Raw genomic sequence first — 576,716 nt, 5'->3', positions numbered from 1 at the left:
CCTATAAATGATAAGATTTTTATTAGGATCTGACCTTATCTTAACCCTTTCTGTAACAGTCTGATTAAACAATTTGCCTTTTTAAATATATAAATGTGGCATTTCCCCATAGTCATTATCTAAGTTATTCTGGATTCTTTGGGGTTGCAAAAATCTGAGGTATATTCAGACTATCTCAAGTGATGGATATATATTGTAAGGCCATATGCAAAAGGAAAGAAACTCAAAATCTATCTCTGCAATACACATCAAAGACTGGAAGGAGCAGATATAGCTCAAGTGTTTGAGTACCTGCTTCCCATGCATGAGGTCCCAGGTTTGATTCCCAGTACCTCCTAAAAACAAACAAATGAAAAACCAACCCTCACTGGGGAGTCAGTGTAGCTCAGTGGTTGAGGCACCTGTTTCCCATGTACAAGGTCCTGGAGAGGGAGGGAAGGAAGGAGGGAAGGAGGAAAGGGAAGGAAGGAAGGAGGGAAGGGAAGGGAAGAGAAGGGAAGGGAAGGGAAGGGAAGGGAAGGGAAGGAAGGAAGGAAGGAAAGTAAGACTGGAAACAGAATAACAGAAAATGCCATTAACCACTTTTTAAAGTAGAATAGGTGGTGCTTTAACAGACATTCTAGAATCCACCTCCTTAAAAAAAGGTATAAGTTATGATTCAGTCAGGAAAACAGAAACTGCTGTAGGTATTTCAAATAGAAGGAATTCAATACAGGCATTGCCTGCACAGGTGATGAAAGAGGTGAGTGGCTCTTAACTGATGAAGTGTGGGCCTATTAAGAAGAGCAATCATCTTTTCTCACCCTGAAGGCTGGAGAGACAAATGAGAAGGTGGTGGTTTAGAGCCCACAAGGCCTGGCCACCTGGGGGAAGACGGACGCATGGTGGGCCTGCCCAGTGGGAGATGGGACTATTCAAGGATGGGCTTTCAGGCAGGAGCTGGAGTCATGAAGATGACATAATCTCTGTCACAGTCACCAACTGAGAGAGGAAGAAGAAGAAGCATCCCCTAGTTTCTCCCTTCTTCCTGCAGTCAAATCTCTACCAGTGTCTCTCAATCCATTAACACAACCCAAAGTTACTGCTACAGACCAGTGCAGGGAAAGTATAGGGAAGGGATCTAAGTGCAAACAGGCGAATTTTGAGCCCGGCAAGCATCGGTGGCTCCCAGCTCTATCAGTCTTCCATTCCCAAGAATCAGCATCACTCTGCTGCAACCTCACTTTCTCCTTCTTACTTCAATTCTTTATCTGTTACGGGTTCTAACTCATGAAAATAAAGGGTAGATTTGGGTTGATTTGCCCTGCCCAATGCAAAACTGGGCTAAGGGAGAGCTCTCATAGCAGGCCGGCCTTTAAACGACTTCTTCTTTGGCCACTGGACCAATCAGCTATTGTTTTCTTGGCAAAGTCACTAGATACAAAGCAAGACAAGTGCTACAAAAGGAAACACCTGCACCTAATTTTCTCAGGACAGGGACACGCACATCTAGAAAGCACTTTGAGATTTTTCAGAAATGGTTAGTACATGATAAGTTGAACCACTTGTATGGACTAGCTATATTTTGAAGTCAAATAGCATTTCCGATACATTTAGTGATGATTGTTACTGTCCTAAGATCTTTTAAACATTGATCTTCAAGCTTATTTAATCTCTTCTCTTTGGAGTTGTAACAATTAAAGGCATTAACTTCTGGGTAGCAAAGATCTGATTGGGTCACCCCTGCTGAGTGCCATCAAGTTGATCACAAACACTCTGATTACCAGACTCTACTTCTCTAAATGGGGAATCCAAACCCTTATCTCATTAGGTCCATTTAGGCTGCTTGTGAGAGTACTTTATGAATGACAGTGTTATTGATAGCCTCATTTTCATCAGTGTACATCTCCCAGTTCATACCTGTGTCAGAAACACATCTCCCTGAAAAGTCATTCTCCAAACACCCCTCCTATGGGCAGGGAAAGCTCTTTTGAATTAGAGTTCTGCAATGGGAACAATCTAAAGCTAGATGTTTCCTGAAACCACATCTTTGCCTAGCTTCTCCCACTCTATCCTATTCCCTAATCCCTTTGCAGGATTCTCCTGAGAGCATCTCCATAATAAACCACTAGCACAAGAATCCCTATCGCAGGCTCTGCATCTTGGGAACCCAACCAAAAAGACTCCCTGTGATGGTTAAGTTCACATGTCAACTTGGCTAGACTATGGTGTCCATTTGGTCACACACTAATCTAGGCAATTCTGTGAGAGTACTTTGTAATTGAGGTTAACATCCACAGTCAGCTAACTTTAAGTAAAGGAGTTTACCCTCAATAATATGGGTAGAACTCATCCAATCAGTTGAAGGGCTTAAGAGCAAAAATCTGAGGTTTCTTGGATAAGAAGAAATTCTGCCTCAAGACGACGACATTGAATCTTGCCTGAGTTTTTAGTGTGCCAGCCTCCCTTACGGATTACAAATGAGCCAGTCCCGATAATTGTGTGCTATCCAATCGATATATCCTATTGGTTCCATTGCTCAGAGAACTTTGACTGATAGACTCCTTAAAGTAGACAGTGGTGTTTAGACTTTGGCTGTGCCTTATACATCTTCTGTTTTATACATTAGATAGAGCTTACTTCATACCAGTCTCCTGTTAGATTTTTAAACAAATGCTTTCTGGTTGCCCGGTTGGAATAGGTGCAATCGCAGTCTCTACAGGAGCCAAGACCAGGGACTTCAATTATAAAGACCCAGAGATCAAGAATCCAGATGCAAAATACAGAAACTGTCAATGGAAAATCTGTTCATCTATCATAACAGCCCCCATAAATCACAGTTAGTTGAGAGCAGTGATTGGTATTGAATGTGAATACTGCCAAAATGATAGGATCAAGTGTGTCACTTGGAAACTACACATAATACCCAGGGAGAATCTGAGGCATATTGTCATTGAATACTGTCATCTGCTTTGTAGATGGATTGTGTCAACTTTGTGACAGCATATCCTGCAGAAAGGGCCTCCGAGGAAGTCAGAGGACAGGTCTTTATCTTTTCAGTCCTCCTGAGATTATAGAAGCAAGTTTCAATTAAAGGCAATAAAAGAGTGAGAGCGGCATCTTTCACTACGGAGAACAACCAGAAGTTTCTCCTTATTTGACATTATGATGTTTCATTTCATAATAAAAGAAAAACTAAATAGGATCCAAAGATATGGTGTCATATGTTTCTACAATAGAATCAGTCTTGCCCTTCTTTTCACAGCAGTCTTGTTACAGTCACATAAAACAACATACAAAAATACTTTGTAAGCAGCAATCTACTGTATGTGGCATTAAATGATTATTACTAATAATATTAATAAAAATGCATTCTCCAGAGGTACACATTAGGTGTTTCACAGGATTCAATCCATGGCAAGTGCTAGAATCCTAACATAAACTATTTTTAGCAAAGAGGACTCACCCACTGGGGTAGATAGAGCACAGGTAGCGGCTGGTCCAATTGTTAGAGTGTGCAGCAGTGGTGAATTGGGATATTATAGCAGTAGAAGAGAAGGCACTAGCTGGTGTGATGTGCAAAGTATTTGAGAGGTGCCAGGGCATAGTGACTAACTATGAGGACATTATTATCCTATGGACATTGCTAAGAAATATTAATGTTCTAGAACAATGGTGCTCAAACTTCAGCTTGCATCAAGATCACCAGAAGAGTTTGGTAAAACACAGATTTCTAGACCCCAGTCCATTGTTTCTGATTCAGAAGGTCTGAGGTAGGACCAAAGATTTTAAATGTTTAACATATTGCAAAGTGATGCTAATGATACCAGTCCTGGGATCACTCTTTGAAACCATTCCTCTAGAAAAAGTTAATTAAAAAATGCAGATGATTAATGGACAATGAAAGACAAGGGTGAAAGACCCTTACAAAGTGACTACCAATTCCTACAACAGGAGGAAAGAAGAAACTGAGGGCCAGAGTGTCCTATATCTAGAGAAGGGTACATGCCCAAAGAAGGCAGGGCTGTTATTTCAATACCGGGATATTGTTTGGAAATTTGGGACCTTTCCATTTGAGATGGAATCATCTCAGTAGATGTTTCTTAATATTTTGAAGCTCGAGGGTCCTCTACAACTTCGGAACCTTCAGAAGTGGCCCACATCTCCCTTGAAGGGTTAGCATTTCTCTCTTGACTGAAGATGATGTGATACAGAGGCCTCTCTCCTCGGAAAAATCACACGTGCCCCATACTGAAAGATCCATGGGCATTCATCCTTAAAAATACCCTGCATACCAAACTCCCTCTCAGCATCTGCTTCTGTAGAATCCAGCCTGTGACAGTGGGTCACGAGTTAGTAATGTCTGGGACAAGAGGCTCCACTACACCACATTCTCTGCTCTTCTGTTTCTGTTAACTAAATTCTCAAAGTGAAGGAACTCTTTCTCAGCCCTGGGGGCAACACAACCATGGATGCCTTCTAGCAATTCTGTGACCCAAGAATCAAGGAGACATCTCTTCGGGTGCAATTTGAAAAAACAACAACAACAAAAAGACAGGGAATGGCCCTCATTGGTCTGGCTTGGGTTATGGGCTCACGCTCAGACTAAGTCATCACTACTCTCAGAGCCATATAAAGAACTATGATGATCGTATTCTGGGTCAAGTCCTCACCCATATGGCTAGGGACTATTACCAGAAGAATAGAAGCCACCTGCTTCCTATTTCCCAGCTGCACTACAACTGAAGAAAGGCCTTTCTTTGCATCTCCAGTTGGAACAATTATAGGAAAATGGGTGTTGGCCCACTTTTTGACATGCCTGAGTCTGAACCAATCATGCATTATAAGGTTGACCAGTGTGGATCATGTGGTGATGCCTAGGTCTAACTATCATGAAAGAGGAGAGGAATTATGTGAGAACCAGGAAGAATCAAGGGGATTGCAAACCTGGGGTCGGAGAAGGGGCATTTTCCAAAAGAAGGGATTACATGTCCCAGTATGAGCAGGAAGAATACTAGACAGAGAAAACATACCCCACTTCAGAAAACACAAGGGCAGGGTATGCTTTCTACCAGAAGGAAGGGAAGTCACATGCTAGAAGACTTCAAATTCAAAATGCAGCACAAAGAGAGAAGGCATGTATTTTATTTCATTCAAACTCTGCCATCTTCATATAGGTACAAAAAAAAATAGACATAGGATGCTCTAAGTACCTAAATGAACCACTAAATCCAACCACATTTTTCAGATAAGAAAGTAAAAGCCTATGGAGGAGTGATTGATTCAAAGATATTATTTTGTGGCATGTACCATGACCTCTAGTCCAGTGCTCTCTCTACAATGCCTGCTAGGAAATGCCCCATTGAAACTCATTGGTAACAAATATGTCCAAGATTCTGGACATTTATTGAACATATTTCCTGATTGTCAAGATTGTGGCAATTTTGTGTCACTTTTCTCTGCTCACGCTGGTTTTACAAAGGTAAGCCAATAAAATTTTTTTAAAAAAATACCATTGGAGAGTATGGACTGACATCAATTTCAAAATTTAGATTTGGAAGCCCAGGTTTTATATCTGAAGAATTGTGCCCAGCCTTAATTCCTAAAATTGCAACTTCTTTACTTAAATTTTAAAGTTTCAATACTAGTGATTCATATATTTTATACTCTTTGCTTTCTCCAAGAATTGTAAGGAAAGTTTGGCAAAAGAAAGAAAGAGAGGGAAACGGACTTTGGCCCAGTGGTTAGGGCGTCCCTCTACCACATGGGAGGCCCGCGGTTCAAGCCCCGGGCCTCCTTGACCCGTGTGGAGCTGGCCCATGCGCAGTGCTGATGCGCGCAAGGAGTGCCGCGCCATGCAGGGTGTCCCCCGCGTAGGGGAGCCCCACGCGCAAGGAGTGCACCCATAAGGAGAGCCGCCCAGCGCGAAGGAGGGAGCAGCCTGCCGAGGAATGGTGCCGCCCACACTTCCAGTGCCGCTGACGACAACAGAAGCGGACAAAGAAACAAGAAACAAGACGCAGCAAAAAGACACAGAAAACAGACAACCGGGGGAGGGGAGGGGAATTAAATAAATAAAAATAAATAAATCTTTAAAAAAAAAAAAAAAGAAAGAAAGAAAGAGAGAGAGAGAGAGAAGAGTGAGGACCAAAACTGTGCCCAGAGAGAGAAAAAAATGAAAGGCATTTAGCATATTAAAGTGTCACCAGAATAAGTTAACTTGGTGCTAGTCTCTAAGGAAGAAGTAAAGCAAATTCACCTGTCATGTCTTAATGCTTTTGGAGTTATTAATTATAAGTATAATTGGGCTTTCCTCATTTCACAGAGTATTCAAATGCCTTAAAAACTCAAATAGACACACTAACATGTTTTAGGGACTCACTTTACATCTTGTACAGCAAACGTTGTCTGCCTGCATTGCACTTTACAGGATATAAAGCAAAAGAAAGACCAGCAGGTCTTTGTACTCTTTATGATTTTCTCTATAATTATGTATCTACCTGGAGTCTTGACCTCAAGACATATTTGGAAGCAGTCAATGTCTAGATAGTGTTTAATGCCATAGGTTCAAAAGATACAGCTGAGGAAGTCAGTGCAGAGAAAAGAAGACAAAAGGTCTGAAAACAGCCTATGTCAACATGACAACAGGACTTAAAGATGAGATACAAAAGACAAAAGAATGAAATGACAGTGTGGAAGGAGGAACCAACGGAGCGTGATGTCTTGGAATGCAAATGAAGAAAGAATTTCAATTTGGACAAAGTGATCAACTATGTTTGAAGCTACTATAGATGAAGTAAGGTGAAAATGGAGAACTGACTTTAGGATTTGGCAATGTGGAGGTCTGAGGAGTCCTTGACAAGAGCTAATTCATTGGAGTAATACGTATCCACATTTAATAGGAGGGGCTTAGGAGGATGTGGGAGGAAAGGAAAATGCAGACCACCCATTACAGAAGTCTAGAGTTAAGGCAAAGCGGGGAAATGGGGAGGTAGCTGCAGGGATGTGTACAGTTACACTAGGTTGATTCTGTCTTCCTAAGACGGGAAATATCAGAGAATATTTTTATGCTGATGTGATGATTCAGTAAAAAGGGGAGGCGGGTTTAGAATGCAAGAGCAAAGAGAGATAATTGCAGGATGAATAACACTGACCAGACTTGCAGAATGGTATCCAGTGCGTAAATGATGGGGCCGTTCTTATATAGGAGCAAGGGTAGTTCAAGTGAAGTAGCAGGAAGGAAGCAGAATGGGTGGGAAAAGATGCAAATAGGCTTGTAGATATGGTAGTGAAAGTATGCAGAAATGCATTTTAGATTGGTTATATTTTCTCAAAAAAAAAAATGAGAAAGTCTTCAGGTGAGAATGAGAAGAGGAAAATTGAGGAGAGAAGAGAAGGCATGAGAGGCTCATCCAGGATAGTGTGGGAGTGGAAGGAATTGCGAAAACCATACAATCACTAGAGAGTACCCAAGGCCCATTGCGGTCAGTGGTCAGTCACTTAGAATCCAGTCAGAAGGGTTTCATGTTTTCCTTGAGATTATCCACTTGATCACAATATTTCAGGAGGAAAATGAGGATATTTGTGAGAGGAGAAATAGTGAAAATAATGATTTTGAGGAATTATTGGAATGAGAGACCAACATAAGTAAGCTGGAAATACAGGAACTGGTATTTGTAGAGCAGAGTGCTTAAGACTTTGATTATGCAGAGAGTACTGTTACTGGTGGTAACCAAGATACATGATTGTGGGCAATGGACTTGGCCCAGCAAGGAGTGCACCCCGTAAGGAGAGCCGCCCAGCACCAAAGAAAGTGCAGCCTGCCCAGGAATGGCACCGCACACACGGACAGCTGACACAACAAGATGACGCAACAAAAAGAAAAACAGATTCCTGTGCCACTGACAACAGAAGCGGACAAAGAAGAACAAGCAGCAAATGGGCACAGAGAAAAGACAACCAGGGTGGGGGGGGGGGGAGAGAAATAAATAAATAAGTAAATCTTTTTAAAAAGATATATGATTGTGACAGTTTGAATTTGGTGAGTCCAAAAAAAAAATATATGATTTTTATGTTTTTTAATTAGTATCCATTCCTGTGGGTATGAGACTCTTTGGTTGCATCAGATTCAGTTAAGAGACCTTGATTTGATCACTTGATAAGATTGCTTTTGTGGTTTTTTGGGTTTTTTTTTTTTTAAGATTTATTTATCTTTAAAAAAGAGTGGCACGGCACTCCTTGCGCGCATCAGCACTGCACATGGGCCAGCTCCACACAGGTCAAGGAGGCCTGGGGTTTGAACCGCAGACCTGCCATGTGGTAGATGGACGCCCTAACCACTGGGCCAAGTGCACTTCCCTAGATTGCTTTTGATTGGTCTACATCAGTGAGGCATGACTCAGATTGGGTCTCCACCCTCTTACTGAAGCCTTATATAAATGGAAATGCAGAGAAAGAAAACAAAGAGAAAAGGAGATCTGCCATTTAGACCCAGCCATGTGAAAGAGGACTCAAGGATCACAAGCAGCCAAGGCTGAGGCACAAAGCCTCCAAGAGGCTGGGCTGACAGAGCAGCTCAAAGCCAAAGAGACAAGCCATATGCCTGATTGCCCACAGCTGAGTTCTGGAAGATGGTAGATTCTGGAGGGGAAGGCAGAGACCTCGACAGAGATCAGCAGCCATCTGGCCTCACTGTGTGGCAGGATGCCAGGATCACCAGTAGTTGACTTTAGTGAGAAAGCATCTCTGATAGTGCCTTGATGTGGACATTTCATGGCCATGAAATATAAGCTTTTACCCCAAATAAATTTTCCATTATAAAAGCCAACCCTTTTCTGATACCTTGCATCAGCAGCCCTCTGACAAGCAAAGACAATGATATACAAAGGGTATGGGTGGCTGAGATAAGACAAAAAACAAGCTCTTTAAAGGAGAAGAGGTCAAGGAAATGAGAGGCCAGGTACGAAAAGGATGAACTACATTTAAATATCAATTAAGGTGGGCGATACTATATTGCAGTAAAAAATAACCCCGAAGTTTCAGTGGTAACAAACAGTCCATCCCCTTCTCCCCCATTTCTAATGCATGCAGAATTCCAGCTCAGGGACTCTCTAAGGCTGTTCTCTCCATCCAGTGACTTAGGGCTCCAGGCTGCTTTCCATTTTTGGCTCTGTTATCTAAACATGGGGCCTCTGTCAAAAGGGAAGTCATTGTCAAAAGGACGTAGGGTAATACATGGGATATTTGATGAGTACTTCTGGTTGCTACAATGTGGATATTTAATCATTAAAAATTATCAGGGAGGTAACACTTGAGGGAGATATGGTGAACCAGGTGTTAAATTCTTCAAAGAAGGAAGGGAATTGCCCCAGAGGGCTGGACATTGTGTGCCCTGCCATGGCCCACTGGGTGGACTGGGGGAGAGTGTGGACTACAATGTGGACCACTGTCCATGTGGTGCAGCAGTGCTCCAAAATGTATTCACCAGGTGCAGTGAATGTGCCACAATGATGGAAGAGGTTGTGGATGTGAGAGGAGTGGGGTGAGGGGGGTGGGGGGTATATGGAGACCTCATACTTTTTTAATGCAACATTAAAAGAAAATAAAGAAAAAAAAAAAGAAGTCAATGACTGCAACAAAAGATTTAGCACGTAGTAAAGACTAGGTCCTGCTATGCTAAACTCTGTCTGAAATCCAGGTATGGATGAAAATATCCCATCATCTAGATACTTCCTAAGGTAGTAAATTTTAAGCTGTTCAGCTAGACTGTTGATGAATCTGATTAAAACAGAGTCAACCATTTTCCTTCATGGATTATCAGCTTTAAAGAAGGAAAGTATGGGAACAATAAAATTTTAGTGAATATAATTTATTTTCTCCTTGATGATTTTGAAGGCCTCTGTAGCTCCCATGGTGACTTAGGGATATGCCCGTGAACATTAATTACAATTGACTTGTGGATGTGCACGGCTGTAACTCAGATGGGCTCTCTGCATGCTGGGACCTCAAGCAGAGCAGCAGGAAGAGTGATGACAACAGGGAATGGAAAGGGCTAGAGCTGGGGAAACGAGCCAGGTGGTAGGACTTGTCTCCAAGGGTAGAGGCAGCAGTTGAAATAACAAAGTAAAAGGAGATGAGGGACTTTGGGTCCATCAGGATGATGTTTACCTCTAGGAAGTACTGTCCAGGTGCTGAGAACACAAGAACAGAAATCTCTGCACTTACATGTAGGTGGATTGTAATGTGTCCAATCTGGTGGGTTAATTGGATAGAGGTAAATGTGACATATCCAAGTAATGGGATTTCTAAGGCATGGTCCACCAATTGGGTGCTGGGGCTTTCAAAGAACCAGATAAGCAGCTGATCAATGTGAGGTCAAGGACAGGGCTCTAGTTTGAGCAGGAAAATGAACAGCAAACTAGGAAACCAAAGATTTAAGCTCAGGCTGGAGAAGTGAGGCAAAGGGCCTCATTCGAGCATCCTAGATATTAGGTTTAAGTGAACATGCTGATTCCAGAACGTAGCCACCTGGGAATGAGATGGGGAGCCTACTATCCTTCAGAAAATACCACTTGGTTGGCTTTTGGAAGGACTTAGCCAAGAGATCGTTTTCTTGGGAAGGAGGGGTGTGGGCAGGTTGGAGAAATAAAAGGTAAAGGAGAGTTATGATTTACTCTACTACAATCCCTTCCAGGAGTGCTCTATCAAGATATGGCCAGATTTATGTGCTCTACCCCATCTGATTGCCAAGGCCTGTACTTACGCTCCCGTATTTGAGGCAAGGCCAATATTAAGGTAGAATAATGCAAGGGGACTAATTTTGTAATGCAACTAAAATCACAGAAAAGAGCCAAAGAGTATTTTAGTTTAGTAAAGGATGTACTTAAATTCTTACTGTTTTGTCGGTGTTTGGCCTTCTTTAATTCCACTCTCTACCCCATGGATCTAAGTCCTCTGCTAACTCCATAAAAAAGGCTGAATTTTGAATTGGAATTGACCCTGGACCAAATGGCTGAGGACAAAAGGAAGTAGGTCTCTGTGAGAGGAAGGAGTAAGAGCGAAGAGGTTCAAGAGACTGAGGAGTCTTTGGAGAAACTGAGACGTGGGGAAGACTTCCAGATACACGAGTAGAGGATGACTGTGTAGAAAAGCCCAGGAATCCATCAGAGGGCCCTGCTGACCGGGAGTGAGCTGGAGAGCCCGAGAAGGGGGGCAAGGTACAGCTGCCCACTCAAGAAGGAAAGTGGCTAGGAGAGCAGGCCTGGCAATGCAGAGGAGAAGACATTTGAAAGCACGGTTCTTAACCTTTTTGTTCACAGACCCCTTTGCCAGTCAGGTGAAAACCACAGACCCCTTACTATGTCCACACTATACTGTGCATTAGTTAATAAATATATCACACCCGCACCATGTGTCCCCACAGGAATGTTTTTATTTAATTTCAATTCACATTCATGAACCCCTTGTTAAGAACCCCTGTTTTAAATGCTGGGTGGCAATGCTCCAAAATGTGTTCATCGATTGCAATGAACGTATCGCACTAATGAAAGAGGTTGTTAATGTGGAAAAAGTGGGAGGCATGGGGAGCGGGGCATATGGGAATCTCTCATATTATTTTTTGTAGCATTTTATGTAATCTAAGTAGCTTTTAAAAATAAACTAAAAATATATTAAAAAATTAAATAAAACATACCTATCAGAATTGGGCAAATTGTCAGTAGTGTCAAGGTGAATTTTATCAAAGAGCCCCTTTTTCTGTAAACAGAGCTTTTTACAGTTATTTGTGTTTTTCATTTTCATTTATTAAAGTAAAAAAAAAGAAACATAATTTGCCTTAAGCCTTTAAGAAGTTGCACTTGAAAATCTTCACACCTATTTGTACAAATGTTATACAAAATAAGAATGACTTTTGAAGAGAACTTTGATTAATATTTGATCAACTCAAGTCACACAAAATAAATTTCCCTTAAAGCAATCAGTCTTATTTTAGAACTTTGTAAATTAAGTCCCCTTAAAATTTTAAATCATATATATAAATTAAAACATCCTATTTCCATGCCTGAGTGGGAAAATGTATGATCTTAAGCAAAGTCTTTCCAAGTTCTGAATAAATCTTTAAAGATTAAAAAAATTAAACTTACAAATACAATAAATTTCAAATTCTAAGCATCCCAATACTGATTACAAATTTACTGCCAAACATTTCAACAAGATTGAGAAGTTTGTGAGACTCAATTGCATAATTAAAACTGGAATCAAAAAAGTTAATTTCTTAGATCTTGTTTAGAGCTTTTCTACTCAAAGTGCAGCAGCATGGACATAACCTAGAGTTTATTAGAAATATGGGATCTCAAGCTCTACCTGGAACAAGGAATCAGAATCTAGAGCCTTAGTGTAAGAGAGACAATAGGGGACATTCCTTCAGATTCTGAGTTGTTGTATGGCAGGGGCACATGGTCCATCCATGCTTCCTTCCTTCCTTTCTAATAGCATACAGCAATCCAGAAAGCAAATTCCATCATCTAGCTCAGACTCAAGTTTTCTAATTAAATGGAGCAAGGACACTGTAGTTTGAAAGAACCAAGAGGTGCTGGTAAAAGGCAGTTTGTATGATCGAGTCTAAGGAACATAAAAGAAAGAGACATAATAAGAAAAGGAAACCCTCGTTGGATGGAATAAATTGCCTGAATCAGCTGTATAAAACACAAACTCTTGGTGGGAATTTATTATGAGTCGAGGACTAAAGTCTTCCAGAAAGTGAAACGGGCAGTGCTGCAGGTTGGCGTAGTCACCTCTCTTGAGCTGAAAATGAGGAGGATGAAAGATTAGGAAAAAATAATAAATAAATCACATTTTGAACATAGCATAAATATTAAGCTGGACTACATGAATAGGGGCTGCTCATACTGAGGCTTGCTGGGTCAGCAAGGGCTGCTCCACCCGGAAAGAAGAACAAGATCAGTTAGGTATAAAATAGTCACAAAAGGGGCCTTACATGATGGGGTTCCAGGCTACTCTGCTGACAGACTGGAAAATAATTCCAAATCAGTAATGAAAACACAGAAGCAAGGTCCTCCAGACTCATGTATGCTGGAGAGGTGAGGCTCCTGCTGTGAGTGGAGAAGGAAGGGAAAGATGACATCAGAAGGGGCCATTTTGGAGGCATGCCAATATCTGGGGTAAGTGAAGAAGTAGGGATAAACAAGATAACCTCCCCACTTTAAGATCCTCAACTTAATCACACCTGCAAACCCCTTTTGCCATGTTAGGCAACATAATCACAGATTCTAGGATGTGTACATCTTTGGAGGACCATTATTCTGCCCAACATGAATTGCAATATTCTAAATGTTTTTACCATTGATGATGGTAATATTAAGAGTAGAATTATTTTACAGATGAAGAAAACAAGACTAAAGGAGACCTATTGACTTAATAATCATATAGATCGTATAGATCGGCAAGGAGGGCAAATAAAATAATCCATCACACCGAAAACATAACAAGGAACTGCCTCTATTGGCTGTAAGGGACAAGAGGAAATGTCAGAAAAATGCTGATATACAATGTCACCTGTTATCACCAAAAGTAATAAAGCAGTCTGTCTGTGACCAGGGAAACTCCTATCTTCTGCTAGCATTCATGAAACCGTTAGCTTGTAAGTAGGGTAAGAACTCAAACCTTTCACAGTTTCCACCAGTTTTAAGGAGCAAAGATAACAGTAAAATTTTAGGATAAATCCAAATAAATATCATTTACTATAAATTTTTAAAAATAATAATAAAGGCAAATTTGTAAGAGGTATTTAAAAACAAACTTGGGGGAGGGGGGGAGTAGGCAGTAAGTTAAAATTACCAAAGAAAAGATGTGGATAGCTTGGAGTTAAAGTGCTCTAAGATCCTTGCATAAATCAGAAGGAAGACTTTAAATTTATATGAAATTTATACTTTGTTAAGACTGCTGAATAAATATTTAAGGCATTCACTAAAAGAAGTGAACTAGCATAACTTTTAAACCAATAGAAGGGGAAATAAATAAAAACCTCACTCTTCCAATAAATGGCAGAAATTGGTATCAAGAAAAAGGACCAATCAAAGGAAAAACATGGTAAATGGAAAACATAAAACATAGTGGCAGTAAAGAGATCAAATGTTGCAATAATCACAATAAATATAAATGGATAAAGCTTGCTTATTTAAAGATAGAGATTTTCACATTACATGAAAGAAAACCCACTCTTTTCTGTTTCAAGAGGTATACTGAGACACGCACAAAAATAACAATATGGAATAAAACATAATAGGAAGTTCTAACCAAATAAAACATGTATAGTAATATTAATATCAGATAAAAATTTATAATTTAATAAATACATAAAAAATATCTGACATTAAATATCTCTGAGTTAAAGTGCTTCATATGCATTGTTTTAAGAAATAATGTGGTGATTTTCACTCTTGTTAAACATGAATCTGATGATATATGCCTGTATCTCACTACACATTCCTTAATTAGAAGAGATAAAAATATACAATCAATTAGCCCAGGAAGGAAGTGAATTTTATGTTTAACTTACTAAACATAAACTCAGACTTGCACGACTTGACTATATAAATTGTTAATGCAGTTAATGAGGGACTATCCCAGGCTCTGTGAATGCAGCAATATGTAAATATCTGTTTCCTATTTGTTAAAGTGCCCTAATATGACCCCTTCAGTCAATAAAATAATCACTATGGTTATTTTCAAAATCTCTCCTGGAAAGATTATGAATAGACCTGTGCCCAAAGGATACCACCACACCCCTTATTGAAAAAAAGTAGATAAATAACTATACCTAGGCAGATAAAATTTTAAAATGTATTTTTAAAAGGCTGAATGATGTAGCATGACTCTGTTCACTCAAAGTCCTTTGTTCTACATAATGCCAAATTGAATAATCTCCAACCCTAGTACCACCCACACCAATGAATGAACTGTTGCTGGGATTTAGGGTTCTTTAAGTTTAAATTCAGTTGTTTCCTACTAAATCAGTTATTAGAGCCCCAGAGGGGAAAGTTTTCTAACACATTAATCACTGAGTTAAATGAATCCACATTGCTGAATACCTGGAAGATGCCACAAACCCTCAACTAGCTAGATCCAACAGAAAGGTTTTCTACACCAAGTGGTTCTCAATGTGCAGTCCCTGACTAGCACATCAGTATCACCTGGGAACTCTGTGTGGTCCCCTGGCTAGGAGCATCAGTTATCACCTGGGAACTATGTGTGGTCTCCTTACTAGCAGCATTAGTATCACCTGGGAACTTATTAGAAATGCAAATTCTCCGTTCCCACAACCCTAGGCCTACTGAATCAAAAACTCTGGGAGTGGGACCAAGCAATCTGTGTTTTAACAAGACCTCCAGGTGAAAATTATTGCTCAAGGACTCTTTGATTCTCTGAACAAAATCCAACAACAAAATATACAAACAGATAACATCAAATGGCAGGAAGCAGTAAAGGATTCTTAGGACTTTATTTTCCTTATGAAAATCCCTACGAAACTGAGATGACTATCACACTTGAATCTTTAAAAGTGGTAGGAAATATCGAGGATTTTATGTTTTCCTAACATGACTAGCTCACTTACAACATGGTATTCTTAATCAATAGAGCAATACTAGAATTTCTCTGGCCTACTTGTTACATAGGACAAGGCAAATAAATAGGCTTTTTAAATGGCAAATTCTTATAATTTATATATCATTAATAATAACGAGACCTCCCAAGTGATCAGAGAGGAATTTAGCATTCATTTCTAAATATAGGCATTTTAAATAAAAATATCTTTTAATAGCTCCATGAGTAAAAGCAAAGCTGAGCAGGCATTTTCAATATAATTGAAATGAATATATTTGTTGTGTATGTTATTTGGAAGAGATGCAGAGAAGTTGGTTTGTTTAGGGTTCAGATCAGCTTTGGGATTTGACAAATCAGAGTGGCAAACAAACTTGCAGATATTTGTCTTCAGCCACAAATTGGAACCTAAAGGATTAATGTGCTATGTAAGCACATACATTCACCAAAGCAAAACAGTGGAACCCATCACTCACCTTTAATTCTTTTTTAATCTTTGGGCGACAGAAGAGACTTTAGGCCAGGATTCCACAAAAGTCTTAATGATGGACACTGAGTCCAGAATTGGTTCCTCCGCAGAGTATAGCACATTCATTAAAATAACAATTCAGGCCAGAGAAAGAGATGGGAGTTAGGTTTCCTGAAATATAACACACTCTTTATGTTCACAGATATTTCAGTTGCATAGACACCCTCATGGTTTGCAAAGTTATGTATAGAAGTTTATATATTTTTATATTGTAGCCAGTTCAGGGTTCACTCGTAAAAGAGTTTATCAGCCCTAGAGAGAGGTAAGCAATATGGTCAAAATCTATGATCCACGTCATATAAGGAATTGTTGAAGGAACTATTTATTTTTAGATTGGAAAAAGATAAAACTAATATTTCAAAGAAGATTAACTGGATTATTTTCCATGCATTTAGCTCCATAAGATAAAATTAAGACCAACCAGAATAACTTTTAGGAGAAATTGATGAAAACCTCATTTTTTTTTCTAGTAAAGAAAATGGATGATGTTCATAAAATTTCAGCATTATATATAAAAGAAAATTGGAGAAAGAAAATATATTATGTTGCGTAAGAGCAGGGATCTGTGACCTTGGGTAATTTGCTTAACTATTCTATCCTTAAATATTCTTATCTATAAATTAGAAGAGAAATATTTAAGTCTTAGAGCTGTTAGGATTAAATGAGGAAGGTCAGGAAAAGGCTTACCTCTGTGCCTGGCACATAGTTAAGTGCTTAAGATATATTAAATGTACATATAACTGACACCATAGTAACAACAAATCTAATACTGAACATTATAAAAACTCAACCATTCACCAATAAAGAAAGCTTTGCAACATACCTCTTCTTATTTTAATTATAATATTTGGATTTAGTCTGTTTGGCAGGAAATATGGGCATCTTGGTGTATTAATAAATCATCCCACCAAATTGATCAAGCTTCTTAAGTATAATAGACCTTGGTGTCTTTGGTGGACTATTCTTTTGTCCTCTATTATTTGCTCCCCTCTACACTTTAAAAGGACAATACACCCCCAACTATTGCCATATTACTTATAGTGCCTCTGTGTAAGTGGAACATACTTCCCCATCTCAGTGTAAGTCTTGGCCATGTGACTTGCTTTGACCAATGGCATATGAGCTCACATGATATGAGTCACATAAAGCAGAAGCTTGAAGACACATTAGTTTTTTCTGGAATTCCTTTTGTTTTTTCCCTCTGATATGAAAAATGTAGAGAAAATATATATTATGAAGCTAAAATGTAGATATAAAATATGCTATACAGGTTGTTCCTTCAATCTGCATCAGAATATGAAGACATGTAGAACAGAATTGCAGCTGCCAATATGCTAACTGCCGAAATGTAATGAGAGCATGAAGTAAATATATTATAAATTAATGAGGTTTATGGTTGTTGCTACAGGAGGACATATTATCCAATGTTCCTGTCATTGGACAATAGATTAGAACAAGAAACTAACGGCTATCAAAAACCGTGAACTGAGAGCTACTTCAAGGCAGCAGAAATAGGCTCTAATAAAGGAATTTCTTTTTTTGTTACTGCAGCAAAGCTGACTGATTCAGTTCAACTATTGGAAATTAAAATACAGCTATGAAATGAAATAATTAAGGGCATCTATAAGCTAGTTTTAATAACACATAAAAAGCACTGAATTAAAAAGATTTTATTACAGCCATACACCCTGACTAGTGTTAAAATATATTAATATAAAACTATATTTATTCAACATAATCAGAGACTTTAATATCCTTAAAAGGCGATCATTTTCTAAAACTACTGCACATCATATAAGATGGCATCAGCATTAAAAAAAATAAATCAGAGAAAAATAAGTTTTTTCAATGGCCTTAATAAACAGAATAATATTAAATTTTTCTTGTAAACAGCATATAATTGGGTTTTATTGTTTAGTCTTAACCTGACACTCTTAGTCTTATGATTGGAGATTGTAATCCATCACATTTAATTACTAATATAGTTAGTTTATATATGACTCTTTGCTGTTTATATTGGTGTATTATTTATTCCATTATTTGTTATTTTGTGCCTTCTTTTGTATTAAACAAATTAATGTTTATTTTGTAATTCTTTGACTCTTCCTGCCTCTTTATGCTTCCTCCTGGGAGTAACATCCTTATTTGTGCAGAATTTCTTTTAGTATTTCTTATAGTGTACGTGATGTTCTGAAAATTTTCTTCATTTTGCATTCTTTTTTTCTTTTTAGGAGGTACTGGGGATTGAACCTGGAACCTGGAACCTCATATGAGGGAGGCAGGCACTAAACCACTGAGCTACTTCTACTCCCCTACATTCATTGTTTTTTTAAATTTATTTCTCTCTGCTTACCCCCCACCCCCAGTTGTCTTCTCTCTGTTTCCATTCGCTGTATGTTCTTCTGTGACCACTTCTATCCTTATCAGCAGGACCGGGAATCTGTATTTCTTCTTGTTGTGTCAACTCTCTGTGTGTGTGGTGCCATTCTTGGGCAGGCTGCACTTCTTTCACACTGGGCGGCTCTCCTTGCGCATGGGGCTCCCTTACACGGGGGACACCCCTGCGTGGCACGGCACTACTTGTGCACATCAGCACTGAGCATGGGCCAGCTCCACACGGGTCAAGGAGGCCTGGGGTTTGAACCATGGGCCTCCCATGTGGTAGGCAGATGCCCTATCCATTGGGCCAAGTCCACTTCCCCACCTGCATTCATTTTTGAAGAATATTTTCACTGGGTATCAAATTCTAGGTTGGCAGATAATTTCTTTCCATAACTTAAAGATGTTATTTCACCATCATTTCCCACATTATTTCTGTTGTAAAGTGATCCATCAATATTATTATTGCTCCTTTTAATGAAATATAACTTTTGCTCTACTGGGTTTTTTTTCGGATTCCTTCTTTGAATTTTTTGTTTTAATCAATTTGACTATGATGCTCCTGGGCATAGTTTCCTCTGTATTTATCCTGCTTGGAATGCATAGATTATTTTGAAACTGTGATTGAAGACTTTTGTTAGTTTTGAAAATTGTTGGCCTGCATTTTTCCTCAAATATTGCTGCTCTCTCATATGTCTCTTAGGTTCTTGTCAATCTTCTACTTCTCCTCTCAGTGCTTCAGTCTGCTCGTTTTAGACTGAACCTCTCTTCCTCTTCATTGTTCCTGTTATGCTTTGATTAATCTATGGAAACCACCTGCTAGATTCTTAAGTACAGCTATTACATTGTTCAGTTTAAGAAATTAAACTCAATTAAAAAAATTTTTTTTACAAAAAATAGATTCCAGGTCTCTGCTGAAATTTTCCTTTTTTTTCTTGAGTAATTATTCGTCACTATGACTCCAATGTCTAAATAACATCTAGGTCAGTTTCTATTTTCTTTTTGTCCCTTGGTTTTCAGTCTGGTCTTGTTTTTAGTGTGCGTCATTTTTTTACTTATAAAACGAATGAAAAATATGGAGGATCTGGATGATAGCCCCTTAATCTAAAGAGGGAAGGTTTTCTTCTAAAAGGTTGACAGAGTATGGGCACCTGACCTTGATTCTGCCAAATGTTTGTTTTGTTCTTTGTTTGGGTTGATCTCTTACGGGTTTTCCTTTGCCCTTGGGTATGGCCTTTTTAAGTCTCAACCAAAAGTCTTGCATGGTTATCAGAGTCCTCTACCTTAGAGGTTCTGAACTTCCCAATATTCACAGCTCCTTTGCCTCCAGCATGGATTTTTGGAGTTCTACTCTGTACATGTGCAGTTTGGATGCCAGCTAATGACTTGTGTGCATATTTTTACCTCAATCCTCTGCAGGTTCTTCTTCTCTAGAACACTGGCTTTCACATCCTAGCAATTTCGGCAGCTCCAGGTCACAATCTCTGACTTCTCAGGCCAGTGAGACCGCTGTGTTCCGCTTAGATGCTATTCCCTCAATGCTAGGATCTGGCAAATGCCCTTGAGGAAAATGCCAATGACTGTGAACTACTTGCTTTTGTTTTTAATACATTTTTCTTTTTAGTTGTGCTTGCTATAAATGATACAAGGTATTCATTTATGGTTGGAACTGGATGTCCTTTCTGCATGTTTGGGAGATGTCACTTTTGCCTCTAGTTTTTAGTATTTTACTAGGGTGTGCCTGTGTGGTTTTCTTTATATTTTTTCCTACATTGGGTTTGTAATGTTTTCTAAATCTGTGATTTCATGTATTTCATCAGTTTCGGACAATTCTCAAATATCTCTTCTAATATTGTTTTTGTACCATTCCCTTTTCCTCGCCTTCTAAGAGTTCAAGTGCACATCTATGTTATGCTAATTCACTGTTTTCTGCATTTGTCCTAAAAGTTTTTCCATATTTTTATCCTTTTTTCTTCTCTCCATGCCTACTATTAACATTTCTTCTGACTTCTCTTCAGGGAAAAAAAAAAAAAAAAAAGAATGGAAGCAGGCCCACAGTTCTAATCCTCTCTTGAGCTGTGTCTAATCTGCTGTTAGCCCATATGTCAGTAACTTCAGTTCAGGTATTTTTCTATATTTTTCAGTTCTCTGCTATTATCCTTCATCTTACCACATCATTTGTCAAACATATTAATCAGAGATATTTTAATATCCAAGACTGATAACTGCATTAATGGAATGACCCATGGGTTTACTTTTATTTTTATTTCTCCTCATTAAGGCTCAGTTTACCTAGTCTTCTGGTATCCTGATGATTTTTTATTGTAAGAGTCATCCTATGAGGTAGTTAGATGAGGTCTTAGCCCCATTTCACAGGAGAGTGGGTAACATCTTTCAAGTTCCACACCTTGAAAACAACAAGGATGACATGTAGACACTTATTTGATATCTCTATTCTTCCCTCTTATTCTATGCTATCCCTTCCTGGTCATTCGGGTCAGGTCCATGGACCTACAATACTGTGCTGGAGTTGAATCCAGTGGAGCACACAGTTACTTAGAAGTAATTGAATATGTTCCACAGCACTCCCTACTTAAACCGTCCTGGTAAAAAAAAAAAAGTCTATCTATAGCTTCCATGGGGAGAGAAAGTCCATGTTCATCATTCTATTCAATATTAACCCACTGAGAGTTGAGTTTTAAAATTTTACAAGCATTCTTATAGAAGTAAAATTGCTTCTATCAGAAAAAGCACCTTAGATCTTGGGGTGTCAATCCTGGAATGCTTGTCCCAGGAATACAGAAGATACTATGCAAAAAAAGAAACCCTCCCCTTGGTCAAAGAAATCTGAGAAACAGTGGACATTATCTCCCCTTCCTCAGAGATTCCCAATGTACTCTGACATATTAAAGGGGCTGAAGAGTCCCAGAGTGAAAAGAAACTTGTTTTGTTGCAACAAACAAAAAAGTAATGAACTTAACTGAGCTTGCAGCCTTTTTGGGTTTCAACACTACACAACTTAGCATCCTGAAGAACTAGTGTTCCGTGGCAACACTGTTGTGGGAACACTGCTGTAGGCCTGCATTCTAGCTCCATCTCCGTAGGTCCAATCTTGACTCCCTTTTACATACAGTACAGAGGCCAAGGCTTGCTTCCTCTTGCTATAAATATGTCCGCTCCTCTCAAAATTCATTCGACATCTTTACCTGTCAGTGCCTTCAAAACCTCCCTGATATTATTTATGATTTGTATTTCAAGTTCTGGGTTCAGGTACTTGCCTTCGCTAATTGTTTTCTTAACTGAAAATATGACTATAAAAATATACTTCACAAGGTTAATACAAATATTAAATAACACCAGCTCCAGAGCGGTCTTACAAAATTTAAAGCATAATGCAAAATGAAACTGTTTTCCTGGCTTAGCTTCTTCTTCGTTTATGAAATTTAAGCACAGAGCACCATGGATTAAAGTTTAGGACAGCGGAACATCACAAGAATAATTTTTTTTCAAATTAATTTTTTTTATTGAGGTGAAATTCACATTAAATAAAATCAACCGTTTTAAAGAGAACAATTCATCAGCACTTAGTATATTCACGATGTTGTGCAATCACCAACTCTAGTTCTAAAATATTTTCATTTCACCCAAAGGAAACCATGTACCTATTAAGCAATTACTCCCCATTTCCCACTCCTCCAGCCCCTAGCAACCAAGAAAACAATCTGTTTTCTGTCACTGTGGATCTATCTCATCTGAATATTTCATAAAAATGGGGTCACATAATAAGTTATCTTCTATACCTGGCTTATTTCACATAAGCTAAATATTTTTGAGGTTCACCTATGTTGTAGCATACCTGTATTCCATTCCTTTTTCAGGAGGAATAATATTCCATTGTATAGATATACCACAATTTATTTATCCAGTCATTAGTTCATGGACATTTGGGTTGCTTCTAGATTTTGGTTATTACGAATAGTGCTGCTATGAACATGTGTGTACATGAATTTGTTTGAGTAACTATTTTCAATTATTTGGGTTATATAATTAGGAGTGGAATTGGTGGGTTTTAAGATAATTCTACTTTTTGAAGACCACCAGACTGTTTTCCACAGCGACTGAGCCATTTAAATTCCCATCAGAAGTGTACAGCAGTTCCCATTTCTCTACATCCTCAGTAACACTTATTTTTCATTTTTTCTTTATTGCTGTTATACAAGAATAATTTTGATGAAGAATAAATAATATATATCCTAAAAGTATTCATGGTCAAACCAAATATTACCCTACTATTAACAATGAATTCAAGTCCCACATTTGGTCTGGCGTCTTGAGCTGTGTGGTTTGCAAACCAATTTAACTCAAATATAGAATTTCATCTTCACAATTCCCTAGTAATCTTCTTGATAGTCCCATTTTTCAAATGTAAAACTTAAGGCCTGGGAAAGCTAAGCGACTTATGTTAGGTCTTATAGCTAAAACCTAGCAGAACTGAGAAATAAACCGACCTCCTGCATTTGATTGCCGTGCTGATGCCATAACTTCAGGGTGTTTCTCATGTACTTTAGAGACTTCTTATCTATATCATCCCTGATTTAAGTATCAAATCAAAGTTGTGTTTTTTTCCTACCTTTTCAGCCCCGTACTCCTCAGGCCTCCAAGTGGGGGTGAGGGCAGGCTGAGGAAGGAAGGCACAATGTCAGCAGGGAAAAAGGCAGTTTGGGCCAGTCCTACTGTCTTTGTTGTTGTTGTTAGATAGAAACATACTTAGAACTTTCCTTGATACAAAGGTCAGAAGATAAAGATATGAAAAATTTATTATGGACCAAAAATGTGTTTGATTTCATTCATACTTATTATATCAAAGCAAATGGTTAAAATGGCTTAAATCTAAATTCAGAACTAAGTACAGAGAAGCCATTGTAGCATTTAAGACAAACTTGGCCATTGGCACTTTCCAAGGAATTTCACCACTTACATCGAGTGGGTGCTTTCTGCTCCGAGCAGCTCATCCTACTAGTGTTTCATGGAGAAGAAAAGCCCAAAGGAGGTGGGGGAGAGAAGATCCCAAGTCAAAAGAAAAACAGCCCTCTCTCTCCTTTCTGAAACAATAGCAAAATGGCATAAATATTTCAGAACATCTATCATGGAGAAATTAGCATCAGCACATGGGCCTATTTCCTTTTCTGAAAGAACATTAGAGGTCTTTTATGATCCTTCCAGAGCTCCTTCAGGCTTCTGCTCCATTGAGCTGGGGAGGGGTGCTGGCAATCCAAAAGATCCAGAAGAGAGGATTTGAATAATCCTGCCTCATTACCTTCTGAGAAGGCAGCTGAAAAACACAGGAGTTCATGCTTTAGTGGCTGAGGATTGAGGGGTGGATCAAGAAAGAAAATGAAAACCCTAAATCAGTACAATCTCACTAACAGCAGGGATTGCCTTCTGTCACTGACTGGCCACCTGCTGGTCAGGGGCAATCCCTGGGCATCATCCTCCAGGTACGGGCACCGGAATTGGCCCTGACAACTCATCCAACTGCACGTGCATGTGCAGAAAGGCCCCCGGATGCGACACTGCTTCACTTATTCACATCATTCTACCCAGGAGATACTTGTTTTTAAAAATAGTATTATTAAGATATAATTTACACACCACAAAATTCACCTGTGCAATTCAATGAATGTTAGTATATTTACAGAGCTGTACAACAGCCTCACAATCCTCATTTTAGAACAGTTTCATTACCCTAAAAAGTAACCTCGTGCCCAATTACAGCCAACTTCCCGCTCCCACCCCGCGGCCCTGCTCAGCGACTCACTTACTTTCTGTCTCTAGAGATAGTCATCTTTTTCCTCTTTTTTTATTTTTTCCCCTTTATTTGAATGTTGAGCATTTGCAGAACAGTCATGTTTAAAATACAGGATTCCCATATATCCCCGTATTACTAACACCTGGTATTGGTGTGGAGCATTTGTTATAATTGACGATAGCACATTTTTATAATTATCCTACTAACTATAGTCCATGGTTTAACCTAGGGTTCACTGTTTTTTTAGCATAGTGCCAAGAATTTAAAAAAAATTTGTTTTTAAGCTAACCTTTCCTCTTCTAATCACATTCAGCTATTTCAGTGCTGTGAGTTACATTCACAATGTTGTGTTACCATCACCACCACCCATTACCGAATTAAGCCAGGCACAAAAGAAGAAATATTGTAGGATGTCGCTGATGTGAAAAAATTAGAATAAGCCAACCCAGAGTCAGGCTTTAGAATATAGATTACCAGGGACGGGGTGGGGATAGGGCATGGGCGATATTCATTTTCATGATGGCATTGAAAGTACAGAGCTTCCTTTCACTTAAATTGTTTGTGTATTTATTTCTTTAGCCTCAAAGCACCGAGAAAAGGAAAGACAGACCTGACTCCAGCCCTGCGGCCTTGAATACTGGAGTCGGTTTTTAGTGGGAGCCTGCTGTGGGCTGAGCCCTCGTCTGGGGTCTCCACTCTGCTGAGACTCAGGTGTAAGGTGCTTCCTTCAGCTGGAGGACTGGGCTCCCCACCGGGCCCCTGGTCGCAAGCCCAGCCGAGCCATTCCGTTTATAAAAACAAATGCAATGCCACTTTGCCGGCCTTCTGTTTCAGTCTAGAAACATAAAAATCACTGCACAGGAAAAAAAAAAAAAAGAGGGAAACCTGCCTCGGAGCTCTGCCTCTGAACCATGCGTAACCTGCTTTGCTCTTCCCTTTATGGTGTGAAATGCAGCTGTGAGGTCCAGTTTCACAACCATAAGCCCCCGTATGTCAGTAAGTCCTTGGCATTTCAGCTCATTTGGGAAATTCAGACTTGATCATATTTCAGTGCCTGGCTATGTAGTTTTGAGAGCTGTTGGATTTTCTAAGCCTTTATCCAATTTCCCTCTTACTATCCAAAAACAAAGAAAAACTTATTGAAAACCGTGCGAAAGGGTTAAGTTTAATTTTCACAAAGTGGAAGCCAGAGCCGGCTCTGCCACTGAGGAGGGAGGGAAAGGGGCTGTAGCGGCTTTGGTGCACCAAGAATTTGGAAAGTGGCACCAAAACGAGGGGGGCCAATGGTGAGTGCTGGGGGCGGGGTCAAAGCAAGAAGGGCCAATGGTAAGAGGTGGGGGCGGGGCCAATAGTGAAAATGGGGCCAATAGTGAAAACGACGCCAAATTTGAAAAGCATGCAAGGAGTGAAAGCAGCACAGAGCCTCCCAGCTCACAGGGTATAGAGAGCACAGAGCAGGGAACTTAGTTAGATGGCTCGGATAGGCTGTAACCCTGAAGTACCCAGTCAATGGGGAACAGGGGAGGGACCTGCTTGTTAGGTTTAGGGTATAAATATACCCAGTCAATGGGGAACAGGGGAGGGACGTGCTTGTTAGGTTTAGGGTATAAATATACCCAGTCAATGGGGAACAGGGGAGGGAAGTGCTTGTTAGGTTTAGGGTATAAACAGTCAATGGGGAACAGGGGAGGGACCTGCGTGTTAGGTTTAGGGTATAAATGTCAGTGTTTCTTGCCATTCAGGGCACCGGCCATTTTATCCAGGTGGTGCACCCACTCTTGCAAGATCGTTAATAAAATTCTTTTCTCCTCCACAATCAGGTGAGCTGTTATTTTGTTACAGGTGCACTTTTCTTTCTAACAAAAACTAAGTATGCATTAGGTACTAGGCGGAAAGAAAGAAGTAGTGGACACAGGCTCAGCCATCAAACATTCAAGATAACACAAATCAGGCCACCCGATCAGGAGCACGTAGGAAGGGTGTGGAGTGCCAAATAGCACACCAGAATCCTGTGAGGAGTGTGTGTATTCTAAAAGGAATCCTCAATATTATCAATGTTACGATTTGGTTTTATTTATTTATTTTTAATTTTCATTTTATTTTTTTGAAGATATATACATCAACAAAAAATGTTATATTAAAAAACATGAGGTTCCCATATACCCCCCACCTCCCCACCCCACTCCTCCCACACCAACAACCTCCCCCATCACTGTGGCACACTCATTGCACTCAATGAACACATTTTGGGGCAGTGCTGCACTAAATAGACAATCGTTTACTCTGTACTTCACACCCTCTCCAAATACATTCAGTGAGTTATGGCAGGATATATAAAGTCCAGTATCTGACCCTGAAATATCATTTAGGACAACTCAAAGACCCAAAAATGCCCCCACTTCCCTCTCCCTGCCTTCAGCAAATACTGTGGCCATTTTCTCCATCTCGATGCTAAAATTTCTTCTATTACTGGTCACAATAGCTTCATAGTAGAATATCAGTAAGTCCGCTCTAGTCCATATTTTATTCCTTCATTCTGTGGACCCTGGTATGGTGATGCCCTCTCTACCTCTAGATCAAGAGGGGGCTTAAATTCCACATGGATGATGGATGCAATTCTCCTGCTTGCAGTTGTAGGCACTCTTGATTCCCTGGTATGGTGGTTGACCTTCACCTCCCTGTTAGCTGGCCGGGGTAAGACCAATGAACCAGAGAGTAGGAGTCGCCACTCTGCTTTAGTCACAAGGCTTATACATTTTGAAATTCCAAAGAATATTTAAGGGTGATGTTTTTTATTTGTCAAGCATGTTTATATGTTTAAAAATACAGCTTTTAAAATTTTAATGGAAACTCATGGCTAGAATAAAGGGCAGCATAAACTTTATGCTTTGCTATGAAAGTTCAGAGAAGAGATTACTTCTGGCCAGCCCAGGGGGGCTTCGTGGAGGAGGTGGTATCTGATCTGGGCCCTTGTGGCCTGTGTTGAATTGGATAGGCAGGTACAGGGCACAGGCTAGGAAGCCAAGGGTCTGTCTGGGGCGTGAACGGTCGGCTGAAGAGTGGGCATCCATCGGAGCAGTCACAGGGGCAAAGGGGCTTCAACATTTCCAGGGAGAACCCTCGAGGGTGAGGGAATGTGCAAGGACCTGAGCAGTTTCCAGGAAGTCTGAACAAAACTACTGAACTAGCACCATGAAGGAAAAATGGTCATGCATGGGTGATTTCGCAGCTCGGAAACAGAGGGCAAGGACTGGGTGAACAAGAGAAGGGATGCCATCAGCAGGGGCAAACACAGAGCAGGGGGAGAGCTGGCTCAGGAGGTCTATGCCCGGAAGCCCAAGGACTGACACTGTGGAACCAAGGAGAATCCACCAGACGGGTTCCAGGAGCGCCACGGCCACCAACCTCAGGCCCCCCCAATCCTTCTGCAAGACTGGTTGCTGCTGTCACCGAGGCGGGCACTGGCCAGCCTCCCCTCACCTCACACACTTTGGGGTGAATCTTAATTCCTTCAACAAGCCATGCATTGGGGGTGCCAGGCTTACCCCTTAAACCAGAATAGGAGCTGCCGATGGGAGAGTCGACGGAAACCATTTCAGATTCACAAGTCGCAGGGGTCGCCTTGAAGGTCCTCTCTATACCTCCTACGCTGCGTTCCTTAATGGACTGCACATCTCTGTCACAAAATCAGAACGAAGACAAAAGGCCACTCCCTAGGGGAAAAAACACAGGGCTAAGGGTCAGACGGAACAGGGTTGGAACCCCGTTTCCACCACTTACTAATTTTGTGGGTTATTTTATCTCTTTGGCCTTATGTTTTCTCAACTGGAAAATGGAACTGATAATAACGTCTGTGTCGTGAGGATTAAACGTCTAAATATACATCTTTAAAAGGCTCGACCTGAGCATGGTGTTTATCTCCCTTTCCCTAGTTCTGAGAACGAGGCATGAGACCAAAAGATGAAACCATCAGTTTAATATGGGGTAAAGAAACTATGCCATTAAGATGGAAAGTGGCCAACTGAGATGGAAGGTTTCTAAATGTTTATGACACCACTTGTAATTATTAATAAATTGGGTGCACATTTATATACTGATTGCTTCCCATGTGTATATTTTAGCAGATCCTAAAAGACTGGCAACTCTTCCAGAATAGAAATCACAAGGCCTTCGTATTCTCGTGCCTTCCCACTCTCTTGTGTGTGAAATCCAAGTTCTAAAAAGTGTCTTGCGATAGAATAGCTTGTTCTGGTTTGCAAAGAACGTGTGTATACGTAATCTCATTTGCCACCAAAACCACCCAGAGGGGCAGGCAGGATGGTCACCATCTCCATGTAATAGTGGAGAAAACCAAGACTCATAAAATACAAAGTGTAGCCAGGACTTGAACCCAGGATTTTGACACTTCCCCTCTAAGATGAGGGGGTAGGTTAGGTCATTGTCAATGACCTAGCCTAGTGGCCTGTTAACTATGTGCTGAATTATAAAGAATTAACAAGCCTCTCTAACCTACCTTTACTTCTGATAGGTAGATGACATAGAGGAAACAATTTCATGCAAATTCTTTGCTTTTGTCTGAAATCAGTGCATTGAGTGTGGGACCTCCTCCTTTATGCTAATCAGAAGCACTGATGGAGCAAGTTACAGTCTGTGATATAAAATGAGCGGGCATAAAGGAATTCGGTTTCCTGTATCAAGTATTTCAACTGAATGCGTGGGAGAAAGAAAACAAGGAAAGGGGTCCTTGACAGTAAAAACTCTGGGAGGGAAGAAACCAGATCTTCTAAGTCCCTTTTCATTTCCAAGTTCAATGCTCTTACATTTCCTTCAGACTACTGGGCATGCAGGGCAGTGCCAGACAGGGAGGAGCTTCTCGGAACTTCAGATTTAATTGATGCTAATTAAACTTCACCATTCAGACAACAGGCATTATTGAGCATCCCGTAAAATATCATCTAAACTACATGTCTCCAGCCTCTTAACTCTAGAGGTCTCACAGCACTTTACTTACAAATCCTTACAACAGGAACATGAGGTGGAGAGATGAGCATATTGCCCTTTTAATGGGCTCTGGGCACTCATTTCCGAAAAAGGATTCTGTTTTTCTCTCTTTCTCTCTGCAAAAGTGCAATTCAATTTTATGGAGAGAGGTCAGGTATTCTCATTCTACCCAGTCCCACATGTGAAGACAACTACTTAACATGCTTAAGTAATTTTTGTTCAATCAACCTGGGAAAATAAGACGTGTCATATAACACAACTCCTTGGGGAGGAGAAATTCTGTTACTGATTTCCTATCATTGAGATGGAATAAGAAATTATGTCTCACGTCATTCTTTCTAATGTGTACCTAAAATAGCAAAGTCACAACTTTTTCTGGGTAGAACTTGATATGAGAAATATAAACTATGTCCAACAGTTCAGGTTGATTCTCTCAGCAGTCCAGATAATATCAAAGTGGAGGGAGGATTAAGATGGTCTCAGTTAAATTGAGATGGTCTCAAGGAGTGAGTTCCCTTGAAGACTGGGACAGGTTACAGTCGTATATGTGCACTGGCTTGGAATGATAGGTACTAATTAAGTGTGTTGAATAAATGTGTAAGCATGGCCGAGAATATTCAGGTTTTTTTAAACCACCCCCCCCCTTTGTGGCTTTTTGCATGCTGTCTGCTCTCTGTGTTCATTTGCTGTATGTTCTTCTGTGTCTGTATTTATTTATTTATTTCCCCTCCCCCCTTGAAGCTTGCTTGCTCTCTGCTCTCTGTGTCCATTTGCTGCAAGCTCTTCTGTGGTTTTGCTTGCCTCCCTTTTTTTTGTTGTTGTTGCATCACCTTGCTCAGTCGGCACTCGGCCGCACCTGTGGGCCAGGTGATGCTCTACAGTGTGCGGGCGAGCCTGTCTTCACAAGGAGGCCCCAGAACGTGAACCCAGGGCTTCCCATATGGTAGACGGGAGCCCAACTGATTGAGCCACAGCTGCTTCCCTATATTCAGTTTTAATAAAAATCCTAAGCAATGAATATTTGTGAAGAGTATTCCATTTAAACTCACACCTCTTTCCCATACTGAAGCTCTAGTGACCCCAAGATATCCCCCAATAACCTGAATTCTCTAGATATTAAGAGTCCAGAGCTTTCCTTCTTCCTTTTTTGTATTTCAAACTTGTCCAATAGGGTGTTTATTTGTTTCAGATAGAACTGGAATACACATCTTCAAAATCAACCCACTTGCTTAATATGTTTTTTAAATGAGGCATAAAAATTCAATTACTGACATATATAGAACATTTCATTCACCAAGAGTAGAATGTACATTTTTTTCAAGTCCACATGGCTCATTCTCTAGGACAGACCATATGTTACATCACAAAACAAGGTCTCCATAAATTAAAAAAATATTGAAATAATACAATGTATCTACTCTGACTGCAATGGGATGAAACTAGAAATCACTAACAGAGGGAGAACTGGAAAATTCACAAATACATGGAAATTAAACAACACAGACTCAATCAACCAATGGGTTAAAGAAGGAATCACAAGGGAAATTGGAAAATATCTTGATGTGAATGAAAAAAAACAAAAACAACACAACAGACCAAAACTTATGAGATGCAGCAAAGACAGTGCTCAGAAAGAAATTTTGTAGCTCTAAATGCTGACTTTAAAAAATGATCTCAAATTAGAGACATAACCCAAAAGAGAAGAGCAAAGCAAACCCAAAGCAGCAAAAGGAAGGAATCAATGAAACTGAAAGCTGTTTCTTTGAAAAGTTCAAAGATCAATAAAATCAACAAAACTTTAGCAAGACTGACATAAGAAAAAAAAGAGAGAGGACACAAATAAAATCAGAAATGAAATGGTCAAAGGTATTAATCAGGAAAGTAAAAAGACAACCTATAAAGGAGATATTCAGAAACTACATATCTGATAAGGGTTTAATATCCTGAATATATAAAGAAATGCTACAACTCAAAAACAGAAAGACAAACAACCTAATTAAAAAGGGGCAAAGGACTGGAATAGATATTTCTCTATTCCAGTCCTTTGCCTCTATGGAGAAATACAAATGTCCAATAAGCATACAGAAAGATGTTCACCATCATTAGCCATTAGGGAAATTGGAAATCAAAGCCACAGTAATATACCACCTCACACACACTAGAAGGGTATTATTTTAAAAATGGAAAATAGTAAGTGCTGATGAGGATGCTTCAGAAATAGGAACACTTATACACTGTTTGTGAGAATGTCAAGTGGTGCGGCCTCTGTAGAAACAGTTTGGTAGTTCCTCAAAAAGCTAAGCATGGTACTAATATGGCCTAGCAATCCCACTTCCAGATATATACTGAAAAGAACTGAAAGCAGGGACTCAAGCAGATATTTGTACACCAGTGTGCATAGCAGCATCACTCACAAAAGCCAAAAGCAACTGAAGAGTTCATCAAAGGAAGAATGGATAAACAGAGCGGAGCATGTACACACAGTGGAATATAATTAAGCCATAAAAAGGAAGGGCATTCTGACACATGCTGCAACATGAAGACATTACGTTAAGTTAAATAAGCCAAATACGAAAGGACAGATATTGTATGATTCTACTTACATGAAATAACTAGAATAAGTGAATTTGTAGAGATGGAATGTAGAGTACAGTTTACCAGGGGTAGGGAGCGGGGTGGTGGTAGAATGGGGAGCTAATGCCTGAGTGCGGGGTTTCTGCTTGGAGTGATAGAAAAGTTTTGATGATTGATAGTGGTGGAAGCACAACATTGTGAATGTAATTAACCCCACTGAATTAGATACTTGGGAGTGGTTAAAATAGGAAATTTTTTGTTTTATATGTTATACAATTTGAAAGAGAGAGAGAGAAGGGTGGCTAAAGAGACAATGACAATTAAATACAATATATGATCCTGGACTGGATCTAATAATGGAGGAGAAAATTCCCCAAAGGACATTATTGGGACAATTGAAAAATTTGGAATATAGATTGTATGCTTTCTGTCAGTGTTAGGTTCTTTGACCCTGATAGCACTACTTAATGCAGATTCAAAAGTGATTATCCTTGTTCTCAGAAAATATACATGAACTTGAAAATGAGGGGGTGGGGAGGGAGAGGGAGAATGGCATAACAAATGCGGAAAAATGTGAAAAGTTGGTAAATCTGGGTATCTGGGTAGGGGGTATATTGAGGTTCTTTGAAATGTTTTTATATTATGTTTGTAACTTTTGTGAAATTATTTCAAAATACAAACTTTTAAAACAAAGGCAAGTGGCTGAATAATGAATTACAGAGTTAACTAGTGACGTAGTTGGAACTGGAACATAGGACTTCTAATTCCTATTCAATGCCCATTCTCGGGAAGTTGTGGGGTCCAGCATTGAGGTGATAGCAAAGTAATACCATAAAGTACACATAATTTTTAAAATATTAAAAATGAGTTGGTGTGTTCACTAAAGAATCCAGTCTGAGTTAAAACGGATCCTCTAATAGCCCATGAGAAAACACACAGGAATTTTAGAACCTGTCCAATCACGTCAAATCAAGATTTTCCCTAGGTGGAACTCCTCTTCTGCCATTTGCAAAGCTAGGAGGGTTGGAGGTGGTGTTTCAATCTGCTGTAATTCCACCATTGTAATATAATCCACACTTTTAATTGTGGCAGGATAATGCTCTGAAACATGAACTTATACTCCTTGATCCTTGCCCCATCTGTTCAGTAAAAGCAATTTTTTAGTCATCGCTTTAGAGATGGCACAGCCCAGCAGAAGGCTGTAAGAAAAAGAAAAGAATGGAGTCTATTCTTGTTTTAAAAGTCTCGTCCTCATGAGGAAATGAGGAAAAAGAAAACCTCAATAATAAACAGTGGCCTTGAGAGGATGCTTGAAAAGGAAAACCAAGGCAGCTTACTCCCAAACTAGACAGCTTCTCACACAAAAGAGACGGGGGGTGGTTGGAGAGGAAGCAGGGGTGTTTAAAGTCAGCGAGCTTGGGAGATATAAGTTGATCTTTCAGCCTGGGGAAGGTGGCAAGTGCCCCGGAAGCAAAGGGTTATTTGCTGTGGTTAGTCAAACGGCGTCTTCACAAGCCTCCCAGAGTCTCCCACAGATCAGCACAGTGAAGAAGAAGAGGTGTGATATGGGGCATTTTCAGGACTTGGAGTTGTCCTGAATGATATCACAGGGACAGATGCAGGACATCATATATCCTACCCTAACCCACTGAATGGACCGGGGGAGAGTGTAAGCTACAATGTAAACCACTATGCATGCAGTGCGGCAGTGCTTCAAACCGTATTCACCAAATGCAATGAATGTCCCACGATGATGAAAGAGGTTGTTGCTGTGGGAGGAGTGGGGTGGGAGTGGGTGGGGGGTATACGGGAACGTCTTATATTTTTTTAATGTAACATTTTTTGTGATGTATGTATCATCAAAAAAAAATACAATTAAAAAAATTGGGAGTGGGGCATATGGGAAACTTTTGTTTTTTAATGTAATGTTTTGTGTAATCTATTAATTTTTTAAAAGGTAGTTAAGAAATTAAATTAAATTTAAAAAAATAATAAATGAAAAGTTCTGCCTGTGGTCAAAAGAGGCCTGGAAATACGTGCCAAGGAGTCAGGACTGAAGAAGCCCCGCCGCTGGGGTGACTCAGCAACGACCTGTGTGGGCCACGCGGAGGATCAAACTTAAAAGACATCTCAGTGCCTGGGGGTAAGTGCCACGTGGAAGGAGGCCAGCAGAGCCACGTGGTGCCACGGGCGGCCACGCCTGCTCCAGCCCCACCACCTCGGTGCTCAGCTCTGTGTCAGCCCCCACACTTCAGCCTCCAACCCTTGGGAGAGGACCCCTGAGTGGGCTGAAGAGCCAGGCCTCAAAAGAGTAACAAGGTTCAGATGGAGAAAAATGGTACACTGCCTGCACACCTGAGATTCGCAGGCTGCAGACATTCCTCACTATTTCCATTTCACTTACTTCTGGTTTTCACATTTGGCTCGTTTGAAACCATTACAGTCGCGCTGTTGTCCTTGAGGTTAGCCCTCAGGCAATGTAATTATAAAAATAAATTTAATAAATATTAAATGGAGAGAGATAAAATAGATTTACGCTTCTTCTTCCCTGAGAAGCGTTTAGTCTTGCAGTAACATAAGGGAAAAAAAATTTTTTTTTGGACAGGCCACTTTTTACGTTCATTGCATTCCTGGAGTATAAATATATTCCAGACCCCATTTTTCCTGGTCTCCTGGGACCATGCCTCATCTGTCTTTATTAAGGCACGGCTTGTCATGCAACACGCTTTTTCAGGTTTTTTTTTCCTCTTGTTAAAATATTTATTTTCACTCTCAGGTTGTTGAGGATATTGGATATTTATACTTCTACTAGGGTATATTTGAAATGACCCATATTGCCTAGATTCAAGCCCCAATTTTCCAACCATTAAGTAATTTTGTTGGTACTCTGAAAAAAATGAACAACACTTTCATCCGCCTTCAGTCAGCTCTGCAGTAAAGCAGCAATGTTTTCAGGATAAAGCATAAACCTACAGTCCTCCCCAGAAGGTTGGCAATTATAATTAGATATTCATTCTTGCATTACTGTTTTTATAAATGGTGAATGCCATCAGGAAGGGCATAAGCAGCAGCAAGAAACTGCCTGACTGGACTGAGAAACAAACTGATTCTGTAGTCACGATGCCAGTGGGATCAGGGATTTTTGTCTCTATTTATACGTTTTAACTTTATTTTAAAATGTCATTACATGAGGATGTTTAAACCTACTGTTTGAGACTTTTAAACCTAAATATTAAAATGTTGCTAAAACAATTGTGAAAGGAGATGAAAATCAACCAGGAGACATTTTCCTCATGTTAAAAAGAATTAGATGACTGAATCTCAGAGGTCTTTTCTAGTTCCTACATTCTATGCTTTTCATCACTATCTCTGATAGAAGAGTGTTTCTGATCCCTGCATGGATAATAGATGCTGTGGAAGGCTCTTGCCTTGTTACCAGGAAAATGAGTAGATGTTCATGTACACAGGATGCATAAAAGAGACCCTCTTCACAGCCATAGGGAGCTAATTTTGATTCTGGCTCTTCTTAACTGGGGAAAATGACTTTAGAGCTCTCTTTGGTTGGGCAGGGTTTTAACTATCTGAGGAGGCATGAGTTTAGCAGAAGAGAAAAGAAATTTCCAGGGCAATCAATTGTGCATTCAGCAGCATTAGGAGTAGAGTCAAAGAGTCCCCATGGAGTAAACATTGGCATTCAAAAGGGTCATCTAGCCTGCAACCTTCATTTTCAAGATGAGAAAACAATAATCCAAGAAGTATATTGCTGAGACTTGAAGCACATATTCCTGTTGGCAGTGTTCAGTGAACCCTTACTCCAGAGGGCGAGAGGGTAAATATTTTAGATGCTGCCCGTTCCTGCGGCTCTCTTGCAACTATTCAGCTCTGCCCCTGTAGTGCAAAAGCAGCTGTAGACGATACACAAAAAAATGGCAGTGGCTGGGCTCCAATGACCCTTTATGGAACAAGTTGCTAGGAACTCGGACAGATATTTACACACCAATGTCCATAGCAGCCTTTATTCACAACAGCCCAAAAGTAGTGGCATCCCAAAGGTTCAGCAGCAGACGAAAGGATAAACAAAACTGTGGTGTTTACATATGATGGAATATTATTCAGCCCTGGAAAGGAATGGAGTTCTGATACTACCACATGGTTGAACCTGAAGACATCGTGTTGAGTCAAATAAGTCAAACACAAAAGGGCAGACAGTGTATGATTCTGCTTATATAAAAGAGCTGGAATATGCAAATCCATGGAGACAGAAATAGCGGACAGGTGACCAGGGCGGGGGAGCAAGGAGACGAAGGAGTTGATACACAATGAGGGGAGGGTTTCTGTCTGGAGTGATGGGCAACTTCTGGTAAGAGATGGCAGTGTGGGCAGCACAGCATTGAGTGCAGTTAGTCCCACTTAAATTGTACATTTGGGAGGGGCTGACATGGGAAAGTCTATGTTGCATATGTTTCCACAGTGTAAAAAAAGAGAGAGATTAAAAAGACATTAACAACTAAAGGCCATACATGATCTTGAACTGGATCTAATACCGGAGGAGAAAATGCCCAAAAGGATGTTACTGGGACACATGAAAGAAATGAAGAATACACTGTAAGCTTTATACCAACGATAAATTCCTTGAACTTCATAACTGCACTTAAAGTGGTTACAGAACCGAATATCCCTGTTCATAGAAAATGAACATGGGAGTATTAAGTGTTCAAGGAGCATGATGTATAAAACACAATCTCAAATATTTAGAAAATAGAAAGACAGCCATATAGGATGGTGAGGCGAATGTGGCAAAGCATTCAAACTTGGTGGATCTGGGTATCTGTGGGGGGTTAGGTTGGATTTCTATGTATGGGGTTGGTATTACTTTTGCACCTTTCCTGTATGTTTGAGAGTATTTTAAAATAAAAGGTTTTAAAACAAACAGGCTGCAGGCAGGATTTGGCCCACTGACCTTACTCTGCCAACCCTGGCACAGGCAGACAATGGACAAGGAGTCAGAGAATTTTGCATTCAGGATCGATGTTCCATTCATCACAAGCTGGGGAAGGTAAAAATAATTTTCAGGGTATTCCTGACACATCTTTTAATGCTTCTCTAGAATGGTTTAAGATGACCCTTATAAAAAAGGGAGGCATTTATCTGTAGGTAGTCATCTTTACCGCCATATGCAAAAAGACCATCTGGTAATAAAGACAATGCAGATGAAATATTTGCCAGTACTAGAATTTTCACATTTCTGAACCCTAACCCATACCACAGACTTCCCAGGAATATTTTCATCCAGTTTTAGTTGAGTTTCTGTCACTTGTTACCAAAAATCCTAAATAATCAGCCAAGGGAATTTTCACTTACTGGGGTTCACCATAAAAGCACCATCATTTCTCCATTTTATTTTAATCTATCTTTAATGCAAATCCTTCATGAATATGTTAGATGCTTTTCTGCAGAGCAAAGAATGATTTACATATTTAAATATTATTTTTAAAATAATCAGCTTTACAAATTTATAAACATACGTAGCTTTGGAGTGTATAATACACCGTTATTATAAAATTGATTCTTACCTGAATGCTATAAGGTAGCCAAGGTATAGATTATTGTCCCACTGGTATAGATGTGACTCTCTCAAGGTCTTCCCTAGCAAAAAGTAGGACTAGAACTTAAGTGCTACGTCTTAAGTGTTAAGACTCTTAGTCCAGTGAGCTCTCAACCACATTTCCCTCTTCTGAACTGTGCAACAAAATACGTCTGAGTCAGCATTTTTGTTCTTTTGTTCCCATCCCATCTGTCAGGCTGGCAGCTCTGTCTTTCTGTCTACTCTGTCCTTTTCCTCCATGTACCATCTTTCCCCCTATCATGGCTATCCCAATAACGTTTGGTTTCATATATGAGGGGTTCCAGAAAATAAGCTAATCAAGTGTATTGAAGATTAAATGAATGACAGCTCAAGACTATAAGGAAAAGGTTTAGACAATAATGGGTTTAGAGCTACTTTCTCTGCTTAACTTTTCGGTTGAGTTTGTGCTTTGTTAGGTTGGGTTTGCTGAAATGATTGCCTATGGTATGCAGAATCCACAGGAATGCCAGTGCAACACAATGAAGATATAAATACGACTTCAATGAATGTAAATGATGACATGCTTTGAGATGGAGACCTTGGAAAACATGAGCAAAATTCTACAAAAAAAGAACAATACACTGGGATTAACTTTTTCTTTGAGAGGGATCAATTCTTCCAAATTGGCATTAAGAAAGGATCTGGAATACCATTAGCTCTTCCAACTTTATAATTTAATGAATTGTTCCCAAGTTTTGGGGCAATTGAAGACATAGGGGAAATAGGTTCTTAAATATGTATCCAGAGTATTCCTGTTCCAGGACTCTAGAATACTGAGTAGATGGAAGTTAGATAACAGTTTTTGATATGGTACATCAAAGTTTTAATCATCATCCTCATTGACGTCAAAATCATCATCATCATCACCAGTGAAAATTAATGAGCACTTTCTTTGCTCCAGGCATTTCCTAAGAAATTTACGTATTGGGATTTGATACTAATTTTCAGATCCCACTCAAGTTTTCTACATGGCCAAATAATAGATCCAGTTCAAAATCATACTTTGCCTTTAGGTATGTCTTGCCAATGATTCATAACATTGAAATTACAGTCCAATTACTCGTACCTCAAAATTACACCCCAGTTTGGGTTTATGATGCTTACTCATGAGCAGATTCAGATCATGCAGTTTAGCAGGAATATCACAATGTTTCTCATTGAATTTTATCAGGTGACATACATTTTCGATTATGCCTCACTTTATTCACTTTGATCATTTCGTTAAGGGTGCCTTCCAGGTTTCTTCATTTTAAAGGAACTCTTTTCCCTTTTGGGATTAATAAGTATTTTGTGAGAAGAGACTTGACATCATGTGAACATTCTCCCTGTCATCAAATTCTCAATTTACTCACTTATTTACTTAGATCACTATCCACTCATAGTTTTTTATTTTTAATGGGTTGTAATCTGTTAGTATCATTTGTTTTGATGCTCAAATTATTCTCATTTTGCCTGGTGTCAGCCCTTCAAGCTGGCTTCTGTGTCGCTTTGACATGTTCCCATCATTCCTTGAGCATTCTCTTACTTTTCTGACACAAGATGCTCAAGGCTCATATTGTATTTTCTCTAAACAAACCCTGGAGTTAGCCATTTTTCTGAGGATCTTTCTTTTCTCTTAGTGGAGAGTGATACTGAGAAGTCAAGATAAGGGTACTAAGTGTGCTTGCTGCTATTTGAGCGTGCTAGCTCCATGCCCTTTCAGTGGAGAGAGCTACGTAGGAAACGTACACATACACACAAACCTACACATATTTACATCTCCATGTGTTAGTAAACCAATATTTATTAAAAATCAGGAGTTCACACCAATACCGTCAAGTCTAATATTTTCTCCTATTTCATATTTGTAACTTCCTTCTCTGACAGTGAGAAACGTGGCTTCCATTACCCTCAATCTACTTACCTACTTCATCAAAATGTAAGCAATCTCCCTTCCTTTTCCCTCACCTATTCAGACGCCCGTCTTGCCCTCCTTGGGCCTAACACCTGTGCCAGGACAATGGTCTTCTTACCTGCAAGGACATCCAGCCCTGCAGCGACACCCTTTTCACTGCCCTTGATCTCTGACTCCACGAGATGGCCCACCTCCTGCCACGTGAGCACCCTCCCCACGCTGCTTAGGCCCCCAGGCCCCACGCTGACCACCTGTGGGCATCCTCCTTACCCAGGTGAGGCTTCACACCCGGTGGCAGATTGGTATTCTTTATTAATTCCAAAAAATAGGTATCGGATTGTTTGTAAACCGGTGTGTTCCTCTGGGTGTATTAGATTGTATAAGATCCAGAGGTTCCATTTTGATGTTACTAAATCAAGATTAGGGCTTTTATTTAGGGTAACTCGGTTTGAGTCCCTGCCCCCACCACCCTAATGGGCTCTATAAATGGCTGCTCGAAGACAGGGAAGGAAATACATGGAAAGGGAGAGCACAGAGTTTCAAGTTGGATGCTGGAGCCCTGGGGAGAGAGCCAACCCGTTCCCTTGATAGTTTGCAGCTGAAGAGACGAGGGCCCTGAAGAGCTGAGAAAGCCCGGAAAGAAACAAGCCCCGGGGAGAGAGATGAGCCCTATGCCAGCCTACAGCTGAGACAGGAAGAAGCTGGGACCACGAAGCCTTAAGAGGAAGGAGAAAGGCTGAACCCTCGCAGACGTTGCCCGCCATCTTGCTTCAACACATGGCAACAGACTTTGGGTGAGAAAGTACCTCTTATGGTACCTCGAGCTGGACTCTTTAGGGCCTGGTAACTGTAAGCTTCTACCCCAAATAAATACCCTTTATAAAAGCCAATAGAGTTCTGCTACTTTGCATCAGCACCCCTTTGGCTGATACACACCCTTTGCCAGGCTGCCCTCCCACCACTCCCTACTCAGCCCCTTGGGCTCTTACACAAGCTTGGGTCACCGTGACTCCCTCTTCTCCCTGCTGCAGACATCTATCTTGCTCCAACCCACCCCATGACTTTAGGTCTGAAATTCAGAGTTAGATAGTGAAAGAGGAGGAGAATTCTACTATCATGTTTACTCAATGTAAATCAATTCTGAAGACCAAGAGTTAGTACTATTCATATCATATTTACTTAAAGTGATGTACAGAGTCTGAGACATTAGCTTTCTAACAAGGTGACATCTGTATTTACATTATGGTGCATACTTTAGGATACACAGTTCTTTACATTTTTAGTTATCCTATGTTTTACATTATGGTTTACATTATCAGTCTGTCATCTCCTATATGTTATGGTGTAATATTACATGTTTTATATCCATCCTTGTGTACTCTCAAGAAACTCCTCTCTTACCCCCCATTTACTTTGGTTCCACACATTTAACGTCCATTTTCCCTTCCACCTTAGTGCCCTCAGTGATAGCCAACCTCCGTTTCCTGAGGAGCCACTTCCAGAGATAGATGGAATAGTGTTCAGGGCCTAACTTGCTCAACTGCCCCAATGCCCTGGGAGCCACCCTTTCTCTCGAGGGATACAGTTCCCTCTATTGGATGGCATTAGTCCTCCCCAGGATGTGGGTCCACCCCCACTCTCACTACTTGGGTTTCTACCCCATGGTGTCACCCACTCTGGCAGAATGAGCATTTAGACATTCCCCAGGAGCCCGTCCTGCATCAGACCCTCCCCTCCGAGCATTCTAAACAGGTAACCCTCTTTATTATATTTTGATATGATTTTCTCGGCATTTTACTCTCCACCAACACCTGACCCTCTCCTGGTTCGTATGCTACCCCTCCCTCCCCCCACTTTTGGGCAACGTTACCCACCCGTCCCTCCCCAGCCACCCTCAAACCCGCAAAGCCCCAAGCAAAGGCAACCCCTTGCCCCCCTTTTATCTCTTATTTCGGGGAGTTCTGGATCACAGAGTGTTTCAATAATGGCAATGGAGGGATACTGGTATGGGATACCAATGACAGATGATATATGACTGACAGGGAGCTGTACAGAACATATGTCCAGGGTGCATGGTAATGTTTGGATATACTCATAGTGGCAACAATTAAAAACCACAGTAGGGGGGGTACTGGGTTCCCGGCCAGTGGTGCTCTGTCGTGGTCCCTAGGGGAGCAGCGACAGTCTCCCAGGTACAGTGGTGGGGACCGGGAGGGAGTGAGGGTTCAACAGTGAGCCCCTGATACTAATGACTATGCTTGTGAGCTGATAAACCCAAAATAATAACAAGGCCTAGAGCAACTTTGTGCCTGGGAATTTCCTTCTGTCAGCCTTCATGTTACTCAAATGTGGCCAGTCTCGAAGCCAAACTCAGCATGTAAATGCAATGCCTTCCCCCCAGCGTGGGACATGACACCCGGGGATGAGCCTCCCTGGCAACGAGGGACCACTATCAACTACCAACTGATGATGCAACTGGAAAATGACCTTATACGGAAGGTTCAATGCGGATCAGCAGAATATCCATGTCTACATAAAATACCATGACTTTAAAATGCTGTTTGACCTAAAGTAAGGGGGAAATGGAAAGGAGAAATGAGTTTATATGGCTACGAGTTTCTAAAAAAGAGTCTGGAGGCTGGCAGAAGGTTTGCCCTCATGCACAACTGAGCAGAGTCAGAGAGACAGATAAAGCAGATACAACCCCCAGATATTGGTTCCTTTGAGGGCTAAAGAGACCCATGGGAGTTATGGTCATGGCCGATGGGGTTAACTACCAGGGCAGATGGCCCCTCTTTGGAAATGGTGTTTATGTGTGATGAATCCGGACTCAGATGGGATCTCCCTTCATAAGACTTTCATGCTAATGTGCTGGAGGTGCAGTTAATGTTGGGGTTTAAGATATATTTAGGGGATTTGAATCTCTGGACTGACAATGTGATAGCCAGATCCTGAGCCTCAACAGACTCCAGCACCTACAATCTGATTTATTGGACTTACCACACTCAGCTAAGATGGAGGTGAAGAAGGACAACCACCACACCATGGAGCCTAGAGTGATTACAACTGAAAATGGGAGGATTGCATCCAGCATCCAGGTGGAATCTGAGTCTCCTCTTGACATAAAGGTGCAATGGACACAACCAATCCAGTGTCCACATAGAAGAGGTGGCATTGGATTGGGAAAAGTGGACATAATGGACAAAGGGTATGGGGAAAGGCAGGAAGAGATGAGAGGTGGAGGCATCTTCGGGACATGGAGCTGCCCTGGATGGTGCTTCAGAGGTAATCACCAGACATTGTAAATCCTCACAGGGCCTACATGATGGAATAGAGGAGAGTATGGGCCATGATGTGAACCAATGTATATGAGGTGCAGAGGTGCCCAAAGATGTACTTACCAAATCCAATGGATGTGTCATGATGATGGGAACGAGTGTTGTTGGGGGGGGGGAGAGGGGGGGTGGGGGGGTGGGGTTGAATGGGACCTCACATATATATTTTTAATGTAATATTATTACAAAGTCAATAAAAAATAAAAAAAAAAAGAGTTAGTACTGCTTCCCTTTAAAAAATCTCCCTTACAAAAGCACAAGTGCTTTCTAAAATAAGGTGAAAGATATCAAAACTGTCCCCATTTCCTGATTTGAGGAAAATACATTCAGCATTCTTGGCATGAACAGATAAAAATTCTTTTTAAAAAAAATAGCTATCTGTCCTATTTTTAGTAGGACCACTCTTCATTCGATCTAAGTAAGCACGACATTTTAAAACAATAAATGTTCTCATAAATCCTTGTACTGAATTGAGGAGAGTTCTTCAGAGATAAGTCACTTTGTCAAGAAAAAAAAAAAAAAAGAAAAAGTCAAAGTGGGTTAAGATGTTGACTCTCTCTTAAGCTCCTGGGATTTTTTGGCATCTTCAAAAGAAACTCCAAGTTACAATGGTGATATACCAACAGGATAAAATGCAAGGTGGTGGTAAAACCATAAACAAAGCAAAATCATCGCAGGCTGATCTCAGGTTCATGTTATCAAATCTAAACAAGAAGTCCTTATTATAACATGCCACAAGCTCAGGGTTATTAAATGGCTGTTCCAAAAAGCCCCAAAACAAGGGGAAAGAATGGAAAATATAGCTTGTTTCATTTTCACTGTTTCCAACAAAACATTTTAGAACTGTTTTGAGCTTTGGCTGAAACATGGAGAAAAGGAAACTAAACCTAGTTCCTAAACTTTATTTTTTAAAAATATTTCTATTTGTTTCCTTTGCATCTGTTGCAAAGAAGTCACTCTTCAGTGTTAGAGTAGAGCAAAGTTTATTGGTCTCTTTTATTATGTAGCACTGAACTACAGAGGACATTTTATTGCACATTTGCTGCCTTCAATTTCCCTAGATTGTTTAACAATTCTGTGCTTCTGCAACATAAAAGACAGGCCAGAAACCTGAGGCCACACTTTTCAGCGCCAGATCGAACATGACATTACAAACTGACAGCGTTTGACAATTGGGTTTGTTCTTTGAAAGCTATCAGACTGTGTCATGACCAAGATGCAGAAAAAATAAAGTCTTTGTGAGGCCAAATTAGTAAAACTGAAGTTCCCCTTATTCACTGGCATAGTTTTAATTATTAGAAGTAGCAGTGATTATTATTAAGAACTGTTTGTAAAGATGCAAGAGGGACATAATTCCTTTGGGAATACGTCAATGCCATGCACTATGTTCTATTATGCTGTTATGCTGCAAAATCACACATCGGCTTTCTATTTGTACTTCCTGATTTCCCACTTCTTGCCAGGATTGTAGTGCTAAAGAAAAGTTAAACTACAGTAGTCAATATAATCATTTCTCAAGTGGATCAATTCATCCCTCGTCAGAAAGAAAAGACAAAATGAGAGAAGAGCATTTTTCTGTGTTTGAATTATGTTTAATACCATGGGAGGTATAATGATACTGAGGCCTTAAAATCTATAAGGTTGCCTGCAGTGTTTTGACAATACTAACTTTATTTATTCCACAGGACAAATTACAGTAAAAGCCTGCATATTTGGTAGTGTATCAATCAGAAGTTTCTTTTTTACTAGCAATTTAAAGCTTTGCCAATATGATAAAATTGATATTTAAGATTATCACTGGTTGCAGATACTACCGTGCCTTCTGAAAAAAGGTTACATTTTGTCAGGCAATTTTAGTGTGTATTTCTTATACACTAATGCATAAAACTGGTAATCCATGTAAGTTATATATACTATAAATATAATATTCTATATTATATTATATATTATATCATGTTTATTGTTATATCATATGCATTATAGTAGGATAAATATAAATGCATTTATAGTGTACTTTTTTATTTTATGATATAACACATATGGATTACCAGTGTTGTACTGAATCATAAGGATTCATTTATATACTTACTATTTTACTTGTTCTTTCAGCTTTTCTGCCAGCTTCTTTCTTTTTCTTTGTTGATGAACAAACTTCTAACCCTAACCTCTCAGCTTCATTGAGGTCTCATCTTTTCAGTGGCCTGATGAACACTTCTTGGATGTTCCACTATTTCTTCAAGGGTAATTGTAGTTTATTGTGCAGGCCTAATACGAATATGAAGATACACATAATGCATGAATATATTACCTACTATTTATGTAGCACCTATTGTATTCCTGGTGTCACTGCATTTTAAGAACAACATATATATGGATATTGCCTCATTTAATTGGAGCAATTAATTTGCTATTTAAATGGCATCATTTTAAAGATGAGGCAGAGCAGTTTTATGACTTGCCAAAGGTCACATGGTTAATTAAGCCATAAAGCCAAGACTCAAACTGGATTCTATGAGCAACCAAAGCCCTGTTCTTTCCATTATACCACAGTGCCACGGATCTCAGCATACCCACTGCTCTTCCAGTTTCCCAACCAGAAAACCTCGGTATAATAATCAACATTTTCTTCTTCATTCATCTATTTATTTTGTAACCTAGTCATCTAACTTTTTTCCTTGGCTTAATTTCTATCTCTCTCCCCATCCCCACCATTTCCTCCATTATTCATTGAGTTAAATTACTATAAGTCTTCTAAACTAGTCTCTGCCTGTAAACCCAATTCCACATTTCAATACTAGATACATCTCAAGACATTCCCTTCACCATGACGTTCCTCAGAACTCCTCTGATTTTATAGATCAGTATTTCTCCTTAAAAAACCATATTTTTGTTGAGAAATATATTTTACATTGCGACCTAACATACACATCTGCGTGTCTGTATGTATATATATAACTAAAACACTCATTTCATAGTAAAAAAAGTTATTAACTGTGATACACTTTATTTCCAATTCTACTCTATTCTGCCTCTTTCATTAAAACAAATATATCGATTGTGACTCACTATATTAATTTCACCACTTTCTAAGGAGATAAGATCCAAAATTTAAAGGGCACAATCCTAGGTCCTACTACTTTAAGACAAAACACTACTGAGTTAGTGGTGAAGGCCTCCACCACCCTGCTTCCTTCTCTAGCTCTAATCTTCTAACACGCTCCCTATTCTAACACGCTTATTTCAGTGAGGCGGGGTGGCGGTGGGAGAGAAGCTACTGTGTTCATGCTTCTATCATACAAGGACTTCCTACCTGCTCTTCCTTGTTGCAATCAGACCCATACTATAAAAGGCAGCTCAAGTCCTACTTAGTTATTGTTTCAAATAAAGCTTTTTCAGATTCCTCCAGATCCCACTGACCTCTCACTTCTCTGAAATCTCTTGGAACTAATCATTTCAACTTGTAAGCCTTTCCTGCATTAGATAGGGAGATTTTTGATGGCTGTGATCATGACTGATATTTATTTTCTAAACTGGTAAGGTCCTAAAGGCCGATGGACTGGGTTCAAGTCACTCTTCCAGTATCAGTAAGAATGTGACCTGTGGGCTCATTACATAAACCCTTAAATTTATATGTCCTCATCTCTAAAAAGCAATGGAAAGTAAAAATAACTGTTTAACCCATTTACTTATTATTATTCAAGATGGTTGTTGTTATTAGCATGAGGTCAGCCACAAAATAGGCACTTAATCATTTTATCATTCTTGTCTGCTCATTTATAATTTAAGTTTGAGTCAACTAGAACTTCACTGCTATTAGTGGGGCCATCTGAGTTTTGCTTTCATCATGTTTCCTAAGGTTGTCCTCTTTCTACTCAGAAGGCAAAAGGGGAAAAACTATAGATGGAAAAGACTTTATTTTCCTAGACCTTAAAGTGTGCCCAGCATTGCAATAGATTCTACAAATACATTTTTTAAAATTTTATTTTATTTTTAATTAACTTTTTTTACAAGTTAATAGATCACACAAAACGTTACATTAAAAAACATGAGGTTCCCATATACCCCACTCCCCACCCCCCCACCCACAAATACATTTCTGATATCATAATAACTTCTGAGATGTAGATGGTTATCAATTTATTTCCTAGCTAAAGAAACTGTGGATCTATAGAAATTAAATAATTGGCTCAAGGTCATACATTTGCTGTTACAATAGGCTAGATCCCAAAGGGAATCAAGGAAGAATGGGATGGAAAAGAAACAAAGGTCTTGTTTTTTGCCTCCAGTTTTCAGCATTAATTTGGTATTTTTATCCTTTCTGAACTTCTTTTGCCTTTTAGGAAATTTTAACCACTGCTATATAGTGAGAAATATTAGAAGAACAAAATCATTTGTAATCAAGTCAGATAGATTCAAAGAGTGAAGGCTTTGTGTATGGCTTTATGTAATTAAGAGGTAATGATTTCTACATCTTTCAAGATTTATTGTGGAATGCTCTTTCTGAGCTATTTATATTAAGCTGTGCAATTAAATTGACTTATTAAATATTCTTATCCAAAAGCTGTCTTAATTTTGTAATACTGAATTTAGTCAAAACTAATTTACCTAGTAATATCCCAGTAACAAGAATTTTGGGGTATTAGGGAATTGTGGATAAATCACTTATTTACCCATATGAAATTTAGCATGTTAAATATTTTTCATTTTAACAATTTTAATGTATCCATAAACTCTTCAGTTATTGAAATTCATTCAATTATTTCCTTGATGCTTCAGGTTTGCTATTTATTCTAGAGCTGTTCTAATATGGTAGCTACAAGCCATATGTGGCTTTTAAAATTTAAATTAATGAAGTTAAAATAAGCTTCAGTTCCTCAGATCCACCAGTCACATTCCAAGTTCTCAATAGCCACCATGTGTAGTGGCTACCATACTTCACAACACAGATATATTTCCATCATTGCAGAAAACTGTATCAGACAGTCCTATTCTAGAAAATAGTTATTTTGGGGACCTCTCTAGATTGACTCTATTTTTCATTTGTTTCAGGCTTTTACTCCTCTTTGCTGAAAAAGGAAGCCATGCCCTCTTCTACTGTCTGAGTTTATGTAGGAATAGTATTATTATTATTTTAGGAGCCACCATGGATTGAACCAGGGACCTTATACATGGGACACAGGCCCTCAATCAACAGAGCTATACCTGCTCCCCAGGAATAGTATTATTGAGAAATTAATCATCTTTAATAAATTTAGTAGAATTTACCAGTGAAGCCATCAAGGGACTCTAGTTTTCTCTGTTCAGAAGGGTTTAAAAATATGTATCTATATAGATATAGATATAGATACAGATTTGAATTTAATTGATATAGGGCTATTCAAGTTTTCTATTTATTCTTAGGTCAATTCTGAAAAATTTTGTCTTGCAATGAATTTGTCCATTTCATTCTGGTTGTCAAATGTACTGGCATTCAGTTGTCCTTAATATTCACTGATTTTTTACTTCTATTGGATCTATAATGATGTGTCCTCTTTCATTTCTGATATTTGTAAATTGTTTCTTCTTTCTCATTTTATTAATCAATTTAGGTAGTTTTATTTGTAAGTCTTTGGTTTAATAGATTTACTCTACTATTTTTCCATTTCCTATTTTTTTATTAACTTTCTACTTACTAGAGGTTTTATTTGCTCTTTGTGGTCCAATTTCTTAAGGTGGGAAAAATGTAGATAATTGATTTTTAGGACTTACTTTTTAAAATAAAAGCATTTTAGAGCAATAAATTTATCTTGAAGTACTGCTTTAAATATTGACATGTTGTAGTTTCATTTATTTCAAAATATTTTCTAAGTTCCTTTGTGTTTCTTTTTTGACCCACAGATTGTTTATGAGTGTATGTTTAGTTTCCAAATAATGGAATTTCTTGCTTGTTTTCTTGTTGCTGATTCTTAATTTGTTTCCATTATGGTCAGAAAACATACTCTATATGATTTTAATCTTTTAAAATTATATCGAGATTTGTCTTAGGTCCACATATTATCTATTCTAGACAGCAAATCATGTATGCATTTGAAAAGAATGTATAATCTATAGTTGGGTGTAGTGTTCTATAAATACCATTTAAGGCAAGGTACTTGTTGCAATGTTCAGATCTTCTATATGCTTTGCTAATTTTTTTTTATATAATTCTATTAATTGCTGAAAGAGTGGTGTTAAAGCTCCAACTTGGTGGAATACGTATTTCACCCCTTAACACTGATAATTTTTTTTAATTTTGAGACAAAGGAAGGAATGTATTTTTAAACACTGTTATTAGATGCATACATATTTATGATTATTATGCAGTCATAATGAATTGATTCTTATATCATTTGAAAATGTTTCTTCAGTATTCTTCATTCCTGAAGTTATTTTATCTGATATTAATCTAGTCCCTCTACCCCCCTTCCCCCCCCCTCTTTTTTTTCATATCTGCATGAGACATTTTTCCATCTATTTACTTGAAACCCATGTCTTCATATTTGGAGTAAGTACATACCTTGCAGATATCTCTTGTATTTAATGTATACCATTATGTAGACAACAAATAGTTGCATCTTTCTTTTCTTTCATTTTGGCAATCCCCTCCTTTTAATTGGAATGTTAATTCTAATAGCATTCAGTGTAATTATTTATATGGTTGGGTTGGGGTCTACTGTTTTATTATTTGTTTTCTATTTATCTCCTTTATTTGGTGGTTTCTTTGTTTTTCCTTTCCGGCCATTTTTGGTCATAGGAATATATATATTTTTAAATCTAATTTATTTTTTCACGTGTGTGTGTGTGTGTGTTTGCGGTGCTGTAGGGCAGTGGTTTTCAACCAAGGGTGACCTTGCTCTCTGGGGGACATTTAACAACAGGTGTAGGTATCTGGTTGTTTCAGCTTGCAGGGGAGGTTTGCTATTAATGGGTAGAGGCTGCTCAACATCCTACAATGCACGGGGCAGTCCCCTCCAAAAAAGAAATATCTGGCCCAAAAATGTCAAGAAGGCCAGAGTTGTGATGTCCTGCTCTAGGGATTACAACATAAATTATTAAATTTCCACAGTCATCTCACAGTTCATATTGTACTCTCACAAATCAGAAACCTTGCATGGTAGAGGTCCATATCCCCTCCCCTCCCTCTCATTTATTCTATAGATGGTACATTACATCTATGTAGGCCATAAATACAATATTATGTTTCCTTTTAAACAGCTGTATGTATTACAAAGAAATCAAAGTAAAATAAGTTTAAAAAAAAATAGTCTTTCATATTTACCTGGGTATCTACCATTTCCGATGATCATCATTCCTTTGTGAGGATCTGCCTTCCTCTGGAATCATTTCCCTTTAGCCTGCAGAACTTCTTTCAAAATTTCTTGCAGGATATACATCTACTGATGAAGAATAATGGTACTACTTTTTGTTGTTGTTTAAATCAAAAAACATTTAATTTGCCTTAAGTCTTTATGGATATTTTTGCTGACTATTGAATGCTTGGTCAATAGTTTGTTTTTGTTTTCCTTTCAGCACAATAAAGATGTTTCCATTCATTTCTACCTCCATTGTCTCTGAAGAAAAATTATTTGCTAATCAAATCACTTCTTTTGCATGTAATGCATCGTTTTTCTCTTGCAGGTTACTAGATTTTTGCTTTTCTTTTGACTTTTAACAGTTTGGCCATGCTGGTATGACCTTTTTGTATTTATCCTGCTTTGTGTTTGATGCATCTTGAATAAATACTTACGTCTTCCATCAAATTTGGGAAATTTTTTTTCCTGCTCCATTAATTCTCTCTTCTCTTTCTGCACATGTAAGTTAAGCCTTTTAATATTATTTATAAGTCTCTGAAGCTCTGTTGTTATTTCAATCTCTTATTCTCTCTGTTCATTACATTAAATAATTACTCCTAATTTATCATTTATTCTTTCCTAACTTCCATTTGGCCATTAGTCCATCATGTAAATATTTTAATTTTAGATATTGTATTTTTCAGCTCTAGAATGTCCATTGATTCTTTATCATTTCCATTTTTCTGCAGAGATTTCCTATGCTTTATTTACTGTGAGCAAATTACATTTATTCACAATATGGATAGCTATGATACAAGTATTGTCTTTCACTTCTAATCTCTATGCCATCTTGGTGTTGCTGTCACTTAGTGTTCCTTTCTCATGGGAATACATTCCATTGTCCTGATTATTTGCATGCCATGTAATTTTGGATTGTTATCCTGGGCATTATGAATGTTAACTAGTAGATAGTGGTAAATTTTTCCCTATGAATGTTGTTCCTTTTATTTGAGCACACCAATTGTCCTGTCCCAGTTGAGAATTGGAAAGTCTGGTTTTTGGATGATAGCTCTGGTCCCAATTCAGGTATTTTAACGTAGCTGCGATGCTCTGAATCGGTCCCAGATATGGGTGAATAAGGGGTAAGCCAGATACATGGGAGACAGAAGGTGAAAATCTTGCTTCTAGCTCTTTCTCTTCTGGGACTCTCCTTCTCCCAGGTGGTCACGGTTTCCCCAGATTCAGTTTTCTGGTTGCCTGGTGAGAAGGACTGTGGATTTCTTTACCAGCAACCCCTTGGCCCTCTATGCTATATCTAAATATTAAGTCATGAAAGAGGCATCCCTCACCTCCATGCAAAGGCTCCTCCATTAGACCCTGTCTACCTCTGTTTGCTCTCCAGTGCCTTCGAGTGGCTGCTTGGCGGATTACAGCCAGTTTTTTAGCGTGGGTGTCAGCTGGGAAGACACTACTTAGTTATTACATGAAGAAAAGTCTTCTTTCCTTTTCCTCTGATGCCTATTCTCAGTTTCAGAAGGCCCTGACTTGAGAGTTGCTATTAGTTGGTCAATAAAAGAACTCCTTTCTTACAGTCAGCGCACAAGATGCTTCCTTAGTATTTGGCTCTTTACAGCTCTTTTCACACCTCTTTTTTTTAACAAATACCTTTCCTAGAAGGTTGAGGGTTCTGGATATGTTTTGCTGCATTGTATTCCGTGTTTTAAGGTACAAGTAGTCAAGAGGATTTGGGGATCTAAAAGATCCTGTGCTTCAGTAATAGAATTAAAAGAAAATAATGGTAGCTTTAAGGAGATAAATTTCCATCATGCCATGGAAACAGTAACTTGATTTGAAACCAAGAGATGTGGCTCCCAGATCCAGTACCACCAACATACTTACCATGCTAAGCCTCTGTTTTCTCATCACTCAAAAGATCCATTTCATATCCAAGACTGCAGGAAGCTTTCGGCCAAGTAGGAAAAACCTCTAAAGTCTGGTAAGTCTAACGATAAGTATTACAATGTTCAATAACAGTTACACTTTCTCAGTTTAAAGCAATACTGGAATACACTGCACAGCACTAACATAATCAGTGTGCTATTCACTCTCTTTCAAAAAAATAAACACAAACTATTTTCAAAGAGCCCTCCAGCTTGCTCATGATGGCGCAGGTTATCCCACAAGGTCACAACGATTACTGCTCAAATGTTTCATTATTACTGGCAAAGTCATAATAACCTCTTTATGATCCTTTAGCATTTCTATTCCAGAATTCTGCCATTATCATGAATCCTGTAGGTAATTATGTCTTGGCAATAACTTCAGCCTGAATCTATTTGAAGGGAGCATGCTGCAGAAAGAGGAAGAAAATCCTTTAAAAGTCAATACATTCAGTACCGAAGAGATTAGGGGCTCTTGCAAATTGATTTCAATCAATTTATTGACTGTGGCCAAAATAGCTGACCACACCCATCTCTGGTCACTTATGAACATTCAAAGTAAGGACACCGGCATTAAAATATGAATGTGGGAGTACAGCTCGCCCCTCCCGGAAAGAAGGCCCCTCCCCATGCTGTGGGAAGTTCACTCCTCTCAAGGGTTTCACAGTCATCAATCCTTCCCAGGCTCCAGGGTCCACTCTCAGTGCTGCCCATCCGCCCGCTAATTACAAGGTCTCTGCCAAGTAAGAATGGCTCTCAAAATGAAAAGCAGGTGAATCATAGCATAGAGCAGCGCTGCCCAATAGAAATTAAATGTGAGCCACTTATATCATTTCAAAATTTCTGGAAGCCATATTTTAAAAATTATTTTATTAAGAATAAAAGATGAAATCAATTTTACTAAACGTGTAATCCACATATACAAAATATTATCATTTTAACATGTAATCAATATTAAAACATATTAATGAATGAGTTAATTGCCCCACCAGCACTGATTATTTTCTATGTTTTTCTTTTTTTTTTTAAAAGCCATCCTAGTGAGGGGGAAGTGGTATCTCATTGTGGTTTTGACTTGCATGTACCTAACAGCTAATGATGTTGAACATATTTTTATATGCTCATTGGTCATTCATACATCATCTTCGGAGAAATGTCTATTTAAGTCCATTGCCCATTTTTAAATTGGGCTTTTTTTTTTTAAAAGATTTATTTATTTATTTATTTCTCTTCCTCCCCCCCCCCCCCACCCCGGTTTTCTGTTCTCTGTGTCTATTTGCTGCGTCTTCTTTGTCTGCTTCTGTTGTTGTCAGTGGCACGGGAATCTGTGTCTCTTTTTGTTGCATCATCTTGCTCTGTCAGCTCTCCATGTGTGTGGCACCATTCTTGGGCAGGCTGCACTTTCTTTCGCACTGGGCGGCTCTCCTTACGGGGCGCGCTCCTTGCATGTGGTGCTCCCCTGCATGGGGACACCCCTGTGTGGCAGGGCACTCCTTGCGCGCATCAGCACTGCACATGGGCCAGCTCCACACAGGTCAAGGAGGCCTGGGGTTTGAACTGCGGACCTCCCACGTGGTAGACGGACACCCTAACCACTGGGCCAAGTTACATTGCTGGATATTAAACCATAATCAGACACGTGATTTGCAATTATTTTCTCCCCTTCTGAGTATTATCTTTTCATATTCATAAAAATGACCTTTGATGTACAAAAGTTTTAAATTTTTATGAAGTCCAATTTATCTTGGTGAGGTCATGGTTCTACATATTGTGAATGTGCCAAATGCCAGAGAAATGTACACTTTGAAACAGTTAATTGTATGTTACATGAATTTTTGCCCCATTAAGGTATTATTATGAATTTTCCATTACTTTTACTGTACTAAGTATTCAAATTCTGAAGTATATTTATACTTAAAAGCACATCTTCATTTGTACTAGGTACATTTCAAGGGCTTGATAGCTATATGGGCATAGTGGCTGCCATTTTGAATACACAGGTATAAACCATAGTACATGACTCTGTACTCTTTTGTTATACATTTGTTTTTTGTTTTCATCTTAATTTTGCATAAATACAGTTTCAAAGTAACCATATTCACTGTTATGTTCCAGATGCTTTAAAAAAAATGGGGGCATTAATTAATTAATTAATTAATTTTTAAAAATGGGTACCAACCTGGTAGAATTCCGGGCCTAGGCAGCATCTTTCCTTTTTGATTTAATGTGGGAAATAACACCAGGGCAGCACTTCCTTATGAACCACGCTGCCTCTGGTGCCTTTAGGCTATCTGGGACAACCTTCTTTTAATTCATGAGAGATTCCATAGACCATGATTGGGTAAAGAGATGCTTTGGTCACAGCTTCAAAAATAGAGGATCACTTTTTCTGGGCCTTGAAAAACTACTACAGGAACAGAACTAGAGGAAACCTCAAGTTATTATCAGACTACTATCCTCTTACTGCACAAAAGTAATCCCTGGAGAGAGAGATGATTGACCTAAGCTCCTATGGCTAGTTGGCCCCACAGCCAGGCTGGTAATCCACATTTATAGTTGTGTAGTACAAATTTTCCAGTACCGTATGTTGAATTAGACCACACACAAGCCTCCCATATATGTATAATTCTATTGCAAAGCATTGCATCCTTATTTTCCATACTTTTCCTGGGTTCTTAGTAACTTACGTCTTAGGCTTCAGAATACAAGATTTCTAAAAGAGCAGAAATGTCAGCTAGTTCTGACCTAGGGAAATGAGGACTAAGGCCCAGTTAGTGCAGCTGAACACATACAACACTGGAATCAAGAAAAGTAAAACACAAAAACCTCTGATCCTAGCTCTGGTGAAAACTAGCTGTGCGACCTTGAGCAAAGCTCTTAACCTCTCCATGACCCAAACTCTTTATCTGCAAAATGACTGGCAGTGGGAGGATTAGATTCTTTCTAAGGTCCCTGCCAGTTCTAAGATACTTATTCTAATTCCTACTGGACAAATGATTATATGATAATAACCTGTATAAGTTAGTCTACTTAGAAAAAAAAAAATGTTGCCTTCTGTTCCTTTTAAGGATATCTCTAAGGACTGGTCAAAGAATACTGAACGTTTTATAAAGAGCAGTCACTACCATAATAGTTTTTCTCTGAATAAGCATTCTATCCCACTAAGCATTATACAAAGCAATAACATGGTTAAAATTAAACTGTTCTTCAGAAATTTTCATTTTAATAAATAAAAATGAGAAACTGATGATATAACACTATTGCATGGATAGAAATTCATGTACATTTTGAACTGAAAGCTAGTGGTTCACATTGGGAATTACAGTTTAAAATGTCTTAACACTGCTATTCCTACTGTCAATTAAATAAATAGATATGTACACAGCGTCCTTTCTGTACTAAGTACTGTACAATGGTGAGCCAAATTGATATAATAATATTTGTTCTCATGGAATCTAATGGATGGATCTTGGGAAAATTAATTTATTGCTCCTTTAAGTATTGAGTATATAATACAACCACATCATCTATCCAATAGTAAAAGTTGATCTTAAAAAGAAAAAGCTCTACAAAATTACAGAACTTAATCTATGTTCACCCTTCTACTGGTATAAATGATTAAGAAGGGAGAAGGGGATATATTGGATCAGAAGAGAATCCTGAAAATACAAACCCTGGGAAATACAGAAGGTTCTTGTATACTAAAGTGGTTCCTTGAAACTCCACCAGTGACGCCAGAATGAAACCGAGTCCTAATTCCCAGCAATTAGCAACATGAAACACTGCTGAAAAGGAAGGATGCACTGTTCAAACTCTGCTTACTGGCCCTCAATTGAATTGTCTCTAAGGAATTAAAATTTTACATTAGGACTCTTTCCTTTAATATTTATATGTCTTGCCAAAAAAAAATCCTGGCCATCCTTATTTCTTTAATTAGGAGCCCTCAGAGTCTGGTAAACATTAATAATTGCCAATGGTCCTTTCTGTGTTTCTGTTCAAAACAAATAGAAACACATAATTCCTTAGAATAATTTTCCAATATGGAAGTATACAGAGATTTCCTTAATTTGATCTCGAAACTTACAAATTCTATTATGCCTTTCATTCTGAAAATACAATAAAATTAACTGCACCATTGGCCATATTTGGAAAACCATGTTGGTATTCCTCACTCTTGCAACCAGAGATCTAAACCAAAGTGGTGTTTGTGATATGAATTTTGATTACATAGACATGGACAAAAGGTGCAGTAAAGATTTCCTTGTAACAGAACAAGGACAGACATATAATCCCTACATAGTAGCTCAAGAACAGGGGGACACGCAAACCCAAGGTAATCTACCCCATATCTACCAAGGGTCTTTCGTGAGACTGATGATGTCTACCTCTGAAAACAAGAGGCAGAGTCTAAAGTCAGAGAATCAAACACACTGGAAAAGGAAACAGGAAGAAAGCTCACTTTCATAAGGCACGAGCCAAATGCCAATTTTACGTACTGGCTTCTTTCAAAATAGTCAGTGGCACCTAATAATTGTCAGGGAACACAAAAAGACTCACTCCGATGCTGCTGTATTCACTTACCTTGGGGGCCATAGGCACCTGTAGTCCTTGCAGCAAGGGGGAAAATACTGAGGAGAACCAGATAACATGCAATCTCCCCTGCCCAGCTCAGCTGTCCTTAACAGACCTCAGTCTTCTGAGTGAGGAAGTGGTCCTTAAAAGCATCCAACTAACATTTTACGGGCTGGGTAGGGAACTACAGGACTTTTCGCAATTATTATTATTAAGGAAAAACAAAAAGACGACTCAAATATCGAATGCAGTGGATGTTTCCTGAACAATTTTCATGTAACACACCTCTCAGCAGTTTGTTGGAACCAAGAACATGTCTCGCTCCCAAAATATGATTTTTTAAATGAAATTACCATGAAAGAAAATGGATCATTCTTTTGTACCAAATGCCTCCTTTATAACAGTTCTTTTTATTTCTACTTTAAAAAAATTTTTCTTACCTGCATCCTATGCCGCACTCTGTCTAAATAAAAGTATAGAATTAGTTGGTTCTGATTTCAAAGTCGCAATAATGTATGTATTTTCTCAGTTACTAATTCCATAACTGCAAGAACAGAAGCCTTCATCTTTAGGGGAGCTTCTGATTCCTAAAATAAGTTAACTTGAGAATTTCACCATCATTTGTGCTTACAATTAAGAATGCAGAAAAATCCCAAGTGACTTCTCTCCACGGATTATTAGAATACACAGGTAGACCCACGCCATACCTCTGGCCATTTTCACAAATATTTATGGAACACTGGAATGCACCTATCGCTCTACAACTTGGGGTGATCAAAGAGGAGAAAAGCCAGAAAAATGGTCGAGTAGGCGCTTTGCTTGGAGAACTCTGGGTGCTCACACAAGAAGAAATCCTAGGCCAAATCCGCTGGCCAAACACGGCCGTGGGGCAGGGCTTCTAAACGAGGGGTCAATGAGCTTGAACTGAAATTCCGAAAAACATTCTTGTGTTGGTGCAGGTGTGATGTATTTATTAAACAATACACAGTACAGTGTGGACTTAGCAAGGGGTCCATGGAACAAAAACGGTTAAGAAGCCCTGCCTTAAGGAGAACATGATCATGGAAGGAAGGCTTCAGAAGGGGGCAGAAGCGAGCCAGGCAATCGTGGACAACGAATGCTCTTAAAAATAAAATCATCTGACACAAAATCTGCTTAAGACTGAGGAACGTTTGTGGACACGTGTTGCTCCTAACCCATTTAATGGGATACATTTTCTGAAGGAGATAAACCTTGAGCATAATTTTCAGAAAAAGAAATTGGTAGCTTTTGGGTAGAAGAACAGTTCTTTGTGTTGTACTATATTTGGCCTGATGCTAAATGGACAAAAAACAAAACAAAACATGGAAGCTTTAGGATATTCCTAGAAGAAAATATGCAGAAAAACCACCTGAGCCAATTAAAAACAGAGGTAAGACAGTGAGCACACAATTCTTTGAAATATGTTGGATTCCTCTAGGCTTGATTTTTGGTTTCAGAACATGACCTCTTGGCTTCAGGAACTCTGCTATCTAATTCCCCCAAATAAATGGTCTCGGTGACTCCTCATCACGGCTAGTTTACGCACAACACGCCCACATCGCCAAGCCTACCGCCAGATCACACACTTCCTCTGGTGCAGAATAACTCCTGATCATACAAGAAACAGCAGCAGGGGAAGCAGACTTGGCCCAGTGGTTATGGCGCCCGTCTACCACATGGGAGGTCCGCGGTTCAAACCCCGGGCCTCCTTAACCCGTGTGCAGCTGGCCCATGTGCAGTGCTGATGCGCACAGGAAGTGCCGCACCACGCAGGGGTGTCCCCCGCGTAGGGGAGCCCCACGCACAAGGAGTGCGACCTGTAAGGAGAGCTGCCCAGCACAAAAAAAAGTGCAGCCTGCCCAGGAGTGGTGCCGCACACACGGAGAGCTGACACACAAGATAACGCAACAAAAAGAGACACAGATTCCCGGTGCTGCTGATAAGGGTAGAAGCGGTCACAGAAGAACATGCAGCGAATGGACACAGAAAGCAGACAATGGGGGGAGGTAAATAAATAAATAAATCTTTAAAAATAAAAAAGAAAGAAGCAGCAGCAGTCGATTTTTATTGAACACACACAACGTGCCGGAAGTGTTTTATGTTCGTGTGCTTAGTTAGCCTTCACACAATCTCAGCGAGATGGGCACTATCACTGTTTTACTAATGAGGAAGTTCAAGCCGAGGGAAGTCAATTAAAGTGCCCCAAGTCACACCACTAGGAGACTGCAAAACAGGCTTGCCTGACACCCTGGTCCAGTTTTTGGATTATCCGTGTGCTTACTGCCTCCAATTCGCATCGACCAAGGCCAACATTTACTGCTGTGTAACAATGGGAAAAGGAAGAAGGAGGCTAGACGGGGACAGCAGAAAGGATGGGAAAGGGTACTGCGGTACATTGGCTACTATAGACTAATTACTACCTATGGGAGCAGGGACTGGGGAGATGGGCAAAAAGAAAGATCTGACTTGGATTCTTGAAACTGCAGAGCAGTTAAGTTGATTAAAAGAATAAGCAAACAGCTCAATCAGCTGGGCTCCCATCTACCGTACGGGAGGCCCTGGGTTCGCGTCCCGGGACCTCCTTGTGAAGGCAGGTTCACCCACATGCTGTGGAGAGCTGCTGGCCCGGGCGCAGTGGAGTCCTACCTGGCCCACAAGCGCTGCGGATAGCTGAGTCAGCAAGGTGACACCACAAAAAGGGAGACAAGCAAAAACACAGAAGAGCGCACAGCAAATGGACAGAGAGAGCAGACAGCAAGAAAAAAGCCACGAGGAGGGTGGGGATAAGAAAAAAAAAGAATATGCAAACAGTGACACAGTGCAGTGGTAATACTTCCAGAGTTACCATTTTGGTACAAATTTTGTTTCAAATTTTGTGCCAGTTCTTCAAACAAAGTACTTGCGCTTGCTTCTTGCCCCAAGGCAACCAGCATTAAAGGATACTTTTAAAAATAAAGATTTCCATTCCTTATTATATATTGAACAACATAACAGCATTACATTTTAAGAAAGAACAACAATCCTTGCTTTCACCTTTGAGCTTTAAACTGTCCATCCGTGTCATTACCAAAGGAATAAAATTTGGTTGGTCAGCAATGAGCTCTCATTCCAGATAAAACCAGCCGGCCCCTTTCACTTAATTTTTACTGAATTCTTTGAAATCCTCCTCCTTTTTAATACCTTGGTCGTCTTCCCTTATATACTGTATTTAAAACACAACCTTAAAGTATGTTAGTAATGATCACACCAGGCATTAGCAAACTGCAGCCCAGGGCCCAACACTGGCTGGTGCCTGTTCATGTAAATAAAGTTTTATTGATACACAGTCCCACTAATATTTTACACACGCATTTTCAATGGTTGCTTTCGAACTACAGCAGTATTTGCAACACCCTATGTCCTTCAAAGCCTAAAGCATTTACTTTCAGGCCTGCTCTAGCTATTAATTACTCATTCACACATTCATTAATCAACTACTGTTTGCTAAGCCTCTTCCAGGCCTGGCACATCCAGGAGAAAGGGTGGCACAGCCCTCGAGAAACAAACTAGCACAGCCTGGAAGCTGTCTGCCTACAGGAGTCAGAGAGGGTTCCCCTTCAGCTTGTTGCAGAGCAGTGATGGGGGGGATGAAAGCAAGATTAGCACAGTTTAGTAAGTGCTTTGCTTGGGAAACTCAGGGGTGCCCACACAAGAGGGCAATCTAAGCTAAAGTTGAAGGAGTCGATGAAAACGAAAGGAAAGGAGGAAACATTGCAAAAAACACGAAGGGTGACTCATGTGGTTCCAGGCTCTGTACAGCTTGGGCACTTGAATAAGCTATTTGAAATAGCATTAACTGTGTAAGGAATGATGTTGAAAATCTCTGGGTTACAACATGCTTTCATGACTCTACAAAAGGCACGTTCTGGTTTATTATTAAATGTTCAATCTTACAAATTTGCTGAGACGGTTTGGAAGAGATGTGGCTTGTTTATGGGATTAGGAGAGCTACACCGTAAACATCTAAGGTCCCTTCACCAGCTCTGCCCCCAAGTTATAATGATTACATAACAGAATCACATTAGGTATTGGACAGTGGACAGTGGGGTAAATAGTTAATCCAAGTTCTAACTGGGTTTGGTGCCTCACAACAACCAGCTGCTACTTTCCCTTCACTGTTTACCCAACAAAAACCCCCAAAGTTCACTGGCCCAGGTTGAGCCTTACTACTGGAGAAACCAGTCTCATGTGTGAGCGCAGAGTAAATACCTAATGAATAAAAGAGCGAAGCAATGATTGAATGTGACTGCTCCTTTGGCTTTTTGATCAATGGCAGTGGATAAAATTAGTACTACAGACATACAGTCTGTAAGTGAATATCCAGGAATTCAGTTTAACCATAGGGAAGGCAGCATAAAGGACATTTTAAAATATGCTCATTTTGTTTTGAACCCACCTAATACTGAGCTCTCTAGTAATGGATGAAAGTCACAACCATGAAAAATTCTTCACAACCCACACAACCAAATAAGATTTATACTAAACAATTTCAGTGTGGTCAATTTAGTACTAATGAAACAATAAACATTCCATTTGATTGGGTATACGGACACTGTACTTAACATATAAATTAGGCATCTGTCTGTTAAAGGATGTTAATGAAATTAGGCTCTTTCCCCCCCTTACATATGTAATTTTAAAGTGACATTTTATTTCTAGATTTTTGAATGTAGATACTTAAATGGTCTTCCATTCACCTCTGTAATGTAAGTACCATAGAAGAAAAGGGAAAATACTCATCTATTCAATAATCAATGAAACTGCTTCATTTTGGAAGGCTCAGCAGCCCAAGGTAATATTTTATCCAGCAAATATAAATTGACATTTTACTCAGTTAAGAAAAATTGGTAGTAAGATTAGAAGCATTTGATGGTAAATGCTTTTGGGGGCCTCCCTAAAGCTGGAGAGGGTATGCTCTATCAATTCCAACATTAGAATATAGGGTCTATTTCACTCGAGAAGCTATATTTATATGTTGGAATGTAAACAGCTGCTGGGTTTAACAAAGAAGAGAAAGAAAAAGGAAAGGAGCAAGAAGGAGGAGGAGGAGGAGGAACGGGGAGGAGAAGGAGGAGGACAGGAGGAACAGGAGGAGATGGAGAAGAAGGAGGAGAAGATTAATGATTTCTTTCCTCTGACACCATTAAAGAATTTTTTGTTTTGACTGTGGTTTCTGATGTAAGTGGAAATCAGTTTCTGAAAACATGGGTATCTAAATAGTTCTGAATATTTTTGAAAACCTTAAATGTAAACACAAACCCCCACCCAAATTTTCTCTTGCCTTTTTTTCCTGAGGTCAAGAAATCCAATGTTACAAGTTCACAAGAATCTACATCATTCCTCTCCCTTACGTAGCCAAGCTTGCTGTTTACTTACAGTACCACAGTGTGTTCTTACAAAAATTAATTTCAAATCAAAAAGGCAGGGGAACAACTCCTTTTGGCAATGAAAGTTAACAGAGGGAAACTGGTTTAAGCACTGATAGTGTATAATCAGGAACAACAAAAAAAAAACCCAAGGATTCTTGAAGATACATTGCTTTTTGCTTTCTTCTGATAGACCACCTTAAAAAGATCTAGTCAAAGTCCACCTCCAGAAAAGATCTATTAAAAATTTTAAAAAACACAAACAGAGAGATGGTAGAAGACAAAAACATGAGCCATCTTATAAAATTGATGATAGGAATTCTCCACATGCAGTGGATATGTCAGCAACAAGGAAAAACGTTCCCCAGATAAATTCTACAGACATACTTTCTGCTGGAGAAAAACCTATGTCTTTCTGTACCTTGTGAAGCAAAGGGGGTAGAGCAGGAGTAGCTAAATTGCATCCCTGAGCATAAACATCAGGCTGGTTTTGAAAAGAGAGCCAAACCCAAAATAGCTCAGAAAAAAAATACATTTTGCCAAGAAAAAAAAAAAGGTATATATATTTTCTCGTCTAAATCTGGAATCCTGACTATCTTATTTTAAACAAGTCAGAGATTGCAAGCTTCAATCTGTTTGGATAGAAAAAAAATTTACATAAATGTTTTGTGCAAGCCCAAAAGGGAAAGCGAGTTTAAATATACAGAGCATGGAAGATGCATGTTCAACTTCAAAACAGCTGAGTGCACAGGAGAGGAAAAAATAAGCGAACCTTCTGTTAGTCATTCCCAGCAGTCTTTAAGCTTAAATATCTTGGCGATTTGCAACATCGTTTCAATGACCCGAACAGTCAGAGATGAAACAAAATTTCCTAACTGTTCTCTCCTGCTCCCCTCCTGCCTGCTAGGGCAGGGAAGGAGGAGGCCAAAGCACAAATGCACGCACAACCTGTATGTTGCACCCTTTCTCTGCTCTTGAGACAGCAAAACGAGGCAGCTAAGTCGGTATAATACTCAACCAGATCTCTTTAATTCCAGCCAGCTTTTATCATCCAGTCGCTGAGTCTGTGGTGTGGAAAAATTCCTGCTAATTCCCCCTAGCAACAGTCTCAGCCTATCAGGAGGCACTCTGCTGCGTGCAGCTGCCAGCCCCAGAGAATAACTCTAAGTAGGTCAGGCCTGTATTTCTAAAAACGCTACGGTCTAGTAACCCCACTGTCCCGTCTGCCTGCCCTGCCCCATAATAGCCTCAATTGCCTGGTGACACGATGACATACTACCCCGTTCAAGTGCAATCACATCATGCCGCATTACCCCGGGGCCGGCCAAGCTGCTGGCGCCCCCCCGCCCCCCCCTCGAGGGGCAGCATTAATCAAGGGGCCATTCACGTCCACCAGCGCCGCACCCCAGAAATGGGTGCTGCATTAATGACCAGCTGTTGGAACGACCGCAAACAAAATCCTGTCTTCCACCCTGTCGGGTGCACAGAATCCGCTGTTCTCTTCGGGCAGGTTTACGCTTCTTGCGTAATTGAAGCTGTAAATTAGGCTCCGACCATGTCCGAGAGGGCAAGCTCCAAGTCAGTGTATTTAAATTATATTACAGGGGACTCCCAAACGCTATGGATTTCAGCGACGCGGCTTTCTCTGCCCCCAGTTGTCCCGAATCCACATTAAAAGGAAAATGCAGAAATGTGCAATGCGATACGTGCGCGCGCCTATTACCCAGGACGCCAAAGGCACGGGGCTGAACTGCAGCTGACTCTCTCCGGGCACCGACACAAAGCGGCCGGGAGTAATTGTGCGGCGTGAACACAAACACAAACACAAAACGCAGGCTGTGGCGGAGCACTGAAAACAAATAGGAGTAAACAGGCTAGACCCCGCCGACCAATCAGCTCCTCCCACCACCTCTTGGTGGAGGCGGCAGCCAGTCCCACCCAAATCTCTAAGCACGGGAGAAGGCGAAGGATGTGGACGTGGCCTTGACATCTCCCAAACCGTGGTCCCCTGACTTGCAAGCATTCCTAAGAGACCGCTGTTTGGATTCAGGGGAATAGGCGCTCCTTGGAGGTTTAAAGGAGGGCTAGTGACAAAAGTCAACACCCCACAGTAGTTTTTGAATTCTAAAATGGGGGGTAGAAGTTCACTTACCATATTTAGTTGAATACAACTAAAGACTCCATTCTAGTTAAATGTGCAAAGGCAGTTTAAAACAAAATTATGAGTGACTGCAAAGCCTAGAGACTGGCAGTGGAATCTATGCCAAAGCAGGGAGATATCTTTCCCTGGTAGGGCTGGCATGGATATTTTTCTTGCATGGCTCATCTGCATTTTTAAGGGGGTCTCGGTTTCATTTAATGAACCTTTTCCCCCTGACAAATTGACCGTTCAGCCTTCAATTATGCAGAATTCAGCACGTCTTAAATGTGTAATCCATCAGTATTTGATTTACGAACATAGAAAATGCCTTAATCCATTTGCCCTTGTTTGAACCGGGGTTGATAACTTAGTTATGACTATCTTCTTGACTTTGTGGCACGCATCACATAGTTATTCTTGGAGAGAGACAGTCCCTGACGCAATCATGAACTGCTAATTACAAGCTGCTGACATTCTGCTTGTCTCTGCAGCTTTGAAGTTCGAAGTCTGTTTTTCGCTGGTGGACTTGCTCCGTTTCATCCTCTTGGCCCTCCCTCTTCGGCCCTGACTCCCTCTTTCCTGTATTTATTTATTTATTTTTTGCGCTTGCCGGCCTTTCTGGATTCACTCTAGGACTTAGCTGGAAAAGGGGTACGAGTGCTCAGCCTGGCCGGCTTGCCTTCTTTCCACCCCCTTCCCTCTCGAGCACACAGATCTACAGTTTGCAAGTACCGTAATAAGAGCCCGCGGCCCCGCCCGCAGGAATGCATCGCCAGCTGGCCACGCATCAGCCACCGCACAGAGCTGCCTTTGTAGAGGGAGTCACCAACGGGGGAACGACCAGACAGGCGTCCCAGCAGAGGTCCCCCTGGGAAAGCTCCCCCCACCACCCCTGAAGCCTGCTCCACCGGGCTGGAGTGCCACGGCTCACTGATGGGAACCCACCACCAACCCCAGGGACACCCCCCCACCCCGACCACACCAGCAGGTCTGTGCAAGGTGGCCCCCTTCAGCAGCTCGCCCTCTGCGAGCTCGCTCCACGGCAACACAGCCGCAACACAGCCGCACGCTGCCCTTTGAAACGCGGCATTGCTGACTCCAAACACCCGGACACCACCCGCATCTGTACCTAACCATCTCTCAGAGCCGTAGGACGGCCTCTTGCTTAGAAAAGGATTTCTCTTTTTAATTAGACGCTTATTCTGGTATTCTAAAAAAAAAAACAAAACGGCACAATGTAAATAGAAGACTATTCATCTCCACTGAGCATGGAGCATCTGAAGCCTGGGGTAGCCAGCTGGTCTCAAAGTCATCTGGGATACATTTATTTTGATTAAATTGATCAGATTTCTATTTACAGGATAGAATTTTTCACCATACTGAATACAGCTGTGTTTATGGGGACGGGTAGAAGAAGAAAACAAAGCCCCACCATCAGTCCTCGCGAGGCACAGAGCACTCAGAGCTCCAAGGAGTTAAAGCGAGGGGCTGGCTTTCACAGTAAAAGGAAAATCCTGCACGCAGCTGCTCTGGCCAAGCTCTCGCTAGTCAGGAAATGGGTGTTGAGCTGGAGCTGAAAACACAAGCTGTAATCAAGCCCGATCCAGCAAAGTGACAGACTTCCTGTGTAAAATGGGCAGACATCTCCCTTTTTTTCTCCCTGTCCATACACGCATGCACATGCAGTTAAATCCATGCTGCAAGACTGCTGTTTCCTCTGGGGACACCGGTACAGTCACCTGGCCCATCAGTTTCTTCCTTGACAGCAGGGTAGACATCCAGACTACAATTTACAGTGCCTCCATCCAGACGCTGGGTTATAAATTCTGCCATCCTCCCTAGAAGGAGAGCGCAGGGTGCAGCCCCACGGCAGCCGGCGGCTCCTCTCCTTCCAAGCGCTGCCTCACTCTGCCTCTCTCCAGCTCTGCCTCCATCCGTCAGGTACCTTGTTGGTCCACCTTCAGGTACGGCGCCTCCACCTCTGGACAGGGGGCTCCCCCGGGCGCAGCCTGAGTGGGTGCACGCGGCCGGGCTGGCAGCCGCCCTCGCCCTGCGCGCACCTGCTGGCACCGCGTGGACAGGATGCCTAACTCGCCCTTGCCCGGTCCTCGGCTCTCGTGCTCTCCGTCCCACCCGGGCTCTTCTGCAGCGTCACCCTGTCCTCCACGTGTCCTCGTGCAGCGGCCCGGGCGCTTAGCCACCACTCCCCGGGCAGGTCCTTCCTCCGCACTGCGCAGACAGCAGGTTCCGGTGGCGGGGGCGCCCTGGCGAGGCAGGGGTGGGCGGGCGCTGGGCGCAGGTAACCAGCGCGAGCTTGGCGCGCCCACGGCCACGCAGCCCCGGAGCTGCGGGGAAAGACAGGCGGCCTCAGCAAACGCCCACACGCACACCCCAAAAACAGTGCAGCTTGGCGCCTGCAGGGGTAGGAAGAAGAAGAAGAAAAAAGACACAAAGCATAAAAAAAAAAGCAAGAGTTAAAATCAAATTTCAAAAAAAAGGAATACATAGATCAGTACTTCGTGCGACTTTTATTTCTGACGTTTCTCGGTGTCTCGGCCTCCCCGCCCCCTCCAAAATCTCTTCTGTCCCCTGCACGCTACTGTCCATGAGCACCGAGTCACAAAGGCTCTGGCTCCAAAGTGCTGCAAACCCAGCGTCACATGAGAAACCACATGACGAGCTGGAGTCGGCTGCTGATGTGGTCAACTATTTCACCAGGCAGGGGGGAGAAGGAGGGAGACAAATCTCAAGTGAGACCTGCCCCTCGCACGGCCAGGAAGAAATTTCCTTACAAGAGCAAGAACGCGTGGCTGAAGAAATGCTTGCAAATGCAGGTATATTTTACCTCGACACCCTTCCGCAGACTGAGACCATGGAACACTTCACGACACCCTGAGGATGCTGTACCACAGACTCTAGCTGGATGGCAGTAAGATTATTTCTAGTTTGTATCAGTCGAAGCTGATTCCACTTAAGTGGATTCCTGAAAAGCACACACCATGTCTTCATAGCATGATCAGGCTTGGAAATCCAATTCTATTATCTCTCCCTGCAATCTGTATCTGAACCTGCATTCTGAATAATTTATTTTTAGACTAATAAGATGCTTGCCAAGACCGCTCCCTTTCTTCTGGGCGAGCAGAGCAGGCAAGATTCACCCAAGTGGGAAAAGCATGTCCCTTTGTAGGGAGGAGAGCGGAGATGGTTTTCATTGTTTAAAAAAAAAAAAATGCAATTTCTTATTTAAAGGCATACAAACGCCTAACAATAAAGTTCTCCCGCCAGTCATCATTAAAAACTAGAAAATGTTTCTGCGTCATTGAATTCACGAGCCTCTTCTTTGCAGCTTGGCATCTCGTGCTGGCAAATTGTGGCGGTATTTTTCTATAACGCTACGGCTAGAGCTCTAAAGTCAGCCAGAGAGTGCTACCTTTCAGCAGGGCGAGAACAAACAATTGCTTTCACGAGCACGTCTGGTGCCAGGTACGTCCTACTAGTTACATTAAGGGATGTAGTTGAGAGATGGCCTCCGGGTCTGCAGATTCCATCACCCATCCCAGAATTAAATAACTCACCTTTTTGGGACATCCTGCCCAAGATGCGAGAGCAATACGTTTTGGAGAAATGGATCGTTCCAGCTAACTGCAACTAGAGAATTGTAAACGAGTGGGGATCATTGCCTAGTGGCCACTGATTCACTGAAGACGTCCCTAGCTTCCCCCAGTCTGTGTGTCCTAGACACTGGGGATCCAGTGGGGAGCAGGATGGGCACGGCCTCTGCTGTCACACGGTCACGGTCTAGTGCCCACGTGCATCTTTTTACCTTCAGAGACAACCCTTTTCCCAAGCTGGGTGCTCCAAAGTGACCCAAAGAAGACCCCGAGCAGTCCTGATTGCCCTCTCCTTCTCGTCAACCTCTATCAAGGCCCACGTCCCGCAGGTGGCTTCTTTACAGACTACCCCTTGAATTTAGCGTGTCCTCTCCCTTCCCCATTACTGGGGTCCGAGCTCAGGCACTCAAGCCTGTCGCAATCCACAGTCCCCTCTCTGGTCTCCCTCTTTCAATTCCAGTCCATTTGGCCGCCGTCCCCCCAACTAATCCTCCCAAACCATCACTGCCATTTTGTCCCTCCCCTTGTCTAAAACCTAGGGGGGCACCCTATTTCTTCCCGGTGGAGACACTTGTTTATCTGATTGAATGTGTCCATTTAACCACATCGGGGGCTTTGTTAGCCTCTGCCTACACCCTCCGTTGCTTTATTTTTCATAATTACCAGGCATAAAGCACTGTAAAGGAAACAAAGACACTTTTCCTGCCCTCAGAGAATTTATCGTCTATGGTTCCTGTCCTATTTTTCTTTTGGCACCAACCACTTCTTATGCTGCGTTGCTAGCTATCTTTTCAAGTTTTATTTCCTACAAAGAATAGGTCTAAATCTGCCTGCTAAACGAGTGTTGGGTAAGTTAGTCGTACAGGAAGGCAGGGAAGAAAACTAATGTCTTTCTAAATGTCTGGAAAGGTTCCAGGAGGACCCCGGGATTTGCAGTGCTCTATGAAATGTCCGGCCTGGTTTTTTGGGGGGTGGGAATAGGGGGTGGCAGTGGTGGTGGTTTATTTTAGGTAATAATAACAATAATAACGTCAAAAACTACAAAGGAGCACTTACTACGTGCCAGAGTCTGTTCTAAGCATTTGATACACATTAACTCACTTAGCATTAATAATCCTCTGAGGGAAGTTTTTTTTTTTTAAATAAGCTTTTTTCAAAGAGACAGAAATGGAGACGCCAAAGAACTTGTACCGTTTGCGCAAGGCTGAACGGCAAGTAAATGGCCACACCCCAGCCCATACTTGGCCACCATGTTATACTGCCTTGGAGTTGAGAAAACAGTGGGAAGGAAATCAGAGAAGGGAGAGTACATAAATATGCCTGAAAGTGAGTGAAGGGGTCAGGTTGGTTCAAACAGGGTACTGGTTTTGTCGAAGTGGGGCTAGATTCAGAGAACCCCATTCTATCAGGTGAAGGCATTACCTTCACAATGAGCAGTTAAGACCACAACCACCACCAGACTAATAGGATAAAATAAGCCCCGAAAAGCCCGAGGCTCCTGCAATAGCCTGGCTTCGGAGCATAGACCCTGAACTATGCTAGTGGCCAAAGGAAAATTGAGATGCATTCCCCAGGCTGTCCAAAGAAAGAAATAACATTACTGAGGTATTCTTGGGAAACAGGGAGACTGACGATGGCTAAGCTGTCTCCCCATTTTTGAGGCAGGATACACAAAGAAAGCAGGTCCTTGGGCTTAATCTCTGGGTTCCCGATAGCTGGCGCAATGCTTGATAATTGTTTTAAAATGATGAATGAATAAACGAAAGTCAAGCGGCTAGAAATGGGAAAATCAAGAGAAGATGCTACCTACACAGAAAAACATGCTATGGTGAATTTTGTATTTCATAAGACAGCCAGGTGGAAACATCAATCATGAAATCACATACGTAGAAATAGAATGCATTTTCTCTCTCCACCTTTGGCCCAGTTTTCTGATGATCCCAGCACATACTTAGATCACCATGCTTCAGCTCTGCTTGCTCCAGCTCACTCTGGGTGCTTCAGTCTTTGCTTACACCTGCAGGCTCATCTCACGCAGGTCTAGCCCTCATCAGAACACTACACTTCACTTACCGAGGCAATAAAATTGGTGTGCTAGCATACTTCACCATTCTTTTATATATATAAGAAACCACAGAAGTTTATCAGCCCTCTCACATAATCTTAGCCAACCAGAATACGAAATTAACCGACGTGCCTCATTTCTTCGGCAGTTAATGAAGGTTAATATGACAGAGTGCCTCTGGCTCTGCAAGGAAAGAAGGGGTGTTACTGCCTCATATTATAGCTGGAAAAAAGTGTTAATAATCTTTCTCATCAGCGGTAAAGAATTGAGCTTTTAATACCCAGACATATTTTAGTAAAAGGCTAGTATATCATCTCGAAGTAGAGTTCCAGAGCAGTGTTAGATAACTAGGGCATTTCAAGAGCCTGCTTACACTAGAGACAAAAACGTGTAGCCAGAGCCAGATTTATTCCTGCATTCTTAAAGGATAAGAGAGAGAGAGAAAAACCCATCAATTTGTGATGTTTCCATTTTTATTCACAACACTTTTGGTCAATTATAATTGTTAATGTTTATCATGAAGAAGAAACTTGGGCCTTACAAATATGTGAGCAAGGTCACTGTTTAATTCATCGACGCTCATACAAATGCTTTATGTGGCCCTGCTATTGTATGACAGTGTGCTAAGCATTATGGGAGGGAGATGAATAAATGGGACACTGTCTAGGCTCTTCTAGAGCTTACAACACACTTACCCTCGAAAATACTTCTTTTCCTTTGACAAAGGGAAGCTAGTGCTTTTCATACAACAACAACAAAATACTAACAGGTTAGTAAACACTGGATGTGCCCTCTTGAAAGGAAGCCAAACCACCTAAGCCACTTTGAGGTCTTACCATGAAAGAAAGAGCTTGGATGATATGAATATTCAATGCATGTCACTTTTAAGGCCCTAAGTGATTAAGAATGCCAGGCTTTTTCTTTACAGTCCTGGGAAATATGAATGTCGTGATGATATTGCAGAGAAAGGAAGGATCTTTCGGCTTATGTAGTAGGTTGCCAGTGGACTGGAAATTGCATGCCGTGTTTTCTCTCCTCCCCCAAATGGACACTGAATTAGGAGTAGCTCTTCACAAAGACGACTGACAAAGTGACTAATTGCTGGCTGCTGGGAGGGCACTGATTTCCCCTCTGTCCCGTACCCAGTATTATTACCCTGGCCCCATTTTACTGGGGCCAAATGGCATTTTTAAGGTGGAAGGACTGTGTTTGTTCACCTGTGAGTGGTTTGACCTTAGACTTTGCCGAGCACGGTCAGGAAGTCAGTTTTTCCATGCTCTTTACAGTAAACAAAGACAGTGTGGCTGGGCTCCAAATGGCACAGAAGGTCAGGGACCAAACCGCCTCAAAGACAAAGACTGCTTCCAGAAATTGAAACACAAAATAGATGTGAGCGCCATCAACAGCCCCAACTGTGCTGGGGCTCATTCCAGTGTTTGGGTCAAACAATGTGACACATACCCAGCACAGAGGCATAATAGACACAGAATCACAGAACCCCAGGTGCTGGAAAGCACCTTGAAGGTCGCCGGACCCAACTGCAGCTCTAAACTGTGAATGCTGCCCTTTGAAACAGTGCCTCCATGTAATCATCCAGGCTTGGGGGGACGCCTCCAGTGACAAAACGCTGTGCCCTGAGAGAGACAGGCCAGTCCACCTTCTGAACGAAATGGACTGACTCTTTACAAGCCCGGAGCCAAAGGTCCAAGTCCAGAGCTAGCTTCTGGTAACCGGCCCTCATTTTAGAACTTGGGGAGCGTAAATCTAATGGGTTTACCACACGATGGCCCTTAAATTATTAGAGGGCAACTATCATCACCCACTCAGAGTTTTCTTCTCTGTACTAAACATTTGCAGCTTCTTAAGCCATTACCATGCGACTTCAGGTCTACTCAACATCTCGTTTCCTAGCCCATAAATACAGTCCAGTATCTATGTAGCTCTTTGACCCACATGCCCCACAAAACGGAACACAACGCTCCAAGGTGCCAGCATAACGTATAATGGTACTTTCATTTCCCTACCTCTACTACTGCAGCCTGACCTGCATCTGCTTTGCTGGTGGGCACAGCTTCCTTGGGCTCACCCATTCCTTGGTTCAAGCATGTTCTGCCTAAACGGCCTCACTATTCTCTCATCCCTGTGCACTTACCCGACAGCTTTGATTTTGTTACCATATATAGTCAGACTCTACGATATTAAAAAGAAAGAAAAAAGGAGTAAACTCATCTTGAAAGAAACAGGAATGCATCTGATCATATACAGATGTCTCTTCCATGGGAATAAACAAAACCCACGAGGAGGTGAGTTCTTAGGAAGCAACAGGTCGACCTTCTGCTTGGTTTCCCTATATCAACAAGAGCATAACCTAACTTTGATCACCCAAAGTAGTCTGAAGTAGTAGGAAGATTACTGGGCCCGGAGTCAGAAGGTTGGGCTTCTGCTCTCCATTTTTGCCATGAACGACCCACTTACTTGCTCTACGATCCTAGGCAAGCCTTCATTTCCTCAGCGGCAAAGAGAGGACCACGATGATATGCACCTGAGCCGCACAACATTCTAACAGCTTGTGATCTGTGGATTTTTAATTAAATTTATAAAATCTGTTCTTTAATACAAGGACGTAAAAATAATATCAACCCTTGGCTAAAGTTTCCTATAGATTTTCACTGACATTAGGTACGTTTTATATTAAACTGTGTCCAAAAACAAATGAATGGTACATTCACTAACCCGAAAGTTCATGTGTCTACTGTTTTATTGTTTTTAATTTTTAAAATGTCAATTAGGTAAATGAGGTAAGTCTGACTGGGGTCCTGGAACCTTCACCCTCTGATAAAGTAACAGGTTTGAATAGGTGAACCAATTACTGAGATTCTTGGGGTAAGGAATGAAATAAATGTCATGATGTGTTATCATCGCTTTCCTATAATCCAAATGTCATCTTAAAATGTCTTTAATTAACTACATGGAGAGAACCATTAGGTTGAAAAGATCTAGTTTCTTTCACATTTTTAAGCTAGAGCCATGACAACAGAGTTGCGTGATGTCAATCAGCAGTTCTCACAATGGGAATACTATTCTTAGCTGGGGAGGTGGAGGTGGGGGGCAGGACGATGGCATATGGTCACAACGGCAGAACACCAGCTCATCTTGTGATCTTGCATTAGGGTAAAATTAGCTCCACGATGAGATTCTAAGGCACATCACATCTTCCTAACATTCACCTGACAGAGTACAATAGTTGATCTTTTCGCTAAGTATGTTATTAGACTGCAATTTTTCTCTTAGATCAAAAGAACTAAAAATAAAACTGGAAAGCTGAGTTTCATTTTCTCCAAATCTGGGCCCGCTTTGGGCCCAGCCTTTCCCTGTGTACCTCCCTTCTGTTCTGGTCTACCACACCGTCCTCTGTTAAACAAGGTCTCTGAATATCCAGGTTCTGATACTCCCTGCCTATATGTCACAAAGGTATATTTTTTGTCTTTAAAAAAATCTTCTGCTTTCAATATGTATTGCCTCCTCTATCAGTAATTTATGTGTCAACTTGGCTAGGCAATGGGGTCCAGCTGTTTGAGCAAACATCGACCGAGATGTTACTGTGATGGGAGGGGCATCTGCAATCAGATGACTTGCAGTAAAGGAGATGACCCTCCATCACTGGGGGGGGAGGGGGGGTCTCAAGCAATCAGCTGAAGGCCTTTAGAGCAAAGAGCCGATTGGTGTTTCCAGAGGAAGAAACACTGCCCCAAGACTACAAGGTCAGCTGGTCTCGGCGGTTCTAGCCTGCTGGTCTCCCCTGGGGCTCTGGACTCAAGACTCCCGCATCACTCTTCCAGGCCTTCCAGCTGGCTGGGCTGCCCTTCAGGCATGGACTTGCCAGGTCCCACCATTGCTTGAGCTGATTCCTTAAAATAAATTTATATATATAACTCTTCTTTATACATATATATGTGCACACACGCACACGGGCTGGTTCTGTTTCTCTGGAGGGCCCTGGCCGATACACTTCCCAACTTCTCCCATCCTGAGTACCCTAATTTCAGAGGCTCTAATGCAAAGATACTGTCTCAGCCCCAAGTCCCCTGTACGGGAGTCAGACCACAAGTTCTCCAGCTCGGATCCTGCTCTTCAGCAGCATGAGGCTTGCAGCACTCCAACAAACCTGAACAGGAAGCCACAGGAATGCGAGACACCCGCTGGGCCAGGGGTAGGCAGCAGTGGAGATGGACCGATGCTTCTTGGCAGGTGCAAAACATACCTGTGTAGCAGATGGCTACGTAACTGAGTGCTTCATGGCATTCGATAGGAACAAAAGTGGTGAGCATTAGCTTACTGTCACCAATAGAGACGCTAAGAAGCAATCAGCACAAATGGACCACATGTACATTGAGTGAGACTGATTTTCAGAGGAAACTTTAAAATAACTTAAATGGCCATGTTTAGGATGCAGATGCATTTAGATATACCACTGGCTGCTAAATCAGTGAAGCTATCTCATGCAGTTGAAGGCTTAAAGTGCAAAGAACCTAGGTGGCAGGTATGTTCCAGAGACTTTCAGTTGAGTCCCAGTTAGTGGCTCAGAGGAGCAAGGTCCATGTACTTGGTTACCTTTCTTGAGGCCTCCCAAGATCAGTGCTAGAGTATTACAGTGGCTAGAGGACTGTAGAGCCATGAAAGGTAAGAAAAGAGAGCCAGAACTGGAAAAACGAGAGTATTTATATTTTCCCCCTCCTCTTTTCCTCAGTGTCATGGCTTATATAGAACTCATTCCATAAGGACAAAAGATTGAACATTTTAAATAAAAAATCTGGAGCATGAGAGAGATTCTTTGTGATTTAAGTGGAGCATGGACTGTTTATTCATGAAATAATGCACCTTGAACATTGGTTCGTGACACCCCCAAACACAACAAATAGACATGTGTGCAAGCTCGCACACTTTATATGTAGATAGATATGTCTATATAAAATATTAATATTCCAGGTATGAAATTTACATAATTACAAAAGTACATGAAATTTATACAAATATACAGGCGAGATTATCAACATAGCTCATTCACCCAACGTAATAGAGTTGGTTCTTACTAACTTTTGACTATTACCAAAATGACATACTATATTCAAAAGAAAAAGACTTGTTATTACTAAGAATAGTCAAAGGAATGTTTTACAGAATCCAAGAGATATTTAGAAATAGCTATTCAAAAAGTGCTGATACATCTAAATAAGCGTAGCACCTCTTAGTGGGACTATGAAAGCACAGACTTCTGTTTAGATATATTAACAAGAATAAGATGATCTTATGACTCTAAAATTGCTAAGGTTGTAACAAGGCTTATCAGTAAACAGATTATTGTAATAAGCATTTATGAATCACTGATTTAAGCATTGTGAATCATTGGGGAAAAACTGTTCTAAAATTAAGCTCCTGGTTACTACTTACTACATGCTAGATACTGCTCAGAGCACCCCACACTTCTTACTCCCAAGGCTCCTACAAGGGAAGCACTGTGGCGGTCGATTGAATTATGTACCCCTAGTTACATGTGCTCTTAATCTTAACCCGTGTCCCTGAGTGTGAAGTCATGTAGATAGGACCTCATGAAGATGTGGAGTCAGGGTGTGGCCAGGTGGGTGAGGGTGGCTCTTAATCTGGATTATTGGAGCCCTTACAGGGAGAAGAAACTGGAAGCCACACAAAAGAAGCCAGAAGTCAGTGGAACCCAGAGGAGCAGAAAGGAGAGATCATTCCCACAGGGTAGGAGGCAGAGATGCAAGCCATGAGATGCCAAGGTTTGCTGGCAGCCATCACAGGTAAACTACAGTCTTTGGGGAGAAAGGAAGTCTTGCCGATATTTCGATATTGGACTTATTCTAGCCTCTGAACTGCAAGCCAATAAATTTCTGTTGCTAAGCCAAAAGCAGTTTATGGTATTTGTGATGGCAGCCTGGCAACCTGAGACAATTATTATCATCCCCACCTTACAGATGGGGAAACTGAGGAACAGAGAAGTAACTTTTTTTTCCTTTAGGATTTATTTTTTATTTATTTCTCTCCCCTCCACCCCCCCCCCAGTTGTTTGCTCTCTGTGTCCATTCGCTGTGTGTTCTTCTGTGACCGCTTCTATGGGGAATCTGTGTTTCTTTTTGTTGTGTCATCTTGTTGTGTCAGCTCTCCATGTGTGCAGCGCCATTCTTGGGTGGGCTGCACTTTCTTTGGTGCTGAGCGGCTCTCCTTATGGGGCACACTCCTTGCACGTGGGGCTCCCCTACACAGGGGACACCCCTGCGTGGCAGGGCACTCCTTGCGCGCATCAGCACTGTGCATGGGCCAGCTCCACACGGGTCAAGGAGGCCCTGGGTTTGAACTGCAGACTTCCCATGTGGTAGGCGGATGCCCTAACCACTGGGCCAAGTCCGCTTCCCTAGAGAAGTAACTTGACAAATGCCACACAGCTGGTAGGTGGGAGAGCCAAGAGGCGAGTGCAGCCAGCGGGGCTCCAGTGTCCATTGCTCTGCCAGGCAGGTCTTCCTTCTTCTCCCACTTGGCACTGAACAAATCAAAGACAGTTCCCTTCTTGGGACTGCCTATGCCTCTTCAGGTTATTTATGAAAATGAGAGACTGTGAAATGAAGATACAACCTTTCTAAAGCTGTGTTTCAACAAGTGAGAACTATTCAAATAACATTCTGAAGAGTCTTAAAGAACATTGAAGCAGGGCACAAAAGCCTACAAATTCGCTCACACCACTGAGCCAGGGACTAGGAAAACATGGGAAAGTATAAATCAGCATATGTGGTTGGGGCGTGGTGGCGGGAAAGAGGCAGCCATGCAGAAGGGGCCAGGTAAGGATTACAGGAAATTGGAAAGGTTGGGCAGATAAACCCGATCAAAATAATCATATTCATGACAGGGAGTACATATTAAGCATGATGAGCTTGCAGGACAAAGAACCAGGCTATTTAGAAGAGCTTTATATACATCCTACCTAATTTCTACAACAGCTCTGCAAAACCACTGTTATTATTCTCATTTTGAAAATGAGGAAATGGATACCCATAGAGATTAAGAAATTTCCTCATAATCAAAAAGCTAACAAATAATGGAGGCAAGATTCATACCTAGTTCCATTTGACTCTAAAGCTCGTATGCTTAGATTATAGTCACAATACTGTTGGTCAAGTTCAGAGCATCATCTAAAGCAAGAAAGATCAGTCCAGGGGTCTGGGCAGACAAACAGGGGCAAGTTCCAGGCATCTGAGTTAGTAGGACTGGCAGGGTCGAGCAGAACTGGGACTGTGTGATCCCAGGTCAGAGGCTGCTTGCTCTTTGCTTATGGGTACCAGCCCTTCAGAAAGTAAATGCCATCTCCGGAATCAGAGTTGCTGGAATCACTGCAGAGCCAAACAAACATGAGCTGTTGCAAAGCCTTTTGGGAGTTCATCAGCGGATCAGTAAGCACATAAGCAGCAAGGCTTGATAAAGTTAAAGTCTAAGAGGAAAGACCAGGACGTAACTGGGCAGCAAAACAGACTGGGGCGAGCTACAGGATAGAGCCACATGTCTTATGAAATAAGCGAGATGAGCCGCAGGAGACAAAAAAAGATGGCAAATTCTGGATAATAAGAAATGTTGATGAGATGGCAGAACCACCTGTTTTGTGTAAAGCTCCAAATAACCAGATCACAGTGGACAGCCCCTCAAATAATGTCATCATAATACAGAGTATTATTGAGAATAACTCAATTCACAGGGAGTTTAAGGCGGCCAGTACTAGATAGCCTGTCAGGGAAACCAGAACAGTAATTACCAAAAAGAATCATATCCTCAGAAAAACAAAAATGAATCAAGCTAAGTTTGTAAAGTCTATCTTACAGACACATTGTCTGGAGTCATGCTCTCAAAAATACTGTCTCTGATTTTATGCCAATTTATTTACTTAATTTAATGATGTTGTCCGGTTATTTGTAGTTCTGAACTAGATATATCATATGACTTATAATATCCTAAAACATTACTAATGCCTTAAAAATCTTAAGAAAATCATAAGCACAAAGGATAGAATTATTTCTCCAAAAGCAAATGATTATGTAATAGTTTCTGTGCCAGTTGTGGTAAAAAGACCTTAAATCCAAACTACATTAAATCTGAATAACTCCAATCAACTTGAGGCCATACTTGGTCAAACAAAAAGTAAAACTGATGATAAGCAAATTTCATTAAATGGCACTGAGATTCAATTAAAACATTTTATTGTGTACTACAATTTTTGAATATTTTTAAATTTTAGAACCATTTTAGATATACAGAAAAATTGTGAGATAGTACAAAGAATTCTCAGATTCCCCTATTATTAACATCTTACATTTGTCACAATGAATGAACCATTACTGATGCACTGTTATTAACTAAAGTCCATACAATATTCAGATTTCCTTGTTTCGTCTTTACCTAAGGCCCTCTTCTCTTCCAGGATCCCATCTAGAATACACTTAGTCGTTATGTGCCCTTAGGCTCCTCTGTGAGTTTCTCAGACTTTTCTAGCTTTTGAGGACTTTGACAGTGTTGAGGAGAACTGGTCAGGATTTTTTGTTGAATGTTCTGCAATTTGGGTTTGCCTGATGTTTTTCTCATGGTTAGATTGGGGTTACAGGGTTTGGGAAGAAAGAGCACAGAGGTAAAGTGCCATTTTCATCCCATCATATCAAGAGTGTCTACTATCAACATCACTTATTACTATTGAAATTAACCTTGAGGGAAACGGACTTTGGCCCAGTGGTTAGGGCGTCCGTCTACCACATGGGAGGTCCACGGTTCAAGCCCCGGGCCTCCTTGACCCGTGTGGAGCCGGCCCATGCGCAGTGCTGATGCGCACAAGGAGTGCTGTGCTACACGGGGTGTCCCCCGAGTAGGGGAGCCCCACTCGCAAGGAGTGCACCCATAAGGAGAGCCGCCCAGCGCGAAGGAGGGAGCAGCCTGCCGAGGAATGGCGCCGCCCACACTTCCCGTGCCGCTGACGACAACAGAAGCGGACAAAGAAACAAGACGCAGCAAATAGACACAGAAAACAGACAACCAGGGGAGGGGGGGAAATTAAATAAATAAATAAATCTTAAAAAAAAAAAAAAAAAAAAGACACAGAAAACAGACAACTGGGGGAGGGGAGGGGAATTAAATAAATAAAAATAAATCTTTAAAAAAAAAAAAAGAAATTAACCTTGATCACTTGGCTGTGGTAGTATGTGTCAGGTTTTTCCACTGTGAAGTTATCCTCCTCTCCCTCTCCTATACCGTTACTTACTCTTCAGGGAAAAAAACACTATGGACAGCCCATCTTTAAGGAGTAGAGAGTTGTGCTCCACCTTTTTGAGGGAGGGCCATTTAAATAAATTATTTGGAACTCTTCTGCACAGAAGATCTCTCTCTTCTCCTCGATTTCTTCATTCAATCCTTTATATCAGTATGGACTTATGCATATTTATTTTTATATTTTGGGTTATAATCCAATACTTTCACAATTGAAAGGAGACTTTTTTTCAAATTCACTGCTGAAATGGGCCTGCCAAACTTTTGACTCTTGACTGTGCAGAGGGTGTAGGTAGAGCCCAGTTCTTGGACACCAAGTGTATCTTGAAGCCTAAGGGGTCAACAATCAGCGGAGGACACATCTTCATTCCGTTCCATCTTACAGAGAGAAACAGGGACATGGCACCTGGATCCAGAGCCCTGTCCCCTGTTCTTATACAGCAGCGTGAAATTCAAAATACAGTGGTTTCAAAGTTAAGCAAGACTTCCTCACTAACATTCTTAAGGCAGATTCCGAGTCAATAGCTTACTTTCTTAGAAATAATTTTGATGCATTTTATCAAAATCAGGTACATAGTTAAATATTTGTTTATTACCTTTAGGTGCAATAGGCATGTATAAGGCATACACATATATATCTGTAAATAATCGCTATTGTAATTATACTATCTAAATCAAACTATGATTTGCCTTTTTTGTCAACACATTTTACAGAGAAACATTTAATGTTTATGTAGTAAAATTTATCACTCATTTTTTTAAAAATGAAGGTAGACTAGATGTATTTGGGGTACGACTGTGAAAAACATGTCATTTTTAAATTGTTGAGACTAGAGATAGTGCAATATTTGGAGATATAGGAAAACACTTTGGAGTTATAGGAATAGAGTACATATTTTAGGTAACTGCTAGATAGTATTTGTTAACTACAAGCAACTTTAGGGATAAAATGCATGCTCAGACTCCATAATAAAGAAAAAGTGCATTTGGGCAGTAGGACAGAATACATTAGATATTGGAACGAAATAAAGATCATAAAAACTAGATTTTAGGGAAGTGGATGTAGCTCAGGTGACTGGGCTCTGCCTGCCACATGGGAGGTTGCTGGTTCAGATCCTGGTGCCTCCTAAGGAAGATAGCAACCTGGCATGAAGAGCAGGCATAATAAGCTGACACAAGAGATGAGACACAAGAAGAAAAAACATAATGAGAGATACAAAAAAGCAGGGAGCAGAGTTTCCCGGTGCCTTCTAAAGACAGCAAGCCAACGCAACAGGCAGGCGCGGCAAGCTGGTGCAACAAGAGACATGGGAAGGAAAACCAGAATGAGAGATACAACAAATTAGGGAGTAGAGGTGGCTCAAGGATTAGACACCTCCTTCCCACATCGGAGGTCCCAGGTTCGGCTCCCACTGCCTCCTAAAGAAACAAGGAAGACAAGCAGACTCAGCGAGAATAAAGCTACAAGGGGGTGGAGAGAAATAAATAAATCTTAAAAAAACCAAAACACTAGATTTTATTCCTTCATTCAGCCATATCTGCCGTACTTGCTATCTGTTGGCAACCATGCTAAGAGGGGGATATATAATGCTGAGCTAGAACAGCTACAGATTCTGCTCTCATGTAGCTGGTTGGAGAGACAGACCTTATTTCAACCATGGCACTATTGAAAGTGGTGCAGGAATTGGTTAACCAGGAAAGCCTGGGCTGCTCAAACCTTGCACATTCTCAATAGAACGAGCCTTTGGATCAGCTTCAGGGAGATGATCTCTGAAGCCCTGGGGTATCCTGCCTGATAAGAATACCTCTGTATACCTCAGGCCTTGGGTTACCCCAGAGAGTTTGTGCTAACATGTGATTTGTGGTGAACACCTGTATCATATGCCTGAGGCTTTGGACCACAATGTACCAGTCTGACCCCTGGAGACTAAAGAGTGAAAGTCAATGACATGGGCACTGCAGGTTCACATGACTGGCCCCAATAAAACTCCAGGACACTAGGGTCCAGGTAAGCTTTCCTGATTGGCAACATCTCACACATCTGTTGTCACACACCATTATTGGGAGAATCAAGTATTGTCCGTACAACGTCACTGGAAGAGGGTCACCAGAAGTTGGTGCCTGGTTTTTCCTGGACTCGTCCCTCTGAACCTTTTCCCTTTACTGATTTTAATCTGTATCCTTTCCCTGCAATAAACAGTGATAAACTGAGTCCTCTCAGGCCTTCCGGCAAATCAACAAGCCTGAGGATGGTTGTGGGGACCCTGACTCCAAACTATAAAGAAATATTGAGGTTTCACTCTGAAGAGGAGTACAGTTTATGGGAGCTTATAACAAAAGTACCAGAAGTAAACCAGGAGGTCAGGGGAGGGCTCCCTGAAGAAGTGATATTCGAGCAGATTGGAAAGAGATGCATATAGGCATTTATTAGAAAATAAGGTGGTGGGGGTAGGGGGTAGGGAAGAGGTTTCTGTATCGGAAAGACCATGAAAAAATGCCCTCTGGTGGGGCAGAGTAGAGTTCAAGTACACAACTGAGAATGGGTGGGCATGGCTGGAGCACAGGGGGCAGGAGGAGGTGGGAAACGAAATCAGCTGGAGCACATTCAGAGGTCAGGCCATGCAGAAACTGGGAAGCCACGTGAGGGAGCCTGGCCATTAAGCTAAGGGTAACAGAAAGCCATGGGAGAGCTTGAATCTTTTGTATGGAGAGCATCAGTTGGCCTTTGGAAACGAGCACTCTGGCAACAGGATGAAGAACTTATTGGGGGTGATTAGCAGACAGAGTGAAAACAGGGAGACCTGTTTTGTCCTATCAAGATAAGAGATGATGATATGTCTTACCAGGGTGATAGCAGTGGAACTGTTGAAAATGGATGCTTTCAATAAAAACATATGTGTGTCAAGGTGATAGGGCTTTGTGATGGACTGGAAATAAGAGAAAAGAGGGGATTTGTGGATGGCAGAAGGCATCTACATTTGTGATTTGTGCAAACATGATTGACTGGGCTCCTCATTGAGGTAGGAAAGATTAGATTTGTTTTCTCAGACAATATCCCAGAACACCAGCCACTTAGTTTTGGACACGTTGAGTCTGATGTGTCTTCACATGCCTACGTATTCAGCTGAATGCATGGTGTGACAGTTTGAAGCAGTGTGGAACCCAGAAAATTAAGTTCTTAAAGTTAATCCGTTCCTGTGGGTGTGGACTCATTGTAAGTGGAGCCTTCTGATTAGGTTTCTCGGCTAAGGGCCTTTTAATTAGGTTACTTCATTAGGGCGTGGCCCAGGGTGGGTCTTAATCCCCTTACTGGAGTCCTTTATAAATGGGATGAATACAGAAAGAGAGAAGCCAGAAGCTGAAGGCAACAAAGCCTGGAAGAGAAGGGAGACCCCAGCAGATGCTGCCATGTGCCTTGCCATGTGACAGAGGCATCCAGGTTCCCTGGCAGCTGGACTTTAGGGAGAAAGCACACCTGATGATATCCTGATTTGGGCATCTTTCCCAGCCTTGACACTGTAAGCTTGCAACCTAATAAATCCCCATTGTAAAAGTCAGCCCATTTCTCGTATATTGTATTTCGGCAGCCTGGCAGACTAAAACACATAGGCATGTAGTTAATATAAATTCAGGCCTCATCCAAAGAATATAACCACAGCAAAAGATTCAAGGAGCAGCTACTATTTGCCAGCAGTTTCTTAAGCACCTTAAACAGACAACTCATTTTGTCCTCACAACAATTCAATGAGGCAGATACTATAATCATCCCTGTGCTGAAAGTTAAGTCACTTGCCCACGTCACACAGTTGGGACAAAACTGGAGGCATTCCATTTCCAGTGCTTGTGCTCTCACCTACCATGTATGCCACATCTGGTAATGAACAAAGGAAGGAGATAAGAGAGAGTTGAGAGGAAAAGAGAAGAGGGACTTTGAAGGTGATTTAATAATTGATTAATCTTAGAGGAAACTGAGAATACAGAGGAACTAGGAATAAATACAGGAGATTGTGATGCCCTGGAAGCCAAGGGAAGACAGAGTTCAAAAAGAGGGTGCATATTTTTAAAATTCACTTGGGAAGGGAAGCGGCTGTGGTTCAATCAGTTGGGCCCCCGTCTACCATATGGGAGGCCCTGGGTGCACTTCCCAGGACCTCCTTATGAAGGCAGGCTGGCCTGCGCCCACGGAGAGCTGATGGCCCATGCCTGTGGAGAGCTGGCGCAGCAAGATGATGCAACAAAGGGAGACAAGCAGACACAGAAGAATGCACGGTGAATGGACACAGAGAGCAGACAGCAGGCAAGTGGCAGGGAGGGTGGGGGGGGAGAGGATAAATAAATTTAATTTAATTTAATTTTAAAAATTCACTTGGGAAATTTACTAAGAAGAGGACTATGGGACTGATAATGGAAGGTCACTGTAAACTTAGGAAGAGCTATTTTGGTGTAATGATTGGGATGAAAGCTAAATTAGAGGGGAGAGTGGAAGGTAATAAAATGAAGACTGAGAGATGTTTTCTGTCAATTTGGCCATAAAGAGAAGGAAAGGAAAGAAAGCAGTACCTACAGGGGGATATGGAATCAAGGAAGGCTTGTTTGTCTACAAGAAAGATGGGAGAGCTTTAATCAAGTTTTAAAGTTAGTAGAGGGAAGAGGATGTGGCTCAAAGTACTTGATCTCCCATGTACCACATGGGAGGTCCTGGGTTCAGTGCCTGGTGCCTCCTAAAAAAGACAAGCAAGACAGTGAACTGGTGTGAGAGCTGATGCAACAAAATGATGCAACAAGAGACATAAGGAGGAAAACATAATGAGAGACACAACAAAGCAAATAGTGGAGGTGGCTCAAGTGATTAGGCACCTCCCTCCCACATGGGAGTCTCCATGTTTGGCTCCCGGTGCCTTATAAAAGAAGATGAGCACACAATGAACAGGCACAGCAAATGCAAACAAAGAGGGGGTGGGGAGACATAAATAAATAAAATAAATCTCTTTTAAAAATAAAAAATAAACTTAATGAAATGATGCAGCTGAGAGGGAGTAGTTGAGTTTATATGATAGCTGGGGGACACTGATAAGTGTAAAGTTCTTCAGTAGTCAGAATGGGATAGATGTGAACAAAGTACACTTGAGAGTGTGCAGGCCGAGCCAGAGAATGAAATGGTACCCTTCATGATAGATGTCCTAGGAACGAGTACCAGATCCTGGCCCCAGCTACTTCTCCAGCTGGCTCCCACACCAGCCTCCTTTGCATGTCCCTGCCTTCTGTCATCACTCTGTTCCTCTCGTTCCACATGTGTCACTTGCTGTTTTCTCAGCTGGGAATGCTCTTCCCACTGCCCGATACCCCACCCCCTTCACCCAGTTTCTATTCCAGTAAAGATGCTCAATAAATAGTTGCTGGATGACCGAATGGTGTTCAAAACACTTTCTAAAACCAAAAGTCCTCTGAAACGCAATATGATCTTAGATAATTGTTTCAATGTGATTCTGCTTTCAGTTATCAATACATATTTTTTATCAATATAAAGTTGGACCATATTTAAAGAGGATGTTGGAGTGTAACAGGTGTTTTGTTATTACAGGTTCCATTCTAGTTATATACCCACACTCATATTACTCTCTCCCACAGAATGAAACACTTGCAGATACCATCTTATTTTTTTTTTCAAAAGAAAGAATATTTTCAAGCAGACACAAGGCCTCTACTTAGCATGTCAATGAAATCTCTTCTACTAAGGAAGAAACACGGAAAACCAAATTATAACCAGAATGTCAATCTATTAATTTACAGTCAGAAGTGCGACTGTCAGTCCAAGCAAGCACCTCTGTCACTCTGACCAATGAATATTTTCACCACAGGGAAGCTAGAGCTACTGGTTGGTGAACTCTGAATGTAAGGGTGGATTGGACAGAAAAATCCAGATGGCGGCTAGGGCTTGGGGTGGGCCTAGGGATTGTTGTCAAAGAACACGAAAGAACTGGGGGGATGCTGAACTCTTCTATAATTTGATTGTCTTAATGGCTACATGACTTTGTGTGTCAAGTTGGTACTTAGAAGATCTTGAAAAGTATCTTTTATCTATAGGAAATAACCTCACATACAAAACAAAGAACATAGCACAATTAGTGAGATGGGGAGCTCTGGAGCTCCAAATTAGGTTCAGATACCAGCTTACAAGGTAATGCTTGACATGAAGCAATTTACTAGGGTTAGTGACTGAACCTGTTTAAGCTTCATTTTCCTGATCTGGAAAATAGAGAGGTTTCAGAAATATAACGGTAACTCAAAAGTCATTTGAGGATTTACGAGAACAGTAGAGATAAAGCTTTTAGCACATGCCTGGCATACAATAGGTGCTCATTTTATCAGGAGTATAACTGATAATGTTCAAGCTCTTTATTCAAGACTTCCTCTCCACCAGACCGTGCTTAAATAGCCATCAAGACCATTTGCCTTTGTGGCTTTCCTTTTCTATTCTTCCTTAATCACCAACCTGGTTATATTTATACAGCCTTTCTTAAAACAGTATACAATACTCGGATTACATTTCTGATTAGCGAACTTTAACTACTTTCCAGTCATGCCACTCAGATTATTCCCAGGGACCTCCTTGATTAGCATCTAGGGACTTTCTAATCTCTTGAGTCATGTATTTATAGAAAATCTTTGGTTAACTCTTATTCATAATGAATTATAGCCATTTGTGGGAATGCATTCAATTTAACTCTTGGCAAGCAGTCTTGTATGCAAGTTATAGGGTTCACTTCCTTATCATGCCCACATACGAACAACTTGTTGCAGTGTCTTCAAAGAACTACTAGAGGACCATCTGGTAGTACTTCTGATCTATAGGAATCAAGACCCAAAGGAATATACGTTTCCATAATGACTGCTTAAAGCAGCAGGCTGCAGCATGCTAGGATTGTCACTGTTGAAACAGGACTGAACAGGGCAAAAAAAAAAAAAAAAAAAGAGCAAGTGATGTATAAAGAGCCCTTTCTGGAATGCAGCAAGGAGGAGGCAAATTCGCTCTGTGATCCAGGTGGTAGCATCGTGAAGGCACACAAAATCAATACGGAAAGTCCAGTAGGGAACTGTGAGGAGAAGTCCAGGTGAAAACAAAAGCTAAAGACAAGAGCCAGAGCGGGACAGGGGTGGGGGCCAGCTGTCTGGATCCAAGGGACAGGGCTCGATTTTCAGTAGCAACTGTAATGAAACAATTTAAAAAGGCGTGTGCCCACGAGTTCATGCCCCACAGCTTCTTAAATGTGCCAGTCAGCCTTGCAATGGGGAGGAATAATGAGTGATCATAAAACACTCTTTAAAGGATGGCATGGAGTACTCAAAAGTCAAGGACATGCAAGGATTCCATGGACATGATCGGACACCTTGAGACGTACCTCGACTCTGACGTACTCCAGGAAACCATGTTAAGATTAAGCATGCAAAAATCCTTCCAGGAAAAAAAAATCCAGCTTCTAGTATTATAGAACTCATAAAACTAGGCTCAATTCTTTTGCAAAAGAAATACATAACTAACATAAGTTAAATCAATCTGACAGTAAAGAACAGACCTGTGAGAAGCCTGAGCTGTTGGTGACAAAGGACAGAGACAGAATTTTGACCCTGATATTTGATAACAGGACTCTTTCTAGAATGAAAGGAAGTTTTATGCAAACATTCCAGCTAAGAGAAAGTGATTAAAATTTAAATGATCTTTATTCAAGCCCAAATTTTAAAGCATCTGAAAGGGAAAAAGAAGTCTTCATATCTTCAGTAAAGAAACAAAAACCAGGATGCCCCTTCTCTGGTTAACCTCCCTAAAACAGCCAAAGAATTAGCTCTCTTCCATATTGTAAGAGCCTCAAGGAAGAACGAGGCAGGTAGCAAAAAGAAAATGAACTCTTCCTATTTCTGCCAACTCTCATTTCTTTCTTTTCTTTTGAAGAATCATAAAAACCTGAAGAAGAACCTCTGTGACCTCTTTCTTGCTGTACGTATAGTAGCAAAAGCAAACAGTGATGATGACTTCACGGATCATAGGGCGACAAGTCTTCATGGGATCTAGAGAGGATTCACCAGGTTGGCGTGAGGATACGGTATTGTCATAGATTATTGAGCACCACAATTTTTTCTAGAAGAACTTTGTGGCAACTTTTAATGATATAACACATTCTATGACAAAAACTCCTTGGGATGTAATTTAACTTCTCTATGACCCAGTCTGCTCATTAGCAAAAAAATGTTACCGAAATAGTGATAGGAGGAAAAATATATGTCCGTAGGTCACATCTCATGAATAAATTCAAATTACTCAGCAAATCTAAAGAACTCTCAGAAAAGAGGCAATGATCCAACATTTTTATTAAAGCATGGCCCTGTGAAATTTGAGGCACTGGGATATCGAGTGCCTTGGTCTGGTCATTGCCTGGACCACTGGCGAGAGGGGAATGAGACCCTGGTGGAGGGGCGTAGAGGAGCTCTCTCCTTCCACCGTATATGGAAAGTTGATGGGAAGTTTCAAAATACCAAATTGCCATTGAAAACTAAAGTCACCTGTCATCTCCCCAAAGCTGCCGTCAGTATATATACTCCAAATTTCCTTCATTTTAGCAAGCATATCAGGGAAAATATAGTATGTGCATAGAGATCCTGTTCATCTTGTTCCATAAGACAGAGGTTCAAGACCTTTCTCCTAGGAGATAATATTTATTAGAACATATATTACACAGATGAATGTCTATGTCGACTATATCATGTTGGGAAATTCAGGAATGATAACTGTGTTTTTAATCACAGGAGTTTGGGTCCCACTCAATAAAGGAATCTGAAAATGTTGATGTATTTGTTCCAAAACATGATCCAGAATGTCTTTTATATCTTCATGCCCAGTCGAAGTGGAGAGCATGTGGTCCTTCAGTAAGCATTCCTTGGGAAGCGGACTTGGCCCAGCGGTTAGGGCGTCCGCCTACCACATGGGAGGTCCACGGTTCAAACCCCGGGCCTCCTTGACCCATGTGGAGCTGGCCCATGTGCAGTGCTGATGCGCGCAAGGAGTGCCCTGCCACGCAGGGGTGTCCCCCAAGTAGGGGAGCCACACGCGCAAGGAGTGCACCCCGTAAGGAGAGTCGCCCAGCGCCAAAGAAAGGGCAGCCTGCCCAGGAATGGTGCCGCACACATGGAGAGCTGACACAGCAAGATAAGGCAGCAAAAAGAAAACACAGATTCCCGTGCCGTTGACAACAGAAGTGGATAAAGAAGACGCTGCAAATAGACACAGAGAACAGACAGCCGGGGTTGGGGGGAAGGGGAGAAAAAGAAGTAAATAAATAAATCTTTAAAAAAAAAAAAAAAAGTAAGCATTCCTTGAAGTGCTGTGCTGGGCATGAGGATACCAGAGGAAAAAATTTCCCTCAAATTCCAGAGCCTCTCACAATACTGGGAAGAGGGATAAGAAGAACAAAGTTAAGATACAAAATGGAACAGTGGAGTTAAGCACAAAGGGGATAGTGGTGATGGTGGCACAATACTATAGATGGAATTAACATCCTTGAATCGTACACTTAAAAATGATCAAGATGGCAAACCCTGTGATACATGTGTATGTAAACTATATGATAGATGTCCTAACAATAAAAGTTTTAGGAAAGGAACAAAGGAGAAGCCTTGCCTACATCTACCTGGGACCAGGGAAGACTTCACTGAGAAGATGATAGCTGAGCTGCAAGTTTGAAGATAAATGGGAGCCCCATAGGAGACTGGAGAGGGGTCCATTTCAAGGAGAGAAAATAGCAAAACAACACGTTTGGGGAACTGTAAAGGGCTCAGTATGCCTGGAAAGAAAGCAGAATTTAAGAACGACAAAAGTTGAGTTATTGAAGACTTTTATAACTCAAGTGAGAATCGGAATTGAATCTGTCCTGGGGAGGGTGGACAAGGATCTGCTGAAGAATATTAAGAAGGGGAGTGGTATGAGTAAGTTTTTCATTTTCGGATCTATCAAGATCACAAGAAATTTCTGGAAACACTGTAGATTGGACCACAGTGATGAGGAAGAGGTGCCAAGTACATTGATTAAGACAAAATTGTGATAAAGCAACTACATTGGTGACACGTAATTGAGAGAAGATGGAGAAGGTGGTATTTACCATTTGTAGAGGATAAGGCTGAGAGTGGGTTTGTTACGTGATTAGTGGTGGAAGCAGAAAAAGAAAGACATGTTCTAAATACTAGCATTTTATCTTTTCTCCTACACCCAATACCCAGCACAGTGAGTGGCACCCAGTGGGAGCTCAGTGAATACGGGTGGAATGAATCTTGCAATCTGAGGAATGTAGACTGTTAAGGGTTAAATCCCCCCAAAGGCATTATTCAATAGAAATAGGACCTTGGAGGATGTGCTTAAGACAGCAGGGTGGGCTCTTATCCAAGGTGACCCGTGTCCTCATAAGAAGGGGTTAAAGAGATACAGACCCGTGACGGGAGAACATGGCGGCAAAGCTCCAGAAGCTGGGAGGGGGCGAGGCGGATTCTCCCGGACAGGTCCAGAGAGCAGGGCCCCGCTGACCCCTTATTTCAGGCTTTTAGCCTCCAGAACTGAGAGACAATAACTTTCTGTGGGGTTTTTTGTTTCGTTTTATAAAGATTTATTTATTCATCTGCCCCCCCCCCTCCATTGTCTGCTCTCTGTGTCCATTCTCTGTGTGTTCTTCTGTGTCTGCTTGTCTTCTCTTTAGGCAGCACCGGGAACCAATCCTGAGACCTTCCAGAGTGGGAGAGAGGCAATCAATCTCTTACACCACCTCAGCTCCCTGATCTGCTGTGCCTCTTATTGTCTCTCCTCTGTGTCTCTTTTTGTTGCATCATCTTGCTGTGCCTGCACTCCCGCGTGGGTCAACACTCCTGCGCGGGCCAGCGTGCCTTCAACATGAGGCCCCGGGAATCGAACCCTGGACCTCCCATATGGTAGATGGGAGCCCAACTGCTTGAGCCACATCCGCTTTGTGGTACTTTGTTACAGCAGCTTTAGGAAAACAAGACAAGCGTGTGGAGACGTTTGGAACGGCGGACGTGTCAAAAGAGAATGAAGACTAACTAGGGAAAAGTAAAAAGTGGGCCACCCATTTTGAAAAGGTCCAAGAAGAAAGCCCAGGGGTGTTGCTATTTAGTGATATGCCCTGATGCAAGTAATGGAAGGAAAAGATACACAACAGCCCTCAGGAGCTATTCAACCCTGCAGTCCTCATACATCCTTAGAAACCAGGTATCCATGTCATGAATAAGTAACACTGACAGTTGGCAGATAAGACACGTAACTTTCTTATCCAACACCCAATACTCTTCGGCCAAGATGGACAATGTGGAAAAATTAGCTAATTACACTGTCAGTTGGTAACCTGGACTCTGTGGACCACACAAAAGAAAAAAGGCAGAACACCAGGGCTGGCAGGCTGCTTTGTAGCCCCGTCAGTTCAGATAAACGAGAGGGCTAGCTCATCTGTGCTTTGTATTCTGGAGATGATGTTCTTCTGTCTAAAGCCATTCAAATCTAAAAACAAAAATCCCTCTCAAATCCAAAATAGCGGTTACTGAACAATGGAGAACGGAAGGTATGTTATTAAATCTCCTCCGATGAAGGGCTGTTGAAATGGATTCCCAGTGACTTGGGCTGCACGATGGGTTACAGACGCTGTATTCAGGTGTCATTTGAATTCACATTATATCTAATAAATCACAGTATGTTCGCTTGTCCTATTAAAACTGTATTCTACCTTACCAGGTCTGAATAATTTGTATAAAATTGATTGCTACAGCGCGTACTAGAAGCTCTAATTGCATTCCTAGTATAACTTAAAACGATAACCTTATCTTAATTAGTAGAATGATGCAGAAATGCTTTTGAAAGCCTCTGAGAATTAACCTGCATTTTAAAACAGAAGCCCTGGGGCTTAGGGAAAAAAAAACTATTTAAAAAAAAAATCATGTTGAATACATGAGCCAATGTTAATTTATCAAAACTACAAAAGAAAATAATCACATAGGAATAGACTCAGCAACCCAGCGAACACCTACCCGGATCAAGCCATGTGCATTTCTCTCAGTAGAATCACACACGCTCTGATTCTAGGCCTGGCCCACTGCGGCCGGCACTATTAGTGGCCTCCACAGAAGAGTTTCTCGGGTTGTGCTGCAGAGGCTCACCATCTAGAAGAACGGGAGTGGTAGATTGTAGTAATGAGAGGGCAAATAGATGGGGAGATAAATGCATGGTCTCCACTGGGAATTAACTACCATGCAGACCCCCTCTAGCACTTCCAGAGGCTTCCACCAATCCATCCCTGATCAATGAACCCTCCCCAGAGATTCCAACCACTCTAACACCCACATTTAGAATTTGTCAGCCCATCTCTCCAGGTACATGATCCCCTGTGGGAGAACTTACGAGCTTTGTTCTTTCCATATCAGAGGCTGGTAAAATGATGTACCTTGGCTAACCAACTGGAATCACTATCTGGTGCAGCATACCCAGGAAAATGAAAATTAACATTTCAAAAGACTACCTTAATTTTTCTGCAGTAAAGGACATTATCAAGCAAGAGAAAAGACAACCTATAGGATGTCATAAATAGTTGCAAATCAAGTCTTTGATAAGGGTTTAATATTCAGAATATCTAAAGAACTCCCATAGTTCAACAACAAAAAGACAACCCAATTAAAAAATGGATAACGGTCTTGAATATGCCTTTCTCCAGAGAAGATATACAAATGATCAAAAGGAACGTGGAAAGAGGCTACACATTATTAGCCATGAGGGATATGCAAATGGAAGCCCACTCGGATGGCTATTATCCAATAAATGGAAAATTTGTGGAAACATTGGAATTCTCCTGCATTGCTGGTGGGAATGTAAAATGGTGCAGATACTACAGAAAACAGTTTGGTGCTTCCCCAAAAAGTTAAACATAGAATTATCATATGACCTGCCAATTCTACTCCTTGGTATATACCCAAAAGAACTGAAACAGTTACTTGTCCACCAATGTTCACAGAGGTATTATTTACAATAGCCAAAAGGTGAAAACAACTCAAGTATCCATCAACAGATGAATGAATAAACAAAATCTGGTATATAATATAATGAGATATTATTTAACAGTAAAAAAAGAAATAAAGTTCATGGCATAACATGGATGAACTCTGAAAACACTATGCTTACTGAGAGAAGCCAGAAATTAAAGGACACTGAATAAACAATTCCATGTACATGAAGTATCTAGAATAAGCAAATTCATAGAGACAGAAAATAGACTAGAGGTTACCAGGGGCAGGGTGGGGGGGTAGTTTTTGCTTAGTGAGTATAGACTTTCTGTTTGGGGTCATGGAAAACTTTTGATAATGGATGGTGGTGATGGTAGCACAACACTGTGAATGTAATTAATGCCACTGAGGTATATACTTAAAAATGGTTAAAATGGCAAATTTTACATTATATACCTATGTTAACACAATAAAATAATAAATACTTTTTAAAAGATCACCTTAAACTGCTTTCTGGAAAAACAGAAGACTTTGCAATAAGTCATCATTGTAAAAAACACACCCAATTTGCAAGACCTGCTTGCAAATTGAGGTACTTTCTAGTAAACACCATGCAGCTTGACATATCTCCTCAAATGTCCAGCCAAAGAAATTTAATGAGTAGACCTAATTACCACATAAATATAGCCAGTTCTAGAAATGTTCAGTCCATGCTACTAAGAGAGATCTACTCTTCCAAGCATGGCCTGATGGCTGTCGTTTCTTTCTCTAAACTGATAACATTTACGGAGGAAATGGCCTCCTCTAATGTAATTTGGGACTTTTGTTATTTAAAAATGAATATGGTTTAAAAAATTTTTTTTAACTATTTTCTTTATAAGGTTAAAGAATAGTTTTGTCTAGATTTAAGAGGCTAGAGCTAGTGGGGAATAATAGTAAGGTACTATCCTTAGAAATGAATGGAAAATAAGTAGAAAGCAACTGAGGTATAAATGCTTCTAACATATTTGGGGTCGCAGAAGTTCGAAGTTCCCTCTAGCATAATTTATAGGCATAGAATATAGCAATATTAAATATAGAAGAATATAAGTCCATACTGATATTCTCTCAAAAATAATCTTTTTTAAAAAGTTGTCAGTACCCTCTTTGATAGGATTAAAACAGTCTGCCTACTAGAGGGAAGTGGATTTGGCTCAACTGATAGGGCATCCGCCTACCACACGGGAGGTTCAGGGTTCAAACCCAGGGCCTTCTGACTCGTGTGGAGCTGGCCCACTGTGCACAAGGAGTGCCCTGCCATGCAGGGGTGTTCCCCTTGTAGGGGAGCCCCATGTGCAAGGAGTGCACCCTGTAAGGACAGCTGCCTCATTTGATAAAAGCGCAGCCTGCCCAGGAATGGCACCGCACACATGGAGAGCTGATGCAGCAAGATGACGCAACAAAGAGACACAGATTCCTGGTCCGCTGACAAAGAATACAAGCGGACAAAGAACACAGTGAATGGACACAGAGAGCAGACAACGGGCAGGGGGGAGAGAAAGGAATTTTAAAAAATAAATAAATCTTTAAAAAAAAAAGCCTACTAGATGTTGTGATTTAGATGACGATAAACTGCTCTTATAAGGTAGCAAAGCATTCTTTTACTTTAGATTGAGCTTCTCTTCAATAAGATACAGCTACAGCATTTCAGAGTAGCATTATTGTGTATAGTGTATATGGGCATATATTGACAAGAAAATTATTCATACCTTGAAAGTCCTGCAAGTGTGTGTACTACTGAGCACTTTTCCTCTTATTTGAAACTATCTTTGGGACTGAGTAAGGAGATTAAAGACTAAACATATATTAGCACTGTAAAAATTGAGCCTGAAAACCCCAGTGGAAGACAGATTTTAATCAACAGATATTTCAAATTGAGTGACCCCAATTCTGTTTAACAAGACTGTTTGTTTTAAAGAAGGAAAGCCCTTATATAATTTAGCCTGCTTTTAGTTTCACTGCTTTGACAGCCACATACTGATAGAACCTTCATGTGGCAAATCCTAAATCTTTTTACCGATACAGTTATAGTCTCATTTACAACATTAATGGGCTAAATAGGAGCTGCATGAAAATTTTCAATTATTTTCAGACAGTCTACATAACAATGCTGCTAATTCTAAAGCCCAGGGAGCATAATCATCATAACCTCTGCTGATCCCAACAAGGATTCTACCAACTCCTTATAAATGCATTAATCACCCCTATGAAAGTCACTGCCTGCTTTTAACGAAGATAATGTATGTTACTGGGATTATGCCACTGCATGCAGAATCATTAAAGAAAGATAGATCAGAATTTATGATTAAGGCTTTGGACAGCAGGGCCCAATTTTAACCATAAAAATCACAATCTGCAAGGATAGTGACCAAAGCAGAGTTAACCATTAAAGACTTATAATTAGCATCAATCAAGGTGACACTACTGTTGACATCTTTATTACTTTAAATGCACTAATCAAATACTTTCTGCACTGAGACTGAAAGATTGATAGGCAGCTAGACATAGAAAACATCCCTATGGAGAATAATTTAGAATGATCTGTTGGGAAGGTAACCGAAAAGCACTGGTATTTGTCAAGTGGCAGACAAACACAGGAAGAACTCAAAATGGACCTACTGGCCTGGGAGGGGTCTTGTGTGGAGGCTTCTCTGCCCAGCTTTCCTCCAAATACACACACATTCGCACGTCCCTTCTGTGCAACCCAGCGGACTCGCTCCAATTTAGACGAAAAAATAACTCAGGGGAATATAAGCTTCAGGCTACTCTGTCAGGTAAATAAATAGCTGTGCACAGCCAGCCTGGAATTTACACATTTTCTAGCGCTCTCTTTGCACATGCACATGCAAAGGAAAGATAAAGGAAGAGGAGAACTTGGTCTTATTTACATAATTACAATAGGGGCTGTCAATATTATCTAATTGCATCAGTGCTCAATTTCATACCACACAGACTCTGAAATACACTGTTATTATTTCTGCTCGTAGAAATATTTCAGTCTTAATGAACAAGGAGCCGTTCAGCATCTTTGCCACCCCTTGAGCCCATATGGCATTATACCTTAATGACTATAATTTTTAAGAAGCACTCTTCGCCAGCAGTTCCTGGCTGTCTTGATGTTCAAAAACAGAATTCTTCAGCTTGAGGATACAGACCATAAGGAAAGGATGTGAAGAACTTTTCAGATAGCAAAGTCTGAGCTGGAATCAGTTCAGAATTATGGATGAAGATTTGGCAAGGTATCTCCCATGGGTGTGCCTTCATCTTTGCCAAATGAGATTATAAGAGCAAAGACTTTCCTTATGAAGATGATGAGTCCTAACAATAATTTTGGCTCCGAAGTTCAACTTTATTTATAGGTTCCTTAACTGATATAATGACCACTAGGTTTTATATATATTCTCTGAATGAGATGCCTGCCTCTTTTTTTAAAAAGTTTTTGTGTGTGTCCCTAAAAACCTGAGCAGAATCAAAGTAAATTCCCCTTTACTTCTTTGTAAGCCATGAAGGAAGAACTGTGGAAAGAGAACAGATAACAGATCTAACACACTGGAAGGAGCAAATTATTCAAAACACAATGCCCACAATTCACCGAAAGAATGCCAGCTAATTCAAATCCAGTTTCATTGTAAATTTTCTGGTCCAGGCAAGATTCTCCATTGTAGCATGATAGCATGACAGAGGCAAAGCAGTAAGATAAATGCTTTAATTGAGCTACTGAAAACCCCATTAATTTAAGCCAACATTTATATCAAATCACCCCCAAATCACTATGCTACAATTATACAATGTTGCTCTTAAAAAAGAGTCCATTACATTTGAATGGGTTTTTATAGTTTGCAAAGTTATTTCATATGCATTCATTTATGTGTTGCCATGCGAGGTAGATAAAACTATTTCCATTTCAGAAGGTTGCTGCAGATGGGCACCTGCCTGCAGAAACTAATCTGCTGGCTCAGCACTCTTTCTGCTACAGTATTCTATCCCTGAATTGCTCTCCAATGTTCTGTGATCTTAGTAATTAAGGAGAGAAACCTCAAATTATCAGTGACAATTACCTATACTAGAGACAAATATTTAAAAATACTTAGAGATAGACAAAGGTGTTTGCAAAGAACCCATAAGATGTATAAAAAGGGTGAGAGAATCCTTCTAGTCTGAACATCAGTTTACTTTGTTTAGAGAAGATTGGTCATCTTGTTACCTCGTCCAAGATTTTGTTTGAAACTGTTAGACATTTGATTCTCGTTGACGTACAAGGGACATGGAAGGTTGTGAAACAGGGCACGAGGCTGCTGGCCTCACCACTTATGGAAAAACTGGCAGCCAGTCACAATGCATCAGCTAATAATGAGTTGGGGTGGGCTCAACAGTATCAAAGACCTTTATGCTGAATCCTTAACAAAGGAGCTTGGGGTAAACAAGGCTGGCAGGACTGGGAAATGACACAAGTAGGAGACAGTCACTTCCTGATCAGACATCACGGTTTTTGCCAAAATGTGCTGAAATGTGGACACAATGCATACAAACAGGCATGGAATAGAGAACTCATATCAATATATGCTATGTTCTAGATTCGGATGCAGAATTATTTGACACTTGCCAAATTCTCTTTTCTGCTGCACTTAAATAGCTGAAGGCATATTGGTTTATATTTTACAGCTAGTATCATTTTTATACCAAAAAGAAGAGATACAAAGATGGTAGAATTGGGTAAGCTAAGTGGAAATGGGAGAACCGAAAAGAAAATGTAATTGTACGTAAAGTATTATACATAACACATAAAAGAAAAGGGAAACTCATCTAACAATAATGGCAAGAGTAGGCTCATCACAAGCAGGACCTTACTTTAGGTCCCACTGCATTTTCTTGAACAAGGCTTTAAATTCTCTCCTCTCTGTCACTCCAGCTGTAACTCAAGTTGTATAATTTCTGCCTTGAGTTGACTATATAATACAATCATTTATCTAAAGGGAGGCTTTTCAATTCTTAAATATAGGTAGGGGTATTTTTCCATTATATTTATAAGTTGCACAATGGAACCATTATCAATAGAAAAGATGAGCTGTGGATATTAAGTATATGGAGTTAAGAAATAATATGGAGGGAAACGGCCTTTGGCCCAGTGGTTAGGGCGTCCGTCTACCATATGGGAGGTCTGCGGTTCAAACCCCGGGCCTCCTTGACCCGTGTGGAGCTGGCCATGCGCAGTGCTGATGCGCGCAAGGAGTGCCGTGCCACGCAGGGTGTCCCCCGCGTGGGGGAGCCCCACGCGCAAGGAGTGCGCCCGTGAGGAAAGCCGCCCAGCGTGAAAGAAAGTGCAGCCTGCCCAGGAATGGCGCCGCCCACACTTCCCGTGCCGCTGACGACAACAGAAGCGGACAAAGAAACAAGACGCAGCAAATAGACACTGAGAACAGACAACCAGGGGAGGGGGGGAAATAAAATAAATAAATAAATCTTTAAAAAAAATAAAATAAAATAATATGGAAAACTGATAACTCAAATGGGCTTCTTCCAAAAGCCTTCCAATCTAGTAATAAATGTACCAACAAGTCATTTTAAATTGTACACATTATGTTGTTGAAATTTAATTTCTTTAACTCGAAGCTTTTAAAAACTTGTTGTCTTCTGTATTCAGATAATGATCAATTAAAAGTGTGTAACTGTCTCTCTATTGTAGGCATACAAAATCATGGGTTTGCTTAGCTGACACCTTTTCATCAATGGTGATTAATAGAGATGGGCTCAGGGAAGTGGAATTGGTTCAACTGATAGAGTGTCCGCCTACCACATGGGAGGTCCAGGGTTCAAACCCAGGGCCTCCTAACCTGTGTCGTGAGCTGGCTCACATGCAGTGCTGATGTATGCAAGGAGTGCCGTGCCACGCAGGGGTGGCCCACATGCAAGGAGTGCGCCCTGCAAGGAGAGCCGCCCCACGTGAAAAAAGTGCAGCCTGCCCAGAGTGGCACCACACACACAGAGAGCTGATGCAGCAAGATAATGCAACAAAAAAGAGACAAAGATTCCCAGTGCCGCTGACAAGAATGCAAGCGTTCACAGAAGAACACACAGCAAATGGACACAGAGAGCGGACAACGGGGGCAGGGCAGGAGAGAGAAATAAATAAAATATAAATCTTTAAAAAAAAACAGAGATGGGCTCGAAAAATTCTGCTGCAGTATGGGGACTCTAAAAGGAGTTCTGAAAGAATTTAGGATGTAAATTTATAACACTCTAATGGCAAGTTTGGTCTGACTTAGAAAATAAAAGTTACATAAATGGGCTACCATGCTATTATAACAGCCTAAGGAAAATCACTTAAATAGTAAGAGTAAGTTGCGTGACTGGTGGAGGTACAGTATGGCCAGTGAACACTAACGGGAAAAAACAGTTCTAAGCAGGAAGGAAAAATAAGATTTGATGTGTACCTCTCATAGAAACACACAAATTGGGTTATCCATAAACCGGGCTGGTGACAAAACACATTAGTAGTGAAAAACATCTTTGAAGAGAACTCTCCAGATTTATTTCTACAATCATGATCCATACTCAGCAAATCCAACGAGGCTGAACACAATGTAAGATGACACAGAATATGCAAACATATCCAAATGGGGAAAATCCTCGAGCATCAAATTAGTATCTCTCCCAATTATAACAGCACCCAGTTACTTTCTAAGATCTAAGTTATAGATATACAATGCACACTCACTATCCCGACACGTACCCACTGAACCAGGGCAAAGATGTGCAACAATTGGTGGCTCTAGGAAAAGGACATATGCCATAAATTCACTAATGCTAAAGATGAATGAAGAGACAAAGAGATAGGATGGTCTTTCTTACTTGGTATCGACGCCTATAAGAGGTTTGCAAGTGTCTTATAAAACATGTTTGCACGCACCCTTCATATTCTCTTCTCTCTGTACATTATGTGACTAAACCTACTATACATCAAATAAGAGTGGATCATTTCTAATTTAATACTGACAAAAATCCTTTGCAACTCATATGCTATTGACTTTGACATAGCATATTGATCCTGAGTTTATAAAACACTGACTCTTGTTCATTACTCTCTGTATTTTCCTACAACGTGAAATGATCAGAACGACTTTCCTACAGGCTGTTGCTTTTGTTTTGTCTAGATGTATTCATAAACTATCATGTGGACAGACTTGATTTTGATTGTGTCAAATCAAAAGAATCAGTTGCATGCCAGATAATGAGAGACTATTTTCATTTTAAATACATGTTGAGAAGGCTTAATACCCACAATTACTTTACATTTTTTAAAAAATGAGTAAGAGGTCCAACAAATATCCATCCCATTGCAAACAGAGTACACATGTAGTTTCCAGAGGGAAACAAGACAAGGCCCAAGAGAGGAGCATTTCTTCCTGAACATAGAAAGAGGTATCTGAGCTGAAGGCTCTTTCTTTTTCTTCTTTCTCTCACAAACTACCTTCCCTTGAACAAAACTTCAATTTCCTAACTTGAAACATAGCCATAATAATATTGCCATTATCTCATGGTGGTACGGTAAGAATAGCTGAGAGGGTATATGTGAAAACACTTTGTATGCCATAAAATGTTACAACACAAAAATCATAAATGATATATGTGTACGTTATAAACAAAAAGAAAGCCACATCAAACGGTGTGGTGGATTTGAAATTTATTCATTATTTGTTTATTCATTATTTGTAATAACTGAATGTTTTAAAAGTTGGTTTTCCCGTCTCGTAACTGACTTCATCTTGTTTCGAGGGTCTTCATTCCCACGTGATGGTAAAAAAGAAAATAATACAAAAAGATCCACCGCTTGCTCACTCGGTATAACTCATGTTCTCTCATAGCACACCTGGGGTAAATTCTTAGTCTTTTGGGTTTTTTCCTCCCTCCCCCTTCTCCGGACGGTGAGGACAGTCTGCTCTGAGCAGTGCTCCTCCTGGATTGGCTAGTTGCTAAATTCTGAGTAAGACATAACTAATCTTGTATGGTCTTTGGGGCTGGCCTCTACCTTCACAGTAACCATTTCTGAAGTGCCCGAAATGGTCCATTCAGAATAGGCACTGGACAAGGATGGCTCCTGGCCATCTCCCAGTTTTGACCAGGTCCTCACGTCAGCTCCCATCGGTGACGCTCAGAGACTAGGCAGTGACCACTGGAAGGACTCCACTGTTTTTCTAAAATCACCCTGCTCTCTGTCCCCACTCCCAATCTGCCTCCAAGCATCATTTTGCACCACTGGAGGAACATTCCCGACCAATGTGCTTGGGGCTCCCTTTATAGAAGCTCTAGCCTCAGATCCTGAAGCTTCGTTCTTAATCAGTCAATGGAAACTTTAGAATTTTCATCACACCCTAGCTTTTGAGAATTTCTCTGACAACTGAACAAGGACATATTTGTTCTAGAATCTAGTCTGAGTCTCCCTTGACCTAAAGTAATGTAGAGTATTGACTTGATCAGTGTGGCAAGTACAGGGCAACACAATTTTCAGGGAATTCTTAAAAACATCATTTAAATAGTTTAAAATTTTATCCTTAGTACATTAGCTGGTGGCTTATGATTGTGGGAGATATAAGAATTTCTTGAATAAAGGAAGAAAGGTAACTTTAACTCATTTTATAGATAAGGATATGAAGGCTCAGGGAAGACAAATTACTTTCCTAGTGATGAACAGCCTATAAGAGATGAAGTCAGAATTCAAACTCAGGTTTCTGTGTTCTTCCTGCAGTGTTCCCTTCACTGCTACTAGAGAAGCTCTTTCACAAAGCTGGCAATCCAGAAAGGGAAAATATCAATATGAATATCTGCCACTTCTAGCTAAGCAAAAAAAAAAAAAAAAAAAGTCTTCTGTGATAATAAAAAATAGTTCCTGATGCATTATTAAATGTCTCCATTCATTATTTTATTCATTCAACTACACTTATTGAATACTTCTGATATAACAAACGTTATGCTAAAGATTGGAGATCTGAAAAGTTAACTGTCCTTGTTCTTCATTCTATCACAACAAGGTTGGGGAGACATACAAACATAATGATAGTATGCACAGGCAAGTTCAATGCTGTATGAGTTTAAGTATTATGGGTCTCTTAGAGTTTTCCCATCATTTTTTTTTTCATGCCTTCAATGGTATATTAGTCAGCCAGAGGGGTGCTGATACAAAATACCAGAAATTGGTTGGTTTTTATAAAGGGTATTTATTTGGGGTATGAGCCTACATATGTCAGGCCATAAAGCATAAGTTACTTCCCTCACCAAGGTCTATTTTCATGTGTTGGGGCAAGATGGCTGCTGACATCCGTGAGGGTTCAGGGTTCCTGGGTTCCTCCCTTCCAGGGTCTTGCTTCTCTCTGGGTTCAAGGTTCCTTTCTTCATGGGGCTGACTTCTCTTTCCTCTGTTAGCTTACTTCCCGGGGCTCCAGCTTAAGTTGTCACCATCAAACTCCAACATCAAAACTCCAACATCAGAAACCCTCAACTCTATTCTTCACCATGCCTTTTATCTATGAGTCCCCACCCACGAAGGAGTGGGGACTCAATGCCCTAATCATAACTCAGTCATGCCCAGGTACAGATCAGATTACAAGCATAATCCAATATCTATTTTTGGAATTCATAACCATATCAAAATGCTACAAATGGTTACTGGAATTACACAATAATTCTACAGATAAAAGTTTCACTACTGATGTTGGGAAATGAGGACTCACTTAGACATGATAAAATGGCTTATCTCACTAATCTGCCAATCACAAAGATAAAGACAGAAATATAATGTATGTAGCTACATGGAAACCGTGAGAGCCATTCACCCCTACTTCTCGCCCTATTTATCACTGACCATTTCATTTTTCAACCATCTCAATGCACTACAAACAGTTCTTTTCTGGAGCAATCATTTGTTGGTCACATTCTGCAGTCATAGCCATGTCAGAGGAATTATGTGTACTTTTGCATTAACGATCTATGAGCTGAGAGCTCACCAAATATGGAATGCGAAGGCTACTTCTGCCATAATCCTCATATAGCTGCATTTTAGGTGAAAGTATCTTCAGTTAAATGAAACTACAACCGATTTACCTCTGTATGTTTTAATGATTGAATACACATTCTCTACAGTGTCCTTCTCTCTGTCTTACTTGTCACCCACGTGCACACACATACATGGCAATAAAAAGTAAATTTGGTAAACTTCATTAAGACATGGTCCTCATATGTGATATTTTCCAGTGACTTGAGATTTACAGGGAGAATCCTTCCAAAGATATGTCAGGACTTGGAGAGTTAGTGTTTAGGTGTTGGTGATGTGAAGATTCATACGAATTTCTCTTTTTTTTTTTTTTTTTCTCATTAAAGAGGGACTATAGTCTTCAAAAGTCAAATATGGTGGTTGGAAAAAGTAACACAACAGTGTCAGAATTCAGTTCCTCCAAATTCTGAAACTGAAACTCCGACCCTAAAAACATCAAGGCCCTTGACTTAAAAAGGTCATTTAATAGGCTGCTGCAGCATTTAAAATATCAATTCCAATTTGAAAGAAAAAGTGCAGTTAACCCCAAAGTACTAAATAGTCTTCAGATATTTCAGTAAGGGAAGTAAAAACCCATAGCCATTTTTCTTCCTGTGAGGAATCATTTACACTTCCATGGTGGAATCATATATATGCTAATTACATGCTAATGTAAACAGGAAAACTATATTATGTGAAAAATTGCAAGCTGAAGAACTCCCAAAAACATACAAAGGCAAAACATAGGTCTGCTTGGAAACCATTTCTGCAGTCTTGTTTATTCATGTGTAAATGACCAATATGTCCAATGCACTGACATCTCCATTCATTTTGGGCTTTGCATTAGCTATAAAAATATGACCTTTAATTGTGTGATTGCTTTGTCAAAAATTCTGAAATCTATTACATATGGGGCCAACGTCATATGAAACGAATCTCTTCAGGGTTTTCCATTTTAAGTGGTACCTTCCCCAGGGAACTGAAACGCCCTAAATGAAGAGAATGTGTTTGCTCATTCACACATTTGTTCAAGTATTCCCTCTCTCTCTTTCTCGTTCTTTTACAATATTTTAACATGATGATCACCAATGAGTTGCTCAGAACTGTATTTGTCACAGTAATAATCACACGTTTAAACTTCGCTTTTTTGCAGCTATATTCCCGAAAATGTTTGACAAGAGCATTCTAGAAGGCTCTGTAACTGAGGATAGGCAAAGAACAGCTCCTATTCATACACTACTGCAGTTAGAACCTGACCTCTCCAGGTGAACCCTATCCAAAGAAGAAACATACCCAGTGGACTAAACGGCACAACTTCTGTGCCTCTCCTGCAACCAACAGGCTTTTGCTTCTGGCAAACATACACAGAACACTAGAACAAATATGGTGATAAACTTGCCCAAGTTCTTTCATGTGACCTTCTCTGACAGCCGACCTAAAGTTCCCAATGTCAATTCAATCTCCAAATGAAAATGTTTACATTCCAATAAATAAGCCCATCTCACAAGTTTAGTGTAAAAAGCAATGCATTTAAACATTAACAAATTCTCCACACCTGTGTTTTAGGAGAGAGTGACTTTTTAGAATAAGATGAGTATTAGGGAAGTGGACCTAGCCAAACAGTCTTACCCAGGCAAAGATTTAGAAGCACGAGGGAAGAATGTTTCCAGTGCATCTGCCAGGTATAATGTCTTCTTGATTAACCAGATTAACAGAGTAACAGCGCTGTAGTTGAAATTTCAGGAATTCTACAAGTTCTACCAGTTGCCAAATCAGGATTAGAAAATTTTAAATAGCTATATACTTTGAAATGTTGATAACAGACTTATATAAATGAATTCTCTTTCTGAATATGTTTGACATTTTGAGGCATCTACTCTCCTAGGCAATGGTGATAAAGATGAAAATTTATACACTCCTGGCCCGCAAAGAAACCCTAAAAATTCTACCTCGTAGAGTTTGAACCTGATTGTTTAGGTTTTCTTGCTATTTTTTCCAAGCCATTTTCGATTGTGTCAAGTCAGATGGAATGATTGAGCTATTGTGTTGGTTACATGTTACTATATTAGAGTGACAGTTGTTTATTGCACCATTACCAAAAAGCCATATTCTGACAAAGTACGTATCAACATACATCAACAAAGAGCAAACAACTTCTCCCTGGCTAGCTCGTTTAAAAATAATTTACACAGGAAAATGTACGTAAGATTAATATATGTCTCTGTAGGTATAAATAAACTTTTATCTGACTTAAGAAATATATTGAAACCGCACAAATTATGTATCTTTTGAAATAATATTTTAAGCAGCTAAAAAAAAAAAGTAAGAGTATTCGTACACCCAGAAAAACCCCACCCAAAATACTCTAGACACATTAACAAATCACCTTACACAGACTTAACTCCTTCACAATTTTCTGGCTTTTTTCTTGGTCTTGTAAACATTCTCAAATCACTTTTATTCTTAAAAAACAACCCTTTCCCTGCCACTCCTAGCTATGCACCAACCTTTCTCACCTTCCTATCCAATCTCTACATACATAGACCATTCTTCCGGACCCATCTTTCTCATTCAGTATTTACTTCTGAATCCAATTTATTCAGGTTTCAGTCTTTACCCTTCCCTGCTAAAGATGCCAACAATTTTCTAAATTGCTACGTTCAATGGACACCTGGTTTAACATTTCTGTTAAATATGGTATTGATTGCCTTCTGTCTCTTACAATAGTACGCTCCCTTGGGCACTGCCCACGCTGCTGAAACAGCACATTCTTCTGACCTGCCCCGTTCCTCTCACCATGCCTGCGCCTTCCCCTCTTGGGAAAAGCCTGGTGGAGGCAAGGACTTGGGAGTCAGAGGAACTGGGCTTCAATCTCAGCCCTTCCATTTACTGCCTGTGGGGCTTTGGGCAAGTCCTTTAATTTCTATGTCCTTGGGCTCCTATCTGTAAATTGGGGATCCCAGAAGTATGAGCTGCCTTTGTGATTCCTACTCACGCCACCAATGGCTGGGACCTGCCATCCTCAAAATTTGCACTATTTCAACAGTATCTTCACTTGTGTATCTGAAACCAGGACTTCCTCCACCTCTAATACTACTACTCCCCACTTCTACAGTACTACCAGGATTTTTGATTTAAAACCCAAACATACAGTAAGGATTAGAGTGGACTTACTGATATTCTATTCATGAACTATTGTGGTTAGTAATCGAGAAAATGTGGCATTGGTGTGGAAAAAGTGGCCATGGTGGCTGCTGGGTGTGGGGAATGGGAGGAGGAGATGAGATATGGAGGCATTTTCGGGACTTGGTGTTGTCCTGGGTGGTGCTGCAGGGACAATTACCGGACATTGTAGATCCTCCCATGGCCCACTGGATGGAACGTGGGAGAGTATGGGCCATGATGTGGACCACTGACCATGAGGTGCAGCGATGCCCAGAGATGTACTCACCAAATGCAATAGATGTGTCATGATGATGGGGGAGAGTATTGCTGTGGGGGGAGTGGTGGGGTGGGGGCGGTGGGGGTGAATGGGGACCTCAGTTTTTGAATGTAATATTTTAAAAAAAACGAATAAAAAAATAAAATTAAATTAAAACCCAAACACCACATCACTCTTCTCCTTTAAGCTCATCATTGACCTCCTGCTGCCAATAATGTAACATCCAAGCTCCTTTACTCTGCATACTAGGCCCACCAAAATCCATCTCCTGCTCCTCTCACCCTCCTTTTCTTCCATCAGCCTTCACGTTCCAACAACACTGAATTTGGTGAAGTTTCCTGCATGGACTTTTCCATGTCTTACTTCTGTACCTTATCACCTAGACCATGAGAACAATCTACCCCTCATATTTGCTCCACATCTACTCAAACTTTAATATTCATATAAAAGATCATCATTAGCCCCGTGGTAACCAGGAAGAAAAATTATGAAAAATATATACAGAAAGAAAAGGGAAGGGATTCAAAATGGTATGAAACAAAAATAAATAAATCTAAAATTAGACATTAAAGGAAGAATTGAGGGATAAGGAAGGTATAAGACTTAAAAAGACCATGCAGCGACATGGCAGAAGTGACTCTAGTCTTACGGGCAGTTTATTTAAAAGTAACTGGATTAATCTCTAAGCCAAACTCAGTACGTAAATGCATTACCTTTTTCCCCAATGTGGGACATGACTCCTGGGGATTAGCCTCCCTAGTGCCGAGGGATTACTACCAGTCAATAACTGGAGAAGCAACTAGAAAGAGACCTCGAATAAAAGGCTCAACTCAGACCAGCAGAATATCTCAGCTTACATGTTGGATCAAGTGTTAAAAACTGCTCTTTGACCTTGAATAAAAGGGGGAAATGGCAAAGACAAATGAGTCGATATAGCTGAGTCTTCCAAAAAGAGTGGGGAGGTCATCAGAGCAGTCATGCTTATGCACACCTCAGCAGGACCCCAGAAAAAGCCAAAGTAGATACAACCCTAGGTACTGGTTCTCCTGAAGGCTACAGAGATCCACAGGATATATAGTCATGGCAGATGGATTTGGAGCCCTGCGCCATGTCAGAGGACCCTACATTGGAATTTGTGCTCCTGAGTGTGATGGAGCTGGATTCAGATGTGACTTTTCTACACATGGCTCCTCTATCACTTTTACTGAACCTGTGGTTGGCACTAGGGATGGTCCATACTCAGGGGACTTGAATCTCTGGACTGCCCATGTGTCAGCTGGGCCCTGAGCCTCAGCAGAGTGGCGACTCAAGTCTCTGGTTCATTGGTCTTACCCAGGTCAGCTAACAGGGAGGTGAAGATGGTCAACCACCACATCAGGGAATCAAGAGCACCTACAACTGTAAGCAGAGGAACTGCATCCATCATCCATGTGAAATCTAAGCCCCCTCTTGAGCTAGAGGTGGAGTGCACTTCACCATCCCAGGGTCCACAGAATGGAGGAATAAAACATGGACTAGAGTGGACTTACTGATATTCTATTATAAAACTATTGTGACCAGTAATAGAAGAAATTTTAGCATCGAGGTGGAGAAGTGGCCACAGTAGTTGCTGAGGGCAGGGACAGGGTAGAAGAGATGTGGTGTGGGGGCATTTTTGGGATTTTGAGTTGTCCTAAATGATATTGCAAGGTCAGATGCTGGATAATATATATCCTGCCATAACCCACTGAATGTACTGGGGGAAGAGTGCAAACTACAGGGTAAACTATTACCTGTGTAGTGCAGCAGTGCCCCAAAATGTGTTCACCGAGTGCGATGAGTGTGCCACAATGATGAGGGAGGTTGTTAGTGTGAGAGGAGTGCGGTGTGGGGGTGGGGGTATACAGGAACCTCTTGTATTTTTTAATGTAACTTTTTTTGTGTGATGTATATATCTTCAAAAATATATAATTTACAAAAATGATGTAGTGGAGGTGGGGAGTGCATTATATGGGAACCTGATGTTTTTTATTTTTTTATGTTTTTTAATGTAACATTCCTTGTGATCTATTAACTTTAATAAATAAATAAATAAATAAATAAAAGTAACTGGATTAAATTCTCCAGTCAAAGAGTCAAAAGGCAGAGACTGGCAGAATGGATGAAAAAGCATGACCCCAGTAAATACTGCTTACAAGAGAGACTCACCTTAAATTCAAAGATACTAGTAGGCCAAGAGTGAAAGGATGGAAAACATATAGCAGGAAAATAGTAAACAAATGAGAGCTGGGGTAGCTGTACTAATATCAGGTAAAATAGACTTTAAGTCAAAAACAGTTATGAAGGACAAAGATGGTCACTACACACTAATAAAGGGGTCAATTCAACAAGAGGACGTAACAATTATAAATATATATACACCTAATGGCAGAGTCCCAAATTATGTAAAGCAAGATATTGACAGATTTGAAGGAAAAAATACAGTTCTATATTAAGAGTAGTAGACTTCAATACATCCCATTCAATAATGGGTAGAACATCTAAACAGCAGATCAATAAGAAAACAGAAGACTTGAATGACACTAGAAGCCAACTTGACCTAACAGATATATATAGACCATTTTACTCAACAATAGTAGAATACACAATCTTCTCTAGTGTATATGGATCATTCTCCAGAGTAATCACGTTAGGTAACAAAACAAATTTCAAAAAATTAAAAAATATTGAAATAATACAATCTATATTCTTGGATACAATAGAATGAAGAGAGAAATCAATAAAAGAAGGAAAACTGGAAAACTCACAAATACTTGGAAATTAACACATTTTAAATCAACCAATGGGTCAGAGAAGCAATCACAGGGGAAATTAGAAAATATCTAGACTAGAATGAAAATGAAAACACAACATACCAAAATTTATGGGAGGCAACAAAGGCAGAATTGAGAGGGAATTTTACAGCTTTAAATACTTATATCAAAAAAAGAAGAAAGATTTAAAATCAGAGACCTAACCTCAGAACTGGAAATCTAGAAAAAGAAGAGCAAACTAAACCCAAAGTGAGCAAAAGGAAGGAAATGAGAAAGATTAGCGAAGAGATAAAAGAGCTAGAAAATAAAATAATAACGACAACAATACTACTATAGAGACTCAACAAAAACAAAAGTTGGTTCTTTGAAAAGATCAGTAAAATCAAAAAACCCTTATAAGACTAATAAAAAAAGGGAGAGGGTGCAAATAACTGAAATCAGAAATGAAAGGGGGAATCTTACTACCAACTCCACAGAAGTAAAAGGATTTTAAGAGGACACTTAGATAACCTAGATGAAATGGATAACTTCCTAGAAACACACAAACTACCTACAATGACTCAAGAAGAAATAGAAGATCTTAAAAGATCAAGAACAAGAGATTAAATCAGTCATCAAAAACATCCCAACAAAGAAGAGCTCAAAACCAGATGGTTTCACTGGTGAATTTTACCAAAACATTCTAACAAGAATTAACACCAATACTGCCAAAACCTTGAAGAGGAGGGAAGAATCCCTAACTCATTCCAAGAGGCCAACATCACCCTCATTACTAAAGCCAGATAAAGATACCACAAGAACAAAAAATTACACACCAATATCCCTTCTGGATTTAAATGCAAAAGTCCTCAACAAAATACTAGCAAAGTGAATTTAAAAGAACTACACATCATGACCAATTCAGATTTATTTCAGACATGCAAGGATGGTTCAACATAATATAATCCACTAATGTAATACACCACATTAATAGAATGATGGAAAAAACCCCACATAATCATCTCAAAGGATGCAGAAAAGGCATCTGATAAAATCCAGCACCGCTTCTTGATACAAACACCTGGAAAACTAGGAATAGAAGGAAGCTTCCTCTGCATTATAAAGAACATTTATGAAACACCCACAGCTAACAACATACTTGTCCTCCAGACCATAGCATCTACCATGTTCTATCTATGTCTGTTAATAAGGTGAACAGGGAAGCAGATGTGGCTCAGCAAGTGGGCTCCCACCTACCACATGGGAGGTTCGTGGTTTGGTTCCCCGGTGCCTTCTAAAGAAGACAGCGAGCTGGCGTGACCGGCAGGCGTGGCGAGCTGATGCAACAAGACGTTGGAACAAGAGACACAGGGAGATGGGCCAATGAGACACACAGCAAAGCAGGGAGCGGTGGCAGCTCAAGTGATTGGGCACCTCCCTCCCACATCTGAGGTCCCAAGTTCAGCTCTCCATGCCTCCTAAAGACACTGCACACAGTAAGTTCAAACAATGAGGGGGTGGGTGAAACAAATAAGATAAATCTCAAGAAAATAAAGGGAACAGAACAATTTTCCTTACATTTTAAAAGAGGGCTTCTCCTGCTGCTTTAGTTTGCTAAAGGCTGCCCATGCAAAATACCAGATATGGGTTGGCTTTTATAATGGGGATTTATTAGGGCAGAAGCTTATAGTTCCAAGGCCATGAAAATGTCCAGATGAGGGCAACATCAAGAGATGCTGTCTCACCAAGTTACAGCTGTGGACGATCAGGCCCACCCAGAGAGGCTTCCTTCCAAGCCCAGCGGTGGGCAATCAAGCAGATGGCTCGCCTCTCCCCTCTTCTCATCGCTTCGCTTCAGCTGCTCTGCCCTTCCAGCCTCCAGCCTCTTTCAGCCTCTTTCAGCTTCTCTTTCTGCCCTTGCTGGCGATCCTGGAGTCCTCTCTCTCTCTCTCTCTGTCTCTTCGTGCTTCACCCTTTAACACAGGACTCCAGCGATGAGGGTCGAGACCCATCCTGGGTCACACCTCGTTGAAGTACTCTAACCCCCCAACTCAAATCAGTCCAAGCAAAGGGCCCCACACCCCCAGGAATGGATAAATTTCAAGAATAGAGAATGTGATATTTTCTGGGATTCACAAAATGCTTTAAACCGTCACACCCGGCAATGACAGTAACTAAATATACGTCCTGAGGGAAGCCATATACTTCCTTCATGGCGCAGGTTTTTCACCCACCGAGTGAGAATGCTGTACTGCGAATTCAGAGCCTGCTTCTGACTCTAAAGGTAGAGGTCAGCACTCTACAGCTGGGGTTTAAATCTCAAAGCACCGTTTTCTGGCTGAATGATTTTCAAGAAGTTCCTTTTTACCTTTGATCTTCAATTTCCTCTAATGTAATCAAGTTTTCTCTGCTTGCCTATCGATAGTTTCTAAAAATCTAAAGAGGAAAGGCACAAATAAAGTACTTTGTAATCTACTCAATCTAAAGAATGATTAAAAACAAGAAATTAGCTGTTTATGGAAAATGCTCAACATGATAGCTTAAAATTTCTGTAGAATAGTAGGTAGCACATTATTTCTAACTTTTCTTATGAGAGACACCTCCTAAATCAAGAATGAAACTTGAAAGCAGAGCACATGGGCAAAGTAGTGCTTCTCTCTAACTGGCTAAGTCACAGGGCTTGCCTAATTCCCTCAAGCTCATGACTTTCCCCTAACTCTGTGGCTAATGGGAATTCATTACAAGGTAACTTTCTGGAATGAGAGTGTTACTATAGTATCGGTGAGATGGAGAATTTCAAGTTAAGCCACTGTTCAAGCATGTACAGATTTTTAACTAATTAGATCCCGTCCACACCTCACCTAAAATCATGTTAGCAAGATTCATACTGAAATAAATTTATAGCTAACAGGGGTATAACAAGGTCCTTTAGGCCATCTCAGGCAGCATTTTAAAAAGAATTTTTCTATTTCAAGATTCATTTAAAAGGAAAGAATGAGTTGGTCTAAAGGAAGCCACAGATATAGTAAAAAGATTCCAAAGTGAATGCATCTTAGCTACTAGTCAAATGTGTAAACTGTCAGATAATTACAAATATAAGCTTACATACAGATACACACACACAATCTCACCTAAGAATACAAAGTTTCTTTTTTTGTTTGTTTTATTTTATTTATTCATTCCCTCCCCCTTGCAGCTTATTTTGTTTTTGTTTTTGTTTTTTTCTGTTTGTTCTCTGTGTTCATTTGCTGTGCATTTTTTCTGTGTTTGCTTGTCTCCCTCTGTTGCGTCATCCTCCTGTGTCAGCTCTCCGCAACGCACGGGCCGTCAGCTCTCGGTGTCACGCAGGCCAGCTTGCCTTCACAAGGAGGCCCTGGGACATGAACCCAGAGCCTCCCATATGGTAGACAGGAGCCCAACTGATTGAGCCACAGCCACTTCCCATAAAGTTTCTTTTTAATTAAATATATGTAGTGAAGTACATAAGAATAAAATCGAGGGAAAAGGTAAAAGACTATCTGGTAGAAGACAGAATCTAGTAAAAAATTCATTTCATAATGTAGGGATTCCACAAGGTAAATGATTGCCCAGAAATTGGTCATAATCTGGATCTGCAGATAACCTGAATTAGATTGACTCAATCTCTTGAATTAATGACAATATACTGATTTGGATACAACCACTCAAGGTTATCAATATGTTTTGGAGAAGCATAATTTATTATACATATGTAGAAGCAACCCATGATTCCCCAGAACACAAGAAAATACTCAAACACGAAGAATTCAGATGACTAATTAATGTAATAACCTCATAAATCCACCCATGGAATGAGCGGAAATACCGTTACCCAGCGGGGCACAGTAGTTCAGCTTTGTTCAAAGCCTGGGTAAGGCACAGAGTATTCTAAGACTACCCTTCAACACTGGGTGATAGGTTAGTGATGGTTTTGGCAGTTAGCAGTGCAGTTGTCTATGGTTATCAAGGACCACTCTCTAGAGATCTGGGGAAACATGTTCCTCCCATAAATGCTCTCGTGCTTCTAATCAAGTTGGGACTTGGTTCTCTTGAGGGAAGGGCACAATATGTTCTTGTAACCCCTAAGTGTAAAGAAACTAAATAAACAAGAAAAAAATCAAAGCTCAGCATCCAATTTAACTCATTATTGCCTTGTATTCATTGTCACTGCCAGGGCTTAGCCTCTACTAGGAGGACCTGGCCAGCCTCATCTGTTCACTCCAACCCGGTTTCTATCTGAAATGAATGGAGTCACTTGTAAAGTCACAGTTCATAAACACATTTTAAAAAAAGAACGTGCTGACAGTTCAGAATAATAATAATAATAATAATAATAAAAGGCTTTCTTCTTCCTTCTTAAGACCACGAGCGACCGCATGTCTTTCAATGCTATGGCAGAAGCCCTTGCAGTGACCACATGCAAAATGTTATCATCAGTCTAAGTTTTAATCATACGGTGCCCTTGGGAATCCCGGAAGATGACAAGTTGTCTAACAATCCAGACAAAGACATTTGGTTTATAGACTAAGCCTGTCTGTCTTTACTCCCCACTTTCTTCCTGAAGCGATTCTGTATAGAAAACAAAGACTTTAGGAAAATGGAATTAAACGACCTACATGACAACAGTGATGCAACTCCTGTCTTAAAAGCAAACCGACTCTACCACCCAGGGGTCAGCCCACAGGGAAAGAGAAAGAACCACTTCTTCCCTCAAGTACCTCACTGTCAGCCGTTAACCAACTGGCGATGGAGACCAAGAGCTTGCCGAGCACTGCGGCCGTTGCTGAGGTGCCACCCAAACAAGCCCTGACAGTTCCTGCCCGGGGCCACAATCTGAACCACGCGGCAGGGCAAAACTCCCAGCTGCTACCCATCTACCATGCTGCCCTTGTCAAAAAGGGTTAGACTATGAACCATGGACAGATGGGCATTGCAAAGACCTATGAGGAAAAAAAGGGTTGGAGACGATTAGATTAATGCTCGTTGATTCAACATGGAAATCCCAGCATTAATGAAAAGCAGGCATAATTCCAGGGTCTTTCAACTGTGCAAAATAGATGTGCCTTTCGCCAACAATAAGATAAATAAATGAAATGATGTTTGTATTCTAGACACTAAGTATATAGTGCACTAAATACCCAAGGAGCAAAGATGACTTAAGATAAATACACACATACACTCACACACGTCTTCACTAGAAATTGCTTTTCTCAATGACACGTCAGTGGAGTTTAAAATAACTTTATTAAACTAACAAAACAGAAATCCCTTATAGATTTCTGGTAGAGTGCACTTTCATCAAAAGCCTAGTCTATGTAAACAGGAAACTGGGATAAGTCAGCTCGTGTATTAAACAAAAGACTTAGACATAAAGGGAATAGTCAATTCCTGAGCTAAGCTAAGTGTGTGTAACGTTTCCATAGCAAAAACTTGACTGCTGCAAGGCAAATAAACACCCTAGACAAAAGGCAATCATTGTTTTCTCTCAACATGCAATGTGTACCTACTACATGCCGGCCAAAATGCTAGATGCTAGAGGTAGAAAGGCCAGTAATGCACAGATGATCTTTTTTCCCAAGGAATTTACAATCTCATGGGTAGATGGACAAGTGAATTGTTTATTATAGTATAGGAGATAGTGTGATGGAGGGAAGTTAGAGAACTATGTGGCTAGTCTTTAAGGGGTGAAATGATTGGAAAAAGTGAGAATTTTGTGTGGTACGTTTTATATGCTTTCATTAGACTTACAAAGTTTAACTTTCCTTTAGAATTTTGTACAAGAGAATCAAATAAAGATAATGTGTGTTTTGAATAAGGGAGAATAATCTTCCAAAGGAATGTCAGAATTCTTCATTGTAATTTTTATATTTGGGAGCCATTTTTTCTTTTTATAGCAAAATATCTTCTACAAGTTTCCATAGAAAACAAATTCCACAGACCAACTGCTACCTTTAAAACAATTGATAACGAAGTTATCAAATAGGAAACATGCCCTCTAGAGCCACAAATAAAGAACTATACATGAAAGTTCTAAATATCTTTATTCATAAAAGTGTAAAACTGAAGGCAAATCAAATGTGCAGCAAGAGTAAAATGGCTAATCAAATTGGGGTACGTCATATAATCAAATCCTCCTCAGCAACGAAAACGAAGGAAACACAGACATGCATAACACATGAATTAACCTCAAAAACACTATGCAAAAGAGTACACATCAATATTCCATTTACATGAGGTTTAAGAACAGGCGAATAATCTACGCTCACAAAAGACAGCAGCGATTAACTACAGGTGGGGAAAGGGGAATACTGAAAGGAAAGGAGTCTGGGAGAAGATTCAGAGGCAAGAGAAAGGCTCTGTATCTTGATGTGGATGACATATGTAAGAAGTGTACTCTACGTAAAAAGTCACTGAGCTGTACACCTAAGACTTGTGCATTTTACTGAATACAAATATCTCAATGTTTTTAATGCAAAAATTTGTCACATGATAAATTAAAAATGGATCAGATATCATTTTAATTCTTGTGACCATATAACAAGATGGCTAATTGAATAGTGAACTATTTTACAAATAATATAAATTCATAGAACTGCTTTATTTGTACCCACAATATTAAGGGGCAAACAAACATAATAAATATTTGGAAAGTGCCCATTAGGGAATTCTTTCATCTGAACTGCCATATGTTCCTTATCTGTGCCCTATTTAAATAACCTGATCCAATTCTGGGTTTCTTAAGCATATAGAAAAATCTCATGTTTTACTACATGCCCATACATCCTTTAATTTTTAAAAAACAATTTAATTGCATTGTTACATAAAATGACCTTGCTGCCCTCACTCTTCATTTCCATAAGAGTCACTAATCACTATCTAAAAAGTAGAAATACATAATACACAATTCACATCAGCACCAATTACTCCAAGAATGGATAATGTACTACTTCCAAAATGCACTTCATCAAACAGTAATTTATCCTTTGATTTTTATATTTTATTTTTATATAAACTCACCTTCATAATGAAGTTGTCGCTAAATTACTATTTGCATTTAACAACAGGAAACATTTTTAAATTACATTTCAATCACTACAAAGAATTGGTCCTAAGGGGCTTTAACAACATCTAAGGATTAGTTATACATTACAGTAATAATACCACTTTGAATTTACATACAGCTTCATGCTGAGGGTTCCAAGCACTTCACATATATTATCAATTTTATCTTTAATAACCTAGTTGGGAAGGAAAATATAACATTGTCTTCCATTCCCTTGAAATAATAAAAAGTGAACAGAATACTTAGAATGTAGAGATTAAAGTATCGCAGCAGTTTTATTTTTTTTAGGGTGTGTGTGTGTGTGTAACAAACACAATTTGACAATCACTCCTGATCTTCTCTGAACAACTCGTTCATAAAAAGAGTACTTTCTATGTCACAGTGGTTTGGCTAATTTTTAAAGGAAGGTCCTATATCTGGATATATACCCCACTTATAATTTTTCTGGAAAGAAAATTCAATGCAGGTTCTATTTCAATCATGGTAAGGTAATTATGGTAAGGTAAGTCCACTACAGCCCATTCCTCATGGTACTTACAACTAAAAACCCTGAAAGAAATATAAAAACAATCACCTGAGGACAGTTTGTGGAATGCAATCAAAACTTAGAAAAGGGACCTGCACAGTGATGAATTTCCCATTTCGTTTCTTGGCTTACTTTTTTTGTGTTATGCAATATGATCCCAAAGGTAAACCCCAGCCATGAACTGGTGAGAGCGTGGAAGCTGCGCAGACAGATAAACTCGGAGAGAAACCCTGGCTGTCCAGCAAGAGAAATTAGAAAGTGAATTCTTGCAGGTCAGAGAGTTTGAGGAGAATCCTAGAGATATCAGAGCCAGAGGAAAGGACCCCATAATTCTGTGAATGGATCTGAAAAGTCTTTGAGCTAAGATTATATGAGGCTGATACAAAGGAGCACAGAAAAGGCTTTGGGAACGCAACTGACATGTGAACCTCCTGAACGAGTCGCATTACCATCCCTAAGTTGCACAAGCACAGGACAGACACAAACCAATACTGCCATGCTTAGGGAGATGAAGGGAGATTTAAACCACTTCCCACAGAAGGTGAGACATAATTTACAGTCTGATACTAACTGGCTTTATTGCCTGCTAAAATAAACATCATGATGTTCCAGAGTATTAAATGTAACCCAGACATTTTATCCACAATAACCAGAAAATAATCCAGAAATGCTCAACATACAACAACAACAAAAACCCAGGAAAATATGACCTAGTTTCAAGGGAAAAGTCAATAAACCATAAGATGGCCTAGACAATTTAGCTAAAAAGACATTTAAGCAACTAACTATGCTCAGTGAGTACAGGAAAACACATCTGAAATGAATGAAGATATCGGAATTCTCAAAGAAGGCAGAACTACTAAAAAAATTAAATGAAAAATATAGATGCAAAAAATACAAGAGTTAAAATGAAAAAATTCATGCGATGGACTCAAAAACAGTATCAAGTTAGAGAGGAAAGAACCAGTAAACTTGGCAATAGGTGATTAATAATTATTCAATCTAAAGAACAAAGAGGAAATAGAAGGAAATAAATGAATAAAGCCTCAGAGGCCTGTTGGACAATTTCCAAAGATATCACATATGTAACTGTTGTCGAAGAAGGAGAGGAGAAAGATGATGAGACAACATAAATTGAATAAACAATGCCTGAAAACTTTCCAAATTTAGTAAACAGTTAAATATACAGATTCAAGAAGCTCAGTGAACCACAAACACAAATGAGATCCTACCCAGGCACATCAGAGTCAATCTGCTGTAAACCAAAGATAAAGAAATATTCATGAAAACAGCTAGAAAATATATATTAGACACAGTAGAATGGATTGAAATGACTATAGATTTATCCAAAGAAACCACAGAGACATGTAGGAAATCTTAAAAGCCTGCAAGAAATGAACTACCAACCCAGAATTGCATATGAATTGAAAACATTCTTCGGAAATTAAGGTGAAAAAAAGTTGTTTACAGATGGAGGAAAATGAAGATAATTCATTGCCAGGTTTGCTATACAAAATATGCTAACGGAAATTCTTCACACTGAAAGAAAATGACACTGGAGGAAACAAGGAGCTTCAGAAATGAAAGAAGAGAATAAATGGTAAATTTCTGGATAAACGTAAAAGGTGTTTTTCTTTATTAATTAAAAAACATATATAGCTATTAAAACAAAAAATATATTATTGCCTGGTAGGACTTTCAATGTATGTATACATAATACAAATAAAACCTGTAAGATAAAGATCAATGGGGATATGTTATATGATTTCAGTTTTTCCTCATTTTATTGGGAATTGGTATAGAATAATTCTAAGCAGACTGTAAAAGAGTAGCTATATATGATGTATTTCCTAGAGAAATAACTAAGAAAAAAAAATGATTCAGGGAAAATACATACATTAGGTATATTAAAATAGAATATAAAAATATTCAAATAATAAAGGAAGTCAGAAAATAGGGTAACAAAAGACTAAAAAACAGAGGGAAAAACAGAAAATAAATAATTCAATAGAGGGCTTAGGGAAGCAATTGTGGCTCAACTGATAGAGCATCCGCCTACCATGTGGAGGGTCCAGGGTTTGAGGCCTAGGGCCTCCTGACCTGTGTGGTGAGCTGGCCCATGTGCAGTACTGCTGCACACAAGGAGTGCCATGTCTCACGCATGTCCCCCATGTAGGGGTGACCCACGTGCAAGGAGTCTGCCTCGCAAGGAGAGCCGCCCCACGTGAAAAAAGCGCAGCCCACCCAGGAGTGGCACCGCACACATGGAGAGCTGACGCAGCAAGATGATGCAACAGAAAGTTTCCCGGTGCTACACGACAAGAATGCAAGCAGACACAGAAGAACACACAGCGAATGGACACAGAAAGCAGACAACGGGGGAGAAGGGGAGAGAAATAAATAAAATAAATCTTAAAAAAAAAAAATAGTGGGTTAAAATCCAACACAACCATGGTATAAAGACTCTAATTCAAAGGCACAGACTGACAGACTGGATAAAACAGCAGAATTCACTACAGGTTGCCTTTAGAGAGGCAATTTAAATATAAATAAAATTCGTTTATAGTAATAATGGATAAAATATATACTATGCAAATAGCATAGAGTGGTTCTTTAATATCAGATGAAATGAACTTCAACACAAAGCATATTTCTAGAGATAAAAAAGGAATATTTCAAATGATAACAGGGGCAATTCACCGGGTAGAAAAATATCAATGTCAGTGCATCCAATAATGGAGCCTAAAATATATAAAGCAAAACTTGACAACATTAAAGGAAGAAATAGGTCATTTTACATTCTTAAGAGATTTCAACATTCCTCTTAGGGAGGGAAACGGACTTGGCCCAGTGGTTAGGGCGTCCGTCTACCACATGGGAGGTCCGCGGTTCAAACCCCGGGCCTCCTTGACCCGTGTGGAGCTGGCCATGCACGATGCTGATGCACGCAAGGAGTGCCCTGCCATGCAGGGGTGTCCCCCGTGTAGGGGAGCCCCACGTGCAAAAGTGAGCCCCGTGGGGAGAGCTGCCCAGTGCGAAAGAGGGTGCAGCCTGCACAGGAATAGCGCCGCCCACACTTCCCGTGCTGCTGACAACAGAAGCGGACAAAGAAACAAGATGCAGCAAATAGACACAGAGAACAGACAATCGGGGAGGGGGGGGATTAAATAAATAAATAAATCTTTAAAAAAAAAACAAAAACAAAAACATTCCTCTTAGGGCAACTCACAGAAAATCTGGAATCTGCCCCCACCAAAAAAAAAAAAAAAAAGAATCTCAAAATCACCTTGTTTTAATTAACATTTATAGAATACATCTGAAAACTTCAGAATACATATTATTTTACATTGTGCATGGTATGTGCACCAGCAGACCATATTTTGGGCCATTAACAAAGTCTCAGTATTTTAAATGGTCAAAATCATACGAAATGTATCTTCTCTGACCACAGTGTAATTGAATTAGAAAACAGTATTAACACGATTTCTAGGAAAATCTCAATAGCTATAAATTTAAAAGCCTGCTTTAAAATAATTCACAGAGCAAAGGTGAATCCATGAGGTAATCAGAAAACAGTTTGAACTGGAGGAAACCAAAAGTACAACATATTAAAAGTTGTGGATGGAGCTAAAGAAGAGATTAAAGAGAAACAAATACATTTAAAGGCTTATATTAGAAGATGGAGCTAAAATTAATGACAATATTCTACCATAAAAAAACTAAACAACAGCAATATACCAGAATACCAAGAACAAATTAAGCCCCAAGTAAGGAGAAGGAAGAAAATAGTGAAGATGAGTACAGAAATCAATGTACTAGACAGATAAAAGCTAATAGCTGGTTATTTTAAAAGATCAACAAAATTGAGAAGGTCCCAAGAGTAATGATCAAGAAAAAGACAGAAAGAGAGGGAAGCAGATGTGGCTCAAGTGATTGGGCTTCCACTGACCATATGGAAGGACCCAGGTTCTATCTCTGGGACCTCCCGGTTAAAAAAAAAGCGTACCCACATGGTGGGCCAAGTGTCCACACGAGTGCCCGCATGGCGAGCCAGTGCCCGCACAAGTGAGTCACGCAGCAAGATGATGATGCAACAAAAGAGAGACGAAGGGGAGAGTCAAGGTGAAGCACAACAGAACCCAGGAACCGAGGGTAGTGCAAGTGACAGGGAACTTCTCTCCACATCAGAGGTCCCCAGGATCAAATCCTGGTGAATCCTAGAGGAGAAAAAGGAGAAGAGAAGACAAAAAGAGAAAGACGCAGAAGATCACACAGCGAATGGACACAGCGAAAAACCCACCAGGGGGGAGGGGAAGGGGGAGGGGGAAAAAGACACAGAGAACTAGTCACCAATATTTGGAATGAAAAAGAGTTAATCACATTGTTCAACAGATATTGTAAGGATAATAAATAAAGTAATATAACAACTTTACACCAACAAATGTGACAATTCAGATGAACTGACAAATTTCCTGAAAAATATAACTTATCAAAATTGACACAAGGAAAAATAAGAATTTAAAACATCTCTGTATACATTAAAGAAATTAAATTGTTATCAAATGCTTTTCCTAAAAGAATTTTAAAAAAGGTATTTAAATTCTGACAAATATTCAAGGAAGAAATAACAGCTATCTTACATAAATATTTTCAGAAAATAAAGAGATATCACTCCCTATATTGTTTTATAAGACCAACAGAACACTAAATAAAAATCTAACAATTATACTGTGTAAAAAAAAAAAGTCAATTCCATTATATCTCATACAAATGTAAAGATCCTTAACAAAAAGTTGTATATGTATGTACAAATACACTTGGATTAAATGTACTAACATTTATACATGTTAATATATTAAATATATTTTATATATTTATCACATACATATAAAAAATAATACTTCATAACAAAGGAAGGTGTTTCCTAGGAATGCAAGGATGGCTTACCATGCAAAAATTAATATAATTCACCATATTAACATTTATTCATTTTTATCTATCAATGCTTTTCCTATTCAAAATTACCTGTTAATATTTACTATAAACATTTTACCTCCAACATTTTACTGGAGTATCCAAACATTTTTATAGACAATATAAGAAATAAATATTTAACAATCAAAATGAAGGCAGTAAAACTGCTAATATTTGCCTATTATATGGTCAGTTTAGTAAATATACCAAGGGCTATATAAAAAACCTATGGAAACTAATGAAGGAATTTAGCAAGTGGATAGCGTCACTATTTGCCATTTCAACAACTTTTAAGTGGACAATTCAATGATATTAATTGCATCCACCATTAACACCCTCCATTACAAAAGCATTTTCATCACCCCAAACTGAAACTCTGTACCCACTAAGCAATAACTCCCCATTTTCCCCTCCCCTCAAACCCTGGAAACCTCTACTCCACTTTGTGCCTCTATAATTTTGATTATTCTATAAATTTCAAATAAGTGGAATCCTACAATATTTTCCCTTTCCATCTGGCTTATTGCATTCAACATGATGCCTACAAGGTTCATCCATGTCATCACATGTATCAGATCATTCCTCTCTATGGCTGAGTAAAATTTCATCATATCCATATATACCATGTTGAGTTTATCCACTCACCCGTTGATGGACACTTGCACTGTGTACCCCCTTCAGGCGATGGTGTATAATGTCACTATGAACATTTGTGGACTGGTGTATAATGTCACTATGAACATTTGTGGACTGGTACCTGTTTGGGTCCTGTTTTGATTCTCTTTTCACCCTCTTTCTGCTTTGTAATCTGCTTTCTTTTTCTCCTCACACTAACAAGGAAAGCAGGATCAAAGGATAAGGGTGAGGAAGGCTAAGGGAGTTTTCCAAAATCACAGGACTAGCAAGGGCCAGACCTGTAACAGGGTCCCAGCCACTGGCCCCCAGAGCCACACTCTTTCCACTGGCACGCTCTCAGTAACCCTGCCTTGTGGCAGCCTTGTGAACAGGACACCGGCTGATCCCCTGCAAGACTCAGCCGAGCTTCTGCCTGAACTGGGAAGGGAAAACATACACAAAGCCGTGAGCCAATGATTCCACAACATTTGACCTTTTATTTTTCTCTCTAAAAGTCCCTGCTCACGAGCTTGGCCAGAAAAATAATTCCTTGAGAAATTAGTCTTACTTTATAAGTGATTTCATCTCAGCATTTGCCTCTTATGGATATTTAGGAAATGTGTGCTCAAGAATATGACAAGTAGTATTTCTTCCCTAAATAATAATTTGCTTGAAAATTAGTTTATTAAGGAACTGGAGAGCAATCACAGACGTTCAAGACAATGCTCGGGTTTTATGCCCAGTTCTTATTGAAACAGACAGGCCCAGGGTGTTTGGATTTGGAAAGCTGTGCAATAACAGAAAGAAGATGGATTGTAGAGTTAGCGCCACCTGAATTTTAATATCAGCTCTGTCATTTAGTTAACAGCTTTGGATTCTAAGTGGGATAGTTAACCTCTCTGACTTTCTTCACTCATTGCCTTCATCTGAGAAAAAGGATAATCATATCTAGTCTTCAAGGTTAGGACATTAAAAACAACTGCCATTCTCCCCAATATTTCATTGTGAAATTTTTTTATACATGTGGAAAAGATGAGAGGTATCTGCAATGAAAACCAATTTTCCCTCCACCTAGAGCCTCCAATGAACATTTCGTTATGTTTGCTTTCTCATATACCTAGGCATCTTTCCAGCTCTCTCTCTTTCAATCTATTTTATTTTTTATTCCTTTCAAATCAAACATCAGTACACTTTACTCCTAAAAAATTCAGCAGCATATCATTAGATATTTTTGAAATTATTTAGTGTTTTACAATCAAAATTTACATATGGTGACATATACAAATTCTTGTACCATTTGAGAAGGTCCCATGAATGCTAGACATACCTCTATTAAGATACAGAACTTTGCTATCACCCCAATATTTCCCTCATGTCCTTTCCTAGTCAATCCCTGTCCCTAGTCGCTCTATTTTGATATATTTTCAGCATAAATTAGTTTTGCCTGTCTAGAACTCATTATCAATGGAACCATACAGTATGTATAGTCTTTTTTTTTTGTAGGGTTATTCATATATCATAAAAGTTTTGGAGATTCATCTATGTTGTTCCATCGATTACTAGTTTGCTCCTTCTGATAGTTGAAACATATTCCATTTATAAACACCACAGTTTATCTGTTCCCTTCTTGATGAACACTTGGGCTCTTTCCAGTTTGGGCTATTCTAAATAAAGCTGCTGTGAACATTCTTGTACAAGTATTTTTGTGGATATATGCCTTTATTTCTCTTTGAAAATACCAGGTACTGAAATTGCAGGCCACAGGTGAAGTGTATATTTGGTATTATAAGGAATTTCCTGACTTTTGATCAAAGTGATTGTACCATTTTATACACACACGATAGATTTAGGAGAGTTCCAGTTGCTCCAAATCCTCACCAATATTTGATGTTAACAGCCTTTTCAAATTTAGTCATTCTAGTGAACGTGTCTCAGTGTGCATTTCCTTGATAATCCTGATGATGAATAATGTGGAGCGTCGTTTCAGATGTTTCTTATCCATTTGTACATCTTCCTTTGTGATGTATCTGATCAAGTATTTTGTCTCTTTTTAAAAAGTTATTTGACTATTTCTTAGTGCATTGTAGAAGCGCTTTATACCTTTGGTTAACAATCTTCTGTCAGGTATGTCTTTTGCAAATTTCTTAACAGTGCCTTCTAATTAGCTCCAGTTTTCAATTTTGATTAGCCTAATTTATCAATTTTTGTGGTTATTGCTTTCTATGGATTAAGAAACTTTGCCTACCACTACTTCACAAAGATATTCTTCTATGTTTTCTTCTGGAAGCTTTGTAATTTTCACTTTCATTTTTAAGTCTATGGACCATCTCAAACTAATTTTTGGTAGTAGTATAAGGTAGGGGTTAATTCTCAGTTGTTTTAGCACCATTCATTGAAAAGAATTTCTTTTCCTCATTGGACCTCTTTGGCACCTATGTTGGAAATCAGTTGACTTTATAAGTGGAGGTCTATTTCTGTCCCAATTCTATCCCATTGATCTATTTATCTTTTTATATAGGTACTACTAAGTATTATTGTGCCTTAACAGTAAGCATGAAGTCAGGTAGCTTAATTCCTCCAGCTTTACTCTTTTTTTCCAAGTCTGATTTAGATATTCTACATACAGTGCATTTTCATATAAATTTTAGAATTGGCTTGTCTTTCTACAAAACAAACAAATCAAATGAGAATTTGGGATTACTGTAAATCTAGATAAATTTGCAAGAAGTTGACATTTCGACATTATTGAGATGTCTAATAAATAAACACGGCTTCTCTTTCTTTATATTTAGGCCTTAATTGTTTTCAGCAATAATTTATAGTTTTTAATATAGAAGTTTTACATATAATTTGTTAAAGTAATTCCTAGGTATCTTATATTTAATAATGCTATGTTACTGAAATTTTTAATTTTTCCAATTCTTTGTACTATTATATAAAAATGCATTTGAGTTTATATATTGACTTTTATATCCTAAAAACCAGCTAAATTCATTTATTAGTCCTCATTGCCGTTTTGTAGATTCCTTAGGATATTCTAGGCAATCAATCTTGTCACCTATACACAGAGAAAGTTTTACTGTATTCCTTTTCATTCCTTTTCTTGTCTTATTCTACTAGCTAGGGCCTATAGTACAATAATAACTAGAAGTGGTAAGAGTGGATATCCTTGCCTAATCGGTCATGGTGAAAGCAACAGTGTTCCACCTTTAAGTATGATTTTAGTAGCTGTAGCTTTCTCAGATTCACTTCACCAGATTGAAATTCTCTTCTGTGGCAGTTTGAGATTATTTGTCAATTCCAAAAAGAGATATGTTTGTAACCGGTCTGTTCTTCTGCATATGATATGCTTTGATTGCATTAGATCCAGCTGGGATATCTTTGATTAAATTATGTTAAGATCAGGGCTTTGATGTGACCATGTCTGTAGAGTATAACTCAGTTTGTGTCCCTGCCCTCTTTGTGGGACATATAAATGGGCACTCAATCAAGGAGACACACAGAACTAGATATACAGAGATGATACACAGAGGAAGACAGCTCCATAGACAAGGCAGAGATGAGACATTGTCTGACAGTTTACAGCTGACCTTGTGAAGAGAACAGAGCAGCTGAGCCTGGAAAGAAATGAGCCCTGGGAAGAGAGAAGAGCCCTATTCCAGCCCACAGCTGAGAATGGAAGAAGCTGGACCCGTACCTTAAGAGGGAAGAGGAAGCTGAATCCTCAGACTTGCCTGCCATCTCGTTTCAACACGTGGCAACAGAGTTTGGTAAGGAAGTAACCCTGAGCTGGACTGTTTAGGGCTTTTACCCCAATACAATACCTTTTACAAAAACCAACAGATTTCTGGTACTTTGCATCAGCACCCCGTTTGGCTGCCTAATATACCTTCTATTCCTACTTTGCTTCAAATTTTATTATAAATGAGTGCTCCATTTTGTCAAATTATTTTCCTGTGTTTATTTAAATAATCACATAGTTTTATCCTCTATTCTGTGGTTTTGGTGAATTACATAGATTGATTTTCAAATGTTTAACACTGCATTCTAGGAACAAATCCCACTTGGTTGTGATATATTACCAGTTTTATGTTTTGCTGGATTCTATTTCATAATATTTTGTCAAGGTCTCCAATTTTTAAAACTCTTAAAAAAATTTTTTTTTACATCTTTGTCAGATTTGGCATCAGGGTTATGATGGCTACTTAAAAAAATACGTCCCGGGAAGCAGATTTGGCTCACTTGATAGAGCATCCACCTACCACATGGGAGGTCTAGGGTTCAAACCCAGAGCCTTCTGACCCATGTGATGAGCTGGCCCACACGCAGTGCTGATGAGCACAAGGAGTGCTGTGCCATGCAGGGGTGTCCCCTGAGTAGGGTAGCCCCATGCGCAAGGGGTATGCCCCGTAAGGAGAGCCGCCCAGCATGAAAAAAGTGCAGCTTGCTCAGGAGTGCTGCCGCACCCAAGGAGAGTTGATGCAACAAGATGACACAACAAAAAAGAGATGCAGTTTCCCAGGGCTGCTGACAAGAATACAAGTGGACACAGAAGAACACTTAGCGAATGGACAGAGAGAGCAGACAAGTCCGTGGCGGGGGTGGGGGAAAGGGGAGAGAAATAAATAAATCTTAAAAAAAAAAAAAGTTCCTACCTCCTTTATTTCCTGAAGGATTTTGTGTATAATTGGTATTATTTCTTCCTTAAATATTTGATAGAAATTCATCAGCAAAACCATTTGAGCCACAGCTACTTTATAATAGTCACAGTGTCACAGATACTACATTAGATATTTTACTTCTACTCTCTCTCTTATTTTCAATAACATCTAAGATTACATAATGCCCCATTTTATACATGTCAAAATTGAGGACTGCTGAGATTAGCTAATTTACTTAAGGAAAGGCTCATGAGTCAGTTATAAACATGTCAGGTTTAGCTCTAGAGTGTTCACGATTCCACAGAATATCAGTTGACTGTAAGTTGTACAAGTAAATATCACTCCAGAAACCCTTGCAATACATGGCACTCATTAAGGAACAAAGGTCTGAACTGACCATAAATTGATTTATCAAGACAAGAAATAAGCTATTTCTTTAAAATGTGTTAGACATAGAGCCTAATTCAGACATGCCACTAATATAATTCTTAAGAGAAAGAAGTTACATTAGTAATGAAGACAGTTACATGTGATATCAACCATAGTTCAGAACACATTCACTTTAGCCTGTTTCAGCATTTTATTTATGCAACTGTTTTTACCTAGAGACAGCATGTATGTTAAGTAAGTCAGTACCGATACTCATTCCTTCATTAGTAATTTCCCACTATAGACAGGAAATAAGTTTATTTATAATGGATTAGATAGCGAAGTGCCAATTAAGAAATAAAAGAGGGAAGTGGATGTGGCTCAAGTGACAGGGCTTCCGCCTACCATATGGGAGGACCTGGGTTCAATCCCTGCGGCCTCCTGGTGAAAAAGAAGAGAAAGCGTGCCTGCACGGCAAGCCAGTGCCCACATGGCGAGCCAAGCGCCCATGTGGGTGCCTGTGTGGTGAGCCGAGCGGCCATGCGAGTGTCTGTGTGGCGAGCCGAGCACCCACGCGGTGAGCCGAGTACCCACGTGGGTGCCTGTGCAGCGAGCTGGGTGCCCACATGGTGAGCTAAGTGCCCACGTGAGTGCCTGCATGAGCTAGTGCCCATGTGGTGAGCCAAGTGTCCACGTGGTGAGCCAAGTGCCTGTGCGGAGATCCAGTGCCCGCACAAGTGAGTCACGCAGCAAGATGATGACACAACAGAAGAGAGACGAAGGGGAGAGTCAAGGTGAGGCACAGCAGAGACCAGGAACTGAGGTGGCACAATTGACAGGGAACTTCTCTCCACATCAGAGGTCCCCAGGATCGAATCCCGGTGAATCCTAGAGAAGAAAGATGAGAAGATAAAAAGAGAAACAGATATAGAAGATCACACAGCAAATGGACACAGACAGCAAAAACAGCTGGACGGGGGAGGGGAGGGGGAGGGGAGGGGAAAATAAACAAAAGTTCTTAAAAAAGAAATAAAAGAACTATTGAGAACTTCACAGTTGTGCAGCATGAACTGCTTAAAAAAAAAGTCTAATATTTTTATTTGAGCTGACACTGAAAACAAATAAACACTAAAGATCTTTAGTTTCTTTGTTATTCCCTGGCAACCCCAAAACATCATACTTCTTTCTCAGATAGAATAGTTTGTTGCCTGATGGATTTAGATTACAAGTCACACCAAAAAATCAATGCTATTAGGCAGGCAGGCAAGTTGATTTTGTTACGTGAGCACAGTATGAAAAAGAGGAGGCAGATACCCATGATCCAACATATATTTCCTAATAATATTTCCTTTATTTGAATTTACCAAATGGGCAAAAAGGAGCTTAGCTATCTAGTCTTTCTGTTGGCCAGTAAACTTTATCCATCCATTTTTCTCATTCATTTTATAAATGTAAATTAAGTGTGCTTTAAGCATCTCAGTGTACACGGCTAGGGAAAAAATTAGGTTGAGAGAGTTCAGTTGTTACAGTGCATCCAGCTGTTTATAGGTTTTCATTTTTTCTATAAACCTAACTGTTATCAGTATATGTAAAATTGCTAACACTTCCAGCAAGGGACTACTTCACAGAAGAAAAATGCTTTCCTTGGAGTGTATGTACACATGCCATTTGGTCTAATTTTTCAGCAAGGGGTTGTCTACTTAGATTATGAGATTTTTCCTGGAAAGCCACAGCAAGAGACGCCTCCCATGCTGTCAGAAAAGGAGAGTGATATTTTTGTCCCTTGGAAGAAACATATAATGTAATGGGCAAAATGTCAAGGGGGCGGGGAGCCATTAGCCCATATAAACCTACAGAGAAACCTCTACGAAAAAGGCATTCTCAGTAAGACACTTCCCTAGCATATCTGGTTTCAAGAAACCATGCAGGAAGGCAGACAGGAGGCTGGTTTTACGAAGCAACAATCTGGCCTAGAAAGCACATGATTCTAAGCACCGACCAAATGACAGGGATTGATTAGGGAAAACTGCCTATTAAATCCTAGGAATATTAACTGCAAAATAAAATGCAGAAGGTCAGAGGGCCGCTGGGAAGATGGAAGTGACAACTTGGAGGCAGTGTTCAGAGAGAAGAGGCCATGAAAACAGAGCGTCTTGGGAGACTCCTTCAAGTCTTGCTATCCTGAGCCTGTCATTTATCAGATGGGTGTGTGCTATGGGTAAATCAGAAGAGCTTAAACACTAAAAGTAAGACACAGGTCAAGATTCAGTTCTTGAGCAGAATCTAAGAGACAGATGAAGTAGATACAATCCCCAGATATTGGTTCCTTTGAGGGCTAAAGGGACCCACGGGTTCTATGGTCATGGCAGATGGGGTTCATTGCCATGACAGATGGCCCTTCTTTGGAGCTGGTGTTTCTGCATGGTGAAACTGGACCCAGAGGGGATCTCTTTTCATAAGACTATCATGCTACTTTACTGGAATTGTAGTTGGTATTGGGGTTTCAGATATATTTAGGGGATTGAATCTTTTTACTGACAATATGATAACCAGGCCCTGAGCCTCAACAGACTCCAGCTCCTACAATCTGATTTATTGGACTCACCTCACTCAGCTAAGATGGAGTTGAAGAAGGACAACCACCACACCATGGAGCCTAGAGTGCCTACAACTGAAAGCAGGAGGAATGCATCCAGTAACCATGTGGAATTTGAGCCTCCTCTTGACATAGAGGTACAACGGACACAACCAATCCAAGGACCTCAGAGAAAAGGTGGCATTGGAGTGGGAAAAATGGACATAGTGGCTGATGGGTATGGGGAATGGCAGGAAGAGATGAGATGTGGAGGCGCCTTTGGGACTTGGAGCTGCCCTGGATGGTGCTTCAGGGGCAATCACCGGACATTGTTAATCCTCCCAGGGCCCACTGGATGGAATGGGGGAGAGTGTGGGCCATGATGTGGACCAATGACCATGAGGTGCAGAGATACCCAGAGATGTACTTACCAAATGCAATGGATGTATCATGATGATGGGAGTGAGTGTTGCTGGCGGGGGAGGGGTGCGGTGGGGGTGGTGGGGTCGAATGGGACCTCATATTTTTTTTAATGTAATATTTTTACAAAATCAATAAAAAAAAAAAAGATTCAGTTCTTAAGGGGGAGCTCTTCATTAGACCAAGTGTCTTGCTAGACAATATCCTATTTCTTTCTTTCTTTTTAATGATTTATTTCTCCCCCTCCCCCTCCCCCCCATTGTCTGCTCTCTGTGTCCGTTCACTGTGTGTTCTTCTGTGTCCACCTGGATTCCTGTCAGTGGCACCGGGAATCTGTGTCTCTTTTTGTTGCATCATCTTGTTGCGTCAGCTCTCCGTGTGTGCAGCGCCACTCCTGGGCAGGCTGTACTTCTTTGGTGTGGGGCAGTTCTCCTTATGGGGCACACTCCTTGCACGTGGGACTCCCCTACATGGGGGACACCCCTGCGTGGCATGACACTCCTTGCGCACATCAGCTCTGCACATGGGCCAGCTCATCACATGGGCCAGGAGGCCCTGGGTTTGAACCCTGAACCTCCCATGTGGTAGGTGGATGCTCTATCAGTTGAGCCAAACTGACTTCTCTCCTATTTCTTTCTTATTTAATTCAGCCCATATTTCTTGAGCAACTCAACAGAATCCCTCCATAGATGACCTCTATTTTAGCTAAGCCTGATATTTTAAAAACCCATATTAAAAACTAATGTTTTACGCAAATAGCATCATTGTGTATGTTCTTTTCATCATTAGAGTTGCTGGAAGTCTGCACTGTATGTCAAACTCTTAAAGCATTTAATGAGTTGATTTGTAAAATACTTTTCAAGTATCTATCCATCTCATGCACAGATATTCACCTAGTGTGATGATTAAGGGAAAGAACTCTGGAGTCAGGCTGCTTGGGCTCAAATCCCAGTTTTTCCACTTATGAGCTGTGTGACCTTGGGCAAGTTACGAAACCTTTCTGGAATCAGTTTCCTGCACTGTACAATGAGGGACAACAGCAATACTCACTCACATGGTGCTGCGAGAAATAAATGAGGTTACATAAAGCATGGACTACAGTGCAGGGCCAGAGGGCATGACAGGTAAAAGGCAGTTGTTGCTACTGTTACATCATGAGCATCTAAATAATGATTATTTTCATTTTACTGGATTTTAAAGTGTTTTAGTTCAAGGCATTACGAAAAGGAGGTGGCCCTTCCCATGTGCATATCTGCTAAACTCTCTTTTAATAAAAATGAAATTAGGTGGCAAATATAATGACTGAGACCGTATCTTTAAGTTGACAAATGTTTGAAAATGGAATGGCTCCTTTATAACCTAAAGTTACTATTAATATTTCAATTGCCTGATTATGCTCAGAAATAATTGAGCAAACCCCAAAGCTATCCAGGCCTGACCCGCTTATAGAATCTGACGTGGTTACAGAAACTGTGATGACCCCAATTTTGCTGGCTCTCATCATCACCTGCTTCAACAGGTCCTATAGTCCTCTAAAAACATTCCCTACTAAAGGTTCCGCGGTATGGTTAGAGCGAATCGCACTCCAGTTAGGACTATGTCTATGCCCTCTGGAGTTGCTATCGCTCCCTCTTTAGGCAACCGATTACTTGCTAAGGGTCTTTCTCTCTGTCAGGAGCCACTGGGTCCCCAGATAGCCTGCTGGGCACTCCCAGATGCCAAGGGAAGCCTCAAGGGACAAAGCTAAAATGGCGGTCTCTGGCAGTGTGAGGAGGAGGCTGCTTTTCTGCGTATGCCCGCCCGAGAAGGAACCCCGCCGTGTGCTGCAGGCTTCTCGGTGCCTCCAAATTTTCAGTCTACCAGCTCTGTAGGTTTCTATTTATAGACCTTCTACTGTTTCACAAAACTCCCAAATTCCATCTTCTCATATGCCCGTTAAAAGGCATTGAAAAAGTTGGGTGTTTTCCTAATTTGTAGAAAACTCTGGTATGCAAACTCCAGATAATTTTGTCATGGGTGGAGATCACTTTATGTAAGTAAACATGCACATATTTACACTGTGCAGAATGCACATTACTAAGCGGTGTTTACAGACTATGCCTCCAGCAGCCTCAACCTCTGAGTTCTACTTCACAATGAAGTAGCTGCTGGAGCACAGAGAGGACTCCCCTTCGAGGGGGAGAAGGAGCACTGCATACAGTTCTGTCCCTACAGTTCTAAAGTCTCACCAAATGAGCCCAGGACTCAGTGCTGGAAGAGGCTCTTACTTAGCTGTGGGCAGAGGAGGCCAGGGGAGTTGACTTTGCTATTCATATATTTACAACCAGCTGTTTGATAAGCATATGAAACACTTAAATTGGGAAAAAAGATTCAGGAAAACATAAGTACACCAACTAGGAGAAGTCCTTCCATCCATCCATCCATCCTTATGGAACTATCTATCAATCCAATCATCTACCTACCCAGTAACAGAAATATCTCTAATACTGGGAGAAGCATGATGGCATAAGGAAAGCAGTCTGCTCTAGCCACAGTTCATGTTGAAATGCTTTTTGGAAATGTGTTGTACATATGGAAGCTAAACAATTGCGCATGCTGAATACTGGAGGAAGAATGTTCCAGCGTTGATGACTTGAACCAGTGGTTTTGAAACTTAGTTCAGCACATTTTTCTCCTAAAAGAAATCTCACAGAACCCCAATAGAAAACTTAAGGGCCTTGGTTAAACAGGACGTGTTTGTCAGAAGCCCTACTCTTCTCTACCTCTACCCCTCAACGCCTCGGGGGCAAGACCACTTAGGACACAGTTTGAAAACCACCAGCTTCTACAGATGGTACCTCGGAGTTTCCATCACTTTTATAATTTCAAAAAAGCAAGAACTGGGATTCTGGCCGGGCCTAATTAAAAAAACTTTGCTCTCGCACAAACATCTCAGGAGCTGTGATACACCTATATACTAATAATGAGATTTCATCTCAGCTGTGCTCCTAGCCGCACCTTTAAGCATTTGTCCTTTTGAAATGAAAAGGCAGCCAAGGTAAATGAAAATTAGACTTCAGCAGCAGTGACCTGATGAAGATGCAGATACCAGGACTGTTGACGGAGCAGACGCAGAGCCAGGCATGGAAATGGGCTCTTCATTCAGTCCTGACTGGGAGGAATGCTTCCAGACCCAGCCTTACACAAGCTTCCTTCCCCTTCTTCATATCCCATTTGCTAAGACTTGGACACACGCTTCTGGGAGACCAAAAAGGTCCTCTTTTCTGTTAAAGAGTTTAGTTGCTTATCATCATTTTAGCAACCACCTGAAAACCTGAGTGATGCATCACTGTCACTGACTGCCATCAATCAGGGAAAAAAGTAATCCTGCAATTTACCGACCTCATCCTGCAAACACTAAGACGTGAAGTGGCATGCAGCAGAGGAACATGTTTGTACAAAGCTTGGGGTCCTACATTTTATTGATTGCTGTAATCAAAGAAATGTAACATTTGTATATATATCTAAATCTTATCTATCTTACGTACCTAATATACCTGAACAAATCATTCTTTTTCTTTTTTTTTTTTTTAAAGTAAACTAAATTAGACTTTCCTCCATTACTCTTGCTTTCTGTGCCACCTGCCTCCTGCCAGATGGTGCTTTGGGCCAACAGTGCTAGAACTGAAACAATACCTTCACGATGGGCTTTGTCCATCACCAAAGTGCTTAAACGTTAATTTCTGGAAGGTCAAGGCAATTCTCCAGAGTTAAAGAGAGAAAGTAGTTTTATCTTTTAAATGTGAAACTTGGAAATGATAAAATGTAAATGTTATAGTATAATATGCAACTATCAATACTCAAGAGCAATGGCGCTGTTCCTTGCCCTACTACTCTATCTGCAGCCTAGTTTCTCACCCTGAAGCCTCTACTCAAGTAACTTTACTCTAAAGATCATGGACTAGGCATTTACGTTTCCAGGATTAGTTCACCCAAGAAATAAAACTTTTCATTGATGAAAACATGACCAGCATAAGGCCTAATTTTAAGTGGAAAACCATTTTTTTCTTGCATTTTCTTCAGCCAAAATATAGCATCAGCCACGTGTCAAGGTTAAAGCACAAGCTTAGGATGGAAATGTAGAGGTAGTAACAGGGCCAGTTATTGTTCTCTTTGAATGAAATTGTCAAATTTTGTGTGTTTTTGCAGAGAGTTTTCAAAACAGAAGTAACACCGTGACGAGCTTATTCAGTTAAGACCTGTTCTGATGCCAGATTGAGAGTTCAAGCCCTTGGACATGGTTCTCCCATTCCACATCAAGATAGCCTTTAAACAAGTCATGGAAATTAGTGTTCAGGGGAAAGTTCAAGAGTATAAACAAATGCCTTCTGCTCTCTGAGTCAAGTCTTAACCCAACAAATCCCGGATTACATTTCCTATCATCTAAAAGCAGGTGGCCATGCCATTAAATACTAAAAACAACACCTTGCCTTTAACCAATAGCAAATGTAATATACATCAAACCACTTTTCCCAGGGAAGCAAATGTGGCTCAAGCAATTGGGTTCCCTTCTACCATATAGGAGGTCCAGCGTTTGATACCCAGGGGCTCCTGGTGCAGGCGAGCTGGCCCATGTGGCGAGCTGGCCCACGCAGAGTGCTGCCCCATGCAGGAGTGCTGCCCCACATGGTGTGCCAGCCCACGCAGAGTGCTGCCCCATGCAGGAGTGCTGCCCCACACGGTGTGCCGGCCCACGCAGAGTGCTGCCCCACACAGGAGTGCTGGCCCACACGGTGTGCCGGCCCATGCAGAGTGCTGCCCCACGCAGGAGTGCTGGCCCACGCGGAGAGCTGGTGTAGCAAGATGACACAACAAAAAGAGACACAGAGGAGATGCAATAAGAGATGCAGTGGACCAGGGAGCTGAGGTGGCACAAGAGAATGATAGCCTCTCTCTCACTCCAGACGGCCCCAGGATTGGTTCCTGGAGCCGCCTAATGAGAATACAAACAGACACAGAAGAACACACTGAGAATGGAGACAAAAAGCAGACAATGGGGCGAGGGGGGAGAAATAAATAAATAAATAAATAAATAAATAAATAAATAAATAAGCAAGCAAGCAAGCAAGCAAAAAAAACACACCACTTTTCCTGGAAACCATCCATACGGTTCTAATACTACTAGAAAACGTACAGAAAATATTTAGACACAGGTTGCATTGGGTGTATTCATATATCTGTAGTAAAGGAAGGTGAGATTCTGAAGGAGGAGGAGGAGAAAGGTATCTTTTATATAGAGGTACACTATGGTTTACATATAAATATCAATGAATGGCAAAAGACAATATAATACTAATGAAATAATACAAGCTAAAATAATGAAATCCAGTTTTCCACATATTGCTACTCACAGTTTTCTTTAAAAAAAGTGTAACACTCATTGCTAGCCAAGTTTTGGTAACTTTGATTTTGTAATAACAGACTATGGATTGCACTATAATAGCATTATGCCTGTGTATACCAACAGGAATAGCTTTTAACCAACAACCTGACATTCTGTGTCTCAAAATTTTTAAAAATCCAAAATATGAAATATCTATGTGTACTAAAGAATAAATAATAGTGTAAAACAAAACAGTACAAAAAAATCCTTTTCTGTCTTAAGACTCAATGTTGCATAATTTGCCAGTTTTTATTCTTAAGATGCTTCTAATTTTGTCATTTCTTTCAACTCGACTATCAGTTCCTTGAGGGCAGAAACTGTGTGTTTTTTTCCATCTCACTTTGTATGGTGTGCCATTCAGTATTCATTATCAGACTGCCAATGAGTAACTGAAGTGGTTTTCCTAAGTGATCAGATCATGAACTGAAGGATAATTCTAGATGCCTCCTCAAACACCCATAGAGAATTTGATTTCATAATACAGACTTCATTATTATGAAGCGAATTACTGGTGCTTTATACCTATGTTTTCGTGTACTTCAAGATACACGCTAAAAATATATATAAAAGAACAAAAAAGGGAAGTGGATGTGGCTCAACCATTAGAGCGTTTGCTTACCATATAGGAGGTCCAGGGTTCAAACCCAGGGCCTCCTGACCTGTGTGGTGAGCTGGCCCACACGCAGTGCTGCTGCATGCAAGGAGTGCTGGCCCACGCAGGGATGCCCCCGCATAAAGGTGCCCCCCGCACAAAGGAGTGGCCCCTGCTCAAGGAGAGCCGCCCTGCGTGAAACTGCAGCCTGCCCAGGAGTGCTGCCGCACACACGCAAAGCTGATCCAGCAAGATGACGCAACAAAAACAGACACAGATTCCCGGTGTCACCAAGAATGCAAGTGGACACAGAAGAACACAGAGCAAATGGACACAGAGAGCAGACGGGGGGAGGGTGAGAAAAAAATAAATTTAAAAAAGAACGAGAAAGAGTTCCTAGAAAATCAAAATGTGATTGCTGAAAAATATTAAGGAAAGTTTTGGGAAATAGGGTCAAAATCTCCTAGGGCATAAGGGCAAAGACAGAAAGATGAAAACTATGAAGGAAAGGTAAGAAATTTAATGGGTCAAGTCAGGGAATACGTCATGCGACTAATAGGAGCACACTAAGAGAGAAAAGAGAAATGATGGAAAAACCTATGCTATGTAAAATCACCCAAGGAAACCAGCAAGAGACCTTAAACAAAAAAAGGTGTTACAATCATTAAAAATTTGTACTGAGGAAAAGTATAGGGTGTGAAGACATATCGACTGGAATTGTGTTGGGATTATGATTTTCTTTCTGTTTTTAAATTTCACATTAGTAATTGACAATTAAAAATCAAGCATGGAAGTGGATGTGGCTCAAGCAGTCGGGCACCCACCTATCACATGGGAGTCCCAGGTTTGGCTCCTGGTGCCTCCTAAAGAAGATGAGCAAGACAGCATGTTGATTGATGAGACTGGCTGGCATGGTGAGCTGACACAATGAGATGACACAACGAGGAAACACAACGAGAGACACAACAAGCAGAGAGCAGAGGTGGCTGAAGCAATTGGGTACCTCCCTCACACATAGGGGGTTCTGGGTTTGGTGCCTGGTGCCTCGTGAAAAAGAAGACAAGCACACAATGCACAGACGAAGACAGCAGACAGCAAGCACAAACAGCAAGGGGGGAGAGGAAGAAATAAATACATAAATAAAATATTTTTTTAAAAAATCAAGTGAAAAGAAAGAGAAAAAAAAGGCATGCTTTCCATTAGTCTAGTTTATAGAACAAATTTCTAGAAACGCCTGTGAAACACTCTTTGGGAGATACTGAACCACTTAATTTCCAAGCCAGAGAAGATCGTTTTCATCCTAATAGTATATCCCACAAGTGATTTCTGAGGTTCAGGAAGGCCCATGCTGACTTGCGCTCATCTTTAGAGCACCTCTGTGCTTAACAGAAACTTTTCCTTTTCAAATTAAGAGGAAACTGGCTGATGCAAATGGCTGCCAGGGGTTCCTTCTCAAAATGCTGGCTTCTGTGGACAGGGAACAGTTCTCCAATTCTTGGTCCTGGCCTGGTCAACTGATAAAGCTGGCAATCTACACTCTTTTTTTTTTAAGATTTATTTTTATTTATTTTGCTCCCCATCCCCCGCCCCCCAATTGTCTGCTCTCTGTGTCCATTTGCTGTGTGTTCTTCTGTGTCCACTCATATTCTTGTCACTGGCACCAGGAATCTGTGTCTCCTTTTGTTGTGTCATCTTGTTGTGTCAGCTCTCCGTTTGCACAGTGCCACTCCCGGACAGGCTAAACTTTTTCCACGTGGGGTGGCTCTCCTTACAGGGTGCACTCCTTGCGCATGGGGCTCCCCTATGCGGGCGACACCCCTGTGTGGCACAGCACTCCTTGTGCACAGCAGCACTACACATGGACCAGCTCATCACACAGGTCAGGAGGCCCTGGGTTTGAACCCTGGACTTCCCATATGGTAGGCAGACACAATATCTGTTGAGCCAAATCCACTTCCCAACAACCTACATTCTTTTCAAACTCTTTTTCCTTCAAAGTATGATGCTCTTCTACTTCCATCTATCTATATTTTTATAGGCTATTCCTTCCCAATATTTAAAGCCACTTCGCACATATTATTTTTTTCCAATTTCCTCATTTGCTTTTTTTTTTAAAGATTTTATTTATTTCTCTCCCCTTCCCCCCCTCCGCCCCAGTTGACTGTTCTCTGTGTCCATTTGCTATGTGTTCTTCTTTTTGTCTGCTTCTGTTGTCAGCGGCACATGAATCTGTGTTTCTTTTTGTTGCGTCATCTTTGCTGTGTCAGCTCTCCGTGTGTGCGGTGCCATTCTTGGGCAGGCTGCACTTTTTTCGCGCTGTGCGGCTCTCCTTACAGGGTGCACTCCTTGCGCATGGAGCTCCCCTACGTGGGGGACACCCCTGTGTGGCACGGCACTCCTTGCGCACATGAGCCTGCGCATGGGCCAGCTCCACACGGGTCAAGGAGGCCTGGGGTTTGAACCACGGACCTCCCATGTGGTAGACGGACGCCCTAACCACTGGGCCAAGTCTACTTCCTGCACGTATTATTCTGATAGTCCCTACATGAAGGAAGTCTTTCGCAACACCATGAAATGTGGAAAGGAGGGCATCGTCCATCTCATTTTTATAAATGAGCAAACAAGCACAGGAGTAGTGACACTGTCAGAATGAATTAAGACCAAAATTCCAGGAGAGTTTTTCTTTGAGCTACAATAGAGTTATTTCACAGCATTAAAATTTTTTATTTTTGTAACATATACCTATAACACAAAATGTGCCATTTTAACCATGTTTGAGTATAAAATTTGGGAGCATTAATTACATAGCCATAGTGTGCTTCCATCACCACCATCTGTTACCAAATGTTTTAATCACCCCTAACAGAAATTCTTTACCCATCAAGCAATAACTGCCTCTCATAGCATCTTAACAATGAAGATTAATGTAAAAGTTCCCAAAGTCATAATAGTTACATATAGTCCAGAGACCATAGTCAGAACAGATTTCCAGTCCTTAGGGGGTTTCATTCAACCTATTTGAAGAATAGGGAAGCGGATTTGGCCCAACGGATAGGGTGTCCACCTACCACATGGGAGGTCCAGGGTTCAAACCCAGGGCCTCCTGACCCGTGTGGAGCTGGCCCACACTTAGTGCTGATGTGTGCAAGGAGTGCCGTGCCACACAGGAGTGTGCCCTGCATAGGGGAACCCCACGTGCAAGGAGTGCGCCCCATAAGGAGAGCCACCCTGCACAAAAAAAGGGCAGCCTGCCCAGGAGTGGCACCACACATGGAGAGCTGATGCAGCAAGATGACGCAACAAAACGAGACACAGATTCCAGGTGCCACTGACAAGAATACAAGTGGACAAGGAAGAACACACAGTGAATGGACACAAAGAGCAGATAACGGGGGGGGGGGGGGGGAGGGCAGGGAAAGGGAGACAAAAAAAATAAATCTAAAAAAAAAAAAAAAAAAAGAATAAGATGAGGAAGTTTCAGCACCAAATTCAAAAGCTATACAGCCATAGGCATATACATTTGCTTTCTCTCAGTTTCTCCCTAGAGAAAAGTAGCCATTTTTTTTTCCACTGAAGTTTGAATTGCAGAAGCTTTTGCATTGCTACTAAAAAGATAACTTACGGGGAAAGAGAGGAAGGGGAGGAAGTAGAAGGGATGTGGGGCGGATAGAAGATGGCCTTCCACACAGCTCAGCAGGTTAGAGCAAGTGTCACCCAGCCCCACTTCACCTCGACATGTGGCCTCGTAAACTTCCTGAGCTCCTAATTAACGGAGGCGAAGGGAAACTTAGGTGGGTTCAGGAAAGAGGAACATTTCCCAGGTGGAACTTTAGTAATGAAGGAAGACGTTATCGGCAATCACTACACATCCAAGTCTCGGGACTTATGGAATGTTCGCCCTTCTCAAGATTCTGAGGGTTACAAGAACTTTCAAAGGAAAAAAAACAAAAACCAAATGAACGCTTGAGCTTTTCCTTTGGGGAAAAGGTCCATTGGAAACAGAATTGGAAGGGAGGGAGGCGCAAAAGGGAGCTGAGAACACTGCCCGCAGCCGTGCCCTCTCCTTCCAGTGTGAAGTCCACTGTGGAGTGGCCTCACGCCCTGTCCAGCCGTGCCCTGGAAGAGCGGGTCCTGCCCGCCTGATAAAGCCAAGTTGCCCAAACAGAAAGCAAAGCCTGGGAACTATTTCTCAGAGAAGTCAGCTTCGCTTACATTTCCTACTAGCAAGCAGACGGGAAGTATTCTCCGCCTGACAAAGAGGCAAGCAGAAGCCAAGGCTAAAAGTAGATTGCATTTCTGAGATTCTAAAATTGAAAGAACGGAAACCATATGGGGATTACTTTATTATTCAACCGAGGCCTTCAGGTGCCTTGAAATTAAAAGGAATATTGTCAACTGCATCCCTAGATCCTTTTTTTTTTTTCCTTCCCCCACCCTCCCTTTTCAAACTTTACAAGCTCTGTGATTTAGCAGTGGAAATTCCCTAAATATAAATTAAGCATAATGTCCACCCAAGATTCCTCTTGGCACTCAACCAGTCGTTTGGCATTAAAAAAGCTCATATGACTCTCAGGAGGGTAGGTTAGCATGTGGGGGGGCTTTATCTTTCCTTCTTTAGAATTCTTCTTCTTAAAATAAAGATTCTCACTGAAAACGACACAGCTAGTACCCTGCAGAAATGAAACAACAATCCTGCGTGGAGGTCACACCTCCCGGCGGACACCTAGTTTTCAGGCAACGGTGACCACCACGTACACAGATTTCCTGCTCCCCGATCTCGCAAGTCCAGACCCTAATTCCCTCCACAGTAAAGAAAAGCCACGCTGCCCTGTCGATCGGGACAGGCTGGATCCCGCTGCAGCGACAAGTCCCGGTGACTGATACTAACTAAAGCTGACATCCTGCTCCGCCAACAGGCCTGACCAGGTCGGGATCTTTCCATCCCAGTCCCTCAGACACCGGTCGGAAGGAGGCTCCATCTCAACACGCGGGAAGTCGGGCATGAAGCAAGCTGTCCACTGCCTCCCAAAGGCTCTTCCGGGATGGGACACGTGAGGTCCCTGCTCACACATTCACCGGCCAGTCAGGGTCACCCGGTCACGCCTGACCCCGGCGGGGCAGGGAAGCGCACCTGTGCGCAGCGCCACGTGGGGGGATCGATGTATTTGGGGGCGTCTTTAACGACCCCAGGAGGCTGACAGAGGCTTCACTGCATCCAGGTTCCTCCTGGTTGTCCATGACGACGATCACTTGCCTTCTGAGGTACATAGATCCCAGCACAGCCACCACAAAGTCTGCCTGACAAAAGAATGAACAGGTAGACCGGCCACATGCCCTGAGAGTTCTCACTACTTTGTACCCCAGCTTAAGCAAGACGCATCTTTTTTTGTTGTTAAAACAACATAACAGAATAAATTGATGACAGATACCATCTATGTTCTTTAAATGGCCTCTTTGGCTCCTGTAGGACAGGGAAAGGGTGTTCAGTTTCTAGTAAGCTTTTTCTGACAGAAACTCATAACGATATGTGGAAAAAGTTTTCTGCCAGTCACAGAAAGGGGACGAAGGAAATATTTCATCACTCACCTGCACTTAACACAAATGCAAATTTTCACCCCACGAAACACTCAGGACAGTATTCCACTCTAATAAGTCTCTCTTAACTTAGCAACATAAGGAAGAGCAAAAGAATGTCTGCATAAATCTTGCTTTCCCAAGGAACAGTCCAAAAAAAAAAAAAAAGTATTATCTAAGAGAAGCTGAAGGTCAAATGGGAAAGGGTACATAGAAGAGGAACCTTATTTTCTCCAATTCAGAAATACTTTTCTAGCATTCCTTCTCTGGTATATTAACCCTGCCCTACACCCTGAACTTTCAAATGGGGAGGAGTGAAAGAAATTTATTGGAAGGAGATGGGGAGGCTTTCAATGATGTTGGAATACTGCTTACTATTTACTAGATACATGGAGAGACTTAAATAAAATATTCATGCCAGCAGTTTCTGTACAAGAGACCAGCTGTTCTTATTTATTCCAACAGACTTGGAGACATGGGTCTCCTGGCTCTACTATCCAAATTCAGTGAACTGCTCTGGCAACAACTGCACGGGCTTTGGAGCATTTCCGGTTGTGGAACAACATTCTCATTTTATAGAGAAGTGCTGAGGATAGTTCATCCTAAAAAGACCTCCAAGCTCTACCTGAAAGCTAGCAAATCTGACCAAGAGAAAAAAAAACAGCAACGCACCACAATGCAGGCTTGGCTCCTAATTCCATGCCTTCTCCTGCTCGTGCCCAGCACCCGCCTCCCCCGGCCGGTCTCCATCATCCGTGATGCCCGACTGCATGACCTGCAACAGGACCAGACGCCAACGGCAAAGCCTGGGTGGGCTCACATCCCTCCACTGGACAGTGCCTTTGGGTACACTCATCTCACTTGAGAGGTTTCTGAGCACTCTTATTTTTTGGATCAGTATTCATAAAGGACTGAGAACCTTATAACGATGAGCCAGCAGCTCTAAAGAGCCCTGGCTGGTAAGGCCTGAAAGAGACTGTGCAAATGCAACAACTAGAGGAACAACTGCCATTTAATGGGCACTTTCCATGCGCCAAGTTCTGGGCATAGAGTTTTATCGGCTGCTTGAAAGCTTCAAACAACCCTATGAGCTGCACCTCGTGCCCTGCTTCCAAAGAGCCGAGGCTTTAAAGGAAAGCAAAGGGCACTGTACGGTGGGGCAACCTGGCAAACACCAGCTCAGCCAGTGACCGAGGTCCGCGTGAGCAGTAATAAATCATATTGCTAGCATGTTCCTCTGATGTGATGTGTTGGGAAAGGCACTCCAACTCTGTGGTCTTCCTCACCCAAACCCAGAACCCCAGTCGAATCACGAGAAAAGCATCAGACAAAACCCAAGGGAGAGACATTCTAGAACATACTTGCCTGGTATGCCGAGGTCATCAAAAACGAGGAAAGTCTGAGAAGTGGTTAGAGCCAAAAGGAGCCCGAAGCGCCATGACAAGTAAACGTAATGTGGCACCCTGGAACAGAAAGAAGGCCTTGGTAAAGGCTATGGAGATCCAAATAAACTGGAGTTGGTAGAACGTCAAGTACCAGTGTTGCTGGTTCCTTATGGACATAACACTGTGGCATGTTAGCAGTAAGGGCAACCTCTCTATCCTGTCTAGGTAACTTTTCAGTACATCTAAAACTCTTCTAAAATAAAAGGTTTATTTTTAAAACCCTCTGAGGGTGGTGCTCTTATCTCCAGTCCAGAGCTGAAAAGTCATAGGTTAACTATTTCCCAGTTATAAGCTAGTTAAAGAGCCAAAGAACTTGGTCAGGTGTCAAGTTCACATTTAAGCAGCCAGTGGAATAAGGTCTGTTGGGAGAAGAGCTTGCAGGAAATACATTAGGACTATTTCATGCCTGGTATATGTGGAGAAACAAACTGAAGGTATTTATTTCACTTATATTACTCATAACAAACCTCTACTTCTGCACACAATTTTAAATAAAGGGGCCATACCATTCCTTTCTAAATATTCATTTTTATTTTCATCACAAGTTTCAATTACCCAGCAAATGCCATCAGTGAATATCATGTTCAAACAAAATTAGCTTAGGGTTTTGCCAACATGTTGGTTCTTCAACATACCGTAAGAGAAGAAAGCATGAGCAATTGGACATTCTACACTGAAATGCCCTATCTTTCGGCCATTCTCACTTGTCACCTCCCACATTTTACCTTCGAATGCACTAACTGCATATTTCGGTTCCAGGGAGCTTAGCCTGTTTCTATAACTTGGGGAGCCCTTCAGAAGGAAATGGCTGCATCAATATAAGGAAAAGCTAACCTACGCTGTGGCTTTCTTCAGATTCTAAGAGATATCAGCTCAGCTACGGCGGTTCCAAAACCTGAAGAAAACTAAATGCCCTCTGAAATAGAAATTCTAACCGTGTTATCTGCAAGCCCAGTGTTTCCCACAGAGAAAAAGCCAGCCTCCCTGGGAAAGCTCAAATATCCTCCCAGGAAGGCTCAAGCAGTCCAAGACATATTCTCTTTTTCCTTGGGACTTGCCAAAAGCAGACAGTAGGATTCAACAAATATTTCTAAATACTGTAGTTAATATATTGTTCCCTGTGAGAATATAAAGCGGAAGTGATCCAGCAAGTAAGAAAACAGGCTGCCTTCTGTGTGTGATTAGATTAGCCTGCCTAGAGACTAATTTTTCCCATCTTGTTCTATTTACAAGTCTCTTCTTTTTTTCCAAAGCAAGTGATTTCTTGAATTATTGATTTTACCACTGTGGACTTGTCTCGAGAATAACTAAAACTATTTTTTTTTCCTTTTCACTTCAGACTATCCTAGGATAATTAGTTAATGGCACCGTATCTGTTTTAACAGGAGGAAAGCATGGAAAGAGAAAGCAGGGATTGAGTATGACAAATTTTCCCACAGCATCACAGCAAAACAGCAGTAGAGCAACAGATGGGGCTAACACTCCCACTTCATGGACAGTGGAACTATAATCAGATCCAAAATTTAACTTCTTCCCTTCACCAAAAGAAAGGAATGAATCAAGCTCAAGAAGTTCTAAACATTTGCCCAGACACACACACCAAAAGCAACTTGGCAAATTGGCATGGATTCCAAATAAATTCCTTCCTCCCGATATGTCTTGCTATTTTTATAATGGAACTCATAAAAACAACTGTTCATTTTTGAGCCTTGTGGGGTTCAGGTCAGAATTTTTATTTTATTTTTTTTAATTTCTAATCTCAATACAAGTGTTGAAGAGTTTATGAGAGGTTACACTTCTAGGACCATGGTGGTGAGATAGAAGATTGTCCACTGGGGACAGAGCATTTGAGCCCTGGCTGAGCACCTGAGGCAGCCGAATCCTGATCGCTGGGCAGCCCTTGTGCAGATACCCCACAGCTCAACCTCCTCTTCACAGCTTCCAGAGTCTCAGCCTTCCAGATGGGTGGGACCCTGGACTCACCACACCCACTCCCAGCCCTTCAAACCCCTAATTCCCCAAGAAGACACCTGCTGCATATTAAACCGAGTTTCAAAGACAAAACCCCACAAGATAAGGGGAGGCCAGACTCTTCAAAGCACAGGCCAATAGACTTTTCAGTGCCTTTTTTAAGTTTTCATTAATGGTGCCGAGTCTTTCAAATGATTTTCACTCGGCTTCTGGCTTTCTAAAAGACTGAAGTTGTACCAACTAAGTACATGGTAGGAAAAATTTAACTATGTGAGACATACAGACCAACCTGCCAATATAAAATCTTAATTTTACATATCCATTTTAGAGTATTTTCATAGTAGCATTAACTATCTATTAGTGAAGCCACATCTATGCCAAGTGTCAAGTAGAATCCATTCAGCTAATTGCCATGAACAAAGCACATGGCCACATGACAGAGCCTTGTCCAGTGCCTGGCACATACTAGGCACACAAATATTTGAAGAATTACTTACTCAATCAGTAGTCTTTGACATCTTCTGTGGAAGAACAATGAATAAGCACATTCTGTGACTTTGATCCTATATTAGCAAAACAATCAGCAGATATACAAAATTTTGTTCCTCCAAACAGTTTATGACTTTCCCATACCCACAATGATAATGGGTTTTATAATTACCCCTCAACTTAGCCAATTTGATAGTTAAAATGCATCTTGTTTTAATTTATATTGCTTAGAGAAAAGGTCATATTTTCATATATGCACATAAAAATAATATTTTGAAACATCAGCTCAAAGTGGACAATGATCACCAGTAACATATATTAATGGTTACTGAGAGATAACAAATTTCAAAAAGGCACAACATCCATGGAAGACCTAGTGTTAACTATTTCCATCTGATTTTTAAAGAGCAATCAAAACTTTGCAGAAATTTCCTGAAGCCCAGGATGGTTCAACCTAGAATGAGGTATGTGGCTTTTCTACAAGCACCTTCGCCTTATTGTTGGATATTTTTTAAAGTCTCAGACATTCCTATTCTCCCTTTACTTATGGCCTAGTTGGGTTTTATTTTAATAAGAAGTGTGATTATACACCTGCTTATGTATACACATACATATACAAATAGTCTCCCCTTAGCTTCAGGAAATTACTTGCCGCTAGTGTCTTCCTGTTTACTATTTTACAGGAGTAATCCAAGGGTTGTTCTCACTGCAGAGAACCACAGAGAGAAAATAAAATACAAGTGCTTTCGGATTCTTCTCCTAGCCACTGGGAACGGGCCGAGGGAAAACAAGGCGAGCTCAGGATAGAGCTGACAGTGGCGGCCCCACGGAGATGCCACACCTGCCCGGCTGCCCCCGCAGCAGGCGCAGCCCTCGCAGCCAGCCTAACTGCCATCTGCGGGCAGGACACCCGCCGCGGGCTCTGCCGTCACGTGGCCCACCGGGGCCGGCGCTGGCGCACCTGCTGCAACGGCGTGGGCTCCGCCTGCGGGTTTCCCTTGACTGATGGTGGTGTAACTGCTTCACGCTCCCGGGGGGGCGAAGGGAAGTGGGCTCAGCTCAAAGCAGTTTGTGGTGCTTTGCACTTCCACTCCATACGCTGCAAGGACCAGCAAGTTCCAGGGGTGGGCGCACGGCTCTGCAGGACCTTAAAATGAAACGGCAAGAGGGAGGCTTTGGAAACCAGGAAACAAGCAGGCGAGGGAAGCATCTGCCCTTTCACCCTGGCCCACCCCTGATGAGTCACACACACGCAGAGCCAACACTGGGGGCCACTGATTTCACTACCTCTAAGCCTTCTTAGACACTGCTAATTAAAAGCAAATTTGTTTTTCTGCTTGACCCATGACAGTACTCATGGACTCATTCTGACCTAGAAAAAGAGGAAATGAATGGCTAGTTGAGCCAATTTCACAACTTTCAACAAGGTACACTCTACCCTAACAAAGAACGGGCTGCTATAAATCATATCCGAGGAGAGAACGTTTCATCTTCCTACATACATCTCTTATTGCTGAAACAAAGTTTTAAGCCCGCCAAGGAAAAGACCCTATTTTGGATCTCTGGAAACCCAGAACCAGAGCCAGTCTGCCAGGCAGGTCCCCAGGTGAAAGAGCTGCCTGATGGGGCCTCACCCCACGCTCGCCTTCCAGTCCTTATCTGCTATGAAGACTGGAGGGAATACCACAATTTTACGGGCAAAAAAAAACACAGGAAAATCTCACAACAAGGAAAATCGAAACAGAAGCTTTCTGTATATTCTAGCAAAACATATGCAAGAAATTCACAAATTATATTGCAAAGCATTTGTAGCTTTAAACACAAAAAACACCCCATATACCTGTTCAGGGGATCCGTGAGAAATTCTAGCAAAAATGTAAAAATTGTATTAGGTTGAACTGTATGAAAGCACCATTTTTGTACAACTGAAATAGTAACAATTCCATATGACTCAACCTATATATTTCCTTAAATAAACATGCCATAATACTTTTGGTAATTTGGAAAATTCTTTAAAGTACAGAGAATTTTCATTTTCTTCATCCTCCCCCTTTCAGCTACATTCGTCCCTGTTTTTTTTAAACTCACTTCTTTCATATTTTTATGTTGTGATGTTAATTCCTGGGTCCTCTTGACTAGGATATAGTGTCTTCTAGTTACTGTGAGGGTACTGCAGATGGAATTTGCATCTATAATTGGTTTATTGCATCTACAATCAACAGAGGAGACTGCCTGCAGCAATGTGGAGAATCTCCTCATCTGATCAGTTGAAGACCTTAAAAGCCAGAACAGAGGATTTCAGAGGTCAGAGGAATCTGTGCCTCAACTTCAGCATTACCTCTTGTTGAAATTTCAGCCAGCCAGCTTCCTCTTGGGAATTCAGACTGAGGAGACTGAGGATATTCCTCTATAGGAATTTACAGCTCGCAGCCTGCCCTACGGAGCTTGGATTTGCCAGCCCCCAGGGATACATGAGCCAATTCCATAATCACACACACACTTATCCTGTCGATTCTGTTTCTCTGGAGAACACTAATTCTTATTTAAACAGGTTTGGAGTATTGGCATCTAATTATTTCAACGCAAATGCACACACATACACAAACACACACAAATCCTTAAAAATGGGCAAATGTATTTTTGAAGGCTGGAGCAGGCTTGGTGATCCACCAGGTAGTGTTACCTGCCCCATCCCACACTACTTCCCATTGGTTAGATCCACAAGGAAGCCACATTATGGCCAAAATGCCAGCTTTTATTACATTTATACCAGGGTTACCTATACTTCCCAGATGAAATCTCTTCTGAAAACTACTGTTTCAATGCACTGAAGAGAGCCACAAGTTTTAACGACAACAATAGAAAAGTATGCTCAGTATCTGCAAAGGAACAGTGGAAAACATCCCAGGCAGTAAACACCCAAGAAGGTCTATCACAGTGGCAGTAGCTCCTCAGTTCCAGGCCCTGCCAGGTCTACAAACTAGTGTTTCAAAAGGTAGATGACAAAAGCAAAAAGCACCTGCAGGAGCCACTATCCCTGTAACCTTTCTTGTCCCTCTTTCCCCTTCAAGGCTGATGATCTGGCAGTTCTGGAACTCTTCCGAGAGAAGTCAAGACTCACTCTGCCAACCCCAGCTGTTCAAAGCTGAGCCCAATCTGTTCCATCCAGTTGGGCTATATTATAACAATGATGCGGCCACAGTTCACCTTCACTTGCTATAAAGATCATTAACTATCCCTCAGAGAGATAGAGCATTAAGGAAAGAGTGTGCCTAAGGCATAATAAATAGAAGTCCCTGGGTAACACAGTTCAAAAAAGGTAGGATGAGGCAGGCAGGGCCACCTGACAGTTTCTATAGCCAAAGGGAAAGGGAGAAAACAAGGGCAGGAGGGATGGAAAATCTGAACGCAAAAAAAATGAAAACCAAGAATGTGTCTGGCAAGCATGTATGTGCATGTGAGCAGAAGGGAGGAGAGAAGAGGGAGCAAAAAGATTTGAAATAACGATAACAGGAAATTTAATGTTAAAAAACAGTGGTGACATGATGCTACTTGCTTCCCAGCTCAAAATTCTACTATAGCATAAAGTAAACTTGGAAGGAGAGTAAGAACAGAGAGAGTTAATGTGCAAGAAGAGCAAAGTATTCTAGACCATGGTCAGTACGCTAAGAGATGGTGCACTCAGTGGACCCTGTCTTTAAATCACACATCTGACCTTCCACTCACAAAGCTGCTGAATGACAGTATAGAGTGGGGTGCGTTTCTTCATTCAACAGGTGCATTCAGTTATTCAAGTCATAAGTGAGCCCCATTTGAATCTTAGTCTATAACCATGCCTTCTCCCCCCTCCAACAAAGGTAAAGCAGCACTATGACAAGCACCCAGCGGTCATCGTGTCCCTTGCATTGAAAGCTCCACATGTTATATTAATACAAATACTTGGGAGTCCTTCTGTTAATAGTCATAGCATCGCAAGCAATATCTTGTTCTAAGTGGCAATTTTGTGTTAAACAAAACCAAATTCTAGCCAATGGGTAGATAATTGGAGGTTAAGTGGAAATTCCACTGGCAGACTGTATAATGTATTAAAAAGCAAAAAATAAGAGAACCATAGTACGTACTGTACCTCCTTTTCTTTCGTTAAACCTGTCCTTAGAGTAGTAGCGGTTCCAACTGGGCACGACTGTGCACGGTGCATTTTCGGTTGTCACAACTAGGTGGGGGAAGGCACACACTCCTGGCACTGAGAGGGTAGAGGCCATAGATGCTGCTAAATATCCCACAATGCAGAGGACAGACGCCAAAAACAAAGAGTGATCCAGAGCACGATGTCAGTGGGGCCGTGGTTGCGAGACCCTGTGCTAGAGTTCCTTCTGGGATTAAACTCTTTTGAGGGTGGCTTTGGTTTTGCGGAGTCGTAGGACTGAAGGGGCTTCTAAGGGACCTGCTGCCATCACTGAATACCTTTTCTCTGTGTCGTAACAACATTTAACAGGCTGGAAGGCAAGAAGCAGAAATCTAAAACTACTCAAATCACAATGGAACCTTGGTAAGTCCTCCCCAAACCTAGCCGAAGGCTCCAGCGAGTGATTTAATTACTGAAATGCCCCCCAAAATACCAATTCAGTGCACCCAGAAGGACTCCCCAAAGACTGTGAGGATGAGATTTATCTTTTTATAGAAGAAAAACAGCCCCAGATGCCCCTCACAGACACACACACACACACATCAAAACCAGAACGCTCTATGTCAAAACTCTTCCCGTGGACACTCAATATTTTTAAAGAGCTGTGATTTAACCCTTCCTGAAAGAAAAGAGAGCCCACACTGCAGACTAATTACCAGCCCCTGACGTATTCATCTGTCCTCAGCCACAGAGAAGAGTAGACTCATCATCTTCACATTTAGAGTCCTCGGTAAAAAAATAATTTGCCGTGAGGTAATTTAGTGTAAGCTCAGGTCACGTCCTGACCTTGCCAAGTCCACGGCGTGCCAAGGCCCCTTTCCTGTTGCTCTCGCCGCCTCAGACCGATGCGGTTGCCGGCCCGGTTGGCTCGCTTCCTCCCACTGATCCCCACTCACTTCCTCCGGGTTTTACGTGTGTGCGGCGGGCGGCAGGAAGCGCCGACAAGTTCGGGCTCTTTGGCTCTTCTGGATCCTTCTTGGCAGTCACACCTGGACTCAACAGCTCCTGGGAAGGAAGAAGAGAAGAAAGGAGGCGCGGTGTTTAACAGGGATAGCGCTCCGACGTCCCCTGTCCAAGGAGAGCGTGTCCTGCCCTGTCAGGATGGGGAAAGGCTTTTGAAGTCGGGCCCGGCCTCCCCAGGGCGGAACATCCACCCGCCACTGTTCCCAGACAGACTTCCCCGCTACCTCAGGGGGACCCTGAGGTGACACAGGGATCTGTTAGGGACTGCTTGTCGCACGCCCACCACACACGAGGGCTGGGAGAGGGAAAATGGAAAGGCAGGCCATGGGTCCTCAGAAGAGAAGGAAATCGCCAAGGGAATTTTTTTTTTTTCCTGAATGTTCTCTCTTATGTGAATAGGATATAGCATAGGAATTTGCAACTTTATTTATTAAATTGTCCATACGTAATTCAGGGTGGAAAACCCACACACCTGCTTTTGTAATCGAGTATTGGCAGGGCTTCCTCACCAGGGCGAGGGAGATAATACCAGGTTATGAACCTGTGGAAAAAACGGGGGCAGGGCGACTGGGTCATCTTTATCGCAACCAGGTCCATGAAAGGAAACGTTGTAGCCAATATGCTTACAGTCTTTAGAATATATATATATTTTAAAAATACTATCCAGCTCAATCCCAGAGGGGAAAACATGCAAAGGCAGCACTATGCAGCAGTAGGCACTGAAAGTATTTTTCCATCTGGGCAGAATTCTAGAAATTACGAAGCCAACTGATAATATGATGATGAACTGAAATCTCCTCCCAAATGAAATTTATTCAAACTCCTTGAAGATTTCGTACCTCAAAGTGCTTTCCTTGGATCCAAAGAGGTTAGGGTGAGAAGGAGGGATGTATGGAGAGGGTTAGAAGACTGGAAGAAGGGGGGAAAAAAAAGACTCATGAACAACCATATGCACAAGTCAACAGATCATCTTTTTTTTTTTTTAAAGATTTATTTATTTATTTATTTCTCTCCCCCCCACCACCCCACCCCCACCCCCAACCCCACCCTGGTTGTCTGTTCTCTGTGTCTATTTGCTGTGTCTTCTTTGTCCGCTTCTGTTGTTGTCAATGGCATGGGAATCTATGTTTTTGTTGCGTCATCTTGCTGTGTCAGCTCTCTGTGTGTGCAGCGCCATTCCTGGGCAGGCTGCACTTTCTTTCGCGCTGGGCGGCTCTACTTACGGGGCGCACTCCTTGCGCGTGGGGCTCCCCTACATGGGGGACACCCCTGCGTGGCAGGGCACTCCTTGTGCACATCAGCACTGCGCATGGGCCAGCTGCACACGGGTCAAGGAGGCCCGGGGTTTGAACCGCAGACCTCCCATGTGGTAGACGGGCACCCTAATCACTGGGCCAAGTCTGCCACCCTCAACAGATCATCTTGTTAAGAGACAAATTGCTCGTAAATTTTTTTTTAACCATGGAAACAAGTTGATCCAATATCCAAGACTATTAGGCTTTATTCCCTAAATTACAAAAATCTAAATCACAAAATGAATCATATAACAAAATGTGTGTTTTCATTGCATGCCAAGAATAATATGTTTTCTCCTTGAGTAAATTTTTTTCTAGAAGAAACACAAAGTTGATCATACCATTATATATATTTATATATATAAATTTATAACTGAAAGTATTACAGCGGAGTAACCACCTCCAAATCATCTGCTAATTTCCCTGAAACAGAACCTTGAGAAGAAGTTATTCAATTGTGCATACGTGTGTGTTTGTATTTGGCACGATTCTCATATAATGTTTCCGTATCATTCTCTTCTATCTTAAACAGCCATGCTTGGGACACCCATCTAGTTCACTAAGTAAAGTTAGCAAACAAGATGAAGTTGCTTAACTATAGTAAATAGCAGCAGGGAAATTTTATTTATGTAAGAATATATATTTTTCTGAATAAATATGGTGGGCACTACGTCCCTGCGCGTCCTCTTGTAGAAAATAAACTCTTACCAATTCCTACCTGTGAATTACAGTTCTCGTGTTGTTTGTGGTATTTGAGATTTACTACAGGAAAATCATTCATTTCCCTAATGATCATAGAAAAGCCTGAATTTTATATAATGAAACTGAAAAGACAGTAAGTCAAAACATTTAAGACACTATTCATACTCAGTCATCTGCAAAGTTCATATACGCAGAAACTATTTAACATCACGTCAGACAGTTTTATACATTCCCTGGGTATTTTAAGTTATTTAAACATGGGCATTTTGCTATCCCAATACAAAGTCCCAAATTAGCGAATTTAGGCCCCTCAGGGAGGGAGTCCCCACACTGAAATGCTCTGCTTATCAAGGACAGCTCATGAAAAAAGCTAACAGGAGCAGTGATGTGGGCACTTGGTGATCAAAGGGACATAATCTAATGGAAAGCAGAAAAACGGACTATCCTGAGAAAAATAACTAGAATGACATCAAAATAACTGGCAGAAACACTTACATTCCATTGTGTCACAGTGGGCAGCTGCGTTTTTTTCCTACTCCCTCAAGTATGACTAAAGCCTGCTATGGAAAACACCCACATTGAATTAAAATCTTTCAAGCTAGCTGTGAGAGGATAACCAAGCAAGGAGAGAAAAGAAATAAAAGTGGGCTCTGAGAATAAAGGAGACCCGGTTTGCCCAGCAGTGAATGGAGACAGGACCCTGAACCCTGGATATTGGTGGCACTTCCTTCACAGGTAAGCTGTTCGGTTCTCCCAGCTGTGAGGTGATAAATATTTTGGTCCTTTTACTATTCCAGACTTTTGAGCAATGCTGTTTCTGAGGCTCTCCCTGCCCACCTTCGCCCACCCATTTAGCTCAAATATTTCCTCATCTGAGAAGCCTTTCCTTGTACTTCCTCCTCCTTAGGGCCCATTCAGAACTTTTCATTCTGCCCCAGCACAGCCCTTCTTAAAACTGCACTCCAACAAGCTGGATAAACCACAAGTTATCCTTCTAGACTCCAAACACTTGGAGGGCAGATTTAGTATCTTAGACGTCTTTTATCCCCAGAGGGCTTGCAGAGGGTCTGGCACACAGTAGGTGCTCAATAAACATCTGCCGAATAAGTGTGCCACTGAACAAATGATATTTAAATAATCCAAGGACTAAAAAGGCTAGCAAAAAAAGAACCTAGCTTCACTGGTTTTGCCCTCTAACAATGAAGTTAAAATGACTAAAGATTCTAAACATTTTGAAATATAAAGAAAAATACATTTCCAAACAGAAAAATCCATGTAGAGTATCACAAGGATAGTACCATTATAAACTGCAACCATGAAACTCTAGTCCTTTGTAAGTTGTGTAGTATTTCCTTTAGTTCTATTCTTTCACCTTTCCCAAGATTTGTTTTCCCATCATCTGAGTGGTTCAGGTTGAACCAAGACGACACAGGGACACCTAAGTACATAGACAAAAAAAAAAAAAAAGCCTTTCCCTTTCTCCAAACATTCAGCTATGCCCAGCTAAAACTTGGTATTCCTGGAAGGGTGCCCAGAGAGCTTTCCTAACTATTACAAATGACTTAATCCTCTCCTCCACTCCAGCTATTCCTTGAGTTACAGTTTAAAATTACTGCCCTCAAAAATGTACACCACTTATAATTAATGAAAAAAGGTGATGGGCTTGGAAACGCTTACACATGAAAATGTTTCCTAAGTCAACCGAGGCAAATGTCCAAGTTCTCAGGGAGCTACAAGTCAGTGCCTCACTAGGCTCAGAGGCAGGGCTGCCGGGTGGTCAGGGAGATACGGATTTGAACCTCTGCCTCTGCCTTTAACAAGCCGTGGGACCTTTGCAAGTTGTGTACTATCCTGGGCTTTAGGTTAAAATGGAAAAACAATGGTGTCTCCCCGACTGGGTATTGTGTGGAGTGAAAAGTTAGCAAGGGAGAACAAATAGATGCAGATGGAGGCGCGCACTGAGGAGGAGAAAACACTCCTTCTGAGAGAGTCTCTGCCATAAAGGCATTGCCATTTTGAGCACAGAGCCTAGAAGGTAGCATAAAATCCTAATCCTAAAATATGATGTTCCTGAAGGGCATGAAATCATTGGAAGTATGGGAAATCATAATTACCTTCACTAAACTTACATTGGTTTTACTACAACCCATACAATTGCAGCAAAAATATCTTTTTGAGATGCAACATTATAATCAAGGAACGCACTATGATTCTTACCAGCACTATGTTTTAGACCAAGTTACTTGCCTCTCTGAGGCTGCTTCCCTCTCTGTTTGATGAGAGTCACTGTCACAACCTTTTTTTTCGGGAATCAGACATAAGCTTTATTTACTGAAAATTACGGACAGCAGAAGGTCTCCAAAGGTGAAGGTTTGGAAAATGAATACAGTGCTCTGCAAAGAGGTGGGAAAATTAGGGGTAATACAACGGGTCTCATCTTGATCATATCTAATGCTTTTGGTAAAACTTAAATTGAAAATAATGAATATGAGAGCACCTAATATGAAGATAATCCCTGTTTTCTTTATATTTCTGTTCCTCCCAATTTCTGTCTAAATCTGTGGCCTTGTTATGATTCACTTCTGTTCCCAGGATTCTCTTGTTGCTTTCTCTCCCTCCCACACTGGATCAGGTCTGAAAGGGAAAAAAAATTACTAAAGAGCAAAACAACTTTTTGTTCTGAAAAACCCAATCAAACATTCCTAATGAACAAGATCCCGATTTCCTTGCGCCAAGAAAAGTTGTTGCAATAAATATGTGAGGGGATCAAGTAGGAGTGAATGGTGGGAAGCGGATGTGACTCAGGTGACAGGGCCTCCACCTTCCAGGACCCAGGTTCGATCCCTGGGTGAAAAAGAACAAGAGAAAGCGTGCCTGCGTGGTGAGCCAAGTGCCCACGAGTGCCCGCGTGGCGAGCTGAGTGCCTGTGCGAGCGCCTGCGTGGCAAGCCAGTGCCCGTGCGGCAGGTCGAGCACCCGCGCAAGGGAGTCACGCAAGATAATGATGCAACAAAAGAGAGACGAAGGAGAGAGTCAAGGTGAAGCGAAGCAGAAACCAGGAACTGAGGTGATGCAATTGACAGGGAACCCCTCTCCCCATCAGAGGTCTCCAGGATTGAATGGTAAATCCTAGAAGAGAAAGATGAGAAGACAAAAAAGAGAAATAAATACAGAAGACCACACAGTGAATGGACACAGACAGCAGAAACAGCAGGGTGGGGAAGGGGGAAAGGAATAAAAAAGAAAAGAGTGAATGGTTACCACAAAATTAATCAAAGAAAGCAGATTGTAGAATTCATAATGTTAGCATCAAGTTAGCTGTAAAGAGGATAGTCATTCCTTCTGAGTTTGGACTCAGCAGGCAGAGGGAAATAAGGTGTAATATAAAGCTCATTTTTCACTATGGAAACAGATGGTGAACAGCTTCTGAGGATACTGAATCCTACTAGATATTTTTAAAAGATTAGATAAGTCCAAAAAATATGGCACTGAGAAGAAAAGGTATCCTATAAAATTCAGATTTTATGTTCTCTCCCCCTCTTTATGACTGAAACACATATATGATTAAAGATGGGACAAAAACTTTAAAAAGATTTGTATATAGCCTTTTTATTTATTAACTATCACTCTACTTATTTGTGCCCCAAATACATTATTAAAATTATCTTTGTTTGTGGCCAAGTGTTCTGATATTAGATAATAAGAAAAGAAGAATTTACCTCTTAAATAGATGAAAAGGGAAGGGAGTACTGCTTAAATGCCAATTATCTTAGGTTCACATACTACAAACACAACTTAGCCACAATATATAGTTCAAAGATTAGACCTAAATTTCTGGTCCTACACAGTATTTACTCATCTGGTATCACTGATGAAAAAAAGAAATCAATGTTTCTTGTAGGTTTTACCCTTTAGGAGACTAAGGTTCAGAGGAGGAAATGCGATTTGATGAATTTCATGCAACACTGTGATTTGAGCCCAGAGTCTTCTAAATCCACCATCACCACCATATGATGCCTTCTCTGAGGATATACATTCACAAGGAGAGTGGAGAAGGTCCTTACTGGACAGGCAGATTGGAATCAATTAGTGGAGGTCCTTGAATGCTTGCTGGTTATTCTCTAGCTAATGAAGTCATTGAGCTGTTGATGCAGAAACGACATAGCAAAGGACAACAGAGGGAGAGAGCAACATGGCGGCAGAGTAAGGCGCTCCAGGAGTCAGCTCGTCCCACAGGGAAGTGACTCATCAGCCAGCTCTATCTAAAGCACCTATTGGGGGGCCCAGGAGAGCAGAAGAGCATCCTGCAGCATTCTTGAAAGAATGGAAGGAGATTGTCTAACTGCAGAGAAGATTCATGAGTCCAGCACTCCATTCCACAGAGGCTAGTGCCCATCCTCGACTGGTGGTGCAAGCCACCTCGGGAGATATTCCCTGGCTGGAGGTGGAAGCTCCATCTCCCAAAAATGTGGGAGGAAGAAACGGTCAGGCACCAATTTCAGCTATTGATCAATAAATTCGGTTTGCTAAAGTCAACTCCTAAGAACAGCTAGATTAAACGTATGTCATGATTACAAGGTGGTAAGAATATAGTGAAACATGGGAAAATACAATTAATGTATCTTATGGATTATATTTAACAGCAATATTGTAATATTCTTGTATCAATGTCAAAGAAGTTACTGTATCAACATTAAGCGTCATTAATAGGGGAATACGGGACTTTTTTCTTTTGGACTAAGGTTTACTAGGGCGATGACTGCACGACTCTGTGATGAAAGTGAGAGTCACTGAGTATACACTTTCGATAGAATGTACAAGGCATGGGACTGTGTAACACAGTGCACTATGTGGTAGAAGATGGATTGTGGTTACCAGTACAAATATGGAAGTATTCTCAAATGAACTATAACAAATGTACAATACTAATACATGATGTTAATAATAGGGGGTGTACAGAAAGAATATACCAAATGCTCACTATGGACCATAGTTAGTGGTAATAGTCTGATCAAGTTCTTTCATAATCTATGACAAATGTTCCAAAATAATGTAAGGTGTTGGTGGAGGGGTGAGGTATGGGAATTCTGCACATCATGCATGATTGTTTTGTAAGCTCGCAACTTCTCTAATAAAAAAAGAGAGAGAACAGAGATTATCTGCTGCTGAAAAAAAGACTCTGGAGAAGAACTGAAACCTCTTTCTCCCTCCAACAGGGCTTTCTGGTCACATGCTGATCTCTTTAATTAATAGGATCAGAAACACTGTTCTGTGCAAAGTTTGTCACAAGTCCTTCTTTTCAATCTTCCAGTATTTCTAGTATATATCATATTTTATGATGATGATCTCCTATATCCAGAGCATTCAACCAAAAAAAAAAGCACTCACTTTACTATCTAGTAAAATTCGATATTACTTTTATGAAATTCACTAAATACATAAAAAAGGAACTGAAATAAAACCATATTGATATTTGCAAGTCCAATTTTCTGCGGAGGAAAAAATGTATGCTATTTCCTATCCTCGTAGATACAGTCAACACAAAATACATTCCTAGATAACGTGAGGTACACTATGGATAACCAAGCCTCATGAATCCCCTAGAGAAATGATCTATTTCAGATGAAATCAGTAATAAGAGTTAAGGGCAGGATATAAATGAGTAAAAATCAATTCCTAGTTCCTTGATTCACACATTCATTTACAGGGCATACTTGTATATGTCAATGGAAACCTGAAACAGCTTTTTAAAAATCCTCACTGACTGTGAGCCCTGGTTATGACCCAGGAATAAGTGTTATCTTTTGGCAAATATAAAATATTATAATAACTCTGTCGTCTGCCAATTTGGAAATGTAAAAGGATGGCCTAGGAGATATGTATGCCTAGCTATCAATCCAGACCAGACAAAATGTAGAAGAGAAAGCTTCCATGTGATGTTATATATAAACTAATATAAAAATGGTTTACTCAAGAGATAGAGTTTATGTTGGAAAAGTTTACAAGGCTATAAACAGGTTTTATTCAGTTGGTTCAATACCAATGCAAAGCCAATGTCCTAACTGGCTCCATGAATGGTTCATCAGGAGCCAACTACATGTCTACAAGTGTGTTCATCTAAAACAAGAACGAGGACAAGATGGCTCTTTGTTCGTTCATATTTTCGAGGGACAGGCTTTCCCATAAAGCTTTCTGGGGCATCCCTTGGACCTTCTACATAGTTTCATTGAACTTTCATAACTACTCGTATATGTTTCTAACATTTCTTGTGCAAAAGAATCCATAAACTATCAACAGAGCTATGGTGAAAAGAAACACCTGAACTCTAAGTTTGGCACTCAGACTTGCCCAGGCTGTCAATTAAAATTCTTGCCTTCAGAGAATACCAAAGTAAATTCTGATCTGTCACTTCAAGTTTATATCTTCCAAAAGAAGCGATTCCTAAAATAATAGCTAGCCTTAAATTCAACTTAACATGTTTTTACTTATATGGAGTCTCTTTTCCAAAGACCCAATGAGAAACATGACACCAAACCTCCTTCTCCTTTACCTCAAAGTCTTCAGGTTTTTTATGTGAAGAAATTATCCTGGAGCGCTTCTCTCCACTGGGCAGGGCAGAGAAGGCAGAGCTGTGGGAAACTATAGCATGTCTCCAATGTGCTTTGAGTTCTGTGCATGATAATGGAAATGATCAATCTTTTTATTTCCCCTCCTCCTCTCCCAATTCCCCTTTACCCCATTTTTGCTGTCTGTGTCCATTCACTGTGTGATCGTCTGTGTCTATTTCTTTTTGTCTTCTCTTCTCATTTTCTCCTCTAGGATTCACTGGGATTCAATCCTGGGGACCTCTGATGTGAAGAGAGGTTCCCCGTCACTTGCACCACCTCAGGTCCTGGCTTCTGTTGTGTCTCGCCTTGACTCTCTCCTTCATCTCTCTTTTTGTTGCATCACCATCTTGGTGCATGGCTCTCCACGTAGACGCTGGCTTGCCACATGGGCACACCTTTACCAGGAGGCCTCAAGGATCAAACCCAGGTCCTCCCATATGGTAGACATGGCTCAGTCACTTGAGCCACATCCACTTCCCGGAAATGACCAATCTTGATGTATGGTAATCTTTAGGTAACATAAAATACAAAATTTTTTTTTAATATTAGGAAAGCAGCAAAACTATTGTCAGATGTTATTGAACTCAAAAACACAGAATTCATACTGAGGGAGGTCTTAACGATAGTTCAGTCCAAAGTCTTATTACATAAATAAGGATAGAAAGTCCACCTGGGAATCAAGTTACTCTGCAAGCTCTACCATTCTGATTAGTGGTGAAACTGAATGCAGATATCTGATCTTGACTCCTGACTCTTATTATGCCACTGTTATGAGTTTTATACAAGTTCTACCATTTTTGCTCAGATCACCAATTCACTTCTTATTCATGATTTTTTACAAAAGATTTGTTATTTATTTATTTCTCCCCCTCCTCGTTGTTTGTGGTCACGGTCTGCTCTCTGTGTCTGTTCCTTGTGTGCCTGTCTTCTTTTTAGGAGGCACTGGGAACTGAACCTGGGAACTTCCATATGGAAGGGAGGTGCCCAATCACTTGGACCACCTCTACTCCCTGCTTGTTGTATCTCTCATTGTGTTTCCTTCTTGTGTCTCTTCATTGCATCATCTCATTGCATCCTCTTGTTGTGTCAGCTTGCCGTACCAGCCCATCATGTCAGCTCGCTGTCTTGCATGTCTTCTTTAGGAGGCACCGGGAACTGAACCTCGGACCCAAGTGCTTGAGCCACATCGGTTTTCTCATGATTTGATTTTAATAACTTGCTTTCAGAATTCATCAAGGATCCTGGGGTTACAGAATACGTGCTCAGGCCAGGCCAGGGACAAGCACCAAGTGAGCTGAGGGCACTGGCTACTAGGTTGGAGCATGGAGTCTGTAGGGAGAACTGCCAGGTGTCCCATCAGCACACGCTAATTAGGAAAAGGTCACTCTCCAATACAGACCTGAACTGAAACAAGTTGAGAGCACAATGGCATGCTCATTCCCCTTTTCAAATGAAGACAATGTGACAAAAGCATTAGGCAACACTTCAGGAAAGAGTTACTCCTGATAGAGTAAAAGAAGGCAAGGATGATGGAAGGTAGAGGGAGATTTTCTTAACCTAAATTTTAGAGCTAGGTAGAATGGAAACTTGGAGCAAAGATATTACAAAAGCCCTCAGCTCCCCAGGTTAAAGTAAAATGCCACTGTTCCATTTCTCCCTCCATATGAGCAAATAAATCTTCTTCCCAGGGTGTCCATGTAAAAGAGGCCAGTATTGGGAGGAATGAAATTCCCAGTTTCCATAGCTTATCAAGATTGAAACTGGAGATGTAATATTCCCAGAAAAGATAAAGAACACCTCGCTCGCTTAGCCCCCCAGGTCAGGATACAATGGACCCTCATGGATAGAGAGGGCAGGGGGCAAGGAAGAAGGGAGTGGATCTTCCTTTTATTGGCTTGTACCCCATCCTGACATGGCAACAACTGGGCCTTGGACAGTTACAGCTGATGGCAGGTGAGGCAATAAGGATTGGTAGACAAGAAGGTCTGCTCTTGGAAATTTAGGCGTGAACGATATAAAATCTTTACCTAGACTCCCAGTTGAATGTGATTCCTTCTGTCTTGGAAGAGTCAGGCAAGACAGGTAAGAAGGACCGATGATACGGAGAATTCCTAACAGATGACAGACTGTCCCATGCAGTTCTTCAAATACAATAGCCACAAGGAGCAAGTATTGCAAATACCTCTATCTGACAATGATGAAAGAAGAACTCAGAGTCAGTTACGTAAGTATCCCAGTGCTCAGCAAGTAATCGGTAGAGGCTGGATTCTAACCCAGAGTTCTTAACTCCAATTGTCCTGAGCCATGGACACCGATGCAGGGAGTATTTTCTCTCTCATTCTTTTGTCTTTTGCTTACATTCTGTAAAGAGTGGAGCAGTAGTGGAGGTTTTGGAGAGTTGGGATTTGAGGAGAATTTATAGGTTTCCATTATCCATGTTTTTTCTATCCCTGAATTATTATTGATAATGTTGAGTTGGTTTTATATTCTTTTTCAGTCACTAGAGGAGGAAATGATGTGATTTTTAGAAAAAAATAAAATATGGGCTTAACCTAACATATATGGGGTAACTAATATTTTTATTCATTGCTCTGGAATCAAGAGGGTCAAATTTCCAGTAGAAAAGTCAAATCTACCTTCCAATCAAAAAATGGATCTTTCCAGTTTAATCCTGATATAAGGGATACAAAGCAAATGTATACAGATTTCATTTTAAGGACATTTAGAAAAGGCATACATTGGGAGCTAAGGTGTTTTTGGTTGAAATCATTTTGAAAGAGAAATTTCTTAATCCAAAACAGGAATATTATGTCACCTTCCATGAAAAAAATCTGTTGATAATTGGAGCTTGAGAAGAGTGGTGTAGTTTCCCAAACCTCCTATCATCATTAACATGCAGTAATTAGTACCTCACGATGTTAAAGTTGTGAAGCGATTCCTTTGCTGTACTATTCAGAAAACATGGCTCCCTATTTTCCAGTTAAAATGAAGGCTGAGACACTAAACGTCAACCATGTCTGAATGCCATTGGGTTGTTTTTCCCCACAACCAACAACCTTACTTAAGCTCCCCACTTGTAAACTGCTAAAACCATGGAAACATTAATAATGCCCATCCCTCATTAAGCCTCAACTTCCCTCCTACTTCTACTTTTGGCCAACATATTGACTTCAAAGCAAGCATCAGCATCCTGTCCAGTTACTCAGTGGGACGCCTGTATCTTCACCCAACACCTTCAACCAAAAGAAAACCAAAACCCACAAAAAACTTCATGATCTTCACACTCTTCCTGGTCCTATAATGGTAATTATATAACCGCAACATTTTTTGTTTTTATTTTTTATTTCTGTTGCCATGGGAAAGACTGTGTTTGCACAGTTCCATCTGCAAAGGGTAATTACTGGCCTTCCATAAAAAAGCAAAAATATTGCACTACTACAAAGAAAAAGTATACATAGCTAAGGAAATTTTCAGAGGTCAAAGGAGGTGTTAACCAAACAACTGATTGCTTTGCTAATGGCAGGAATAAACAAGGGTGACTCTTTATTACCAGCCAAACTCAGTACTTTCAATGGAGGTAATAATAATACCAATAATATTTCCTCAGAATTTACTATTTGTCTGGCACCATAGACCAAGTACTTTACATGGATCTTATGTTGTCTCCACAGATATAAATCTATTATTCCAATTTTACAGAAAAAAAAAAAAAAAGGTTTAGAGAGTTGAGTAACTTGTACAGGGTTAATTAGTAGTGGAGCCAAGATTAAACCAGAGTCTATAATCTTGTTTTGCTGGCCGTCGCTCATGGTACCTGACTACAGCCCATGTGATTAGACTTCTAGCCAGCTTCTGGCCTGTTCTACTGCTCAGCTGAAGGGACTAAATCATCATCCAACCGAGTCAAAGTAAGGAAAATGCAAACTATGCTCAGTGCCAAAATACATAGAGCCATTGGCCCAACAGTGACAATAACCCTCCTTGATCTCCAGTACAAAAAGAGTATGCATGGGTAGCATTCAGAGAGCATGGCCTTTCCCACTTCCTTAATCAGTTACAGTTTCCTAGAGTTAATTCCTTCATTTACCATTCTGTGTCAATGAAATACTATCTGCTAACGTACATTATAAGACCAATTTTGAATTTTAGGAGACATGTGAGTATGTAGTGATGAGAACTGTTCTGCTGTCAACTATTTTATCTTCCTGGGAGAAGGAATAATTTTATTCCAGCCTCTTCTTTTAACATTGAGGTAATTATTTAGACTCTTAATATCTGTACCCCCTTGATATGATTCCAAAGGTGGAGGTGTAAAGAATTCCCGAAGACATCTATAGTAACACAGTAATGTTTTAAATATGATTAAGAGTTTGGCTGCCCTCCGAAGCCAAGCTTTGGAACAGGCCTGCAGCATGAATCAGGGGTCATTCAGCATGCCAGCATGTACTAGTCTGACCTTCAGAAGGGCTGGGGTTATCCCTGCCTCCCCCGAAGTGCCCCCTACCCGCCCTGAGCACACCTATGAATGGGGGAATCCAGATGGTGGGGCGCCCTGGGGTCTCCCCTTCCCCACCAGCACAGCGGGCCCAGCAGCCACGATGCTGTCTGCAAGAAGGTGGAAAGCTTCTGGCTGCAGTCCCTTGGCCTCTTTGGGTGTCCTTCTGCTGTATCACTCATCTCCTGGAAAGGAAAATGATTCCAAGCCTTTCCCATATGAGCATCAGGAAAGGAATTTAAAATCCCTAAGGGTTAAATGACCTGGGTGGTGGCGATGTGAGGGGGTAGGTAGGTGTAGATAGATAAAATACATACATACCTAGATAGATAGAGATAGAGATCAAGATACATGATGGCTAGATGATAAGTAGGTAGATTAGACAGATGATAGAAACATATATACATATAGAGATACATACATAGAGATAGGTAGCTACATACATACAGATATAGAGATAGATGATGGATAGGTAGATGATAGATTATAGATTCATACATACATAGTTATGTACATATATTAGACAGATGATAGATACATATAGATAGATACAGATGATAGACTGATAGACATGATAGATACATACATACACACAAATAGAGATAGGTAATGGATAGATGACAGATTCATACATACATATGTACACTGAGATAGATATGTATAGAGATAGATACATACATACAAAGAGATAGGCAGATACCTACCTAGACAGATGATACATATATAGAGATAGACATAGATGATAGATTGATACAGGTGATATATATAAAGAGAAAGAAAGAGATGACAGAGCTGGAGATGACAGAGCTAGAGCTAGAGGTACTGGCTTCCTTAGGAGAGAGGAGTGAACCAGACTGAGGGGCAGGGAAGTACAATGAGATACTTTCACTTAGCATTTTTTAGGCCTCAGGCAATGTGAAGGCAAAAAGCCACGAGGATGTGGAAGGATGGGGGAAGTTTGTCTCTTCCTGCCCCCTCCCCGGAGGACTTGTCTCCCGCCCACCGCAGCGTAGGGAGTCGGGAGGATGCAGAGACTTGCCTAACTGCGGGAGCCCTGGGTCCACTGAGGTATCTCTGTGGCCCCCGGAGAAGCCGGGGGGACGGGGTGGAGCGGGGCAGCATTACAGAGGCCCATCTGGCGACACCGGACGTCCCATCACTACTCGGTGCTCTTGGGGCTGCTTCCTAGAGGTGGGTGGGCCTAAGACAACAAAGCCCACTTCTTCCTTGCCTTCCCCGGGCCCCCCCCCCAACCCTCCCCTAGGGGCTGCAGTGAAAGGCGAGCGGGAGGGCAGGGGACCCCAGCTCCCAGGCCCATGAACTTCAGTGGGAACTTGCCAGGGTCTCTCCTAACTGAGGCAGAAGGAAGAGCTGATGGCCTGGGGCCGGGCCCACCTCCAGCCCAGCGCCCTCCTGGCCGGGTCCAACGCAAACAGGAGCCCAGCGGTGGCAGAACAAATCCCAGCCTGCAGTAGGGGGGCCTCTGCTCCCCGGGCTGGCTCAGGGGTCTCCCCCGGGCTCCCGAAACACCCCTACGCATCTCCCACCCAGACTCTTTGCGCCGTCTTTCGCCCTTCATCAGCCAGTCCCGACCACTAGGCTGGGACGAGGGCTGCTCTTCGCTCCGTCCTTAGCGCCAGGGCAGCGCCAGGGCAGTTCTGTACCACATGGTGACCGCTGGCCACAGGGGGCTGTGAAGCTCTTGAAATGTGGCCAGACCGAATTGGGATGCGCTGTTCGTTTCAAAAGCGCACCAGATTTCAGTCTCAATGTGAGAAAGACAAAGAGAGTCAAGTAGTCTATCATTAAATTCAAATCCTCAGGACTTGCTAAAATGATCATTTTTTCACAGAGTGGGTTAGAATATGGCCACTGGAGGTTCTAAGGGCAGGGAGAGTGAAAAGCAGTGAAATATGGGGGCATTGTCGGGATTTGGGAATTGTGCTGAATGGCATTACAATGACAGATACAGGCATTTACATATCCTGCCATAGCCCACAAAATTGTGTGGGAGAGAGTGTAAACGACAAGGTAAACCATAATCCATACTTTGTGGCAATGCTCCAAAATGTGCTCATCAGTTGCAATGAGTGTACCACACTAATGAGGGATGTTGTTCATGTGGGAAAATGTGGGGGGTATAGGGAGTGCGGCATATGGGAATCCCCTATATTTTTATGTAACATTTATGTAATCTAAGTATCTTTAAAATTTTTTTGAAATATAAATATGTATATTAAAATTAATTTCACCTATATCACATCATCTTTTAACATGGATACTAGAAAATTTAAAATCATGTATGTGGCTTATATTATATATCCATTGCACTGAATATTCCATAAGTGTTCTTGAGTAATGAATGAATACATGAATGAAAGAATGGTGACTTGAGATCAGGATTAACATTTTTAAGTCAACAAAGAAGCAAAGGTTTAAAAAGAACGAGGCATAAACGTCTTTGAAATAATTTCAGAATCTGGCGCTACATTTCATTCTGAGTCACTTGCTGTGAGAAAATGCTGACTCACCACCCAGGGCTCCTCACCGATGAGAGGGCGACAGACTGTCGGCCAACCTACATCGCAGGAGCCAAACTTGACCTTCAGCCCGGCAGCTGAGGTCTAGGAACACAAACGACCAAGTACACACACCACACGTAATTGTCAGATGGAGATGAAACGACTACTCTGGGAACCCCACAGCTTCCTCTCCTTCCACGTTTCCCCTCATCCTAAATGCGCCTATTCCTTCACTCCAACTCTCTGCTTTGAACTCTTCGAAACCCCTTCAGAATCTTGCCACTGACGTAAAGGCAGTGGCCACCGGAGGTTCTGAGGGGAGGGAGAGGGAAGCACAGGTGTAACATGGGGGCATTTTCAGCACATTGGAGTTGTCCTGCGCGACGCGGCAGTGATGGATACAGGACATTATATACTTAGTCATAACCTACAAAATTGTGCGGGACAGAGTGTAAACTATAATGTAAACTACAGTCCGTGGCAGTGGCAATGCTTTAGTGTGGGTTCATCAATCTTAGCAAACGGACCACACTAATGAGGGATGTTGTTAATGTGGGAAAGTGTGAGAGGGGGTGGGGCATATGAGAATCCCTTATATTTTTTATGTAATCTAGAGCTTCTTTCAAAATAAAAAAATACTAATATAATGATGTATAAATTTTTAAAGAAACGCTTCAGGAAAAAAGTTCATTCGCATGCTCAGTTTTACTGCTACTGAAAGTTGCCCCATGGAAATTTTTACTGCTCCAGTTTAGGGTGTCACCAGCTTTTATCAAAATACAAGAAACCACAAGGAAAGGAAGAGGGAAGGGAAGGAGGTGAGAAGCTGAAGGGGCGGGAGGATTAGAACGGGCTTTGGATCATCCAGAGGAATTCACACACATACCTTCACGCCCGCCTTGACCTGCCAACGGAGCACCTTCACTCTCCAGGACCACATTTTGTCTTCCAGGAAGGGTACAACCTCCCCATTCTGCTGCTTGAACCGCCAGTGAGACTCAAAATATAGACTGAGTATGTGCCCACCGATGAGAGGAAAGGAGGAAGCACGTGTGTGCACCGGCTCTGGCGCTGTGGGAATTCTGTTTTACTTTGAGTCCACCATTCACGTTCGTTGTCCCTGCCTGTCCTCACCTGTCATAACAGCAGCAACCAAAATTTGCAATAATGGTGACAAGCACATTCTCTCAGATGCCATGAATGTCATTGCTAAACTGATCTACAGGATAATAATTACAGGAACAGCAATAACTGCTGTGTGGCAGGCACTGTGCAAAGCACTTTAAAAATGACCTTTTTTTTTTTTTAACCTCAACCTGATATTACTGACGCCATTTCACAGATGGGGAAACTGGGGTTAATAAAACAATTTGTGCAAAGGCACAAGGGAAAAGGAGACTTTTATCATTGGTCTGGTTGACTCCAAACTGCTGGCTGTGAAGGCCCAATCTGCAAAGTGAGGCCATCAGAATAAGAGGGATATTAAGAAATTAGAGAAAACAGAAGGATCAACAGGGGTAAGAAAACAGAGGAATCAACAGGAGGTCTCTAGCTAACTCCATTGTCAAGACACAAGTGGCCTGATTGCAATAAACCTGATGCTTGAAATCTAATGCTGGAGGAGGGCAGAACCTTATGTCCCTTTGTAAGTTTCCCCCTGCCTGGAAACCTTGGCCTCATGAGCAAGAATCAAAAGAAAATGACTCAACCAATGGAAAGCAAATTCCAGATGGGGGTAGAAGGTTAATAATCTGCATTCCTTTTTCTCTAAGTTATATATTAAAGGAGTTACATGGGAGGAAAAAACCAGAGGGAAAACGGAAATATCCTGCAGCAAATGTTTTGAGCCTTATTAAAAGGTAATCCCCTCAAAATTATGTGTGCTTTTAAAATATTATAATTTTATAGAAAAGCAAAGCCACAGTTGCAGAAACATTACCAGGAAACTTGATCCTTAATATGCAACTGTAGTTGAGGGTTTGCCATGCAAGCACAATGTGAATACCTCAGAGCTCAGATTATTGGGCAATTTTGGGAAACAGGATTGAAAATCCACTAAGGAGGCACAGGGTCCCAGATCTGTTATACTCATTTCCTGTTTCACCCGGAAATCACTTTCAGACGCATCCTAGGCTCAAAAGCTTTCCTTACATGAGAAGCTTAAAAGCGCACAGTTTCCCATTCACTCTGCCCTCCCCTTTACAGTTATCTTTTGAAACTCACAAACTTCTGTCCCTGAGAACAAAGCATGCTTACAGCACTGCCCTCCTTCTCGTCTCTCTGTATCATTTTAAGTGCCTGGACCATGCAAGAAGGGGAAGCGAGTGGCAAATGCCAGCCTGTGACCTGTGTCTGGACTTAGCCAAGCCTGATGTGTGAATCAGGTGAGTGGAATGAGAGTCTCCATGGCAACGAGACTACAAGGCATGCAGGGCAGTCACAGGCTCTTTCTACCAAAGTAATAGAAACAATGAGGCCACCTGGAGTTGTTTGGGAGGGGCGAGGGTCAAGTTCAGAGTACGAGTTCTCCGGAGACTGGGAGGACCTGTCTCTGTCTCCTACATTCTGCTTGGGGTTCTTTCCCACTAGCTTCTTTGGATAATCTGTCACCTCTCTTTTGAGGAGTAAGGGGAAAATATAAATTATTAAAGTAGTCTTTAAATGGAATGTCTTATGGGGAAAATGTAGAAAGAACCACAAGAGCAAAGCGTTTCCTCTAAGAAGAAATGTTTGTCAAAGGGTTGGGCTAGGGGAGCAGATGTAGCTCGAGTGGTTGAGCACCTGCTTCCCATGTATGAGGTCCTGGGTTCGATCCCTAGTACCTCCTAAAAACAAGTGAAAAAACCAACTCACACTGGGGAGCGGATGTAGCTCAAGTGGTTGAGTGCCTGTCTCCCACGTCCGAGGTACTGGGTTCAATCCCCAGTTCCTCCTTAAAAAAATTTTTTTTTTAAAAGAAGGTTGGGCTAAGTTGAACAATCTCATCCCATTTTCACCTAGCTTCTTTGCTGTACCTTGCAATGTGTTTTGTTTTTACTGTTTTTTTAATCCCCCCATGGCTTTTTTGCATGCTCTCTGCTCTCTGTGTCCATTAGCTGTGTGCTCTTCTGTGTCTGTCTGTATTTATTTTTATTTCCCGCCCCTTTGGCGTCTTGCTTGCTGTCTGCTCTCTGTGTCCATTCCCTGAGCACTCTTCTGTGTTTTTACTTGTCTCCCTTTTTTTGTTGCATCACCTCACTGAGCCAGCTCTCCAAGACGCTTGTGGGCTGGTGGCTCTCCACCGCGTGCGGGCGAGCCTGCCTTCACAAGGAGGCCCCAGGACACAAACCCAGGGCCTCTCACATGGTAGGCGGGAGCCCAACTGATTGAGCCACAGCCACTTCCCTACCTCGTAATGTGTTTTTATGTCCTTCCCTATGAGAAAAGACCCTGAGCTACAATTTTAAAGGTTGTTTTATTATATTTGCTGTGAATAGGTACTTTGAAATTACTCTAAACTTTTAGGGAGAAAAAAAATTGACATGGCTTGTTTTAGGATTCATGTCACGGAGACTAGGGGAAAAATCATACAATGTTAATGAAAACCAAAGCTTGTATCGGTTACCTTGCTGGACAAAGATAGCCTGCATGTCAGGTGTGTGTTAAAAAGAACCAGCACAAGGCTTGTGCATTTGGATCCAAAACATGGAAGACAGCAAACGTCCCTTCCCCACTCTCTACCTTTTTTAGCTTTGCTGTAAAGGAGGTCATTGGGTTCCTTGCAACCATGACTCCAGAGCCCCAAGGAGAGAGAAGAGGCTGCTCCAGGCAACTGCCACCACCGCTGTACTAAGCGCCCATCCGTCCCACTGCAGCCAGAGGAACCTTGCCACACTGCAAATTTGATCAGGCCTTTCTCGGACGCCAAACCTTTCAAATGGCTTCCCCTTTGCTCTGGCAAGTTGAAATCCCTAACCATGTTTCCCAGCCCATGGATGATCCCGCCTCTGAGCACTTTAGTTGCGTAGTCTGCCATCCCCCAAATTCGTACTGCACACCACAGACAAAGTAAGCTACTTTAAAAAAGAAATTAGATGTGATAGCCAGATCCTGAGCCTCAACAGACTCCAGCACCTACAATCTGATTTATTGGACTTACCACACTCAGCTAAGATGGAGGTGAAGAAGGACAACCACCACACCATGGAGCCTAGAGTGATTACAACTGAAAATGGGAGGATTGCATCCAGCATCCAGGTGGAATCTGAGCCTCCTCTTGACATAAAGGTGCAATGGACACAACCAATCCAGTGTCCACATAGAAGAGGTGGCATTGGATTGGGAAAAGTGGACATAATGGACAAAGGGTATGGGGAAAGGCAGGAAGAGATGAGAGGTGGAGGCGTCTTCGGGACATGGAGCTGCCCTGGATGGTGCTTCAGAGGTAATCACCGGACATTGTAAATCCTCACAGGGCCTACATGATGGAATAGAGGAGAGTATGGGCCATGATGTGAACCAATGTATATGAGGTGCAGAGGTGCCCAAAGATGTACTTACCAAATCCAATGGATGTGTCATGATGATGGGAACGAGTGTTGTTGGGGGGGGGAGAGGGGGGGTGGGGGGGTGGGGTTGAATGGGACCTCACATATATATTTTTAATGTAATATTATTACAAAGTCAAAAAAAATAAAAAAATTAAAATAAAATAAAAAAAAAAATATTCTATTAAAAAAAAAAAAAAAAAAAAGAAATTAGATATTTAATATAAATTAAAAATACGTAACACACATTTTGCCATTTTAACCATGTTAAGGGTACAATCCAGTGGCTTTTATTACAATCACGATGTTGTGCTCTCATCACCACCATCCATTATCAGAACCTTTTCATCACCCCGCACAGAAACTATACACATTGACCAGTAACTCCCACCCAGCCCCAGTCTGTAATCCACTTTCTGCCTCTATAAATTTGCTTATTCTATATATTTCATATAAGTGGAATAATACAGTAGCTGTCCTTTCGTATCTGGTTTATTTCTTTCAACACAATGCTTTCAAGGTTCACCCACACTGTAGCATGTTTCAGAACTTCACTCCTTTTCATGACCAAATAATATTCCATTGTATTCACATACCACATTCTGTGTACCCATCACTGGGTGGTGTACTTCAGGCTATTGTGAGATCAATATTTACCATAACTCTCTCCGATCTGTAGGCCCTTTGTGTTACGGATTTCTTCACAAAGGACCCTTAACCCATGTCCCCTATCTTAGCTCTGACATCACATCCTCCAGGGAGCCTACCCTGTTATGAAGGTGAGCTCAAAGTTCCCCTAGGTGTGTCCCCAGCTGCCCCCATAGCAGGGCCACAGGAGGCTCTGCCTGCCTGCTTAGCAGCCAAGCTCCCCCTGCAGTTCCAAGGGGTGACAGCGAGACGTGTGGCTTGTTCACCGTTGTCCTACCATGGGGCCTAGCTGTTGGTGGGAGCCAATCATTCTTTCTTCGAGAAGGAACGACTGAGTGAATGAATACCTGACTCGACAGAGGAGCGGCTCAATGGCCATGCGACTGGACGGGTCCCAGAGCGCCCCGCCCACACCTGGCTCTGAGCCTCAGTCCCCTTTGCCACTTTCTTTCCAGCCGTGTGGCTCCAGCAAAGTCAGGGAAACTCAGAGTCCTACTTTTAAATGGGTGTTAAAAAAAAAAAAATTTTTTTTAATAATTAAAAAAAATTTTTAATAAAAGAAATCAGTGTAACACCACCTGACCGAGATTATTAGAAGGCTAAAATTAGAAAGCATTTGGGAAAGTCCTTGGGAAAATTTTAATATATACAATAGCTTTTCCCAGCAAGGGCTGAATAAGAGAGAGAAGAAAGGAGCTGGCAAAATTCCCCCAAGGAGGGAAGCAGGCAGGAATCTGAAGAAAACCATGTAACGGAGTCAGGCAGGGGGAGCTATAAAAATTCAGGGCAGGCCTCATGTAGAGTGGATTGTATGGATGGCCTTTTCCATGTACGGCCCTCTCTGAGAGATCATTATGGTCTCCTCGTGCCATTTTTGACCTAAACATCCTTATAATTCTCAATTTCTCACTTATATGCCATGTTTATTTCCACCCAAAACTACTGCTGCAACTAGCTCCTGGGCCTGTGTTTATTCTCATTCCAATTGCTTAAATGCCCTCCTTCCCCCCACGCCCCTTCAATCCCTACCCATCCTTCAACATCCTGGATAAATCTTGAGGAAACCTGCCCACACTCACCTCTTTCCTCCTGAACGCTTAGCTCAGCCGGGCTCGGACTTCACCGCTCAGTGCTTTATTCCCTACATGCTCACATATGGGTGCCAGGGCCTCTTTTCAAAACGTGGGGAGGTACAATTGGAGGGGCCAAGGCTGCAGGGCTCAACCAAGGGCAGGTCTAGCATACAAAACACGAGGAGATGGTAAAGAAGTTGAGGGGGAGAAGTATAATAAGAGTCAGAAAATGACATCTATGGAGCTGCCAGGAGAACAAAAACATACAGAGACTATATGAGAAAACGTACTAGCTTCCCAATTTACATTAACTTCAAGAGTCCGTGACAGTCAAACAGGACAAATTACGAAGCCAGTGTGGGATGACGTGGCAGAGCGCGGGGAGCAAGTGGGAGACATGGTTTCCAGAACAAGTGTACCAAATGGTTCTTTATCCCGACTTGGAAAATCAGCAATATGATTGCTGGAATGGCAAAAAAGAGACAGGATGAGAAAAGTGCCACCAGAGCGATCAACTGTCAACTTTTCCCTGCGGACCAGCTACCGAGCGTGGGGCATTATGCGAGGTGTGTACTGGGTGTGCAAAGACGGAAGGCAGAGGAGCGGTGAAGAAGAGTACCTGTGTCAGCCGGATCTGTCAGTCGCTCTAGGAGTCAGAGCGCACATGGGAAGACATTCGTGATTATATGGAAAGGGCAAAGGAGCGTTCACTCCACGCTGAAGGAGGCGGGGAAGGTTTTACGAGAACGGTGATATAATGACTCTGTCCTGAAAGAAAAGAGGGAAAAGGGGCTGGGATAGCATGTCCAGTGAAGGAAATATAAGCACAGAGAGGGCAGTGGGATTGGTGAGGTAGATGGAAACAGGAGAGAAAGTTTGACTAACACAAAAGCTTTGGCCAGGACATGGATTTGGAAAAGTAGGTTGGGGATACCATGGAAAACTGGAAAGATACACTAAACACAGAGGGAAAGAAAACTTTGAAGGTCAGCTCCATAAGGAAAGAGGAAAGAGATGACAAAAACTAAAGGAGAAGAAAGAAAAATGATGTTACAAAGGATTTACCTCCAGACGAAAATAAAATATTAAATGTCTGTAGGTTTAAAAAAAGTCAACCAACAGGGTTAATATCACTAGTAGGCACATAGTTATCAAAACACCAGTACAAAAATAAACAAATAGCCAGTAAAACAGCAGATACAAATAATGAAAACAAAAGTAACAAACTGGGCATTATTTTGCCTGTCCGATTAGGGAAATGTATTTAAAAAACAAACAAACCAACAGGGTCGGTACTGGTTAAAGGGCAGTAAGACCGGCACTTTGGAACGCCAGTGCTGGGAGTTTACAACTCTCCGGGGAAGGAATGTGGCAGGTTGCACTTTAAAAGGACATAGCAATTCTCATAGAACACTAACTTGATAAAAGAATCAGGAATTCAAAACTATTCATGCCCAAAGATGCTCTTGACAGCATTACTTGCCTAACACAACAAACTAGCAACAACAATAACAACATAATTACTACAAATAACAGAAAACCCATCAGGGAATGGTAAAAATAAAGTGTGGTGCAGACCACGTCAAGAATTACAACACAACCATTAAGTATCATGTTTGGAGAATTTTATTGTCACAGGAAGAAAGGGAGTCCAAACATGTGTATGCCATGTGATCCCACTTACATAAAAATACACATAACCATAAGCACACAAGGAAACACACCCAAATAATAACTGTGATTCTTTTTAGGTTGCATTATTATAGGCTCTTTTCCTTTTTCTTTTGGAGGCCTTTCTGCATTTTCCAAATTTTTTCCAATGAACATGATTATATAATTAAAAATTATATTAGAACATGGAAAAAGAAAATAACCTTTTAACAGCAAGTAACATTTAGATACAGCAGTTCATCGAAAATGAAAATTATCCATATTTCCACCTGCTTAGTGATAGACTCTTAATTCAATGTTCCCGATAAGAATGCATTTCCCCTCTAAATCCTGTGGCTGTGTGACACTAATGAAATTATAGATTGTATAGGACGGTTCTCTGTACATTTTACTGTCCATGAGAAATGACTTTTAGAAGTTCTCTCATTGTTTCTCCATATGAAGGTTTTTATAACAAAAATGCACTTCAATTCTATTTTGGGTCTTGATTTTTTTCAGAAGGCTTAAACTCTTCTGGGAATCTCTCTCTCTCTCTCTCTGTCTCTTCCTCCCAGGCTCTCCCCTCACCCATAACATATAGGTCTCTTAAATACTACCTTCAGACCAAGATAGTAGCATTTTCTGTGACTTCTTTTTATAATATTCAAAATGGCATCCTCTATCCAAAGAATGATTTAAAAGTTTCAAAATTACAATTTAATTTCAGCTGTATTTTTTGGATGTTTACAAGTACCCCAGGAAACAACAACTGCATGTGTGGTATCACACACAAAAAAGAAAAAAACAAAAACGCAGTATGTTAGAAGCCAATGTGCTATTCATTTTTTAAAAAATGACATGGGATGAACTGCTTTCCAGAGCAAATCCTCAGTTCAGGCTGTGTTTGGGGCAGGAAATAGAAGCTGGCAACAGCTCCCTACTGTAATGGGAGTGGGGGTGGGGGGTGGTGGTAACTCTAAATGACAGAGAGAAGCCTGAAAATTTTCTATTACCAAACCACGCAATTAAAGCATTAAATGTGAAATCTGAAGCACTGTAAATTTCCTAATATGGTATAAGTGCTGAGTTTCCCAAATGATGTTTTCTCATCTTTCAACATTTCAAAGAGCATGCCAAAACCCCAAAGAAAACATTTCCATTTTCAAAACAAAAATCAATCACACACATCCACATTCTATTAATAGTGTTGTCTTGCCTTAAAGATCCTGTGCCCTTATTCAAAAGCCCATTCGAGTTTACATAAATTTTAACATGACTGAGAAACTCCCCTCCAAAATAAACTGGACCCATGAGGGTGAGTTAGGCGGGACTAAGGCAAAAGTAAACCAAATCCTTTCTGGATTTTCCTTCCCGGAGACGACACGGTATGCTTCTCATCGCCACACCTAAGGACTTTGTAAATATGTTCTACATCTTCAGCAACATTTTGAGTGTAAAGGATAAAAGTTGGCACGAGGCACACACATTCCGCCAATCCCTAAACATTTGAAAACCTAAAATAAAGAGGGACACAAGCTTAGAACTGAAAATCCCAGCCGAAATTGCCAGATGAAGGAAAGAATATTTCAAAGAGCCCAAAAGCCAGACTCTAAACTCTTGACCCTGCCACCATAAACAGGAAAAAAGCTGACCCACGGCATTTTATGTTTAGAGACAGGAAAAGGCCATTAAAATGTGGTGCCCTTCGTTCTCAATTCAAAGCCTCATGACCGGCTACATGTGGGCCCAGCAGTGAGTCAACTGCTTGGGCAAAGCACAATGAGAAATGTAAGACAGAGGCTCTGCGCACAACGGGATTCTATTTTGGGGAAAGGAAAAGGCCCGACACATAAAAGAATTGTTAAGAAACAACAAAGGGTCATTTATTCCATCCTCAACAACTGGCAATGCAACTGAAATGGTCAATTGAATGCCACGGTGCTTTGGGAAAAGGAGTCACCATCACTCACCTGTGCAGATTTTTTAAGCTCTGGGTCAAGGGTCCCTAAGATGTCTCTACAATGGCAGGGCCGAGGGAAAACCAGAGTGATACAGGAACCACCAAGCCCACCCTTATCGGTAAAGTGGGGAGGAACAGAGAGATGTGGCATAGGATTCAGACAAAGAGAGGAAGCACAGCGGAGGCGAAAGAATCACATCGGTCAAGCCAACCGACCCAAGTTCAAATCCTGACTCAGCCACTGGCCATGTCAACAGGGTAAGTTAATGAATCTGTCTCTTCTACCTTTCATTAAACAAACTCTTAAGGCTGAACAGGGGAAGCAGATGTGGCTCAACTGATAGAACATCTGCCTACCATATGGGAGGCCCAGGGTTCAAACCCAGGGTCTCCTGGCCCATGTGGTGAGCTGGCCCGTGCGCAGTGCTGCCGCGCGCAAGGAGTGCCGTGCCATGCAACGGTGTCCCACGCGCAAGGAGTGTGCCCCGCCCCGCAAAGAGAGCCATCCCACACGAAGACAGCACAGCCCGCCCAGGAGTGGCGCCGCACACATGGAAAGCTGACGCAACAAAAAGAGACACAGATTCCCGGTGCTGCCTGACAAGAACGCAAGTGGACACAGAAGAACATACAGTGATTGGACACAGAGAGCAGACAACGGGGGGGGGCAGGGGAGAGAAATAAATAAATCTTTAAAAAAAAAAAAACACTGAACGGTAGACACTTTCCTACGCAATTTACAAGTCTTACTTTATTTAATCCCAAAACAGACATGAGAGATTCTGTTCCTATGCCCATTTCACAAAAGGGAAAACTAAGACACCGAGAGGTCACACCACTTCAAAGCAGCAGAGCAACGGTTCCAGCCCCCCTGGCAATCTGGCTCTGGTCTATGCCTGAAACTCTGAATTGCTTCCTTTATAAACTAGGGCCCCGAACACTTACTTTTCATGATGGTTGCGTGGATTAAGTGAAACGGATGCAAAGCACCCAGCACAGTGCTTGGCATTTGGGAGAGCCTGAATAATGCAGCTCCCTTCTACTTCTTCCTACTCTCCAGCCCCAACCGTGGGAGGCTGGAGGCAAGATTCTGCACACAGAGAAAGGCAGCTGCGTCAATCTGCAAGGCTGGGGGCTCCGGGGCAGGCTGGAAAACAACCCTCTGTCTTTAGCCTCCGCGGCCTGGAACAAGAGCTCCAACTCCAGCACGGAAGGCCGGCATTGGCAGACAGAGACGGCCTCTATTTATTATCATCTGCATTCAAGGCACAAAAGCTGGACAGACAAGCCTTAGAGAAACGGAACGTTTTCTGATGACTGCCCTAGGCGTTATACACATAGATGCCAAACACACAGAGAGCAGGATGAAGAGGGTATCGTTCCAGCCACAGGTGGAAGGAATCCACTTTCCAGACCCTTCCCCTGCCTGGAGACTGGCAGTTTGTGTATCAGGTTGCAGCTTGCTCTAGGACAGTCCAGGCATTGCTGGGAACCAAAAGATAGCCGCCTTTTGTGAAAAGTATTAAGAACAAATTAGGCCCGGAGACCCAGGGGAGCTGGGTTGTAAAGCATGAGAAAATTTTGTTTTCAGGCCCTTTGGCAGTATTTTCACGAACGGATGAAAATAAAATGAAGGACAGAGACTATTTTTGTATCTGGATGTTAGCCTGAAATATCACTGAGGAAGGTGGAAATGTTATCAGTTAAGTGACTTACCTAGTAAGGCAAGCAGGGACCCGCACAACCCCAGGGGTCTAATATTGCCGGAACATTCCAAGCCCACGAGCTACATGTTGCTAAATAAAGACATTTACAGATGCTCCAGGTAGAAGCTGTCTATATACTCTTTCACCTTTTCCTTAATTTTAAAAAAAGTCATATTTTGTACTAAAACAACATGAGAACGTGGTTTCATGGCGAGAACAAACCATCACTACAGTCCAATATTCAAATTCTTGCTCCAAAACCCTGAGAATTTTTAACATGGCTTAAAATTAATTAAGAATGAAAGCTGACCTTCTACATTTTCAGGCTTGGTCACCGTGGCTACAGGGTTCATTGACCGCCTGCCAAATCTTGCCCAAGTACAGAACTCTCATCCATGTTTTCCTAAAACGATAAGCTTCCCTTGTGAATAAGCTTGATTTTTTGCTTTCAGAATTCATCGGCTGCCAGTCTGCTCTCACAGCCTGTTACTAAGAAGGACTCGACAAAGAGCCCAGGCGCACAGGCTAGGAATCAGGCTCGTTCTACATTTTAATTACAGCTTAGCACAAGTGAGAGGTAGGCCACGCAGTCTTCTCCAGAAGAGGTTCATTAGAAACGGCAGCTTTCTATTGGGGAAACAAAACTGGCATCCTCCAAAGTGTTAATGGGAAAAAGCCCCTGAATGTGCAGTATGCTTCTGTAATCAGACGCAAGCCACGTTTATCCGTGTGGCTTGGCCCAGGAAGTTCAAAGAGAGCAGCAGAGTTGGAAAGGGGCAAGGAAAGAAGAAACAACGAGCAAGTTTCTCAGACTTGATAGAATTGTGCCCAACATTTCTTTCTACTTACCAGTTAAGCTCTCTGCCCCCGAGCAGGGGGAAGGTTTGTTATCTTCCTAGCCATTCCAAAAGCCCTTAGGAGGGGTGGGGGCGGCAGGGAGCGAGCCATGGGCTGGAGGGCTGGTTTTGCTGGGTGCATCTCTTGTGAGTCAGCAGAAGCCAGGGCCTTCCAGAACTACTTGAGACAACAAGCTGGAAAGCAGGACAATAGCTCCCACCTCCAGACAGTGAGAAATTACATCGTCCTAAGGGATTGTGGCCACCCATGCTCAGTGCAGCTAGCTAAGCGAGAACATTCCCTGCCCTGGCCAATGGGAGGCCCGCAGCCACAGCTGCTCTCAGAAGCTCTGGGTGGCCTGGGCTCCGGCAGCTCCAGGCCTGTGGCGGTGCTCTCAGGGGATGGGGGGAGCGGCTGACAGATGGGGGTGGCAAGCTGCATCCTCCCACCACGTGTTCCAAATCCCCTCTCCAGTCTTAGGGAAGTCCCACGGAGGCCTCAAGGCTGCTTTCAGTACGGCAGCCTGGCTCGCCACCACTCCACAGCAATAAATTGAAACTGTGCCTCGGAGATTCCAGAAACCCGGAAGAAACTTCCCTGCTAGGAGGTTGCTTGGTGCTCTAGGAGCAACGGGGTAATTAATTCCACTTGGTGAAAGAGAGGGCACAAAGAAGAGAAGCCTTCTCAAAGTCCTCTGCACGGTGACACAAAGCCCTTGAAAGACTGATGAAGAACCTACGTTTTCAGGACGTTGTGAACTTAAAACAGGTATGAACTGTCCTCCGACTGAAGAAAAAATCTTAAAATCTGAGGCAAACGATAAGAAAGTTCCATGAAAAATACGAGCTCCTGTTGTAGTTTCCTAGGCCGCTCCATGAAACGGGTTAGCTTCACAGATGGGAATTTATCAGCTGACACTTTTGAGGACGGGAAAGCATCCAAATCAGGGCATCATCAAGGAGACGCTTTCTTCCTGAAGATCGGCGACCTGTGATCCTTGCCGCCTCTGCCGCATGGCAAGGCACATGGCCTGCTGCTCTCTCGCTCCTCCTCTGGGTTTCCTTGCGTTCAGCTTCTTGCTTCCAGGGCTTTCTCTCTCTCTTTCTGTTCATCCCATTTATAAAGGACTCCAGTAATAGGATCACGAGATGGGTCACAGCATAACTGAAGGAGCGTCATCAAAATGTCCTACTTACACGGGGTTTATACTCACAGACACAACTGCTTTAAAGGACATGGTGGAAGTGGATGAGGCTCAAGTGGCTGGACTCCCGTCTACCATAGAGGAGGCCCAGGGTTCGATGCCCAGAGCTTCCTGGTGAAGGCAAGCTGGCCCATGCGGTGAGTTGGCCCACACAGAGTGCTGCCCCACATAGGGGTGCTGGCACAGCAAGACAGTGCAACAAAAAGAGACACAGAGGAGAGATAATAAGAGACGCAGTAGACCAGGGAGCTGAGGTGGTGCAAGAAAATGATCGCCTCTCTCCCACTCTGGAAGGTCCCAGCATCGGTTCCCAGAGCTGCCTAATGAGACTACAAGCAGACACAGAAGAACACACAGTGAATGGACACAGGGAGCAGACAATGGGGGGTGGGGGGGAGCGTGAATAAAAATTTTTTTAATCTTAAAAAAAAAAAAGATGTTGTTCTGGGAGTATACACAGCTTCAAACCACCACAGCTCCCTTGGGGGATACTATCATTTGCATGTAAGAATTATCAAAATTGCAACTGGAAAATGACCTTATACGGAAGGTTCAATGCGGATCAGCAGAATATCCATGTCTACATAAAATACCATGACTTTAAAATGCTGTTTGGCCTAAAGTAAGGGGGAAATGGAAAGGAGAAATGAGTTTATATGGCTACGAGTTTCTAAAAAAGAGTCTGGAGGCTGGCAGAAGGTTTGCCCTCATGCACAACTGAGCAGAGTCAGAGAGACAGATAAAGCAGATACAACCCCCAGATATTGGTTCCTTTGAGGGCTAAAGAGACCCATGGGAGTTATGGTCATGGCCGATGGGGTTAACTACCAGGGCAGATGGCCCCTCTTTGGAAATGGTGTTTATGTGTGATGAATCTGGACTCAGATGGGATCTCCCTTCATAAGACTTTCATGCTAATGTGCTAGAGGTGCAGTTAATGTTGGGGTTTAAGATATATTTAGGGGATTTGAATCTCTGGACTGACAATGTGATAGCCAGATCCTGAGCCTCAACAGACTCCAGCACCTACAATCTGATTTATTGGACTTACCACACTCAGCTAAGATGGAGGTGAAGAAGGACAACCACCACACCATGGAGCCTAGAGTGATTACAACTGAAAATGGGAGGATTGCATCCAGCATCCAGGTGGAATCTGAGCCTCCTCTTGACATAAAGGTGCAATGGACACAACCAATCCAGTGTCCACATAGAAGAGGTGGCATTGGATTGGGAAAAGTGGACATAATGGACAAAGGGTATGGGGAAAGGCAGGAAGAGATGAGAGGTGGAGGCGTCTTCGGGACATGGAGCTGCCCTGGATGGTGCTTCAGAGGTAATCACCGGACATTGTAAATCCTCACAGGGCCTACATGATGGAATAGAGGAGAGTATGGGCCATGATGTGAACCAATGTATATGAGGTGCAGAGGTGCCCAAAGATGTACTTACCAAATCCAATGGATGTGTCATGATGATGGGAACGAGTGTTGTTGGGGGGGGGGGGGGAGAGGGGGGGTGGGGGGGTGGGGTTGAATGGGACCTCACATATATATTTTTAATGTAATATTATTACAAAGTCAATAAAAAATAAAAAAATTAAAAAAAAAAAAAAAAAGAATTATCAAAATAAAAACATTCATTTACTTAATCTGTATCTGAGGTCCAGTTTCATGGTATAGCTTACTTTCTTACCTTTTCCATTATCTTGGGTTATATTTATAAATGCTCTGATGTCTATAGCTAATTTCTACATATTATATTCAACTGACCAGGAAAAAGTTTAGTCAAAAATTACCAAGCATGCCAATAATACTGAAAATTCACATAGTTCCAGAGAGTCACCAGACCAAATAATCCCTTTGTAGGATCCAACTGTGTAGATAAATTCTTTTGAAAGAACGTGTGTGACTGAATTTGTATGTACATGTTTAGGTATGTGCGTGTGCATGTAGACGTGTCCATACGAGGCGGGGCGTGGGTGGATGGAACAGGAGAGAATGGATTATAGGAGGATGCAGAAGACAGAATGATTAAAGCTAAAATTGGAGCACTGGCCACCTCATGCATGCTGACAATAATATTACATGCAAACCAAAATGAATGTAAGTGCTAAAATGAAAATTAAGTAGTCTGGCATCGAGCTCACTGGAATAGAGGTTGAAAAACTGAGGAGACGTTTTCCTTTCAGCCCTTGATTTGCTGTGGGTCCCACGTCAAGTTGCGCTCTGCCGCTGTTAGACCATTTGCAAGCTGGAGATAACACTTCCTGCTACCTACCTCAGAGAGCTGTTAGAAGATTAGGTACCAAAAAAGAAAATCCACAAAGTCCTCTGGGTTTCTCCTAAGTATGAGAGAGTCAATGTAATAAAATTTCAGCACCCTCTACAAAGCCCTAAGAGGCTCAAGGCAATGGAATCAGAAAACAGAAGCAAACAGCACGGCACAGCCGTGCTTTCTCGGGGCATCACGGCCAAGATCGGGGGGCTGTTGGTGATTTGATCTCAGCATCCAGTGAAAAAGTGGGCAAAAACACTCAAAAATTCAGATCTACTCAGACAAAACAAAATGCAAGGGAAAAGGAAAAATCAATCTGTTTCCACAGGTAAGTCAATAGAAGCAGTGCTTACAGATAAAATTCCAAATTCTTACATAAAAGTCTGGACCTACAAGAAGACAACCAAGTGACAACCTTACACTGACAGTTTTTCAGATTTAGTCAGTCTCGTCTTAAAATAAATTGGTTCCCTAGAGGAATAAATGTAAGGACTGAAAAATGAAAAAAAAATTAAGCACAGACTATATAAATTAGAGGGTAGGTTTTTTTTTCACCCCACTTTGTACTAAAACTGACTCTACATAGCCATCTAAAGTAAACAATCACTTTTTAATAAGAAAATTGAAAATTTAATAAGAAAATAAGGTTAATAAGAAAATTGAGAGGTGAGTATTAAATATAGTGTAACTTCCTAAGATATTCTGAATTACGGAAAGTTTAACATTTGGATTTGCCAATCAATGAATCAACCATTTACTGAGCACATATTGTGCGTCATGCATGGTGTTCGAATATTTTAAAATTAGCAGAATCCTATTGTTGGTTCTCCTGAGCCTAATGCCCAGCAAGGGAGAGACTGAAACACAATAAAGTGCTCGCAATATGGTAAGGGTTAGAATCTGATACAGAGAGCTAAGAACATAGCAAAGAAGTTATTAATTCTGCCTGGAAAAGGAGAGAGAAGAGGGGTTCAGGAAAATTTCATAGGATGTGACACTTGAACTGGACCTTGCCCAAGGAGAAGAGCTCACCATATTAAGAAGAAGGGAAATGGCATTCTTGAAAAGTCAACAGCAGCCGGCTCCTCGGGTATGTCCAGGCTTGCCCCAGCTAGGTGAGACCCAGTGGAGACAATCTGGGAGGACCTGAACTGCGAGATGCTTGTCAGGGACGGCACAGGATCAGAGTTGTGCAGAGACAGTTTTTATATTTATAACCCGATATTTGAGGCTCGGGCAAAATGGACAGGAGCAGGGGTACGGCCCCCTGGCATGAGTCGGACTCTGGGGAAACGTATATGGTTGCTGAGGCCAACTTTCACGGTGGACGTGAAGCAGATGAGCAGGCAGAGGAGTCAATGGGCATGGCAAGCTTTGCCAGCATTTGGGAATGGCCAGGACCAGGGCTGCTACAAGAAGCAGCAGGACCAAACTAGCCGGCTACAACACGAGGGAGTGGGACGAACAGTGGCCCCCAAATATCAAGTCCTAATCTATGGAACCTGTGAGCATCAGCCAACATGGCAAAGGCTTTGCAGATACGATTATGTTAAGGCTCTTGATGGGGAGAGCATCCTGGATAATCTGACATACCCTCTCAAGGGTCTGCAGAGGGAGGGCAGGCAGTGAGGCCACAGCAGCAGAGATTGCAGCGAGGCAGCCACAGGGTAAGGAAGGAGTGGCCACCAGAAGCTGGAGGAGATGAGAAAGGTTCTCTCCTAGCGTCTCCAAAAGGAGTGCAGATGGCTCTCACCTGGAGTTTAGACTTCTGGCCCCCAGAACAGTGAGATAATAAATTTCTATTGTTTTAAACCACCACGTTTTTGGTTATTTGTCATAGTAGCTGCAGAAAATGAAGAAACACAGTGAGCCAAGAGCCATCCTTCAGGAGCCCTTGGATGGTGCAAGCACCAGGCTCGATAAGAATAATTCAGATGGAAGGGCTCCAACTCTCAAGACATAGTTGAGATCAAAGCTGAAGCTTGAGAGGAAGACCAGATTTTGAAACTGAGTTACTGGTCAAAATTTTACCCAAGTAAAAGCTAAGACTAGGTCAATGCAAGATGGGTGGAAGAGCAGCAGATCCCGGCCACCAAGTGTTGACACATGGGAAGGGTATTGTGAATTGGAGTGGGGGACAAGAGGAGAGACACAGAAACCCAGAGTCATCACTGGGCCACCAAATTTCTGGTCTTGGATAGTCACTTAACTTTAACTTCCCACTGGGCAAGGGAAGAGGGGAGAGGGGGAACATTTACACACACCCTGTCTCAATCAGGACTGGACCAAGACTGGATGGTCAAATCAAAGACATCAGGGGATCCAGCTGTGGGAAGATGCTAGAAATGAGAGAGATGGGACAGGAAATGCTGAAAAGATTAAACTGTGTTCGTTAGTCAATAAGGTAAACAACACAACGAGATCCATTTCAGAAGAGGAGGAGCAGTGCGGTAATAGACTGGATAACCCATGAGAGATGGCTGAACAACCCAAGGATGGAGATGACAGGGGCCTGATATCAGAATGGGACAAGTGAGCTGGATTTGAGAAATACTGGGATGGGGGCGGGGGGACACTGCAAATTACGTGGTATAGAAAATGAGTGATTGGTGGGGTTGGGGACAGGTAAGCAATAGCATCAGTCTTCGAAGTAGAAAACCCAATGCAGAAACTTACAGCAGAACAGTCCGAATGAGTTTGTGTCAGTATATCTCGAGTTTAAGGTGTGGGTGGGTAGGTCTGAAGGAATAGCTGGCAATCAATAGAAAGTTGGGACCTGAAGTACAAAAGAGGGTCAAAAATGTTTGAATGTTTGAAAAATTCTCTGCGATGTGCTCTTTCACCTTCTTCTCTTGAGCCATCACTATGCAAGGGATCCTGAAAGGGTTTACAAAAAATTAATATGCTGAAAAACAAAATTTAGCACCACAGAAATTTTTAATTATACGCATGCTACCATCCTGATAATGACCAGCTCGCACTTAAAATAAAATGCATTACCGAAATTACCGAAGAAAAAGAAACAGAGTGTCAAGTGCTCTTGCTGCTAGCCATTTCCCATTCTGTCTGTCAGTTTTGAGGACATAGAGAACAGCCATCTATACACTGGGGCAGTGTAGAAGGATGTTCAGAGGAAGCCAGGCATGACCGAATGAAGGAAACGAAGGCCTACATTTTATACCTGTAGATGTGATCAAGAGAGACACTCTTTGAGCAGGAAAAGCAGATTTGGTAAAGCAAGGAGAAAACATGTACACTATTATGGACTGAAAAGAGATGAGGGGAAAACTGTAAAAAGACATGTTTATATGGGGTCAATTAGGTACACTACCTATCAGGTGAGATAAAGACTCATTTGTGCCACCAAGCTATAGATCCTATATTCTTCTTCACCAAAATGCTTAGGTGTTTAGCGTTGTATTCAGATGCAAGGAGCTTCCCATCCCAACGTGCATGTTATCATGGCTGCGACCAGCTGAAACAAGGAAATGACTTAGAGGGGACAGCATCTGAAATTCCAGATTAGATAGTCTGGGAGTGACGACAGTGAGCAGGAAGGAAGGAAAGATGCAAAGGACTATGATATAATTCCTGTGCTCAAGCAATTGTGTGTATTAAGATAAATTTTGTTTTGGGTCCAATAACAGAGAACTGGGGGAGTCCGGGGGTAACAATGAAATGGCATTTCTGTCTCAGTAAGCTTTTACATAAGGCTAACATAGCTATGAGGAACAAACACCAGACCTAGAAAAATATGTATATATAAATATGAGCAAATAGGATCCTATTTACGAGACCTGTAACACTTCTCAATGACTCCAATTAAACTTTGGAGGTCGTGAGGAGCTCAGCAGAGTAATATTATTCCAGAACAGAGGACAGTATCAGCAAAAGCCCAAAATATGCCAACCCTTCATCACAACCCATGCATTCACATATTGCTTATATGAAAGCTGCCTCACAAATTGACCCCAGGAGGGGCAGTGCAGATGTGGATGTCCCCAAGTTTTGATCATGGCTTTCCTCCATATTCTTTTATTTAATGCCTACAACATAAATCATGGTGAAAGGAGACAAAATGTCAGTAATAGTACCTGTCCTTAGGGAGTTTACAATCTGATTGACCAGAAATATTTTTTTTTAAAAGGAAAAATTACAGTTAAGTAGCCACCCAAAGAAAGAAATGAGAGACAAAGAAAGTACACGTTCTAGAGACTTTTAGTAGAAGGCAGTGCATGAAGGAGTCCTCAAGGAGAAGGAGATTGGAGTCAAAGCTTGAGGAACAGATGAAAGATACTATGGTGAAAACATGGTTGAAGGAGATCCCAAAGGATTTGCGCAGAAGACGTTTAGGTGAGTTATGGTGTAAGGGAGTTATGACACTAACAATAAGGAAGAAATTCTTACTGCAGAACAGATGCTAAGTCAAATTATGGAAGGCCCAAATGAAAGTGAGCCAGATGGAGTCGTCTGGGCTTTCCTGAGGACCACTTTAAGTTTTAGACCAGGAGTGAAACTTTAGGAAGGCCGACCTGGTAGCTACCCAGGGGACAGGACAGAGAAGCTGTGTCCTAGAGAAGAGTTAGGAGGCTGTTGTATAGATGAGGAACTCATGAAGCCACGCGCTCCTGGATCAGGAAGGGGACATAAAAAATCTGAGAGACAGAGAGGTGGGAGGAGGAGCACCAATGAAGAATTAGAAGAGTTCAGTGACAGTGTGGTTGAGGATAAAGGAAATGGAAAACATTTTTAAGAGGTCAAGAGTTATACTTGGGTAACCAGAAGACTAAGGATATCACCAACAAGCCATTGGGAAGAAGGAAGGAGGAGCTAGTTTGACAAGTGATTCTGTTTTGAAGACACTGAATTTGCAGTGTGGATGCCATAACCTAGACAAAGTATCCTCTGGTGGTGGTAGAACAAATGTGAGCAGTCTGCAGACGCAGGGGTAGAAGTCATCACTCCAGAGGAAGTGGAAATAATAATTAGAGAAATCAGTCAGAGAAAGAATTTGGGCACTAAGGGCTGAAAAGGTTTTAGAATTTCTCAAACACACATCACAGCCTCTGATTTTAGTGGCAAGCTATCAGGAAAAACTCTAAACCCAGGAACTTGGAAATATTTCAGAGATGAGATCGGACTTATACAGGAAACATATTTCTCAAAATATTCCAAAGACAAACATCTAACAAGCAAAAGTCATCCTAAAATATCAAACTGTCAATTTTATGGTAGTAACAACATTAAAAAGAGTTCTGAGGAATTTAACTATGTCAATAAGTTACGGTTAACTAATAATCTGATTTTACTTACTTTAACATCATGGCAGGAAAAGCAACCTATTGCCAACAGGTACAGAAGGCCTTGGCTTTTCAGTGATCCACTTACAACCCCAATAACAATCATCGATATGCATTTTTATAATTTCCTGGGACCCTAAACACTGTTTCAGTGTCAAATAGCTGCATAAGTTTTCTGAAAGTAGGAAGGTAAACCAAGTGTTTTCTTTGGTTGTTTTTAAGCTTCTGGTAAAAACATGACGATGTAGATAGAGAAGTCATCTCCAAGACTCTATAGTCCAGGATTTAGTATGCTCCTAACTTACCCTGGTTTTCCATCATTTCAATCTGAATCAAGAGGTAAGAAGAATTTTATAAGCATCTGGCACATGATCCTTAGTGAACATGACACCTTTCATTAAAAGTTGATGATTCAAACCATAGTTTTAAAACATAGGGTTTTTTTTTTGAGGTACTGGGGCAGGGCATTGAACCCGGGACCTCATATCAGGAAGCTGGCAGTCAAACATGCAGCCATGTCGTCCACCCTGAGTTGGCTTTTCTGTTAGTTGTTTATTTGTTTGTTTTTTTGGGAGGCACCAGGAACTGAACCCAGGACTTCCCATGTGGGAAGCAGGCGTTCAACTGCTTGAGCACATCCACTTCCCTAAAGAATAGATATTTTTGAGTCTCCTAAGATTTCTCTGGAGCAAATGTTTTTATTTGGTTAATTTTATATGAAAACTTTTTATTTGCTACCTTATTTCAAAACTTAGAGGAGGAAAAGAAAATGCTCCTAAACATAACTATTGAAAGGCAAGGAAGAAAGCAACTAAGGATATTGAAGAAATGCACTTTTCCATTGATTTTCTTTAGAACATAGGTTGAAGAGGAAATAATTTTTTAATTCAGTCTCCCATGATTCTGTGAGAGCACAGAGGCTGACAACATATAACACAAGTACAGCCAATTAGCATGGCACATGGCTCTTCTAGCTAAATCCTCAAAATGGAATTTTAAGAGCAGCAGAATACTAAAACAGCATTAAAATTTTTTTAATCACTCTGATGGGCAATTCTCTCTGTCAGCTTGACTAAGTTATGATGCCCCATGTTTGGTCACACACTGGCCTAGAGAGAGCTATGAAGGTATTTTGTGGATGTGATGATGATCTACAATCAGTTGGCTTTACATAAAGACAACTAACCTTGATCATGTGGGTGGGCCTCATTCAATCAGATGAAAGCCTTAAGAGCAAGAACTGACACTTCCAGATGAAAAAATTCTCTCAAAATTACAGCCTCAACTCCTCTCTGAGTTTCCAGCCTCCATTATAATTTCAAGACCTCAACATCAGCTCTTATGGCATTTCCAGCCTACTAGCCTGCCCTACCATTTCACATTTCCACAATCACCTGAGCCAGTCCCATAAAATGCACACACAAATATATCCAGCTGGTTCTGTTTCTTTGGAGAACCCTAAAACATTAACAGCTGTCAGAGAGACTTACCTCCATTTACCCATTGCACAAGGTCCTGGTGATTCCTTCCTTCAGCACCATGTGGAGAATGTTACAGAAAACATGGTGGCCATGTCTTTCTCTCCCTGACCACACATCTCACAGTACCTAAAGAGCAAAAGGACTTGTCATCGATATGGGTAGCATGCTAATGTAGCTCTCCCATAGAGCTGGATAAATAATGCCAACGAGGAGAAAGACTTCAAATCAGTACCAGTAAGAATGACAGAAACTCAGCATGAAAAACTATCTGGGGCTACCAGGAAGATGGCGTCAGAGTAGGTAGGCAGGGTTCAACTCTCACAAAAACGATAGAAGGGCAAAAAGCTATCTGCAGGAGCTGCTTTGGGGGTGTGCAGACCAGGAGAGTGCTGTATATGCTTCAGGAGAATGAGAGAGAGAGATGAGGAAACTGAAATGAAAACCATGAGTTACGAACACGCATGGCCGGGAATGGCACCCACCCCCTACACTCAAAGTGACAGCCTGGAAAAGCCCATGGCTCACTGCAGCCAACTACAAGGTGAATAGGCATCTTTGTCCCAGGGCAGAAATTGTTTCTCTTCTGGCCAAGCTCAGAAATGGTGAGCTTGGCCAGTAGAGCCTGCTCTGAATCTTAGCTCTGGCGGGACCAGTGTCATGGGCAAAGGGAGTTTGAAAGAAACAACTCTGTGGAAAGGTTCACCAACAAGAGCCATCTGCTGGCCAGTCAGGAAATTGCAAGGACAAAAACTGCTTTCAGGACTCTCTTTAGCTCCACTCCTGTGAGAAAATATGTGGCCATTAGTGAATCCCTGGCCCAATTTTGATAACTAAAGCTGGTCAATTTTAAAGATTCAGAATAAGTTGAAGCAAAAATCAAAGAACAGCTGTGAAAAAAAGAAAAAAAAAAACCTAGGCAAGAAAGAAACTGACCATCAGAGTAAATTCAACAACATATTCAGATATCTAGACATCAGCAAAAAAATTGCAAGCCACCCTAGAAAACAGGAAGAAATGGCCCAAAGGAACAAACCAAATATCCTGAAGAGATATAGGATTTAAGAGAACTAATTAATGATAATCACACAAATCTCCTAAATCAATTCAAAGAATTGAAGGAAAATATGACCAAAGAGATAAAGAATATTGAGAAGATACTGGGTGAGCAGAAAGAACAATTTGAAAGAATGCATAGAAAAGTAACAGAGCTTATGAGAATGTAAAGCATGATGTATGAGATAAAAAATGCATCACAGGGAGAGTAGATGTGGCTCAAGCAGTTGAGTACCTGATTCCCACACAGAAGGTCCCCAGTTTGGTTTCCAGTGCCTCCTAAAGAAGACAAGCAGATGTCACAACAAGCAGACACTGCAACTTCCTCAACGAACAGCTGCCGCAACCACTACAATGAGCAGACACCATAATTGCTGCAATAAGCAGACACCTCAACAAGCAGATGGTGCAGCCAGTGTATGACATAGCCAGCAGACAACACAGCCTGTGGAGAGTGGATGTGGCTCAGGTGGTTGAGCACTCACCTCCCACGTGGGAGGCACGAGGTTTGGTTCCCAGTACCTCCTAGAGAAGATGAGTAGACAGTGAGCAGACAAACTGAGGGAGCCATCTTGGGGGGGGGGGGCCTAGGGGATAAAAAAAAATGAATGAATCTTTAAAAAAAATTTTTTTAATGCATTACAGACACATAACACCACATTTGGATTGCTCGAAGGCAGAATTAGTGATTCCAAGAACAGAACATCTTAACTGGAAAAGGCAGGAGAACAGAGAGAAAAGAAGGGAAAAAATGAAATAGGATCTCAGGGAATTGAATGACAAAGTGAAATGCACAAACATACACATTATCGTTGTCCCAGTAGGAGAAGAGAAAAGGGACAGAAAGAATATTTGAGGAAATAATAACCAAAAACTTCCCAGACCTTATGAAAGACATAAATATGAATATCCAAAAGGTAAACACACCCTAAACAGAATAAATCCAAATAGACCTACTCCAAAACACCTACTATTCATAATGGCAAATACCAGAGATAAAGAGTGGATTGAACATTAATGGATTAAACTCCCCAATCAAAAGATATATTTTGAGACCATGGATTAAAAATATATAGCCATCTATATGCTGTCTACAAGAGATTCACTTCAGACAAAAAGGACACAATTAGGTTGAAAGTGAAAGGTTGGAAAAAGATATTCCAAGCAAATAGTAATGAAAAAAATCTGAGGTAGTGATTCTATTATCAGACAAAATACACGTTAAATGCAAAACTGTTATAAGGGATGAAGAAGGTCATTATATATTAATAAACGGGGTAATTCACTAAGAAGAAATAACTATAGTATTTATGCACCTAACCTGAGTGTCCCAAGTTACATGAGGCACACACTGGCAAAAGTGAAGGGAGAAATAAATGTCTCTACAATAATTTGGAGACTTCAGTACACCACTCTCAGTATTGGATAGAACATCTGGACAGAGGATAAATAAACAGAGACCTTGAATAATATGATAAATGAACTAGACCTAACAGATATTTATAGAGCTTTATACCCCCAACTGCAGGATATACATTCTTTTCAAGTGCTCATGGATCATCTCCAGATGACCATACATTAGGTCACAAGACAGGTCTCAATAAATTTTAAAAAACTAAAATTATACAAAGCACTCTCTCTGATCTTAACGGAATGAAGGTAGAAATCAATAACAGACATAAAACGGAAAATTCACAAATATATGGAGATTAAACAACACACTCTTAAATAATCAGTGGGTCAAAAAAGAAATCACAAGACAAATCATTAAATATCTCAAGATGAATGAAAAGGAGAATACAACATATCAAAACCTATGCGATACAGCAAAGGTAGTACTCAGAGGAAAATTCATAGCCCCCAATGCTTACATTTTAAAAAGAAGTGCTAAAATCAAAGACCTAACTGCATACCCAGAGGAACTAGAAAAGGAACAGCAAACTAATCCAAAAGCAAGCAAAAGGAAAGAAATAAAGATAAGAGGGGAATAAATGAAATTGAAGGGGAAAAAAAGGAGAATTAACAAAAGCAAAAGTTGGTTGTTTGAGAAGATCAAGAAAATAAACTGTTAACTAAACTGACAAAGAAAAATGAGAATAGTTTTTTATTAAATAAAATCAGAAATGAGAGGGGGGACATTACCACTGACCATGCAGAAATAAAAGATGATAAGAGGATGCTATGAACAACTGTATGCCATAAACTAGACAACATAGATGAGATGGTCAAATTCCTAGAAGCACACGAACCACCTACAGTGACCCAAGAAGAAATAGAAGGAACATTGGGATTTCCATGCTTTCTGTAATCACAGGGCTCATTCCCTGATGTCTAGTCTGTATGTCAAAATTCATAGCTTCAGATATATTTATGTATTACATATGCAAGTCTTATTTTATTCCCTCTTTTGTATATCCATATGAATCTCTCCTATTTGGAGAGCCTCATATAGGCTGTCACTTGCCCATCAAAACACCAAGCAATGGCATGGCACAGACATTTCTATGGAGAAACAGGTTCGTAGCTAGCAATATGCAGTTTTGGCAAAGTCAAACCAAGAAAGCTCACACATGTCTGAAGATGCAGAGTATTAACAAAGAATTCCAGACTTCCAAGTAAGTGGATAATACACCTGCATAGACTATAATATGGACCTACCAGTATGATATCTGAAAATCTTCTCAGACACAAAAAGAACTGGCATGAGAGTAAGGCAGTAGTTTTTTGTTTTTTGTTCTTTCAGCAAGTGAAAAGAACAACCAAATACATTACATTTAAATTTATAATGGGGTTGTGTGGGGGCCTCATATTTTTTTAATGTAACATTAAAAAAGTGAATAATAGTAATAAAAAATAAATAAAATGAAGTGAATAAAGACAAAAAAAAATTCGGGAAAAAAAATCAAAACACCTATATATACATATACACACAAACTCACCATGTTAGAAAGCCAAAAGACAAATGGGAAAGTATGTTTGCCACACACAAGATCCTCAAAATATAACGTATATAATTTTCTTAATATACAAAGGTCAACAATCCAATAGAAAGGTGGGTAAAAGAAAAAATGTACAGAAAAGGAAATGTAAATGGCCAATTATGAAAATTGTTCAGATTTACTAATAAAGTAATCCAAATTCAGATAATAAGCAATCTTTCTAAAGAAGTTTTTAGATTTATAGAAAAGTCACAAAAATATAGAGTTCCATATACCCCTTACTCAGCTTCTTCTAATGTTAACATACATAAATACAGTATAGTTATCAAAACCAGGAAACTAATATTAATATGGTACCATTAACTAAATTATTTGAATTTTGCCAGTTGTCCCACTAATGTACTTTTTTTGTCTTTATTTTTTTTTTAGTGTTGCATTCAGAAAATGTGGGGTCCCCGTGTGCCCCCCGCCCCCCTCACCCCACTCCTCCCATGGCGGCAACCTGCTCCATCATCATGGGACGTTCATTGCACTTGTTGAATACTTTTATGATCCAGGTTCAAAACCAGGATTCCACATTGCATTTTGTTCATGTCTTCATAGTATCCTCCAATCCATTGTTAAGTCCTCAGTCTTTGTCTTTCATGTTCTTGATAATTTTGAAAACTACTATTCAGTTATTTTGTAGAATATCCCTAATTGGGATTATCTGATGGCTTCTCATGATTAGATAGAGGTTATGTATTTTTTCTTAAGAATATCACAGAAGTCATATAGTACCCTTCTTAGTTCATCATTCCCTGGGATTCTTGATGTGACATTTCTTAATACTGGTGTTCTTACCCTGGATCACTTGGTTAAACTGGTGTGTTAGGTTTCTTCACTCTAAAAGTATTATTTTCCCCCTTTATTATTAATGAATGGCTTGTGAGAAAATACATTGAGACAATTCAAATATCCTGTTTCTCATATTTTTTGCACACTAATTTTATCATTCAACAATGATTTTTTTCTGGGAAAAAAAAAGAATCCCAGATGGAGGAATGGATGTAACTCAAGTGGTTAAGCACCTGCTTCCCATGTACGAGGTCCCAGGTTCAATCTCTGGTACCTCCTAAAAACAAAACAAACAAACAAAAAAAAAAGCCAACTCTCATTGGGGAGCAGATGGACCTCAGTGGTTGAATACCTGCTTCCCATGTATGAGGTCCTGGGTTCAATCACTGGTACTTCCTTTTAAAAAAAAAGAATCCCAGATGTATATATTTCTTAGAAATAAATTATAGTGATTATACATTGTGAAAAAATAAATAAATAAATAAATTTATAATGGCAGAAACAGTACAATGCCATTTGCCAGGTAATTCCACAGCTAGCATTGTTACGTGGTTTACATTCAGGAGTATCCAAACTTGCCACTGTGAAGTAGTATAAAGAATTGATTAAAAGCCCTGGAGACAAATTGTCTGGGTTCAAATCCTGGTTCCAGTTTTTTTTACTAGGTACGTGCCTTGGGGCAAATTTCTTCCCTGAGCTTCACTCAGTTGGCTCATCTAAAAAAAAATGAGGAAAGGGTAGCTCTCCTTGACTGTGCTGTTATGAAGTTTCAGGGAGATAACCCCCAAGAAGCTCTCACCCCACTGCCTAGTGCATGGAAAGCACTGGACACGTGTTAACGTGATAGTATTCTTGGGCTCTAAGTAAAAGGCTTACCGTGAATGCTATGGCTACAGTTGCTAACTTGGCACACATACAAGTTTCCATCATGCTCTTTTTTAATGCTATTCTAGGCTGCTGGGTGGATTTCTTATTGTAAGAGGAACAGAAAATGCTTGCGATGGGAGTTCATTAGTAATAAAAATGACTGCAATTCCTAAGTCCTACTTACCTCCTGCAGGGGAAGTAAAATTACATACAACTGTAGAAAAACGATAATCATTACTGGGAAATCCATTAAGCAATTTAAATTACAATCCTGATATCAGCATATTTGGGGAAGTTAAATGCACATGCTACACTGCCATTTGTTCGCACGTATTCACATTTTTGCCTGTATAAGGCTCTAGCACAGTGTACAATATAAACATGTCATTCTATGTAGAATCATTCGGGACATGGAAAACATCAAAGATTTCCTTGCTTTTCTTGATCAAAGGAAAAAGTTACAAAAGAAAAATCTGGTTTTGCATCATGCTTTCATTTTATTTAACACATTAATGAATTCTTTACGGGGGAGACGAGGGCACATATTTTTAGCTTATAGTGGAAAATCTCAATAACAACGCATTCAGAACTTCCTTTCATTACCCAACAAAGGTAAGTTAGTTTAACCAAGTCTTAATAGGTGTCATTTAGGAAAGCACTGAAACTCAAACCTGCTTGGTAACATTTCCACTTATTTCGACTTTCTTTCCAGCTTCTCATTTTTAATCTCCTGCTATCCCTTACTCTTACATTCCTTCCTTTTTTGCCCCGGCATCTCATACCCCTTTCTTGTCTTCTAAGATAACTTTTTTTACCTTTTCTTTAGTCTGCCCTAATTTTGTTGTAGTTAATTTAACACATCCCTTTTCAGTATTGTGATGCACTTTGTAGAAGTCAGGTTTCATTTTATCCTACCCTGCCCCCAACCTCACCCCCCGTCCTTTGAGAAGGATGGGTAGTTGGTGCTTGATGATGACATAAAGTAGAAATGACAGCATGTAAGCTGAAAACAAACTCCAATTTCATATCAGTTTTCTGAAGTCAATGCTTTCCAGGAGAACGTGGTTTCCTTCCTCTCTGAAGATGGAAAGACTTGGTTTTAACTCACTGCAGTTCTACCTACCAAATGGCCCAGGAAAAAAATGGATAAATGGTACAACAGATGAAAATACTTCTGTGTTACAGCATATATTGAAAAGTATCTCACTTTATCTGTACACCATGACGTGTGTAATGAAATGTATGTAAATGTTTATACACACATATAAAACCTTAAGCAATTTTACATCTTCTAACAAAATCAAATGGTAGTTCTATTATATACTTAAGAAAATGGGATTCTGAAATTTTACTTTGATCTGACTATTCATATTATAATTTTTAAAATGCCTGAATTTCACAGGTTAAATGTTTGCCTTGTAATGTAATGTGCCAAAGATCCAGAAATGATAAAATCCCACGCTTTATTTCCTGCTGCCATCATTATTTCTATGAAATGACATTTCCTGGAGATAATCACCAATACAGTAACTCTCCTACCTATGTTTATTTTAAAAAGACCTTTGCAATTTTAATTTACATGTCGGGTTATGTGTCTATTAAAGTAAAAGAGATTTTAAAGTCCCTGAGCTCAAGTGCCTTTCCTGCAAATACGAGTCAACCACAGGAGAGCCTGGTGCAACACCCTTTCTCTGAATTTTATATAAAGTTGGTTTCTCTTTGAATCCACTTAAAGTGTGATTGGTTAATGAAGAACGAGAGAGGATACAAGAATAAAATAAAAAGTAAAAAGTAGTTTACCAGGAAGCGGTTGTGGCTCAACTGATAGCGCATCCACCTACCATATGGAGGGTCCAGGGTTCAATCGCCAGGGCCTCCTGACTCGTGTGGTGAGCTGGCCCACACGCAGTGCTGCTGCGTGCAAGGAGTGCTGTGCCACACACGGGTGTCCCCTGTGTAAGTGTGCCCCACGTGCAAGGAGTGCACCCTGCAAGGAGAGCTGCCCCATGTGAAAAAAGCGCAGCCTGCCCAAGGGTGGCGCTGCACACATGGAGAAGATGCAGCAGCAAGATGACGCAACAAAAAAAGCGACATGGTTTCCCGGTGCCGCATGTCAAGAACGCAAGCGGACACAGAAGAACACACAGCGAATGGACACAGAGAACAGACAACAGGGGGGAAGGGGAGAGAAATAAATCTTAAAAAAAACAAAAACAAAAAGGTAGTTTACCGCAACACCAATTTGACTGCACCATTCAGCATTAGCTCAGGGTGAGGTGGTCGGTCCTCTGGCTACTTGCCAGGCCTCCCTGCCTGGCTCCACCCACTCACTGGCTGTCAGGGCATCAGACCCCACAGGTGGCCTGTGGCCCCTCCAGGAGCCAAACGGAAACAGTCTGACACCACCTCACCTTTCTTTGTAGAAGGTATCGACCCCTGTTTTCACAGTGAATTGCTTTAGAAAGGCATTTGTTTGGGGAAGTAATCCAAAAGAAAGGTATCAGCCTTCCCTGAGAAAGTTCTTCCTCATTTATTTTTTTTTTTTAAAGATTTATTTTTATTTATTTAATTCCCCTCCCCTCCCCCGGTTGTCTGTTTCCTGAGTCTTTTTTGCTGCGTCTTGTTTCTTTGTCCGCTTCTGTTGTCGTCAGCGGCACAGGAAGTGTGGGCGGCGCCATTCCTGGGCAGGCTGCTCCCTCCTTCGCGCTGGGCGGCTCTCCCTATGGGTGCACTCCTTGCGCATGGGGCTCCCCTACGCGGGGGACACCCCTGTGTGGCATGGCACTCCTTGTGCGCATCAGCACTGTGCATGGGCCAGCTCCACACGGGTCAAGGAGGCCTGGGGCTTGAACCATGGACCTCCCATGTGGTAGACGGACGCCCTAACCACTGGGCCAAAGCCCGTTTCCCTCTTCCTCATTTAATAACCCGGCAGAGAACCCACACTAGGCCATGCTGTGCAGTCGATCAAGCTTTGTTTGGAGTTTTCTGACATTTTTTTTCCACGTCCCCTTTCTTCAACCCAGGCACTTACCAAAAAAACATCCTTTCCATTCTCACACATTCACTGCTGTCATCCTGACCGCCCCCCCCACCTCCCGTCCCCCAAGAAATCTTCACCCCAGCATCCGCCCAGGCCCCGCTTTCTCTGCAGCACACCAACCAGCAGCTCCAAAACCTCAGTCATCTACAAGACTCCCATTCCACGGAAAAAGTTACCCACTCTCAGTATTTTATTAGGTTCTCAAAATATGTACCAAAAAAAAAACAACAACTAGGAATAAACTACTTATTAGTCTAACTCCTCTACGACCATAAAACCAAAACAAATTTATAGGGAAAAGTCAGAGCTACAGAACAAACCAAGTTTAAATGAACAACATTGATTCAATGTGGCAGATGGCTTTTTTTTTTTAAGATTTATTTTATTATTTATTTCTCTCCCCCACCCCATTGTCTGCTGTGTCCATTCGCTGTGTGTTCTTCTGTGTCCGCTTGCATTCTTGTCAGCGGCACCCAGAACCTGTGTCTCTTTTCGTTGCATCATCTTGCTGCGTCAGCTCTGCGTGTGTGCGGCGCCACTCCCTAGTGGACTGTGATTTTTTCACATGGGGTGGCTCAATGAGGGGTGCACTCCCTGCACAAGGGGCTCCCCTATGCGGGGGACACCCCTGCGCAGCATGGCACTCCTTGCACGCATCAGCACTGCACTTGGGCCAACTCACCACACACGTCGGGAGGCTCTGGGTTTGAACCCTGGACCTCCTATATGGTAGGCGGACGCTCTATTCGTTGAGCCACATCTGCTTCCCAGCAAATGGGATTTTGCTGCAACTAAGTTTTCACCTGCAACATGACTATGGCTCCTGTGCTACAGTCAAGGATTGTTTTGAGGTAGGCGTGCCAGCATGGCTGAGCATTACAGGACAGCTCAAGTCTCCCACCACTACTCTCTATTAGACCGCTACCAGAAATGGATGTCATTTAGCAGAACCCGGGTACAGACCCATCATTCACATATAACCAGCCCTCTTTTCTCATTAGCCAGAAACACTTAAATGTTACCACTTAACACTCAGACACAAATATAAACACAGGTTCCTGGGGGTGACATAAAATTATCATTTACATGATCCAGAATTTGTTCAGTTCGGGTTCACACTGTTCCCAAAATGGAAAACAAGGAGCTCAGCTTTTCCCGTGGAGAAGGGACGCGTCTCCTGAGAGTGGACGCTCGGGGCAGAGGACAGCTGAGTCCAGGGACCACCTCCTCTCCAGCTACATCCCTCCGTCCTCAGTACAGCAACCACATGGGAAAGCAACGGGGGAGTCAATGCCTCACATGGAGCGAAGGCTCACTCTCCAAGAACACTCATCATTTACAACTTTCAGAAGGGCCAGGGTGCCTTTACTCCAAAGGGTAGATTTCTAACGCTAGAGTCTCAGGCGCCATGGTAGGTGCCCGAAAAATCGTTTTGTTCCCACCGCTCCCCAAGGACGACACATCCCACCCGGGCGCTTCACCTCTCACTCAGTGGCACTGACTAGCCCCTTAGGTGACAGATGCCGATGTGCTGACCCCACACGCGTGCACACACACCTGCCCTCCGTGTCACTCAGGTCCACAATCGCAGGTCTAAGGAGCTCAGAGGGACCTTCCCCGCCCCTGCCTTCTCTTCCTTTTCCTACCGCCCTCTGGAAAGATCACGGACAGGGGTCTCAAGGCAGAGGCCGCCCTGGAATGGGGACTCCGTCTCTGAGAAAATTATCTGTAGCTGCTGCAGCCCAGGCCCCAAAGGCAGGGAACAGAGTTAAGAGCCAGCGGGAAGCATGGTGCTGAATCTGTCCCTGAGAGCCTGGCTCGCACTCTCGCCCGAAAATGTCTTAACCTCAGGCCAGCGGGAAACAGCTATATTCTCTTCAGATTGAACTCACCATCTTTTTTCCAACATCTTTTTTATATGAGATTCATTTTGGAGCCTATGTCTGTCTACAAAACGGAGCCGCAATAAAATAGTACCGGTCAATAATGGCTGTTTTAATAACAGCAGCTCCCTTGCGTTGTGCCAGGTCCGTGTGCTACGTGTTGTAGCCCATATTTTCTCCGTTCACCTCACAACCATGAGGTATGCAAAATGCCTAATAGTGATAATGCTGTCATATTTTAAGTATTTATACCCAACTACTCCCATAAGTTTAAACATTAAAACTAGAGCCCTGAAAAAGCATTTTGGCTCAGAATAATATTAGCCATCTCTTCATTTATAATTGATCTGGTAAACATTGAACAGATAGAAGAGTGTTTATTTAAAACATGTGCAAACAAAGAAATTTTTAAATTGTGGATATACAACTACCCACGTAAGTTAAAATAGTTGAACTTCTGTAGCCCCTCATGTGTTCCTCCAAGGTTAACACATCAACCCCTTCCCTCTCTGTTCAAGAGCAACCACTCTTGTGATTTTTGTCTTATGTTTCTTGATAGTTTTACCAACTCTGTATCCCTAAACATGCAATTGAATTTTACATGTTTTTAAAACCTTTCAAATGTGAACAGAGCAGTAACATTATGAATGTCCCTCTAAGCAGTGCTTTAGGTGCTTCTCCCACAGATCTTGAAACCTTGGGCATGCATTATCACTCATTTCAAAATATATTCTAAATTACCCTTTTGATGTCTTCTTTGACCCATGGATTACTTGGAAGTGTTTTGTTTCATTTCCAAATTTGGGGGAATATACTACATAGCTTTGTGGTCAGAGAATATATGTTGTATAACTTCAATTCTTTTTCCATTATAGACTTGTTTGATGGTTCAGCATATGGCTTCTCATTGGAGTTAAAATAATAAAGTCAAAGATAGCATGATTTTGCATTAGTACATTCACTCAGGCTAAGTTCATTCAAAATATCAGTCACTTATAGGATTGCTTAAGTAACTAAAAGCAAGTACAATCTAATTTTTTTAATTAGGTGAAAGTTTGATATTTGTGGAAGATGAACAAAGTATTTATTTTTAAGGCAGTAAGTATTCTTTTTTTACTCAAAACATTGACTAAAAGAGGCTGAAAATAGTATAATTATATCTTAGATTTACACCACTTTTTAAAGCATCACATAAAATATATAACCCAAACATTAATCACTTAATCTCAAAAAGCCAAAGTATTAAGATATTAAGAGATCAAGAAATGAATTTAAGACTTATCCTGTAGCAAATCAAACTGGAATTGGGGATTTTTTAAAGAAATGTCCAGGAAAAATGGGATTCTCCATAGCATCAAGGTTTATATTATAAAGGTTATAATATACAACAAAAATGAAATGGCTTTTTCCCAAAGCTTTTCAATTTTATTATAGGTGAAAAGAGCTGGAACTATTTTTATATTTCAAAGAAGGATGGTAACCTAAAACAACTGAAAAAATTCTTTTATAAAAAACAAACAACCAAAAAAACCTCAGTGCTTACAGTCTTACCTCAGGGAAAATCACTTCGTTAAGCACATCTCCCCCTCAAGCTATTTAAACGCCAGGATTCATAAGTAAACTTTATTTACATGAGTTTCTAGTCAAGGCATTGACCTACATAAGTTACATAAATCCAAAAGCTAGGCAATATCTTCAAAGGAAGCAGCTAAGAATGGTTTAAAAAATCTCAGCCTGGGGATAAACATGAACTAAGAAGAAACAAACTTCTCCTGAGTATTTCATATTACGCAGCTAAGTAGAGAGGATCTTTAATGCCTACTCTAAAAACTTCTTTTAAAATGAATTTCCATCAGTATTATGGAAATCGCATGCTCTAACTTGGCCTTCATCATGGTTAACGACTCACATGTTTGCAATCACCTTTTAAAACAGATGAAGCTTCAGAGGTCCTTGCACACCAACGATTTGCCCAACATGATACTGTGTGCACGGAGCTGTTTTGGTTGTGCTCCTATTAGCTCAAACATCCCTTTGGTGAGCCTGTGTTAATGAAAATTCTCCTTTCCAAAGATTTTTTTGGACCACTCTTACAGAAATCCTGTCTCAGGGCCAGCAAGCAGCCTCATGCACAAGATCTGCAACTGTACATTTTTCAGGCATTACACTAGCTTTTCTTACACAGTTGCCTATTAAAATGGTTTAAATTCCAACCCAAGGCTTGGGAAACTGGGTCTACATTCTCTTGAGCTTTTTTACAGCATCTGGCAATAGGACTCGAGTGCTGACGTGAAAAAAACAAAAGTTTTAAACTTACACCGGAAAGGCAAAGAGGAATGCCTTTTGTTATCACCGAATGCGAAATATTCTTATGACAATTTTGATTTTACAAAACGAGGCTTTGACCTTAGCCTGCGGGTATTTCCCCTCCGCATTGTGCATTAATCCATCTTTATAGCTAATTCTGTCAACATGAAAAAGGAGAATTGATTTCTTTGGGTGCAGTATCCTTATCAATGGAAAACTTCTATGCTTTGATTGATGGGGCATTAGAGGAAAGGACCATTAATTGATTTGTAATAAATAAAGCCAAGTCTCCACTTATGACCAGCTCTTTTGCATGGGTAAATTCCTTTGATCGAAAATTTATAAAGCAGTCCGATTCAATAGCCTCTCAACTTAGTAATATAACACGGTGTTATTAACGCAATTCCCATTAACACGACCCAGTTAAAGGTCACTCAGCATGGGCATCATAATACTAAATAAGGTTTTAAAAGTTAACCGTCAAATGGAAGACATCATCTAAAGTTACATTGTGTGGTAATGGGAAAACCTTAGTCTCTGCCATCAGGTGATACATAACCAAATTCCAGCTTGGCACTTCTAGGCCTTTTACTGAAGCTCTACGAGTCTCAGTTTCCTCAGCTCCAAAATTTGCAAACCTCTTCCTTGCAAAACAATGGATTAAATGAGATAATAAACACAGAATGCCTGATGTGAATGTAGCATAGAACAGAATGGTTCTTTGGTTTTTATTAGCATTATTTTTTTAGAACAGAACCCTATTTGAGAGCAAATCATTTTAAATTACATGATTTGACCAGGTCCACATTAAACCAGCAGGGCAAAGTTAAAATGTCTTTTAATGGATTTCTCTCAGACTCTTTTTCATTAAGAAAAATACACTTTTTTTCAATAATAAAATTGTGTTATTACAATTGCAACCTTAATAATACATTAGTTTGTTGTTGTTGGTTTTGCTTTCAGAAAGCAACCAAAAGCAATAGTGGATTTTTAGATGCATTTATAACATAGAGGCATACGTTGCTAAAATCTTCCAATTACATGGATCTTAACTATCAAGAATTTACAACAGTAAGCAAACACCACTGCTGCTAAGTATTCGCCACAATCTCGTCAAAATTGAGAGAGGCCTCAGAATGAAAACATTAATGGCGACCTAGACGAAAACAAAAGTTAATTGCTTTTGAATTTCACTTCTTGTAAATACTAATGGAGAAGCAGCTTTGGTGCCAGAAGGCTGAAGATGAGGGACATGGAGTTACCACTTTCAAAAAGCCAGGAAAAAAAAACAAAAGGGAAGAGAAAATCCCAATACTATACCCCGCCAGTGCATTTAATGTTGATCCTGGACAAGATTCTTGGCAGACTGTTAAAAGAATGGTTTGTTTCAATCCTGGCAGACAGTGTGGGTTCAGTAAGGATGAGACAAACCTCACTTCCTTCTCTGACAGGCTGGTAGGTTGGCAGAGCAGAGAACTACAGTGGACATAATATATTGGCCTTGAGTAAGGAATCTGACAAGGACTCTCAGAACTCAGAGGATAAGATGTGAAAAAATATATAGGCTGAATGCTAAGGCAGTTTGTTATACTAATGAACAATTGAACCAAAATGGTGTCAACATCCAATCAACGCCATTCCATGAGAAAGTCCCTAAGGCAGGGACACCTTTTGTTCTTGGTCCTTTGCTTCACCATTTTTTCTTAACCAATGACCTGGATGAAGTCAAAGAAGCATTTTTAAACAAATTTTCCAAATGCATAGGGAAAAAAATAGTATTTCTGTGGTGTGTTCTTTTTCCCCAAACACCTCTGCATACACAATTACGCTTTACCTTTACAGCTATTCTATTAACGAGTTAGAACATTTCATTTTTTATTTTACAAATGAGGAAACTGAGACTTAAATTACTCTTTCAAGGTAACAAAGCTAGAAAATAGCAGAGCTGCGATTTAAACCACAAGTCTTTTGACTTCACATTTTGATCGAAACCTGGGAGTGATAATAATTAGAGACATTGAACCCCAAAAGATCTTGACAATCAGAAGTGAAAGGTGGGAGAAGAGGATTTGGCTCAACTGATACAGTATCCACCTACCACATGGAAGGTCCAGGGTTCAAACCCAGGGTCTCCTGACCCATGTGGTGAGCTGGCCCACGTGCAGTGCTGATGCACGCAAGGAGTGCCGTGCCATGCAGGGGTGTCTGTGTAGGGGAGCCTCACGCGCAAGGAGTGCACCCCACAAGGAGAGCCGCCCTGCATGAAGAAAGCGCAGCCTGCCCAGGAGAGGTGCCACACACAAGGAGAGGTGACACAGCAAGATGACTCAACAAAAAGACACAGATTCTCAGTGCTGCTGACAAGAATGCAAGCAGACACGGAAGAACACACAGTGAATGGACACAGAGATCAGATGGGGGGGATGAGGAGAGGGGGATGGGGAGAGAAATAAATAAAAAATAAATCTTTAAAAAAAAATAAAATAAGAAGTGAAGGGTAGTTGGTACTTGAGACATCAGATAGGCCCAGGTTGTCCATTTTGGCCACATGGGGTGTTCTGAAGCGTACAGCCCAGTGTGATCTGGGAGGTGGTAGGTTCCCAAATGCAACCAAGCTCTTTATATTTCTAGATTAAAAGGGATTGTAACTCCCCATCTCTCGTTTGGGCCACCGCCCACGTGAGTGATGGCATTCAACACGTGGGGTAGATTTTATAATCCCTCTTGTGAGGGATAGATGATAACTAGAAATTAGTAATCAGGGTGATGAGGGGCTGGGAAGCCATGTCCTATGACGAGTAGTTGAAAGTGTTAAAGTAGAGAAAAGGCAACAATGGACAGGAAGAAGGAGGCTAATCCCGTCCTCACACATATGTCAGGTGCTAAACTCGATGTGCAGCTCAAGGGAAGAACTAGAACAATTCAGTAGTGTGTTAGGGTTCAAACAGGAAGTGACATAAGTCAATTGCGGGTGACATAAAGTCAAGGGTTAATTATAGGGATTAGATCTCATGCAACCGTAGCAAGAACTGCATCCGCTGGCTGTAGTGGAGTTACTATAGTTCCGCTGGGCCAGCAGTTGAGCTAGATGTGAAGTTGGGGCACAAGACAAACTTGGAACCCCACATCTCTCACCAATTCCAACGTCAATGAGGGTGACATTTTTTGGAGGGAGAAGGTGGTGCCTTCACCCCAGAGCTGCACATTCCTTTCTCAGGACGGGGAGAAGCCAGTGGAGGAGATCACACAGGAGCTGGAGGAGGGACGGGCCCAGGGCTGAAGGACACCTTGTGTGAGGAGCACAGGGCCTGGCTGCCCACGCTGGCCTTCACAGCGTGACTCTCCCCCTCCGAAGCTGCGCACACGTTCCTCCCGCGGCCAGGCCCCCTGCACGCGGGGAACGGTAGTTCAGGTTGAGGTATAAAGATACATGACGGAGTCAGCAGGGATGGGCCAGCAAATGAGGCACCCCAGACGGCAGAGAGCGCTCTGTCCTCACGTGTGCTCGGGCAACACTGGGAGGAAACGCTTTCCATGGGAAAGCAGACTCGGGCATCCGATATGATGTTCCCACCCTGGGATACTATAAATTCTAGTACAGGGACTACAATGGTTAAATCAGCCTATGTTAGAGTAAGTGCTCCCATGGTGGGGATGGAATCACCATGGCATCCAGCAAGAAAACAAATCACAGGACCTGAAATGCAGAATTTCAAGCCGCAGAGTCCATTCGGCAGCCACTTGTAAATTTCAAAAATGTCCACAACAGCCATGAAGGAATAGAATTCTTGTCTTTCTGGTGTTACGTGAGTTCAGATGCCCCAGCCACATGGAAAGCACCCATGAGCAGGGGATTGTTGCCTCCTACCATATGGAAAAGCCAGGCGCACGTCTGACAAGGAGGTAAAAATGGTGACAACACCTCCCCAGACTTTGGATGCAGCCACTTTGCTGGGGCTGAGCTGGGGCTGGAGCCCTCTCCTCTCCCTTACTTCCATTACGGAAGCTCCGTCAGATGGCCTCTTGTCTCTTTCTCCTCCCAGGGCCCCTGGACCAGAGGGAGGCAGGTGGCAGCGCCATGGAAGGGAGACTCATGGAGGCAGCTCGTATCTAGAACTTGGAAAGAAACCCGGCTAAGGTGCCCGCTCCACTTTCTCATCCTGGCCCCGAGCCGACCGAGCCTGACTTTCCAAGCTCCAAGTCAGGAGGTACTCTATCCACCCGACCAAATGGAGGGGTAAGGCAGCCTACCAAGTACGCGGAAAAAAAACCACGAAGCATTCTCCAAATAGCGAAGGAAAGACTCCACACTGAAGCATATGCTCAACTGCCTATGCCAATAACTTCTAAACTTGTAAAACTTTACGTGCCCTTTGGCATCTCACTCGCATTCTCGTGCTTTGATTTTCATATCTGGGTTTCTCCTTTCCAACTAATTCACAGCTACTCAAGTTTTCGCCTCAACAGTATCTCGTCTTGAGAACTTTTAAAAGCACTTACACGGCAGATGCCAGCTTCTGCTTCTGTCTCCTTTGAAAGCTGGATCGCCCATATTCTATTCCCGAAATGTTTCCGGACCCTGCCCGGGAGTTTTCTACATCCCCGGCTTCCTCTGATCAAGAACTAAAGGCAAAATGCAGCCACAGAGCGGGTGGACATGGACTTAAACCCACACCGCTGAAGTGCAATGCTCGCGGGGATTCCCCTGAGATGCGGCGTAAGGGCTGGTGCCCGCACAGCTCTGATGACCCCTGCCAGGGGCCGAGCACCGGCTGGGGCACTGCCAGCCCGGGTCCCCAAGGCCTCGAGCACCTGCAGATGAAGGAAAGTCCCAAGCCTGGCTGCGGCCATGCCCACAGCTTTCTCTCCTTTACAATCACATTCCCGCAGTGCAGGCCCTGGACTTAGGGTCTGCCTGGCGGGAGTGTTTTGGTTCTTTTTTGGACGGCTGAGTTACACCCACCAAGACAACATGACAAGCAGCCAGCAAGCCCCAGGGCCGTGCGGGGAGGATTTTCTGATTATGTCATCGAACAGGAAACCTCATGGCGACTCTGGGATTAATGTATTTTCCACTGGAACTGAAAGCAGGCAGGATGTCCTCACTGGAAGGGAACGAGGGAGGGAAAGCGTTGGTGGGGAGGGGGGCGGTGCCTTGGAAAAGCTGTGGAGAGAAATCCCCCGTGTTTTTCCACGTCCCTAAGCCTCCAAGCAGATAAAGATTTGAAAACTGCAGCGGAGTGTGGGAAACCGCAGACTTGATAAGAAGCGGCTGGGATCCACCCCACAAAGAGTTTCTCTAAACCGTGGCACCGTTCTCGCTCCAGATGGCATGGAAAATAATTTATAAATGACAAAAGTTCAATGGGTGTACGGCAGCTGCCGGGCTCCCACTCCGTGGCCACCCACTTCGGTGGAGCTGGGAGCTTTCAACCCAGGCTCCTCTCACAGGCCTGCCCAGCCTCAGGATGTGTGTTCAGTACAGCCTCAGAACGGAGCTGCCCAGATAGGAAAGACTAGACAATCAGGTTCAAGAGAAAGAGAAAATCAAAATACATGCTGTGTCCTCTGAAATACATAACACCAAGCAGGGGCCAAGAAACCAAAGACTGAGATTTTCAAACCACGGTTTGCAAAAACTCCTCTTTTTTCCTTCGTATATGTTTACAGTTAGTGTCACCCATTTCACATTTCTGTCCTGAGCCTCCCCAAACAAATTTTAAAATACACTGGAAAATAAACACTGTCCCTCTTCTTATTCAGTAAGGGTAGCTCAGTTGAGAGTCGTGTCTGGGCTAAAGCAAGTACTAAAAGAGAAATGTGAAAGCGATGTGTAAACTTGCTAAGTTCTTTGGTTTACTCAAAAAAAAAAAAAAAAAACTGATCCGTGAAACAAATGAGTGTGTGTCTATGTGCGTATATACACACATACACATAAACCTAAAGAGAAGGCTCATTTCAAGCATGACAACCACAGTGGTAAGGTTGTAGTTTAAATAGAGAAAATTCTTGGGGTAATAAAGTGCTGTGCAGCCCGTCTGCTGGCTTGATTCTCTGGCAGGCATTCATTCTTGACCACAGAAGATTTCTAAGATTTGGCCTGATCAGGTTTGGGATAGGTTAGAATTTGAAAAGGTCATCAGAGCGATTGTCCTTTGTAAGTGCCCGAATGCAGGGAGCTAAGACTCGTGAGCAGAGGCCCACCATCCTCACCCTGCTGTAGACAGAGCTCTTAAAGAAGAGGTCTCGGAAGCCGCTGTGCTCAAGCAACTGAGCTCCCGTTCACCATACGGAGGACCCGGGTTCGATCCCCAGGACCTCCTGGTTATAAAAAGGAAAAAAGGCGTCCCAGACCTGAGTGCACAGAGAGGCGCAGGTCCCCGTGCAGTGAAGCAAGGCACCAAAAAGATGATGGCACAACCAGACAGGAGAAAAACAGAATGGGTCTCACCATATAGGGTCTCTAAAGTGAATGACAGTCCACTCGTCTTTTTCATATGCATTGGGTCTAGTAAGATGAAAAAAAAAACAACATTGTACCAGAGGAAAAAAAATTCACATTAAAACCTAATGTAGAGGGAAGGGGACTTGGCCCAATGGAGCTTTCACATGGGACGTCTGCCTACCACATGGGAGGTCTGTGGTTCAAACCCCGGGCCTCCTTGACCCATGTGGAGCTGGCCCATGCGCAGTGCTGATGCGTGGAAGGAGTGCCATGCCATGCAGGGGTGTCCCCGCGTAGGGGAGCCCCACGTGCAAGGAGTGCACCCCACAAGGAGAGCCACACTGTGTGAAAAAGGTGCAGCCTGCCCTGGAGTGGGGCCACATACACGGAGAGCTGATGCTGCAAGGCGACGCAACAAAAAAGAGACACAGATTCCCAGTGCTGCTGACAATGTAAGCGGACACAGAAGAACACATAGCGAATGGACACAGAAAAACAACAGGGGGGAAGGTGAAAGAAAGAAATAATATCTTTAAAAACAAAGCAAAAAAACTAACGTAGAGCAAAAAAACTTAGGTGAACAGGGGAGCAGATATGGCCTAAGCAGTTAAGTACCCACCTTCCACATGGAAGGTCCTGGGTTCAGTTTCTGATGCCTCCTGGGAAAAAAAAATAGCAAACACAAAAAACCAACTCAGGGGAGCTGACCTAGCTCAGTGCTTGAGCGCTGGTTCCCCATGTAAAAGGTCCTGGGTTCAGTATCCATCCCCCAGTACCTTAAAAAAATTTTTTTCTTTAAGTAACGATGTTTACACCCACAAAAGATATGAAGAACAACTGGTACTGATAGAAAACAAAAAATTTTTCAAGTTCATATTCAATTTCATATAAGCCCTTGGTTTTTATTATCTGTGAGCTCATTGTGCAGTTTGTGATTGTCTTTTAAACACTACTCATTTATCAATGAATAGGAAACAAAGGAATTAGCAGGAAAAAACAAAATTGTTCCATTATGGTGTGCTGGAGGGAGCAAGATCAAGAAAAACAGTAAGTCAAACCATCTCTATATTTTTAAACACAATTTTTCTATACGTCCTAGCTGTTACTGTGGATAACAAATCAGCAATGCAGAGTAGAGTTTTCTCTCAACTGGCAAAGCTATTTGGACACTTACCCAGAGCTGGGGTAGTGGATACAGAAATCTGCAAGTGTTAAAATTATTCCTAAGATACTATGAGGATTAAATTTCACACCAAGGAGATTTTACTTGCTGTGCAAAATATCTCTAGTTAAATTATTCAAAACTCGGGACCAGATATATTCGAGAAAGCTCTCGAAGAACAAGGACCCATTGTCTCTTTTCTTTGCCTGGAGGAACTTGGACAGACAGCCACCAGACAGGCTGCTCAACTCCCTGCTGCCTCATGGGTGGATTCTGTAGGACAGCCTCTTGTCTACAAAATCAACTTAAATATGTAAGGCTGTAACTTAAGACTCTCGGTGTTAGGATTTCAGACCTAATTCGTCTGAGCCCACGGCCACTCCTTCTCCCCATCCGCTCAACAAAGAAACAACCGATCAAAATCAGGGGCACATTCAGTATATTTAATCAAATTATGTTTATGTGGAATACAGATTCTAAAACAAAGTAACATTCCAGTGGCCAATGCTAGAGCAAACAAAACAATGTATCGCTGCTTATGAGGTTAAGAATTTAGAAGTGTCTCCAAGAATTTTCAAAGTATGCTATCCATAGCAGACTCTGTCTATAAGATCTGGCTACCTTTTATGGCAATAATTCAATCCATAATACTGAATTATATAAATAAACAAATTATTAAAAACAGATTACTAAAATGACTTGAGATTCAGCACTATCCAACAGAACTTTTCTGTGCTTTCCAATCTGGTAGCCCTAGAGACATTTAACTATTGAACACATGAAATGTGGCTAGTGCAACTGAGAAACTGAAATTTCAGTTTTATTCAATGGTAACTGATTTAAATTTAAACAGTCACATGCAGCTGGTGACTATCATATCATACAGCACAGCTCTGGAAGGCTAAATTAGTAAGGGAAAAAAAAAAAAAAACAATGCTTGAGCCCTGATTCAAAACCATTTTAATATCTAGAATGGAAGTATAATTTTGAAACTGGAATTACAATCCAATTTCAACAGACCAACTCTTCAGTGGGTTCTCAAGAGCTCTAAGCCAGCTATTAATACCATAGGAACCAAGGAACGAAGGTATTACGGGGCATCAATTTAAAGATGTCTATATTTTAAAATATTTAGTCGTTTCATTTTTATGAATTGTAGTATTTTTCACACAATTTCAGGATTTGCAATGAAGGCAATGAATTATTTTTAAAATGGAAATGAGATTGCTCCAGGAAGGAAAAGTACAATTGAAAAATATTCATTTTCACTCTATGGGTTTTGCTCACCCTTAATTTTGAGAATGAGAAGACAGAACAGGCCTTGTCTAGCACTTTGCAATTTGCATTCCTGTACCTTGACAGACTTAACAGTGAGTTGATTTTGTCAGGTGTAAACAGTGTTTTCACACTTCCTATAGAAGTGTGTCTCCGTTATTATTCAACATTTAATTAAGTCATAACACCAGAAAAGACCTGGTAGTGTGTTTAAGCACAGACTCTCTACACAGTCACTACAGAAAGAAGGTGTGAGATCTTGGGCTGCAGATCATACTTCAGGCAGGAAATCTGGTATTGACAGAAACGAGCACAGCAGAAAGAGTCCAGAAGTAGCGGCCATCCGGACCCAATGGGGCCACGGCTCCACATCTCACAACCTTTTTGTCCAAGAGGACTCTCTCCTCATATCTTCAAATTGAGGAAAGCAGGACTGACTTAATGGAAGACAATCCTGGATAGAACACTCTGAACAGAGAAAGCAAACCGTAAGTATGTCCTTTCTTAGTCCATGCTTCCAAATTAAGAGGGACTTTGGTGATTTCAAGTTGCAGAACCCTGGGAAAACCACCACTGCAATTCCGAATCATCCTTGGCTGTGTCTCAACAGGTAAAAGCCTAATATCCAGTTCTTTCCTTCCTTATCACGCAGGGCTAAGGAGACCCTGATGCATCCTGTTCATTCCTGTGGTTCGAGATACTGCTGTCTTGAACACACAGTGAAGGAAATAACCACTTCATTCCAACAGTCTTTCCAATTCCCATAAACATGCTATTCCTATTTCCTCAGATGTTGCCAGATATTCGGTTTACTTTTGGAGGAGAGATTAATGAGGCAAGAAGTGGACATAAAGTTACATACGCTGAAAAACATTTAGGTTGAGTGGACCTTAGAGACCATCTAGTCTAACCCTCAAATTTTATTGTTTGGATCCTAGGCCCTGAGAAGGTAAAGCGCTTGCCCCAAATTTCTGAGAAGTTCCATTCGGGTGCTCTTCTTTCCATACGATAGTGCCTCAAAAGTTGACATCAGATTTTACTTAGATTTTAGCATTTCAGTGAACACGTATCTACTTATTTGGTGGGTGCTGCTAAATACTTGAGACTTATTAAATGATGGCAATAATTAAATGATAACATACTATGTACAAACACACACAAAACTGAGTATGCATCATTGACTGCTGTTAAGTTCTATGTTCGTTTTGTTTTTTCAGACACGAGTTGATGGCCCGTGTCAGTAACCTAGATGAACCCATGGGAGACTGTAAACACACAAAAAAAATCCATACAGAAAAGCATATGGCGTGATCTGTACCCTGCTGGATGCTAACACAAATTCCAAGGTTGTGTTCAAAGGCTTTGGTTGCTTCAGTTTTTTCCAACAAATTATTTAGAAATTATTACACTCATGTTCCTCTCCTACTGTATACGATTTAAACTTCCAACCACATTCCACTTACTCTAAAGCCGATGTTCGTTTGACCAAGCAAGCTGGCTTCCAAGAAAGCCTAGGAGAAAGAAAAGGAGGCAAAACACAATAGTGGGGAAGCGGCTGCGGCCCAAGCAGCTAGGCTCCCACTTAGCGCACGAGAGGTCCCAAGTTGGGTTCCCGGTGCCTCCAAGACAGCGAGAGCTAACGCAATCGGCTAGCACAGCGAGCTGATGTGACACAATGATGCAGTGAGGTGACACAATGAAGAGACAGAGTGAGGAAACACAGTGAGAGACACAACAAACAGGGAGCGGGGGTGGCTCAAGCAATTGGGCATCCCGCTCCCACATGGTGGGTCTTGAGTTCAGTTCCCTGTGCCTCCTAAAAAGAAAAGAGAGCACACCACCAACACAGAGCAGACAGCAAGCACAAAACAAGGAGGTGGCGGGGAGATAAAAAATAAGTAAATAAATATTAAACACTGGCTAAAATACTTTTTGGGTATTATCAATGGAATTGTCTTATCTATTTGTCATTGTTCCCCATTACCTGATTCAATTGAACTGGCTGTCCATATATCTTCTAATGGGAAAACAAGAATGTGAAAGAGTTTTTCATAAAGAAAAATGGTGTATATGTGTGTTGGTTTTATCAACAGGCTTAGAGCCTTCCTGTTTACTTCCCCTGCTCTTTAGTAACAAGTACCACTATTCAGATCACATTAGACGTTTCATTCTCTTTTCTAGTATCTAGTTCCAGTTTTCAAATATATAGCACTTTTGGCTACCAACACTGAAAATGGAAAGAGCATAAGCTTTAAAATCAGGACTGTGATGGTGGCACAACACTGTGGAGGTAATTAATACCACTGCAACGTACACTTGCAAAATGGTTAAGATGGGGAATGTTATATATACATTACCAGAATTTTAAAAATCAGAAGACTCTCTCAACACTGACTCCACCAACTACTAGTAGGATGAATATTTCCATTTTCTCTTGTAAATGTGCATTTAATTTCACGTGGTGATTGGAAAATTAAATGAGAGCGTGCATGAAGTACGTCCAGTACAAAATAGGGAAGCCAGCAACCAGCACAATGGCCAGATAACCCAGACAATAAATATCATTCTCATCTTCAGCAATAACTGACAACTACTACAATATGTGCAACCCTAAAAAATAAAAGGAAGAATGTAAAATCTCTTCCCTTAAGGGGCTTTCAAGCCAAGTGGAGATGTAGAGCTTTGTAAGAAGCAGCAGCGACCAGCCAAGTGGAGGGTGTGGTGGAAAAGCAAGAAGTTCAAGGCGAGGGAGTAATAAATAGTCAATGGAATAGTTGGAGAAAGCCTCCTGAGGCAAACGGGACTTGTGTATGAAAAGGCAGCTCAGATTTGAACATGGACAAAGAAACAGGAAGGCCGTTCCAAGTAGAGACAGAGCTGTGGCAGGAGCTAAAATACTGCCGTAGAAATGGGAAAAGTAGGGCAAAGAGTTCACGTAGGAATCATCATTAGAAAGGTAAGTAGAGGGAAGTGGATGTGGCTCAACTGAGAGAGCATCTGTCTACCATATGGAGGGTCCAGGGCTCAAACCCCGGGCCTCCTGACCCATGTGGTGAGCTGACCCATGCGCAGTGCTGCCGTGTGCAAGGAGTGCCGTGCCACGCAGGGGTACCCCTGCATACGGGTGCCCCATGCGCAAGGAGAGCTGCCCCGCGTGAAAGAAGCACAGCCCGCCCAGGAGTGGCGCCACACACATGGAGAGCTGATGCAGCGAGATGATGCAACAAAAAGAAACACAGATTCCGGGTGCCGCTGACAAGAATACAAGGGGACACAGAAGAATGCACAGCGAATGGACACAGAGAACAACTTGGGGGGGGGGAGGGGAAGGGGAAGGGGAAAGAAATAAATTTTAAAAAAATAAATCTTTAAAAAAAAAAGAAGGCAGTGAGAGCATCTGCACAAGGGACGGTGGCAGACACAGAAGAAAGACGTCAATGAGAGGGACACTCTACAGAATGCGGTCCAGCCCCAGGTGTGCTGACCGGCCGTGGGGAGGGCAGGCCCCTACCTGGGAGAGCGCTGCTGTCACAGGAGACGACGACTCCCGAGGAGGGCTTGCTCCGAACAGAGACAAAGAATTTGGTTTGAGACGATCTGAGCTGACGGGGTGGAGAGTGGGTGCAGGCAGGCAGGCAACAGGTGTCTAGAGCAGCCCTGACCACTGGGTACAAGTAGGAAAGTGAAATTCAAATGCAAGGCTGAGCCCAAAGACGGGGCTGAGAGGTCACCAGGCCATGGGATATTCTGGCAGTGTCTCCAGGTTTCTGCAGACAAGAGAGTCGTGTCCACGTTTGCTTCAAAAGCAGACTGACATCCCAGAAACCTGCAGGAAACGCACAAGGGTTCCCTCTGCCACCCACCAACGCGACTAGTCCCAAAAGCTCATTCACAGACACACACTCACATACAATCATCCGCACTCACACACTCACTCACAAACATACACTCACATACACTCACACTCACACACCCACTCAGACACACACACTCATATACTCACATACATACACACTTACACTCACACACCCACTCACATACCCACACTCACACACACACATACATACCCACACTCACACACACACATACATACCCACACTCACACTCACATACACACATATACACTCACACACACTCACATACATGCTGAGACACACATACACATTCAGACATGCACAAATACACACATACACACACAGACACGCACATCTACACATACACACACATACACTCACATACACACATCACAGACACACACAGACACACACATATGCAGAAATTAATTTTCAAGTTAATGGCTCTAATACACAGACATACTCACAGCAAACTGGCATGTTATTTAGATTCAAATGCTCAGAGTTAAAATGCAATGAAATCACGCGGGCTTTGACTTTTTCATGTTATTCAATTGATGTCATTAAAACACAGGGATTAGACTTGTAATTACTCCCTTATGAGTTCTGCTGTCTGTCTGAAAAAAGGAAGAGCTCTCATTTCTGTCCCCAAACCGACTTATTTGGGGGAAATTAGATGGGTTAAAGACAGCAAAAACCAAGTTTCAACATGCATGTGGGAAGAAGGAAGAAAACGCGTGTCAATGGTGAATAATGCCCTGCCACTCACGCAGCCGTGCCTGCCATTTGGCTGCCTGGATGAGGCGGCAGTGGGATAAAACCCTTCTCTCTTTTCTTAGCTTGAGAGCCATACTTAACACGCTAACACTTCATTAACATGCTAATGTGTGACAATCTTCCTGTGAAGGGAGGACTGTACATACGTATATATATTTTTGAAGCCACTATCAACCACAGCTACAGTGAAAGGAAATAACCACTGAAAAGGCCCCCAAATGCTAACTCAAAATGTATAAATAAAAAAACAAACTGCTCAGGAGGCTTTTTTTCTTCCTTTCTCTTTTATGGATTTGGCAGATCCATCATTCTTTGTATGATCATTAGTGAAAAGAGAAACTGATTTTCTGGACGTATAAGCAAATCTTAACATTAGCTCCACCAGAAAAGAAAAAAACAGCACACTGAATGCCAGATGTCAAAAGTATATAGTTATTGTGGGCATGGTTTGCTGGCAAACACAATGGACTGGGGGTTAGAAAACCTGATTTCAATTTGATTCTCTCATCCTCTGGCTCTGTAATCTTGACTGAGTCAATTAGCCTAATCTCACTGGAGATGAGCTTTCTTATTTTTATTATGCTGAGGTAGCTCAGATCATTCTTTAAGATTTCTGCTAGCACATATGATCCGTGATCAAAGGGTATTAATACCTTAATACCTTGGATATTAATACCAAACTGCTCAAAGCCCAGAACAATTTTGGAATTATTTTATGGATTATTTGTATCATTTGTCTTCACCCTCTATTGGCTCCAATTACTGACAATAATACACCTACATGGAGAAAATTTTCAACTGTAATGCAATATATTCCAGAGGAAGATCAGAATAGAGAGGTCATGAAAGCTCCTGGAAGGAACAACTTATTAAAAAGATACTAAGCTCTCCCCTAATTTATGAATTCAATACAATCCCAACCTGAATTTTAGTTATCTTTTGAGAAACTTAATGGATTTATATTTATATTAAAATTCATATGGAAAAATAAAATTTCAAAGATATGTAAGTCCACTTGGAAAAACAAGAGCAAGATGGGGGACTTACTCTGCCAGACATTGAAACATACAACAAAGATAAAGTAATAAAACAGCATGAACTCTGGCTAAAGAACAAAGAGCTCAACAGAACTTGTTAAATAGCTCAAAGGTGGCATAACTGGTTGAGAAAACAAAAAACACCATATGAAAAAAATAAAACTGGATATTCCGACCTACCACCATACACATATGGACTCCAGATGGCCGCAGACCTAAATGTGAGAGATAAAACTGTAAAGTTAATATAGTAGATGACATAAACAAATTTTATGACCTAGGCAGAGGGAATAATTTATGTCACAGAGCCCGGAAAGTAAAATATTGATGAATTTGCTTATATCTAAATTAAAGACTTCTGTTCAATAAAAGAACATAATGGACAAAGTTTACAGAAAAATGACAGAGTAGGAGAAGACTTGTAATGTTTAAAACTAGTCACAAACTGTCTAGAATATGTAAAGAATTCTTATAACTCAACAAGAAAAATACAAGAGCCTTCACAGAAAAAAAACAATGTGCAATGAATTTAAAGGGGAATTTAAAGGAGAAATCCAAAAGACAACGGGCATTTGAAGAGATGACTGAAATCGTCAATAATCAGAGAAAAGCAAAATAAAAACAAAAGATAAAACTTTTTGCCCATTAGAGAGGAACAGAAAAAATGAGAATGTTGAGTAATGCCAAGTGTTGGAGGGAATGTGGGGTGTAAACCCTCATACTGATGTGGGAGTGCCGCCTGGTGAATCCTCGGCAGAGCCATCTAGAGCACTTTGTGACTCTAAACTATAGACGCGCCCTCTGCTCCAGCAATTCTGCTGTCCATCTAAATTCCAAATGAACTTCCCTCAGGGCGTGTCTGAGGCTGTTCACAGCAGCATTATGCGGGGACAACACGGGTGTCCACCCCTGAAGAAGAATATAATTAAAGAGAGCTCTTGGGTGCACGGCAACGAACTATGAGCAGCCGGGCACAGCGGACTGGATGTGCACATAGCAATCTTCATAGACTTTAAATCAAAATGCTGCTGGAGAAAAGAAACAGAATGGGAGAGATGGCACGATATCATTTACATAAAGTAAAATGCAGGTACGATAAATTCAAACCCTGAAACAGTGCATAAGGAAAGAGTCACTGACAAATGCCTACATGTTGAATGGTTGGCTTCTTGCACGGCTGGGAGTGGGAGAAAGGGGGTGGCTGCATGCCAGCGTGGGCACAGGCACAAGCAGGGCCTGTGTTCTAACAGCGACAGACAGTCGAACACGGGAAACTATGGGGAATGGAGTCTTCTTCTAGGTCCAAGGTCTCCAGCCCACCCCTAAAAAAGGAAGCAGTAACTTCATCTGCATCCTCACCTTTACATTACACATGGGTTGGTGTCTTCACCATTTACACTTTTATTTTCCAGGCTTCAACATTTTACTTCTATATAAAGAAGAGTTCAGTATTTAAAGTCACTTTTAAAGACCTGGAATTACCACTTCATAATAAAATGATGATTTAACTTTGAAAAATAAGTACACCAGAATTGTAGTTGGTGCTGGGGTTTAAGATATATCTAGGGGATCTGAATCTCTGGACTGACCATATGATAGCCAGGCCCTGAGCCTCAATAGACTTCAGCTCCTACACTCTGGTTTATTGGACTTACCCCACTCAGCTAACATGGAGTTGAAGAATGTCAACCACCACACCAGGGAGCCAAGAGTGCCTATAACTGAAAGCAGAAGGATTGCATCCAGCATCCATGTGGAATCTAAGCCCCCTCTTGACACAGATGTGGAATGGACACAACCAATCCAAGGTCCACAGGATGGAGGAATAGAGTAAGGATTAGAGGGGACTTACTGATATTCTATTCATGAACAATTGTGGTTAGTAATCAAAGAAAATGTGGCATTGGTGTGGAAAAAGTGGCCATGGTGGCTGCTGGGTGCGGAGAATGGGAGGAAGAGATGAGATGTGGAGGCGTTGTCGGGATTTGGGGTTGTCCTGGGTGGTGCTGCAGGGACAATTACCAGACATTGTAGATCCTCCCATGGCCCACTGGATGGAACGTGGGAAAGTGTGGGCTAATATGTGGACCATTGACCATGAAGTGCAGCGATGCTCAGAGATGTATTCACCAAATGCAATGGATGTATCATGATGATGGGGGAGAGTGTTGCTGTGGGGGGAGTAGTGGGGTGGGGGGGTGCGTGGGGCCCTCATATTTTTTGAATGTAATATTTTTCAAAAATGAATTGGAAAAAAATAAAAATAAAAATAAATGCAAACATTTTCCAAGTCTTTCTAGACTTTTTAGAATCCAGGCCCCTGCTCCCACCAGCCTCACATAATGCAAGCAGATACCAGTAGGGCAAAGAGTGGAGTTAGGGGCAATTGGGAGACAAGAACTCAATGAATCCTTCACAATTATTTTCTTTGACACAATTTAATTTCGTGTCATAACTTAAGTGCTCTTTAATACTATTAACTACTTTGAAGACATTTACTAAAATGTTCAATTTGCTTTATCAAATATTTATTAAGTCCCTATTGTAAGCACATTTCTTGCCAGACAGGAATTTCACACCAAGAAACTGGAAATAAACCTGACCATCTGAAAGCAAGAAAGAAGCATAACTTTGCAGACACAGAGTGAAGGCAATTAAGCAGCTGGAGGTGGGCAGGTTCTAAGCCTAGGGGAGTTCTCAGCTACAGTAAGTTTTAAAGGATGAACGAGATGTTGCCAGGTTACAGAGAGAGATCCTGAGAATTCTCTCAAGAAAATAAGCCCCAAGAAAGGAGCCGACATCGCGGTGGGACCCGAAGCAGGACTATCAGCCAAGGAAGCCAAGGATGCCAGCAGCCAGCCCAGAAAGCCACGGTCTTCAGGGAGAAAACATGACCTTGCTGCCACCTCAAATGTGAGCTTCTAACCCCAAAACCATGCGTTGAAGCTTCCACCAAAGGATGCCGTGAAAAATGGTTTAGTGCAGTGAGGATTGTGGGAACATGGCATCAGATTGGCAGATAACGCTCAGATCTCTCACAAAACAACAGAGAAAGAGCCAAAAGCTGCCTGAGGGACCTGCTTTGGGGTCAGCAGACCAGGACAGTGCTACACAACTCCCAGGAGGGTGAGGGGCAGAGAGACAAGGAACCTGAAGCAACAAGCTGTGAATTACTAAACCTCCCGGGTACCGAGAAGGGCTCCCCTCCCCTGCCCTTGAGATACTCAGTGGGGGTAAAACCCCTGCTCCTTTTAGCTGACTGAGAGGGGAGCAGACATCTTCCTCCCTATCAGCTGTTACAAGGGAAAAGGAAGGGGAGCTGGGGGGTGGGGGGCCTTTTTTTAGTGAATTCAGCCAGCAGAGCCTGCTGTGAATCTTGGCTCTGGCCAGACAAAAAAGAAAGGAAAACTGAGAGATACACCTCTGTGGAAAGGTGCACTGAGTGCCATCTGCTGGCGGGTCTGGAAATTACATGGACAAAAACTGCTTTTGGAGCTCTCTTTACCCCACTCCTGGGAGAAAGTCTGCATGCCATTAGTGAATCCCTGGCACAACTTTGATAACATAAGCTGGGCAATTTTAATGACTGAGGATAAGTTGAACCAAATAGCAAAGAAGAGCTGTGAAAAAAATAGTAACAATAGGCAAGAGAGAGAAATTGGCCATCAGAGTAAATTTACCAACATAAGACCAAACATTGTTAAGATGTCAATTCTACCCAAACTGATTCACAGATTCAATGCAATCCCAATAAAAATCCCAATAGCCTTTTTTGCAGAAATTGAAAAGCCAATAATCAAATTTATTTGGAAGGATAAAGGACCCCAAATAGCCAAAAAAAGAACTTAAAAAAGAACGAGGGATATGGATGTGGCACTAGCAATTGAGCTCCCACCTATCACTAAGGAGGTCCTGGGTTTGGTTCCCAGGGCCTCCTAACAAGACAGTGACGAACAAAGACAAGAGAGTGAGCTGACACAATGGGTAGGCACAGTGAAATGACACAATATGATGCAACAAGAGACATGAGGAAAACCTAATGAGAGACACAACAAAGCAGGGAGTGGGGGTGGCTCAAGAGATTAGGCACCTCCCTCCCACATCGGAGGACCTGGGTTTGGTTCCTGGTGCCTTCTTATACTTAGCCGCAGTGGTAGAAAGAGCAGAATACTGGCATAAGGACAGACAGATTGACCAAGGGACCCAAATTATGAAGTTAGAAATTGACCCTCACATCTACAGTGAAGTGATTTTTGACAAAGCTGTTAAGCTGACCCAGTTGGGCCAGAACAGTCTATTCAATAAACGGTGCTAGGAGAACCAGAGAGTCATATCCAAAAGAAAGAGGACACCTATCTTATACTTTATACAAAAAGTTAACTCAAAATGGATCAAGAACTTAAATATAAAAACAACCAACTTACTCCTAGAAGAAAATATAGGAAAACAACTTCAAGATCTTGTGGTAGGTGGCAGTTTCTTAAACCTTATACCCAAAGCAACAAAAGAAAAAAATAGATTTATGGGACCTCCTCAAAATTCAACATTTTTGCGCCACAAAGGACTTTGTCAAAGGGGAGAAAAAGCAGCTAACTCAATGGGAGAAAATATTTTGCAATCAGATATCTGATATGGGTTTAATATCCATGATATACAAGGAGATCATACAACAATAATAAAAAGACGTTATTGTTAAAAAATGGGCAAAAGACTTGAAAACTGTACAAAGAAGAAATACAAATGGTGAAGAAACACATGAAAAAATGTTCAACATCACTAGCAATTAGGGAAATGCAAATCAAAACTACAATGAGCTACCATTTCACACCTATTATACTGGCTGCTATTAAAAAGTTGGAAACTGTAAATGTTGGAGGGGATGTGAAGAGACAGGAACGCTCATTCACCGTTGTGGGAATGTAGAATGGTACAACCACTGTGGAGGACTGTTTGGCAGTTCCTAAGGAAACTGAATAAAGACTTGCCATGGGACCTGGCAACACCATTGCGAGGTATATACCCAAAAGAATGGAGAGCAGTGACAAGATTAGATATCTGCACACTGATGTTCATAGCAGCATTATTCATGATGACCAAAAGTTGGAAACAACCCAGGTGCCCAACAACTGATAAACTGATAAACAAATTGTGGCGTATACACCTCATGGAATATTATGCTGCAGTAAGAAGAAATGAAGTCGTGAAACATATGACAACATGGATGAACCTGGAGGACATTATGTTGAGTGAAGCAAGCCAGACACAGAAGGACAAATACTGTATGACTGCTCTATTATGACCTACATATATTATACGGAATATAAATAGGTTATGTGACATGCAAATAAGGGTAGAGTTCCATACATTAACATAAGACTGTTTTTCTATGAAACTGAAAAAATGTAAATTAATACTAAAAAATATTGATATCAGACCAAAAAATTCATTATACTGAGGAGACACAGAGTACTACATATTACATGATTCCATTTATATGAAATGTAAATATAAATTTATATAGATGAAATGAGATTAGTGGTTATAAAGAGCCAAGGAAGGAATGCTAAGGGGTGTGCAGTCTTTCTGGAGTAATGAAATTGTTCTAAAATTTTTGAGATGATGACTATACAACATTGTGATTATACTAAAAGCCATTGATTATACACTGTGGATCAAAAAGCCAGATACACCAGCTATGTATAGTGGTGGAAGCATAGAGAGATTGAGAGGCAAGGAATGTTCCTGTTTGTCTGTTTTTTTGTTTATTATTATTATTGAAATAATGGTGCTCTAATAATGATTGAAGAGATGAACGCACAACTATGTGATTATACCAAATACCACCAATTGTACACTTTGGATGAAATGCGTGCTTCACTAATATGTATCAACAAAATGGATTCGTTTTTTTAAAAAAATGGTTTAGTGCAGACAAAAGCTTTGAACAACCAGCGAGGACCGGCAGAAATATCTTTCTCAAAGCTCCAGAAAACAAGACGGCAGTAACAGGGTGGAAGGAAATGATGACTTGAGGGCAGGAGCACCTAAGGGGGTCTGGCTGGCTCTCTTCCCACCCCTCACCAACTCAGTGCAGAGCTGGCCGGAGCAGCAGTGAGGATCCCTGGTCCTGGTTCTGGAGGGAGTAGTGCAACCCTTGTGCACATACTGGGAGCATGAATGTCTAGCCCAATCTGTCAGGTGATAGCTTGAGAGGGACTCGTAGTCCCAGAACTCACCCTGCAAAAGAAAACAGCTCCACAGAACTAGCCTACAGAATGGAGGGGAGAGCAATCAACGCTACCTGGTGCAAAGGATTCCTGGCTATAAGGCATTCAGTGCACTGCCCAGACTGTGAGGAAATCATCCCTTAGGGTAGAAGGGAGAGAATCCCTAGGCCCACATGCATCTGCCCTGGACAAGAGGCATGGGCAGAAAGTATCAGGGGGCCCCTGTACTTTGCCCGGAGCTTTTAGATAAACTCATTGTATGGATAAACCTGAAGGGCAGTGAACAGGTCAATCTGCACAGACTGGGAAAGGTATTTTCTTTATCTTGTTAACTCCTAGCATCCAAGGAAAGCTTTGTCATAACACCAGTTGGATAGAAACTTGGAAACAGATGTTTTGGACTCTAAATTCTGGTAAACATATTAAAATGTCAAAATGTCCAGCCTTCCACAAAAGATTACAAAAAATAAAAAGAAGCAGGAAGCAATGTTTCAGGCAAAAGAGAAGATTAAAGCATCAGAAATCATCAATGAGGAGGCCCAGACCGGGGACAGACCGGACAGAACTTTTTAAAAATGGTCCTAAATATGCTCAAAGAGCTAAAGGAAAACATGGACAAAGAACTAAAGGAAATCAGGAAAACGACAGGGGAACATACAGAGAATATCGACAATGAGATGGAAATTATAAAAGGGAATCAAACAAAGCTAATCACCACAAAAATAGAAATTAAAAAGTCCCTAGAGGGTCCAACAACAGACTGAAGCTGGGAGAAGAAAGCATCTGAGAACTTGAAGATAAGACAATTGAAAGGAACAGAAAGAAGAAAGAATAAGGAGAGGTGAACAGAGCCTGAGGAAACTGTGGGGCACCATCGAGCAGACCAATAGGTGCATTGTGGGGGTCTCAGAAGAAGAAGAAAGAGAAAAAGGGGCAGAGAGACTATTCAAAGGAATCATGGCTGAAAATTTCTCAAATTTAACAAAAGTCACGAGTATATACACCCAAGACACTTAAAGAAATCCGAACAGGATAAACCCAAATGACCCACACTGTAGCATATAATAGTCAAACTGCCAAATATGAAAGATAAAGAGACAATTCTGAAACTCCAAAGACAGAAGCAATGTGTCACATACAAGGGAGCCTCAATAAGATTAAGTACCAATTTTCTCATCAGAAACCACAGAAACAAGGCAATGCTGAAAGAAAAAACAAATGTCAAATAAGAATTCTACATCCAGCAAAACTATATTTCATAAATAAGATAGAGATTAAAACATGCACAAATAAGCAAAAGCTGAGGAAATTCGTCACCACTAGACCGGCCCTACAAGAGACGCTAAAGAGTTTTGCTGGGTGAAAGGAAAGGACACTAGATAATACATCAAAGCCACATAAAGAAATAAATATAATGGGCAAATAATGTATAAACATGTGATGTGTGACAAGAACTACATAAAGGTGGGTGGACAGAGGCGTATAGGAACATAGTTCGTGTGTACTATTGAAGTTAAGTTGGTGCCAAAGCATTTGATTTGGGATGTTATATTTAAGACCCATGGTAACTATAAAGAAAATATTTGGAGAATATGCAAACTCATGAAGACAGAAATTAGAATATAGAATGCTAGGGATGCGGAGGCAAAGGGAATAGGGAGATAATGCAAAATGGGTATAGGGTTTCTGTTTGGGAAAATGGGAAAGCTTTAGTAATGGAAAGTGATGAGGCTACCAAAATATTGTGAATACAATTAAACCCATTGAATGATTTGCTTGAGAGTGGTTGAGATGGGAAAGTTGGTTACATATATGCTTTCACAATTGAAAAAGAAATAGGAAGGAAAGGAAAGAGGGAGGGAAGAGAAGGAAGGCAAGGAGAGAGAGGAGGGAGGGAAGACTATTAAAGAGACAGGGAAACGGATGTGGCTTAACCAATTGGGCTCCTGTCTACCATATAGGAGGTCCAGGGTTCAATGCCCAGGGCCTCCTGGTGAGGGCAAGCTGGCCCACGTGGAGTGCTGCCCCGAGCAGGAGTGCCCCCCTGCATGGGAATGCCACTCAGCATGGAAAACCGCCCCGCGCAGGAGTGCTGGCCGATGCAGAGAGGTGGCACAGCAAGATGACGCAGCAGGAGACGCAGAGAAGAGAAAATAAGAACACATAGCAGAACAGGGAATTGAGGCAACACAAGAGAGTAATCACCTCTCTCCCACTCCAGAAGGTCCCGGGGCACCTAATGAGAATACAAGCAGACACAAAAGAACACACAGCGGATGGACACAGCAGAAAATGGGAACAAGGGGGAGGGAGGAATAAATAAAACAAATCTAAAAGAAAAGAAAAAGAGAGAGACTGACAATTAAATGTATTCCATGGTCCTGGACGGGATCTATCAAGGGAGGAGAAAGGCTAAAGGGATATTAGTTGGACATATGAAAAAACTGGATTAAAGACTGCACGCTTTATATCAATGTTAAGTTTTCTGAACTTGCTAACTGCACTTAGTTACATATGTGAATATTCTTGTTTTTAGGAAATGTACAAGGCAGTAGTAAGTGTTCAAGGATCATCACAGATACAACCTATACTCAAACGGTCAGAAAATGGATAAATAAATTGATGGATGGATGGATGGATGGACGGATGGGTAGACAGGTAGATAGATGGATAGACAGAGAACAATATGGCAAAATGTTTAAATTGTCAGGTCTGGGTATCTGGGACGTGGGTAGGGGCATGTTGGATTTTTCTGTATGGAGTTTGTATTGTTTTTGGAACTATCCTGTAAGTTTGAAAGTACTGCAAAATAATAATAATTTTTAAATAGAAAAACAAAATAAACATGGGCAGGTCCCAGCAGCTGAGGCAGCGGTCAGCAGCGCAGCTTCACAAAGGCTCTCAGCACCCACAAGATCCTCCCTGCGGCCAACGTGCCCACGAAGGTCAGCTCAGACGAGTGGCAGGGAGGGAGGAGGCCAAGAAGAGACCAGCTGGTCAGCCAATGCTGCTCCTGCCAAAGGCGACACGAAGCCAGAGAGGCAGTGGGAAAGATAGAGCTTCAGACCAAAGACTGGAACCACAAGGGAAAAGGGGAGCAAAGGGAAAAAAGATAACCAAGGAGCTAAAGATTTACCTGCAGAAGACAGAGACCCTAAAAGAGAAGCTTCCAGGCTTTGATGAAGGAGAGGGAGAAACCAAGTCTGATCAATGTTGTAAACCATACCTCAGTGGCAGCAGTGTCTCCCTTCCTGTACAACCCAGGGGAATAGGTTTATCAACAACTTTGTAAATGTACGTTTTTCAGTAGCTCTAGAAGCAATTTTTCAGGAGATTGGAATCTCACCGCATCCCTTTTATTTCCTGCCCCCCACACCACCCTGTTGGTCAATTCCAAGTGTCTCCTAAAGAAGACGAACAAGACAGTGAGCTGACGTGACTGGCTGTTGCTCAAACTGATGCAATGAGATGACACAACAAGAGACACAACGAGGAAACACAAGAAACACAACAAGCAGGGAACATAGGTGGCTCAAGCGACTGGGTGCCTCCCTCCCACAGGGGAGGTCCCAGGTTCAGTTCTGGGTGCCTCTTTAAAGATGACAAGCAAGACTACAAGCTGACATGATGGGCTGGCACAGTGAGCTGATGCAACAAGGAGGCACAAGAAAACACAACAAGAGACACAACAGCAGGGAACAGATGTGGCTCAAGCGACTGGGTGCCTACCTCTCATACGGAAGGTCCCGGGTTTGATTCCTGGTGCCTCCTAAAAGAAGATGAGCAGACACAGAGAGCACACAATGAATAGACACAGAAAGCAGAGAGTGAACACAAACAATGAGGGGGGGAAGGGAATAAATAAGTAAAATAAATCTTAAAAAAAATAAAAAAGAAGATAAACATTAAAACCACAACATTTCCCGTGGGTGATTATGCCTTAGGTCATACTTAACATGCTTGGCATTAGCCACCCCCATTCTCCACAATTCAATGTAGGTAAATAACGGCAGGTGCCCCCTTAGTCCAATCACTCTCTTTTCCATGTAGCACTGAAATGTTTAGGACTGAAAGTGAAAATTAAATTAGTGGCTAAATTAGCATTCAAGTTGGTGTCTTCATTTTTAAGGCATATGTAACCTAAATGTCGCTACTAATTTAGTAAACCTAGGAGAAGTCTTACAATTCGGTAAATTCCATTAGCCATGAACAGTGATAAGCCACCTAGCCATATCAGATGTCCTCTCTCTTCCTGCAACACTATTTAAAGGTCAAAACACATCTTACCCGAGTGTTAAAGCCCAGAGACCACGTTTCCAGTACCATCTCGCCCTGGCATCAGAGCCACGGCTCTCTCGCAGTCCCGGGAAGACAGAAGTCCTGTCAGCTGGGCCCTGAGGGAAGGGTGGGGTTTCTAAAAGCAGAGCTGGAAGAGACGGAGAGCAGGGCAGTGCAAGAGGGCAGGTCACGCCTGGGAGGGGAGGACGTAGAGGACGCAGCGAGGGCCTGAGGTCAGTTCAAGCTCGTAAAACAACGCAGTAACCAGATCTCAGGCTTCCGAGGTCTCGGTTAAGTGTTCTTTTCAAAAACCCGAAATACAGCAATGCTTCATTCAGCACTCGTATCTACACTGAGACCGATCTGATGTGGACCTTCATAGTGACACATGAAATACAATGAAGACATGCATGTTACACCCAACCTCAGCATGCGTTCATGCATGCACGTATTTGTATATATGCGCCATTGAACAAGCTTTACAAAACCACACCTGTTCTTTCTTAGTCACAGTGTACTCTACTTCCACGTTCTATTTCCTCTCTTTTATTTAATGCTGAACCCTGTCCACTAAATTGACTTTATAACCTATTGATGGGTTGCAACCCCAAATTTTAAAACTCTGATCTGGACAACACTAAGGGCATGAGAGTGAGATCCGGGGATGATAATCGTGCCAGGCAGGCACTGACAAACGAGAATCGTGAACCAGGCTGCAAGCGCTGCAAGTAGAACTGATCCAGGGCCCTCTTGTCTGACCACCTCCTGAAGTCACACATTCACAGGGAATGAATACCACAGCCGGCTCTGCTCCTCGTCATGTGATTCTGACCTAAACAGCAGAGAGTGAACTTTTCACCCCTACTTCAGCCCAGGCTGGGCAGGCTAAGGCTAAAATTATAAACAGGAAATGTGATGCCACTTGCAAAAGCCTAAGGGAATCTTTTAAAATGTAAAGGGATATTTTAATCATGCTTTAAACATATAGGAGTAAGAGGTGGCTCTATGAGAATACGGACCCTCTCTTGGAAATGGGGAGCTGGGAAGTATGAAAAGGGGACAAATGCTAAAGACCTAAAATGATGAAACAGAAACTTAGAAATAGGAGTTGACTCCAGACTTCAAGACAGCAAAAATCTAAGTTAGAGTAGAAGAGGCTGCAGAAGAAACTAGAAAAGCAGCAGTTCCAATGTTCATCTCAATAAACAAACATTCTATTACCATTCAGCTGAATATTCTCTTGCAGGCAGTGGTACATCCTACTTATACCTAGGAAGGTCTGACCAGAAACCATGTAGCGGGCCATCCCCAAACAGGAACTTTTCCCCTTCCCCCGCCCCCTCCCCACCGCCCTGCTGTTTTTGCTGTCTGTGTCAATTCACTATGTGATCTTCTGTGTCTTTCTCTTTTTGTCTTCTCTTCTTGTCTTTCTCCTCTAGGATTCACCAGGATTCGATCCTGGGCCCTCTGATGGGGAGAGAGGTTCCCTGTCACCTGCACTACCTCAGTTCCTGGTTTCTGCTGCGTTTCACCTTGACTTTGTCTCTCTTTTGTTTTGTCATCATCTTGCTGTGTGGCTCATTTGCACAGGCACTAGGCTCACCATGCGGACACTGGCTCACCATGCGGGCACTGGCTCACCACCCAGGCACAGGCTCACCACGCAGGCACTATTCACCACGCGGACACTGGCTCACCACGCAGGCACTATTCACCACGCGGACACTGGCTCACCACGCGGGCACTGGCTCACCACGCGGGCACTGGCTCACCACCCAGGCACAGGCTCACCACGCAGGCACTATTCACCACGCAGGCACTATTCACCACGTGGACACTGGCTCACCACGCGGGCACAGGCTCACCACGCGGGCACTGGCTCACCACCCGGGCACAGGCTCACCACCCGGGCACAGGCTCACCACGCGGGCACTGGCTCACCACGCGGGCACTGGCTCACCACCCGGGCACAGGCTCACCACCCGGGCACAGGCTCACCACGCGGGCACTGGCTCACCACACGGACACTGGCTCACCACGCGGACACTGGCTCACCACGCGGGCACTGGCTCACCACCCGGGCACAGGCTCACCACCTGGGCACAGGCTCACCACGCGGGCACTGGCTCACCACCCGGGCACAGGCTCACCACGCAGGCACTATTCACCACACGGACACTGGCTCACCACGCGGGCACTGGCTCACCACCACGCGGACACTGGCTCACCACGCGGGCACTGGCTCACCAAGCGGGCACTGGCTCACCACGCGGGCACTGGCTCACCACCCGGGCACAGGCTCACCACGCAGGCACTGGCTCACCACCCGGGCACAGGCTCACCACGCAGGCACTGGCTCAGCACCCGGGCACAGGCTCACCACCCGGGCACAGGCTCACCACGCGGGCACAGGCTCAACACGCGGGCACTGGCTCACCACGCGGGCACTGGCTCACCACGCGGGCACTGGCTCACCACGCGGGCACAGGCTCAACACGCGGGCACTGGCTCACCACGCGGGCACTGGCTCACCACCCGGGCACTGGCTCACCACGCGGGCACTGGCTCACCACGCGGGCACTGGCTCACCACCCGGGCACAGGCTCACCACGCGGGCACAGGCTCACCACGCGGGCACTGGCTCACCACCCGGGCACAGGCTCACCACGCGGGCACAGGCTCACCACGCGGGCACAGGCTCACCACGCGGGCACTGGCTCACCACGCGGACACTGGCTCACCACGCGGGCACTGGCTCACCACGCGGGCACTGGCTCACCACCCGGGCACAGGCTCACCACGCGGGCACAGGCTCACCACCCGGGCACAGGCTCACACGCAGGCACTGGCTCACCACGCGGACACTGGCTCACCACGCGGACACTGGCTCACCACGTGGGCACTGGCTCACCACCCGGGCACAGGCTCACCACCCGGGCACAGGCTCACCACGCAGGCACTGGCTCACCACGCAGACACTGGCTCACCACGTGGGCACTGGCTCACCACCCGGGCACAGGCTCACCACGCGGGCACTGGCTCACCACCCGGGCACTGGCTCACCACCCGGGCACAGGCTCACCACGCGGGCACTGGCTCACCACCCGGGCACAGGCTCACCACGCGGGCACAGGCTCACCACCCGGGCACAGGCTCACCACGCAGGCACTGGCTCACCACCCGGGCACAGGCTCACTACCCGGGCACAGGCTCACCACGCGGACACAGGCTCAACACCCGCGGGCACAGGCTCACCACGTGGGCACTGGCTCACCACGCGGGCACTGGCTCACCACCCGGGCACAGGCTCACCACCCGGGCACAGGCTCACCACGCGGGCACTGGCTCACCACCCGGGCACAGGCTCACCACGCGGGCACTGGCTCACCACACGGGCACTGGCTCACCACCTGGGCACAGGCTCACCATGCGGGCACTGGCTCACCATGCAGGCACTCACGTGGGCACGTGGCTCAATGCATGGGCACTGGCTCACCACCCGGGCACAGGCTCACTACGCGGACACTGGCTCACCACGCGGGCACAGGCTCACCACCTGGGCACAGGCTCACCACGCAGGCACTGGCTCACCACGCGGGCACTCACATGGGCACTTGGCTCACTGCATGGGCACTGGCTCACTGCACGGGCACTGGCTCACCATGCGGGCACTCAAGTGGGCACTCAGCTCACTGTATGGGCACTGGCTCACTGCACAGGCACTGGCTCACCATGCAGGCACTCACATGGGTACTCGGCTCACCACACGGGCACTGGCTCACCACGCGGGCACTCACGTGGGCACTTGGCTCACTGCACAGGCACTGGCTTACCGCGCAGGCACTCATGTGGGCACTCGGCTCACTGCACAGGCACTGGCTTACCGTGCAGGCACTCATGTGGGCACTCGGCTCGCCACGCGGGCACTCACGTGGGCACTTGGCTCACTGCATGGGCACTGGCTCACTGCACGGGCACTGGCTCACCATGCGGGCACTCAAGTGGGCACTCAGCTCACTGTATGGGCACTGGCTCACTGCACAGGCACTGGCTCACCATGCAGGCACTCACATGGGTACTCGGCTCACCACACGGGCACTGGCTTACTGCGCAGGCACTCATGTGGGCACTCGGCTCACTGCACAGGCACTGGCTTACCGCGCAGGCACTCATGTGGGCACTCGGCTCACTGCACAGGCACTGGCTTACCGTGCAGGCACTCATGTGGGCACTCGGCTCGCCACGCGGGCACTCACGTGGGCACTTGGCTCACTGCATGGGCACTGGCTCACTGCACGGGCACTGGCCTCACCATGCGGGCACTCAAGTGGGCACTCAGCTCACTGTATGGGCACTGGCTCACTGCACAGGCACTGGCTCACCATGCAGGCACTCACATGGGTACTCGGCTCACCACACGGGCACTGGCTCGACACGCGGGCACTCACGTGGGCACTTGGCTCACTGCACAGGCACTGGCTCACCGCGCAGGCACTCACATGGGCACTGGCTCACCGCGCAGGCACTCACGTGGGCACTCGGCTCACTGCGTGAGCACTCAGCTCATCACATGGGCACTCACTCGTCGCGCGGTCACACTTTCTCCTCTTCTTTTTTACCAGGAGGCCCCAGGGAACAAACCTCATCACTTGAGCCACATCCGCTTTCCCAAAATAGTAATTTTTAAGTATTTAAACAGAATTAGGGAAGCAGAGGTGGCTCAGGTGACTGGGCTCCCGCCTACCACATGGGAGGTTGCTGGTTCAGATCCCGGTGTCTGAACCCACCTGGCCCTGAGCCACCGAGTCAGCAAAACATGGAGAGGTCCATGCCCCAGAAAGCTGTGGACCAGAGGGCAGTGCTTGTGCTGGGATGCCCGGGAGCTTGGGTGTGAAGTAGACACCAACCTAGGGCTATAACCAAGTACTTATAAAACAGACTGCATTAGTAGATGTGTTCTCTAAACAAGCAAAAATCTGGTAAAGAATTATAACTCCTACCTGAGGAGGAACAGTTTCTGGCCTTATGGGTAGGATAAAAAGCGGAGAAGATCTGGCTGTTGAGGTGAGGTGGGACTGGGAGGAGAGACATAAAGGGGCTCTAACAGGTATATTAAAAAGCAATGGCACAGAGGAGCCATGCCTGTTTTAATGTATTTATCAATCTTTGGTCCTTAACGGATAGGTATTCACAAACTACACGTATCACATTAAAGATAATGCCTGCTATTTTCCATTCTGATGAAATCATAGCAAGAGAAGAGTCATCCTAAAAGATGCCATTTATTAAAAAGGCTCTTTACCATAAGCAGTTGTTAATCTTCACAAAAACTCTGCAACGTAAAAAAATAGCACTTTTACAGGTAAAGAAACAGACATAGACGCTCAGAAAAGTCTTCAAGATTGCACAAATAGGTGGCAGAGCCAAGATTTCAACCCTGGCTTTCGGACTCCAAAATGTCTTCTCATGAGAGAACTGCCCCTCAAAAAGTACACCTCTGTGAAAATCAGGTAAGCGGCACGCCATTTAAAAGCACTAAGTTTTGGAAGTGTAAGCTTCCAAACGTTAACGTCCTGGTTTGGGTTACTATGGTCATTGCATACATTATCACTGCGGAAGCTGGGTGAAGGATACGTGGGAACTCAGTATAATTTTTGCATCTTCTTATGAATCTAAAATTATTTTAAAATAAAAAGTTGAAAAAAAGAACTTGGGAATGGACTTTGGAGAAGACCATATAGGTTTTTTTTTTCCCTTTGAAGACAGATATTTTTGAAAAGCTTATTTCGGTTGTCTGCAGTGATTTAAGTAAGGTACTACCTAAATACCAAAGAAATAAAGTTTAAAATTTAAATTTAAAATTTTAAAATATTTAATCCCTTCCGCTCATTCAATTTTAATAATAAACGTTTCTCAATGTTAATGCAAGTTCATCTGCCCTACACTCAAGGATTCTTTATTCTTTTTTTCCTTTTGTCTACCACATCTAAATACAGAAACCAGGGAATAGAGGTACCAGTAATTTCTCAATTGAACAACATGGGACATTAAAAAGACATGTCTGATAGGAAAATTGATTTTTAGTAAGAATTCATAAACTACGTTTTTTTCAACAAAAAGACAATTTTTGGAGCAGTTAACATTTATTGAGAGCCTTGTCATTAAATTCATTTATTGTCAACAACCAACCCATAAAGTAGAAATGAATATGCCCATTTTACACATAAAAACTAAGCTCACAGAGATTAATTTGCCAAGGTCAGGCATGAAGCGGGAAAATGAATATTCCGGCTGAGATTTGTATGACTCTGTGGTGGTTTGAAGCTGTAGGTACAGAAAAACATGTTCTTAAATTTTATCCATTCCTGTGGATTCCAAAGACCATCTTCCTTCCATTATCATTTCCCCACTACACTTCCATTCTTATGCTTCAAAGGCAAGTACTACACGATTTACTAACTAAACATTAATGGCTAAATATCTGTTCAAAGCATATTCACAGGTAAAAAAAAAAAAACCCTCAATATTCATTCCTGGTTCCGGTTTGAAGTTAAAGCTTGTTATTGAAGCTGAAGAAAAATCCTTAGAAGTATGAAAGAAATTTAAGTGCTATTCCAAGCAACAATATGTGTGTTCTCAAGTAGGAAACAGGAGAAGAGCATCTGCCAAATTCACTTGGGCCTCGTTTGATACTATCTCACTGATCTGGGTCCAATTTATATTTGTTTCTATCATTCCCTCCCCCATTTCCTCTTCATTCCAGAAGCATACAAAAATCATAGCAAAGAAGCCAGAGAGGGTTTCCAAGAATGCACTGAAAACACTGTCAAAACAGGGAGTGGTTATCTAGTCTACGCATCTTCTTGTGTGTCTGTGTGTGTGTGTCTGTGTGTGTGTCTCTGTGTGTATGTGTCTGTGTCTCATCTTTCCTCTGTGTCTCTTCTTTGTTGTGTCACCTTGTTGCATCAGCTCATTGTGTGGGCCACTCGCCTTCCCCAGGAGGCCCCAGGAACCAAACCCAGGACCTCCCATACAGTAAAAGGGAGCCCAATTGCTTGAGCCACATCCACTTCCCAACATCTTCTTATTTCGATTAAGAAAAAGCTAAAAAGCTAAAACAAATCTTCCTGGGATCATAAATAATAACAGGAAACAAACTGTCACCTAAATATTGATTATAAGACAAATAGATTTTCAAGAGAAAGGCTAAAAAGAACTAATTATGCCTTATAATCTGTACTTGCGCAGAGGGTATCCTAATTTAGTACAGGTCAGTTTTCAAGTTGGATATACTTTTTAATTCAAACTTATGTTTTAAGGTCTCCAGCTAAGTTTAATTCTACTTCTAGCATCTTGGATTCCAGCACTAATTCCTATCTGTTGAACTCAGATGCTAATGAATCTCAGACTTCAGATTCCTGTAACTCAACATCACCAAAATCAAGCATTATTTTTGTAGGTGCACAGATTTCATGGAACTGTCCTTGATTTCTATATTTGGAATGTTTTTAATCTACTATATATATTTGAAATGATTTTTAAGGAGAAGTCAGTTCTCAATCAGCTATGCTTTTTAAAGTCAAAGTAAAAATGGCCAATTAACTTGTATTTTAAAATTCACCTAGGTGTTTTCCCCTTACGGAGACTGGTAAGGTATTTCTATTTCTTTCCTTGTAATGTCTTGTTGTATTAAGGGACAGTACTGTATGAATATAATAGCCAAAGAAAAAATAACTTTTTAGAAAGTCAAGCAGACAGGTGAAAAAATTCCTGCTTTTCCCCCTGACATTTAGGTATCAGCTAACAAATAATACTAGTGACTCTTTCCCTTCTTACATTTAAGGAGTCAGGTAATAATGCTGTGACGTCAGTCTACAGGCCCCCCCCGCCTCCCACCACACTCAAAATAAATAAATAAAGGCCAAAGATGAGACCAGGAAACCTGTGTCCGGCATTGCATTAACTCGTGGAGATACCACAGGAAATGTTGCATTAATACCTTCTCTACCGGCCTCACACCCCAATGGAGGAGAAAAGGTTAACAGACAATTAAAATTCAGTGAGACGATGGATGCTACCAGGATAATCACAAGGTGCTATGGACATACACTGGAGGAACTTTTTAACACAGTCCTGGAATAGGAAATGTTAAAGGTGCTCAGAAATGTTTTCCAGAGGAAGTGCCTTTGCAAAAGAAACAAAGAGATAAGTAACAGCTCCATACCTATTCGGGTGGCTATAATAAAAAAGACTGAAAATAACAAGCGTTGACAAGGATGGGGACCAACTGAAGCCCCAACATTGCTAATGGGAATGCGCAATGGTGCAGCTATTTTGAAAAAGAGTTGAGCAGTTCTTCAAAATGTTAAACAAGAAGTTATCATGTGGCCCAGCTACTCCACTCCTAAATGTATCGAAGAAACTGAAAACATGTGTCCTCAAAAAACTTGTACTTAAAAGCTTGTGCTGGGAAGTGGACTTGGCCCAGTGGATAGGGCATCTGCCTACCACACGGGAGGTCCGCAGTTCAAACCCTGGGCCTACCTGACCCATGTGGAGCTGGCCCATGCACAGTGCTAATGCACGCAAGGAGTGCTGTGCCACGCAGGGGTGTCCCCCGCGTAGGGGAGCCCCACGTGCAAGGAGTGTGCCTCGTAAGGAGAGCCGCCCAGCACGAAAGAAAGTGCGGCCTGCCCAGGAATGGCGTCGCACACACGGAGAGCTGACACAACAAGAAGATGCAACAAAAAAAAGAAGAAAACGTAGATTCCCATGCCGCTGACAACAACAGAAGCAGACAAAGAAGAACATGCAGCAAATGGACACAGAGAACAGACAATGGGGAGTTGGGTGGGAGGGAAGAGAAATAATTTTTTTAAAGTAATGTTAATGTTAATTAATTAGTTAATTAATTAAAATAAAAGCTAGTGCTGATTCATAGCAGCATGACTCATAATAGCCAAAAAATGGAAACCCAAATGTCCATTGGTCAATGAATGGATGCACAAAATGCAGTATATTCAAAAACAGACTATTATTCAGTCGTAAAAAGGAATGACATGCTGAGGCATGTTACAACGTGAATGACCCCTGAAAACCTTGTTCAAAGTGAAAGAAGCCAGACAGAAAAGTCCCATTTAGTATGATACCATTTAAAGGAAATGTCCAGAATAGGCAAATCCCGATAGAAAATAGATTACTGATAGCCAAGGGCTGGAAGGAGTAACTACTAAAAGGTCCAGGTTTCTTTTTGCAGTGATGAAAATTACTGAAATTCAATAGAGATGATGGTTGCACAACTTTGTGAACATACCCCAAAAATCACTAAATTTCATACTGTAAAAGAGTGAACTTTATGGCTTCTGAATTATAACTCAATTTCTAATAAGGGGGGAAATGGAAATAAGAGTGAGCAGGTGAAAACAGAGAATTAAGATATCGGGAAGCAGAAAAAGAAAAACAAAGGAAAAGTATCACAAAAGGAAATTGAAGTGGGTTCCTGAGGAGGAAGGAGCAGGTGGGTTTCAGAGTGCGGGAAGAGGGGAACCGCGTGAAAATGAGATTGCGCCCACCTTCCCTTCGGGGCAGAGGCACAGAAGCCGGGCAGGGTAATTGTGTGGGCCTGGAGACGGAATTTGAGCATTCGCACAGAAAGCGTTTGTTCTAACCAGAAGTTAAGTGCCCACATGGTGGGTGGGGTGGGTTGAGTTGGGTACCCCAGTCTGGACATGTTTTGGTCTTGGTCTCCATTCTGGTGGGTATGGAGCCACCGTCAAGAAGATCTCTTCAAGAAGGCACTTCAGGGAAGGGGTGGCCCCACTAAACTGGGCTGAGCTTTCATCCCGATTACTGGAATCGCTAATAAGCAGAGTGAAAAGGGGACAGAAGGAAGCCACGGGGACCTCCAGCGGCTTGAGAAGCCAGGAGAGGCCGCCGTGAGCACTGCCACGGGACAGAGAAGCCAAGGCCTGAGCTCAGCGGGCAGCCGGCCCAGAACGCACGGGCTGTGGGGTGAAAGCGTCGCCTCACTGGTGCCTAGGTTTTGGACTTTTCCTGGCCTCAAAACCGTGAGTCAGTCGATCCCCATCATTTACCCAAACCCGCTGTATGGTATTTATTTTAGCAGATGGGACATGAAACCATTGGGCTACGAAGTTCGAGGTAAATGGAGTGAGTGAAGAATTGCCTCTATGGGAACAATTCTTGTGGAAAAGAGGAGAAAGAGATGACTGGAAAAGAAGCCAGCGATTGGAAGTCCCCACTCCCTTCTTTAAAAAAAAACCAACAATACAATTGCCTTATTTAACTCCATAAAACAATTTACCTCAGCACAAAGGAATGGGCTGGGGGAAGGGTATCTCAGAAGAGATTTTTCTCCTCTGTCAAACCTCTTGAATCCCTGGCCAAAAACAGGAGGGACCCCAGGCTGACGCACTGCTGCTCTTTACAGCCACCTTTGCATCTTTTCCCAGGCCTCCTATTCGGTTATCAGTCGCTTCAAGCCTGAAGTAAGGAGCTTCTTGGTTTGTTTTTTCCTCATATTTTATGATATAATTTCAACAACTGAGTATGATTGACTTCAGAACCTGTTATTAAGAGGGCTATCATAGGGAAGTGGACTTGGCCCAGTGGTTGGGGCATCCGCCTACCACATGGGAGGTCCGTGGTTCAAACCCCGGGCCTCCTTGACCCGTGTGGACATGGCCCATGCGCAGTGCTGATGCGCGCAAGGAATGCCCTGCCACGCAGGGGTGTCTCCTGCGTAGGGGAGCCCCACATGCAAGGAGTGTGCCCCGTAAGGAGAGCCGCCCAGCGCGAAAGAAAGTTCAGCCTGCCAAGAATGGCGCCACACACATGGAGAGCTGACACAGCAAGATGACGCAACAAAGAGAAACACAGATCCCCGTGCCGCTGACAAGAACAGAAGCGGACAAAAAACATGCAGCAAATGGACAGAGAGAGCAGACAATGGGGGGGGGGGGGGGTTGGGGGGTAAGGGGAGAGAAATAAATAAATCTTTTAAAAAAAAAAAAGAGGGTTATTATAAAGCTTTCCATACCCTCAAGGGAAAACAAGTTTTTTTTTCTCCTTGTGCATTTTATCTTATTTTATTCTTCTGTTACTGGTATTTCATCATAATTTTTCTCAGTATTAAAAAATGAGAATCTTATTTGATATACTCTAGATTTAAAGACATGTACATCTTTTTTTTTTTTTTTTTAGTTTTTTCATGCTACAATAACTAGTAATAGGTATTTAAGTGAATAAAAGTTGCTCTTACTTTTACCTTCCATTGGCAAAGTTGATACTTAGTCAAGAAGATTTCCTCAAAAACTTCCAAATCAATTCTGGATCCCCACAGGATGAGAATAGCAGAATAACTCCACCAGATACTGTTGCCTGTGGACAAAAGTCAACGATTTATTAGAACCTTGAACAAAAGAAAGTTGTTACACAGCTACTACCACAGCAGAAAAATACACCCAGACGTCAAAAAGTACTAAAGTATCTGATTTCTACTCATTAGACACATACCTGCTCATTAATATTTTTTTAAAGCTTACTATGTAGCAAGTACATTTTCACATATAACCTCATTTAATTCTTATCCCACAGCCATTTTACAGATGAAGGAAGCAGAGGAGCTGGTAAATGGCAGAGCCGGGATTCGAACCCAGAGACGGGGTTTTGAGGACTCCCAGGTTCTGAGGACTCGATTGCTAGTGTTCCTCAAAATATAAATAAATGTGATACAAACTTAAGATACTATATGATATAGTAAAAAGGGGACAGTTGCGGGGCTGCATGAGGGATGTGTTGAGCTGTCTCAAACGATCTTCTGCCCGAGTTTAGGCAATGTTACTGGATGGGGCTGCTCTGGAAGATGATGATGTGCTTGTAGTTCTAGAACTCTCTACCGCTGAGGAAAGAAAACACGCACCCTGCGACACCCTTCCCTTAACCACTGTCAAAGTATTTCCTCCTCTGGTCACAGGTCTCCATTCCATGGTCTCTTCTTTCAGGCGACACTTGAATGCTGAACAATTTAGCGTTTATCAGGATAATATACCATTCAGTTTGCCCCTTCAAGTCCTTTCAGGAAGGGAGCACAATGCACGTAAAAAGGTGCACTGCTGACATGCCATACGCTGGACTGAAGGACTTTGGAAAGAGGAGGAAGCCGAGAGCCCGGAGCAAGCAGGGTGCTTGGTACACAGCGGACAACACTGATTAATAGCCGGGCTCCCTCCTTGGAGATGGTCTGTGTTTGCTAAGTCTCTTTGATGCATAAATTCACTTACACTTGCACTATGTCAACATGGTGAGACTCAACAACGTGAACTTGAAGCAAGACCTTGACTCACTATATTTCCTAGGCATTTCTGCCAAAGTAAATATTTTTCCTTGGATCCTGATTCTCCTTCCAATCTTGTTTTCTTTGTATTTTGCTTTGATCCTGTCTTCATTTCTGCTGTGCTTCCTGAATATTTAAAACGTGAACCTTCTGCCTTCCCAAGCAGGAAAAGAAGCCTAAGGTGGGGGGGCAGGGGGTGGAACTGGCCTTGGGGATAAGGGAAGAGCCCTTAAAGAAACAGGACCGCCTGTTAGAAATGGGGGGCCGCCTTTTTATCATTAGTGTGAGAAGGCATCACACCTCCCATAAACTATCAAACGGAATTTCCTTAGCCAGCCGCTCTAGCCTGTACTTGACGTGACTACATTACAGACTTAGCAGTAGTAGCAGTAGCCGTAATAACAAGAAGATACTGCTACAGCACTTACTCTGTGTCAGCACTTTTCTGGTATTAATCACATAATCTGCACAATAACCCAGAGAGATGGGTACTGTTATAACCTACATTCTTCTGACAAGACAAACAGCAGAGAGTTTCATTCACTTGTTCAAGATCACACATCTGGTGAGCAACAGAGGCAAGGTCAGTGCCCAAGTAGTCTGACTCTAGAACGCCCACTGCTCTAGTATGATCTTCATAATGGTGACCCTGAGATACTACACGTTCCAGATTCTTTTCTCAAATTTCAATGAATCTGTATAGGTACATATACATACCACATGGGTTGTCTGAAAAGTTCCTGGTTTTGTGAAATTATACTCTGGTCTATACAATACGTTCACAAAATCCAAAGCTAAAAGTCTTGTTTAATGATGATGCCTTTTAAGATGTGGCTCAAGCAGTTGGGCACCCACCTACCACATGGGAGAGCCCATGTTCAGTTCCCAGTGCCTCCTATAGAAAGCGAGCTGAATTGATGGGCTGGTGTGGTGTGCTGATGCAACAAGGACACAGAAAGAGGGAACACAATGAAAGACATGGCAAAGCACGGAGCAGTGGTGGCTCAAGCGACAGAGCACCTCTCTCCCACATGGGAAGTCCCAGGCTCAATTGCCAGTGCCTCCTAAGGAGAAGATGAGCAGGCATAGAGAGCACACAGCAAATGGACACAAAGAGCAAACAGAGAGTCCAAACAAGTGGGCGGGGGGAGAGAAATGAATACATAAATCTTTAAAAAAAGATTTTTATGCAAACAAAATTAAAAAAAAAACAATTTGGAAACTATTCCTTTTAACTTTGAACAATAAAAAACTAAAAGCTAAGCATAAAAGCTAAGCATTTCATGAATGTCACATGATGATGGAGGAGGTTGTTGTTATGGGGGGAGGAGTGGGGTGAGGGCGGTGGGGGGTATAGGGGACCTCATATTTTTTTAATGTAACATTAAAAAAATAAAGACCAGAACAACAACAAAAAAAAGCTAAGCATTTCTATACTCATTTCTTCACTTTTTATTTCAAAATAATTTCAGATGCATAAAAGTTTTATGAACAATTCAGTTAATAGTATAATTATAATAATATTGCTTAGTCAATTGTAACAAAGGTATCATGCTAATAATAATAAGGAAAACTGTGTGTGTGAGGGGGTAGGTATATGGGAATTCTCTACTTTCTGCATGATTTTTCTGTAAACCTGCAACTGCTCTAACAAATAAAAAAATTAACTCCCACATACCCTTCTTCTAGAGATCCCATTCACATTATGCTAAATGCCCCAATAATGCTTTCTAATAAAAAGATTCATTGCATGATCACATCTTGCACAGTTCTCAGCTCTCTTCAGTCTCCTTCAATTTCAGATCTTCCTTGACCTTCATTTTGTGAAGATCGAAGGCCAATTATTTTATGGAATATCTCTAAACTGGGATAACTGATGTTTACTCATGAGAAAATTCAGGAGTGTATTTGGGAAAGATCACTGAAGCAACATTTTGTCCTTTTCATTGCATCCCATCAAGTGATTTGTCCCATCACTGGTGATGGTAAAATGTCACCATTGGAGTGAGGTGTCTTCCAAGTTTCTCCAATAAAGTTACTCTGTTTCCCTTTACAATTAATAAGGATTTGTGGACAGATACTTTAAGATTATACAAATATCCTGAACCTCTTTCCACTTTTACTCATTCGTTTTAGCATCCGTGAATGTTTCTTACCTGAATTGTTACTAAAATCACCAAATGGTGATCTAATTCCAGCATTTCTTCTATTAGATGACATGCTATTTTAAAGAAGCTTGTTCTTTTCTGCCCGCTTATTCAATCATTTAGGTATACCAGAGTGGACCTATGGATTTCAAATTTGCCCAGTGAGCTATAATCTGATACTATCATTATTGTTTTGGTGCTAGAGTTATCCTAGGTTTGCAAGGTAGCTACTGTGTCCTTTTAGCACGAACCCATGGTTCTCTGAGCGCATCCAGTTTCCTGGTACAACAAGATATTCAGGGTTTATCTTGTACCTTCCCTGCCCCATCTCTAGAACTAGACTTTTTTTTTTCTGAAAGGCCTGTAGTTCCTTTTAGCAGAGAATGGTACTTAGAAACTAAGATCTGGTGGATGATGTGCCCATATTTACTGGGTTGTCACTGCTTCTGAGCCTTTCAGAGGGCAGAGTTAGGAAATGTGTGTGTGCGCGTGGACATGTAATATTATATACTATACATTTACATAATATTTATGTACAGCCTATTATATATTTAACATTTCTTCACTTTTATATCTATACGTATATATTGAAATCCATGAATTCACACTGGGAACTCAAATTCTAATCCAGTACTGCAGGGTACATTCGTGCTTTCCCTTTTCATATATTTGTAACTCTCACTTTCCAGTGAGAAGTCTTGCTTCCATTACCTTCAATGTATTTGCTTATTGGCCCCTCTGGACCTCTTTGCTCAGACCTGACTGAGGGCTTTTTCACTGAATTAAAGAAAGAAAGAAGGAAGAAAGGAAGGCAGGCAGGGTATACCTATTTTTTTCAAAATTTGGTAATCTGCTTATGATAAAAACCATAATCCAGGCCACAACGCCTCATACCCTGGCCAAAGCAGAGAAGAGTTTCAAGCTTTCTTCCAGGGCTAGACGTCTGTCTGTCAGTGTGCGTAGGACAAACGATTGTCCATATACTCACTATGAACGGAGTTTGATGTGTTCAAGTACTATATTACTTGAATAAAAACGTCAAGAACCAGGAGGGCCTGACTTTTGTAAAACAGGGGAAAGTAATCCTAGTGTGTCCTTGCCGAACACCCCACCTCCTCAGTTTAAAGAGGAGGAAATGGGAGCTGGGAGGAGTCACAGCGTGGCTCCAAGTTCAGGGCTAACTGGTGGCAAAGCCCCAGTCAGGCCTTTGGGTTTCTGCTTGTCCAGATCAGTGGGCCGTGCCCCCTTGGAGGACGTTTGCCAAGCTACGAGCGTACCACTGAGAGGCATGTCCACGGAGGAACACGTACTGCCACAAGACCTCACGGGAAACGCTTACACCCACCAGTGGAGCCAGCCTATTTAAATATCTTGAAAAGAACAACCTCTTTTATGCGGATAAATAAAAACACTTACTCAAATGCTGAGCCTAACGGGAAACAGTTCCTTACTTGAGCTTTCTGTCGTTTCTCTGAACCGTAATCAATAGCAGCAATCGCTGCGGGACCACAGATAGGAAGGAATGTGAACCGTGGCCACCGAGGCCACCTACCGCAGAGGCACACCAGGAGGACGGGAGAAGGCGGCGCTTGTAAAAGCACCCTGTAAACTGCGGGGGGCTAGGCAGCTAGAAGAGGCCTCGTACCTCTGGATGTTACCAGGAAGTCTCTGTCAAAAAGCTGACTAAACCAACATCTCTGGGGGGCAACATGTATATAGAGCCCAAAAGCTGCCACCTCAAGTGACAATTCAGCTTCGCCAATCCCTTTTGCAATGTTGTGCTACCGTCACCATCCTCCATTACCAAAATGTTTTTCATCATTCCAGACTCCACCCATGAAGCAGCCATTCCTCATCCACCCCCACCCCCAAATCCCTGGTAACCTCAAATCTATTTTCCATCTCTGTGACTCTACTTTCTGCTTTTTTTTTTTTTTTAAGATTTTAAAAAATTTATTCCCCGCCCCCATTGTTTGCACTCGCTGTCTGCTCTCTGTGTCCATTCGTTGTCTGCTTGTCTTCTCTTTAGGAGGCATCAGGAAAGGAATCTAGGACCTCCTATATAGGAGAGAGGCACTCAAATGCCACCTGCACGCCCTGTTTTGTTGTGTCTCTTATGGTCTTTCCTCTTTGTGCCTCCTTGTTGCGTCAGCCCATTGGGTCAGCTTGCTATCTTGCTTGTCTTCTCTAGAAGGCACTGGAAACCGAGCCCAGGACCTCCGGTGTGGTAGGCAGGTGCCAAAATGCTTGAGCCACATCCACTTCCCTGTGACCCTGCTTTTTATAGATATTTCATATAAGAGGAAGCATGCAATATTTGCCTTTATGTGCCTTGCTTATTTCACTCAGGAGAATGTTTGCAAGGGTCATCCACCTTATAGCATATATCCGAACTCAGTTCCTTTTTAAGGCTGAGTAATATCTCTTTGTGTGAATACACCACATTTTGCTCATTCACCCTTCATCAGTCGATGGCCATCTGGGTGGTTTCCACTTTGGGCTACTGCGCTAAGAACACTGGGCGACAAGGACCTGTTTGAGTCCCCATTTCAGTTCCTTGAGGAGTGAAATTCGTGGGTTCTATGGCAAATCCAGGTAAAATTTTTTAAGGAGTAAATCGACTTTTTGCCATATGGCATCAGCTCCGGCACCAAGCTCACATGAAGCCTCGCACTCTGGGTATCCGGTTTGCCCTAAAAGAGAAATTAAACCCCTGCCTGGCCTGTCCCCGAAGAGGACAAGCACCATATGAGGGTCACTGATCTGGGGGAGACTAGGCTACGTCAGACAACCTGAATTCCAACCTAGCTCCCCATTTCTGCGCTCTGTGGCCTTTAGCAAGCAAGTTACGTGACTCCTCTGAGCTTGCACTTCTCCTTCAGACACTGGAGAGAATGATGCCTACTTTCTCAGAGCCGGCCTACCAATAAAAGAGGGAAGAAGGGTGTAAAGTACCTATCGCAGAGCTTGGCACCCAGCGCCCAATTAATAACTGGCAGTCCCCCCACCATCGCCATCCTCAGCACCGTCCTCCTGCATCTTCCCTTATTCAGCGACATTGCCAGGATTTTCCAACCTTGAAGTTGTCTGCAATACGAACTGCAGGCGGGCAATGAAAGCTGTTTGCAATCTGCTCTGGTGATAAATAAAACAGAGAGCTCATTTTATGTGTGCAAGAGGACACTGAGGCAGCTCCTAAATCACTTCATTGTTTTTCTGTATTGAACCTCCTAGACCATCGGGCTGACCCCACTCTCTAGCTTTTCTCCCCAGGATGTGGCCGGTTTACCCAAGTATCTTGGGCCTGAAAGACAGCATTTATCATAGGAGATGTGATACTTCGATCCTTAGCCACACAGGGGCTAACTATGGATGAAATTTCAGATGAGGATAAAAAAAAAAAATGAGAGAAATGAGTTAATTTTATAGAAAGGGGGGTAATCCTAAAACCCTTAAAAGATTTAAAACAGATTAGGGAAAACAGTCTTCAGGCAGGACAAAAATTCTCGATGCGCTACTCCTGGCAAACTAAGCTGCATTTTATTACTTAGAGCTTAGCGTTTTTTAACTTTTTTTTTTTTTTTCTGAAAAAAAAAAGTATATGTTTAGTGTTCAGTGAAATACCAGGTGCACAGTTGCTTTCATACTAAAAAAAAAAGAAGAAAAAAATCTAAATCTAAAACTGTTGTCACTCATGGGCTTCAGCCTACCCTGTCAAGCAGGAATTAAAATCTCTTTAAAAGGGGGCTTTTGCATGGTTCACGTATCAGGCCGACCTGAGCTGGATCAGCTTACAGAAGGAGCCGGAGATAAGGCATCCAAACAAGGCAGAAGGAAGCAGCCCCCAGAAAAATCTACGATTTCTCGACTCTTTTACTCTACCCTCCTCCCCTCCCTCTGCCTCTCCACTATAAGAACTGGTGCAATGAGGGGCTCGGATAAAGAGCATTTCTTTCCCTTCATTTACGACCACACCAGATTCTGAAATCAACCCATCAGAAACAAATATCTGCCTCCTATTTCTAAAGACCTCTTTATTTTTCCTTTTAAAAATAACAAAACAAAACCCACATCATTTTTAAATCCCACCATCGGGCTTTTGATTTTATCAAGTCTAATGATATTAATATAAAGCCGGGTGAGTACTGTTTGATATTTTAAAAGAACGCCTCCAACATTCGCTGAAAATTGGTTGTAAATGGGGCCATTTAAACCCATAGAAAAAGGAAGTACAGGGGCTGGGGATTAAAATTGCAGGAAGCCCAAAGGAAATTTGAGGACAAGGAGATGATGACTGATGGGCTTGGTGCTATTATCCCTGAGAATTCTGAGGACACTGAGGCTTTGAAATAAATGACACGGGTGACCTTGAGCAAGTCAACTTGGTGTTTCCTGCAGGGATGGAAGGAGAAGAGGGCGAATCCTTCATTTCTAAATGGCGGGTGAATGTCTCAGATAAGCAGTGTTGATGTCCTTTTCTAGAAGAATAAACATCGTGAGCACGTGTAAAATGTTCGATCATCCATAGCTATAGTTGGAAAGCCTGGAATTAGTCTAGAGAATTCCATGGCTTTGGGTCCTAAAGGACTGGAGATTAAAAATGGACTCTATTGCTTAATTTATTGTACAGGCTTTTTGCCTCCATCCTGAACTTCTTGCAATTCTGCTTTAAAATGAGAACTAGGAGTGGATCCCTGCAGCCAAAGATTTGAGGGATAATCGAACTTCCTCCCAACCAGTCCTGTAAAAACCCAGTGCAGAGTCTCACTCTACACTTTTCTACTTCCAAGACGCTGGATTTTCTAATGCAGGCACTGCTTTAGACTAGTGGTTCTCAAATTTGTTGGTCTCAGGACCCTTTCATAATCTTAAAAATAATAGTGTTTTTAAATGTGGATTGAAATCTATCAATATTTTGTATGCTACAAATTGAAACTGAAGAATGTTTAATATTTATTAATTTATTAAAAATTCATGTTAAAACTCATTACTTGTTAATATAAATAACACATTTTTGTTATTTAAAAAACTAATGAAAAGAATGCTATTGTAATACATTATTGTAAATTTCTTTAATGTCTAACTTAAGACAGCTGGAGTCTGCTGTTTCTGATTTCGATCTGTTATATCTTGTTTTAGTTGACATGTATAAAGAAAACCCATTCTCACACAGACATGTAGTTGGAAGGAGGGAACATAATGTAATAGCCATCTGGTAATAGCGGATATTCTTTGATACTACACCAAAACTCAAGAAAGGATAGGTTCTATGGGAATCTAAACCCATATAATGAAATTTCACACTTACATATTATTATCTGTTGGTCTGTCTTGTACTTTGAATGGTTATTTTGCCCATGCATGTAACCTCAATCATTAATTATCTGGAAAATACTGATTCACTGAGTTATGCAGAGTTTCAAAATGTACTTAGAGGGAAGCTGACTTGGCCCATGGATAGGGCATCCACCTACCACACGGGAGGTCCGCGGCTCCGTGTGGAGCTGGCCCATGTGCAGTGCTGATGCGTGCAAGGAGTGCTATGCCACACAGAGGTGTCCCCCGCATAGGGGAGCCCTATGCACAAGGAGTGCACCCCATAAGGAGAGCCCCCCAGCATGAAAGACAGTGCAGCCTGCCCAAGAATGGCGCAGCACACACGGAGAGCTAACACAACAAGATGATGCAACAAAAAGAAACACAGACTCCCGGTGCCGCTGATAAGGATAGAAGTGGTCACAGAAGAACAAACAATCAAGAAAATGTGGCATTGGTGTGGAAAAAGTGGCCATGGTGGCTGCTGGGTGTGGGGAATGGGAGGAAGAGATGAGATGTGGAGGCATTTTCAGGACTTGGAGATGTCCTGAGTGGTGCTGCAGGGACAATTGCCGGACATTGTATCTCCTCCCATGGCCCACTGGATGGAACGTGGGAGAGAGTGGGCTATGGTGTGGGCCACAGGCCATGGGGTGCAACGATGCCCAGAAATGTACTCACCAGATGCAATGGATGTGTCATGATGATGGGGGAGAGTGTTACTGTGGGGGGAGGGGTGGGGTGGGGGCGGTGAGGGTAAATGGGACCTCATATTTTTTGAATGTAATATTTTTTTAAAAATGAATAAATTGAGTAGAATTTGAAAAAAAAAGAAAAGAAAAGTAGAGGGGGGAAAAAGGAAAAAAAAAAGAAGAACACACAGGGAACAGACACAGAGCAGACAACTCGGGGGGAGGGGGGGCGCAGGAAGGGGAGAGGAATAAATTTAAAAAATAAGTCTTTTAAAAAAATGTATTTAGAAAACTCCACTGTACATGTGAGAAAGTGAGAATGAAAAAAGGCAAATAATGTCTTACTATTATAATGAAAATAAATTTGGCCTTGTAGAACCACTGAAAAGATCTCAAGAATCCCCAGATCAACCAAACCGTGAGACTTGCTGCTTTAGCTATTATGTGACCTGAAGACAGTGGCTTGAGAATGTGGCAGTAGTTTTTCATTAATATATCTTTTTAGGGATCAGATGACATGAAAATAAAATGTGTCCCCAAGTTGACTTTCAACCTGGAATTAGTCAAAGAATTCTACCTATGAGAGTTCCATATAATCTCAAAGCTTTCTGCTAGAGAGACTGAAAAGGATACAATCCATTGGATTCTACATTGTTCTCCAAAAAAACTCTGTGTTTAAGCAATAATAACCATGTCTCAAACTGAAATTCAGATCTATAACTAATGTTTTCTGACTAGAAAGCCAGAATCATTTACTATTGATGGTTTTTCTATCTTCTCTGAAATTCTGAAGGTTAGTGTTTCCTTCATAATCATGAGTAGGCCCAACTGCTACTAAGAGAATTTTAGACTTCTAGAGATTGGACTCTAGCTCATAACCCACATCTTCAAATTTCAGCTCCTGAGGGCAGGGACTGTGCCCTCGTTTGCATGCTGCTATGCCAAATACCTCACAATGGGTTGGTTTAAACAGCTGGAATTTACTGGCTCATGGTTTGAAGAAGTCCAAAATTGAGACATTGGCAAGGTGCTGTTTTCTCCCCCAAAGTCTGTAATACTCTTGAACTAAAATATTCACTATAAATGTGTGTGCATGTGTGCATTTCCATGTGTGCAGGTGAATACATCAGTGAAGTATGCACTGATTTTTCTTACAGCCACATGAGCAGGTCATCTCTGTAGCAGTTTTACTGACCATGGGAAGGGAAAAGAGGGAAACAATAGAGAGGAGTTTCACAATGCTAGCTTCCCGAGAGCCCGGAATTTCAGAAGTTTTGATCATTTGGATTATGTAGGCTAATGTTTTTATAGTCCTGCTTGGGGAGAGAAAGTAGGCCTCCTTGGTGAACAGAAGTGACTGTGCAACAGAATTGATTATCTGTTCAAGCTGCCTTATGCTGCAGGACTATAAAAAATTGCAGGTGGCTTTGGTTATAAGGGGGGCGATCAGTCATCCTGAACTCTTGGCACAATTTTATGTACTGAAGTCTCAAATCACTCGCTCAGGTTACTTATTCATCCATGAAATCTCAAATTTGGGGTCCTACCTAGAGGAACAGGAGGGATTTCTACTGAAGAGTTACTTTCCCCGGTCTCATAACAACATCATATTTTAAAGCCGGGTGGAAGGGAAAATGTTCCCTTAAGCTCACCGCCCCTGGGACCCACTGGTATCCCTTTGTTCAAATGATACAGCCGAGAGAGCTACGGATCCCAGGAGCTGGGGAAATCCGCTTAAACTTTTTCGCCTGGATCTGATCTATGATTGGCGATGAACTCCTAAAAATTATAGTGAATGCTTGTTTTTTCTTCAACAAGGTGCTTGTCACGGGGTAAAAAATGCAAATAAAAGCAGTTCTAGCCCAGGCCCAGGAGCTTACAAATTCCTAAGTGCATAGAAATGCCCCTGTTCGCCAAGAGATGGTCAAATTAAACACAGAGCTGACACTCTCCTTCCTGACTCCCATCCGGGGCCGTGTGAGGTCTCTCAGGGCAAGCTTGCCCAGCCGCGAATGCCCATCGGCCCGTGAGTTTTAAACGCTAGATTCGAGATGAGGCGGCAAGTTGTCTTTACTGATAGTTCCTTTCTAATCTAAAATCTCTCAGTCTAGTTGGCAAATTAATCAATTTTGTGACACCTGGGTTCCACAGTTCTGCTCTTAACTTCCAAGTGCTGAGCAATCCCGTTTTTGCCTATTTAACACAGTGCCAGACATTCCCCGGGAATCACGTCTATTCAAATTCATGGAGCGGATTGGCAAAATTTGGGAAGTGTTTCCCCTCCTCCCCTCCCACGTTTGGACATTTTACAGTCCATCAGAACTTTCACCAAGCGGCAAAAGGTAGAGGGAAATGAGGGCAAGTGGTGGCAAAATTCAACTGTTCAAAGAAACAACTTATCATTGGGAAAATGCGAACCCCTCACTAACAGTTACGGTTTAGGAAGCTCTGCCAGGTTCCCTTCTCTTGGTCATCATTGCCTCAAAATTCACAGTTTATGGAGCTATTATTACTCTACGAGTAGCCAGAGGTGAAACTCATGTAAAATCAATGATGGCTGACTTCCCTTCTATGGGGCTGTGGACTTGGCTCCTGCGCACCTAACTCGGGCTTCTATTCATCCATTCGCTTATTCAGCATATAATACATGGAGGCACTGGGTTCCATAACAGCAACAAATACTAAAAATATCAGAGCCCCTGCTCTAAAAAGCTCAGAGCAGTGCCACGTGTACATGTTCCAAAAGGTGAGGGGGGGGGGTGGCGGAATAGAAAGGGAAGGAATAAAAAAGAATTCTATCTGAACTACTAATGCAATTCAAAGACGAAACCTCAGAGGGAAGGACTATGCCCCAGGACAGAAGGCGGCCAGTGGGGTGGCCAGGAGGGCTGGGGTGCAGCAGGTACTTGAATGGAGGCTTTTTTTTTTTTTATTTTATTTCTCTCCCCCACCCCCTTCGTTGTCTGCTCTCTGTGTCCATTCGCTGTGTGTTCTTCTGTGTCTGCTTGTATTCTAACTAGACGGCTCCAGGAACCGATCCTAGGACCTTCTGGAGTGGGAGGGAGGCGATTGCTCTCTTGCACCACCTCAGCTCCCCGTTCTGCTACGTCTTCTCTTTTCTCCTCTGTGCCTCTTGTTGCGTCACCCTGCTGCACCAGCTCTCCGCTCGGCCGGCACTCCTGAGGGGGGCGGCAATCCCGCGTGGGCCAGCTCCCCGCGTGGGCCAGCGTGTCCTCACCAGAGGTCCTGGGCATTGAACCCTGGACCTCCTTTGTGATAGACGGGAGCCCGAATGGTTGAGCCACAGCCGTTTCCCTTGAATGGAGCCTCGAGGGACGAGAGTTCCCTTGGCGGGTGAGGAGCGCAGCAGTGCAGGAGGACGGAGGCCGAAGGAGAAGCTAGGTTCAAACCCTCCTCTCCGTGACAGTCCTCCCCTCCGCCCTTCACATCGTCAGCCACCAAGTCTGGACCTTTCTAGCTTTGAAACCTCACATTAGCCCCATCCTGTCTCTTTCTGCTCTTGTTGGGACTTCGTTATGCCACGTGCACTACTGAGGTGGCCCTGACCGCTGCCTTCCCCCACTCTCCCCCACCTCCCAGTGAGCCTTCCGGCCATCGGGTCCTCTGCCGCTGGCGTCACCTTCGGAACATCGCACTTTGCCCTGCCAGCTGTCTTCAGGTTAAAATTCTAAAGCACTCGTCCCGGCTCAGGGCTAGGAACTTCATAGTCTGCATTGATCCCATAATCAACTTTAGCTTATACCACTTTGTCCCACTTGAGGCAGTGGTTTCATTGCCCAACAAAAGGACAAGGCTATAAAATGGGGACCATAATAGTAACTATCTAATAGGGTAAAAGATTAAATAAGAACGCATGCGGAGCAGGTGTGGCTCAAGCAGTTGGGTGCCCGCCTCCCTCACGGGAGGTCCCAGGTTCAGGTCCCGGTCCTCCTAAAGATGACGAGCAGACAAGGAGCAGACACAGTGAGTAGACAGATGAGGGAGCCATCTCAGGTAGAGAAAATGGATGGATAAAATAGCATGGAGCCTGGCATCTAGAAAGCTCTCAATAAATAATTACAGGAAGAGGATAAGGCAGAGGAAGATAAGGGAAGGAGGAAAAGGAGAGGAAAGTCTACTTCTACTTCCGGCTCTTCCCCGAGATTCTCATGCCTCCTCTTTTCCTCCCTACATCCTTAAAACGCCCAATAACAATCTCGGATCGGCCACAACGCCCTCTTTAGTTCACAGTCACTCTCTGTTCCGGGGCCACAATACAGTACTGATTTTCTCTATTTATTATTGGCCCTGGCAAAACTTACTTTCCTAATGAAATCCCTTTCTTTAAAGGACCAGCACTGCGGTCACCCCTCGGGCTGAAGTGTGGTTTGCTGGCCTGGCAGGGGAGCGGCCGCAGTAGGCCTAATTCCGCTGCCCCCATAATAGGGTGGTTGGTCGGACTCACCGCCACCCCTGAAGGAAGCTCGGCATGGGCGCAGAGTGCCCTCGGGTCTCCCCTTCTCGGCAGCCATGCTTCCGCGGCCGCCCCTCCTCCCAGATGGCGCCACCCGATGCCTTGTGGGGCAGCACCCTTCTTCTTCCTTCTCCCTAGGGCAGAAAATTCCAGTCTGCCCTTTTCCCCTCCCCCGACAGCAGCAACAGCCAGGTGTGGGCGGAAAAATCCAGCCCGCCCTTTTCCCCTCCCCCGACAGCAGCAACAGCCAGGTGTGGGCGGAAAAATCCAGCCCGCCCTTTTCCCTTCCCCCGACAGCAGCAACAGCCAGGCGTGGGCGGGAAACTCAAGTCTGCCCTCCACCCCAGCAACAGCAGCCACCAATCCCTAAACCCTGCCCCTTCCCCCAGCAACAGCGACAGCCAATCCCTAACCACCACCCCTCCCCCGTCCAGTACCGCCCACTGACCTTTTGCCAGCAACCAATCAGAACAGGGCGTGGCTTCGACCAATCAGCCTTCCCCAGCCCCTATAAAACTGTTGCCTCTCCCTCAGTAAAGTGGACTTGCGTGTTTACCTTGTCTCCGCGGTAGTTCTTCTGCCGTGCGCCCTCCAGTCCTGAGAGCCCCCGACAAGGGCCTGGCCTCCCTTGTCCCCAGTTCGTCGCCTGCTTCTCCGGGCGACCCCTTCGTCGCCTGCTTCTCCGGGCGACCCCTTCGTCGCCTGCTTCTCCGGGCGACCCCTTCGTCGCTGGCTTCGCCGGGCGACCCCGTCAGCCGAACTGCGCAACCCCTTGTGAGACCGATCCCTCGTCTGCTGCCGGACCGACCCCTCGTCCCAAGTGGGACCGACCCCTCGTCCCAAGCGGGACCGACCCCTCGTCCAGAGCTGGACCAACCCCTCGTCCGCAGCCAGACCCCACCTCTACCGACCGAGCAAGCCGCCGCACAGCACCATCATCCTCAGTTTGCCCAAGCAAAATGGTCACTCCAATCAGTTGGTCACCAAGTCCTTTAAAACTGTAATCTTCTAGGTCTCTCTTAAATGCCCTCTCGTCGCCATTCCCATTTTACGGAACATTCATTTCAGTAACTAGAAATAAAATAATACTGACTCAATTTATTTGCCAATTAAAATTGTGGATAAGTCTCCAAGGAGAACTCAACTGCACTGTGCTATGTCCTATGGCTGTCGTGAAGATTAAATAAGATGGCATAAGTGAAATTTATAAGTTCTACCTTTAAATGCAAACATGACATTGTGGTATCTTTATTATGGTTACGGAGAAAATTTCCAATAACGTAATCAAAAACTTCTGACAAACAGTGGTTCAAGATGGCAACCAGGTTAATGAGAAGTCGGCATTTGAAATTATTGGACACAGTATCAGGGCAATAAAACATCAAGGATAGACAGCCTCAGAGAAGCACCTCAACATTCACTTCAATAGAGTAGACTAGGGGTGGGGTGGGAGTGGGGTATACAGGAACCTCTTATATTTTTTAATGTAACATTTTGTAAGATCTATGTATCTTTAAAAAAGAAAAGAAAAAAAATATTGATATATATATATAGAGAGAGAGAGAGAGAGAGAAGACTAAATTAGATCAGAACAACTTTCCCATGGAGAACAAAAACAACCAAGGAAGGAAATTAGTTAAAACCACCTGTTTGAAGACATTAGAGCACTATCAAGGCACAAAGATTTTAGGGGTCATGAGCAGGAGAGGGGAGCCTGACAGTCAACTCCTCTTTAACCATCAGCCGATTCTACTGCAGACGAGAAGTCCGCCTTGAAGGCTAGACGGGAAGAATTGGAATGCACTGGGGGAAGCTGGGCCTGCTGACAGCCCAGGCTTCCCGTTGGGATTTCCAAAGGGCTAATCCATAGGAATCAACGACAACTAGAAAGTGACCAGCCCTAAAAAAAAACTAAAGTTCACCTTTGGAACAACTTAATCGCTGCCTGGGTCAAGGTGATCTGTCCCTGTCTAGCCTGCCATTCAAAAAAAAAAAAGGAAATTCTTTCTAGAGGAAAAGAAGCATCACCCATAGCTAAATATTATCTCTGTTATTTTTAAGACACACTGTCCAGCATTCATCAAAAATACCTATGCTTAAAATGTCAATTAAATACAAACCATGATCCTGAGTGGGAAATTTAAATGGAGGGGGATAGATAAATAAATGGGTAGATAAAATGAAACGGCAACTGTGGCAAAATGTTCAAGTTAGTGGATCTGGGTACCTGGGTGAGGGTATGTTGGAGTTTGCTGTCTGGGTTTTTTATTATTTTTGAAACTGTCTTGTAAGTTTGAAATTATTTCAAAATAAAACGCTAAAAAAAAAAAAGAAAGTTTACAAAAATAAGAATTACCAAAAAATTCAAGAGAGAAATACCAATAGAACCAGGTCCGTAAGGAATCAAGGAAATGCATTTATCAAGACGACTTTAGAATAACTGTGATTAATATGATCAATAAATCAGATTAGAAAACTAAAGAATTACAGTATCAAATGAATCAAAATGACTTTCTGGATTAAAAACACAATCACCTATACTTAAAAAAAATAATAATACATGGGTTTAACAGCAGATCATATACAACTGAAGAGAGAGCAGTAAACTAGATGATACATCGGAAGAAAATATCCAGACCAAAGCAGGGAGAGAAAAAACAAAAAAAGGCACCTATGAAACATAGTTTAAAATCCCAGAGGGAGAGAGCGGGCAGAAGCAGTATCTGAAGATGAAACGGCTGAGAATTTTCTAAAACTGATGAAAGAAACCAAGCCACCTACTTGGGAAGTACTATCACTCTTGAGTTAGGTAAAACCACACCTACAACATTATAGTGAAACTACTGAAAATCAAAGATAAGAAAGAATATCTTAAATCTGCTGAAAACCCAAGGAAAAGAGAAGAAAAACTGCTTGGGGGTGAATTGGGAGAGAGGAGACAAGTGTTTTCAAATGGCAAAAATGAGCCTAACCAAAAATAAATAAATAAATAAATAGAAAGATAGATAAATACATAAATAAATTCTTAGAAATAAGCCTAACAGTAAACTCAAAACAGAAATATGATAGTCAGAAATCATGAGATCAGAAACGTCTTTTATGTGCAGAAAGAAAACAGTTTCCAAGACTTTAGGGGCCATGATTACGAAAATATCCTGCAAAAATAAGATCATTCAAATAAAATTTGAACAAATTTTGTCATCAGAATACCTGAACTTAAATTCTAAAGAGTGCTCTTTAGGCAGAATAAAAATAATCCCAGATGAAAGCATTTTATACACCTCTTCCCAAAGACAGAGTACCTTGAGGTCTCTCTTTGATGTATCCTGTGCAACACTTGTTCCAATGACTTGAATCGCACTCAGCAGAAAACAAATATAGAAAGTAGGGAACTGTAAGTATGTTAAGTAATAATCAGGATTCAGCATGTACCATAGTTTTCCCATATACCAGGCAAACTAAACTTTACTTTCACTGAAAAATATGATTTGGCCTTTATGATGTTTTTCTTAAAATATCTTGCATTCTTAGCCAATGATTTCCAAACCATCATAATCTCTGTCGTTCCTTCAAAACCCATTTTAAGTTCCCATAACTAGCATTTATTGAGCCCCTCTGATGTGCCTATTTTTTGCCTAGTATGGACCAGGCACTGTGTTAGTTTCTAACTAATGTAGAGGCTGTCTGGGTATCCTTCCTGATTGCACACAATTGATTGTTTTCTACTCCTCTCTTTTAATGGTGAAAACTTCTATAATGCCCATTATGGTCATTTGTTCTCTGTTGGATTTTTTTGTGTAATTTATCTCTCCCTGTCCCCATTCTCTTGTCTGTCTGATCATTGTTTTTGTTTTATTTTTGGAAAATGAATTTTTTATTGCCTTTTTTTTAAAGATACATAGATCACACAAAATGCTACATTAAAAAGTATAAGAGGTTTCCATCTACCCCACTCCCCACCCCACCCCCCACTCCTCCCACATCAACAACCTCTTTCATCAGTGTGTCATATTTGTCGCATTTGATGAGTACATTTTGGAGCACTGCTACACTACATGGATTATAGTTTATACTGTAATTTACACTCTCCCCCAGTCCATTCACTGGGTTATGGCAGGATATATAATGTTCTGTATCTGTACCTGCAATATCATTCAGGACAACTCCAAGTCCCAAAAATGCCACAATATCACACATCTCTTCTTCCCTCTTCCTGCCCTCAGCAACTCCCATAGCCACTGTTTCCACATCAATGATACAATTTCTTCCGTTGCTAGAGTCACAATAGTTCTATAGTAGAATACCAGTCAGTCCACTCTAATCCATATTTTATGCCTCCATCCTGCAGACCCTGGGATGGCAAAGTCCACTCTATTTCTCAATTGACAGGGGGCTTAGATTCCACATGGATGATGGATACGATTCTCCTGCTTGCAGATGTAGACTCTCTCGGGTCCCTGGTGTGGTGGTCGACCATCCTCACCTCCCTGTTAACTGACCTGGGTAAGTACAACAAACTAGAGAGCAGGTGTGGCAACTCTGCTGAGGCTCAGGGCCCAGCTGGCACATGGACAGTCCAGAAATTTAAGTCTCCTGAGCATACACCAACCTCAGTACCAACCACATGTTCAGAAAAATTGACAGAAAAGGCATGTGTAGAGAGGTCACATCTGAGTCCAACTCCATCACACTCAGGAGCACAAATTCCAAAGTAGGGCCCACTGGCAAAGCACTGAATTCTAGAGCCATCTGCCATGACCATAGGACCTTGGTATCTCCGTAGCCCTCAGGAGCACCACTACCTGAGCTTGTATCTACTTTGGCTGTCTCTGAGATCCTGCTGAGATGTGCATAAGTGCAACCCTTTTGACTACCTCCTGACTCATTTTGAAGTCTCTTAGCCATGTAAACTCATTTGTCTTTTCGACTTCCCCCTTTTATTCAAAGTCTTTTTCTTCTTTCTTTTTTTTTTTTAAAGATTTATTTATTTATTTATTCCCGCCCCGGTTGTCTGCTCTCTGTGTCCATTCGCTGCATCTTCCTTTGTCTGCTTCTGTTGTTGTGAGCGGCATGGGAATCCGTATTTCCTCTGATTGTGTCATCTTTTGTCAGTTCTCCGTGTGTGCAGCACCATTCCTGGGCAGGCTGCACCCTCCTTCGCACTGGGCGGCTCTCCCCACAGGGTGCACTCCCTGCGCATGGGGCTCCCCCACGCGGGGGACACCCCTGCATGGCAGGGCACTCCCCGCGCACATCAGCACTGAGCATAGGCCAGCTCCACACGGGTCAAGGAGGCCTGGGGTTTGAACCACAGACCTCCCATGTGGTAGACGGACGCCCCAACCACCGGGCCAAGTTCGCCCAAGGTCTTTTCCTAGTTGTATCACCAGCTGGTGCTTGGTAGTAATCCCTCGGCGCCAGGGAGGCTCATCCCCTGGGAGTCATGTCCCACACTAGGGGAAAGGTAATTCATTTACCTGCTGAGTTTGGCTTAGAGAGTAGCTACTTTGAGCAACATGGAGACTCTCAGGAGGTAACTCTTAGGCACCCTGCAGCTCTAGGCCTAGTTGGAATTTCAAGCACACAGGCTCATAAGCACAGTGATCATTATCAAGGGCCATTGTTGGACCATCTTTCTTCACTGGTCTTTGCCCTTGAACTTGGGGGTTTGTTGCTGTTCCATTCGGGAATGCGACAGAGCTCCCCGGGAATGGGAACGCAGCACTCCCTCAGGTGTTGTGTCTTCTCATTGTTTGCTTGCCTTCCCCAGGAGGCCCCGGAGTAACTGAATCCAGCATCTCCCACATGAGAGGCAAGTGCCCAGCGGCCTGAGCCACATCCACTCCCTGAGGGCTGCAGCATCTGCTGGCTTGTGGCATTGGGTCATTGTGGCAGGGCAGCATCTGCTCATCTTTTTTAGGAGGCACCTGGACCCAAAACCAGGACCTCCTGTGTGGTAGGCATGTGCCCTACTGGTTGAACCACATCCTCTTCCCTCTTTGTTGATTTCTAATCTCACCACTCCACCACAGTCTCTAAGACTCATGCATCAGCGATCCCTCTACGTCATTTAGTCATTTAGCACAGTGTTCTGCACACAGAGCCTTTACATAAATGTCCGCAGAATTACATCTGCACAAGAGGGAACAAAGAAACCCAATTCATAAAATGGCATTTAACAGGGACAAACAGAAAATCATTTACATTTTTTAAAATGAACAGGCTTGTGATATGAAAACTGTCAGTGTGTTAGTTAACACAGAGCTCTATATAGGGAGCAGATGTGGCTCAAGCAGTCGAGTACCTGCTTCCCATATGGGAGGAAACAAACAAAAAAACAAACTCAGGGGAGCCGATGTGGCTCGGCGGTTGAGCACTGGCTTCCCCCATATGAGGTCCCTGGTTCAATCCCTGGCCTGGTATTTCAAAAGGAAAACAATTTTTCTTTTTTCAAAAATATATTTGTAAAACATATTTGTTTTTCAAATATATATTTGAAATATTTCAAATATATTCTTTATGATGAATCTTGCTCTTCACAGCCAGGACAGAACTACCATACATGAAGCCACCTTCCATCCAATACTACAAAAAGTAACCTTCCCTTAAAAGACTTCACAACAGAGCACAGCAAGGAATACCTACAACTTCTCAGAACTGTCATTCAACAGAAAATCTCTTTGCCACTTGGCATCTGACATATAGATAAAACCATATCTACTATTCCCTCCTTTGTTCTGAGATGTGAAATCATGCTTTTACTCCAGTTTCTGTCACCATCAAATCAGCTTTGCATTTTATTAAAATCAGGCTTTATATTATATAGTTCCTTATTCACTTAATCGTGCAAGTCTAGGTCTTATCACAAGCTGTTTTGTTGGAGTTTTTTGTTTTTTTTTGCAAAAAAAAAAGAGATTCACTACAGTGGCCTGGACATTTGAAGAATCATCCCTAATCTCACTTAACTATGCTAACTTGGTAGCCCACATTTCTAAAATATTATCATGCAAAACCTCCTCCACGGGATTTGGCACTTTTTGGTATGCTACAGTAATATCACTTCTTTATCTTGTTTCTTTATTCTTCAGTAGCTGTTATTCTCAATGCTTCTAACCTTTGGTTTATAGATTTTTTAATACAGGTGTATATCTCCTTAATAAAAGGGAGTTAATGTAGCAGAATAGAAAAAGTCTTGATCTACCATCAGGCTTCGTCGGGTCTTACGCCCAGCTCTATTGCTGAATGTCTGTGTGGTGTGACATGTTGCCAAGATTCCTAGGGGTCTCCATTTCCTTATCTGTGAAATGAGGCTTATAATATTGAGTTCCCAGGATGGTTGTCTGAATAGAACAAATGAAAAATGGAAATCTCTGAACATGGGCCTGGAATCGTGGTAGAAATACACAGCCACATCTATGCACGCACATATGCACCTATGTACACGCATCTTTGTGCATCCTTTGCTTTCTATTGTCAGTCTCTCTATTACTGTATCCAAGAACGGACCCCACTCTACCATGTTTCAATGATCCCAAACAATCAAATTCCCTTGCTCTATAGCCATGATCTGCCTTGGATTTAGACATCTGATTTAAAAGGACTCATCCTTTTCCCTGATACTTCTTCTAGAAGTTTTTAGGCACAGGCTCTAGTCTAGTTGTTCCTCAAAATCATTCTGATCACCTTCCCCATTCTTAAGGCACCCCCTACCCCAAATGCACACAAATTTTGGCTTATACCTTGAAAACCAAATTGATACCCCTTTCACCTTACATTCTTCCTGCTTTTTTCCTGAGACGCATCCCTTTGCCACGTATCTACAGCTCCACCGTTTTTATACAGGAATTCCAGGACTAGAAAACCATATCTCAGTACCATTTCCAAAGGCAGCTGGTCCTTTTGCACACCTCCTTTCCTCCACCCAAGTTATAATAGTCACTCTCTTCCCAGCCTGCAATAAAGGTGGCCTTGCTGGAGGGTCAAAGACAGATCACACAGATATAAGCTCTTTCAGGCAGCACCTATCCCAGAGTGGGTGCTCGGGAGCTTTCACTCATCACCCCCAATACACACACACACACACGCACACACACACACACCAGAATGTGTCCAGCACCATAAGAGGAGGCTTGAAAGTGCCTAGAGTCAGGAAACCACAGAGGCCTGAACTTAGAGGGCAAATGTGGCCAAACCAAGGTCACGTAAATAAAAGATATTTGCTGGGTCCTACAGCTAAAAAAAAAAAAACAATAGCCAAAAGCAATCAATATGATGAGTAGCAAATCAAGACACATTTCTAAAGCCTTTCTCAAATTTCAGTTCTTTAGTAAAAATCACAGACTATTTAAAAATAGCACATCCAGGGACACCACGTGTCTTTCGAACCATTGTGCTCACATTCGACAGCAGGGGTTCTTAAACCAGGGTCCGTGGAAAGATTTTAGGGAATCTGTGAGCTCGAATTTTTAAAAAATCAGCTTATCTTTATTTTCTCTGACCTCTGATGTTGAGTGTCAAAACTACCTGCTGCTACATTCTGAGAAGGGGGCCATGGTTTTCACCTGACTGGCAAAGGGGTCAGTGGAACAAAAAAGGTTAAGAACACCTGTTCTACAGAGAAAACGGAGGTGAATTTGAAAGAAGGAAAAGTTTTGTTTAGAATATCTGCTAGGAACAGTCTTTCACCAGCAGATGACATCCCAAATTGACTTCTGCAGGAAATGATTTTTTTTAAGATAGTCTCTCAAGCATCTTCAAATTACTTTGGTAGCCCATTTGAGAAACCCACATGACTATAAGGCACAGACAAGTTGGTCTTTCCAACTAGAAAGTCTTTCGGGTTTTACGGCGTGCTAGGTAGTGTCACCAGTGTTTTCCATATACGATGCATTAAATCTCACAACAGCTCTGGGATGGTTAACTTCAGGTGTCGTCTTGGCTAGGTGATGATGTCCAGTTGTTTGGTCAACTTCTACTGGGGAAGTCAATGAAACTTTCGTCAGGGTTCCCAACTTGATAACCCCCACAGTCACATGAGCCAATTCCTGTCATAAATCTTAGGGGGATAGGGGAGGCCCTCAAGGCCAGGTAGTCCAGTGCTTAGGTGACTCCAAAGTCCTGCAGGCTTGAAAAGCTGCCTGAGTCGACAATGGCGCCTACAGAACCTGGAGCAATGGGATCCAAGCTCAGCAGCCAGGCTCTGCACAGAGGGCCCAAAGACTACACAAGCAGTTCTCCTGGTGTGTTTAGAGCCAGGATTCACTGTTTCTCTGATCAAACTCCCTCTCAGCCCCTCTGCATGCGAGCCCACCCTCCATCCGGCACTCTCCGGCCCTCCTTGAGGATAGATGAGGGGCAGGTGGGACTTGCACTGCTCTCACCACCTTCTCAAGTTCATGAGCAAGCCTGGAAGCATTTGGGGTCAACCTTATACAAGAACGCCTCTCTTCCTTTCTCCATCAAGACTGTACCTCCTCAGAGTCCAGCAGAGAATCATCTATTTTGTTTTCCTCTATTTCTGATGCACTGTACAGCTGGAGCTGCACAACTCAGACTCCAGGGGAGGGCTCTTATTTCCTGACTTGGGTTGCTGTTACACATGTATGTTCACCATATGATGATTTGTCCAGCTTTACAATTATGTGATGTGCATTTTCCTGTTATCACAATTTTAAAAATATATACATCTAAGAAAAATAATAAATAAAGATCTGTCTCTTTAAGGTCCTATATCCATCTCCCCACCCAAAAACTTTATTTTTAAAATATTTTAACACTTTGACTTAAGACATCTGATACTGTCAATATAATAATTTAATTAAGAGGAAGAGTTTGAAAATTTTTTTTAAAGTTTATTTCTCTCCCCTTCCCACCCACCCCATAGTTGTCTGTTCTCTTATGTCCATTCGCTGTGTGTTCTTCAGTGTCCGCTCGCATTCTGGTCAGGCAGCACAGGGAATCTGTGTCCCTTTTTGTTGTGTCACCTTACTGCATCAGCTTTCCATGTGTGCAGTGCCACTCCTGGGCAGGCTACACTTTTTTTCACATAGGGCGGCTCTCCTTACAGGACACACTACTTGCATGTGGGGTACCCCTATGCAGAGGGCACCCCTGCATGGCACGGCACTCCTTGCGCACGGCAGCACTGAGCATGGGCCAGCTCACCACATGGGCCAGGAGGCCTTGGGTTTAAACCCTTGACCTCCCATATGGTACACGGACGCTCTATCAGTTGAGCCATATCCGCTTCCCTGAAATGTCTTTTTTTTATTTTTATTTAATTTTTTATTTCTCTCCCCTTCCCTGCGCCACCTCCCCCGCCCTCCCCCCCCAGTTGTCTGCTCTGTGTCCATTCACTGTGTGTTCTGCGTCTGCTTGTATTCTTGTCAGTGGCACCGGGAATCTGTGTCTCTTCTTTTGCATCATCTTGCTGCGTCAGCTCTCGGTGTGTGCGGCGCCACTCCTGGGCAAGCTGCACATTTTTTGTGCTGGGTGGCTCTCTTTATAAGGTGCACTCCTTGCACGTGGGGCTTCCCTACACAGGGGACACCCCTGCATGGCAGGGCACTCCTTGCGTGCATCAGCACTGCACATGGGCCAGCTCATCACACGGGTCAGGAGGCCCGGAGTTTGAACCCTGGACCTCCCATGTGGTAGGCAGATACTCTATCCATTGAGCCAAATCTGCTTCCCAAGAAATATCTTTTTATACTTGAAAATATTACATATTAATATTAGTATATATGCAGAAGTTTAGAACTTCCCATGTCCTTAAATGGCCTAATCTGCTTTCCCCATGCCCATACGTCAAGAGCCAACACACCTACCTACTTGCCATTCTCTGAACATAGATTGTTTTGACACCTAGAACATCCTTCATTTCACTCATTTGAAGTCAAGAAACAAAGTTTCCTACTGGGAAAAACAGCTGTCATTCCAAGAATCACGCAAATAATGTAAAAGCACAGCTGTGATAACTGCTGTAAAGGAGAGAAACTTGATGAGTAGAGCTTTCATAAGAGAAGAGGTTTGACTTAGAGAAGCCGTGCTTCCCTGAGGAAGAACATGGGATGTGGGATTTAAAGGACTTAGCCAGGGAAGAGGGATGGGAGCAGGCAAGGCAGGTGCAAAGGCCCTGGGGGCAGGACAAGGTCCTGGGGGTAGGAGGAGTCTGGCTAATAAGAGGAGCCAAAGGAAGGCAACATCCTTCTCTGCTTTCAAAATCCCTCCTTTTCCTCCAGCGGCTACTCACACCACCGTAACATTTCTTCTCTCCTATTAGCACTCAGCTCACTGTATTGCAGTGATCTGCTTATACTGCTGTGTCCCTAGGGCAAGGACAATCAAGCATTATCTTTGTATCCTTGCACAAAGGGCTAAGCCTATTTTAACTGTTCACGCAGTGTTCTAGGAGTGAAATCGGACAACTTACCCCTGCCGTGCACACCCAGGCATAAACACTTTACCTCCTCACTGCACCACCTACTTTGAGAGTTCTCTCAAGTTGTTGCAGCTAGAGTCTCAACTTGTAAAGCAGCAACTTTCAAAAAAAGCCCCTTTCCCCCCTAACGTTAATGAGTCACACGGTGTTATTTGCTTCAGCCTCAGAACCATCTGCCCAGATTTTGCTAGCACGACATAACTCATTTTATAAATATCCCACGATTATCTAATTTCCAAAAGCCTCGGCGTGCTTTGCAAGGTGTTATTTTGGAAACAAGCCCTGGCCCATCCGAGGGAAATTCCCAAACCGGCCCTGTAATTGCTAAGTATATCCGCAGTGGCACTGAAAGGCTGGGAGAGGAAGCATAAATCCCAGCACTGGCGCGGCCGCTGGGGCGCTGACAGCCTGGCACGCCAGGGGCCCCCGCGCCCGCCCGGGCCCGCCGCTGTGCCCGGGGCTGCTTGCACACGCAGGTAGCGACTCCAGCGCCCCCGCGCACCTGCCGCCTCTGGAGGATCGCAGGGCCGGGCGGTGTCCCCAGGCCTGCCTGCCCAGCCCTCCCCATGGAGGTTCTCCTTACAGGGTGTCGGGAACCCCATTGCATGCTCTCCTCCCAACCCAATCCCCCCCTTCAGGGAGGGGAAGACAAATGAGATCAAGATCGGGGTATTCCTGGAGCAAGCCAATCCTCCCGTGCTCGGGCTTTTCGATGTCAGAGTCTATCTGAACCTGACATCTTTATGGGGAGACTGGGGAGGGGTGGAGTGGGTGGTAATCTCAGGGGGTGCCTCCCGGAGCCCCCGATTGGGAACGCGAGCAGATGCGCGGAGCACCAGCGCTTGCAGAGCGTGCCCCGAGCATGCGCACCCCGGCCCTCGCCTTCCTCCCACGACTCGGGCAGCTCCGAGGGGCAGGATGTGGCCCCTGGGGACGAGGCCGGGCCCCTGACCCCTTCCCACCAGCCCGGGTCATCTGTGACCTGTTGTCCTGGATGTCTTTTTTTTTTTTTTTTTTAAGATTTTTTATTTACTTCTCTCCCCTCTGCCCGCCCCCCAAGTCGTCTGCTCTCAGTATCCATTCGCTGTGTGTTCTTCTGTGTCGGCTTCTATCCTTATCAGAAGCCCGGGGAACCTGTGTCTCTTTTTATTGCGTCATCTTGTTGTGTCAGCTCTCTGTGTGGGCCGCACCATTCCTGGGCAGGCTGCACTTTCTTTCGCACTGGGCAGCTCTCCTTTCAGGGCACACTCCTTGCGCGTGGGGCTCCCCTACACAGGGGACACCCCTGCGTGGCAGGGCACTCCTTGTGCACATCAGCACTGTGCATGGGCCAGCTCCCCACATGGGTCAGAAGGCCCTGGGTTTGAACCCTGGACCTCCCATGTGGTAGGCGGATGCCTTATCCATTGGGCCAAGTCCGCTTCCCCGGACGTCTTTTTTTTAATCGGGCATAAATGGAGGTTAGTACTTTATTACTGGTTTCCTGCCCTTATTCATCTCTATTCATTATACGATCTCCTGAGAAGAGGGAAAGGATAAGGGGCAGGGCCAGGGGGGCGAGCAGCGCTCCCCACGGTCCCAGGCACAGGGCTGTGGGTTCAGCCCCCAAGCCCGCCTGGCCCCACCTGCCTCGCTCTGGGGATGGGGGCTGTTTGTCCTACACAATCTCTCTCTCCGACAAGACGGACAAGACGGGGTCTTGGAGACAGGGGAGTCCGTGAAGGTAGGTGCAGGAGGGCTGGGGGGCCCCCGCAGGCCTTGTCTGAGCCGCTGCCCTGGGCCAGTCCTCAGAGGCTCCAGGTTTACAACCAGCAGCCCTGGCGAAGGAAAAAGACATCCCTGGAAAGGGTCCCGGTAAGGCATTCTAACCTCTCGGAACCCCAGCTGACTGCCAGTGTCCCCCCCTCCCCTCCACCCAACAGGTGTCCCTCCTGAGTGCTCTCCATGCCCCATGCATGCCTCATTCCACACAATGATCTGGTTTTTTTTGCAGAAAGTACTTGCTAACCCCTCAGTCTCTCCCAATAGAAGGAAAGCACCTGGAGGGCAGGAACCTCGGCAGTCTCTATTTCTAGCATATGCTCCATAATGTGGGTGAAATAAAATGAGAGGTATTTCCTGAGATTTGGCTGGAAACATGAAGCCCCAAATCAGAAACATAAACTTCTAATTGGTTCATTTCAGATACCCATGAGCTTGTATATTCAATCAACCGCTATTTCCTGAGAAATTATTACACCCTGGGCAAATTCGAACCCATAAAAGGCTGTTTGCTCCTACAACTTCATTTTCTCCTTAATTTATTCCATTTTAGCAAACATTTACTAAATAGGTATATTCACCACCTTTGAACACTTTAAAATGAAATTGACCTGGCTACGCAAACCCATTCTGACTCCCCACGAAATTACTTGAGGACGAGAACTCTGGAGTCCCCTTCTGCTCTCTCCATCTGCCACTCCCATACTCCCTGTCCTCAGCTTTCCTAGCACCTAAAGCTGTCCTTAGGTCACTGCCTTGAGCCTAGCTCCTTGGTGGATGGCCAGGCTCAGACCGATGCCAGCTTTCCCTGACTTTGACGTCAGCCCTAAAGCTTCCAGCTTGGAGTGCGTACACATCTCTGATATTGTGTCTAATCTCTTCCTACCACTGAAATGTGAAGAAATCTAGGCTCTCCAGCTCCCTGGGAACAATCATTTAATAGAATGAAAATGCTGTGACAATAATTTAGGGCCCCTGGTTTTTAAAAATGAGCACAGGGAAGCGGACTTGGCTCAATGGATAGAGCATCTGCCTACCACATGGGAGGTCCACGGTTCAAACCCAGGACCTCCTTGACCCGTGTGGAACTGGCCCACGTACAGTGCTGATGCGTGCAAGGAGTCCCACGTCATGCAGGGTTGTCCCCCCCACGTTAAAGGAGCCCCACGTGCAAGGAGTGTGCCCCATAAGGAGAGCCGCCCAGCATGAAAGAAAGTGCAGCCTGCCCAGGAGTGGTGCTGCACACAAGGAGAGCTGATGCAGCAAGATGACGCAACAAAAAGAGACACACATATTCCCGGTGCCACTGACAAGAATACAAGTGGACACAGAAGAACAAGCAGTGAATGGACACAGAGAACAGACAACGGGGGTGGGGGGGAAGGGGAGACAAATAAATGTTTTAAAAAATTATGCTATCCTGACAGCATGGAATCAAAAAACTTACCAGACATTTTCATGAGCTTATTGCATAAAAAGGAAATAAACTATATTTTCTGAAATTACATTATGGTCCACAAAACCTTAATATCTAGAATTTGGGGCTTGAAATTCTACAGTGTTACCTTATTATCCTGGTGTCAGCAATCGTTTTCTGTTAAAAGCTAGACAGTAAATATTTTTGGTTCTGCAGGCCATTTGCTCTCAGTTCCAATTACTCAATTGGGTCCGTCCCTCTAGCTCAAGAGCCATGACAGATAATATGTACACAAACGGGCATGGCCGTGTTCCAGTAAAAGTTTACTTGCAAAAACTTGTTTATAATCGGTGGATGCGTTCGTAATCATCACCAATCACATTATTAAATCTTGAAGCTCTAATTTCCAATAATCGTGTTGCAAGCACAGCTCTGCCTGCTTGTCTTGAAGCTGAGCTGAAAGCAACTCAAACGCCCTGAGCCCATGTCTAGTGGAGGAGGACACAGGACAATGATCTTTTGTGTTGGAAGACCATGCTTCAGAACAGCTGAATTGTTTCCAGCATCAGTGGAAAGGCATGCTTCCTTAAGTCTTAGGAACCTGCATGCATATGTGAGGCAGTCAAACAGGTTTGAGGTTAAAAAGGGGACGTAAATACAGCAAAAGTCACTGATCTATGTGGAAATCAGATGGATGATTCTGATGCGAATATGACCACCTAGGTTGATCTCCTCAGTCACTCACTGACCCAGAGCACTGAGCTAGGTCACGGGGATAAAAGTAGTCAACAATAGAAGTGAATACCCATAAAATATCAGCACTGAACACAATCTTATGGGTCATCTGGGGGGAGGGGAGGAACACATTAATTTATACAAAGAAACGGAAGTGAAGAGAAATTGTCACTTGCCTAAGATGACAAAGGTAGTTTGAGAGGGGGGGAGGGGCATGGCCACATAACAGAAAGCCATGAGCTCTGGGAAGGGTTGTTAGGGTTTTGTCTTCTCAATATCAACAACAGGCCATGCCATGTCATAGGCAATTATTATTTGTTGAAAAACAAATAAAGAATTAATGAATAGCACGCCAGTGTTCATAGCAGCACTACTCACTATTGCCAAAAGTTGGAATCAACCCAAATGCCCATAAACAGATGAATAGATAAATAAAATGTAATATATACATACTATGGAATACTACTCAGCTATAAGAAGGAATACAGTACAAACACATGTGATAACATGGATGAATCTTGAGGACCTTATGTTGAATGAAGAAAAAAGGCACTGAAAGACAAATACTACATGACCTCTCTGATATGAAATAAGAAAAACAAAGCTGTCTCAGAAAGTCAGAGACTGGAAGCTAGGCTTAAAGGAATTTGGGGGGGAGAGGAAGGTTGTGAGCTGACGCCTACATGGGTGAAGTCTAAGATAAGCTGGAGTAGTTACAGTTATAAATGTCAACTGAGGGAATGCTGAATTCCTACCCAGGGGAGCTCTGTTACATTCCCCAATGGAACAGCAATAATCCCCCAAGTGCAACAGTGAAGACCAACAAGGAAGGATGGTTCAATAATGAGCCCTTGATACTGATGACTGTGCTTAAGAGCCTGTGTGTCAGAAATATGCACTAGGCCTAGAGCTGCAGGGTGCCTAAGAGTTACCTCCTGAGAGCCTCCATGTTGCTCAAATATGGCCACTCTCTAAGCCAAACTCAGCATGTAAATGCATTACCTTCCCCCCCAGTGTGGGACATGACTCCTAGGGATGAGCTTCCCTGGCACTGAGGGATTACTACCAATCACTAACTGATGATGCAACTAGAAAGAGACCTTGAATAAAAGGGTCAACACAGACCAACAGAATATCTCAGCCTACATGTAGGATCATGTGTTAAAATTGCTTTATGATCTTGAATAAAAGGGAGAAATGGCAAAACAAAACAAAAAAAAAACCCCACAATTAATGAATAAACAATAACCAAGCCAGATCTCCAAACTCTCCCATCAAAAGTTGTTTGAACTAATAAAGTCCTTGTTCAGAAAGAATAAAATTCTCAGTGTAAATTTCTACCTGACATTGAACTGGGTGTTTAGTGCCTCAAGCACCACAAAAAAACTGCTGAACGAATATGAGTGGCCTAAAAGAGTGGAAGTAGCACTCAAGTTAGCTCATTCCATCCTCAGGAATTACTTATGCATGAAGAGAATCTGTCTGAGACATCAATAATTTCCTTATTTTCAACTACTACTCACAGAGGACACCACCTAAGTGAACAGATACCGTCTCTGCAGGAATTCCCAAGACTTCCAAAATGGGAGCCTGATGGCTTATTTCACAGTGTCTCTACCCACTCAGCTATCACCACGTGACTTAGTGGTACACAAAGCAAGCTCTGAAGGAAAGGGGGAGGACACATTCTCTGCCCACTCATGACCATTGCTGGACTTTCCCTTCCTGGCCATGGACAGAACAGGTGCTGGCCTGGGAGACTGTGCAATACAGAGCAGTGATCCTATTTGGCCACCAAGACAGCTGAAGTACCCAGCCCCACTTCCCAAGTGAAGGTCAAGTGGAAATCCCCACTCATTCCTTCCACAGATGGTGGCCTTTTAAAAGGAATGCAGGCTTTGAGCTCCATTTTTGATTTCAAAATACTGCATTTTCTTTGAACTAACATGGAATGTGTAACTTTGGCCACAGCCTATGCAATTTTATATTCACCCAGGCTACATTTCTAGGGCATGACTCTTAAGATCTTAACTCCTCAAAAAATATCCTTACAGAATCTATGGAGGCCTAAAAAATAAATCCTTTCCATGGAAAAACATACACAAATGTACGTCCATATATATATATACACACACGCACATACACACATACATACATATATGATAATTGGGGGGTGGCACTCTTAATTAAAAGGACCAGATTATTCAACAGCTACTTTTGGCTCTCCTTTCCAAGTAAGAAGCAAGTATATACAGCAGCAGGCCATTAAAGAACTAGAAGTTCAATTAAGGGTAGAGAAAGTTCCTGTCCCTTAACCATTTTGGTTTTTAGAGAAAAACACTACAAAATATGTTTGACTATTTTACAAAAATTCACAAACTTTGCCACATGTTGCAAAGAAATAACAAATGATTTAACATTAATCAGTTATAGAGCAATTACAAATATGATCATGGAAACATATTTTGAATAACACTTCCTCAGCTCTTTTGCTTCAGTGATATACCTCTGTTCTAGAGATGATAATTAAAATTTAGCTGGCAAAAATATTACAAAGTATTGAAAAGAAACACAAACATAGGTACTTGGTTTTATTTTACACATATTTAATTTTACACACACACCTTTACAGAACTGAAAAGCCAGATTCAAAATAAATTCAAAATATTTACAAGATAAATTCAGACATCTAGGGGGTTTCCCACAATTAAATTTGCAGTGCTATCAACAAAACCGGTTTATTTTAAGATTGTCTGCCCAATATATAAATTTCCTTTTGTGTTTGAAATGCCTTTATCAGATAAGACAGCTTTTGTTTAAACTGCTATTTTCAGAATTTGCTTTAGGGGTTCTAAATACACACAGTGAGGTAACTTGAGATTTCCTACCCTTCTTTAAAACGTGTTTCTTCTGTCTGTTTGTATTTAGTAATTTCCTGTCAAATAGCCTCGCATAATTAACTTTCTTTGCTCCAACCTACTTTTTCTTCCTCTTCCTACTTCCTGAGGATGGTAATAAAATGCTGATTACATTTGTCGGTTATCTGCCTTTTCCTCTGTCCATCCCCCTCTCTCACTCCCTCTGCCAGAGCCCATTCTCAGATTTCAGTGATTTGTGGACCAGGAGACCTGGAAAAGAAAGGAAGCAAACCCGACTGCAGAAATTCTGATTCACCAGCATTTAATGGGTAGCTCGATTGCTGAGCCAGGGCCAAAGAAGTAGCGGGAAGCGTGTCGGGTTGAAAACCAGTGAACTCTGCGGTCCAGTGCTCACCTGCACTGTTCCTGGCGTGTGGAAAAGACTTCCTCCCACCCGAGGTCAAGGCTGGGCCTGAAGCAGGCTAGTAAGTTAAGGAGTCAAAGACGGATCTGGAACCCCCAAGGTGAGTGCTGGAGGACCCCACCCCCAGGATTCTGCTCTCCAAAACAAAGACTTCTGGATGCAAAGAAAAGCCCTGGATGTTCCCCAGAGACTTTACTATTGGGTCCTCACTAAGGGATTGATGGGTGGGGTAATCAATCAAAACAGCAAACAGCTGGAACCCCTCCCCTGCCATTAGCAAAGGGGTGGAATAATTAATAGTTCATAAAGCAAACCCTGAGGCCTGAGCTCTCGGCCGGCTCTCTTGCCTCTGGACCCATCCTGCCCTCTGTGTGCGCCGCTCTTGCCATTTTTCCTCTGCCATGTGGCCATGCAAATAAACCTGGGGATTTATCATCTATAATGGGGAATTGTAGCTTGTAAATCAGCCCTCTTTATCCCTTTTCACCCCCTTCCTCTCGACCTGGGACTCCTGCTCTGTTATTTTCTCCCATTGCTCTTCCCTCCCTACCTAAATAAATTACTGGCCTAACTCACCTGACGTGCTCTTGAAATTCATTTCTGCAGCAGAGCCAAGAACCTAGACAAAATCCGGTAACAAGACAGCGGGGAAGACAACCAGTGCAAGGCGGGCAGGCCAGGGCGCAGAATCCCAAGATGTGCAGGCTCTCTTTACAGTATGAAAAGAAATTAAACCTGACTTTTCTTCATGTAACTGGTCACATCAGCACATGCTACGCTTTGATCATTGAACACTTCACAGCAATTCTGCAATGAATTTACAAGCTCTGTTACCTGGGCATTTCAAAGGCACACTTCCAAAGACATGGCATGAGGAAAAAATACGAAACTCATGACTCCATCAAATGATAGTGTTGCTACTTTCAGAACACAACGGCGGATCGCCTTCCTGCACATCGTGAAGTGCTTACCCTAGCAAAGAGTTCTTTGCTGTGACGGTTGCTCTGTGTATTGTAAGATGGCTAGCAGCATCCGGGCCCTCTACCTCCTTGATGCCAGTAGCACCTCTCTCCCCTCCTGTTCATGACAATCAAAAAGGTCTCCAAGGAAGTGCATGTGGCTCAAGCAGTTGGGTGCTTGCCTACCATGTAGGAGGTCCAAGGTTTGGTTCCCGGTGCCTCTTAAAGAAGATGAGCAAGACAGTGAGTTGACACGACGGGCTCGCATGGCAAGTTGACGCAACGAGATGACACAATGAAGAAACACAATTAAACACACAACAAGCAGGGAACAGGGGTGGCTCAAGCGAATGGGCGCCTCCCTCCCACATGGGTGGTCCCAGGTTCAGTTCCCCATGCCTTCTTTAAAAAAGAGAAGACAAGCGGATAGAGAGAGCAAACAGTGAGTACAAGCACGGGGGGGAGGGATAAACAAATAAAATAAATCTTAAAAAAAAAGTCTCCAGATATTAGCAAATGTCCCCTGGGGGCAAAATTGCCCCTGCTTGTAAACCACTCTTATATATTAAGCTCAGAATAGTAAAGCTGCTTCTCGTCATTATATAAGACACTAAAGAAATACAGCTGTGAAAAATCAAGTTGCTTCACCATACACAAGAGTTCAGCCTCATTATTCCATTCTGTAAATGATGGAGGCTTCATATCAAGATGGCGCCCTGAGCTCACAAGCGCCAGGCTCCGCTCTTCCAAATACACTGCCAAGATCAAAAGAGAAATCCCAAAGGACATAATTATACACATCTCCAGGGGCCAGAAATAGAAATGCCACCTGCCAAGAGGGGCTAAGTCACCGGCCTGCTGGAATCCAGAGCTGTGAGCAAGGGTGGCTGGAGTTTGAGACCTGATGGGGCCACAGACATCACTGTCTATAACCAAGAAATTTCACTCCAAAGGACGTGCCCTAGAGAAACCCTTCACATGTACGCCAGCTGACCAACGAACTGCGGCTATAGGGAATGAGACCGATAAATCTTAGAAATGTAATTTTTAATAAAAGAGCAATCACAGAAGACTACAATGTCATATTTTTTTCCAAATATAAAAATTTTTTTCAAAAAACCAATCTGTGGGGAAGCGGATTTGGCCCAACAGATAGGGAGTCCACCTACCACATGGCAGGTCCAAGGCTCAAACCCCGGGCCTCCTGACCGGAGTGATGAGCTGGCCCACACGCAGTGCTGATGCGCGCAATGAGTGCCGTGCCACGCAGGGGTGTCCCCCATGTGCAAGGAGTGCGCCCCATGAGGAAAGTCACCTAGTGTGAAAAAAGTGCAGCCTGCCCAGGAATGGTGCCGCACACACGGAGAGCTGACGCTGCAAGATGATGCAACACAAAGAAACACAAATTCCGGGTGCCGCTGACAAGAATAGAAGTGGCTGCAGAAGAACACACAGTGAATGGACACAGAGAGCAGACAAATGGGGGAGAGGGGGGAGGGCGGGGCAGGGGAGAGAAATAAATAAAAAATAAAAAAAAATAAAAAAACAATCTGTGAATTTTAAAGGCAAAAAAAGAGAGAAATAATTAATCCAGGCGAGTGACCACCCCTGGGAAGAAGTGAGGGGGTTTAAAGTTAGATCAACTGTATTAGAAATAACAGTTGGTATTTATTTAATATTATACATAACATACATATATAGGATATGCACATACATATTCTTTGTGTATAAAATAACATTTTAAATGCGCTCTTTCAGAATAAGGGGAAAAAATAAGAAAAGTAGTTGTAGATAGAAAACATAAACCAAGGATTAAAGGATGTACATTTAAAAGTGATCATTAAAAGCATTAGAAATTTTAATCCAGCAGAGGTGAAAAAAAAATAGAGAAAATTTTAAGAAAAGAGGAAGGGAAGGGAAAAAAAAGAACCTAAGAAAAAGAATGGTAAGCAGAAAAGACTAAAGTGGTAACTGGATAGAAATAAGGCTAAATAGATATGTAATCACTCTAAGTGTACCTACTAAAAAAGATTTATATTTTCATGATACATTCTGAAATATTTAAGGATGAAATGATATGGCATCTGGGATTTGCTTCTAAAAAAAGAGCAGAGTGAGAGCAAGTATATATGAAACAAAAATGACCATTCCTGGATCATAGCTGGGTAATGAGTACATGAGGATTTACCATAGTCTCTCCCAACTTTAGTATGTGCTTCAAGTTTCCCATAATAGAAACCTTAAAAATATAAGCCTCTCCTTTTACCCAGAGACTTCACTTTGAAGGCCTATGCCCTTAAGGCATAATACAAACCTGTTAAAATATGTACACAGTCATGCATCTTTCAGCATTGTTTGCAGTCACAAAAACAAACTCAATGTGCACTAAAAGGGTAATTCTTGGACATTATGGTATAACCATTCATTCGATGGTGCATTATTTAGCCTTCAAAATGAAGCAATTCTACAAATGTGTTGAGTTTCAAAGTTATCCTTGATTTATTGTTTAGTGAAAAAAATCAAGTGAAGGTGAGTATGTATAGCATTCCTATTTCTTTTATAATATGTGAGTGAACGTGTATAAAAGGGAGAGAGCTGCATAAACCTTGAGAAACAGAAGAAACAACATATTCTTAATTCTTGTGGAAATTTAACAGGAGACATAGGTGGATTTATAGTTGATGTGAGCTCCTTTGTATCTTCCAGTATATTTCAAATTCACAATTTTATTAAACTATGGAAATTGTAATTAATGATGAAACATTCCAACCAGGAAAAAGACAAGAATGTTTCCTATCACTGCTTTTATTCAACACTGTACTGAAGGTCCTAGGCCATGACATAAAATATAATAACAAAAGCCAAAGAGTCTGAAATGAAAATTTTAAAACTGTCCTTATTGGTAAATTGTATGTGACCTATCTAGAAAATCCAGTAGAATCTAAAAATTAATAAAACTAAGAAAAATTTACCAAGGCACGTGGGTGAAAATCAGAAGTTTTGCTCTAAACCATTAAAATCACTCAGAAAGATAACAGAAAATGAACACTTTCATAATAACAATAAATAGTATGGGGTTCCTGGAAAGAAATTCAACAAAAGATGTGTTAAGACCATTGCACTGAACGTAAGGAAGATTTCAATAAATGGAGATACGTATTTCAATAAATGGAGATCTTTATCATTGCATTGAACATAAGGAAGATTTCAGTAAACAGAGATCTGTATATGTGTCCAATAAATGGATAGATCCAATATTGAAAAATGTTTCAATTCTTCTCTCTTTTTTTAAAGATTTGTTTGTTTATTTATTTATTTATTTATTTATTTATTTATTTATTTATTTCTCTCCCCTCCCCCCCCCACCCCAGTTGTCTGTTCTCTGTGTCTGTTTGCTGCGTCTTCTTTGTCGGCTTCTGTTGTTGTCAGCGGCACGGGAATCTGTGTATCTTTTTGTTGTGTCATCTTTCTGTGTCAGCTCTCTGCGTGTGTGGCGCCATTCCTGGGCAGGCTGCACTTTCTTTTGCGCTGGGCGGTTCTCCTTACGGACCGCACTTCTTGCGCGTGGGGCTCACCTATGCGGGGGACACCCCTGCGTGGCATGGCACTCCTTGCGTGCATCAGCGCTGTGCATGGGCCAGCTCCACATGGGTCAAGAGGCCCGGGGTTTGAACCGCGGACCTCCCATGTGGTAGACGGACGCCCTAACCACTGGGCCAAGTCCGCCACCTCAATTCTTCTCTAAGTAATTGACAAACTAAAAGCAATGTCAACAACAACAATAACATGTTGTTTTCTGGAATGTGAGGAGCCAATCCTAAAATTTGTATGAAAAAAACCAAAGGCCAAAGGTAAATAATAAAATTCTGTATCCTACAAGGAAAAGTCACAGTCACTGAGACAAGCTAATACAATGTAGAGACTGATGGACCACGGAACAGAATCAAGATTCCCCAGAACAGACTCATGAATCTATGAAAATAAAGGACATGAAATAGGTGCTGCACAGCCTGAAATTTAGAGTTTGGCAACTCGATACACGCGTGCACACAGCATTACTGAATACAGAAGCCAGCAGAGAATTCTGTGTCAAAATGCTGGACACATGCAGTGAATTCAGTGGGCAATAAGAAGGGAGCAGGAGCGCATCCAGGTCACTGACACAGCACAGGGTGCGTCTTTCCAGATAGGTGGATTGCAAAAGTAAGAGCAGAGGTGAATGTTAAAAGAAGCAACCACCCAGAAAGGAAAATCACATCTAAAGCCAGCAGGGAAGGAAGCGGCTATGGCTCAAGTGATTGAGCTCCCGCCTACCACATGGGAGGTCTCGGTTCGGTTCCCAGTGCCTCCTAAAGAAGGTGACCAAGATAGCAAGCTGACATGACAGGCTGGCACACCGAGCTCACACAACAAGAGACACAAAGAGGAAACCATAATGAAAGTACAACAAAGCAGGGAGCAGAGGTAGCTCAGGCAATTGGGCGCCTCCCTCCCTCCTATGTGGGAGGTTCCAGGTCCTGAGTTCAGTTTCTGGTGCCTCCTAAAAAAAGGTGACAAGCACACAATGAACAGACACGGCTTAGGCAAGCAATGAGGGATGCAGAGAAAGAAAAGGAATCTCTAAAAAAATAAAGACCAGCAAGGAGATTGCATTGGTAAACAGAGAAAGCAAATATGAGATGGGGGAAATTCAAATAAATTCAGCCAATCCTAACTGCTGTCCTAGATCCTGGGCAGACACATACAACTATGCAGAGATTCCAATTCAGGCCTCCTGACTGAGCAGAAGGATAGCTCGAGCCATACGCATCCTAACAAGCTGTATCGTTAGGCAGCACTGTTATGAAACAGCAAGAGCCCTGAAATCCTGGCCCGAAGTCATGGGTTCAAGTCCTGGTCAGAAGATCATGGCGGTACAGGTCACGTTTGCTTGCATCAGGGCTCTGCACCTCCTAGGATCTTAACTATGCTGCTGAGCTCCTTTGTTCCTCAATGTTCCCATGGGTAAATGGGAATAATAACAGTACCTCCTTCCCAGGACCGATGTGAGGATTTAAAAAGTTAATAACTGCAAAGTACTTAGACAAGCTCTCAGAAAACTGTAAGCACTCAATAACCATTAGCTGTTATTACCAGCTTTCTAGTCCAATGCCTTGGAGCCCAGAGCCTTGAAATCCCTGAGCTTCTGTTTCCTTCTTTTTAATCAGATAATACTCCTATCTTCACGGCAGGGCTGTATGGGAGTGGAAGAAAATAAAAGCAAGATGACTTTGTAAGTTGCCCATTCAGGCCAGTTACAGAACTACATAAATCCGCCAGTTAGAGAACCAAGTTCCACTGTATTTCAAATAATTCAGAGGGCTTTTTTCTCATACAGACTCGTAATTGTTAAAACTCCCTGGGTTGCCAAGAACTTCTTATAGCAATTTTCTTTCAAAATATTAGCTCCCTCTCACTTCCTAATAGTAATTAACTGATTTCCCCCCCAGAAATCTAGTACATTAATCAGCTGGGTACAGAAGAAGGATGCCCAGCCATTACAGATGTCTAAACAATTCAGTTAACCTTTAGCAAAAATATGCAAGTGCACATGCTGTCTAGGGCAGCGTTAAAAGACGTTAATGCATTTTTAAGAGCATGTTTATCCTTCTTTTCTTTTTATTATTCCTGATTATTTTTTAAATGTAGCAGGATCATTTTTTGATGCTTTCTTTTCTGTAAAGCTCATCTCAGGATGTGAGGAAAAAACAAAAAGCTAAGTGTCTGCTTGTGCGAGAGGCCATCTTAAGGCTTCTGGGAGCAGAATTAGAGAATACAAACATGTCAATGGAAATTTTTACAGTTTCCTAAATTCAGCCCTGCCCCCGGTACTCCTAATCCACTCTCGAGCTAGCTCCAAATACTTAAAACCAGGATAGCTATTTTGTGAATTAGTCAAATTCTCTCCTCGGCTCTTTTTCCTCTCTCGCTCTTTGCAACTTTCCCACCTCTTTCCTTTCGGTAATTTAATTAATTGTAACCCCATTTCACCAAACAGTCTGTGAAAAGAGGTAACGAGAAGGCAAAGTTGTATTGAGTTAGTCCATCTTTCTCTTTCAAAGAAGCTCTGAAAAAAATGTTAGGAACAGAAAGAAATAACCAATTGCTAGAAATGAGAGCCTGAAATTATTTCATCATCAATCTATGCATAATGAATAATGAAAGGCAAACCACAACATAAAAAGATTTCTAGAAATGCTTAAGTCAAGTAGGTTAGCTATTTTCAGGTACATGCAGATATCTGAATGCCAAAATTCATAAAGGAACCAGGGAGAAGTGTTAAGAGGATAAGTGTCTGGTGAGAGGTTCTTACAGGTGTCCCAAGGCTACCTGGCCAGAGGGAATGGGAGGCAACGGCCATCTCCACTAAGGAGAAGGCACTCATCCAGGGGCTTGAAGGAAAGCTCCGTGCTCCACTGCACAATGGCTGAGAAGGGTATACTGATATGAGAACTTGATTCAGGATGAAGGTGGCCCGGCAAGGCATTTGGGAAAGGATGGTCTTTCACACAAATGGCTGGTGCGATGATTGTATTTGTCTGGAAGCAAAAATAAAAGTAATTTATCTCACAGCATACACAAAAGTCAATTTCTGGTAGACTGCTGATCTACAAAAGAAATCCAAAACAATAAAGACTAAATTATCTATATTCAGGTAGTAATGGAATTTTATATGGTGATTAAAATAAATGTGATAACACCTTTGAACCTCTCAAAAGTGGTGTCGATGGGAAAAAATCCAGCATTAAAAGTAAACAGACGGGAAGTGGATTTGGCCCAATGGATTGGGCACCTGCCTATCACATGGGAGGTCCACGGTTCAAACCCAGGGCATCCTGACCCATTTGATGAACTGGCCCACGCGCAGTGCTGACGCACGCAAGGAATGCTGTGCCACGCAGGGGTGTCCCCCGCGTAGGGGAGCCCCACGCGCAAGGAGTACGCCCCGTAAGGAGAGCCGCCAGTGTGAAAAAAAGTGCAGCCTGCCCAGGAGTGGCGCCGCACACAGGGAGAGCTGATACAGTAAGATGAGACAAAAAGAGACACAGATTCCTGGTGCCGCTGACAAGAATACAAGCAGACACAGAAGAACACAGAGCGAATGGACAGAGAGAGGAGACAACTCGGGGGCAGGGGGGGCATAAATAAATCAATCTTTGGGGAAAAAAAAGAGGAAATTTTAAAAAGAGAAAAGAAAACATGCAATGTTATTACACTGACACACAGTTCAAAATCTAACAAAACTAATCCAAAGGAAGGCCTGAGGATGGTTTCTAGGCCACTGGAAATGATTCAGGCACTGTCTATATAATAGTATTTGCAAAACTTCATTGAGCTGTATACTTAAAGTTTGTGTACTTTTCTGTAGGCATGTCACACTTCAATTTAATAAAACTTATTATAAAATATAAAGAAAAACAAATGATTCATTTATTCAACCCAGGAGAATTTTATCTTAAGAAAGTGACTACAAATGTGGAAAAATTTTAAGCACAAGATGTCACACAGCATTATTTATCACCACAGGAAAGGAATGTTCAACAATTAGGATGTATAAGTTATATCATATCTAATCAGTGAAATAATACACAGCAATAAAAATGCATTCATCATGATCTAATAATCTGTACAAAACGCAATGAGAGCAAAAGAAGGACTAGGAAAAAGAGGCCAAATGAAAATATGTCAAAATCTCTACAGTATTTAGATAGTCAGGCTTTATATGTGACTTTCACTATATGTGACTTTTTCTTTCAATTTTTCTGCTTTTTACATTTTTTTTTCACTATTTGTCATACTTAGACAAGAAATAGAGGAAAGCAGACTCGGCCCAATGGTTAGGGCATCCGTCTACCACATGGAAGGTCCGCGGTTCAAACCCCAGGCCTCCTTGACCCATGTGGAGCTGGCCCATGCACAGTGCTGATGCGCACAAGGAGTGCCCTGCCACGCAGGGGTGTCCCCCACGTAGGGGAGCCCCACGTGCAAGGAGTGCGCCCCGTAAGGAGAGCCACCCAGCGCAAAAAAAGTGCAGCCTGCCAGGAATGGCGCCTCCCACACGGAGAACTGACACAAGATGACGCAACAAAAAGAAACACAGATTCCTGTGCGGCTGACAACAACAGAAGCGGACAAAAAAGAAGACGCAGCAAATAGACACAGAGAACAGACAACTGGGGTGGGTGGGGGTGGAGGGGAGAGAGATAAATAAATAAGTCTTTTCTTAAAAATTCAAAGGCTTTATAAAATAATAAAAAGAAATAGAGTTTTTTAAATTACTGAATGCTTTGATCTTTTCTCTACATATGGGAGGGCAAGTCAAGACAGAAATTTTCCCCATTTCACACAATAGGAAATGTCCATCACTGCCACAAACAAATTGAAACAGGATTCAAACATATACTTGTATACCAAAGCTGATGGCAACATTAGTCACAAGAGCCAAAATATGGAAATAATCCAGGTCCATGACTGATGAGTGGATAAACAAAATGTGGCAGATACATACAATGGAATATTCAGCCAAAAACAATGAAATTTTGGTACCTGCTATAAAGTTGGATGAAACTTGAAAATATCATGCTAATTGGAATAAGCCAGGCACAAAAGGGCAATGAAACATCTATACTAAGTAAATGAGTAGAGACAAAAAGTAGATTAGAGGTAACCAGGAGATGAAGAGAAGGGGCACAGGGAGTCATTGCTTAATGGGTAGAGTTTCTGCTCTGGGTGATGAAAAATTGTGGTAACGGATGGTAGTGATGGGAGCACAGCATTGTGAAAGTAATTAATGGCACTGAACTGTGCACTTCAAAATGCTTAAAGTGGCTCCCAAAGAGGAAGATAAAGTAGATAGTGTGACATACCAATGACCTCGGCCAGGCATCTTACGGAGTATAGTTTCCAGTTTCCCCAACTGTGTCTGAACACAGGCTCAGACACGTTAAGTCCACAGGAGAGTGGGGTAATTAGAACCCCAAAGTTCTGATGGGCGGACTTGTAAAGGGGAGCCCTGGGGAACCAGTACCAAAAAGAGTGCAGAAAAGGGGGAACTCAGGAAAGCAACCCATGAAGCTATTGATGAAATCCAGGTGTCATCTCCAAGCCCCGAAGATGTGGAGCTGACTGTAGTTAGCACACCAACGACTTTGAAAACAGAAGCGAGTCGCCCATGTGCAGGCCAGGGACTGACCACTGAAAGGCACACACCCACACTTCTCTACTGAAGAGTCCAAGGAAGGATTTGAAAAGTAAACCACAGCTTCTCAGGGAGAGTGGGACCTTGCAGCCTAAACCCAACAGGCTCGATTGCCTGCTTCTAAAAGAAAATTTTTAAATCAACATTCTCCAGTGGAATAAAACACAGTGCAGAGTCATATAACACTATCTTCAAAATATCCAGGATAGAATCCAAATATACTCAACAGATAAAGAACCAAGAGCTTTTCAACTTGCACAGGAAACAGTAATCAATAGATGCCAAGATCAAGATGACATAGATGTTGGAATTATGTGGCAAAGACTTCAAGGCAGCTATTAAACAGAGATTTGAATGAGCAATCATGAACACACTTTTTTTTTGTCTTTATTTTTTTAATATTACATTCCATGAACACTCTTGAAACAAATGTTAAAATAGAAAGTCTCAGCAGAGAAACAGAAGATAAAAAGGAGAAATCAGTGAAACCTGAAAACTGAAGACAAAATCAAATTTCAGTTCAGTACTTGAAACATTTAGAAGACTTTTTAATCTGGAGATACAAGGTTTGACTTAATAAATGCATAGGTGAAATTTGGCATATTCTGTCAAATGTGTCAAATGAAAGAGGAGTTGATAGAGTATATTTTTGTTAAATATATATTGTAAGCTTTGCATATAGTATATCTATAGTAATATAGTATATTTTAAGTCTGTATGATGCCAGTGTTTCTGAATTTTCTCATTTCAAATTCTGAATTTTCTCATTTTTAACAGGAAGCACTGGAGTAATTTTAAGGGCAAAAGGAAAATATGCCAAAAAGAAAGGAGTGTGAGAATTATTAAGACACATGTTATACAGTTCACCGTGATCCACATAAAATGAAATACATATATTTAAAATCCCGAGCCCTTGCTCCCACCTTACATTCATTCAACAAATATTTACTGACTGTCTATTAGGTGCCAGACATTACCCAGTCATTGCTCTTGAGACATACCCAGGTCACTGGGGGAGACAGACATATAAACAAACAAAATTAATATGTTATGTGCTATTACAAAGAGGTCACAGACAAAGGCAGGTTGACAGAGGCTCCACAGAGAAGACCTTTGGGCCAGCTTTTGAGGCTCCAGGACAAAGTAGGAGGGGAGGAGCTGAGAAAAAGGTGGGCCCATCAATAGTGAGGAAAGAGCCTGACTTCGTAAGACTTCATTCAGCATAGGATGAGGAGGGTAGGCAGGGAGAAAGGCCAGTGTGGGAAGGGTCTTGTACACTCTGAAAGCTCTGAGCCAGGGGAGAGAACTGATCAGAACTTTCCTCAAAAATCTTAAGTGTGGAGACAGGTGCAGTCTATTGCAGTTGCTACCAAGAAATGAGTGACTGACCAAAACCCCCAGACATAGAAATAGAAGGGGGAGTGCAGACTCCAAGGCCATTTAGGAGATAACACTGAAAAGACTTGGTGACCCAACGGGCTGTGAAGAAGAAGGGGTCCAGGGTGAATCTAACTTGGAGAACCGTCTGAAGGCACAAAATACAAGAGGAAAAGGTTAGGTGGAGAAGAACATAGGTTGGGTTGGCTTTCAGTGTGTTCAACGTGATGTAACTCCTAGATAGCTAGATGGAGGCTTAAGCGCAGATTACGGAAACAAGAACGTGGATTTTAGGAGAATGAAGGAACTGGAGGTAAAGGCTTAAGAGTCAGAGAAATGTATGAATTACTAGAGCCCCTGGGGATAGATGAAATGAAATATGGACAGTAGAGTCTTACCCTTATTCTGTTCTAATGAATGCCCGCTTAGCAAGAAGCACTGGATGGAAACTGATTTAAAGTTTACTCTCTCTAAAGTTTCCTTTGTTTTGAAAAGTTTGCAAGCCACTGCTCTAAAAGGATCATCACAGAAGCCAATAATTATGCAATGTTCTATTTGCATGAGCATTGAACTGCGCTCCTGGAAGGGGAACTGGAAACGCACCTGACTCCAGTCCACTCCAGCCCGAGCAGGAGTCCAGCTGATGAAAGAGAATCCAAAGGTGCCAGGCACTCTCCTACTGACCTTGTAATCAAAACCCCAAAGCTATTTCAACCCTCTTCCATCTATTCTCCTCTATTCCTCATCCCACATCTTTTTCCCTCCCCAATTTTTTTTTTGATGAATATATCTTTTTTCAATAACTAGGTAATTAAAGCCTCTTGGAGCAGGAGTTTACTTTGTCTCCTTTATACAAAGCCCCATGCTAGGTGGTATAAAAATAAAACATATTAAATTATTGAAGAAATAAATCCTGTAAGGACCAATCATTCAGCTTTTAGGTATCTGTGAGAAGGCAACTCAGGAGCCAGAACTAGAGAAGAAGGCAAACTTTTTTTTTTTTTAGGCCAGTAAAAAGAATTTATTAGGATATAGAGGGAAAGAATAGAGCTTGCTGAGAAATGAGAGAGAAGGATGGAAATATCAGAAGGCAGAAATTTACAAAAGCAAAATGAAGGTTTCCTCGCTTATGATTATGTTTGGGCATCTAAGGCCAACCAGCTTATCTCTAAGTGCGTGAAACTTTTGGCAGGAGGACTGCGGAGGAGTAGGAGGAAGAGAAGAGAGGAGACTTAGTCAAATGTCTGCTACTCAATAGAAAGTGTGGGATATGAGGAGCTCATTGCTAAGGCTGCAGAAGAGTATTCACCCACCGCCAGTATCCAGAAAAATCCAATCTACTAAGCCTCTGGAATTGAAATTTATTACTAGCCATCTTAGCAGGAATCTTTGGTGGCAAAAGTCTTCAAGATCCTGAGGAGCCAGGAAATGAGAAAGAGCAAAAGTTCTGGGAGCTCCAAAAACATGACACGAGTTTGCCATTTTATTTGTGTGTTGAATAATCTACGGTCCTGAGAAGACTAATACACTCAGATGGGGAAGGTAACACCTGGAAACCCTTTCTCACTTCCCCTAACATACAGTTCTAAATAACATATTTTAATATTCTGTGGGGTCTTTTGTTATCACTAGAGAAATCTCTAAAAAGTACAGAAATATGAACTGCTGGTGTCTGGTTAGTCTGTCTTCCAGGGGCTGAGAAGGTGGTTTGGGTGATTTCCGGATTTGCCCTAAGGGTTTTTCAGACTGCTCTATAATTTGGATGGTTGAAATGCATATTGTGTCAACAGATACTTCCCTGGAAGGAGGTAAACAGGAGGACAATACCCCACTCATCAGAAACAGCCAGCCAAATCTCCCTTTGTTTTGTGTGCTGGAAAGGAAAAATAATTTAGTGCAAATCTACAAAGAAAAGAAAAATGTGCCAGCAACACCCAAGATGATGTCATATCAGGGACTAGCCTCAGGTCAACTGCAGTGCAACAGGAAGCTTGGGACTGGAGACAAGCATGCCCCAGCCCTTTAACCCTCCCCCAGCCCAATATACAGGTTTGCTAAACATACTTCCCACTCAGGAAGAATAATAGAAAAGCAATGTGTGTAGCCAATTCTGCCATTTCAAAGCTCAACCCTATATTTACATGGACGCATCCGACCTACAAAGTATGCTCTATAGCTCAGAAGGTACCATAAAACATCATTTAAACAACTTTAAAAATAAAATCCTTCTTAACTTACCCGGTTCTAAAAACTGAGACCAGCCCTGCAATGGCTGAACTCTAGCCAAATCACAGAGCAGCAATTAAGGCAAGTATAATCAGAAGGAAAAAAGTAGAAACCTGATTAGACAACACTGAAATTTTTTTTTTTTTTTTTTTTTTTGCCTTTATGATGCTCATTTTCTACAGCATCCTCTTGGCCAATCCAATTAACATCTGCTTCATGCACAAAGGGGAAAAGTCACCATCCCCACCACTGCCACCATCAAAAGCAAACACAGGGAAGCAGATTTGGCTCAACTGATAGAGCGTCCGCCTACCATATAGGAGGTCCAGAGTTCGAACCCAGGGCCTCCTGACTCGTGTGGTGAGCTGGCCCATGCGCAGTGCTGCCTCCCATGTAGGGGTGTCCCACATGCAAGGAGCGCGCCCTGTAAGGAGAGCCGCCCCACGTGAAAAAGGCGCAGCCTGCCCGGGAGCGGCGCCGCACACACGGAGAGCTGACGCAGCAAGATGACGCAACAAAGAGACACAGATTCCCGGTGCCACTAACAAGAATGCAAGCGGACACAGAAGATGACACAGTGAATGGACATAGAGAGCAGACAACTGGGGGGGGGGAGGGGAGGGCAGGAGAGAGAAATCAATATAAATCTTGGGGAGGGGGCAAACAAACAAGGGAGGGAAGGTGGCTCAAGGGATCAGGTGCCTCCCTCCCACATCAGAGGTCCCAGTTTGCTCCCAGGGCCTCCTAAGGAAACAAGGAAGACACAGCAAGGGGAAAACAACAAGGAGGTAGGGAGAGATAAATAAATAAAATAAATCTTTAAAAAAAATTAAAAAAAAAAAAAAAAAACAAGCAGTGTAAGTTTCTGCACTCCAAAAGGCCACAGAGCCTTTCTTGGGCAATCTTGCTAATGCATTTGTGTCTTTCCTATGCCTTCCTAAAGTGATCACATCTAAGCACCCTTTCAGTAGAAGAGCAGGAGGAGGTCAAGGCCTAGTAAGAGAAGACAGAATGGATTTATGGTGGTGGTCAAGGGCTTTTATCTTTCTGTGGGAGAAAGATACTTGGGGTTACAAGAGGGAGATACAAGAAAGAATGCGGCCTCGCTCACTCGTTATCATTTGTGAATTCCCTGCCTGATTTGATAACAAATATCACTTTTCCTTCAGTGCCACTGGCAAGAAAATCACTGTGATGACAATTATTTCTTTCAGCATTTTGCTGGGGCCTGTTAATAATCACACGGGTAGTCGACTAGTGCCCTAGGTTCTCACATCACTAAATAAATATTCCCCGGTGGCAAATATTAGTATCCCCAACTTTGCATTCCAGAGATGTCATGAAACCTGTCCCAAAGGTCAAATCTCAGTAAACAAGGCCAAAGCCACGCTCCCACACCAAAAATCCCCCGTTTTTACTATTTCCTAGTTTCAACATAGGCCCTCCCTAGAATTTCCTACCAATCCATCCTATGTGGGGTAATAGAGTTGATTCAAAGTTCATAAACGCTGAACCCTAGGAGAGACCATCATTCACTCTAGACCCGTTAAATGCAGGGTTCAGGAACCCCCTTAAACTAGAGTTTTAATATTGTGTATATATGCAATTATCTCAGGGGGAAAAAAACCATTACCTTCCCAGATTCTCAGGCGCTCTCCATTTTAAAATCACCGATAGGCAAACTGGTTTTTTTCCAGTCTTGCCCTGCATTAGAATAAACAGGGTGGAACTCTGATTGAAAATACCGAACCCGGACTGGCTAAATTGCTAGACAGGGCCAGGGCATGTGATTTTCTAAACAACGTTTCTGAAGTGATTATAAACGCAGCCAGGATGAAAACACTATGTGGCTTCAAATGCTGTCCTTTTTATTATATTTAATCACGTAACTTTAAACCTGGGAGAAATCTTAGATGTCAAAAGACCAGCATATTCCTCTCACAGAGAGGAGCTGGAGATATGGAGCAACTTACTGAGGATCACACAGAGGTAGAAACAATCGCAACCAGAACTAGTTTTCAAACAAAGAAGATTATATGCAAATGGGGCCTGGAATGAAAGATAACTTATACTGCTTTAAATTGAAAGAAAATCACATTCGTATTTCTACAGGAAAAAAATCATAAAAATCAGTGTGGTAGATTGAATCACAAATAACTCCAATTTAGACATGCTCTTAATCTTAATCCGCATCCCCCTGGGCATGAACCCGTTGTAAACAGGGCCCCTGAAAGATGTTATTTTCAGCCAAAGTGTGGTCCAAGTGGAAGGAGGTGGGTCTTAATCCATATTACTAGGGGTCTTATAAAATGAAGATTTTGTGTGACCTATGTATCTTTTAAAAAGATAGCTTAAAAAAAATTTTTTTTTAATAAAATAAAGTGAAGAAACCAGAAGCCAGGATTTAGGAAAAAAAAAAACCGAAGGAGCCAGAAGATGAAAGTAAGTGGGAACCTGGGTGAGAAAAGAAGGGATATCGCCACACGACGGAACAGAGAAACAAATCAAGGAACCCCAAGGGGAGCTGGCAGCCAGAACCAGGCACCGGGAGAAAGCAAGCCTGCTGATCTCTTCATTTGGGACCTCTTCTAGCCTCAAAACCATAAGCTAATAAATTCTCATTGTTTTAGGCCAACCCACTGTGTGATATTTGTGATAGCAGCTCAGGTGAACTAAGACAACTGGTATACCAATCTCCATTCTACTCAGACCCCAACAGCTAGCTCCTGAATTTCTTCTTTAACAGAGAAAGCTCACCACCTTTTAGAGTTCATACACAAAATTAACTATCGCATGAAAATTATAGTGAATACAAAAATCTAATCATATTTACAGGGATAAACTACAGCAGGATCAACTCATAATGAAGTTGGGTGACTATTCTCAACTGGGTGAGACAGGTCCTGGTAGTCAAAATTCTGGCTCACCACAATTTGTCATACTTTCCTTTCTACTATTTTATTTTTAATTATCACTACAAAGAACTAGAGTATGAATGCCACCACCACAATGGGTACACATGGCCCAGGCATCTCATTTGCTTCTGGAAGATTTTTTACAGGTCCCCAGCCAGGAGGGATGGACCCTTTCATACTAGGTCAAATAACATGAATTTATTCAAACAGAAGAACTTTTAAAATGCAGTTTGAGTTAAAGGAAAGAAAGGGCAAGGAGGAGGTGACTTACCCTTTGTTAAATTCCACAATCAACTTACAACCAGAGTCAGCAAGTGCTTTTCACTGGCTGGGATAATTACACCACTGCCCTCTAAAGTGGGAGCCCCCGTGGAGAAGTCAGCTGAACCCCAAGGACAGCATTCCAGGGCACTGGAAAGAAGGCTTTCATCACACACCCACCAGGTGACTCGATTCAGACAAGTGTGCTCCCTGGTCTGCCGAAGGGGACAGAGGAGAAAGGAAAGGAGAGGCCCCAAGTTCATTTTGTTGGCAGGGTCCCAGGCACCCAGGCAGAGAAGGAGTATCAACAGTTAACATTCAAGCGCTAACCCTAGGCCGAAAATGGTTCCAAAATGTTACATACATCATCTCGTGTAAATTATCAATTCTGGAGGACAAACATCATGCCCAATATATTTACCCTCTCAGAGAGTTTAGGACAATGTCTTGAATACAGCCGATACTTAACAAACACCCAATACAAAATGAAAAAGAGAAAATTTAAGAACATCTGAGAGCATGAGCACTTCATGAAATGCAGCATGCTTTACACAAACCCCAAGCAACACAATACTCATGCTATTTTTTTTAAGTCAGGCAAGGAAAAATAATTTATTTGAGAAAAGGGGAAAAAAGACAGAGCTTGCTGAGAAACAGGAGAGAAAGATGGAAATACACGCCAAGATTTGGAGCAGGTTCCTCCAGGCAGGGCGCTACTCCTGCTTTCTGGTCATTCTTCATTTACATTCTATCTCCACAAGATCAGAGAGGGCAGGGACCACCTTGCCTTTTCGTAGCCCATCTCCCTTCTCTGGCGGAGGTGGCATCTCATCCACGGCGCCGGCACACAATATATATTTGTGCAACCACTGAATGACCTGAGAGCATTAATAAACAATGGGTGGAAACCCTCTTCAAGCAAACTACACCGTTTACATATTGATCCTTTTTATTATTAATAACTGTTTTCACCTGCTAGAAGGTGAGTTCCATGAAGCCAGAAGTTGTGTCTGCGCCCTGCTACTACCAACACGCCCAGAGCAAAGCTTAGGGAAAAAGGGCAGCCAATAAATATTTCTTGAATGTTTGTTGTTGAATGAATGAATTCAATGCTAAGGAAATACAGAATTTTGTTGCTCAATGAGTGAATGAAGGCTATGTCCCAGAGATCCATTATCCTTCCTGGTGAAAAACAGTTCATCTCATTGTTGCTAAACATCAATATAATTAAGGTGAATTTGAAGGCTGAAATTCTCTTAGAAAAAAAGTTCCTTTCCTATAATAAAGACATATAGTATCAATTGCATGTATTTTACAGCGAACGCCTGCTCTATCACCATATGCTGCAAAATCCTTAGTCCTGGACAGGGAGGGCCCCTGACCCACACTCTGTGCTTTGAAGAGCCCCACCTGGCACGCCCTCCCCACGGGGTAAGAAGTACACGGCCAAGGGCACATGCCCGCCAGGGGCCCCCAATCCCCTTCTAGACGGCCTTCCAGGTGCCAGGCCCACGAGTTTCCTGTCCCAGAGGCCAGAGCCCACTTTCAGGGCCTGCGCAGCTTTCTCTTTGCAGATGCCCCTTCTCTCCCAAGGAGAACCCCTCCTTAGCATGCAAGTCCCAACGCCCACAGGGGCAGGACACGTAGGCTGAGTCACACGAACTTCAGGTCCCTTGAATGCAGAAGGGCACAGGGGTGGGAAGGGAAGGGGGCAGGCTGCAAATCAGGACGGGGGCCATGGGCCCTGGTTCAGGCCGCGCTTCCAACTGGGGTGTGGGACCCCGAAGCCTGTGAAACCTCAACACCCCAACCTGGCCTCCAAGGGGACTGGAAGCTGTATCTGGCAGGGTTTAAGCAGTTCAGAGCATATGTCATCTGGCAGGCCTCCGTGGGCATTCTAGCTCTGCACCTCACAGGTTAGGGGCGGGATTGCCCATAGGGGAAACTGAGGCTCAGAGCAGCTAACTGACTTGCCTGAGGCCACAGAGCCAGGGACTGGAAGAGCAAGAACTCAAGCCTAGCTCCTCCCACTGGAGCAGAGCCCCGCCCTCTGCTTTACAGTTTCAAACCACTTATGCATATGCCCGCTCCTGTAATGAATAAACAGTCTCAGGAGGTAAGGCGAGCAGGCCAGAAACACACAGCCACCCTCTCTCCTGACACCCTGTGCTTTCTCTTCAGTGCCACAGCAGCGAAGGGCAGGCCACGGTAAGTCCCAACGGTCTCTCCTGCATGTGCGCACCTGTAGATACCTGCACGGTGGAGAGAATCTATGCTAGAGGTGAGCCGGCAGTGACACACGGCTCAGGAACCCCACAAGGAGCAGCCGGCGGCTTCTGAACGAACATCGTTTCACAGCTCTAAACCCAGAAGCGCATCAGGGCTCTTGCCAAACAGGCTGTGTGGCCGTGCAGACAGTCCACACGGAATATCGTCATCGCTCCACTGCTTACAGAAGGCCTTTCATCCAAGGAATTCAAAGTACTTTTCAGGCTCCCTGCCATTCACCCACATTCTCCAGGGGGGGAAGCAGGTGGCAGGGGTGATACTCATCAATGAAGAAACTGAGGCAGGCGGAGAGCCTTCAGTACCGTTCTTGAATACATCCCTGGGTCTCTGAAAAGGAATGGCCTTAAAACCACACCCACACCCAAAAACCATGCCACCAACATAAGGGAAAAAGGGATCTGCGTTTCCTCACCGATATCTTTATAGAAATCAAATCCAGTGTGACGGAATTACGCTATCACAGAAATCGACGCCTTGGCGGAGTTCTTTCAACCAAAAGGACTGTGCACAGCCAGGGCCTGCCGTTCGGTGTGAGACGCTACTCACTGCCTTTCAAAAGGCAAATTCCGTAATAACAGATTTTAGAAATTTCAATCCCTCCCCGCCCCAGTTTAGCAAATGTGATTAGCCTATTCGCTCTTGCCTAGACGGAATCAATTTCAAGCCAGGGAGATTATGCTCTCTGAAACTTCCTCTGCTTTTTGCTGGGAGGTCGAGGCCCCAGGGTGGGATGTCTGAGAGCAGTGGAAGAAGAGACTTTTCATAAATATGGGAGGAGTTTAGGGAGAACAAAACATAAAGAAGCTACTGTTGTTACCTTAATAACACCAAAACAGTATCTTTCATTGAATGCGCATAACTGAAAATCATGTTCATAACCAGAACCACCACTTCCCGAGTCTTGCTGTATGCTAACCACTGATCTTGGTCCTTCCAAGTAACCTTTTTTACCCATAAGGAAAGCAAAGCGCAGAAAAATTCGTCGAGATTTGCAGGGTCTCAAACAGCTTACAGCAGTATTAGAAAAGTATCGTTTGCTCATTCCATAAATTGAACTACAGAGAACCTGAAACATGCAGATGAATTAATAATTACTCCAAAGGAGTTCGCAATCTAAGGGAGGAAGGCACAGATAAGACAACTTTCAGGAAGTGCTAACAGAAGCAGGTACACCGCACCAATGGCAGGGCGAGGCGAGCTGAACCAGCTGCAGAGCTGGGACTGGGAGTGTGAAAGGCTCTGACAAAGATTGTCCACTGCGACAGGCAGATAAAAGGAGAAGAGACTCCTACACTCACTGGAATAGCTTCTACAAATGCACGAACAACCCACTCTCGGCCTCGGGTTGTTTGGCTTGACTAGAAAGAATGAAGATGCATGAGAGAAGCTATTGGAAAAAAAAAGTAACCCTGGGATGGGTAGGTGTGGCTATTAAGGATGGATGGAAATTGGATATTGAGTTAATTACTTTGCAACTGTGTATATATTTCCTCCCCAACAAGATATAAATCTCCTTGAGGGCAAAAAAAAACCTATCTTGGATTATGCCTGCTATTGTTTCAGCTAAATGACTGATGGCTCTTACTTCTTCATCACCATCATCAGAGCTAGCAATTAGATAATGGCTGTGGACCCCGCTTTAGCACTTTACATCTATTAACTTATTTAAACCTTCAAGCAACCCAATGAGATAAATTCCATTGCTCTCACCATTTTATAAACAGGAGCACTGCCCAGGCAGTGTGAGCCGTCCAGGACACACCCCTGCTAAATGGCACATTATGGAATTTATCTCCCCAAACCACACCCCAAGCGAAAGTACAAATATGTTACAATGGATTTACTTCCTCCATCCTTGCCAATATTCTTCCCTCCCATCTCCTGCACATCTGTCATCGTGAACAAATTGTTTCTGGAATCCCCAGGAGATGACTGGTAAATTCATGAACACCATCTCCTCAGCTCTCACGTAATATCTGCCGTTTTCCTCCACCCCTGCTCGCGCCATACAGTGAGCCAGGAGGTGACCGGTAAGCTCATCAGCACCGACTTCCCAGCCAACACGGAATACAGCAGCTGCCACTTTCCTCTTCTGCTCACTTTCACACAGTGACATCTGGCAAGGAGAAGGAGCGTCAAGGGCGCTAACGCCCGAGGCACGGATTTAGCTGCCCAGTTCCCAATGCTGTCATTTGCCAGAGATGCCAAACCACCTTTTCTTGCTGCTAATATCGCCATTCTTTTCTTTCTCTTTTAACTTATTGAAATATATCAGTCATACATAAACATACATAAACAATAAGTGTATAATAGTTGTGACTTACAAACCAAACATATATGACATCAAACATATATATCATCTCACCCTACCACCAGTAACTTGCATTATTTTTATAAGCATTTTTAACTAATGATTAAAGAGCATTATCAAAATACAAAATACAAAAAATAGTTTTCCCCCAACCAATATGATTGTTATTATCTTTATATCATTTATATATGAACATACATAAACAATTAAGTGTATAGTAAAAGTTGTGAACTTACAAAGCAAACATGCGTAACATCACACAGGGGTCCCACACATCTACCCTCCACCAACACCTTGCATTGTCATGAGACATCTGCTACAAACTATGAAAGAACACTGTCAAAATCTTACTACTAATCATAGTCCTTATCTTACACTTGGTGTGTTTTTCCCCCAACCCACCCTATTATTATTTTTTAGATGTATTTTTTATGACAGAAGTTGTAAACGTATAAAACAATCATGCACGTGCCGAATTCCCAAACAACACCCCTCCATCAACATACCCCAATGTGGTGGGTCATTTGCTAGATATAAAATAATATCATCTGATTGTTACCATGTCCATAATGTACATTTGGCTCACATTTTCCATTCTGCCTCAGCATCAACTCAGTACATCTTTTGCATAGATGCAAGAATATTATATTATTACTAACCACAGTCCATAGGTCACTCCAGCTGTATTTTTCCCATGCTTCTCCACATTCCCATCACCCTGCAGTAGTGATATATATTTTTTCTAGCTAACAAAGGACATTCTTGCATCTATACCATCAACCACAATTCTTATTCACCTCTTGGTTTGAATATCTAGAATAATCCAGGTTTGAATATCCTAGATTATTCTCAAGCATTGTATCAATTGGCATTTACATAATTGGAATACTATTTCCAGACACATCCCCATTTATAAACTAGCTGTTACTCACTGTGTGTTACCATCCACTCTATACATTTCCATAATTCTACAGTAAAGCTAATTAAAACTTCCACATACATTAAACATCAGTAGTCCACTCAGTCCTTCTCTTACCTCCTTTAAGAATCCACCACCTACCACCAGGTCTTGAAGCTATTTTCCAATAATTTCTTCTAGAAGTTTTATGGCTTTTGCTTTTATCTTAGTCTTTTGATTCATTCTGAGTTAATTTTTGGATGTAGTGTGAGACAGAGGTCCTCTTTACTTGTTTCAGCTATGGATTTCCAATTCTTTCAGCATGATTTGTTGAATGAATTGTTCTGCCTGAGCTGTGTGAGTTTGATAGACTAGTCAAAAATCACTTGACCATACCTGTGAGGGTCTGTTTCTGAACCATAAATTGGTTCCATTGGTCTATTATGTCTCTCTTTAGGCCAGTGCCATGTTGTTTTTACCATTATAGGCAGGTATCATGATTTAAAGTCTAGAGATGAGGGTTCACTTCACCTTTTTATGATGTTTCTGGCTAATCAGGATGCTTTACTCTTCCAAATAAGTTTAATGACCATGTTTTCAATTTTTTCTTTAATGCTGGTGTTATTTTTATCGGAGTTGCATTAAATCTGTATATCAATTTGAGTAGAACTGACATCTTAATGATATTTAGTCTTGCAATCCATGAGGATGGAATGTTCTTCCAGGTTTTTAGGCTTTTTTAACACTGAGTTGCAGTTTTCTGAATACAAGTGCTTTACATCATTGGTTAAGTTTATTCCTGACTATCTGAGTTTTATCTGTCATATTTTATTTTCACCTCCCTTGACACTTTCATTTACTTTTATTGATATAATCTTCATTTCTAAATTCTCTTCCAGGCCTCTCTCTCCTGTCTTTTCTTTTCAGGCTCTAGCACACCCTTTAGTATTTCCTGAAATTCTGGTCTCTTGCTTCAAAATTCTCTCAGTTAGCATCTGTGAATATTCTAATTTCACCCTCATTTTTGAAAGACAGTCTTGTTAGACATAAGATTCTTGGCTGGAAGTTTTTCTTTTGTAGTGTCTTAAATATATCAGCCCACTGTCTTCTTGCCTGTATGGTTTCTGGTGAGAAATCAGCACTTTATCTTATTGGGTATCCCTTATATGTTATGCATTGCTTTTCTCTTGCTGCTCTCAGAATTCTCTCTTTATCTTTGGCATTTGACATTCTGATGAGTATGTGCCTTGGAGTTGCTCTATTTGGATTTTTTCAGATGGGAGTAGGTTGTGCTTCTTGGACAGGGATATCTCTGTCTTCAATAGGGTTGGGAAATTTTCTACCACAATTTCTTTAAAGATTCCTTCTGCCCCTTTTCCCTTCTCATCTCCTTCTGGACACCCATGGCAAGTATGTTTGCACATCTTTTGCTGTCATTTAGTTCCCTGAGATCTTGTTCAATTTTTTCCATTCTTTTCTTCATCTCTTCTTTTGTATGTTCACTTTCAGAGGCCATTTCTTCAAGCTCACCAATCCTTTCTTCTGCCTCCTCAAATCTGCTATTATATGATTCCAATGTTTTTTTTTTAATTTCATTGATTGCAACTTTCATTCCTATAAGATCTGCCATTTTTCTATGTATGCTTTCAAATTCTTCTTTGTGCTCATCCAATGTCTTCTTAATATCCTTAATCTCTTTAGCCATTTCATTGAATTTATTAAAGAGATTTGTTTGAACATCTATAATTAGTTGTCTCAGCTCCTTCATGTCATCTGAAGGCTTATCTTGTTCCTTTAACTGAGCCATAGCTTCCTGTTTCTTGGTGTGGATTGTAATTTTTTGTTGGTGTCTTCGCATCTGGCTTACTAGAGTATTTATTCTGGGTGCAGTTTTTCTCTTTAGTTTAGGGCTTCCTATCATTTCTCCCTTGCTGGTTGTGCAGTAGGAGCCAAGCACGTAGTTGGTGCTGTAAGCTGTGGAGGCTCAAGCTGCCCTCATCGCCTCAGGGACCCATGAAGCTTCTTCCAACTTTCTCCTTTGTCAGGGGTAGGGACAGAGTCACAGCTATGTGGAATAACCCATGTGCAGACCTAGACTGTAATTGCCCAGAGAAATAGATGAAGCTTCACATTCCTGTCTCCCCTGCCTGGGGCGGGGAGGGAGCTGCAGGTGTGGGCAGCATCTATGCAGTGCGGGTCCAAGATGACCACAGTTGCCCTGGTAGACTCCTGACTTTCAGTCAATGCCAGCCAAAGTTCTCTGCAGTTACCTGTATAGGCTGGTGCAGGGCTCCTCAGCCTCCTCCCGGCCACAGGCGTGCCTGAAGCCTAGGCTAGGGCTGCAGACTGATCTGCCTGAAAGAAACTGGTTCCTGCTGACACTGAGAGTTTCAATCAGCCCTCCTTCCCCTCAGGCTGGGGGTGGAGTCAGAATGGTGGCTACTGGCCTCTTTCTGACTTGGGCTCGTTCTCACCGGAGCAGTTCCCAGGGTTATCTCTTAGCCAGCCAAGTCTCCCAATCGGTAGCTGAAATCGGCAGCCAACCTGTCTCCTCCTCCCCTGTTTCTGGGAAATGGAGCTTCCAATTCCCGTCACAGAGCAGCTCCTGGGGCGGCTCATGCCACCAGAGTAGGATAATCACCGGCCTCCGGTAATTTCCCGGAGAGGCTGAGGCAGGTCCCCGCAGCTTCCTCCCTGCTGGAGGTGGCCCTGGGGCCTAGACTAGAGCTGCAATCTGATCTGGATGGAAGAAGCCGGTCCTCACCAGCACTGAGATCCTCAGTCCGCCCCGCTCCCTTCGTGCCAGGCGCGGAGTTAAGATGGCGGCTCCCGGCCTCTTTCTGACTTGGACAGGCTCAAACCTTAGCTGTTCTCAGGGTCCTACTGTAGCCCACTGAATTGTAGCCCACAGTAGCTGAAATTGGTGCCCAACCATCTCTTCCTCCCCCATTTTGGGGAAGTGGAACTTTCAATTCCAGCCACGGAACACCTCCCAAGGCGGCTTGTGCCTCCAGTGGAGGATGGGCACCAGCCTCTGGGGTGTGGAGTCTGTCTCTACTTATGAGTCTTCTCTGCAGATGGGCAGTCTCCTTCTTCCACTCCTTCAAAGTCACTGCATCATGCTCTTCTGGTCTCCTGGAGCCCCCAAACAGGTGCTTTAGCTAGCTCCAGAGAGCTCTGGGTGTTTGCTAACTGCCCTGTAGCAGGAGCTGACTCTAGAAGCGCCTTACTCCACTGCCATCTTGCTGGTTGTCCCCCCACCCCTATTCTTTTTAATTTTCTTTTTAGAGATCTATTTTTATTTATTTCTCTCCCCTTCCCCGGCACCTGTTGACTGCTCTCTTCTGTCCATTCGCTGTGTGGTCTGTGTCCACTTGCATTCTCAACACCACCGAGAATCTGTCTCTTTTTGTTGCATCATCAACAAGATCTATGCCAGCTCTCCGTGTGTACAGCACTATTCCTGGGCAGGCTGCACGTTTTTCGCGCAGGGCAGCTCTCTTTGTGGGGTGCACTCCTTGTGCACGGGGCTCCCCTATGCAGGGGGCACCCCTGCATGGCATGGCACTCTTTACACATGGCAGCACTGCACGTGGGCCAGCTATCACATGGGTCAGGAGGCCCTGGGTTTGAACCCTGGACCTCTTATATGGTAGGCGGACGCTCTATCAGTTGAGCCACATCTGCTTCCCATCTCCATTCTTGATGGAGTTGCTGATGCTGCTTCAAATACTCAATGTGCCCCATAAGAGTTGGTGAATCAGTTCTCTTTGAATTTACACTTTCACTTGTATTATAGTACCATGATTCCAGGAGGAGTTAAACTGAAAGATAATCCAAGGGATTGCCGGCATGCTCTCCTTAGAATCTTCCTCCCCTCTATTAATATCTTTTGAAGTTTGGTTTACAGGAATATTCCTCCACTCAACTGCAAGCTCCTCTGGCCACCACAGAAGATATATATGAACCATCATAATTCAGCTTGCATGAAGTAGGCTAGTTGGCCTGTGGCTTTTTGAATGAATTAATGAAATATTAATTTTCTAACTAACTGCACTGTAAGTTTTTTGAGATCATACGTGTCTACTCACTTCTCTGTGCCTGATTCATGATTTGTAAAATGGGTGGATGATAACCCAAATTTTGTAGGAATGTTGCAAAGATTTGTAAAGCACTTAGAATGGTGCACGGCACACAATAAGCACTCGGTAGGTGTTGGTTATCATGAACATTATTTTCAGATACATGTACTTAACATTATGATTATACAACGGTACTTGTCTTCGGGATTGTCCAGTTTAACTATGTCTTCTCATAGAATAAGGTCTTGTCACCTCAGAAGGTTATGAAAAGGGGCTCCTGGAAACCAAAACACCAGATCTCCAGAAACATTCAGGCAGGTCTCAAATCAAGAACATGGAGAGATTAAGCTACAAGTCATAATACCAGCTACAGCTAAAAGTTGTGTTTTCTACATGAATTTAAAACTATCAACTGAAAAAGGAAAGATACACAGATGTCCCCCGACGGGCCATGGTTCAAACACTAGTATAAAGTATGCACTTGACCAAAGAGCTGCTCCTGCCAGCTGACAAGCGGCCGTCAGGGGATCCTAGCAGCACACCTCGCAGCTTGGTGGACACATCAGTGTAAACTCAACTAATGTCAAATTGTGTGGCCTGAGCCTGGGATGGGAGCCAGAGGTTGCTCCTGAGATCTCTGCAGTTACCAGATCTGCAAAATATTTCACTTTCTCTTTTAACCCAATTTTAGAAAAACAAAAGGTGTTTTGAACCAAAGGAGTCAAGAAGGTAGAAGTAGACATTGCCACTACTCCATTACTCTAAATTACTTGATAATGAATACGTTTTTCTTGTTCCATGGTTTCCATAGAAGGAAAACAATTACTAAAAATATCTGACCTCCATCATATTTCTCTCTTGTAACAGAGGGAAAAAATGCAAGCTTCCTGTCCATAGGGGGTCCCTCTAATACAACCTCGACGAGTCCCGTCCAAGACCCTGCCTCCTTGGTCTAGCCCTTCTTCTCTTTTGCTTTCACTCCTCCGACAGACCACCTCAGCCTATAAGCATGACCATCACCGAGCCCAGCAATCTACCATACACCTCCCAGGAAGCCTTCCGGGAAGAGCCAAGGCGGGACTGACTTCAGGGGCTGTCCTGCCGTTCGTTGGTGGGCGATCTTGGGCAAATTTGTTCCCCTCTCTGAATCTCAGTTCCTGCGGCTGGAAAATGGAGCTGCTCTGTGCAGTCCCTTTGCCACCAAAACCCCTGCAATGCCATTGGCCGGTAGGTTAAGTTTGCAGAGAAACGAGGAATGCTAAGGGCAGAACTCACTATGAGGATAAAAGTGGAAAAGCTCTGGGGAGGCACAAGGGCTTGGGGCTGGGGGCACCCTGGGGTAAAGGTTATGGCAGCTAAATATAGGGAACCCCCCACCTTAGTTACCTGGGCTCTGCAGAGTACCACCGAGTAGGAGGCGTAAAGCACCAGAAACGTACTGCGTTATGGTCCTGGGGGCCGCAGGGTTTCTCTGAAGCCTGGGGGAGGTACCTCCTCCGTGTCCCTCTCCTGGCTTCTGGCGGTGCCAGCAAACCTCGGCGCTCCCTGGCTGCGGGCAGCAGCGCTCATTCTCTGCCTCGGTCACACGCCCACCCTCCCTGGTTCCTTCTGTGCCTCCCCTCCCCTTCCAAGAACACCAGTCAGAATGGATTAGGGGCCCACCGTACCCCAATATCGCCTCATTCTGACTTGCCGTATGTCCTCTATAATGAGCCTATTTCCAAGGAGCTCTCATTTACAGTTATCAGGTCTTAGGACTTCCATAGATCCTTTTTATGGAGGGTGGGGGCACAGTTCAACTCGTAAGCTCCCACAGGCTGAACTGAAAAGCGTGAAAGTCCCTAAGCACAAAGGAAAGTAGCTGCGACAGACCAAGTGTACGAGGAAAGCAGGTGTCTCCCCTTGCTACCAGTGCACAGTATTTTTGCATCCCACGTGATTGGGAACAGGAGACTTGGGCAAAGAGAGTGTCTTTAAGGGGCAGGACAATTTATTAGGTCATGTAAAGCATGGGCAATCAAGAAATAATATTCAATAGAATTCAGTGTCTTCCTACTGCTTCCAGGGTGATCCACTCTGAGCTCTTCTGATTTAATAAATGCCTCATGGACAAAGACACAAATTTAGATACCCAGGACAGAGGCCATAATTGTGACCGCACACCACTGACGAATTTAATCAGCTAATGCTTTAAGAGCTACCCATCAAATGTTGGCAGCTCACAATCAATGTAAGAAGTCACTCTCTAAAATGGATTCTCCCTCCCTGCCTTGAATTCGCGCTTTAGAAGGCTGTATCGCTTGACTTCCCCTGGCAATTTTCCAGAGTTGCACTTCAGTTTCAACTTCGTGGGATGACTTTGTTCGTTAAAGACAATAGTGAATAGTTTTGATATTGGCTTATAAGGCTGCGCTCGAGAAAAGGTAGGTATTCTTTGAAAAAAGGTTTCCGTTATTTCCATCACGTTCTTTTATTTTCCATTTTTCCCCATTCTTCTCCACTTTAAATCTCCTCTCTCCATGGTGCTCCTAAGTGCTCAGATAATATACATACAAATGCCTCAACAGACAGATGGATAAGTACCATCTCATGGAGCCCATACCTCTCAGTGAAAAAAGTACCCAAAACAAAGTGCAGTAATTCCAACCCCTCAAGTGCCATAATAATCCTTGCAGGGGGTAGTTCTGCCACAAAACTGCAGCACAATGGATGTATAAATTAGGACTACCAATAATGCTTGACAATTCAATAAAGTAAGTATTCTAATATTCCCATTTCTAATACACCCATAACATAAAACCAGAATAATTACTTTAAAACCAGGAGCCAAATAAACTTGTTAAACCATTTTTGCAAAATCAGTGCTACATTCTCATTTTTGTTTGCAATATATGATTTTCATGTAACTGACTATGAACTTCCAAACGGATAGAAGAGTTTTTTAAAGCTGCAGGTCTTACAGCTCTGTAGGTTCATCCTCTGTGGGAACAGGTTACCTGACAGCTTGTTAATCACTAACATTTAAGAAATCTTTACAAAAGTGTTAATCACAGTTAGATAGCTCTGATCTCTTTCTACATTCAAAATAAGTTAAAAGATAAATATTATATTCCCTATTTTTACAGCTGAGAAAACCGAGCCAAGAGAGGTTAAACAATTTACCCAAGGTCCCATTGCTTTCAAGTGGTGAAATCAGGATTTGAATCTGAGAACTCTGGCTGCAGAACACAAGCATTTAACTGCTCTACAATATTACCCTGCTGGCAGACCTCGACTCTTTAACTCCAAGAGGTGGGACAGGGGCAGGACAGTGAACCTCATTTAAATATTCTTTGCTCTAGAAAACATTTTATTTTGAGGTCAGATCGACATAGGTCTAATCTAGGGTGATTCGGCTATAGAAATGCCAAGAGGACCTGACCTTGAATATTGCGCTGCCTGTGACACATTCTCCCTGCATCAAGTTCAAAAACAGGGTTTGGAAAGAGCCCCTCTGGGGACCAGTCAGAGCCCATAGCCATCTCCCCACTCTTCCACCTGCTTTCAGGTATCAGGAGACACTGTGCCTCCTGCACACACACCAAAAACTGTCAAGGCCATTAATATTTACATCACATGAAGCTGAAGGTCAGTTCAAAAGGGTACCAGTTATTTATGGGAATGTTTTTGTTCCCTGGGGCATATGGGAGAGAAGGAAGAGCTTGGTACGGTTCCAATTTTATCTTGATGATCTCTAATATACAAAGTCTACTTTGTGTATATAATCACCAAGACATTCCAAAGTGAAATTAACATGGTTTAACATTAAAATATCACTTGGGGTACCCAATATTTTTTAGTCTAATGCTACCACCTGTGAAAAGTCAGAACACCCTTTGGCATTACGTTCTATGAAGTCTCTGGACAACAAGCAATCCAAATAATATCATGCCATAATTTTAGGATGACTTTTGTTCTAAATGCTACATCTTGCATTTTTAAAACACATGAAATTAAACAAAGCAGAGATCTGTATCTAGAACTAAAGGTAATAAAACAAACTAAACATTACCAAATGCTCAGCTCAATTTTTCCTATATTTGCCTGCATTATAAATCTTCCCAGATAAAGCATTCTCCAAGATGAGTTAAATCCCCTTACCTTAAATACCCACACACACCTGGGAAAGAAAGTCTTCATCTACCCCTCACTCCCATTTCATAAAATCCAAACTGGAGTGAAGTACATATAAATTACAATGAAAGATTTTAAGAAACATAGAACAGTAGCTTTTGGTAAGCCCTGCCCATCCCCCCCCCCCAAAATATATAGCTAAATTTGTCATTATACTCCTAATACTCAATAAATCCTTGACCTTACACTAAGAACATGAGGTCTTTTAATTAAGCCACTAAGTTTCTTTGATGTCTCAAGAACATAAAGTTATCAAGAAACAAAAGACCTGGAAAACAGATGCATAAACATGATTTCAACAGAGTATCTTCAGGAGTTAACTGGTATTCACCAACTAACCTTTTAAAGGGAAGCCTCCTTGAAAATATAAAACAGGAAAATTCTCACGACTCCACTACTTGCCACTGAGAGGTCTGTCCAGAGAGTATGGAAAGTTGTATTCTCCTGGTTGAAACCTTCTGAGCTTTATCTTCCTCTTTCAACTCGTGGTCTCTTGACGAAGAGCCTGCGGCTTTATAAATTATCCCATTACTCACTCCCCTCAGGTATCCCTGCTGGCACAGGAAGGAAGTAAATCTTGGAGTCCTGCACTTACATCCTTTAATCATACACATGCATACTCTCCAAAGCAGTAAATCACTGTCTTCCACTGTGTTACCATGATTCACACCTGAAATAGAGAAGATAAGACAGACACTCAGAAATACTTAAGACTTAGCACACCTGAGCTGTATCTTCTCAACTAGACATCACAGGCAAGTATATCATTCTAATTAAGGGTCATGAGCCGTGTTAAAGGCAAATTTTATAGAGCAAACCTTTCCAAACAGAACATTTCAGACTCGGTACTCTTTCTAAGCTCTATTAAAACCAAACACCTATATTAGTGAACCCAATTGGACATGACTTTAATCAGTGCAATTGGTCCTCTTATTAGGCTAACTTCCCTATCATAAACTCTGCACAGCAGAAATGTGATCAATCATGTGTTTCAGGATGTTATGTAATTATTTAAAAGAGTTCCTCTAATTTCACATAGAAGTGGTAAAGAGGGAAACAGACTTGGCCCAGTGGTTAGGGCATCCGTCTACCACATGGGAGGTCCGCGGTTCAAACCCCGGGCCTCCTTGACCCGTGTGGGGCTGGCCCATGCGCAGTGCTGATGCACAAGGAGTGCCCTGCCACGCAGGGGTGTCCCCCACGTAGGGGAGCCCCACGCGCAAGGAGTGCACCCCGCAAGGAGAGCCGCCCAGCGCGAAAGAAAGTGCAGCCTGCCCAGGAATGGCGCCGCCCACACTTCCCGTGCCGCTGACGGCAACAGAAGTGGACAAAGAAACAAGACGCAGCAAATAGACACAGAGAACAGTAAACCGGGGGAGGGGGGGAATTAAATAAATGAAAAAATAAATCTTTAAAAAAAAAAAAAAAGAAGTGGTAAAGAATCAAAATATACCTTTAATCCTGGTACCTTTAAGGCTACCCCTACCCCACCTTCAAGTATGTGCCCATTTACTAATCAGTCACAGAGAGTGGAAAAGAGGTTTGGATGGTCAAAGAGCCTTCTTTTATTTTGATTACCCCAAAAATGCAAATTATTTTCAAGTTTATGTCGACTTTACAAGTTTGGGAGGGTTTTCCTACTCAGTACCCAACTGCATTGCTTCCATTTGTCTTGCTGGGGACCGGAAAGTGCAGTAAAAAAAGTGCATGCTCAGTACTTTCGAGCACCTTCAAATCTCTCCAGCTGGGGAGATAAAAGCAATGTCTACCCCTTGCCCAGCAAATGCCAACAGCCAACAGAACATGGCCAAAGCCTAAGAAACACCTCCTGCAGTCTGCACTAAACTTTTCTGTCGAGTTTGCACCTTTCGTATCAGCTGCCCTTCACAACTGCCAGCACGTTGCATCAAATTTGAGAGCAGCTCAGTATCAGTATGATAACAGCACAATGCGCTCCGGGCTTCTAGATTTGGGAGATTGATGCATTGATGCTAATGAATGCTCTGCCTGCAAGATTTTTTAATATAATTTTTTTTAATTAGTGACGGGGTAGGTTTATAGAAAAATCATGCAGAAAATAGAGTTCCCATATACCCCCATATTATTAACACTTTGCATTAGCATGGTACCTTTATTACAATGAAGAAGGAATAATATAATTGTACCATTAACTATAGTCCACAGTTTACATTAGGGTCCATTGTTTGTACAGTCCTATGTTGTTGTTTTATTTGGGGGTTTTTGGTTGTTCCATTTTTGAAATATCTAGGGTCAGGATTGAACCCAGGACCTCATATGTGGGAAGCCGGTGCTCAACCACTGAGCAATACCAGGTCCCCACCCCACCCCCCATTTTGTTTTTTTTTAATTCAGGTAACACATATACCACCTAACCGTAGGCAAATATAAAATTCAATGCTGTTAACTACATTCGCAATGTTGTTACCATCACCACCATCCGTCACTACAACTTTTCCATCACCCCTAACAAATTCTGCACCAGTTAAGCATTAACTCCACATTCTCTACTCCAAGAACTGACCCTGGTCAGCTGTAATCTAGTTTCTGACTCCAAGAATTTGATTATTGTAATTATTTCATCTCAGCGAGATCATACAATATTTGTAATTTTGAGTCTGGCTTATTTCACTCAAAACGATGTCTTTGAGGTTTATCCACATTGTTCCATGAATCAGAACTTAAAACTGAATAATATTCCATTGTGTGTACAGACACACTTTGTTTATCCATTCATCAGTTGGACAATTAGGTTGGTTTTTTGGCAACTGTGAATAATGTCACTGTTCAAATCCCTGCTTTCAATTCTTTTGTGTATATACCTACAAACTGGATTGCTTAGTCATATGGTAATTCTATACTTAACTTTCTGAGGAACCATCAAATTGTCTTCCACAGCAGCTGTACCATTTTCCATTCCCAGAAACAATTACCAATTGTTTGCAATTTTCTGTTGTTGTTGTTTTTTAACTAGCCATTCTACTAGGGGGTGTGAAATGGTATCTCATTGTGGTTTTGATTTGCATTTCCGAAATGCATATTCTGTTGAGCATCTTTTCATGTGCTTATATTTGTATATCTTCTCTCTGGAGAGATGTCTATTCAAGTCTTTTGACCATTTTTAATTGAGTTGCTTGTCTTTTTCTTGTTGGGTTGTAGGATTTCATTATATATTCCGGATAGTAAACCCTTATCAGATTTGGGGTTTCCAAATTTTTTCTGCCGTTCTGTAGGTTTTACTTTCGTGATAGACTCCTTTGATGCACAAACGTTTTTAATTCTGGTGATGTCTCACTTATCTAACTTTTCTTCTGTTGTTCGTGCTAAGAAACCATTTCAACACAAGATCCTGATAATGCTTCCCCATGTTTTTTTCTAGGAGTTTTACAGTTTTTGTTCTTATATTTAGGTCTTTGGCCCATTTTCAGTTAGTTTTTGTATATAGTATGAGGTAATGGTCTACCTTCATTCTTTTGAATATGAACATCCACTTTTCCCAACATCATTTATTGAAGACAGTATTCTTTCCAAATTGAGTGGTCCTGGCAACCTTGTCAAAAACCAATTGGCCACAGATGTGAGGATCGAGATTTATTTTTTATATTGACTCTTTGACCGTAATTTTATTTCATTCTCAAACTGAAACTAAAGCTCATTTGGGATAAAGAAATGTATTATAACTCTTCCAGCAAAAAACAGTCAAGACCAACAGACTGCTTCTGTAGTTGCTTTTCAGCAGAATGGCTGCCTCAAGGATTATGCTCTGAAATGGCTCCAAAGAGGCACTTTTAGGACCAAAAACGACCCATATTTTTGACATGTTGTGAATGTATACATAGCAAAGAAGTGTTTTTAAAATAAAAACCATTGTGGTACATTTAAATACAGTAATGTAATTGCAAATAGATTTCTTTCAAAGAATGAACTCCATGCTACTACACTTTTAAGGTTGCTTTATTTTTATTGATTTTAAGGAGCTCTCTAATAAGATTATATGCCCTACGTTGTAGGGCCAAAAGCTCTTTGACTCCATATAAATGAATTGTGGTCTGCTCCAATTTCTACAAAGGAATCTATTATCCAGACTTCTTTAACATTATATCAGAGCAAAATGTGTCCTTTGACTTTCTCGCTGTGTTGTAGAAACTCCTTACCCTGAAATGTACTTGCACACAAAACACACTTTTCCCCAACAAGCCTATGTTAATTAATAACTGGCATCCAGTTTAAAGCACAAGAACATAATATCCTGCAACCAAGAGAACTAGCTCTTGATAACATATTCCACCCTAAAATAGAAGTTTCTAGGGTTACTTCAATCTTACCGTTGTCACGAATCACTTTTCAAATGACAGCTTTTTCTTGAAAAAAATCACACTTGTGTTATGTTTTAACTCAAGCTTTAAAACTGTGAAAATGGAAGACAACCAATCTTAGTAAACATTCCTCTGACTATCACCAGGTTCAGCAGCATGTTATTTCTAGACCTAAAGAACAATGCAGGATAAACCACAGATGCTGGTGCCTGTCAGATATGAAGCATCCAAAGATTAACCCCAGCAACCTAACCCTGCCGTGCATTCCAAAGTCACTTAAACACAAATTCAGGGAAGGCGCTTTTTAGCTAAAAAATGTAGGTGCCAGGCAGCTGCACCTCACCCTTTAAAAATGATTGTTGGGAAACCTGAAGGGCTTATGCTACCCTAAAACAGCAAATACTGACATCTTTTTCTATTTTTTTAATGTAATACCAGTAAACCACATTCAAGGTCAGACAAAGTCTACTTGGCCACCTGAATGACTCTGCCATATTTGGTATCCAAAATTAAAAGGCAGAGAGTTAAAAGTAGTAGTTAAATGCTAGACTTCAGTTTAAAAACTTTAAATTGGGGCAGGGCATAAACCAAAATAAGGACGACTCATTTAATGGCCTTTAGTCAGCTTACTTGTTAAATATACTCTGATTCATACACACAGTCAAAAAATCGGACTGAAGTTAACAAGGAATGGCTAATGTCATAATCAAAGGTATTTACTGAGGCATTACAGAGGTGTGAAACAGTCACAAAATTGTGACAACTGCCTTCAAGTAGACCAAGACGTGAAGAGGTCAATTAAATATTGTTAAGATCATAAAATATATAGAGACACGCGGAGCAAAAAGTGCAGTCAGCAGAATGTCACTAAATTATATCCTTAAATCCGTCTTGCTTTTAAAAGGCATCCCCATCAGACAAGCATTCAACCACCACAGAGCACACAAACAGAAGGCAAGCTCAAGTCTGTGACCAAAATGACAGCCCAGGAGTCTGTGGGTTTTAAAAATGGTGGTTTGAGATTTAGATTTAATTTTTCTATATAAATAAAATATTCAAGAAAATGCTATCCTGGTACCATGGAATCATAGAAAAGACAATTTACAGGGCAACTTGTGTACCAATTTCTTTGGATCAAAAGCAGTTCGAGGACCAAGGATTCAGAAGGGCCTCCAATGTGCCACGTGATTATCTGCAGCCGCCATTATTGATGGACCGAGAAATGTCTCCAATAGCCATTTCAGCACTGAATAACGAACCACACACATCCAGTTTCAATGAGACAGTAACACTCTTTCAAAACATAAAGGAATATTTCTAACATCAAAATTTTAAAGGAGAAGTTGGGGGGTTGGGCAGAGAGGGAGAAATATAGAGACTAAAAAGTTGTTACTAAAGAGCTAGGGAGGTAAAAAAAAATTTTTTTTTAGTTTCCTGAAGGCATTGCTTGGGTTCAATTAAGCTCTGACTACAAAATAATTGACAGACTAGGAGTTTTGTATTCCACTTATCAATATGAATGGATTTTACCAATTAAAGGGAACCTCTTCTGAATTCATGCCTACTGATTCGTACTTTGTATCAATGGGGGAAAAACTGTCTTAAGCCCACCACTAATCTGGAAAAATGACTCAATAATTATACTGGGAAGCAATAAATATGTCTATAGATCCTTGCCTGGTTGGCTAACAAGAAGTTCTAAGATGGGAAGCAGATTTGGCTCAACAGATAGAGCATCCACCTACCACATGGGATGTCCACGGTTCAAATCCCGGGCTCCTGACCTGTGTGGTGAGCTGGCCCATGCGCAGTGCTGATGCGCACAAGGAGTGTGGTGCCACGCAGGGGTGTCCCCCATGTAGAGGAGCCCCATGCACAAGGAGTGCGCCCCATAAGGAGAGCCGCTCAGCACAAAAAAAGCACAGCCTGCCCAGGAGTGGCACCGCACACACGGAGAGCTGACACAACAAGATGACACAACAAAAAGAGACACAGATTCCCAGTGCCGCTGACAACAACAGAAGGGGACAAAGAAGAACATGCAGCAAATAGACAGAGAACAGACAACTGTGGCGGGGTTGGGGGGGAATAAATAAAAAATAAATCTTTTTTTAAAAAAAGGTAGTTCTAAGAGATGAAAACTTCAAAGAGGCAACTGGTATCCCTGAGTGAGCCCTTGGTCAATAAATCTTACTGCTGAAATATCCCAACCTGGGGCAATAAGAGATTAGAAGATCAGTAGGGGCATTTCTATTCTTAAGAATATAACCAGCAGCTGCTGTCCTGATTTGGAATACTTGGCTCAGGCAAACTTGTTTATGCATTTGGGGCAGTCAAATAATTTGCCAATTTGCTAGGCTAGACACCAACAAGAGGGCTGAATATTTGTTGTTGTCCATTTGCTGACTCACACAAACTCAAGGTCTAAATGCTGTGTAAGAATCTGACCGACTGGGAGGAGGCATAAAGTGCTTTTGAAGGGGAACAAAGCCTTTTCGTGATTTTTATCTGGAAAAGATAAAAAAGGAAATATCATTTTCTAATGATTCCAGTAATTCTTATTTATCCTTTCTTCTTATAAAACCTAGATTTATTCCTTGCTTGTTTCAGTAAATGGTCACAACTGCTACTCAAATATTAGACTGCAGGTAAAACAGCCGTGGGGAAAGAGCCAATATTGAGCTTTAATTTCAATTAAGCTGTTTCTCACACACATTTTTGTGACGAGTTTAAAGTGTTTCAAGATTGTAAATCCAGTCTCCTGAAGAAAAAAAAAAAAACCACTAAGTTGCTGAAGAAAGAAACAGTATTAAGAACAGTCTAGTATCTTTTTCTCTTGGCAATGGATGAAATATTTCATGTTTTTACTTGAAAAATGCCACAACCTAGTATTCTTCATATAACTACTAGAATGTCTAAATAATTCTGTATTAGTCAGCCAAAGGGGCACTGATGCAAAATACCAGAAGTCTGCTGGCTTTTATAAAGGGTATTTATAAGCCTGTTGGCTTTTATAAAGGGTATTTATTTGGGGTAGGAGCTTACAGATACCAGGCCATAAAGCATAAGTTACTTCCCTTGCCAAAGTCTATTTCCATGTGTTGGAGCAAGATGGCTGCCGACGTCTGTGAGGGCTCAGGCTTCCTGGGTTCCTCTCTTCCTGGGTCTTGCTTCTCTCTGGGTTCAGGGTTCCTCTCTTCCCAGGGCTTACTTGTCTGGGTTCAGTGTTCCTCTCTTCCCGGGACTTGCTTCTCTTTCCTCCGTGTGCTTACTTCCTGAGGCTCCAGCTTAAGTCTTCAGCATCGAACTCCAACATGAAAACTCCAACATTAAAAAATTTTCAACTCTGTCCTTTGCCATGTCTTTTATCTGTGAGTCCTCACCCACCAAGGGGCCAGACTCAATGCTCTACAGGCACAAGAGTTTTACTTGATTACATAATCAAGTAAACCTCTGAATCCAATGCCCAGAGGAAAAGACCAGTTTACAAACATAACCCAATATTTCTTTTTGGAATTCACCAATAATATCAAACTGCTAGATTCCAATCTAAATATTCTCAAATCTCTCCATTTATTACCCATTACTAAATATAAACTATGTATCTTTCTACTTATTTCCATGGTTGTGACACAAATAATGGCAGATGATATCTTTTCCTCCTTTATATCCTCAGAGATACCTAAGTATTCTACCAAAACAGAGCAATAAACATAAAAAATTGATAAATTGAGTTTAAAAATCATTGTAAAGAACATTTTGCCCTTACCTTTATTGTATAAAACACAGGCTATAATATCTTAAAACGCTACTTTTTTGCAAAGCATCTTGTTCTTATATGGCCCATTGGGCTGATGGATTTCTCCAAATACATTTGTTTCTTTTTTTTTTTTTTAAGATTTTTTGTTTTTTATTTATTTCTCTCCCCTTCCCCAACCCCTGCCAGTTGTCTGTTCTCTGTGTCCATTCACTGTGTATTCTTCTGTGTCCGCTTGTATTCTTGTCAGAGGCACTGGGAAATTGCATCTCTTTTTTGATGTGTCATCTTGTTGTGTCAGCTCTCCATATATGTGGCACCACTCCTGAGCAGGCTGCACTTTTTTTGTGCACTGTGTGGCTCTCCTTATGGGGTATACTCCTTGCACGTGGGACTCCCCTAGCAGGGGACACCCCTGAGTGGCACAGCACTCCTTGTACTCATCAGCACTACGCGTAAGCCAGCTCCACACGGATTTGAACCCTGGGTTTGAACCCTGGACCTCCCATGTGGTAGGCAGACGCCCTATCCATTGGGCCAAATCCGCTTCCCACATTGGTTTCTATTCAACAACTGTCTAAAAAGGATCTATACTTTCATACTTAACACATGAACTAGAAACTGCTAGTAAATACCAGCTAGATTAACAATTACCCTGAGAACACAAACATATCACCAAACTACTAAATTGGGGATGGTTCTCAGATAATAGCCAATCACTAGAATTTTATATATCCTAGCAAGTCATTGGGCCAAGACTTTCTTGCTAATGAAAACTAGAATATTGGAAACGGATGTGGCTCAAGTGACTGAGCTCCCACCTACCACATGGGAGGTCCTGGGTTCGGTTCCCTAGTGTCTCCTGAAGAAGACAAGCAAGACAGTGAGCTGATGCAACAGGCAGGCACGGCAAGCTAATGCAACAAGAGACACAAAGAGGAAAACATAATGAGAGACTCCACAAAGGAGCAGAGGTGGCTCAAGCAATTAGGCACCTCCCTTCTACATTGTTCAGTTCCCAGTGCCTCCTAAAAAGAAGACCAGCACAAAACAAATAGACACAGCAAATGCAAATAACAAGGGAATGGGGAAGAATAAATAAATACTTAAAAACAAAACTGGACTATCATGCCACAGCATCAAGTCCTTTTTTTTAACCTCCCCTCATCCCAGTATATAGCAAATCATACATACATCAATTCATAATTACTGTATTGGTCCTTGCCAGCCCTGGTGCTTTATGCAAACCTCTAAAGCTGAGTGATTGAAAACTATGCATTTTAAAAATATTGTTAATACCTGGAATGTATTTATGTATAACCAGAGTCACAAAATTGATTCGCTAAGCAAATACAAGATTTCCAGAGCACCAAGGGGCCTTGTACCCCCAAAATAATCTCTTCCAAGAATGCCTGTTTGAGTATACAAATCCCTACCTTTGACCGAGGCCTTCTACATAGCAAGTCCTCTTGATTAGATACCTGCCTGTTAGCTTCTTAGCGTAAATTTGCTTCCCATAGGCATCTAGTTGCCAAGGCCCAAAGGGAAAACTCAGCTGAACAGCGAGGTCAGGATGGCAGAGAGAAGCAGATGGAAAAGTTCTAGATGGGGGAGAGAAACCCCAAATAGCGTGGATGGAGGTTGCAGAGAGCAGCTGGAGGCTTGAGGACACAGGAGAAATAAGCCCTGGAAAAGGCTACCAGAACGGCCAAGAGCCCAGCCCATTTGCAAATGGAAAATGTTGATACTTAGCTTCCACTAAGTGGCTGGTTTCTTGACATTTATTTTCCCCTAATCTGCACTGTCAGCCAGGTGAAATCGGTGGCCACGTGCTGGAGCTGGAGGGAGGAAAGCCTGGCCTCCCGCCTTGCCTGAGTTCTGGCCCCGTCTCTCTCCCCGGGCCACGAGCATCTGCCAACCCCACTCCCCGGCCCCTGTCCTGCCTGGGACCGTGGTATGCTCTTCTCCCCTCTTGCTTTGTTTTTCTCATTCTTTCATAAAGTTTCAGGAGTAAAGATTCAGCTCCTCTGCAGAAGTAGAGGCTGGCATAATCTTTTGAAAACCCCATCTACCAAAAACATTTAATATTTAGGGAAAGCGTTGTTCCATGTACCTCAAAGAGCATGCGGCCTGTAGAGCAAAGAAAAAAAAAATCCTAGTCTCTTGATTCTGGGTTGTTTCTCACAAGTTATTTGTTATGAAAAAGTGGCTTCTATTTAGCTTTCAGGCCAACAGTAAACACCTACCAAAACCTGACAGTATTGGTCTTTTGACTTTTGAGTGGGAAGATACCCAATCATCGGATCTGGGAGACTAGTTTGAGGAAGAGTTCAGACCAGACCTAGAGCTTGTTAAATGCCCGAAGAGCACTGAACCTTTTAACATTAAAATTGTAAAAGCCTGAGCAGACTCCTGCCCGATTCCACACGAGAAATCTAAACAATGTCCTGAAGTTTCTGTCTCTGTGTTCAGTGGTCAAGCAAACCATCCTAGAGGCCAGTCCTCAATTCTCCACACAGCCAGGCCCCGTTCCCCTGGGAGAAGGGGACAAAGAGCGATGAGGTCAAAGTCTAGGGCAGCCGGGAGCAGTCACGCCAGAGCCCTGCTCGAGATTCAGGAGATGGCCCTTTCCATGCAGCCAATGCTCCATCGGAAGAAAGTGGGGAAAAGAGAAGCTCAGGGGAGTTGGGATGTGGCCAAGGGGCAGAGACAACCAGGGAAGGTTGTCTGAAGATGTGGCGGAGGCCCTCAGGAACAGAGTGGAAAATGGAGAACACGGGGGCACCTTCTCCGAGTTGGCAATAGCCGGGTGTGGGGTGAGGAGGGGAGATGAAGACCTCAAGACTGGTGTGTTAGCCGGGGTTCTCCAGGGAAACAGAACCAACCAGGGATATCTGTCGATAGTAAGAGATTTATCAGAGTCTCTCACGCTGCCATGGGGAGGCACAAGTCCAGGTTCCATGGGCAGGCTGCAACCTGAAGCTCCAATGAAAGTCCCGTGAAGGTTCTTGATGAGTTCTGGGAGATGCTGGCTGTCCAAAGACCGGCTGGGAAATTCTCTCTCAACGCTGGAATCACTTCCCCTTTTAAGGCATTCAGTTGATTGGGTTAAGCATCATTCATTGCTGATGGCAATCTCCCTGATGGATGTAATTATAACCAGCTAGCTATGATTTACCACTGCAGTAAAGTCAATGGTGACTGAAGTCCATAAATGCCCTCGTATTACAGGTAGCCCAGTGTTTACCTGGCCGAGTAGGCACAATAGCCTGACCATCACAACTAGCATCTGGCTGAGGAAAGAACAGAGGAGAGAACACTGCGTCCACTAAACAGACCTGCGTTTTAAAATGACTTCTTCTACTCACTCCCCTGCCCCATTATTCCTCCTTTTTACTCTGAAACGACCGGCCCAATCTCCCCTGCTCATAGTCCTGTGTTCGCTTATTCAAAACCTAACCCCTTAGGAGAAATCTAAGATAGTTTGCTCACTGAACCTTGAGAAAGTTGAAGAGGAAATTGTGAAATAACAACACTCTGGCATTCCCATGCTCTCCTAGGTGAGCTACACTCCTGTCTCAAGAAACTCCTGGTTCATCAATAGTCCTGGGCAAACTGGGTTCTACCTTCCATCAAGCAGACACCCCACTCTTTTGGAGACAGGCAGGATAAATATTCTTGTAGTTTTTGCCCCTTATGGGTTTTTAAAACCAGCCACACCTTTTGAAGTTTAGTAAAGACAACCAACCACAAGACACAGCATCAACTTTTTGTTCTTATTATGTCATTCCTTAAGAAGAAAAGCAGTGGGGGGAAAAAAATAGAACAAAAACTGGAGAACCCCAGGAAGCGAAGGCACGGGGTGGGTGGGGGGTCTTGGCGGGGCTGTTAGGCCACCCTACGCCCAGCTGGTTCATGAACACACGTTCTGCAGTTAACTCGCAGCAGGACTTCTGCAACATCCGCTTCACCCATCTAGAAGCTTCCCTGTTTCCAATTATCATTGCTCTTCATAATACAAGGGAAAAAGTGAACTGTACAGTAAAGAACATTTCTGCAGCCGAACTTAATGGGAGACAGAGCAGAGATTTTTTAGCAACTTAAGTTTAAAAAGGAGCTGGAAAATAATACAACAAACCCACCACTCTTCTGACTCATACTTTTAAGTGCTGAAAGAAAAATGCTTTCCAGTTCTCTGAGCACTGCTATCAGTGATCTCCTGAATCTTGTGACAGCTCCCCCAGCATCCCTGCATGGAATGGCAATGACTCACACACCGAGTAGTAATGTAGAGAAAGCATCATCTAAAAAAAGAAAAGAAAGAAAAAAGGGAATATATTTAGCCCATAAACTGGAAGTAACTGCTCTCCCAAATTATCATTTCACTTTTTACTGTATCTCTCGTAAGGTATTGATCTAATAAGATATCCACTTAATATAATGATGTTAACTCATTTGAGTCTCTTAAGTACAGTTACTAGAATCCCTATTGTACAGACGAGGAAATTGCGGCCCAGAGTGATTAAATAACTTGTCCAAGATGACACAAATAGAAATTAATGGATCTGACCCCAATATCACCCCCCCCTTCCTCTCTCAAGCACACACTCCTTCTTCTCCAAAAGAGTCTTCTTTAAGGAGCTGTCTCTGCACCCAGCTTCCCTCTTCAGTCCCTCTGCAGTCCCCGGTTTTGTGAGTTTATCTTACTTGGCTACTCTGGAGCATGTGATATTGCTGACCCACCCTTTCCTTCTGAAAATTATCTCTTCCCTCAGTTTTCTAGACACCACTTTCTCGTCTGACAACTCCTTCCTTATCATATTCATAAGAAGTAAACTTTCTCCCCCAATTTCCAGCAAAACAATGGCTAATCTATAACTGAATAATTAAGGAAGATTTACTTTAAATCTCTTTCACCCGTTCACCTGTGTGGAGAGGGGGTGTTAAGGCTTCTAATAAATTCTAGAGACTTCAGGATCCAGCTCCTCCAAGGTTTTTCTATTTTACTGCCTCATACCTCTCAATGCCTAGCACAATATTTGGCACCTAGTAAACCTTAGCAAAAATGTATTAAATTCTTTTTTTTTAAAGATTTATTTTTTTATTTCTCTCCCACCCCACCCCAGTTGTCTGTTCTCTGTGTCTATTTGCTGCGTGTTCTTCTTTGTCCACTTCCATTGTTGTTAGTGGCACGGGAATCTGTGTTTCTTTTTTTGTTGCGTCATCTTGTTGTGTCAGTTCTCCGTGTGTGCAGCGCCATCCCTGGGCAGGCTGAACTTTCTTTCGCGCTGGGTGGCTCTCCTTACGGGGCTCACTCCTTGCGCGTGGGGCTCCCCTACATGGGGGACACCCCCGCGTGGCACGGCACTCCTTGCGCGCATCAGCACCACGCATAGGCCAGCTGCACATGGGTCAAGGAGGCCTGGGGTTTGAACCACAGACTTCCCATGTGGTAGACGGACGCCCTAACCACTGGGCCAAGTCCGCTTCCCTAAATTCTATCTTAATAGAACTAAATCCTCACATTGGAAACCACTTTTCCTAGCATACCCTCCTGGTTTTTTTTTTGAGAAAAGCTCCCAAACTATTCTGCTTTCACCTTCCTTTCAAGGGCTCTGACACGGGCTCTACACAAGAGCTAAAGCAGTAGAAAAAGCTCTCCGTTTTACCTGTTGTGTGTGATTCCCTGAGCCCTGCCACCTCTCAGTGTCCACGGCAACGCCAAGCTGCTGTTTGGTGGCAGTCACCACAGGACGCGGCCACTGCACAGCTGCTGTGTCTCCACCGGCATTTGTGCCCTCAGAGGGTCTCACCCCAAATAAGAAAACAGTAAATGAGACTAGAACATTCCATTTTCCTGCGTTTTCTAATTAAATTAACTGAGTTAAATTCTTGAAAACCTAATAAGAGAAAATTAGAGGAAGCGCAAAAGGTGTGTGCATGTTCAAGTCAGCTGACGTTGGTGAAGGGTAAATTAAATTAGCTACCCGTGAAATTCACCGTAATACCCCACCGACTAGAAAGTTATACAGGCAGTGTTTTGTCCTTTGTTACCTTCCTATGAAGTCTTTGCTTTACATCCTGGCCTCTCTAAACCTTTTCCATCGCATCCCTTTCTAAATTCCACGTTCTCAAACCGCCTTCAGATCTCTGGCCTGCACAGATGTTCTCCTATTAGTTCTACACTCCGCCTAATGGGGTGTTAATAGGCTGTTCTGGTTTATTCTACAAAAATCAATGGTGTAGATCCTCCCAGGTAAATAAGCTACCCTGGTAGGGATGGCTATCCACAGAGCATTAGGAACCATTTGATAAGGGATTGCCTCAAGGAACAAAAGTTCATCCTTGGGAAATTAGAACTTTCTTAAGCTGATTTTTGGCCTGTATGTTTTAGATAGTGAGGCTAATTTCCGACCTCATTCCATACTTCTTAAAAACCCTGCGAGGTAGCAGGTCCTCACTCTTTATCCAAAAGACGGCAAAACACTGAGGCAGGATTTAGCAGAGAATGATGATTACTGAGTTACAAATTTAGGGGGACAGCTAGCTGTACAAGAGAGGATTTTTTTTTTAATCTGGGAAAAAGAAAATAAAACATACCATATTCCCCTGGCAAATCAAAATAGGACACACAGAGGGAAACAGTAGAATAAAATGACAGACATGACGTTGCCCGAAGGAAGTATCAATTGTTAAGATCTTGAAAAGGATTACTTTGCTTTGAAAGAATGAGAAAAGCCTTTCGTAACCTCCGAGAGTTATCGAAAGCATATTTCCTTTTTTGCTGGACTTGTCTGGGGTTATTTGAGCATTGAGAGTGAAGGCTTTTTTGTTTTTCTAAAGAACACAGGAGTAAAATGATCATGACCGAGCCAGGAGGCTCGACTTTCAGGGAGACAACTGTCTCTAAAGCTCAGCTATCTCAAAGGTTCAAACTCCACCCAGACAAAGCAGAGACAAACCAAGGCTGGGGGTGTGGGGATTTGGAAGCAGCCCCCGAGAGGTGGATTCTATCACCGTCTTACTGAAGAATTACCCACTGCATACTGATCAGTGAACAACTGGTTGGCTTTTAGTTGGTTTTCTTACTGTTTCTAAATTCTCTGCGGGCAGTAGACCCTCTTCCTGGCTGTTCAGGGGGCTGTCTCTGCCTACAGGCCCCCACTCTTGAGGAAGAGCACACAGTAGGAACGTGATTATCACTGTCCCCCACGAGGTCTCCCTAATCGCCACTGCCCCCACCCCACCCCAGGGGCTCCCCTATTGTGTCTCTCCTTACACAAGTTGTCATTTTCTCTTTATAGGTCTTTATCTTGCTAGATAAATCTTAACACGGACTCTGAATTTACTTTTCCCATAATTTCCAAATGACTTGCGAAGTGCCTGAAACACAAGAGGCACTCCGTAGATTCACTGATCTAATAAAAATTCGTTGAGCATCTATTTTCCCTCAGGCCTTTGTCGAGGTGCTGGCCTTACAACAGAGAACAAAACAAAATGGCCAGCCTTCATGGAGCTTATATTCAAGCGCTGTTTGAATGGATATAGAGAGGCGCATTAGCGGGTCAACACTGCCTCTTGAGAGCTCGGAAAGTGCACTCAGCGAAACAAAAAGAAAACACACGTATGTGCCTGTTTTTACATAATTCTTTTAAATTGTGAAAGTGAAATCAAGGCTTGATTTCTAAATGACATTTAGAAGCCTGGAATTAACAGTCAACCTATTAACTTGTCTTTAGTAATGATCAATCTCAAAGGACAGAGTCAGGGCCTTTCCATTCCATCACACATTACCATCAGGCCCACGAATACATGCTCCTTGTATGCAATGGAAATTGTCTTCAAAACCTGAAAACCACAGGGCACGGGGCGGTTAATAACGACCAATCTTGGGAAGCGGACTTGGCCCAGTGGTTAGGGCGTCCGTCTACCACACGGGAGGTCCACGGTTCAAACCCCGGGCCTCCTTGACCTGTGTGGAACTGGCCCATGCGCAGTGCTGATGTGAGCAAGGAGTGCCCTGCCACGCTGGGGTGTCCCCCGCGTAAGGGAGCCCCACGCGCAAGGAGTGAGCCCTGTAAGGAGAGCCACCCAGCGCGAAAGAAAGTGCAACCTGCCCAGGAATGGTGCAGCACACACACAGAGCTGACATAACAAGACGATGCAACAAAAAGAAACACAGATTCCCGTGCCACTGACAACAACAGAAGCTGACAAAGAAGACACAGCAAATAGACACAGAGAACAGAGAACTGGGGCGGGGCAGAAGAGATAAATAAAATAAATAAATCTTTAAAAAATAATAATAATAAGGACCAATCTTCCCCCACAATCCAATAATAAAAACCAGTATCTGCAGATTACTTAGAATTCTCAAAATGCTTTCATTTCACATGCCTTCTTCCACTTGAACCCTCTAGTAATAACGTGACACAGAGAGCTTAGGGTTTCTTACCACTAGTATCTTTTTCTATGGATGTGTAAGTGGAGGCTCAAGGAGTTTACCTAACTTGCCTCATTTCACACAATGCTAAGCTGCGCAGTCAACCTTAAAGGCCAAGCCAGGACTCCAGCACCAACGGCCGTGGTCTTTCCAACTGCGGCATACTATCGACGAGAAGAGTGACTGGCCGAAAATGGAACTGAAAATATACAGAATTCCCAAATCAAACATGAGTCTCCCTTCCCTACACACCAACACCCCCCCCCCCCAAACTCAAGAGCCGCAGGCAAATCCACCACTTCCCAGTGATGAGGGGCCTGATGGTAGAGTCACCAGATAGTAGAAGGTATTTATTCATAAATAGTCTCCATAATTACATCACTCACTTCTGGATGGCCGAAGACAGTCATCTCATCTTACTAACCACATGGTCAGAGAGGCCAAACCCTGTCCTGTAAGCTCCCACAGGACCAGGCTCCGTCCTCAGGTGTCCCAGCCCTGGCATGCAGCTGTGCGCTCTGCAAAGATTCAATGAACGAATGAAAGAATGAGCCAATGATGAAAGGACTGCGCGCCCAACTGTAAAAAGTGGCTTAAGAATTTGGGTTAAAATTTTCTTTTTCTTCATAGAATCCTGTTAAGTTTTGAGCCCTCTCATGGCAGAGATGCTGTGTTCCCATATAAATCACATGCCCAACACCAGATGGTGGCATGCTGGTGTGGCATGTGTGTTGCATCAATATTTGCTCATTGATTTATTACGCAAATACCACTACTGAGTCACGGATGTCTGGAAGATCAAGCGATTTTAATAATTAGTGCATGAGGTGGGAAAGGGCCTTGAGAAAAACTAGGGGTGAGTGCGACGTATTGAGAGTGATCCTGGGCTACCTGAAAATATGCTGGATGGAAATATATTTCCATGGCAAAATAAATAAAATTATATTAAAAGATACATATAGAGACAACCTTCAAGAGTAATACCACCTCTATGGTTTTACACACACGTGTGCACGCACACACAATAAAGGAAGCATGCCAAGTAACAAAAGAACCCTCAACCCGGCTGGGAGCCTAAGGAAATACTCTGTTTGCTTGCAGTGCAAAGATATCAACTGCTGCTCTAGGAAATTAAAAAGGCTCATTAGAATGTCTACAATCATTAAATTTTTAAAGATCCTTCTGACTAAAAGTATATGCCAACATACTAAACATGGTATTAGTTAGAGCCTAGATTGAATGAGGTGTTTTGATCAACTGAGTTTCTGATTCATTAAAGGTTAACCAGAAAATCATTTATGATTGAAAAAAGAAAATCAGAGTCTTTTAGTTGGAAGGGACAGTAGAGATCATCCAATTAAATCTCCCACCCAGTACAAGGTTGCCTCTCTATCGTTATCACCGGGATCTTTAGCAAAGGCATTAATTAGTCCATTTTCCCATGTAATGAACATAATTTAATCTTTCTTTGATGATTAAGAATTTTCAAGTAGTGCAAGGTCAGGTTTTTGAATAGGGAATTTTTAAGGTACCGAATTGCAGATGGTGCTGTTCTTAGAACAGCAGGTCAAATGTACGCCGTTCCCAGGAAAACACGGGAAACGGTACTTTAAAAATCAAAATCCTGGATGTGTTTTACATTCATCTAACTCTTCCTCCTAAGAGAAATGCTCAAAGAGAACATATGTTGATTAAAGAGTTGGGATTGTTGAGTTATGGTTATCTGGAGTTTAATTTTGTCCTCATTCAGAAAAGCAATTCCAAGAGCTCTTCCTAGCAGCGCAGGCAGTCAGATCACAGCCAAAGGCAACAATGCTGATAAGGCTTAATTGAAAACTCTTTTGAATTATTAATGATAATAACATAATTGCTGCCTTCAGATAAATACATTTATTTCAACTGAGCTTGTCCGATTTAAGAGCATACTATGATACACTAGGACGCCCTTAAAAGGTACAACAGGTTTAGGTCATTTTATACAATAGATGTAGTCCTCAAAACTGGAGAAAGGGAGAAGTGTTTTGGTAAATGTAACCATATTTAAAATGCTTTAGGTGAACTCAGCTGTCTAAAGTTGTCCCACAATAATCATTCCTTCCACAATATCAGTTGCCACCTAATTGATATTTCACTTACAATTTTAAATCTTTGAATGTTTGTTTTTCCTAAAGTAAAGCACAACTTTATAGGATGTCTTCTTCCAGAACTTCTAAGATACTTTAAGATGCACAACCAAAAAGCACACTAATGGTCTTTACCCTCATGAAGCTAAGATTCTAGTAAGACAGACAAAAAATAGATATATACATAATGACAGGAGATATGTTCTACAAAGGAAAACAGGATAAAGGGATACAGTGTGTTTGGGGCTGGGTGTATTAATTTTTTTTTTTAACCAGGGGGGAGCACGAACGCAATCCCCCACTACCACGTTATGCAGCCAAGTTTCCCACATTTGGAGAAATCGCAGGGGTCAGCACATCCGGAGAGCAATGGATAAGTCTCACCCTGGGAAAACCACCTTCACGATCACGGTATCTCCCCTGTCAGGCAAGTATGGGTGTGTTAATTTACAACAATTAGTTGGGGACCCCTCATCTGACATCTGAGCAGACCCGAAGGAAGTAAAGGCCAGTTATTTGAACAGGAAATGCAGAAGTCCTAAAACAAAGCCATGCTTGCTTGGCCACATTCAAGCAATAGTTGCAGGAAGAACAGCAAAGCGAGCGAAGAGGAGGAAAACGGTAGAAAGTGAGGTCCCAGCGGTAGTGGGGGTGCTCAGGCCGGGTGTAGTGGGTGCTGTTGTCTACCATGCAGGAATCCCTTGAGGTCCGAGCTCCGTATCCCTCCAGCTGCTGGACGGGGCCTGCCGGCGGCTCACAGCCAAGTTCCTCTCCAGGGCTCTGCATGTCAGAGGAAACCACCTTGTCCAAGTTTACTCGCCCCCCTCGGGTACAGCCTCACTGGGCCATGTCTGGAGGGTCATTCCAGCCCCAGAGGTCCCCCTAAGATCAGCTGAGGTCTCCTTCTACCCAAGCCTTCTTCCCTCACCCCTCAAATGGGGTATTTCCTAGGGTGCCTCCAACCAGCAAATCTGAGTCTCAGAGTCCGTTTCCTGGGGAATCCAACCTACTCCTTGGGGTTTTCACTTGGGAAGCCTTTGGAGGTGGAAGGAGAGAGTGGCACCATCTGATTTCTGTTACGTCAGCGTTGCCCTGGCTGCACTGTACGGACAGAGTTCACCGGCAAGGACGTGAGTGAGCTCTGCAGGGTGTCGTGGCCATAGACCCAGTGAGGCATCAGACACTGAAAGCATCTCACAGGGAGAGCGGACAGGCTCTGCGGTGGGTGAGCTGTGGAAAGTTCTCAAAATCCTGAGAGCAGGGCCGCTCCAGTCCTTGTAAATTCACGTCTCTAGATACACAGGCCCTATACATATGATAATTTTCTATAGTCCCAAGTTGTTGGATTGTTTTTTAAGAATTATTATTGAATGATATTTATATTCCAGGGGGGCCAGAGTTTAACCATTATTCTTGATCTTGAATTTAAAAGATCAAATGTTTCCTATCTTATTAGCTGAAGTAATACTAACAGTCAAAATGGCTAAATAAAGGATTAGATCGTTTCTACTTACCAGACCCTGAACAGTCCCACCACCACATATGGCCCTAGACAGAGTTAAAAATTTGAAGGAATATTCAAGAAGTATGTTAAGGATTCCAGGGGGCTCCCCACCTGAATGTTCTTCCTTCAATGTTCCCATTCCCACTTGGTGAGCTCTACTCAACCATTTAAGCCAGAAATAGAAGGGCCCCAACTCTTACCTGCTCACCTGCTCTCAAACACCCTCCACACACACACACACTACACAATACCGCATCACAGTCGTCACAAAGGCCCAACAATTTCATCTCTAAATATTACTCACATCCATGTCCTCCTGACTCCCTCCAATGTCCTTGGCCTTAATTCACGTCTTCATCCTATTTTGCAATAACAACCCAACTGGTTTTCCTATATTAAGTCTCTTTCTAGTTCCCATTTTAATCCATCATCCGTACTGTAGGAAGAGTAATCAGTAGAGTACATACCTCACAACTAGAGGAATGACCTCTAGCTCAAGACCGGACCTCTACTTGGCTCTCTAGCCTTGTCTCCCTCCACTCTACCTTTCCCTTTTATAACCTACCGAAACCAAACATTTGTGGTTATCTGACCATACCATGATACTTAAAACTCAGATCGGGAAGTGGATTTGGCTCAACCGATAGAGCATCCACCTACTACATGGGAGGCCCAGACTTCAAACCCAGGGCCTCCTGACCCGTGTGGTGAGCTGGCTCATGTGCAGTGCTGATGCGCGCAAGGAGTGCTGTGCCACACAGGGGTGTCCCCCGCATAGGGGAGCCCCACACACAAGAAACGCACCCTGCAAGGAGAGCTGCCCCATGCAAAAAAAGCACAGCCGCCCAGGAGTGGTGCCGCATACACGGAGGAGCTGATGCAGCAAGATGACACACACACACACAAAAAGAGACACAGATTCCTGGTGCCACTGACAAGAAGGCAAGCAGACAGAGAAGAACACACAGCGAATGGACAGAGAGAGCAGACAATGGGGGATGGGGGGGATAAAAATAAATGAATAAATCTTAAAAAAAAAAAAAATCCTCTGTCTAGAAAACACACCAGTCTTCCTACATTTGATGAACCCCAGGTCATCCTTTAAGGCCCACCGAGGGTATTTTCCCAAAAATGCCCCTGATTCCAGCCCCTGCCCGAATGGATCAGTTATCTTCCCAGCACCCTTCCCACACAGTGCTGAAGGCATCTATCTATGGAGGCACCAAACACCCCCAGTCTCTAAGCTCCTTAGAACAGAGCTTATTCTTACCCGTCTTTATATTTCAGAGGTAGTATGGTACCCAGAAGCTGATGGACACCAAAAAAAAAGACAAAAAAAGGACACCAAAAGAGAAGGGAAAAAAAAAAAATGACTGAGCTTAACTATTATTCTATTATTCTTGCCTAATAGTCATACAAAGGGGACCCTGGAATAATAGTCTTAAAAAGAAAAAATACCGACTTTTGGCAAAAAGAGAAAATAAACTTATGAACAATACAATGGAGTTTTCTTTTTTTTCTTTTTTTTTTTTTTTTAGTTCTTTTTTTTTTTTTAATTTTTTTATTTTTTATTGAATTTGTAATAATATTACATTAAAAATATATATGTGAGGTCCCATTCAACCCCACCCCCCCACCCCCCCTCTCCCCCCCCCCAACAACACTCGTTCCCATCATCATGACACATCCATACAATGGAGTTTTCAAACAACATCGTCAACGACAACAAATACCAAAAGTGTTTTTGACTGCAAATATTCATGGGGGTTCTTAAAAAGGGGTCCATGCGTGGAGTTGTCCTGGATAGTGCTTCACGGACAATTACGGGACACTGTAGATCCCCCCAGGGCCCACTGGATGAAACGTGAGAGAGTCTGGGCTATGATGTGGACCATTGACTATGGGGTGCAGTGATGCTCAGAGATGAACTTACCAGGTGCAATGGATGTATCACGATGATGGGAGAGAGTGTTGCTGTGGGGGGAGTGGGGGGCGGGGGCGGTGGGGTTGAATGGGACCTCATATATTTTTTTTAATGTAATTAAAAATAATAATAATAAATTAAAAAAAAAAAGGGGTCCATGAGCTTGAATTGAAATTCAGAAAAACATTATTCTTATGGGGATGTGTTGGTGTGAGTGTGATATATTTATTAAGTAATACACAGTACAGTGTGGACTTAGTAAGCGGTCCGTGGTTTTCACCTCACTGGCAAAGGGGTCGGTAGAACAAAAAAGGTTAGGAATCCCTGCTTTAAAATATCCCAGTCTCAGCTGTTCCTCCTGCCCCTTCTAAAGCACAATATATATAACAGGGGGCCAAAATGCATTATTAACTAGCGCATATGGCTATCTGGTCTCAGAAAGCCACACAAGCAAAACGCCAGCTGCTGAAGAAACTGAAAACATCTCTTGGCTATTTACTATAGATCTGTGAATGGTGGAGTAATACAAGGGAAAAAGTGAATTCTTTTCAGGATTTATTTCCCTCCAGTTTTAGGGTATATTTCCTTCCCCTGTCATCTCCAGACTTGGAACACTTAAAATAGAATTGCTGGCAAATTTGGGTGTGAAAAGGAATTCTACTTTTTGAAAACGTTACTAATCCAAAAGAAGTTCAAGTGTTAAATGGGCCCTCACCCATCGGTTATAAGCCTTGCCAAGAAATTTCTATCAATGTGAATCAGTTAAATATTATTTTTTGCCAAAAGCACTAACAGAGAACAGGGGGTGGGGAAGGCGGAGTGAGAGGAAGAGAAAACCAGACAAGGAAAAGTCCCGGACAAGATCAAGGTCAAGCCCCGGTCAAGGTCAAGTCCCGGTGCACCCGTCTAGCCATGCGGTCACGGGGCTCCTGCTCGGTTTCTTCCAGAGGGATGTGTCCTCACAAACCTTCTGAGAGCACGGTCAGGGGGAGGCGACAGGCAGGCACTGTGTGAACCACCAGGGCCAAGAGTCTGATCGGTGCAGGGAGCACAGACACAGCGAAGCTTCCACAGAGAAAAACCACCGAGGGCAGAAGAGGCCCAAGGGCTGGGAGACCCGGTAGTTAGAGGACAGCCTTTTTTTAAACTCAGTGGAAAAGGCACCAGTGTAATTACCGAAGCCACCAGGCCTGTCTGCCAAACTGCGCTGATGTGGCCTCTTGACCAGGTTTTATTCTTGGCTTCTGCTGCCCTCCCTCCCTGCCTGCTCTCAATACTACATAAACAAGCAGTGCCTTGCTTCGTGTACCACTAACGCTCCCTCACCTACCACCTCCTCGTTTGTTCTGGCATCCCCTTCAGAGGGCAGGGCATCTGTGAATCGGGTAAAGCCATCCAACAACGTCAGGGTTACTTCCAAGAATCTCCTTCCATGGTCCCAAAGCTCATTGTGAATCTTCCTATCAGATACGTAACAGCGGGGATCCCGACACAGTAATAAATAATACGGTTTATTGCAAATTTATTATCAACATATGTAATGGTTAAATATACAATAAAATATAAATTACTCTATTAATCTGAAATGATAAATGCTCAGACAGTTTTGTCATTTATCTCCACTTGGATGCTCTAATAATAGATGGTGGGGATGGGATGGCAGGGAGTTCTTGGTTGCACTTTCAGTTCTCTCCTGAATTTCAATCACTCCCATGTCTTTTGGTGGTCTATAAAACTGTGCCAAGAATTCCCCAATTACTCTCTCTAGCTCATTCCTGCTTGCTTAAATCCAGACTCAGCTATCCAAGGACCTGGTGGCCATTTCAGACACACACCGCTTAAAAATGAAGCCGTCCCCTTCCTCTTGAGGCATTTCTTTCACCATCCAGCAGTGTCTCTTGCCACATCCTTTGGCACCAGCCTCTTCGCTGTACCTCAACCTCCCCTCCGGTCACTACAGCGAGCATGCCAGGGCGGCACGCTCTTAACCAAGAAAGGCTATACTTCCCTCAGACTGAAGTCTACTTGTCGAGGATCTCTGCCGAAGAGGATCTTTCACCTGACGAAACCTTTGTCAACCTTTCCAAAGTGAGAACCTGAGAAGGCGACTCCCATTTCACAACAGCACCTCGTCCAAGGAAAAGACCTCAGGAATGAAACACCCCACTGCACACCACCAGCCAAAAGGACTCGATGGAGCTGGGTAAAAAGTAAGGAGGGGCAAAGCCCGGATGAACTGGGATGGGGACAGAGAGGAGAAAGCGGTGGCAGGAAGGATACCAAAAGAGCTGGGCCTGCGGGAAATTCACGGCTGCTCTAGAGTTCTCTGCAAATTCCAGACCCTGCACAGCTTCCGCTCAATGTTACAGCATGTCCCCGACCTGCTGGAAAATAGCTCAGGTGGAGGTCCTCCAGGAGGACGCATTTCTTTCACACCGGACTCTCACGGCAACTTCAAGGAGACTTTCAAATAACACAGCTGAGGCCGCTGACAGCCTCCGCTCGGTTCTCCTTTGTGGAGAGAATATTTCAATCAGTGGTTGGATGTTCACGAGGGCCTTGCTTTCCCATCTCCTGGAAGCAGAGTCACCATTTCCAGGCCTGCCCCACACAAGGAGCGTTGACTGTAGACTCCCAGACACCCCCGCAACTGGGGGCAGCCGGCAGCACAGAGGCCGTGTGTGCCGCTTTCTATAGCAGAATTCTTCTTACCCCAGGGTTAAGCTGATTACTCAAAAGTCTGAAGACTTCTCCGGCCCCCATTCCAGCCTGCTCACATTTTCCTGAGGTTGATTGACTGTAGGAAAACAAGTGCTGCATTATGCTGGACAACTTGGAATGAGCTCAGTTTGGGTTTCAAGTTCCCTGTCAGAGCAACCCCAAGGCCACAGGGCCTGTGGAAACCCCAGACGCCCAGTGGCTCAGGAGGGCCTGGGCTAAGGCAAGAAGTCCTGACTTCATACCGAACGGACGCCTTCCAAACCCAGACAGGCCACTTCCCAGGTGTCTTCCAACGCATTCGGGGGAGCAAGGTGGTAAGCAACTGGCTCTGGACTCTTCCTGCAAGGCAGAGGGCTCTGGGGCTCGGCAGGGATTTCCTCAGACTGGCACCATCCGCGCACTGGCTGCCTGACATGCGACAGCGCCAACCGCGGCGACCATTACTAATCTGCCCGGGCTGGGAGGGCCAGGCCCGGAACACGATGCCTATAGATTTCAAAGGCCGGCTCTCCCTCCGTGCCAGCGAATCCATCTGGGTTGAAAAGCAAGCACAAGGTTAGTCCACTTCGCTTAATTTCAAAGAAAAATCTCCTTTCTAAAGCACTTGGTGTGGGAACCACGTGCCCCGATGTCCATGAACTTGTATGAGATCTCTGGGGGGACGAGGCTTGTAGCTGCATCCTTGGCCAAACGGCGCTAACAAGGCCAGGAGGACAACGTTCCTCAGACAACGAAAGCCTCCAGAGGAGGAGCATGGGGGAATGGCACCGCGGAGCCAGTTGCTGACCGGACCGCAAAGTTTGCTTAACCGACTGGCCAAAGAACCGTAAATGCCAACGGCTCCCCTACCAGGATCAAACGGTGGGAGCCCCCTGGGCAGTGGACCTCGGGCTGGTAAATAAAAACTTAGCTTCACCCACCATCTGATTCGAAAGTCATCCATGAGTGGACTTACTGATATTCTACTATGGAGCTCTGGTGATTAGGAATGGAAGTAAATGTAGCATTGAGATGGACAAAGTGGCCACAGGAGCTGCTGAGGGCAGGGAGTAGGAAGAAGAGATGTGATGTGGGGGCATTTTCAGGACTTGGAGTTGTCCTGGGTGGTTCTGCTGGGACAGTTACTGGACATTGTGTGTCCTCCCATGGCCCACTGGGTGGACTGGGGGAGAGTGCGGACTCTAATGTGGACCATTGACCATGAGGTGCAGCGGTGCTCAGAGACGTATTCACCAAGTGCAATGAAGGTCCCATGATGATGCAGGAGGTTGTGGTTATGGGAGGAGTGGGGTGAGGGAGGCAGGGGATATATGGGGACCTCACATTTTTTTAATGTAACATTAAAAATAAATAAAACACACAAAACAAAAGGCATCCATGAACGCTGTTACCTGCCACTGCCTGGCAAGACTGCACTAAATACCTCCTGGGTGCCAAGAACTTGGTATTTCCTCATGCTTGTACAGTTTCCTTGACCGAGGGACAGGGATGGCTCGAATCTTGTACTCAGCAGAGTAACCCAGACCAGTACAAGAGTCCCCTAAGGCAGGGGCTCCTAACCTTTTTTGCTCCACGGGCCCCTCTGCCAGTCAGGTGAAAACCACGGACCCCCTTCTAAGTCCGCACTATACTGTGCGTTATTGAATAAACACATCACACCTGCACCAGCACGTCCCCACAAGAATGCTAGCTTTTTGAATTTCAGTTCAAGCTCAAAGACCCCTGGTTTGGCAGGGCCCAGTCTACTGGCTTTACAAAGCTACCTCTTAGCCAGGCTTACGAAGTCTTATTGCCGCAACTGGGTAAAAACCTTTTAGATTATTTTGTAAGTACTTTTTTTTTTTTTTGGCATGTCGAGACCAACCGCTGTAATCGTTTCTTTGTAGATGATATATGTTATCCTAGGTCTCCAAGTCAAACAATGACTCAGTCTTTTGGAGTCAAAAAAAACCCTAAGAGCTACAAAACTAAGACATGACTACAAGCTCTAAAGAAACTGGATCTTTTGTTAACAATAATTAAAGGTTTAAAGAAATTTACAGATAAGTGATTTCATCCTCTTAACTCTTGTTTAGCTATCGGTTTCAACATACAACAAATACTTTACAGGGTTTAAAACGGGGCTAGTGATAAAGAGAATTTGTGAGCTAAAACATCATTAATAATTCCTCTAACTCAGATGATTTTCCTTTTTAAACTACAGGCTTGTTAAGCAGCAAGCTGGAGGCTCACAGATTTGACATAGCCGCTTTGGTGTAATTTGAGGAGTGGGTTTGCAAGGGTTCGTACAGGGTAATTTCTTCTTCCAGTTTTTCCAAGCTTCAGGCAACTCCACTCCCATCTCTACAACACTTTCTCAGCCGTTAGACTTCATATCTGGATTTTTCAAAACAAACAACACATAAGACAAAGGGGAATATTTAATATGAGCTCATGGGGAAGAGATGTAGCTCAAATGGTTTAGAGCCTGCTTCCCATATATGAGGTCCCAGGCTCGATCCCTGTACCTCCTAAAAACAAACAAAATTACTCTGGGGAGTGGCTGTACCTCGGTGGTTGAGCGCCTGCCTCCCAAAATTGAGGTCCTGGGTTCAATTTGGTATCTCCTAAAAAACAAACAAAAGAACAACTAGGGAGCACCTGCTTCCCATGTGGGTTTAGTCCCTGGCACCTCCTTTAAAAAAAAAAAAGAGCTCATGTTTCACATCTACTATGCCTTTGCTAACCAATAGGGTACCCGTAGTCAGGTGTACTGAAGATTCCATTCTACTCAACTTATATATATAAATGCATGCATAGGACTAATAGAAAAAGATCTAAACAACCAAGCTCTGAGTGGAGATGGAACAAACCCATGTCTCTTCAAGAGTCCAGTCTATCCCCAAAGAGAAAGCCAGAATCGATACCAACAAAGAGAAGCCCCTACCACTCAAAGAAACTCATTATCCAGGCCAGATGCCTGTAACATCTTGAATTTTGCCAATTTCTTTGTTTGATTTATGACAATTTAATCAAACTTCACTAACCTATTGCTGAAACCTATCGTATGGTGATTTTTTTAAAAATTTCTCTCATCGAATCCATACTTCTGTGAACATTAAAATGTAGATTTTACTGTTTACTCTGCATTTACACAGCTTTAAAAAATACATCGTTACATTTCTGAAGCTTCAAAATATAGATAAAAGAAAGAAGGGACAAGATTTATTTTATTCCCTGCCTCCCCTGGGCAATAGGATTTTACCTGATTTCTAAATAATCCAAAGGAAGATTTCTATAGCGTCCTTTTTTTTTTTTTACACTTCTTTTATTAAAGTTAATAGATCCTACAGTGTCCTTTTAAACCCAGTCCACCAGGAGACCTCACCCTACACCAAGCCCTGGGTGGATCCTGAGATTAGCAAGGACAGATGGACCCTGGGATAAATGGGAAAAAAGCCCTTAAAAACTCACTGCTATGGTTTTTTCTTAAAGAAGAGTTTCTTGCATGAAATATTGACAAAACAGTCAATCTTCCACTCAAGGGTCAGAGAGGAGGGGGAAACAATTCCCAGAGCTAGAGTACTGAGAAATATTTTGGTTCCTGATAAACATGTTGGTGTGATATTAAAAACCAGTCAAGAGTGATCAAAGGAACCTAAATGAAACTCCGTGGGCATTCCTCCTTCATGTGCCATCAGCACCTGCCCCAGGGCTACCCCAGACGAATCAGTATCGCTTGCCCTGGGCTCTGCTGGCAGGAACCACATTTAAATAACACACCACAACTGGTTTTGAAAGCTTGTCTGTTCAAGTGCCCCCTTTCTTTAACATTTCATATATTTGTTCTCTAGATATCCGCCTTTTCTGCAATGATTTTTAAGAGATCAGCCTCTAATCCCTGATTCTTACTCAGGGAAACCAGTTAAGAACCCTTAATGGAAGTAACTGAGGCCAATTAATTACCCCAAAGAGATTCTTAGGGTAACGGGGAGAAATGAATCACTAGAGAACAGAGATCACGAAAAGAAGAAGAGGAGACAAAAAACAAAAAAGGAAAAGGGCCTCTACCTGTACTGTGGCGTTATGTGCAAAATACCAACCTGCAGGCGGAAAGGATTCACTCTAGAAGCTCTCTTCTTTCTAACATAATCCAGTAAACCACCAAAGCACCACTGGGCCAAATCCAAAGTAATTCTAACAGTGCTGATTCATGCAGCTGGCAATGCATCTAATGGTGGAGTCACTGCACTGCGTGACAACGTATTCAAGGCACTGAGGCACAGTCTCTGCCCATAAATATTTTTAAAGAAAAATATTTCCTCCAGATGCCCCATCTATTTTTCCAACCACATACACAGGACAATAAGCAGGGTGGTAAATAAAGACTATCTTTTTAAAGAAGACTCAGTCTCGTTTGCTATTTTTAGACCTTTATTGCTCATTGCAGAACTTGCCATGTCCCCCCAATTCTTCGTCCAATAAATAGCACACTTTTTGTGTCAGATGCTTATTTTCAATATTGATTTTTAAATTCACACACAATTGCAGAGTCCTAGCATTTCCAAGGTGAGAGAGAGCCAGGCAAGCCAACTAGGAAAACTTCTCTGGGGCAAATGAGGAGCCCAAAGCTCAGACAGTGAAGTGACTCGCTCAAAGTCACAAAGGGAGAAACTGGTTAATCAGGTTTTACTGGCCAAACTGAAATGCAAAGACTAATTATGTATATGTGCAAAAAATGTACTTTACCTTTCCAGCTATTTTGCATGGCAATAAATTATAAATAAACCCAAGATTTCTTTTTTTAAAAAAAATATTTGAATTCATGTATTTTTTTAAAAATGTATTGCAACCATTTAATGGAGTGGTTAAATGTACTATTTTTATAACCACCGTTCAAAGCTAAGCACATGTTGAAACTAACTGGACCACCCAAGTAAAAAAATCTAGTTATGCCATTTAACGTTTATTTGGTTTGTTTCTAAATGTGTATTTAAGTGGTAACGTCATAAAGGGAAGAATTAATGGTAATCAATACCAGCTCTGCAACCATGGGGCTCTTCAGTGGTTTAGAGTACTTAGCGAAGACAGCCAAGGAAAAAAGAGGATGCTAACATGAGAAAACTCTACACTGGACTTCGAAAGCAAGTCCCCAGCTATAGGCTATATACTGAAGGTGGAGTTGTCTAAAGACCAAAACATGATTCTCCAAAAGACACTCCTGGGAAGGAAACTGCAGGTATCTTGGAAGCATGGGAAGGTGATAAATGAGCTTCAGTACCAGACAAGAGCGTGCTTCTGTCCTTCTGCTACCTTCAAAACAACATATCACAACTGTAGACTCTAAAATGAAGTGCAAACTTAAAAAGACCCAGAGCCAAGAATACTTTTACCTAAACTTACGGATGGTTCCTATTTCTAAGGAATGCTTGTGCCTTATTTGTAACTCGGAATATGACTGCTCATAGAAACACTAGAGTGATTAGGTCTCCAGACCGGCCTACAGAAACCTTCTCTTTTATTCCACATACGCCTGAAGTCATAAAGGCTAGGAATACCAAGGACCTAACCAAAAATGAGGAGTGAGGCAGTAAAGGGGAGCAAAGGGCTGCCTTCTTTGACCTTTCTCCTTGTGCTTTTTAACATCCAGCTAAAGAGGTATGAGTTAAATAATGGGCAGCGTAAGGCTTTGTCTTTCCTGCTTTCTTCTTCTTCACTATTAGTCCTCCTGGGAAAGAAGGAAGAAACAGGCAAAGGTATCCTCCTTCCCACCTGCCCACACCTCCAATAGGAATAAAGCCACCAGAGCAGCCAGTGGCTGGGACCAAGGAAGCAGAGAAGGAAATGAGGCACCACAGGGGCTAGCAGGGTTCTGAACAAGGGGTCTGGGAGCTCGAAATGAAATTCAAAAAGAATTATTCTTGTGGGGAAGTGTCGGTGCAGGTATGAGGTATTTATTAAATACACCCTATAGCATGGACTTAGTAAGGCGTCCTGGACTCAGTAAGGGGTCCGTGGGACAAAAAAGGTTAAGAAGCCTAGGGCTAGAGCAAGAGAGGGGGTTGGGGGTGTCAGAAAAAAAGCAGCCCCTGCTGCTAAAGTGCCTCCAGCAGCCCAGCTGGTGGCTGATCCTGTGAAAGGGACTTGGGGAAATCAAGGACATGGAGAAAAGCAGCTGGAGGAAGCTTTGGTTGGCCCCTTGGAACGTTAGGAAATGGACATTTCTTCCCTAAGAGTGGGTCAGGTCACAAAATGAGTCCTGGGCTGTTTATGAGACCAGCTAAGGCACGTGATGGGGGCTGGAACACGCACTTCACACAAAAAGAAGGGATTTTCCATAACTGCACTTTGGACCCCAAACCCAGTAAATCCTCTTCATACATGTAGGTCTCTCTTTACCCGTACACTAGGACCCCTCATGACAAATGAAAAATGTCCCACAGATACTGAGCAGGGTCTGGGGGTATCTGGACAGCTGCCCTGGCCTCAGATGGAAGAGGCCACTTACGGTGTGGGGTAAGCCAGTTCCTTACTGGTGGACAGCTTTGCACAAACGCTCCTGGCCTCAAGCTAAGGGAGAGTGGGAGAAGCAAAGCCAGCTCAGAAGAAAACGCCAGGGGCTCCTCCAGCCAGGAGCCACAGCAATCCCTGTCCCTCCCTGCTCAGTGGGAGAGCCCCTCAAACTGAGGGGTTAAAAACTAACCCCACCCTAAAACCACACCCTGGATTTTCAAAGTATCTGCATCCAAGTTAACACCCTTCAAAGGGCTCCCCGGAGGCTCACCTGGGGCTGCCTTAACTGGGGCTGTCTGGCTGGGCTCCACCCCAAGGGTGCTGCCTCCAAGAGGAAGAGAGTTCAGGCAAGTAGAGGCAGAGTGGGGTGCCCAGAGAGAGCGAGCCGTCCTCCAGGCCCCCAATTCTGAGATCACAAGGGCCGAAGAGGCACGGCTTGATGCAGGAGGCGGCTTGATGCAGGAGGCGCAGGGGCTCAGGTGTGGACTCGGCTGGAGCTCTAGAATCCACACACGCACGGCCAGGCGTGGGCCTGTGGTTCCAGCAAATCTCAAGGTCACGGGAAACCTTGCCACACGCAGGAGAGGCCGCAGGCTGGATCCGAAGGCCTAGATAGGAGTCCTGGCTAGGGGAAGAGGCAAATGGCGCTCTCTGGGACCGAATTCCCTCATCTGGAAAAGAAAGAGGAGGGAAGTGGATTTGGCCCAACAGATAGGGCATCCACCTACCACATGGGAGGTCCAGGGTTCAAACCCCGGGCCTCCTGACCCGTGTGGTGAGCTGGCCCACACGCAGTGCTGCTGCACGCAAGGAGTGCCCTGCCACGCAGGGGTGTCCCCCATGTAGGGGAGCCCCACGTGCAAGGAGTGCACCCCATAAGGAGAACTGCCCAAAGCAAAAGAAAGTTCAGCCTGCCCAAGAGTGGTGCTGCACACATAGAGAGCTGATGCAGCAAGATGAGGCAACAAAAAGAGACACAGATTCCCAGTGCCGCTGACGAGAATCCAAGCGGACACAGAAGAACACACAGCAAATGGTCAGAGAGAGCAGACAATGGGGGGGGGTGGGAGACACAGGACGGGGAAACAAATAAATAAATGATTGAATGAATGAATGAGCAGGTGCTTTCTTCTAGCTCAGAATTCTAATGGACATGAGCCTGAAGCTCCACTTAGATGTCCCCATATTTCTGGCACAGGGAGCCCACAGGACTTTTTAGCCTCTAAGATATGGCCAGAGCTAGTTAATGCAGCAGTCTTAGCCAAGCCCCTTCGTAGAAAATACTCTTCTTATCACCCTACCAGAGACATCTCGGAAAAAAGAGAGTAAACCTTCCCAGTACAGCGCAGGCAGGGTGAGCGCAATTGGCTTCCTCCTCTGTGACCAAGTCTCTCCCCACGGTGCCATCACAGGTGCGGCCCCCAAAAGTCACTTTTATGCCCTGGGACCGCACCAGATTTCACATTTCTTCCCGTCGGATTTAACCCCCTGGCAGAGGAGTCCCAGAGAGAGAACCTCATTCCACCTGACGAGCCACCAAAGAGAACGACAGCCCCCGCACAACTGTGGTGTCGGCACACGTGTGTGTGACCGTGTCTTGCCAACGAGGCTCTCGATGGCTTCGGGGCAAGGAAAAGCCCACTGCTTATTAGGGATGGCATCTAACTGGGTGACTCAGTCCCTGTTAAGTGATGAAAATATCAGTGTGCACAGAGCCAGGGGGGTTCCAGTTCTCCCTCGGAGTTATTTCAGCAACTCCCCTGATGGGTGAAACGGTCCTGGAAGGCCCTAATAATGCGCACAGGCCACTTCGCCTCGTTCTGCCTCGATTCTAGCATCCCGCTCGGGAGAGCCCGGGTGGGACCCCCGCGCCGTCCTCCCTTCCACCCTCACGCCTGTTGGCTCTGCTGGGTAACGTGTATTCCACGTCATCCCCTGGGACCTGGACTTCCAAGACTGTGAGAAAGAGAAGGAAAAAGGGCCGCTGCGGATTCTTTATCTCCAAGCCCCAAATTCTGTGAAAGCTGATTTAAACTGAATTCTTCCTTGCAGACCCAAAGGAAACAGGCAGTTGGCCAGGACGATGGCACAGCCTTAGCAATCAGGGCACAGAAAGAGAGAGACACCGGCGACAGGGCGCCCAGGCCTTGTCGAAAGGCAGGAGCCGCGCTCGGTGGGAAATTGGTCTTGATCTGGAGAGCCACTTGGTCCTGCTAAAGCACCATTACCCTCAGGCTGCAGAGAGCTGTCACCTCCGCATCCCTTTATTTTCTAATTCTGAAGCAACTTCCCCTTCTTGTTCATCAACTTATTAGACCCTCTCAGTTTCAAAAGCTAACTGCCCGAAAGCTCCATTTTTTCCACGAAGCCAATTCCGAATCGCATTCCCTAGGAGTGCTTTGCTTCCAAAACTTTCAAGGAGCCAAGAAATCTCAAGCCTCCGAGATTTAACAGCTTCATGTGGTATGCCTGAACTGCATACTCTCTTTCACTCAAACCATAATCCCCTTTAAGATCTTGCCAGTAACAGGAGAAAGGATTCTACAAATGATCAGACCTACCGTGCTGATGATACATGAAAACCTAGATCCACTTCGCAATTCATCCACCGACTCTCTGGAAAACATTAGGAGAGATGTTTTGAATCCACTTCTCCCTTTATGAGGTGGCTCCTTCTTAAACTGTGTTCACGGGGAACCATGCAAAGCTTACAGACTTCCTTGAGCAAATAAGCAGCGAGGAGGCGCCTTCCATTCAAAAGTTACATACACCTCTCTCTGCATTTTGTCTGTTATCTCATTTATGTGTCTCAGGATCCAGCCTCCATACAATGGAAAATGGAGACCTAACTCTTAAAACAAAGACATTTCTCTTCATGTGCGGAGTCATCAAATTATCACCAATAATTCACTTCAGCCAACAACAGTGCCCTGAGGCATCTCCCCAGCTCATTCTAGAAGAAGGGCCACCAGCTTAATCACCCTGAAACACCTGGAGGCTAATCACGTCAGAGCCACACTTCTGGGACTAGATAGCGGATGACTAGCATAATGACCTAAAGAGGGAGAACCTGTGTAACAGGTTTACTGAGCCTTATCAACTCTCTGAGCAACTACCATGAGATGGCTTGCTTTCCTTCACATCGGAGCTACCAAATTGCTATTTTATTCTTTTTTTTAAAGATTTTATTTTCTTTATTTCTCTCCCCTTACCTCCCCCGCCCCCCTGCCATTGTCTGCTCTCTATGTCCATTCACTGTGTGTTCTTCTGTGTCCGCTTTCATTTTTGTCACGTGGCACCGGGAAACTGTCATTTTTCTTGTCATCTTGCTGCATCAGCTCTCCGTGTATGTGGAGCCACTCCTGGGCGAGCTGCACTTTTTTTTGTGCAGGGTGGCTCTCCTTGCAAGGCGCACTCCTTGCATGTGGGGCTCCCCTACGCGGGGGTACCCCTGCATGGCAGGGCACTCCTTGCGCACATCAGCACTGTACTGGGTCAGCTCATTACACAAGTCGGGAGGCCCTGGGGATAGAGCCCTGGACCCTCCATATGGTAGGCAGATGCTCTATCATTTGAGCCACAACCCCTTCCCCCAAATTGCTATTTTAAATCCCCTTCCCCACCTTGAATGACATCTTGGGTTGACTCCACAACTTTGTATTACTATTGGTTATTAAGAGTCTGGGCCAATTTAATAGTTCATGCTCAAACTCAATTTCGGTTTTACGCAAGCTCTCGCCCCAGATACCAGGCTTAAGCTGTTACCTGGACTCGAACAGGCCCTAGTGGGGTCGGTTCTCACTCCTTTCTCTCCTGCTTCCTCTGGGCTCCAGTTCATCCTCCTCCCACGGGGAACTGGCAGGCAGGGGCAAGGCGAATGGCACCCAACGTGACAGCCACCATCCCACCACCCCTCCTCTGGCCGACGCTGCCTAGTGGGTAGGTGGGTTCTTCGGGGAGCTGGGTGAGGCCCCCACACCGCACAGCTTCCCTGATGGAGGAGATCTGGCCCAGCTCTTGCTCTCGTCCGCTGCCCCCAGGTTGGCTCCCATCACCAGAAGCCGGACCCGTAGGGGAGCTTCTCATAGGACGGCTCAAGACCAACCACCATCCCCAGAGTTCACCGCGCCCTTGGAAAACGCGCCTTTCCTTGCCAGTCCAAACAGGGGCAGTGTGGGCGACTCCAGCCAGGCCTCCTCCCATGTGTCTCTTCGGTCCTCTCCTCCACAGGAGCAAGGTGGGGTCGGTGCCTAAGCAGATGGTCCACCAGTCCCTCCTTCTCGCAGGCATGCCCAGCCTCTCTCTCTCGAGAGAGAGTCTCTTCAAGTTTTCCCTCTGGCTTCTCATATAAGTCTAACGGGCCTTTCTCCCCCCCACCATCTTTCCCTGGTATTGTATGCAGACTGGGAAAGGACAGAGGTCAGAACTTTCTCTTGGTAAGCTCTTCGAAATGGCCCCAAATGGGCAGGACTCTTTTCAGACTGAGGTTTTCAAAGCTTCCTGTTTCAGGTGGAACGCTAAGCACCAATTCTAAGATGGCAGACAAGTCTAACTCAACATCTCAAAGTCCATATCCTAAAGGTACAGAATCACCCACGTATCCAGACACTGGAAAATGGTAGAAACACCAATGTGATCAACTCTTTCATGTTTGTTTTTGTTTTCTATATTCTCCATTTATTGTCTTTTGTATTGAATAGGATATCCTATTTTAAGCCTTTAGTTGATTTTGGGGGGTACATTTCAGTGGCTTTTAGTATATCTATACAGTTATGCAAGCAATACCACTATCTAATCCGAAACATTTTCATCGCCAAAAAAAGAAACTCCATACACTTTGGCAGCCCCTTCCCACGCCTGCCCCCTCCAGCCACTGGTCTACATTCTGTTTCTAGAGATTTGCCTATTCTGTAAATTTCATAAAAATGGAATCATGCCAACAGGCCCTTTTGTGTCTGGTTATTTAAATTAGTATATGTTTTCAAGATCCATCAATATTGTATCAGACCTCAGTGTGGCTGAATAAATATTCTATTGTACAGATACTTCATATTTTGGTTATCCTTTACCAATTGATAGATGTTGGTTTATTTCCATTTTCGGAGATTATAAATAATATTTCTAAGAGCATTCATGGACAAGTTTTGTGTAGTCATGTTTTCAAATTAGTATGAGAATATGCTTTGGGGTGGAATTGCTGGGTAATAACGACACCTCTGTTTAACTTACTGAATAACTGCCAGAATGTCTTCCAAATCGCACCGTTTTACATTCTCGCCAGAGATGAATAAGAGATTCAAATTCTCAACATTCTCAGCAATAATCCTTGCTCTTTGTGATGATCAACTCTTAAAAATATGCCATGTGCATGTGGAAAGAGTTATCCATTCTCAGCAGAATATAAAATGCAATACATCTCTTCATCCTACTTGTTAATTTTATACCTAAAGTGTCTCTAATAAGAAAACAATATTTGGTATAAAAAACTTCTTTTCTTCTTAGAGAGATTATTTCAACCCTATTTCATTGTATTAAAAACACTGAAATTCAAGGAGACCTTGGTGAAAGAAACCTTAAATTTGAAATAATTTTAGCATACGGAGTGATCTCAATACAATTTAGTGTTTGTAGTATTTTATACTTGCCCAAAACAAACACTTTGTGACAAACCTCTCTTTGGACAGGTTCAAAATACATGGAATGCACTTATGTAAAATATCTAGAAATAAGCAAATTCCTAGTGACAGAAAGTAGTGTGTACAGGTTGTGGGAATGCGGAGTTGCAGTTTAAGGGGTACAGTTTCCGTTAAGGGTGATAAAGTTTTGGTAATGTATGATGGTGTTAATAGCATAACATTGTGAATGCAGTTATGCCACCGAATTGCACACTTAAAAATGGTTAAGAGGGCAAATGTTGCATCTCATTTTACATATATGTGATTTTACATATATGGATGGTGGTGATGGTGGCACAATATTGTGAATATAATCAATGTCACTGAATTGTACACATGAACATGGTCAAAATGGGAAATTTTTTGTTGTATATGTTACCACGATAAAACATTTTAAAATGAAAGAATTTTAAAAATACATAGAAAAGCTGGCAATAATATATTTGTTAGCTTTTAAATTTCCAAAATTCATTCTAAAATTATGTCACTTTCCATTTTCCACAAGTGTATATAATAAGTATTTTCATGCCTTTTAAAGATGAGAACACTGAGATACTAAAGGGTCTTTAAGTTGGTTATAATAGGTACCCAGTTACATTTACTGAATATAAAGAGGGATAAAATAAGAAATTTTTCCTTTATCTCAGGATTCTAAAACTTAAAAGAATGCACTTAATTAATTGAAAGAGCTATTATTTATAGGGAAACTAAAGAAACTTGGCTGGTGTCCTTCGGTTTAATTTCTAGATTCCAAATAGACCCCTCATCTCACGTTAGTTGTGATCTGGGTCACAAGGACTCCCTCGCGACCCAGGATTCCAACAGAACAATATTTTCAGGTAATATCAATAAAATATTTCTTTGAATCACTACAGTAAATATTTCTGGCAGATAACTGGAATCAGACATTATTTCCGATAAAGGCCAAAACACGATCCCATTAGGCCTCATATTACTATCCTGTTTTAGAAAGGATAAAAGTTAATCCATGTAAGATGTTATTAATAGGTGGAAAGGGCGAGGGGGGGCGGAGATGGGGCCTCCGGGAATCCCCTATATTTTCGATGGAACTTTCCTGTAATTTAAAACTTTAAAAATAAAGTTTCTTAAAAAGAAGAAAAACAAAATCTCCAAGAGGTTAAGTATCGCACGTAGGATTCGAACCCAGGCCCTCTCCCGGAACCCCGGTGCCTTCCCTACCGCTCCAGGTGGGTTAATTCTCACACGGCATTCAGCCTATTGCCTGGAACAGATTACTCCTTTCACCCCTCGTAAAGTCTCCGCAGAAGCTTTAGCTCAGTGCATTCTCCCAGCAGCCCCTAGGGAAGATAACCTAGACAAAGCTTGTTTTAAAGAGGGCACTGAGGCTGAAAAAAGGTTAACTCCCTTATCAAACATCTCCCAGCCAGCCAGAAGCAGTCTCCAGACCCCCCACCAGGAGCACCCACCTCCACTGCCCAACAGAGCACCAAGAAACAAAGGGGCAGGAAGAACAGGGTGTGGAACGGGGCCTGGAACCTGGCGAGCCACCCAAAGGCACCGACCATTCCTGCTCATGGGCAGCAGAGCACAGGAAGGAGGGAGAAGAAAGGGCAGAACGACCCGAGCTGTGTAAACACAAATCCAGGCACCACGAGAAAAGGCCCAGGGAAGCGGATTTGCCCCAATGGATAGTGCATCAGCCTACCACATGGGAGGTCCACGGTTCAAACCCAGGGCCTCCTGACCCGTGTGGAGCTGGCCCATGCGCAGTGCTGATGTGCGCAAGGAGTGCCCTGCCACGCAGGGGTGTCCCCGCGTTGGGGAGCCCCACGCACAAGGAGTGCGCCCCGTAAGGAGAGCTGCCCAGTGCAAAAAAAGCTCAGCCTGCCCAGGAGTGGTGCCGCACACACGGAGAGCTGACACAGCAAGATGACGCAACAAAGAGACACAGAATCTGGGTGAATATAAGCAGACACAGAAGAACACACAGCAAATGGACAGAGAGCAGACAACGGGGGGGGGGGGGGGGTTGATAAATAAATAATAAATCTTTAAAAAAAAAAAAAGGGGGCTCTAGATCGCTGGACCCAGAAAGATGAGGAAGATATCTCATTAAAAAAGCAGCAGGAAAATGAAATTCCTAGGTCAGAAGCAAAGCGAGACCTGAAACAAAATGACAGCGCGTGGGAGGCTGCAGGAGGGATTCTCTGCTCCTCCCACGTGTGCGATGGGTGCCCACCTGCGGGCCCAGGATGGGGTCTGTCCAGAGATCTCGGGCACCCCCCACGCAGCAGGCGAGGAGGCCGAGGAAGGCAGGGCCGAGGCCAGGGCCTGCTGGAGGCAGAGACCCAGATCTTCAATCCATACGGTGACCTCCGAGTCCCTCCCAAGGCCACTGCTGGCAGCTGCCACCCGCATCCTAAATGGATCTTTCCTTTTCCAAAAGAAAAGACGACAGCGGAGGAGGAGAGCAGCATGCCGCCCCGCTCGTTGGCTGCGCTGTGCGTGGCTTCCACCCTAAGTAGCAGCCGAGGAGGTTAAAACCCTGGCTTGTGGGGTCTGAGGACACCACTCGCCCTCCTCCTGGAGAGGAAACACCTGGAGCGTGGCTCTCCGCTCCAAGCTCTGGCGGGCTTCCCGCCCCTTGGCTGAGCCCTTGCTCGGGTTTGCCTTTCACAACTTGCCCCAAATAATTCTTAGCAATAATGAGAGGACGATAAGGCAGGAGCGACTGCTCCGTAAATGTGTATGATCCTAGAGAGCCAGGGATGTCAGTTACATACTTAAAAGCATTCTACAGAATGTAATTTGGTATTTTTTTTTTTAAGATTTGTTTTATTTCTCCTCCCCCTCTAAATTGTTTGCATCTGCTGTGTCTGTCTGTTGTGTGCTGGTCTTTTTAGGAGGCACAGGGAACTAAACCCGGGAACTCCCATGTGGGAAGGTGGCGCCTGATTGTTTGAACCACCTCCACTCCCTGCTTTGTTGAGTCTCTCATTACGTTTACTCCTTGTGTTTCGTGGTGCTTCATCTTGTTCCATTAGCTCGCTGTCCTGTTTGTCATCTTTAGAACCAAACCCAGAGCCTCCCACGTGGTAGGTAGAAGTTCAATCACTTGAGCTACGTCCACTTCCCTGGCATGTTTATATTGTTCTCAAAAGAGATTACCTTAACAGGTTGATAAAATCCTGTTTTAGATTTAAAAAGCAAAACTAGAAAGAGGCATAAACACTCATTGTGTTGTCTGCCATGTTTCTGGCATTTGGACATTAACTTCCCAAAATTAATACGCATAAAACAGTGTTGCAGCTATGACTGTACCCATTTCCCACATTAAGAAACTAAAGCCCCTGAAGGGCAAGTAATTAGCCTAGAGTTGGAGAAACGAGCATTCTACCTAAGACCTCCGGTGGAATCCTAGGTCCCCTAAACAAACAATAAATGCCTCGCTGAGCAAACAATCCGGGAGGCAGTGGTGTTCTCCCATCAGCTCAACACTTCAGACCCTCTGAAGACACCGCATGAGACCGTGTTCACCCATTTCAACACGAATATGAATAAAGAGGAGATCCACAACGTAAAACTAAAGAACCGGAATACAGTATGTGTATGAGAAAATACAAAAGGAACGGAATACAGGCAGTTTGGTGACAAGCTGAAGGAGCTCATTAACAGGTCTTCAACCATGTGAAGAATTTAAATTATGGTAACTAGTTGCTTCGCAGAGTCGCTTGGAAGCAAAGAGGAGGCGGCAGGATTACGCTGCAGCTTGAGAGTCCACAGCTCTGGTTAGAAATGGTGCTGTTTGGTCATGTGGGAAGTGAGGCATCCAGTAGAATCCAACTGATAGCATCTAGTTGCAGGGAGTCTGAATTCACGTCCACAAGACGATGAGCGCAAGTACCTTCTCTAGGTGCAGTTGCATCACCTGCTACTGAGGACGCTGAAGGAGGTGGCCCCTTTTCACCTCCGTTCATGGCCATGGGAGAAACTAGGGGAGCTCTTAGGATAACTTCTAACCCTATTGTTCCACAATGGTGGGTGAGCAAATTAAAAAAGGATAAGTGTGTATGTACATAAACGCATGACATTTTTCTGTGGAGACTGTCTTTGTGTCACTTTATTGTCACGATTCTGATCGCTGAACCCCTCAACTACATAAAACCTAAAGATATAGAAAAAGAAAGGTAAGGGTAAGCTGGAAATGCTCAATAAATTGCGAGTTGAAAGAATGACTGAACTTGACATGTACAGGGCTCTTTGTAAGGTGCTTACTTACCAAACTAATCAATCCAAGGGATTTTGTTGTGATCCTACAAGCACAGAGCATTGGGTGTTTTCATCGTGGGGACGTAGTTCTCATGACATTCGTGAATGCAATCGTATACATTCGCAAAATGTGGCCAGCCACGAGAAACTTGGCGTTTAGGGTCCCTGAAAACATCGCCAGGAAATACGTCACTCGTACTTTGGGTAAAGAATGGACAAGGAAGAGAAACAAGACTACTATTCTAAGAATATCCCCGCTTTTGCTCACTTTCCAGCAGGCATCTGCTTGTGTGGGAGCTGTGATTCCTTCCCCCCTCCCCACCGTCCCTTGGCATTGTTTTAAAAATGACAGAAGCAGCAAGAGCTCCACAGAAGTTATTTTCACAAGCCCAAGGCCAAGTGAGGACTGGCAAGGCTGGGACCAAGTTCACCGCGATGGAGGGTGCTGTGCACTCGGAGGGGCCGCCCGTTGGTGGACAGAGGGCCTTCATTAGTGTCTGTGATGGAGCCATAAGCCCCAAGACTGGGGGCATCCCACCCCTACATTTTTATGATGTTTTTAAAAATCTAGGAGAGCAACTCCGAAGTTGCTGTTTTAAAATACGGCTGTGCAGTTAAGGTCGTTTTCCACACAGGAAGCCCAGGTCGGTTGACGTTCCTCGAGGCTCCAGGCACGCTGCGAGGTGGTTGAGATATTTCTTTTCTCCCTTTCTAATAACTGACAGATTCTTTCCATCATATTCCTGGTGCCTGGCTGCTGCTTCCCTATCCCGCCCCTCTTCCAGTCCAATTTATGAAAATCAGCAGCTAGTTGACAGCAGGGAAAAAAGCTCCAGGTGTTGGGGGAAAGACAGCTCTCCATAATTAGCATTTTCTCTTTGAAATATCATCGTATCCCTGAAATATTATAACTCAAGTGTCCTTAATTTTCTGCAGATTTTTATTTCGCAATGTGAACAAGATCCTTAAGCTCAGGGAAGAATGATCTCATAGAGGAAAGACTAGCAACTCCAAGGGCTCTTTGCAACCACTTCCTTTAAAACCCCAGCACTTAGACCCATGGCCGTGGGTAGAAATAGGATTCTAAGATCGACAGGCTAAGTTCTGGCCCAGCGAAGTACGAGGAAGGGCTATGGAGTAACCCCAAATAACTGCAGAGCACACAGAGAGAGAATTCTGAGAAGCAGGTGTTCTGGGCAGGGAAGTATTTTTAGTGACAAACACCCTGGGTTCAAAAATAAAAATCAATTAGTAGGGAAGCAGATTTGGCTCAATGGATAGAGCGTCCGCCTACCACATGGGAGGTCCACAGTTCAAACCCCGGGCCTCCTGACCCATGTGATGAGCTGGCCCACATGAAGTGCTGATGCACGCAAGGAGTGCCATGCCACGCAGGGGTGTCCCCCACACAGGGGTGCCCACGCGCGAGCGGCCCCATGTGAAAGAAGAGCAGCCTGCCCAGGAGTGGCGCTGCACACATGGAGAGCTGACGCAGCAAGATGATGCAACAAAAGAGACACAGATTTCCGGTGCCGCTGACAAGAATATAAGTGGACACAGAAGACCACACAGCGAATGGACACAGAGAGCGGGGGGGGGGGGGGAGGCGCAGGGAAGGGGAGAGAGAAACAAAAAATAAAGCTTAAAAAAAATAAATAAATAAATTACAAGGTGCGTGATTTAAACATACAAAAATCTCTGGGTTTTAAGAATAGGAACTCTGGGTTATTGTTGTGGCGATGTATGGGAATCCTGGGTTTTATGCAAGATTGTTCCGTAAACCCACAAGGTCTCTAATAAAGGGGGGGGGGGGGGGGAGCGAGCCTCTGCCCATAGACATTAATCTTTTTAGAACTAGAAAGGAACTTAGACATTACTTTCTCCAAGTACCATGATATCCTGATGTAGGTTTTTGAAGCAAACATCTGATTATTGCTATACTGATGCAGGAATACTTTGATGTGAGCCTAGAAACAAAAGCAGACATGCAAATTCATAGAGCCAGAAATGAGAATACCAGTTACCAGGGGCAGAGTGGGGGATGGGGAGCAAGGCATTTCTATTTGCGGTGATGGAAAGGTTCTGGGAATGCAATGTAACACCACTTAAATTCTAACTTGAAAGTGGTTACACTGGGAAATTTACATTACCAGAATAAAAACAGAACTGTACAACATAAAGAGTAACCCTCATGTAAACTACGGACTGGTTAAGAAGATAATTATCATAATATTGGGTCATCAGTTGTGATACAGGCACCATACTAATGCGAAACTATTGAGGGAAGCGGATGTGGCTCAAGCAATTGGGCTCCTATCTACCGTATAGGAGGTCCAGGGTTTGATACCCAGGGCCTCCTGGTGAAGGCAAGCTGGCTCACGTGGAGTCCTGCCCCACCGGCCAACAAGGCAAGCTGACGCAGCAAGATGACTCAACAACAAGAGACACAGAGGAGAGACAACAAGAGACTTAGCAGACCAGGAAGCTGAGGTGGCACAGGAGAATGATCACCTCTCTCTCACTCCAGAAGGTCCCAGGATCAGTTCCTGGAGCCACCTAATGAGAAGACAAGCAGACACAGAAGAACACACAGTGAATGGACACAGAGCACAGACAATGGAGGGAGGGGGGAGAAATAAATAAATAAATAAAAAGGAAACTGCAGGGGTAGTGGGTTTACTACAGGAACTCTGTACTTTATACAATATTTTTCTGCAAACTTACAACAGCAAGGATAATATACACATACATACACACATATAGAGGCAAAAATGAAACAAGTACAACACAGGAAATTTTCAGCTACTTTTTTTTCCCAAAGATTTATTTATTTATTTCTCCCCCCTCCCTCCATTGTCTGCTCTGTGTCCATTCACTGTGTGTTCTTCGGTGTCTGCTTGTATTCTCGTTCGGTGGCTCCGGGAACCGATCCTGGAACCTTCCGAAGTGGGTGAGAGTCGATCATTCTCTTGCACCACCTCAGCTCCCTGTTCTGCTACGTCTCTTATTTTCTCTCCTGTGTCTCTCGTTGCGTCATCTTGCCGCGCCAGCTCCCTACGTTGGCCAGCACTCCTGTACAGGATTCACTCCCACACGGGCGGCACTCCCGCAAGGGCCAGCACTCCATGTGGGCCAGCTCGCCTTCACCGGGAGGCCCTGGGCATCGAACCCTGGACCTCCTACATGGTAGATGGGAGCCCAACTGCTTGAGCCACATCTGCTTCCCTTCAGCTACTTAAAAGAAAAAAACTACCCCAAACAGCATGCGATAGCCCTCATCCCAGTCCTAGGTTTCACCCATGCCACCGCCTTCCCCCACAGTCAAGGCTAAGTCCGATTAAGGGAAGGTATAGAAATGAGTTGCATACACGGATGGCACATTAAACCAATGGTTTACATTGTAAAGATAACCATGTGATCAACCACTTCATTTCATATATGAGGCCTAAGAAAGTGTCTTGCCCCAGCTTGACCTGCCCAGTTTTCCTCTCTCTAGTCTCTGTTCTTTCCACTGTTTGATACTTCCTGTGACTCAATGACATTTTTATTTCCATTACTTGTAGACTATCTGGCCTTCTTTGCCCAGCTGACTAAGCAGCATTAGCTTGTTCTATCACTGCTGAGCCTTGTACATCCTTCTTTGAATGCATTTGCACATCAACATGCCATGTACTTCTCTTTTCTGTTGCTGCGTAACAAATCATCACAAATTCAGCCGCAGGAACAACGGGCATTTATTAGCTCACAGTTCTGTAGTGCGGAAGTCCAGCACAACATGTTCTCTGCTCAGCACAGTACCAGGCTGAAGTGCAGGTGACTGGGAGGGCCGAGAGGCTCGGGGGGAAATACACTTCCAAACTTGTCTTGTCAATGGCAAAAGCCTGTCTCCTGCGGTTGTAGGACTGATGTCCCGTTTCCTGGCTGGCTATGAGCTTCTAAAGGCCGCCCACACCCCCTGTCACAGAGCCCCCTCCGGTGCAAGCCGTCAACCGTGCGTCAGATCGCTCCCCTGCTTCAAAACTCCGACTTCCCTTTCTTCAACACGCAAAAGAAAACTCAGTGCTTTCTAAGGGTTGATGTGATGAGGCCAGGCATGCCCAGATAATCTCCCTACTATAAACCTGGCTTCATCATGGGGGTAAAATCTGCCGTCTTCGCAGACCCAGGGATTATGCAGGGCACGTGGATGGGGAAGGAGGACAGCTCTTGGGGGTCATCAGGGCATTCTGTCTCCCACAGAATGCCAAAGACCTGTTTATTTTTTACCCAACACCACTTCTTTACAATTAATCGTCTGAAATGGATATGCTAAAGTGGTCTGTACACAATTTAGAAAGGCCTTTCGATCAATGTTCTATGCCTCAAAACTGGGAAAGATGGAGAGTTTTGATCCACGTCATTGACGTCACAATAGGGCTGGAAACGTGCGAGCAAATACAGGAGGGTCATCGGGGCGGGTAATCCCGCTGCTGCCGCTGAAGGGACACAGTGACACAGTGGGAGGTGGCTCTAAGGAAGATGCTATCAGTGGGAGGCAGACGTGGCTCAACTGATAGAGCCTCCACCTACCACATGGGAGGTCCAGGGTTCAAACCCAGGGCCTCCTGACCCGTGTGGTGAGCTGGCCCACGTGCAGGGCTAATGCGCGCAAGGAGTGTCCTGCCGTGCAGGGGTGTCCCCCACGTAGGGAAGCCCCACCCACAAGGAGTGCGCCCCACAAGGAGAGCCACCCCGCACGATAAAAAAAAAAAAAAAGGAAGATGCTATCGGTCATCTCTGCCATAAGCAGGACTCCAGAGTATGCCTGACTGAGAATGTTGTCTGCACGCCCACCCTCCATATTTTTTTTTACTGGTTAATTTACCTTTTTTTTTTTTAATTTTTAAATTTAATTGCCTTTTTTTTTTTTAAAGATGCCTACATCTTTGGGGTAAGGAACAATGAACCGGGCTGAAGGCAGGAACCGCATCCATCAACCCCAGGCCAAGCACAAGGCCTAACACGTACTCACTGCCCAATAAGCATTTCTTCCATCGAGTGTACGCTAATAATGTACGCCTGATTCCACTAAACCAGTCTGCTCTCCCCAGCAAGGGCATGGCAGGACAAAGCGAGCAGGGGGCCGGACGTTCCTGTTAAAGACAGGTACGGCTGCACATCGTCCAGTGACTTCGGTACGAAACCCTGCCAGAGCCAAACCATGGTTTTTTTTCCCGAAGGAAATCCATAAAGACAAAAAGGAAAAGATGGCAGCTGAAACACGAGACAGTGGACTGACGCGAGGCGAGCTGGCCATCCTCGGGAGGGGTCTCCTAGGTTAGCAGTGGGGAAAGTGGAACCACCTGACGCCTAAGTCCCCGGGAAGTGGGCAGCAAGGTAGAATCTGTGGGAAATGCAGAGTCTCGGGCCCACGCGCACGCAGTGTGCAGGCTCGCAAGGAAGCCGGGTGCTTCGCGGGGACGTTCATTTTAAGCAGCCCTGATTTAGTTCAACCCTTCCTGGTTTTGAACACGTGCCAAGTTTCAGGTATTCTGATTCCAAATTCAAAGTGGGAAAGAACAATAGCGACTTTACCTACCCTATGCTAGAAGTCTGAATGAGAAAACCTCTGCGGAGGAGACGGATGCCACTGGGAAAATCCAACTGGACTTATTGTTTAACTCTTTTTTTTCCCCTCTATTTTTTAAAAAGCTGTTTTATGGAGATGATAGAGGCTTTTATTTTGATTTTAGGAAAAAAACACACCTATGCTTTCTGGAGACACGGGAACAGGGGTCGGGATTTAGCAGGTCTTTTAGTAGTGAGGCCATAGGACGACGACATCCACCAGCCCAGGGGAGGCCAGGCTTCTCCCTTCAGGACACCTTAAAACATCCCTCTCATTAACAAGTAGGGGAGAAAGCTCCTAGGAATGACGAAAACTACTGAATTCTAGATTTTCTTTCTAAAGCAAGGCAACTTTATTACTTTCAACCCCCAGGAAGCTGACAAATTGTCAGTGAAGCCCGTAGGGCTCATATTTTAATGAAAGCAGGTGAATCACATATAATTACCATATCAAGTGCTACTAAGGAAATGGATACTTCTGAAGTACTACTTGAGGACACTGGAAAACAGTTGCTCTAGGAATCTCAATACCTTATCCCCACACAGGTAAACTTCAGCCCAACACTTGGGAGAACCCAACTGTAATTTACATTTAAAATTCTTTACTAGAGACAAATTTTAAAATAAAACTGAACACATGAAGGAAAAACAAAGGCAGATCTATCACTGGTAAATTCTTCGCTTATTTATCTGCAAGCAACACCATCAGTAAGAGAAGAAAAAAAGAGAGAGAGAGAGGAAATAATGCCCATGATCCAATATAAGCTTAAGGGAAAGAGGAAAGCAATAACATGACCAAATTTTTGTCCTAGGAATAAGTGATCAAAGACAAAGGTAAACTACAAAACAATGAGATATCAAAAAAACCAATAAAATCCCTCAAGCTTGATAATGTTTCATGTTGGGAGGCCGTCTATTATTCAGTTCCAATCCTTAACTTCAGAAGTGTAGTGGGAAAGAAATAGGCTGCAGCTCTGAATCGCTGAGTGACGGCACATAAACAAATCCCTCCTTTCTCTTTCATTTGTTTTCCCTGAACATTTTCAAATTGACAAGTGCTAGAATGCATCAACATCATGACTTCCCACCTGGATTTGGCATCCTTAAAGGAAGGGGGAAAAAATTCCTTTTCCACCTCATAAATATTCTACAGACATGCAACAAACCCGCAATGAAAATGAGCAGGAAGGAAGCTGCACAGAAGAGCATCTCTAGGCTATGGCAATGGCCCAGGTTATGTCTTGAGGAGACTGCGACAGCCCTATGTGTCAGACATAGAGTGAGAATGCTTACAAATGTCCATTACTCTGTACCTGTGGCCCCATCTGGGGGGGGGGGTGGCATCTGAAGAAAGACTGGCTAGTTGTAAAACCTACTGAGTTCTGTGGACTGAGCTAACTTCGATTTTACTGGAGAGGCTAGGGTCAAGGGAAAATGTCATCAAACAGTGAGAGATGCAAAAAAATAAAAGAATTACGAGGGGGGGGTGCATGAAGAGTTAACAGATTGCCCTTAATTATTTTTTATTCCTAGTTTTTGTTTTTATTAAAAGGAGAAAAATAAGACGCATCCACATCCTCAGAGAAACTGATTATTCTGCTCAATGAGGTATATATTACACATCCTTTAATTAACCAGAGTAGTTACCAGTGCCTACTGCACGCCGTCTGTAGAGAATGAGAATGACCTTCAGAAGAACCAGGCTACCTGCCCCTAGGCAGGTTTGCATTCTGTTCCCCAACAAAACCCATGCCCCCTCCCTCTCCACAACACCTTGTGTCTGAGAGCACCTCCCCCCAACTTCTTTACACTCCAGTGTACCCTAACACCCCTAAACGCATCTCTTATTGCTCTGGCTATGGGGGTGTGGGATTTGCTCATAGTGTTTTTTTATAGTGTAAAACCCCAACATCTTAGTTTAGCAAACAAAGGCATTTAAATATATATATATATATAAAAGATACATGGACCACACCAAATGTTAATTAAAAAATATAAGAGGTTCCTATATACCCCACTCCCTACACCCCCCCCCCACTCCTCCCACATCACCGCTTCATTCTTTAGTATGGCACGTTCACTGCACTTGGTGAATCCATTGTGGAGCGCTGCTGCGCCGCATGGATCACAGGTGAACGATGTAGTTTACACTCTCCCCCGGTCCCTTCAGGGGGCTATGGCCATGGCAGGATATATGTGCCCTGCCTCTGCCCCTGCCCTCCCTCGCTCACCCTGCACTCTCTGCACCACTCCCCATGCACGCCCGGCTCCTTCCTTCCTCCTCCGTGCTCTTTCATCTCCCCTACCACATGCCAGCCTGGAAAGACCCTCCTCAACGTTCAAAATGCCAGTTTAAATATCATCTCTTTGAACCCCAGGCAGCTGTTTACACCCCTCTAAGTACCTACAGTGACTGTGCTCAGAGCGCCACAATACCGAGCAAGGGGCAATGCGCTTCTGCTCAGGACAGGCCGCGAGCACGTTAGCAGACGTGAGCACTGCTCTGTAGATCTCCACCGCAATATGTGATGGTGCTGAAGAAATGTTTGCTGTATCCATCTTAAAACAAGGTCGAATCCCTTGGCTCGGCGCTGGCAGAGCCTTGCCCTCATCCTGGTGCGCCCTCTCCCAACATTTCCGGTGTATGGACAAAGGCAGTGGTCCGCCAGCTGTGCTTCCGAAGTTTCTGAAGGTTAGGCCCAGAATCAGCGTCTTTCGTTTTTGCTTTACTAAGAACAAGGTGAGTCTCTCCATGGTTTCCCTTTTCATGAGTTGGAGTAACCTCTCTAGCCCATGGGTTACTATTCCTAGATACCTATATCCATTTCACAACAGGTATTTACCTCGAGGATGAGTCTAGAGCTTCCAGGCTCACCGTGCTTCTTTCTGATTAAGTATTAAGGGGTGTGAATTCTTCCTGGGATGTAGTCACTCTCCAGTGTGTTTGTTCAGCAAGTATTTATCTAGCATCTTCCCTGGACTAAGTGACATTTGGCCTCATACATACGGGGACTGCCCACTAACAACTCGTTCTCGAATTCTTTCCTCAAAGAAAGGTTTTTAAAGCGTAAAGCAATTATGTATGATTCCAATTCAGGACAAAGTGGGCGGTAACATACATTTTTAGCTCTTAAGTGGGTGCTCATGGCCACTAAACATAGAACACGGCTCATCTATACAGTATAATTGTGGAACACTAAGCTTCAGTCTCCAAACCACAAGAAACGAGGGAGCTATTCAGAGAAATGGGTTAGTTTAGCAAATATTCTGTGCTCTCCCCCAAAATCACAGCCTGTTCAATAAATTAGTCTGCAACTGAGAAAATGCTAGGCTCTTGCTTTCTTCTTTCAAGTTTATATAGTTGATCCTTTCTGCAGTCCATACTTAACCACGGTTTGTTTTTCCAGAAAGGGCGACTGCCTATCGCCCCTTCCTGAACGGCTCTTATGGTCCTCCAAGTGCTGGGTTGTGACGTGCTTGTGGGCCTGGAATCTCAATTGGTTCCACGCGGTTTAAATAGAGAAAGCAGCTATTAGTTATGGATATAAAATAAATCGGCAGAGAGACTGTTTTCAAGACAGGGCAAATTCAGCCTTGACAATGAAAATAAGGCGCCGTGACTCCCCCGGGACCTCGTTGGCTCCGCGCAGAGGAAAGCGTGGTCTGTAAACTCCAGACGTATCTAAAGCACAGCCCTGGCTCAGAAGCTCTAGTAGCAACATCCGGCTTTTGTTCAAGTCCACAAGTGTCTTAAAGGAAAAAAAAATAAAATAAAGAACTCAGAGCGCACACAGAGGAAGCTGCTGAAACGCCGGCTTCTAATTAGATCACTAACATCAGTGGAGGAAAAGGAAAATGGATCTGTCCACTGTTTCCTTAAAATCTGCTACTGCTGTATCTGAACCAATAAACAACCAATATCCTGAATACTCCACTGTCCTGGGGTTCAAGAGTTCAGCGGTATCGGGAGAAGTGGGAGCACTCCTATGGGGAGAGGAACGCTCTGGGGCTGCAGGTGGGAAAAGGGTTATTTAATCTTGTTGCTCCCTCTCAAAACATCTGCAAAAGTTTAGGTCTTTGCAACCATTCTGACCTTCAGGCCCAGAGTCGTTACTCAAAGTGCACCTGCCCGGGATTAAGTTTCCTGCTGGTGAATGATGGTTTCTTTCCTTGGGTCGGCAAACAGCTGCCACGTGATCCAGGGGCAGCCGGGTGGACGGAGCCGGCCCCTCGCAAAAGGGCTGAGCGGGACACCGACTTGGGTGATTCATGTCTTGCAAATGCCTGGTTCTGAAATGCTTTTGCCCGTTTATATCACTTCTTGTTTCAGCTCACAAATAATTAAGAGACAGAGCTCTAACCTGGAAAATAGACTATCTCCTGTGACTCATTAGAGTTCATGAGGATGAATGGAACGCATTGTCTTTCCCTTTTCTCTCTGACCCAAAGGGCTGCTAAATCTGTGATCTCTAACCTTGCTAAAAGGAGGGAAAACTTTGAAAGGGAACAAGGCCTCTCTCCCTGTAACAAGAGATGCATCTGCCAGCCAAGAATCGGCTACACCTGCTTGCTAGGCAGTTTGCTAATCCAAACGCTCTGTCCCCGGCTTGCATACAATAACCTTGGGTAGTCATTTGATCAGTGATGGAGTAAACTCTTAGTGCACTGTCGCCACAAGAAACAGCTTTTGGGAGCAGGGGTGGATTTATATAACATTTGTACATGCGATTAGGCAACTCAACCCAAGAGTACACGGACACACAAAACAGTTCGTTGCTAAATGGCAATTCACAAGCCAAGTTAAATACCTTTAATATTTATGGTATGGTGTTTGTAGCCCCACTTTCTAATGACAAAGAATTGTGGCTTTCCCTTAAAAGGACAGCTTGCTATTTAATTTCAAGAAACCACACAGAGCTATTTCTATACAAAATGCTTCCCAACAGTTAATCCAATACCATTTCTCCTTGGGTCAGAGTGAAGCAGCAGAGGAAGACTGTCAAACCTTCCCAGGCCTCTGGGGTCAAAAATCAATGCGGGGGTCCCGGGGGGGCTGAGCAGTGCAGCATCCCATTCCTGCGGAGCAAGAATGCTCTTGGATTTTCTCTCACATAAGCACACGCGGCTTGGACATGCCACGAGAGTGTCCAGCTGGTACAGGAACCCAGCCACGAGGCGGAGAGAGTAGATGAGCATGCACCACGTGGGGGAAAGGCAGGCCGGGCTGGGCGAGCGGGGAGTTATCGGAGGGAGAGAAACAAAATAAGGAGTTTTTAAAAATAGTCCAGAAAGCACTTTGTGTCACCCAGCCGCATCTCTCTAAACACCCCAACGTGCCAGCCTTGGTCCCCAGCCTCCTAGGGGCATTTAAATAAAGGCTGGCAGGAAGAAATTCCCATGGAAGCACTCGCACTGTGCGTGGGTGAATGTCAACTGTTGTCGCCCATGTGTTGAGAGGCGTCGGCCTTACTTTGAAGCCATGAGACAAGAAAGGCTGAATCCAAGCGGCTGATTATTCCAGTGCTCACGAGAAGGCCAAAATGACCCCGGGCACAGGAGAAACCAAAAAACTCTTTCAAAATGTCCCGACTGGAGGGCCTCCTTGGACACGACAAAATGGATTTTATACATGGCAGTGGAAAAAGAAAAGAAAGAAAACAGGCAGATCAGTTTATTTTCTGAGCACCTGGTGTTAATGACAAGATGACATCACCAGCAGCCAATGAGAAAACTCTCCAGTGTCTGGTGTTCTAACACCATTTCATATTTATGGATAAGCACCAGAAGGGTGTCAACCCCAAGCCGCATTTCCCTCCCTACTCGCTGCTAAATAAAGTGACTGCTTTCATTCACCAGCCAAACTGCCAAAAAAGAAAAAAAAAAACCTCACAGCCGCTCTTCCTCCTCCCCCAGCAGCGTGTTTTCTGACAATCCTCAAACAATAAGGGGAAGGTGGGGGAGAAAGGCTGGAACCGTGGGTCGCTGCTTCCTGCACAGCACAGGAGCTGTCTGTGCTCTGGTGCTTCTGAACTGGGCTGCCCTGAGAGCCCCAAAGCCAAGGCTTCCCCCCACAAAACCCTGGGAGCTGCGGAAAGACAGGCCATATGCAGATGCGGGGTCCCAGCTTTCCGTATTCAAGAAATGGAGGTGACTGTTCCTATCCCCCGATCGTCTTCCTTTTAATTATGTCTCCCTCGGCCAGCTTCCTCAACTTCGAAAGCATTTTTGAAGAAGGCAATGAGAAAAGTTAACCCTGCAGTGCTTAATCCCAGTGCAGACACATCTGAGTTCCACTCAGCCTCCCAGCCACCCCCAAACCCCCCGAAACTGGGAGGGCACCGGCCCCGCTACGGGTGTGACCCTCCCGTTCTGGAGACTGGTGCTAATGGCTGAGCGGCTGGGAGGTGGGGTGGCCAGAGCAGAAGCATGGCCCCAAATTTGTTTTCGGTTCTAAAAGTAATGATTGGTTTGAAGAGAAATTGAGAATGCCTTTCAAATTCTAGGGGGCACAAAGGTGGCTTGTGTCAACCATGAAAAATCCGTGTCCTAGACAAGTGCTCCATGCACCTGCTCTCAAATTTCTCCTTCTCCCCAAACCTCATACAGAGATGAATATAAGCCTTTTCCTTTACACCTAACTAACCATCTGACGCTGTATCAAGATCGCTGGATCAAACTCAAAAAAAAAAAAAAAAAGACCAGAATTCACATATAATAAAGATGCTGGGCCATGCAGCAAAGAGGACAGAATTTGGTGCAGTAGCCTGGAGCCAGCCTGACGGATCTTCAGCGGGTGGTCCTTTCCTACAAATTTAACTATGTTAATGGAGGAAAAATTAATAATCTACTCAGAGCAAATTCAGGGCCTGCAAGGTTCCTTTGTTTTGGTTCTGCAAGATCCCCCTGGTACTTTACTGCATGCCAAAAGCACACGAATGAAATGACCGTAGGTTGTCCTTTTCTGTAATTAACTCGGTTCAAATGTAAACTAGGAAGTCGATTCAAAGGAGGAAGCAGACGAGATTTGGGGTTCCCACTACGTCCAGGTTATGCAGTCAGAGTCCTCTAATTCTTTCCCAGTGTGCCCTTCCAAGCCAAAGCATAAGATGCCATGCAGCATTTCAAAGTTTATGTATTTTATATACAACCCGCAGTTTTATCTGCAGCATCCCCATACAAATCAGAGAGAGCACAGCAGAAGGAAAGGACAGTTGTGTGGGAAGCAAAGATGAAAGGAATCTGACCTAGGGACCTCGCTGCCTTTAAGTCATCTGGCATTTGGGCGGTGGGAGGGGGGAGGAAGGCAATGTGACACTTTCTCTCTTAGATGCCCTATTTTTAAAAAGCCTGGGGTGGGGGAAGAGTTTTCTTTGTCCCATATGCTCACCAATAGGTGTTGTCATCTTGAAAGTTATAAAAAATCACGTCAAAGACAAAATTAAAAGCAAGACATGAAAACCTGAGTACTCAGCAGAAAGCGACAAATTAAAATGCAGTATGCTGGTATCAGAAGCCCAAAACTAAATATTTAAGCAAATGTGTCTAAAGGGCATCCTTCCCAATGCTCTTTCCTAATGCAAACAGAACACTTTCCAAAACCTACCTGTTAGAAGGCCTTGCTACTACTCTCCCATCTTGATGCTCCGTGTTAGGCCCTGGCGGAAGGGAAAACTAACCTGGCTCTTCCCAAAATCATTTACATTTGGTTTTAGATGCCTTATATGGGGGTGGCAAGTTGGCAACAGATTCCCCTTCCTAATTAAGTTTAGTTCAGAAAAATTTTATATTCCCTCAGCACAAGCCAACTAACAACTGCCGGCCGTGGTACATTGGCAACAGGAAAAAGCCAAGAGTGGATTTTTTTCTAAAATTGTCACAGATAACTCAAGTTGTCCACACGCAGCTAATCACAGTGACAGAATCGGCCGTGGCTCAGCGCGCAGTGCCGGTGAGGATCAGAGGCTGAGATCTGCCAGTGGCATCATGTGTACAAGCAGAGGTGTGACCTGACGTGGCCAGGTGTGAGAGCCATGGGAACGCCGTAATTCAGAAAGAGGCACCTCACTCGTCATAAACACGCCTTTCACTCAATGTCCCATGCTCAGAACTCTGACCTCCCCTGGCTTCTCCCAGGATGAGATGGTTGCTAATATTTCCTGGCATCTCCACCTCCCCTTCAACAGACATCTTCACAACACTCCCACTTATGAGAGGCAGCTATGGCAAGTCAACAGACCTAAGTTCTGATTCCCGAGGCTATACAACGAGACTCTATCACCGGTCATAAGAGCATGTGGAGAAAAATCACCCAATGATCTGCACATGTAGACACAAGGAAGCCAACCTACGGTTCCTTAGTCTTCAGGAAAATACAGAGTCCTCGTTGTCTCTGGGCCTCATTGTCTCTCGTGAATTCTCTTTCTTCAACATTGACAAGCAGGTGATATGTCATATTCCTCAAGAGGTTCCTTTTTATTCTTTTCATCTCACACAAGCTTTTGTCTTTTCATTCCATTCTGCCTGTTTATGTTTCCTTTTTTTTTTTCAGAAGGTCCTGAGGATTGAACCTTGGACCTTGTACATGGAAAGCAGACGCTCAACCACTGAGCTACATCTGCTCACTATGTTTCCTTTTTATTAATATATAATACCTTTAAGCAAGGCAGAAGCAACATGTCTACTTCTGAAATTCATGAAGGAAAGACTAGAGGAGGAAGGTGTGTGAAAGATAGGTACTACAATGCCATAAAAAACATCTTACTTTTCCCATCTCTCTCCCTCCCCCAATTTTTCTATAGTCCCCACCATTAGAAAGAGAGTACTGTTGGGGATCAATCAACAGTCAAGTCGAATATTGATAGTTCCATTATGTATTCAAAGTGCACAACAAAAATGAAAGGTTTTCAATTTTCAGAAAGGCAATTTTAAGAGACTCATTTTTTTAGATGCCTTGGTCATTTCTTTGGGGGAGGGCATGGGGGGGCACAATTACATTGTTACTAATCACCCTTCATATAGACAACACATAGTTGTCAGTACTCTTTACATTTAGAGGATATAAACTCAAGGCAAAATTATAAACAGAGTAAAGCCAAGATCAGGGAATAGAAAGATTCTGTGGATGAAAGCACCACTAAGGCATCATCTTCTACCTCTAAGATGATTCCCCTATTTAGCAAGTGCCAACTATATCCCTGTTACTTAGCAAAACAAAGGAAACATGATCCATTTGCAAAACTGGTGGAGTAGACATCTCTGCGCCTGACCATTTATCCAACATCCTGTCCCCCAAAACAGGAAACTGAATCACAGAGCTGAGAAACTACCCTATCATTTCTAAAGGAAAAAGACACAAAACTCCAGTTAGCTTTTTATTCTGAAGCAATACACTCCAAGACAGGGTGTTCTTCCGGCTTATAATGGCCTAAGTCAGTTCTTATAAACATTGAATCTGGATGGTTTGCATCTCTCTTAATATGATTTGGTTTCCATATAAAAATAAGATTTCCTATTGGGTGCAGGAGATTCCTATTCGTAGTCTCTCGCGTACATTCCCACTTAGGCTGTGTCAGCAGAGATTTTATAACATCAATATATCTGAGATTAAAGGAGAGCATGGTTATATCAGCATGATGGGTCACATTTTCCACACAGAGGAAAAAGATAGAATATAAATGAGTATGGAAACGCAGCAGGGATGGTGAGGGCACGGTGAAGAGCCTGTGTTTCCAGATTCATACAGAGAAGTTCAACGTCCCAAAGCAAACCTGTTTCCCTGTTTACTGGGCTCTTTAGTTCTTACCTTTTATCTAATTCCAGTTAAGTCACCCGGCTTTGAAGAGAAAGCTAGGATATGAGTTTCATAACAACATCAAATAATTACTAAGACACATACCCATCCAGAATCTAATTCCAATTGACAAGCATCACACACTAGGAATCTAAGAGGCCCAACCACAGCATTCAAAGCACTTACCTGTTCAGTATAAAACAAGAGATCTAGCTTGAAACTTACCCTCACAATTACCAAGGGGTAAAAAATAACCACAGGCCTGGCTAATCCTCGCCTGCAAATCATCACGCTGTAATCTGAACAGCCAGGTATCTGCAACCATTCCTCAGGCCATTTGCCTGTTCCGATCATCTAAACATTCAGATACATGCACATCGACACGACAAAACAAGTTGGCGTTACATTAATAGTACTTTCTCCCTTGGGTATGTGGCAGTCCTTTTAAAATCTGGGTAACATTTTGAGTAAACAGAAAAACTCACACATTGGAAAAAAAGGGGTTCACAGCAATCAGTGGCATGTGTGGCATCAGCTCGTGCCCAGGGCCACCCCAGATGGCTTTGCAAGCTGGGCCCTGTACGATCATGCTCTCCCAGAGTGGCAAGTGGGGACACAGAGCCAGGCCTCACCTGGCCACCTAACCATTGGCCCAGAAGCCAGGAGGGCCACCTGTTTTCTAATTCATTACAGATTTTTGCAACCCTATAACCTAAACAGCATAACCAGAGAGGCTGTTTAGTTGCAGGCATATCCCAAGTCAGATTACAAATACATGCTGTGTAAATGACACATATACATACATATGTGCAGATGAATATGTAAATTATATGTAAGCATGTAACTTCAATATTAGTAGTTTGAATCCATCCATTTTAATTCTGTAATGAATGTTTCTGAAAGCCCTGTGCTTGACACGAGTACTTAGTAGGATCTCTGTCGAGAGTCACTGAGTCTGAATAATTAGGAGTAAGGAAGGGGAAAGAGAAGAAGATATACCCAGAAGAGGAGATGGCAATGGGAGAGCAGAAAGAGGTAGGAGCCAATAAGGAAAAACAGAAGGCCTGAAAATGGAGAAGGTGGGGGAGAGAGGACAAGACTGGAGGACTCAGCCCCCAATAGGCTGTCTTTAGCTTTGATGCCTTTGGCTTAGGGGCTGAGTGGTAGCGCTGATTTAAGCAGGGAGTGGTAAAGAGGCCAAAAATCAGGGGCTCAGCCATATGTGAATCGCTCTGCTTCTGTTCCAAGTCCAGAGACTTTGTGCTGACCCGAAATTAGCATCGTGCATCTGCTTTCCTACTGGCCCCAAGGGAGTCTGAAGCCGATATTGGGGTGTACCTGCAGAAATCCATCATCATGACTGCAAAAAAGAAATTCCCAAGTAACTGCTCTCCTTCCAGTGGGCCCTTCCGGATCAACTTTGCACAGGAATGCAAGCCCATTATGAAATCAAGCCAGTACCACCGTGCACCACACACTCATCAAGATGCACATCATCTCTCTGGCTCCTTGGTTGGGGGAAAATGCACTCTCGTGAGGTGTTGAGCATTTGCATATTTCTATTGAGTTTATTATCCTGAGCCCCAAGCATTTTAGTTTCCCCACAGGATATTTAGATAAACAAGACTTGAAAATTATCCTAAAATTGAGAGGAAAGTATTCTCAAATCCTCAAACAGACACCCCTCAAAATTAAATATCACTCACATGCATACCTTTTTTCCCAAACTCCCGGCGTGATTGGTTTGTATTACAGTCTAGTGTCCCCACAGTATTAAGTAAAGCAAGCAGCTTGGATACTGTAACAGCAATAATCACTAGCTTTGCTCCTTTATTAGTGGCTTTATAGAGAAACTGCATTTTCTTTTAAAAAAAAAGAAAGAAAAGAAAAAAGTTTGCTTCAGGATCAGCTCTTGCATACCAAGCGTCGGTCTGTGGTGAAAGTTGACAGTCGAGTTATACACCCTCGAATGCTGGGAATTATGGTGATGGAAATGCTGACACAACATTAGCCACAGCTGGCACTGCAAAAATACTTTTAAATACATTGACTTTCCCCTATGAAGTCAGTCCCCAGAGCCTGGGGCTTTGTGATTTTAAACTGTAGAGTAAAACAAACCAGCAGTAAAAATTAAAAACAAAAAACGTGGTGAGGGGAGATCTTTGACTTCAGGCCTAACTAACTACAGGCATTTACTGTTGACTAAGAGGCATATACTTTAAAAAGCCACTTGCCCAATTTGGTGCTAAGATCATCAGAGAAATGAGAGAAGTATGAAAGTTCATGTAAAGAAATATTTAGTCGTGTTACTTATGAGAGAGAAAGAAGAGAGGACAAGGCAGGAAAAATCTGTAAGGTTCGAGGGCAAATAAAGATAGCAGCCTATTAGTGTTCTATTTTTACTTCTGATTTGTAACTTTAAACGATAAGGAGTGAAGAGGAAGAAATTGCGTGGGAAATGACTGTTAGACAACAAAGCTAGGATCTCCTCAGAGAACATACTTCAACCTAAAGTATCATCATTTCAAAGGCTTAGAGCATATATGTTTTTTAAGGAGAAGAAAATGCAAAGGCAAGTAAAATCAATTGGTTTGAGACCTTAAACACCAACAGAGTTTGTAAGTGCAATTTCTGTGAAGGACTCTGATTTTGTAGACTAGCTTTCCTCAGTACGACTCTCTTTACTGTACGAGAGGCCACGTCACTAGCCACTTTCAGGGACACTCCTGGTTCCAAGGCTGCAGGGAGCAGCAAAGCAGAGGCCTGTTATGTTCAAGGTTTATGAGTTCCCAGGCTAGCCCCAGGTACGCTTCTTCTACAAGATAAATATTAATAACTACATTCCCTTCATATCTGAATTTAAGTCATGCTGTCTTCAATAAACAAAAATAATCGTTGCCTACAAGAAATCCTAAAAAGCCAAGAGTAAAGCTTGCTTAGAAACAGGGAGAAAAGCAAACCCACATAAATATCCTTTAATGAAAGTTCTGTACACTCACTGGGGGACAATCTCTACCATTCTCATTCTATGAACAATTCCCTAATTCTCAACTCTAGCTAATTCTCAGCTCTCCTAAGCTAAATCCTGTATGTATAGGGGAGCAGATCTGGTTCAACAGATAGAGCATCCGCCTACCATATAGGAGGTCCAGGATTCAAACCCAGGGCCTCCTGACCGTGTGGTGAGCTGGCCCACGTGCAGTGCTGATGTGCGCAAGGAGTGCCGTGCCACGCAGGAGTGTCCCCCACATAGGGGTGCCCCACGTGCAAGGAGAGCACCCCATAAGGAGAGCCGCACAGTACAAAAAAAGCACAACCTGCCCAGGAGTGGCGCCACAAGCACAGAGAGCTGACGCAGCAAGATGACGCAACAAAAAGAGACGCAGATTCCCGGTGCCACTGACAAGAATACAAGTGGACACAGAAGAACACACAGTGAGTGGACAGACAGTAGACAACTGGGGGGGAGGAGGGAAGGGGAGAGAAATAAATTAAAAATAAATATTAAAAAAAAAAATCCTGTATATATAGACCCAAATGAGACCCAAATGAAACCACTCATCTCAGCTTCAAGTAAATGTCAGCATGCCCAAAGCAGAAGTCACAAGCAAGCTACCCACTCTCCTGAATTCTCCTCCTCAATGATACCCTACCAGAAACCGTCTTTCATCATTCCTTTCCCTCCTGTCCTTTACCATATATAGTTGCTATATTGCATCATTTTACTAATAACTCCTCTCTGCCCATCTACCGCTGCCACGTTCCATCAAAATTTTTCATCTACATCATTACATTAAACTTTATTGGTTCACAGTCTTGAGTTCAAGTTCCTTGAATCTATAGAATTCTAAAGCCCCACCATATAGAAGTATTTTGAACCAGAAAACCTGATGATACTCTTCCATTTATCTAAATTCTTAAATGATTGCACCTAACAACAGTGGTGAATTCTCAAATGTTACCGGGATAAGAATCATGCATATGGGCTGTTGTTGGTGGGTTGTTTTGTTTTGGGGGGAGGGCAGTTTTAATATAGATTTCTGGATCGCTCATAAGGGATTCAGAAGTTCCAGAATGGGGTCCAGTAACCAATATTTTAAATACTCTCCAGGTTGATTCTGATAGCACTGGTCCAAGGATGGCGCTTTAGGTACTGACAAGCTGACTAGGCTCTACATACCTCCTTTAATGGTATACAAGGTCATTCAAAACCATGTGGGAGGGGGGGGGATTGTGGGCAGATGGCAGAGTAAAAGCTCCTGGAAGTAGTCTGTCTACCAGAACAGCTCTTAAACAAGCCAGAACTATCTGAATCAACAATTTCAAAATTCCGTCATCCAGCAGAACATAGCTGGAGAGCAAGAGGAGGAGGCTGGTGAATTACAGTAAATACCAGTAAATTGCTCCCTCCAGACCATCACCCATCCCCATATCACACGGCAGGTCGCGGTGGGGTTCAGATCCTGGTATAGCTTGCTAGAGGCAGGAAGGGAGTTAAAAGTCCACTTCCCCAAGAATGGGAGCAGATGATGGTCCAGTTGTGTATCACTGCTTTTTTTTTTTTTATTTAATTTTTTTTTAAGGTTTATTTTATTTACTTATTTCTCCCCCTCCCCCCCTGGTTTGCACTCGCTTTCTGCTCTCTGTTCGTCATCTTTCTTTTTTTAGGAGGCACGGGGAAATGAACTCGGGACCTCCCATATGGGAGGGAGGTACCCCACACTTGAGCCACCTCCACTCCCAATCATTGCTTTTAATTAGCTATTTCAGAATGCTCCACCACAGGGCCTGGCTCAGTGACCACTGTTCGAACCTATCCCTAACAAAGGAAGTGGAGGAGAGTGAGAGGCAGTATGCTTCTTTAGAGCTGCTGAGGACACTTGAAGGGCTGCACTGGCTGCGCAGGGGCCAAAGCGAAAAAGCACAGCTCTGGGGAGATGGGAAAGGAACCCCTGGAGCCCTGCCTGCCGCCTCATCTTCTCCCCAGGGCATCTTGGAGCCAGGAGATGCTACCCTGGCCTTGTTCCGCCTGGTGAAGACTGGCTTGGAAAAACTCTTCTCTGAAGGGCAAACACTTCCCAAATTTGAAACGATCGAGTTGGGCAGCCTGGGGCAAAGGCTTCCCTGCTCTAAGTCCTGCAGTGGAAAACCTAGAAGAAGGCCTGTTTCCTGGGGAAAAGAGGAGGCATTCAGACTCCTGTAAACAGGGAAAGTCCTAAGGCCATAAGCAAAAACCAGCCCAGGAAAAGACACAGACCCAGAAAAGACAGAGAGAACCATGCTTTTTGCATTTGCTTTGGGCTAGCTTTCCAGACAAGAGAGGTGAACTCTGACAGAAAGCATCAGCCAACACAAAGTCAATTGGCAAAGACGGTGAAAGGTGCTTTTTGCTTAGGTTTCTTGGTTATCGGTAGCTACTGACACTAAAGAAAACCTCTGTCATATCCCTAGCTGTATATAAACTCAAGAAAAGACATCTCAGGGAATAAATCCCAGAGTGCACATTTTAAAATATTAAAATGTATGGTGTGCCACAAAAGATTATAAGACAAAGAAATAGGAAATGATGGCCTATCCAAAGGAAGAGGATAAAAATCCAGAAAACACTGATTAAGAAGACCTTAAGGAAAAAAAAACTTCAGTAAGCTCAAGGAGATGAAGGAAAGCACAGAAAAAGAATTAAAGGGTATCAGGAAAACAATGAATGAACAATATAAGAATTTCAATACAAAGAGAGAAAATGTATAAAGGAACCAAACAGAATTACTAGAGCCGAAGACCACAGTTACTGAAGTAGAAAATTCCCAGGAGCGTTTCAAAAGCAAATTGGAGATGGCATAAGAATCAGTAAACTCGGGAAAAAAAGAAAACTGTAATGAGTAAGGCTGAGTAGTAGAAAGAAAAAAAAATTATAAAAAGCTAAAATAGCCTAAGAGATCACTGGAATACCATCAAATGTATCAATATACACATTATAGGAGTCCCAGAAGGAGAAGAAAGAAAGGGGCTGAAGGAATATTCAAAGCAGACTTCCCAAACATAACAAAAGATGTGAATAAGCACATGAAAGAGGCCTAAAGAAGACAAACAGGACAAACTTTGTAGAAAAATATGCCCCATCGCATACTAATCAAACCGTCAAATGCAAAAGACAAGAAGAGAGTACTGAAATCTGCAAGAGAAAAGCAACATGTTATGTACAAGGGAGTCCCAATTAGATTACATGCTGATTTCTCATTACTAACTGTAGCAGTTTGATATTATTGATGGATTCCAAAAAGAAATATTGGATTATGTTTGTAAACTGATCTTTTCCCCTGGGCATATTAGATTATATTGGATTCATAGGGTTACTTATTAAGTAATCATGTAAACCTCTTGTGCCAGTAGGGCGTTAAGTCCCCTCTCTTTGATGGGGGGGACTCACAGATAAAAGACATGGCAAAAGACAGAGTTGGGGGCTTTTAATGTCGGAACTTTGATGTTGGAGTTTGATGCTAAAGTCTTAAACTGCAGCCCCAGGAAGTAAGCTCACAGAGGAAAGAGAAGCCAGCCCTGGGAAGAAAGGAACCTTGAACCCAGAGAGAGGCAAGACCCGGGAAGGGAGGAACCCAGGAAGCCTGAACCCTTGCAAATGTCAGCAGCCATCTTGCTCCAACACGTGAAGATAGACTTTGGTGAAGGAAGTAACTTATGCTTTATGGCCTGGAATCTGTAAGCTCCTACCCCAAATAAATACCCTTTATAAAAACCAACCAATTTCTGGTATTTTGCATCAAAACCCCTTTGGCTGATTAATACACTAACCATGAAGGCAAGAAGGCAGTGACCTGAAATACTTCAAGTGCTGAAAGAACACAATTTTCAACCAAGAATTTTATACCCAGAGAGACTTTGTTTCAAAAAGGAGAGTGAGATTGAGACAACTCCAGATAATCAAAAGCTTTGGGAATCCATGACCACTAGGCATGCCCTACAAGCAACGCTAAAGGGAGTTCTTCACTAGACAGTGATTTAAAGTGGCAGAAAGAAACAAAGACTTTCAGTAACAGTAACCATTTGGGTAACTATAAATGCCAATGCAATTATATTGTATTTTTTGGTACAAAATTCCACTTCCTACTTCTTACAGGTGCTAAAATCCAAATGCACAAAAAGTAATCATAGGGAAGTAGATGTGGCTCAAGCAATTGGGCTTCCGTCTACCATCGGAGAGGACCCAGGTTTGATCCCCAGGGTTTCCTGGTAAAGGCATGCCTGCATGGTAAAGCAAGCCCGCACAGTGCGCGATGCAGCAAGATGATGACACAACAGAAGAGAGACACAGAAGAGTCAAGGCAAGACAAAAGAGAAATCAGGAACTGAGGTGGTGCAAGTGACAGGGAACCTCTTTCCCACATTGGAGGTCCCCAAGATTGAATCCCAGTGAAGCCTAGAGGAGAAAATGAGGAGAGAAGACAGAAAGAAACAGTCACAGAAGATCACACAGTGAGTGGACACAGACAGCACAGAACAGCAGGGGAGGGGGAGGGGAAAAAACTTTAAAAAGTAATGATAAATCTATGGTTTTGGAGTATACTATACAAAGATAGAATTTGTAACAAGTAGAGAAAAAGGTGGGAGGATGGATGATGAGGTATAGATACAGTGTATGTGTATATTATTGAAGTCAAGTTGATATCAAATCAAATATGACTGTTACATGTTTAGGATGTTAAGTTTTAACTGGACAGTAAAAACAAGGAACATATATGAAATATATATCCAGATAGAAATGAGAAGGGACTCAATATGACACAATACAAAAAATCCAATAAATATGAAATTAGTAACTGACAGACAAATTGAGGAACAAAAAAGATACAATACATACAAAGACTAAATAGCAAAATGGCAGAAGAAAGTCCTGTATTATCAGTAGTGACTAAATGTAAATCGATTAAACTCTCCAGTCAAAATGCAAGAAATTGTCAGAATGGATTTTAAAAAAAGCATGACCCAACTATATGATGTTTACAAGAGACTCACCTTAAATTCAAAGACATAAGTAGGTTGAAAGTGAAAGAATGGGGGGGAAAAAAAACAGTACCATACCAGTAGTAAACAAAAAGAGCTGGGGTAATACACTATTATCAGACAAAATAGATTTTAGGTCAAAAACTGTTACAAAGGACAGAGGCAGTCATTATATACCGATGAAGAGTTAATTCAACAAGAAGATGTTACAATTATAAATATCAGGAAGAGGATGTGGCTCAAGCGATTAGGCTGTATCTGCCATATGCGAGATCCAGGGTTTGATTCCCAGGACCTCCTGGTGAAAGCAAGCTGGCCGAGCAGAGAGCTAGCGCATGCAGAGTACTGGGCCATGCAGCAAGCTGGCCCAAGTGGAGTACTGGCATGCGCAGGAGTGCTGGCCCAAGCAAAGAGCTGATGCCGTAAAATGACACAACAAAAAGAGACACAGAGGAGGGTCAATAACAGACACAGTAGACGGGGGAGCTGAGGTGGCGCAATAGATTGAGCACCTTTCTCCCACTCTGGAAGGTCCAAGGATTTGTTCCCAGTGCTGCCTAAAGAGAAGACAAGCAGGCACAGAAGAATGCACAGTGAACGGACACAGAGAGCAGACAATGAGGGGAGGGGGGAACAAATAAATAAATTTATCTTTAAAATATAAATATATATGCACCTAAGAGCAGAGCCCCAAAATATATGAAGCAAATACAACAGATTTGCAAGAGGGAAATGGACGATTCTGCATGAATAGTAGGAGACTTTAATACACCACTTACAATAATGGATAAACACCTAGACAGAATGCAGAACACCTAGACAAAAGAGCAATAAGGAAGCAGAGGAATTGGATGATACGCTACCCCAACTAGACCTAACAGACATATGCAGAACACTTCGCCCAATGACAGAATATACATTTTTCTTGAGTGCACACAGATCATCTCCAGGATAGGCCTAACCCTAACATAAAGTTGTCTCAAAAATATTGAAATCATATCATCCATGTATCTGTTTCTATTACAGTGGAATAAAGCAAGGAATCAATAACAGTGGGAGAAATGGAAAACTCACAAATATGTAGAAATTAAGCCAGGTACTCTTAAACAACCTATGGGATAAAGAGGAAATGATAAAGGAAAATAGTGTCTTGAGGCCAATGAAAATGAAAACACAGCATACCAAAATTTATGGAATCTGGCATAGGCAGTGCTGAGAAGGAAATTTATAGCTTAAAGGGCTTACATTAAAAATGATGAAATATTTCAAATCAGAGAAATAACATCAAAACTGGAAGAATTAGAAAAAGAAGCACAAACTAAACTCAAAAGCAAGCAGAAGGAAGGAAGTCAGGAAAGAATAGAGCAAAGATAAATGAAATAGTGATTTTTTAAAAACCAACAAACAATCTAGAGAATCAACAAAACCAGAAGTTGGTTCTTTGAAAAGATCAATAAAATTGACAAATCTTTATCTGGACTGACAAAGAAAAAAAGAGAGAGGATAGAAAGAACTAAAATCAGAAATACAAAGGGGGACAATACTACCTACTGCACTGAAATAAAAATGAATAGGGGGAAGCAGATTGGCCCATCAGATAGAGCATCCACCTACCACATGGGAGGTCCAAGGTTCAAATCCAGAGCCTCCTGGCCCATGTGATGAGCTGGCCCACGTGCAGTGCTGATGAGCGCAAGGAGTGCCATGCCACACAGGGGTGTCCCCCCATGTAGAGGAGCCCCACACTCAATGAGTGCACCCCGTAAGGAGAGCCACCCAGCACGAAAAAAAGTGCAACCTGCCTAGGAATGGCACCGCACACACAGAGAGCTGATGCAGCAAAATGATGCAACAAAAAGAGACACAGATCCCAGGTGCTGCTGACAAGAATACAAGCAGACACAGAAGAACACACAGTGAATGGACACAGGAAGCAGACAACTGGGGGAGGAAGGGGGCAGGGAAGGGGAGAGAAATAAATAAATCTTTTTTTAAAAAAAATAGGGAGCAGATGTGGCTCAAGCAGATTGAGTGCCTGCCTCCCATGTGGGAGGTCCCAGGTATAGTTCCCAGTGCCTCCTGAGAAAACAAAAAACAAACATGCAAAACAAACAAAAAAAAACAAACTCAGGGAAGCTGATGTGGCTTAATTGGTTAAGTGGAAGCTTCCCACATATGAGGTCCTGATTTCAATCCCCAGACCCCAGAACCTTAAAAAAAAAAATGAACGTAAGAGGTTGTACCATGAACAACTGTACACCAACAAATTATAAAACCTAGATGAAATGGACAAATTCCTAGAAACACACAAACTACCTACACTGACTCAAGAAGAAATACTAGATCTCAACAAACCAATAACTAGTAAAGAGAATGAATCAGTAATAAAAAATTTCCCAAAATTAAAGTCTCAGGACAAGATGGCTTCAGAGGAAAATTTTAATATTCCAGGAAGAATTAACACCATTCCAGCTCAAAGTCTTCCAAAAACTTGAAGAAGGAAAAAACTTGAAGAAGGATACTCCCTAATTTATTCTATGGGCCAACCTCACCTTATACCAAAGCCAGATAAAGATATGACAAGAAAATTAAATTACAGAACAATTTCTCTTTTGAATATAGACGCAAAAATCCTCAACTAAATACTACCAAACCAAATCCAACAGGTCGTTAAAAGAATTATACACCAGGATCAAGTGAGGTTTATCCCATATATGCAAAGGTGGTTCAACAAAAGAAAATAAATTAATGTAATATACCGCACATTAAGAAAAAGACACACGATCACTTCATTTGGCATGGAAAAGGCAACTGACAATAATACCAGTGCCCTTCTTGATAAAAAAACTTAGAAAAGTAGGAATAGAAGGAAATTCCAACCACCGTTTTTGCAGAAATGGAAAAGCCAGTCATATTTGTACAGAAAGATAAGAGGCCCCAAAGAGCCAAAGCCATCTAGAAGAACACACTTGGAGAACTCACAGTTCCAGGTCTTAAAATTTATTATAATGCCACAGTATCAAAACGGTATGGTGGCGGCGGACTTGGCCCCAGTGGTTAGGGCGTCCGTCTACCACATGGGAGGTTCGCGGTTCAAACCCCGGGCCTCCTTGACCCGTGTGGAGCTGGCCCATGTGCAGTGCTGATGCACGCAAGGAGTGCCCTGCCACGCAGGGGTGTCCCCTGTGTAGGGGAGCCCCACGCGCAAGGAGTGCACCCCGTAAGGAGAGCCGCCCAGCGCAAAAGATGACGCAATGAAAAGAAACACAGACTCCCATGCCGCTGACGACAAACAACAACAGAAGCAGACAAAGAAGACGCAGCAAAATAGACACAGAAAACATACAACCGGGGTGGAGATGGGGGTGGGTGGGTGGGTAGGTAGGTAGGTAGGTAGGTAGATAGATAAATCAATCTTTAAAAAAAAAAATCAGTATGGTGTTGGCACAACACCACAGACCAGCAGAATTGGCTTGAGCGTTCAGAAATCAACCCTCACATTTACGACCAACTGATTTTTTTTTCAAGTTTGCAGTTAGCTCTTTTTTTTTTTTTTAAGATGGTACCAGGATTGAACCCAGGACCTCGTACACGGGAAGCAGGCATTCAGCCACTGAGCTACAGCTGCTCGAAAAAAGAGTCTCTTCAATAAATGATTCTGAGAAAACTGGATCTCCATATGCAAAAGAATGAAAGGGGAACTCTACCTCACACCTTCTATAAAAATCAGCTCAAAATGGATCAAACACCTAAATAAAAGAGCCAGAACTACATACTTCCTAGAAGAAAACAAAGGGAAGCACTTTCAGGACCATTAGGCAATTGTTTCTCAGACTTTACACCCCAAGTACAAGCAACTAATGAAAAAATAGAAAAATGGGACCTCATCAAAATTAAAAACTTCTGTGTCTCAAAGAATTTCCTCATGAAAGTAAAACAACAACCTATACAATGGGAGAACACATTTGGAAACCACATATCCAATAAAGCACATGAAAAGATGCTCAACATCACTAGATATTAGTGAAATGCAAGTCGAAACCACAAAGAAATATCTCATACCTCGTAGAACGGCTACTTTAAAAAAATGAAATAACAGAAAAAAAAGTGTTGGAGAGATTGTGTAGAAATGGGAACACCACTCATTGCTGGTGGACATGTAAAATGGCACAACGGCTCTGGAACGCAGTCTGGCAGTTCCTCAGAAAGTTAAGCATGGAATTACCATAAGACCTGGCCATCCCACTTCTAGGTATATACCCAGAAGAATTGAAAGCCAGGGCTGATACAGATCTTTGCACACCAGTCTTCATAGTGGCATTGCATTAGGCACAGTTGGCAAAAAATGGAAGTAACACAAGTGTCCATCAATGGATGAATGGATAAACAAAATGCTGTAAATCTATATACACACATTCACACACACACACATGCAATAGAATAGAATTCAGCCACAAAAAGGAATGAAATTGTGATATATGTAACAACATGGATGACTCTGAAAGACATGTTAAATGAAATAAGCCAGGTACAAAGGACAACGATTATATGATTAAGTGACATGAGATAACTAAAATACGCAAACTCATAGAATCAGAAACTAGAATATAAGTTACCTGAGGCTGGGGTGGGGGTAGAGAATGGGGAGTTAATGCTTAAATTGTGCAGAGTTTCCATTTGGGGTGACGGTAAAATTTTTGGCGATGGACAGTAGTTATAACGGCACAACATGGTAAATGTAATTAACATCACTTAATTATATACTTGAATGGGGTTAAAAGGGAGAAATTTTAGCTTGTATATATTTTGCTAAAATAAAAATATTTTTAAAAATCCATGGAACCACTCTACACAAACAGTGACCCGTAAGTAAAACCATGGACCACAGTTAATAGCACATTATGAAAATGTGCTTTCATCAATTGTAATAAATGTACCACACCAATGGAAAGTGTTAATAAGAGGGTGGTATATGGGAACCCTATATTTTATGCATGCTTTTTTTAAAAAAAACAAAACAAAAAACCACAACTTCCCTAATATAAAAAAAAAATCTAGCCAGGCATTTTCAATCCTATCAAACCCACAATACTCTTTTCATAACACATTCTTCTGTCCCAAAATGAAAATTATATGTAATGTAGCCTACAAGCATAATAATTTCCAAAAGGAAATCAATGCAATGCTCCAAGTAGAGTATACAGGGGTATAAAAAAAGAGGACCATAATTTACAGCAAAATAATTTCCTTATCAATTTTAAACATTTGGGCTAATTTATAATAAGTGAAGTAGTCATGTCTTGGATCCATACATAGAACCACTCTGAATATAACAGCTACAAATACAGTTTGACATGATGTATTGTACCAACACCTCGACCTCCATGAGCAGCTATGCCACAGACGACACGATTTCCCAACATTGTGAACAGTATTTAGTAAAGTTCCAACTTCCGTACAATCTTCCCTTGATTTACAAAACAGTTTTATCCCTGGAAAACTGAGTGTGTGTTAAAACCTTGCAGCAACTATTCTGTGCGTAGAAATAGAACATGTTTAGGTTCTAGCTCAGATGCCTGAAACAGGTTGTGTATTTTTTACCTTACAGAAATGTCTGGTGAGGCCTCAGAAAATCACGCGAGGCACGGGACAATTCTTCCTTTGCAGGAGGATCCTGGCGCATTCCTGGCCTCTGCTCTCTACACGTCAGCAGCGCCCACAGATCGCTGAGACCAGAAAGGGGGCAGCGATGCACTGCCTGGCCGCGGGGACCCAGGCACCCCGTGCTTTCCCATTCTTCCATTAGTACCAGGAGCACGGCTCCTTCCGTTCTCCAGTGGCGGCCGCTGTGTGGGAAGAGAAGGGAGGGTCATGTGCACAAGTCTCCCCTGCTGGGAGATGGTGACCCTAGACTTTCAGGTCAGGTAAGGACCAACAATGCAGACACACGTTTTCCTGACTGTGGGAAAAGTTGTGAGCGAAAGACTGTACACACCGAGCTCTTCAACCACAAGGCTGGAAGGGAATCAAAACAAGCCAAGGCTTAATTAGAGTCGAAGATTTCTCGGCTGGGATCCATGCTAGGGACTGAGCTCCAAAAGCCATCACCGAGGAGCTAATTCCAGCTCCAGCAGGACAGACCTCTCTCTGAGAGCAGCAGAGATTTTTTTTTTAAGTTTCATATAATCCAGCCTTCTTGGCCTTTTTTTGTTTTGTTGTTGTTTTCTCATTCAACCTCAGTTGCAGGAACTATTGTTGAAACCCCAGGCTCCCAGCTCTTTGCTCCCTGGCTCCCCTCCCCTTCCATAAATTAAATTAATGAGGAGTTTTCTAAAGGAGTACATTCTCTTAAAGGCTCTGTTATTCCGAAGTTAATGGCTCTGACATGTAGCCAGGCCAAACAGTCACAGGCAGCAGTAAGTCTTGCAACAGCTCCAAAACGTAGCCTCAAATGTCACCGCGTCCTACCCTGAACTTTCTTCCCCTTTGATTATCGCTGGTTGCCTGCTTCCTCCCTTAACATTTTATAGCAAACTCAAGTGCATCAAAGAAACCAGTTAAGGATGTGGAGATTGAGAAACACATTCAATCTCAATGTTATGATCTTGTCTTTTCCTTCCCACTACTTGTGTTTAAGAGAAAAAGACAAGTGTAAATTTGATGCCTCGCAAAATAGAACAACAAAATACATCTAAAGACTACAAGAAGAACGAAGACTTTTAAACGCCAGCATGCTGATCTGCTACTTAAGGCACGCAACTTACTGCAAGGATGGTGTCAGGATGGTGATCGGTTAACGATTTTTATATGACAAATGAGCAGACATGTATATACTGAAGTAATCAAGCAAAGAGAAGCAATTGCTTCAAATCACCCTCCTGAACTAACACCCCTTGAGGAGATGATCAAAAAGATGTAAAAATGCAAACAAAACTGCAGGAGAACTCAATTTCAACATACATAAAGGAGGGTAGATCAGAATAAACATAGCAATATTGATTCAGGTTCTTATGCCTCAAATGCAAAGAATGATTAGGCACATGCTTATAAACCAGCTCGTTTATCTTGAAAATAAAATGTAAAAGTGTTTTTGGGATGAAAGGAGTCCAAATTCCTGTATCTGCATTTTGGTCCAAATATCCAAGCCGATGTGCAAAATTTTAGTACATATGCTGAAAAAAAGGAGGGAGGGAAGGAGAAAAGAAAAGAAAAGACAGGGGAGGGGATTTTTATTTGCTTCTTCTAACTGACTTTGGCTTAACTGACCCAGTGATGATTTTCAAACGGTTTGTTAGTGCACGCAAAAAACAGTGAGTCTCTCTTAAAATCTGCAGGTTCAAAATAAGATGGGCAAGGGAAACAGCTGTGGCTCAACCATTCGGGCTCCCGTCTACCACAAAGGAGGTCCAGGTTTCGATTTCCAGGGCATCCTGATGAGGGCAAGCCGGCCTATGCGGCGAGGTGGCCCATGCAGAGAGCCAGCCCATGTGGGAATGCGGCCCCACGCAGTAGAGCCGGCTGACGCAGAGAGCTGGCTCAGCAGATGATGCAACAAGAGACACAGAAGAGAAAAAATAAAATGAAGCAGAGCAGGGAGCTGAGGTGGCACGAGAGAGTAATCGCCTCTCTCCCACTCCAGAAGGTCCCATATGGGTTCCCAGAGCCACCTAATGAGAACACAAGCAGACACAGAAAAACACACAGCGAATGGGCACAGAGAGCAGACAATGGGGTAGCGAGGGGGTGAAATAAATAAAATAAATCTTTAAAAAAATATTAAGATGGGCATAGGGAAACTAACCTAAGAGGTGGGTGTCTTGGGGAGGAAACTTTTGCTTAGCAAGTTTGTATTTGGGGAATAAATGATTCGACTTTGAAAAAAGCAGTATGTATACTATCCAGGCTAGCTTTTCTCTGTTGGAATAATTATAGAATTTTATTTGCAAAGAATAGAGGTATTTCCACAATATATTTATCTCATTTGATCCCACAGTAATCCATAAAATAAGCATTCCCATTTTACAGATAAGGAAATCGAGGTTTCTGAAAGTTAAGTGACTTGCCCAAAGTGATACAAATTACAAGTGACCACAGAGCCATCACACATATTTTGATTCCTTAGTAATAAATAACATTTTTATATCATTATCTTCAAATTTGCAGAAATAAAGGGAATAACAGGACACTGCCAAAAAAAGGAAAGCCCAGTGAATTTCCAACTCTTCCCCAAATAAGGAATAACACATGAAAAATTATCCAGTTCAGTAAACGATGAGCGTGCTTTGAGATTGAATTAAGCTTATTTTCACTCAATAATTATCTCTTATTTTCTCCTTCTTCATACTTTACTTTCCTAATATCATAAATATTTGTCTGGTCCACTGTAGAGACTTTATTGTGACCCTAAATTTTGACATTACTGGCTGTTACTTCAACTGAAAACATACTCACCAAAGTTCAGTGTGTGCCTGGCTGCCCATATCTCACTGTGAGGTGGAAACGCCCAGCACGCGATAAAAAGAATGGTCCGGTAAAATGCAATGCGAACACAGGCACCTCCCTTCCAGGGTAATTCACTGTGCTCCCATCATTAAGTATCAGAGCACAGACCAACCAACCAAAGGATGGAAAAGGAATTCTGAACCAGCCAAGTTCATTTTACTTGGTTGTCCCAATAGCTGTTACGCGTTCAATTAAGATGCTGCTTTGGCTAATCTCAGTCAAGCTGTGCCTCTCAAAAAACCTGAAACCAAGCAATAGCAGCACAAGTCAAGGCATCTAAGGCTGAAGCATCTTCTTGGCTTTTTTCCCTGAGGTTTCTGCCTTGACCGGTGCCTCCACAGCTCCTATCACAATGCAGCTAAATATTCTTCCATCTCCACCAATCCCCAGGTAGATGTGCAATCAAATAGGTGTTCTGTAAATGCCCCTTAATGGAGTCCTTCCTTCCCACCCGTGCCAGAAACTCAGAGCAAGGCGATGAAAACCAGCGAAGCCAAACCAGACCATGGCCCTGCTCAGTTCAAATGGCTGAGGCCATGGGTGTTCAGTTCAGGGAACAAAACGACTCTCAGTCATCACACCCTGAACCTGCTTATTCATCCGCTGTCCCAGGCACAAGTGGTACAGGTTCTGTCACCTAGCGACAGGCCTCAGGCAAAGCTGTGAATCCCTTCTATCACTGTGAGTGCTCTGGGAACACGTGTTTTGGGGAAGTTCTGGGATGAGGCATGAGTTTGGCCAACAGTTTCCATCTGTCCAACAGACCAAGCAATTCGCCTCCCCATTACCATCCCTTGGAGAGCCTAGCTACGCTCTTGGCCGTGCCTTGTAGTTTTAACTTCAATCTGTGTTCTGTCTTGTCACATCTGAGTGCAAGCACACCTTGCAAGTCACTGGGTCTCTTGAAGCCTTTTAGTTAAAAAAAAAAATTTTTTTTTAATCTAATATAGCTGTTTAGTAAAGCATTTCAACAAACTTTCATGACCCAGTCAGCTGTCTGTATCAAATTGCATGAAGTCTCTAAATGTGTCAGACGCTAAAGGTAGGCAGACAGAGTTTAATCAGATGAAGACAGACATCTAATTTGATAAATAAGGTTGAGAATGCTAAAAAATAAAATAAAAATAAAAAATTAAATCCCCATACTGTCCTCAGACCTCGTCTAAATCCCTCCCAAACTGGAGGTGGGGAGGGGCAAGAGCAGAGCGAGAATTCAGCATCTGAGCCACAATGTCCCTTGCTTCATGCACTGCACCTGACTTGCAAAGCGCCCACACAAACTCTTTACGAAGTTTGCGCCAACCTTCTCTTTTTTGTCTTAAACTGCTGAAATTGGGTTTTTCCTTTCTTCACAGGTACCCCAGATAAGATGACAAAACTCAGTTTTTCCACGATTAGTCTAAACCTCTAGAAGTCCTTAGTGATGGGTTTCAAAGCGTATTCCCCAGACTGAACGTCTTACGTAGACTTCCCCCCAAAGATGGGCTGCATTTTACATGTTAGGAAACCAAGGCCCTTATAGAGATCCTTCTTTGAACAAATATCAAAGCATGCAACCACATATATTCCACTTCAGAACCTCTAGCAGCATGTCTCTACTCTGAACCCTCTCTCCTAAGACCCACCGTGCACTGCTTTCTGGGAGGTTCCACATCAGTCAACCACATTAAAAAGCTTTCCGTGGGAAGTGGATGTGGCTCAAGCAACTGGGCTCCCGTCTACCATATGGGAGGTCCAGGGTTGGATTCCCAGGGCCACCTGGTGAAAACGACCTGGCCCCCACGGAGAGCTGGCCCACGCAGAGTGCCAGCCCGCACAGCAAGCTGGCCCAAGAGGAGTGCTGGTCTGAGTAGAGAGCTGGCATAGCAAGATGGCACAACAAAAAGAGGCACAGGGGAGAGACAATAAGAGATGCAGCAGACCGGGAGCTGAGGGGGCGCAAGAGATTGAGCGCCTCTCTCCCACTCTGGAAGGTCCCAGGATCGGTTCCTAAAGAGAATACAAGCAGACAAAGACGTGCACACAGCAAATGGACACAGGGAGCATGCGAGGAGGGGGGAGGCTTTAATAAGTTAATAAATCTTTTTTACAAAAAGCTTTTCATGTCGCCCAGCAATGAAATTGCAGCTCTAGGGAAACAGATGTGGCTCAACCACTTGGGCTCCCGTCTACCATATAGGAGGCCCAGGGTTCGATGCCCAGGGCCTCCTGGTGAGGGCAAGCTGGCCCATGCAGAGTGCCAGCCCATGCAGGAATGAGGCCCCATGCAGGAGAGCCACCCTGCATGGGAACGCCACCCATGAGGGGAAAGCCACCCCACACAGGAGTGCCAGCCAACACAGAGAGCTGGCACAGCAAGATGATGCAACAAGAGACTCAGAGGAGAGAAAATAAGAAGATGCAGCAGAACAGGGGAGCTGATACGGTGCAAGAGAGTAATCGCCTCTCTCCCACCCCGGAAGGTCCCAGGATTGGTTCCCAGAGTCACCTAATGAGAATACAAGCAGACACAGGAGAACACACAGTGAATGGACACAGAGAGCAGACAATGGGGGAAGAGGAGGGAGAAATAAATTTTTTAAATTAAAAAAATTAAAAATTGCAGCTCTAACCACCCCAGACTTTGACTGGTGCTGGCCTGGTTATCTGGAGGATGCCCCGCACCTAAGTGAAAAGTGCACCAGTGATGGTGAGCTCTACAGAGGATGTGCTTGTTTATGCATCTCAATGTGTTAAAAGCTAGTTAAGAGGGGAAGGCCCACGAAGAGCAGACCTGTCAAAGAAAGCAGGGGGCAGCTTCCCTGCTCCTCCTACAAACTTGGTGGAAGAAACTGGATCCAGGAGAGAAAGCAGGTCTTTCCTGATACCTGGCTTCTCTCTCCTCCATTCACAGCCTGACATTGTGGCTCGATCCGGAGGAAGATATAAAATCAACTGCTCTATTAAGAGAAGGAACAACACGGAAATAGGGATCTATCCGCGGTGCTCAAATGTTAAGGTGCCAAAGAATCTGGCTGAGAATGAAGATTTCAAAGTGCTTTCCCAGGAGTTTCTGAAGCAGCAGCTGGGCAGCTGAAACCTGGAATCAGCACTTTTATCAAGGGCCACGGGTAATCGGACGCCGGTGGTCTCCGGACCACACCTTGAGAAACCCCAGTGGAACCTGAGTGGAGGCCAGGAGGAGGGGTAGGGCAGAGAATGAGGGCCCGGAGAGAGGCGAGGTTGAGTCAGGTCTCTGGAATTCTGAAGTGGTTTGAGCTGTTGTTACAGTCTGCTCCACTGCTCCAATTGTAAAGTCTGCTCAGTTAAAAATTCACCAACCACATCACAGACAGAAAGGAGTCAGACATAAACAGCCCTGATAACACTCCTGGTGGTAAATGAGGTTTCTCGAAGCAGGGCACCTGGTCTGGGCGCGCTGCCTTCCCAGCCAGGCCAGTCTTACCGCCTTGGAGGGCAAAGGAGGCGGCTCCCCTCTTGGATGACTTTTCTTTTAAACAACACTCCCCATGCCCCATCAAAATCTGTTCAGTTCAGCTTTATGTGGGTTCTTCCTTGGTAAACTGCATTTACTACATTAGCTACAGTGATACTATTTTATACGGTAAGCGCCTCATTACTTTGTTTTTTCAGGTGGACCTTATACAAATGTAAGGGAGGAAAATGCACTAATGAGGCACTAATGAGAAAATGGAATCAAACTCCCCGCAAGTACCCGCACATACTCCAGTGCAGACCTTAGCAGGTTTTTAGAAAGAAAGGGAAACTGATGGATGAAGAGCAGGCTAACAGAACATCAATAAAGCTGCAGCAGCTGGAGCCCAAGAAAAAAGTCTAAGTGATATAAAGGTTTTCTTTTTGAAACGCTTAATACTGTTCTATTAAACATTTATTAATCATAGGCATTTTGTGAAGTGCTGTCAGGAGCAGAAGTGGATATAGAACCCAGGGCTCCAAATTTCCAGCTCTAGTCAATAAATCAGGCAATTTCCCTCCACAATCCAAAATAGCTGCAATCCTCTGTTTATTTTCTAACATATGGCTTAAATATTTATACTTTAAGTGCTTTCAGCTTATAGTCCACATTATAAACATTCATTAACATTTATGTAACTTCATGAGTAACTCGAACTGCAAGGTCAGACTGAATGCACATTTAAACAAAATAAACATTTTCAATCATAGGCTATAAATTGTTCCAATATTTACTTGATAACCGGACACCCATACTCATTTGTCTTTCTCCTCCCAAAATAATGTTCTTTAGGAGATTTTCCTCCAAGTGCAACTAAAGAAACGGTTAGAGGCCTGAAAGAGATAAGAATAGGTTCAAAGACACCAAACCTACAACCTGAAATCACTTCAAAATCAGGAGACTCTGTCCCAGGGTCAAATTGTGTTTCCTAGGATTTCATTCACTCATTCAACAAATGCTTGTAAATAAACCAGGCGCAGTTCTAGTCTGAGGGATTAGAGTCAAAATCCTTGCCATACAGTGCTTTCCTTCTAGTAAAGAGACCTACAATACACCAGTAAACAAATAAATATTTAACATAACACTGGGTAGTGTTAAGCGCTATGAAGCAAAACAAGGAGGAGTTGGGGGGAGGGGGCGGGGCGAGTAATGAAGTATTGGACCTATCACCATTTTAAAGAGGGTGGAGAGACAGAGCTTCTCTGAGGCTTTTAAGTAAACTACCCACTGAATCCAACAATGAGAAGATTAACTCCATTCCCCAGAGGTATCAATGCTCACTAGTCAGTGCAAAAAGCTGCAGGCTGCTTGCACCCCCTGAATTAAGCAACATCTGGGAGAAGGAACCGCAGCTGAGCTGTTCCAAAAGCCACCAAGCAAGCAGAGGAAAGAAGGAGGGAGTGCCCTTGATCCTGCCCCAGCTCACAAGAGCTGACACAGAGCATTCACAAGCCTGGCTGCCGTGGAGAAGACTGCGTGAGATCAGTCACAAAAGGGGGAGAAAAGGAACCCAAGGACAGCCATTGTTTAAAAGATTCCTGTAGTCTCTTTTTTCAGGACAATAACTGAGTATAGTAACTGGTAATACCATCAGATAAGAGGAACTTAGGTAAGAAGAATTTACAAGAGTTGTGTCCTTGGAATTAGGATTAGATATAATTTTTTTCTTCTTAACAAAGAGGGGGAGGAAGCTTCAAATATCAAATTCCTAATGTTATTCTTATTTAAAATATGCACATTTTAAAAATACCAAAATCCTATAGTAAAGGGCAGGAAGCAATGTCCTTAGAAGTTTGCAGAGACAGTCAACTAAACCCTTGGTATTTAAAAGGAAATAAATATTTGAAGAGTCCGACTCTACAGGAAAACCATAATCTATTTCAGATTAAAGGCCGTGGAAAAAAAAGAGTCTTTGTTTTTTAGTAGTTGGGATTAGAGTTTGGTTAGAGCCTCAGTCATTCATGCTTTTAATCTGAAACTGGTCCTTAAAAGCTGTAATGAATTAAACAATATACCACCCACAGAATCAATTTTTAAAATATATTGTAACTAAAAACATAATGACTCAATTACATCCTCATTTTTCCGTAATCCATTTGACCCCCTTCCTGCCACCTTATATAATCACTGGCTGAGTTTCCATTATTTTAAGATTTTCTCCATTGTGCCCTTTGAAATTATTTGTACTGGTCTCCCAGATTTAAGGGACCATTTTTAAAATGTCACCATATACAATTGAGTTGTTACAACATAAAGACAGTGATTCAATTCACTGCTATGTGTCCAAAGAGTAGAGTGGTAATACACGTGGACTCTAAAATGAAAGCTTAAAAATAATTTTTCCAGCACTATCCAATAACTAGAAATATTCTTAAAGACAAGTTTTAAAGCTTGATGAACACGTACTCTCCTATTATTAATCCTACAATTACCACCACCTTCTCTGCCATCACCTCTACAAACGACAATGATGTCAACACAGTACATTACATTTTCCAAAAGCATTTTCACATCCATTAATCTCATGTGCTACTCACAGCAGCCTTGGGACCTTATTATTATCCTAGCTCAGAAATGTAAATGGCCCAAACTAAGATCTGTGATGAATGGCACACATGCAAATTGGCTTTTGGTTTCTCGAATCCTAAACTGGTTGTTACCAATGGCATATTTTAGAATAAAATAATACGACTGCTGAACAGACCCCTTCCAGAACTTTCCTGGGATCTTCTCAATTGACAAATGGATTACAATTACTCTGTGCCTATAGAAAATTATTGAAAGTTACTATTCAAAAGCAGATATCCAGATAATTTGATGTTGTAGATGGTAAACAGCCAGCTTCATCTGAATCTCTATTGTGGATAAAGAGAGAAAGTTAATCAGTTGTTCAAAGTTACATATGATGAATAAATGGCACCAAAAAACCTAGGTCTGTCTAGCTGTGATACTCTACCACAAGGCTCATCTACTAGATGATTAAAGACAGGATTAGAGGCCGGGGGTGGGCAGGGTTTTGACTCCTGTTAAAGCTTCGACTGGCAAGCTGGCTTATCACCCATGTTTAACGTCACAATTTCAATGAGTAAGTTCGGAATCCTCCTAAAGCAGCTCAACTCGATCATTCTTGAAAGCTTTGCTCAGTGGCCCTACTATGGACCAATTGAAGTGCAACTATTGCTGATGATTCATCTTTCAGCAGCTCCTCATCTAGCACAAAATTAAATCAAAGTCAACAATAGTGCTTGGATTTCTTTTTCCTCAGTAAACTTAGCGTGACCGTTGGACCTTATTCTATGAAACTGACTGTTTTTCGTTCAGGTTGTGTTTGTTTGCTTTAGCCATGGGGAGGAGGGATATAATTATTGTAAACATAATGACAGCTTATATCTGTGTAGAGCTTTACCACCTACAAACTTGCATTATCCCATTTGATCCTTACAACAACCTACTGTGGTAGGTAGGATGGGAAATAAGCGGAGGCTCACAGAGATTAAGTAATCTGCCCAATGTCTCTAAATTAGTGAGGGCAGAACAAGGCTGAAAATCAGTTCTTTTTGTCTCTAAGCCTTGGGCTCTTTTCCACCTAGTACTTGGTCAGATGCATCACCTCTGGAAACAATCTGATGACCCCTCTGTGTTACTCTGAGGTACCTTCAATACCAAGTATACTGGAAACACTCTCTGCTTCTTTCTCTAACTGCTTCTGCCTTCTTATCCTTCAGTCCAGGTAACTGTGACATGTTGTCTTCATCTCAGTGACAGAACAAACCACTACAGAACTTTGCAAAAACAGATGATTACAAACCCCCAAGTTCTATAAGAATCTAGGATAATTTGGTCCAGGAGACCTGCTTAAGGAATCCCCCGATACTCTTCAGAATTAAACTGGCTAAGGAGGTGGACCTGCCACTTGGGCTTGTCAGAGGGAAAGGAAGAGAAAGAATGAGAAGGTCTGGGCTAGAGAAGTGGAAGAGTTCTGAACCTGGGAAAGAGAAAGAGATTGGAAGCCCAAGCTATTAACAAAGAGCATTTGTTACAAAACATCCCTTTACAACCACAACAGGTGACTATTCATCTAGCTATCTAACTACTAGGAGCATCATGCAAGCCAAGTAAGATAGTTCTTGGGCTATTTTCCTTAAATGGTCTTGAGAGCTAGTTGGGTTGTATTTTATACCATCCATCTTTGAAACATTGATTGGAAGCAAAAACAATTTACTTAGGAAAAAAAAGCAAAAATGTGAAGAAACGTGTCACAAAGAGGACCTACACAGGGCTACCAAGGAAATGCCAATTAAATTGGCAATGAGCTAGCACGACACTCCTTTCAGAAGGGCTGAAATAAAAATCACGGCAACATTAAATGCTGGCCTAGATGCATGGACTCAGGAGCTGTCATACACTGCTGGTGGGAGTGTAAAATGGAACACAGTTTGGCAGTATCCTATCCAACTAAACATGCAGCCTAAAACCCAGTGATTGCCCTCTTGAACATCTACCCCAGAGAAACAACAATGCACATTCACATAAAAACCTATACATGAAGCTTTAGTCATAACAGCCCAAAACTGGAAACACCTCAGATATCGTTCAACAAACGCATGCTTAAGCAAACTGTGGTCCACCCACACCAAGGACTAATAATCTGCAATAAAAAGGAATGAGCTATCGATATACACGACAACCTGAATGAATCCCAAGAGAATTCTGCTGCCTGAAAAAAAAAAGCCAGTCTCAAAAGGTACATTTATATGATCCCATTTACATGAAATATTTTGAAATGACAAAATATTAAAAACAGAGAACCAATGAGTAGTTTCCAGGGGTGAGGAATAGAGCAGGGTGGGGGCTGTGGGCAGGAAGTGGGTGTAGCTATAAAAGGGCAAAAGGGAAGCTCCTTGTGGTAATGGAACCATCTATCACCTTAACTGTGGTGCCAGATACATGAACCTACATATGTGCTAAAACTGTATAGAACAAACACAGAACACACATGTGAATACAAAAAAACTGTAGAAAGCTGAACAGAACTGAGGATTTTATCAAGGTCAATACCCTGGTTAAGATATTGTACTATAGGTTTACAAAATGTTACCAATGGAGAAATCTGAGTAAAGGATATATTATTTCTTTCAACTGCATGTGACTCTACAATCGTCTCAGATAAAATTTCAACTGAAAAAATAGACCGCCACCACGTGTATTTGCTAGCTTAGCCATTTCAAAATTATAATTTGAATCTTGCCTTCTTTCTCCTTGAAACAGCTCCACTCTCTGTTTTATTCCTACACAACTGTGCATCATAACTCTTTCATTATATATTCTGTAGAAACCATTCATTAAAATTAAACCTATAAATGAAAGGAAGCCATAAACAAGAAAGCACATAGTGTAAGACTCCGTTTGCATGAAGTTCTAGGACAGGCAAGTCTATTCTATGATGGGGGTAAAAATCAGAACAGGTGTTGCCTGGTGATGTGGTGAGATCAGGACTATCTGGGCAGGGAAAAGAGGGATCCGCTGGGGCAAGGATCAAGTTCTGTGTCGTGATAGGAGCTGGGGTCGTACAAGTGTGTGCATCTGTCAAACATAAACACACCAGTAAGACACGTGCACTTCATCGCATGTCAATTTAACATCAAAACAATGCAAACACAAGTCGAAATTAAGCTTGAATTACTGACTGCTAGCTTGAGGTTGTTTCAACTGAAAATTCTATGCAGTAAAGTACCAGCCTTTCAATATATCCAAGGGTCACTAAACTAACTGGTTAAAGCAAGTTTCCAATTATCCCATCTCTCCATGCCTTCTTCCCAGTGAAAGGAAACTGCAATCAACAGAGTAACCAAGAAGCAAATTCATATGAAAAGTATCATTAAATCACACTAAATTAAATTAAAACAGAGGTAATTAGGGCCCTCTGAAAGTAATTTTGACTAATACTTTGTCTACATGCAAGGTAGAAGTAGCAACTTCTGACCTCAGGCACTTTCAGCTGCTATTATATTAATTATTACATGTGCTTTTTTTATTTCAGCTCAAAATATCCTTTATAGGTCTGAGTAGCTGTTATTCTTCTGCCAAGGTTACTCTAAATGAGTCTCAGATCCAAGGAAGAAAACAAAATTCTATGAAATCCAGATTGATAGACATGCAACATCATTGGCCTGCAGTATGTGTTACATATTTTTCTTTCCTTAACGATGACTTTGCTTTACTTGAGATATTCATTTTGGTAAAATTAAAAGAGGGCTAGTGGGCTGTTCTTAATTACAATTATACTCAGTGTGACCCAACGCTTTTTACTTAATATGCTTCTGCTGCAGAAGCATGTCTGCATAATTGGACAGGCAAGTCAGGACACTAATGTAAATTATTCCTTGACCGCACCAGTGATTCAGAGACCAGACAGCAACAATGCTAGACATTTCTAGTACCTACTATCCCACTGGTCTTAAACTCTACTCGTTATCTAGGCTCCATCTCTAGTTCCATTTGGGGTTAAATTCTCCTCAGACTGGTGGCATATAATAAACTTCTTAGCCAACTTATAGACATGACCTCTATCATCAAAAATCTGAAAAAAATGCATATCCTTAATTATCCAATGAAATGAAGCAAAGAATTACTGAAATACATGAATCGTAAAACAGTCCAGTTTTGGCTTCTTGCCTCACGATAGTTGTTAAAAATATAAATACAGAGAGCTTTTAATTTTGTCTCCAGTGAAAGTACCCAGAAAAAGCAACCAGATGAAGAAAAAGAAACGCTGGAGGAAATGGAAACAAGAAGTTGTATCTAGAATAGCAGTATTCCATGGAGGCTCAAGGAAGACGTAAGGTGGAGATAAAGATTTATTGTGAGCACATGTGTTTGTCAGAAAGACAAGAAGAATGAGAAGAAAGCCTTTGATTTATCATTAATAAATTATCAGTAAATAAATGAAAACAAGTACTAAGCAAAGCATCAATGTATATGAAAACTAAGCATGCACAACATCTATTCAAAGATTGGTGTGTCTTCCTTATTTTTTTGTTTAACCTGTGAGGAGCAGCATTTTCATCTTTTATTATTCTTGAACACCATTTTTTTTTTAAGATTTATATATTTATTCACCCCCAGCCCCCGCTGGCTGCTCTCTGTGTCCATTCGCTGTGTGCTCTTCTTTGTCTGCTTGTCTTCTCTTTAGGCGGCACTGGGAACCAATCCTGGGACCTTCCAGAGTAGGAGAGAGGTGCTCAATCTCTTGCACCACCTCAGCTCCCTGGTCTGCTGCATCTCTTATTGTCTATTCTCTGTGTCTCTTTTTGTTGTGTCATCTTGCTGCACCAGCTCTCCGCTCAGGCCAACTCGCTGTGCGAACCAGCACTCCGAATGGGCCAGCTTGCCTTCACCAGGAGGCCCCGGGAATCGAATCCTGGACTTCCCGTATGGTCGATGGGAGCCCAATCACTTGTGCCACATTCACTTCCCTTGAACACCAATTTTAACAGGTTTCCACAGCTAGCCAGAAGCCAAGGAACCCAGGAGGTTGCAATGGAGTCAAACAGTAAGTTCCACTCTCTCTCTTCAATTATCAGGAGGCAAATCATTTGATTTAATGCTGTACTACCCAGGTACAATAAGTAGAATCCAATCAACTAATCAGAAAAATGGGTTTAGAGATGACAATCAAATATGCAACTCTGCTCACTTTCTGTCCGTTAAAGAGTTCCCCAAATTAATATAAGGGGGGGTGGTGCATACAAGTGCTATAATTGCAGAATTGAATTCTCTCAGTCAAATGAAACTGGATGAGACATTTTCAGGTTCTGGCAACCCTAGAGTATGTCTAGGACAGCATAAATGGTCATAACTTTCCCTTGTCAAAGTACAGCTATTTTTCACACAATTTGATTCAAGATGGTCCTATAAGTTTGAATCTTCCTCCTCAATTCACTCCTTCTCCCGATATTAGTGGGCACGGTCAGTACAACCTCCAGTCTTCTTTCTTGATCCCCAGCACACCTTATTGCTAAATAATAGGCTAGAGAATAACTTTATTCATGAAGTGAATCCTGCACCTCTTCTTCTCTAACTGGTGATCAAAAACTGTGTAAGTGTTAAAGCCATTTGAGCAATCCCTTCTAGATAAAAGAAGTATATATGGTAAGAATTGTAATATAAAAATACAACTGCATCGTGGTTACCAGCTAGGATGAGAAACAAAATTAAGTCTTCTCTCCTTCACTCCATCTCTCCCTCCCTCTTTACAAATACCTCTAAATGACCTTGACTGCAATAAAATTTTTGAAAAGCATATGCCATTTGCAGTAGGTAAAGGAGTGTATCATGCCATGAATGTTTATTTTAAAACTCAGCATTTCTTTACTGTTGCAAATCTATTCAGATATCCCTTCCTCTTTGGGCTACAAAACTCTATGCAGCCAGGGGACCAGCAAATGCTGATGTTTCAAGAAATCTAATCTCTTAATGACTAGTATCAGGGAAGAAGGATTGTGAAAGAGTCATCTTGATATAAGTTTAATCTCAGGTACATATGAGCCCCAAAATAGCAGGGAGTCAAGACTGACACCAACACATTATCAATGGACTGTCTAAAGAGGATAAATTGTCCCTTTTAGTACACACTCAAATTCCACACTTCCCAATTCCTGCATCAAATAAAAGTACACTCATTATCCAAAGATAAACCCAAGTTTCTGAGTTTTCCAAAAAGAGCCAGTAAGTCTAGTGTCAGTCAATGACGGCAGTAGGAACTAAGGGATGCCAAGTGGAGAAGGAGAGGTAGGTGGATAGGGCCACTCATTAAAACATATTGGAAGGCCTGAGTTTGAGCTGGGCTTTGTCAGTAATAGCAAACGTAAATTACTGGATAGGGGAGGTCGGCAACCCAGGCAGTGGGAAACATTTGTGACAAAATGAAAGCCAATGTGTTGTCTGACAAAAAAAAAAAAAATGCAAATAGATTCACTTGGCTTTAGCAGAGATTTTCAAAGAACAAGTAATGGGAAAGAGCTAAGATAGCTTGAGAGGGAGACAAGGTTAAGAAAAGGTGTTCATTTCTTCATTAATTCAACACTTGTTTGTTGAGCATCTAGTTGAGCATCTATCATGAGTTGCAGATCTAGGTACTGGAAAATTTTTTGAGGAAAAAAAGTAGGATCATCCTTTTCAAAGTAATCCAGCTCTGGTGATTTGGAGCTCTATGTGCCCCAGAAAATCATGTCCTTAAACTTAATCCATTCCTATGGGTGTGAACCCATTGTCAGTAGAATTTTTGATGAAGTTACTTCACTTACGGGGCAGCCCACCTCAATCAGGATGGGTCTTAATTCTATTGCCAGAGTCCTTTATAAGCAGAATGAAATTCAGACAGAGAGAAAGGCACAGGAAGTACCTGAAATTCAATGGAATCCGGAAGAGAATGGAAGGCCAGGAGAGGCCGCCATATGCACTGCCATGTGACAGAGGTGCCAAGGACCAAGGCTCACAGGCAGGCAGCCCCAGAACGACAGCCTTCAGGAAGAAAGCATCACCTTGATGACAACTGGATTTGTACTTTCTCTTCGCCTCAAAACTGTGACCTTATAAATTCCCACTGATTAGCCCAGCCCATGTCATGGTATTTGCTTGAGCAGCCAAGGAAATTAAAACACTAGCCCTCAGATACACAGTTGATGCTAATAAGATTATAGACAAAAACTATGTCATTATAATTCCAGAAAACCACAATAGAGGTTTGTTGTTCTTCAAGTTAACAGGAAAGTCTGGTCTGAAAAAGGCGGGTAGAATTCAGGTAGATTGAGTTCTTTTACTACCCTGTCACTGCCTCATATTACATGAGCACAGGGTGAACCGACACATCAAGACTTGGCATGCACAGAATAAACTTTTCTCTTTTTCCCCCTTTTCTATGAGTTTATAAACAATGTCTTTCCCTAGACACTGAGTATTAGCCCTTACAAACAGCCTAAATTTAAGGTGCATTGCTGCAGGGTTGCCCCTCAGGCTCAAACGTGGAGGCAGGCTGAGCTTTGTTCTCGCTTTGCCTAAGTACAGAGACCCATTCCAAAACCACTAACGCTGGTGCTGGAAATTAAGCCCAGCCTCATGGAGTCCGAAGGAAAGAAAAGGTTCAAGGGTCCTACCGGGTACAGGAAAGAACAATCAGGGCAGGGGCGAGGTTTTCCCCACTGAAACAAGCAAAAATAAGACATCTGGAGTGCTTTTTAAAAAACGTTACGCTGGATTACGTTTCCTCCAGAACTCTCTCTGCTTTTCACAGGTAATAAAATCACATAGGTAGGGTGTAAGAAGGCAGAGGACAATTTGGAACCAAGGAAGTTAGGTACTGCCCTGTGTGTCTCGGTCTTCAATGCTGGCAGTGGGAACGCCGAGCAGTCCGCAGCCCAGGCGGGGAAGGTGCCAGGTTGTCCTCCACGTTCAACAGGGCTGCGCAGAAAGCAGGCGCTGGGTCTGGAGAGCGGGCAGTGCCGGGTCTCCAGAAACTGGCCTTGATCCCAAAGCAATCCCTTGCCTGCCACAAACACACACTCTCACAGCTAAGGGTAGGTCCGTAGAGTTTTTTGTGAGTTTTTTGCTTTTTTAAAGATATTTAGATTACATAAATGTTACATAAAAAATATAGAGGATTCCTATATGCCCCACTCCCCACTCTGCCCACATTTGCCCACATGAACAACATCCCTCATTAGTGTGATACATTCATTGCCACTGATGAACACATTCTGGAGCAGTGCCACTGAGTGTGGATTATAGTTTATACTCTCCCCCACCCAATTCTGTAGGTTAGGGCAAGATATATAATGGCCATAGAGTTTTAAGGAAAAGACTCAGAAAGCACCATCACGTCATGCCACAAAGGGAACCGCTGCGGAGAGCTGAAAATGACTTGCCAAACTCAGTCCGTGGCAAGGCCCAAGGAACACTGGCTCCACAAAGAGTCTCAGCACATCCTCCAGCTCGGGAGCCCGGCTCTAAGATCCCAAAGCTCAGGTGGGCGCAGGTCACGTGGGTTGCAAAACAGAGAATTTACAACAGCCCTATCAGGTATCACCATTTTACAGACCAGGCACCTAGGACCCCGAGATCAAGGACTCGCCGTGGCAAGGTTTCACCCAAGGAAATTTGGCTTCGGAGGATAGCTCCACCGCCTTCATGAAACCACCTCCTGTGGAGGGGCTGGGGCAACAATGCCCTGCTCCTGCTCATTCTGCCTTCTGATTTCAGGCAAAAAGCATCACTCCTCCGAAAATGTATACTGTATCATGGTTATTTGCCACAAACGCTCCAGAGAATGAGGCAGGGTGGCTCTCCAAAACTAATTCCCCCAACTCGACTATCAGGTTTCAGAGGATGGTTCCATGGGCCATTCATCTGGTTAGCAGTTCTTGTTTCTTACAGCCCCTTCTAGATATAAAGACAAAGTAGTGATACCAAGAAAGGTGAGAGAGAAGCACAGCTATAGACAAAAAGTAGAAAAAGAAAAAAAAAAAAAAACTAAAACATTATAATAATACCATGTATTACCATTAGTGAGAGCATGAAACCCTGGAGATATTTTCTCCACTTAACCTTTAAAAATTGGAAAAACAGAAAAGGGGGAGAGATTTCCATCATAAGATTCTAATTTCTACCATGTATGCTTTTACAATAATAAAAAGGGGAGGAGAGAATTAATTCAAATAATTTCATCTCATTTTCCTTAAGTGGTAGGGTAAGGTCACCAAAGGTCAAGTCCAGGCCTCAAGTTCATCAACAACCAAAGGATTTATTCACCTCATCAGGCTGGGTGGCACTGGAGTGCTTCAAGGGTTCTCTCACTCAAGCTATGGAAAGCTGACAGTTTTGAGAAAGCCGTCCTTCTGCACCAATGTCTAATACAGCTTGATCATTTCAGACTGCCATGCTTGTGCCAACAATCGAGTGTCACTGCTGAAGAGAAAACCGCTTTCTAGGGAGTGCCTTCTTTGGTAAGGTAAACCTCAGCAGTTCATAGGTGATTTTAATTTGACATTCTATTTTATAAACATTTCTGAACAATTAGAATAGTGCCTTGCAAACTGAAATCGCTCACGCATAGCTGCAACTGTTATTGCCACAAATGGGGTCCCTAAGAAGTCTATTAGTAATGGAAGAAAATGTAGCACTGATGTGGAGAAAGTGGCCACGGTACCCGCTGAGGGAAGAAGGGATATGATGTGGGGGCATTTTCAGGACTTGGAGTTGTCCTGGGTGGTGCTGCAGGGACAGTTGCTGGACATTGTATGTCCTGCCATGGCCGCCTGGGTGGACTGGGGGGAGAGTGTAAACTACAATGTAAACCATGATCCACGTGGTGCAGCAGTGCTCCAAAATGTACTCACCTAATGCAATGAATGTGCCATGATGATGAAAGAGGGTGTTGATGTGGGAGGAGTGGGGTGAGGGGGGTGGGGGGTATATGGGGACTGCATGTTTTTTTAATGTAACTTTTTTTAAAAAAAATAAAGAGAAAAAAAAAAGTCTGTTACCTGCAAGGGCAACTTGTTGCTCCCAGATGATGAGTCATCCTCAAAAAAGGAACTTAGGGAGCCTCTAGCTGGAGGTGAAAATGGAATGCACGACAAGAAAAAGGGGCAGGGAGGGGCAAGAGCCCAGAAGGAGGAGACAGGGGCATAAGGTGAAGGAGGGAAAAAAGTATGTCCCTGAGGTCACAAAGAAGAATCACTGAGCGCTGAGGAGGACGATGCAAATCATTATTTTAAAACAAAGGGAAAAAGAAGCCTACCATGGCAGACAAGGAATGCGCTGTTTTACTGGAGATCCGGGAGTGAATGACCCCCTACACACATACCCCAAAAAGACGTCAGCTACCCCTAAGATTGGGAGCCTTGCCAATATAAATACAATTGGGAAAGTAAGGGAGCGGAGGTGGCTCGAGCGATTGGGCGCCTCCCTCCTACATGGGAGGTCCCGGTGCCTCCTTAAAAGAAAGGGAACAGAACAGAGAGTAGACAGCAAGCACAAATAACAAAGGGGTTTGGGGGGGGGGGTATATCTAAAAAAACAACAGCTTCTTTTGCCGTTTCACCATTCTAGTACTCATCTGAACCATATCAGAAAAAAAAATGGATTAGAACAGAAAGAACACCTTCACTTACGCATTGAAGTATTTTAATAAAAGTTAGATTTTCTAAAAACATTTTCTTGCTCATTGTGGAAAACTGAGAGCAAGGGAATGTGAAAACAGACAACTTCAAGTGTTCATAATCCATAATCTACTCCTGTTAATGCTCTGGTATATTTCCTTCTAAAAATTCGACAGTGACCTTTTTTTTAGGAGGTACTGGGGATTGAACCCGGAACCTTGTACATAGGAAGCAGGCGCTCGCTCAGTCACCGAGCTATGTCCACTCCCCAATGAGAGCTCGTTTTTTCATTTGCTTGTTTGATTTTAGGAGGTATCAGAGATCGAACCTGGGACCTCGTACCTGGGAAGCGGGCGCTCAACCACTTGAGCCTCATCCGTTCCCCTTGACACTGAACTTTTGACATAGATAATACTGAATATGACATCCGATTTAGTTTGTCAGGCTGCTATGGGTTGGCTTCGACAACAGGAATTTATTGGCTAACAGACGCAGAGGCCAGAAGTCCAAATCAAGGTGTTGGCTACAAGGCTCGCTGCCCCCCTGGGGTTGGCAGCCTTCTGGCTGGAGGCAGTCGCTGGGATCCCTGCCTTTCCCATCCCGTAGTGATGGTCCTCTCCGCTCTCTCTGGGGTTCCCGACTTCCAGCTTCTAGCTCCCCCCATGGCTTTCTCCATATTGTCTGAATCCCTGTGCTTATAAAGAGCTCCAGTTAATCCAGATTAAGCGCCACCCTCGTTCCGCTGGGCCACACCTTACCTAATATAAGGTCTCCAAGAGACCCTGTTTACCATGCGTTCACACCCATGGGGTGCCTAATTCAATATACACACGCTCTTCTATTTCACGTATACATTTTCTAATGTTAAATTTAAGTTCAAAACACTTGCTAAATAGTTTTTAATGCTGAACATTTTCCCATATACTGTCAGGTGTTTCTCTGTCTTTGGATGATAGGGAGGTTGTCATTTTTTGCCATTTAAACAGCTTTTTCTATGGCAGGGGTTCTTAACTAGGGGTCCATGAGCTTGAATTTAAATTCAAAAAAAACATTATTCTTGGGAAGCGGATGTGGCTCAACTGATAGAGTGTCTGCCTACCATACAGGAGGTCCAGGGTTCAAACCCAGGGTCTCCTGGCCCCTGTGGTGAGCCGGCCCGTGCGCAGTGCTGATGCGCAGAAGGAGTACCATGCCATGTAGGGGTGTCCCCCGCGTAGGGGTGCCCCATGCTCAAGGAGCGCACCCTGCAAGGAGAGCCGACCCAGGCGAAAGAAGCACAGCCTGGCCAGGAGTGGTGCCTTACACACGGAGAACTGATGCAGCATGATGATGCGACAAAAAAGAGACAGAGATTCCCAGTGCTGCCAAGAATGCAAGCAGACACAGAAGAACACACAGCAAATGGACACAAAAGCAGATGGGGGGCGGCGGGAAGGAGGGGAGAGAAATAAATAAAATAAATCTTTAAAAAAAATTCTTATGGGGACGTGTTGGTGCAGGTGCGATGTATTTATTAAATAATACACATATAGTGTGGACTTAGTAAGGGGTCTGTGGTTTCACCTGACTGGCAGAGGGGTCCATGGAACAAAAAAGGTTAAGAGCCCCTGTTCTATAGAGAGCCCACGTGTATATTAATAATAGAGTATAGAAATAAGCATGTGCATCTTTTGAGATGCATAAAATGTGCATTCCTAGGAAAGAAATGTATAATTTGGAAATGAAGTTTATTCTATAATCCTATTTAAAATGTTTACTCATAATCATCAACTAATAACTCACGTTCACTTTGGCTTTTTCAAGTCCGCCGCTTCCCACAGGCCCCTGGCCATGCATCCTGCCCTCGGTGGTGCCTTTAGAGGGTGATTTCAGTGTCTAAAGCACGCCTAAACGCAACGTGAGAACAAATACAAGCAAGGGGATAAACAGGAAGAACAACTGTGAAGAAAGGAAAGGAGGAAAGAAGGAAAGGAAGATGCAAAGGGGGAGGAAGAAAATAACCTAACCCTAACCCTATGGCCTATACCGCTCCGTGAACTTTAGGTACATTCCAGTTCATTTCTCATCGTTTTCCCTAAAAAATATGTTCCCACGTGTAAAGTGGAACAAGAAGGCAAGTTCAGATTTAACCAAGGGCAAGGGGGAAGGGGAAGCATGGAGAGAAGAGCAGGAGTGGAAAGGGAGGTGGCCAGCGACGCTGACAGAAAGGGAGGGGGCCGTAGACACATCTTTCCTCTCCTTCCTGCTCCTGAGCTCCAGGGCTGCAGGGTGGGATGGCGAGAACTCCCCGCCTTCTCCATGCCCACCCTTCCCAGGCCCTCCTGGGCCAGGCCGTGCCCTTGGTTCTCGACCCCGCAAGTTCATTCCCAGGCTTGGCACAGGACGCTCAGGCTTGAAAGAGGCCTCCCAAGAAGAAGGAAGAGAACCATGGCCAGGAGAGAACCCCTTTGCAAACAGACTTCCAAGGAGAACTGGCCTCCAGGCAGAAGCTCGCACCACTGAACAGCTGCTGCTCAAGGCCTCGGGGTTCTAATGGGCCCTGAGCTCCTGACCCGCCCAGAACTTCTGGCCAATCGTGTCCAGGCGCCTCTGCTCTTCCCTGCGCCGTTTAATCCCGTAAATGCTCTCGGTCAAAAACTGGGTCATAAACGTATCCACGGAGGAACATTGTCGTTTCACACAGCGGATTCTGTTCAAGAGGTTCTGCTAATAAAGGAAGCCTTGCAAACACACTTTCAAGCTCCGGCCGGCGCTTGCCAGTTTGGAATACCTTGTCTTCTTTTGGCACTTTCACACTCAAACCGCTGAACTCTGACCCTTTTCTGGACCAATCCAAATCATTTCTAGGATGACAATATCAAAGTTTATTTATACCTCTTTTTCCAGCTCTAAACTAACAGTTGCTTGCCAAAGAAAAGTTGCTGTTTCAAAAAGTATTAAAATGCTTCGCCCCTGCCAAAGTTTACAGCACAGTTATATCCTGCCCCGGAAAGGATGGGAAGCAGGGCGGGAACTGGGGGAGGGCAGCTGTTTTTTCAATAAACTCTAGCAGAAAACCATCCATTTCCCTCGCTGCGGCTTCTTCAAGCCCATCAGAGAGAAGCAGAGGAGAGGCTGCGTGAGAAGGCTGTCCCCGGGGAGGCCAGCTCCTGGCTAGCCTCCCACACAACTCAACAAGGTCCTCTCTAGTTCACCCGGGAGCACAAGGTCAGAGGCTTCTTGCCTGGTGCCTCCTGTTCTGCTGGAACCCAAGAGTCTAAAAGCCCCCTCCCGTGCATCCCCACCCTAAGAAGCACAAAATCCTCCCACCACAGCTCTGCAGCAGCAAAGCAATGTTTCCAAAGCAGCCGACGAAAAGGTGTGTATTTTTCCGCTCACGCCTTCCAAGAATATGATATGCCACGACACCTCCCCGCTGGAAGAGGCAGCTGCTGGGATCTCCACCACGCTGTCCTCCACGCTCAGCAGCTGGACCTCGGCGTTCCCTTTCTGGAGTGGGAAAGGGGATGGTACCTGAGAAGGCAGGAACCCAGCAGTCCTGCTGGGCTGGCTGAGAAACCCTCATCGGTTAACCTAGAAAACCCTTGGGCATTGCAGCCCAAGAGCTGCCCCACCCAAGCAGGACCTCTGGGTTTTTTCCCTCTTCTTGTGGGCCAGCAGAGGAGAGGGAAAATAAGGACAAGTGTGTTCAAAACAGGAATATGGCATCACACGAACTTGGCTCTGGGCAAGGCCAGATTAGAGGCCCAACACCTCCAGTTTCTGTCCAAGTGGTTGAGAGAAACTGCAGGGTGCACTCTTTTTTTTTTCTTTTTAAAGATTTATTTTTTATTTATTTCTCTCCTCTTCCCCCTCATTGTCTGCTGTCTACTCGCTGTGTGTTCTTCTGTGTCCGCTTGGATTCTTGTCAGCGGCACCGGGAATCTGTGTCTCTTTTTGTTATGGCATCTTGCTGCGTCAGCTCTCCGTGTGTGTGGCGCGACTCCCAGGCAGGCTGCACTTTCCTTCGTGCTGGGCGGCCCTCCTTATGGGGCGCTCTCCTTGCACATGGGGCTCCCCTATGCGGGGGATACCCCTGAGTGGCAGGGCACTCCTTGCACGCATCAGCACTGCCCGTGGGCCGGCTCCACACGGGTCAGGAGGCCCTGGGTTTGAACCCTGGACCTTCCATGTGGTAGGCGGATGCTCTATCCCTTGAGCCAAATCCGCTTCCCAGGGTGCCCTCTTCATTGGGCTGCGTGGACTCTGCTGCCCAAAGGCTCTGCCAGCCCAAGGGGATCCATAGAACCCTGACTTGCTCCTCAGTCCCCAGCTGCTCCCCAACCCCCCTTTTTCTAAATTCTTCAGGGCTTGTTGCTGTTCTTTTTGGTAAACTGATTCTCGTTAACATGCTGGTCTTAAGTATAGCTATGCTGGAATGGTCTCTATACTTCAAAACATACTCTCTTGGTGTGAAAGCATTCAGTATCAGAGAAGATGGTCCATGAGTTTTTCTTTAAAAACGCCTCTCAACCCAAATGAATGAACTGTGTCCGAAGAATCTGAATTGCGACGGATATCTCAGTTCGGCTAGCTATTTAAATACCTCCCAGATTCAGGGAGCATTCATCTACGACCCCTGCCTTAGCGTGTCGCCCACACCGACTTTAAAATGGTACTCATCGATGGCGCTTGATGGGGACCGAGATCATCACGCATCCCCAAATGACTGTTCAGTCCAATTTAACTCACATTAATTGCCTTAAAGGACAGCCTGAATTCTGTGATTTAAACAATGCTGGGATTCTTCGAAATGCAGAAAATGCCAAAACCCAGTTTTAGCCTAGTAAAAATATATAACTAGCAGAACTACTGTTGGCATAAAAAATATCTCTAAAATACACCTACTCTCAAACAGACATCACATGCCCTCCCTACAATTTAGATAGGACAATTTTTTTTACTTAGAACTCACACACACACCCTCCGTTTTTCTTCAAATCAAGAGAAAAGAAGGTTAAATCCAATTAGGCACACTTCTAATTTCTAAGCGATAAAATCTAAATTGGAATGTTTACTTTTACGTCTTCTGACTCTTCTTTTTCCATCTCCACAAATATTGACGCATGAAGAGAGGACAGGGAGGGAGGGAGTGGAGGTGGCTCGAGTGATTGGGTGCCTCCCTCCCAAACGGGAGGTCCTGGACTTGGTTCCCGGTGCCTCCTAAAATAGAAGACGAACAGAAAGCAGACAGCGCGCACAGGCAACAAGGAGGGAAGAAATAAATAAATAAAAATAAGTCTTTAAAAGAAGAGAGATGGGACAGGAAAGGAACAAATATGAGTTGGAAACACCCATCTGCTGTAGAAAAGTATATCCGTGGACTTTAGCTTTCCAACCTAAGGCATAGACAGTGGAATCTAATAGCCGAAGTGAGGACTTGTCAAATAGACCACCCAGGAAGAAAGCTCATTCACTTCTGCAGCTGTGATGCTAGCATCTAAGCATGTTGTGGGAACCTGGAACTGCACCGCCACACACGTACAGACGTCCCGCTCCCTTTCCCACTCGTGGCTTGTGAAAGCTCTCCCAACCTATAAGGAAGTATTTGCAACCAAGCAAAAATCGCTGATGAACTTAACTTGAATTCTGCTTGCTGCCTTTCTGCAAAGAAACCAGAATCTAAAACTCCTGTATCTCAGTAAGTCCCAGTCCCACCAGGAGAAGGGAACCCAAATAATGGGGGGGAAAAAACCACAGCTTCAACTGTGTTTCCAAGTCTTACTATGGAGTAAAAAGTTACACGGTCTTTCCATTCCAAACTCTATGGGATTACTGTTGGGATGCCTAACACTGATTATCTATGGGATTAAGTTCATAAAGGAAGACAAGGAATATTTCCAATTCATCTTTTCTGAAATTATTGACATAGTCCTAACAAAATTAACAGTCAATCAGAAACTCCCATTTAATGTTAATATTCTTTTCAGTTTAAAACTGGTTTGCTCTGCCCATCTGACTACACAGCCATATCTTGGCTTTCACAATACGGATACTGCAGACAATACACATATGCAACAGCCACACAATTCATCACATCAACGTTGAGCAATACATTCGACCAACATGCAGAGAACCTCTTAAATATTATCTGGTATCAGATGGGAAACGACTTACTAAAAGAATCTGTAGGCCCAGAAAAGATATGAGCTCTTCAGTTAACAGTGTATACCACTCAAATACCTTGGGTGGGAAGTATCTAGATATGTAAAGTTAAAATTGACTCTCAAGGTACCTCAACAAGGAGGCACCTTGTATATGCTGGGCCTCTGCTTAGCCAAGGCTCACAGCGACCTAAGAACTTACTGTATTGAAATGTCATCTTACGTTTGAAAAAAATAGTGTGGTTACAAGTACAGCTACATATTTGCACTTTCAGACCATACACCCCTTCCCTCCTTTAGACTTCATGCATGAAAGAACTTGAAAAGAGGAATCTCCAAAAGACCTGCTTATCTGCATCCCTGGACCTGCCCGGTCAGGGTGAGACATGCTGTTATTTCAGGAATGTCTGCCTTTAGAATCCATTTCAGAAGACAAGAAAACAAAACGTGATGGAAGGAGTACAGAAGGAAGGGCGGAAATTAATATTGGCTCTCTAGATCCCATACTAACCAGAGGGGCCAGCATCTCAGGCACTATTTTCCTGTTGCCTTTTTTTTTCATGATGCTTTTTAAAAACTGTGTCAAGGTCCCCAAGTCTGCTTTGCTACCATTTCAGATAGCGTCAAGGCCTCTTCTCACTAACTCTTCGACTTCTCTACTTAACCAGAACATGCCCTAAGTTCTTTAAATTAGGAAATCTTACAATGGGTTTATGATATATCTCAAAATGTTAAAAAATAAAATAAAAGGAGAGCAATTTACATGTAAAAAAAAATGCTCGGCCTGTGAGAAATATTGCTGGGGAATGACAAATTTTAAATCCCCTATAATGTGATTCTGGCTACTAGCATGAAAAGGGATTATTCGTAATGGAAACAGAATATTAAGGAGCAAAAGTCTAGGTAAGGCAAAATACAACCCGAGCTGGCAGCATTTCCCTACCCTAGGAGCACTCATCAATCACCCTGGCTGTCTCCTGATAATGCATCAGCAAACCCACCAGGGAAATGAGATTGTTGCCAATTCCTATGCATTTAAAAGAGGAGAGAGACGTCACGGGATGCAAAACGTGGCATCACGTGACCAGAAAGCCAGTCAATAATTTGCAGTAGAATGAGAAAGGTCAGCAAACACTTTGGAATTTGGTGTCTCTGAACAGACACTTGAAGATGTTCCTGAAATGTACTTTCTGCCCTCAACCAGTTTCTCTTTCTCCTGTAATTTCCATTCGAAAAAAAAAAAACACTGGGGATGTGCCGAAGACACGAAGGTGACATCATGCTTGGATGTGAGACTCAGGGGAGAAAAGATGCCTGCAACTGAGAAAAAAATGCAGCAATGCACTTTCCAGGGCTTCCCTAGAAAGATGGCCACGACACCGTATCAAAACAAAAGCCTTTGCCTATGGGGACTTTTATTACAGCTCCTATCAAAAGAGCAGGAAAAATTAATAGCTTTCCGGTTTTCACAGGCGAAGAATGATTTCCAAATTATGACTTTTGAGAGTGTGAGAGGGGGAATGACTTAGTAGGAGAAAATGTGAAACACATGCTTTCCTCAGAGGGTTTTTGTCCTCCCTGCACAGTGATTTCTCTTATATGAAAAAGACAAATTATTAAGATTTAAACACAATACCCCCTTAAAATGTGCCATACATTTCATACAAGCCTGGGGCCCAAGGCTTTACAAAATAATGACTCCAAGAGTAAGTAGGGGGAAATCATGTCCCTGGCTTGGGAGAGGAGGAAAGCAGCTGTGGATGTCACACGTGGGGGAAGGCAGAGGGACGGACGCTGTGGTCAGGGGATGTTTGCCCAATGGGCCCATTTCAGACTGGGGGTGCTCGTCAGCCAACTAACCCATCCGCCCAGTGTTTTGTGGGTGTTTGCTTCTTTTTCAGGGTGCTTTCTCCTCATCCCGATAGCTTAACCCCCGCTGGACAGTAGAATCATCTAATCATCTTGGGGTTGAAAAAAATCCCCAAGGCAGTGTCCCCAGAAGATTCTAATACGCAGCTCAAGTTGAGAAGCACCGTTCTAGCCCCCTCTTTGCTAATTCGGTTTTAAACCATTTCATTCGGGGTTTTTGATGAGACTAACTGAGCAAGCCCTCCCTTTTTTGTTTCATTTCAAGTGCAAGAGCCCTCAAGGGCATATTAGTATACCAGGTACAAGTGCCACTGCTTCTCAGGGTGCCCTGGAACACCCCGCCTCTGGCTCGCCACCCCCACCCCCTCTGACTTAGGTCACAGGCTTTTCTTGAGGGAAGGGATGGGAGGGAATTTCTCAGGAGGTCCTAGCCAGTTTCCTCGCAATCTGTAACACAGGACAGCGCGCTCTGCGGCCTGTCACTGTGGTACAAAGACAGATTCCTCAACTGTCCGTCTCACCCTCAACAAACAAGCATCCTGCTAAGCAGAGCTGAGTGCCATTTCCTGAACAGCCCAGGGACTATAACAGCAATGGCAAAGCCTGATGATTACTTTGTTTCTTAGATGTATTTTATTTACTAATCTACCATCCCATCATTGTGCAGGTCACTGTCTGCTGTGTCCATCTGCTGTGCCACCTGAGCTCCCTGCTCTGTGTCTCTCACTGCCTTTCCCCTTTGCGTCTCTTTTGTTGTGTCATCTTGGTGCATCAGCTCACCGAGTCTGCCCATCATTCCAGCTCGCCTTCTCCAGGAGGCACCGGGAACCGAACCCAGGATCTCCCACGTGGCAGGTGGAAGCCCAATCACCCGAGCCACATCTGCTTCCCTGATGACTTTTATCATTAGCAAACAGCAGAAGCTGTTTGAAATGAGCATCCATGCATACAGGAACTTCACCCCCCACTCCCCATGTACTAATCCTTATCAACCGCCTGATTCTCCACTAGGCCGCCCTTCTCAATGAATATGTTCATGAATATTTTTAAGTAAGGACAACAGAAACTTACTGCGATTTAAACCACAAAAGGTTGTTCTACAGTTAGCTGGCATGATCAAAACAAATTCCTGATTTCTGTAAAGTCGATTCTTTCACTGACTCCAATCGGAAATTCTGAAAACAAGTGGTGTGAACACACATCTTAAGATGGGAAAACACAATTACTTTATTTTTATTATTTTTTTAAGGATTTATTTTATTTATTTCTCTCCCCCCTCCCACCCCCCCACCCCCAGTTGTCTGCTCTCTCTGTCCACTCCGAATGCTCTTCTTGTCCGCTTGCACCCTCAGCAGCACCGGGAAACTGAGTCTCTTTTTTGTTGCATCATCTTGCTGTATCAACTCTCCACGCGTGCAGCACCACTCCTGGGTAGCCTGCGCTTTTTTCACGCAGGGCAGCTCTCCTTGTGAGGCGCGCTCCCTTGGGGGTGAGACTCCCCCACGCAGGGGCACCCTGCATTGGCATAGCACTCCTTGTGCACATCAGCACTGCACATGGGCCAGCTCACGACATGGATCAGGAGGCCCTGGGTATCGAACCCTGGACCCTCCCATATGGTAGGTGGATGCTCTATCAGTTGAGCCATGTCCGCTTCCCAACAACCACTTTAATGATCAACAAAAAATCTGATAGGCAAGATGACATTCTAAATTTCTACAGGATTTTTAATTTTATTTTATTATTTCTCTCCCCTCCCCCCCACCTCCATTGTCTGCTCTCCTGTATCCATTCACTGTGTGTTCTTCTGTGTCCACTTGCATTCTCAGTGGCACCAGGAATCTGTGTCTCTTTTTGATGCATTATCTTGCTGTATCAGCTCTCCATGTGTGCGGTGCCATTCCTGGGCAGGCTGCGCTTTTTCTGCGAGGGGCCATTCTCCTTGCGGGGCTCATTCCTTGCACGTGGGGCTCCCCTACACAGGGGACACCCCTACGTGGCACAGCACTCCTTGTACGTGGCAGCACTGCACGTGGCCAGCTCACCACAAGGGCCAGGAGGCCCTGGGTTCAAACCCTGGACCTCCTATATGGTAGGCAGATCTTCTATCAGTTGAGCCACATCAGTTTCTCAATTTTCACAGGTTTTTAAGTTTAATCAGGGTGTAGTTATATTGCAATTGTAGTTATATTATATTTTTGCAAATAACATGACCATATTACCTACTTGCAGGTAATTTGATATTAGAAATGAAAAGTTCATAAAATGAATGGCTAATAAGAATATTAATAATAACCACTGTTTATTGGATAATTGCTATTTTCCAGGCACTGTGCTTTAGACGTGTCATTCCATTTAAGTTTCTCTGTGCAATGAAGGAACTGCCAGCACCTCCCTCTTATGGATGAACACATGAAGCTTCAATAGCTGAGACAATGTCCACGGTCAGCAAAATCATTTCTACAAATTATCACAGTGTGTATTTTCTGTAAGTGTACTATGTACACAATTACAAAATAATAAAAAAATAATAAAATAAAATAAAATAACAGAGAGGAAGGAGAGAGGAAGCCTGATTTCTTACGGGACTTTTAATCTAAAGGAAGGCACTCAGTGTGGTTAATGCAAGCACATGGGGCCGGCAGTCTCGTCTCTGATGTTTGACCACATGCAAGTTACTGGAGCTCAGAGCATGTACCTTCTCTTCTGTGAATTGAGACTTCCAGTCAACATTCACCTCGCAGAGCTGCTGGGCAGACTAAGCGAAATGGCACGTCAGACACTCGCTCATTCTTAGCTTTCTTCCTCCTCTCAGCCTCAGCTTCCTATTCTGTTAACTAGAAGCAACAAACTTTATAATATCAATAGCATAAACATGAAAATTTTTATGTGTAAAAATTTCCATGTTTACTATAAACATGAAAATTTTTTTGAAAAGGTGGGAAGTTATGTTTTCGAGATGCTGTATTTCTGATCCTTAGCACTGTCGAGTTCGTTGGGCCCCTGAAGGAAATTGCAAACTATCACTTATTCACATTGAGGAGTGTCAATTTAGGAAAATTTCAAATTTTTTTTTACTTTATAAAGTATCCTGATTCATCTAGTTCTCAACTCTGAATTTTCTCCTTGCCTTGGTTTTGTTTTCTTTTCTTCCTCTCCTGTTTCAACAAGTCATTATTAAGTACCCATTAAGTACTCAGGCCTGTGGGGAAGGAAGATGTTCAAAATAGGATTCCTGCCCTGGAGGGGACGGTCACTGGCTGGTTTTCTTAAAGGAGGCATACATGAAGTGTGTGGTTGAATCATTTAATGATGGAGCCTTACTGCCCCCATCCCCCTTTTTTGTGTGTGGGGAAGGGTTTTCTTTAATATCTTATCTATATAAAAAATGTCAGCTTTCTTTAAATTCCAAGGCTTTCTATGGAAATAAATGGGGAAGGAGGTCATGGAAAACACCAGTGCTACAAGTTAGGAAAACCTCCTAGTCGACAAATCCAAACACCCGCCTTGACCCTTGTCATTATTATAACATTCCCCTAGGTTGACTTGTTGCCTAAATCTAGAGACGCTTCCTCCCCTGCCTGGCAGGCTTCCCTCACGCTCTCCTGCCGTCCCTGCTCTGTCTGCAAATCCGTCTTCAACTCCTCTTCTTCCTTCACTTATCCCTTAAAAGTTGTAACTCAAGACTTTAGCCAGTGTCCTCAGTATACAGATACTTGCTGGAGGATTCAAACTCCGTCCAAGGCTCCCCATCACCAGCGGTTCCCAACGCTGACGTGAACACTGGATCATCCCGCAGCCTGAATCCCGCGGATTCCAATTCAGTATGCTCAGGGCAGGGCACCTGTCTTTTAATAAATCTCAGATTATTCTGATGCATGGTTAGAACCGAGACTATTAATATTAATAATCATCTCTCTACACTATTCCTCCTGTATTTCCTTGTGGAGTCTCACAATTTATCCAGGGCCCAAGCAGAGTTATTCTCCCCCTACGAATGGTATTTGATGGCTTCAAGTCCCAAAGCTATGTGGAAAGGGGAGACCATTATAATTTTCCCGCAAATTAACTAAATGATGATGATCTAAGGGGGTTGAAATTGCCCAGTCCTTGCTCCTCAGAGGAACCAGTGTGAAGTTACTTTATTGTAAATTCTATCAGCCCACCTTCATTCCTTCTTCAATGACTGCCCATGTCTTACATAATAAATAAGGCTCAAGATTCTTAAGGTCTCTCATGAATAGACTCTTCCCTCTGTGGCTGAATCCATACATATATATATATATTTTTGAGGTACCAGGGTCAGAAATTGAACCCAGTACCTCGTATGAGGGAAGCCAGCACTCAACCGCTTCAGCTACATCCGCTCCCCTGAATTCATATTTTTAATGCCTTATAAAGAGAGGAAATTCAGACACAGTCAGTAGAAGAAAGGAGCAGCCAGAGAAGAGAGAGAGACCAACGTGAGATGGAGGGCTGCCGTTACCAGAATGCTATTAGCCTTGAAAGCATGGCCTTGCCGACGTCTTGACATAGGACTTCTTGCCTTCAAAACAATGAGATGAGAAATCCTTTTTGTTTAAACCAACCCATTGTCTCACCAATCCGCCACCCCAGGAGTGTCCAGAGGACACTGTGTGTCACCAGAACTGTGTGAAACAGATTCATGAGGAGGCAGCCCAAGCACTCTGAAGAACTCTGTGGTTGATCACCTCTGCAAGTCCGGTATTACAGTGGAAAGTGCGGCCACCGAACCGGATCCTTAAACACAATGGGGCTAATCAGATCCCAGGTTGGCAGGAGCCAACTGGCAGCATTTAATCACCAAAGACAAGGTGACCATGCTTAACGGGCAGCAGAATCAAAAGAGTCATCAGAATAGTCTGACTCACACAGACCTATGGAATTGGCCAGTTGACCACGGGGTATCTGGAAGTGAAACAGATGAGGAGTCTACAGAATTCTTACTTGATCTCTATAAGGAGAAGAGTTATAGGTCAAGTGAACAGAAGTCTAACTTGAATCACAAAAACAGAGAATCACAGCCCCTCATTCAATTCCAAGACACGACCAAAACACCTTGAATGAAGGAAGGTCAAGTCCCCTTGAGCAAGGACCCTGCTACACCACCCAAAATTTACACTGTTAGTCTCTCTCCCAACTTTCCCAGAAGAGCCCTATGACCTTTTACCAGGTGTGCCTAGGCACTGGGGAAAAGAAAATAATCAGAATTGGAGGGAATTACTGGACCCTGGCTTGAGTTGATTCCAAGAGACCCAAACCTAACTGCAGTGCACCAGAGGAGGGGCTTGCGGAAGTCAGGTAGCAGTGGAGTGCTGGCTCAGGTCTGTCTCGCCGAGGGCTAGTGCGCCCCCAGATTCATCCCTTGGTTATGTCCCAAAACAGAAAGTGTAAAGCAGGGGTTTTATTGTTTGCAGATTACAAATAGATATTTGGGGGAGGGCGGGGGGAGAACCCAGAAAGTAGTATGATATAGAATTAAATGCCCTATTTTGGGGGTGCTAAAACCCAGGATGATTAAAACCAAGCTCATGGAAGTCTCTACCTGATCTTTAACTCTATTCATGTGTCCACATAATACAATCTCTACTCGACCAATTCAACCCCCCTGGCATTTGTGTACTCAACTGAGTATCATCTGGAAGGATACACACAAAAAGTTGCAAAAAATTGGAATTATTTTCCTTATTCTTCAAAAGTAAGAAGGTATTTTTTATTTCATTCTGATTACAAGTTTCTCTGGAATTAAAAAAAAAAAAAACCAAACAGGTGGTATATGAATATTTGGTATTGCTAGCATCTAGCGTGCCTATCAACAGAAAACAGAAATTTTCTAATCACATAAATCACACATTGTAATCACATGAAAAACTGCTCTTTCCATTTCTCTTAGTGAGAAACATTTTTAAAAAGACCTAAGAATCAAAGAGCCTCGAGGCCAACACCACCTCCCCAAGTCACCTGCTGTGTGGCAATGATTCACAAAATGGTTTGGGGAAAAACATAAATGTAGGTTTATTTTCCTAAAAGGCACATTCAATAGTTGGCTGTGACCGATCAGGGTTTAAACGCCTGCTATCAATTAAGAATAAATAAATTCCGGAATAGATTAATTTTTTTTTCCATTCTGGAAAATGAAATTGAGTCTTTATTTCTGCCACATCTGCTATCAGCAAGAAGGAAAGGGCATGAAATAAAATAAGCATTGGAGTCAAGAAAAGCTTACCTCCTCCCCATACTTTTTATTGGAAAAATAAAATTTGTTTTCCAGTAAGATATTTCTTTTTTTTTTTTTTAAATCTGTTTCTACTCAAGGCTACAGTTCTATTTATTTTTAAATGAGGCACACGGAAACTCCCAAGTGCAACTCAGATTTACATCTGGCTAATCCTCCAAATGTGACGGACCAAGTTCATGCTGTTTATTTCTAATGAGTTCTGTGATTTTTGGATAGCACTTGCAAAAGATAGCAAATTAACTACTGCTAGTCAGCAGCAAGGAAGCAAAAGATGTCTTGGGAAGCTAGCTGAGCAAATCCTGCAAGTCAATTTCTAATCGCACTTGCCAGAAACTTGGGGGGAAAGGTGAAAAACCCTGCCAAGAAAATCAGTAGTGGAACTTGTTTCCCTTTCCTGTTTCCATGGAATATTTCAACACTCAAGCAACAAATACAACTCAACCTTTCCTTTCCATAACTTTGGGGACTCGTGGTCTTAGAAAAATTAAAACATCTCACACTGCAAAAGGTAACACCAGTCTCTCTGTGTTCCTATGGAGATTAGAGTAGGTGTCATCTGCATGCTCAAGAAAGGAATATTCTGCTCAATCGCACACAGGTGAGTAAACAAACCACAGTCACATCTCCTTACCTAGACACAATCTGGCCTGAAGTATTATGCATACGGTTAGTGACAGCTCCCCACCCCGCCATGTCCCCAAAAAAGGGGTTAGAGAGAAAGAAAACTTCCCCAAATCAGGTCACTAATGGCTTGAGCTTGAAAAGCACTTACTCATTTAAAGAGTTTTAAGACCCCTGAGAGTGTACTCTTTCAGGATATTTTTCTGATTTCCCACCTGCATCTCAAGCCAAACACAAGTCTTCACTGGTGGTTCTGAACTAGGACTGCAATTTGAATCACCTAGGGAGCCCAGAAAATCTGCTGATACCGTGACCTACTCCAAGGCAACTGAAATCAGAATCTTTTGGGGGTGAGGCCAGGGCACCGATGTTTTCTAAAAGCCTCCCAGGTGATTCTACTGTGCCGGCAGCAGTTCAGAAGCACAGCTTTAGAAGAAGGCTCCTTAAAAAAATAGACTGATTTCCCTATCAAATACACCCAGCTCTCTCGTTTCCCTCGGTCTGTTCTGTCCTAGAAAATCACGGTGGCCACGCCCGGTCTCCTGCCACCCCTCAGGTTTCAAAACGTGGGAGCGGGTTGGGTGGGGCTCCAGCTCGCCCCACTGCAGGTGGAAGCTGGTCTGGTCCTGGCCCCAGGAGGCAATGGGAGTCTTGACGCCATCTCGGAGATGTGTAAGTCATCATCTTGAGGAATTTCAGGCTCCGGAGGCGCTGCTGTGTTAAACACAAAGACACTGGGAAAACTGGGTAGGGAGGGAGCACTTAAACGCTGGGTTTTCTTTAGACCACTGTGTTTTGCTGTTTCTGCTTTGAAGTCAGCATGCTTTTCACAGGAGTTCCTGTTAAAACATTCCAGCCCCAAAGCTCCAGCTCCAGTTAGGCAGGGGTGGGGCCCAATTATCTGCATCTCTAGCAATTCCAGGTAATGCTGTTACTGGCCATCCAAGGACCACACTTCAAGAACCACTTCTGGCTCCACCAAGCGTTCAGAATGTTTTGGGGGTTTTTTTGGTTTTGTTTATTATTTTTATTTCTCTCCCCTTCCCCCCATTGCCTGCTCTCTGTGTTCATTTGCTGCGTGTTCTTCTGCATCTGCTTGCATTATCCAGCAAGGGGAAACTGCATCCCTTTTTTGTTGTGTCATCTTGCTGCGTCAGCTCTCCATGTGTGTGGTGCCACTCCTGGGCAGGCTGCGCTTTTTTTGCACAGGGTGGCTCTCCTTGCGGGGCACGCTCCTTGCACGTGGGGGTCCCCTACACAGGGTGCACCGCTGCGTGGCAGGCCACTCCTTGCGTGCATTAGCACTGCGCATGAGACAGCTCCACACAGGTCAGGAGACCCTGGGTTTGAACCCTGGACCTCCCATATGGTAGGCGGATGCTCTATCAGTTGAGCCAAATCTGCTTCCCCAGATTTGTTTTCGAAGCATCTATCTTTGCGATTGGAAAACTGAACCCAGACTGGATGTTCGATATGAAATACCACTAACTTTGGCTTTGGATGTAAACACAGTGTTGTACTTAGGTTTAAAAGAACAAAGAATTCTTATCTTTGAGAGCTCGATACTGAAACAAATAAAAACAGGACATCTGCCATGCACCCCAGCCTTCCACCTAGAGATAAGCCTAATCCTGAATTTAGGGTTTACCATTCTCATGCGTATTTTCTGTCATCACAATGTTCATGTCTGAATACATAAAAATAAAAGCAAATTTTCCTTCGAAAAGGATGATAGAATAATAGCACAGGGAAAAACCAAAATGAATAAAGGCAGAACAGAGAAGAAGAATGAAAAGAACGGTTCCATCGGGAACGTGGGGGCACTCTTGGGAAGAGTGAACAGCAGGCTGTAACCACAGAGGGCATCAGGATGGTCCACTATCTGGAATCTTCCCCATCAGCAAAGTCTCTTACCTGAAACATGCTGGGTGTGAAAGCTTCTGCAGTCACCAGAGCGTACTAGGAGAGAAAGGGAAACTGAATCAAAGGCTGTATGAGTAAACAGTAGGAGAACCCAGTGAGGCCAGGTTTCAGGGCTCATTTCTGCCTGCTCTGAAGTGTTTAGAGGACGGTCTGTGGATTAAGGCTGGTACTGCACACGGCGTCCAGGGCGGTGCCCAGGACGCTCTGCTGTGCGCTAGGTGCACCTGATACCTGGAGAAAGCACCTCCAGCTGGGGACACAGGCATTGTTCCAGAGCCAGCTCTGCCACTCTTATTCAAAGGGGCTGTGAGCCAGTCACAGTCCCTTTTGGGGCTTTGATTTCATTATCTGGCAAATGAAGGCTTTTCTATGTTCTCCATGTGATTCCCAATGTCCTAACAATACATTATTCTACTTGTAAAAATACCAGCCCCAGGCAGGACATAATTAGAAAAGGGGAGGGGAACTAATATCAAATATATATATATGCTAGACCCTAAGAGAAATGTTTTATACACATATTTTATTGGACCTCTAAAACAATTCTGTAAGGCTAGCAACAGTGTACAGACAAAGAGACTGAACTGAGAGAGTGCAGTAAGGGGCCCAGGGTCAAGAACAAGCAATGCTAAAACCATAGTTCAAGACCAGGAGAGAGCTGACCGCAAAAGAGAAGTTCTTTCCATTACATCATGCTGCCGTACACTGAGTGCCAACTTATTGCAGGTAGAGTCTCATCAAAGCCAGGGGGAACTTAAAAAGAAGTGAAGGTTATATTGAGAGTTAAGTTTGCTTTCTATTCACAGACTTATCTTTTTTAAAAAAATTTAAAGAAATCTTTACCTTTGAAATGTCTTAAAAATCTTGAAAATGTTTTAGAAATATTTTGTAAAAAAATCCATTTGATTATAAAGTCCAATAGAACACCTAGCAAAATCAACTTATAACATTGCCTATTTTTTATATTTAAAAATATTTATATAGTTCTATCTCTGCTTTTTCCCTGCATTAAAACAAACAGGAGCAGATGTGGTTCAAGCAGTTGGGTGCCCACCTCGCACATAGGAGGTCCTGGGTTGGGTTTCAGTGCCTCCTAAAGAAGGTAAGTTGACACAATGAGTGATGTGGCTCAAGTGGCAGGGCATCCACCTCCACATGGGAGGTCCCAGGTTCAGTTCCTAGTACTTCCTCAAGAAGATGAGCAGACACAACGAGCAGACACAGCAAGCAGACAACGAGCAGCCAGACAAGACATGGGGGGAGAGGGAGTAAAACAAACAAACACTGAAACAATAAGTGGGGAAGTAGATGTGGCACAAATGAAACAACAAGTGATGTTATGATATAAGCAAGAAGTTTGTTTGGAAGTTTTGCTCCCACCTAAAAGTTTTAAAGGCTACACTTCAAGCTAAGTATTTTCTGGGCACCTGGGTCCAAAAGCAAACCCCTTTGCAAGCTATGGAAGATTCGACAACTTCACACCAAGTGGCTACTTTTTCCAAAGAGAAATAATTCTCTAGGAATTACAAGTACATCCTTCATGAGGCTGCGGTGGGAAGAGTGTCAGAAGGGGAACGCAATGCACAAAGCAACTGTCTGGTTCTCTGGGGCTCAAGGTCATTTTGCTCTCCATACAGGGCTTCCGTAATTGGCCCAGCTCCTTGGTCCAGGGAATCAGGTGGCAAGACAACCTACCAGATGGACTAGTGGTCTGACAGAGGACACAGCTGCTCTGCTCCCACCAGGCTTAAAATAATTCAGCACTCCCAACCTCCCCCATTAAGGACAATTAATTTTTGGAAATGGAGAAAATGATCATGGGTAAATCAAATGGCTGGCGCAGGGATGGGGGGGGCAGGAGGTCATGAAGTTACTGCGTCAAGGGCACAGTTTCTGCCTGGGGTGGTGGAAAAGTTTTGGGAATGGATGATGAGGATGGTGGCGCGGCACTGGGTGTGTATTTAGGGCCGCTGAACTGCACACGTGAAAATGATTAAAATGGGAAATCGTACGTTATATATGTTACCACAGTGAAGTTTTGTGTGTGTGTGTGTTTTTAATTAAAGTGCACATTTGGGTAATGGTTAAAAATAAAAAACAGGTGGAGAGGATTTTTAGAAGCGTCACTGTCCCCAGAGCCGGGCGGGAAGGAGCAGAGCTGGAAACAACAAAGGTGCCTGGTGACATGGGACCCTCTAATCACGCCAGCCTGCAGTTCTAAGGAAGACGGTGGCTCTGCATCTCCCTTTCTACATAGGAACTTCAAAAAACTCCCCCTTTTCTTGGTACAGCTTTATGTAAGGAAGCCTGCATGCCTTTGAAGCCGCAACACCAAACAAACAAGAGTCTTTACAAGTCCCGTCTGGCCACCCAGGGAGAATCAAATAGTTATTTTTTTTTCCAGGAGGCCACCCCAGGATACCACGCATGAAAAAAGAAAAGGAGGAATTCATAATAGAGCGGGATGTATTTTTCTAGTGTAGTTATTACACTGTTTTAATCTAAATACGATGGTCTGTAGTTCACCAGCAGCCCCAAAGAAGATGTAATTATTCATTTGCGAAACGGAAGAGGTTTTGAAAGAGCAGCCAACGGGCTGAAAGCTAAGGAAGAGCAGAGGAAGGGATTAAAGAACTTTCTTCTGGGAAGCCCAATAATCCAGCGGGGCTTTTTTTAAAGCGCTGGTGTTCTCAACGGCAGGAGAGTGTAGCCAGGGCCTGGGTGTTCCTTTGGACAAAAACCCTGGGATGAAAACGCTCAAGGGCTTAGACTGGCGGAGGCCTCCGGGGAGAAGGCTGCCTCCGCCATCACAATGTAGAGCTTAGGAGCAGGTAAGCGAGTTGGAATCCTAAGAAGGTCTTAGGGTCCCAAGCATCCTGAAAGGCACTCCCCTCCGTGCCACTGCGCCTCGGCATAAAATCTCCACGTGGGCCAGATAAAGCTCAGACTCTGGAGACAGGCCGTAAGGAGCCCCCTCCATCAGGCCCCAAGCTGGCCTCCCCGGGCGTGGTTTCCACAAGCACCATCCGGGCTCCTGCCCCCCCAAAGGCCCTGCTGTGCCTGCCGTGCACAGGGCCCTTCTGTTCTACTGCCCGTGCCCTTCACTCCCCTGCGGTGCCCTGCCCTCCGCAGCTCTACGCTGATTCTGTGTTTAAGGCAGAAGGAGGGCGTGGGGGTGACAGACCCGCTCCTGAATCACCTCCTAGCTGCGTGGTTTGGGGCAAATGACTTGCTCTCACTCCGTGACTCGGTTTCTCCATCTGTTAAATGGGAACAGCAAAGCCGGTCTCACGGTGGTGAACATTAGGATGCTCATCAACGAGGGTGTTAAGTGTTAGACGGCTCCCCTTTGGCTCCACTCAGGCATATGTGCCACCTGCCAGCGCCTTCCTTCATCCCTCCAGGAAAGTAATCTCCTCTTTCCCTAAACTCCATCTCACTGGGAAGCGCCGCTGTGTGTGGTCCCTGGCCGGTCTCTAACTGCGTTATTGTTGACTCGACCGCATCAGCACGTCCACCAGACTCCAGGAAGGTGTGCTTCCTGGAGGCAGGACCAGGTTTAACTCTGCTTGTATGTCCCCAGTGTCTTGCATGAGATCCATCGGTGAGCAGCTTAGGATTCTAGAATGAGCAGGACTGTTTACAGAATCTAGACAACCCCATCATTCTATAGATAAGAAAAGTGAGCCCAAATGAGATGAAGGGGGGCAAAAAACACTAGTAAGTAATAAAACCTTCCCAAATACGATGAGCTGGGAATAAGGGAGGCAAAGAGGCAGCTACAGTTTCCAAGGCACTCTCAGAAAGTCCAACCCAGGGACAATGCACCGACCCACCACACAATGGCCGTCTTATCCCTCGTGCTTTCTTTACCTACTAAACTCTTTAACAAGGCATTTCCTTTAAAATTCTTTATAAAAGCCAGATCAAGAAAATGGATTGGGAAGTGGATGTGGTTCAATGGATAGGGCATCCACCTACCATATAGGAGGTCCAGGGTTCAAACCCAGGGCCTCCTGGCCCATGTGGTGAGCTGGCCCACGCGCAGTGCTGATGCACGCAACAAGTGCCATGCCACGCAGGGGTGTCCCCCACGTAGGGGAGCCCCATGTACACCCCACAAGGAAAGCCGCCCTGCAAGAAAAAAGCACAGCCTGCCCAGAAGTGGTGCCACTCACAAGGAGAGCTGATGCAGCAAGACAATGCAACAAAAGGAGACTCAGATTCCTGGTGCTGCTGAGAATACAAGCGAACACAGAAGAACATGCAGCAAATGGACACAGAAAGCAGACAACTGGGGGGGGGGGTGGATAAATAAATCTTAAAAAAGAAAATGGATAAATCCACCTTGCAAAGAGATTCAAACTAATATGTCTCTTCATCAACTTAATAATCTCATAAATAATTTAAAATATCTCTGATAAACAGCAGCTTCTCTTTACTTGCGCGGCTTATTCAGGCCACAGCATTTACTGCGTGGCAGAACCACGTGCCAGTCACGTGCTGTCCCCACAGAAAAACCACGGACGGCGCGTCCCTGGGAAGGGCTCCAAGCGCGACAGGGTCTTGTGCTTCTCCGTTTGGCCACCTCCACCTGTGCCCTCGCTCATTCAGCAGAGTTTCGACATGATAAAGCTCCCTCACAGAGACAGGGAGAGGAACCATGGCAGGCAGATGGCAAAGTACTTGGCGAACATTCAAGACTCAAGGTTTTGGACACTCTGGTTATGGGGGCCGTTCCCCTTCACTCTCTGAGGTCCCCAGGAAGCATCAAAGTTGGACTATTCAGAATAGGGAGCAGAGGTGGCTCAGGTGACTGAGCACCTCTCTCCCACATAGGAGGTCCCAGGTTCAGTTCCGGGTGCCTCCTAAAGAGAAGATGAGCAGACACAGAGAGCACACAATGAATGGACACAGGGAAAAGGCAGTGAATGCAGACAATGGGGCCAGGAATAAATAAATAAAACAAATCTTTAAAAAAAAAAAAAAAGGTAGGACTAAGAAGAACTTCCTAGAATCCCTCATTCATAACCACAGGGCTGAGAGGAATAGACAAAGAAAACGTAGCGCTGCTATACCATGCTCTAAACCACCCACCTCTCCCCATACCTCCCAGAACTTCTTAAGTGGACATGGGATAGGGGTAATATACCACGTAGAAAACCTGTGGTATGGGATTGGCAGTTGGGACTGGGGATAAGATATGAAAAAGTAGGGAAGCGAACTTGGCCCAGTGGTTAGGGCGTCCGTCTACCACATGGGAGGCCCGCGGTTCAAACCCCGGGCCTCCTTGACCCGTGTGCAGCTGGCCCATGCGCAGTGCTGATGCGCGCAAGGAGTGCCCTGCCACGCAGGGGTGTCCCCCACGTGGGGGAGCCCCATGCCAAGGAGTGCGCCCCGTAAGGAGAGCCACCCAGAGCGAAAGAAAGTGCAGCCTGCCCAGGAATGGCGCCACCCACACGGAGAGATGACGCAACAAAAAGAGACACAGATTCCCAGTGCAGCTGATAACAAGAGAAGCGGACAAAGAAGACGCAGCAAATAGACACAGAGAAGAGACACCGGGGGGGGGGGGGGGGGGGGGGGGGATAAATAAATAAATCTTTAAAAAAAAAGAAAAAAGATATGAAAAAGTAAATTCATTGTCACTGGAGACAGGACACATAAAAATTGCTGTAGTATTGTGTTAGCCCCGTCCCTTTGTCTCTGGTAAGTTTCTACAATTTTCAGGCATATCAGGAGACTCCCACAAGCATTTGGGCTCATTCGAAGATGCGTTCCCTGTTGGGCAAGCAGATTCAGATGACTACAATCATGGTGAAATGCCCCTTTTTTAGAGAAGTCTTTCCTGGCCTCCTGTCCACAACAGCACTCCGGCAACATCTCTACCCCCACTCCCTGCTCGATTTCTTTCTCGCATTTCTTGTTACCCAATGCTCTTTTTTTTTTCCCCATTATTGCCAGTCTCACTTGCAAAAGTATGCTTCCTTAGGGCAGTGAGTGTTTTCCTTTCTTCTGTATTCCTGGTACCTGGAAATGTATCCAACCCTAATTCTGTGCTGGATGAAGATCTATTAAATAAATAATTGACATCTACTCCCCAGATCAGAAAACAGCTGGTTACAGTTCTCTGTTAAGTGACTGAAGGCAACAGCTTCCCCTCCCCAAACCCCAGTATTGAGTTTCAAGTCACACCCACCCTCCCCACTCGCGGGAACTCGGGAATAAACCCCCGGGGCAAGGGGGGTGCTTTCCATCCTTCTGCCAGCACAGCAGGGAGGCAGGGGCGGCTCCCACCTGAACCCTGGAGGAAACCAGATCTGAGGAGGGGCTCCACCGCCAGGTGCCCAGACACCCTCAGGGGCAGGGGGCGCCCCGTGGGGCTGGGAAGGAGGGGACCGCGGCTGCCCGAGGCTGTGCTGGAAGAGCCAGGGGCTCCACCTCCATCCAGGGTGGAACCCAAGGTGAAGGTCACCCCAGGAAAGGCTGGGGTGGGGGGGGCCGGCGGGGCGGAAGGGAGGGGGCGCGGGGAACGCGGGGACCTTGGTTTTGGAAGAGGATGCGGGCGCAATACCCAGCCGACCCCCGTGCGGGGTGAAGAGCGCTCCCTGAGCAGAGGTCTAGGAAGCAGAAGCAGGGAAAGAGAAAGAAAAGAACACGTTTTTCAAAGGTTACCTAAAATCACAGCAGCTTTTGCGGGCAAAAATCTTTTTCAAAGCATCCTTTCTTCCGTCTGTTAAAAATCACCTCTGTCTCAAAAACTAGGTATTAATGCAGCAAGGTGCAGGTTTTTCAATCCTAAATTACCTTAGTTTTTTTTTACAAGTGTATTTGTACACAGGAATACTTTCAGGTCGGGTGCAACATCCTAGCTAAGAGAGATGCTTCATTTCTTGTCCTACTTCTTTTTTTTTAATTTCTCTCCCCTTTCCCCACCCCCACCCCGGTTGTCTGTTCTCTCTGTCTCTGTTTGCTGTGTCTTCTTTGTCCGCTTCTGTTGTTGTCAGCAGCACAGGAATCTGGGTTTCTTTTTGTTGTGTCATCTTGTGTCAGCTCTCCATGTGTGTGGCACCATTCCTGGGCAGGCTGCACTTTCTTTTGCGCTGGGCGGCTCTCCTTACGGGGCGCACTCCTTGCGCGCGGGGCCCCCTTCGCGGAACACCCCTGCGTGGCAGGGCACTCCTTGTGCGCATCAGCACTGTGCGTGGGCCAGCTGCATGCGGGTCAAGGAGGCCTGGGGTTTGAACCGCGGACCTCCCATGTGGTAGACGGACGCCCTAACCACTGGGCCAAGTCCACTGCCCATCTTGTCCTACTTCTAATTCGTGCTTGCTCTTTCAATGATAGCTCAACACATATAACAATTGTATACTGGATTTCACTCTCCTCCTCCTCCTCCAAACTGAGACATTTTCTCAACAAGAATGCTTTCAATAAATAACATACATTTTAGACGATAATGAGACAGTTAAGTGCAACGCATGATTCAGGATGGGATCCAAGAATGGAGGAGAAAAGGATCAAAAGGACATTAGTGGAATATAAGAAAAATTGGAATACAGACTACGAGATTTAGAGCAATGCTACATTTCTTGAAGCTGATACCTGTTCTTAAGGTGATTACCAAAGTGAATATCCTTGTTCATTGGAAATGTACATGGAAGTATTGTATGTTCAAGGAGCATGACGTATGCAACCTGCTCTCAAATGTTCAGAAAACAGAGATAGAGAGAGGGAGCTAGAGAGAGGGGGGAGGGAGGCAGGAAGGACGTGAGATGCAGATTTGAAATCCTTCCTCCTTCCCTGAAATGGAAACCAGACAGGGGAAGGAAAGAGTGAGAGCCGTAGGGCTTAGAAGAGAAGCAGGCACTGCATAAGGAACTGAGGAAGAAAGAAAGGAAGGGAGAGGGGGAGGGAAGGAGAAAAGGAGAGAAGCACTGAAATACAGGACGAGGCAAAGTCATCGGACCATACAAACCTAAACTCTATCCACTAACGACCCCTGGTTCCTCTCGTCATGGTCAAAGTCTCAGGCACCTTCAAATCGTGAATGAGTTTCCCAGCAGAGGGGCCAGGAGGCCACCGGAAGAGAACGAGCCATTTTTCCTTTGTCTTAAAGACTAGCAGTGGCATCTGCCAAGCTCTGCCCTTGACTCTCCCAGCTCTAATTTTCCTCTTGCCTCTCATCTACCAAGGCAAACAAACCCCTTTGCTTCTCCTTCTATTCCCAGTTTCAGTCCTCCAGTTATCAATAAAGAGCAAAGGCTTGTCCACATGGGGCCTGTCAGTAGGCATTGTACAAAGCAGAGCTAACAGACCCAGGCTGTGTTTAAGGAGTTTTCCAAAGAGATTATGGCTTGGTTCTATAAATTTCACCACCAGAAAAACTCAGGGTATATACCCTATTAACAGCAGGTCTGTGGCTTTGGATACATTTTATAAGCCCCAGTAAATCAAAGGGAGTCCCCTCACACTCCAGCAGGGTCTGTCAAGGCAAGCAAGAAATGGATTTCTAAACCCATGAAACCAGCTCCTTTTGAGGAATCCCACCATGCCTTTTTCCCCCCAATGTCTTGGAGTTCTTTTTGCAACTCTGAAACAGCCGTCTTAGCCAGGACACAGCCAACCAGAGCTCAATAAATATCCAAACCATTTCTTACTGACACACATTAAGGAATTACATTCCAGAAAAATGAGGCTGTACACATCACTTTATCCAGGGAAATATACAGGTGCAAAAAGATGACCATAAAAATTGAATGGAAAATAGAGAGGAATAAGGCAAGCATAATTTCCTCTTTTCAAGAGGGATTTTCATTTCGGTAAACGAATAACTACAAAGTTAATTTTTCTTCAAGACACATCTAGCCTCAGGTTTTAAAATACCATAAGCTTTGAAATATTGTAGCGCAGAAAATAAAAATGTCTGAGATTTCTTCTTACAGGGAAGTTCAAATGGTAGAAGAACATTTGATATTTTCAGTTTTCCTGAAGATCAGAAGAAATTTCAGAATAATGCCTTTTCCCTCCACAAAAGGCATCTGCAAGGCTTAGCCTGCTGAAAAGAATCATTCTGACAGTCTTAATGTATTCTTTTCAGGAAAGCCCTATTCGGAGAATTCCAAAGACAGAACATCAGTATCCCAGGAAAGCACCATTATATCTCCTTGTAAATAGATGAGGTTGGAGTATTTTCAATATGTTCTAGATATTAGATTGAGAGGGGAATTCTGAAGTTTACATATTTTTCACATTCCCTGGATGGACCGATATTAAAACAAATATCTGAAATTTTCTGTTCTTTCAAAGCACATCACAGAGGAAAGCCACTTTCAGAATTCAGCTATCTGACAAGAACTACCCCTGAGGTAGAGAATATAAAATTGCATCATCGTTGTAACTGAGAATAATCATCCCAATAACAATCATAAATATCATATGGTATCATTATACCAAGGCACATTTCACCCAGGACTCAGCATGTCTTGTAAACACTCTCTCATGATAGGATGATACAGTTAGGAAATTAGAATAAAAGGAATTTTAAAGACTTGTCTCAGGTCACTGGCCGCTTGAGCAGCAGACCACGATGTGAAGACTTGATTTTGATCTGCTGATCTAACAAATCTACCACGTAACTTTCAATTAATAATTTGGAGAATCCCATTTCAGAGGCATTTTCAAGGGCACCCATATTAGTTCTTACATTGAATTCTGATTTTACTCCTTTTCCTCAGTTTCCATTACCCCACCCCACCACTGTACAGGGAGGGTGTATGATAGCCAGAGAAAGTTCCTAAGTGGTCTCATGGCCTGGAATATGTGGCCGTCTGTCTGTCTCTCTGCCCCCCCCCCACCCCATCCTGCAATGGACAGAAAACAAAGCTTCTAAGATACTGGTTCCACCATATCCTGCCCCAGGAGAGGAAACACGGCCTCTCAGAGCATTCAAAGTTTCCTGTCATCTACCTCAAGCTTTTGTCATTCTTCCACATGCTGCTGACACACACACCCCTTCTGTTTTCCTCAGCGTTCCCCTGGCATGTTTGCTCATGCAGTAGCTGCATCTGTCGGGAAAGCCTCCGTAATTCCTACTCGCCTGGGTCCCAGCGTCATGGATTCAGCTGTGTCCCCAAAAGACACATTCAAGTCTTAACCCCCAGTCCTGTGGATGAGACTTTATTTGAAAATAGGGTCTCTGAGGATGTGATTGGCTACCATAAGGTGAAACTACATTAGGGTGGGCCCTTAATCCAGCATGACTGGTGGCCTTGTAAGAGGGGAGAGGAATTGCAGGGAAGAATCCAGGTGAAGATGGAGGCAAGGAAAAAGGCCCTGTGGAGAGGGAGGCAGGGAAGAAGGCCATGTGGAGACGAGGCAGGGAAGAAGGCCGTGTGGAGACGAGGCAGGGAAGAAGGCCGTGTGGAGACGAGGCAGGGAAGAAGGTCGTGCGGAGACAAGGCAGGGAAGAAGGCCGTGTGGAGACGAGGCAGAGAAGGCCCTGTGGAGACGATGCAGGGAAGAAGGCCATGAGGAGAGGGAGGCAGGGAAGAAGGCCCTGTGGAGACGAGGCAGGGAAGAAGGCCCTGTGGAGAAGGAGGCAGGGAAGAAGGCCGTGTGGAGATGAGGCAGGGAAGAAGGCCGTGTGGAGATGAGGCAGGGAAGAAGGCCGTGTGGAGAGGGAGGCAGGGAAGAAGGCCGTGTGGAGAGGGAGGCAGGGAAGAAGGCCGTGTGGAGAGGGAGGCAGGGAAGAAGGCCGTGTGGAGAGGGAGGCAGGGAAAAAGGCCGTGTGGAGAGGGAGGCAGGGAAGAAGGCCGTGTGGAGACGAGGCAGGGAAGAAGGCCGTGTGGAGACGAGGCAGGGAAGAAGGCCGTGTGGAGAGGAGAGGGAGGCAGGGGAAAAGGCCCTGTGGAGAGGGAGGCAGGGAAGAAGGCCCTGTGGAGAGGGAGGCAGGGAAGAAGGCCGTGTGGAGAGGAGAGGGAGGCAGGGAAGAAGGCCGTGTGGAGAGGAGAGGGAGGCAGGGAAGAAGGCCCTGTGGAGAGGGAGGCAGGGAAGAAGGCCCTGTGGACAGGGAGGCAGGGAGGCAGGGAAGAAGGCCGTGTGGAGAGGGAGGCAGGGAAGAAGGCCCTGTGGAGACGAGGCAGGGAAGAAGGCCGTGAGGAGAGGGAGGCAGGGAAGAAGGCCCTGTGGAGACGAGGCAGGGAAGAAGGCCCTGTGGAGAAGGAGGCAGGGAAGAAGGCCGTGTGGAGACGAGGCAGGGAAGAAGGCCGTGTGGAGAGGGAGGCAGGGAAGAAGGTCGTGTGGAGACAAGGCAGGGAAGAAGGCCCTGTGGAGACGAGGCAGGGAAGAAGGCCGTGAGGAGAGGGAGGCAGGGAAGAAGGCCCTGTGGACAGGGAGGCAGGGAAGAAGGCCCTGTGGAGACGAGGCAGGGAAGAAGGCCCTGTGGAGACGATGCAGGGAAGAAGGCCGTGTGGAGACAAGGCAGGGAAGAAGGCCCTGTGGAGAGGGAGGCAGGGAAGAAGGTCGTGTGGAGACGAGGCAGGGAAGAAGGCCGTGTGGAGAGGGAGGCAGGGAAGAAGGTCGTGTGGAGACGAGGCAGGGAAGAAGGCCGTGTGGAGATGGAAGCAGAGCTGCTTCAACAAGCCAAGGAACTCCAAGGTTTTCAGCACATCCTAGAAGTTGAAAGAGGCAAGGAGGAATTCTCCCCCACGGGCTTCGGATGGAGCCTGGCCTTGTTGAAAACTTTATTTCAGACTCCCCCCCTCCAGAACTCGAAGACAATGCACTTCTGTTGTTTCAAGCCACCCAGTTTGTGGTGGTACGTGACAGCAGCTCTAGCAAACTAAGCACAGACTATCGGAGTGGAACCCGTTTAGTCCCAGCTGGCCACCCCGCCCCTCTAGCTGGCCACGGGGACATCCGACGCCCTCCTTCACACGTTCCGGAACAGGGCTTCACTACTCGAAAACACAGCACTTGGTCAGACGTTTATCATCGTGAGAAACCCCTTTCTTATCTGAGCTGAATTCTTGTGCCCTCACCAGAACGTCCACCCAACAGGCCCAATTCTGCACCCTGCATTGACCAACAACAAATAATCTTTTTCTGTAACAAATGGTCCCCGCAATGTTTGAAAATTATTATGTTTATTCTTAAAATTCTCTGCTCCACACTCACCTGCTGAAGCCCTTCAACTATTCCCCATGGGGCATAGTTTCTATTCCTTTACCATCCCAGAAACCTTCTAATTTGGTGCTGCCCACTATTCATGCCACGCACACATAGAAAATGACAACATTTGTGTGGCATATTGGGAAAATGGACAAGGGTTTGGGGAGGGAAGGACAGCTGGGGTGCCCCAGGCCCAGGCCCCTGCCCAGTTTGGAAGCTATGTGTGATACCTGAATGGGAACCCCTAAGCTCGTTCTACTGATTACTATCTAAAATCTGACACCCACCACTGGACGTATTTGCATGGACCATCTCGATACCAATTTACTTCATAAAACGTCCCCTCAATTGCTAAAGCCAACAGTCACCCCCCCCCCCTTTTCCTAACTATGGACAGAGCATCTCTGCTCGAGCTGAATTTGACATTTGACATTATTTTACTGTATTTATTTTAGGATTTTTTTTTCCCCCTAAATGATCATCTCTTTAGATGTTTCAGCTTCACTTTCCTAAAGTGAGTACAACTTCCTCAGGGGCTATGTATCTTCATAATTATCATTATGCCACAGAGGACACAGTACAGGTTTGGGCAAAGAGTAGGTTCTCCAAAAAATATCTGCAGAATATTTCTACAGGAAATCTCCAGCTTAAAGGCTCTGGCCTGGTTTGGTTTGGTTTAAGATATAAACCTCACCTGAAGAGGAAGTTTATCATTCTGCCTGTTTATTCACGCAGAGTCTAAACAATGACACAGACTCTCAGACTGAGAAACCTAGTACAAATAAACGCTTCCAGACAGGTCTGTTTTGGGGAGGGCCGTGGAATTCCTTCTCCCAGCCCTGGGTTATGAGGCTCAGACACTCATTACTCAAGCTATAAACATTATTAGGGGAAGCGGGTGTTGCTCAAGCGATTGGGCTCCTGTCTACCATACGGGAGGTCCAGGGTTCAATTCCCAGGGCCTCCTAGTGAAGGCAAGCGGGCCCGTGTAGCCAGCTGGCCTGAGCGGAGAGCTGGCGCAGCAAGATGACACAACAAAGAGACACAGAGGAGAGACAATAAGAGACGCAGCAAACCAGGGAGCTGAAGTGGCACAAGAGATTGAGCACCTCTCTCCCACTCCAGAAGCTCCCAGGATTGGCTCCTGGAGCCGCCTAAAGAGCAAACAAGCAGACACAGAGGAACACACAGCGAATGGACAGAGAGAGCAGACAATGGGGAGGGGGGGTAATAAATAAATCTTTAAAAAGAAAAAAAAACATTACTAAATTACAACGTGCAGTTTTACTTAAAGCTATGTTCGCTTTTAGATTAGATTTTAACATTTAATAAATTTGTCTTCAGAATACAGTACAAGTAGAGAGTATTTTAATTCAAGCATTATTTCAGGTATGAAACTCGGGCTGCGTTAGTTAAAACAGGCTGTAGTTATAATGCAGTCCCATAGCAAGGTCAAGACTCTTGGATTTCCCGGGTCCTCTTCCGCCAGTACTGAAATGCCTGGGAATTCAGGGAATTCACATATTCTTCCTTGACCACAAAGCTAAGTCACAGCGCTGCAGCCAAGCCGTGGTCACACACCTCCAGATCCAAGGCGCCTGAGCTCTGCACCCCTCAGCTCAGAATTCACCGTGGAGAATGGAGCTCTGCTCTACCACCCTACCCAGAGCCAGCAGCAGCAGCTTCCTCTTCTCTTTGCCTCCTTTCCTCTGACAGATTCATGAGAAGTCGGCCCTTGGTCCCTCCCGGCTTGATCCATTTTTAAGTGAGCTATGAGAACTTGGACGCTCTGTGGATCCTGGAAGAATGAAATATGAGGAGAGGAAAGGAAGCCTGACACAGGCAGAGAAACTGATCTCTAGGGTGGAAGAGAAGCTAAGAGAGGGGAAATACAAAGGCAGGATGCAAAATACAACTTGATTGCTCGATAATACTCCTGGAGGATAAAGACTCGCCTTTCCAGGGAAGTGTGCAAGTTGAGCAGTTAATGTGAACTTGCAATTATATACAAAAAAAAAAAATCTTGTGGCTAAGCACAAACAAGGACTTGAGTTGTGCCCTTGAATTCAGACTAGCACCCGCAACGAGGCGACACTCCACTCCACTCTCACTCGGCCTGCCCTGTCCATAAGGTAGTCGGAATAATTGGGGAAAATGATTTTTTGTGTGGAAGGTAAAGGTTAACATAAAAATAGTTCCACTGCAAAAGAGACCAGATTTGTCCTTCTTGCCTTTGTAAGTCCCAAGCAAGAAAAAAAGGGGTGATTTGGGAGTGGCCCTGGGACAGGGAAAGAGCAAACCTTGGGCAAATTTTCAAAGCAGAACTTCAAGGGAAAAAGAAATCTCAACTCCGGTTCTATCTCTGAAACTTACACATTTCCACTTAGGAGTTTGACCAGTATCAAAGGAATCTATGAATTTTCATTCTATGACAGAGCCTTGAAAAGTCTGAAGGGTGGATGGAGAGGGGACAGCAAAAACCAGCTGTCTAATCCATATTAATACAGCAGCAAATAACTGATAAAGGAAGAAAACTCTCCATTTTGGACTACATGAAGATCCACTTTAAAAAATCAGTAAATAAGACAATTTGAAAGAACTGAAAATAATGTCATTTTAACACCTAAGTCAGTGCTAGACACCTAAAAGGCATGCAACAAATTATCAATGAATGAACAAGTGATTCCTCAACCTCAGAATTTACTAAACAAAAACAATTAAAGATTGCCTTCTCATGGGTAAGGAATGCAGAAAGGATAAATCACAATTTTATTACAGCTTAAGTCTCTCACAGGACCATGACCAAAGGAAATGAGAATCTAAAAAGAAGTAATAAACACATTCCATGATTCACAGTAGTTATGCTGTATCGCTTTCAAATTAACTGAGTCTGCAATCGGTTACATCACCACTGTGAAACTGAGTAGGGCTCAGAACTTAAAAGCACATTGTGCGAGCTGCACCAAAAGTGTTGGCAAGCCAATGTTCCTGTTGCATCCGTGTGTAAGTTAGATGTAAGTGCTATAAGATAATATTAAAAGAAATGCTTCCAGTCTGGTTGCTTTAGTATAAACACTTGTCCAAACCCAGGTTTCTCTGAGTGTGCATAATTCTCAGATTTTCCCCACTCCCTATCATGGCTAGGATTAGCCAGTCTCATAGTCTTTCCACAAACGGTTTTTGCTGACTATTGCCTGTGGGCATGGTTTATAATTTTTCATTATTTTCCTGGGACTTCCTATTTCACAAGTCTATTTGGTGCCGCTATCGTTTTATATTTAGGAATAAGCCAGTCTATTATAAATTACTTAGCTACAAATTCTTGGGAAGAGCTGTGTGAGTAAGCAATTTATAGTCTTCTCAAGTTCCTGTACTTAAGAGAAATTAAATTTTATCTTCTCGCTGACCCATTTTGATTTTTTGAAAGGAATGCGAGTCCAGGTAGATAAGGAGCACCCGCTGTCCAATGCCGTCCATCAAAATGGAGCCAAGTGGATTAAGTCAAAAGTATCAGACTTCACCTAAAAGTTTTAAACAAAGAAGAATCCTCTCCCACGAAAATAGTTTGAAAGGTAAGAGTAATTACGTCTCCCTCTGGAAGGCTTTATTTCTCAGATTACAAAAGTGACTATCTTTAGTAAAAGCCTAAAAAGAAAATATACACCACATTTCCATCTCAGTAATGCGCATGCTTGATTTCTCCATCGATCCGTTTTGTTACAACACCTCTCATTCATTTTAACTCTAGGGCCCCAAATGGAGATTTGCATATTGTTCTTCTTCATGAAAAGCGATCTTCAAATTACCTTTACATAATTACATTTACATGGACTTTGAAGAGATACACTTGAAATCTCTGATCACTTAAGCAAAAGCGAATAAATTAGTATCATTACATTCAGGCCAAGCAAACTATCAAGGTTTCTAGAGTGGCGGAAGAAAGCAAGGATGGAATGGTCTCTCTGGCCAAAGGACCACATCTTCGGAACAAACCTTATAAAAGGATGCTTCCTGCTCTAATCACAATAAAATAGCAAGACATAGAGAAGATGCCTGACAGCTTGGCTGGAGAGAGACATGGTCCCTCTATGAATATGGGAGCAGGGAGGGGGCAAACCCCACCAGCAATGAGCAACTATGCACAGAGATGAAGGATCCTCCCGAAAGAGAAGAGAGGCCAGCACCGGGTCCAGTAGGCTTGTGGTGCAGCACACATAATGCCTTGCCTTGTCCTTGTTTGTGCATCTGTAAATATAGAACGCATTTTCTCCTTTAAGGATGACTCTTCGCTTTGGGTTTTCTCCTTGAAAAATGTTAAATGCCATATCTAATCACACACACACACACCCCCAAGACCCCTGGGGCTCGTGGGATTTTTTAAATAAATAAATAAAACATTAAATGCCTTCTCTAACTCTAATTTAATTATGAGAACTGATACATTCTGCTGCATTTTTTAAAGGAAACTCCTTGAATTAAATATGATACATCCATTCTAGCAAATACCGCACCACCACTAAAAAGAATTAAGAAGATCTATATGTACTGGCTTGGAGAGAGGATCTATCGTACATGGCCCTGTGGGAGAAGGAGTCAAGTTGTAGAATATTTGAAAATTCAGTATGCTGTGACCCCATTTTTGTTAAAATAAATAATTGTGAGTTGTTTATAAGAAAAATGAAAGGATTTATAACAATTTTTTCCCAGTGATGACATCACGGGGAAGTGACAACTTTAACCGTACCAATTCCTGCTTTAAAACTGTCTACTATCTACCAAGTAAAATCCCACCTAGTGAATAAAGATAACTAATAAATAATGGTTGTGTTTGTTTACACCGATGCTCTACCTGCACAACTGAACCCCATGCTCTTTTAAGGAAAGATCCCTTAAAAGATCCCTTAGAATTTCTTACCTGGTGGGAAGGCATAAAACATTTAAAGGAAGGCAGAATGAATGAATGAATGAATGAATGAATGAATGAATGAATGAATGAATGAATGAATGGTAAATGTTTTAAATAACTGTTTTATGTATTAAATAATTGGTTCTTGGGTGAACAATTTAAAGTTTTAGATCTGTAAGAATGTGGTGGGAAAAAATTATTACTATAAACTATTTTGCAAACCTTCACAAACAAGTTTAACCTGCTTAGAGGGTACAGGATTCCATTTCTTTACAACTAGCAAAAAGTATCTTGCTCACTTTTAACTTACTCTACTTATTAAAATGACAAAAATAGAACAGCTTTTTTTTTTTTTTTCATTTTGTTTCCTTTTCTGGCCCCTCCACGCTATAATTCTTGGGTTATTTTCCCATACGAACTAATTTTCAAAACTCATGAGAAGAATTTATTCTCACCAGCACACTCAAGAAAGATCCAAAAAGAATTTAGTCATGTTTCCTTCTAAGATCTTAAAATAGTCCTGGCACCCTTAGCCCAAAGGAGCTCAAGAATTACAGAATTATGTTATTTCTATTGCAGGCCCTACAGTAATCCTGAGGAGAAAAGGAAAATAAACAGCCTCTAAGCTGGTTCTTAAGTTGGGGTTAGAATGGAAATGGACAACTCCAGTTTGTGTCGTCATCAGTCAGAACGTGTAGCCTGTCTAACAAGATAAACTGTCACAAGAGTAACACCTTCAATAAAGGTGTTTGCTATGAACAAATAAAGTATTTACAGATTCTTAAATATGCACATTATTCCTATGTTCTCTCTTTGCAGCCAACAATTTTGTGACACTTAGTCTTCATTATCAGAACAATAACCATACATCGGAACAGTGAGCAAACAGTAACTTTGCCAATATTTGGTGAAGAAATTATCCTGGATCGTTTCACGCCAGAAATGTGTCAGTATCAAAGATCATTTCTTCCGATTTCTCTTTCATTACAAAATTAAATTTAATTATTTAAAATAAAATTTTATTATACTTTAGAAGTATCTTAGTTCTAAGGTTTATCTTCTGGGAGGCATTTTCTTTAAAAACAAGCCCTTTCTTATGCTAAGTTGCACTCTCCCGGAATCCACAGTTTTAGAGATACTTCACTTCTAGCTATTCCGAATCCTACTCATCTTTCAAGGACCAGTTCAATTAGATCTTACTCCCTAACAATTCTCCCCCACTCCAAACACCCTTTCTACCAGATTTCGGTTTCATTAATTTTTATCTCTTACATCAGCACTCACCCATAAACTCTTTTATTCCAACTTTACTGCTTCAAATATCCAAAAACTGTCCCCACTTAGACTCTGGGTTCCATAGTTCCTGGAAGGATCAACTGTGATTGACTTTTTTCCCTTTTATCTCCTTACCACATACCAGGCACTCAGCCAAAACTTCCTGAATAAGTGAATGAGAAAAAAAAAAAAGAATGGTGGCACTATGCAATTAGTATTAACCACCCATGTGTAAAAGTGATATTCCCACAGATGTTCCAAAGCCCCCCTTGAATTATCCACCTAATTAAAAGGAGCAATGATTTTAAAAAAATTTTTTTAAACCTCAAACAATAGTTAGATATTGTATACTAATATAGGGCAGCACTTAGAAATATGACTTAAATACAATCCAATAATGCTAGTGTTGTGATGTAGATTCTTGGTTTTGTCATTTTAGAATTCCTTAGGTAGAGGCTATCTATACCTAAAAAACAATATATCTGTCACTCTCCTCAGAGTATCAAAGCACATACCAAACAGTGGAGAAGTTATCTTGATTTTCTTTGCCTTGAGTGAGGCTACGGTATTCCAGAGCATCCCAACAGGTGGCAGTGAGTGGTTTACTGGTGTGCTTTGATGTTTTGGGGTTTTTTTCAGATTTATTCATTAATGTAGCCACCCCACCCCCTTTTGTTTTGTGCTGTCTGCTCTCTGTGTCCATTCGCTGTATGTTCTTCTGTGGTCTGCTTGTCTTCTCTTTAGGCAGCACCGGGAGCTGATCCTGGGACCTTCCAGAGTGGGAGAGAGGCACTCAAACTCTTGTGCCACCTCAGTTCCCTGGTCTGCTGCGTCTCTTATTGTCTCTCCTCTGTGTCTCTTTTTGTTGCGTCATCTTGCTCTCCTCACAGGCCAGCTTGCCTTCACCAGGAGGCCCGGGGAATTGAACCCTGGACCTTCAATATAGTAGACGGGAGCCCAAACGCTTCAGCCACATCTGCTTCCCTGCTTTGATACTGACCCCTCAGTCTGGATTGGCTGGATGGGGCTGGGTGCCCAGAGCCCTACGAGCAGCTGGAAACCCTCAACCAGTCACCATTGGACACACACAACCCTCTCCACTTACCCCTGGGTATTTGCCTTGCAACTATTACACATGTGCCATGATGTGGGAAGGGGGAGAATGAATCCCCCTCCTACCTTGCAACTGGGTGGGTGATTATCACCGTCTTCCACCCTTAGCACAGGTGAGCCAAATGATCAAACATGAAACAACAAAAATAAAATGTGTAGGTATGCCACAAGAGAGAATCATAGAGAATGAGCTCAGAAATCAGGACTATTCTGCATGGCAAGTGTGTTTACTTGTTGTGGGGAAAACAGTAGTATTACAACAGCTGGTCCCAGAGTTTCTCTTGAGGAAAGAATTGCCTTTTTTAGGAAAATATCTTTACGAGCCACTCGATGGTGAAGGGAGGCAAGAGAGAAGAGACCACATAACTAAAACTCTCTGTGTAAAATATTATGAGACTCTGTAAATCAGGGAGAAGGAAATGAGAAGGAAGAGGAAAGCTCTTACAGCTTCCAGAGATGCTGGAGCCTGAGGAGGAAAGCTGGCCAGTAAACCAAGGAAGAGCAGGAACGTTATCTGTGAGGCTTTGCTTTCTCGGTGTTACTGTGATTCTAAACTCCTTCAGTCTCGCCAAACTTTCATGAAAATCTGCTACATTCGTAACTGCACTGCATAACTTTTTTTCTGTAAAAATCATGGCGAGGGGCCTGAAGATCACGTGGGAGTCTGTACAGAGCAGAGAAGAGTTATGTAGGGTGAGATAGGAACAAGATAAAGAGTTCAGTACCAAAAAGAACTCACGGCAAGAGACAACTCTAAGATTCCTGGAAATTCAAAGAACTCTTGATCCGGGTGGTCAGTGAAGGGAGTTTAAACTTTTCAACATTCACGGAATGAGTCTACCAGGAAATGTGAACCTGAAGCCTAAGTCAGGTCAACAGCTAAATTTTGGGAGATATACAGTAATAGATGTACATGAACGGGCATAAGAGAGGTGGGTAAAGATGTCTAGATACATATCCCTCTCATGAATTAGAAGGTACTTATTATTACAATGATGATTAATTTAGCTTCATGAAACCTTCTTAGAGCCTCAAATTGAAATATCCTAAAGAAGAAGAAGAGAAAAAAATCCTAAAGGCCAGACTTGGCTTTCTTTGTGTTTCCTACAAGGCCACAAATCACCCAGGCCCTAACCTAATTGTCAGAGTTCTTTGAAAAAAAATCACACTGCTGAGTTTGCAGGTCAACCACCGTAGTGACAAACGTATACACAATTGTTTATCAAAGATGCCATGTAGTCCTAAGACTGATTGTCATGGAAGCTCTAGATGGCTCTACCTTCACATACATAGGACGAATATATCAATTTGATCTCATGTAATTATGAAACTACTAACTCTTAGTGACTTGTATATACCAAGTTGTATCTCCAATGATTGGAGCTATAGCTGGAAATGAATCATTCATGCCTTCTCAACAAATACTGTTGTGTTCAGTGGATAGTATGAGGCAAGGAATAGGGACAAAATTTCTCTCTAACCCAAAATCCCAAACTATGCCCATCACAGAACGTAGACTGCTGTCGTAAATCTTGAAAGTGAACGGTCACTGACAAAGACTCATCAACTTGACAAAGGCTCATCAACCTGTTCATCTTTTTTTTACTAGGGACAGGACTTTTCCTTCAGGGGTTTAAGCCCGAGGTGCAGATGAACCAAGGTGTTTAGGAGAACCAAATTAGAGTGTCTACACTTGACCTGAGCCAGAAGGCCAAGAAGCGATAAATTATAGTGTCTGTATAAAATCAGAAAAATCAACCAGGGTAAAATGTATTTTAGTACCTGTATTTATTAAGTCCTCCAAAAAAACATTTTTTGCTAAATTAGTCTCCTCTCTGATCCTGCTAAGCTCAATCAGAGCTGACAGTGTCAAAAGCTAGCAGTGAAGTGGTTAAAAGCTCTACTTCTGTCTTTAATTATGTTTAAAATGAATTTGAGCATGCAGATTTAGAGTGCTCACAGAACTATGAAAGAATCCACTGGTTTAAGAACCTCTAATTCCTAATTGACACAGTAGCTTATAATTGTGTTTTCACAGTGTCTAGTAAAAACATTCCGCTTGTTTTAAAAATAGCCACAATATGAATTTATGGCTAAAGAAATCTACTGAGATGTATTTGGAAGTTTTGAAAAATCATTCATCCTCACATTTGGTTAAAAACAATAGTGATTTTAAAAGCCCTAATCTGATGCATTTGAAAATTTCTGCAAAGGACAGAAACCCTTGTCTTTATAGTAACACATTCTTTCTTAGATAAATATGCCACAGCTCTACTGCTGAATATACTAGATTCTATAGCTTTTCAGTTTAAAAAAAAAAGTGTCTTATACACCCGACATTGTACTGGACTTGCATTCAGACAAATGGCAGGCATCTTCAAAAGTAAAAGAAAGAAATTACTTCTGTAGAAAAAAAAAAAGAATTATAGAACACACTCTGAAAACAATAGCAATGGGCAGAAAAAGTGACAAGACATACAGCAGCTCATTAAAAATTCAGAGGATCTTGGAAAAGGCTAATTTAATTTGCCCACCTTCACCAAATAGGCTGAAGGACATTTGACAAATAATACCTACAAAGCATGTTCTATGAAATTTGAAAATTCCCAATTTCTATCATCCTTAGTCTCTCCTTCTTAACAGCAGTGAGAGGTTGAATGAAATCCATTTTCTAAAAGCTTTCCTAGACAGAGATTAAAGGGAATATAGATGAGCAGGGGAAACAAACTATTGTTTAAAGTAGCCTCAAATGGTCCAAGCAGCAGTTCTGAGTTACCGACATGCCAAAAGGGAGTAAAGTAGTCTATCTTTATGTTTACCTTACCACATTCCAGAAGGATCTGGGCTGACTAAAAGGTTCTAAGACCCTCATAAAACCACAGATATTAAGTATTATCAAAGACCTTAAAAATTCTTCTGGTACAGCCCTCTGTTTCCTGGCCATTATTGCTATTCCTCGTTCAGAAAAAAATTCAGACCTGGAGCCCTGAAGTAACTTTCACTCCTGTAGGCACTGCTGCCCTCTTGCCTTCTTTACACCTCAGCCACCACACCCCCCACGCCAATACCACGGAAAGGAGACCACTGGCTCGTGCCATGGCACCGTTCAATTTCCTTCACCTTCATTCATGAGGGCCGAAGGATGAAGAAAAGGTCACAGCACTAGAATATAAAATCCCAATGCCATTCAGCATCTACAGGGGGGCAACGGTGTCTACGGCCCTGAGAGAAGAAAGAAGGAGAAACGACCCGCAACACTGAGGAAGTGTGGCTGAGAAAATGGAGGATAAAATGGCACAACACTTAAAGAGAAATCTGCCAAGATTCAGGAAAGGGGTACCCGTGGAATAAGCCAGGGTGCTCAGGAAATGCCGAACAAAGCAGTGGTCAGAGTTGACTGGTTCTGCTGAGGGAAGGCCCCCTGGCCAGGGATTTGGTGGGAGAGTAAGGAGGGCCATGCCAAGGGTATGAGGCAGAACTGGGGGACACGGAACCTTCTGGGGCGTCCTTGAGCAGCTGAAGTGATCAGAACACTGCTGTGGTGCCTCCAAATCTGAAGCCAGGGTAGGACTTTCCAGTCACCCCAGGGAGGCCCCTGGCCCAGCCTACTGGCCGCCTCCTCAGCCCAGCGCTTCCCTTCACCCAGCCCCCCACAACCACACCAGCCTTCTCGGGGTTCCCCACACCAACCTCCTTCCTGTCTGGGGACCTTAGCCCTGTTACTCCCACTCCAGTGCTCCCCTCTGATCCTCGTAGGACGAGCTCCCCATCAGCTAAGAGCCCTGTTCAGGCCAGGCCGCTTCCCAAACACCTTGCCTGACCCCCGCCATGGAGAGTTCCCACCCCCGCACCAAGGCGCCGCCTTACTTTAGTACCTGCACAGCAACCTCACAGGTTTTTCCTCAATGACATAGCATATTTTATTATTCAAATTAGCATTTATTTTGTATCTCTATGTTTTTAGAGTTCTCCAAAGAAAGGACATTTTGCTGAATTAAGTCTATTTTGACCACAGCTGGAAGTCACAAAAATGGGCAGAGAAATGGTTAAAAGCCCTACTTTTGGCCTTACCTGGGTGTCCAGGTAATTTCTGCCTGTAGATGAGGTGGGTTTACCCAGTCAGGACCTAATTTATTACTCCCTGACAGCAGGGACCAGTGCTGCCTGATTCAGGACTGGGTATCGCCGATGCCTGCAATAAAAACTGGCCCAAAGTAGGTTCCCAGTAAAAACTGAACATGAAAGACCCTTTCCAAGCCAGACATCACTGTTTTTCTTATACTTACTTCCCTTGTAAAAATATATACCAAGTTCAAGGTACTAGATGTCCCCTCCACTCTTTAGCTTGAGTGGGATAAAGAATGGGAAGCAACTATGAAAACATTGACGAGAGCTCAGAGGTGTACATTCTAACTCTAACTTGCTACCTGTGTGACTCTGGGTAATTTCCTCTCAGAACCTCACATTTCTTGTGTCTAAACCACCACCTCCAGTGCATGACTGCAAAATATAAACATGACATGCAGGTACTGTATCTAGTACACACGTGACAGGTAGTGAATGAATCCCATCTCTTCAGGCACACGTGGAATCATGAGTCATAGAGAGCAGCATAAGCACGTGAATGGACTGAAGTCCTCAGGGGACAAGGCAGATACCAGAAGTGGGTGGGGCAGCCTCTGGCACTCAGGAACCTCCGTTGATGATCCCCCCTTGGCCCTGTCTTCAAAAAGAGACCTGTTCACAGGAGTTGGCAGCTCCCCTCAGGAAAGTCACAGGAGATACATCCCTTAGAACATACCTTCCCCTTAGCCAAAGAATTTAAAAAAAAAAAAAGGTATGAATTCACAACACCCTCTTTTTAAAATAAGGGCTACATAAAGACATGAATTTTGGCCTTCAGATTATTCTGAGGTTGGATATATCGTCTCCTAATTTTAGGTTTGTGATGCCCAACTTTGTCCTGAGTTTGAAGAAAGAGACATTCTCTGGAAACAGCCCATCAGTATCATTTTTAACATTTTAGTTGCTCTTTGTATTAAGGGAGCTGAGAGTTAGAAGAAAAAATTGTGTGAATTGTGTTGTCAAATGAATAATCAACTATTCATTGTGGTGAATTTATCTTCTATATGATCTACTTAAAATTCCTAGGTGGCATAGGTGAAGTGGGTTCTTTATTTTCTCTGTACCTATTCCTTTCTCTATAAAGTGAGGGAGTTGGATGATGTCTAAGATCCATTTCAGGTCACACATATTATAATCCTGTTATTAAAATCACAGAAACTATTTTATGCCACACTATATGCATGCAGAGTAAAATGCTGCTTCGAGAAATACAGACAAAATGATTGCACTTATGGTATCACACACTCTCACACAAGGCAGATTAAGCAGTATATAACTGCCACTGAAACAGTCACAAGGAAAACAAACACCATTTCAGTGACCTCACACAACCTCATTTTATAAACATTATGAAAATGCTTTCACACTAAGCCATTTAAAGCAGCAAGACTTGGGTTGACTGATAAAGCTTTCTCATGTCATTTCAATTACTAAAAAAACAAAACAAAACAAAACAGGAGTTTTTCTAAACTTATTGGGAGATAATTGTAGGAAAGCTGCACAATAAGCTTCCCCTCATTTGATGAAGTAAGTGAGCCATGACGTTAGGTCTCTCAGATGAGACTTTTGATGAGAGAATAGTTTGATCATGGACTCAATGAACTACCCAGATTCCCTCTAAATACCACCCTTGACATATTGCCCATCATTTGTCTCACTTGGTCTTCAAAGATATCATGGACTTCATAGCATTTCAAGAACCACCTTATTAGCAAACTACACCATCCACTGAATACGGCTCAATATTGCAAACCCATATTCACATACTTTTCAAAATGAGTCATGTCCAAACTGATTTCATCAGAAACACTTTCTTCCAAACATCACTACACAGCCGATAATTCCAAAATAGAATTTTCCATTTGCCCATATAATTAAAACACAGTTAAAATTTAAGGTATGAGGGAAGCAGACTTGGCCCAGTGGTTAGGGCGTCCGCCTACCACATGGGAGGTCCGCGGTTCAAACCCCGGGCCTCCTTGACCCGTGTGGAGCTGGCCCACACGCAGTGCTGATGCACGCAATGAGTGCTGTGCCACGCAGGGGTGTCCCCACATAGGGGAGCCCCACGCACAATGACTGTGCCCCGTAAGGAGAGCCACCCAGCACGGAAGAAAGTGCGGCCTGCCCAGGAGTGGTGCCGGACAAACAGAGAGCTGATGAAGGAAGATGACACAACAAAAAGAGACATAGATTTCCAGTGCTGCTAACAAGAATGGAAGCGGACACAAGAACACACAGCGAATGGACACAGAGAACAGACAACTGGGGTGGGATGGGGAGAAGGGGAGAGAAATAAATTTGACAATAGGGCAAAAAAAGGCACTGTGGATTCCTCCTTCTTCTCTCTTGAATTACTTTACTCAGTCAGCTGTCACGTGACAAGAACACTCAAGTAGCCCAAGTTGACATGGTAAGGAAACAAGTCCTCCTGCCAACAGCAATGTAAGTGAGCCATCTTGGAAGATCATCTTCCCATTGCAATCAAATCGTCAGATGATGCAACTCCAACCAGTCATGACTACAGCTTCAAGACAGACACTGTGCCAGAACCACCCCACTCAGCTGCTCCCTATTACCTGACCCACAGAAACTGTGAGGTAACAGATATTTGTTGTCTTATGCTTCTAAATTTGAGGGTGATTTGTTATGTCGAAATAGATGATTAATCAATCACCAAACACAGCCCATGGTCTAGATAAGCTGACACAAAGATTGGAATTTGAGAAGCCAGAGCAGCAAAAATTTGCAAGACAGAATAAACCAGAGAAGGAACTGCTGAGAGAGAGCTTTGGCCATATGCAGATGGTTCCGTGAGTCTTTGTCTAAGTAATAATCTGCATATACATTACCTGGAACTGTATGAAATTGGAAAAGAACCATCAGAAAATAATAGACTGAACGAATGTTGTACATCACACAGTTTGCATTCCAATCAGCCAGAATGGAGAGTTATTGTAATAAAGAAGCACTTAAGTAGAGTCCTCAAAAGTATCATGCCTTATTAATAGAAGAAATTAATCCTACAGTGGATGCCGCCATAGACCTGCTCTTAAAAAGCTTAAAAGCAACCATCAAAAGAATCAGATTTTAACTATAAGTAACTAGCAGCATGCAAGAACAATACTGTTTAAGAAATACAACTAAATACGGCACTCATGATGTAAAATTCAGCAACGTCCAGTATCCAATCAAAAATTAACCAAAGGGAAGTGGATTTGGCTCAACTGATAGAGCATCTGCCTATTATATGGGAGGTCCAGGATTCAAATCCAGGGCCTCCTGACCCATGTGGTGAGCTGGTTCGCGTGTAGTGCTATGCGCGCAAGAAATGCCATGCCACACAGGGATGTCATCCCCCCCCCCGATAGGGGAGCCACACACACAAGGAGTGCTCCCCCACAAGGAGAACCACCCCGCATGAAAAAAGCGCAGCCTACCCAGGAGTGGCACTGCACACACGGAGAGCTGATGCAGCAAGATGATGCAACAAAAAGAGACACAAATTCCTGGTGCTGCTGACAAGAATGCAAGCAGACACAGAAGAACACACAGCAAATGGACACAGAAAGCAGACAACGCGGGGGGGAGGGGGGGGCAGTGAAAGGGAGAAAAATAAATAAAAAATAAGTCTTAAAAAAAAAAATTAACCAAAAGTTCAAAGAGGAAATTATGACATATCCAGGAGAAAAATCAATCAATGGAAACAGACCCAGAAATGGCAGTGAGAATGGAATGCACAGACAAGAATCTTAAAACAATTATAAATATTATGACTATGCCAAAGATACGAGAAAAAACATGAATATAATGAAGGGGAAAATGGAAAGTATTAAAAGGTTCAAATGGAACTTGAGATGAAAATATACTAACGAAAGTGAAAAATTAAGATGCCACAGAAGAAAAGATCATGAACTTGGAAACAAAGCAATACAAATTATTCAAAATGAAGCACAGATGGAAAAAAAATTAAAATCAATAGTATATCCGTGACATGTGGGACAATATCAAATGATCTTATCTTATGTATAATTGGATTCCATGGAAAGGAGAAAAATTGGCTGCAGAAAAAATATTTGAGGAAATTATGGCTGACCTTTTTCCAAATTTGGTGAAAATAATAAACCCAAAGTACAACGAACAAAAACAATAAACATAAAGGAAACATACCAACACATACCATAATCAAATAGCTAAAAATCAGAGATAAAAGGCATCTAGGCCTAAAAAGATATATTATTGGTACAGAAAAACAAGTATTAGAATGACAACTCCTGTGCAAGCTGGAAGACAATGGAGCAAAATTTTTTAAATTCTGGTTTGTTGGGGAATGGAGGTCAAATAAGAATTTTATACATAGTGAAAATACCCTTCAGAAATGGAGATAAAATATAAAAATTGTTGGAATAAGAGCTGAGAGAACCCATTGCCAGCTAACCAAACTATAAGAAATGTTAAAAGAAGTTCTTCAGACAGATGGAAAATGATAACAGAAATATGCATTTAAACAAAGCAATAAACAGGATCAAAAAATGGTAAATATGTGGGTAAATAAAAGCCACTTTCCTCAGTATTAATCTATTTAAAAGATTACTAACTAAAGCAAAAATCATAGAATGTATAATGGGTTAATGACACAGGTAAAAAGTACAATGTACTACAACAGTGGCACATTAAAACAGGAGAGTAGAAATGGAAGCATATTGTTATAAGCTTCTTACACTACACTTGAAATGGTATACTATTTGAAGATACATTGTAATAAAATTTTTTAATGTACACTGAACCCTAGAACAAGCATACATACACACACAACTTCATCTCACTCTCTCACAAAGTAGGGTTAACTAATAATCCCATGGTAATGGTAGAGATAGAATAGAATCATAACAAAAATTCAATTAATCCAAAGGAAGCAAAAAAGAAGAAAAAACAAGACAAATACAAAAAAAGTAATAAAATAGTAAATTTAAAGCCAACCATAATGATAACTGCATTTAATGTAAATGATCTAAATATTCCAATCTAAAAGAAAAACCTACAAGTAACACCATACTTAATTGTGGAAGATTGAATGTTTTCATCTGAATTCATCTACTTTAATGTTTGTTCATCAAAAGTGTCCATATTGATTTATCCCTGGTATGCAAAGTTGGTTCAAAATAAGAAAATCAATTGATGTAATATACCACATCAACACAATGAAAGAAAAAACATATATGAACAGCTCATTTAAGGGAGAAAAGGCATCTGACAAAATTTGGCACCCCTTCTTGATAAAACAGAACATTAGGAATAGAAGGGAACTTCCTCAACATGGTAACAGGCATATATGAAAAGCTGACAGCTAACATCCTAACTAATGATTAAAGACTGAAAGCTTTCCCTATAAGATCAGGAGGAAGACAAGGACATCCACTGTTAACCACTGTTATTTAATATTGTACTAGAAGTTCTTGCCAGAGCAATTAAAAGAAAATGTAGGAAAGCATTTTTAGGACCTTGTGTTATGCAATAGATTTCCTGGACTCACACCTAAAGCACAAGCAACAAAAGAAAAAATAGATAAATAGACCTCATCAAAATTATAGACTTTTGTGCCTCAAAGGACTTTCTCATGAAAGTAAAATGACAAATTACACAACAGGAGAAAATATTTGGAAACCACATATCCAATAAAGGTTTGCTGTTGCTTGTTTTTAAAGATTTATTTCTTTATTTCCACCCCCCTTGCCACTTTCACTTGTTACCTGCTCTCTGTGTCCATTCACTGCGTGTTCTTCTGTGTCTGCTTGTCTCCCTTTGCTGTGTCATCTTGCTGCGCCAGCTCTCCATGGGTGCAGGCCAGCTTGCCTTCACCAGGAGGCCCTGGGAATCAAACCCAGGACCTATTCATATGGTAGACGGGAGCCCAATCACTTGAGCCGCTTCTGCTTCACCAATAAAGGTTTAATATCCAGAATATATAAAGAATCCTTCAACTTAACAACAAAAAGTCAAACAAACCAATTTAAAAATGGAAAAAAGACTTGAATAGATGTGTCTCCAACGTAGATACACAAATGGCCAGAAGGTACATGAAAAGATGCTCAACATCATGAGCCATCAGGGAAATGCAAAAAATCAAAACCACAATGGGATCCGATTCACACTCATTAGAATGCCTGCTATTTAAAAAATGAAACATAGTTAGTGTTGGAGAGGATGCAGAGAAATAGGAACACCATTCATTGCTGGCAGGAATGTAAAATGGTACAGCTGCTATGGAAGACAGCTTGGCAGCTCCTCAGAAAGCTAAGTAGAGAACTACCATAGGACCCAGCAATGCCTCTACCAGTTATATACCCAAAAGATATGAAAGCAGGGACTCAAACAGATATTTGCACACCAATATTCATTGAGGCATTATTCACAATTGCCAAAAGATGGAAGCAATCCAAGCGTCCATTAACTGATGACACTTGGATTGCTTGGATAAATAAAACGTGGCATGCATATAGCACAAGCAGAATATTATTCAGCCATAAAAAGGAATGGAATTCTGACACATACAACAACATGCATGAACCTTTAAGACACATACAACAACATGCAAGAACCTTTAAGAATGTTGAGTGAAATAATCTAGACACAAAAGCACAAATATTGCATGATCTCGTTTATTTGTAACAATCAGAATAAGTGAACTCATTGAGTCAGAATCTAGTATATAGGTTACCAGGAAACAGGGTAAGGATGGGCAATGGAAAATCAGGCTTAACATGTAGAGGGCTCCTGTTTGGAATGATGGAAATGCTTTATTAATGGATGGTAGTAATGGTAGCACAACATTGTGAACATAACTAACAACAGTGTAATATATATACATAAATACAATTAAGAGGGAAATGTTAGTAAGAGAAAATTTTTTTAATTCATGGAAGTATACTACACAAACAGTGACCCCTTAAATTAAACCATGGACTATAGTTAATAGTACAATTATAAAAATGTGCTATCATCAATTGTCAAACTGGTCCATACCAATGCAAGGAATTAATAATAGGGTGGTATATAAGGAATCCTGTATTTTACGCACGATTGTTCTGTAAACCCACAACTTCTCTAATAAAGAAAAAAGTATTCATAAAAAAAGTGAGACACTCAGCTAAGATGGAGGTGAAGAAGGACAACCACCACACCATGGAGCCTAGAGTGATTACAACTGAAAATGGGAGGATTGCATCCAGCATCCAGGTGGAATCTGAGCCTCCTCTTGACATAAAGGTGCAATGGACACAACCAATCCAGTGTCCACATAGAAGAGGTGGCATTGGATTGGGAAAAGTGGACATAATGGACAAAGGGTATGGGGAAAGGCAGGAAGAGATGAGAGGTGGAGGCGTCTTTGGGACATGGAGCTGCCCTGGATGGTGCTTCAGAGGTAATCACCGGACATTGTAAATCCTCACAGGGCCTACATGATGGAATAGAGGAGAGTATGGGCCATGATGTGAACCAATGTATATGAGGTGCAGAGGTGCCCAAAGATGTACTTACCAAATCCAATGGATGTGTCATGATGATGGGAACGAGTGTTGTTGGGGGGGGGAGAGGGGGGGTGGGGGGGTGGGGTTGAATGGGACCTCACATATATATTTTTAATGTAATATTATTACAAAGTCAATAAAAAAAAAAAAAAAAAAAAGTGAGATGGCAATTCAAAAACCAGGAGATACTATCTGGTAAAGCACATAAAACATTAGTATCTATAATACAGAGAGAACTTCTACAAAGAAACAATTACAGGCCAGTAGAAAAAGTCACAAAGGACAAACACATGCATTTTACAGAGGAAATACAAATGGCCAATAACATATGAAAAGATCCCCAATCTCATTAATTGTCCAGGAATGCACATTGAAACTACAAGAGACTACTTTGTACTCACCACAGTACCAAAGGTGAGTGTGGTAGACTGAAGCATGTACCCCCAAAACAGGCCTGTCCTTAATCATAGTCTGTGTTGCTGCGGGGGTGGACCTACTGTAAATGGGACCTTTGGAAGATGTATTACCAGTTAAGGGGTAGACTCCTTCATGCATAGTATCTTCTAAGATCCTACTCAGGTGTGCCTACCTGAATCAGATGGGCTTTAATCCTATTATTATAAGCAGCCAGGCAGGGAGGGCCACAAGAAAAAGCCAGAATTAGCAGAAATCAGAAGAAGAGACTCAAAATGAGGGACTCAGGAGGCCGGGATGCAATCCAAGAACTTCAAGGAGCATGGCAAGCCTACCAGAACACTACGAACTTTGGGGAGAGACACCTTGATTTAGGACTTCCGGCCTCTGAAACCATGAAACAAGAAATAATTGTTGGGAAGCAGATGTGGCTCAAGCGACTGAGCTCCCGCCTATTACATGGGAGGTCTGTGGTTCGGTTCCTGGTGCATCCTAAAGAAGAAAGCAAGCTGGCACAACAGGCAAGCTGATGCAACAAGAGACACGAGAAAAAACATAGCGACACAACAAAGCAGGGAGCAGGGGTTCCCAGTACCTCCTAAAGAGGATGAGCAGGGTGGCAGACTGGTGCGATGGGCAGGCACAGCAAGCTGACACAACAAGATGACATGACGAGAGACACAAGAAAGAAAAAAAACCATAATGAGAGACAGAACAAAAGCAGGGAACGGAGGTGACTTAACAATTAGGAGCCTCCCTCCCACATTGGAGGTCCTGGCTTCAGTTCTCGGTGCCTCCTAAAGAAACAAAGAAGACAAACAGACACACCAAATGCAAACGAGGGGGTGGGGAGAAAGAAAGAAATAAAAATAAATCTAAAAAAAAAAAGGAAAGAAAGAATTGTTTAAGCCAACCCATTGTGTAGTATTTATCAGAGCAGCACTGGAAAATTAAGACAGTGAGTTAGCAAGAATGTAGTGAAAATAAATGTATTGCAGCCACACACATAATGCTAATTGGGAAAAGTTGCAATAACCTAAATACAGTACAAGCCCATTTATTTAAAGTTTAAAATGTGCAAACTAAACCATTTTTATTTAGGGGCACAGATGTGTGGCAGTAATGTGAAGGAACAGCACACTTGGAAAGTCCTACAGCTCTGTCTCTCGTTTCAACAGAGACAACCCATCCCCTCCTCCCCCATCTCCAACTCCCAGGACCATCTTCTTGGCCATTCCCTCCTTCCAGAAAGAACGAACACTGTTTTTTGTGGTTAGCTCCTCACTGTCGACCAACCATGAGCTTCCATTTGAATTCTTTCACCAAAGTGGAGGCCTCCAATGATCACCTGGTCAACCTGCCTCTGTGGGTTTCCTACACACCTACCCCCCTCTCATCTGTTTCCACCAAAATGACTTGCTCTGAAGGGCAATGACCACCTCTTCCATGATTTGGTGAAGGAGAAGCACAAGGCACCAAGCATCTCTTGAAGATGCAAAACCAGCACGGCAGCTGTACCCTCTTCCAGAGGTGAGAACCCATCCCAGGATGAGTAGGGCAAAACCCTAGACGCCATGGGAGCCGCCACGGCCTGGAGAAGAATCTTAACCAGCTTTTTCAGTTCTGCAGGCCCTGGGTTCTGCCGACACAGACCATCATCTCTGTGACTTCCTAGAGAGTTATTTCCTAGATGAGGAGGAGAAATTCATCAAGAAGACAGGAGATCCCCTGACCAAATTTTGCAGGCTGAGCGGGGCCAGCATCTCCTGGAAAGGGTCACTCTTAGCACTACTGGAAATGTCCAGAGCCCAGAGGGCCCTCTGCATTCCCCTGGCATCCGAGCTTCTGCCTGACCCCTCTCTCCAGACAGAAGGCATCTTTTTAACCAGCCACCTCTCAAAGCCCTCTAACGCCCCACAAACCAAATATAAACAATAAAGCCTTTTGCAGCCAAAAAATTAAAGATTGGGGGAGAAAACAGGATTGCCCTATTAAGCTCCATGCTGGGTGCATAATATGCATTTTTAAATTCTGTATTATAAGAAATGCATGTTCATGTTTACATATTAAAATTTCCATAAAGTAAAGGGCTGAAAGAAAAAAATGTCAAAATGGTTACATAACTATCTCTGGGTGGAAGATTAATGGTTTTAATTTTCTTCTTTCTAATTTTTTATATTTTCCACAATAAGCATTGCATACATTCCTTTTACATTAATAAAATAATTTGAAGTCAAGCATGCCCCAATAAACCGTTAAACCTCCAAACCTAGCTCCACCACCTTGCCTACACAGCCAGTCTAAAAAAGGAGGGTAATCAGTTACTCGATTCCCTGGTTGTGGTTATTAACTTATGAAGAGACCCCAGGTTTGCTAATTCAGCTACAAATTTACATTTGCCCACAGGCACCACAGCCAAAAAAAAGTAGGCCAATTCTAAAATAAATCATCCTGTGGGCAATTAAAAACTTGATAAAAATGGAAGGGAAGAGGCAATCAGAACCCAATAGGTTAAATCCCATTATAATGTATTCCCTATGATTGTTTCTATTCTCTTATGCAGAAATTTTGAGTTGAATTCAGGTTCTGTCAACATTGCTTAAAACGGCTGAATTTAGAGGCTTAATGTGTTTTCAATAATCACAAAACAAATTTTATTTTTAGAGACAAATTTTAACTGAAAAGGAGGAAAAACTGCATAATCTATGTAACGGCTAAACATAGAAAGATTGAAGATTCAAGAAGCTTGACATTATTCTATTTCTAATCTTTAAACCTATAATTACTATTTCATTTTCCTATTAATTGAATTTGGCAATACACTGGACTTCATTTTTTTAAGAGATTTTGGATCACAGAGGGGTTTAACTATGGCAGAGGAAGAGCACTGATGTGGGATGTCATTGATGCGGGATGCATGGGTAAGAGGGAGTTCTCCAGGACATGCATATAGAGTATATAGATATGTTCAGATATTCGTTGGGTATTGACATAGGGGGTAGAGTTTCACACAACAAATGAGAGAGTGTGAGTTTCCATTTCGGGAAATCTGCTACACTCCCCAATGGAGCAGCAACAATCCCCCAAGTACAAGGGCAAAGACCAGTGACGAAGGATAGTACAATGATGGACCCTTGATACTGATGACTATGCTTATGACCCTGTATGCTTGAAATTTCAACTAGGCCTAGAGCTGCAGGGTGGCTAAGAGTTACCTCCTGAGAACCTCCATGCTGCTCAAATGTGGCCACTCTCTAAGGCAAACTCAGCATGTAAATGCATTACCTTCCCCTCAGTGTGGGACATGACTCCCAGGGATGAGCCTCCCTGGCGCCGAGGGATTACTACCAAGCACCCCCTGGTGATGCATCTAAAAAAAGACCTTGAATAAAAGGGGGAAATGGTAAAGACAAATGAGTTTTATATGACTAAGAGACTTCAAAATGAGTCAGGAGGTCATCAGAGGGATTGTGCTTACACACATCTCAGTAGGATCTCAGAGACAGCCAAAGCAGATACAACCCCAAGTAGTGGTGCTCCTGAGGGCTAGAGACACCCAGGTCCTACAGTCATGGCAGATGGCTCCGGAGTTCAGTGCCTTGCCAGTGAACCCTACTTTGGAATTTGTGCTCCTGAGTGTGATGGAGTTGGACTCAGATCTATGACCTCTCTACACATGCCTCTTCTGTCACTATTACTGAATCTGTGGTTGGTGCTGGGGTTTGTGTATGCTCAGGAGACTTGAATTTCTGGACTGTTTATTTGTCAGCTGGGCCTCAGCAGAGTTGCAACACCTATTCTCCAGTTCGTTGGACTTACCCAGGTCAGCTAACAGGGAGGTGGGGATGGTCAACTCCCACACCAGGGAACCCAAGAGAGTCTACAGCTGCAAGCAGGAGAAATCTATCCATCAGCCATGTAGGATCTAAGCCCCCTCTCAATTTCAAGGTGGAGTGGACATCACCATCCCAGGGTCCTCAGGATGGATGAATAAATGTGATTAGAGAGGACTTACTCTACAAAGAGATAATTCTACTATAGAAATATTGTGACTCTAGCAATGGGAGAAATTACATCATTGATGTGGAGACAGTGGCCACAGGAGTTGCTGAAGGCAGAGAGAGGGAAAAAGAGGTGTGATATTGGGGCATTTTCAGGACTTGGAGTATCCTCAATGATATTGCAGGGACAGATGCAGGACACTATATATTCTGCCATATCCCACTGCATGGACTGCGAGAATGTAAACTACTATGTAAACTATAATCCATGGTGTGTAGAAATGCTCCAAAGTGTACTCATCAAATGCAATGAATGTACCACAGTAATGAAAGAAGTTGTTGATGTGGGAGTAGTGAGGGGGGGGTGTGGAGTAAGGTATATGGGAACCTCTTACATTTTTTAATGTAACATTTTATGTGATTTATGTATCTTTTTAAAAAAAGATAATAAAAAAAGAAAAAAGAGGCGTGATATAACCAACTTGGGCATTCATCAAACACCTTGGGTAGTTTGTCAAACATAAAAACAAAAATAACTTCTGATGTTCTCCAAAGTTATATCATCTCACAATGCTGGTTCCACTATTTTAATGCAAATTTGTAATCAATATCACCCAACCTATCAATGCTAGAACAGAAAAAAATGCTCTTCAACTTGAGCAAAAAGCTGTGAATTTGCAATACTGCCCGGAGATGTATTTGTCCATTATATTAGCAGAATCATGTTTTGATGATGCTCTAGTTAGTGTATCCTCCTTTGGGACTCCAAAATCATTAAGGTTTATGTATTCATAATCTGGGAGGCCTATGTGAATGAGCTTGAGGGCCCCAGAAGCACTTAAAAGCCCTTTGAAGTAAAGTGCCAGTCCAAATAGCTTTTGCAGAGCAGCGAACTGTGAATGGTCTTTGTGAGTTCAGATAAGCTTGGACCGAGGAGAACAACCCATAAGCTCCTGCTAACCCAAACTGCAATATCTGCCTCTAGATGTTTCTAGCCTTGATCTCTGGGTGCCTGTATATAGCAAAGCTTGTGCTGGAATTTTCCATGACCTACAATCAGGCTTGTGGGTGAGGGGGCAAAAGGAGGCAGGGAAAGGGAAGAGCCTTTCATGTTGGATATGGCAGGTGTGTACCTGGTAAATACACGGGCACCACAAAGAGCAGCCCACACATGATACAAGACTTCATTCAGAAAAATCCTGTAGCCCACACAAAGATGAAAAACGGAAGTTAATCACAAAAATCAACTGTGTTTCATTCAAGGGTATTTTACAGAATCTCTGGTTCATGTATGACTTTCTGTGCTTTTTTTTAAAAAAGACGAGAAAAATAGTTTTCCAGTAGGAAAAGCTAACATCAAAGGAGTTCTGTAAGAATCAGAAGGTAGGACTGTCACCCAGGCAATTTCAAAAGGCCTTTCAAGCCACCCTCAGATAACTATCTGTTATCTGACAACACTTAGGAGAGAAAACATTTAAAGAGTCCATAAACAATCATTATTTTTAAACAGCATCCTGAAAACTAAAGTTCCTGGATAACAAGAATTTATTTTTCATTTTTGCCTCCCTCACCAACTATCTCAGAACTCCTTTTCAACATTTGTAATTTTTAAAAAACCTGTAAATCAGAAGCTAACAACAAAACAGGCAATATAGCAGGACCTGTAAATAAAAATCACCTTGCAAAATGGATTTAAAATAAAGTCTAGGGAAGCGGATTTGACTCAATGGATAGAGCATCTGCCTACCACATGGGAGGTCCAGGGTTCAAACCCAAGGACTCCTGACCCATGTGTTAAGCTGGCCCATGCTCAGTAATGATACGCGCAAGGCATGCCATGCCATGCTGGGGAGTATCCCACATAGGGGAGACCCATGCACAAGGGGTGCACCCCATAAGGAGAGCCGCCCGGTGCGATAAAAGCACAACCTGCCCAGGAGTGGCGCCGCACACATGGAGAGCTGATGCAGCAAAATGACGCAAGAAAAAGAGACACGGATTCCGGGTGCCACTGACAAGCATACAAGGAGACACAGAAGAACACACAGCAAATGGACACAGAGGGCAGACAACGGGGAGTGTATTATGAATGAAATATAACTTCAGGATGGCAGAAGCTGAACAACCTGAAAATTATAGATAGCATCTGAAAATCTGAAAGATTTCAGCATTGCAGTACTGCCTCAGGTCATGTTTGAGTTTTCCCAGCAATATAATACTTTAATTCAGTAATTATAAAAAAGACAAGCAAATCAAGTATCATATCCAAAGTTAGATATGTTATACTGGGAAGCGTTTGTCATACAGGAAAATGGACCAGCAGGTAGGTCTCTTTCTCCCCTCCAATTAGCTCAATATTTACCTCTCCTTTTGGGTGGAGGCACTGAAGGCCAGAAATGCATTCACCGAATATTTTAATAATTCCCACTTCATTAGTTTTAATGTAAACCTGGCACCTGACACTATCATTTACACTAACATCCTCTTTCATACAACTGCTATTACTCGAGACAAAGCTCAGCTGTACAATTTTCTCAAAACAACAATGCTCTAGTACAGTCACCAAAGGGCAATGGGGGGAAAACCAAACGTAGAGGGCACTGAGGGTTGACTAAGCCATGTAAAAACTAGATTAGAACAAAGCCTTGAAATTCAGAAATGAGTCAAAAGTAGCTGAAAATCCACCCCAATTTTTTTAAACTATACTGTCTATGTTTGGCATAGTTTTCTATGATTTCATTACAAAATTAAAATGTGGCAATGTGATAAATTTTGATTACTTAAATCAAAAATCCTTTTTTTTCCCTCTCATTTTCTTCTAAACATTTAAAATGTCTTTTGTGGGAATAAACTCATAGTTAAAAATATCTAAAGTGAATAATGAGATTAGTCAACTTATTAAGTGCTCAATTTTATGAGACAAAGTTAACTCCCATCAAATGCTTTGACCAAAGATATATATCACGGTCTGAAAATAATAGTGTTTTATGCCCATTTCTCTCTATATAGTGTATTAAACAGTTTCAAATAAGTTACCTTACTTAATCTTTACAACAACCCTGTGAAGTAGGTAGAATTGGTCCACAATACAGACAAGAACAATGGGCATCACTGTAGAAGATACTTGCCAAGTTTCCTGGCTGGCCAGCACCTTTTGGACACCCTGGATGCGTCTGGATAATTTTCAGCCTTGTGAGTCCCACTTTCCCAGCACAGAACCAAGAAAACCCAGTTCTTCAGCCTCCTTTGCAGCCAGGGCACAGGTTTGGGAGTTAGCCACCAGAAGTAAGATTCACCCATGCAAAGGTGTGATTCATATGTGAGCAACTGGAGGGAGATGGATCCATTCAGCATTGATTTTATTAGTAAGGGTGATACAGAGGAATTGTCCTCTGACAAGAGCTTAACGGACCAACAATGGTTGCCAGACTGACTTCTCAGAGCAGAAGAAGCATTTCTGATGGCAGAAGTTTCAAGAAAGCAGATTTTTCAGCACCAAAGCAAACCACAGTGTCAACTGCTCAGTGGACAGCAGGGTGGTGGTGATTTCCTCCGTAGGGTAGTTCCCTGGTGTATTAGTCAGCCAAAGGGGTGCTGTTGCAAAGTACCAGAAATCTGTTGGCTTTTATAAATGGTATTTATTTGGGGTAACAGCTTACAATTAAAAGGCCCCAAAGAGTTCAAACCAAGGCTACTTTCTTACCAAACTCAGTTACCACCGTTGAAGCAAGATGGCGGGCGATGTCTGCGAGGGTTCAGCCTCCTCTTCCCTCTTAAGGCTCTGTGGGTCCAGCTTCTTCCAATCTCAGCTGTAAACTGGGGGGCTCGTTTCTTTCTAGGCTCAGCTGCTCTGTTCTTCGCAAGGTCAACTGGCTCATCTCTCTTCCCGGGGCCACAGGATCAAAGTTGATTCCTCTTCTGTGTCTGTGGGGCTCTCTCTGTTCCTCTGTATCTTACTCTGTGCTCTCCTTGACCATGCATTTATATAGCCCACAAAGGGGGCAGGGACTCAAAATGAGTTGCCCTAATATCATAGAGGAATCGAAGCCCTAATCTTGATCTAATCAAGTGAAAGTGAAACCTCTGAATTTAATACAATTAAAGGGGTGTCACACCCAGAGAACAGATCAGTTTACAAACATAATCAGTATCTCTTTTTGGAGGTCATAAATAATAACGATGTGGCATGGTTTTGGACATTTTTCCGGGAAATTTAGCTACTTGCCTAGTTCATCGACCCTTCCAAGACGATGGCGAACTCTTCAATACCCATTCAACAAACTCCATTTATTGTTTAGTCAAAGTGAGTTCATTTCTGTTGCCTGCCATTAGGAACCCTAACACAAATGTTTTGGGAAGTTTTTGAGTAAAGAGCATTTAGGTTGAGTTGTAAAGGGTGCACAAGATTCAACTAAGTAAAACTGTGGGAACAAGGAATGGCATTCTGGGCAGAAGGCCTAGCAGTGCAAAGGCCCAGTGGTGAGTAAAAAAGAAGACCAACATCTGATGAGCACAGTGAACGATGCAGGAAAGAATATGATAAAATGAGACAAAAGTGGTAGGCAGGGGCCAGCACATTAGAACATGGTAAGGTAAGCTTCAGCTTTGGCACTACATGTCAAAAAAATGTCTTTACTAAGCTAAAACATATGTTGACATAAACAATATGCGTTTGAAGTTCTACCCTGAGACTTTTCAGAGTAATACCAATACCTGTGCTAGATGGTAGGTTCTCAAACATGTAAAGACAATGATCAGGTTTCCCACATTTCTAGGCTCTTCAACTGTTGCCAGTATTATTCCAACTATACCAGTCTGAGGAAACCTGGATTTGAGCCTTGATTTTAGACTTATTAGATACACAACCTTAGAGAAGTCAATTATGTTATCTGAGCAGTTTACCAAACCCATAAAATGCATAAGAATTCACTAGTCTAAATATAATATATCATAGATTCAGTTCCCAGTGCCTCCTAAGAAGATGAACAAGACCGCAAGCTGACACAATGGGCTAGCACAGTGAACTGACACAACAAGATAATGCAACAAGGAGACAGTGAAGAAACACAATGAGAGACACAACAAGCAGGGAGCAGATGTGGCTCAAGCAAATGGGCACCTCCCTCTCACAGGGGAGTTTCCCAGTGACTCTTAAAAAGATGGCAAGCAGACACAGAGAGCAAGCACAAACACGGGGCGGGGAGAAGGGGGGACTGGGAATAAGTAAATAAAATAAATCTTTAAAATAAATATATATATAGTAGAATTCTTATAAGGCTCAAATGAGCCAAGAGACAAATAAGCTCCACATGGCTTTAGGAATTATTAGTAGGGAATAATTATGATAATAATAGTTATTATTGCTATAGTATGGACTCCTAAAGAGTAAACAGAGGAAAGCAGACGTGGCTCAACTGAGAGAGCATCCACCTACCATATGGAGGGTCCAGGGTTTGATCCCCAGGGCCTCCTGACCCATGTGGTGAACTGGCCCACACGCAGTGCTGTTGCACACAAAGAGTGCCATGCCACACAGGGGTGTCCCCGCGCAGGGGAGCCCCACGCGCAAGGTGTACACCCTGCAAGGAGAGCCACTCTGTGTGAAAGAAGCACAGCCCGCCCAGGAGTGGTGCCACACACTCGGAGAGCTGATGCAACAAGATGACTCAACAACAACAAAAAAAAGAGATGCAGTTTCCCAGTGCCACCTGATAATGCAAGCAGATGCAGAAGCACACACAGTGAATGGACACAGAGAGCTGACAATGGGGGGAAAGGGGAGAGAAATAAATAAAATAAATCTTAAAAAAAAAAAAAAAAAAAAAAGGAAATAGAAATATCAACAATACGTTGTAGTCATCAACATTCTTAAAGGTGCCCAGACCTGAATACAATATTTTAAAAGTAGTTTGACCAATCAAAGTACTTTGGGATGATTTCTCTTTTTAGTTCTAAACTATTTCAGGGTAAGTTGGCATAAATTTTTTGGCTCCCATAGTTTTGAACCCAAATGAACACACAATCTAGAAGACATAAATAAATATATTACAGCATAATAAATGATATGAGGTAAACCACCATTTTCTCAAGGTCAGGGATGACGTCATATTCCTTTTTGAATCTAGATTCTAGGTACCAGTCCCTGAAACACTGTAGGTAGAAAATAAATATTCAATGGCTGATTAAATGAATGTGTGATGCACAAGTGATCCAAAATAGAGAGTCCTGAAATAAAGCTACACATACATGGACAAGTGATTTTTGACAAAATTGTAAAGGCAATTCAATAGAGCAAGTATAGTCTTTCCGACAAATGGGTGCTGAAGCAATTGGATATTGTAGTAGTTTGATATTGCTTATGAATTCCAAAAATAAATATTGGATTATGTTTCTGAACTGGTTAGTTCCTCTGGGCATACTACTTGATTGAGTTGTGATTAGGCCTTTGACTGGGCCATATCAGGGGGACATTGATTCCCCCACCCTTGGTGGGCAGGGATTCACCGGGAAAACCACAAGGCAGAGCAGACAGTGTAGTTTTAATGCTGGAGCCCTACAAAGTAAACACAAAGGAGAAGAATACAGAGGAATAAAGATGACTCTGTGTTCTCTTCCTGTGCGTTCACTTCCAGAGCTCCAGCTCAAAACTCTCAACTCCCACAAAGAATGTAAAAATAACAATAGTGATACTAACAGTTACTCAGCACTTACTTATCCCTAGACACTATGCTAAATGCTTTACATGGATTAACTTAGTAACTAATAGCTGGGCAGCGGGGAGGGAAGAAAGGAGAGAGGCTGCAGAAGATATCTCAAGAAAAGGATGAGTTGGCCATAACAAGACAAAGGAGAATGTTTATTTTCTCCACCTCCGTCTAGCTAAATCATCCTCCAATTTGAACGGTAAGGATGACAAATTACAAAGTGAATTCTTAGAATCCAATCCAGTTTGGCCATCTATGCAACCAAATCCAAAATAACACAGTTTAAAGTCTTTCATTTAAGTTTGGGCATATTTGACCACAGAACGCCATGGAGCTGGTGCCTTCAAAATATTATTTTTAAAAATTGCTTCTTTGTCCTCTATGTCTGAAATGCCCAACAGCAACAATTGTGGGCTCACCGGGTCTAGAAGGAAGCTTCAGAGGTTTTCCTATGCTATCCCTACTACATATGAGAATCTACCCCCTTCAGGAAAAAATTACAATGAGGACCTCAGAAGGACATTCCAATGTTTAACCGCTCTCACAGCCAGGCTGTGACGAGAGCAATTTTGACCTGAAGTTCAAGAGTTTCCAGAGAACGAAACAGTCAAAGGAGAACCTTCAGTCAGGGCTTGAAAGTGGAAGTAAAAGCAAGATTAAGAAATGACATCAATGATAAAACTCACTGTCAACTTCAAGAACTTTAATCCACTCAACTACGGCCAACTATTAAGGCACAGTATATTCAATTTGATCATGCCCAATGATCTCCTTTACATTTGAATCAAGATTAGTTGAGCATGTAAATGAGTTTTGAGCCTAACATCCCAGGGTGAACAAATGGGAAAGAATGAGAATAGGTCCACCAAAGATAAAATAGGGGAAAGGCAATCCTTGAGAATTCTTTGATCTCCAAGATGAAGGCATGAGAAAGGTAACTAAAGTTAGTGGAGTTAAGAATTCGGCTGAAGTATTTTCCATTTGCGTTCTTCATGGGAGATGTGCCCATTCTTGACGAAGGCAAGGAAATGCAGTGTGACCAGAATTGAACACAAACAGTAAACTCTTTCTCAATTCTAATCTGCAGTCCTCCTATTTCCGCATCACATCCAGATATCATGGCTTTCAATAATGAAAAACCTACTGATAAATTTTTGACTCACACTCAACTTGTTGACCAGGAAATCCCTACATTATATTTTGCCTTACTTGCATAACCTCTGTCATTCACCACTTTGTAATGTTTTGATTTATTTTCTTCCCCATTTACTTTTTCCTTGTACACTCTATTTTTTTCCTCGTATGCTGTATTGCTATGAACATATGTATGCATAAATTCATTATATGTATATACATGCAATCTAAAATTGAATCCTACTATAGTGGTTTAAAAAATAGGTAAATGACATCAAATAACAGATCTGCAAACTACTGAACCGAAATACTTGTACGACTTCTGAGTCTAAATTTTCACAATTTAAACTGTATTCAAACTTTAAACATCCTTGATTTTCCAGGATTTCTCACAAAGGCATTATTTCCTGCCATCAGTATAGTTTTAAGTTTCATGAAACATCCCATCTGTAATCACAGACTGCCTTTGATCCGCATCTGCAAGTCAACATCATCCATAGACCATTTCTTTCTAAAAGAAACGTCACTAGACATGTATTTTATTCATCAGTTTAGGTGGTAGAAAGAAGGTCTGCTGCTCAGACCCCCAACTCTGCATCCTGCAGAGATGATTTATACATAACCATGTATCTCCTGCCTGCCAGTAGGCTTCTTGAATGCAGTCTTGGGAATGACAACGACCGATTTACCCAAGGAAAGAAAGCTTATTTTCAGTAAGTGGAAGATTGTTGAGTTCATTCTCTTCCTGCAGGTGAATCTACTTTGGAAAGAGGCAGAGTTTGATTAATTAGATCAGTAAATTCAGTAAGCTGTTTATTCAGTTGGGTCAATCAATGTTTCCCAGAATTTAGTTTAGCTTTATTTTATACTTTCTACCCTGTCTAGTAAGATGTTGAAAGTCAACAGCTCATTTCAAATATCTTTTCACATGTTAATTTGATCTTTTTGTGATTGGAGGCTGACATATTTCACAGTCCCTTCCCTTCTCCCCTCCCCACCCGCCTAGCATATCGATAACACACAAAGAGATGACAGAAAATTAGAGATGATAAAAACTGACTGCACAGCTCTTCCTTCCATTTTTTATGCTTCTCAGCTTTTAACGCTTTTCCTTTCCTGCTGACTTAGGCTTTAAGTTTTATTTCTAATTTAGATTTTTTTTTAAATTTCTATCAGGCATTGAAATCTAGAAGAAAATAAGCTTTCTCTGCTATTAGTAATATAGCATATTTTAAGATCATTAGATTTTTAAGATTATAAGGAAAGAATTATTAGAGAATAGCCCTTTACTAAATAAAAATGGTTGCTAAAATTTACAAAGTTTTGCCACTTTTTCATTCTTCCTTCTTTTAATGAAGTTCCTTTCTTTCATTTGACTTGCTACACCCAAATCATCTCAGAGTCATTTGTTACTGAGATTTACTGGAGTACAGCTGTTCAAACAGAGAACTTGCCGATGAAAGCCTGGAAAAATTGGGAATGATAATCAAATTAAAATTCCAGCTATACATTGTTTTCACTGAGGGCAGGTAATTTTGATATTTTTAAATTAAACATTTTAAAATTAAAAAGACGAGTTCTGCAACATCACAGACTACATTTTCCCATTACCAACCCGTGTGGCATGTTCGGAAGGAGAAAAGCATTAATTCAGCAGTAAATCAAATGTACTTTTCTAGAAGAGAATTTTTAATTAAAAATGTCTGAAGATCCAAGAGAATGCGGCCTTGAGATCCTAGCGGTTGGGGACCACTGGAGATCAGGTGGCTCAAAGTGACAGACATAAAATATGAATGCTGGTGACCTATAAGGAAGTCTTCAGTGGCATCTCATCAACCTCAGACACCACTGATTTCAGCTAAAGGTGGGATGCGAGTGCTTTCATTCAAAGGCTACAAAAACCACCTTCTCCAAGGAAGTTTCTCTTTTTCTAGATCTCTGCAAATGAAAAAGAATCTAGGATCACAGTGTCCCTCAAGCTAATGAGGTCGACGCGCTTGGCCTTGAAACTCAAATACAAAGAGAGGAAAATCAAAATTGGAGTGCCTTCACCCTTCTGTAAGTGTTACTTTCCTCTCTCCAACACATCTATATTCCGACCGAGGGGGCAGAAAATATAAAGGTTTCTTAGAACAAACGTCTGTTCCATATATTGTTTTAACTACCCTGGAAATAATGCCCACCTCCATGGATACATACGCCGTTTCCAGGCTCAAGGAAGAGCATCTCCTTCTTCCCATTTGCACAAGACCTTCCACTGTCTCGCCCCCACCTCCGGTCAGTGACAAAGTCCTATTTAGATTTCACCTCCTAATATCTTTTGACCCCAGCCACTTTTCTGCATTCTTGCTGCCACTCCTCTGATTAGGGCTGCGGTTATCTATTAACCAGATTACTGTACTTCTCCAGTCTCCAAGCCCACCCCACCCCATCCATTCTTCACACCACAGCTAGAAGGAGCTTTCTAGGAAGCAAATCCCCTCTTGCCTTTAGGGTAAATTCCAAACACCGTAATGCTGCTAAAAGCATGGACGGGCTCTGAGCAATGCCCCACTCCAATTCCTCTGCTTCTGCTTCACACTGTGCACCAGGACCAGGCTCAACTGCTTTTAACTGCCCCCAACACACACACACACCATGGGTGCTGGCACCTACCCCTGTGGATTTCTGCAACAGGCTCCCTGGGCCATCCTTCCTTCTGCCCCTTCTCTTGAATTAGTCTTGTACAAGGTCAGGTCTCAACCTAGACATCACGTTCTCCAAGAAGACTTTCATCTAAGTCTTGGTTGCACAGCCCACCTACACTCTCCCATGGCCCCCTGCATTTCCCCTTTCAGAGCACTTCCCACACTACACCGTCATAGCTATTATTTGTCTATGTATCTACCAGAAAGGAAACTCTAGAAGACAAGGACCAAGCCTGTACTGTTCAGCCTCAAATCGCCAATGCCAAGCACTACGCCTCGTCCTGGCAAGTGTGCAAAGTAAATACATTCAGAGTAAAATTTTTTTTAATGAATAAATGAAAAGGTTTTCCATCAAGCAGGCTCTGATGTTCCCTTGTCAAGTGTTTTTCAGGAAATGGTCTAGAGACTCTCTTTTCTTTTAATTTTTAAAATTTAACCTACGAGAGGAGTACAGAGAAGGTGTTTAATGAACGTCTGGGAATGAATGAACAAACAAGGTGAATTCTACTAGGGATCCGGCAAAGTGGAGTTATTTACTAAAATTACTTCTCAGATACTATACAGGGGCCCAGAACTTGCGTTTCCAGTTCTGCCTGTTACACAAGAACGTGGCCTTGCAGCTTTTACCCCACCAGGTGCTAGCCGCCCGCCCTCGATTCAGAACTTCCACTGTTCGCTGTAGCTGCTGTTTTACCTCCACCTCTGGCCGGTGCTCTTGTGCCATCAGCCCCACGCAAAAGCATTTAGGCAGGACAGCACCGTGGACACCAGACTTTCCCTCGGATGCCCAAGTCAAACCGCTCGGCCAAAAAATAACGTCAAGTTCACGCCCCTTCCAAGTAATTTCAAGCGAACAAGAAGATTTCTCTTCCAAAGGGCGCTCCCTCCTGCCCTACGGGGACTTTCATCAGTTGGCTGGAGAGTGATGAAATAGCTCCTCTGGCCAATTACACTCCTTATCCACGATTCGCCCGGGGCTCCTGCCTCAGCTAGAACTGCCATCTGGGCATAGATATTTACTACAAAACACACTGGTGGCCAGGATAGCACCTTAACCCAAGCAAGAGCGCCTACAGGGCATGAAGGAAGCCCCTAGCAGCTCGCCCTCCAGAGTCCCTGCCCACCGGCCGTCCATCCTCGCCACCCACCTCTAAACCTTCCCAGGGCTCTGCACCCACTTCCCCGTGCGTGGAATGTCACTATTTCGGTCCCATTCCTTCCCCCGGCCTAGGGCCTGGGGCCCTGGTACTCCTCCCCTAAGGCCCCTCTAAAGCACTGCCCAGCAGCACCGACCAGTCCTTCTGTTCCAACCCTAGACAATGCTCGGGCCACTTGGCAGAATGATTCCTCAGGTATGCATCCTCCCGGAGCTGCCAGCACAGTTTAAGCAGCTTCCACATCTTAGCGGTCACTGCAGACAATAATACCCAGCACATAATGAATGGCTATAGAATAAAGAATCTGCTTCCTCCCTGCCCAAGGCTGAGGCTAGAAATTAAAATGACCAGAATCGGACTGTAATTCAGCCCATCGTGGTTCTAGATACATCCGAAAATTTAACAGGAAACCCAAACTGCAAGAACTACAATGTACCTGTTATATAGATCTAGGGTAAGTTCCAAAACTAACTGTTACATTGGCAAGTGAATGGCTCAGCCTCTGACAACATAACCTTGCATTTTTGCTCCAACTGGATTAGTAGTTGGAAGCAATCCAAGAGAGAATGTTTAGATTTAAAGTGCCACTAGCTACCTGGCCTTGTTAATGTTTGTTCAGCCACGTGCTTGGCTTGCCTTGGTAAGAAAAGGAAGACCAAGCTGCGTTAGGAAAAGATCACTGACCACAATTTAAGGGCCTTTCAGGCCAGTAAGAGAATTAAGCCAACTATAAGGCATTTCTTACAGATGCCATGTGAGAATTACTGCAATTTAGAGGACAAGGAAGACCGCGTGTTTTTGTTTTGTGGCTTTTTTTCTATATATTGCCAGCAGGATGGTAAATCTGGTCTAAAATGGCCAGGGTTTGCATGGAGTTTTATTTAGCTGCAGTGCTCTTCATAGCAGTTTACCAGCTAGACAGTTAAGGAGCCTCTACCAGAAGAAGTAGCTGAGCAGACATGGGCTACACACCCAGGCACTCCAGGAGCAGGCCTGGCAACTCTGCTGCTTCCTCCCACGCTAGATGATTTACCGTTGAGATGCCTTGAAGGAAAATAGTTCAAATCCAAGAAACCTCAAGATAAAGCACTATCTAAAACTCATCTCCTCCCTGGAGATTCCTGATGAGGACTGCCCACTTCCACTCCCAGAGCCAATATTTACTCACGGATATGAGTTCTCTAAGCCTACTGAGAGGTCTCGCTACCTTCCAGAATCTACGGCATTCTCAAGGTCTAACGAAGCTGTAAAGATCCACCTTTATTTGTCTTCTTTGCATTTGTTATTGTAAATCTTCAGGTTTAGTGAATGTTCTAAGTTACAAAAGCAAAAAAAAACAAAAACACCTAAAGTCAGTAACTACAGTCTTCACAATCCAACTCTCAAACTCAAGGTCTCTCTCTACCTTTATAGGGTTTGGAACACAGGAAATTTGCTTCAATCTAAAAATCTCCTACCGAGTTTCACACAACCTCAACTGTCAATCTTTCTTTGCAAGCTACACAAGTCATGAGTGCCCAGTGTCAAAAGCATCCAAATAGACTCTTGGTATTTCAGAGAGAAGGATTTATAGCCAAGGGTTCAAGGATGACTTCAGCATTTGTAACCGTTTTTAAAAAGTCACGTGCATGTAAATATTTGGACTTTTCCTTGGGGCAAGTATCCATTGCTTTCAAGAAGTTCTCATAGGGGCCTAGAACACATTCTCCCTCTCACTTTCTCTCTCTCTCTCTCTCACACACACCTAAAAGAAAACATTTTTGTATATAATGTGGTGACAATTTCCATTTATCTAGTGAAATGTGTCAAAATCTTTGCCATAAAAATGGCAAATTTTATATTGTATATATATAGGTTACCACAATTTTAAAAAATCTTTATCATGTCTTTTATCTTAAAATATGACTAAAACATCTACATTACCAGGCAGTTACCAGAATACAAAAACCCTATGAGAAGAGCTAGGGGAAAAAAATGCAATAAAGACCTCAAATAATTTATGCCTAAAAAACTTGAATCATGAAAAAGATAAGCCCAAAAAAGTAGGTTACTATGACTTGACATTCAGAAATAAGCAGTAACATTTTATTCCTACTGACCTATAAATCACCCTCCAGTCCTGAAATTCATCACTACCCTACAAAAGGTTACTGAACCACCTCAGCATTTTTCAAACACTACAGCACAGCTAGAAAACAACATTATACCATTTGCCATATAATCTTCTAAAACCAACACTGGAAAAACAATGCTAAGAACAAAATAGCTATGTTTCTTTACAAAAACTTAACTAAGAAAATCCACACCTAACAACAGAGCAGTATGAGATCCAGTGGAAAGAAGTGTTGTTTTTTTCTTAAATTAAATATAGGGAGGCAGACATGGCTCAACTGATAAGAGTGTCTGTCTACCATATGGAGGGTCCAGGGTTCAATCCCCAGGGCCTCCTGACCCGTGAGGTGAGCTGGCCCACGCACAGTGCTGCCACGCGCAAGGAGTGCCGTGCCATGCAGGGGCACCCCTGTGTAGGAGTGCCCCATGTGCAAGGAGTGCACCCCGCAAGGAGAGCTGCCCCACGTGAAAAAAAGCACAGCCCGCCCAGGAGTGGCGCTGCTCACATGGAGAGCTGACACAGCAAGATGATGCAACAAAAAAAAAGAGATGCAGTTTCCCAGTGCCACCAGTAATGCAAGCGGACGCAGAAGAAAACACAGTGTATGGACACAGAGAGCAGACAACAGGAGGGAAGGGGAGAGAAATAAATACATCTTTAAAAAAAAGAAAATTAAATATAAGGCTAAAATAGGCCTTTACCCACTACCAAATTATATGGTATAGGGTATCTCAAAAAAGGAATATGTCTTTGAAGAGCCCATTTGAAATCTGTCCTGCATTTTGATCTCATATAACCAGCAGTGATGTATTTGCTTTATTGTCTTAGCTAGCAGACATCCTCTTCTACGGGAATCCAGATGGAAACACACCTCTCCCGGTTCTTGGTGATCTGCTGCTCTAGTTTCCACCTGGGGTGCTAAGATCCAGCCTTCTTTTTATCTTGGACACCAACCACCCTTCAATCTTGGCACTCCCTGGTCTCTTCTCTACAGCTTCATGTAAGAATCTCTGGGTTGCTCCACACAGATCTAACTCTTCTTTCCAATTATTTATGCTGGTGACAAACTCTTTCTCACCAACCGTCTAGGGTGCCACGGAGGCACTTGTTTGAAAAGCATATGGTTTCCCAGCCAGCATCTTGTGGCTCTCCAGCTCCCCACTTCAGCTCTGCCGGTGTCAGCACATTGCCGAGTGACCTAAATTCTTACATATTTGTATCGGAGGTTTTCTTTTATGATCCATATGCTTGAATTACTTCCACTTGGGTTCTCCAGTCTAAAGAGTATTATCATCAGCCACAACCCTGCATAAAGATGTTGCTTTCTGTAAACCCTAAGTACTTATACCACAATGCCAAAGCAGCCGTTTATGGCCAGTGTGACCTTTGAGCAAGTCTCTTAACCTCCCGGAACCTCACTTTGCTCATCTGTAAAATGGGGAAAATACCACCTTCCTCACTTGGCTGTGAGGATTAAATATAATGAAATAATAATAAATGTGAAAGGCTTTAGCATGGGTGAAGGCCGCCCCCAGGGCCCTGCTCCTACGAGTTAGGTGTTATTTATCCACAACGCAGGTCTTCATTATCTGTGGATAAGGGTGAACCTTAGCGTGAAATTGTTGTGCTATTTTTTTATTTATTTTAGGGAAATGAAAACAGTTACATTTTAAGAGCAAGAGTTCTACTTCAAAAACATCAAGAGCATATTGTGACCCATATCTGGTCTGCAAGGATGCTTCATTCTTCTGGCCCATTCCTCCTCCTATTTTTTTTTTCTTTCCCACTTCTCCAGTTGCCTTTTTTTCTTTCTTTCTTTTTTTTGCAGTAAATGGAATAGCATGTGGGAGAATGCTCTGTAAATGCTGTAGGAAGGCAGTGACAGCGGCAGCTGATAAGGCCCCCAGGTGAAGAAAGGGCTCTTGTGCCACACTGGGCTGTTCCACTGAACTTCTGGAAAGACTGATTCAAGATTTTAATTGTGTCAGCCATGTGAGAAACACCCATATGGTTTTAAAATATATGCGTTCCATTGTGCTGCTCTTGGTCCAGACCGAGAAAGCTGATACATTTTACGGAACACATGGGCCTCCAACTGATCTGTATACCTCCGTGCATTTTAAGGGCCAGAGTCAAAATATGAAAGAAAGCCCTCTAGCTATATGTGTTTGGTCTTACCAAAAAAAAAAAAAAGAGAGAGACTTTTAAAATAAATTTGTTGTAGGATGATTGTGGATTTATTTAGCCCATTCAGCAGGATTTTCCACTTAACTACAATGCAAAAGATTTATTTTGTTACCGTCCAACACAAACAATTGAAGAAACTAGTACAAAATCCCCACGGGAAACAATCTGCAATGCAATTAGTGAATAATTGAAGCAAACTTAAATACAATTCCAGGCATTTTTAAAGTAATATCTGAATACACATCTGCTGCATCCACTAAGTGTTTAGGCAAAGCACAATCATCTCTGATCTGATGAGAAGAGCCCAAGGTTCTGAACAAGCCTGTCTATTGTTAGCGGAAGACCCACAATTGAAAACAAAATTCCAGAAATCCTCCCTCTCCCCTCCCCACAAAATAATGATAGATATATATTAGTCACAGTCTCTTGAAGTGTGGTGTAATGGAAACAGAAGAGTAAAGCGCTGGTCTGGAGTCCCGAATCTTCTCGATTACTACTTCAATTACTTCATTGATAAAATGACAATATTAGTGCCTGCCTCACATAAATTGTGACGACTACTACTAATAAAGCACAGACAAACGTTAGAATTCATGTTGAAGAAATGGGGAATATAAATCTGATTAATGATGTCACTATCATACCTCCTACCATTAGACTTTTACTATTTCAGCTGTATAGATTAATTGGTATGTGCAAAATATTTTACCATGATATAATCCCCTGGAAGCTGAAAAGAAATCCTCTTCCTTTAATCGTTACACTCGACCACCTGAAGGAGCCAAGAAGAGGAGACTGAGTCCCTTAGATACACTACATAGCATAAGCATATTGCAAAAGCATGTATAAAATCTAGGATCTTGGTCAAACTTTAAGAAAGGGCTATTTTTTCCCTTTTGTTAACTGCAAACAAGACAGACTCAAAATAAAGGTACACATGTATTGGTTGTCAAAACCTCAAAATCCCGTTCTTTTCACATTTTAAGGGAGAGGGAATAACGGTTATATGTTTAAATACAAATACTTGAAGTTATTCAATGACTTACACTTGAAAAGCATCAGTAGATGCCCAGCACAAGTATACTAAAATAAGAACCCCCAAGAGATGAAGAACAAAATCTGACATTACAATGTGGACACTTACAGAGAGGGCGGATGTTCCTGTGCTCGGCGCACTTGGAGATATGCCTTATGAATCCATGTATAATTCAAGTCCAGACACAGAAATAATTGCGGGCAGGAAAGAAAGACCTGGCTAGGCATCATTCTTAGTCACAGGGACCCTGAGTTGCCCCAGTTCTGCTACCACCAGCTGGGTTACCTTGTGCACATTACCAAAGCTTTCTGGGTATCAGTCTTCCTATTTGTGAAATGACGGGGTAGGACTGGTTGACCCCCAAGTTCCCTTTTGGTCCTAGCAATCCGTGATTCTTGTCTGTATTCTAGGCATTGTCAGGGAGATCTAGTATCACATCTTCGCCTGTTCCCCATGAATCATGAAAGGCAGATGGAAGGAAACAGAAATAATATGAGAGAAACAACTAAACAGAGCACGATGCTTGGGAGATAACCAAGAAGAAGCCAAACACTCAAAGCTGAGCACCAATGGCTCAAAGACCAGAGAAGAGCACAAGCCAACACAGATGGACAGCACAGGCCCCATTTGGGGAAATGCTAGGGCAACTCTTCCTCTGCTGCTGGCTGCAGGGTGACGCCTCACCCCTGGCCCTGTGGCAGCTCCAACACTGCCTCCGCAGAGGTCTCACCAGCCAGAAGAGCCGGCGGCAAGTCTGCCACTTGGCCCTTAAAACCCTGTGAACTACCTCATTGCTGGAACACAGATTAAAATGTACTGACACAGGTGAAGGGCCACTGTGATTTACTGAAGGTCCAAATACAAAATGGTTGAGCATAAAACATTTCTTTACACACTCTGTGTTTTAAGCTAAAGTTTGAACGATGGTGTAAAATCATTATTTCAATCCAATGGAAAGTGGGACATTTCATAACACTGAAGAGCGCTATCAAAACCCTTTGCAGGGAAGCAGAAGTGGCTCAAGCCCTTGGGCTCCCGCCTACCACATGGGAGGTCCCAGGTTCAGTTCCCGGTGCCTCCTAAAGAAGAAGAGCGAGACAGCCAGCTGGCACAGCAAGCTTATGCAACAAGATGATAATGCAACAAGATAACACAATGAGAGACACAACAAGCAGGGAGTGAAGGTGGCTCAAGTGATTGTGTGCCTTCCTGGGAAGTCCCAGGTTCAGTTCCTGGTGCCTACTAAAAAAAAAAAAAAACAACAAACAAAATGAAGACAAGCAGACAGCAAGTGCAAAACAATGAGGGAGGGAGAAACAAATAAAAAATAATGAATCTTTTAAAAAAAACAAACCAAATCTTTGCAATAGACCCCACTATGATCATGATGGTGGGGTGAAATGATTCAGGGCTCTGTTTCCAAACCCCCCTGATTTTTCAGGGGGGTGGTTTGTCTTTACTGCTGAGTTGTAGGGGCCCTGGCAGGAGCTTGGCTCAACCAGCATGAACCAGCATTGAATTTGGTGTTACAGGGAAAACACCAAATCAAGAAAGATGCCACTAAAATGTAGGAGGATCTCCTGGAGCTCTGACTGGCTCCTCTCCCACCCTCACCAGCTAGGGGAGAGCTGGCCCCACACTGCCAGTAGGAATCCCCGCTCCAGTTTCCAGAAGGAGGAGAGTAACCCTTATACACATCAGAAGCACATACTCTACCCCAATATGTGGATCTTATCATCCCAAAGCTTGCCTTGTGTGTAGAAGGCAGCCCATGGAACTTTCCAACTCAACGTCATGGGAGAGCAGTCAAATTGTGCTGCTGGAAGCTGGAGGACATACAGTGTGTCTTCCCCAACTCTGTGGAAGATGTTTCCTAGGGAAGTGGGGACATTTCTAATCTGTGTAAATGGGGGGTTCCTAGGGCCACATATGCATGCCTGAGGCAAGATGCATGTGCAGAAAGGATCAGGGAAGCCCTCATACTTTGGCTTGGAGCTATTCTCCATGCATGGATAAGCCCTGAAGCAGAGACCCGCACAGGTCAATCTGCAAAGACTGGAAACATGTTTTCTTTTTTAGCTTAAGGAACAGGCACCCCCCAGTCTAAATTCTAGCAATAACATATCAAAATATCAAAGTACTCAGGTTTCAACAAAAGAGTACAAAGCATACAAAGAAACAGGAAGTGATGGCCTATGCAAAGGAGATGATTAAAGCATTAGAAACCATCAATGAGGAGGACAAGGAAGGTATGGGACACACCAGGTAAAGACTTTTAAAAAATGGTCCCAAATATGCTCAAAGAGCTAAAGGAAACCATGGAAAAAGAACTAAAGGAAATCAGGGAAACACTAGGAAAACGCAAAGAAAATATCAATCGTCAGAAATTATGAAAAGGAACCAAACAGACCAAACAGAGCTGAGGGACCACAGTAACAGAATTTTTTTTGTAAAGATTTATTCATTTATTTATTTTCCCCCCTTCCACTCCTCCCGCCCTGCTGTTTTTGCTGTCTGTGTTGTCTTCTCCTTTTCTCTCTAGGTTCACCAGGATTTGATCCTGGAGACCTCTGATGGGGAGAGAGGTTCCCTGTCAACTGCACCACCTCAGTTCTTGGTCTCTGCTGCGCTTCACCTTGACTCTCCCCTTGTCTCTCTTTTGATGTGTCATCATCTTGCTGCGTGACTCACTTGCGCAGAGTACCAGGTCACCATGCAGGCACTCGTGTGGGCACTGGCTCACCATGCACGCGAGTACTTGCTCAGGCACTGGCCTGCCACGCAGGCACGCTTTCTCTTCTTCTTTTTCACCAGGAGGCCCCAGGGATTGAACCCAGATGGAAGCCCTATCACTTGAGCCATATCCACTTCCCAGTAACAGAAATTTAAAACTCCCTAGAGGGCAGCCCCATATCAGAGCTGATAAAAGAGAGAATCAGTGAATGAGAAGATAAGAAAACAAAGTCATCCAGTCAGTACAGCAGAAGGAAGAAAAAATAAAGTCTGAGGAATCTGTGGGACACCATCAAGTATACCAGTAACAGACTGTGGAAATACCAGAAGACGACAAAGAGGCAGAGAGACTACTGAAAGAAAGAATGGCTGAAAACTTCCCAAATTTAACAAAACATGAATAGAGACAGCCGAGGCACTCAATGAACTCCAAACCAATAATACAAACAGATACACATTGCAGCTTATTAATCAAACTGTCAGGTCAAAGATAAGAAGAGAATTCTGAACATCAATTGAGAGAGGCAATGTGTCATACAAGGGAGTCTCATACAAGGGCCAATTTCTCATCAGAAACCATGGCATATTTAAAGTGCTGAAAGAAAAAAATCTGCTAACCAAGAATTCTAAAATTGGCAAAACTGTCTTTCAAAAAAGGGGTAGAGGGAAGCGGATTTGGCTCAACTGATAGAGTGTCTGCCTACCACATGGGAGGTCCAGGGTTCAAACCCAGGGCCTCCTGACCCATGTGGTGAGCTGGCCCACATGCAGTGCTGATGCGTGCAAGGAGTGCTGTGCCACGCAGTGGTGTCCCCTACGTAGGGGAGCCCCATGTGCAAGGAGTGTGCCCCGCGGGGAGAGCTGCCTTGCACAAAAAAAGTGCAGCCCACCCAGGAGTGGCGCTGCACACACAGAGAGCTGACACAGCAAGATGACACAACAAAAAGAGATACAGATTCCCAGTGCCACTGACAAGAATGCAAGCAGACACAGAAGAACACACAGCGAATGGACACAGAGAGCAGATAACAACAGGGGAAGGGGGGAGAAATAAATAAAAATTAAATCTTTAAAAAAAACAGGGGGAGAAAAAATAAGCAACAAAAAGAAAATAAAGAAACAAAAAATAAAGGAAGAAATAACAACAAAAAGTAAATAACAGACAAAAATGGGGGAGAGATTAAGACATTCTCAGAAAAACAAAAACTGAGGGAGTTCATTACCACCAGATAGGCAAGAGATGATGCTAAGGAGACTTCAGCAAGTTGAAAGGAAAGGACGATAGATATAGATCCAATAAAGACCTCTGGTGAGGGTAATGACATTTATAAATGCCAGGGCTGTTGTATTTTTGGTTTGTAACTCTACCTTTTACTTCCTACAGGACCTAAACGGCAACTGCATAAACATGTAATTTGTGACAAGAATGATGCAAAGGTGGAGTGATGAAGGGGTAAAGGAACATAGTTTCTATATACTATTAAAGTTAAGTTGGGAGAAGCGGGTGTGGCTCAAGCAGTTGGGTGTCCACCTATCACATGGGTGGTCCTGGGTTCATTTCCCAGTGCCTCCTAGAAAAGACAAGCAAGACAGAGAGCTGGCACAACAGGTTGGTGCAGCGAGTTGACCCAAGTTGAAGCAACAAGACATAACAAAGAGACACAATGAGATTCACAACAAGTGGAGAGTGGAGTTGGCTCAAGCCAATGGGCACTTCCCTCCCAAACAGGAGGTTCTAGGTTCGGATCCCAGTGCCTCCTAAAAAGACGACAAAAACAGAATGAATGAATGAACACAGAGAGCAGATAGTGAGTGCAAACAACAAGAGGGTGAAGGGAGAAATAAATAAAATTAAATCTTTTTTAAAAAAAGTTAATTTGGCATCAAAGCAAATGAAAATTTCTCTAGAACTGGCCAACACAAAGAGTGAACCCTAAAGTAAATGATCGACCATGTTACTAACACCATTATAACAGCATTGTTTCACCATTTGTAACAAAGATACCACACTAATGCAAAGCACTAAGGGTTGGCAGAACTGGGGTCGGGGGTGGCAGAATAGAAGAAGCAGCAGTGGTGACAGCGGCAGCAGCCGCAGCAGTCTCTGGATAAATGCTTCTTTTCCAAGATGGAATTCAGACCATATTGTTTCCACAAACTATTCCTTGGAGGTGTCCGCATTTGAGCTGTTGTTTGTGGGTCAGAAGCAGCGCTAAAGACATCTGGAGAGAAGATGGAAGCCCATCTTTATTTCCTGACAAAACAAGAGCTGTAAACAAAGTCCGACTTAGACTAAACTGTTGATATCCTCCATGATTAACCCGGACTTGAAACAATGGCCTCATGCTGGACAACTGCAAGTGTTCTTAATCTTTTGGGAAGATTCCAGAACAGACCTCTTCCACTAATTATCTGATGAAGCCTACTGATCTGCTCCCTAGAAAAAGGCATATCCCATCAATACTTCGTAGACAATTTCAAGAGAATCGTAGAGCACTCAGAGCCTATGTAGAGCCTGTGTAGTCCAAGCTAATACATATGACCAACAAGTATTATCTGCTTGTTTGGCTGGAGCCATAGTTTACACTAACAATGCTCTGGGTAAAGCTGTGAAGTTTCCTTTAAGGAAATGGGTATTCCTTCCCTGAGTCATCCTGAGAAGATGTAAATACTGAAAGAGGAAATAAAGACTTCGGAAAAAAGGCCTTCGCTTCAGGAAGAAATTGCCTCTCCTCTGAGTCTCGCTCTCTTCGGCTTGGAATTTCAAGAGTCTAGACTCACTTAGGGGACTGGCAAAGGATGGAGGAGGACTGGCTTCTGCCCTGGTGAAGGCAGCCAGAGAAAGGACACACCGCACCTCTGCCCCAAAGCAAAACCCTGAGGACAGCCTGGGCCTTTCGAGTCCACAAATAACTGTAATTCGCCGCTAGTTTTCAGTTATTTTCTGTCCTATCATTCTCCCTCGATATCCTAAACCTTTATACTGTCAGATTAAATGTTATAGCTTCAATTTAGCAACCTGTGAGGAACGAAGAGGAGACTCTAAGTCCACTGGGCTAGAGGGATAAAAGGGAAACAGCCCCTTTTTGAAGCCAACACGGTGACGGCAGCGGGAGACCAGCCACAGACGACACTAGAAGCTGAAGGCAGACGTCAGAAGCTGTTCAAGAAAGAGTTGGACAGACATAAATGTCCTCGAGAAGAAAGGAAAAAAAGATCCACAGGGCAGGCTATGGGCCCTTGACAGGGCTACAGTAGGGGGATTTCAGGTTTACCTGTGGATGTGATCCCACCTTACGTGAGAATGCGCCACTGGAATATAAAAAAAAAAGGAAAGCTGGAGGGGGTGGGGAGTATATGGGGAACTCATATTTTTTTAATGTAATATTAAAAAAATAAAGACAAAAATAAATAAATAACCCCCCCCAAAAAAAAAGGAAAGCTGGAGAAGGAATGATTAAAGAGCAAATCATCAAAAAGTAAGTAGAAAACCAAAAAAACATTAAAACATTAGAATCAATAAACGAATCCAAGAGCTGGACTTTGTAGGAGAAGAATACAGTAGCCAAATCAAGGAAAAATGGAAAACACAAAATTGGAAAGAACTATGTTTTAAAATCTTATTAAGGGAAAACGGACTTTGGCCCAGTGGTTAGGGCGTCCGTCTACCACATGGGAGGTCCGCGGTTCAAACCCCGGGCCTCCTTGACCCGTGTGGAGCTGGCCATGTGCAGTGCTGATGCGCACAAGGAGTGCCCTGCCACACAGGGGTGTCCCCCGCGTGGGGGAGCCCCACGCACAAGGAGTGCGCCCGTGAGGAGAGCCGCCCAGTGCGAAGGAGGGAGCAGCCCGCCGAGGAATGGCACCACCCACACTTCCCGTGCCACTGACGACAACAGAAGCGGACAAAGAAACAAGATGCAGCAAAAAGACACAGAAAACAGACAACCGGGGGAGGGGGGGAAATTAAATAAATAAATAAATCTTTAAAAAAATAATAATAAATAAAATCTTATTAAGTAAAGCAAGACCACCTAATACATAGTTTCATGATAAAATTTTTAAATCTTAATGAAATGGATGATTTTCTATATCAATTTAAATTCTCGAAAGGAAACCAATAACAGAAGAAATTAAGAAATGCATAAAATGATATACACCAATGAGAAGCTCAGTGACCAGGAAAGGGGATGTGCCTCAAGCGACTGGGCTCAGAAATGAGGGGAAAAAACAAAGCCCAAAAGGCTGAGACTTGATCAAAGTTACACATCCATTAAGTAGCTGAGTCAGAGGTCTCTTTTACTTGTTTACTTACAACAACTTAAAAATATGAAAGCTAAGACTGTGCTTTGGTTCTTCTAAGTTGCCTGGAAACCATCATTACTACAATTTAGGGTAGATTATCAGGTGGAACTTGAAAAAAAACAATCTCTAAAATGCCAACCTTAATATCTACATTTGCTAACCTCTCGTGAATCTGCCTCATTCTATTAGTGTAGCGGAGATACAGGTAGTAACTGAAACATAACTAGGTACTATACAAAGTAGCCATTCCCATATTTCTATTACATTCTATCTTTTTGCTTTTTGTAAGTCTTGGATGTGCATTTGCTCCCAAAGTCTTTGATAGAATGCTTTGCCATTCAATATTTTAAATAGAAATAAACTACTGCATCATGTATTGATTTTATTTCAGATGCAGCATCTCCAGCACCTTAAGAATAGTAAAGTCTATATTATATGCCATTCTCTTAAAGATCGTTTTCTTGGAGAGGAAAAAGCAGTCAGAAGCTTGAGGTATTTTCTTCTTCTGATGGATATGGGGAAACTCACCAGTGTAAAAACTATGATAAATATATATAGCTGAAGCATTCTCAAATGAAAGAAATAATAACGGGGCATAGCTTGTGGTTATAACAAGGTTTGGATTGGCAGAGGCTAAAGTTAAAAAAAACAAAAAACCAGCCCTGTGACTGAGAACCTGATTACCCCCTTTTTTAGTATCTTAAACTTTAATTTTCATAAGTGTGGCAAATTTCACACAAGGGATCAGCGAGAGAACCACAGAACGTAAAGCTAGAAAAAATTTTCACTGCGTCTTCTGAATTTACAAACTAGAAAACTAAGTCCCAAAAGACTAACTACTTATTTTGTCTACTGAACTTAAGAAGATCAATAGAGACATCTAATAGTGGTTACAAAAATGCACAGAACATTCCATTTCCTCCAAGGCTGTCTATAGCAGAAGAAAAAAGAAGAGCAACTGGTAAAGGGATTCAGAACTCATTGTGCTTCAAAACAGAGCAACACAACCCAAGTAAAAAAGAAACCCTAGTTTCACATTCATGGTAATTCAGGGCTTAATTCAGAAAGAGTTTGAATCTAAACCCTTAAAAAAGTATTTATGTGTTTCTGGCGAAGCTGACAGCATATTAATTTTTTTATCCATTCCCGCCCTCTCAACCTCAAATGGACGTTGGAAGGCAGAAAGGAAGGTGGCAGTTAGAAAAGGGGGAAGACACATCTTTACCCTGAACTTCCCACAATGCCCTGGGGGCAGGCAACATGCTGATGTGAAGCATCTGTCCCTAATTCAAGCAGAATGCTTCCCAGCCCCACTTCTGCACGAGGTCTCCATTTGCTTCAAGAAGGAAGGATTATACCCTACCTGGTATGGTAACAGGGGGTAAACTGCAGCTTTATTTTTTTATATTTTCAACTCTGAACATTATGAAATTGTAAACCTTGGCATCGCACCAATTTTTAGATGAGGGTTTTGTTTTGTGTGTTTTGTGTGTGTGTGTGTGTGTTTTATTTTTAAGCATGCAGAACCCTATCATACAAAACTAGTTGAGGACAAAAGCTGTGAAGATGTTGAACAAACACACCAAGATGCCAGGATCTAAAATTAATTTTCCCTCATTGTTCGTAAAATTTACAGAGAACATGGAGAAAAAAAGAATAAAAAGTCACAAGCAGGAAAAAGCTCCTACGAAAATGATATATTGTATTTTACAAGAACGTTTAAATATGTGGTATTAAAATATCTCCCTGACATTAACAATATACATTATTTAAATCTAGCAGTTCATAGTAAATTACTTTATTTTAAAATACAAATGCCACACTCACAGACCTACACACACCACAAGCCAGGTGGAATTTTCTGTAATTTAAAAGTTTTTCTAGAAAATGAAGGGGAAATTATTTTGACATAATTAGGCAAAATCGACACGTTGCAAATTTTCGCTCTAAATACCTCTCTTTATTCTCTCGAGGTAACCATTACCTTCTCCTCTACTGAATTGTGCTAAGCAACTGCCATTTCATGGACTTTTATCACCTACTTTGTAAACTCTCCGGATGAGCACACCATCAGCCCACTATTCTTGCAGACTGCCAGGCTTTCTAGTCGCATAATTTTGCTTTGTGCTAGGCAAAATGGAACACAATGGACTGCAACCTTCCTCCCATTAAGATGTTTTGGTTTGAGTTTTCTGTGGACCCCAGAAAATTATGTTTTTAAGCTGTTTCCTGTGCATGGAAGTCTATTGTATGTGGGTTCTACTGGTTAGATTTAGTTCAGGGACCCTCTGATTAGAGCACTTTTGATTAGATTGTTTTAGGGCCTTTGATTGGACTTCTTCAGGGAGGCATGACCCAGGTTGGGTGTCCGTCCTCTTAATGGAGGCTTCTAGAAACTGAAAGCAGAGATACACAAAGACAGTCACCACGTTGATCCTGCTGCCATGTGACAGAGAGGGCTGCAGGAAGACAGAGAAACCCTAAGAGGCAACGAGACTGTGGGAGAGTCAGAGGCTGGAATGAGCAGAGCGGGCCCGAAGCCATGAGAAGCCGCCATGTTGCCTTGCCAATGGAGCCCATGATCCAACCAGGAGCCAACCTATGGTGAGAAAGCATCTTTGATGATGCCTTAATTTGAACATTTTGGCAGCCTCAGAACCACAAATGTTTACCCTAACAAGTCGCCATGGTAAAAGCCAACCTATTTCTGGTATTTTGCCTTGGCAGCCTTTGGCAAACTAAATCAGGGTGGAAGGGAGAAGAGGCTGCAGAAGGAGACTGTTTTAAAGGCTTTATATGCATTAAATCAATTAAAACCCAAAAAAGTCCAAGACTGGGATTATGCCCATTTTACAGATGAGACACTAGAGGCACCCAGAGATGAGCTAACTACCTAAGGCCACACAAGAAGTGAGTTTTAAGGTTTTTCAACAAGACCAGGCAGGATGAACTGAAAGGACAAAAGCCCTGGGGGTGAAAATTTACATGACACTATTAGGAAGGGCAAATTAATAGATTAATAGATTAGACTTGAAGAGGGGATTGGGAGGGAGGGCAAGGGAGAGCAAGAGAGAGACAGAGAGAGTGGAATCATACACACCTACAAGATCAGCCTTATTCTTACTAAAGTCCTGCAGTCAGTGAAATTGCTTCCTTTGGGGCAAAAACTACACCCTAGGATTTGTCTTTGTGGTGAGAAAGAATAAAATATTCCATTTTGCAAAAGGAAGTAGGTGATTTGCATTTTAACTCAAACTGTACAAAGACATCCCCCCTAGACGGAATGCGTCCTGTCCCAAGGGCTGAATTTTTCCAGTTCCTCCCACTACTTCTGCTAGCCTTGAGCCATCACTGCCCCCACGACTGAAGCAGTGGGAAATGGGAGGAGGGGGAAACCCAGCACTATACATGCCTGGCCTCCCCCCAACACGCCTGAGCCCAAACCACGATGCAAATATTGAGAACCAAGAAAATGGCGGCCATGGTGTCCTTTCCCTGCCAAGACGGGACCAAGCCTCACGCCTGCCCCAGCACTGCACCTGCTACCAGGCTAAGCCGACCTAAACTACACTCTACCTCCAATTTAGAATACAGTCTCTAGGTACAGGAATATCGCAATATTTGATTCGGTATCCACACACCCTTCCTATTACTACTTCTCACATCCCCTGACAGTCTTTCAAATGGAAAGTTCAAAAGAAGTAGAGTGCAGTGGAGTCAGGACCCAAGTCATTTCGTCCTCAAGCTTCAGGGACTTTTCGAGAAAATGACGTTGTGAGCTGGGCGAGCACAGCCCGTGCGGTACAACAGGGCAGGCAGAGTTGCTCTTCTCTCTATATTCTAATTTACCTGCAAGACCTGAACTCCTACTACTTTTTCCAGACAGAATTTTCCAGCCATCACATTTCCAAAATGAAAATGTAACAGCTTGCAACCACTGCAATATACTTAAGATGTAATAATGGAAAATGATACGTTATTGATTGGAGAGGGAAGAGAAGTAACCACAATGGTGTCATCAAGCCAAAGAAAGAATGAAAATTAACAGATGAATTCTTCAAGATGGAGATTTGGCTGCCACCCACTCCAGATGGCAGAGTTCTGAGTAGTAGTCCCCAGACAAAACAAAATATACATTAAATACGTGAGGCAGTCCTCAAAAGAATACCCCAGATCCTTTCAATCATAAGGGAATTCCACATTTGAGAATACCTTGTAGCTAAAACTCACACACTGAATCCATTCTGTTCACTCATAATATACACAGACACTCAACTGTTTGCCAGGAAATTATGCATGAGCCAGCTTCCTTCTTATTTGCAATGAAAAAGGGTATACAGTGCACACACAGTTAATAAAAATTGTTACATACAGCAATGTATTTTTCTTTGACTTTTATTGTTAACAAATATAAAATTTGCCATTTTAACCCTTTTTAAGTGTGCAATTCAGCAGTATTAATTACGTTTACAATGTTGTGCAACCATCACCACCATCCATTACCAAAATTTTCCATTATCCCAAACAGAAACTCTGTATGGATTAAGCAGTAATCCTCCTAAACTCTCTTCTCGCAGCCTACAACAGTATATTTTTAAAGGAATAATTATTATTAAATGGGGGGCATGCCATCCCCTCAAGAGAAAGTTATTAAAAAAACTTTTCTATTCTTTGACTTTGCACTTGAATAATAGGGGAGAAAACTTAAGAGATATATGTAGAGTATTGGAAAAAGGAAATATTCTAATAAAGAAAATTATTAAAAATAATTTTAAACTTACAGGACAGTTGGAAAAATAATACAAAACCAATACAGAAAACTCCAATACCAATTCTCACCCAGATACTCAGCTCCACCAAATTTAATATTTCCTACATTTGCTTGCTCATTCACTCACTCACACTTATCTATTCACCCATCCATCTGTCCTGATTTGAGTCTTTTGTGGATCCCAGAATGTTATGTTCTTAAGCTAACCCATCCTTGTACATATAAGCCTATTTTTTTTTTTAAAGATTTATTTATTTATTTAATTTCCCCCCCTACCCTGGTTGTCTGTTCTTGGTGTGTCTATTTGCTGCATCTTGTTTCTTTGTCCGCTTCTGTTGTCGTCAGCGGCACGGGAAGTGTGGGTGGCGCCATTCCTGGGCAGGCTGCTCTTTCTTTTCACGCTGGGTGGCTTTCCTCACGGGCGCACTCCTTGTGCGTGGGACTATTTTATGTGAGACCTTTTGATTAGATCACTTTTTATTGGACTGCTTTCGTTACGGGCCTTTGATTAGATTGCGGGGTCCCAGGATGGGTCCAGTCCTTTTACTGGAGATGTCTATAAATGGAACACACAGAGGAGGCTTGCCATTTTTCACCCTGCTATGTGAGAGAGGACCCCTGGCTGGAATCACAGAGCAGCTCAAATCTGAAGACATGCAGCTAAGAGGCGAGAGGAGAGGCATGGCTGAGCTCAGGGAGAAAGTGAGCCTAGAGGAGAAAAGCATAGAGACACCTACAGACCCACAATTTTGCCTTGCCACACGGCAGGAGTCCAGGATACAGCAGCCTTCCTTTGGTGAGACACCATCTCTTATGGTGTCTTGATTTGGACATTTTCACAGCCCCAGAACTGTAAGCTTTTCCCCTAATAAATTCCTATTATAAACTTAACCCATTTCTTGTATTTTGCTCTTGGCAGCTTTAGTAAACTAAAAGACCACCTATTGATCTATCCATCAGTCATTTCTTTTAAACACTTGAGTGTAGGATGTGCTACTTGTACACTTAATACTTCCATGTACCTTTCCTAAGAACAAACCACCAGCACTCATCAGTTATGGGTTCATGGGCAGCATATCAGTTTTCCGGGACTGCTATCATAGATCCCACAAACTGGTGTCAACAACAGGAATTCATTGTCTCAAGTTTTGGAGGCCAGAAGTCCAAAATCCAGGAGTCAGCAGGATGGGGCTCTCTACGAAGTCCACGGCTTTCTGGTGGTGGCCACTGGCAATCTATCACCCAATCTCTGCCACCCTCACAGGGTCATCTGTCTTCCGTCTCCTGCTCTGGCTTCTACTAACTGACTGGGTCCAAAGTTCTTTGTTTCCAAGGACTTCAGTCATACAGGATTAAGGCCCACCCTGATTCAATTTGGCCCCATCCTAATAGTATCTTAGAAGATCCTATTTACAGCAAAGTGGATGTGGCTCAACAGATAGAGCATTTGCCTACCATATAGGAGGTCCAGGGTTCAAACCCAGGGCCTCCTGACCTGTGTAGTGAGCTGGCCCACGTGCAGTGCTGATGCACGCAAGGAGTGCCCTGCCACGTAGGGGTGTGCCCATGTAGGGAAGCCCCACACGCAAGGACTGCACCCCACAAGGAGAGTAGCCCCACCCGAAAAAAGCACAGCCCGCCCAGGAGTGGCCCCGCACACACATGGAGAGCTGACACGTCAAGATGATGCAACAAAAAGAGACACAGATTCCTGGTGCCACTGAGAATGCAAGCGGACACAGAAGAATGCACAGCGAATGGACACAGGAGAGCAGACAACGGGGGGCAGGGAAAAGAGGAGAGAAAGAAATAAAAATAAATCTTAAAAAAAAAAAAAGATCTTATTTGCAAATGAGTTCACACCTATAGGACCAGGGATTAGGATCTGAACATGTCTTTGTGGAGGACATGAATCTATCTACCACAGGCAGGCACTCCAAACCCTGAAAGGTGGAGTTTACGCATCTATAAACTCTTTCTAATAGGGCTGTTCCATTACATGAAATAAGGTATGCAAAGTGTGTCTGCACAGAGCTTGGCAAAAATAAATAAACAAGTGAATAGGTAAGTAAACAAACAAATACATTTAGTTTCTTACCATACGCTTATTTCCCTTGAAAAAGGCTAATTTTGTGAGCACCCTAGAGGGAGCTGCCTGATTCATGTCTCCCAAACCCAGAACGTGCCCAGCAGACAGGCGAATCGATGTCTGCTGAATTGTGAACTACTGTCTCCCAAATACCCCGGCCCCAATGTTCCCATAGTGTTCCCGGTTTTTCTCTTGTTGAACAAAATTTCTTCAAGGTTGAGCAAGGAAAAGGCGTGAGCCAGGAGACTGCTAAGGAAACGCTGTAGCAGGTGTTTCTAACCGACTTCCTGAAGGAGCACGCCCTCTCTTTGTTTCGTGTTCAGTATAGAAATATTTCCTCTGCTGCCATCCTGGGTTACAAATGCGCGGGTGTACCAAGGAGCGGCTAATGCCAATATCAACACAGTCAAATTTAGTATGCAAAATTATAGACTACCAAATTTTCAAAATACAGAAAAGGGTGTCTGATGTCAATGAGTAGTTTGGGGCTAGGCGGGGCTGTCTGGAACCAGAAGCACTTTTCTGACTTTGTTTAACCTCGAGACACGGGAAGGCGGGTTTCCGGGCTTCTGGTCACCCTGCCAGCATTCCACTTTATCGGTAGCTTCAAGGTTCATTCTGAAATCTCACTTAAATACAAAAAGGAAATGCAAAAGAAGGAAACTGATCCTAGGACATTTTCAACAAGACAGTCTTCTGGTGGTAAGTTTCATTCTGCAAACCATGGTCACTCTTTAGTGAAGCACTCCAATAAAGAAGTATTTCAAGACTCCTTTAGGAAGACACACATAGCAAATAAGGCCCCAGAGGAGATTGTCATCAGGCATTCACTCAACAACTAGCTATTAAGCACTTACTCTACGCCAAACCTGTTTTGGAGAGTGGGGCACTGCTATAAACAACAGACATCTGTCTCCTCTCACCTTTTCACCCTTGCCCCATTCCACTCTCAACAAAGATGCCTTTTCCTTAAATGGACCCATAATTCACAAATCTGCTCTCCTTAAATGAGACTCTGGAATGTGAAGTTTGGCAAAGAACAAAAGTCTCCTTTCTGTTTACTGAAACACTGCCTGGAATTCTGTGAGGGAAGCTTGCTTCTGATGCTTTGCATGCAACTTGACATGGCCACCCGGTGCTGATGCGTCAGATCAAATATTGGTGGGCAACCACCAGGCTGATGGTGGCACGTCCCCCTCAGAGAGTTCCCCATCCACCCGACTGGCGTGGGGATGCTTCCTTAGCCCCAAAGCGCAACTCTCCCTCTTCTCTCTGTATGTCCTGCTCTTATTGCTCCTTGTGCCAACTAATAAGAATGTCTTCTTTGTACCATCTGTACATTCCATGGTCCTTTTCAGTGGTGGGAAACAACAGGGCTCAGATGAGCAAAGAGTACAGGAACTTGGATGGAGAGAGAATGATTTTTCCCCGCCCTCCCCCCCCCCCCTCCATTCTACAAGCATTTGCACGCCTGCTCAATTGATGCAGTCATCTGCACTTCAGATAATGCAGAGGCAGATGGGACATGGTCCATTTCTGTTAAACAGTTATATTATGGGTAGACTAGTAGCACTCTGAAAGCATGTAATTCTGGTCCATATTACTTAAAAGTGACCATATGCCCCTCAGCGTAAGAGCCTGGCAAGTGTGCTTTCAGCTTTGCTACCTTTTAGCTCCAGATCACGGAGCCCCTGCTCTGTATTAAGTCTGCAAATGATGTCCATGTTTAATGCAAAAGGGCACCTAGGACTGCATTTCATGGCAAAGCACCCTCCTCAGGATACCTCTGTGCATACAAGTCTATCCCCCTGCCCATGGCCGTGCTCTAGCATCAAGGCTTAGTCTAATTTTTTTTCTTTTTTCTTTTTTAAGATTTATTATTTATTTATTTATTTATTTCTCTCCTCTTCCCCCACTCCCCATTGTCTGCTCTCTCTGTCCATTCACTGTGTACTTCTGTGTCCACTTACATTCTTTGTTAACGGCACCGGGAATCTGTGTCTCTTCTTGTTGTGTCATCTTGCTGCATCAGCTCTCCATGTGTGCTGCACCACTCCTGGGCAGCTGTGCTTTTTTTTTCGTGCGGGGCTGCTCTCCTTGTGGGGGACACCCCTGCGTGGCATGGCACTCCTTGTGCGTGCATCAGCACCTGCACATGGGCCAGCTCACCACACGGATCAGGAGGCCCTGGGTTTGAACCCTGGACCTCCCATATGGTAGGTGGATGCTCTATCACTTGAGCCAAATCCACTTCCCTCATTTTTCTATTAACAGTTATTAATGTTTTTTTAGACTTCCACCCCAAGAATCTGCAAATCAGCAGTCTGAAATAAATGCATCCTTTCCTTGTGCAAGGCTGCCAGTAGCCAAAAGGAGGCAACTAAGGGAAAGAGAAACACTATGCATTTATGAAGTATGCCATTTGCAAAAGAAACCTGAAACAATAGTGCAGGCTTCTAAGCACAGGAGGGGAGATGGAAAGGGACCTAAAGAGTGACCTTTCTCAGAAAATAAAATGTCTTTAGTGACAATCAGATACTAACATCCTTCTTATGGTTTCTTCTATTCCACCTTGGCTTCCTAAATGGTCTTGGATGGAACAGAGCTGAAGCTCATTTTAGGCAGTAAATGTGACGCAAATACCATGGAGATCATCACAGATGAAAATGTCAAAAGTAGTATCTCCAGATTGACATCACATGCCTAATGTTTTGCTTCTAAGTATACCTGTGTAGGGCTTCCAATACACTGAGATAAACCTCCTAATAAGTAGAAAAATATAAATACAAAAAAATGTACTGTGATATTTTCAAAAAGTACATGTTTTCTTATAAAAAATACAAACAATATACTGTCTATAAAATCAATTTCAGAAGTACAGCAATTTCAATACCAAAGAAAATTACCTTTATAGAACTTCTACCTTTTGCATGCAAAGTTTGGTCCCCAGTGCTAAAAACGTAACACTATCCTGAACATATTAGAAATTTATCTCTGTCTCCAAACTTGGTCTTTTCCCTTCAATATTTCAGCACACTTAAGTAGAATTTAAACATGGAAAGAAACAGGTTATTCCAGAATTGCCTGCCTGGCATTTTAGTAGACATGATCTCGCAATGGCAGAACAAGCTGTTAGGTGTGTCGTGTGCCTCAAGAGGTGAGTGCTATGCCTCACTTATCCCAGCGTCTAGCTGGGATGACCTTAAGTAAAGGATATTCCAGGGCATCTGTACCCCTTGGAAATTTTCCATCTGTACCACTGCAGATGACTCTTCTGTAGTATTTGCAGTTTGCTGATGGGAGTGATTTTATCCACCCTAAGTCAATTTTCATTCCCAGTTACACTCTTACTTTAGCTAGAACTACCCATATATTAGCCTTTCATTATAAAATAATGCTCTGCTTTCAGGCTTTCTCTCTATTTTGGTACATCCTTTTAAAGTAAAAAGCATGCCATTAAAATGCATTTGTTCCATTGAGTCAGATCTTTAGACTCATTATGATGCTCATTGTTGATACAATAGCTCCTTCAGATACACAACAATCTGTCATAAAAGACCCATACTTGGATGGGTGACAAAAGTGTTTTGCAAAGCCTGTCTTCTCCATGCAGTTGCTGTCAAAGACATACATTAATATCGTCCTAGTTAACGAGTATTTATTCTAAAAAGTACAGACCATTTAAATAGAAAATGACTTCATGAGCTATTTCTGCAAGTTCAGTTCCTTCTGAGAACTCAGTGTTGGTAGATATTTATTGGGTGGTAGGAATGAGAAGCACTTTATAGAATTTCTTAATCCTAAGTGCCCCACCAGAAGTATATGACATGGATTCCCAAAGTCATTAATTTTCCATAATCAATAAGCATTTCAGATTTCAATTTTTTTTATTATTGAACCCAGGACCAGTGCTCAACCGCTGAGACACATGAGCTCCAGATTTCAATTTAAATGAACGTTCTTGTATCAGTGGAAAAGAAACAGCCTGTGCAAAAATGCTTCCAGATTCAAAATACTAAAGTTGGATCATTAGTTACAAAAATAAACCTTATAATAAAAAGGTGTTTACCCCCTCACAAGTGTTAAAACTAACATCTAAATAGATGGGTGACATCATATTTTTATAGAATGAGGCCATGCTTTATTCTTGATCACACTTGATAGAGCTTAAGATACACGGTCAACATTCTGAACAACTAAAACACCAACCTGACTGAGCCTAGGCAAGGTGAACAGAAAGAGGAGGAAAGGCAGTATATTCTAAAAATTCATTTCTGTTAACCTTTTACTTGCTCTCCTACCACCTAAATTCTGATTTAGTTCTAAAACACAAATTATGAACCCTCAAAAATACATTTTTTAAGGAGGTACCAGGGATTGAACCCAGGACTTTGTGCACGGGAACCAGATGCTCAACCACTGAGCTACATCTACTTCCCAATACAGCTAGGTTTTTTTCATTTGTTTGTTTGTTTTTAGGAGGTACAAGGGATCAAACCCAGGACCTCATACATGGAAAGCAGGTGCTCAACCACTTGAGGTGCATCTGCTCCCTGAGCCCTCAAAATACATATTTAGAAATGTAGAGATAGAAAGGACCTTAGAGAAAACCAAATTTCAGAGGGGCTAAATGATTTGTCTAAGATTACACAACTAGTTAATGACAAAGTAGAGACCAGTGTTTATGTTTCCATATGCATAATTGAAAGATTTTCATATTACATAATCCTGCTCCCATCTTGGGAAAAAAAACGGGCAAAAATAATAGGGGGTTAGAAAAGAAAACTAAAGGTAGTATTGAGGCAGTGTATATGCTTTTGCCTAGTAGTTAGATTAGATTTGAAAGTAAACCAAAAAATGGTACATAAATTTTACTTTAATAAAACTGTCATAAATAAATAGGCAAGTAAGCAAGCAATGCACCAGAGAAGGAAAAGAAAAGAAAACAGGCAAGAAACCACATGCTTTTAGCACTCAAAAAGCAACTAAGTGCAAAAGTTAATAACTTCCTTGGGGGGAGAGGATGTGGCTCAAGCAGTTGAGTGCCCACCTCCCACTTGGGAAGTCCCAGTGCCTCCAAAAGAAGACAAACAATGAACAGACAACAAGCAGACATTGAGCAAAAACCAGTGAGCAGACAATGAGCAAAAATGAGCAAACAGATGAGGGAACCATCTTGGGGGAGAATTAAATATTTTTTAAATTAAAAATTAATTTTAAAAAATAATAACTTTCTTAATAATTGAGATGATCCCATTCACAGTAACATCATCAAGTATTAAATAGCTAGGAAGTAACAAGAAAGATATAAGGCCTATACAAAACTTTATCTGAATAATATAAGATTAGAAAAAATATGAATATAAACATTCCAAAAGATCTTTTAATACATAGATTCATATCAAAAGATACATAATTTTTTTTTAAATCCAAGGACCTATACTGCACAAACAGTGAACCCTAAGTTAAACCATGGACTTGATTTAATAATATCTTGATTTAATACTATCACTGTGGTGGCTGAGAATTATGGTTAAAAATACAAACCTAAGAAAATTCTTTCAGGATCTACAACGAAGGTTTGTCATTAGTTCAGGTTGTTGACTATGGGGTGGTATATGGGTGTGGGGGGGAACATACCTAAAGCATACCTCTATGGACTACTAATGTATTCAAGTTGTCACAGGTATGTTTTCTATGTAGATAGAGGCCCATATAGCAGCTAACAAAATATTAAACTTCCCCTCCTGAGGAAGTCCTGCTACTTTCCCAAATAAAATGGCAAAAACCTGTGGAATATATAAACCTTGTCTAATAAAAGAAAACTGGCCAATAAGCCAAGCCCTCAATCTTAATGCTTGCACTTATGGACCTTATTCCTGTAATAATGAAACAAAGCCTAACTAAAATTAATGCCTAAGAGTTACCTCCTGAAAACCTCCTTGTTACTCAAACATAGTAAGTTTGAGTAACAACTTACTTAAACTCTAAGTAACTTTTTACTTACTAAGCCAAACTCTACAAATAAACTCACTACCTTCCCCCCAAATGTGGGACATGACTCCCAGGGATGAGCCTCCCTGGCACAAGGGATTATTATCAAGTGCTAATCAGCAAAGTGTTTGGAAAAAGACCTTGACCAAAAGGGGAAAATATTAAATAAAACAGAGTTTTTATGGCTAAGAGATTTCAAAGTGAGTTGGGAGGTCTCAGGCAGATTTTACAAACTGCCACAATAAACAAAGCCTCAAACAAAATTGCTCCCAAGGGCTCTAGGGATGTCTAGACACCACAGGCAAGCCACACAGCCTCATGAAATTAACACCCCCTTGCTGGGTCCTATCTGGGAATATATGACACTTTATCTCCCCAATATAACATAGTTATACTAATTTATAATTTCTGTAATTATGATTCTTCTACTTTATACTTGAATGTCTAATTTTAAATGTACTTGTTAAGCATATTTCTCAAAGATTTCAATCTTCAGATTGTTCATATAGCCTGTTGAGCTCTGAAATCCAGGAGAGTTACAGCCAACTCCTACTCTCCAGTTCTTTGGGCTTGCCTTGCACAACCACACTGATTGATCTTTGAAATCCAGCAAAATTGCAGCCAACTCCTACTCTCCGGTTCTCTGGGCTTGCCTTAGACAACTAAAAATGATGATGATGGACCAGTCCCATCCCCAAAACAAGGAATATCTTCAACTGCAAGCAAAATGATTTCTTTCATCTGCCCCATAATATCTATGTCCCTTCTCATCTTGACGCAATCAGAGTGGCCATCATCCCAAATCCCTCAGGACTGAGGTATGAACAAAAATGAGGGGGGAACATAACCATCTACCAGAGCAGATTTATTGTTATTGTAGTTTTATCTTGTATTAAATTGAGAAACCTATAACACTGATATAAAAAATTAAATTTTAAAAAAACTTGTGACCCCCCTCCAAAAAAGTGCTATCTCAATCTTAACAAATATTTCACACCAATGCAAGGTGGTGGTGGGGGGGTGTGAATGGGAATCCTGTATTTTATGCATGATTGTTCTGTAAACCCATAACTTCTCTAATAAAGGAGAAAAGAAAAAGAAAAAAAAAGACATGTAAAGACCTCTCCCAAATAGGTCTAATGTCCTATTCAAAATCACAAGAAAACTCCTGTTAGACCTTAACCAGAGTGAGATTAACAAGAGTGAAAAGCCATTTGGAAGATTAAGTGTGGGAGAGTGGGGTGACACTCTCCAAGACATTTCTTTTTAACAGATTTAGACTTAAAAAAAAAAAACTGTTGGCACTAGATAGTGAAACAATCTTTAAAGTTACAAGGTCTAAAACACTGTTGTAGCACAAAACTAGGTAGCAGAACACTGAAGGAGCATGGAAATCCCAAATATATAGCATCTTAAATTATGAAAGGGTAGGAATTCAAATTAGAGGAGGAAGAAGTATTCAATTTCTGAAATAACTGGTCAACTATTAGAAAAAATAATGCGGGATCCCTACTCTAAAGAACATAGCAAAAAAAAAGTCTATGTGAATTAAAGAATTAAATGTAAAAGAAATGAAGCAACAGAAAACAAAGAAACAGGCAAATATAACCATCTTGAAACTAAAAAAGAGTTTATAATGCCAAAGAGAGAATCCATGAATGAAAAGACTAATTTGGCTATGCATAACAATATCAAAAAATCTGTGTATCAGAAAATTCCTTACACTAAACTAAAAAATATGTAGGGGGAAATTTTGCAACATGACTAACAAAGGATTAGTGTCTTCAATATATAAGGAACATGTATAATCAACAATAACAAGAATGCACAAATAGAAAAATGTATAACAGTTATGTCTGATAATTGGAAGAGTAATAATAAATAGTTTTCAAGCTTAATGATAATCAGAAAAGCACAAATTAAGACAATGATATACCATTTTTCAACAACAAACCAGCCAAAAAACTTACCAATAATATCTAGAGTTGCTGAAGGCAAAGGGAAAAAAAAACCATTTCAGACAGTTTATGGGAGTGCAAATCACTGTTAACATTTTAAAGGGATATTTGGCAACATCTATCAATTACTATAAAAATACATGCTCTTTGACCTGGCAATTTAATTATAGGAATTTACACTAAGGAAATGATTATGAATGCATATGAAGATATATCTATAGGGCTATCACTAGAGCATCATTTACAGAGTAAAGGGTTTATATTATTTTTTTAATCCTAAATGTTCAAGAGGAAGGGATTAATTAAATTGTGGCATAGATCTCTATTATATATGATGTAATACTAAACAGCCACTAAAATTTATTTACAAAAGAAACCTTAATGCCTTAGAAAATGTTCAAAACAGACTTTAAAAAAGCAGGATACACAGCAGTTTATGATTATAATTCTACTTTAATAAGTACATATCTCTAATAAGATTGTAGACCCAAAATATTAAAAAATAGCTCCCTCGAGGGTAATCGAATTATCAGTACTATTTACTATGCTTTTCCTAAATATTTCAAATTTTTGTGGAAAATATTAAAATATTCTAAAACATGTATTAATTTTCCAGGAAAATTCCTTGATCTAATTAATATCTAATAACTAAGCTATATTAATATATTAAAACTAAAATACTTTAATATAATACATTAAAATACAAACTGATAAAATTTCAACTCCAACACACTGAGGATTTGGGAAGTGAAGGGAAAAGTCAAATCCATGGTGATCTCTTCTTTTCTCCCCTATAACTTCAAAACATTTTATAATGGAAAAGTGTTGAGCATAAATAATAGTAGAAAAAAAAGTAAAATGATCTCCCATTGATCCTTTACTCATCGTATCCATTTTCAACATTTGCTCTCCCTTAGAAGCAAACCCTAGGCATCATGTATCTAGCCAACCAAAAATGTTTGTTTGTATCTCTAAAAGATAGAGGACCGTTCTGTTGTTGTTTAAAAATATCATTATCACACTTAAAAATAATTCATACTAATTCCTTAATATCTTCAAATATCCAGTGCTCAAATTATTCCTCATAAATGCTTTTGTTTTACAGTTCATGGGTTCAAATCAATCTGGATTTTACAGATCATATCTCCATGACGTAATGTAGGTAGCACATTGCTCTTTCCCCATATTTCTTGGAAAAATGCTAGCCAGATGTAGAAGCTGGGTCAGATTCAGCTTTGATTTTTCAGCAAGCCTAGCAAAAGGCGATATATGTACTTCCAGGAATCACAAAACGTCTGACCGTCTCTCTTTTTGTAACGTTAGCAGCTATGGATGATTATTGCCTAGACACACAGTTCATTAAGGATTGCAAAATGGGGTATTCTATCACTCCTTTTCATGTATCAGCAGGAACCGTTCTATTGAAAAACTTCTGTTCATGTCCTACTTGGTTGCTGTGAGATATAATTTATATAGCAACATAAGGGCAAATGTTTGATTCTTGCTCTTCACTTACCATGTCCAAGTGATGAGTTAGGTCCTAGCACAGGCTGATCGTTTCAAAGTGCAAATCTAAGAATGGCACTCAAACCACCTTTGAAAGGCATACGGATGGCGTCCTCAGCGAAGCATACCAGGCCCTGCACAGTCTTATCCCAGCCTGCCTCCAGGGTTTAAATATCTGGAAGTCTCCGTGGTGTAGCCATTTCCCTCAGTTATGCCTCTGCACAGGCCCTTCCACGGTGGGCCATGCTCTCCCCTTCTCCCCAGCATCCGCCCTCTCCTTCTTCCCCGTTCACCCTTCTGATCTCATCATAAGTACAACTTTCTTTGGGAAGCCTTCCCAGCCCCCAATTCTGGGACAGGTTTATTTGTCATATGCTCTCAAAGAATGGTGTTACTTTGCTCAAAAGCACTGATCTCAGTTTCTTGCCAACTAGGACTTTACGTGCTTTCTCAGTTATTATTGTCTCCTTGCTCCCCAACTCTAGGCCTACTGGAGTTGCTGTGTGTCTTTTAGGTCACAGTGGCCCATCCCCTGCACCTACTGCTGCGCTAGGCTCTTATGGTTTCTTAGAAATTACATCTAGAAAGAAGAATGAATGGGTGAGTGTGTGTTTGGGTTCTAATGTTGCTTGCTTATTCTCATTCATTCAAAAAGCTTTTACAAACCGGAACAGCTAACTTGTATTGGACACCATGCCAGGTGCCAGGAATTCTGACTTGATCACAATCTAATCTAGGAGGCGGACAAGTAAGTAGACAATTCAAAGACAGTGTTTATGGTTAAACCGTACAGGGGAGCAGAGAATGAGAGCAGAGCACCTGGACAGATGTGGCAACAGGCCACATTTAAATGGAAGCAGTAGGGAAACGGACTTTGGCCCAGTGGTTAGGGCGTCCGTCTACCATATGGGAGGTCTGCGGTTCAAACCCCGGGCCTCCTTGACCCGTGTGGAGCTGGCCATGTGCAGTGCTGATGCGCGCAAGGAGTGCCGCGCCACGCAAGGGTGTCCCCCGCGTGGGGGAGCCCCACGCGCAAGGAGTGCGCCCGTGAGGAAAGCCGCCCAGCGTGAAAAGAAAGAGCAGCCTGCCCAGGAATGACGCCGCCCACACTTCCCGTGCCGCTGACGACAACAGAAGCGGACAAAGAAACAAGACGCAGCAAAAAGACACCAAGAACAGACAACCAGGGGAGGGGGGGGAAATTAAATAAATAAATAAATCTTTAAAAATAAATAAATAAATAAATAAATAAATGGAAGCAGTACTGGCTGCTGGGTAACAGCAGTATTAGACTGTCTTTTTAACACAGCTGGATCCAATTGAATGAGGACATACAGGCCTCATTCTGTATCAACCTGCTGATTGATACAGATAATTTTTAAAAAGAGAAAGACAGACACTTAATTCAACTCAAGTTTCCTTTACCATAATTTAAGGATTTAAGATTTGTGTCCACAACATGAATTTTATTAAGCTGTGGATGACAGAATTCTCTTGCCATAAATTCACAACACAAATTAAGGTCATAAGACAAGTGGAGGGTCATTTTTAAACTAACGCTTTCACAAAGCTAGAGGGAAACATAAAAACAAACTCTCTCAGTAATTCAGATCAAATGTAATGGCTGTATTGCTATCAGTAACAAAAATTCTATCACAAACTGTCAATATAAACTAATTGGGTATAACAAATGGTTTCATCAGTATAGACATTTTTTTTTTCGCAGAAATCCCACTCCACTGGATTTGAGATTTTGATTACGGAGCTATGATTAAATCAGGCAAAAGTGTTCTTGCATAATCTGTTGCTTCCACAACACTCAGGACTTTATGGGTAGAGCTAGCTTACAAATCTGTATATCTCCAGTACTTATCCCACTGCCTGGTACAGAGCAGAGTTCAACAATGACAGAATAAATGAACACATGATTTCAAGTAGAAAAGCTTTAAATAACACAGAAGAGATGATGGATTTAAGTAAAGTGACCATATAATTTATTGCCCAAACTGATATGCTTCTGAGAGTGAACAAGGATTCTATTTATAACATAAACCTAGACCATCCCAAGCAAACCAGCCTTCTCACCCAAGCAATAAGAAACCAAGAGCTGCAGAAAGAGCAGTCCATTATTTATCTGCTTAAGACTTTGAAGAGGCATGTGGCAATGGCAGGGGTGAGTGGGTGGCCATGATTAAACAGCTCCACAAATGAGGATATACAAATGGTCAAAACAGATGAAAAGATGTTCCACATCATTTGTCATCAGGGCAATGCAAAAATAAAATCATAATGAGATTCCACTACACACCCAAGAGAACGACTAAAATTTAAAACTTGATACTATCAAGTACATGTAGGAACCCTCCTTCTTACTAGTGGAAGTATAAATTGGTGCATGAGCTTTGGAGAACTGGGAGCATCGACTAAGGCTTAACATATGTAGGTCCTTTGACCTACCAATTCCATCCACACTAGAAACACCTACTAGAATGAACAGGAAAATCAGATAATCGTGTTCAGAGATGCACCATTCAAAACAGTGAAAAGCTGAAAGCAGCCTGAGTGCCCACCAGTATGCAGCATATTCAAACAATAAAGCTCTGTACAGCAATGAGAATAAAGAAACTATTGCCACACCTTAGCAAAGTGGTTGAATCTCACAAAGCGCTGAGCAAAAGAAACCAAACACATCCGAGTACACACTGTAGAACTCTGAGGGGAAGAAGAGCCATCCATGTTCTGAATCTAAAGAGTTCACTTTGTGATAATTCCTCAGACTGCATAACTGAGACCGGTACATTTTTCTTTATGTATAATATGCCTAATACAAAGTTTATCCAAAAAATCTACATAGAAAATTATATTCTCACGCCTTTTTCTCTCAAGAATTCTTAATTCAGGGAAACGGACTTTGGCCCAGTGGTTAGGGCATCCGTCTACCACATGGGAGGTCCTCGGTTCAAGCCCCGGGCCTCCTTGACCCGTGTGGAGCTGGCCATGCGCAGTGCTGATGCGCGCAAGGAGTGCCGTGCCACGCAGGGGTGTCCCCCGCGTAGGGGAGCCCCACACGCAAGGAGTGCACCCGTAAGGAGAGCCGCCCAGCGCGAAGGAGGGAGCAGCCTGCCGAGGAATGGTGCCGCCCATACTTCCCATGCCGCTGATGACAACAGAAGCGGACAAAGAAACAAGACGCAGCAAAAAGACACAGAGAACAGACAACCGGGGGAGGGGGGAATTAAATAAATTAAAAAAATAAATCTTTTAAAAAAAAAAGAATTCTTAATTCAGCAGATATGCTGAGGACAAATCTCTCTGTTGACCTCAGGACTAGCTGAAAGAGCTTATATGGCAGGCATTCAACCAGTGTTTGATGATAAAGATGAGGATGACCCAATATTTCCCCCATCAATGTCTTTTTCCTATTTTTATTCAACGTTCTGTTCAATTTCAGACTAATAAAGAGGACTAGAAAACAAGAAGTGATAAGTCACAGAATTAGACCCATTGATGAGGGCTATGACAGAATTTCAAAACTCACTGAGAAACCCTAAAAGCAATTTCCAGGTCGTTAGCCCAGAACGGTCCAAAGGGAGTTCACGACCACGCTGAAAATTCCAGCTTCTTAGATACTTGAAAAAAAGAAAAAAAAAAGAGTTGAGGAAAGAGGTATGGGTGGCTTAGGTAACAAAGGATAAGTGAAAACCTTCACTGTGGAAAGTGAGGACGGGTCAACGCCCTCCTTCCTGACTTGTGTGGGTCTTGAAGTGTAAGCTCCTCTAAGGCAGGGGCTGCTTCCACCAATTTATACGCTCCATTTAGCAACACACCTGCTGCAGGTATGCACTCGATAGGTGTGGGGGGTTTTCGGTTTGTTTGAAACTCTGATTTATATTCCTCTCTCAAGGCCCTCTTTTGTTTCATCCTTCCTTTGTATCTGTGTGACCCGGGAAAGGAAGAAATGAGAAAATCCTACTTCTAGAAACAATGGGTATGAGAAGTACCTGTCATGAAAACGCAAAGAATACTTCTTTCAGGAAGATAAATGAATAGGGTTTTTTAGCTTCCCACCAAAAGGAGAAAAATATAATGGGGGAGAAAAGACACCAAGACAGAGGGAAAATGGATTACACAGAAAGGAGCGTGCTACAAGGAGGAATACTGCAACTGTAATTTAACCTTTCGTGAACATCATTCGCCTGCACAGAGCATGGTCCCATCATGGTTTCAGTGGACATCTCTTGTCTTCCAGTCCTACATTTCCCACAGAACATGCAGTAAATCTTTCCTAAAATATACATCTGGCTATGAATAGTATAGAAATAATTCAACTGCACCTGGTACCAGACCTTCCAGAAATAATTTACAATAATTTGTCAGGATTAACCTTTTGATAAAACATAAAGTTGTCGAAATTTAAAGCACTTTAAAGAGGTGCAGAGGTTCATTTTTATTATACAAATGCTGTATCAGCAGGTTGATAGAGGCAAAAAATACTGATGCTGAGAATAACTACCGCTCCATTGGATTTAATCTCCGGTGCTATAAAATAGAAGTGTGGCATTTCAGCACGGGAAGAAGTGATTCACAGCCAACTGCATCTTTCTTAGTTAGTCAGTCATGGGAATGTCAAGCCCTGAAATTAATGAGGGTCACTTTTTCAGGTCCACATACTCGGATTGTAAAGACAAATGAGAAGTCTACAGTGCGGCATTTTAAAATGTTTGCAGGCATATGTTTTTAATGTTCTACAGCCACCTGCATTTGCAGAATGAAAGGACATTAGACATTCCTAAATACCATCCAGTATAACATAGACGATTCCAAATCACCCAGGGGATAAAAGCTTTTAGCAGTGGAAGCAGTTAATGGACACTCAATTACTTTCAAACACTGGCCAATATCCTATGCCCATATTTTTCCTTTCTTGAAATGGTGGGGTTGGGGTAAAAATCACCATAATATTCTGGATGCTTACATAGACATATCTTTGCTAATGTGTTTTTTAATTAAATTATGTACAACCAAATAGTGATCAAAATTAATCTAGTACTCCCACTATGGAATTTCTATTTCAGGAATATTCCCACAAACACCACTGTGGACCTTCTAAGCCAGAAAACCACAACATTACAGTGCTAAGAGTTGTCAAAGAAGTCGGGATGTGCCTGAAGGTAATATTGGACTTTTTGGAGACTCTTCTAAGTTACAGGAAACCGTAACATTTAATAGTTTGATTGCTTTGCTTTTACTGTATACAGTGGTAACTACAAAAACTTTAGCCTATTGGAGTACACATATTTATAGAGAATATGGCGGCTGTGAGATATTCTACTGCAAGTCTCTGGTGCTGAAAAATACAAATACCTACCAAATTCTTGCATGATAAAATGTAGAGAAACCAAGCCCTGCATTGGTTTCAATTCTGAGAATCTGAAATAGTCCTCAAAACTGTTCCACTTTCCTTTTGATGACCACCCAAATCATAAACGCACGCAAAGGACAAGGCTTTCTCCCAAGTTCTGTATCTTACTTACCCAGAGCAAGTCAATTAGCTCTGGTGGAAAGAATGGCCCTCACCTCTCTCACAATCTAGAAAAGACTGCTCCCAAATTAACCATCTCTAGAGTGTTAAGCAATGTTAACACCAGCGGAAATGCTTTACCGCTCAAATCCCATAAGTAAATCGGTCCTGGCCTCATTTCAAAGAAAGGTATTTCAAATTCTGTATTAAATATATTTGTCCACCTTACTGTCAGGGCTTTCCAACCAAGTTTTCAAGAGAACATACATACTCCAGATGTGATCTTTGTCCACAAGTCTCTCCTGTTACTTTTACTGGAACTGTAGTTGGTGCTGGGGTTTAATGTATACCCAGGGGACCTGAATCTCTGGACTGACCATGTGATAGCCAGGCCCTGAGCCTCAACAGACTTGCAACTCCTACCCTCTGGTTTATTGGACTTACCCCACTTAGCTAACATGGAGGTGAAGAAGGTCAACCATCACACCAGGGAGCCAAGAGTGCCTACAACTGAAAGCAGGAGAATTGTATCCAGCATCCATGTGGAATCTAAGCCCCCTCTTGATATAGATGTGGAGTAGACACGTCCATTCTAGGGTCCACAGGATGGAGGAATAGAGTATGGATTAGAGTGGACTTACTGATATTCTACTCATGAACTATTGTGATTAGTAATCGAAGAAAATGTGGCATTGGTGTAGAGAAAGTGGCCATGGTGGCCGCTGGGGGTAGGGAGTGGGAGGAAGAGATGTGATGTGGGGGCATTTTCAGGACTTGGAGTTGTCCTGGGTGGTGCTGCTGGGACAGTTACCAGACATTGTATATCCTCCCATGGCCCACTGGGTGGACTGTGGGAGAGTGTGGGCTATGGGGTGGACCATTGACCATGAGGTACAGCGGTGCTCAGAGATGTATTCACCAAATGCAATGAATGTCTCATGATGATGGAGGAGGTTGTTGTTATGGGGGGAGGAGTGGGGTGAGGGGGGGTGGGTATATGGGGACCTCATGTTTTTTGAATGTAACATTAAAAAAATTAATAAAGACCAAAAAATATTTAAAAAAAAAAAGAACGTGTAAAGGTTTACTGGCTCCATAAAGTGAAATCCAGGGCTCTGTATTCATAGTCATCGTTGAGACTAGAATCCGAAGTCAAGTTATCTCTAAGCTAAAAAAACAGCAATGGTATTCACCATCATTTAATATTAAAAGCGAATCTTGGGGGAGCCGATGTGGCTCAGTGGTTGAGTGCCGGCTTCCCACATACGAGGTCCCAGGTTCAATCCCCAATCCCGGTTCCACACACACGCACAAGAAAGTGAACCTTAAATCCATGATCGGAAATCAGAAAAGGAAAACAAAAAGCCCTCTGAAAAAGTAATGAAGACACAGTTCCTTATCAATACTGAAGCAACTGATCCCAAGACTTCCTGGTAAGCCATCAGTTAAACAGTATTTCAAATAACAAATATTTCTTGGGTTTGAAACATTAACTAGATGTGCCTCTTGGCTCCTTCGACAATGAGAAGTTTCTTACCATTGTCAGATTATCCCAGCTCAGGTCCAAGAAGGAAACTGATAACAAAGGTGCACCTAAGGTGTAAAAAGCACAATCACACAATTGAGGAAGCAATTAGGTTTCTTTACAAATGAAATAAACGAATAAGCAATGGGGTTTTCTTTACAAAGGAAATACAGGAAAAACCAGAATTGTGAATAGATAAGGAAAAGCAAATATTTCTACATTCAAGTCACCAGCTCCTTACTTCTCCTTCTTCCTTCTGCCCCAAATTAACTATATCCTTTTTCTTAAACTGGATATGAGAGCTGCAGCTTTGGGATCGCTTTCAAGTGCACAGGACCCCCGCGGAACAGTTGTCTCAGTCCCACTGGAGGGAAAATAGGCACCCATCTACCAAGCGCTCTGTCAGCATGCAGGAAAGGCACAGCTTGTCCTAGAACGTCTGCAGACATGGTTTGCTTTCCATCCACATCCTACACGGGATAAAGGGCAGTGCAAAATCAGATTCAGATTGTACGGACTAGGTTGAAGAGATCTGAAATGCCCTCTGAGTTCACAGTAGCAAAAGAATACAAATAGTGTGACGCACCCTAAGTCTGAGCCCCTCAAAGAAAATGAGTAAGGCTTGCCAACTTTTGCCTATTTGAAAATAAGTCTATAATTTTTTGAAAAATGAGCTGTACAACTGATGATTGAGAGAAAGGAGGAAAACACTGTCACTCACAGTGGGCCAGACTCACCCAATCTTTTAACAGCAACATTGAAAAGGAAAGGCTAAGGGTTTCTCCAATTAAGTGAGTATCTATTTCAGCTAAATGGCTATCCATAAAAATACAGGGACCTGTTTTAAGGATGATTATATTTTTCCAATTTACATAAATATGAAAAGAAAAAAAATGGTATTTACTTGTTCTATTAGAAAATAAAACATGTAGCTGCTTTTACTAAGACAGGTTAAAGCTCTGTTGTCAACTACTGAATTAACAATTCTTTTTTTACAAAGTCCAACTGTGAGCCAGCCAAGATTCGATATCAATCAGCCAAAGGTAAAAATTTTTTTTAAAGTTTATAGAAGAAGGTTGCTCATCAGCCCCAATATTCATAAAATTCTTCCTAAGTATGTATAAAAAATTTTTGTTCTGCCAAAAACTCCCAAGCCAAGAGTATCCTAAATTCCTAAATTATTTTTTTACAAAAAAGAGAAATTTTAATATATAAAAATAGAGTAATATCCTATTTTTATGTGAAAGCTTTAAAATAAAGTATATCAGAATATTTTAATAAACTGGTAATTAAGAAAAAAAATCAGAAATCTTTGTTTGCGGAGTATTGCTGAAATTATTCATTCTTCCACTGATTATGTGTTTTTCCACAAAGTAGGATCAGAACACTGCTTAATTTATTAGTGACAGCAATTAACAAACTGACAGAGATCCACGAGAATAGACCTGGGGTCACCAGCCCTTTATTATGAAAATCATCTTACTTAGAATTAGAATCAACCACTACAGGTAAATAGTCATTTGGGTTATGCAAAAATTCTTAGGAAATGCCAAAGGAAATCCTACACACCAAAACATATTTACACATCATTAGAAAACAAGAAAACAAGACCAAGCCTAGGCGAGCTTTAGTGGGACATGAAGGAAATTTTGGCTAAATATCTCCAGTGATTTCTTATTATTTGTTTTCACTTCTACCCAAAGCAATGTAAACAAATAGTCACTGGAAGCATTTTTCTAACATATTGTTCATATTCCCAAAATTTATGAAAGGACTCAGAAAAGAGAAAGGGGCATCAACTTTATGTAGAATAAATGGTCTACTGTTCAGTTCCGTAATTGTTCTACCAGGATCACTGTTCCCTACTTGATTATAGAATTTGGCTTAGCATTGGCATATGTTGAATGGAAATGTCTTAGTGGCATCTCTAAATCCAGTTCAATAGCTCAAAAAATTTAACTGAGGGTCTCCTCAGTTTCCCCACCTGTAAATCCCAGCCTGGTATTTCCTTAGTGTCTTCCACAGCCCCTAGTCGGGCAGAAAGAAGCAGCCCTGCTGAACTAATTTAAACAAAATGTCAATTATCACACTCCCATCAAATAATCAAAAATGTTCTTGCCACAATGGAGAGTTGCCTTTGCGGAATACTACTGTAAAAAGAAGACTAGCAAATATAAGGGAGAAATCACCCATTCTTTCTAGAATTTTGTTTGCAAAAGTCAAGAGTAAGTAAGAACTATATACAGCCTACAATGTTTCAGAAGGTCAAGTGCTTTGCAAATGTTCTCTCGTTGCCCTAAGACAAATATTATCCTCATTTTACCTCAGAGGAAGGTAATACTTATAAGAGGGTAAGAAACATGCCCATACAAAAATGTTAGAGCAATGGTAGTTTTGTCACTGCCCCTGAAATGGAGAAGACATTACATTTTTCCACAGTCTCTAAACAATGATTTTTTTTAATTGTGTAATTTTTGTTTCAGTGGCAGGCCAAAGGTTTACACATGTATCCCATTCAGTAGTTTATAAAATCTGGGTTTAGCATGTAGTTAGCAAGAATAGTTACTTAATATAAGGGGCCCCAGATGGGAAACATGAGGTGTTCAGGACAGTAGCCGCTAGCCATATGTGGCTTCTGAGCACTTGAAGTGAGGCTAAGCCAAATTGAGATGTACTGTAAGTGTAAAACAGGCACTGGATTTTAAAGACTTGGTACAACAAGGGAAATGGATGTGGCTCAAGCGATAGAGCTTCCGCCTACCATATGGAAGGACCTGGGTTCAATGCCGGGGGCCTCCTGGTGAAGAAGAAGAGAAAGCGTGCCCGCTCAGTGAGCCAATCCTGCACAAATTCCCGTGCACGTGGTGAACCAGTGCCCCGTGCGAATGAGTCACGTAGCAAGATGATGACACATCAAGAGAGAGACAAGGGGAGAGTCAAGGTGAAGAGTAATAGAAACCAGGAACTGAGATGGCACAATTGACAGGGAACCTCTCTCCCCATCAGAGGTCTCCAGGATCGAATCCTAGAGGAGAGAAAACGAGAAGACAACGCAGACAGCAAAAACAGCAGGGTGGGAGGAGGGGAAGGGAAAAATAAAGAAAGAAAGAAATCTTAAAAAAAAAAAAAAAACTTAGTATAACAAAAAGAATATAAAATATCTCCTTAATAATTTTTTTATCTTGATTATACGTTGAAGTGATATTTTTAATATATTGGATTGGATAAGACATATTGCTAAAAGTAAGTTAATGTGTGTTTTTTTTTTCCTTTTTAAATATAGCGACTAGAAAATTTAAATTATATATGTGGCTCACATTTGCAACTTGCATTATATTTCTAATGCACAGCACTGGAGAAACTTTTTTTAATTAATTTATTTTTTTAAAGATACATCGATCACACAAAATGTTACAATAAAAAATATAAGAGGTTCCCATTGACCCCACTCCCTACACCCCCCACTCCTCCCACATCGACAACTTCTTTCATTAGTGTGGTATTTGATGAGTACATTTCAGAGCACTGCTACACAGCATGGATTATAGTGGAGAAACGTTTAAGGACACTACCATGTGCCGCAAAATGAGTTAGGAAGTTGATTTGTGAGCCCAGGGCACCCAAACAGCTTGTTAAGGCTTTGCTGACACCAAAACTTATTGATTTTAACTCTTCAATCATTAATTCATTCAGTCGACAAATAAGTATGTATTAAACAAGTGTTAGGTCTCAGACAAAATAATCCAGTATCTGGTAATAGGCCTGTCTCTAGTAAACTCCATGGGAAATCTTCTACGCAATGCCTAAATCATACCAAAAGGTACTTAGGAGATATGGCTGTAGCTATTAGTAATAAAAACCAAGTGACAATGGAACATACTTAAAACATAGTAGAGAGAGAAAAGAGGTCATTATAATCCAAGGACTTCATTAATTGGACAACATGAAATGGGATGACTAAAGCTTTTTAAACTGTCCAATGTCAATTTCAATCTTAATCAGAATATAAAATCATCATCCAAATACATGATTAATTCAATGGGGGAAAAGTTCTCTTTAAAATCTAATTCTCATCCCCACCCACCTGCATAGCCAAGGTGGAGATGAATTGTGAAATTTTATCATAGCCATACTACTGGAAGTATCTGCTAGACATCCTGAAAACACAGAAAGTGATGGAATGTTGTGAAGTCTACTAGTGTATTAATATTTCTTCGTGGCATCAGACAATGATATAAGAACTTAAAAAATTAAATTTCCACGGTAAGTCTGGAAAGAAACCCCTATCTACACCAGGTATAGCAACAAAAACAAAATCATCAGCAAGGTAACCACATCGCTGCATAGTGTAAGGTAAATTCCCTTTCCTTTGCCATGAGTTTGACAAGATAGGTAAAATGCTCCAGCAATTGATTTTGACTCCTCCTTGGCTTTACAATACAACTGAGATTCCTATGTGAATAGTTTAAGGGGCACTTGTCTCCCGAAAGAAGAGAAGTGAAATGCCTATAAGAAATGCCAAAATACTGGCAAGAATAATGTTTACCGCCAGACCAGTCCACAGAGCCAAGACTGTAGATATTTTTCTGAGGTTTCCCCATATGGAAAAACGAACTGTTCACATTTCCCAAAGAATGTGATTCCACAGTTTCCATTCAGGTAAAGTCCCAGGAAATACATTGAGGATTCTGCTTGAGTAAGAATCAAGCTCATAGTTTCAAAATTACATTTCATGGAAGATTTGAGCAGAGGACATTTTGTGTTTGATCCAGAAATGCCCTAACACTCTTTGCTTCGATATTGTCAGTGCAAAAGGAGAGAGAGTCGGCACGAAGGTAGTATCTAATTAAGATTTTAACTATTGCCTCAAATGACTTGCTTTTCTTTTCTGCTGGATAAAGTTTTCTTAGTGCTATTATTAATATTCCAGCACAGCAAAGGAATTGTTACATGAAAAAGCAGGGTAAATGCAACCTTTGAAATACAACAAACTCCTAAGAGACTAAGCCTCGGGGGAATTAATAGATACTGCTGGTCTCACCTATCTTCCAATGACATTTTAAATAGAAATGTGTTAGACTCTGAATTGTAGAACCGGTGAAGATGTCCACTCAGCACTCAGGTGGCTGAGTGCCTGTTCTGTGCAGAAACATGCATGCTTCGCAGAGTCCAAGAGCAGAGCAGAAGATTTAAACTATCCAATCATTAATTCATTCAGTCAACCAATAAGGATGTATTGTCCCTCAGAGAGCTTACAGTCTGTGTAAGTTTCCTAGGGTTGCTATGACAAAACATCACAAACTACTTACAACAACAGAAATTTACTCTCTCACAGCTCCGGAGGCTACAAGTTCAAAATCAAGGTGTCAGCAGGGCTGCTCTCCCTTTGGAGGCTCTGGGGGAGAATCCTACCTGCCTCTTCTAACTTCTGGTGGTGGCAGCATTCGTTGGAGGTCCTTGGCTTTGGGCCGCATACCTCCAGGCTCTGCCTGCTTCCCTTTGCCCTCTCTTGTAGTGTGTGCTCTCCCTCTGCCTCTTTCTTACAAGGACACTTGGGATTGCATTTAGAGCCCACTGGTATAGTCCTGGATAATGTCCCAATGCCAAGATCCTTAATTTAATCACATCTGCAAAGACCCTTTTGCCTTATAACATTTACAGGTTCCAGCTATCTTTGGGGAGTAGAGGATGGCATGACTGAGCCTCCCACACCAATATCGATAGGGAGGCTGGGCTACCATCAATGACGTAACTGAAACCCCAGCAAAGCGGCACATAAATAAGTTTAAACTCTATGGTATCCAAAAACAATGTGCAGTGGGGAGGGACGGGTGTAAGTTCAATGGTTGAGCATCTGCTTCCCAAGTATGAGGTCCCAGGTTCAATCCTCAGTACCACCTATCTATCTATCTATCTATCTATCTATCTATCTATCTATCTATCTATCTATCTATATATAACACATAATAAATTTTTAAAAAAATTTTTAAATTATAAAACCTGCAGGGGAACCAGTGTGGCTCAGTGGTTGAGCACCAGCTTCCCACATACAATGTCCTGGGTCCAATCCCCAGCCCTAGTACCTCAAAAAGAACAAAACGATACATAAAAAAACCCTGCAGCCTGAGTTTAGGGAACATGGTCCAGGCTGACTCAACCAGGACCGTACTCCTGGGACCAGACAAGGCTCCGCTTACCTTCCCTCAGTTCTCAAAGGACTTGATGAGCTGGTAAAGGGCCATTCCCAGCCCCACAGGGGTGGCCATTCTGGCTACTCTCCAAGAGCCACATCTTTACCTCAACTCCTTCGCGTTTCTGTTGCACTCCATTATGCCCGTGTACAGTTTCAGGGTTTGTTTTTGTTTTTGTCTTGAGGCCATTCTTTTCACAGCTGTACCAAGCAATTACCTTGGCTTGCCCTGAGAGAGACAGAGGGATTTCTGCTGCCCCAAATTCTCACCACTCCAGGACAAGGTCTACGGTGCCTGAAACGCCTCACATTCCTTCTTTGGGTTAAAGCCCACCGTTTAATATTAGTATAAAGACTATTTTGTAGCAATTGCCCATTACATCATGAAGTTACTGGATCTTTGGGAAAGAAACCTTCAGGGTCCTTATTTCCCAAATGTGAGTTTCTCGAAAGAGGAGACCTGTGGAGCTTTGTTAACGGGTATTCCATGCGTTTTAAAAAACAGACAAACAAGCTCCCTGTTTGGGAAGTTAAACGAGTTAAACCTTAACATCAGACACCTCAGGGCTTTGGTGGGGTCCGGTCAGCCTCTACAGGGGATACGTGCACAGTACACGGAGTTCCCCAAATTTATTCGCACGCAGACACCTCTTTTCCTCTTACGCATGATGATGGCAGGAACCAAGCCCATTTTTGCTCAACTTTGTATCCTGAGCATCCAGTCAAATCTGCACCTAACAAGGACTCTCAAGGGATATTAAATGAGTGAATGGGGGCAGGGGATGGACTAGCATTTTGAGAGACCCCAGTGCTCTGAACGTCCAAAAACGGGAAAGGCAAGGCCAAAACACAGGAAAGGGCCAAAGGGGGAGTGAAAGGAAGGGGAGCTACAGGCAACAGCTGGCCAGTTTCCCCTACGTGGCAATTTTGCTTGGTGCCCTGTTCTAAAGAGTTAGTTGATGCTGAGAATATGTGCGGGTGCCTTACGCTGCATTTTTGCTGGCGAGGCAGCGTGGCACAGTGATTGAGTCAGACACACCTGGGGTTAGCCAGCAGCTCCGCCACTTACTAGCACCTTCCGTTTCCTCATTTGCAAAATGTGGATAACAAAGCCTACTTCATGCGGTCGTTGACAGGTTTAGAGACCATTTCCTGAAGACTAGCATATAGGGATCTCAGAGAAGTTCCCATTGCTACTTACTTTCATCTCCCAAGCACTTTGCAAAGTGCTTCACATAAGCATGTGATGTAGGAATATTACTTAACTGATGCCCTGTTCCCAACAATCAATCATTTCTTTCCTCCCCCTTGCTCCTGGACTTTCTTTTTTCTCTTCCTTCTGCACAGATCGGGTAAAATATAATCACACACTTCAAAATACACAAGGTACACAAGATTATACCATGAAAACTCCCCCACCTTTCACTGGATCCAGGTATCCAGTTCCCTACCCATGGCATCCAATTTTACTAGCAACCTACGAATACGGTTGCTTGTAAATTTGTAAATTAAGTGCAGAATAAAATATTGCTCCCTCTGGGTTTAAGCATCTCGAAACAAAATGCTACAATATTACTCATTCGCTCCAGAAAATCTCCCAGCAGGCCAAACTATTTTAGCTAGTTTGTTTTGATTCCTTATGGGGATTTATCAGAATAGACTGGCTAATAAAGCACTACCATATATACTATATTTATGCATCGTCAGTTTTCAAAGAATCAGAACACTAAGATGCATTTAACATAAAATGGAACTCAGCATAGCTTGTAATTTTTAGATCATTGAGAGGTTCTGTATTTATCATACTCCAGGGATGTGAATCAGGGCAATGCCCTGGAGAAGGACAGAAATGACGGAAAACAGAGAGTTCTGATTTTGGAAGTAAGCGGCATGACTTCTTTCTTTTTAAGCGGCAGCATATTAGGATCCAAGATCATTCCAAAAAGAGCAAAGAAGTCGAATTTGAGACCACTGGGGTTGAGACCCCTGAGGCAGGCCAGGATCCACGGAAGCTGGCCAACCAGGAGGACTGAGTTGTCCAAAGGAGGAGAAAAGCGAAGAAGCAACATCAGGCTAGAAGTAGTAGGCTGGGGACGAAACCATCCAGGAACACGAAAGGTCAGGATATGCAAAGCTAAACCATTTGAATCTGCAGAACAAGTCATTGCATTGGTATAATTAAATTAGGATCAGTAGGTAAATAATAACTTAAACTGATGCAGAGTCACCGGTCAGAAAATAGGGCAGAAAAGTCATCCGGGCAGACCTGGTGCTCAGATCTGAACCCCTTTTCTGTGCCCCTGGACCTACCCTGTGTTCCAGAAGTCATCTGACTAATGACCATGAGTTAGCCAAACCCATCCCTGGTTTCAGAAGCCTCAGCCTGCACGAACCCAAGGAAGTCAGCAGATGCCGTCACAGACGTGGCTTTAGGATAACGATGTTAGGAAACCGGCAACATGACACTTCTTGTTCTTGTCTGTTTGCTTGCTTCTCAAATATACTTTATGGGCCTTTTGCTAGAAGCCTACACTAAATATTGAGGTATAGTCATTTTAATTATTAGCCAAAGTGAAAAATGATCATTTTTAATTTGGCGGCAAAGTCAGGCAGAAATCAACAGAAATTTTCAAAGGAAAACATTCCGCGAGCTTTCACCCCCGCTGACACAAATGCTGAAAATGTATTATGCTAAAACCAAGTTTACATATTATAAAGACAGAATGACAAATGAATTTTATTTATTCTTCAAACTGTGTAGTACTCTGCAAAAAATAAACTGAAAACACATGCTGGTGATTTTTTGTTACATGACCATCTAATTTACTCTAATCACTAAAGCCAAATGCGTAGGAAGTATTTCAAGAAGGTTGTCCTATGCCTAACTGTGCCAACCCCTGGTGGGCTCTCCAGAAGGCACTGATCCCTCATTAGGAATCAGCACCCTGGCTGTGGGAGCACAATGTGATCCTTTTCCAGAACAAGGAAGAGAAGGGACAGCTCTCCAGAATGTCAACTTGCTACAGCAGCTAAACAGACCGAGAAGTGGGGCCATGGGGACAAAGCACCACCAGAGAGAAAAGAACTGTCCACCTTTAGATGCTCTGCGTTTTTAGACAAATTCTTTCCTCCTCATCTTATGTGCATCTCAATGTTTCCAATGTTGTTGGAAGAAATAAAATAAGGGTCTCAATTATGCACTCCAATAGCTTAGCTCACTAACTGTAATATCTAGGGTTCACCATTCAATCCAAACAAGAGCTGGGCAGGTGTGGGTCCAGGCCAAAATAAACTTCAGGTGCACAAACACTGACATAAGCTACGAAACTTCCAGGGTGGGGTATGGAGGGAGGTTCAAGTTCTATTCTCTCTTCCCAAGCCAGTGCCGTAGAACAGGGGCTCAGGTAGTCTCTTGGTTGTAAGAAAACCCAGCCATCGGAAGACCAAGTCAACCAGGGAATACCCAGGCCGGGGGAAGGAGGCAGAGCACGTGCAGCTTGGCCCAGTTCTGCTCCAGGCCTTCGGAGAAGAGGTCCGGGTCTCCCTATTGGGTGGGGAGATCCAGAAGCCAGTAAGACCCAACCCTGGGAAGACGGAAGGAAGGTCCCAACCAGGCCACTCAGACCTGCCTCAAGCCTATGGAAAGAAGCAGGAGAAGTCCTAGAGGGCAGAGGTGGCTCAAGCGATTAGGCACTTCCCTTTCGCATCAGAGGTCCCAGGCTCCGCTGCCGGTGCCTCCTAAAGACACCAGGAAGACGACCAGACACAGCAAGTGACAAACAACAAGGGGGTGGGGAGAAATAAATAAATAAGATAAATCTTTTTAAAAATTTTTAAAAAGTCCCCAGAGGCTCATCATGGTCCAGACCAGCTGCTCCTCAAAATGGACAGATAGATCAGAAAAGGAGCTAGAGTTGTAAGAAAAGAGTACGGTATTGCTAGAGTCCCTTTTGGCACCCGTGCCTCAGGAACAGAGCAAGGAAGAGTCTCAGGGAGGTCTTCAATGCAAGTTCTCATTTCAGAAAGTGTGGATCTGCTGCTGCAAGCTCTTCCTTGGAGACCTGACTTGAAGAAGAAACCATAAGAAAGGACGATCCAAAAATCATTTTTCTTTTGCTCTAGAATAAGGATTCTACAAATAGTGTTACGCATCACCTATTGAGAGTTCATTACGAATAATGAAGCCATCCAATTAAAATCTAACATGTAAAACACTCGAAGACGGACTAGTTCCACCATCCCACCTGCTTGTCAACCGCTGCGTGCAACACGATCTCTCGCTCAGGGATCTAAAAACACCAGCAAAGCAGGCCACCCTCTTTTTTAGCCTCATTAAATGTTTAGGTCTCAAAATATATTCTCAGGATTTTCAAAATACGAATAAATCATATATTTGGGAAACTCAATAGGTTACCTGGTTGAAGAGAGGTTCTCAAAGGGAAGTTCTCTCTCTTTCAGGCTTACATTGCTGGTCCCTAATTTCTAGTGCAAAGTCAAGAGATTTCTGTTGTACTATTTTCTAGCTTGATTTACAGGCTAGACACTTCCCTGAACCCCAATTTCTTCACTCATAACATGAGACTGTTACTGATCCCCACTACATGGGATTCATGTAAGGATCAGATAAGACAATGTAAGATATTACTACACAAATGTCTGAGGTCCCCGTAATGGTTATTGTAATACTTTTTGGAGCCACTAAACACTAAACTATCAATTTTAAGATGTATATTTCATACTAAGACCAGTATTTAAAAAACTTAAATTTCTCTTCTTGGCTTTCTCCATCTCTAAAATGAAATTACCCACAATGAGACAACTACTGGCGTTGTTTGGTTTTTTTTAAAAAATGCTGTATTATTCAAAATATTGCTACTACAACTACAATTACAAAATTCTAGGTATCATGCTCTACAATAGTATCTACACTAAGATTTAAAGGAAGAAAACAAAGTAATCCCTATAATTTTAGGAGCAAGAAATTCACAGAAATTGACTTCAAAGATAATTTTCCCTCACAATTACTTGAAACTATGTCCAAATTATCAGAACTATTTATTGACGTTACATTCTGTTAGTCTGCCAGGGCTTCTGTGACAACAAGAATTTAGTGTCTCAGCTCCGGAGGCTAGAAGTTCAACATCAAAGTATCAGTGGACGTGCTTTCTCCCAGAGTCCACAGCATCTGACCCACCCTCTGTCCACGGCCAGCTCTCTCTCCTTGTATGTTCTCCTCTAGTTTCTGCTGACTTCTCACTTCTACGTCACTGTCCAATGTCCTTTGCTTATAAGGACGTCAGTCACACTGGATTAAGTCCCACCATCATGCAGTTTAGCAGCACCTTAATTAAGAATGTCATCTCCAGGGAAGCGGATGTGGCTCAAGTGATAGGACTTCCGCCTACCATACGGGAGGATCTGGGTTCAATCCCTGGGGCCTGCTGGTGAAAAAGAAGAGAAAATGTGCCCGCACGGTAAGCCAGTGCCCACGAGTGCCCACGTGGTGAGCCAGTGCCCCACGCAATTGAGTCATGCAGCAAGATGATGACTCATCAGAAGAGAGACAAGGGGAGAGTCAAGGTGAAGCGCAGCAGAAACCAGGAACTGAGGTGGCGCAATTGACAGGGAACCTCTCTCCACATCAGAGGCCTCCAGGATCCAATCCCGGTGAATCCTAGAGGAGAAAAAATAGAAGAGAAGAAAACACAGACAGCAAAAACAGCAGGGCGGGAAGAGGGAAAGGGCGGGGGGATAAATAAATAAATCTTTAAAAAAATAATATCATCTCCGAAGTTCTCTTTACAAATAGGTTCACACCCACAGGAGGTGGGGTGGGAGAGGGCTGGAGGGGTGGGAATATGATTCAATCCCCAACACATTCTACTTACAAAAATGTTTGCTTCAAATTTTCAGGGATTTCTAAGCATGAGTCATTCCACTGATAATAAACATACTGACCCACATGTTCTAGATTTTAAGGAAATGAGGACAGCATCAAATGTGGTGGACTAAATGTGTTAGATTTACCAATCTATATGTATGCTCTACCTCACAAGTTTTTAAAAAATGAGTTAATAAAATAAGGAACAACTATGAAAATACAGTCTTGTGTGTGTGTGTTGTTTTTTTTTGAATCGAAGCACAAATGATTTTTTTCAGGTTTTTGCCAAGTTGCCCAACACTTACCAGAGTCTAAATATATTTCTATATCTTAAGCCAAGGACTTGGTGGCTGTTAAGTTACGCTTAACCAAGATTATAAAAAATTGATTCTAGAATGCCAAAAAGCTACATGTTGACTCATATGAAAGGAATGCTGAGGCTTAACTGTCCACAGTCACTTACCAAAGCTGTGCTTATTTTGCTATTAGTTTGAACAGGTTAATTTTCTGAATATCTGAATGTAGATACACAGAATATACATTACTAACCTGAATTTGAATAAAATGATTCTTTCTGTTAGAGTTTGTGGCTATCCTTTCAATCATTATTATATAAATAGAGTGGTTGGTTCTACTTTATAAGTTTAAAATTTAAACTTTAAATTCATTAGCGTATCCTTATTCTGACACATGTAGAGACATGTGGCTGACTCTATTGGTAGCCTAATTGAGCCATCCTCCCTTTAATTTTGTCTTTTTTTAAAATATATTTTTATTTTTTTAAAAGATACTTAGATTACACAAAATGCTACACAAATAAATATAAGGGATTCCCATATGCCCCCCTCCCCACACTTCCCACCCTATCCCACATTAGCAACTTCTTTCATTAGTGTGGTAAATTCACTGCAATTGATGAACACATTCGGAGCATTGCCACACAGCCTGGGTTATAGTTTACAGTGTAGTTTACACTCTCTCCCATTCCATTCTGTATATTATGGCAGGATATAGAACGGCCTGTACCTATCGTTGCAATGTCATTCAGGACAATTCCAAGCCCTGAAAATGCCCCCATATTACACCTTTTTCCCTCTCCCTGCCTTTAGCACCTCCAGGGGCCACTGCCTCTACATCAATGATATAATTTCTTCCATTGCTAGAATCACAATAAGTCTATAGTAGGTAGAATCCCAGTAAGGCCACTCTGTGGAATGCCTCAACCTCTTCTTTTCCTGCCTGATTCTCCTGTCCTCTTTCAAGATACCTCCCAGCACTTCCACGCCTCAGTATCTATCCAAGGGAAACAAAAACATGTATCTACACAAACCCTTCTATATAAATATTCACAGCAGCATTATCTATGATGGCTGAAAAATGCCGAGAACCCACATGTTCACCAACTGGTGAAGAGATCAACAAAATGGGGTAAGTCATACATTGGAATAATATTCAATTATTAAAAGGAACACACTAAAAAAATGAACATGCTGACACGTTTCAACACGGATGAAGCTCAAACACTTTATGCTACATGATCCAAGCCTGATCCAAGAGGACACTTAAGATATGATTCCATTTATATGAAATATCCAGAAAAGGCAAATCTAATATTTTAGTGGTTGCCTGGGGCCTGTGGATGGGAACAGAAATTGACTGAAAATGGGCACAAGGAATCTTTATGGGGGGACAGAAAAGTTCTAAAAATGGTATCTGTTGCATACTCTAAATTTACATACAAAAAATGCTGAACTATCCACTTTCAAAAGAAAGGTATTTAAGTCAAGGATTCACTCGCAGCTTTCTTAGGTTGTCAAGTGAAAACACGAAGCCGGAAGCTTATGCACTATCTCAGAATCGGCTGAGGCCAAGAAAACCAGCCCAACAGGAGCCATGACATTGTTGAGCTGCTAAATTAGCAGCAACAGCTCTACTCTGAATTCCTGTAACGTGAAACAAGCAAACAAACAAAAATCCTCACTGTGGAAGCCACTTTTTAGTTGGGAATTTTTCTTACTTGAAGCCAAACATCCTGACGGTGCAGAGTGTAAAATATAATAATAGCCAGAGCCTATTCAGTGGTGTTTTAGGATTCTGAAATAAATTTGATATTGGAGAAAGAATAGAGTTTTGAAAAAAATGCATGTGTGTAATGTACATATGTTCAGGCATTTCCAACCAGGCCGTGTGCAAGTATCACGCAAGTTATATGTTATATGGAACAGTTAAAATAGCATCTGTCAGAGAGCAGATGTAGCTTGAGCAGTTGAACGCCTGCTTCCCACATGGGAGGTCCTGGGTTTGGCTCCCAGTGCCTCCTAAAAACAAAAATAAAAAAAAAAACAACACGCAAACAAAAAAAGAAAAACAACTCAAGGGAGCCATTATAGCTCAGTGGCTGAGCGCTGGCTTCCCACATATGAGGTCCCGGGTTCAATTCCCAGCCCCGGTATCTCACATATACACACACACACAAAAATAGTCTCTATTATTTCTTCTGTATTAAAACTGTATTTCAGGCCTTGCCCAATCAAAATGGTAGAGTGAGATGTTTTGGTCCTCCATCCCCCCATAAAAGCATTGAAGAAACAGTGAGAATGGACAGAAAAATCTTTCTCAAAGCTCCAAAAAATGTTAAAGGACTGCAGTAATAGGACAAGTGTCAAATTAAGAAAAAGGCAACATGAAAGTGGTAAAATCTGGGAAGCAGATGTGGTTCAAACTATTGTGTGCCCACCTACTCCATGCGAGATCCCAGGTTCAATTCCTAGTGCCTCTAAAGAAGATGAGCAAGACAACAGGCTGGCGTGGTGAGCTGACCCAACAAGGAGACACAAGGAGGAAACACAATGAGAGACATAACAAGCAGGAAGCGAAAGTGACTCAAGCAATTGGGTGACTCCCTCTCACATGGGAGGTGCCAGGTTCAGTTTCCTAAAAAGAAAAGGATCAGACACAGAGCAGATAGCGAGCGCAATGAGGGCAGGAGAAATGAATAAATAGAAAAATCTTCAAAAAAAAAAAAAAGTGGTAAACATCTCCTGACGCCCTGACTGACCCCTCCTCCACTCTTCCACAGCTTGGCAAGGAGCCGGCACAAACTCCAGCAAAGATTCCCTGGTCCCAATTCCGGAGGGAGCTAAGTAACCCATGAGCACATACTGGGAACATTTACATCTGGCCCAAGGTGTCTGGTGGTGGCCTAAGAAATGCACCATCCCAGAATTTGCCCCGCATGTGGAAGGCCACCCCCAAGCTCTCCCCCAGAACACTAGGGCAGCAGGCCGGGGACAAGGGACTGCTGGCAGACAGCGCAGTGCCCAGGACAGAGAGGAATCTGGTTCCTAGGGCAGAGGGGAGATTTGGAACCATGTCAGTGGGGAATTCCTAGGGCCACAAGTACATCCCCAAGCAGACCCATGTGCAGCAAGGACGAGGGAGAAAAGGACCAGGAGGCCCCGACACCTCGGCCTGGAGCTGTTCCCTGAACTCACTGCATGGCTGAGCCCTGAAGGAGAACGCTTGCGTGGGTCAATCTGCAAAGACTGGGAAGTCTTTTCCCTATTTTTCTCCTCCTCCTTTTTTGTTCCTACCTGTAGCAGTTTGATATAATGGATGAATTCCAAAAAGAAATATTGGATTATGCTTGTAATCTGATCTATACCTGTGTATGATTTGAGTTACGATCCCCTTGGTGGGTGGGGACTCACAGATAAAAGGCATGGCGAAGGACAGAGTTGAGGGCTTCTGATGTTGGAGTTTTGATGTTGGGGCTTGATGCCGAAGCCTTAAGCTGGAGCTCCGGGAAGTCAGCACACAGAGGAAATAGAAGCCAGCTCCAGGAAGACAGGAACCTTGAGCCCAGAGAGAAGAAAGACCCTGGAAGGGAGGAACCCAGGAAGCCGGAACCCTTGCAGACGTAGGCAGCCATCTTGCTCCAACACGTGACAATAGACTTCGGTGAGGGAAGTAACTTATGCTTTATGGCCTGGTATCTGTGAGCTCCTACCCCAAATAAATACCCTTTATAAAAACCAATCAATTTCTGGTATTTTGCATCAGCATCCCTTTGGCTGACTGATACACTGCCATACAAGGAAAGCTCTGTCAAAACACTACTGGACACAAGCTTAAGGTGCAGATGCCTCTGAGTCTAAATTCCTGTGACAACACAATAAAATAGCAGATATCCAGGCTTCAACAAAAGGTTATAAAACATACAAAGAAACAGGAAGCCATAGGCCCAGGCAAAGAAGGTGAAAGCATTCAAAAGCATCAATGAGGAGGCCAGACCTGGGACATATCAATATTTTTTTTAAATGGCCCTAAATACACTTAAAGAGCTAAAGGAAAACATGGACAAAGAATTAAAGGAAATCAGGAAAATGACAGGGGAATACAAAGAGAGTATCGACAGAGAGATAGAAATTATGAAAAGGAATCAAACAGAGCTGAAGACCACAGAAATAGAAATTAAAAACTCCCAGGAGGGATCCAACAGCAAATTGGAGCTTACAGGGAAAAAAATGAGAGAACTTGAAGATAAGGCAGTTAAAATCATTGGTCTGAGGAAAATAAGAAGAATGAGGGAAGCAGATGTGGCTCAAGCAAGTAGGCTCTGATCTACTAAATGGGAGGTCCAGGGTTCAATTCCCAAAGCCTCTTGGTGAAGGCAAGCTTGACCGCTCAGCGAGGTGGCCCAAGCAGCGTGCTGGCCCGTGTAGCAAGCTGGCCTGAGTGGAGAGCTGGTGCAGCAAGATGACACAACAAAGAGACACAGGGGAGAGACAATAAGAGATGCAGCAGACCAGGGAGCTGAGGTAGTGCAAGAGATTGAGCTCCTCCCTCCCACTCCAGAAGGTCCCAGGATTGGTTCCCAGTGGCACCTAAAGAGAAGACAAGCAGACACAGAAGAACACACAGTGAGTGGACACAGAGAGCAGACAATGGTGGGCGGAGGGGACAAATAAATAAATAAATCTTTTTAAAAAAAAAGAAGAATGAAGAAAAGTGAAGAGAGTCTGAGGAACTTGTGGGACACCATCAAGCATATCAATATATGCAATGGGTGACTCCCAGAAAAAGAAGAGAGGGAGAACATGGCAGAGAGAATCTTCAGAGAAATAATGGCTGAGAACTTCCCCAATTCAACAAAAGACATGAATAGGTACATCCAAGACATTCAACAAACTCCAAACAGGATAAACCTAAAAAGACCATGCGGTGACGTATTTTAATCAAACTGCCAAATGCCAGCGATTAGGAAAGAATTTGGAAAGCCACAGAGAAAAGCAGAATGTCACATACAAGGGAGCCTCAATAATCGTAAATGGAAAGTGCTGAAAGCAAAACTCTGCCAACCAAGAATTCTATAATTGGCAAACATCTCCTTCAAAAATGAGGGCGAGATTAAAACATTCCCAGATAAGTAAAAGCCAAGGGAGTTTATCACCACTAGACTAACCCTACGAGAGACGCTAAAGAGAGTTCTGCAGGTTGAAAGGGCAATAGACAAAAGATCAAAGTCAGGTAGAGAAATAAAGAGCTCAGGTGAGGGTAATGACACAGGTAACTATAAATGCCAGTACTATTGTGTTTTTGGTTTGTAACTGTATTTTTTATTTTTACCTCCTATGGAATCTAAAAGGCAAATGCAAAAAATGTAAGGAGAAACCAGTGGTTTTAGGCTTCTATGTATAAACATGCAGTTTGTGACAAAAACTACGTACAGGTGGGGTAAGAGTGGTATAGAAATATATTTTGTGTGTACTACTGAGGTTGGTATCAAAGCAAAGGAGACTGTTAGAGATTAAAATGTTAAATTCAAGCCCCATGGTAACTACAGAGGAAATACCGGAGAATATGCAAGCTCACAGAAACAGAAATTAGAGTACAGGTTGCCATGGGGGGGGGGTGGGCAGGGAATTAATGCATAATGGGTATAGGGCGTCAGTTTGGAGAGATGGGAAAGTTTCAGGAACAGAGGGTGGTGAGAGTTCCACATATTGTGAATGTGATTATTCCCACTGAATGGTATGTTCGGGAGTGGCTAAGATGGGAAAGACTATATTGTACATATGTTCCTACAACTAGGAAAAAAAGAAAAGAGCAGCTAACGAGACAATGATAACTAAGTGCAATATCTGATTCTGATTGGGATCTAGCAAGGGAGGAGAAAAGGTTCAAAGAGACAACTTTGGGACAGATGAAAAAATGAAATAGATAAGGTTTATATGAATGTTAAATTTTGACTGGGTAACTATAATTAAGGTGGTTACATAAGCAAATATCCTTGTTCATAGGAAATTTATGTGTCAGTATTAAACATTCAAGGAGCATGATATCTACAGCCTATTTCAGGTGTTCAGAGAATGAATAGGCAGAGACAGACAGGCAAGTGGATAGAATGATACGGCAAATGTGGCAAAGTTAAAATTGGTACATCTGGGCACCTGGTGGTTTATGTTGCCGTTCTCTGTATGGGGCTTGTAATATTTTTGATACTGCCCTATAAATTTGGAAGTATTTCAAACAAAAAAAAAAGCAACTGTATTTCAATTGAAGACTGAACTAGCACTTGCTGCCACTGCAGCCTTATCTCCCACCCACTGCCCTTCACGCTCAGCCTGGATGAAACGGCCCAAGCACCCTCAATACCTTCCAGTTACCACCCCACGTTGTTTCATACAACCACGTTGTCACAGGTCATATTTTTCACGTATATTCAATGTTCTTCCTTTCTTTGACGTCATGTCAAAATGGTGTGCACCTTCTAAATCGCAACTCAGGAAAGTCTTCCTCAACCCCAACAATCACTCCCTCCCTGTTTAATTCTAAACTTTGTACATATCGCTATTATATTAAGAACTTACATCCCATGATATTGGGGTGTGTTTTATTATTCCTCTCTCCCCTTTGGGAAGGCAAAAGGGCTTGAAGTTAAAAGACAGCTCTAGCTTCTGAGTCTCAATTTCTTCTGTAAGGATAAACATATATATTGCCATCCCATTGCTCTTTCTTAGGCTACTATGAGGCTTAACTAAGTAATACGTGAGAAAGCATTTTATAAATTATATAAGGACCGACAACTCTTAGAATAGAGGAGATTTTTTCATTGTATGTACGAGACCATGCAACTGAGGAAAAAGTGAACCCACCGTTCCACCAAAACTGCTCTTGCCAAGACCATCAATGAGCATTGGTTTCCAGTATACCCAAACCCTAAGATCTATTCTCAATTCTCATCTTCATTAATCGATCATCAATATTTGCTACAGATGATCTTTTCTTCCCCCTGGAAACACTTTCTTCCCTGGACTTCCACCTTGGTGTCACAGCCCCTTCTCTTTATTCTCTTCTTGTTCCTCTTCCTCTTCCCCCAGTCTAAATCATGGGGGCCTTGAGGTTCAATTCTAGACCTCTTTTCTTTCTATACCCATTGCCTTCCAGATCTCATCCAGTCTTAGGGCTTTGAATAACGTTTCATTGCTTCTAGCTCAAAATTTATCTTTTTTTTTTTTTGAGGTACTGGGGCCAGAAATTGAACCCGGGACCTGGTATGGGGAAGCCAGTGCTCAACCACTGAGCCAACTGAGCCACATCGGCTCCCCTGAGTTGGTTTTTTCATTTGTTTTTGCTTTTCAGGAGGCACCAAGAACCGAACCCAGGACGCATGCAGGAGGTGGGCGCTCAACTGCTTGAGCCACATCCACCCCCAAATTGTTATCTCTTTGACTTCCCATCAAAACCTGTGTATCACCCTGCCCAGGTGCCTAATCTTAATCTTAAGACATCCAAAACTGAGCTCCTGCTCAACCCTACCCCAAGTCTGTTCCTCATCTTGCTTAATGGTCATTCAGTCCTTCTAGGCAGTGGGACCAAAAATCTCAGAATCACACTTAACTCCTCTCTCTCAGCTACAAGCTCTCCAACTTTTACTTCAAATACATTACTTCTCACAATAACTCAAAATATACTACTTCTCACAATTTCCATGCTACTTTTACCCTCATCCAAGTCACCATCACCTTCTTCATTTGGAAACCTGAAACAGCTTCCTAAATGGTCTCCTTTTTTCTGTCCTTGTCCTTTGGTTTGGTCCTGTGATGGTTAGGCTAATGTGCGAACCGGCCAGGTAATGGTACTCAGTTGTTTGGTCAAGCAAGTACTAGACTAACCATAATACAAGGGCATTTCATGGACTTTAAACATCAGTGAGTTGAGTGCATAGATGGCTGTTTACATCTACCACCAACCAAGGAGATTGCCATCATCAGTGAGTGAGGTCTCATCCAATCAGCTGAAGGTCTTAAAAGGGGAAGTGATTGGGCATGCAGAGAGAGAATCCCCATCTCTACTTCAGACAGCCAGGGTCTCCTGGGGAACAGATCAAGGACCTTCATCAGAGCCCCTGCTTACAGCCTGTTCTGCAGAATTGGGACTTGTGCATCCCCATGGTCACATGAGATAATTTTATAAAATCGCATACTATTTAGAGATACCTCCTGCCAGTGCTTTTTCCCAAGAAAACCCTAATCCAGTTCTCAACCCACCACCCAAAGTTATCCCTGTTAAAACATTAATTATAGCAGGTCATTCTCTGTTTAAAACCCCACAACGACATCCAACTTCTTCAGTATAAAATCCAAAGTCCTTACAATGCCCTACAAGGTCCCATATGATCTGCCCACTATATTCCCATTTCCTCTTGACCTCATCTACTTCTGTCCCCTTTGCTCCCTCACTCCAGTCACTATGTCCTCCTTGCTTTCCCTTGATATGTCTGGCACTTGCCACTCCCTCTGCCTGCATGCTTGTCTCCTCACTATCACATCACTCATCTTCTCATTTCCTTCATATCATTTCTCCAATGTCACCTTCTCCATGAGGTCATCCTGGCCATCTCACTGAAAATTGCATATCCCTCCCCCATAGTCCCCATCTCCCTTTTTGCTCCATTTTTTTAGTAGTAGTTTCCATCTTCTAACGCAAATTTTACCGTCACTAGTAAAAGTTCCAAGAATGCAGAGATTTTATTTATTTTGTTTTCTGTGTATTCTCAGAACTTAGAACAATGACTGGCACTGAAAACACTAAATAAATATTATTTAATTAAAAGGACGAATGAGTAAAGAATAAATGAACAAAGTAGGCTATCTAAATTCCTGAGAAATACAATTTTAAACTACTATATCTTCAATAATAATGGGTAGAAATATCATCAAAGTTTTAAGACATAGCTGGCATAAAAGAATCAGCAAATTTGAGGCTATAAAGAAAAGATTAAAGTAAATTTGGAAAACAGAGACAAGTATCTGAAGTAACTCAGCAAAAAAACAGATGATACTCCAAAGTTAAATAAATGCTTTTCATTTACTTATAAGATACTTAGAATGCATATATTCATCAATTTTAGAAGACTCAGCTGAATATTTAGGTTTTTTCCTTTGTAAGTTTATTGCAAATGCCTTGGTAGATTGTTCTGATTCCAATAATTCGAACTGATCTATGTCGGCAAGCAGTAACAAGATTTTCAAATTTAATATTTATATTACAGTTATTAATTATATTTATAATTTTAAGAATTAACAGAATATTAAAAATGTAAAGGGAATTTGTCATTTTATTAAACTGTATAATTACAAACTTTATTAGTCATTGCTCTATCAGCGTATGCAATCTCATAATTTAAAACTGATGTCTTCCAAAAGCAAAAAGTCTTTGATACTTCTAAAAAGATATTTCCTATTTTAATGCTGATTAAATATTTTTCCTCTTAATATTATAATTTTTAGTTTTCTGCTGGTAAATTACAAATGAGAAGAAACAAAACTTCAGCAGTCCTATCAGAAACTTCCTAAAGGTGAAATGAATATAATCTTCCTCAAGCTAAGTAGTGTGACTCAGAGGAGGCAATTCATCTTGCCAAATTACAGATCTAGAAAATAAAAATCCAAGACTACAAACCTCATTTCAGAGTGAAATGCTACCTTCTAAGTGCCGCTTACAGTAACTTTGAGTTTTTCTTACTTAAATAAAGACCATTCCATAAAAATTAATATCAGAAAATGTGCTATTATTCTTCATCATCAAGAAACCACTGAGCTATTGCTTTATATTTTAGCTGAAAAGGAAATGAGCAAAATTTTTAAAACTATAAGTCTACCCATCATTGATAGCACTGAAAAGAAAGAGTTTGAATAAACCAATTCTAGAAAGTTGCTTTTATCTCAATTTACAGATATTTCTTTAAGGAAATGGAAGGACCACATACTCCAAGATGAAGCCACAACCTTCAGCAACATACACAGAGTAAGACTTAACACATGTTTGTTAAGTGAATTAATCCATACTTACGTGGACAAAGTAATTGAATAGACTATATTCTTAGGGAGAAATATATCATATTTAAATACATACAAACTTCTGTCAAAATTGACTAAATATTTCAGTGGGTATTTAGGTTTATGTACCTTGAAACTTGTAAGGCAGCAACTCAAAAAGCGAGAAGTATTAAAAAGTCACTAATTTGGGAGTCAGTGTAGCTCAGTGGTTGAGCTCCTGCTTCCCATATGCAAGGTCCAGGGTTCAATCCCCAGTACCTCCTAAAAAAAGTCAGTAATTCACTGTAAAAGCTAGCAATAGTTTCTTTTATTAGAGGAGCTAAGCTCTATGTTAAGTTTTTTTTTTTATATGCATACTTTCTAAAAATATGTTTAGAAACAACAATCCTATATGATAGGTATTATGATCCCCAGGTTACAAAAGAGGAAACTGAGACCCAAGGAAGTCAAATAACTTGGCCAAGCTCTCACAGTATTTACCTGAGCTGAGATTCAAACTCAGCTATGTTTCATTCCAAAGCCTGTTGCTAAACAGACATTTTGTAGATGAAACACTTGTTGGGAAATACTGCATTCTCTATCACTGAAAAAATATTCCAGCAGATAAACTTTTGTGAAAACATTCAAAGAAATTTGAAATTTTCATCTAGCACACATTGACAAAAGTATTTTTTCAGAAAATTGAAAGGATATTTCCCAAACTACTATCGCCTGAACTAAGCATTCAAACAAAATAACTTTAATTAATTCACATGAAACTTTCCGTGTCTGAAACACTGATTGTTCAATAATGTAAAAATAAACTTCATAAGAGAGGGTGTACCCAATGAGAAGAGCAAGCAGCAAATCATAGAATCTTAAAACTAAAAGATTCCTTAAAATTTATTTAACCTAACCTTCCTTTTATAGATGATAAACTGAAGTCCCAGGGACATTAAATAGCTTGTCCAAGCTTATACAACTAGAAAAAGAAGTCGCGATACTTTTTTACTTATAGAAGGATAAAAATATTTCTAATTCCCAATTAACGTCCTAGACCAGACCTTATTAACATTTTCTCAATTACAATAATATATTAAGGATATTCTCCATCTAGAAGATTGAAAACCACCTTGAACCTGAATCATTTCGAGGATCAAGTCATACACCTTAAATCATTTCAAAGCAAAATATCTTAGCAAAGAAAACTCTCACTTTTCAAGGCAAACAATTGCTGAACAAGGAAAGTTAACAGTATATCAAAAGAAATTTTTTATATTACCAACAGTATTATTCCTGCTTTCTCACAGCAGTCAAGTTGTAGACTTACAAGAAGACTCCCCATGGCCACCATAAAACTTGATATGTACCATTAAAATTAAACCAATTTACAGGCTCCTTTGTTATTACACAGTAAAGTTTTCTTTCTGATAGAACTTGTTGAACTTAAGTCCCTATCTTTAGAAATACATTCATTTCTGGCCACTTTTGCAATTGGTTTAACAAAATGAAGAAAAATAATGCAAACCACGCAAATCCTGCTAATATAGAAACTTTCATTGCACTATTTAAAGATAAAATCAACCATAAATTAGATCCTTCATTGTTGCGTAACTTTCCTTAGTGACCATGTAATCAGCATTCACTGTGTATGCTAATTCTGAAGTACACACTGTAATATTAAAATTTCATCAGAAGTATCGAAATAACCATTCCAAATGAAAAAGGACTTACATGAACCAGTTCAAAACAAGGAAATACAAAGTCATAAATCATTTTGATTGGGCAACAGTTCAAAATATCTAGACAGTTTTCTAATGGCAAAGCCTCAGGCCCAAAATAAAGTGTTTGCCCAAAATGAAGTGTTTGTGGAGTATTTAAAAGAAGCATACCTTCTTCGCAGCGGAGAATTCCCAGTGGTCCAAACGTAGTAATCCACATAGTGAAGGCATCATGAAAAATCCCAACAGTTCACTTTTTAGTAACTCCAAATGAAGAAGTGATAACCTTTCACCCAAGAATGGTTTGATGCTGTGTTAGTAATCCCAGAGATCCAATAAGAACAGCGCAGTACGGAGAAGGTCAGACTGCAAAGTACTCCAGCCATTGCATGATAGTTTCTAGGTGCTGATAATAATTACACCTGCACAAATGAAATTAATTAAGGTTAACTTCCAAGTTATTCTACACAGTTCCTTAAAAATTAAAAAAAAAAGTAGCGTTAAAATATTTCAGTCTTAGACATGAAAATTCAAAACTACCTAGATCTCGTGCTTGAGCCATTTTAAATAATGCATACCTGTACCAAAGCCATAACTTTAAGACGTTTATATAAAAGACGGTTCGGATGTGCCCTAAAGTTATCAGGCAGCACATTCAGGTAGATGCTTCATATGCCTGGTCAAAATGTCCAAAGGCAGGTGAATAAAGTTGCAGGATGGGAGGAAAGCCTGAGAGGGAAGCCTCTGGGGATACAGGAAGGAGGAAGGTGAAGATGGTGATAAATTACCTTGGGATCTGGACCCATAAAACATACCTGAAGGTGAAGATACTGATTGCAATCTGCCTCGCAGTCCCACAAGCCCGTCCCACACGTTCCTAATATTTAAATACCACCTCACAGCTGAAACCTACCACACCGGCCCACTTTGGCGACACCCCCAACTTCTCACTCTCGGACCTCTTTTCCATTTACCAGAGTCACGGGACAGAATAAACAACTTCTGCGGGAAAGTGCAAACGCGCTGGAAGAAATGTCCTAAAAATGGAGAAGTCCCCTCGTCTCACGGAAAGTGGGGATGTTTACTGGTCGTTGAGTGCTGGCCGCCTCTGAGCCTGAACCACCCCAGCAGGCCTCCGAAGTGGAGCCGCTCGGGGAGCGCAGGGAGGCAGGCTCCCCGCCGTCGACGGCCGAGGGGAGTGCGGGGCCGCGCGCCCACCCCGCGGGCCCAGCCCCGGCCCGCTCCGGGGCGGGCGTGGCGCAGAGAAACAAAAGGTTAAAGCACAAAAGGCGGGCGGCCCGCGCGGTCGGAGGAGCTTCGGGGGCTCGCCCTCGCCCCGCTCTCCCGACACTGTGCAACCGGGGGAAGGGGTGCAAAGGGAGGCGCGCGGAGGCTGGACCCCTAGGACCGCCGAGGCGCCCCGGGGTGGGGCCTGCGCTGAGAGGGGGCGATGGGGCGGCGGGCTCCAGCGAGTGGTCCAGTCTCCGCGGCCCATCCCTTCATCCCTGCATCTCTGACAGGCTGGAACCTGTGGCTTCCTGCACCCCGCCCCGGCCCCCAAGGAAACTTTCTCAACTCGTGTGGGTCTGCTCTCGTGCCCTTTCGCCCACGGACAACCAGGTCCAATCCCCCCCCCGAGCCCAGGCGCCGCCGGGGGTCCATGGTCGCAGCGTTGGGTACAGGGCGCGGGGGCCGCGGGGAGCTCGCGAGCCGGGCAAGTTATAACGCGGGGCGCAAGCGGCGCACCGTCACCGCCACCTCCAGATCTCTCCTCTTCTTTTGGGGGGCCGAAGCCAAGGCCGGGCGGGGGTGGCACTGGGCTTGGCCCCATCAATTCCCAGCCGTTGTCCTCCGACAGGCACGCAGCTGGGAGGCGGCGAAGCTGTCCCCCTCCAGGCCCCTTCCCCTCTCCCCCAGTTCCTCCTGGAAAGAGAGAAATGCCTGCCCGTCTTTGGCCGATGACAAATAAAGAAGTAAATAAGCAGTCTGGTGCAAGTAGGTGGAAGAACAAAAGAGGGGAGAGAAAGGAGGTACAGCTTGGCCCAACTTCTCCGCCGGCGACTCGCCTGTCCCCACCGAGGGCGGGGAGCGAGGCGACTTCGGGGAAAGAGAGGTAAACAAGAGAGCCAGCCCCTGCTCACCTTCTTCCCCGGCTCGGACTTGGTCGCATTCCTCGGGGACCCTTCCCGGGCCGCAGCCCGCGAGGCGCCCCGACACTTTTGGGGGGGGGCCTGACAGCGGCGAAAGGCGCGGCGGCCAAGTTGCGGGCGGAGATCGAGGCGGGCGCGCGGGGGAGCGCGGCGAGGAGAGTTCATCAGAGTTCCCCCTTTTGTTCCAAGTCCCGGAGCAGACAAAGAGGCAGCGAGCAGCGGCAGGTTTCTGCGCTCACCCCTTCTTCCTCTCGCCCTCCCGCCCCTCCCCGCCCCTCCCTCCTCTCCCGCATCTCCAGGCCGCCGCGGGAAGCTCCCCGGAGCCGGGGCCGCGCGGGCCCCCCGACCCTTCTCCGCGCAGCCCCTCGCCCGAAACTTTCCCCGAGGGATGCCAGCCCAGGTCCCGTCCCCCAGCACCCACCCTCTCCCCGCCCACCCACCCCCTGCGCACCAGTCTCCCGGGAGAAATCTCCAAAATCATTGTTTCCGGGAGATGCACCTCTTTGTTTGCACTTTCCCTGCCCCGCCGCGCGAATAACCCACTTGGGCATCGAGTTTCTCTCAGTTTCTCTAGACAAAATGGGAAGGGAAGGGGGTCAGCCCAGAAAGCCAGAGGTGGGGCGCGCCCAAGGCTCCGGCATCCTCGTTCCTCCTGCCAGGTTCACTCCCACCCCGCTGCACCCCAAAACCAAAGCAATTCAAAGGGGCGCCAAGTGCCAGAAAACTGCCCCCCGCGCCCGCCGGCTCCCACGCAGGCCCTTGGGAGGGCCCCGAAGCTGCAGGGCCCAGCCCGGCGTGGCCTTCGTCCCTCAGGGCTACCTGTTGCTGCCGGCGCTGAGCCGGCCCGTCCAGGCTCGGCGAGGGCCGCTGCCCACCCCCAGGAGGCGCGCCCACCTCCCGGGTGCCCCCAGGCGCTCCTGAATCCCGACCCTCGGGGGCCAGGCTTTCTGGGATCGCCGCGCTTCCTCGGTCCCTGAAGCCAAGCACCCACTCGCCCCCATCCCCACTCTTCAAAGAGCCGACTAAGGTCCCGGCCACCGCCCCTCCTCGCCCCGCGGCCGGGGCACGTCCCAGACCAGCATCCCCTCTCCCCCCTCCTCGGTCCCCTCCCCCGTACCTCGCCCGGGGGAAATCAGGTGTCTCTGACCGGGACCAGCTCTGGCCCCTTCCCCGGGACCTTTCCCAAAGAAGTTCCCGGACGGCCAGAATTGGGGACCCCGTCCTCACCCTCGCCCCCCTCCCCATCCTCAACTGAGCCCCGGCGTTGGCTTCAGGGGTTGACTCAGAGCGCTCACTTTCCTCCTGGATCCCGCTAGAATTGAAGAGTCGGGCCGGGGTGGTGCGGGAAGGGAGAAAGGAGGAGGGCCCGCACTGGGGAGCGGTTTCCAGGGCCCTGGGGAAACGCAAACATTCCAAAGCACACCCGCACCCTCCGCGAGGTGCGGTGCCCGTCGCGCACCTTCCCCTCCTCCTCCTCCCCTCACCCCTTGGCCGAGTTCGGGGTCCTTGTGCGTTGGGGAAGTTTGCGGGGTAGAGGATGCGATGGAAGGAGGCGCGGGGCACCTGGGAAGTTGCCCGGGCTGGGCTGGGGGCGGCGGGGATGCCAGGGGGAGGAGGATGGCAAAGGGCTCCCCGCTGGGACTGGAATGTCACGGCTGGCGGTCCCTGGATTCGCCGGGGGGACTCGGCTCTCCCCCGCAGCAGAACAAAGACGCTGCTCGCACCGCCTGTGTCCTCGCCTCCCTGCTTCCCTCGCACCCGCGCCGCTCTCGCAAAAACTTTGCAGCCCAACTTTCCCCAGAGTTAGCCCGCGCGCCACCGGGGCCCGGCAGGAGGCCGGCGGGACCCCGCGTGCCCCGCTTCCCAGCCCCCTCCGCCACCACCGGCGCCACCCCTCGCGCCGCGGCGCCCAGGCGTGCGGGGCTACCCACCGCGGCGGGGCTCGGTCCACGGCGCAGGAGCGCGGCGGGCACGCACTCTCCCCTGGCCCCCTTAGGAGAACGACGCTTTGGCTTGGACGCGTGCCCTGCTTGGGCAGTGAGGTCGGAAGAAGGAAAGGACAAATAGATCGAGCGGCGGCGGCGGGGAGCGCGGAGGGCGCGCGGGCTCGCACGAGGGGGAGCCGCGCCCGTCGGGCCAGCCCGGCGCGCAGCGGCGGGGCCACCGGGCCAGGCCTGCGGAGGGTCGGGGCGCCACCCCGGGCCGGCCTCCTGGCGCCGGCTTCCTCACCTGCGGGGAGCCGGGACACCTGCGCGGCCTCCCCGCGGAGCCCCCAGCTTCTCCCGCGGCCCCCCGCCTGCGGGAAGCTCGAAAGCCCCATCTCGGGCTGGGAATCTGAAGGCACCGCGGGCAACCGCCAGGAGAAAACAGCCCCCACCCGCTCCTGTCTGGCACATTTTCCTCGGTTTAATTATGATGACTTCCAGAATTTCTCTTTTTAGGAGAAGTCTACCCTTCCCCCCCGACAAACCCTTCCCTTCCACTATCCGCAGGGATCTGTTTGAAAAAAAATAATGAAAAGCCGGCACTTCCAGACGATTCTCTTCCGCTGCCTCTCAAAAATACTTGCAGGCCAAATCGACTTAAGGCAGGGTTTGTGACTAGCGATCGGGATGCCACTTGCTGTGTGGCCTTCAGTGGACTAACTGAATCTGTGAAAATAGTGCCCCGCCTTTGAAAATCTCCACTGTTGTGTTTACTTTCCAAAGACTGAAAAGTAAGGGCCACTTGCTAGGGGAAAAGTCAATACGGCTTCCGCTTGCTGCCTGTGAAATACTCCTCAAAGAGCCATTTGAAGTGCGGACTTTTCCCAACCCGCCTGCGAACAGTGATTTCTGGGGAAAATCTTGGTCATTATCCCATCCACGGTCCCCATTTCCATGATGAGGCTCGTGGGCCAAGCTTAGCCTATCCACTTTTAAAAGACTCCTGGTCTTTCTCAGATGCCACCACAGCGTTTGAGATATCTTTTTAAAAGTCAATTAACAGTGTCTAGGCTCACAAATGGCTATTTCAGAGCAGATGGGCTTAGAAATCCAAGTATCCCCTTGTGGCAGATTATGTGCCCCCAGGGAGAGGCGGGGAGAATCTGGTCCTAATCTTCACCTGGTTCCTGTGGGTGTGAACCGTTGTATGCAGGATCTTGGGAGGAGGTTATTTTTAGTGAAGGTGTGGGCAACAGGATGGGGCTTAAGACTTTCCTGGATGACTTAGATAGAGAAAGCCAGGGAAGGAGCAGGAGGCCTGGAGGAGTCAGAAGCCAGAGGTCAACAAGAACTAGAAGAGAAAGGAGAGGACATCACCACGTGACAGGAAAGCCGAGGAACCCCTAGGATGGCCAGCAAGCCAGCAGCAGAAAGCCGCAGCATGTGGGAAGCAAGCCTTCTAGCCTCCGAGACTGGGAGCCAACTCGTCCCCATGGTTTAAACCAACCCACTGCGGTATTTGTCATAGCAGCCTGGAAAATGAAACATGCCTCTTGTTCCAGCTGCGTTGGCTTGTCACTCCTCCCACGCCAGCAGCTCCTTACTGGTGGCCAGTGGCACCTGCCCTCTCTGGGCAGGGGCTTTCTCTGGCTGCCAGACCCCAGTGCAGGGGTGCAGGTTGGAAGTGCCAAGCAATTAATGCCCCTGGGAGAAGTCCTCAATGAATCGATGAAAGATGAATGAGATATGGTATAAGCAGACTCAGAAGAACACAGCGAATGGACACAGAGAGCAGACAATGGAGGGAGGGGGGAGAAATAAATAAATCTAAAAAAAAAGAATAAAAGTTGGTGCAGAAATACTTCAGGTTATCCGCCCTGAGGAGGATTACTCCAAATTGTATTCTACACTGTCTCTGAGAGGTCCCCTTTGGGTTTGATCCTCAATGCCCACAGCAATAACTTGCTCCTTACAGAACCCTGTGTTGGCTACTTTCCTTCCTTGCCTCACTCCTACCAGTGCTTCCCCAAATCACGTGGACAGTACTTACACTCAAATCGTGGTCTCAGAGTCAGCGTCTTGGGGAGTTCACCCAAAGAGACTCATATATGCTCTTTCTAAAGGGAGGGGTTCATTCTATTTGTGTAATGAAAGTATAAGATCAAATTTTCCTAGAAAAAGGGAAATGGGAAATGTTTATGTAAATGGAAACATTTGAGTTACCTAGATCGCTTTCTATGTGATTGTTTAAAATTATGTATAGTACAGGCTAAAGTTTAAAAGTAGCAATAAGTAGACTCGTCTCTCAAGCATGAAAGTTTTGTACAAAGATTCATAACAAAAGAAGTTCTTTGAAGGAAAGCCAAGGATGACCAGCAGAAAACAGAAGCCAGGAGAGAGACATGGAACAGGTTGTTCCCTACAGATTTAGAGGAGGGTTTGTTTGGAAAAATAGTAATAAATAATTTTTTAAAAAAGGAGAAAAGAATCCCCTAACATCCAGTTCACATTCAAATTTCCCCAATTTCCTCAGTGTTAAAAATAAACAAGGATTCAATCACTATTAATTCATTTGAGGCAAGGGGTATATTGGGTAGGAAAAAGAAAAAAAAAAGGAAAAAACACTACCCACACCCTAGTTTTACAGGCCCTGGACAATCCTCTCCTCTTGAGTATGGATAAGAACTGAAAAGAGATTGAGGAGTAACAAGAAGGGCTTTTGATTGAGACTGCTAAGAGTGAAGAAGAATGGATGATAAATGTGCCCAGTCAGTAACACATGCGCTGAGACGCCCTACCTTATCTTTCCACAAACTGCTCACCACATAAATTGGGCAACCCTTGCAGCACTTTTTAGGAAATGATATCTGAAATCTTATTCTCAGGAAGTGGACTTGGCTCAACTGATAGAGCATCCACCTACCACATGGGAGGCCCAGGGTTCAAACCCAGGGCCTCCTGGCCCATGCGAAGAGCTGGCCCACGCGCAGTGCTGATGCTCACAAGGAGTGCCGTGCTGCGCAGGGGTGCCCCCTGCGTAGGAGAGCCCCAAGCGCAAGGAGTGCACCCTGTATGGAGAGCCGCCCCGTGTGAAAAAAGCACAGCCTGCCCAGGAGTGGCACCACACACACAGAGAGCTGATGCAACAAAAAAGACACAGATTTCTGGTGCCACCGAGAATGCAAGGGGACACAGAAGAACACACAGTGAATGGACACAGAAAGCGGACAATGGGGGTGAGGGTGGGAGAGAAATAAATATAAACAAATAAATCTTTTTTTTTTAAATCTTATTCTCCTTTGAGCCACCATTAGGAAGCAGCCACCAAATGCCCGCGTGATTACAGGCCCCTGATGCCATCCCTGGCACGGGGACTTCCTCTTTTTGGGGGATGATTTACATCTGTTTCTCTTAAGGTGCCCACTGTGGAAGCCGTTAGTGCTGCTCCCGAGATGCTTCCTGCTCCTCCTCTGGGCACCTGGGAGGAACCCAGCGCCCTGCCCCCTTAGAAGACCTCGTGATTTCTTTTGGTCAATGAAACGTTGAGCAGGAATCATGGGCCGCGTTTCCAGGTGGAAGCTTTCGCAGCTCACGAGCGTTTTCTCGTGCTCCTTTCCCGTCTGCTGCAGTGCAGGGCACGGCTGCCAGGACTGCCGACTCACCTGGGTGCCTCAGCAATCCCCACCCACCAGGCCGAGGCTCAGGAGTCATTTTAGTGTGAAAGGAAGAAAAAAAAAGAAAGAAAGAAAGGAAAAAAAACATTTCATGTCATAAGCCACCAAGATTTTAGGTTGTTTGTAATACGCTTCGCCTGACTGATTCTTACTTGTTCAGAGTCTCAGTCCCTCATCGCTGCACCCTTACACCTGTGATTCCTGAATGGCTTCTCGATACTAGAAAGTTCATAGTTCAAGGGAACTTTCCGTAGTATTTTATAGCTGGACTTCCAATTTAATGATACTCATGCTGGGTAAGATTATTTTCTTTATTAAAGATCACATTATGTTTTTTTTTTTTAAGATTTATTTTTTATTAATTTCTCTCCCCTTCCCCGCCCCCCCCCCCCCACCCATAGTTTGCTCTCTGTGTCCATTCGCTATGTGTTCTTCTGTGTCCGCGTGTATTCTTGTCAGCGGCACCGGGAACCTGTCTCTTTTTGTTGCATCATCTTGCTGCGTCAGCTCTCCTTGTGTGCGGCACACACACAGTGCTGATGGCACTGTCTTTAAAAAATGAGGGAGAGATTAAAACATTCCCAGATAAGCAACGCTGAGGGAGCTCATCACCACTAGACTGGCCCTATAAGAGATGCTAAAGAGAGTTCTGCTGATTGAAAGGAAAGGACAACAAACAAAAGAGCAAAGCCACATAAAGAAATAAAGATCTCTAGTGAGAGTAATGACACAAGTAGATATAAATGCCAGTACTATGTTATTTCTGATTTATAACTCCACTTTTTACTTCCTCCAGGATCCAAATGGCAAATGCATAAAATGCAATGATAAACTGGTGATTTTGGACTTGTAATGTATAAACATGAAATCTGTGGCAGAACCACATAAAGGTAGGGGAACAGAGTGGGGATAGGAACATGGTTTGTGTATACTATAGAAATTAACTTGGTATCAAAGCAAAGGAGATTGTTATAGATTTAGAATATTAAATTCAAATTCCACAGTAATTACAAAGAAAATACTGGAGAATATGCAAGCTCATAGAGACAGAAATTAGAGTACAGGTTGCCATGGACAGGAGGCAGGTGCAATGGGCATAGGGTTTCCATTTGGGGAGATGGGAAAAGTAATGGAAAGTGGTGAGTGTACTGCAATATTGCAAATGAAATATACCACTGAATGGTATATTTGGGAGGGATTGGGATGGGAAAGTCTGTGTTAAATGTATGTTTCCATAATTAAAAAAGAAAGGAAGAAAGAGAGATTAATAGTAACTAAAGAGACAAAAACAACTAAATGCAGTGCATGATCCTAGATGAGATTTAGCAAGGGGAGCAGTGGAGGAGAATAAGGCTCAAGAGGACATTTTTGGGACATGTGAAAAAATTGGAATATAAACTGTAAGCTTGATATCAATATTAAATTTCTTGAACTTGGTAAGTACGTCTAAAGTGGTTATATAAGTGAATAGCCTTGTTTTTCGGAAATGTACATGGCAGGATTCAGTGTTCAGGGAGTATGATGTCTACAAACTACCCTCTGAAAATGGATTAATGCATCAACAGAAAAACATCTTCTCTATATAGGGTTTGTATTATTTTACCTCTCCTGTATGTTTGAAAGTATTTCAAAATAAAGTTGTTGTTTTTTTTAAAAAAGATTACTAATAAATTACTAAGAAGATAATAAGATTGTGTGGGGTCTGATTAGACTTCATCTTTGTATCTGCCCACAAATACTCAACTTTCTACAGTCTTATTTTTGTAATTGGCTTGCTGACTTTTAAGGTCTTTTTGACTAATAGCAAGAGCTCATTGAGTCTTTATCCCTCTAAGTTTTTAGCTAGATTTTTTTAGACAAGTCCCTTAGCTTTTGGTGAAACTTTGTTTTGTTTACCTAATAAAACTGAGAAGTCACTACCTGTCTCCTAGGGTTGTTAAGAGGATTAAAAGAAATTCTAAATTAAAGTGCTTAATCTAGGGGTTTCATGTAATAATAGCTGCCACTCAATCTCAAATATGCCATGGCTTTCCTGACAATTTCTCTACAATAAGAATCTTATGAAGGAGACTTACCTGTTCTGAAATGTTTTTCATTTTATCTCCAAGCAACAATCAATATATTGCAAAAAATACCTTAAGAATAATTAACAAACCAACCTTTTCCTTTCCCAAAAATTACCGGGGTATTGAAATCCTGTTTTATTTCTAGGCCGTTTGGATAACGGGTTTTGTGCTCTTATAGTTACCGTGCTAGTATTTCTAATTTCCATCTCCTAGGTAAAATCCGCGTTCCGAAGCCTACACATCAGGCCTCCCACATCAGCTACCCCCTCCCTGCTGTTCCGTCTTTATTTCCCATCTCCTTCTGCCGCACACTGGGCCCTGGTCACACTGAACTGCTGGCAGCAATGCTGGCTCAGGACTTTGTGCTTCTACCCGTGCTGCTCTCAACAAAAACATTCATCCCACCTAGGAGAGCCTCCTAAGCCAGCATCTCCTAGCGGAAGCCTTTCCAGAAACTACAGGTGGGACCAACTGTCCCTCCTCAGCGGTCCCCTGCCGTATCTTTATCCTTGCAGGAGGTGGTAGAACTTTTAATTAAGAAAGTGGCTTTTGCATGGCATGATTGTGGCAAGGCCGTGGGGCAGGGATGGGGCCTCCCTGTGCACCAGAGAATCCTCCCGCGGGGGAGAAGCCCGTGAAGATGCGAGGTGTGGTCTGGCCTTCATTTCAAACTCGAATCTCATGCACCGTCATCAGAACTCAGCTTGTGGGGTGCCAAGTAAAGGAAGAGCAGGACCTCCCAGCCTTGGTCGTGGCCTACCCCTTCAAATGAGGCACCGCTCGGCTGTGTTCTTCCCCTGTGAAAAAGCAAGGCTCATTACGGTGTGCAAAATTACAGCGTTCAGGAAAACAACGCAAGACACACGTCCTTCAGAGGCTAATTTAAAGAAAAGGCAAGACTTTTTTTTTTCAACTGTAACTGGAATTGTCCCTTTCTCTGAAATGAAATGTGGCATTCTGAGGAATGAGTCACAGAAAGCTAGGTGACAAAGAGTCCCTCTGGGGGGAAGGCCTTTTTCTGCTTAATTTTGTTTTTAAAAACTGGTGATTTCTTAAGCAAACTGGCAGGTTACTGGCATAGGTCTGTCTGGTCAGATCCTGGAGCTTTGAATCTTGTGCCTTAGTATTTTGGGTTAAGTAGCGCCTAGTTAAGGAAACCACTTGGGGTAGCGATTCAACAACTACCTTGTTGTTTCCATTCCCTAGGTACAAACTAACCAAACTAACCAAAACACAAACTAACCAAAACAAACAAAAATCCCACTCATTAACTCTGGACTGCTCCTAAAATGGATCAAAGTAGCAAACAGCCTTTTCCTTCATTGTCTATGCTCCTGAGCCTTGGCATGGTAAAGCTCTGGGGACTTCAAACGAGACCGCATCCCCCAGTTGGCATGACCAAGCACCGGGCGATTGATGGAGAGGCCACATACCATGGCATACTGCTGGGCCGTGTTCATTTGGTAAGATCAACAACTCTCTCTCTAATCAAGCTAACGCCCCAAGTACCACTGCATTCCATTTAGGAATAGGCCACCTCTCTGATACATAACTCTTTGCTGAGTTGGGAAGAGAGTCTGGCTCCTGCGATTGAGCTCCCACCTATCACATGGTTCAGTTCCCGGTGCCTCCTAAAGAAGACAGCAAGCTGGCATGATGGCAGGTGTAGCAACTGACACAGGTGATGTAACAGAAGACAAAAGAAAAACATAATGAAAGACACAACAAAAACAGGGAGCAGAGGTTCCCAGTGCCTCCTAAAGAAGATGAGCAAGACAGCTGACACAACAGGCAGGCATGGCAAGCTGACACAAGATGACACAACAAGCTGACTCAAGAAGCTGACACAGCAAGATGACACAACAAGAAACACAAGAAGGAAAAACATGATGAGAGACACAACAAAGCAGGGCATGGAAGTGGTTCAAGCAATTAGGCGCCTCCCTACCACATTGGCAATCCCAGGTTCAGTTCCTGATGCCTACTAAAGAAATAAGGAAAACAGATGCAGTAAGGGCAAACAACGAGAGGGTGGGGAGACATAAATAAATAAAATAAATCTTAAAAAAAAAAAAAAGAATAAGGTTTCCCTAGAGGCAAAAAAAATGGTGAATTTTGGAATTGTCATAGCATTACCTGCCTCATGGGATTGGAAAGATCAAGTGTCATAAAAAATGTTAGGTGCTTAATATAGATGCCTGGCATATAATAAAAACGGCTATCATTTATTGATTCCTAGTATTTCTACTACCTGAAAAGCAAGTAATTTCATTTTGATTCCCAGCTATAAAGATCTGGAACTTCAATGAGTGATATTCCTTAGGGGTGATGGGCATTGAAAACTTAAGCTACCCAACTTCACGAAAGACTGCTATCCTATGGAAATTATACCAGAAACTAGATTAACTCTTTCCTAACCAAGAGCACTTCATTCGTAATATCAAGAGATACAGGCAACAACAGACCACTAGAAGATTCAGAAAAAACAAGGGATCTAAGCAAAGCCAAACGTATTATAGTGAAGGATATTTCATCCAGGCTACAGTGGAGTTTCAGGAACTCTCTGCTCTCTGTATTATATGTGACAATGTTTATAAGGTAATTTCCCATTTTCTCAATAAGAAGATCTTTTTAAAAGTTGTCTTTAGCCAATTTAAATACACACTTTTGGATCATAGGTCTACTTATATATTTAATATGATTACACATTTTAGCCACATTAATACATTTAGAGAAAATAATTTAGAAATATTTTTTTTGCCAGTCACACTTTCATGAAGCAATATTTGATCTCTTTACACACAACTTTGACATCTATATCTTTGTCATCCCATAGTCACTTTGAGTTGTTCATTTCTCTTTAATAGAGCCCATCATCTTTTTCACCAGTAAAATTGTTAAAATTGCAGCTCTTTTTGAGTATATGATACTGAAATTGGAGGTTTTATCCCAACTAACAAATCCTCATTCACATACCATTAACAAAATCAGTTTCTTCATTCTTCTTCCAGATGCATTGTGAAGATAATCACAATATAACCACTTGCTTTATTTTTTTTATTTTAAGATTTTATTTATTTATTTCTCTCCCGCCTTGGCTGTTTACACTCGCTGTCTGTTCTCTGTGTCTGTTCATCGTGTGCTCATCTTTTTTTTTTTTTAATTTCTCTCCCCTTCCCCTCCCTCCCCCAAGTTGTCTGTTCTCTGTGTCCATTCGCTGTGTGTTCTTCTGTGTCCGCTTGTATCCTTGTCAGCAGCACCGGGAATCTGTCTCTTTTTGTTGCATCATTTGGCTGCATCAGGTATCCGTGTGTGCAGCGCCACTCCTGGGCAGGCTGCCCTTTTTTCACTCGGGACGGCTCTCCTTGCAGGGTGCACTCCTTGCCCATGGGGCTCCCCTACGCGGGGGACACCCCTGCATGTCAGGGCACTCCTTGTCTGCATCAGCACTGCGCATAGGCCAGCTCATCACACGGGTCAGGAGGCCTGGGGTTTGAACTTTGGACCTCCCATGTGATAGGCAGATGACCTATCCGTTGGGCCAAATCCACTTCACTGTGCTCATCTCTTCTATTTTTTATTTTTAGGAGGCACCAGAAACAGAACCCTGGGCCTCCCATGTGGGAGGGAAGCACCTAATTGCTTGAGCCACCTTGGCTCCCTGCTTGTTGTGTCTCTGTGTTTTTCCTTGTTGTTTCTTTTGTTGTGTCATCTTGTTGTGTTGCTCGCCTTGCTAGCCCATCGTGTCAGCTTGTTGTCTTGCTCATCTTCTTTAGGAGGCACCGGGAACTGAACCTGGGACCTCCCATGTGGGAGGTGGGTGCCCACCTGCTTGAGCCACATCTGCCTCCCTGCTGTCTTTTTGAAAACAGGTTTAAATATTTCCCTCTGTTTATATTAATTACCTTTTCTCCCAGCACCTTTGCACATTTTGCTTTCTGGCACCCAGTTCCTACCATCTAACCATGCTTCCCCAGGTATACTTCTTTGTGGAATCAGGTTTCAACCATTACAGAGCTTTCTCTGAAACCCTCTGCATTGATTAGATTGGGTGACACCTTTCTTAGTAAAACGTGCATCACAAATCGTGTTCTTGTTGGTTGCCCGGCGTCTAAAGCAGGCTTTCAGCCTACAGGATCCCACAGCCACAACATCTTAAATTTCCTCAGAGGGGTAAGAAAACCTGCCCCTGTTCTATGATAAACAGCATTTTTGGTTTTAATTCCTGGCTTTCTGTTTCATAACATTTATCCCTTATATCTAAATTAGATAAAATCTCTAACCCAAAGGCAGAACAATTTAATGGAAATGGTCTTACCTGTTTTCTCTCAATTTTGAAATGCTTTTGTGCTCTAAAATTCATGTAACTTCGCCATTGCTTTTTATTTCCTGTGGAAATACTTATTTGAGATGGTAACAGCCTTAAACAAAAATAGAACTGATGAATATTTTGCTTTGTGGAGAAAAGTATTATTAGACTTTCTCCTTTAAGCCAAAAAAAAAAAAATCAAGGTCATACTCGTCACAGAAGTTTCTCACCAAGGCATTTTTATTATAGCTTTGACTTACTCAGTCCAGGAAGCCAATAGCTAGTAAATACAATTACAAAGCATAAAGGAGAAACGGAGGTGGCTTTTCCCCTTGTCACCTGCTCCACCCTATGCTTTCTATTATATTGCCCTATACATGAAAAGTAACACTATTTACACTTTCTCTACCATGATTTGGAGTAGGCAATCTTTTAACTTTTTATGGATTATCCCCTTCTTGAGGAAAGTCGAGTCTATGCCCTCAATTTCAATATTCACTCTTCATTTCAGTTTGTTAGCTCATAGGAGATTTCCCTTCTGTTGGTGTAGCATTTTCTTCTCCCATTATTTGCTTAGTTTCCTTTTTATTGGCAGGCAAGCTTAGTCCTCACAAAAGGGGCTGGAAGTGGAGCCCTTGATCCAGAGCAGGGACAGGAAAGCTGATTAACAGTCCTGCCAGCCCAATAAGAGGTGCCACTTGCTGCAGAGAACAGCCAGATCAGAGTTGGCCTCTTAAGTGGAGGCCATCTGCCTCCAGAGTGTACGGACAGTCTTTAGGGACCAGTGCTGGGCCATTATCCTATTTAAACTAGGGCAATGAGGCAACCATTGGTCTTTCTTCCCAGCCAGCAATATTTCCCTGTAATCAATGACTGCATTCTGCAGCTGAACTTAGTTAAACTTATAGCTAAGCACAACCCTTTACTTGTTACAGCACCTTCTAGAGGATTCTTTCTTTTATTAGCAAAAATATCTCTGAGTCAGCCGCGAAGGTGGGGATACGCTCATAGGAAATTACTAAGAATGAGGGTAAGCGGCTAATAAGGAAGGATAAACATTATTAAACCAAAGGCATTCATAGTTCCACTTTTTACCACAGTTTTTCCTCCTAAATTTAAAAAAGGAAGTGACAAGAGGTTTAACGGGGATGTCAGGGGGTGTCTCCATGCCCAGTCGCTGCCCAGGACCCCTGCCTCGTCCAGCTCAGTGTGTCCCCTACTGCCTCTTGCTGGTGGCAAGGCCCCTGTCCCTCTGGTCCACCCGGTTCTTCCTGGAACCAAAGACCAGGAAACAATTACCCTCTGGATATCTTCCCCGCAAGTCCCATAGTAACCCCTCACTTAACATAACAAACTGATTGTATCAACTTCTTCTCACAGTCATCAACTCCCCACAGTCCTCGTTCGCATTTGGAGCACTACCCTTTGACTTGTAAAGGAAACAAATGAACAAAGTGGGAGCTGCCTGGCCTGCTCCCCCAGCCCTTTTTCCCCTTTCCCCAGCTCCCTACCGAGACAGACACTAAGAACTGTGGATTTTATTTCTTTAGCATCTCCTATTTCCTTCCCCTCCAGCCTCACTGGCTACTATTCAATCCTAATCATCTTCACTCCAACAACTGTAATACTCTCCAACCTGGTCACTTTCTCTGCTTATCCCCGGCATCCTGTCCAAACCATGCAAAGCACGGTTCCCAGAGTGACCTTTATAAAAATGCCACTTGGATCACATTATTCCTTTCTCTAAAAGAAAAACACACACACACACACTATCGATGGCTACTTCCGTGGCCAAAGTCCAAATTCAGTCTCCTCCACAATGGACTCTTATCTACCCATCCCACAACATTTCCTACCTTCTCCCTTCCCCACCCATCACATCCCCACCCTTGCTAAAAAATCACTTAAAAGCCCCTGAATACGCCCCTCGGAAATGCCTCACAGTCCGCCTATCCCTACCCGCTACCCCACACCCAGTCCCCGGCCGGTGAAGGGGTGTTCTTCAATACACAGTCTCCTTGGTGCAACCTTCCCAGATCTTCACCCTGCTAGAAACTCAACACTCCCTCTCCTTCCCGCCATTGACCCTAACCTACACCTCTAGTTCGACACGTAAACAACCTCTGGCAATTTTTATACAAGCCTTCCACATTAAGGTATGTGCCTTGTTTATCGCTGTATTCCTAGTACTCAGCAAAGAGCCTGGCACTCAATGTTTAATTCAAAGAATGAAGCAGTCAGGCTGGGGGGGAAAAAATCAAGACTATATTTCCCCCCCCGCTTAAAATATATGACCTTTATTTCATCCCTGTGATTTGGACCTTGCTAGAATTATCTTTCCAATCTGTCTAGATCTTTTTGGCACTTAGAGTTATTATAATGGATCCACCAATGACAAATTCTGTACTCAACCACGATGCTGATTTCATAAAGAGATAAATAAGTCAAAAATTTGGAATAGAGCTCCAGAAAGGACATTAAAAATCTCCTTCTAATTTGACATCAATTCACTATCTAATTACCTTCACATTTTACCTGCTTGTTTATCCACCAATTCTTATGCTAGCCAACTCATTATAACCTTTTCTCTAAACCATACCAGTCTAAGGGTAAACCTGGTCAGAAAAACACTCCACCCATTTTTTCTCTTTTTTTCCCTTCTTTTTTTTTTTTTTTTGGTACAGGTAACTGCTTCTTTTTCCTGATATAAACCATTATTTAGTCTGCATACACTTGAGATTTGATAACATTTACTATAAAAGTCCTAAGCATTTTAGATCTATTTTTTAAATTGAGTTTGAACCCAAACTGTGTTATATTTATGTTATTTTTACCTCACATGAAATTGGGACTTTAGAATACAGATTATCAATGACCTCTTGTAGAATGTGCCTTGGTTTTAGGTCATTGGCCTCTACTGAAAGACATCAAAGAATTAGATACATGAAAGCTGTTTTGGGTCTATTGAAGTAATGTTGGCAAGGACATTTTTCACTATATCATATCATGTCTTCTTTATGAGAATCTGCAGGAGAAATATTTCACAGTTTTCTGTGAAATAAGATCAGAAAAAGTGTTTCATTTCTAGATTGGCTTTAATCTTATGAATATACCTTGTAATTAAGCAGGTTTTCTTTGCTTTGGTCCTCAGAAATATAGTCTAATTAACTGCTCTTCTCTATCACATATTCAAGGTATCCATGTTTGTGTGTATTGCTCTTCTCCATTGCATTATTAAGTTAATTTTTCTACCCTTATTTTGTATTCAACAAAGTTCTCTCAAAAATTCCATTTTATCTTTTACATTTTGTAAAGTGTAGACACATGAAGCATGGCAGAAATACTTTTCTAGTGTCTTTGTAAAAACATGGAAATCAAGAGCCCTGATATACTCTAATGAGACTGAGATCTGATAAATTTAGGTAAAAGTGTTGAAGACCAATTAATGCAATAATCCTAGCTTTTCAGACAATCCTTTTGCATCTGTCAGTTATCATATGGACTGGTTTAAAATTATTTTGATTCATTGTTCATATTAAATTCATTTTTAGATTCTAATTCTGGCTGTATAAGACTTGGCTAGAAAGTAAAAATTTCAATTATCTTGCTGTTAGCCATATTTATTGTCAATACTTACTTCCAGAAAAAATAAACATTCATGTGATCAATGGCTCTTTTCACCTTTTATCCAAAAGTTTCAGTGTCATGCCATAAAAGGAAGGTCTAAATGTCAGGAAGGCTAAAGATTTTAACCCAGTACCCAGGAATCACAGGTTCTAGTCCTGTTTCTGCAACTGTGGTGAGCCACTTAACCTCCCTGCATCTTCTTAAATCTGTAAAACAAACGTCTGCAGATCAATTGAGATAATATATGTAAAAGGACTCAGAAATAAGAAGTGCTACGTGATCATATAGTATTATTAGAGAGCGGCGTTGAGTCAGAAAATAGATCGTTATTTTCTCTACACAATGATACTTCACATGTGAAGTTTTGACTTAAGTAGAGCAGCTCACAGGAAGTGCAAATATATATCCACACGCAGGCGTAGAAGTTACTAAAAAGAAAAAAAAAAGGTCATGCATTGCCTTACAATTCTAGCCATAGGAATAAGGAAGTAGAATGGTTTCCTAGAGAATGCTCAGATTCAACCAGCCAACTTCCACTTTTGAAGTGTCCATCTATTGGTCTTTGGCTGCATGCGTGCATGTTTTTTTTTACCCATCATGTACAGGGTTAAACTTCCTTCTATATATACTTCTCATTTTCCCTTCCTTGAAAAGTTTCTTTTTATCTAGGTTATGGGTTATATTTGTCTTATGCTACTAATTTTTTTTTAATATGGCCATTTATTTTTGCTTTGATACTTTGGAAATAAATGAGTATCTACTGTAAGAATTCCACCTTTAGCCTGGCCTATGAGCATGCCCTGCTAGTATACTACTCTCAGGGATTTGACTACCAGCATCTCAGGCAAACATTGGGCTTGCTCTCTCCATAATAACAGCCTACTTTTGACTTTGGTCCAGTCCACTCTGAAGGGACCTGGGTCACACGGAGGACAAAGAGAAACAGTATGGGTAAATCAATACAAACCCACTTGAAACACAAGTTCATAAGTGAAAGCTAATACAGTAAATGGAGAAACAAATCAATTTCAGGCACAGTCGATGAACTCCTTGAGAACCTGTATTATTTACTCCTATGTAGCATGTGCTGACAGATAATAGGTACCTATAAATATTTGTTGAAACAAATCCAGAAAAAAATCTTTCTTTTAGAAGAGATTTTATAATAAAAATCAAAATGTATAAGGAAACTTGGAAGTATGTTGAAAAAATGAGAAAATTATTCATTATGAGTTTATAATATGCCAGATAATTGTGTTGTTTTAATCTTTATAATTTCATTTAATCCTTACATTAGGGAAGCGAACTTCGCCCAGTGGTTAGGGCGTCCGTCTACCACATGAGAGGTCCAAGGTTCAAACCCCGGGCCTCCTTGACCCGTGTGGAGCTGGCCCATGCGCAGTGCTGATGCACGCAAGGAGTGCCCTGCCACGCTGGGGTTTCCCTGGCATAGGGGAGCCCCACGCACAAGGAGTGCGCCCCGTAAGGAGAGATGCCCAGTGCGAAAGAAAGTGCAGCCTGCCCAGGAATGGCACCACACACATGGAGAGCTGACACAGCAAGATGATGCAACTAAAAGAGACACAGATTCCCATGCCACTGACAACAACAGAAGCGGACAAAGAAGACGACGCAGCAGATAGACACAGAGAACAGACAACGGGGGGGGGGGGGGGCGGCGTGAAGGGGAGATAAATAAATAAATAAATAAATCCTAAAAAAAAAAATCCTTACATTAACCCAGAAAGGCAGCTATTCCCTATCATGCCCACTTTTATATGTGAGTAGAAGGAGACTCTGAGAGGCTAAACAACTTGCTCAAGCTCATAGTGTAGTAAGGGGACAAAACCAAAATTCAAACTCAGTTATATCTTCCTTGAACCACTATCTATTTTTCATTTCTAAATTGAGTCACTAAAATCATTCTAAACCAACATTATGCAAGCCCGTTTTTTCCTTTTCAGTGACATGGCTAGCTGAACTTTGTGATCTAGACTGTAATGTATGTCATGAAAGAGTAGAAACATTAGGGAAATGGTTGGTGGATTAGTTACAACTCAGAAAATTCATAAGTAATTTGAAGCAGTCCAATCAGATACCATTCATCAGTGAGCCTCTGTGGCTCAGGCCTGACATATTTCAATTACTCCATTCTAGAGGATGATAACATTTGTTAACTTTTGATGCCTGCTATAAACCCTATGTTGGGGTTCTTCAAGATTTATTCCAATATGACCAAATACCAACCTACCGATTTCAGGGCAAAACAACCTATCAAGTCTCTGGAATATATAATGGAAGATTGTTAACAGGACTCCCTGGAACCTGACTTGTTCTAGACTAATAATATTATCATGGCTTAGATACATGGACTTTAAAAGGAGTTTGGTGATAAAAAATAATATTAGCACATAAAGTATAGTATATAATCTGAGGCATAAAATATGTTAAGAAATAGGTGAAATATAAAAGTAAATATGCTTTAGAAAACCATTATTTAAGAAATATATAGGGAAGCTGATTTGGCTCAACTGATAAGAGCATCCGCCTACCATATCAGAGGTCTGGGGTTCAAACCCAGGGCCTCTTGACCCATGTGATGAGCTGGCCCACGTGCAGTGCTGATGTGCACAAGGAATGCTGTGCAACATGGGTGTCCCCTGCATAGGGGAGCCCCATGTGCAAGGAGTGCTCCCCACAAGGAGAGCTGCCCTGTGTGAAAAAAGCACAGCCTGCCCAGGAGTAGCACCGCACACATGGAGAGCTGATGCAGTAAGATGATGCAACAAAAAGAGATACAGATTCCCAGTGCCTCTGACAAGAATGCAAGCAGACACAGAAGAACACACAGCGAATGGACACAGACAGCAGACAATGGGAGGGTCCTGGCTTCAATCCCCAGTACCTCCTAAAAAATTCTAAGATTAAGCATAGTCTGTTTTCCTATTCATTATAACCTGTATCTACTTGTCTGTATCACATGGATTGGACCATTTTGATTCCACAGTCATTGTAGTATTTTACAGTTCAGTGAAATCGTCCTGCTCTAGGCACCACAAAAAGTCAGTCTTCAGGGACTGAAATGGCAACCTATTTTTTATATAGATGATCTAGAGCTTCCAACAATACAGCAGGCTGAGATATGGACCCTCTGCCTCCACACACATAGACATGCAGATAGATAAAAAGAAGATAGAAAGAGAAAGAAGGGAGGGAGAAAGTGAGGGGGAGAGGAAGTTTGAAAGAATAAAAGTGAGAGAGACAGAGAGAAAGTAAAACTTCAGACAGAGTGGTAAAGACATAACCTAAGGGCAAAGAAACTAAGAGGGAAGCAAATTTGGCTCAACTGATAGAGCATCCACCTACCATATAGGAAGCCCAGGGTTCAAACCCAGGGCCTCCTGACCCCTGTGGTGAGCTGGCCCATGTGCAGTGCTGATGCGTGCAAGGAGTGCTGTGCCATGCAGGGGTGTCCCCCACATAGGGGAGGCCCATGTGCAAGAGGGTGCCCAGCAAGGAGAGCTGCCCCATGCAAAAAAAGCGCAGCCTGCCCTGGAGTGGCGCTGCACACATGGAGAGCTGATGCAGCAAGATGATGCCACAAAAACACAGTGAATGGACACAGAGAGCAGACAATGGGGGGGGGGAGGTGTGTGTGTGGAAGAAATAAATAAAAATTAATATTTAAAAAAGAAACTCAGAGGAATAGCAGATCTAGTCTACATCTCAGTTCATGGGTTTTTCTGCTTGGGCTAGGACAGAGCTGAGGTCTTTACCATACAATCTGTAGTGACAACTGACATCCCAGCATACGGCTGCCCATGCAGTGAAAGACAGGCCAGGAAATCTCTCTCCTCCTACTAAGGGATGTAGTTAAGAAGCTTTTCACCTTCAGCCAAGGGACCTGGGACAAAAAAAAAAATTGTGACAAACCAAAATATCAATACATTTATTGATACAGAGCCAACATTTCTACTAACCCATATGAGGCAGAAATTCCAAGCAGAGAAATTAACATAAAATGGTACCAAGTCAGTGAAAATCCTGGGATTCTGGCATAAGCAATCACAAATCTCTCATAAGGGTTGGGAAATTTTCAGTCATTACTTGCTCAAATATTCTTTCTGCCTGTTTTCCATTCTCTTCTCCTTCTGGACACCTATAACACATATATTTGTGTATTTCATGTTGTCATTCAATTCCCTGAGACCTTATTCATTTTTTTTCCCATTCTTTTTTTCTGTCTGTTCTCCTGTCTTTTCAAGTTCAGATGCCCTATCCTCAATTACACCTATTTGTTCTTCTGCCATTTCAAATCTGCTGTTATGTGCCTCTAATGTATTTTTAATCTCATCCATTTTTTCTTTCATTCCCATAAGCTCTGTTACTTTTCCTTACAGGTCTTCAAACTGTTCTTTATGCTAACCCAGTATCTTTCTAATATCCTTTATCTTTTTAGTCATATTTTCCTTCAACTCCTTGAATTGATTTAGGAGATTTACGTGATTATCATTGCTTAGTTGTCCTAAATCCTATGTCTTGTCAGGATTTTTGGCTTGTTTCTTTGGCTAGGCCATGTCTTCCTGTTTCTTAGTAATTTTTTGCTGATATCTAGGCATCTGATTATGTTGGCAAATTTACTCTGATGGTCAATTTCTCTCTTGCCTAGTGGTTTTGTTTCATGGGTCTTTGATCTTTGGTTCTACTTATTCTAAGTCTTTAAAATTGCCCAGCTTAAATGATCAAAATAGGGCCAGGGGCCCACTAATGGGGTACAGATCAGATCCAAGGGATCAGAGACATGAGACCCCAAAAACTACTTTTTCTTCTTGCAGTTTCCTGGAGTCTAGGAAATGGTATTTTTTGATGAATTTTTTCACAGAGGTGTCTCTTTCAACCTTCACTTCCCCTTAATTCTGGTCTGATCAGAGCTGAGATGCAAAAGAGCCTCTGCTGGCCAAACTCACTGAAGAGAAACCACTCGCCACCCTCTGCCATGCCCTCCCTCTTCCCAGGAAGGATGTGGTCTGTTTCCCTCTCATATGGCTGCAGTGAGTGATGCATTTTATCCAGGCTGTTCACCTGCAGGGTGGGGGATGGGTGCCATCCCCGGCCACGGGGGCTAGTAACTCATGGTTTTCCTTTTGGCTTCTTCAGCTCTCTGTCCCTTGCCCTTCTGGAGGATATACAGTACTCCCCTATTCCACAGGCCTGCAAAGTAGCTTCTGAGGACAACTTTTTGCCCTTCCTCTGTTGTTTTTGTAAGAGAGTTGAGCCCTGCCTACCTACTCCAACCCCATTTTCTCAGAAGTCTCACAAAAACTCTCTTTAGGGACACTTACAAACCAGGCACACTGGACTCCCACAGACAAAACAATCCTTGCCAAACATAAGCTCACAAACAAAAAGAGACTGTAACTTAAGTATATGTAAAATAAAGAGATAGATGAAGGAATTAAAATATTGAATTTGAAAGGAAAAAAATAGAACAGTGTGGAAAAAGAACAGGCAGATTTTAAAAACAACTCAATAGAACTGTACAACATGAAAAATATAGGATGTATATCTTAGTTTGAGCTCTCCCAGAAACAGACCCTAAGGCAAGAATTCAAAAGCTAGTAGTTTAGTGGAAAAGTACATGGAACATCAGGGAAGAAGAGTGATTCAGGAAAGGCAAGGCAGTCAATAAAGAGCATTCACTTTTAAGTCAGCTACTGCCGTGGCCTACTTGAGCTCAATTGCATGAAAAAACACTAAGATGTGGCATGAACCACAGGCCTCAAAATTTTCTCACATGAAGGACAACTGTGTTGGGTATTTATACAACAGCTCCTGAGAATCACTGTAAGTCACTGGCAGGAAGGATTGTTTATTTTCCAACACTTCCATCCTGCTATTCCAAAAGAAATGCACTGGTGCCAAGATACAATACTGGCAAATATAAGTCACCCAGGAAACACTGTAAGGTCCCAGGCAGATGGTTGGGCCACTGACAGCCACACTGGGTCGAGAAACAGACTGTAAATAGCTAGAGAGAGACATTATAAACTGGAAGAAAGTCCAGAACAAAGCAATGAGATGGAGAAAAATATATATGATGGAGAAATTAAAAGATATAGATGCTAGAATGAGAAGGACAAGGATATATTAAATAATTTTCAAGACGAAAATATATATTCCACATAATTATTTAATTTTTTTTAAGATTTATCTTTCATTTATTTCTCTCCCCTTCATCACCCCCCCATTGTCCACTCTCTGTGTCCATTCACTGTGTGTTCTTCTGTGTCTGCTCGCATTCTTGTCAGCGGCACCAGGAATGTGTCTCTTTTTTGTTGTGTCATCTTGCTGTGTCAGCTCTCCATGTGTGCAGTGCCACTCCTGGGCAGGCTGCACTTTTTTCACACGGGGTGGCTCTCCTTGAGGGGCACAATCCTTGTGCGTGGGGCTCTCCTATGCAGGGGACACCCCTGTGTGGCATGGTACTCCTTGTGTGCGTCAGCACTGTGTGTGGGCCAGCTCACCACCCAGGTCAGTAGGCCCTGGGTTTGAACCCTGGGCCTCCTATGTGGTAGGAAGACACTCTATCAGTTGAGCCAAATCCGCTTCCCTAACTACTTAATTTTGATGAAAGATATGTGAGTCATCAGATTGAAGAATCACTCCAGATTCTCAAGATATATTAAATTAAATCCAGATAACACATAGTGAACCTGGAAAAAGCAAAAGGAAAGTATTAGAGAAATCATAGGTAATGACAGAGATATACATACATAAAAAGAAATAAGAGGAATGGCAGTTCTCATTAGCAACAATATCAGCAAAAAGATGGTACAATATTATCATCAAAGTTCTCAGGGAAAATAACATAGAATTCTATACCTAGTTTTACTATCATTCAAGAATGGGAGCAACAGGAGAACATTTCACCTACAAAGACCTAGGGAGACAATTTGCCATTCACCAACTTCCAGTAAGAAAGAAATGTTGCTTGATGATTCAAGCATCATTTAAACAGCATGCCATTGCTGAGTAAGCAAAGAAATTGTTATGTCTTGAGAAATATGAATAAGCATTGGGAGGAAAAACAAAACAATGACAATAATTGATTATTTGGAGGATTTAAAGCAAGGGAAACTATATATCATCAATGACAGAAGAGAGAAATTAAAATTGAAGCATTCTTACAGCCTTTGTGTCATTCAGGAGGAGGACAGAGATAATTGGTTAATTTCAGACATTAAGTAAAGTATGAAAGTTAAATGTCGGGTAAGACTTACACTACCTGATTTCAAGCTCACTCTAAAGTTATGTTAATGAAGACAGTATGGTATTAATATAAAGACAGGAAAACCAGATCAATGGACAGTACTGAAAATCCAGGAAAAGACCCACCCTTAAATAGTTAACTGGTTTTCAACCAAGGCAATTAAATAGTGAAAGAAATATCCAGGTGCTCCATCCAAAAATAAACGAATAAATAAATAGTGAAAGAAAAGTCTTCACAACAAATGATGCTGAGACAACTAGCTATCCCCACTGGAAAAAAACCCACAGAAAACAAAAAGCAGATATTAATGCAATGGAAAACAAAAACAATACAGAGATGATCTACATAAAGATCTTGACTACAATGAGGCTCAAATAAGAGAAGACAGGGTGTTTATATATATATATGTATCTTTTGTTTAGTTATGAGAAAATATTGTGAGCAACTTCATGCCAACTAATTTGAAAATAGAGAATTGAAATAATTTCAAAACACAAAATGTCAAAATTGTTTAAGAAGAAAAAGAAATCTGAATTTACCTATAATCATTAAAGAAACTGGGTAAGCAAACATAAATCTATCCACAGAAAAGACATTAAGGCCAAACAATTTTGTATTGGGTTTTCAATTTAAATTTTTTTTAATTTGCAAATTAAATTTTTTCAAATTAAAAAACAAAAACAAACAACAACATCTATCTTTCATAAACAATTCTGAAGACTGGAAAAGGTGAACAAGTTCCCCACTTCATTTTATGAAACTAATATTGCCTTAAAACCAAAATTGACTAAGGGCAGTGTAAGAAAGGAAAATTACAGGATAACCTTATTTATTAAAATATTTGCAAAAATCCTAATGAGATATTAGAAAGCTTAATCCACCACTTTATTTTTAAAGTACTACATCATAAACAAGAATGGTGTACCCTAAGAATACATGAATCATTTAGCATTAGAAAATCTATTGAAGTTATTTTTTAAAATTGCAAATTAAAGAGAATAGGCATGGAATTACTAAAATTCTAGCTCACCATAAAAAAACAAAACAAACAACTTAGCAAATTAGGACTGGCCTTTCTTTAATATGGTAAAAGATATTGTAATATATATATATATATATATAACTAACATTGTACGTAAATGGTGAAATGTCAGAAGATTTCTCTTGATTGTCAGACAAAAAGATGAGGAGGCCTCTTTCCTATCTTCTTTTCAACATTGTACTGGAAGTCCTACGCAGTAAAGAAAAATCAGAAGGCATGAGATTTGATCATACTGTCTACTACTGTTAATAATGAAGGGTTTTACAGGAGGAAATATCTTTGTTTAGGAAATTCTCTGGCTAAAATCCTATGGGGGCAGTGGAAAAAGATAGCTCAACAGCTCTTTGAAATAAAAGAGTATCAGCGAATGGACAGAGAGAGCAGACAACAGGGTGGAGGGGAGGGGGCAATAAATAAATCTTTAAAAAAAAAGAGTATCTGGGACTGTGAAAATAAGACGGAAGGGAGGGGAAAGGAAGGGTTAGCAATATTGCTAGAGGCTAAAGCCCGTATTGCAGAAAAGGTCAAAGGCCCGGGGCCCAGGGGATTTTAACATTCCATTTTAAAGGATTGAATTTACCAAGACCAAGTCTTCCCGACTTCTCCAAATCTTCTGTAAAGTCTCCCACACACGGTAATGCCTCGTGGGAGTGAATTTTTTTTTTGGTGGAACTAAGGGTTAAAACAAAGAACGAATTCCCTACTGGGCTCAACATGATGTAGAGCAGGGAAAATATAAGAATAGTCTCAAACCTAAAATAACTCAGCAGAAAAAGGAATTCAGAGCCAGAGAAGACCATGATGATATAAATCCCCCGAGAAGTCCCAGAAATTTGGGGCATTATACTAGCAAGGGACATGGGAGAGAGGTTAACACAATTTATGGAGATAATAAGGGTATAGAAAACCATGGTGCTATAAGCAGCAAATTGTCTGGAAAAAAAAAATTGCAGAGTGATGTATGGAATGTTTTTACAATCTGATTCCTTTTGGTTGTGAGGATGATTACTTACGTACATACTCTTCTCTGTTATTAGGCTACACCGATTCCAGGAAAGAGGAAAAGTTTTGAAGTGCTCTTTAAAGGGTTTCACTGGAAACACCCGAATTCATCTATAGAAAAAACTTTTATTTTCTCTTAGTTTTTGAAATATTTCATCTGAGTGGGAAACTGTCTGGAGTATGTGGAATATGAAAAAGAAAACAATTTCTTCTGTGACTTGTAATTTCCCAATACCTAAATATTTTACACAGTCGAAGGAAGTCAAGGCATAAATTAGATTAAAAAGTGAATCCCACAGTAATTGTTTAGCTTGAAAGAAATATGTCAATATCTTGGAACACAGAATAACCTAAGGCTATTAATGTGAATTAAGAACAGTTTGCCTTGCAATCAGAAAGGACTCTTGCTATTTTGTTGCTATGTTTCACATTCAAATCATATAATTCTGTAAAATTAGATGAAAACAGTAGAAGCAGGGATTTAGTCAATTTATGCAATATAAATATTCTGGAATCACAGTGTTTAAGTGCACTGTTTTATAAATTATTGCCAACATGTGGGAAATATTCTAGTTCCATAAGAAGTTCGTCTATTTGTGAAACCAGTTCACTTGTTAATAGTACTAGTGTGTACCTTTCTGTTTATACTTAACTTCTATGCCAGGGTTGCTTTTTTTTTTTTTGCACCAAGCAGTATTGCTACATTGAGCGAGAAACCCAGTGCCTTGAATTTTTTTTTTTTTAATCACATTTTTTAAAATTATAAAACAGATTGTTTAGTCTATTGGCCAAGACTTCTTGGTATGCGGTGGCTCCAGTCCAGAACATTCCTCATGCAGGTGGAGAAGGTTTTCTTCCATTTAAGGCAGCTGATAGAAGTTATCTCATTCTTCACATCACAGGTAAACTATTAATTTAGTCACAGTTTTTGTACCCGAGCTCTTTCCACAAAGAACGGATGTTCCATGCAGCAAGGACGCTGTGATGATCGGCGAGGTAACTGTATACACCACTGTCTCAGATGCATTACTGTGGCTTTTTAGATGAGCAAGCAGCCAGCGCTTTCTTCCAACATAAATTATTTCAGGAAATTTTCTCCATCTTTTCATCTGTATTAAGCTGAGTGGTACAGTAAAGACTTCCCATATCCCAATTCCTAATAAAGGATGAATATCTTACTTTTACAATATGCTCTCAAATTTGAATCAGTGTCCAAATCTCAACTCAAATTGCAATAAGTTCATCATTGCCACCAAAACCACGATATTTCCCTAGCTTTTCTCATCTTTATCAGCTTATAGGTATAATGCTTCTGCCACCCTAAGTCACCTATAGTTCACTATCCCCTCCCAGGTCTTTTTTTTTTTTAAGAGTTATTTATTTATTTGTTTGTTTGTTTGTTTATTTATTTATTTATTATTTAGTTCTCTCCCCTACCCCCTCACCCCAGTTGTCTGCTCTGTGTGTCCATTCGCTGTGTGTTCTTCTATGTCCGCTTGTATTCTTGTCAGCAGCACCAGGAATCTGTGTCTCTTTTGGTTGCATCATCTTGCTGACTGTGTGTGTGCAGTGCCACTCCTGGGCAGGCTGCACTTTCTTTGCACGGGATGGCTCTCCTTACAGGGCATACTCCTTGCACGTGGGGATCCCCTATGTGCGGGACACCCCTGCGTGGCACAGTACTCCTTGCATGCATCATCACTGCGCATGGGCCAGCTCATCACACAGGTGAGGAGGCCCTGGGTTTGAACCATGGACCTTCCATGTGGTATGCGGACGCTCTATATCAGTTGAGCCAAATCCACTTCCCTTCTAGGTCTTTTAAAGACAGGTCTGGAATGATATCTGTCTCCAACAAGCAGAAAGATAGAAACTGCAGAAAAATTAAAGACTTATTGTTCTTCCCACAGGAATGTATGGCAAATTAAACTCGTTTGGAAAAAGAAAAAAATTTTAAAGGCATGCACTTAGAGGAACACAAGTTTGAAGTAACTTGGGGCCAAGGACTGTGCTTCCTGATATTTCCAAATCCTATTCCACACCATTTTTGCTTCTATGCCCTTGAGTTCACACGATAGTTTCAATCCCTTATCTAAGACAAGTAATCACAGTGTCATACAATCTACTTCATGTCTGCCTTCCTCTTTAGTCAAGCAAGCAAACAAAAGCATCTCTCCCGGAACTGGGATAGACAATCCTTTCAAAATAACTAGATGAATCATGCCTACTTCATATCCTGAACAAATCTAGGTTCACTTCTAACAGTCAACAATAACCAGAAAATACATGCAGAGCTAGCTGTATCATGAGCCCTCTTGTTAACTGTTTCGATTTCAGAGACAAGTTAAATTCCATGCCAGTGAAATAGACACAATAAAAATTAAAAAACAACACAAGCCTCTAGCTCTGTAGCCTTTATCTACTTAAGACTCTTAGAAGATACCAGAAACATGCAAAATAGGAAGAATAGTGATAATTTATTATAGGCTCACTATCAATTTTTTCTATTTCTTAAAAAAGATCTAAATGTTTTCACCTCTGCTACTTGGATAGAAGGACTGAAAAAACAAGTCCTTTTTCCAGTCCTTGATTTTCCAATAGCTATTCCTTTTCTCAGTTTGACAGTTTACACAATAGAAACTTAAAATCTATGTAAAAAGAGGGGGAAAATAAAAATATCAGACACCAATACAGTTGTGGTCATTTTCTTGGCAACAAATCAAGAGGTATATACTGAAAGAGTTACATAATCCTCGATGTCTGATTAAAAGCAAATAAGGAAGTATACCTATTTTTTCCCCCAATCTTCCCAATCACTATATTATATATATTATACCTTACATATTTATATTCTTAAGGAGAAGAAAATATTTCCCTGGTACTAACTTCCAAAGGAAAACTGTTAAAGATTCATCTTGAAAGAGATTTTGAACTATATGCAGGAAAATGTCTTCAATAGTCATTGGATAATTTTTTTTTCCAGTTTGATGAGACAGAGTGCCTTTATAAATAATACATTTATACTCCATTGAGCAGGGAGGGCCTGAACTAAGGCAGTGAGAACACAGAGGAGAGAATGAATAGGAATTAGTAGTGACTTATTCAAAGTAAGGATTTGAAAAATAAGATCCGGCTTTGGGATTACCACTCTTCTGTCCCACCCCTTAAACAGCCGCCTTTCTGCCCCCTATACCTTCTCTAGCCAGCGTTTCTCAAATGGTGGGTCAGGAACCCACTCCCGGCCTGGAACACTGTTGCTGGTCATCAAGGAGGTAAGTTCCAGCATTGAGGGTGTTTAAAACGTTTGTAGCAATTTGACGGTGGTTCTTTTACGGATGTTGAATCTGATCATTTCAAATTTGACCTTTTCCTTTTAATGTCTTTGAATTTTAACCTTTTTTTCTAGTAATTATTTTTTATTGTACTTTATAAATGTAGCAGCCTGCAAGAGACTGAAGCTTTTAAAAACAAAAATGAAAACTGGTCTTTCACCATGGATAGAGACACTATCTCGACCTCTGCTTTCCAGACTTTCCCAGTCATGTACCCTCTTCATGATTCTGCCATATCTAACCACCAGCTTTATCACGCACCAATACCTTTCTTTCCACAAATCACTTTTTTATTTAAATAAGTTTATTTTATATGATACTATATCATTGCCGGAAGTACTGCATCTGCATCACTACTGTAAAAAGAGAAAACTATAAAATCAAGCACTATGAAAACAAAGGAATAGCACTTAATTAAAAAATAAAATAGTAAAACATTGATCTTCAATTAATTACGCATCAAAAAGGCACATTTGAAAATGAGAGAAAAAAAGGAATTTTTTTCTTTTGTATCAGTCAACTGAAAGCAGATATGTTTCTTAGTGTAAGACAAAGATGAGCTTTAGCAGTATGAAAATTCTGTTTTCAGTTTTGATATTAACCAGGACTGTGAAGTCCAACACGCATGAATACACAGAAAGGGCAAAAGCTATTTAATGGCTATAGCAGTTTGATATGGTTATGGATTCCAAAAACAGATATTGGATTATGTTTGCAATCTGGTCTGTAACCTGGGCATGATGAGTTATGAGTAGAACGTTAAAAGATAAAAGGCATGGCAAAGAACAGAGTTGAGAATTCTTAATGTTGGAGTTTTGACATTGGAGTTTGATGCTGAAGTCTTAAGTTGGAGCCCCGGGGAAAGAAACAGAGCTGTTCATCTGATAGTCTACAGCTGACCTTGTGGAGAAACAAGAGGAGATGAGCCCAGAGGAACCCAGGAAGCCTGAACCCTCGTAGACATTGGCAGCCATCTTGCTCCAACACGTGAAAATAGACTTTGGTGAGGGAAGAAACTTATGCCTTATGGCCTGGTATGTGTAAGCTCCTATCCCAAATAAATACCCTCTATAAAAACCAACCAATTTCTGGTAGTTTGCATCAACACCCCTTTGGCTGACTAATGCAATGGCCTTCTCTGGTAAGGCTGTATCCTAAGAATTAATTCCTAAGCAAAGTGATGTAGGCTGTCATTCAGCAAAATTTAGTTTTTTCAATAGCCTTCTGAAGTAACTCCTGAATCTTCCAAATGGAGCAGGTTATTTGGCAAAACCCAGAGAAGTGATGTACAAAGCATTTCCTTTCCCTTCATCACTGCCATCTGCTTGAAGACTTATAAAGACCTGCTATTGAGTGGCCTCCTCATAATTTTTAAAACATTTTCAGCAAATTCTTCAAATAAAATTCTTTAAAAACTAAACATTTTTCTATAAATGCTGTTAACCAGAACAAACACAAGTCCCAGAACTTGTTCCCAGGAACCCGAGTTTACGATCAATGTCTTATGCATGGAAAATGTATCGGCTACCATTTACTGCACTCTTAGTACAGACCAGGTCCTTTGCTAATATTTTATACATATTAATTATTAATTATAATTATTAAATGGGATATCTTATATGTGTTGATGTGTGTACACAAATACACATATACCTATGTATATGAAATCTCATTTAATTCTCACAACAATCTCAATGGAAACTGGAGCTCAAAGAGATCAAGGGCCCTCATTCATTCAACTCAACAAGCACTGGTTGACTTTGTACTGTGTGCCAGGACTGCAGGTGTTGGGATAAGACAAACCAAGAGAATAGACACAGGTCAGTCATGTTCTAGAGGTGGGTGGGGGTGGGGGGTAGAAACAAGATAATGTCGGATAGCAATAAGCTACGAAGAAATAAGTTATGTTCCAGACACTGGGGGAGCTGGGGTGGGGAATTGGCCAAGGAAGTCCTGACTGAGAAGGGACATTGGGGCTGAGATCTGAATGATGAGAAGCAATCAGCATTATGAAGACTGGGAAGAAACATTCCAGGTCAAAGAAACTCTAGTTTCTTAAAGACACGTCCTTAAAGACAAGAACAAGTTGGGCATTTTGGGGGAGAACAAAAAATGTACGGCTGGAATCTACTAAGCAGTAGGGAATGTTATAGAGTCACATAGGGCCTTGGAGCTTTGTCGAAGGGTTTGGGATTTAGTTTATGCAATGGAAAACAAATGGAGGGTTTTAACTGGGGAGTGACATAATCTGACTTCATTTTTAAAATATTCTGGATGCCATATAAAGAATAATTACGGGAAGCGGATGTGGCTCAAGCAGTTGGGTGCTTGGGTTCAGTTTCCGGTTCCTCCTAAAGAAGACAAGCAAAACAGAAAGCTAATGCGACAGGCTGGCGCGGCTAGCTGACACAACGAAATGCTACAATGAGGACTCACGAAGAGCAAATCCAACGAGAGACACAACAAGCAGGGAGCGGAGGTGGCTCAAATGATTGACGCCTCTCTCCCACGTGAGAAGTCCTGCGTTCAATTCCCAGTGCCTCCTAAAAAAAAAAAAGCAGACACAGACACAGAGAGCACACAACAAATAGACACAGAGAGCTGACGGCAAGCGCAAAGAAGGGTGAAATAAGTAAATCTTTTTTGAAAATATATTTTTTATTTTTAAAAGATATATAGATTACATAATATGTTACATTAAAAAATATAGGGGATTCCCATATGCCCCATTCCTCACCTCCCACTTTTTCCCACATTAACAATATCTTTCATTAGTGGTGGTACATTCGTTGCAATTGATGAGCACATTTTGGAGCATTGCCACACAACATGGATTATAGTTTACATTTTACTTTACACTCTCTCCCAGTCCTGTAGGTTATGGCAGGATATATAATGGCCTTTATCTGTCTTTGCAATGTCATTCAGGTCAATTCCAAGTCCCGAAAATGCCCCCATAAAATAAATCTTTAAAAATAAATAAAAAACAAACAAATAAAAAGGTGCAAAAGGGGAAGACGACACAAAACTAAAGAGCTTTGTAGGTTGGCCCAGCAAGAAGTGATGGTGGCCTGGTCAGAGAGGTAGTGGGAGAGATGGAGAGAAATGGCTGGGTTTGGCAATAGAGCTAATTGGGCTTGCTGCCATATGTGGGAAGATTCAGAGCAAAGAGAAAGAAGCAATTTTGCTCTAGTCACATAGCTAGGAAGTGGCAGAGCCAAACTTGAAACCAAGACTGTCTGACTCCAGTGCCACTTTTCACACCAATCTTTTGCCTTGTGACTGCTTGAGTTGAACCCAAAAGTGCAGCTCCCTCATCTTCCCAAAGCACTTAATCCCAGCACTGGGTTTTGACATAGCCTGGACCTCAAGCCCTGGACCATTACCCACCCAGTATGTACAGGCTCAGAGCAAACTGACAGGAGGACGTCTAGGGCCGGTGTTTGAGGATATGCCGAAGGTACGCACCACCGGAGGTCTGATATCAGAGGGAGAAGCCTCCACCTTCGCCCTTCTCCAGATTGATTTTCTAGAATTCTCACTCCCCAACTCCCTCCTTGCTTCCTGCTGTCCTCTGCGGTCTCCCCTGGCAGTTACTCCCACCCCTTGCTGGGTCCATGTACCACATCAAGCTATCCCATCATCACAGGTGCTACCAGGGCAGACCATCCCTGGGATGTCACTCTAGGTAATCCCTTCCCTTTCTTTGCAATGTCATTCAGGACAATTCCAAGTCCCGAAAGAGATGGAACAGCAGAAAATGGTACTAGGGAAGATGGAGGAGGAAAGAGTTTCAAAAATGAGGGAATGGTTTCTGTTTGATGTCAACCATGACAGAGAGACTTAGGAGTACGAGAATTGAAAGAGGCCATTACATTTGGCTGATGGGAGAAAAGCTTTAGAAGAGTACAATGGCAGAAGTAAGTGATAGTGGATTAAGGCACTGGAGAAAGGAGCAGCAGTGGGAACATGAGGATAAATGAGGGTTTCAAGCAATCTCAGCAACAGTTACTGAAAAGAGGGATGTAGACTTGAAGCTTGAGGTGAAAGCAGAACCAAGAAAAATAGTTTTAATATAAGGTAGTTCGAAAGTGTTATTCAAATATAAAGGATTATTGATATTTGACCTTATCATATGCTGCCTTTTACTTCTTTTCACCTCAAAGCTCTAGTTCCCCAAGCAAACAGTAAGTGAAATAAAAAATTTTTAATACTTCTTAGTAGCACCAGCACAATGTTCTACACATAACAGAGCAGTTAAAAATTGATTATTTAAATATAAACTCAAAATACAGGAAAGTTTCCAGGACATTAACATTAATTTTTATGATGCATAATTAAATTTGGACACTGTATTGTATGCTACTTGAGAAAAGATACTATGTCCTAAATTTCTTGGTATTTGTACCCCAGAGCTTTGAACATAGTAGATACTCAATATTTGTTGATAGATTTCTACCATATATATTAGTTATCCTCCCATTTTCACTTCAAGTGGCAAGCCATCTTCCGGTAATAACTGAAATTACAATATAATGACATTAAATTGCATTCAAATAAACAGATTATTTCATCCCTTCCCTAATGAAATCTAGATATGCTTTTTCACCAATTAAACTACCCCTTTATCAAAGTTCCATTAATCTCCTAGAGATACCACTGTGCTCATTAAATAAATGTCAGGTAGGCACAGAAGCTACTTTGGATTTCACTTAATAAACCAGAGCAATTTAAAGTAATTATTCAGATCTTTGTGAAAAGATGCCAATGTGTAGCCAGTTTAACCTGCTAGAGACCCGTGGGTGAACGAACTCATAAAGTGAGGGGGATTGGGAACTGGAGCTGTGTTTCCTTTGCCAAGGCTTTCAAGTCAAGCAATTATTTACCCTAAAGAAGGACAGAGTTGACTTTATGAAAACTTTCAAAAGCCATTTTACATGTTTGTAGAATACTTTTAAAAAGGTTAAATTGTCCAATTTACTGCCTAGGTTTAGCTTATTTATCTGAAAACTTATCTGAATTATGGTCTCCCTGTTAATCCAGTTTCCCACATTAAAGTGATTTACTTTCCAGAATTATGAGCCGTGCTTTATGCCATATGCAACAGCAAAGAAATAAATTATAGAATGTATGTATGCCTTTCCACATAGTAATTTTCAATATATGGATTATCACTTGGGCTCATTCTAACTCTGCATACTTATACGTTATTTGGTATACTTAAAAATGCTTTCAAGAAGGAAATACAATTAGGCTACTTTCATTAATGCGCTAGTCAATGTAACAGACTAGCTATGATATTAAATAATCGGGAAAAATGGGGATGCTTCTTGTACATTATTATGCCAAAAATAATTTATTTAATGTTAATTACTATTAAGTGAGGTTTTTTTTGTGTGTGAAGTACACACAGTGAGCTCTGGACCTCTTATGTGGAAAATTGGCACTCAACCACTGAGCCATATCAGCAACCCTGAGTTGTTGGTTTTGTTTGTCTGCTTCTTGTTGTTTTCTTTTGTTTTGTTCCTAGGAGGCTCTGGGAACTGAACCCAGGACCTCCCACGTGGAAAGCAGGCACTCAACTGCTTGAGCCACATCCACTCCCTGTAAAATGAGTTTATTCCATGGCTTACCAAGTTACCAAAAATAAAGAATTAAATGGAACGGCCCACTTTTTAGATATTTAGATTCTATAGGTCATATTATCCAAAGGCCAAATGGTGTGTTCCTTCATCTGAAAGTGGCATAATCTTTTAGACATAATGACACAATCTATTAGTTTAATAAGCTACTCCAAGAAGGCAAGGATAGTACTTATATATATATTATGGTAAGTATCTTATCCAGGTACTTTTTACAAGTCTCACACTTAACCTTTACAACTCGCATCTAAGGTGGCTATTATCCTCGTTTTACAGAAGAGGAAAAAGAGTTTGAGGAATATAAGTAACTTGCCTATGAGCAAATACCTAGGGGGCTTTGGGCTAGTGTTTGGAGACAGGTTTGCTTCCCAGTGAGATCCAGGCTTATTTCACTTCAACAAAGGGTCTTCTTCATTTACACAAGAAAGCAAAATAACATTTTTCTACTATAAGCAAAATATCCATATGCCTTACCAAAAATGTGATTTCAAATATTGATTTGTAAATATGTTTAAAACGTCCTTTTTCTCTAAAAATATTGCAATTTTTTTCTCTACAAAAATTTAGTGATAGGGAAGTGGGTGTGGCTCAAGGGAATGGGCTCCCGTCTACCACAGGGGAGGTCCCTGGTTCAGTTCCTGGCGCCTCCTAAAGAAGACAGTGAGCTGGTGTAACAGGCAGTTGTGGCAAGCAGATACAACAAGATGACGCAACAAGAGACACAAGAGGAAAAACATAATGAAAGACACAACAAAGGAGGGAACAAGGTTCCCAGTGCCTCCTGGGGAGGACAAGCAAGACAGTGAACTGACACAATGGGCAGCTGTGGCAAGCTGATGCAACAAGTTGACATGATAAGTGATGCAGGAAGAAAAAAAACATAATGAGAGACACACACAAAAAGCAGGGAGCTGCTGAGGTGGCTCAAGTGACTAGGTACCTCCCTCCCACATCAGAGGTCCCAGGTTCAGTTCCCGGTGCCTCCTAAAGAAACAGGGAAGATGAACAGACACGCAAGTGAGAACAACAAGGGGGTGGGGAGAAATAAATAAATTAAAAATAAAGCTTTAAAAAACAATAGACTCAGTTACCTCCTTGAGGATATTAGGGTGAGAAAGACAGACAGATGACTACAAAATAAGGGCTTTGGTATTCACAGAGTAACAGGGATTCTTTGAAGATGGCTGAAACCAGCAGAGAGGGCCTCCCAGAAGAGGGTAGGCCCTGCTGAATCCTAAAGGAAGAGGATTAACCAGGCGAAGAAGTGGGAAAAGCAGCATCTGCACACTAGAAAAGGAGGTTCAAGAAGAAGTGAGAAAGCACGGTCTATGCTGACAACTGGAAGCCCTTTAGTACTGCTGGGGTACAGAAAACAGAGGCTGGAAGTGAAGGAGGAGGGATGGAGGATGATAAATGACACTGGGAAGCTAAATCGGGGCCAGTTGCCAAGGATACGGTCAACCCCATTAAGACATTTGAGCTCTCATGAAGGTGATGTGGAGGCATCAAAGGATTTTGACCTGGGGAGTGAAATGATTGGATCTGTGTTTTAAATAGATCATGCTGGGGACAGTGTGATGAACGGGCTGAAGTAGGACAAGACTAGAGAGAACATTTAGAAAGCTGCCATAGTATCTAAAGCTAGACAAAGATAAAGTCCCCAACTACAGTCCTGGCAGCAGGGATGGAGGGAAGGAGGCAAATTCCAGAGCTAGTAGGAACTTAGAATGGAGATCTGGTGAATCACTGGACTGGGTGTGGGGTGGTGGTGGAGGAAAGACGAAGAAGGAATCTAGGATTATTCCCATTTTTAACTTCGACAAGTGAGTTGACAGGAGTGTCATCCACAAAAAAGAGTGACTACTTGAGAAGGAGCAGGCTTGAGGGGCAGCCAAGCAGTTCAGGCTAGACCTGTGCGTTTGAGACCACTGTGGGAATCCAGGGGGAAGCGCAGAGTAGGCCTGGAGTTCAGGAGAGGAGCTAGGGCACTGAGACACAGATTCGGGAGTCTCCTGTTTGTCTGTAGTTTGAAAGCCACAGAAGTGAATGGGGGGAAGCGGATGTGGCTCAACTGATAGGGCCTCTGCCTACCATATGGGAGGACCCAGGTTTGATTCCTGGGCCTCCTGGTGCAAAAGAAGAGAAAGCGTGCCTGCACGGTAAGCCAGTGCCCGCGTGGTGAGCCAGTGCCCGCATGGCGAGCCGAGTGCCCGTGCGGTGAGCCAAGTGCCCACGTGGTGACCCAGTGCCCAGGCAAGAGTCACGCAGCAAGATGATGCAACAAAAGAGAGAAGGGGAGAGTCAAGGTGAAGCGTAGCAGAGACCAGGAACTGAGGTGGCGCAATTGACAGGGAAGTTTTTTCCACATCAGAGGTCCCCAGGATCGAATCCCCGTGAATCCTAGAGGAGAAAAAATGAGAAGAGAAGACAAAAAAGAGAAATAGATACAGAAGATCGCATAGCGAATGGACACAGACAACAAAAACAGCAGGGCAGGGGAGGGGGAACAAATAAATAAATCTTAAAAAAAAAAGTGAATAGGAGCATATTAGGCAGATGCTCTTGTTCACTGGAAAGGGAAAGGGATGAAGAGAGAACCACAGAGTGGGCAGCAGCGGAAGAGCCCAAGAGAAGCAGACACAGAGAAATAGAAAACCAGAATACGGCATAACCAAAGCCGAGAGAGGAGCGGGTCATGAAGGAGGGCGTGATCAGCAGTGTCCAGGGCTCTGGCGAGGGCCAAAGACTGACCAGCACGCAACGGACACAGCAGAAGAGATGACGCTGACGAACACCGTGAGCTGGGGCCGTGGAGCTGCGGGAATGGAAGCCAGATTAAAGTTCTCACCTGATAGAACTTCCTGAGTGAAACGACCAAGTCATCCATTAACTCTTCCTTCCAAAGGCTTTGTGCCAGTTGTGCAGTTTAAACTTTTTTTAAGCACTTTCATTCCATTGGCAATAAAGCAAGCAAAGTGCTTGCATGTGTCCTTTTCATTACGGCTTTCATAATTTATTAACTTTCAGGTACAACCAGCCTCATCTGTAAAATGGGTTGGCTGCAGCCTTAAATTTACGACACAAAATAATACTTTACGGAAAATGTTGAAACTCAAGAGCATCGGGTTAAAGCCGAGCTTACATGCAAAAGTTACCACTAAATCAAGCCAGTTAATGTGGTTGCTTATGTATGATAGGATTAGAAGAAACCTAGAACATGATTCCAATTCTGATACTTTGCAGATACAGCACAAAGATTAATTAATTTAGGTTCTGAAATGTTCTAATGTCTTTCTCATGTACATGTACCTTGAAGATTATTCTAATACAATTAAATGTTTTTTAAATGTTGGGGCTAGAGGTTAGAAGTAACTCCTAATGTAGTTAATCCTATTATATTAAGTTTGTCCTGATAGTTTTCTGACAAAGAATGTAATTTAAAAACAGGTAGGTCTAAATCAGGATAATAATGATCCTCACCTCTTGTACTGTTTCAAAATTTCTTCTTCTTTCTTAGTCTACTTACCTTATTTTTTAAATTATATGAGCTTTTTTCTTGCTATATTGATGTTTTATGACACTACTTACATTATAGCTATGCTTGTGAATTTCAATAATATTGTAAATACATGTATATAAGACATAAAAAGTTTGCATGTGGAGGGGGAAGCGGCTGTGGCTCAATCAGTTGGGCTCCCGTCTACCCTATGGGAGGCCCTGGGTTCACGTCCCGGGCTTGCCTGCACACCGTGGAGCACCGCCTGGCACCGACTCAGCAAGGTGACACAACAACAACAAAAAAGGGAGACAAGCAAAAACACAGAAGAGCGTGCAGCAAATGGACACAGAAAGCAGACCGCAAGCAAGCAGCAAGGGGGGAGGGGAAATTTAAAAAAAATTTCTAAAAAAAGAAAGTTTGCATGTGTACTTATGTGTATTGGATGGGCGGCTCTGAGGAAAGATTTCCTTCTCGAATGATAGGGAGAGAGAGAGATGGAGAGCCAAGAAGAGAAGCTCCGCTCATCCCGTACCATGTCTCCGCGTTGTCCAGTGTGAATGAGGTGCCTGGAGCTGCTAAAGCCATCACCACCCTCTGGGGATGGCAGAGCAGGAAGACAGAAACAGCCTGGGTTCCTGACGGCATTGGAGCTGCTCACTCAACCAGGAACTGCTCAATTAGGATGTCTTCTAATTTTACACACACACACACACAAGGTAAGAGTATACATTTGATACATTCAAAAAAGTTAGCAGGAAACAGTCATGCCAGGATTCTTTGACATTTGGCCATACTGCAATTACAATGATGGCATTTTTTAAAAAGAGCAGTCATAGTTAATAATAAAAGATGATGAATGTTTTAAAGTTTTGAGTCAATTTAGTATTAAAAAGGGAAGTGGATTTGGTTCAACTGATAGAGCATCCGTCTACCATATGGGAGGTCCGTGGTTCAAACCCAGGGCCCCCTGACCCATGGTGAGCTGGCCCACGCGCAGTGCTGATGTGCGCAAGGAGTGTTGTGCCAGTGTAGGGGAGCCCCACACACAAGGAGTGCGCCCTGCAAGGAGAGCTGCCCCACACCAAAAAAGCACAGCCTGCCCAAGAGAGGCGTTACACACATGGAGAGCTGACGCAGCAAGATTACGCAACAAAAAGAGACAGATTCCTGGTGCCACTGACAGGAATGGAAGCGAACACAGAACACAGTGAATGGACACAGAGAGCAGACACTGGCTGGCGGGGGGAGGGGCGGGGGGAGATAAATAAAATAAAATCTTTTTAAAAAATTAATATTAAAAGGAAAAAATAGGAAGAAATTCATCTTTAAAGTATTTAAATTAAATCAACAAATGAGGCATGATTTATAAAGTATTATATTTTATATTATAAATTGCAACACCCTAAGAGGAACACAATTCTGTTAATTCCAATAAGGAGGAGAATATATACTTGATTTAAGAATAAAGAATAAATTTTTCCTTTGTTCATTTTTTTGAAATAAGTGAATCTCCCTTCTAAAGTGGAATTTGGGTTCTCTTTCTGGACTTAATTCTTTTCTTTTTTTCTTAAAGATTTATTTATTTATTTATCCCCACCCCCATTGCCACTTGCGCTCGTTGTCTGCTCTCTGTGTCCATTCACTGCGCATTCTTCTGTGTCTGCTTGTCTTCTCTTATTCTCTTTAGGAGGCACTGGGAACCAATTCTGGGACCTTCCAACCATGGGAGAGAGGCACTCAATTGCTTGCGCTGCCTCAGCTCCCTGGTTTGTTGTGTCTTTCACTGTCTCTCCTCTGTGTCTCTTTTTGTTGCATCATCTTGTTGCACCAGCTCTCCGCACTGTGTGGTCCAGTTTGCTTTTCACCAGGAAGCCCCGGGAATCGAACCCAGGACGCTCCATATAGTAGATGGGAGGCCAATCACTTGAGCCACATCTGCTTCCCTGGACTTAATTCTTGTAAAAAGAACATTCTTTAGTAGTATGGAAATAAGATGCGTATGGGGGAAGGGGACAGAGACCCATGGAATCCTAACTATCCCACAGAGAAAGGAAAAGCTAGAGTCTTCTCTACTAGATGTTAGGGAAGCAGATTTCAAACTGTTAAAAAAACAGGAACAATTCAATGGCCAAAGACTTAAAAATGAGAAATAGGGCAAGAGAACAGAGGACTCTCAAAACAGGAATCCTCTGTGATTTGTATTATTAGACCCTGCATGAGGAAGAAGAGGTGATGACAGCTAAAAGAAAGCTGCATGAGACACCTCCTGGTGGGCCCAGATTTTCCAAGGGCACGAGCTACAGATGAAAGCCAGAACACATGACCGAAGATGATGAGAGAAGAAGGTCACCGACCTGAAAGAGCCTCAGAGAGTTTTACACACACAGGCCTGGGAAGCATGACCCCAAGAGCAAAAAGGTCCAGCTCAGCAAAGTAAACAGGTGCGGGGATAGGTCTATCGCTTGGTCCAGAAAGAAATCATCACCATTTCTCTTCCATCTCGTTTCCATCTTCCCCCTCAAGGAGAACTCTGTCCTCCAGAAAGGGTGCAAGATGCTGGCTGAGAGTAAAGAAGTCCTCCCTGCTTGTTTCCCCACCTTTGAGCCTCCAGACCTGACTGGAACGCATCCCAGCGACCAGAAGGGCTTTTCCTGGGGACAAAGGACAGGCCTGGTGGCACAATCGTGGCGGTAGACAGAGGAAAAGGGCAGAACATTTATTTTTCAAGAACCGAAAGGAAGGTTAACAACAGACCCATGTGATTTTATTAAATTAAGCTCCAGAAAAATTTAATGTATCCGTTCTATTCAACAGATAGTTTGTCTGTGATACTTTAGAAAATAATTCAGCAATTGCATGGAACCAAACTAAATTTAGTAAAATCACTACATGCCTGTTTCTGTTATTTAAATAGGGCTACTGATGAATTTTACATTCATGGTAAATTTTGATTTCAGCAAAAGACTCTTCAAAATCTCATGACATTCTTCAAGTCTCTTTCAGGCCCAAGATGCAATGATTCTTCAAAGGTGCCTTTTTTCTTCAGTGACTTCATTCTCAGCAAACTTGTATTCAGAGATTTGAAAATTTTGCAAATGAAATCTAAAATTGGTATTTGAAAAGCAACATATTGAAGCGGCTGTGGCTCAGGTGACTGGGCTCCCGTCTATCATATGGGAGGTCCCAGTTGCCAGGGCCTCCTGGTGAAGAAGAGCTGGCCTGCACGGTGAGTTGATGCAACAAAAAAGCAGCACAGAGGAAAAGACAATGAGAGACACAACAAACCAGGGAGCTCAGGTGGCAAGGGCAATTGAGTGCCTCTCTCCCACATCAGAGGGTCCCGGGATCGGTTCCTGGGGTCTCCTAAAGAGAAGATGAGAAGACAAGCAGACACAGAAGAACATGCAGTGAATGGACATGGAGAGCACACAGCAAATGCCAGTGGCAAGGGTTGGGGATAAATTATTTTTAAAAAGCAACATACTGACCAATGTAATATGTTGGTTAAGTAAATGCTGTTATATACAAATAATTCATATAACTAACAACTTTTTAAAAAATTGCCTTACCACATACATGTAGTGGAAAAGAGGGTTAGGTGTAGAATTAGACAGGCTGGGTTCAAATGCCAGTTGTACCTATTAGCTATTATCTGGGGCACATTACTTAACCTCTCTGTACTTTACTTTCTTACCTATAAAATGGGAGCATTAATAACTATTTCAAAAGGTTGGTATTCAATGAAACAATATATATAAAGCATAAATGCTGTTGTCAATGATGTAAGTGGTGGTAACGGTTTAGTAGTAATTTTGTTGACCTGAGAGCAAGGCAATCAGTAACTCTTTCTGCATGAAAATGGTATTCTCTCTATATATCAGGGGCGATTTTGCTTGCAAGCAACAGACCACCTCCCTCCAAGTGGCTCCCTTGTTTTGGATCTGGCTCCCATATACAGGAGCTGGGTCAGTGGTTCACCAGCCGTTGCTCCTGCGCATTCCCCGCACCACAGGAAAGCAGCCACAGCTGCTTCACCTTCACACCTCAGCAGGCAACGGGAAGGAAGCAGGAACAGGCTCTCATCACAGCCTTCTGCCCCTTGATCAGGCAGGAAACTGTTCTGGGACATCCCTTCTTCCCTCCCTGCAGCCTTTCCCTTGCGTCACCTGCCCTCTCTAGGGACGCACGGCCATTCCTGGCCGCAGAGGGGGCTGGGAACTCTCTCCCTTTACAGCCACCGCAGTAGGAAAGGGGTCTGCAGCCAGGGCCCTGCTTAACCTCAGTTTGCTCTTCATGATCAATATTGTTTTCAAAGGCTCACTTCCGTTGTCCTTGTCGAAAGAGAATGCCTTACCTCAACCTCCACATAATGTTCATTATCAGAGATTAAGCGGAAAAAAAAAAAAAGGACTCCCTCAATTAGAAATGTACAAACGTCCCTTTCAGAAATTGGGAAGCACAGAGCGGGACTCCTGGTGGCTTGGGACCTGATGACTCACTCCTTTGTCCATTCTGTACTAGGCTTTCTTTCTCAGAAATCCCCCTGATCTCATCTCCCTGTTTTTTTCCCCTTCCATTTGACAGATCAAGTGTCTTTCAAAATATCACCTTCCTCTTCCAGCAAAACAACAGCGGGAGAACGGTGGTAAAAACAGCATGACATAAGGTGCTGCGTGAGAAAGAGCGAGACACGGGGCGTGTGTGTCAAGGGAACGTGGGGGGAGGAACTAGATTTGCCTTTAACTTCACTTTCTTCACTCCCAAATATAAAATTAACTTCTGAAAAATACTTGACACCTTTCTGATAATTCCCAGGCTTGGCTTCCTCTCCCCCGGCCCCTCCCCCATGCACTTGCTGCTCCCCAATTCCCAAAAAGAGGAAAAGGAAACGGGGTGAGAGAGAAACCTCCATCAGCTGCAAGAGTGAAGCAGACTTCGGCAGAACTAGAAGGCACCACTCAGCAGAGGGCAGCCCGCCTTTCCAGAGCAGCTCATGGCTTCTTTTCCCTCCTGGTGAGACCCCCCTACCCAGCTGCGCTGGCCAGTCAGGCCCCAGAAAGATAACAGAGAGTCCCAACAGGGTGTGCCTCACCCAAAGCCAAGGGCGGTCAGGAAAGATGGGAGTTGAGTTGGAGGGGTCAAGACTTAGGCACCACTGAAAAAAACAGGATCAAAATCATTCTTGCCAGGGGAAGCAGATGTGGCTCAACTGATAGAGCATCTGCCTACCACATGGGAGGTCCAGGGTTCAAATCAGGGCCTCCTGACCCATGTGGTGAGCTGGCCCATGCACACTGCTGATGCGTGCAACGAGTGCCATGCCACGCAGGGATGCCCCCATGTAGGGGTGTCCCACACGCAAGGAGTGCGCCCCACAAGGAGAGCCGCCCCACGTGACTAAAGCGCAGCCTGCCCAGGAGTGGCACCGCACACACAGAGAGCTGACGCAGCAAGATGACACAATAAAAAAGAGTCACAGATTCCCGGTGCCACCGAACACAGAAGAACACACAACGAACAGACACAAGAGAGCAGACAATGGGGGGAGGGAAGGGGAGAGAAATAAATAAAAATAAATCTTTAAAAAAAAAATCATTCTTGCCAGCCAAAACCATTATAAAATACAACTCTAGTGGGTACATGCTGGGTCCACAAGCACCGGATAAGGACGCTGAGCCGTAGCAGCCGCAGCAGAGCGAGTCTGCCTCGTGGAGGGCAAGGCGCTGTGTGATAGCCGCCGTGTGATGACTCCCAGGACGTGGGAGTTAGGGTGGCCTGGGGCTGGTAGACACAGGTGGGCTCTCTGCTGAGCCATGGGGTCCTCAGCTTCGGAGGCCCTTCACACACGGGAAGTGTCCCCAGAGTGAGGTGCAGAGTCGTCTATCTGGAAAACTGCCCTGGGAAGAAACGTGGCTGAAACTGGTTGGGAACGTCAGGCCGCAAAGGAAGAGACTCAAGCTCACGGCTCCCCTTAACCCTGCAAGGTATGGTGTGGGGTCAGGGGTCCCTGGTGTCCTCCTTGCTGAGCTCAGTCTGCCTCTGTTGCCTCCTGGTTTCAGGACCTTGGGGGAAGTTCCAGTCGGCTCCGTGAGAATTAAATAACCCCTGCCAGCGCACAGACCTGCCCACGGGAACTTGCCAGTAAGTGTGAGCCTCGGTTACGATTAAGCTCCTCCCCGGCCCTGTTGGGCTATTTCTGCAGCTTTCCCCAAGTGCAAGGCTGTAAAGGATCATCTGGGGGAGCTCCAGATAACATTTTCAGGATAACATTTCTTACTGTGGATTGCACAATAAATAGGTGGTCCTCGGACCTCTATTTGAGAAATATTGTTGGCGTACTCCGTTAGGAGTTAAGCCTGTTAAATTTACAGAATTTGGCTGAAGGGATTTGTAAAGGAACGTAATGTTCTGTGGAGCGTCAGTGTCTCTAAAAACACTGAGTCACTGTAACAGTAACTTTTTGCATCGGTGAGTTGCTTTTTGATTAAAAAAAAAATCCTCACACAATTACTTAGTGTCTGTTGAATTCTCTGACAAATCCTATCTGCTGGATATTGCTACCAGTCTCTTGCAGAAGTTTCTAGTTCTGGGTCCTTGTACCTTCTAGTGTGTACCTGAAAAATAACTTTGTTACAGGGTATAATCCAGAAAGCCTAACTATTCCTTGAAAAAGAGGCTTTTAAACATATCTGTAATGAGTTTCTCAAGTGTGGTGTATAAACCACCTGCATCAGAAGCCTTTTTGCTTAAATATGCAAACAGCCCAGGTCCAAATTCCACCTCAGCAGAGTAAATCCACACTTCTGGGAGGTAGGACTGGAAATCCACATTTTTAACTAGAATCCTAGACAATTCTCATGCACACTAACGACTGTCTAAAAATAGTGTTAAATTCTGCCCAGCTAGCTGGTGGGCAAATGTCAAATGAATAAAATGCAGGCATACAAAAAGAGTCGGATGTATGGACCAGTCACCTCGGGACCAAGGGTCGGGACTAGGGTGAGGCAAGTGAGGCAATCGCATCTGGCACGCAATTTTGCAAGGAGTCAAAAAACCCAGTAAGCAAGACAAGGAATGTTTTAATGCAATATTTAAAAAATTAAAATAAAAAAAAAACGTGTTGAAGAAAGTATCAAAAAATTAAATAAAGACAAGATCAGGATTACCAAGTCTTCCTTTGGCCTCCAGGCTCCAAGGTGGCTCTGCTGAACACTGCCAGAACTGCCCTCTCCTCTCCAGGTCAGCATGCTACCTGATGGCCCTGGTCCAGTCTTCTATTGTGTCCAAAGGTGGAGCTTGGGACAGAGAACACAGACCATTTTATCCTCGTGTTGCAGTTCAGGGAGCTTAAAGTCAAAAGCCTAGTTCATTGGCTTGGACACGTTAATCTTTCCTTTGAAGATAAAAGTTAGATTGAGTTCAGCCATTCTTCACCAAAAAGAGTTTTATTCTAGTGACAGACTCCACTTGCGTAAGACATACGTGCTCCTAAGAACCTCACTTACTCTGCTCATGCTCCATTTAAGGGGCGCGAGATAGCAGTCGCGATGGCCAAATAAACCCCTCTACAAGGGCCTCACGCTGTGAAGCTGCTTTCTGACAGTCTCTTCTGGGTGTGTAAAATTCTAAATCCTTTCTAAACGTCAATGATTGGTATAATTGGTGTAATTATAGGTATCTAAGAAGCAGAAAATGCCTATGTAACAGCTGCCAATAGCTGGTTTCAGGAAACATGCAGTCACTTGCAGAGAGGCAGGCTTGGCGTATAAACGTTCGGGTAATATCACTTCCAGATGGGCTAGCTTGAATCAGGGATGGCACAGAGCTAGAAAAGTGCTCCCTCCCAAGCACCTGAGCTGTGCAGAAATCAAGGGACAGAAAGTGCTCACCAAGGAGGACCTCACCTGGTTAGAGAACCAGAACAGAAATGAACAGTTTGTCATTTTTATCAGGTTTATTTATTTCAAGATATTTTTGTCTTCCTACCTCCTCATTGTTTGCACTTGCTGTGTCTATTTGTCTTCCTTGTTTCTTTAGGTGGCACCAAGAACCAAACCTGGGACCTCTGATGTGGGAGGGAGGCACATAATCACTTGAGCCACCTCTTCTCCCTGCTTTGTTGTGTCTCTCATTATGTTTTCCCTCCTTGTGCCATCTTGTTGCATCAGCTTGCCATACCTGCCCGTCATACCAGCTTGCTGTCTTGCTCGTCTTCTTTAGGAGGCACCAGGAACTGAACCACAGACCTTCCATGCGGTAGGCATGAGCTCAGTCACTTGTGCCACGTCTACTTTCCAGGTTTCTTTTTATATGTTCCACAGAGGCTAAGGGCTCTGATAGTGGCAGCAAAGAGGGGGCAACAATCGGCTCTCCCTAGCCTGCAAACATCTGTTTTACAAGTCATGGAGGAAATGGGGCTATCTTGGAGTTTTTAGTCCCTAAATCTGTGGGGCTGACTTTGGTTCACAAAATGCTTGAGATTTTTAAAATTAATTTTTATTGTGGTAACATATATATCACACAAAATCTGTCATTTTAACCATCTTCAAGTACACAATTTAGTGGCATTAATTAACTATATTGTGCCACCATCACCACAACCCATTACCAAAACTATTAGGTCTCTATGAATTTCCCTAGAGATTTCATAGAAGAGGAATAATATAATATTTGTCCTTTTATGTCTGCCTTATTTCACTCAACATAATGCTTTCAAGAGTCATCCATGTTGTAGCATGTATCGGATTTTCATTCCTTTTTGGCTGAATGATATCCCATTGTATGGATATACCGCATTTATTTATCCATTCATCTGTTGATGGACACATGGGTTGTTTCCACCTTTTGGCTATTGTGAATAATCTTGCCATGAAGCTTGGTGTAGAAGTATCTGTTTGAGGCCCCGTTTTTAATTTTTTTGGGCATACACCTAAAAATGGAATTGCTGGGTCAGTTGGCAGTTCTATGTTTAACTTTCTGAGGAATCACCAAACTGTTTTCCACGATGGCTTGGAGAAGTTCTTAGAGCCAAATTTTTCAGTAACATGTACTTCAACCTGCAAACATTGCCCCTGACACCTTCAGCTCTTTTAGAGAACATGTGGGTTTGGAAGGGGAAGGAGAATTTGAAAAAACTTAGACGACTGGACCTTCGGGCAGATTCCCAAGGCCCCCTTCAATTCAACCTCTCAAAATGGCAACCAATTACTATCTTGCACTAAAGATGCTCCTCCATTACTTCCTGAATAAGTTTTCACTTCACTTTTTCGAACTACCCACCTGGCTACGAATTTATTAGATTTAACTACCATCTTCTTTTTATTTTTTTGTCTTTATTTTTTTAATGTTCCATTAAAAATATATGAGTTCCCATATGCCTCCCACTCCCCCCATCTTCTTTTTAAAGTGTGTAAGTAGTTGGGAGTCTACTGTTCATTTAATCAAATATTCCAGCCACATTGATATTCATCTCCTAAGATCTACCTAACAGCTGTTCTAAAGGAAACACTAGGGTTTGTTTTGTTTTGAGGCGACAGGGATTTTAATGATTTTGAGGATCATAGTTAATATTGGTGCATGGATCACCTTCCAGAGCAAAACGGGACTAAAAGTTGTGTGAAGGTTAAGAGATTTGATAGGATCATCTAGGGAGATGGGTCAAAAGGCCTCTAAAGTTCCTTTGTAATCTAAAAGGTTTAAAAATTCTATGATTAAAACCTAAAGCGATGGGGATTTTTTTCCTTTTTTTAAGCAGAATCTTTTATGTAAAACAAAAAGAGGAACTTCTCTTGTTGTATGTTTATGTGTGGATTTTCTTTGAGCCCATCTGTCTAAAGGAGAAAGAAATGGGCTTTGTGACTAGGTAAGAGTGGAATCCTCTTCTTACCCATAGACAAAGTTGCCCTCTAACTGATCCACACAGCCCAGAGTAACTTTTGCCAATTTGCCACATGGTTGTTCCACCAGTAGATTAGGGTGTGATGAGAGGAACAGCATGGTACAGGGGGAAAAAAAAGAGGGAACACCTAAGAACATAACCTTCTGGTCACTGTCAGTAACTAAAATTTGTTTTATTAAAAATGTAAAATTTACCCCCAAATTTGATTTAAATCTCATGTCCTCTGCTGCCCAGAGTCAAGTTCTCCCACGTTGGGAGGGAGAAAGGAGCAGGGAAAGGAAACAATACAAGAATCCCTTCACTTAAGAGGCCACTGTTGTCCTTGTCTGCTTGTGCCGATTCTCTAGCTAACACTTCCGGCTGCTGATGGCCTCTGAGAGGCGGGCATCCAAATGCTGGTTTTTCCGCGTGCTCGTATGTGGGTTCTGAGCACTCCACACACCTGTCTTGGAAGACTGAACTCATTTGAATTCTTCCATACCATTGCAGTTCCTGGTCCCCAAAACATTACTCCCTACAGCCTTCTTGGATTCCTTCCTCAGTGTACTTGACCCATGCCCCATGGAGTGTCAAATGGCGGAAGGCTGACAGTCAACGGCCACCTCTCCAGATCCCTGTCCTTGGGCAGGGCAACCCCCAAGCTGCCTAAGCAGTTACCCAACTACAGACAGAATGCCAGGCTCCCCTTTCTTATAGACACCCTAACCTCTGAATAATTACCCTGAAACTTCCCTATCACTTGGTTTTAGGAATGGAGGATCTACTGTGCTCCCCTCAAGAGTGTTTCAGGGTTTGACTCTCTTCCTCTTTTTCAGTCTTGTTATTTGGACCTGGAGGTAAGAAGATGAGTCGTGGAATTCCAAGTATGGTAGAGTCAATTCTGCTCTGGATGACTGTGGTAGGGGCTTTGTCTGGACCCAAATATTAGCCACTCTTTTCAGACTGTGGTAAACTTAATCCCAGTTTACATCTCTAGGTCTCACTGCCAAAATTAGATCTACAGGAAAACTTCAGTTTATTAAATCGTGAGGTGAGGATATTGTGGAATTAGAGGATGGAGGGTGGCTGGTCTATGGGACTTGGGAGGTCAAAGCCTGTCGGACCTATGAGGTGCAGAGGTACCCAAAGATGTACTTACCAAATCCAATGGATGTGTCATGATGATGGGAACGAGTGTTGTTGGGGGGGGGGAGAGGGGGGGTGGGGGGTGGGGCTGAATGGGACCTCACATATATATTCTTAATGTAATATTATTACAAAGTCAATAAAAAAAAAATTAAAAAAAAAAAAAAAAAAAAGCCTGTCGGACCACAGGAGCAAAGGCAAAGCGAGTGATGGAAAAGTGAAGAATATATGTGGGCACTCAATGACTGGTCCAAAGAGGGCATATAACGCAGAAGGAGCCAATTCATTGTCCAGTTAAGTGGCTGACGAGGTCGCTGGGGATGCAAAGTGCTGTCTGAAAAGGAGATTTGAAGGCTAAAACAAAGAGAAGGTCAATAATATGATACTGGGAGATAGGCAATACACACAGGAAAACCAAGAGAATACCTGAGCAACATTGACACACACAGTCTTGATGCTAAATTGGGCAACCCCTTCAACAGCTCACTAGAGCTGCCTTGGAGCAGTATCTCCTGGGATGCCCATGAAATTTCCAGGTCATGCAGTCATATATTTCCCTGTTTTTTTTTTTTTAAAAAAAAGTCCCATTATTTTAGGTAACTTGAGTGAGTCTCTGTTGCTTACAAAAACAGAGCCCAATAAAAAAGACCCAAAACAGCAATAGAAAATCAGACTGGTGAATTCTACTGGAAGAAGAAAAAAAGACCCAAGAGAGTTAGACTCTGCTCCCATGTTCATTTTAGTGGTGCTAAAATCCCTATACCTTGTCACCATGTGGGGATCATGGCTATTTTTTGTAATTGTTCTATTTTTCAGATACTTGAGACAGAAAATCATCTCAGTATGATTTGCAGATGGACCTACTCACATGCTAAAATAATTTACTCACCACCTCTGAGAGTAAAATTGTTGTTTTAAAATTTGGTTTAATTTTTAGTCTTAGTTTGTTTAGACCTCTCACTAATTCTTCTACCAAACATGCATTTAACACCTACAGTAGCTACTCAAGAAAAACTGACTCATTTGAATAGAAATGTATAAAAAATGAAAATTAAAAAACAATCTAAATTCCCACCATCAGGAGAATGGTGGAACCACATATAAGAAAATACTACAGAAGAGATAAAAATGAAAGAACTAGATCTGAATGTATTAATGTTGGAGAAATCTCAACAACACAATGCTAAATTTAAAAAATCAGGTTTTAGAAGGATATACACAGTATACCATTTATATAAAACTTGAAATATGCAAAATATTACATGTTTAAAAAGATATAAAGGTAAAACATATAAATCACTCACACACACTTGGGTATGCCCACGTGTGTATGCAGTAATACTTTAAGTATGTAGTAATACTATAGAAGACTACATGGGAATGAGAAACACCAAATTCAAGGTAGTGATTATTGTTGAGGAAAGAAGAGGGGAAAACTTGATCAGGAAAGGTTATGTACAGGTCTTCAAGGGTATTTGTAATGCTTACTTCTTTAAAATATCTGAAGATGGCAAAATATTAACATTTGATAAAGCAGGGAAGTGAATATATGGGTTTATACTAATTCTTTATACTTTATGTTTGAAGTATTTCTTTTTGAAAAATGGAAAAGGAAAAAATATCAATCTTATGGTTAACATCCATGTCTTATGCCAGTGCTGTATACCACAGGTAAAACCACTCATGCCTAATCTCTACTAAGAATCTGGCAATATTACAGAAGCATTCCTGTCGGACTCCAAATGTAGGTCAAGGAATAGAGTGAAGACAAATGGTGAGGATCGCTCTTTAGCTGCAATAACCCTAGTTATTAAAGCAGCACTTCCCAAACTGCACTCTAAAGAGTCCACAGTTGTTCCAGGGAGAAAAGGAGTCTTCTTGGTAGAGAAATAACCCTGAGAAAGGCTGCATATAATACCCATTTTTGGAGCTTCACAATGGACATTAGCCTATTGAAGGTTCTGAGAAGTCTTGCAGTAAAGGAAATCTTAGCCAGTTGTTCTCATATTATTCCACCACAAGATATTTTTCTCAGAGCACCTACTAGTATCTCAAAAGACACTATTTGGGAATACTCTTTCAGGTGACACTATTTAGGAAATGCCAAATACTTTTTACTGTCAGCAACATCTTTTCTCCCCAATTTGAGCTTTTGGATTAACTGGGTATTCACCCCACCCCCACCCCCAAATGAAATTAAAATTGTTAGCAAATTCCCAAATGTACTTAGCACTACCTCTTTCAAAGACAGATTTTGTGGACCTAATTCTGGCTGGGGGAGGAACAAAGTACTATGTGTTTTAAGACTTCAGCCCACAACATCCCAGGAACTTCAAATAAATTATCCAAAATCTCACAGGATTGGCAAACAAGAGATAAAAGGTCCACATAAGGAGTGGGGATAGGTTGGAAGAAAAGGGGAAGCAGACAGAAGGTCCAGAAGAGACTATTTTCACAGGTTTTAGGTGTAGGGGGCCTGGGGAAGCTGGGACAAGCAGTGATAAGAAAGTGGCAATTAACCACACATATAACCGGGGCTAACTGATAGTTAAACTGGGGCCTGGCTGCTTCGCGCTTTAAAAGCAGTTACACACACCCCACACAGTAGCCAACCATCTCAGCTACACATGCGGCATTTACTACGAGGGAGCCTACTAAGGATAACGGTGTTTTCATTTGCCTCCTGCCTTTCAACTGCATGTTGTGTGAGGAAACAGCACATTCATTATGCATTTAAGAACTAGTCCGAAGAATTATGTTTTGACAAATTATCTAAAGAACCAGGTGGGCTAAGTAAATGCGAATTCATTGGTTTCTTCTGTCTTATCCCTTTTTTTAAAAAAAAAGTAAAATGGAATACCCATTTGAATGTTTTATGTGTGATGCAAGGCAATTTTGTGTATTGATGCACATGAATTACAATTTTGCCCTTAAAAAACTCTGCAGCACAAAGGCAGGCTCTGAAGTTTCCTGCCTGAAACTGCCGGGGCTAACTGATAGTTAAACAGGCCTGGCCTGCTTGGCAGTGGTACTCCATGAACCAATGGCCCTGCATAGAGACTGACAGAAGCAAGTAAAATGAGCAAATATATCATCACCTGAATCCACAGGCTTATACACAGAGAGGTGCATTAATTAAGGCACAAACCAAAGTGTAGCAGGCCATGTCAAACAGCCCCCTGGGAAATACCGTTTGGTGATGTGAGGCATTTTTCTTCTTCTTTTTAACTTTGAGAAGGAAAACAACACATGCAGGAAACCATAAAACCCTTCAAGTTAACTGTAGCCAACGGTCAATCTCATTAGGATAGAATGGGTAGGTGTGGTCCTCTCTATAAAGGCTGAGAATGTGTCTCTAAATAATTTCCAGTTATTGCTGGAATTTGCCTTTCAGACAACAAAACAGAAGTTCCATTCACTCTATTTACACCATTTCTCTCTGACTCCCCCTCGGTTACTTTTCCAAAACTCAATCTCTGTGTTCATCCTCTATCTTAACACACATTTGTTTAAATGGAATACATATACATATTCCACCCAGGTAATCATTTAAGCTTACTCCTTCCACTCTTTCCATTCACCACACAGGGAGCATAATATGCAAAAGCATTCTGGGAGCTCTGAAGGGTCCTTGAAACATAATGTCAAGTCAACATATAAGAATTAAGCACTTACTGGCTGCAAATAACCAAGGCAGGCAAATTCCGGGATACAGGTCTTTAAGGTCTAGTTCCTGTCCTTTAAGAATTCTAGTCTACGAGAAAAGACCGTTTGGCTACACAGTGCTGGAATTTTGGAGAACTGAAACGGTAGCCTAAACCATTTTATGCGGGGTTGTGAATGTCAGCACGTGAATTCTGCATTTTATCTTCAGCCAAGGAAAATTATGGTAGATTTTCAGTAGAGTCTGAAACACCAACCAGATGCCAGGAAGTGGTCTTTGCCCCCTTCCACTTCAGCTTTCAAATGACAGTGAAAATCTAGAAATGTATCTGGGTATCATTGTCCTCAACAAATTAAGAGGGATAGAGCTAAAATATTAGTCAATCTGGGTTAGACAGCTATTTTATATAGGCCTCGAAGGGGAAAAAAATAAAGGACAAAAACGAAGCATACCAACCTTTTATCCTGAGAAATCCAAATGGGCAAGATGGATTTGTAGTCCCAGCAGAACTCTTAGTTTTTGGGCATGCAGATCTACCTAAATGATTCCTTGGCATCCCTAAATTGTGTTTTTTTTGTTTCATTTCAGAGGCTGACCCATAGCATTCCCAAGCCATGTCTTCTAAATCATGTGTAGCCTTATAAACATAGCAAATACTTGGTAAATGTTGATTTCCACTTCCTAACCATTTGCTTTCTTTTTTCTCAGAATCCTTTTGTGCCTCCAGTCCCCTCAGGAGCCGTGTAACTACAAGGAAGCCCTATTTATGCACTCAACCCACCACATCAGCTTGCCCGCTACTTATTTTTTCTTGGCACTTAAAGCAATTCAGCTAGGAACTGATAAAAACTTGCTAAAGTATCACTCATTCACATTTCTGATGTAGCATAGGACCTGAAGCAGTAGCTGGATATTCTTAAAAGAAAAAACTGATTCTTTTCTATTGATCCAAATTATCTGAAAGAAAAGGTCACACTAAGCTGGTTGCTCAAATTTTTTATGCCTTTTATAGTACCCTGTATGAATGAAAATGAATTCAGTGGAAAGAGTACAAAAATGTCTCTAAATATTTACTCCATCACTTGCTAGGAAGGACACAAACATTTATCAAATTTCTTAAAAAAATATTTAGAACATCTGCCCTTATATGCAAAGTCAAGGAAAAATAAACTGTTCTAGCAGAAGAAACTCACAAAATAAAAATACTTTCAAAGATAGCCAACACTTAAAAAATATATGCATCATATAGGCTTCATTTATGTCAAGGTTTTGATACTTTGGATCTTTAAAAAACTAAACAATCACGTATTATCATTGCAATGAACAAAATTTAAAGCAATGTATACAGTTCCTCCTCTTGCAAAGGCCTTTGAAGAGACTTGAGATGGCAGGCTGTTTTAAGATCTTTGTGAAAAAAATGGGATATTACAATTGCAGACCACAAATGCAATTACAACTAAACATATTAGCAGAATACATTAAAGAAAAAAATTGGAAACTAGTAGCTGTAATGACCCTAAAGAGAAGAAATACTGAAACATGGGTTCTATTATTGGGGCAGGGAGAGGATATTGATTTCCGTCGACCAGAAGAATTGCTTGGTTTGTTCTATAGGCTCCAAAAATCTCTCCTTTCAGCTGTACATTCCAGGATGAATGATACCCCTTACCTACATGCAACCCCTTTGAGTAGAGAGATTATTTCCAAACACATATGCTTATTAGCCCCTCCTTCTCCAGGGCTGAAAAACTAGAAGACAAAATACACGTTTTTAATTAATAGTCATTTGGAAGGAAAGATGGGCTTTGTTAGTTAACGGCAATTGTTAACCCTTGAAATAAACAGGAAATATTTCTATTTAACGAATTGTGTTTCAAACCACTACAGGCCTTTGGAAACCCCAAGACACTTTTGTCTCCTTGCATACAGGTCTCAGTACTGCTGTGCCTGACGCTTATAGAAAGTATAAATCTCCACACGTCCAAGTCAGGTGCTGAAGTTAAGTGCTCTTCATAGGGTGAGGGAGAGAGCTTTCCTCAGTCCTCACAGAGCCAACATCCCTATTGTTGCTTATCTCCTATATTAGTTACTCGTGTTGGGCATGGAACAAAAACGGACATTTTTAGCACCCTATTAACCTTTCTGCTTTGGTGCAAAAATTTTTATACAACTTTAACATATTTGTAACTGGCAAAAAGCTTTCTCCTTCAAAATACACTGATAATCTAACAGGCTTGTTTTTAATCTGTGGGAAACAATTTTAGCCTCTGCCAGATGTATTCATGGGCCAAGTCAAGGAGAAAGCATAAAGGAGCATAAAGTTAAAAAAAGATCAGAGTCAGTTTCATCAGTGAATTGCCCATGTTGCCCCTATCCCACTCCACTTTTAAAATCAAGACAAAGGGCATTTATTCAAGTGTGGCAAACTCAGAAAATTCCTAGAAAGCATGGAGAGTTGACACACATTGTGCTGACGCCATCATTTCATGGTCAGGGCCTGCCAAATCCGGCTGAGAGGAATTTAGTATTCCTCAGTAAGATGGCATTTAACAGGCTCCTCTCTGAGAGCTTATTTTGTTTCAAAGCTAAGGCAGATGGTGCTGTCCTTACATTGTTAAAGCCCTCCCAATCTTCCAATCTTAGGCGCTGGGCATGAAGAATGACAAAAGTCAAGATTTAGGGTTCAGTTCCAGCTGATTTTATTTCCTTCTCAAAAAAAGTTATTTACAGAAGGTATATATCAACAATCTGACAGGCAGTGAACTTGACATGATTAGCTGGCATGATTTTTTTTTTCTCCCCCAAACATTGTTTTTGTGGCCTTGAATTTTAAGACAAATATTCTACACGGCATATTGCACAGGATGGATGGCAAAAAAAAAAAAAAAAAAAAGTTTAAAAACAAAATCCCTTAACGGAACTGCCTTAAAAAGGCAGACGCCCTAGTGCCTGTCATGTTATATTAAACATACATACACACAATCTTTTTGCTTATTATAATACAGACTTAAATGTACAAAGATGTTTTCCACTTTTTTCAATCTTTAAACACAACAGCTATAAACCTGAACACATATGCTATCATCATGCCATAAGACTAAAACAATTATATTTAGCGACAAGTAGAAAGGATTAAATAGTCAAATACAAGAATGAAAAACGCAGTACATAGTGTCGCGAACTCAAATCGGCATTTAGATAGATCCAGTGGTTTAAACGGCATGTTTTTGCTTATAAAAAAAGTGCAAAAAAGATGTGGTTTACAAGTTAAAGCTACAGGATCCCTTTTTGCTGTAAATGCACCAGCTTTAAAAAGCCTCTGGACAGAACAGTATTTTGTTTAACATTTTGTTTTTCTTAAAAGCATACAGTGTTTGGCTAATTCTCCTCCCCTTTTTATAGGACTGGGGTGAAGGGTGGACACTGGTGGCAGGTTAAGGGATGCTGTCACTTTAAGAAGCCTGCAGATTGAAGTGTAAACATGGAGAAATTAGGGGCTGATTTTTTTAAACTGTGTGAGATATTAAACCAGCCTCCCTATTATAAAATCAGGAAATCCAAACAGCGATTTACACCGATTAACACCCCCTTTATATATTTTTTACAAAAATACACTGAGAAAATAATCAAACGTTTTCATCTCTCTTGTCTTTTTTTGTTTTTTTTTTTAAAAGTGTCAAAAGTCTACATTTAAATATAAAAAATTAAAAGTTAAAACTCTAGCCCTTCAGTGAAGGAGACATAAAATGGCGTGGGTAACATCAACTACCAAAAAAAAAAAAAAAAAAAAAAGTAAGAGGAGGAGGAAAAGGGAGGAAGGAAAAGAAAAACAAAGGAAAGAAGAAATGAACTTAAAACAGAAAGGAAAAGAGCGAAAAGGAGGGATAAAATTTAAAAAAAAGTTTGGCCAGTATAAATACGTCCACATATAAAATGGCATCTGATTACATTTACAAGGAAAAAAATACGAGGATGGAGCATCGGTGAGGGAAAAAAAAAACACGTCTTCTCATTTACACCTAGAAGGAATAAACACATACATACTGAGAAAAAATTTGGTCCTGAATTGTTTTTTTTTTTTTTCTTTCAAAGTCCAGCACAGATTTGAGTTGCGTTTGAATCCTTTAAAGAGTTAAGAATGAAAAAAAGCTGGTGATAATTCGGTTGTAGGAATCAAACATAGCGCCATCTATCTGCTTTTTATATTATCCTACACTAGTTTAAAAACTGCTCAACAGTCTTATACAGAAATCTCTTAAAAGATAAGACAGGAGAACATGCTATATTAACCCCACCAGTGAAATAATCCAACACCATCACGATTCCGATTAAGAGAAGAAAAAAAACTTATTTTTCTGTCGTTGTTCCCCGAAACCACTCGCCCTCCACCGCCCCTGGACCGCACCAAGGTCTCCTCTCCGAGTCTGAGAAGTCTCCCCTCCCTCTTGCGCGTGGACCCCGAGCGCGGGGGCAAAAGGGGCGCCGCCGCCCGCAGGCCGCGCTCGGCCCCGCAGTCCGCCGCCTCCCCTCCACGTCCCCTCCCGCGGCAGGGGCAGGAAGAAAAAACCATCCCCAAAAAGAAAAACCCGGGAGGAAAACACACCCCACCACCAGCCGTCCGCCGGCGTCGAGTCTCTCAGTCCGGGCGCCCCGAGACCACGCGACCCCCCCCCCCCCCCCCCCAAACAGCCAAGAATTAATTCCTCGCCCCGGAGCCGTCTTTCTTCTTCAGGAAAAAAAAAAAAAAAAAGTGTGTGTGTGTGGGGAAGGGTGAAAATGAAAACCCCCCAAGGCGGGCTGGATTTTTTTTGTTGGCTTCTTTCCTCCTCTCGCGACCCCAGAAAATAAAAAACACAACAAAAAGCCCCCGGGGGCGCGCGCGCTTCCACAGTCTCTGGCAAACTCACGACCTCGGCCGCGGGCTGGGGGGCGTCGGGTCCGGAAGCTCGTCGGGCGGAGGGGGGGGGTCTCTTCAAGCCAAGGGGAGCTCCGAGCGACTCTTCTGCCGTCGACCACCGCCTCGACCGCGAGAAGGGGGTCGCCGCGTCGCCCCTCCGCCTCCCGCGCGTCCCTCCGGCGGGGCCGAGCGCGGCCCGGGGCGCTGGGGGCTGGGGCGCGCGGCCGAAGCCCGCCCCCGCGCGCGTTTTTTTTTTTCCCTCTCTCCTTTTCCCTCCCTCCCCCTTTCTCTTTCAACTCTTCAACTTGACCAAAAAAAAAAAAAAAAACAAAGAAAAAAATTAAAAACTTTTTTTTTTCTCCTCTCTCGAGCCCCGGCCCCTCTCTTCGGCGCGCGCGGCCCTCAGTAGGTGAAGACCAGGTTGGAGATGCTGGACTCCAGCCAGTCTCCCGAGATCATCTCGCTCACCTCGGGCGTGCAGTAGTCCGGGAACTCGAAGTGCGAGCCGGCGCCGGGCTCCAAGTTGAAGTCCAGGTCCCGGTCGAGCGCCGACGACGAGCTGAAACTGCCCAGGGACATGCTCTCAAAGTTTGAGCTGGGGTGCAGGTCGAGCAGGTCGTCTTCGAACTCGTCGTCGGACGACGACGAGCCCGACGACGAGGAGGCCGAGGAGCGGGACGAGGCCGAGGAGGAGGCGCGCGAGGGCGCGCTGGACGGCGCGGGGGAGGCGGCGCGCAGGCCCGCGGCGCTGCGGTGCTCGGCGGGCGAGCGGCCGGCGGCGGGCGACGAGGCGGCGCTGCTGCGGCCGCTCAGGCTCGGGCCGTCGGGCGAGCGGCCCGGGCCGCCCTCCTCGTACAGGCCCAGGGGGTCGCTGGGATCGGCGCCCGTGCCCACGGCGCCCACGGGCGACGCCGACGCGCCCAGGCCGCCGAACAGGTAGACGCGCTTCACCTTGCGCTCGGCCAGGTGCGGGCCCGGCGCGGCCGCCGAGGCCGAGGCCGCGGCGCCGGGAGTCCGCGCCTTGTACAGCGCGTGCGGGTCGCCGGCGGCCGGGCCCAGGGGCAGCAGGGCGGCGGCCCCCGCCTGCTCGGGCGCGAACGAGGCCGCGACCGCCGCCTTCCCGCCGCCCGCCAGCAGCAGCTTGGCGTGCGGCTTGCCCGCCGCGCCGCCCGCCGCCTTGGAGCCGCAGCTCTTCTTGGGCGCGGGTTTGGAGTTGGCGCCGCCGCCGCCGCTCGCGCCGCCGCCTCCACCCCCCGCGTGGCCGCCGCCCCCGTGGCCGCCGCTGCCACCGACCTTGTCGCCCTTCTCCCCCGTCTTGGCGGCGGCGGCGGCGGCCGAGGGCCCGGCGCCCGCGTTGCCGGACTTGACCTTCTTCCTGGGCCGGTACTTGTAGTCGGGGTAGTCAGCCATGTGCTTGAGGCGCAGCCGCTCCGCCTCCCGGATGAAAGGGATCTTGTCGCTGTCCTTGAGCAGCTTCCAGCGTTTGCCCAGCCGCTTGGAGATCTCGGCGTTGTGCATGTCCGGCGACTGCTCCATGATCTTGCGCCGCTCGATCTGCGACCACACCATGAAGGCGTTCATGGGCCGCTTGATGTGCCCGCTGGGCGTCTTGCACCAGCTCGGGTCGTCGGCCTTGCCGCCCGTGGAGGCGGTGGAGCCCGGCGTGGGCGACGAGGCGATGCCCAGCTCCAGGCCGGCGCCCGAGTCCGAGCTCTCGCCGGCCAGCAGCGCTTCCGTGTTCTCGGCGTTGTTGGTCTGCTGCACCATGGCCCCGGCTCGGCGGGCGCCCGCGGCGCGATCGCCGGGCCCTGCCGGCTCCCGGGGCCGCGAGCGGGAGGGCGCGCGGGGCGGCCGGGCGGGCGGCGCGGAGCTGGCCGGGGAGGGCGCCCCCCCAAGCCGCGGGCGTCGGAGCTCCCCGGCCCGAGCGGCTCGCTGGCCCGCCCGCGCCCGCCCGCGCCGCGCTGCAGCTTGCTCGCTCGGCCGCCGCCGAGTCTGGAGACTCAAGCGGAGAGGAGTGTCTTGACTGCCGGCTGCCGAAGCTTCCGACGCAAGTTGCTCGCCGCCTCCCAGGCAAGTTTGGTGTTTTTTCCTCCTTTCCCTGAAGCCGCTGATTCCAGTTCGCGAGCGCTCTCAAGAGCTCAGCAGGGCGACATAGCCTCTATCACTGAAGTCCCTTTCCTGCAAGGCAAAGCAAAAAAAAAAAAAAAAAAAGACTCTTGGCTCCAGGACTCTCTGTGGGCGGAATCGGCACTAAAGAGTTTGTGCAATTATTTTGTTGCAAGGTGTGGAGCCCAAAAGCCTTCGTGCAACAGACTGGCATGAATAAATGTATGTTCCCTCCTCCCTTCTTGCAGAAAGGAGCCGGCAGTGGCAGAGTTCCTCCTAGGCAGTCGCCAAGAGCGTGCAAGAACTAGAGACCCGGGAACGAAACGGGCCTCTGGCCCTCACACACAGTTTCTCTTGCTGCAGCTTAGAGCAGACCCCAATTCAGCCTCGCGCCTCTTTATCCTTTCACAGTCCTGGCCGCGGCCAATCAGCCGCTGTAACCAACGCTTCCTCGTGCCAAGCCCCTCCTCCGGGCTTCCCATTGGCTTGGAACCCGATGCAATAATAATCTCCGCGTGCAATGAGAAGCTCCAAATCTGACCTCATTCCAATTTACAGAGCAAACTTTTTAAAAGGGCTAGAAGTACAGCTGAGATTTTCTGCTACCTCCTTGTTTCCTTTTGCTCTGTGTGTGTGTGTGCGTGTGTGGGTCTGGTGTGTGAAGAGGATGTTAATGCATGAAATTATTAAGAGGAGACGGAAATGTATTCTAACCATTATGTTAGCTAACAAGGGGCTTGGAAGGGGGGGGGGAGGGTGAAATACTGTAAATGGAAGCTTTCTGCTTAAAAGCCAAGTGATTATTTTTATTAGTTCTTTTCAGCATTGGAATAAAGAATCAGCCTCTAGTGCAAAATCTGTTCCTCAGCTCTTTCAGAAACGCAAGGATGTAAAAAAGGGGGGTGGGTGGCGGTGGGGAGCC

General features: G+C 42.6%; 1 protein-coding gene, 2 long non-coding RNA genes and 1 other non-coding gene across 14 annotated transcripts; all 4 read right to left on the bottom strand.

Annotated features, from left to right (window-relative positions):
* Positions 1-65,433: 65,433 nt before the first annotated feature.
* LOC139437306 (uncharacterized) lies at positions 65,434-66,790 on the bottom strand. The gene is made up of 2 exons (XR_011647060.1): positions 66,649-66,790; positions 65,434-66,546 (listed from the first exon to the last, which is right to left on the bottom strand). It is a non-coding gene; the product is annotated as an uncharacterized lncRNA (long non-coding RNA).
* A 52,523-nt stretch (positions 66,791-119,313) lies between these two features.
* On the bottom strand, positions 119,314-519,091 carry LOC101429050 (uncharacterized). 11 transcript variants are annotated; one of them, XR_011647053.1, is made up of 10 exons: positions 516,708-516,987; positions 514,738-514,988; positions 313,164-313,307; positions 301,252-301,582; positions 237,846-237,964; positions 172,785-172,933; positions 150,121-150,339; positions 146,110-146,295; positions 142,609-142,706; positions 119,314-127,548 (listed from the first exon to the last, which is right to left on the bottom strand). It is a non-coding gene; the product is annotated as an uncharacterized lncRNA (long non-coding RNA). The 11 variants fall into 11 exon arrangements; XR_011647057.1 differs by lacking the exons at positions 172,785-172,933; positions 516,708-516,987 and adding exons at positions 145,157-145,222; positions 518,648-518,786 and having other exon boundaries at positions 122,783-127,548; positions 237,852-237,964; XR_011647052.1 differs by lacking the exons at positions 172,785-172,933; positions 313,164-313,307 and adding an exon at positions 147,237-147,423 and having other exon boundaries at positions 237,852-237,964.
* Positions 319,843-320,004, bottom strand: LOC111766933 (U1 spliceosomal RNA). The gene has a single exon (XR_002798852.1). It is a non-coding gene; the product is annotated as a U1 spliceosomal RNA (small nuclear RNA).
* A 54,375-nt stretch (positions 519,092-573,466) lies between the features above and the next one.
* Positions 573,467-576,185, bottom strand: SOX4 (SRY-box transcription factor 4). The gene has a single exon (XM_012529547.4). The coding sequence runs from the start codon at positions 575,453-575,455 to the stop codon at positions 574,091-574,093; it is 1,365 nt and encodes a 454-aa protein (XP_012385001.3). The 5' UTR covers positions 575,456-576,185; the 3' UTR covers positions 573,467-574,090.
* Positions 576,186-576,716: the final 531 nt, after the last annotated feature.

The sequence above is a fragment of the Dasypus novemcinctus genome, chromosome 22 (assembly GCF_030445035.2).
Source record: "Dasypus novemcinctus isolate mDasNov1 chromosome 22, mDasNov1.1.hap2, whole genome shotgun sequence".
Lineage (NCBI taxonomy): Eukaryota > Metazoa > Chordata > Mammalia > Cingulata > Dasypodidae > Dasypus > Dasypus novemcinctus.
The sequence above is the reverse complement of the archived record's forward strand: the minus strand, read 5'-3'. Positions and strand labels throughout refer to the sequence as shown.

Coding starts and splice junctions, on each gene's coding strand:
- SOX4 (XM_012529547.4), bottom strand. CDS start 575,455: ATGGTGCAGCAGACCAACAACGCCGAGAACACGGAAGCGCTGCTGGCC.